This window comes from Phocoena phocoena, chromosome 10, assembly GCF_963924675.1.
Source record: "Phocoena phocoena chromosome 10, mPhoPho1.1, whole genome shotgun sequence".
NCBI classification, from domain to species: Eukaryota; Metazoa; Chordata; class Mammalia; order Artiodactyla; family Phocoenidae; genus Phocoena; species Phocoena phocoena.
The window spans coordinates 65,702,904-66,227,053 of NC_089228.1; the positions used below are offsets into that span (position 1 = coordinate 65,702,904).

General features: G+C 45.4%; 8 protein-coding genes across 16 annotated transcripts; 6 read left to right on the forward strand and 2 right to left on the reverse strand.

Moving 5' to 3' along the window:
• The first annotated feature begins 11,452 nt into the window (after positions 1 to 11,452).
• SNRPC (small nuclear ribonucleoprotein polypeptide C) lies at positions 11,453 to 24,095 on the forward strand. The gene is made up of 6 exons (XM_065886058.1): positions 11,453 to 11,508; positions 11,862 to 11,904; positions 17,017 to 17,125; positions 19,443 to 19,532; positions 21,013 to 21,117; positions 23,756 to 24,095. The coding sequence occupies exons 1-6, from the start codon at positions 11,501 to 11,503 to the stop codon at positions 23,878 to 23,880; spliced, it is 480 nt and encodes a 159-aa protein (XP_065742130.1). The 5' UTR covers positions 11,453 to 11,500; the 3' UTR covers positions 23,881 to 24,095.
• Positions 24,096 to 45,665: 21,570 nt separating this feature from the next.
• BLTP3A (bridge-like lipid transfer protein family member 3A) lies at positions 45,666 to 88,210 on the forward strand. Its single transcript, XM_065885949.1, has 21 exons — positions 45,666 to 45,712; positions 55,875 to 56,037; positions 56,139 to 56,177; positions 56,893 to 56,984; positions 64,496 to 64,685; positions 64,999 to 65,139; positions 65,565 to 65,735; positions 66,416 to 66,608; positions 73,656 to 73,742; positions 74,259 to 74,429; positions 74,841 to 74,980; positions 75,386 to 75,527; positions 75,776 to 75,969; positions 76,178 to 77,634; positions 82,506 to 82,702; positions 84,363 to 84,517; positions 84,602 to 84,752; positions 86,631 to 86,893; positions 87,338 to 87,446; positions 87,572 to 87,678; positions 88,085 to 88,210. Exons 1-21 carry the CDS (start codon positions 45,666 to 45,668, stop codon positions 88,208 to 88,210), a joined length of 4,335 nt encoding a protein of 1,444 aa, XP_065742021.1.
• Positions 88,211 to 93,135: 4,925 nt separating this feature from the next.
• On the reverse strand, positions 93,136 to 99,731 carry TAF11 (TATA-box binding protein associated factor 11). Of its 2 annotated transcripts, XM_065885563.1 has the most exons (5): positions 99,457 to 99,731; positions 96,537 to 96,685; positions 94,911 to 94,998; positions 94,462 to 94,558; positions 93,136 to 93,793 (listed from the first exon to the last, which is right to left on the reverse strand). In XM_065885563.1, exons 1-5 carry the CDS (start codon positions 99,625 to 99,627, stop codon positions 93,663 to 93,665), a joined length of 636 nt encoding a protein of 211 aa, XP_065741635.1. In that variant the 5' UTR covers positions 99,628 to 99,731; the 3' UTR covers positions 93,136 to 93,662. The 2 variants fall into 2 exon arrangements, with proteins under 2 accessions (XP_065741635.1, XP_065741637.1); XM_065885565.1 differs by lacking the exon at positions 94,462 to 94,558 and having other exon boundaries at positions 93,737 to 93,793; positions 99,457 to 99,627.
• Positions 99,732 to 101,449: 1,718 nt separating this feature from the next.
• ANKS1A (ankyrin repeat and sterile alpha motif domain containing 1A) lies at positions 101,450 to 287,745 on the forward strand. Its single transcript, XM_065885950.1, has 24 exons — positions 101,450 to 101,643; positions 177,329 to 177,409; positions 179,200 to 179,356; positions 181,254 to 181,316; positions 188,455 to 188,751; positions 189,530 to 189,605; positions 189,890 to 189,991; positions 190,088 to 190,189; positions 191,556 to 191,752; positions 195,506 to 195,598; positions 200,326 to 200,446; positions 215,749 to 216,338; positions 260,509 to 260,575; positions 265,770 to 265,876; positions 280,613 to 280,711; positions 281,518 to 281,670; positions 281,786 to 281,893; positions 282,947 to 283,111; positions 283,933 to 284,058; positions 284,296 to 284,367; positions 284,480 to 284,566; positions 285,073 to 285,210; positions 286,625 to 286,795; positions 287,626 to 287,745. The coding sequence occupies exons 1-24, from the start codon at positions 101,450 to 101,452 to the stop codon at positions 287,743 to 287,745; spliced, it is 3,486 nt and encodes a 1,161-aa protein (XP_065742022.1).
• Positions 287,746 to 316,456: 28,711 nt separating this feature from the next.
• Positions 316,457 to 344,229, reverse strand: TCP11 (t-complex 11). Of its 5 annotated transcripts, none has more exons than XM_065884852.1 (9): positions 344,100 to 344,229; positions 341,181 to 341,277; positions 336,094 to 336,214; positions 320,168 to 320,388; positions 319,293 to 319,429; positions 318,814 to 319,031; positions 318,541 to 318,722; positions 317,619 to 317,785; positions 316,457 to 316,881 (listed from the first exon to the last, which is right to left on the reverse strand). In XM_065884852.1, exons 1-9 carry the CDS (start codon positions 344,221 to 344,223, stop codon positions 316,649 to 316,651), a joined length of 1,500 nt encoding a protein of 499 aa, XP_065740924.1. In that variant the 5' UTR covers positions 344,224 to 344,229; the 3' UTR covers positions 316,457 to 316,648. The 5 variants fall into 5 exon arrangements, with proteins under 5 accessions (XP_065740924.1, XP_065740922.1, XP_065740925.1 ...); XM_065884850.1 differs by having other exon boundaries at positions 341,181 to 341,307; XM_065884854.1 differs by lacking the exon at positions 344,100 to 344,229 and having other exon boundaries at positions 316,649 to 316,683; positions 341,181 to 341,269.
• Positions 344,230 to 418,207: 73,978 nt separating this feature from the next.
• SCUBE3 (signal peptide, CUB domain and EGF like domain containing 3) lies at positions 418,208 to 452,652 on the forward strand. Of its 3 annotated transcripts, none has more exons than XM_065884682.1 (22): positions 418,208 to 418,292; positions 431,905 to 432,027; positions 433,018 to 433,143; positions 434,898 to 435,032; positions 436,011 to 436,136; positions 436,329 to 436,445; positions 440,966 to 441,082; positions 443,027 to 443,149; positions 443,882 to 443,998; positions 444,512 to 444,637; positions 444,933 to 445,049; positions 445,186 to 445,290; positions 445,563 to 445,679; positions 446,016 to 446,174; positions 446,438 to 446,653; positions 447,014 to 447,175; positions 447,382 to 447,549; positions 448,058 to 448,219; positions 448,658 to 448,855; positions 449,544 to 449,696; positions 449,819 to 449,898; positions 451,714 to 452,652. In XM_065884682.1, exons 1-22 carry the CDS (start codon positions 418,208 to 418,210, stop codon positions 451,861 to 451,863), a joined length of 2,982 nt encoding a protein of 993 aa, XP_065740754.1. In that variant the 3' UTR covers positions 451,864 to 452,652. The 3 variants fall into 3 exon arrangements, with proteins under 3 accessions (XP_065740754.1, XP_065740755.1, XP_065740756.1); XM_065884683.1 differs by having other exon boundaries at positions 436,014 to 436,136; XM_065884684.1 differs by lacking the exon at positions 418,208 to 418,292 and having other exon boundaries at positions 431,445 to 432,027; positions 445,563 to 445,661.
• A 27,900-nt stretch (positions 452,653 to 480,552) lies between these two features.
• ZNF76 (zinc finger protein 76) lies at positions 480,553 to 492,967 on the forward strand. Of its 2 annotated transcripts, XM_065885247.1 has the most exons (13): positions 480,553 to 480,625; positions 484,190 to 484,270; positions 484,386 to 484,463; positions 485,694 to 485,893; positions 487,945 to 488,061; positions 488,401 to 488,476; positions 489,073 to 489,198; positions 489,310 to 489,489; positions 490,285 to 490,518; positions 490,613 to 490,776; positions 491,489 to 491,653; positions 492,198 to 492,311; positions 492,863 to 492,967. In XM_065885247.1, exons 1-13 carry the CDS (start codon positions 480,553 to 480,555, stop codon positions 492,965 to 492,967), a joined length of 1,713 nt encoding a protein of 570 aa, XP_065741319.1. The 2 variants fall into 2 exon arrangements, with proteins under 2 accessions (XP_065741319.1, XP_065741320.1); XM_065885248.1 differs by lacking the exon at positions 491,489 to 491,653.
• Positions 492,968 to 495,480: 2,513 nt separating this feature from the next.
• On the forward strand, positions 495,481 to 517,273 carry DEF6 (DEF6 guanine nucleotide exchange factor). The gene is made up of 11 exons (XM_065885525.1): positions 495,481 to 495,610; positions 506,629 to 506,769; positions 507,420 to 507,605; positions 509,606 to 509,842; positions 509,934 to 510,080; positions 513,317 to 513,425; positions 513,613 to 513,911; positions 514,991 to 515,157; positions 515,278 to 515,476; positions 516,426 to 516,516; positions 516,687 to 517,273. Exons 1-11 carry the CDS (start codon positions 495,515 to 495,517, stop codon positions 516,908 to 516,910), a joined length of 1,896 nt encoding a protein of 631 aa, XP_065741597.1. The 5' UTR covers positions 495,481 to 495,514; the 3' UTR covers positions 516,911 to 517,273.
• Positions 517,274 to 524,150: the final 6,877 nt, after the last annotated feature.

Below are 524,150 nucleotides of genomic sequence, written 5' to 3' on the forward strand. Positions count from 1 at the left end.
GTCAGCAGATAGCACAATTAAGCAGAGCCTAACATTGATCCTGGGTGGAGGGAAGGCTGATTGGACTTTGGTCTTACATGGAGAAGAGACGAGCTCTGAACCCACTCATGATGACCTGAGCCACAAAGAAGTCCAAGGCCTACAAATCACCACCGGAAATGCTGGGAGGGCATCTCACAAGAATGAGCAAAAGTTGCAAGTTCGACGCAAGGCTTCAGTAAAAGTTGCAATCTGTTTCAAGTGGATTCAAATTTTGAACTGGAGGGACTTCCCTGGTGGCCAGTGGTTTAAAATCTTCCTTGCAATGCAGGGGACGTAGGTTCAATCCCTGTTCAGGGAACTAAGATACCGGATGCCTTGGGGCAACTAAGTCTGTGTGCCACAACTGAGCCTTTGTGCCACAACTAGAGAGAAGCCTGTACACTGCAATGAAGAGCCCATGTGCCGCAGCTAAGACTCAATGCAGCCAATAAATAAATAAACATAAAAAATTTTTTTCTTTGATCTGGAGTCTTGAGTTTTAACTTTACTGCATTCTAAATCTGCTAGTTTGTAAAAACCAAGAGAATCTGGACATCTACTAATCTAAAAGAAGAATAATATCGCTACACCATCATGAATTACATTGTTTACCAAATTTGCTAAACTTCTCAACTCTGGTCACAAACTGGAAGATTAAACCACCCTCTGTGCTGGTGGGACAAATCATGGTTTAATTGTATGTAGGAAGTGGAGTAAGGTCTATGCAAGCGGCAGGTCCCAAATTCTGGCAGCAGGTGTCCACTTCCAGACTGAAAGGGATGTTTCTATTGAGCAGAAAAGAAATGATCACGCATGCCTCTTTGGAGGAGTCCACTCGACTCCTGTTCATAGCTCGCAGTGTTCTGTTTTTCAGGTCACCAGGAGGCCCAGAATGTCCCCCGCTGGGCCTCTTTGGACAGGCCTTAGTTGGGCCACCTTAAAGTACTGTGGCCTAGAGTATGGGGAAAGTTGTGAGCTCTGGACAGCTGTTACATCTGACCTCCCCTGGACACCACTCCTTCGTCTTCCTCTAAATTCCGGAGTAGAGAATAGACCTCTTAGCCAGCTTTGTTGTAAGTGTGCCAACACCTGTTCTTATGAGAGGGGCCATCTCTGCAACCCCAGGGGGCTCAGGGGTGCCTTCACTGCCTCAATATGTATATATATACCTCAATATATATACCTTAATATATATATATATATATATATATATATATATACACCTCAATATACCTCTGCATTGAGGTATATTTTGCAAAATGACACTTTGTAACCCATTGCTCTTCATGTTACATCCTGCCTCCTGGGCCCTGCTCCAAGACCTTGATCTTTCTTTCTGATGAAACAAATCTACATTACATTATGGGCAGAGAGCAATGAACAAATGGGCAGCATGTGGAAAGGTTTGGAATGAATATTCCCCACCACTAGCCAGGGAATTGATAGAACTAATGCTATAAGAGACATGGGAAGTTAACTGACATTAAGAATAAGCGTTTACGGTTTACTAAGTGCCCGGCACTTTGCTACATGTCATGTACATTATGTGCTTCAATTACTGCAACAGCCCTGTGTGGTATTATTGTCTCCATTTGATGAATGAGAAAACCGAGGATTTTAAATAAACTGCTCAAGTTTACATAGTCAGTATGGCAGAGCCAGAGCTGGATGTTCACTGACCTGTTTTATTTTCCTTTTGACCACACAGAAAGACTGCATTTTCCAGATCTCTACGTGTTTGGATGGGACCACGTGATTGAGTTCTGGTCAACAGAGGTAGATGTGATATACTCCATTTCCAGATTTAAAACAGTCCACCCAAACTTCCGTTCTCTCTTTCTTATTTGCACAGCTAGAAGCCAAGGACTCACCCCGCCCCCTCCTCCCTCGCAAGGACAGAGCCCAGACCCCTGAGTAACTGCTTGGAGGAGAGTGTCTCAAGGGAGCAGACTGGTGTACATTACACTGTAACAGCAATAACAGATAAACCTTGGTTGTGCTAAGCTGCTGACGTTTCAGGGGTTTATTTGTCACTACTGCATAACCTACCTACACTGAGTAAAACAGCTAGGTGAGTTGTAGCCAAGATTTTTGTGCAGGTCTGTCTGACTTCAACCAATCTTAACCACCTCCTTACAACTAGCACAGAAGGATCTGCAGAGAATTTCTTTCTTTCTTAAAAATATTTATTTACTTATTTATTTGGCTGTGCCGAATCTTTAGTTGCGGCATGTGGGATCTAGTTCCCTGACCAGGGATCGAACCCGTGTGCCCTGCACTGGAAGCGCAGAGTCTTAACCACTGGACCACCAGGGAAGTCCCTGGAGAGAATTTCTAATCTTTAACTCTGCCACTAAGCTTGTGTGGGATATTAGGTGAGTCCCTTAAATGACTCAGTTTTTTCATTTGTCCAATGAGAATAAAAAGATCTGCCCTTCCAGCCCCACAGGGTTATTGCAAAGATCAAATAAGACAATAGCTATGACATAATTTGGAAAAGAAGCATCATCCAAATGCAAAGAAGTATTATTACCTAACTCATTTTCCTGCCTCAGGTTAGGAATCTATCCTACTGACCTTAGAACTGGCATGAAACTTTTTCTTATATTGTTGCAGCAAAAATAGAAATGAGGCTTTTCTTTTCTGATAAACAAGGAAAATAAGGAAACAATAAACAGGCTTGGAAACAGCATAAACAGTCCTGAAAGAGTTAAGCAATCTCGGTTATTCTTTAGCTGTTACTACTTACAAACACTTGTAGCTAGACTTGGCCTTCACAAAGCTAATTACTCTCTGACTCCATATGAATTACACTCTGTACCTGGCATCTTCTCCCCCTACACTCCCTTGTAGCATTCGTCATTTCAGAAAAAAGGTCACAGTCCAATAACTTCAGGGACACCAGACCCCGTTGCTGAGCCACCTGATGCCAGCTTTGGCCATGAATTTACAGAAGAAAAGAAAAAAAAAAGCAAGACTTCATTCCTTTGAGCCTTATCACCTACCCCAGACCACAAGCTCTGGGTTATAAGCCTCTCTCTATTCCCCAGGGAGAGGGGCACAGTTCTTGAAGCAGTAGCCTGCTGTGTTCTCTCTGCCTGGCAAAAAATAAAGCTACTTTTTTCTCGTTCCTCCAAAACTCTGTCTCCGTATTTCTTTTTGGCATCAGTGCACAAAGAGCCAAAATTTGGGGGACTTCCCTGGTGGTCCAGGGGTTAAGAATCCACCTTCCAATGCAGGGGACGCAGGTTCAATTTCTGGTCAGGGAACTAAGATCCCACATGCCTTGGGGCAACTAAGCCGGAGCGCCACAACTACTGAGCCCGCGTTCTCTGGAGTCAGAGAGCCACAACTAGAGACAAGCCCTTGCACTGCAATGAAATACTCGGAGTGCCGCAACTAAGACCCAACACAGCTAATAAATAAATTAAAATATTAAAAAAAAAACAGAGAGAGCCAATATTTTGGCATCAATATCCCTGCCTCTATTATCCCTAATAGTTAATTTTTTGGTACCTTTAAATTTTAGCATAATCAAACCTAATGACTTGCAAAAGTAGTACAAGGAGCAGGAATTCCCTGATGGTCCAGTGGTTAGGACATGGCACTCTCACTGCGGTGGCCTAGGTTCAATCCCTGGGTGGGGAACTAAGATTCCTGCAAGCTGTGGGGTGGCCAAAAAAAAAAAAAAAAAAAATAGTACTAGGAGCTCCTGTACACCTTTTATCCAGATTTCCTAATTGTTGATACTTCGTCCCATTTTATATACATATTTCTGATTTACTCAAAAGTAAGTTGGAGGGCTTCCCTGGTGGCGCAGCGGTTGAGAGTCCGCCTGCCGATGCAGGGGACACGGGTTCGTGCCTCGCTCTGGGAAGATCCCACATGCCGCGGAGCGGCTGGGCCCGTGAGCCATGGCCGCCGAGCCTGCGCGTCCGCAGCTTGTGCTCCGCAACGGGAGAATTCTCGGCCACAACAGTGAGAGGCCCGCGTATCGCAAAAAAAAATTGGAGACATTGTGTGCTCTACCACTCCAGGGGCACTAGGACCCTCCCAACACCTTGATTTCAGCCCAGTGAAAACTGATTTTGGACTTCTGACCTCCAGAGTTGTAAGAGAACAAATGTGTGTTATTCTAATGCACCAAACATGTGGTCATTTGTTTCCACAGCCATAGGAAATTTATACAATCCATATTCAAAATTTGGTAAGTGTCCAGATAGTATCCATTTTAAGACCCAGTGCAGCCAAAATAAATAAATAAATATTTAAAAAGATAGAAGTGCTATTAGGAAAATTTCCTTCTTCTTTCCCAGTTATTTACATAGTTATTTACTGATGCCAGAATAAATTTATGGAACCAATATGCCATCTGCCAATATCAACAGTGTTCATGTGGGTGAATGATCCCTAGTATGTCTGCCACCACTGCCTATGTCCCCAGGGTGAGCTGCGGCCACTCCCCCTCACCTCTCCAGGAGATTCTTCAAGACAAGCAGTCTTATCCAGATCTCATCAAACATGAACTACTGTTTTTCTTCATCAAGTGTCCAAAAGCTCTCTCCCCTTGCCCTCTGTGTATGGGGACCAGTTCTGGATTTCACCAGAGGAACTCCCAAGTTTGCAAACCAACAGTGACTACAGTTAATAATACTGGCTTGTATATTGAAAGTTGCCAAGAGAGTAAATCTTGAAAGTTCTGATAGCAAGAAAAAAAAATTTGTAAGTATGTATGGTGATGGATGTTAATTAGACTTACTGTGGTGATCATTTCACAGTATCTACAAATATGGAGTCATTATGTGTTTTTTTTTTTTTGGCCACACCACGTGGCATGTGGGATCCTAGTTCCCTGACCAGGGATCGAACCCACGTCCCCCACGTGACTCTGTGGAAGCACAGAGTCTTAACCACTGAACCACCAGGGAAGTCCCGGAGTCTTTATGGTGTATTCCTGAATGTTATATGTCAATTACATATCAATTAAAATAATAATTTTTAAAAGTAAGAATAGACTTGTGGATAAATGTAAGACCGGACACTATAAAACTCTTAGAGGAAAACATAGGAAGAACACTCTTTGACATAAATCACAGCAAGATCTTTTTTGATCCACCTCCTAAAGTAATGGAAATAAAAACAAAAATAAACAAATGGGACATAATGAAACTTAAAAGCTTTTGCACAACAAAGGAAAACATAAACAAGACTAAAAGACAACCCTCAGAATGGGAGAAAATATTTGCAAATGAATCAACAGACAAAGGATTAATCTCCAAAATATATAAACAGCTCATGCAGCTCAATATTAAAAAAACAAACAACCCAATCCAGAAATAGGCAGAAGACCTAAATAGACATTTCTCCCAAGAGGACAAACAGATGGCCAAGAAGCACATGAAAAGCTGCTCAACATCACTAATTATTAGAGAAATGCAAATCAAAACTACAATGAGGTTATCACCTCACACCAGTTAGAATGGGCATCATCAGAAAATCTACAAACAACAAATGCTGGAGAGGATGTGGAGAAAAGGGACCCCTCTTGCACTGTTGGTGGGAGTGTAAATTGATACAGCCACGATGGAGAACAGTATGGAGCTTCCTTAAAAAACTAAAGATAGAATTACCATATGATCCAGCAATCCCACTACTGGGCATATACCCAGAGAAAACCATAATTCAAAAAGACACATGCACCCCAATGTTCATTGCAGCACTATTTACAATAGCCAGGCCATGGAAGCAACCTAAATGCCCGTCGACAGATGAATGGATAAAGAAGATGTGATACATATATACAATGAAATATTACTCAGCCATAAAAAGGAACGAATTTGGGTCATTGTTGAGATGTGGATGGATCAGAGACTGTCATACAGTGTGAAGTAAGCCAGAAAGAGAAAAACAAATATCGTATATTAATGCATATATGTGGAATCTAGAAAAATGGTACAGATGAACGGGTTTTCAGGGCAGAAGTTGAGACACAGATGTAGAGAGCAAACCTATGGACACCAAGGAGGGAAAGCCATGGGGGGGTGGGGATGGTGGTGTGATGAATTGGGCGATTGGAATTGACATGTATACACTGATGTGTATAAAATTCATGACTAGTAAGAAACTGCTGCATAAAAAAGTAAATAAAATAAAATTCAAAAAAAAAACTAATACTAAACTTTGGGTTATTTGTATGGAAATATGTTAATATAAATGTTTCAGACATTACATGAAATTCCTAAAAATCTTGTATGTTCTGGTATAATGTTATAAGTCATAACTGTAGTTATTATTTTAAAATGTATATCTCAGAAATAACTAAATTTCCTTGTCAATTGCATTATTATGAACTTTCATCAAATCTTTAACTGTGGTCATTTCTAAGTCTTTTGTCATTTACAAGTCTTTGTCATTTACAGACAGCCTGGGTGTACTCTGATGCTTTTGCAAAAATGTTCCTATAAAAGAGTTTCATCTTCAAGGAAATCATGGAAAAGACTGACAAGTACAGGTTTCTGTAACTGACTATACTGCTGAATTAAATGAATAAGCATTTTCAGAACTCTAATGGAAAACTGATAAATTCATAAAAGTGCTAACAAAAGATCAAGATGAAAAAAAAATTAATTACATGGGACTGAGTGAACTGGTGAGGATGATGGTAATTTTTGTGACTTTCTGTTTGAATAAAAATAAATATATAAATAAGCGAAACAGCAAAAAAAAATTGTACTTAATTTTTTTTTTTTTTTAATAATTGATTAGAGACGATCGATGTGTTTTTTTTTTTTTAATTTTTTATTTATTTATTTATTTTTGGCTGTGTTGGCTCTTCGTTTCTCTGCGAGGGTTTTCCCTAATTGCGGCAAGTGGGGGCCACTCCTCATCGCAGTGCGCGGGCCTCTCACTATCGTGGCCTCTCCCATTGCGGAGCACAGGCTCCAGACGCGCAGGCTCAGTAATTGTGACTCACGGGGCTGGTTGCTCTGCGGCATGTGGGATCTTCCCAGACCAGGGCTCGAACCCGTGTCCTCTGCATCGGCAGGCGGACTCTTAACCACTGCGCCACCAGGGAAGCCCTCTACTTAATTTTTTTAATTCATTAAGTTTGAATACCAAAGTTTTGAAAAAATACCATGAAATATATCTTTCCCACCTTTACCTTTCACAACAGATAACCAGTTACTAGTTTCTTGCATCTCCTTTAAGAGATTGTTAATTCATTTACAAGATAATATAAATACATAGTATCTCCCTCCTTTTTTATAGAAATGGTATCTGCTATTAACATTGCTTAGCATCTTGCTTTTTTTCAAACAGCAATATGTCTTGGAGAGATTTCCATATCACTTCTTTCCATATCACACAAAGATATTTCTTATTCTTTTCTATAGCTGCATAATATTCCACTATGGTGTCTTACAATTTATTCAACTAGGGCCTTGTTGATAGACATTTAACTTTTCAGATTTTTGTTCTATCTTTCAAACACTGCTTCAATGAAAAACCTTGTATATACATCATTTTGCACACCTGCAACTAAAACTGTAGGATAAATTCCTATGCTTAGTCAAAGGGTATATACATATGGGATTTTGGTAGACACTGCCAAATTGCCCTCAGTAGGAATTGTTCCAATTTATATATGCTGGTAATGTATGATAATTCCTATTTACCCATATTCATGCCTATTCTAAGAGTTTTCAATCATTTGGTTTTTTACCAATCCAGTAAGTAATAAAAGGTATCTGAGTGACTCAATTAGAATTAATTTTATTATGAATGAGGATGAGTATCTTTCCATATGTTTAAAAGACATTTACATTTAGTTTCCATTTGTACTTTTCTACTGAGTCGATAGTCATTTCATTATTGTTTTGTAGGACCTTTTTATGTGTTATACCCAACACCTTGTTTTTAATATAACTTTATTTATTTACTTATTTATTTATTTGGCTGCATTGGGTCTTAGTTGCTGCACATGGGCTTTCTCTAGTTGTGGCAAGCAGGAGCTACTCCTTGTTGTGGTGCAGGAACTTCTCATTGCGGTGGCTTCTCTTGTTGCGTAGCATGGGCTCTAGGCACGCGGGCTTCATTAGTTGTGGCACGTGGGCTTCGTTGCTCCGAGGCATGTGGGATCTCCCCGGACCAGGGCTCGAACCCGTGTCCCCTGCATTGGCAGGTGGATTCTTTTTTTTTTTTTGCGGTACGCAGGCCTCTCACTGCTGTGGCCCCTCCCATTGCGGAAAACAGACTCCGGACGCACAGGCTCAATGGCCATGGCTCACGGGACCAGCCACTCCGCGGCATGTGGGATCTTCCCGGACCAGGGCACGAACCCGTGTCCCCTGCATCGGCAGGCGGACTCTCAACCACTGCGCCACCAGGGAAGCCCCGAGGTTCACATTTATTTTTTTTAATTTTATTTATTTATTTATTTATTTATGGCTGTGTTGGGTCTTCGTTGCTGCGCGCGGGCTTTCTCTAGTTGCGGTGAGCGGAGTCTACTCTTCGTTGCGGTGCGCGGGCCTCTCATTGCAGTGGCTTTTCTCATTGTGGAGCACGGGCTCTAGGTGCGTGGGCTTCAGTAGTTGCAGCACACGGGCTCAGTAGTTGTGGCTCACGGGTTCTAGAGCACAGGCTCAGTAGTTGTGGCACACGAGCTTAGTTGCTCCGCGGCATGTGGGATCTTCCCGGACCAGGGATTGAACCCATATCCTCTGCATTGGCAGGTGGATTCTTAAGCACTGTGCCACCAGGGAAGTCCCTGTGCATTTTTTGTCAGTTGACAAAAGCACCTAGTGATCTAGGGTGGCCTTGGTCTACAGTGGCTTGAAGCAGGATTTCGGTTCCCAGCCAGATATTGAGGTCGGGCAGCAGCAGTGAGAGCACTGAATCCTAGCCACTAGACCACCAGGGACCAGTGGCCAGTGACAAGGCCATGACCCATCAGCTATGAAGATATGAATTTCCACATAGAGATTGAAAGCAGTGAAGCAAGTAAAGTGTTTATTACAAGGAAAAAGAGTACAGTACGTGTGGATAGACACTCGGGCGGGCTCAGAGAGAGAGCGCCACACACTTGTGGCAGTTTGAATCACTTTTATGGGGCATTTCTTCTGGGCTTCCTTTGTCCAATCATCTTGCTTTGCCTGGTTCTGAGTCCACATTTGGTATATCTCAGGGTCCTCCCCTGTGTGCGTGCGCACCTCTTAGCCAAGATGGATTCTAGTGAAGAGGCCTATGGGTAGTTGGCATCACTTACTATGAGGTGGCACCCCCTCCCTTTTTGATCTCCAAGGAGCCTTTCTGTGCATGTGTAGTCAGGGAGGTCTCCTTGACTTTGAGAATGAGGAATATCTGGTCTTTTATCTCTTATGTGGGCAGGGCCCAGCTTCCTCCATCATCCTGCTTTTATGGAGTTTCTGCTATTATGGAGTTTCTGTCCACACCGTTCGGCCTGGGGCCCATCTATCTCCAGCCTCACTAGGACATAGTAAATATTCCAATAAAGCACCAGGTTTTATTATTTTGGTTGCAACTCCACCGTCAGAGAATATGGAACAAAAGAAGCAAAAGCTCCTCCTCCCCAGTTCCCAACACTATTTCCCTTTTCTTTTTTCTTTTTTTTTTTTTTTTTTGCCGTACATGGGCCTCTCACTGTTGTGGCCTCTCCTGTTGCGGAGCACAGGCTCCGGACACGCAGGCTCAGCGGCCATGGCTCACGGGCCCAGCTGCTCCGCAGCATGTGGGATCCTCCTGGACCCGGGCACGAACCTGTGTCCCCTGCATCGGCAGGCGGACTCTCAACCACTGCGCCACCAGGGAAGTCCTATTTCCCTTTTCTGAAAGAGGGGTCAGGCCATTTTGGAGTCTGATACACCAGGCTGGAAGTTTGGCCTTGTTGCCAGAATGGGTTATCCCTGTGGACAAGTTACCTTTTTTTTTTTGGCCTTGCTCCGCAGCTTGCTGGATCTTAGTTCCCTGATCAGGGATTGAACCTGGGCCACGACTGTGAAACGCTGTGTCAACTTAAAAAATATTCACAACCTAAAAGTTGAGAGTTAGGTTTTATTCAGCTGGAATTTTTAGGACTTTAAGCCCGGGAGGCAGCATTTCAAGTAACCCTGAGAGAACTGTTTGGAGGAGGCAAGGCAGGGAGCCAGGTTATATAGCAGTTTTGCAACAAAGGGCAGGTAGTCTGAACATCAAAAGATTATTGTTAATTAAAGAAAATCAGATATTCCAAGTAAAGGAATTTAGCACTTTTCTGTGTATGGGAAGATGCAAGAGTCTGGGCTCACTGAAATCTTTCCTCTGCTATGCACATCAGCTATCTGGGGGCCTGTGTTTTCACATCCTGAGTTTCCTCAGGGCTCACCGTAGGGAGTGAATGCAATCTGATGGCTGCTAGATGGCAGGTATTTTTTCCTTCCTCAGTTCCCTCAGGGCTCACCAGCTCACGACAGTGGGGGCTGCAATTGCTGATGAGTATGACATCCTTTGTTTACTGATATGGTAGGAAATACTCCATTTCTCACCTGGAATCCTAACCCCTAGGCCACCAGGGAACTCCCTGGACAAGTTTCTTCTAACAGTTTCCTCCTGTGGAACCATAACTCCCATTTGTGGAGGGCTTAGTATGTACAGACATTGCACTGAAAGCTTTACAAGCATTTTCACATCTAATTCTTCCTCAAAGCTTACAAGTAAGAACTATTATTCATATTTTTCAGATGAGTAAACAGTCAGAAAGATTAAATAACTTGCACATGCAGCACAGCTAGGAAGCAGCCACGAGATTTGAAACTGGGGATTCTGCCACCTCCAGTGGTTAATGAGTCTCAAAAAAAGAGACACTATGTAAAATGGCTTGCGCCTGGCTTTTTTGCTTTAAGAACCTATCATTTCTCAGTCATCACTTTCTCAGCAAGCTTTCTGTTTTATTTAAAGTTGAACTCCCTTCTTCCATGCTACATTCCCTCCCTCCCCATAGCACTTGGCTCCATCTAACCCACTACATACTGACTTTATTACTATATTTGTCTTCCCCAACTCGAATGTCAACTCCAAGAAAGCAAGGATTTTTGTCTGTTTTGTTCACTGCTGGCTTCTTAGCATTTATAGCTGTGCCTGGCACATACCAGACACTCATTAGATAACTGTCGAAAGAAAGGATGAACGACACGCTTCTAGGAGCATCGAAAATCGCAGCCACAAGCGCGTGCATTGAACCTCGCAGGGACACTTGATACTCCCCCTTCCCACACTCCTCTAGGTGAAGGGAAGAGCAGGACAAGCCCCGCCTCTCGCTCCGCCGACAAAGCCGTACAGCAGGCGCAGCGCAGCTGGTGGATTGGATGACAGGGTGGGGCTTCTGCAGTCGCATTTGACTCATCGCTTCCGCCGCGTCGGCGCTCACTGTGCGCGTCACTTCCGGGCGGCGCGGAACGGAATTGCCAAAGGCTTGCCGAGCGACATGCCTAAGTGAGTGGGCCCCTGAATATGGGGGTGTTCGCGGTCTCGATCACTGATTGTGGCCCTGCGGGGGAGCACAGAGCGGGTTCTGGCTCCACGAGCCTCTGGGGGAGCGAGAGGGTCTGGGGAGGAAGGGAGACCCGGATTTCTAGATACCTCTTTACGAGTGTGGAGGTCGACTCTCCGTAAGGCAACCCAAAAGCTTGGCTTGTGTCAGGACGCTCTGTTTGATGTCTTCTCATCGTGAATAGGTCTTTTACTTTATTTTATTTTCTATTTTACCTTCAGTAAACAGCACCTCGGTGGATGGGCATCTATTAACGGGTTGTCATTTTCTCTTTCTCTACTTTTTCTCTTTTCAGGTTTTACTGTGACTACTGCGATACATACCTCACCCATGACTCTGTAAGTAGTGTTTCTTTTCAGCTTCAAAAAACCGTATATGTCTCCCATTTGCAACAACATGGATGGACCTAGAGAGTATTATGCTTAGTGAAATAAGTCAGAGACAAATACTCTGTTATCACGTGTATGTGGAATCTAAAAAAATAAAACAAACGAATGTATATAACAGAAACAGATTCATTGATTTAGAGAACAAACTAGTGGTTACCAGTGAGGAAAGGGAAGTGGGGAGGGGCAAAATAGAGGTATGGGATTAAGAGGTATAAACTACTGTGTATAAGTAGCTAATTGTACAGCACAGGGGAAATAGCCATTATTTTGTAACTTTAAACGGAGCATAATCTACAAAAATATTGAATCACTGTCTTTTACACCTGAAACTAATATAATATTTGTAAATCAACTATAATTTTAAAAAAATTGATTGTAGTGATGATTGCCCAACTCTGTGAATATACCGAACACCCGTTGAATTGTACACTTAAAATTTGTAAATTGTATTATCTGTGAATTATAGCCCAATAAAGTTATTTTTTTAACAAAAGGAAACCTAAGAAAAGCCTTATATGTAATAAATCAGGCTTTTTTTTTTTGGCTGCACTGTGCAGCTTGTGGGATCTCAGTTCACTGACCAGGGGTTGAACCCAGGCCACAGCAGTGAAAGCCCGGAATCCTAACTGCTAGGCCACCAGGGAACTCCCTAAATTAGATTTTAAAAAAATTTTGTAATTTGTGCATTTCATCTTGCTAAGGTTTAAGGGCTAATGCTTGGAGAAAATACTTTGGGGTGTTTGTTTTTCCACTCTTCCTGTAACTGTCTTCATAATTCAAAGTTACTAGTCTTCCATCAGTCAGTGTTTTCAGTGGAGACCTGAAATAATAAAGCTTTAGCAAGTTTAAAGATGAAAAAAATGTATATGACAAGTAAAAATTCTAGGAAAACGTTCTGAAGTTCAAATATTTCGTTGTGTCAAGGCTCTTAAATGTTTGACTGATTAAATTGGAAAGAAATGCCTAAATTTTAAACCAAATACTTTGATTTGATTAAAAACTGCTTAACAAATAAGAGCGACTAAGATTGAATATTTATTGTATGTCAGGCAGCGTTCCAAATGCTTTCCATGTATCATTTTGTTTAATGCTTATGTTAATCCTATGAGGTTGGTGTTATCTCCCATTTTACAAAGGGGGAAACTGAGGCAGTGTGGATAAATAACTGACTGGATGTTACAAAACCAGTAAGTTGTATAGAGCTGGAAGATGAATCTAGGCAGTCTAACTCCAGAGCTTCTATGCCAGCAGCTCTCAAACTTTTTTTGTTTCATGGTCCCTTTACACTCTTACAAATTACTGGATTATTCAAAAAGAGAAAAAAAGGTGGGTTATATCCATTAAAATTTGCTGTATTTGAAGTTAAAACTTAAGCTTAAAAAATGCTTATTAATTCATTTAAAGGTAATGATAACAGACTTTTTACTTGTCATACAAATAACACTTTAAAAGTGAAAAATAGCTATTTTCCAAAACAAAAAAATTAAGTACGAAGAATGGCATTTTAACATTTTTGGAATCCTGTGTAACATCTGACTTAATGGAAGCTGGCAGATTCTCATCTACTTCAAATCTATTACACTATGTTTTGGTTGAAGTATATGATGAATCCAGCTTCACATGGATATGGGAGTACTTTAATAGCATTTTTAGACAATCGTGGATATTCTTTATTACTTTATATTATTGCACGAAAACTCAGCACATGGCTAGTTGCAGTGTGGAATCTGAAACCATGTCATACACTCTTTTAACATTAAAATTCACTGGTCTGTCTTTCACTTTGAGTGGTGTCTGTGAGCCATACCTTCAGAATTGCAGCTCTCTACTTTGCTGCCTCTGCAGAGACCTGATGAAATTAGAACTCGATCATGATGTCATCTTGAATAGTAGCTGCAAGAACCTAGCCAATAATTTCTCTGTTGTCACTTCATTTGGAATTCTTTCTAACACATGGTTAGATGTAGTTCAGCATTAATAGATTTGTGGAACATGTAAGTAGGGTGGTTCCTCTTGAAGAAATAATAGTTCTAAATATTATTATAGATTGTCCTGGAGGAGACTCCTCCAGTAAGTTGGTAGTGGTAGTAGCTTGCCTATAAATCCCCCATCTTTCTGTTTTGTTTTGGTTTTGTATCCCTAACCCCTTCTCTAGGTCAAACCCCTAGTCATAATTTTTTGAAGTTGTTAGTATGGGGGGGCTATGCCTTTCTACCCTTTTCCAGTGCTGTATTGTCATATACTCACTCATCTTGGTAATGCTAGAATTCAGAGAATGGAAAAGTGTCTCTTTATAATAAATATCTCTTTATGAGAACTGTCAGGAATCCTTGTAATACTGCTGTTCTAACATGATACCTTGTGAAAATAGGAAGTTTCCGTAGTGATTGAAGCAGTCCCTGTGGTGGACTTTGAAATGTATAAAACGTTCAGTATGAATGTATAAAACATTCAGTGCTCTAACTTTTGAGCTTTTGCTGGTTCTTAGGCATGATTTTGTTATTAGGCTTAAGGCATCATTATGGTGTTAGTGTAAGCAGTGGTTGGGTGACAGGGAACAGTATTTTGAGATACAGACTATAAAAAAGACAGTTTTGCTCACACGACGTTGGTCGTATATGCTGCTGCTGAAGCAGTCACGTGAAGAGAGTTAGGAGGGAGGAAGGCAGCTGTGAGGAGCATCTGAATGAGATCTGGATTCCAGGCCTTAGTTTGCTGCTTACCATCTATGTGTTTTGAGACGAGTCTTTAAGCATAAACAGAAGATAATAACCTTGTGATTTTTTTCTTTTTAAGTAGGTAGTGGGTTTATTTTCTTATTTTTCTTCTGTGAAAATTCAAATGTCCTGGGGCTTCCCTGGTGGTGCAGTGGTTAAGAATCCACCTGCCAATGCAAGGGACACAGGTTCAAGCCCTGGTCCAGCAGATCCCACATGCCGCGGAAGAACTAAGCCCGTGCATCGCAACTAGTGAGCCTGTGCTCTAGAGCCCGCGAGCCACAACTACTGAACCCATGTGCCTAGAGCCCTTGCTCCACAACAGGAGAAGCCACCGCAGTGAGAAGCCCGCGCACTGCAACGAAGAGTAGCCCCCGCTCACCGCAACAAGAGAAAGCCTGCGCACAGCAGCAAAGACCCAATGCAGCCAAAAATAGATAAATAAATTAAAAAAAAATTCAAATGTCCTGCCTGACAATTGAGTTGCATGCAGTGGATGATTTCTTTTTTTTTTCCGGTAGAACCAAACATTTTATTTTTAAAAATTTTTTTAACTTTTTTTTTTTTAATTGGGGTATAGTTGTTTTATGATGTTGTGTTAGTTCCTACTGTACAGCGAAGTGAAGTAGAGTGGCTATAGAGCAGGTTCTCATGTTATCTATTTTATACATACTAGTGATTAAAAAAAAATTTATTTATTTGGCTTTGCTGGGTCTTGGTTGTGGCATGTGGGATCTTTAGTTGTGACATGCAAACTCTTAGTTGCGGCATGTGGGATCTACTTCCCTGACCAGGGATCGAACCCAGGCTGCCTGCATTGGGAGTGTGGAGTCTTAACCACTGGACCACCAGGGAAGTCCCAATCACCTTGTGATTTTAATTTTTTTATTAATTAATTAATTTTATTTTTGGCTGCATTGGGTCTTCATTGCTGTGTGCAGGCTTTTGTTCTCTAGTTGTGGTGAGCAGGGCCTACTCTTCGTTCCAGTGCGCAGGCTTCTTGTTGCAGTGGGTTCTCTTGTTGTGGAGCACAAGCTCTAGGCGCACAGGCTTCAGTAGTTGCAGCTTGCGGGCTCAGTAGTTGTGGCTCGCGGGCTCTAGAACACAGGCTCAGTAGTTGTAACGCACCAGCTTAGTTGCTCTGCGGCATGTGGGATCTTCTGGGCCAGGGATGGAACCCATGTCCCCTGCATTGGCAGGTGGATTCTTAACCACTGCACCACCAGGGAAGTCCAACCTTGTGATTTTTAAAATCAATTGTATTGAATTATAATTTATATTCAATTAAATGCACACATTTTAAGTGTACAGTTTGATGACTTGTCAAATGATTACAACTTCATGTATGCATCAAGATATAGAACATTTCCATCACTCCAGAAAGTTCCTTGTGTTTTTTTGCAATCAGTCCCCTGCACCCCTGGCACTGACTGATTTGGTGTTTATGACTAAAGATCATTATTACTGGTTTTAAACTTCATATGAATGGATCCTTATACACTCTGTGTGTATCTGATTTCTTTTGCTCAGCACGTTTTTGAGATTTGTCCGAATCGCACGTATCAGTGATTCGTTCTTTCTGATTAGTATTCCACTGTACCATGCACGTGTGATTTCTATAGAGATTGAGGCACTCCTTGTAAAGTACATAGCATGGTGTCTGACATGTAGTAAGAGTTAAATAAATGTTAACTTAAAAAACCAAAAGGTTAAGTGTGTGGAGTTTATCTTATGTCAGTTTTACCTCAATAAAACTGTTAAAGAAAGAACAAAAGGATTAGTGGGCTAGAGACAAAGGTCTGTGTGTGATTCACATGGAGTCTGTTTTCTAGACCCATCGTCCTTTAAAAGAATATGCTCCCATAAACAGTGTTATTTAAATGTATATAAGCTATATTATTTTGCTGTAGAATGGCCTAAGAAAGGGCATTATATGATATTGTTTTCTCGATCAGTGGATTGTAAACTTTTTCTTCAAATGCCAGTTTGTAATTATTTTGGGTTTGTGGACCAAACAGTCTTTGTTGCAACTGCTCAACTCTGCTGTTGTAGAGACAAGACATAGACTATACATAAACAAATGAACACCACTGTGTTCCAGTACTTTTTTTCCACAAAATCAGGTGGGTGACCCATGGGCCATAGTTTTCTGACCCCTGGTTTACATAATAAATACAGTAGGTAAATTACCACAGTACATTGCTGGATAATGTTTTTAAGTGATGCTTTGGCACCAGCTAAGGCTGCTAGAGGTAGCCAGGTTACCTATTAAAAGGTAAGGCTTTAAAAATTTTCTGGTTTTGGATATTTGTTTCTCTGACTGATACAACCTTTTGTTTTACAGCCATCTGTGAGAAAGACACACTGCAGTGGTAGGAAACACAAAGAGAATGTGAAAGACTACTATCAGAAATGGATGGAAGAGCAGGCTCAGAGCCTGATTGACAAAACAAGTGCGTTTCAGTCTCTTGTTCTGATGTGGTAGAATGGTTCCATTCTTTCTCGTCCCTGTCTCTGTTGTTTTTCACAGAAGCAACTCATTCTGAATGATAAATAGGAGTATTCTGATGTGCTGGATCAAAGAAGTGGAAGGTCATTGGTTTCCCAGGGATATAGGAAAACATTAATATTAATTTTTGAGGTTAGAGCAATCAGGTATTGATTAGACTGGGAATTTGGGCAGAGAAGAATGAGTTGCCTAATATTTCACTATTGATGTGGACCAGATTTTGTAGCACATTTATGCAGAACCTCCTTTGTAGTGAGCCATGGTTTTTAGATCTGTTTTCTGGTTGTAATAGGAAAAGATGGGGGTGAGTTTGTAGCTCTCTTTGAAGAGTTTGAGACACTTTTATTCTTTGTTGTCCTGGCAAAGATAACTGGTCACAAAGGAAGTAACTGATGTGACAGAATAGTTTGGGTATATTTTGGACCGCTGCCATACATGCCATACTCTTTTTGTTTAATTAAGAACATTTTTGTTGTTCAGGATAGTTGGGTCCAAGGCACTGACAGAAAGAGATACTGCATTTTTATGTTAGATCATCCTGGTGTATTTGAAACACGGCCTTTCCTGATCGTTCATTGTACCCAGAACTGGCAGGCAAATGTGGACTTTGATTGTGGTGTGATTTTATTTTTTTTTAAAAAAAGCAAAACTATCATGGAAAATTTTAAGCACAATAGAAGGAAAACTTTAGAGAATAAACCTCCCATGGCTGCCACACCCGCATCACTCTGCTGCGGCCGTCTTGTTTCATTTATATTAAAGTTCTCAAACTTAGCACTATTTATATTTGGGGCCTGATAATTCTTTGTTGGGGGCTGTCCTGTGCATTGTAGACTGTTCAGCAACCCTGGCCTATACCTGCTAGATGCCAATAGCAATGCCCAGTTGTGACTAAAAATATCTTCACACATTGCCCGGTGTTCCCAAGGGGACAGAATTGCCCCTTGTTGAGGCAGTCTACTCCCTTTCCCCTCCTGGATTATTAAGGAGCAAATCTCAGACATTGTCTCATTTCATTTGGGAAAAAATATAATGTAATCATTTTCTCCTCTATTTGTAAAGATGTTGGAAGTTTCTTGCATTAGAGGTTAGCAGCATTTTTGTTATTTTTTGTGCTCAGCCGAATAATTTAAGATGAGTAAATGTTTTTGATGGAGGATTTTTAGAGGATAAGAAGCAAGCCCTTGGGGGCTTACCTCATCATGTTCAGGGTTATGTTGATGTTGAGTCCGCTACTTAGCCACTCCCTCTTCAGCCTTTACAGGCTGTCCTACACAACGTGTGGGAGGTGACTTTTGATTGGAAAAGGCTTTTGCTGGGGGATGTGATCCCTTAGAGAGCACAGGCTCTGTTTGGAGGAATATGATAGCTGTTCATAAATCTCTACTCTAGGTCATTTTTTGGATCTGGTTCTCGTGAATTACCAGTGATCTACTTGAGTAATTTGATCTCCTTTGCACTTGTGGGGTTGGAGTGGAATGGGGGAGTGTCTGGGCTGCAGGCTGCACTGAATTGGGAAGGGCTAACAAATTCAGGAATAGAATTTATGAGTGTGTATTTTAGTATTTATGTATGACTCCTTTCCCAAACCAAATATAAACAATCTTCAATTTCTTTTGTTTTCATTTGTGCCTCATATTGTCTGAAAGAAAAATAAAAAGATAATTTTATTGGACATTTTTCAAGATCATCATCTCCTTCGGAGCAGGCTCTTGCTTTGAAATCTTTGTTTCTTTTACATCTCTTACCTCAGTGCATTAGTTTCAAAACAGGTAAACCAAAATGGTATATTGTTTTGATGGAGGCAAGCATATATAGGAAGGATTGAAATTTTACAAAGCCTGGCCTCTGGGCAGTTATCACACATTTTTCAAACAAAACTATGAGCAGCTTGAATTGAGTGTCAACTACATGTACAGATTAAAGATGACTGCTGCTCTTTGGTAAGACATTTATAGGTGGGAGGTTTTCACTCGTAGTTAACTAGTCTCTCACAGTTAATTCATCCATAGGAATGCTGATGAAATAAAAACAGGTTAAAAAACCCAGATCAGTAAACCAATTAATTGCAGTTGTAGCTTGTGAGTACGTAAAGTTGATTTAAAAACTGTGGAGACCATGATGTAGTAATCTTAGATGAATGCTTTTTAGAGTGAAATATGGGACTGTTAAAAATTTAAAAGAAAGTGGTTATTTTAGTAAATAAATGGGTTGCTGAATTCTCATTCACTGTTTGTTGTGTTTTTCCTCACTCTCCAAAGCTGCTGCATTCCAACAAGGAAAGATACCTCCTACTCCATTCTCTGCTCCTCCTCCTGCAGGGGCAATGATTCCACCTCCCCCCAGTCTCCGTAAGTTTATAAAGTTTTTATCTTAAGGGGTGTAACTGGGCAGATTACCCTTGATTTTGTTAGATTATCTCACAGTTGGCTTTCACATGTTCATTAAATGAATACATAGGCAGTAATAGAAAACAACTTCAGTGGTATAATTTCTGAAATATCTTTAGAGTTACCTTCTGATTACCTTATTATTAGGGTATTATATTTGTGACATCTCAAATGGGTCTGAGATAGAGTCAGTGGAAAGCTCAGAATGTACCTGTGATTAGATGAGCTGATGTATAAAGAGGTATTGCTGCTGAGTTGTTTACTGCTATGAATACAACACTGGAGGATTGATGTAGCTGATAAACTCCTCAGTCTCTCTCCCAACCTTGTAACTCATCTAAAACCAATATATATACCTGTGAAAGACAAAAATTGCATACTTAAAAGAGGAGTGGATCAAAGGACTCTACTCTCTGGGAAGGCTTATTGTTTCTGCATGACAGACAGGAGGACATTGTGCAACTAGGCCATAAGTTCTTTGGCCCTCCTGGAAGGGTTCAGATTAAAATTGAACTCAGAGACCTAAACTCAGTCCTGTAAATTATCATGGATATAAACACAGAGAAGTAGGCTGTTTATAATAGTTGCACACTAATGCAGGTAGACCACTAGTGACCCACCAAACCCTTCTTGGAATCCTGCCATCCTGGGACCTGATCAGGATCACAGGCTTGCTCTCCTACTCTATCCTGACTGGCTAGCACTCAACTCCATTATTTTTAATGGTAGAATAGTCAGTGGTATGAATGTACATGATCAGTCTCACCATTTGCTTATTGTTGGACATCTAAGTTGTTCCAGATTGTTATTGTTCAGGAATATCTGTGCGGAAACATTTTCGTATTTCCAAAGACTCTCTTAAACATAGTTTTGATTGGGAAAAAAAAAAAGATCTGAAATTAGGTACTTGTGGCTTAAGTTCATCAGGGGTATAATACCCTTCTTTTAAAAATTTAAACTGTTGGAATCTTTTTAACCTGGGAAACTTTTTTTTTTTTTTTTTTTTTTGCTGTACGCGGGCCTCTCACTGTTGTGGCCTCTCCCGTTGCGGAGCACAGGCTCTGGACGCACAGGCTCAGCGGCCATGGCTCACGGGCCCAGCCACTCTGCGGCATGTGGGATCTTCCCGGTCTGGGGCATGAACCCGTGTCCCCTGCATCGGCAGGTGGACTCTCAACCACTGCGCCACCAGGGAAGCCCTGGGAAACTTATCTTTATTTTACACTTCTGTCTAGGCAGGCTTGTTCTTGTTTTTTAGTCATAATGTAACTAAAGTTTTGTAGCCCACTGATTTTTGTGAATCTGCTGTTACAAAAGAAGCCATAAGAAGTTACAGAACTATTACAGAATTTGGGCCAGATCATGAGGCCCTATTTCACTGAGAAGAGAAAATGTTAATATATAGGCATATCTCAGCCTCAGGCCCCATTCTTTATTTCAGCGGGTCCTCCTCGCCCTGGGATGATGCCAGCACCCCACATGGGGGGCCCTCCCATGATGCCAATGATGGGCCCTCCTCCTCCTGGGATGATGCCAGTGGGACCTGGTAAGTTTGAATCTCTTTCCTTCTTGGATGCTCCATTGTGTTTTAGCTTTCCATTTAAATAGAATTCTTAATTAGCTGTCTAAATGTATTGCAACAAATTACATTTGGTGAATCTATACTGATAAAAAGAAATACTTGGTTTATCAGTGTAATTGGATGGTATCCAAAGACCTTGTGCAACTGAAAGCAGGATAAGACTGCCTCTTTTTTCCTTCTCCTCTGTCCCTCCTGTTTCCTCACCCCCTCCTGACTTTTGGCCATTTATAATGCGGAGAAGGGTAGATATATATTTGTGCTGCTGCTTTTCTTGGTTTTGATTTGGAGCAGAGCTACCGCCTATTGCTGATTTAATCTTGCAAGTTAACTAGGTTAATTAGTATTTATGAAAAAGACCTTAGGCCTGGTAGTTAGTCTTTTATTCAGGAAGGGGAAAAAACTTATGCCTCAAACATTTTATTTTAACATAAACATAAATGTACATTAATTTGCAGAGTTTTCTGATACATGGTCAGGGCCTTTGCTTTGAGAATGAGTCTACTGACTGGAACACCATATATTTCTTGCATAAACCAGAAAGCCATACTCATAATGCGTCCTTTACCAACTTCAGTTTCATTTTCTTTGAAGTGATTAGAGACCTTGTGAGGCAATTTAGTTTCTATTTTTTATGATCGTTTCGCTTACCAAATTTGTGAGTACTTTTGGGGAATGATTTGCCTGAGACTTTCTTATCATCAGCTTAGTTTTTATAGAAATCGTTCTTTTTCTACATTCTTATTTCATCAGTTTGCAGAATAATTAAATTATGTAATTAGAGTAAATACAACTGACATAAGAAGCCTACAACTCAACTGGTAAGACAAGGTGCAAAGGCATTAGAGTAGCTTCCTGGCCAGAAACATTCAGTATGCTTGCTGTGGGTATCATTTAGGGGTGGGAGAGTTTAGATAAAGAGAATTCGTGCTTTACTGGCTTGTGAATCCAAAACACAATCTAAGTGACTCAGATGTCTTTTGCATTCTTAAATTGGGATCACAGATTCACATCCCTAGAGGGGTTAGGGATGTGAATTGGGGAATGCTTGTCACATGCAAAGAAGCCTTCTAGAACTCAGGGTCAACCTGTGGTTGACATTTGAGAATACAGGCTTAGTGTTGCCAATTTGCCCGAGTATTTTGTTGTTGTTGTTTTTAGCCAGGATAAAATAATAAAATTATGGGATTTGCATTAAAGTAATTGAGTAGCTGGGGGGTGGGTGAGGATAAGATAAAACAAGGTTGCCCTCGGGTGGATAATTGTTTAAGCTGGTTGATGGGTACATGGATGTTCATTATATTCTTTTTTTCTATGCTTGTGTATGTTTGAACATTTCCACAATAAAAAGATGAAAAAAGAAGTCTAGAATTACTTATTAGTAACAAGACATATTAATTGCCAGTGTTGACAACTAATTAAGATTCAAGGCATTATGGAGACCAAAGAAAAAGTTTTCAGGGGCCTCATTTTCAGTCTTTGGTCTAGATCAGTTTCTTCTAAGAAATGCTGAATACAGGTTATGTCATGGAGGGATTTTTTAATAAGATATTTAGAAGTTTTAGTATTTTCTGTTTCTGTTGAAATTCAGTTCTGTATCTGTTGGATTTTGTGTTTTTGCATATCCTTGTGTTTTACTTTTTGTGATAAGGCTATATTCAACTTTAAATATAGTTGTGTTTTACTTTTTGTGATAAGGCTATATTCAACTTTAAATATAGTTTTCTTTTGAAGCATTTATTGCAAGCCTTTAATCAAAATGATTTAGTTGAAAATAAATAATTAGGTAAAATTTGATATTTAAAAAGAAGATATGTAACATGAAAATTATAAGGCGTAGTAATACAATTAATACCATGAACCCACCACCCAGCTGAGGAAGTAGAACATTACCACTCCCGTGAAGCTGCCTGTATTCCTCCCCAACCCTCACCTGTCTGCTTGCCCTCCCTTCCCTGACTCATTTATTTGGCTGGTGTATTGATGGGACACTTAAAAAAAACTCATTAATAGTTTCTGAAATGTATTAGAAAGATCAGATTTGTGTGTGTGTGCTAATTGCTATAAATCACATTATTGCCTATTATTTTTCTTGACTTGAGCTAAGTATGGTTACTAACAGGTTCTCAGCATGGGCCTCCTGCTCACCTTTCCTACAGCTCCGAACAAACGCTTAGTGGTAAGATTGTCCTCCGTGCCTGTGTACATTCATGAAATAGCTCCTGGTTATATGGTGGATAGAACTGATTAAAAGAGCTGACTAACATGTGACTTAGTTGTGAATTTCCCTGAGTGAGAAAAATGGTCAATTTAGGGAACTAGTCCCTGGTGATTTCTGGAAAGCAGTCTATTAATAGTTTCCCCCTTACTATCATTAGATCATGATTCCCATATGGTTCTTGTGTTGACCTTTTTGTTTTTTGTTTGAGAATGTCTCAGTAATTTACAGATGTGATGAATTTGTTGCATTTCTTCTGTCAAGTATGTCTTTTTTCCAGCATTTTGCAGGGGGGGGCTACTTTTTTGTCTTTTATTGAAGTCCCATCAAGCTCTCCTAAGTAGTATTTTTGACTGTCTTTTTTCCTTTTCTTTGTTTTACCTGCAGCTCCTGGAATGAGGCCGCCTATGGGAGGCCACATGCCAATGATGCCTGGGCCCCCAATGATGAGACCTCCTGCCCGTCCCATGATGGTGCCCACCCGGCCAGGAATGACTCGACCAGACAGATAAGGAGATTGGGGAACCTCTTTATATCAGTTTTATATTACTTCACCAGGAGATCATGGTGCTGTGACTCGGGATGTTTTCTAACAGGATGACAAGGAAGACTTGCTCCCCCTTCCTATCAAAGAGTAGTTTTGGAGGGGAGTGGTGGGACAGAAAAAGCAATTTTCATTTGTATTGTGAAATGTGAAAATAAAATTGTCAATTCTTTTAGTTAAAAATGTGTTCCCTTTTTTCTCCCTTCTGTATTCTTTTTGTATTATAAAAGAGAGTCCAGTTGTGTTTCTCTAGCTCATTCTTTCTTCAGCATGCCCTCTGTATGACATTATTTTCCCTTAGCTGTAGAGTGGGTCCCTTTGGGCACCTTGTCTTTATTTAGTAAAGTCCTCTTGTGCAAAAACTGGTAAATCCAACACTTGTGGAGCTTTTGTTGATTAAAATAATAAACAGCACCTGGTTAATTTTTCACATTAATAATACTTTGTGTAGTGAGTGGAAAATTTTAATTCTTTTATGCTAAAGTAGGGAAAAAGGCTTCACGGTGAGCGCATGTAAGCTACAGCAGCAAGAATTGCCTTAACCTCCTTTCACTCAGCTCCTCTTTTTCTTGGACTTCAAATAGTCAGAAAATGTTCTATTAGTAATGAGAAAACTATGCGGATTTTCATGGTGCAGAAGGTGTTTGCAGAATGTTATTTGTTACTAGGCTATAAAAGGAGGATATTTTCAGGGAGGCATCTAGAAAGTAAGCCATCGCCACTGTTCATATTCAGCTCAGTGTAAAATCTAAACTATTTCATACTACAGGTAGGAGTGAAAATTGTATAACCTCTGGGGAGGGCAATTTGGCAGTATCGCTCAGAATTACAATACTTGTATCCTTTGACATAGTGTTTCTATGTCTAGGAATTTATCCTACAGGTAGACTTGCACATGTATGAAATGACTTGTGTACAAGATTATGCATTATAGCAAGAGACTGGAAATCACATAGGTGTCCAGTGAAAGGGGACTGATTTATCAAGTACGTGACATCCACGAAGTGGCATGTACCATGCTTGTTGAAACAGAATAAGGAAGTTCTATACTGATAGGGAAAGAACTCCGAGATACACATTGCCCTGCACTTTGGTTTGTTCACATAACAATGTATTGTTTGCTGCTATCCTTTTGTAAAGGAGATACCTGTATGTGCCTGTGTGTGCTTAAAGGATCTCTGGAAGGACAGATCAGCAGCTGGAGATATTGGTTGCCCATGAAGAGTAAATGGGTGGCTGGGACAGAATAAGGAAGTTCTATACTGATAGGGAAAGAACTCCGAGATACACATTGCCCTGCACTTTGGTTTGTTCACATAATGTATTGTTTGCTGCTATCCTTTTGTAAAGGAGATACTTGTATGTGCCTGTGTGTGCTTAAAGGATCTCTGGAAGGACAGATCAGCAGCTGGAGATATTGGTTGCCCGTGAAGAGTAAATGGGTGGCTGGGGGACAGGGATGAAGGAGAAAGGTTTGCCACCTTTTTCTATCTTTTGGATTTTGAATCATTAGCTATTTAAAAAAAAAAAACAAAAGAAGCCACCTTTCCCGTCTGAGGTTATTGTTATAGTGATGGTTAGAGGGTGCCCTAAACCAGCAGTTTACAACCTGGCTTGGTGATCAGAATTATGGAGGACCTTTTCCAAAATAAAGATGCCAGATTTTGATTCTATATATCTGGTTTAGGGTTAGGAAATTTGCATTTTGGGAAAACTCCCTAGGAAATTTTGATTATTATTAGTGGGTTTGGCAAACTCTGTCTTAGGATCTATTTTACTCAAGATTGTAACTCTGGGGACTTCCCTGGTGGCGCAGTGGTTAAGACTCCGAGCTCCCAATGCAGGGGGCCCGGGTTCCATCCCTGGTCAGGGAACTAGATCCCCCATGCATTCTGCAACTAAGAGTTCGCATGCCACAACTAAGGAGCCCGCCTGCTGCAACTAAGACGCGGCCCAACCACATAAATAAATTTAAAAGAAAAAAAGAGTATAACTCTATGTATGTGTCTATAATTTTGAAAAGATTTGTAGCTAGAAATTAAAATGACAATGGGTAGATTACTTTTTTTCCCTAGAAACTCATGAATATTTTGAAGAGAAGCTAATTTAGGCAAATAAATCACCATATCTAGGTAAACAAGAGGTTAGAAATAGATATCCTTACAGTGAGATGATCTTTATGCCCAGCCTCTGTAGGAGCTGAGTCAACTTCCTAGTCTGAGCTTTTGCCAGGACTACTTGTTGCCTTTTAGTTTTTTATTGTCACATCTTTTTAAGGAGGACTTAAGTCTCAGAAATTGATAGTTTATGTGACTTTTATAGCTCAGATTTGTTTTTAAAATCTTCTGCAGACAACGGTTTGTTAGGGGAAACTGTGCCAAGCGAGCTTATATATGACTCAGCAAGTTTCTGTTTTGTATAGCTCTGTGAGGCTCAGGGTAAAGAGCCTCTGGATACACAGAAAACAACCCAGGTTTTCCTAAAAGGAAGCTTTTTCCACAGTATGTTTTTAAGGTTGAATATCCACCCTAGAAACATTTCTAGTCTTTGAAGAAAGTGTTTTACATAGCTTCAGAAAAACAATATGATGACTTAAAAGTTTAACAAGTTTTAACTACAGTGAACAAAAGTAGGAATAAATAGTTCTAAGGAAGGTTCTTTTTATTTTGTTTATTAACTCCTTCTAGGGCAAACTATTATTATAATGAATGATCATAAGACATTTCCTTTGTAAGAGGCTATAAAGAAGATAAACTTACTGCTATTGATTTATGCCTTTAGACATCTGGTTTTAATTCTAAAATATGAGTCAACTGTAATGTGAGCATTTGTATAGGTACACAGCACTATTTACAATAGCCAGGTCATGGAAGCAACCTAAATGCCCATTGACAGACAAACGGATAAAGAAGATGTGGTACATATATACAATGGAATATTACTCAGCCATAAAAAGGAACAAAATTGGGTCATTTGTAGAGACGTGGATGGACCTAGAGACTGTCATGGAGTGAAGTAAGTCAGAAAGAGAAAAACAAATACCGTGTATTAACGCACGTATGTGGAACCTAGAAAAATGGTACAGATGAACCGGCTTGCAGGGCAGAAATAGAGATAGAGACACAGATGTAGAGAACAAACGTATGGACACCAAGGGGGGAAAGTGGTGGCAGGGGGGTGGTGGTGGGATGATTTGGGAGATTGGGATTGACATATATACACGAATATGTATAAAATGGATAACTAAAAGAACCTGCTGTATAAAAAAAAAGTCCAAGCTGTCATCATGTCTACTGCATGGCTTTAATGGTTTTGTCAGCATGCCAGGCCTCTTGATTCCAGGCTGCATGAGAAATGGGATCCTTGCATAGAACCACAGGCTAACTTGGTCATCCTGTATGGAAAAAGTCCAGTGATGATTAAGTGCTTGTCCCAATTACATAGCTTCGGTCAGATGGTATCTTTCACTTGGTGAACAGAAGAAAAAAGCCTGGCCTACCTTAGTAATTTTACTAAGGTAATTTATTAGTAAATTAGTATTAGTAAATTACTATCTACTAATACTAAATCACTATTACTAATAGTAATTTATTCAGTAAATTACTATTTACTCTAGTAATTTTGATCACCTACCAGTTGATTGTCCAAATTCTCCATACTTGTTCCTCTGACAGAGGTGTCCCGAAGGCTTGCCTGGTATATTGTTTTACATGAAAACCTTAATAAACATTAACTAATTGAAGACATTTCTTTCCCTGCCAATTGAAAATTTAAAGGTTAGACTTTCTGGCACAGGATCAAATTCAGCATCTAGAATAGTTCATCAGACAAATGCAGGAATAAAAAAGTCCGAATGATCCTTATTGTTCTTGCTCTTTAAGGGTCAGGGTGGTAGATTTCAAACTTACAGAAAAGTTTAAGAACTGCACAAAGAACACTTACGAACACTTACATACCCTTTAATCAGAATCACCCATCACCTTTTGTTACCTGTTAGCATTTCACCTCATTTGCTTTATCATTTGTGCTTGTGCTCTCTCTCTCTCCATATATATACATTCTTTTTTATTCTGAACCATTTGAGAGTAAATTGCTTGTATCATACCCTTTACCATAAATATTTAAGTGTGTATTTCCTAAGAATAAGTATATTCTCTTATACAACTGTGGTTTAGTTATCAACCTTGATTCAATAATTTAATCTAGGGCTTCCCTGGTGGCGCAGTGGTTGAGAGTCCGCCTGCCGATGCAGGGGACACGGGTTCGTGCCCCGGTCCAGGAGGATCCCACATGCCGCAGAGCGGCTGGGCCCGTGAGCCATGGCCGCTGGGCCTGTGCGTCCGGAGCCTGTGCTCCGCAACGGGAGAGGCCACAACAGTGAGAGGCCCGTGTACCGCAAAAAAAAAAAAAAATTTAATCTACCAACCATGTTTCATTTTTGCCCACTGATCCAACATTGTCCTTGTATTTTTTTCCCCTTTCCTGTAGAGAATCCTCTCTGGAATCATGTACTTTAATTTTTTGTCACATCTCCTTAGTCTCCTTTTAATCTAGAACAATTCCTCAGCCTCTCTTTTGTCTTTTATGACACTGATTATTTCACCGGCTTTTGTTTAATAGGATGTTCCTCATTTCTCATTTTGGGTTTGCCTGATGTTTCCTCATGATTACAGTTTGGTACATGTCCTCAGTTGCATCCCTGGAATATCACATCTGTAGGCAGGCACACAGGCATCCGCCCCTCATTGGTAACAGTAATTTTGATCACCTACCAGGTGATTGTCCAAATTCTCCATACTTGTTCCTTTTGAATAAGTATCTTTCCCTGGCTGCCAATTAAGAAAAGCCCATAGGGCTTCCCCGGTGGCGCAGTGGTTGAGAGTCCGCCTGCCGATGCAGGGGACACGGGTTCGTGCCCCGGCCTGGGAAGATCCCACATGCCGCAGAGCGGCTGGGCCCGTGAGCCATGGCCGCTGAGCCTGTGCGTCCAGAGCCTGTGCTCCACAACGGGAGAGGCCACAACAGTGAGAGGCCCACGTACCGCAAAAAAAAAAAAAAAAAAAAAAGAAAAGCCCATAAGGGGACTTCCCTGGCGGTCCAGTGGTTAAGATTCCGAGCTCCCGTTGCAGGGCGTGTGGGTTCAATCCCTGCTTGGGGAACTAAGATCCCACATGCTGTGTGGCACAGCCAAAAAATAAAGGCAAACTGGTTTCACATTCTTGAAAAAGAAAAGCCCATAAGATGACTTACGTCCTCATATGATGATGCAACTTTGAACTCAGCACCGGAGGCCAAGATCTCAAAGCCCTTTGTAAGTACTTAGCTTTCACAATGACCCTGAGAAACAGGTCTCTTAATCCTTCCCCCCTCCTCTTTGCCTGTACATCACATCCTAGTACTTTCTGGGGATGCTTGTTGAAAGAATATAGAAATAAAAAGTAGGACAAAGAATTTTACCTCTACACTCAAATGCTATATTTTCCCCCTCATCATCCCTTTTATCTCTCAGGGCTCTGCTAGAGAGAGAAGCATGTGAGGAGGACAAAAAGAATAACAATAGAGCCTAGAGTGGCAGCTAGACATTACTAATTGCCTACCCCAGTATCTCTTAGTATCTTTAATAAGAGAATGCCTAATTTTTATCAGTATGCATGACCATCGGCAATGGGTGGTAGCACATTTCCCACAGCTCGTAACTAGGTGAGGCCATGTGGCAGGAGAGAACATGCCTTTTTTTTCCTGCCCTTTCTCTTTTCTGTTGACAGGAATGTGGATATGATGTTTGCTTGAAATGCAAGCAACATCTTGGACCATGAATTGGCAACTAAGGATGGTGTTAGCAAGATAGAAGGAGCATAGGTCCTAAAGATTGAAGAGCTGCCATGTACTTCTACCTTAAACTTCTTTTACCTGGAAGAGAAGTAAACATCTTTTTTATTAAGGTCACACATGATCTTGAGTTTTCCGTTACATGCAGCTGAACCTACCTGACTGATAAAAGAGATACTCCAGGAGGAAAGTAATATATATATGTTTTTTAATTAATTTTTTGTTTCTGGCTGCGTTGGGTCTTCATTGCCGTGCGTGGGCTTTCTCTAGTTGTTGTGAGTAGGGGCTACTCTTCGTTGCAGTGCGCAGGCTTCTCATTGGGTGGCTTTTCTTGTTGTGGAGTGTGGGCTCTAGGCATGCTGGCCTCAGTAGTCGTGGTTCGCGGGCTCTAGAGCACAGGCTCGGTAGTTGTGGTGCACAGGCTCAGTTGCTTCGCGGCATGTGGGATCTTCCTGGACCAGGGCTTGAACCCGTGTCCCCTGCATTGTCAGGCAGATTCTTAACCACTGCACCACCAGGGCAGCTCCCCTCAAGTTGTTTTTAAAGTCATAACTACCACAAACTAGAAACTGCTCTCAAGAATCCTTACAGACAGCAATACCATCTCTTTGCTACTCAACCCTCTTGCTCTTGAGTCTTCTATAAAACTACCTTTCCTTGTTTGCATAGTTTTATCTTTTTTTTTTTTTTTTTGCGGTACGCAGGCCTCTCACTGTTGTGGCCTCTCCCATTGCAGAGCACAGGCTCCGGACGCACAGGCTCAGCGGCCATGGTTCACGGCCCAGCCGCTCCGTGGCATGTGGGATCTTCCAGGACCGGGGCATGAACCTGTGTCCCCTGCATCGGCAGGTGGACTCTAAACCTCTGCGCCACCAGGGAAGCCCTGCATAGTCTGATCTTTGTTTGGGCATTGTGTATGTCCTCTTTTGTTCCATACAAAGCACAGTATGTACAAATGAATATTTCATCATGATTTTTTTTTGGCTGCACTGCACGGCTTATGGGATCTCAGTTTCCTGATCAGGGATTGAACCTGGGCCATGGCAGTGAAAGCACCGAATCTGAACCACTAGACCAATAGGGAAGTCCCTAATCATGAATTTAGAGATGTGGCTGTCCTGCCAAGCAGGTGAGTGAAGATACTGGGTCTGAAATAAAGTGATCACCTAGGTCTTTTAAAACTATATGGATTGTGGAATATGACTCAGCAGTAAAAAAGAATGAACTATTGATACAATTTGGATGGATCTCAAGGGCAGTATGCTGAGTGAAAAAAGCCAGTCTGAAAAGGTCACCTACTGCATGATTCCATCTATATAAATGACACAGTTATTGAGATGAAGAAGAAATTAGTAGTTGCCAAGGGTTAGGAATGGTGTTGGGGTTAGCGGGGAGCAGGGAATGACTATAAAGTGGTAGCATGAGGGAGATCTTTGTGGTGATGAAATAGTTCTGTATCTTTATTGTGCTAGAGGTTACACAAGTCAACACACATAATGAATGACAGAATTATACACACACACCCCCCAATATCAGTTTCCTGGGTTTTATATTGTACTGTAGTTGTGTAAAATATAACCATTGCTGGAAAGTGAGTGAAGGGCACATGGGGCTTCTCTGTATTATCTTAACAACTTTCTGTGAATCTATAATTATTTTGAAATAAGTTTTTTAAAATGTATGAACTTCTGCTTCCAGAAAGATGGAATCGGTGTACATTTCTCTATTCTTATTACTAAAACCCTGAACATTATATTAAAAAACAAGCATAAGGAACTCTGAAAGGTGGAGAGAAGAAGACAGAACTGCTAGGGAACCTGGGACCCAAGGAACAACACAGTGACCTGTCTGGATTTTCTTTTTGCCTCAAAGGTGCCAGACTTGGAGCTGAAGAAGCTGGTAACCAGGAAACTCCAATGGGCAACAGACAAAAAACTCCCCAAGAAAAGCCTGCTCCCGATAGCCAGAGGACCAGAAAAGAGGCAGCTTAGCAAGACAGAAAACTTTTAGACGATAACCACTCCACTCCAGCCAAACACTGTAGAAAAAAACTTACCCTACCCCAACCCATGCCACAAAGGGCAAGTGGGGAGCTTACACTTCCACCCTTGTGAGGCTATAATGAAGTGCCCCAAGTTCCTGCCAGGGTGGTATCAGAGAAGAGCTGGGATTATCATTCTTATCTGGCAGTTACAAGGCATTGCCCCCTCTTGACTGATATAGTTTCAGAAGATGCTTAGTCGGGACTTTAAGGACTTTCAACAATGCCCAGTGGTGATGAGGCTGCACATACCCCCATGCCAGTGGAAGCCTTGTGGGGAGCAGTAACAACACTCTGTCACTGCCCACTGGAAAAGTATTAGCTGTGGCCTACTGGAAAGCCAGAACTTTCACTTTAGCCCAGCAGTAATGGGGAGCCCTTCCCTTGGGTGTCCAAGGAGGCTAATTGGGCAATCCTATCTCCACCTGATAGTAACAGGAGGGCACCTCCCCACTTCTCCTGCCAGGCCATTGCAAGAAAAAGTCAGCAAAACAGAAGGTTTAAATAAGATCCAGAGTCTCAGAACATAATATGAAAATATCCAGGTTTCAATTTAAAGTCACATATCATACCAAGAGCCAGGAAGATCTCAAACTGAATTTAAAAATGCAATCAATACATGTCAACACCAAGATGACAGAGATGCTAGAATTATTTGACAAAGATTTTAGAGCAGGCATTATAAAAATGCTTCAATGAGCAATTAAGAACATGCTCAAAACAAAGGAAGAGATAGAAAATCTCAGCAAAGGGGACTTCCCTGGTGGTCCAGTGGTTAAGACTGCGCATTCCCAATGCAGGGGGCCCGGGTTCGATCCCTGGTCAGGGAACTAGATCCCACATGCCGCAACTAAAAAAAGATCCCATATACCACAAGTAGGATCCTGCATGCCGCAACTAAGACCCAGTGCAGCCAAATAAATATTTTTTTTAAAATCTCAGCAAAGAAGTAGAAGGCAAAAAGAAGAGCCAAATGGAAATTTTGGAACCCCCAAATAAGTAAAAAATTTCAGTGGATGGGTTCAACAGCAAACAATCAGGAACACGAAATAATCAGAACACTTGATAAAACAATAAAAATACCCAATCTGAACAACAGAAAATAGACTTAAAAAAAAAATGAACTGAGCTGTAGGGACCTGTGGGTCCCTGAAGATGTAATATTCATATTGTCAGAGTTCCAGGAGAGGAAAAGAGGAAAGAGCCAAAAAAAGTACTGGAACAAATAATGGTTGAAAACTTTCCAAAGGTTTGCAGTGGATGAAGTGAACCTCAACCAGGATAACTCAAAGAAATCTACACCAAGACACAGTCAAACTTCTGAAAACTAAAAACAAAAAATTTGAAAACACACAGAGAAAAATGACACCTTACTTTTGAGTGAAAACAATTTGAAGGACAGCAGTTTCTCATCAGAAACCATGGACACCAGAAGGAAGTGGCAAACAGTTTTCAAGTGCTGAAAGAGAAGACCTATCAGTCCAGAATTCTATATCCTATATAGTGAAAATAGTGTTTCAGGAATGAATGGGAAATAAGCCTGTTCTCCAATGAAGCACAACTAAGGGAATTTGTTGCCAGCAGATATACCCTAAAAGAAGGGCTAAAAAGTTCTCTAAACAGAAAGGAAACAATAAATGAATGAATCTCATAACATCAGGTAGGAAGGCTATGGTAAGCAAAAATATGGTTAAGTACAGTAGACTATACTTTTCTTGAGTTTTCTAAATTACGTTTGATGGTTGACGCAAAAATCACAACACTGATTAATGCAGCTCTAAACATATGTGGAGGAAATATTTAAGACAATTATACCTCCAGGAGAAAAAAGGAACATAAAGGGAGGTAAGGTTTCTATACTTCATTATGTCTGGTAAATGGCAATACCAGTAGACTGTGATAAGGTTTGTATAAATAATGTAATACCTAGACAAACAAAAGCTGTACAACTATAAGCTATACACTCAAAAACACTATAGATTCCTTATTTCAAAACTTACTACAAGCCCATGAGCCACAACTACTGAGGCCACATGCCACAGCTTCTGAAGCCTGCGTGCCTAGAGCCCGTGCTCCGCAACAAGAGAAGTCACCACAATGAGAAGACCGTGCACCACAGCAAAGAGTAGCCACCGCTCGCTGTGTAACTTGAGAAAGCCTTCTCTCAGCAAAGAAGACCAAACGCAGCCAAAAATAAATAAAATAAATTTATTACAAAAACCCCAAAAACTTACTACAAAGCTACACTAATCAAGACACTGTGTTACTGGCATAAGATTAGACATATAGATGAATGGAATAGAATTAAGAGTTCAGAAATAAACCCTTATATTGGCAATTGCTTTTCTATTATTTTACTTCCAGTTTTGAAATATAATTGACATACAGCACTGTATAAGTTTTGGGTGTACAGTATAATGATTTGACTCACATACATTATGAAATGATGGCCACAATAAGTATAGTGAAGATCCATCCTTTCATAAACATACAAATTTGAAGAAATAGAAAAAAATTTTTTTTCTTTGTGATGAGAACTCGTAGGATTTACTTTGTTAACAACTTTAATATAAAACATGCTGCAATGTTAATTATATTTATCATGTTGTACATTATATCCCTAGTACTTACTTATAACAAATTTGTACCTTTGACTGCCTTCATCCAATTCCCCATCCCCCCCGCAACCCCCGACCTCTGGTAACCACAAGTCTGATCTCTTTTTCTATGAGTTTGTTTTTGACCTACAACCTATGTCAGTTCCTGGTACGTGGCAACTGATTTTCACCAAGATAGTTCAATAGGGAAAGAATATTCTTTTCAATGAATGATGCTAAGACAACTAGATATCCACGTGCAAAATAATGAGATTGTTTCCCTTCATCACACCATATACAAAAATTAGCTCAAAATGGATCATTTCAAGTAAATGTAAGGGCTAAAACTATACAACTTTTAGATGAAAACATACATGTAAATATTCATGACTTTGGATTATGCAATGATTTCTTAGATACAACACAAAAAACACAGCAATAAAAGAAAGAAAGATAAATGATATCAAAATTAAAAATTTTTGTGCTTCAAAGTTTACAGTCAGGAAAATGAAAAGACAATGGGAGAAAATTTTTGCAAATAATATATCTGATAAGGGACTTGTATCTAGAGTACAAAAAGAACTATTGCAACTTGATAATAAAAAGACAGCCCAATTTAAAAATGGACAAGGGGGGCTTCCCTGGTGGTGCAGTGGTTAGGAATCCGCCTGACAATGCAGGGGACACTGGTTTGAGCCCTGGTCCGGGAAGATCCCACATGCCGCGGAGCAAGTGAGCCCGTGTGCCACAACTGCTGAGCCCGCATACCTAGAGCCCGTGCTCCGCAACAAGAGAAGCCACCCGATGAGAAGCCACCCGATGAGAAGCCTGCACACTGCAATGAAGAGTAGCCCCCACTCTCCACAACTAGAGAAAGCCCGTGCATGGCACCGAAGACCCAACACAGCCAAAAATAAATGAAAAAAAAAAAAAAAGGACAAAGGATCTGAATAGACATTTCTCCAAAGAAGATTTACAAATGGGCTATAAGCACATGAAAAGACATTCCACATTATTAGCCATCGAGGAAGTATACACAAATTCTTAACCAAATATTGACAAGTAGAATTCATCAATATATAAAAGTAATTATACACCATGTTTAAATGGGGTTTACTCTAGGGATGCAAGCTGGTTCAGTATTTGAAAAGTCAAACAATGTAATCCATCATGATAACAGGCTAAAAAAAAATTACATAACATTAAATGCAGAAAAAGCCTTTGAAAAAAATTAAACATTTATTCCTTTAAAAAAATTAATTTATTTATTTATTGGCTGCACGTGGGCTTTCTCTAGTTGCAGTAAGCGGGGGCTACTCTTTGTTGCGGTGTGCAGGCTTCTCATTGTGGTGGCTCCTCTTTGTTGTGAACACAGGCTCTAGGCACACGGGCTGCAGTGGTTGTGGCATGTGGGCTCAGTAGTTGTGGCTTGCAGACTCTGGAGTGCAGGATGAGTAGTTGTGGCACATGGGCTTAGTTGCTCCACAGCATGTGGCATCTTCCCTGACCAGAGCTCAAACCCGTGTCCCCTGCATTGGCAGGCAGATTCTTAACCACTCTGCCACCAGTGAAGTCCCTATCCTTTTTTTTTTAAGACACATCCTTTATTTATTTATTTTTTAAGTATTTATTTATTTATTTGGCTGTGCCGGGTCTTAGTTGCTGCATACAGGATCTTTAGTTGCGGCATGCAAACTCTTAGTTGCAGCATGTGGGATCTAGTTCCCTGACCAGGGATCGAACCCAGGCCCTCTGCATTGGAAGCGTGGAGCCTTAGTCACTGGACCATTGGGGAAGTCCTTAAACATTTATTCTTGATAAAAACTCTCAGAAAAAATAGGAATAGAGGAGAACTTCATTAAGTTGAAAAGAGCACCTACAAAAAAATCTACAGTTAACATTATACCTAATGGTGAAAGACTGAATGAATGCTTTCCTCCTAAGTTTGGAAACAAAGAAAGGATGTCTGCTCTCACCAGTACTATTAAACAAAGTGCCAGGAGTGGTAGCCCACTCTATAAGGCAAGGAAAGGAAATAAAAGGGATTCATATCAGGAAGAAATATTCTGTACACTGAATATATCAATATCAATATCTTGGTTGTGATATTGTACTAAAGTTTTGCAAGATGTTACCATTGGGGGGAACTGGGTAAAGGGTACAGGGATCTCTGTATTATTTCTTACTTTAACTGAATGTTAATCTACAATCATTTCAAAATGAAATGTTTAACCTTAAAAAAAATACAGATCGGCCCCAAATCCCTTTTGTTTTTATATGCTTTGTATTCTTAGCATTGCAGGGAAAGGTAAACACGATACTATTGGTGAGAGTATGAACTCTCCTATTCCGTGGTCCTTAGAAGGGCCATATTTTTTTAGAGCATGAGTTTTTGCTTTCAATAAAAATATCTAATTCATCAGGCATGATGAATCATCCAACAAGGATACTGAGTCTCTGAGCTTGAGGCAAGTTTTGTTTTACATAGCTAATGTCAGATATCCAGTCAGCTGCTGGGGTGCTCTAGGAAAAGGAGCAAGAAATGCAAGAAATTGCCCTGAGGCCCCAGCAGGTGACAGCCGAATTGGGAAGGAGCTATTATGGTCAATAATCCTGGCAAGAAATCTCTTCTTCCGTGGGGTCTATTGGTCCCTGGTATGTATTCTGGTGAGAAGTGGACAGAGGAACAAATAATGATAGATTATGCAGTCTTGATGGAGGAAAGTGGATAGTAGAGAACCCAGGCTGAGGATGATTTGTTCCCTTTTAAGAACATAATTTGGGGGCTTCCCTGGTGGCGCAGTGGTTAAGAATCCACCTGCCAATGCTAGGGACACGGGTTGGAGCCCGGGTCCGGGAAGATCCCACGTGCTATGGAGCAACTAAGTCCGTGCGCCAACAGCTACTGAGCCTGCACTCTAGAGCCCGCGTGCCACAACTACTGAAGCCTGCACAGCACAACTACTGAAGCCCATGCACCTAGAGCCCGTGCTCTGCAACAAGAGAAGCTACCGCAATGAGAAGCCCGCGCACCGCAACGAAGAGTAGCCCCCGCTCGCCGCAACTAGAGAAAGCCCGAGCGCAGCAACGAAGACCCAATGCAGCCAAAAATAAATAAAATAAAATAAATTAAAACAAAACAAAAACATAATTTGGGAAAGGGGTAACAGTTGTTTAGTGGAAGGGAATTGAATGGCTGAGGGACAGGGGAGGGGGGAGGCTTATCTTGATTTTTGTATTATGTTCATGTATTATCTATTTACAAGAATGAGTAAACTTAAAATTAACCGGTGGCCAGATTTCCTATAAGCCTGTCTCGGAGAGTATTTTGCTTAGGTTTTTGCTTGATGGTTTAAGTCCAGAAAACTGCCACCTTCCCACCTTTGCCTGAATCTACAGGTGTCCCCGGCATATAGGTTACACTTTTAAGTGTATGGACTGAGTGGAAGTAGCACTGGACTGAGAGTAAGAACACTTGGGTTCTAGTCTTTTGTCTCACTATGTAGCTGTGACCTTCTGTAAGCTCTTTCAACTATTTCCCCTGGGCTTCAGTTTCCTTATTTGTAAAACAAAGTTGATCTCTAAAGCCCTAGGTCAAAGTTACTGCCTTATTTTCAGCTGCCCCCAGCATTTGAGAGTGGGTACCTCTGCAGTACATCTCATATGTGTTGAGTAAACATTTATCCATTGGTTAACCAGGTAAAGGCTAAGAGGGGCACATAGAGGATGGCGAGGCGCCCCCCTCTCACTCTTCAGCACAAAGCAGCAGAGCGCAGTGGTTCTACGGGCCTGTGAGGTCCTTGAGACTACTTTTCACTCCCCAGCCCGATTCCTGCAGTACAGTTAGCTGGTGCTCAACAAATGAGTTAACGTGTGAGGGAAATGAATGAGAAGCGGACCAGGAGGTGTGGAATTATCTAGCTAATTCCTGCAAAAAATTACAGACACGCCGCCTTTCCCTGATGCTTCAAGGAGACTGCGGCGTGTGAACCTCCTGCAGTTCAGAGGCGAAGTCCTTCAGATCTCTGTCGGCTTCAGACAGCGGGCGGGGCTGAGGGGAGTGAGCGAGCTCAGAGCTCGCCCGCCCCGCCCCTCGCCGCGCGCGCCCCCGCCGCCGCCGCGCGCCCCACCCACAGCGCGCGCTCCGGGCAGCCGCGAGCCAGGCTGGAGGCGCGCGATCTCCTTGTCGCCGCGCGGGTGGGTGGGATCGTGGCGGAGCTCGGGGCGCCGAGGCAGGGGCGGGAGGGCGCCATGGCGGCAGCTGTGGCGGCGGCGTCCGGTCCCCGCGCCGCGGCGAGGTGAGGGGCCGCCTCTTCTCGGCAGCTGAGGAGAACACAGCTGCCCGCCTTCCTTCCACGCGGGCCGCGGCTCCGGCATGGCCGGGCTCATTAAGAAGCAGATCCTGAAGCACCTGTCCCGGTGAGAGCGCCAGCGCCGGCCCCAGCGGTCCCGGGCCCTTCCTCTCCCCCTTCGACCCTCCTCCCTGACGCCGTGCTCCTGGCCGGCCTCCCTCTCCTCAGCCCGGGCCGGGACTCGGCGGCGATCCCTGCCTCAACTCGAGCCGGATGGCCGCCTCCCCGCTCCGGTGGCCCCGAACGTTGTCACCACTCTGCTCTTCCCTGGCCCTGGGCCCTCCGGGACCCGGCGCCCCTGCCCTTGCGCGGGTGCCCAGGCTCTCCTCCCCAGCCTAACAGCCCCCCGGTTCTCCCGACCCCAAGGGTCTCCCGACCGGCTGCGCGCACCCTCAGTTCCCACACCGCCGGGCAGGTCACCCCGTCCTCCCTTGCATGCCCCCTGGGCCCTCTGCCAGTCACTCCGTGGACCCCGCGGTTTCCATCCTTTCCTGCCCGCCCTGCTGTGTTTCCTCTCGGCTGAGGACCCGCTGCCCCTCCCTCGGGGCCGTCTGCCCGCCTCTTGACCCGCCCACCACCGCCACCCCGGCCTTCCTCTTCCTAGTTCTGCTCCGGGCTAGATCCTTCTTCCCCGGCCCCTTCTAAATAACCCTGTCACCCAGTCCCGCGTAACCCATATTCCGTTCAGATTCCCAACCCCGACACTGGTTTCGCCTTCCAAGAAGCACCCAGCTCCTCCTCTTCATCGTCTGGCTGACCCTGTTGCATCACCCTTGAAAAAGCTAATCCTTGCACCCAGGGCCGTTCCTCTGATCTCCTTTCTCCTTCCTTTGCTTCTCTTCTCCTTATATAGACTAAATGGAGTAGGGCCAAGAGAGTTGGGCATAAAGTTTCAACAACCTTCCCTTTAAGATGTGGAGGTTTTTTGACAGCCTGTGAAAAGAGCTAACAACGCCCACTTCTACTTTGCAGTCATTTATTAAGCAATGTGATGTCCCTCAAGTCATTTGGACCCGAGCCAGGTGACAGGCAAAACAATTCAGGTGTAATTGGGTGACTGCTGACCCCTGATTACGATTGCAGGTTGTCAGAACTGGTGTCCACAAAAATTGGAAGCTAGCCTTTCAGTTCGTTTTCACTCCTTATTCCAAGCGGGGCTTGGTGATACCTTAATATCTTTAGACAGCTGTTGTCTGTCACGTGGAGAGTGATCCAGTCCTTGGCTCCACAGTGGTCAGTGGTTTTCAGGAGGTGTGAGTAGGGGGAGAAGCCAGTCAACGTGGGACCCAAGACCTTGCACTCATGTGTCTTTCCTGGTCTTCTCATTGCCTTGGTGAGTGGTGTGTGAGACACTGTTCCTGTCACTGCATCTCCTTTTCTGGCAGACACTGGCCAATTTACTGTTACTTTGATTTTCAACTTTAATTAGTCATTAGATTCAGATACATCTTTTGGTTAATCACCACACCATGTTTTAAAAGTAAAAGCAGGTTGGAGGCTGGAGCTGGAAAGTGCCTTTGGACCCTTTACTTGGTTAACTAACTCCCTAGTATATTGTTTTTCAGGTAACATTCATTTGGGTGTTCCATAAATTTGGTTGTTCTGTGTAAAGACTTATGTGTAGGACTAATGATTGTGAAATGAGATAAAATTTAACTAAAGGAAAACCATTAATTTGAGTGAACACAGAATCAGAGAATTTTAAAGTTTAGAGATGACCTTACCTAACATAGCACTGTGTTTAAAAGCCCAGGCTCTTTCTGGTTTCTTTCTTTTTTTCTTTTTTAAAGTCTTTATTGAGTTTGTTACAATATTGCTTCTATTTTATGTTTTGGTTCTTTGGCCCCAGGCATGGGGGATCCTAGCTCCCTCACCAGGGATTGAACCCTCACCCCTGCACTGGAAGGTGAAGTCTTAACCACAGGACCGCCAGGGAAGTCCTTTTAGTTTACTTTCTTTAACTGTAAAATGAGGATAATAATAGTATCTAACCCAAAGGGTTATTGTGAGGGTTATATGAGTTAATACACAAGGGCTTGGTACAGTGCCTAGCACATAGTAAGTGCTCAATAAAACATGAGATATGGCTATTTTGGGGGCCACAACTTGTGTGACAATTTGATATAAGCCATAGACTTCTCCAGAAAAATCCACATACACAAACAAGTAATTTTTTATATAAGTTCCCTGGCGGGGGGGGGAGGGTTAAGAACCCCTTAAAGCACATGCCTTAACCCCATAAGGCATCTTGAGTGAATGCCCTGAATAATCCTTGACTAGTTCAATCTCTCATTTTATGGCTGAGGAAGGTAAAGCCTAGGAGGATAAATGACTTGCCTAAGTTGCAGTGGAAGGTAAGGTAGAGAAATAGAGGGAGTTCCCTGGCGGTCCAGTGGTCAGGACTCAGCGCTTTCACTGTCAAGGGCCTGGTTCAATCCCTAGTCCGGAAACTAGGATCCCACAAGCCCCGTGGCCCGGCCAAAAAAAAAGGTAGAGAAATAGAACCCACCTTTCTAATTCTGGTATACTTTCTCCATAGGGCACTCATATTCTGTGCACCCTCTATGAAGATAGAGTTTTTAAAGAAAAATTTTAATAGTATATGCTGACACATTCAGTGAATCCTTAGTGAACAAAGTATCTCTTTTAGATGAATTAGGAATAGGTATGACAAACATTGGGAGAAATTTCTTGTTTCCTCAGGGTTGTGTGGTTGACTGAGGAGGTGGGGGGAGAAGGTTATTCAGGGCTGCAATTTCAGGGCTCCTGGAAAAGTGCTAGGACATGGGTCTAACTGGGGGAAAGGTCAAACTCCTGAGGCCTTTCTGTTGGTTTAACTCAGAAAAGCTGCCTTAATCACATGTGACATTTGTGTCTTTGTATGGTCTCTACTACACGTACAGAGGCCGGCCTGCCTGGAGGGGAACTATAGCTTCTATGTCTTGCCAAACCTGATGGGGAAGGAGAGAGGAGAAGGGGTACTGGGTTACTATATTAAGTAAATATTTATAGGTGTTTAATAATTACTTGTTGATGATGACAGTGCCGCTTGACCGAAGAGTATCCTATAGCAGGAAGGATATCCCAGTGACTTGCATATTATTTTTAATTTTGGTCATGAAGTTTCAGGTACTAAAGTTTCTTGTTGGAATGCATCCTACTTGTTAGTAGAGTATTTTGGTAAACAAGATTTGAAGGAGGTGATGTTCAAGATACTTTTGTTAAGTGTCTTCTCTAGGCCAAGCACTGATCTGGGCACTGGGGATTCAGGAGGAAAGAAGTATAAATCTCTTCTAAGGGCTTTAACCTATGGTTTGGATAACTGCTGTTTAATACAAATAGCTTCAATGTACAGCATTCATTTAAATAAACCCAGGAGGAGACCTTTACTTAGAAACAAAGTAAACATTTAAAAAATATCCAAAATTGATTTTTCACCGAATTAGATTATTCTTGTTTTAGAACACCTTAGCTAAGACCTTTTGTTATACAAGTAAGAAGAAATATGATAGATTGTAAAGTGAGTTAAGGGACTATGGCTCAGGAAAAGAGCGTTTTTTCTGGAGCCAGACAAGCTAGATTCACCTTCCAGCTCTGCCACTTAATGAACAGGGCAGCCTTTCTGAGCCTTAGTTTTCTTGTCTGTAAAGGATGAGAATAAGGAAGAATACTACGTGCTTTGCAGAATTTTTTGAGAATTGGGGATAAAGTATTTATTATAGTGCCTGGCGTGGAAGTAGCGTTTAATAAAGAGTAGCTATTATCACATGACCAGAGAATACACTTCCGTGGTATGGGTGACAGCAACTAATCCAACTGGCTCTTTTAGAAACCCATCAGAAGTATGAATTATTTACTCAGAATGGCTGTGGGAAATGTGACCCCGAGTGACAAAGACATGGCTGATAGACATGATAGATATTTAAAAAACATAAGCATTAGGTGAAATTCAGAGGCTTAGAAGATTTCAGAGTCCTTTCAGAGAATAAGAGAGCCTGACTGTGAGCTCAGCCCTCTCCATTTCTGATCAGTGCCTCCACTCGTTTATACTCATCATCCTGGAGAGATCACTGGGCCAGCCTCTGGTGGACTGCTGGGAGCTGCAGGCTCAGAGAGGCTTGCCCTGCTTGCCCAGGGTCTGTTTAGGTGAAGGTTTCTAGGCCTAGTCTCAGCTTCCAGATCACGCCCCTTTATACTAGACTTTACTGATTGTCATCTTCATTTCCCCAATAATTATTTTGTGCATTTTCCGGCAATAGTGCAATCATAGATGTATTTGTTTCCTTCCTCATCTTGTTGCGTTGCTTCAGAATAAGCATTTTACAAGTCTTATGATGATTTAATCCTCAGACTAACCCTGTGAAGGAAACATTAGGCCCATTTTATCGATGAAGAAATGAGGCACAGAGAAGTTAAATAACTTGCCGCAAATCATAACTAGTAAGTGATGGAACTGAGATTCTAACGCAGTCACTCCCATTCCAGAGCCAGGCTCCTTTTTTTTTTTTTTTAAATGCCTTATTAATCATCTGTTTTATTTTATTTATTTTTTAAAATTTTATTTATTATTTATTTTTGGTTGCTTTGGGTCTTCGTTGCTGTGCACAGGCTTTCTCTAGTTGCAGTGAGTGGGGGCTACTCTTTGTTGCAGTGCATGGGCTTCTCATTGCAGTGGCTTCTCTTGTTGCAGAGCATGGGCTCTAGGCACGCGGGCTTCAGAAGTTGCAGCACACAGGCTCAGTAGTTGCGGAGTGCAGGCTCTAGAGTGCAGGCTCAGTAGTGTGGCACACGGGATTAGTTGCTCTGCGGCATGTGGGATCTTCCTGGACCAGGGATCGTTGCTCTGCGGCATGTGGGATCTTCCTGGACCAGGGATCGAACCCATGTCCCCTGCATTGGCAGGCAGATTCTTAACCACTGCACCACCAGGGAAGTCCCCAGAGCTGGGCTCCTTAATCACTCTGCTGCTCTAATGCTTCTCATCTACTGAACATACTCCTGCTGCCAGCACCCACGTGGAGGAAGAGAATATTACCAGCACCAAGAAACACCCTTGTGTCTCCTCCCATCAGTACCTCTACCAAAGGGTAGCCACTGTCCTGATTTCTAACAGCAAAGATTAGTTTTGTCTTTTTTTGTAATTTATATAAATGGAATCACAGAATGTATGCTTTCATGTCTGGCTTCTTTAGTTCAACATTATTTTTGTGAGGTTAATCTCTGTTGTATCAATTTGTAGATTTTTCATTTTCATTGCTGTCTAGTGTTCTATTATGTGAATATACCTAAATGCATTTATACATTTTACTATTGATGGACATTTGGATAGTTTCCCAGTTTAGGGCTATGCTGAATAGTGCTGTTAGAAACATTCTAGTACACGTCCTTTGGTGAACAAATGTATACATATTGGTTGGGGATATACCTAAGAGTGGAATTTCTGGGTTGTGGGATATGTATATGTGAAATTTTAATAGATATTACCAAACAGTTTTCCAAAGTGGCTGTACCAATTTGCACTTCCACCAGAAATGTATGAGAGTTCTGGTTGCTCTATATCCTTGCCAACACTTGGTATTTTTTATCTTTTTCATTTTAGTCATTCTTTTTTATTATTATTATTATTTTTTAATTTTTTTAAATTTTTATTTTTTTAACATCTTTATTGGAGTATAATTGCTTTACAATGGTGTGTTAGTTTCTGCTTTATAACAAAGTGAGTCAGTTATACATATACATATGTTCCCATATCTCTGCCCTCTTGCATCTCCCTCCCTCCTACCCTCCCTATCCTACCCCTCCAGGTGGTCACAAAGCACCGAGCTGATCTCCCTGTGCTATGCGGCTGCTTCCCACTAGCTATCTACCTTACGTTTGGTAGTGTATATATGTCCATGCCTCTCTCTCGCTTTGTCACAGCTCACCTTTCCCCCTCCCCATATCCTCAAGTCCGTTCTCCAGTAGGTCTGTGTCTTTATTCCTGTCTTACCCCTAGGTTCTTCATGACATTTTAGTCATTCTGATGCGTATGTTTTGAAAATTTCTTTACTTCATCTGTGGTAAACCAGATGGCCACTTTATTTTTGCCTCTGTTTAATTTTCAAATTCTGATTTATTTGTAAATTTGAGTCACAAGCAAATGTCAGAACCTTGAAAACAGATCTTTTTGGAGAAATGTTCAAATTGGGAGGTTCAATGAAAATAATTAGGGTAATTTGTAACCATTAACCCATAACATTTCTTGCTTGGAATAGATGTGATGCTTTGCTCCCTGTCAAAATAACAGGATATATGATTTCACCCAGCTCAAGGGGAGGAATAGAGAACATATTTGGGAGCAGGAATGCTATTCTAACTAGATCAACTCTAATTCATAATATGTCCTACAGGGTCAGCTCCCCTAAGCTACTCTTACTTTCATAGCTCCTCAATCCACAGATACTCTGGAAGCTCCAAGTTTGTTTTTTATTTTCCAAAAGTGGTTTTTGTTGCAGTGGCACTGAGGATGGGGCAGGGGTCTGGGCAGTAGTATATATGGGTCATTTGAAAGTTGGCGAGTTCTGAAATGTAGACAATCCAGATAGGGATAGGCTAAGTTCATTCAAGCTGACTTCCTCATGCCATCTGGTGTAGTGCTTTCCCAGGCAGAGCTGAAAATATGCATTTCCCTTTTCTAAGAGAAATCTGTTTTTCTTTCTTCTCTCTCTGTGTCTCTTTTTTTGAAATTTCTGTTTTTTAACCTGAGCGAAAGAAGGGGCTGCAGTGTTCAGGAACTCACTTCATTTGAGGAACTGGCTTGACAGAGGTAGAAAAGGGTTCTACTTCTAATAATATAGGAGTATCTTATATTGACCTAACCCTCCCTCATGTAACAATTACGAACTCTGGGTAGTATGTAAAAAGCAACAACTGGAAGACTTTGGAAAGTGACCAAATGAGGCAGAAACTGACAGGGAACTTGAAAGATGGGAACCGCACTGGGTAAGATTCTTACTTATATAGCTTTTTGCCTGAGGACACTCCCCAGTTTGCATGGTGGGTGATGGCTAGCACTCAAGCAAAAGTCTGCAGTCTTACTAGCTTGGGGAGTCAGAGAGTAGAGTTCAGGGCTATAAGAGGGGCTGGAAAATGAGGGAATAAATCTCAGAAAGAAGGGAGCAGACTTCCCTGGTGGCACAGTGGTTAAGAATCCGCCTGCCTGGGCTTCCCTGGTGGTGCAGTGGTTGAGAGTCCGCCTGCTGATGCAGGGGACACGGGTTCGTGCCCCGGTCTGGGAAGATCCCTCGTGCTGCGGAGCGGCTGGGCCCGTGAGCCATGGCTGCTGAGCCTGCGCGTCCGGAGCCTGTGCTCCGAAACGGGAGAGGCCACAGCAGTGAGAGGAGTATCTCTCCTTTGCATTACCGTGTAATGCAAAAAAAAAAAAAAAAAAAAAGAATTCGCCTGCCAGTGCAGGAGACATGGGTTCAATCCCTGGTCTGGGAAGGTACCACATGCTGCGGAGCAACTAAGCCTGTGTGCCACAACTACTGAGCCTGCGCTCCGGAGCCTACAAGCCACAACTACTGAGCCCATGCACCGCAACTACTGAAGCCCACGTGCCCTAGAGCCTGTGAGCCGCAACTACTGAGCCCACATGCTGCAACTACTGAAGCCGCATGCCTAGAGCCCATGCTCTGCAACAAGAGAAGCCACCGCAATGATAAGCCTGCGCACTGCAACAAAGAGTAGCCCCCACTCGCTGCAACTAGAGAAAGCCCGTGTGCAGCAATGAAGACCCAATGCAGCCAAAAAGAAAAAAAAAAGAATAAAGAGATTTGCAATTATAATAAAAAAAAAAAAAAAGAAGGGGAAGCCCTAAAATCTGCTTTAATCCTTGATATGCATGGGGGAAGACTCCATGGAGCCTGGAAAGGCAATGGTTGAAAGCTGAAAGAATTGAGCTGAGATTCAGCTTCTGTCCACCACAGGGAAGACAGAGTTTGGAGTATGAATCTAGCTGAGTTAATTGCCCAACAGAACAAAATTCTTCAAAGGAAGATTGACAGAATCCAGAATCTCAATAATGTCCAGTATGCAATAATAAATGACTACATGTGTAATAAAGGAAAATATGACTCATTGTCCAGAGAATGGCAGTCAGTAGAAATGACCCCAAGATGACTCAGATGTTGGAATTATCGGACAAGGACTTTAAAGCAAACTTGGTAGTAGTAAATAAACTTGGTAGTAATAAATATCAGACAAGGACTTTAAAGCAAACTTGATAACAAATGGAGAATGTGAGCAGAGAAATGGAAAGTATAAAAAGAACCAAATATAAAATCTAGAACTTAAAAGTACAGTATCTGAAATGAAATATTTATTGGACTTGCTCAACAGCAGGTTGGAAATGGCTAAAGAAAGGGTCAGTGAACTTGAAAATAGAGTAGTAGGAATTATCTACTCTGAAGAACAGAAAAGATTGAAAAACAAAAACAGAGTCTCAGCCTATGGAACAATATTAAAATATGTGTAACTGGAGTCCTAGAAGGAGAGAAGAGAGGATAAGATACATGGCAGATTATACTTTCCAAAGATGGCTACAACGATATCTTTCACCTTACATGTTATTCTCTTGGCCCTAGTGGCTTTCTTGTAACCAACTGAATGGGGGTGGAAGTGACATCCAAGCTACACGAAGCAACTACATGTAGGTGTGCAGTCAACAGTCCCAGCTGAGCCCAGCCTTTGAGACATTCCAGCTCAGGGCCCATCCATGTGAATGAAGAGGGCTCCAGGTAATCCCAGCTCCTAGCCATTCATCTCTTCCCAGATGAGGCCCCAGATATCATGAATCAGAGAAAAGCAACCCTAGTTATCCCTTGAATGGATTTCTAATGCACGGAATGTGTGAGCTTAATAAAATGCTTACTGTTTTATGGCACTAGGAGTACTTTGTTATGCTGCAGTAGATAACTAAAACAAGACAAAAAACTTCTGAATAATGGCTGACAACTAAATAATAAAAAAAATACCAGTAACCAATTTAAAAATGGGCAGAGTATCTGAATAGACATGGCCATAAATACATGAAAAGATGTTCAACATCATGAGACCATCAAGGAAATGCAAATCAAAACCACAATGGCTGGACAGGAATAAAGTCGCAGATGTAGAGAATGGACTTGAGGACAAAGGGAGGGGGAAGGTTAAGCTGGGATGAAGTGAGAGAGTGGCATGGACATATCTACACTACCAAATGTAAAATAGGTAGCTAGTGGGAAACAGCCACATAGCACAGGGAAATCAGCTCGGTGCTTTGTAACCACCTAGAGGGGTGGGATAAGGAGGGTGGGAGGGAGACACAAGAGGTAGGAGATATGGGGATATATGTATATGTATAGCTGATTCACTTTGTTTTAAATCAGAAACTAACATACCATTGTAAAGCAATTATACTCCAATAAAGATGTTTAAAAAACCCCCAAAAACCACAGTGGCTACTAGGATGGCTATAATGAAAAAGACAGATAATAACAAGTGATGGTGAGGATGTGGAGAAATTAGAACTCTCAAATACTGCTGGTAGGATTGCAAAATGGTACAACCACTTTGGAAAATAGGCAGTTCCTCAAAAAGTAAAACAGTTACTGTTTGACCCAGCAATTTTACTCCTAAGTGTATGTCTAACAGAAATAAAATTTGTAAGTCCACAAAAAAACTTGTATTTGCTTTTTTTTTTTGCGGTACGTGGGTCTCTCACTGATGTGGCCTCTCCTGTTGCGGAGCACAGGCTCTGGACGCACAGGCTCAGCGGCCATGGCTCATGGGCCCAGCTGCTCCATGGCATGTGGGATCTTCCTGGACCGGGGCATGAACCCGTGGACCCTGCATCGGCAGGCAGACTCTCAACCACTGCGCCACCAGGGAAGCCCAGTATTTGCTTTTAAAAAAAAATATATTTATTTTTTTATTTGGCTGTGCTGGGTCTTAGTTGCGTCACGTGGGATCTTTGTTGCAGCATGGGGAATCTTTAGTTGCAGCATGTGAACTTTTATTTGAGGCATGTGGGATCTAGTTCCCTGACCAGGGATCAAACCCCGGGCCCCCTGCATTGGGAATGCGCAGTCTTAACCACTGGACCACCAGGGAAGTCCTGTACTTGCATTTTCATAGTAGCATTATTCATAATATTCTCTAAGTGGAAATAACCCAAATATCTATCAACTGATGAATGGATAAACAAAATGTGACATATTCATGCAATGGAATATTCTTAGCTATAAAAAATAATGAAGTACCAATTCATGTTACAACATAGATGAACTTTGAAAACAGTATGCTAAGTGAAAGAAGCTAGTCACAAGAGACCACATATTGTACGATTCCATTTATATTAAATGTCCAGAATAGGCAAATCTATAGAGACAAAAAATAGAATGACAGTTGTCTAGCTTTGGGAGGGATGGGGAGATTGGGGGTGATAGCTGCAGGGTATGGCTTTTTTTTCCTTGAGGGAGGTAGTGAAAATTGATTAAGCTTATGGTTGTACAACTATATGAATATACTAAAAAAATGTACATTTTAAATGCATGTATATATGGTATGTTAATAATATTTCAAAAGAGCTGTAACAGAGCGAGAGTGGGAGAAATAATGTCTAAAAATGTTCAAGCTTGGTGAAAAACAGATTTACTGAATCCAAGAAGCTCAGTAAACCCTAAGCAGGATAGATCCAAAGAAAACCACCCCAGGCACATCACAGTTACATTGCTGAAAACTAAAGATAAAGAGAAAAACTTGAAAGCAGCCAGAGAAAAATGCCTCATCACAGAAAGGAGAACATTGATATAAATTAATGGCTGACTTCTCATCCGTAACGAAAGAGGCAAGAAGACAATGGGATGGTATCTTTAAAATGCTTAAAGGAAGAAACTCAGCCTGGAATTCCATATCCAGCTAAAATGTCCTTTAAAAATGGAAGGTGAAAAAAAGACTATGTTTATTTATTTACTTATTTATGCATGCATGCATGCTGCATTGGGTCTTAGTTGTGGTACATGGGATCTTCCGTTGTGGCACATGGGCTTCTCTCTAGTTGAAGTGTGCAGGCTCCAGAGTGCATGGGCTCTGTAGTTTGCAGCACACGGGCTCTCTCGTTGAGGTGCGTGAGCTCAGTAATTGTGGCACGGGGGCTTAGTTGCCCTGTGGCATGTGGGATCTTAGTTCCCTGACCAGGGATCGAACCCGGGTCCCCTGCATTGGAAGGCGGATTCTTTAGCACTGGACCACTAGGGAAGTCCCTGGACTAAGTGATTATTTAAGATCCCTTCTAGCTCTGAAATTCTGTGACTGCAAATCTAAGAATTCTCACTTCCCATCATTGTGGTACATGTAAAGATGTCTGAGAGCCTTTCTCTGTTGTCTCTTTGGCAGATTGCAGTTCTCTGGCAGAAATGAAACCTGATCAAAATCTGTTTTTCCATCTTGATTTCATCTTAGCTTCTATGCTCTGTAACAGTAACAGATGGCCAGAAAATGTTTTCCCACATTCTTGAAGTGGAATAAATAGCAGGCTTCCATTAGCCTTTTCAGCCACCCTTGGACTCAGTGATGTCATCCTCTATTAGGAGCACAAATGCTGAATGAAATTTGTACCAGGGGTTGTTGGATGGTTTCCGATTAGATCTCAGATCAGTGGTTTCTTTGGTTGAGTAGACCTCCACAAACCTCCCCCACGACTGGCCCCATGGGTCACCTTTTCATCTATTCTTTGTTATTATAAAATGTGGACAAAATCAGTTGAGGAATTCTTACTGCATTTTTGTCTTTTTTTTTTTTTTTTTGCGTTACCCGGGCCTCTCACCGCTGCGGCCTCTCTCGCTGCGGAGCACAGGCTCCGGACTCGCAGGCCCAGCGGCCACGGCCCACGGGCCCAGCCGCTTCGCGGCACGCGAGATCCCCCCAAGGCCGGGGCACGAACCCGTGCTCCCTGCACCAGCAGGCGGACCCCCAACCACTGCGCCACCAGGGAAGCCCCTTACTGCATTTTTGAGAAGCTGGTAAGGTAATAGCCATTTTTTTGTTGACTCCTAAAAGTAAATTGATAAATTAAAAAGCAAATCCATGTTATATTATTACTGTTATGGGAGAACAGCCTGTGGTGGTCCAGCATAACCCGCCCGTACTGTCAGCCATCCTTAGAGCATAAGTAAAGAACTCTTGGTTTTGTGTGTTCAGTTTTTGATGATTACTTACTAACTTACTTGCATATTTGATCATTGAGCTGATGGCACAGTAACCTGTGTGGTCTCTTGTCAGTGTCTTGGTAGGGACTGGGCATTACTGCTGGTATGGTGGTGACTTAGCCCTGGGCATACTTAAGAAAGATTTTATTAATCTGATTTGTTTGGCGAAGTGCAGAAAAGTTTTTGATGGAGTTACACTATAACTTTACCCCCCCCAAACAGATTTATTCTTCTTATACAGGTTAAGCAGTCCATGGTAGGTTGTAAAAGGGAAAAGATGTCCTCTAACCATTTCTGAGATAGCTTATAAATTCATTCTGTGCCAGATGTGTTTTAGAGGAACATATTACTGAGTGAAAATGTTACTAGAAGTAAGACAGTCCAGTGAGCAGAGCTGGGTTCATGCTTTTTCTCTGCCTCTTCCTGCCCTGTCACCTTGGGCAAATGACTTCACATCTGAGCCTCATGTTCTTCTTCTTTATTTTTTTTACCATCTTTATTGGAGTATAATTGCTTTACAATGTTGTGTTAGTTTCTGCTGTATAACAAAGTGAATCAGCCATATGTATACATGTATCCCCATATCCCCTCCCTCTCCCACACCTCTAGGTGGTCACAAAGCACCGAGCTGATCTCCCTGTGCTATGCAGCTGCTTCCCACTAGCTATCTGTTTTACATTTGGTAGTGTATATATGTCAATGCTACTGTCTCAGTTGTTCCAATTTACCCTTCCCCCTCCTCGTGTCCTCAAGTCCATTCTCTATGTCTGCGTCTTTATTCCTGTCCTGCCCCTAGGTTCATCAGAACCATTGCTCTTCCTCTTTAAAATGGGGATAATGATGCATACCTCATTTGGGATATTGCGAAGACTACTTGAGATAATGTGTTTAAGTTCCTTTTCAGTGCCTGGTACAAAGTAAAATGTTGTCATACTTTTTTATTTTTTTAAGGCTTGAAAAAATGAAAAATGACATTTATTTTATATGGAACTGTAAATAGAGTTAGATTTTGCATAGAATACAGTATAGAAGTTAGATGTATGCTACCTATTTAATACAGTCACTCTGAGAATGTCAGTGCTATAAGCAGTGTAACTTATTCATTTTATTTGAAGTATGTTCCTCTTTTTTTCAGAGAGAAACATACTTGAAAAAGTACCTATTACTTTTTTTTCTTGAAAATAGCTTTTTATCAGAAGGAAAAGTAGCTTATCTTAGTGATTCTCAGCTGAGGTGGGGAGGTGGGGTCTTATCAGAATCTGTGCAGAGGAGAGGGGAGACACACAGTCCTCAAAACTAATTTTATGTCTTCAAAAATTATTATCTTTAAGACTAATTCTTCTGATGGATGCCCTGCCCCCATTTCTGAGCTGAGGCGGCTTCCCTGAATACTTAAAGAGTAAAGGAAGGGTTGCTGGGGGGAAATAATTGTAATATTTTAGATACAAAAGGGGCTTGAAAAACAAAGCCTGCTGGTACCTAGTGATTACAAATAACGTTGAGTTCTGTCTTCTGCTTTCCTTTCCTTCTTTCAGGACTGTGTTTCCTCCAGTTTACTCAGGGATGTGCACTGTATCTTCCTTTACTTTCAGTTGTTGTTGTTGTTGTTTGACATAGTGGAAGTGTTTAAGGTGTTCACTTTTCCCTTTCACACCCAGTACTGTTTCCTAGTAGGTGGCCCTTCTTTACAGGAAAAGAAGAATTCTCTTTCCCTCTGTGGCAAGTTAGTTTTCAGAGAATAGGAGCCATTATAGAAAACTTGTTCTTTTGGTTCCTAGAATAAAATTGATTCATACTCAGTAAATGTTGATTAATTTTTTTTTTAATGAATTAAAATCAGTAAAAGTATGTGTAAGGGTCTGGGATTTTATTTTATCCTATTTAGAAGCTAACAGCCTGCTGCAGTTCATGGTTGCTGGCAGAGCACGAGGCTCCTGGGTCAGAGACAAAGGACTTTATTACTCATGGCCCAGCAAGCAGCATAAACACAGGTTTGCACTAGTTCCCCTTGCCCCCGCAGGTCCCATGGGCGTGGTATGAACAGGCCCCGATGGATGCCTGTACATGTGTTGTAGGAGTGGAACATTGAGCTTGGGGAATCCATTGCTTTTATAGTACGTGGTACACAAGCCTGCTCTTTGCCCTGGAGGGGGACATTACTTCATCCCTCAAAACGCTTTGCAAACAGAATCCTGAGAAGTGGCCTGGGTAAGGAGCAGTCAGGGTCATGTGTTTTGTGTTTTTCTTACCCACCAAGACATGTAGGAGTGTGAGAGACCCATGGGAGGAGTAGCTCTCTCAACAGGAAGTTTATACGGTAGGTCGTTGATAGAAATCTTAGGTAGATTTATTGTGAAATACTTGCCATACTGAAAGGTATAGAGAGTGATATAATGAATAGCCATACAGTCACCTCCCAACTTGAGAAATAAGCATTGTCCATACAGGTGACACTTGCTGTGGTCTCCTCCTCTTGTCCCATGAGTAAGCATTTCCCTGAATTTGTTGTTATCATGCCAGTGCCTTTCTGTGTACCTGTTAATATCATACAGTACTGTGTGTTTATAAACTTCTAAATTTTTTTTTACTATATTTAAAAAATAGTTACAGAGCCCTTTTACATAGTATTGGGTTGGCCAAACAGTTCGTTCGGGTTTTCCATAACACTTTACTGAAAAACACGAATGAACTTTTTGGCCAACCGAATACCATGTTAGTCACTGTAGGGGAAAATTGTAAAGATAAAATTCTTGCCCGTCATGATGTTATGGTCCAAGGAAAACCACAAAGACTGAAAACATAGCTTAGTAAAAGGAAAGGATATGTGTGAAAAAAAAGCTGGTAAACAACATATAACTCTAAAGTCAGCTATTAGCATCTAATATATGTAAGGGCTAAGTATAGTTACTGATGGAAGGAGAAATGGAATTCATTATTGGGGTAGAAAATAGTGGCTATGTGAGGCAACAACAGTGAGAACTTATATGGGTGAGATTCATCTAGACAACTTGTCATACAGGAGAGGGGGTTACGCTGTGAGGCAATGGCCTTAAGTTGATCCAGCCAGGAAGATGAGAGAAGGGAGCTGGGAGTAGTCAGTCAACAGGGCAGTTAGCTACGAGGTATGTAGGCCCAGCATCCTGTCAGGGAACCATTTTATTAGGAGGGATGGCTAAGACTAAGCCCCTGATCAAAGGGCTCAACATCTAATTGTGCAGCAGTAGTTACACATGGGAAAATTAGAGAACACCCTAAGACCCTCTCTGATTATGACCTAAATGTGTGTTACAGATTCCAGGGATGTAGAAGGTACGAGTTTAATGTGAGTTCAAGCAGTTAGGGAAAGAAAGCCTCAGTGAGAAGTCTGGAGTTGGACCTTGAATGGCAAATTGTGATAAGGGTGCTCCAGGAAAAGGAGTGGGTGGCAAGAGCACATGAGCAAAGACGAGACAGTGACTGTGGAAAAGGGAGAGGATGGGCCTGTGTGCATTGTTTATGTCCAGGCCCCTTGATCTGTAGAGTTTCCCATGGCCTGGATTTTGCTGATTGCACACTTATGGTGCAGTTCAGCAGTTTTCCTCTGTATTTCCTGCAAGTTAGCAGCTGGACCCAGTAGCGTGATGAGATTCAGGTTCAGTCCCTTTGGCAAGTCTGTAAGTGGTTGTGTGTTCTTTTGTCACATCAGTAAAGGTAGATGTAAGGGTCTGGGGTTTCACTTTACCCTACTTAACAAGCCCATAATTAATCTGCTACTGTTTTATATTCTAACCTCATAGAGCTCCCTCTTCTGCTGTTTCAAATAGTGTTTAAAAAGTATAATGGCTTGCTTTCTGAGATATCCTGGTCTGTTACCCCCCAACACCCCCGCCCCACTTTTATTTGGACCATCTCTTTTCTTCATTTCTGTCTTGCTCAGTTTTGATTCCTCTCCCAGCAGTACCCTGTCCTAGGAAGCCTTGGTTAGTTCCATGAGTTTATAGGGTTAGATTGCTTCAGCTCCTTTGGGCCCCTTGCCCCAAATCCCTCCAGTTTCAGTTGCTATTCTCAAATTGGCCCACATTGCTTTTCGCTGAGTACTTGGTTATCTTGGGATTCTTCTGTTCTCTGATCTGTCTGATGCCCTATTGTTTTCCTCTGTGTTGATCTGCACAGCTGCTTATAGAATTCATGTCTTGTGGCTGTTAATGTTTTTTCCCTGCCTGCTTGTGTATGAGGGTTTATGAGGATGCTTTATCTTCTAGTTTTGTTTTAAATGTTATCCATGGGTTTTTTAGTTGCTATCTAGTCCTGGTTTTATATGGAGATTCAGATATATCAAAAGGCTCTATTGCCACTGCTATAGCCATTTCTCCAGAATTCCCATTGTAGGTTCTTGAGTAGAAAGATGACACAGTCAAGACAGAATGAAATGTCTCACCTAACATCTTTTAAAAAATTAATTAATTAATTAATTAATTTTTGGCTGCATTGGGTCTTTGTTGCTCCGCATGGGGTTTCTCTAGTTGAGGCAGGTGGGGGCTACTCTTCATTGCGGTGAGGGGGCTTCTCATTGCGGTGGCTTCTCTTGTTGTGGAGCACGGGCTCTAGGTGCACGGGCTTCAGTAGTTGTGGCTCATGGGCTCTAGAGCGCAGGCTCAGTAGTTGTGACGCACGGGCTTAGTTGCTCCGTGCCATGTGGGATCTTCCCGGACCAGGGCTCAAACCCGTGTCCCCTGCATTGGCAGGTGGATTCTTAACCACTGCACCACCAGGGAAGTTCTCACCTAACATCTTACATGGTGTAGAGACAGTGTGGCCATTAGTCCCCATTTGTTCTTTAACTTTCTCTTTTCTCTAAATTGAGAAGTGTTATTTGCTATAATGCCCATGTGCAGATTTCTGTGGAAATAATAGCTTCTTATCATCACTCTTTTCAGGTTCACTAAGAATCTTTCCCCGGACAAAATCAATTTGAGCACCCTGAAAGGGGAGGGTCAGCTGACCAACTTGGAGCTGGATGAAGAGGTTCTACAGAATGTGCTGGAGCTTCCCACCTGGTTAGCCATCACTCGGGTCTACTGCAACAGGGCCTCAATCCGGGTGAGAATGGGGGTCAGAGTACTGCTGCTCTCTTTGGACAGCAGGCCTGCCTTCTTGAGGGGTGACTCCCACAGTCCTGAGTCTTTGCTTTCCTCTTTCAGATCCAGTGGACAAAGTTGAAGACACACCCAATTTGCTTGGTAATGGCCTTTCTTGATTGCAAGTAATCAAATGGGGATGGCCGGGGTAAGGTTTTAGAAGATCTGAGAGAAGATGGGGAGGAGCCCTGATGGGCTGTCCCTTTTGGGAGTGTGGGTTCTTCTGTCTGGCTTGCGAGCTTCTCTGTGAGACAGAGTGACTATTGTCTGGGCTTTTTCTGGAACTGCTGTGCAACATAGCAGTTAGCACTGAGACACAAGACCCTGGAGTCCTGAGTTGGTTTTGTTTTATTTTGATTTTCGTTTTTATTTTAAAACAAGTTTTGCTGCCCAGGTTCTACCTTTACATTTCCTTTGGACTCCTGACAGAGGAAAAATTAGAAGTTTAGTTCCTGTTGACTGTTGGGTGATTATCAGCTGAAAGCCCTCCAGGAACTGGTTGATACATATCTTTACCCCAAGGACTGGAGTCCCCAGGAATAGTAATATCTCGGTAACTTGGATATATGTTTTCTTTTTCTGCTGTGAGCTAATCCCATGCTTGTCATGGAGTTCTGCTGCTAATGGAAATGGAAGGGGGAAGATGAGGGCTCTCTTTGTATTTCAGTTTGTTCATTCATTCATTCGACAGACATTTATTATCTGCCTCCTGTGGGCACAGCCCTCGACTAGGTATTGGAGCACAGAGATGGGTAAGACACAGTCTGCTGTGTGGGATTTTGTGCAGATGCTTAGCTCTCTGTGACTTTTATTTCAGTGTCTGGATAAGGTAGAGGTGGAGATGAAGACATGTGAAGAGCCTCGGTCCCCCAATGGACAGTCTCCTATTGCCCTTGCTTCAGGGCAGAGGTTAGTTGCTTTGGGTCCTATTATTTCCAACATATTAACTGGTTCGGATCACCTTTTAATTAAAAAATAAAAACTTTATTATGGAAAATTTCAAACATGCACTGAAATAGAGAGAATAGTGTACTGAACCCCCATGCGCTGAAGATCTAACTTTCACAATTCTCAACACTTTACCATTCTTTTTCTACCTTTCTTCTGCCACTGTATGTGTGTGTATGTGTGTGTGTTCGCACACTCTGTAGTTCTTATTTATTTATTTATTTATGGCTGTGTTGGGTCTTCGTTGCTGCACGCGGGCTTTCTCTAGTTGCGGTCAGCGGGGGCTACTCTTCGTTGCGGTGTGCGGGCTTCTTATTGTGGTGGCTTCTCTTGTTGCAGAGCAGGGGCTCTAGGTGCGAAGGCTTCCATAGGTGTAGCATGCGGGCTCTTGGAGCGCAGGCTCAGTAGTTGTGGTGCACGGGCTTAGTTGATCCGCGGCATGTGGGATCTTCCTGGACCAGGGCTTGAACCCGTGTTCCCTTTGTTGGCAGGAGGATTCTCAACGACTGCACCACCAGGGAAGCCCCACTCTGTAGTTCTTTTTTTTTTTTTTTCACTCTGTAGTTCTTGAAAGCAAATCCCAGGTGCCATATCATTCCACTTGTAAATACTTCTGTATTGTGTGTCTTTAACAGACAGGATTGAGAAGAAAGAAAACACCCCACAGTACTATTATCACAATTAATAGAATTAATAGGGATTCCTTAATATCATCTAATACTTACTGCATATTCAGTTTTCCTGAATTGTCTCTGAAATATTTTTTTACAATTCAGTGTGGCTCCACAGAGCTCCACACCTTATATTTGGGGATATGCCTTTTAAAGCTCTTTAACTCTGAACAGTCCCCCATCCCTACACTTTTTTATATATCATTTGTTCTTTGTAGAAACTGGAGTATTTCTTCTAAAGAATTTCCCACATTTTATATTTTGGCTGATTGTGTCCTCGAGGTGTCATTTTAAATGTTTCTTGTTTAATCTGGTAGTTAGATTTAAAGGCTGGATTTGATTCATTTGTTTGTTTGTTTTCTTGGTAAAAATACTTCATGAATGGTACCACGTATTTCCTACTGTAACGAAACGGGAGGCACATAATATTCCTTTGGTTAGGATTAATCAGTGGATTCAGATGATGTTGGCCTGACTTGTCCGTTATGATAAGTTCCTCATCTATCTCTTACCTCATGGTTTAAGGACCATTGATGATGGTTGTCTGTAGATCTGTTATATCATTGTAGGGTAGAAAATAGAGATTTTATAATTCTTTTTTCCTATTGCATTTATTAGTTGTGATTTTCTATAAAGAACTTTCTTTCACCAACTATTTGAAATACAGTTTGTACAGGAATGTCAGGATAAATGCTGGATTCTTTTTTTTTTTTTTTCTTAGCTGTGTCAGCACTTAGTTGTGGCACATGGGGTGTTTGTTGAGGTGTGCAGGATCTTTCATTGCAGCGCGGGCTCTGCCTTGCAGCGCATGGGCTTCTCTCTAGTTGTGGCGTGCAGGTTTGCTCTCTCTAGTTGTGGCGCATGTGGGCTCTGTAGTTTGCAGTGTGCAGGCTCAGTAGTTGTGGCATGCGGGCTTAGTTGCCCCGCGGCATGTGGGATCTTAGTTCCCCGACCAGGGATCGAACCCGCGTCCCCTGCATTGGAAGGCGGATTCTTTACCACTGGACCACCAGGGAAGTCCCTGTATTTTTTATTCATATACTGAATCTTGGTTCCTAACTACAATAATATAATAAATGATTTACTTTTACAGTAGTGTCAAAAAATAAGAAAATCAGTATTATAACTATCCATACGACTACTGAATGCAGTAGCTTTCTTTGTGTGTATGTGTGTTTTAACCTTATGATATATCCTATTAGGGATGTATTGTCAAAATACTGTGTTTTAGGGCTTCCCTGGTGGCGCAGTTGTTGGGAGTCCACCTGCCAATGCAGGGGACACGGGTTCGTGCCCCGGTCCGGGAAGATCCCACATGCCACGGAGCTAGGCCCGTGAGCCATGGCCGCTGAGCCTGCGTGTCCGGAGCCTGTGCTCTGCAACGGGAGAGGCCACAACAGTGAGAGGCCTGCGTACCGCAAAAAAAAAAAAATACTGTGTTTTAAAATTACTTGAAATCATTCTTCTTATGGTTGGATACCAATTTGACATACAGAGGCATTCATTTGTTTCATTTTTTTTTTAAGACAGTATAAGAGCAGTTTTAGGTTTAAACAGTACTATTAACAGCAAGGTACAGAGGTTTCCCATATACCCCCTGCTCTCACACATGCATAGCCTCCCTCATTATTGACATCCCCCACTGGAGTGGTATATTTGTTACAATAGATAAACCTACATTGACACATCAGAATCACACAAAGTCCATAGTTTACATTAAGGTTCACTCTTGGTGGTACATTCTACAGGTTTGGACAAATATATAATGACATATATTCACCATTATAGATTCATACAGTGTATTTTCATTGCCCTAAAAATCCTCTGTGCTCCACCTAGTCATCCCTCTCCCTGCCCCAACCCCTGGCAACCACTGGTCCTTTCACTGTCTCCATAGTTTTTCCTTTTCCAGGATGATTCCTTCTATTTAGATTGCCTTCTTTCACTTAGTAATATGCATTTAAGGTTCCTCCGTGTCTTTTTAGGACTCTATATCTCATTTCTTTTTAGTGCTGAATAATATTTCATTGTCTGTATATACCACAGTTTATTTATCCATTCACCTATTAGGGCATCTTGGTTGCTTCCAAATTTTGACAATTATGAATAAAGCTGCTATAAATGTCCATGTGCAGGTTTTCCTATGGACATTAAGTTTTCAACTCCTTTGAGTAAATACAAAGGAGCATGATTGCTGGATCTGTGGTGAGAGTATGTTCAGTTTTGGAAGAAACCACCAAACTGTCTTCCAAAATGGCTGTACCATTTTGCATTCCTACCAGCAGTGAATGAGAGTTCCTGCTGCTCCATGTCCTTGTCAGCATTTGGTGTTGTCAGTGATCTGCATTTTGACCATTCTGATAGGTGCATAGTGGAATCTCATTGTTGTTCTAATTTACATTTCCCTGATGACATATGATGTAGAGCTTATAAGACACGTGCTTATTTGCTATCTGTATATCATTTTTTGTAAGGTATCTATGAAGGTCTTTGGCCCATTTTTTAATTGGGTTGTTTGTTTTATTGTTGAGTTTTAAGAGTTCTTTGTATATTTTGGGTAACAGTCTTTTATCAGATGTGTCTTTTTCAGATATATTCTCCCAGTCTGTGGACGGTCTTCTCATTCTCTTGACCTTGTCTTTCACAGAGCAGATTTTTACCTTTAATGAAGTCCAGCTTATCCATAATTTCTTTCATGAATAGCGCCTTTGGTGTTGTATCTAAAATGTAATCGCTATACCCAGGGTTATCTAGGTTTTTTCGTATGTTATCTTCTAGGAGTTTTATATCAGTTTGTTTTAAATTTTTAAATTCTTTTTATTTTTTAACCTATGTAAAATTACATAGTTCCAAAGTTAAAACTATAACACAAGGCATGTTATATGTATGTATGTTTGTATTGTCCCCACTCTGTTTCTTACACAAAATGTAGCATACCATAAACACTTTCCACATTGCTTTTTTCTTTTAAAAGTGTATCCTGGAGAGCACTTCATAGAAGTATGTAGAGAGATATTTCTTATTCCTTTTTGCACCTGCAAAATACTCAGTATATTTTATAGAGGCGTCATTGTTCATATAGCCAGTTCTTTGTTGATAGACATTTGAATTATTTCTAGGGTTTTTGCTGTTACAAGTAGTGCAGTAATAAATGACCTTGTTCGTAAGTTACTTAGTATTTTTCCAGCATATTTTTTAAAACAGCTTTATTGAGGTATAATTCACATACTACAGAATTCATCCATTTGAAGTACACAATTCAGTAGTTTTTAGTGTATACACCATGTTGTGCAACCATCATCACAATCAATTTTAGAACATTTTTATCACCCCAAAAGAAACTCTATACCTATTAGCAGTCACTCTTCATTCTCCCCTGCCTTAGCCTTAGGCAACCATAAATCTGCTTTCTGTATCTATTCTGATCATTTCATATAAATGGAATCATATATTATGTGGTCTTTTGTGATTGGTGTCTTTCACTTAGCATAGCGTTTTCAAGGTTCAGCTATGTTGTAGCATGTATCAGTACTTTATTCCTTTTATGGCTGAATAATATTCTATTGTGTGGATATGCCACATTTTATTTATCCATTCGTCAGTTGATGGACATTTGGTTTGTTTCCACTTTTTTTGCTAGCATATTTTGGGATAGATTCCTGGAAGTGGGGCTGCTGGGTCAAATAGCAAATGCATGTATAATTTTGATAGATGTTGCTAAATTACCCTCCGTAAGGATTTTGTAATTTCGTGTTACCACCAGCAATGTTGTAAGAGTTCTTGTTTTCCAAGAGCCTTGCCAATAGACAATATTTTCAAACTTTAGGCTTCTTATTTTTTTAATTTTTGGCTTTGTTGGGTCTTTGTTGCTGCGCGCGGGCTTTCTCTAGTTGTGAGTGGGGCTGCTCTTCCTTGTGGTGCGCCGGCTTCTCATTGCGGTGGCTTCTCTTGTTGCAGAGCATGGGATTTAGGCGCGCGGGCTTCAGTAGTTGTGGCACGTGGGCTCAGTAGTTGTGGCTTGCGGGTTTTAGAGTACAGGCTCGGTAGCTGTGGCGCACGGTCTTAGTTGCTCTGTGGCATGTGGGATCTTCCCAGACCATGGCTCGAACCCATGTCCCCTGCATTGGCAGGCGGATACTTAACCACTGCACCACCAGGGAATTCCAAACTTTAGGATTTTTGTCTAAAGATAACACATGGTATTTCTGTGTAGTTTTTTGGTAAGTTATATTGGAGTACACAAATAAGTGTATAGATTAATGATTCTTTACAAGAAGAAACGGACCACTTCCAGAAACCCAGAAGCCTCCTGCACCCTTCCTAGTCATACAAACCCTCAAAGATAACTTTATCCTGATTTTTAACACCACACGTTAGTTTTCCCTATTTTTAAAGTTATATAAATGTAATCACAAATTATGTCATCATTTGTGTCTACATACTTTAGCTCAACATGATGTTTGTGAAAGTCATCCATGTGGTTACATGTAGTTATCATTCATTCATCCTCATTACTGTATGTTATTCCATTATATGCCACAATTATCCATTCTGTTGTAGATGGACATTTGATTTGTTTGCAGTTTCTGGCTATTAAGCATACTGATGCTACATCGAACTGTTCTCTATCATGACTGTGGTGGTTGATACATGACTCTATGCATTTGTCGAAACCCTGGACGTGTACACCACAAAGAATGATCTTTTCTATACGTAAATTAAAAATATGTAAGAAAAAAGAATAGTGATGCTGTGAACGTTCTTATACATACCTCTTGGTGAACATATGTACACATTTCTGATTTGTATATATCTAGCAGTAGAGTTGCAGGGTCATAGGCTGTGCATATTTTCTGCTTTAGTTCATACTGCTGGACAGTTTTCCAAAGTGCTTGTACCACTTTTCCCCCTGGCAGTGTTGCTAGCACTTAGTATTGTCTCTCTTTCTATTTTAGCCATCTAATATGTGTGTAGTTGTATCACATTATGATTTTAGTTTGCATTTTTTTGAGGATTTGTTTATTAGAATTTAAAATATCCTCTTTCACAAAGCATTGATGTATTCTGCCCATTTATCTTTTTTTTTTTTTTTTTGTGGTACGCGGGCCTCTCACCGTTGTGGCCTCTCCCGTTGCAGAGCACAGGCTCCGGACGTGCAGGCTCAGCGGCCATGGCTCATGGGCTTAGCCGCTCCGTGGCATGTGGGATCTTCCCGGACCGGGGCACGAACCCGTGTCCCCTGCATCGGCAGGCGGACTCTCAACCACTGTGCCACCAGGGAAGCCCCCATTTATCTTTTGGGTTATTTTGGGGGTTATTTGTCTTTTTCTTATTAATTTGTAGAAGTTCTTTATACTGGAAACAAGTCCTTGGTTATATACATATATTACAAATATCTTCTCCTACTATGTGGGTTCCCTATCACTGCTAATGTTACTTTTTTGTTGACCAGAAATGATTAATTTAATACCGTCCTTTATAACTATTTTTCCCTTTATGGTTAGCACTTTTTTTTCCCCTACTACATTGTCACTTTTGTCATAAATCAAGTGACTCTCAGTGTAGTTTTTATTTATGAGTGAGGTTGAACATCATTTTATGTTTAATATCTATTTGCATTATTTTTCTGTTAACTGTCCCTACTTTGTCCCATTTTTATTGGGCTCTTGGTCTTTTTCTTCTGAGTTTTTTGAAACTCTTTATACATTAGAGATATTAACCCTTTGTGATATAAATTGCAAAGTTTTTTTTTTCCAGTTTGTAATTCCCAGACTTTTTAATCTCTTGTAATGAGAACTGTTTCACCTACATGTTAAGAATGTCTGTGTTTTCCACGTCCTGAAGGACTTTAAGGATGGCCTTTGTTCCTCTCCCTGCTGTTTCTGCGTCTCACTATAAAGCACAGCTATGCTCTTTGGGATAGATTTGACAGGGCAGAGGTGGGACTGTTCTTGACTAGATTTCACAGTACTAGACCTCATGCTAACCTGGCTGTACTTCTTTCCTCTTTTCACTACTTTTGCAGAGTATGTTCTGTCTTTGAAGATATTATAGAAACCTAGTGTTTCCTTTCTGTTGTTATAGCTCTCCTCACAGACAATATTCAATATTTATTCAGGTAGTTTGTGGACTGTGAAAGTATTTTTTTCAATTTATTCTTTCTAACCAGAGATTGTTTCCAGGTCAACTCTTTCTTTTATTCCATTCTTTAAAAAAAATCTCATCAGAAAGAGTACTACATGGTCATAAAAATTTTTAGAAATGTAAAAAATATAAAGCAGAAATGGGAGGAGAAAAATTTTTTTAAAGTCATCCACAGTTCGGGCTTCCCTGGTGGTGCAGTGGTTGAGAGTCTGCCTGCCGATGCAGGGTCCACGGGTTCGTGCCCCGGTCCGGGAAGATTCCACATGCCACGGAGCGGCTGGGCCCGTGAGCCATGGCCGCTGAGCCTGCGCGTCCGGAGCCTGTGCTCCACAACGGGAGAGGCCACAACAGTGAGAGGCCCACGTACTGCAAAAAAAAAAAAAAAAAAAAAAAAAGTCATCCACAGTTCTAGCATCCAAAGAGAGGCGTTGTTAAGAGTCTTGTCTTATGTCTTCCAGTATAAAGAGTATGCCTACAAATTCCCTGGCTGCCCAGTGGTTAGGACTCGGTGCTTTCATTGCCAGGGCCCGGGTTCAATCCCTGATCAGAGAAGTAGAATCCCGCAAGCTGCACGGCATGGCCAAAAAAAAAAAAAAAAATAGAGTGTGTGTCAAATCTCATATGATCCTGAATGCTGGTCTGCCTTGTTTGTTGTAGTGAGTATGGCTTTGCCGAGAAGGTGGTGGAGGGGATGTTCATCGTCGTCAATTCCATCACCATCAAGATTCACTCCAAGGCCTTCCACGCTTCTTTTGAATTGTGGCAGCTCCAGGGCTATAGTGTGAACCCCAACTGGCAGCAGAGTGACCTCCGCCTCACCCGTATCACTGACCCCCGCCGAGGAGAGGTGACAGCCCTGGCATTCTGAGAAGGGAGAATGGGGGGTTCAAAATAGGACTCATTCTTAAAGGATGTTATTCCTGCTTTGGGGATTTCCTCAAAGTCTCCCCCATTCTTGGGAACCCAAGAATCCCTTCTGTCCAGTGTTACTGTTACATTGTTTCCTCAATTATGGATCTCTGATCCACTGCCTTCTGTGGGTAGGATCCCAGCTGAGAATGGTGGGGGTCTCTGCCTTGCCAGTCTTTTCCCCTTGGACTTCCTGCCTCTTGATTCATTTCATCCACAGAATTAAGGGATTTTACTTTCTTTCCTTCTAGGTTTTAACATTTAAGGAAATAACTTGGCAAACACTTCGAATTGAGGCAGATGCTACAGACAATGGTGATCAGGACCCAGTCACCACTCCACTGAGGCTTATTACCAACCAAGGCAGGATCCAAATAGCCCTCAAGAGAAGAGTGAGTGTGTTCTCTGTCCTCATGAAAACTTCCATCTTTTATTCTCCCAGATAGCATGGGAGATGGCGTTTCCTCCTCTTTGAGTGTTGCCCGCCCCTGGACTGACATTTGAAAGGGGAGGACCTGCAATTCAGTGTTGCACTGTATCTGCTAATGAGGAAACATTTCTACCTCCCTGTCATTTTAATTTTGAAAACCACGATTTTTACCTGTATATAGGGACACATAGGCAGTTGATCATTGCTGCTTCTTGTTAATCACAGAAAACTTTAGTAGTTTTGTAAGAAATTGACTCTCCACAGTGCTTGATACTTTCGTGTATTGGGGATTGAAAAGCCATCTCTGCAATTGGTTGGGCAGTGGTCACTTTGAGTAGTTGGGATGGTACCAGATGTTGAACCCTGTGTTCTATGTGACCCCTTCAGACCAAAGATTGCAATGTGATAGCCTCCAAGCTGATGTTCCTGTTGGATGACCTGCTCTGGGTGCTAACTGACTCACAACTCAAGGCTATGATGAAATATGCAGAATCACTGAGTGAGGCCATGGAGAAGTCAGCCCAGCAGAGAAAGAGCCTGGCCCCTGAACCTGTACAGGTTAGAGGTGAAACAGAGACCCTTGGTGGCAGTGGGGAGATGGTAGGCCGGACCTAATTCACACCTCCACCGTATGTGGAGCCTAGACTTTATTAGGCTTATTTGGGGGAATTTGTCATTCACTTCTGTAGGTACATAGGCTTTGCCTGTGCCTCTGATTTATTCAGTTATTCTGTTCTTTGGGTGCCTCTAGTGTGTTAGGTATACAGTGTTAGCCACTGGAAAGCCTCTTGTTCCTGTCCTTGGAACCCTTGCTGTCTTAAAATATGGACTATAAACAAGTTATTACAATATGATGCTGTAATAGAGGTAAACACTGTGCCATGAGAGCACAAAGAAAAGGGATCCAACTACCTGGGCTGAAAGAGAGCATTTAGGGAAGACTTCCTGGAGGAGGTGTTTTAGCATCAGTCAGCTAAGTTCTAGGGGGGTGGGAGCTTAGAAGGCAATTCAAATCTCAGAACAGGACTCTGACAGTTACTAGATTAATTATAATTTGGCTTCTTGGAGTTTGGGTTATTTAAGTGGGATAGACCTACATGAGATACCAGGCGAATAGTTATGAGAAGGAAGGGACACCTTGTCAAATTGTGGTTTTCTTCAGGCTGAACTAAAGCTTAAAGAAAGCCAGCAAGGAGGCTGTCTGGGTCTGGCTTCTTGTTTCTCTCTGTCACATGTAGATCACCCCACCTGCTCCCAGTGCCCAGCAGTCCTGGGCCCAGGCGTTCGGTGGCAGCCAGGGCAGCAGCAACAGCAGCAGCAGCCGCCTCAGCCAGTACTTTGAGAAATTTGATGTGAAAGAGTCCTCCTACCATCTGCTCATCTCCCGCCTGGATCTGCACATTTGTGATGATAGCCAGTCCCGAGAGCCAGGTACCCCGTGAGGCCTAAGCCTGTGCAGGGTAGTCCATCACCACCTGGAGCTCTGGGCAAAGCTTGGGGATGGAAGGCTGTTTTCAAGACTCTGTGGGGTATTTGTCTGGCTCCCCTTAATCACAGGCCTTCCTCAGGCCTCTGTGCTCCTGTGGCAGCTCTCTGTCAGCAAGTGCTCTTCAGCTTTTAGGATGCAGCAGAACTACCTGTGAGATAGTAAGACACAGGAGCTGGGCCTCTTCCCAGCCCCCACTAAATCGGAATCTTCAGGGGTAGAGCCCAAGCAGTGTATACTTTTTTTTCCCTCCCCAGAGTCTTTTGGGCAATGCTAACCACTGGTATAAGCTTTCAGGAGAGTAAATTCAACTATAGGAAACCTCAGAATTTTCAGATCTTTGAGTCAATTTAAATAGTTATTATGTATAAATGTGTTCTTCCCAAGCAGAGGGGTTATGGTGTGTTCTTGTCATGCTTTTTCATTCATTAGAGCAATTTTTTTTTTAACATTGTGTTCCCTAAATCACATATTAATTTAAACTGCATCAATAGAAGTGTGGGTTCCAGAACTCTGGAAATTCTTCTCTGGCACCTTTGTAGACTCCATTTGGAACTCTAAGCCTTGTTTTTGATGCTGTCCTTGAGGACATTAACAAAGAGAAAGCATCCCAGGAAGGGTGTGCAGGTTGTTTAATGCTATGGAAACCATAGCATAGCAGGAAAGAGTTGAAAGACACAGGGATATTTCATATGAAAAAGAGTAGACACAGGATATAGGAGAGCCATCTTTAAATAAAGAGAGGGCGTTAATGCAGAGTGGAGTGGTCGTTAGGAAAGTCAAGCCCAGAGCCCTTCAGACATTGCTTTTATTTTGTGGTGCTCTAAGCAGAGCATAAACAAATAGCACCTGCTTTTTTGGCAGACATCTCTGCCCATTTGAGACTCACTAGAGCAACTGGTATTAAGTATACATACACATTTATTCAGAATGAAAAAATAATTGACTCATTTCTTTCCTTCATGAGCCTTAGGGAAATCACTTCACCTCTCTTGAGTTTCTTCATTTGTGAACTTAAGTTAAATCATATCTTACTCATTTACCTCATAGGTTGTTATCAGGCTCAAATGACACAATATACTGAATTTGGAGGACATCAGTCATAGGCCAGTATTCGGTATTATTATTTCTCTGCTACCAGTTCCTTCAATACTCTTTGTTCCCCCTCTACACCCCTCTGCCACCAGCTCTTGTTTTTAGATGTCGTCCTATGGAAGCTTGTGTTCTTGCTGCCTTTTCTTCTCTGGAGGTTACGTTTGCTTCTTAATGAGACCTAGATTCATTTTCCTTGGGGAAACCTACTACCTTTTCTTTCTGGGACACCAAGCGCCAATGCCTCTCTTGCTTTGCTATACCTTGGTCTTGAAGTGACTTCAGCCCCTCTCCACTCCCAATATGAAAGAGCTGAAAGGAGCAGTGACAGCATAAAGATTGCTTTTGCCACCACAGAAAATAAATTGCTCACTGGTTTGTTAGCCACTAGTTCTGGAAGTTCTTTGCTAAAACAATTATTGTTTTGTTTGGTTGTTTCTTCCAAGTGTTACTATAAAGACCTTGCAGTTTTGTTTTGTTTTTAAAAATATTTATTTGTTTATTTGGTTGCACTGGGTCTTAGTTGCGGCATGCAGGATCTTCGTTGTGGCGTGCGGGATCTTTTTCAGTTGCAGCATGCAAACTCTTAGTTGTAGCATGCATGTGGGATCTAGTTCCCTGACCAGGGAATGAACCCAGGCCCCCTGCATTGGGAGCGGGGAGTCTTAACCATTGCGCCACCAGAGAAGTCCCTGTTTTGTTTTGTTTTTAATCCTTTCAGAAATCTTTATTAAAAATACATTATTGAGGGCTTCCCTGGTGGCGCAGTGGTTGAGAGTCCGCCTGCCGATGCAGGGGACACGGGTTCGTGCCCCGGTCCGGGAAGATCCCACATGCCGCAGAGTGGCTGGGCCCGTGAGCCATGGCCGCTGAGCCTGTGTGTCCGGAGCCCGTACTCTGCGATGGGAGAGACCACAACAGTGAGAGGCCCGCGTACCGCAAAAAAACCCAAAAAACAAACAAACAAACAAAAATACATTATTGAGAGTTTCGTCCTTTTGCTTGATAAGGGCGTATAGCACTGTCCTCTTCATCTAACAGGGTCCTGCAATCAGAGGTGAATGACTAGCCTTCCCTGAAGCCCCCATGTATTTATTAAGCTAAGTGAATCTACTTGGTGGATTTTAGGGAAGTTTTGGATGAGATATTTTTATTTTATTTTATTTATTTATTTTAAAATAAATTTATTTATTTATTTATGGCTGTGTTGGGTCTTCGTTTCTGTGCGCAGGCTTTCTCTAGTTGCGGCGAGCAGGAGCTACTCTTCATCACGGTGCGCGGGCTGCTCATTGTCGTGGCTTCTCTTGTTGTGGAGCACAGGCTCTAGACACGCAGGCTCAGTAGTTGTGGCTCACGGGCTTAGTTGCTCCGCGGCATGTGGGATCTTCCCAGACCAGGGCTCAAACCCGTGTCCCCTGCATTGGCAGGCAGATTCTTAACCACTGCGCCACCAGGGAAGCCCTGGATAAGATAGTTTTAGATAGAGGGATAAATCCCAGCCAACCATACCCAGGTGTGGCAGATGACTCTGTGAAGAGGCAAGGAACACAAAGAGTTCTTGTGACTTTGATTCTTCTCCTTGGATTTTGGAAGAAAGGGGAAGGGAGAACTAGGTGTTATGGAAAGGGTGCTAAGATTCTCTGGAGTTGTCCTGTCCAATATGGCAGCCACTAGCCACATATGACTGTTGGGCACTTGAAATATTGGCTGATCCAAATTGAGATGGGGTGCAAGTGTAACATACACCTGGGATTTCGAAGATACCGTACAAAAAACGAGTGTAGAATACCTTAATAATTATTTTCATATTGATTACATGTTGAAATGATAATATTTGGAGTATATTGGTTTAAATAATGTGTAATATTAAAATTAAATTCACTTTTTTAAAAAAACTTTTTTAATGTAGCTACTAGAAAATTTTAAATTACTTATGTGGCTTATGTTACATTTCTATGGGATAGCATTGCTCTAGAACTCTCTGTCCAAATGGTAGCCAGTAGCCACATGTGGCTATTTAAATTAAAATCAAAATTAAATAAAATTAAAAATCCAGTTCCTCATTTACACCAACAACATTTCAAGTACTCGTTATAATCTATGGACCATAGAAGATGTCCATCATCACAGAAAGTTCTTTTGGATAATGCTGCTCTAGGGACTTCTTGAAGGCTACATCTGTCTGCTTTTTCATTAAGGGACACTATAGCCTTGGTATTGGAGGTGAAGTTATTGGAAACTTGGTGGGTAACTGGGGACGGCTTGGCTTGCAGTGGGGCAGCACTGTCTCTTAAAATCAAACTGGAGCAGCTCACCCTTCAGGCTTCTGGGAGAAGGAGGGTGGTTGATGGGGAAAAGAGGGTCATCTGCCTCTTTTTAGTTATCTCTCTCAGGATAAGGGCTGTGAGCCAAAGCTTTCTTCATCTCTCTTCAGGCTAGGCTATCCTCTCCCACCATCTCACTGGAGAATTTTAGTCATTTATGTACACTATTTACCATTTATGTGTCATATATGATTATGTGTTTATAATTAAATATGTTGATAATGGGTAATTATATTTGATTTCTATTCTAAACCTTATTTTAATATGTTCAGTCGTAGAGTTTATTGTTCTTTTAGTTCCAAATAAATCCAATAGAGGGAGCATGGCTGTGAAACCCTCTCCCTCCAGTAGCCTAGGTCATGCATGTTCAACTGGGATGATACCTCCCCACAGCAGGTAAAAATCCACTCTTTTATTTGAAACAGATACATATTTATTGAGATATCATTCATATACCGTACAATTTACCCATTTAGAATATACAACTCAGTGGTTTTTTTTTTGTGGTACGCGGGCCTCTCACTGCTGTGGCCTCTCCCGTTGCGGAGCACAGGCTCCGGACGCACAGGCTCAGCGGCCATGGCTCACAGGCCCAGCCACTCCGCGGCATGTGGGATCCTCCCGGACCGGGGCACAAACCCGTGTCCCTTGCATCGGCAGGCGGACTCTCAACCACTGCGCCACCAGGGGAGCCCCTACAACTCAGTGTTTTAAAGTATAGTCATAGGGTTATGTGATCATTACTACAATCTAATTTTAGAACCTTTTTGTCATCCGTAAAAGAAACTCTGTACCCATTAGATGACAGTCCCCATTTTGCAGCTCTAAGCAACCACTGATCTTTCTGTCTTGATGTTTGCCTATTCTGGACGTTGAAAATTGGTTCTTTGGTGAGGGGTGGGGGTGAAAAAAAAATCTTAGATATAACAGTGCTCAACCTTATTGACAGAATTTTATTTCTTAGTATTTAATTTCTCTTATTGAGTTTTCTTGGGTATCATATGAGCAACACTGATGTTGAGTTCATGGAAGATCAGGGCTATAAACTATGGCAAACAGATGGCTGTGATTAGAGGACTTTATCTATTGCTTGATCTCAAAGTCAGATGGTGAGAGGTGGCCTGTACATAGCTAGCAGCTGTCATTGGCTGCCTCATCAGTGTTGTTTATATTTAATCCTTAGTACTTTTGTGATTTGAACTTTGAGAATTAAATAAAAATAGTTTATATTTTATTATTTAATTCTACAAATTGTTCAACAATCAATAATTTAATTAAATGTTGAAAAGGAAAAATACTGACACTATCTGAATATCTAGCACCTAGTTAAGCTAAAGTTATTTTCTCATGTTAAGCAAAAGTTAAAAGCTAACAAAATAATAATTTTAAGAAATTAATTTAAAAACTTTGTTTTATTCAAAAATAATTTTGAATAATTAAAATTTGATTATGTCACTATTATGTATTTATATAAATTACTAAATTACATATGTGATTCTATACATTATAATTTATATAAGAAATAAATTACATTAAAAGTTACTCAGCAGGGCTTCCTTGGTGGTGCAGTGGTTAAGAATCCGCCTGCCAATGCAGGGGACATGGGTTCAAGCCCTGGTCCAGGAAGATCCCCCATGCTGCAGAGCAACTAAACCCGTGCTCCACAACTACTGAGCCTGCGCTCTAGAGCCTGTGAGCCACAACTACTGAAGCCCGCGTGCCAGAACTACTGAAGCTCATTCGCCTAGAGCCTGTGCTCTGCACCAAGAGAAGCCACCGCAATAAGAAGCCCACACACCACATTGAAGAGTAGCCCCCACTCGCCGCAATTAAAGAAAGCCTGCGCACAGCAACAAAGACCCAATGCAGCCAAAAATAAATAAATAAATAATATATATATAAAGTTACTCAGCAGATATAGTTATAAACTTAAGTTAAATATTAATAGCTTTAAAATTTTAAATTTAACTTTTCACACTTTATTTTTTAACCTTTTAAAAAAAATTTTTGGCTGCTTTGGGTCTTCGTTGCTATGTGGTGGTCTTTCTCTAGCTGCAGCAAGCGGGGGGCTACTCTTCATTGCGGTGCTTGGGCTTCTCATTGCAGTGGCTTCTCTTGTTGTGGAGCATGGGCTTTAGGTGTGTGAGCTTCAGTAGTTGCAACACGCAGGCTCAGTCGTTGCGGCACATGGGCCCTAGAGTGCACGGGCTTCAGTAGTTGTGGCGCGTGGGCTCAGTAGTTGTGACGCCTGGGCTCTAGGGTATGTGGGCTTCAGTAGTTGTGGTGTGTGGGCTCTAGAGCGCAAGCTCAGTAGTTGTGGCGCACGGGCTTAGTTGCCACATGGCATGTGGGATCTTCCCAGACCAGGGCTCGAACCCGTGTCCCCTGCATTGGCAGGTGGATTCTTAATTACTGTGCCACCAGGGAAGTCCCTTAACTTTTAACTTAAAAGAATTATTTAGTCTTTCTTAACCTGACATTGAATAAAAGGAATAAGCTTTATTCTTATTATGTATAAAGCACAGGTAGACATATAGTACATAAGATATACAGTATATCTGTGGTATTAAATTTCATGGAGAAGGGACAATTAGGAAAAAAATAGCTAAACAGGCTCCTATGAGGTGGTAATTATGACAAAAAGGTTGAGCAACAGGAACACAGGTGTAGGTGTATCTCCTAATAGGATGGTGATTAGTCCAGAACCTTGGTGTGGTGATATCTAGAGTGGATGGAAATGACCCTCCTGGTTGTAGATGTACCAGCTTACAGCTAGAAGGTCCCATGGTATTTCCCTTCACCTGGAAATAGGATGGAAGGGATAGGAGGGAAGTGCAGAACAGGGTAGGTTAGACAACACACATATGTAGAAGAAATAGTCCTGGTTCTTACAGTTCTTAGAGTCTAGTTGGAGAGATAAGACAGAAACATGGAAAGTTCATTCATTTAGTAAGAATTAAATGTAAATTCAAGATAAACAATAGAATATTTGACTTATTGCAAAAAAATTCAGTTATCTACACTATTCTGTATGTTTATAATGTCCTTGTTAGTGCAGTGTTTTTAGTGTTCCATGGTACTTCATATGTACAGTGTGTAATGACAGTCTTATATATCACAGCTTTAGCTAAGATATGAAAGGAAGTAATATAGGTCCTGTTTTTGGGGGAGTTTGGCTTATGCCTCTCCAGGTGTTGTGCAGCGGGGCAGCAATACTAGTATTGCCAGGTTTGGGGGAACCAATCAATCAAGGTTGTCAAGTGTGCCTGTGGGAGACCTAGGACTGGAATTCCAGATTGCTGAGTTTTGCAGTTTCTTTTTTCTTTCCAGAAATCTGACAGCCATTTACAGAGACAGTGGAATATGCTTTTTAAAAAAAATCTTTTAGAGCATGTCCATTGCAATTCAAAAGAGGAGGGCCTCAGCCTTGCAAATCACCTGACATCATGGCCTTTCGGCTACACTTATGTATCAGCCAGTCTTTGAAGCTGACCCTTAGGAGGACTTTTAAGTGCTTCAAGTGGTGTTTAGGCCTCTGTTTCTTCTGCTGCTATTCACCTTTATTTTTCTTTGTAGGTGTCTCCGCAAACAGACTCATGGGTGGTGCAATGCAGCTTACCTTTCGCAAGATGGCATTTGACTATTACCCCTTCCACTGGGCAGGTAGGAGAATTCTGAATGGGTGCAGTTTTAGCGTGGCCTAGGTATTGAGGCCATATGCCTGGGTTCATCCCTGACTGCCCAGCAGAAGGGTGCCAGGGATTGCAGCACATGCTCAGAGAGGTGTTGGCAATAGTCCTTTTCAAGAGGACATCTTCTGGAAACTTGCAGGGTCCACTGTTGATGAGAAGCAGTAGGAGGGGAGGCAGTGTCTGAGATGTTGCTTTTGATTCTGTGCTCTACCCCTTACTTGCACTATTTTTAGAGCCTCTCCAGTGGTCCATGGTCAAAGATGGCAAAAGTCAGCAGCTGGCCTTTAGGGAACCCTAGGGAAAAATCACATATAGAATCCAGAAGAACTTGAGTGCTCTCACTAGATAATTTTTACTTATCCCAGAGAATTTTGGATTGGCGGTGAGGGGTCAGATTCTGAATTATGGAAAACTATACCAATGGAAAAGAAAATTTGTAACATTGGGTCATGATCTTAGACTAAAATCTTTTTGCTTTATTGCACAGGCGATAGCTGCAAACATTGGGTACGTCACTGTGAGGCCATGGAGACCCGAGGCCAGTGGGCCCAGAAGCTGGTGATGGAATTTCAGAGTAAAATGGAGAAATGGCATGAGGAGACAGGTCTGAAACCACCCTGGCACCTGGGGGTAGACTCTCCCTTCCGGAGGAAAGCAGGTGGGTTATGAGGAGCTGGAGGACTCCTGTTGCTTTGCCTCTTGACATTTACCTTTAGGTATCCGGTGGCAATAAAGCACTAGACTGGCTAATTATCCCAACTTACTCCCGGCTGATTATTCCAACTTTATCCCACGGAGAGACATCTGTGACTTTTTTCTTTACGGAGTCCTGTTTGTCTCCAGGGATAGCTGCAGTGTGGAAGAGAGGTTGTTAGCTTCTCTATTTAATAGGCCGTTGCCTTGGTCTTAAGGAGAGAATAGTTTTTGAGTTCCGTCCTGGAGCTTGCCAGTGTTAAACTCTTTCCTACATATAGCATTAATGATCTTAGGGTTTTTACTTTCCGAATTCTATTAATGATGATAGTTGAGTGTATCTGATTCTTTTTCCCACCTCCTTATTTTTATTTAGATTCTCTCTCCAGTCCTCAAAAGAACCCCCTTGAGAGAAGCCCCTCTCAGGGCCGACAGGCTGTCTTTCGGCCTCCAGCATGGAATCGCCTACGCTCTAGCTGCTTGGTAATACGGGTGGATGACTTGGACGTCCACCAGGTAAGGAGCCCATGACAGGGAAACAGGGCTGGAAAGGGGTGGAGCAGTTCATTTGGAACGCAACAAATGTGATCAAGGTTGTAGAATTTGGAGGCTGCTTCCTTCCCTTCCAGGTGGATTTGAGACTTTGGTCTGTTTCTTTCTGAGTGTGACTGCTGAGATCAGGACTTGGGATTCCCCACTTTCCTCTGAATACCCCACTACAAACCTTTCACTGAAAAAAACGAACTTGTAAATAGTGTTAGTCAGGTGTGAGAATGCCTGGAATCTGCGTGAAGAGCACTCTGCTCCCTGTGACAGACTTTGGAAGAGTTGTAGAGGCTTTATCCTCCTATCTCAGAGGAAATTGAGGAAATTCTATTCTGGGTGCTGTATAGATGCTAACAGCAACTCGTGATTGCATAGGTTTCTACAGCTGGACAGCCAAGTAAGAAGCCATCAGCACTCCTTTCCTGCAGTCGGAAACTTCACAACCTCCCCACTCAGGTCTCTGCCATTCATATTGAGTTTACAGAGTATTACTTCCCCGATAATCAGGAGCTGCCAGGTAAGCATCTGCTCTGGTCAGTCCTTACTGTCTTGCTCTTGCTCTTCGCATTTGTCAGCCTCGGGGGCTCTCTGCTTATATTCTGTTTGTCATTTGGAGTTTTAAGTGTTTGAGTTAGTTTAGCACACCTTTGTTGAAAACTCTTCCCTGTGTAAATATATACCTTTGATAATAAAATGAATATTAGCTGATAAGTGAGAGTCGAGCTGCTACTTCATTCATGGTTTCTTTTTTTCTCTGCTTTCCAGTTCCCTGTCCCAATCTTTACATTCAGTTAAATGGTCTGACATTTACTATGGATCCTGTCAGCTTGCTCTGGGGAAACCTCTTCTGCCTGGATTTATACCGCAGCTTGGAGCAGTTCAAAGCTATCTACAAACTGGAAGATTCAAGCCAGAAAGATGAACACTTGGACATCCGACTGGATGCCTTCTGGTTGAAGGTAGGGTAGAGAGTGGGATTTTTGTTCCCTGTTGGCAGCCACAGCTGCACTTCTACCACGGCTATAATCCAAGGTTCTGCTCTGTCCATTTGATAGAAGTAAGGAAAGCAGTTTTACAGCCCAAATGGTCTTTCATGTGTGTATTAATGGTGGGTTGCAGAGTTGCTCAGCTGGCCATTCTGAATTGGGTTTCATTTTCTCTCTGAAGGTGAGCTTCCCGCTGGAGAAGAGAGAGCGGGCTGGGCTGCACCGTCCCCAGGCCCTTGTCTTCTCTGCATCAGGCGTGACTGCCACCAATACACGTCACGCCCCACATTGTAGCTGTCCAGACCTTCAGAGTCTCTTCCGGGGTTTTGCTGCTGCTGAGTTCTTTCATTCCAATTATGTTCAGTTTCCCAAGGTGCCAGGCGGCTTTAGCCTTCTGCACATGCTGTTTTTGCATCACGCCTTCCAGGTGGATTCCCGATTCCCTCAATCTAGTGCCCTCCCTCCCCAGAGGCTTAAGGCTTCCCAGGATCTCTGGTCCATCCACTTCACCCAGATCTCCTTGGACTTTGAGGGAACAGAGAACTTCAAAGGCCATTCCTTGAATTTTGTGGCCCCCTTCCCCTTGTCGATTTGGGCCTGCCTACCCCTCCGCTGGCAGCAAGCCAAGGCACGAAAGCTCCTTATGGCCACAGAAGGGAGGCTGAAAGCATCCGCCAGCTTTGGCAGTCCTGTCCATTCTGAGGCCCTTGCCCCTGACACTGTGTCCCATCAGAGGTCAAAGACTGAGCATGATTTGAAAAGCCTATCAGGCCTTACAGAAGTCATGGAAATTCTGAAAGAAGGCAGCAGTAGTGTGGATAACAAAGGGCCTCTGACAGAGCTGGAGGACGTGGCAGATGTGCATGTGCTCGTACACTCGCCTGAGCATGTCCGAGTGAGGCTTGACCACTACCAGTACTTGGCTCTCCTCCGCCTGAAGGAGGTGCTCCAGGGTCTTCAGGAGCAGCTTACTAAGGATACCGAGGCCATGACTGGGTCTCCTCTGCAGGACCAGACAGCTTGCATTGGCGTCCTCTTCCCCAGTGCTGAGGTGGCTCTGCTCATGCATCCTGTCCCTGGGGCTGTCGAAGCTGACTCTGAGGGTTCAGATACTACGAGCCTTGTAGATTCAGAGCTGTCTCCTTCAGAGGATAGGGAGCTGAAGTCTGATGCCTCCTCAGAACAGGGCCCAGCAAGCCCCAGGAAGGTTCTGGAGGACACTGACGTTGAAAATCTGGATGCATCCCAGGATAGGCCACTGCCTGTCCATAGCAATGGAGAAGTGCAGGACTCGGATTCTCTTGCACAGCAGGAGGCAGGGAAGGGCCATGAGGCAGTTGAGTCCTTACAGGACAAGGGAATGAGCAGCGCCCAGGCACCTAGCTCACCAGCTGAGTTGAAGCCCCCAGGGGGCAAGGATACTGCTGTGAATGGACAGGGCGAGCTCATCCCCTTGAAGAACATTGAGGGAGAATTATCAAGTGCTATTCACATGACCAAGGATGCCACAAAGGAGGCTCTACATGCCACCATGGACCTCACCAAGGAAGCTATGTCTCTGACTAAGGATGCCTTCAGTCTGGGCAGAGACCGAATGACCTCCACCATGCACAAGATGCTGTCTCTGCCCCCAGCCAAGTGAGTGGTTCTCTGCCTCCTTCATTCACCTCCTCTCTCCCTCCTAGCTCTGGCCATTGGGCTCAGGCCTCCTGACATGTGCACTTGTAGATGGGGAAGCACCGCGTGGTCCAGGAGCGTATATGGAATGGCCTAGTTAATGTGGCAAAGCCTTTAGTTTTCAGAGCTGCCTGTAGAGCAGCGGAAGAACTTTCAGGCTACTTAGAGGATATAGGCATACCAGTCAGAGGGACTTTACTTTCAGGACTACACCTAATTCTGTGATAGGGGAAGAACCAGAAATTGCAATAAAATAACAAAATTCCATGGATTTTCTCATGCCTCCATATATCTTAGCCTGGTCTTGGGCAGTTTTCAAGTCAACATTTATTGCTTCTTAGCATCAAGCTATCTCCTCTTTCTCTGATTCACTGTTATTGATACAGCTATGCTGTATCAGAATAATAATACCTGGCACCTGTATGATATTTTATTCTTTTCAGTGGGCTCTCATATAGTATTTTATTTGATGTAATCCCCACAGCAGCTCGGGGAGGTCGTTGCAGATGTTTGTATCCCCAGTTTATAACTGAGGAAATGGAAGCTTCAGAGAGGATGAGCCCATGGATCCTGTATCTTATAACTAGAAAAGCTGGGGCTTTGAACTTGCTCTTTCTGGTACACCTTATCAATATCTGTCAGAGTAATAGAGAAGGAAGAATTTCACTCATCCGTTCAACAAGTATGTTTTGAGCCCTTACTGTGTGCCAGGCTCTGTGTTAGACGCCGGGGCTACAGTGGGGAGTAAGCAGAAAACACAGAAATGCACAGTCAGAAGAGTGGGAAGGTATAGATTTTTCCATGGGTGCCTGTGGTTTTAGGAAAGATAATGAAAACTATGGGAAATCTTTGCTGGGACACTTAGTGGTTTGGGGACCATGGTTTGAAGATCAGTGGCTTTAGAACTTTTGTCTAAGTGGATTTTCTTAAGTGTGTCTCAAAGCAATACCTGTGGGTATACTAGTACCTGCTAGGCCTACATAGCCTAGGAGGAAAAAAGAGGAAAGCTTAAAGGATTAATTATGTAATAATACTAGGCAACTTTTATTGAGTACTTTCTATGTGTCAGGCCTTGTCCTAAATATTAACAATATTAATGCATTGAATTATTGTAAGAACCCTATAAGGCAGGTCCTAATATCACTCCACATTTTACAGATGAGAAAACTGAGGCTCAGAGAGGTAAGAAACTTGCTCAAGATCACACAGCTTGTGAGTGGTGGGGTGAGGATTGAAAGCCTGGACTCCCAGTCACCTAATGTGCTGCCTTTTCTAATTAGAGAAAAGTAAGGGAGATGGGAAAAGAGGAGAGGTAAAAAGGAGAAAAGAAAGGTGTGTGATACAAACTCTGTTTGAAATACCAACAGTGACTTCCTAACTGCCCAGGCCAGTGGCCTTTTCTCAGTCATCTTTTTCCAGGACTCCTCTGTGCAGTCAGCCTTGCTGGTCAGTTCATTCTGGGCACTTGTAACCCACCCAGTTCCTCGCACTTCTTGGAAGGAGTCTTTTCTTTTCCCTTGGCTGCTCTCTTTTTCCTTTTATCCTGTAAATGGAACTGTTCCACAGCACTAGGCTGTCCATATTCTGATCGCTTTTGTCATAATTTTTATTTTTTAACTTATAAAAATGATTTGTGTTCATTTCGTTGACAGTGTGGAAAAATAAAAGAAGAAAGAAGAAAACGTTAAGAGTCACTTGTAATGACACTATCCAGAGATAGCCATTATTTACATTTGCATCTGTTTGCTTCCAATTTTTCTATACATATTTGTGTATCCATGCGAATGCTTACATGTGCCTACTCATATAAAATACCCAAATATTATTTTATAATATTTGTGTATTTATATTATTTCTATATAATATAGAAAATTTCCAGGTTTATTCTCTTTATGATTTATTGTGAATAGTTCCCCATTCATGAGGTATTTGAACATATAATTTTTAATTGCTCTATTATATTCTTGCAGATGGGTGTATCATAAGTTATTCATCCAGTCCACTCTCTGGGGGGCATCATTTAGTCTGTTTCCAATTTTTTCTCAGGTAAAACCAAGGCTGTGTTAAACATCCCTATTTTTGTGAACATTACTCTTTATGCATATCTAAATCTTTAGAATAAAACCCAGAAGTGGAATTATTGGGACAAACACTATAAACATTTTTTTTTTTTGGTACACGGGCCTCTCACTGTTGTGGCCTCTCCCGTTGCGGAGCACAGGCTCCGGATGCGCAGACTCAGCGGCCATGGCTCACGGGTCCAGCCGCTCTGCGGTATGTGGGATCTTCCCGGACCGGGGCACGAACCCGCGTCCCCTGCATCGGCAGGCGGACTCTCCACCACTGCGCCACCAGGGAAGCCCTCTACAAACATTTTAAGGTTCTTGATGTATTTGCCAAACTTTCAGAAGGTTTATATCACTCAAATGCATTTTTGAATACATTTGACCCTTGATCAATGTGGTGATTAGGAGCACTGAATCTCTGTGCAGTTGAAAATCTGCATGTAACCTATAGTTGGCTTTACCTATAAGAGGTTCCTGCATATAAGTGGTTCCAACGCATCCACAGATTCAACCATCTGTGGATTGTGCAGTACTATAGTATTTACTCTTGAAAAAAATTTGCATATAAATGGACCTGCGCAGTTCAAACCCGTGTTGTTCAAGGATCAGCTGTACTTTTCGCTCTAGGTTATTTTGTCCATCTCCTCACATCTGCGAGAGTCCTTATTTTCAGTCCTAACTTCCCTCCTCTCCCCTGCTCTTGCTTTAAAACTATCTACTGCCCATAGCTCCACACTGATCTCCCAGGGGTGCCTTGAACCTCACATATATAAAAGAATAAATTCCTTATCCCTCCCACCCCCGGCCAGTTCTCTTTTTCTTTCTTTTTATGGTGGCATCATTCCTTTGCTCATTCAAGCTCTGCCTCTTCCAGGCATTTGTCAGGTTCTGACCATCCTTTTAAACTTAAGCATGCTTCAGAATCATCTGGAGGCTTGTTAAAACACAGAGTGCTGAGCCCTGTCCCCAGAGTTCCTCGTCCAGTAGGTCTGAGACAGAGCCTGAGAAGCTGCATTTCTAATGATTTCCCCTTTAGATGATAAGGTTCCTCTGAGGATGACGCTGGGAGCACAGCTCTAGGGAGTCTCACATCTGTTTCTCCTGTCTGCTCCCACATGGGGACTATTTTAGTGAACTATTAGTTGATTTCCTCATTGGATATCTTTCCCTCGCTAGCATATTTGGAAAAGGCAGGTCAAACTTCTTTTTTTAAAAAAATTAATTAATTAATTGTTTATTTATTTTTGGCTGCATTGGGTCTTTGTTGCTGCGCGCGGGCTTTCTCTAGTTGCGGTGAGCGGGGTCTACTCTTCGTTGTAGTGCGTGGGCTTCTCGTTGCGGTGGCTTCTCTTGTTGCAGAGTTCGGGCTGTAGGCGTGCGGGCTTCAGTAGTTGTGGCACGCAGGCTCAGTAGTTGTGGTTCGCGGGCTCTAGAGCGCAGGCTCAGTAGTTGTGGGACACGAGCTTAGTTGCTCCGCGGCATGTGGGATCTTCCCAGATCGGGGCTCGAATCCATGTCCCCTGCATTTGCAGGCAGATTCTCGACCACTGCGCCACCAGGGAAGTCCCAGGTCAAACTTCTTAAACCACAGGTATGATCTTGTTATTTCCCTTTTCTAAAGCCTTCTGGCTTTTTCTTTATTCTCCCTGAATTGAGTTTGAACTTCTTAGTGTGGCATAATCAGTTATTATGATATATCCATATGGCACTTTACAGTTTTTAAAAATAGACTATTTTCTAGAGCAGTTTTAGCTTCACAGCAATATTGAGTAGACAGTACAGAGATTTCCTGTATGCCTCCTGCACTTCACAGTTTTCAGAGCACTTTCATGCATTATCTTTTGTCCAGGGTTTTCTATAATGTGGCTGCCACTCATGTGGTAAAGTGAAAAAGGCACTTAGCAAGAAGTCAGGTGACTTGGGTTCTTCTTAATTCTACCTTTAACTGGGACTGAGTCAGTTTCTTCACCTATAAATAAAATCAGAGGGTGGGCACATAAGGTCTTTAAAGGTTTCTTTAAAGAAACCTTTCTAACTTTATCTTCTATTGCTCTCCCCCGACAAAACTTACGCTCCAGCTGAGCTGAGCTCTTTACTAGTCTCCAAAGGTACATTTCGTTTTCTGGCTCCATGCCTTTGCTCATGCTGTTCCTTCCCCATGGAAGGCCCTCTTCATCATCTCTTTCACAGTCCTTCAAGGACCACCTCAAACATAATCTCTTTCCACAGAGCCGTTCTCTTCATCCTTTCCCCTCTTTGGTATTGCCTAACCTTTGGCTTGTATCCCTGTCCCTCTTACGGTGTGTGTGACTTACTACCATATAAGGTTATTTGTGTATAAGTCTCCTCTCTCCTGATAGAATGTACATTCTTTGAGGACCGGGGATGTCTTATTCATCACTCCCCACCACTGCCCGGTGCCTTGTATGCAGAGGTTATTCAGTAAGTACTTGAGGAATGAACATGGGTTTCAGGTACCATTCACAAGCACCAGGGCTGTAGGTAGTTGGTCTCTTCTGTACATGGGATGACTCTGAATAACCTTGACATTTGATATGGGAGAACTGCCTATGCAGTTTGAAATGCTGGAATATGGGGATTCAGAAAGGCCAGCAGTTAAAAAGTGGTTTTGTAGCGGGTAATAATTGACATCAAAGTTTATGTATACAATAACGGTCTGGGCTGAAAAGGATGGGTATTGCAAAGGAATGGAACAACATACCTCCTAAGCCACATTTGTGGGTTTTGTTTTTGTTTTTTAAACAGGGAGCCCATGGCCAAGATAGATGAGGGGGTGGCAGCCCCTGTAGGTGGAGGTGCTGCCCGACTCCGATTTTTCTCCATGAAGAGGACAGTATCTCAGCAGTCATTTGATGGTGTCTCATTGGATAACAGTGGCCCTGAAGACCGGATTTCAGTGGACAGTGATGGCAGTGAGAGCTTTGTGATGCTCTTGGAGTCTGGTAAGTGGAAGCAGAGCCGGGCAGAGTTGTAGAGCCCCAAGAGTGTTCTTTCTGATGCCTGTATTCAGACCAGCAGGATGCAAAAGGAGCTGAGATTTGATAAAGTAGACATTTTCTTAATCAAAAAACCAAAAGAGGAGAAATTTTAGTGGATTTGTGGCTCTGACCTTATCCCCACATCTTCTAGGTTATTGATTAGTACTTGACCTTTATCACAGAACAACACTCAAAGAAGAGAGCGCTAGTCTTACAGCCATGTAGCTGTGGCGGTAAGACTAATTCTGTGGCTGTATCAATGGTGTGTGTGTTTGTTGTCTGCTTTTTGCCTAAACTATGTATTTTATTGTTGGAAAATAACTAGGAGCTTTTTGTCTATGATAAAACAAGTAACCTTTAGGCATTAGATTAATCACCACTAGGAGTTAACACTAGTTCTTTCAGCTTATTGAAATGAAAACTTTTAAAATCGCCCCTTAAGAGTATCTAAATGAAAATAAAAAGAGAATGTACTGTTTCTTAAGCTGGATGGTATATATCCATGTTTGTTTTGTTATTATTATTAATCTCTTATGGGAAAATCCAAATATTTAAAAATAGACAGAATCAGGGCTTTCATGGTGGCGCAGTGGTTGAGAGTCTGCCTGCCGATGCAGGGGGCACGGGTTCGTGCCCCGGTCCAGGAGGATCCCACATGCCACGGAGCGGCTGGGCCTGTGAGCCATGGCCGCTGAACCTGCGCGTCTGGAGCCTGTGCTCTGCAACAGGAGAGGCCACAACAGTGAGAGGCCCGTGTACCTCAAAAAAAAAAAAAATAGAATCAAATAGCGAACCTTCATATACCCATTACCTAGCTTCAGATATTAAGAACTCATGGCCATTCTTGTTTTATATATTCTTCTGCCCACTTCCCTTCCTCCCATATTATTTTGGAGCAAGTCCCAAACATATCATTTTATCCATAAATATTTTCATTATGCATCTCTAGAAAATACAAATTTTTTAAATATTAAAATTTTTTAAAAATTATGGTAAAATACACATAACATAAAATATACCATCTTAACTATTTTAAACTATAATTTAGTAGCATTAGTTACCTTCAAATCATTGCACAACCGTCACCACTATCCATCTCCAGAACTCTTTCATCTTGCAAAACTCTATACCCATTAAACAATAACTCCTCATTCCCTCTTCCACCAGCCCCTGGCAATCACCATTCTACTCTCTGTCTCTATGAATTTGACCGTCTGGGTACCTCACATAAATGGAACCATACGTGACTGGCTTGTTTCATTTCACATAAAATGTCCTTAAGGTTCATTTACGTTGTATGTAGCATGTGTCAGAATTTCCTTCCTTTTTAAGACCATTATTTGTTGTATGTTTATACCACATTTTGTTTAACCATTTATCCGTCCATAGACACTTAGTTTGCTTCCATTTACAGACTTTTTTTTAAGGTGACCAAATACCATTGTCTTTTTAAAAATTAACAATAATTCCCTAAATTCATTAAATATCTAGTTAGTCTTCAAATTTCCAGTTGTCTCATGAGTGTCATAAATGTTTTATTTTTACAGTTGTCACTGTTTTTAGAGATTGGATTTGAATAGAATTTTTTGACTCTCAAATTCTTTTGTTATCTTTCTTAATGCAGAGTCTGGTCGAGAATCTCTTCCTCCAGGATCTCTTCCCAATGTCTTAGACAGTGCTGGTGTTCAAGGGAGCCCTGTTGCGGATAGTTATGGCCAGGGGTCACCAGAGGCCAAGAGTTCAGCCTCACCCAGTGGGGAAGACCTCCATCTTCACCTGGTCAGCTGTTCTATTTTCTTCTCTGCAGAGGGTAGGCTCTAAGCTGGAAGCTTGGGACTCAGCTAAGGGAGTCTCCTTTTACAGGTCTCAGTTCTGGTCCTGAAGGTGAATGAGGTGTCTTTGGGGATTGAGGTACGTGGTGAGGACCTGACTGTGGCCCTGCAAGCAGAGGAGCTGACCCTCCAGCAGCTAGGCACCATGGGACTCTGGCAGTTCCTTCATCGACAGTGCCCAGGTGAGGATGGTGGGATTGCAGGAGAGCTGGTGGGATTTTTCTGGGGCATCCATAGCTTAACTTGCTCCTGTCACTGTGCTCCAAGGGCAGCTACCTTAGTGCCAAGCCTTTGGCGCTTCTCTCCAGCAGCGATTAGGGGGAGGAAGAAGTCTAATGAGGCCTCCTTGCAAGGAGCCTCCCAGAGCTCTTTCTGGGGTTTTGTACTCAGTAGGCTAGTCTGCGTCCTCACCTCCCAGGTGCTCCTTATGCTTATACATGAGGACTGTGTCCACTTCTTTGTGAGGCTGCTAACATCAAGCTATATCTGATCAGGGAACTTCTGATTCAGTCCTTTGATGTGAATTATCATTTATACTTTAAAAGATGACAGCAAAAATCTGGGCTTAAGCTACATGCTTTGTTTAAAAATTTTTTTAAAAATATTGAGTAGATACTAAAGAATACTTGTAAAATATATATAAGGTATAAAATAACAACAGTACAATGAACCCATGTACCCACTACCTAGTTTAGTAAATAGAACAGTACCATTAACTTTGAAGTCCCCGGGAGTCCCTCTCCAGAACCTTCCTCTTGCCTCTCACCTATCATAGGGAATCATTGTCCTGAATTTTGTATTTCTCATTCTCTTGCTTTACAATTCTTCTGCATGTGTTTGTATCAATGTATTATTTAGCTTTGCAGTTTTTCAAGTTTTTCTAAATGGAATCATAGTTTGTATTCTTTTGTGATTTCAAGTACCATGATATTCTTCAGATTCTTCTAGGTTGTTAACTCCAATTTATTCATTTTTACTACTATATAATATTCTATTGTAGAAATATACCACTTTTTGCTTTTTTAAAAACTGCTTATGCGTACTATGAAATTCACTCCTTGTAAGTACACAATTTGATAAATATTAGTAAGCTTACAGCGTTCTACAACCATCACCATCACCCCCAAAATATCTCTTGTACCCATTACTCTAGTTACTATTCTTCAGTCTATTCTGAACAGACATTTGGGTTGTTTCCAGATTTTTTGCTATTTCAAATAGGGCTGTCTTGACATGCCCATCCTTGTACATGTCTCCTGATATGTATGTTGGAGAGTTTCTCCAGGTTTATATTCCTGAGAAAATAATTGTTAGGTCATTAGGGTAGGTATAGCTTTAACCTTAGTAGATAATGCCAATTTGTTTTCCAGAATGGTTGTACCAATTTGCATTTATATAGGTATGTAAGTTGTTTCATAGCCTTGACTACACCTAAGATTATTCTTTATGCAATTTTGAGTAAATTAGCATAGATCCCGCTTGGCTTCCTCAGAGAGAGGTGAGAAGACCAAGACTTGGAGAAAGGAAGAGGTGATCAAATTTAGCAGAGTTGAGGGTCCTCTGTTTGTCTGTTTGCTTGTTTGTTTTTGGCTGTGCTGTGTGGCTTGCGGGATCTTAGTTCCCTGACCAGGGATTGAACCTCGGCCACAGCAGTGAAAGCGCCGAGTCCTAACCACTGGACCGCCAGGGAATTCCCAAGGGTCCTCTGTTTTAAGAGCTTTACCTTGGCCATCAGCCCAGTGCCTCTGATTCATAGCAAGACTAGCTTTTTATTGGTCCTTAACATCCCTTCTGTCATGAGAGGCATTAGAGCAAAGTAGCCAAGCCCACAGTCTTTGCAGTTAGGCTGCCTGCGTGCAAGTCGTATCCTTGCTACTTACAAGTTGTGTTACTTTGGGCAAGTTACTCTCTGTGCCGTAGTTCTTTCATCTCTAAAATGGGAATGATAATAATACTTCTGGCCCAGGGTTGTTAGGAATATTAAATATATATAAAGTGCTTAGAGCAATCACTGGCTAGTAATTAATTAATATGTTTTCCTTCTGTCTTTCTTCTCAAAGGCACAAGCTTTCAGGAAGCCTCAACTTTGAAGACTGGCCACGTCAGGCCAGCTGTAGGCCTTCGCTTTGAGGTGGGGCCTGGTGCAGCTGTTCATTCCCCTCTGGCCACACAGAATGGCTTCCTACGTTTCTTGCTTCAGGGCTGTGACCTTGAGCTGCTCACTTCGGTGCTCAGTGGCCTGGGGCCCTTCTTGGAGGATGAGGAGATCCCACTGGTAGTTCCCATGCAGATTGAGCTCCTGAACTCCAGGATCACTCTAAAGGTGAGAGGAACTTTGGGGTTTTACCCTAGACTTAGTCAGGCAAGGGATTCTGGCAGTGACAGCTGTTAACTTCTTCTCCTGTCCCTGTAAAATGTAATGAGGATCAAGTGAGGAAATGCATATTAGCATTCTTTGTCAGTGTTACAGTAGTACATAAAAATGTGTTGCTGGCAAAGAGTCCTGAATTCAACTGAGGGGATCTTGTCTCTAGCCCTGACCTTGGCATGCAGCATGACTGTGCAAGCCCATTAGGTTATCAGGTCCTCAGTCTCACCACCTCTAGAGTGGGAGAGACTCAATCATGCCTCTCACATCTCACAAGAATGTATGGATGAACATACATTTGACATAAAAGTGCTTCCAGCTAATGGTAGAAGCATGGCTTGTTACCTAAGTTGTTCTGAGCTGGTTGGGGGCATCTTGTGGTTTCTCTCTTTCCTATAGGACGATATCCCCCCCATCTATCCGACCTCTCCAGGCCCCATCCCCATCACTCTAGCCGTGGAGCACGTTGTGCTGAAGCGGAGTGACGATGGTGTGTTCCACATAGGCGGTGAGTTGAGCTTGTCAGCCTCCCGGCTTCTCTGCCTTTTTGCTCCTGTAAAGGAATCGGTGACAACTAGGAATAGTCTGCACGTTGCTGGCAGCTTGTCATTTAGAACCTTTACTTTTTTCCAGCTGCTGCTCAGGACGGACCATCAGCCGAAGTACTTAAAAGTGAGAAGAGGCAGCCCCCAAAAGAACAGGTGTTTCCTGTGCCCACAGGGGAGGCTTTTGGTTCACAGGTGAGGATATAACTGAACAGTACCTTTCCCATAAACCCTTAGGGGCTGTAATCACAGAAGCGGGTAAAACTCAGAGGGCTGAAAAGGTTGCTTGTGCTGGGTACAGCTGGGTGGTCTGGGCTCCTGTCACCTAGCAGCAGCTTCTAGAAGTGCTGAACAGAGGATGTAAGTCAGGAGCTGGAGGTGAATAGTTGCTGATGACATCTTCCACCTGTTGCTGTCCCTGCAACTGATGAACTCTGAAGAGGGGTTTAGGCTCTTAGGAAATATCTAGTTGGGTTTTCTTGATCATTGACCAAACTTGTGGGTTGTTCTGCTTGAATTCTTACTCCTCGTTCCCTTACTGGATGTTTCTGCAAGGTGTGTTACCTTATTCATTCACTGTGAATTACTAATTGTTCCTCAGGTACAAGAACTGCCTACCCTACAAAAGGAACTTATAGAAACTAAACAAGCATTGGCTCATGCCAACCAGGATAAAGAGAAACTTCTTCAGGAGATTAGGAAATATAACCCCCTCTTTGAGCTCTGACAGCAATGGCTCAGCCATCTGTGCCAAGGAGAGAGGAGGAGATCACCAGCAATCGCACCACCTGCGACAGGCACCATCCAGGGTTGGACAAGTCAGCTAAGGATGCTCAACTCACTCCTCGTGGTGTCCTTTCTACTAGCAGTTCTGACTTGGATGGAAGACAGGGCAAAATATTACCACGTTCCAGGAAGTTGGGGGCAGCTTTGTGTGTGGCTCAGGCATCACGTATTTCCTGTATAAAGCCTTTTGGCCCTCTGCACACTAGGTGGAATCTCCTCAACACTGTAGGGTCATTTCACCGTCTGGTTTCATAGCAGAGACATTTGCTTGCTCCACCTGTGTGAACAAGGCAGAGTACCCATCTCCTCAGTTGGTCACCCACAGAGCCATCAAAGATTCTATGTTCCAGAGCTTCCTGTAGTCGACCTGAGAAGTCCTTGGCCTGAGCTTCGGCCACGGTAGTAGAGTGGAACAGGAAATAGCCAGCAAGGCGGGAGCCTGGGGAGGCACAAGAATAAATGAGACATGGATTCTGCCTTGTTTGGAAAGGAAACCAAGCTCATGTCATCTTGGCTCATATTACAATCAGATATTTCAGGGTTAAGCTTTCTTTCTGTGATGCTTTCATCGCTGTGATGCTGTGGTAGGAAGTAAACAGCAGTAGCAGTTCACTTGTATCATCTTTCCCTTCTATAATGCAATTTGTTTGAAATTTAAGAAGCAACTGTTCACCCTGAGCTAGGTTGAAGGCATGACATGGTGAGGATCTGTAGGGGAGCTTGGTTCTGCGCCACTGTTGCTGGCCGTGTCCTGTCTCTCTTCCACAGCTGCACCTCACAGGTTATTTCCTGTCTCCCCGGGGTCCCTGGCGCATCTGCTTTCCCAGCACTATGACTTTCTACCAGCACTCTCATTAGCACTTGGTTGTCTGGGAGCTAAAAATGTGTTTTAAACTGTAACATTAACATCTCAGCCTGTTTCCTCTCACCCCCCTCTATCGCTGTGGCTTTTTAAAATCATGTTAGTTTGACTTAAGTAAAAGACAAAGCAAAACAAAACCCTTCAACCTAGCTAGGTTTTGCCCCTGCCTGATGAAAGAGCTATTTCCCCCTTTTTCTTTACTACCAAATTCTTTACCAACACTCCATCTTCATCCATACTGCTCTGTGATATACTTCAAGCTGTGTTGGACAGAAGTTCATCAGCTAACTCACCGTGAATTGGCAAGATGGCAAAATAGTGATTTAGTAGTGTCACTAAAGTCTTAGCCACACATGACCTACTGAAGGAAAGATAAAATGGTTTCCTTTATGGGAAATCATGCCTGACTTGTATATTCTAGTTTTTTGAGGATAAAAAGAAAAGTGTGTTCAAGAAGGAACAAGATCTAATTTGCTCAGACTTTTACAGACTTTTTGTTGTGGTTCGTCACTAAGGTAATCTTAAAAACAACAATTACTATGAGATTATAGGAATGTTCTGTCATGCTTAGGAAACAACGAAGAGACTTAAAAATAAACACCTTTCTAGAGAGAATGTTAACAGGGTAATTTCCCTATGGGTTGATGCTTGGTTTAACCTCATTTAAGAATTTTATAAATAACCTGAAAGTGGGATATTACAGTGCAATCAAATGTCACTGCTTCCAGGCAGTGAAAGGTAAATCAGAAGAAATGGAAAAAAAAAGAAGTTAAGTTGCAGAAGATTCACAGACTGGGCTGCGAATACTCAGGAAAGTGGCAGGTGAGGTTCTGTGTGAGTGTGAAGTAATGCACTTATGGGAGAATCAGCAACCAGCGAGGCAGTGAGCTCTGTTAGAACTCAGGAAAGAAACCTAAGCATTGCTGAGAGGGAGGAGGGGTCAGTGTGCTGCTGTGGCCAAAAGCCCGACTGCGTCATCAGGAAGGGCACGTGGAGCCAACACAGAAAACAGCACCTCATGCAAGGCCATGGTAATGTCTTAAATTATCTGTGCACTTCTAGTGACCTTATTTACAAAGTATATGCTGAAGAGAGTAAAGGTCCAGAGAACAGCAAAAATTATCAGGTGGTGGAGGTACTTCCACATGTGGACACATCTTTAAAATGTTGGCTCCAGTTCTGGAAAGATGAAAGCTGAGGGTAGTGTTAGATCAGATATTCAGTCAAGAGCAGGGACATGTTCTTCAGGTCCCAAAATACTAGCTCTAGGGCCGTACCTATTAGCCTTAGGTAAAAGAAAGCACTTCTCGTAGCAAATCAGAAACTTCTAGAGGTCATTGTTCAAGAAGTGGTGCTGGCAGAAACTGTATGGGTACAGAAGGTTTAAGAGGAATCCTTGCATGATGGTTTTCCAAGAGGAATTATGGAAAACTAGGGCTATTTGGTGATATACAACGGAGAGGGTAACTGCATCCCTCCACAGACTCCCCCTTAAGTGCCTCTTTCAAAGGCAGAATGATGAACAAAAAGAATCACTGCTCCTCTCAAGTATGGCATTTCTAATGTGTTTAAAGGGGGAGGAGGGAGAGCCAGTAGCCAGAGAATAGAATTATTCAACCTTAGGTTCACCTGAATTGGTATAAAATCACATTCTGATTCTCTTCCTTTCCCCTCGTCTTCTGCCCACTGTGTCCCTCCATGCAGAGAATTGCTTGGTACACCCTCACTTTAAGCTTGTGCTTGGTGGGAGGCAATAGAAACAAATCTGGCAAGCACTGAGGTTCACCCCTTTAATGAGCAGAGCTCAGTCAGGTTTCTGGGCTCTCTGGCACTCCTGTCCATGTGACAAATGGAGCCCTAGAATTTGAATTTCCTTATGTGACAGCTTTAGGCATTGTGTCTTGAAGTTCTTGCCTCAGGAAATGTGGTTGGGGTCAATGTCCCATAGAATTTTAGTAAAAATCATCTTGTATAACTTCATACTCCTATTCATTGGGGGAAGAATGACTTTCATAATGAAGAAATGTGACCTTGTTGGTAGTCCTCAGGATAAATGTAAAGGAAAAAGGCAGAAGGAAAACATAGTAGTATCAGCTCCTTTGGACTGCTTACAATTTCTGCCTTGGAGCTCTAAGACTCTGTGAACAAGAAATAACAATACCTCAAGAAAATGTCTGGAGTGATAGCACCGCTCTCCCTCAAAAGGCTTCAGCCACCGCACATTACCATTTCAGCTGTGAAGCATTTACACCTATGTATCATCTATGATTGTCTAGAGTTCCTGTTTACACAGATATACTAGAGATGTGCTTTAGTGCATATGGACTGGTTTAAATCTCTTAGCTGAGCTGCAGGGACGGTTATCAATCTCAAATTCTGTTTTCAACTCACTGGAATAATTAACCTAGTTTATTAGACTTAGGACAAAAGGAGTAGGTTCTTCTATTCTCGTGATGGCTGCTTTTTGCCGTGTATTTAATCTGACCCTCATTTTGCCACAGGCCTCAACCTTTACGTACCCTTTTTCATGGTTCTGAAAGGAATGGTTCCTGTCTATGGAATATACAAGGGATAAGCCACCCCTCACATACCCCATAACTTAAATGCTTCCATTTAACCCATTTACATCAGTTTCCCCATAGGCTAGTTCAGGGGGTAGTGGAAAGAAGAGATAGTTTGAACATAGTGATATGGGAAGTTTCCATTCCAAACCTTTAAACTAAGGGTTTGTTTTTTTTTTCTCTCCCCTAGTTAATACTTGCCTAAACTTGCAAAAACAGTTACAGTAGTATCACAGAACTATGGAAACAACATTGCTACACAAGCTAGTAGGATGGTTATTTGAGAACTGCAAGAGCTGTGTCATTGCCTTGTGATTTACCATAGTAATTACTGTTTCAAGAGATTCTGGTGTGATGTCCTATCCTTTCAGGGACTATGGCCTTCCCCAGGATCTTCCCCCACCTTCTGCTAGAATAGGAATATTCCCATTCACCTCTGGGTAGGTATGGATAGTAGCTGTTGTTGAATGGGGATTTTTTTCTCCCTCTCTTACAACAGATACAAGGGGAAACACTCTCAGATAACCTTAAACTGTGAGGCTTTGCTAAGTGGCTAGACTTGGGATGTGAACTTCCTTCTTTATTATTTTTAAAGTTCAGCCATGTCCAGTATCTCAAATTGCAATAGGTATAGTTCTTATAACCACTTAAAAAGCTCCCTCTGAGAGTTAAGAGATCTGTTTTTGTTTCTCCCTTCAATATATTAGTTTTTGGTCAAGATTTAGCCTGAGTCTTACAGCATTTCTTTGTGGAATACACTACTGAAGTGTCTTCTCCATTGGCTAACTACATGTTTAAAGCCGTGAGTTTTAACGTAAGATACTAAAATTCGTATTTGCCCAACTTTGTGTGTCCAAGCTGTTTCCCCCACTCAGGGTGCTAAACAGAATTGGAATCTTTACTAGGACATGCTCAGGAAAGCTTCAAAAGAGAACAGCTTCAAAACCCCTCTCCTTATGACACCAAATGATTGAGAGGAAAGAATTCTTGGAGATTGCCAATTATATTACAGTAGCCTTATTACTGCTAATCACTGTCAATAAAAGGTCACTCCATTCCCCTCTACGTGAGGAAAACAATGAGAATGTATCCAATGAACTGGAATATTGGTCAGTATTGGGAAATATTAATGTTGCAGTATCTCATCAAACCTTGAGTGTACTGGTTCTGTGAACCACTTGAAAAAAGCAAATTAAACTTATTAAACAGTATTGGTTCTGGTATATCTGTTTATAGCAATTGAAACATACGGGTTTTTACATTGTTTTTAAGTACTTTAAGTACTCTTTTATGAGGTAAAATTTTATTGGTTCTGGTAGGAAATGGGGAAGGCTCAAATTTTCACAAAAAAGCCAAGACCAGTTTTATTCTGACACCAAAAAAGAACGATGAACTTCTCCCCACCACTCCAACCTGCTAGACAGAAAATGAATGCAAACATAGCAAGTTGGAAAACAGTTTAATGATCACTCACCAAAATGTTTACAAGGACAGACTATTCCACTACTCCTGCTGTCACCGTGTCCTTCACGGTAGAGTATCACAAGTCAAAAGTTTCTGATTGTTTCATTTACTTAAAACCAAATGTAAGAAACAACCTAAGTCATTGCAACTTCAGGCTTCAATGTGAAACCGTCAAACCGTCTTGGAAGGGTTTTCTTTCTGAAAGCAGCATTCCTGTCCAGAAGATGCTTAAGGTTCATCAACCAACCTTTCTTCTTCCAACTATCCAGTAATAGTTAAATGCCTCAGAATGCCCTCAGAGGTCCCAAGATTTAGTCAAGGCAAGTATGAAACAGGCTGCATGCCTTCAAGGTATAATGAATATGAGCGTTTTGAGGAAGAGATTAAAGCATCATGGAATCCTTCGAGGACTGAGATACTAAAGCACCAGTGCAGAGAGTCTCATGCAATAGGAAGTCTGGAATGAGTACTTCTTCCTTCAGTACCAGGCCCTTCTAGACTGTGGTTTAGAAGAAGATGATTTTTTTGTGCTTCGAGTTGGGAATTTGCCCCTTCGACTTCAGCCTCCGAACAGCCTCCCTCATATGTTTGGGTTGTAGCGGTGGCATTTCTCCCCACTTCTCACACACATCCAGTGCTAAACAGAGGGCAAGGAGAGAGTTTCATTATCACACAAGAGCTTATGTATTACAATCCTTTTGAGTCCTGTAATTCTCATTAACTCTCTTAAGCTTGCTAAAGAAATAAACCAACACATTTTCCCTTCTTAAGAGAATGCTATAAAATGTATCATGTTAGCTTTAGTATATCCCACATCAGGTATTATCATAGGCAACAGTTTAAAACATATCTTCTCCTTAAAAGAATAGGTATTTCACCAGCTAGAAATTAGCAGTGGGCAGCAGCCAGGTTCTTTACTTGATGGACAGGGGGCAGTTCCCAGGGATCATAACATCAGGGACAACTACTCACCATACCACACTGGTCAGCCCCAGTGACTGCTTTTTTTTGTACCTTTACTTTTGGCAGCAGAAATGAGCAAACTCCATTGGAGGAAAATACAGAGTCTGCTTCTGTCACCCTGGGCTGAGGACAGGAATCAGGAGGGCAGATTTCCTAGGTGTTTCCAGGCCTTCCAGTATTGAAATTTTCAAGGAATAATGTTCATGCTCTCTTGAATGCAAGGCTCCCTTTATAGTGTAAATGGAAACCACCACTGGTGCCTTAATAAGTCCCTCACTATAGATATTCTTGGAAATAAGACCACGACAGGCTCAATCCAGTATTTAGACCAACACCACTCACCTTCTTCTACCACCTCCCCGACGAAAACTTTGGAAATACCAGACATAGCAATAACAACATTCTGAGACACAGAGGTACCAGTGATGGACTGGATCAGCTTGAAAGAAGGACAAAAGACTGTGATTAAGGTAGTCAAGGATTGGCTTTGGAACATAGTACCCATAAGAGCTCTGCACTGAAAGAGTTCACTAAAGGCTGGATCTGAAATTGACACCAGTAAAACAAAAGGATTCAGGTGTATAATGGCCTATTCTATTTGTTGAGACCCTATCCCTAGAATACAAAATTACAACTGGTCAGATTATTGAGGGGCATGCTATTTTTATTTCCCTGCCTAAATGTTCCACCAACTTGCCTAACACCTCACTTCAAAATGCCAATGGATACAGCTCTTGAGTCTCATTCAGTTCTCATAGCTCATGGAAATGAGTGTGGTAGTCCATCCTTACCCTTTTAATGGCTGCCTTAGGGAAAGCTGACCGGCGATACATTTCATAACGGTTCAGCTGCTCCTCAGAAAAAGAAGAAACCAGGATTCTAGACAAAGATTCAGATAATTAAGTTCACTTATAAGAATGGATACTTAAGATGTATATTATTATGTCAATAAAAGCAAGTCTCAGATATTTAAAAAATAAATTTTTCAAGGGATCAATAGTATTAGGCTTAGTGTTTATGAGGAATGAAGAGAAAGCATCTCTACTCTTACGGAACTTGACAATAAGTGAAATACGAGTTCCTTTCTTACTTCACTAAGAACAAAAACAACAATGTTGGGTCATTGAATCACACTATACAGGTTATGTTTTCAGCATTAGGCTCTCTCTCCCCATAAGGCTACCTCACTACACTTCACATTAAAGATAAAAATTTAATATGAAAATTTATATTCAAACCAGTAGTTTCCAACATTAACAGATTAAGGGGAAATTTTATAAAATATATGGAAAAGGGTTAATAATCTTAAAATATAGTTAAATTTTCAAATAAATTAAAAGATGGCCATACCAATTTTAGAAAATGAGCAAAGGAAGTGAATAGGAAATTTATAAAATATACCAATGGCCAATATATAGAGAGGAAAAAAATTAAGCTTCAGTATTAACTAAAGAAATTAAAATGATGAACTAAAGAAAGATTAACATTTTTCATAAAACAGATAAAGAAGTATTAAAAAGCATGATATTAGTGAGGATGGGAGGACACAAACTCATACATGCTGGTAGACTGTGAGGTGGAACAACCTTTTTGGAGAATCTGGAAATACAAATGAAAATCCTTTGAAAATGTTCATACTGTTTAAACTATCAATTACCTTCTAGGAGTTTATTTTAGGAAGTAAATGGACAAGTATGCAAAGATGTGCTCAAAGATGTTGATCATCATGTCAAAAGAGGAGAAAAAAAAACCAGAACTACAGAAATAGATTACATCATAGTTCATCCACATAATGGAATACAATGCGGCCATTAAAAATGATGATTTATGGGCATATTTACTGACATGAAAATATTTAGCTATATACTGATATATCAAACATTAAAGAATATATCTGAAAAGGTATATACCCAAATATATACCCTGGGTAAACTCTGGGTGGTGGATTTATAAGTAATTATTTTTTCTATTTTTCTGTATTTTCTGAATTATTTGCAATGAACCCATACCATTTTTACAATCAGAAAACATAATGAATCTATTTCCATTTTGAAGAAAATTATGACCTAGATGTATAATTAATGACATGGAAAACATTTACCATATATAATGTAGAAAACAGGTTACAAACAGTCTTTAACATCTTTGAAATTTTTAATTTAATTTATAGATTTATATGTGTAAAGAAAATATCTTGGTGAATATACATCAAAATATTAACAGTGTTTATTTTGGTGGTATGGTGATATTTTTCTTTTTACTTATATTTTCTATACCATAACATAATAAAATATTAAGTGCTTTATTTTCTTTTGAGTTTAAAAAAGAAAAAAAAAATTTAAGGACAAGAAAAATGTATTAACTTTGTGTGGTCAGGTTAGAGCCTTGAAACGGGAAAGATCAGAAAAGTGACTTACTGCATCTTTTGAATCTCATCTTCATCCACTTTCTGCTTCTTCTCTTTCTTTTCTTTGGTATCTATTTTCAGTTTTTTGGCTGCAGGAGTAAGTAATGATGAGTCTTCCCTTTCAACTGCTGTTAAATCTGAGATATCCTGACTCTTGAGCTAAGAAGACAAAAGAAACCCTTTATATATTTGGTCTACTTCCCAGACTTGGGTAAGGTAAGAAGACATCATTTCTCATTACAACACAACAAATCCATTTATTTCTGTAGTTTTTGGTTCCAGGCATTGGCTGTACCATCAAATATAAGCTACCCTGTCTCTCCTAAAGGAGTTTTCAGCCCAGCTGTGGAAAGAAAACCTACTAAATAGTCCAGTTTTCCAGGTTAGCTATGATCCTAGTTCCAGTTATCTGTTTACAAGGGCAATGTAGTGCCAAGGATCATGAAAACCACTCTCCCCCTGATCCTCTTCTCCTGACCTCATTCTTTAGAGGGGATGTCATAAAAGTCCTCTCCACCCAGCCAGCTCTTCTTCGTCTAAATCTATAGATCTCTTTACTGATGATGATTCCATGTGGAAAGAATATTAAAAAGGAGGCACCTTCTCATCAAAGCAGTGTTTTTTTGAATTTGGGACTTTGAAGTGAGCTTCTCCCACATGTAGGGCTCTTTTCTTCCTATCTTTCAATACCACTGTATCATGCAAATATTTACTTCCCATTACTAGACTGATAACTTTATTTATTCTTTAGTTCTTTTAATTAATTTATTTTTGGATGCATTGGGTCTTTGTTGCTGTGTGCGTTCTTTCTCTCGTTGCAGCAATTGGGGGCTACTCCTTGTTGCGGTGAACGGGTTTCTCATTGCAGTGGCTTCTCTTGTTGCGGAGCACGGGCTCTAGGCACGCGGGCTTAGTAGTTGTGGCTCGCGGGCTCTAGAGTGCAGGCTCAGTAGCTGTGGCACATGGGCTTAGTTCCTCCGCGGCATGTGGGATCTTTCCGGACCAGGGCTCGAACCCGTGTCCCCTGCATTGGCAGGCGGATTCTTAACCACTGCGCCAACAGGGAAGCCCCTAGACTGACAACTTTTTGAAGATAGGTTTGTCTCTTATTTATCTCTCCTCACATAAATATTTACCATTGTTTTACTCATACTAGATGTTTAATATCTGTTTAATAATGACCAAAAAAATCCAAACTTCATCCCCTCCAACAATATAGAATCTAAGGATACAACAAACCTCATTAATGAGATTTAACTTCTGTTTCCTTAAAGAAAAGCTCACATTTAAACTCATACAGGAATATGAGAAGTACGTTGAGAGCGAAGGCAGTAAATCTTTAACAACCTTTTCAACTTCTTCTCTAGTTACTGATATATACAAATTTTCTAACTTCTCTGTGCTTCAATTTTGGTGATTTATATTATCCTTAAAAATGAGCCATTTTTCTTGAAGTTTCAAAATTACTTGTTCTAAACTTGAACATCAAATTTTCTTAAAGCTTAAAGATCTCCGTATCAGTGCCTATAGCCCTTTCTTATTTCATAATGTTGTACATTTACATTTCAAATAACCAGGTCTTAATTTTATTGTTTATGTTTTTAAAGCACTAATTCATTGACATCTACTTTCATCCTGATTAATTCCTTGCTCCTACATTCTTCTGGTTTATTTTGTTCTTTTTCTGGTTTCTTGAGCTGGGTGCTTATTTTCAGTATCTCTTGTTTGTTAGTAAAAATATGTAAGGTTATGAATTTTTCTTTAAATAAAGTTTTGGTCAAATCCCATTGGATTTGACATGGCATTCTCTTTGTTAATTTCTTTAATCCAAAGGCTATTTAGAAGCTAGTTTAAAATGTCCAGGTGTTAGTTTTTTGGAGGGAGTGGGAGTGGGAGAAATTTTTGTTTTTAATTTCAGGTTCTATTGCACTGTACTAACAGAATATGATCTGTTATGATTTCTGCTTTTAAGAATTTATGCTTTTCTTTGTGGTCTGGTATATGATCAATTTAAAAAAGTGTTTCACAAGCATCAGAAATTTTTTTAATCTTCTAGGTGCAAATTTCTGTATGTAGTGAGCTTTTTACTGGACTAAGCTAATTATTACTTAAATCCTTTCTGTCCTTGAGATCTGTTTTAAAAGTTCCTTCTTAAAGTAGTTTTGTCACATTTTTCTTTTTCTGAAAGTTCTTAACTTTATATATTTTGATACAACTTTATGCTCTGAAAGGCTGTTTCCATTTAATTCAGTGTCTTCACCCATGCTCTCACACTTACATTCAAACAGGAATTATAGCTCTAAGACCCCAAGATTCTACCTTTAGAAATGGAACCTAGAGAACGCTGAGATTCTAGTATCCTGACTGATGCTCAGCGGAGCAACACTGCTGAACTCTTGGGATGGCACAATTGATAGGTTTGGTGCTATAAAGACCCTTGGACATTAGCACCCAGGTCACTGGTAGCAGTGAAATGTCCGAAGAGAATAAGAACGTGACAAAATTAGTAACTACCTCAAAGTCTCCCTTTGACGACTCCGCAGCCTATAATGACAAAGTTACACTTAAGCAATATCTAAGAAACCATATTGGGGTGAAAGTGGTACTAGGAATCCTGGGTTCTAGCTTTTGCCCTAAGTTTCAGTGTTGATTGGCATTGACCTCAATTTCCTCACCAGGAAAACCAAGAGGCAATTTGAAATTCCCTTAGAAGTAGCTTTAACGCCTAAGGGCAGGGATTAAAAATACTGACCCAGTGCTTGGGTCTCTGGAACTGAACCGGCTCTGAAGGTTTTGTCTCCTCTCTCCCCCCAACCCCGCGATGGCAGATCCAAAGGGTCACTATCTTAGCTTGGGAGGGACCAACCAAGAAGCCTGTCAAGCAGCCAGTGACACAACTCCTCCGGCCTCATCAACACATCTCTCCCTACCTCGCCTTCTTCAGCCGAGGCCTCTTTCAATTCCCCATCTGCATCTCCGTCAGTTTCCTCCGGGATTCCGTCCGCGTCAGTAACCCCCGGGCTTCCAGGAGCAGCGGCCGTCTCATCTGACTCCCCTGTCTCTCCACCTTTTTCCGTGGGCGACTCGCAGGCATTATCCATGGCGGCGAGAAGAAGATGGGAGAGGAGATCGCGATGCTGTCAGACTCAGGAGCTCGGAACTCCGCGCAGCACCGCAGCCCAGGAGCTTACTTCCTGTCGTCGCGCTGCTATGACATCACCCATACCGCTCCTCCGCGGGGTCATTTAGAGGCGCGCCTAGAGGACTTAAGGGATCCGATTTACTTCTGATTTGGTGGCGGTGGGGAGAGGGAAAATTGAGGGCACGAAAATCAGTTTGTGGATTTTCCACCTTGGGAAACCAGCATTTGTAAAGGAGAGCTTTGTTGTTTACTGAAGGGCTTCTTTTTCCTTTCCGTCTTTCTCAAAACGCAGTGTCAGTGAACTCCGTCCTTAATCCGCTTTCCTCAGAGTAAAGTTTGGGGACAGGAGAAAACTCAATTCCCGTTGTTCGCCCTTGTTGTGGGATGCGGCTACCGGGCAAACGCAGGCAGGAACTCAACCTCTTACAGTTCAATTGGACAGAGACCTCGGGCTTGTGTTAACATTGAATTGCCAGCATTTCTCTTCCGTTCCTCAAGCACCTAAAAAGAAAGAAAATAGTCATACAGCTTGAACAGAATTTAAACAATGCAGTATTAACTCCACAACTACTGAGCGTCTACTTCGAGCCAGGAACAGCCCTAGCACCACAAACAAAAAACAGGCGGATTCTACACAATTGTATGATTTTCCCAATTCACGAGGACTCAAGATTGGGGTCGGTTTTACAAATCTGACTTTTAATGTCACTTTGGTTAATGTCATCAAAAGTAAGAGGAGGGCTTCCCTGATGGCGCAGTGGTTGAGAGTCCGCCTGTTGATGCAGGGGACACGGGTTCCTGACCCGGTCCGGGAGGATCCCATATGCCGCGGAGCGGCTGGGCCCGTGAGCCATGGCCGCTGAGCCTGCGCGTCCGGAGCCTGTGTCCGCAACGGGAGAGGCCACATCAGTGAGAAGCCAGCGTACCGCAAAAAAAAAAAAAAAAAGTAAGAGGAAATAGGGGCTTCCCTGGCGGTCCAGTGGTTAGAACTCCGCACTTGCACTGCAAGAGGGGCGGGTTCGATCTCTGATCCAGGAACTAGGATCCCGCATGCCTCGGGGGCGGCTTAAAAAAAAAAAAAATAAGGGGAAACAAATCCTACTGGGAGGGAGATATTTCCTTTGAGTGTTTCGCTTTAACGAGCCATTTCAGGGATTGGGAGCATGAAGTGAGGATATTTCCCTTTTAAAATTTTTCTCTCTTTCTTCATTGCGGTACGGAGGGGGGCATTTTACTCACGTCTTTATCACTAGATTCCCACACCCATTACATATTTATGTGTTCAGAAGGAATGGCCTTGGAAATGTAGTTGCGCGTTACCATATTCCTCTCTTTGTTTCTACACGCCTGGATGAATTACCGTATTTTGTGTCCTGCGAGCTCCCAAAACCTTTGGAAAAGGAGCGCACTTCGGGAGGCGCAGACAGGTGAACCACGTTTTTTCCCTTCCACTTATACAGCGGGTGACCCTGCGACGCTCTCCTCTTGACCTGGGAGGCCTATCTCTGCGCAGCGGGGTGCACTTGGCGCAGATCACAACCACCTGCTCCCGCTCGCTGAGCCCCGCCCAGCTAGGTGGGCAAGGGGGCGGGGCTAGGGGGCGCTCTGACGCGTGACGCCGGATCCCGGAAGTGACGCGCTCCTGGGGGAAAAGGCGGGGGGAGGGGGGTGGTGTCCCGGCCGGTTTGGGGGGCGCGTTGCCCGGAGACCGAAAGTTTGCGAGCCAGAACAGGCTTGGCGGCGGCCCCGGAAAGGGGGTCCAGGGGGCGGCGGCCCTGGGGATGGGGAAGGAGCAGGAGCTGCTGGAGGCGGCCCGCACCGGACACCTCCCGGCCGTGGAGAAGCTGCTGTCCGGGAAGCGGCTCTCCTCAGGCTTCGGGGGCGGCGGCAGCGGGGGCTCAGGGGGAGGCGGCGGCGGCGGCGGCGGCGGCGGTGGTCTCGGCTCCTCGAGCCATCCCCTCTCCAGCCTGCTCAGGTGGGTAACGCTACGGGGCTGGGCAGCTGCCTGGAGACCCCCCTTCCCCTTCCCGTCTCCTGGGTCCCCAGAGAGATCGGGGCTCCGGAGGCCCTGGTGGGGTGGGTTTGCGGGGTGCCCTGGGGCGAGGGCAGGCGGCCCAAGGGGCGAGGGTCGCCGGTGCGGGTCCGCGCGGCGTCAGGCTCTCCTCGTCTCGCCTAACCCGGCAGCGAAGAATGGTGGGAGTGCCCAGGTGGCAGCCTCCGCCGCATGGCACAGCCGGGTTTCACCCTCGCCCGCTGTTGGGTGCCAGCTGTTGTATCTCACAAGCCACTTTAGAGCAGAAAATAGGTATATTTTAAATCTCCCTCATCTCCTGCAGAAACTCCCACGCCTTGCAGAATCTCGCGGTTCCCTTGGAGGAAATTCTCTTGATTCCCTTCTTTTGGGAACTTGGAACCTTCCACCAGGCTCTGCAGGACGTGGCTTTTGTTGTTTATATTAAAATTGCCTCTGGGTTTATCACGCTCAAAGTGTTCTTCTTTGAGCCCCTCTTGTGCTTGAAGCTTCCATTCTGGTTCCTTATAGTGAATCTCATTGGATTAGTCTGTTAAGTGGCATATGCAGGGTTCATCAGGGGGTTTATTCATCAAAAAATAAAGCTTTAGAAAGACTTGTTTAGGAAGCTGAGGGGTGCTTTAAACTTTTCCAAGGTCTGTTGTTAAAATAAACACTTGAATCTGGAGCTGTAGGGATTGAGAGAAAAAGGTCGTTTTTATGTGGCTTGGAGGGGGGATTGTAGGTGCTTTGTCAGTGTGAGTAAAATGTGTTGTTTCAGCAGCACTTTCATAGCCGGTTTTCTTTTCCTTCCTTGTTCTTTTGAGGTTTTTAAGAAGTGGAAGTTCATTTAGAAATGGCTTCATTCGCTTTTGTTCCCCATTAGTTTATGTAACTTCAATTTGAGTGAGCTTGGACCAAAAAAGCCCAAGGCTCTAATAAATTGTTAGGTATTAAGCACTGAGTGCAAACCCAGGTCTATACAGGAAGATATTAAAAAGCAGTCTAAGAGAACTCTCCCAGGGGGTTCTTTTGGGGAGGCAAAAACCAGTACCATTTGCGGCAATTTCCAGCCCCTAGAACAATGCTGTCACATAGTTAGTACTCAGGATTTGTTGAATAAATAAAAGTATCAATTAGGAAATGATACATTTCTACGTAAACTGATGGTGGTACTCACTGTTAGTAGTTCAGAGAAATGAGACATCACTGTGGGATGAGATGGAGATCAGGGCTTCCAGGAGGAGGGGGACTTCAGCTGAATTTGCAGGATGTGAGGATTTGGGTAGGTGAAGTACTATGAGAGCGTTCCAAGTGGGCACACCATGATCGGGGCACTGAGGTGGGAAAGGAGACTTATTTGGTGCCAGTGGGTCACTAGAAGAACTTTCTGTCTGGAGCCTTAAGAGGTTGGGTGTGATAAAAAGAAATAATAATAATGGATGGCTATACTTCCATCTTTCAGAGTGACTTAGTCTTTATGTTTATATTCCCAGTTCCTATATCAGTGCCTGACACAGGTGTTCAATAAATGTACTTCGAATGCATAAATTGGGTTTTGAATCTTACCTGGATTACTTTGATATTCCTGCACTTCTGATGTCTGAGAGATGAGAGAAAGACCATATGGGTTTGGAGGTGCCTGTCTCTAATGAGCTGAATGCTACAGCATTTGTCTGTTTGCCAGAGATACCTTACCCGCCCCCCCCCCAACTACCTTGTAGTTAAGCAAGACTAGAAAATCTTTGTTGATTTTCTTTTTTTTTTTACTTTGGGCCTCATGTTAATATGTCCAGTCTCTGTCATAAAGGGTGGATGTTGTCTCCACTCCCTTGTGTAAGAGAGCTGACTCCTTCTGACTTGCTCCTGTATCTGTTGTCGAGATGGTATACGGCCTCAGAGCTGCCCCGGTCTCTCATCCCTGTGACTCCTAGGGGCAGGGAGGATCTGCAGGCGCTAGTTACACTAGGTATGTCATTAATTAGAGGTGACTCTGATTAAACCTAGTGAAAGATTTCTGAGAAAATGAAACCATGCATTTAGATAATCCCTAGGTCAGCATATCCTCCCTTTTTAGGTTTGGAAATAGTAGAGGGTAGGTCTCCTATGCCCACACAGCCCACCTCAAGGACCCTGGGTTATTTAATGAGAGCTGTGGAATCGTAGCTTCAGATTTGGCCCCTGCATTAGCTGCCATATCCTACCCCACTAGTATTGTCAATTGCAGCCTACATTTGTCCAGCTGTTTGGAGTGACCAAGTCAAGCAGGCAGGAATAGGAGCTTACAGCTGCAGTGGATATAAATGTTCTGGATCACAAGTATGTTTGTCTACTCATATGTTTATGACCCAACCCACCCCCCACCCCCATTCTACAAAGGCTTTGTGCTTATTCTTAAGCTACAAAATGCCTCCTGTCTCACCCATCCCTTTTCTCTTATACTGCTTGGGCTTAGGTCTTAACCTCTTAAAGCCCTCCCTGATGACCCTAATACACACAGATCTCTCAGGCTTCTACTTTGGAACCCATTATCTGTAGTGAACAGTAGTAGCACATCAACTCATACTTTGCTTGCCTAGATTTCACAGTTTATTGCTTTATATATAGTAACCCTCACCAATTGAGAACATACCTGCTGAGGATCAGAAAGTCAGCAAAGAAGACTTCTACTAGGAAAAAAAGTGGTTATGAACTTCATGTCCTTCTGACCTTCACTTATTTACTGTATACTTATTCAGAAGCAGTATAGTATTACGCTTCAGACCACTTGTTCTGGAGTCAGACTGCCTGGATTCACATTTCGCTGCTACCACTGACTAGCTGCTTGACTTTCTGTGAATTACTCAACCACTCTGAGCCTCAATTTCTACATCTGTGAAATGGGGGGAATATTATCTGTTTTATAGGTATTGTCTTACATAATGTGTGGAAGAAGCTCACCACAGTTTCTGGCACATTGTAAGCGCTCACTGTTAGGCTTCCCCAGTTCCGTTGAGCACGTACAGTTTTGCCATGCTGTACCTGCCACGTGCAAAGTGCCATGCCAGACATGTCTTAAGTGCTGTTCTTTTACTCTTGGGTATCTGTTTTCCAAGCCACGGCAGATTAGAAATAGTAAATAAGGGAGAGGCCCTGCTCAGGCAGGCACACTAATGCCATTCACCCACCAAATGTTTACCCATCCTCTGCTTTGTGCTAGGCCAATTGTTAGATGCACTGCAAAATTTATCTCAGGCCTGGCACATAGTAGGTAGTCTGTCAAAATTAGTCCTCTCCCAATACAAGGTCTGTTCCCTTGTAGTGTTTATAGTAGTATGATATGTCTGTATGACAGATTGGCAAAATAAGAGAAAAAGCAATAAAAGGCTAGCATAATTTTTCCCACCGCCAGTAATTTGAGACTATTAACATAGATGAATATAGCCCTACACACCTTGTTAGGCCCCAAACATCACTGCACTATAGCTTAGTGCTGTAGTATCTGTTTATTGTGACTCTTAGCCAATCAAATAAAGATTAAACTACGTTCAGTATAGCTTGTTAATGAAAGTACAAAAAATTATAGTTTTCTGTCTAAAATGATTCAAATATAATATTTGTTATTTCAAAGGACAAGCAGTAGATTATCTAGAAAGCATAGTTATCTAAAATGCCTAATCCTACAGAGGTTCTGAATAGCATGGATTTTACTTTATATAATACTGTCTCATTTTCTAATTGTTGAATGGTTGCCTTTATTCTGTAGCTTGAGACAGGCTCTGTATTAAACTTTTTTTTTTTTTAAACATGGTATTTTTCAGCCCTGGGCACATAGTAGGGCACTCACATTTTCATGTGATGGAGAGTTTAATATGTTTATGGCTATAGTGAAACTACTGATTTTCAGGAAAGCAACTTCTGTTTGAGAATACAGTAAGATTTGGATTAAAAGTGTTCTAACAACTAAGGGAAGAAAGTTCTGAGGAAAGGAAAAGTTAAAAGAAAACAATTCATTAGCTTAAAACTATGAAGTGGATTATGAGCTAAATACTGATATGTGTCAATGTGAATGATGTAAAGTGAAATGCACTCCTGAGGTTCAGAAGCACAGAAAAACAGACCAAAGGTTGTAATTGAGGAATAGATTGTGTCATAGTCTAGGGAAGTTCTATACCTGATTTCTTTTTTTTTTTTTTTTTTGCGGTCTGCGGGCCTCTCACTGTTGTGGCCTCTCCCGTTGCGGAGCCCAGGCTCCGGACGCGCAGGCTCAGCGGCCATGGCTCATGGGCCCAGCTGCTCCATGGCATGTGGGATCCTCCCGGACCGGGGCACGAATCCGTGTCCCCTGCATCGGCAGGCGGACTCCCAACCACTGCACCACCAGGGAAGCCCTATATACCTGATTTCTTAAGCATGAGAAGAGTGAATAAGAAAAGAAGCCAAGGAGGCTTGCTGGAGAAATCTGAAAATTTATAGACAGTAGCAATAAATTTGACTATAAACTAGATTTTTACTCTACTGTGGGTGGTGGGGAGATTATTCAAAGACAGTCATGAATTTCCCAAAGATATGAAAAGGTTCTGAAATAAGGAATGAAGAATGGAAAGTTGTTTTTTTAAAAAAAATAATTTATTTATGGCTGTGTTGGGTCTTCGTTTCTGTGCGAGGGCTTTCTCTAGTTGTGGCAAGCGGGGGCCACTCTTAATCGCGGTGCGTGGGCCTCTCACTATTGCGGCCTCTCTTGTTGCGGAGCACAGGCTCCAGACGCGCAGTTTCAGTAATTGTGGCTCACGGGCCCAGTTGCTCCGCGGCATGTGGGATCTTCTCAGACCAGGGCTCGAACCCGTGTCCCCTGCATTGGCAGGCAGATTCTCAACCACTGCGCCACCAGGGAAGCCCGAAGAATGGAAAGTTTTGAAAATTGGATCCCATTTGAGGGACAATAACGGGTTCTCTCCAAATTCAGAAGATATGACAAAGTTATTCATTGTTTTAAAGAAGGAGGATTCCTGGGCTTCCCTGGTGGCGCAGTGCTTGAGAGTCCGCCTGCCGATGCAGGGGACACGGGTTCGTGCCCCAGTCCAGGAAGATTCCACATGCCGCGGAGCCGCTAGGCCCGTGAGCCATGGCCGCTGAGCCTGTGCTCCACAACGGGAGAGGCCACAACAGTGAGAGGCCCGTGTACCGCAAAAAAAAAAAAAAAAAAGAGGATTCCTGATGTTTATTTAAGGAATTCATACTTTAAAAAAAAAGAGTGATTACCCTAACCATTCTATTGAAATGGCCCCCAAGAATGGATGTGTAGCTTGGAAATTATAGTGACATGACAGCTTTTTCTCATGCTGACCCTTTTACTTTTGCCCTCCTACTGGGCTAGATTTCTTTTGAATGTGCCTATTTTGAGCAAGATGATTTTAACATCCTGAGGAGTGTAACACTGACCATGTAAGGATGTGGAATGGGAGGCCTTAGAAGCAGGAACTCATGGATTTGTGTGATCTAAGTTCCTGCTCTTCTAAGAGAATGCAAAAGCAAAACAACAACAAAAAAACACAACTATTTACTAGGATAGCAGTTTTCTGGATCTTCCACTAAACCTTCTTAATTCATTAAAAATGGTTTTTAAAGAACTTCTTAAAATACTTCTTTAAGTATAATTTTATTGGGATGGCAACCCTTTTCCTTTCATTTGGAATTGCTGTACATTTTTGCTTTCTCAAAAGCAGAATGTGGTCCCCCTGTTAAAAAATCAAAACAAAACAAAACAAAAAAGGTGGCATGCCTGGGAATGACTGCAGCATGGTTACTTTATATCTAAACGTCTAGAGCATGGCTAATGTTAAACTGGGTAAGGCATCTACTGGTAGTAAAAGATAATTTAACATAAGTTTAAGTCAGCGATCTCCCTTAATTCTCTGATTGAAGTTCAGTTTTGAAAAAAAATTTTAAAAAGAGAATCTATTTTATATATATATTTGTTTAGTTATATTTTGGCAGCACCGGGTCTTAGTTGCGGCATGCAGGATCTTCGTTGTGGCATGAGGGATCTTTTTTAGTTGCAGCATTGCAAACTCTTAGTTGCGGCATGCATGTAGGATCTAGTTCCCTGACCAGGGATTGAACCTGGGCCCCCTGCATTGGGAGCACGGAGTCTTACCCACTGGACCACCAGGGAAGTCCCTGAAGTTCAGTTTTGAGTGTCTTAGTTACAAAAATTAGAGACAGGAAACAGTGAAACAATCCTGTGAAGAATTTGGTTTGTATCTAGTCAGCTTCAACCTGTTCAGTTGTCCCGGGAGGTTCTGGTCCCAGTGAAAGTTGCATCTTTGGCCAGAAAAATCCCTTTGAAGGTTCTTCCCCCTACCCCTCACCCTCCTTGGTTTGTTCACCTCAAACAGCTATGAATTTTGTTTTGCAAAAGGAAGTCGAGGCTATTTCTGCCCTAGTCTTCAGTAGGGAAAGTAAATTACTGGGTTTTATAGCCCAGAGACACCAAGGAAGCCCCAAAAGTAGATAGTGGAGAGTTTGTTCTTGGAAATGTCAGGCTCTCCTGTGGGCAGGAACTGGGTCTCTTCTGGAGAGCCCTCAGAAAATGTTACCCACACCAATTTCCAAAAGATTACTGGGAGATTTTTTGTGGTATAGAAAATTATATTGTTACATTCATAGAACATTTTCAAATAACTTTGGTGTGGTTAGAGTTAATGGTAGTAATACTAGAAATTTTATGGTATGGCTTCATATTTATCCTTTCTCAGTAATTTGTAGATCAAGTTTGTTTAGTTTACAAATCAAAGAAGAGTTTTTAAAACGTCAGTTGTCTCTGCTTTAATTGTGATGTGCTTACCACTATTAAAAACAGTGGAGATGATCCAAGAAGCAGAACAGCCCTCTGGCTTACTTAACTGGTGAGAGTTTAGCATGGCTGCTAAGGGTCAGGCTCTGATCCATCTCTGCCTTGTGACTTAGGCAAGTTATGTAACCTCTCTGAGCATCTGTGTTTTCATATATATAATGGGCCTAGGATAGTACCTACCTCCTGAGGCAGCATCCCATGAGTTAAGATGTATAAGACACATAATGCCTGGCACATGCCAAGGGCTTGGTGAACCTGGGCTACTACAGTTATATGATGGGAGCCCAGTGCTCGCCACCTTTGATGAATCTGGAATGATAATCCTGTTTGTTAAGGACATGTGTTTTTTGTTTTTAATGTTCCCATTTAAAAATTTATAGTAATTGATAGCAGAGGCTCCCAACATTTTCAAATATGAGTCCCATTTTTAAAAGCCTAAAAATGGTAACGGTGGCAAAGTTACAAACTGATAAAGGTTCACAATCTGTTGTCTGAAATCTTGGGGTTTAGAATCCAGAATTTTGGGGGTGCTGGAGGGTGATACTGAGCTCCTACTGGGATCTGGGGCAGCACTCTGAAACATTAAATTTTGGAGTGAAACCTGTTAATATTCACACTAAATGGGATAAATATGAAGCAGCTCCATATCAGTTTTGCACCTAACCAAGTCTGCCGCTAACTTTCGAAAATTTATTTTCATAACTTTTTGGATTCCTGAATTGTAGACAAGGGATTATGGACTTCTGCCTTTATTATAGAAGAATTGCTAGACACATAAAAGCACAAAGAAAATAAAATCATCTATAGTTCTACCACCTAAAGAAATTAACTGTTGCTTTTTTTTTTTTTTTTTTTTTTTTTTTTTTGCGGTACGCGGGCCTCTCACTGTTGTGGTCGAGAATTCTCCCGTTGCAGAGCACAGGCTCCGGATGCGCAGGCCCAGCGGCCATGGCTCATGGGCCCAGCCGCTCCGCGGCATGTGGGATCCTCCTGGACCGGGGCACGAACCCGTGTCCCCTGCACCGGCAGGCAGACTCTCAACCACTGCGCCACCAGGGAAGCCCCAACTGTTGCAATTTTGGTGTATATACTTTGGTCTTTTTTCTATGCAAACTTTTTCTTCAAAACAGACAATGTTCTGTATGTACTTTGTCTCAAATTTCTCCTTGCTATATTGTGAACATTTTCCCCATCATTTTCTTTTGCCCTCAACCTCATTTTAAATGGGTAAGTGGTATTCCATAGTGTGTATGAACTGTAATTTATTTAACCCCTTCCCTACCATTAGACATGAGTTTGATTTTAGTTTTCTGCTGTTGGAACAACACTGTGATGTACATCCTTGTAGATGAGTTTGTGCGTGCTCGTGCTTATGACATTTTATATACTCAGTAGGATAGTAGATGTAATTTGAGTATTTAACCATTGCAAAAATCACATATGTGCAGTTGAATTTGAGGACTCACAATAATTCTAAGGCCCCTTACATCTCCTGGGTCCTTCTGATTGGAAAGTAATGTACTGATCTGTGGCTGCTAAATGCTACTTATATTTAGAAAGGTACCTTTGTGCAGGCACAGGATTTTTATTAGTCAGGTTGGGGCCTCTTGGGTCCTTCTTCAGAGGCAAAATGTTTAGAAGAGGGCCATTAATAATACAAATGCGTAGAGCAATATGCTTCGAGCAGAATGAGACAGAATCCATTTTGTTTTTGCCTTTTGTTGTTCTAGCTTTTATTGTGGGAAATTTCAAACATATAGCAGTCGAGAGAATAAAATAATGAATCCTCACATACCTTAAGTAACCATAAAACAATTATCAGCTTATGGCAAATTTTGTTTCTTTTTATCATCATCCCCCCCCAACTCAGTTATTTTGAAGAAAACCTATATATCATTTAAGTGTGTATCTCTAAAAGATAAGGACTCGTTAAAAAATATTAAAAATACCACTATCACACCTGAAAATGGCAGTTCCTTAAAACCATCAAGTGTTTAGTCAGTCAGGGTTCAAATTTTCCATATGGCCTAAAATATTGTATTATTTATTTTAAAATTTATTTTGGCCACTTGGCTTGTGGGATCTTAGTTCCCTGACCAGGGATTGAACCCAGGCCCTCAGAGAGTGTGGAGTCCTAACCACTGGACCACCAGGGAATTCCCCAAAATATTTTATTTTATATTTTATAGTTGGTTTGTTCAAATCTGTGTTCAAACAAGGTTCATACCTTGCATTTGGTTGGTATGTCTCATAAGTCTCTTTAAATCTGTGGCTTTCATCTCTGTCATTTTTTCATTCCAGTTTATTTGTTGAAGAAAAAAAGGTCATTTGCCCCATTTCCCAGAGTCTGGGTTTCACTGATTGCATCTCTGAAGTATCATTCAACATGTTCATCTGTCCCCTGTATTTCCTGTGGGCTGGAAATCAGATCTAGGCTTGGTCTGATTCAGGTTCAGATTTTCTGGCAGGATTTCTTTCTAGGGGATGTTGTGTACGTCCTTCTGTTTAGTCTTCTTTTTTGTGATGTCGGCAGCCATTGACGATCACGGTCTAAAGCCATGATTTAGAGTTTGCAAAATGGTGATTTTTCATTTCTATTTTACATTCTTCATTTATTAACTGGAATACTTTTTGGAGAGAAACTTTATAGACAAACCTCATGTTATTAACTACTTGGTTACCCTGAGGTAGAGTTTGTGTAGGAAAGATGGATTAAATGCTTGATTCTTTTCCCTTATTTACCAGTTTTCAGATCAAGTTGGTTTCCTAGTAGTCTTCAGACGTGTCCAATGAGTTTCTTATGAATAATCATTGTGAACTCGTACTTTTAAGCTTATTTGTGCTTCAGTAATAACCTTTCTAAAATGTGCTCTGAGACATTTAGACTGTGACAGTTTTACTTTACTATGTAGAGCAGTTGAACTGGTTTGTAATGAAGTGGTGTTGTTTGTATTAGTGTATTTTAATTGAGTGCTATTTCTACTCAGAGTCCTCCAGTTTGTGCTGGTTCTTCTGGTCACTTGCAAATCAAGGATTCTAATCTTCCAGAGTCTGGATTAGTTCAGATGGCTTTTAATTTTTTAAGTTTCCTGCTGGCCATACATGGCCCTATAGGTAACAAAGCCTTAAAAAGATACTCTAGAGACTTTAGAGACCAAATTTCTTTAGATTTTAATTATGGAAAACCCACTAAAAATGGTGTTTTCCCACCAGGTTTATGGGGTGGCTCTAGATAAGAATCTAGGTGTGTCAAGGTGAGTTGTGACTTATTCAGTCTCATATGTTACTCTGAATATGTTTCATGGTGTCACACTTTTTACATAAACATTGAAGAGTCAGTTGAATTGTCTTTCGTTAAGTATACTAAGCATAGGTCTGTCTCATTATTGACTCCTGAGCTATTGCATTCAGAGCTCCCACTCACAGGTCCGATTTTGAGTTCCTGTTCTGCCATCTGTATATTTTCTTTTCTTGGTTTGGAGCTCAACTATATATGAAAGTATTTCTTTTGTTTTATTTTATCCATTGGTTTTATGTGTTTGGAGTGGGGGTGGGAGGACTGGGTCAGGGTCCTTCTGCTTTGGCTCAGATTCCCCCCCTTGACCAGCCAGATGTACAAATGCTACACCTGTAGTGTCAATATAAAATTGATAAAAGCAGCACATGGAGCCACTTATTTGTTTCTTTTTGACAGTTGTTGGGACAGTAAGGGTTCTACTTCAGAGGGATCTTGGCCTCTATTAGGCAATGACAGCATCCAGCTCCATCTTACTCACTCCACAGCACTGTCATGTTGGGCTCTCAGATTCTTTAAAGAGCATTGTCATGAGTTAAGATGAAAAATGAAAACAAAAACAAGAGAAGAAATATGTTTGACTTTACTGAGAAAGGAAAATGTATCTTAAAACACTTGAGCTTCATAGTGCCAAGGAGTTCACACTGTCGAGTTGGATGGTGTGTAATTCTTGCAAGACCGAGGCTGTGCCTCTGCCTCCACGTGATGGGGTCTGTCCTCTGTCAGGGTTGCACGCTGGCTTATCCCTGCCAGTGAGGACTCGATGTGACTGGAAAAGCAGCTCCAAATGTATGTCCCACTAATAATAGTACTAGTAGTCAGCATTTATTGACCATTCACTGATACTGGATTAGTAGCCTTAATTTGGAGGGCATTATTAAGTGCTTGTCCTTACTAAGATTAAGAAAGTAAATTTTTTTATTATTGTCCCTCCTTTTATTGAATTTGTGACTTTCACCTTTGCTTGTGTATAGTCAGATCTCCTAATTACAATTCTTTTCAGTCATAGCGAAAGCTTAAAATCTCAGGGATTTTAATTTTCTTAATTAAAAAAAATTGGAAACTCTCTTCTTACCTGTGAAAAAGTAGAGATAGTGGTTCTATTACTTGAGGTATCAGATACTTAGAGAACACAAGCTAGTGTATTTGGAGGTGGTGCTTTATTTAACCTTAGGAGGACCCTTCTTAAAGGGAGTTTCTGCCTGTACCCCAGCCCTTTTTGTCTGAGTGAACCAACCTGTTGACTTTGTTTTCCTTTCACCTGAATAAGCCTTCATTGTGATTTTTCTTTTCAGTTTTCTTTAAACACAATCCATTTCTCAAGTTATTTTTCCTTTTGAATTATAATTGAGACCTACTTCTAAGAAGTCCAGTGGCCAGAAGAGCTTTCAGAACAGATCATTTCAAAAGGGCTGTTTACCTGGAAAATTCTTTCTGGGGCTTGTTTTTCGATCTTTAGCTCTTTGCTGGGCCTGGAGAGGAGCCTCATAACTGTTGGTGTCATGTTCCCTCCTCCTCCTATGATCCAGCTTGATTCTGGATCCTGGTTCGGTTCACCTGCCTGATTCTTGCTTCTTCAGGTTGCCCCACAGCCCTGATAAAACTTCCACAAAAGCCCAGCTCAGATTGCAGTATTTGAGGTAGTTCACTCACAAGTTAGTTCACAGCAGCTCAGAGCTGTCGCTACAGACTCTATGGTAGGTTGGGATGTACATGTTGGGGAAGAGTTTTACTTCTTGAGCACTTAATACTTTCCTCTGTCTGTACCCAGAACTTTACATCTATATTTTCTCAGTCTATCTTCACAGCATACCTGCTAGCTAATTGTTATTATCCACATTTTACAGATGAAGAAGCAAAGGTTCAGGGAGAGGTTAAAGTGACCAGCTCAGGGCCACATGGAGGATGGCAGAGCCAGGAGTCTGACTCCCCAAACTTCTGCTTGTAAAGCATTGCGTTTGATCACTTGGAGAACTGTGTCTTTGGAAGAAATTCAAACCACCCCTTACTATATGCTTAGGTAAAATTTTACCCCCCAAATTAGGGATTTATTTATTTTAATTTAATAGTTGCTTTGATAACACTTTGTGCCATCCACAGTTCTTAAGCACTTTACAAATATTAGCTCATTTCATCCTCATAACAACACTTTGGAGAGGGCACAAGTGGTATTGCCATCTTACTGATGAGGAAACCAAAGCCTGGAGCCATCAAATAACTTGCCCACTGTAGTAAGCTGGGAAGTGCTGAGGCTTGCTTCCAAGCCCAGGCAGACTAGCTCCGGAGTCCTTAGTCTTAGCTTTTATGCAACTGGGGATTGTTCCTTTTATTAAGAGTGTAATACAAAAGCCCTTTGGAACACTTTGACTACATAAAGTGAGAGGCTTATTTTTTAAATCATTGGCAATTTCCTTGGAATATAAGAAAGTTAGATGAGGGGAATGTCTTTAAACTTATGCCAAATAATATATTAGTTTAGAGGATATAGGGAAAGCCGTGCAGCTCACGAAGAGGAAAAAGCCTCCCTTATTCTCAAACTTCCTCAAACTTTTCTTCTAGAAAATCCTCACCTTCCTCTCAAGCAGGTTAATGCTTTCATGAATTTCGCCTCTGAGAAAATTCAGTACCCTCCCCTCCCCCACCAGATTTTAAAGTGATAAAGATTTGTTGTGGACACATGCCTGTGGGATGTACCACAGAGGCCAAAGGGTGTGCAAGGGAAGTAAATCTAAACAATTGGCAAGAAACTAGAGGTCTGTGTATTTGAAATTATTTCTAGCTATTGCTACCCATTCTGCTTTTTTACAATTCCTTCCCCTTCCCCTGCCTCATTAGTGGTTTATGACCAGATTTTACATTCCCAAACAATAGTTTGTCCATAAAATGACTTTCAGAGAGTATTGTCTGGCTGGTTCAAATGATTGTTGATAGTAGTTTGAAGCCTGGGATTATGGGACAGGAAATGTTACTTCCATAATCCTTGGTGCTTTAATCTTCACAATCCTGTGATATTGGTATTAGTGACCATTTTACTGATGAGAAAGGTTAAAGTGACTTGCCCAAGACCGGGATTTTCCATTTGCGAGGCCTGTAGAGTCTATTTTACGTGCAGATCATGGCTGCCAAGATGTCTGAGTCCCCAGGTTGTAGAAGTAGAAGGAAAAGATAGTATTCTAGCTGAGTGGTACTGAAAACACCTATGGGTCCTATATGCTTAGCAGTAATAGAATACTCTATTACTTTTTATCTGTTACAAATGAAAATACCTCAGATGTTGAAATTGGCAGAGATTCCAGATTCATTACTTTTTAATTTGTTGCTATCTCCATTATTATATGTTTAAGAACTCGGCTGGAGAATAGTCTTCTTGTTAGTCACTCTTAACCAGCAGCCTTTTTGCTGTCTTTAGCAGACCCAGAGCAGACTTTCAGAAAGGTTTTTAAGTAAATGATCGAGGGTTTAGTGTTTCACTTTAAAGTTTAACAGTTTTTTCTTTCTTGGAGAGTGTATACAAAATCAGGATCCAGTACTTAAGTTTTTTCAACCAACTTAAGTTTTTTCAGACAGAGCTGTCTTTTTAAAAATGTCTTTTCTTTAACCATCATGATCTGTTAGACTCTTTGTCTTTAGTTAACATCATTTCTGTTTCCCTCACTTTTTAATATTTACTCTTCAGTCAGCTATATATCTGAAAAAATGTGATTATATAATAATGTAATAACCAACATTATTGCCGTGTGTGTGTGTGTGTGTGTGTGTGTGTGTGTGAACACTTCCTATTGCTCAAGGTATTATCTGATTTCCTTCTGTTGATGAAATAATGAAGTCACTGGCTGACTTCATGTGATGAATCTGGCTGGCATCAGGGTTCCTCATTACCAGGTACTGGGACTTGCAAGATTTTGACACCTGTAGCCTTAACCGTCTGCTTTTTAACATTGTTTTGATTGTGTTTCACATTCGTTTTAATGTGTTTAATTTGTTTCTCATTGCCCACTTAGTATTCATACTTATACTAGTCACTTAGGATTGGTCTTTTGGTTCGTGTGGCCATCTGGGATTGAGTGGAACAAAATCTAAATCTTGTCTTTCCTTCCTTCACTAATTTTGATGTTAGCTTTTTATTTGATCTGTAGATACCCAGACAAAATCTTTAAGTCTTAAGTTCTTCTTGTCTGTAGAGTTGGTCTAGGACTGTCTGGAACCCTGGGGTCTGGAAAGCACATAGGTCTCTTAGTTTTACCCTTTAGTCAGCCTCTCCGTGCTTGAACTCTGAAGGGAAGAGGATGAGGGTTAGACAGAAAAATCAGTCTACAAGGAACATGGTCTCCAGGAAGCTTCCTCCTTCAGGGTGCACGCTGCCTCTGGGGAAGGGCATGGGAGAGCAGGCCCCCAGGGGCCTTCTGCCTAGAATTACCTCAGCCATTCTCTAGTTGTATGATCTTGGCAATATATATATATATTTTTTTTGTGGTACGTGGGCCTCTCACTATTGTGGCCTCTCCCGTTGTGGAGCACAGGCTCCGGACACGCAGGCTCAGTGGCCATGGCTCACGGGCCCAGCCACTCTGTGGCATGTGGGATCTTCCCAGACCGGGGCACGAACCCGTGTCCCCTGCATCGGCAGGCGGATTCTCAACCACTAGGCCACCAGGGAAGCCCCTTGGCAATATTTTTTACTTCTCCTGCACCTCAGTTTCCCATCCATAAAAAATAAAGGGGGGCACGTTTGTAGCGTTTCCTGACAGAGGTCCCAAGGAAGGTGCATCAGCACGTCTTAAAGCAGCTGCAGAGACAGACTGGGGAAAGGACCTACTGCTTACTGTACTCTTACTGTGTGCCAGGAACCATGTGGCTTTTTCTACACCTTGTCCCGCAGGGTGGCTCAGGAGAGGAAGAAGCCTGTCGCCTCAACTATGTGAGTCTACAAACGGGCCATTGCTCTTTCTGCCCTTGAAGCTTTCATAAACAACTACTTTCCTGTATGTCAAGCATACTGCTGTAGGAGATACTTAGGAATACGAAATTGGTCAGTTCCCTTAAGAGATTGACTTGATTAGAGTGATGATAAAATGGCCCCATGATCTCCTCAGAGAAATCGTTGATTCTAGTACTGGGGCAGGGAAAATAAAAAAAGACGAATATGTCAAAAGAACACAGAAGCCAACCTGAAAGAGCTCTCAATTGCCAAAGTTGGAACAATCTGAACAGCAAAATAAAAAGCAATAGTAATGGATTATAAGCCAAAGAATAAAATAAACATCTGTGAGTTAATGATATAAATGATTGAATAAGTAAGTAAATGGGAGAGAAGAGATAGCTCTTCTTTTCAGAAGAATTCCAGTTAATAAATGTAGAAGGAATGAGAGGAATAGAAAATCGCCATTAGCACACCACAGTAATAATTGCTGCAGGCAAGATCTACCAATGAAGGCTAAAATTAGTTTGTGACAGTTTAAGGAGAAACAGAATATTAGCATGGCCTTAAAGCATCGTCCAAAAGTATTTATTAATTACTGTGGTGGTTTCAAACCATGTCCACATATTCTTTGAAACTCTCCTCTCCTGGGGATGGAGTTTAATTCCCCTTCTCCTGAATGTGGGCTGGTCTTAGAGACTGGCTTCCAAATAATAGAGTATGGAAAGGGAAAACAGTAACTTTACAGTGGAAGAACTTGGCAGACACCACCTTAACCAAGAGGTCAAGGTTAACATTTTTAGTCATGTTGATGTCACTTACCCCCTGATAGGATGTGATGAGAAGGGCACTTCACCTCTTATGTTCTTCCCCCAAAATCCATAATTATGGGAAAACAGACAAACTCAAACTGAAGAGCATTCAACAGGATATCTGACTAGTATTCTTTAAAAGTGACAGGGCTGTGAAAGACAAGGAAAGCCTGAGGAACCATTAAAGAATGGAGACTAAGGAATTATGCCTACAAATGTAAAGTGGACCAGAAAAAGGGCATGAGTGTAAAAACATTATAAATCAACTATACTTCCAAAAAAAAAATTAAAATAAACAAAACTGGAGAAATCTGAATAAAGTCTGTAGTTTAGTTAATAGTATTGTACCAGTGTTACTTTCTTAAGTTTGGATCAATGTGCCGTGGTTATGTAAGATGATAACATAAGGGGAAGCTGGGAAGGTACACAAGAGCTCTGTACTATCTTTTCAGCTCTTCTGTAAACCTAAAATTATGTCAGAATAAAAAGTAAACACACAAACGCCATGTCAGGTAGTGGCTCTGAAGTCAAGTTCTCTGGGTTCAGATCTTGCCTTTGCCACCTACCAATTGAGAGAAAATAGACAACTTTCTTAATTTCTTGGCCTCAGTTTCCTCATCTCTAATAATAATATCTCCCATATATTAAGACTGAGTGAAGATTAAATGAAGTTATGCATGTAAATACTTAGAACAGTGGCTGGAACATAGTAATGGCAGCTGCCAATATTAATATTTATAAAGAGGAAGTCCAACCACCTTTTACGTACTTGACTATTTAGCTGTGGATGTAGATAGTTGGTGCTAAAGGAGGTTGGAAGAAGAGAAGATGGTAATGGACTAGGGTGGTCTGGAGACCCCTCTCCACCACTCCGTATACCCCTAGGCTGCTGGCTTGATTGTGTTTAGACTTTAGGCCTGAGAGAGTGTGAGAGAATGTGAGATTGAGAGTAAGATGACACTTCAAAAAATTGTTTTAGTCCCAACAGGATTGTAGCTATACTTTGAGTGTTTGTTGATTGAGAAACTATGTTATAACAGAGTGACTCTAAAGTTAGTAACACTCTGAAATTAATGTGTTTTATTAAATATGGTAGCTTCTCTGTACCTTTGGGACATTGTGATATGTACGTGCATGTGAGACATTTATCCTGCCTGCTTCCAATGCCTGGTGTACAAATGCATTTGCTGACCCTTTATAATAACACTGTAGCCCTGGGGCTAAGAATCACTGCTGTGGGTGACCAGGGGCTTTCAGCGTGCAAACATGCTTTGACTTCAGGCCTCATCTTTGAGGCTGTCTTCCATCATAGGGAGAGTGTACTTCCTTTATTAGTTAAAAAAAGTTATTGAAGTATAATTTACATACAGTGAATGCACGGATAGTAAGTGTACAGAGCAATGTGTTTTACCTAGTATACATCTGTGTACTCATCACCAAGATCAAGACATAGAACATCTCCGGTACTCCAAAAGGCTCTCATGTCACCTCCCAGCCAAAAATGCCCCTCCTTGCAGTAACTACCATTCTGGCCTTTATCACCATAGGTTTTTGCCTGGGAATGTGTTTCCTTTTCTCCACCATACACCCAGGCTCATAGGGTACAGTGGGGTGGGAGCAGGGATGGGTCTATATGTGCCGAATACTATACTTGACACATTCCCAGACTTAAATAAATTCTCCCATAAAACCACAGACCTGGGCTTGCCTGGTGGCGCAGTGGTTGAGAGTCCGCCTGCTGATGCAGGGGACACGGGTTCGTGCCCCGGTCCGGGAAGATCCCACATGCTGCGGAGCGGCTGGGCCCGTGAGCCATGGCTGCTGAGCCTGCGCGTCCGGAACTTGTGCTCCGCAACGGGAGAGGCCACAACAGTGAGAGGCCCGCGTACCCCCCCAAAAAAAACAAAAAACAAAAAAACCCCCACAGACCTGGGCTTATGTTACTTATCTGAATTTGGTTTCATATCTCACTGACTGCAGAGTCCATGTTTTTTCCATTGTACCATGCTCTGTGCCTTCAGCTGACATTTACCATAATAATTATCATCATCATTAATGAGAAGTCACCTTAGTAGTTCCCCTGCCACCCCCACCCCCGCAAGTAGCTTACATGTGTAACTCTCTAGTACGGGAAGTTGTGCTGATTTGGAACCAAAGGACGATGGCTCTTCATTTAATGAGTCCCAGGCCTTGTGTGAGCCTGTGGAATTAGAGAGAAAGAAAGGCTCGGTCCCCGCCTTCTAATCTTCTAACGAGGGAGACAGATAGGAGGTGATGAGTGCTATGAAGCAGGGATGCTGGAGGATCATGGAGGAACCAAGGGACAGGGTGAGGGTGAGGGGGGCACTCTAAGTGTGTGAGGGAAGTGCTCCTCCTTGAAGAAGTGACGTCTGAGTGGCACATTAGAGATAATAGGAGCTGCGCAGGCAAAGGAGAAAGTGAGGGCTCATCCAAGCTGGAGAGAGAGTGCACAGCATGTGCAAAGGATGGAGAAAACTGCAGGCGATTGTCTGGTGTGAGGGCAGAGGAGGGGTGCTGGGACTGGGGAGAGATGGGCTTGGAGTAGCAGGCAGAGGCGAGACCGTCAGGCCCACGTTGAGGACTTGGATTTTACACCGAAGGTAATGATGGATTTGCAATCTCGAAAGGTCACCTCAGATTTTGGGGAAGTGGATCAGAGGGGTCAAAATTGATTAGGCGTGTAAAGCTATTAGGACTAGTAACAATGGGCATGGAGAGGATGCTGGACTGGAAAGATATTCAGAAGGTGCAAGGAACAGGACTTGGTAGTTGATTTACAAAGCAAGAGGTTGAAATCTCTTATGACTAAATAGGATTTTACAATGTAAAATAAGAAAGTGGAATTTTTAGGACTGGATTTTCGTAAGTCATAACTGAAACGAAATACTTTTTTCCCTCTTCAGCAGAAGGGAAGTGTTTGCTTTAGAATAGCCCCATTACTTATTTCTGTGTGCATAGGCATTTGGAGATGAAGGCCTAGAGTTGTATGATAATTTTTTTTAAATCGGGCAGATAAATCAGTCTTTTGGTTTGTTTTAATCGTCCTTTGTTTGTTGCGGTGAAAGCTAAAGCTCCAAATGGGTGTTCCCACAGAGAAGACCCGTGGACGCTTGCACCTGGGGGTGACTAGTGATACGGAAAGCAGGAAAAGGCTTCTTACTCCTTTCAGGATAGTTGTTTATTTACTGATATGTGTACAGAAAGCCAAACCGGCACTTCTTGCAGGGTGGTGTATAGATTTGATTCTAAGGTTTTTATAAAGTTTAATGCTAACCCTGTCTTTGCTTTGGCCTGTGATATGCTGGAATAAGCTTCTTCGATGTGCACAGGATAGCAGTGAGGGGGATCCTTAACCCACAGGGCTGTTATCTAGGGCCTAGCACTTCCTCACAAACAGTCCTGGTCCTTAGCTATGAGAATACGTCCTTGTGAAGCTCAAGGACCATGTACATAGGACTGGAAATTTCTAGAAAAGGCAAAACAAGCTGCTTGGGCTTTGTGATTGGCAGTGTCTGGAGTCCTAACCCTGAATGGTCATTAAGAAACCCAAACCACACCCTTTCTGCTGAGAGGAAGCTTTTCTCTCCAGTCAGCCAAAATTCATTTATCTGCCAGCCCCAGCTCCAAATTTCCTGTTACTATAAATCTCTGACAGATTAGAATGAAGGATGGTGGTATGTGGGATGGAGAATCCTCATTCAAATGAGTAGAAAAGAAATGGCAGTTTGGCTACAGAGTCATATATAATAAAATGCAAGATGTATTTCTTGCCCCTGGAATCTCTATGCAGTGTTCTGAGTCACCATGGAATCTCTGCTGTTCCAGTTTTCAGGTGGTGCCCAGGGACTGTTTATGCTTTTACAGCAATGCAAGTTCTTGTTCACCCAGGGATGTTCAATTCAGCTTTTAAGTTGTGAGTAAAAAAAGCGTGCTGGCTGAGCGACAATTTATGAAAGCCGCCAGCTGTTACCTCAGTTCAGTGTTGTGATGAAATCAAAGTTATGCTAGTCTGACGCCTTTATTGATGCGCACGATCATTATTGTGCTGCGTGGTATTAGGTAAGCAATTCACGTAAGTGACTATAATTAGTATTAATTCTTACATGGCCAAATCAGAATTTCACAGTTTCTTGTTTACTAATTCGTTGTTCTCCGGCATCTATAATTAGCATCAGTGTCAGCATTTTCCGGTGATACTCGTGTAGTCTGATCCTTATCACTGGTGTGCTCTGGTTCCCCTGTATTTAAACATAAAACATAGAGCCCCTTGGAGGGAGAGGGTGGTCCTCAGCCCCATTTTCTCTCCCCGGCCTGATCTCAACCTCAGAGCAGCTTCTGTGGCTTCTCCCTGATCCCAGGTGTTCTGGGAGTCTGGGGTCTTCAGGGAGGCGGGGCCTCAGACCCTGACACTGGGTAGCTTGCCCAGGGGTGGGAGAGCCCCCTTCACCTCTGAGAGGAGTTGACAACACATTTTATTAAAGAGTAGGAATTGAAATAACTGAAAATCTCTCACCTAGCACATAGTAAGGATTTAATAGACAGTTATTTTTTAGGAACTACCTTATTCTACTGCAAAGATGATTTTAGGTTAGAAAAATGTATACTAGTAAGAATACTTTGATATCTTGGTTAGAGGATCATTGAAAACAATACATTTGGGATGGATTGAGAAACAGAATTAGTTCTGAGTGACGTGTTTGACCTGCTTTTGTGTATCTGTATGGTATGTAGGGATGGGTGGTTCTGTTTTTGATGATGAGATGCAGAACCTTATTGTGGTCCTGCTGGCTGAGTGTGTATTGCCTATTTTTATTGTGGTTAACCTGACCCACCATTTGGTTCCCTAAGGTTAGGTTTCCTTTCCTGTACTCGATGAATGCTGTCAGCTTCTGCAGAAGTGAACTTTGTTCATACTTCAAACATTTACTGAGTTTCTGCTCTGTGGTAGGCCCTGCGCTAGGAGCTGGGTACAGAAGGATGATCAAATATCTCGACTTTAAATAATACCTTTTGCATTGACCTGTGTCATCTCCTTGGCCTCACCACCTCTGTAAAATGGAGAAAGACTGTTCATGTGCCCACAAGACAAATAAGTAGACACAGAGAGAGGAACTGACTTGTTTAAGGTTACACATCAAAATAGTGGCTGAACTAAGCCTCGGTCTCTTGACTGCCAACTATTCACTGGTTAGGAAAGACTACATAAAATAGTCTTTGAATCTAAAACTAATCAGTCAGGAAGGATGGTATCTTCTCAAAGAAATTTATACAAACATTTAAAAAATTTATACAAATGATTCTGAGACTGTGCTACTTTATGAAAATTCGGTGATTCAAAACATCAGAATTTAAAGTCCTTAATTAAGTACTCATAATTTGCTCAGCAAAAATATTTGTCACTAATGGGTCTAGAATGATTTAGTCATCATCATTTGATTTATACAGTGTTTTCAGGAAGACACTGTTCAGTGTGAATGTAAGTTGGTCTGGGAGGTTGTAAGATTTTTCTAAGATTGGGGAGGAAATGGTTTTGAAATTCTGTTACTCAGTATTGAATTGGCCAGGACAGGAAACAGAGAGTAAGGTGCCAGCCCATTTTCTTGGGCAGCTAGAAATCTTCCAGGGCCCAGTAGTCATTTTAGGTTTATTCTGTGAAGGAAGCCTTTGGGCTACCTGCGTTATTGACTCTTCCATTTCTGAAGAAGGAAAATTTCCCCATAAGTGAAGTGAGAAGAGCACTAAAATATTGCACTTTGAACCCCAAAAGAGTGTTTATTGAACATAGGCCTGTCCAAAGGCTCTGAGTGTGGCAGCACGATAGGCTGTAGAATTGTTTCTCCCTGGGGTCTTACTGAAGGCTTCTGGAAGCAGCAGGAAGAGGGCAGAGGTGACCTGGTTTGGTGAGAGGCTGTGGACTCGAGACCTCGCCAAACTGAGGTTGTAGGTTGTATGATCTTGGGCACATTGCTTCATGTATCTCATTTTTTTCAGCCGTAAAATGGGGTGATATTTTACTCTAGAAGGGTATTTGGGGCTATCACGTTCTGTTTGTGGTGGGAAGCATTAGCTACCTCTTTATGTCATTTATTTCTGGGATCGTTGAGGTCTGTCTCACCCACCAGAATATAAGTTCCACGAGGGCCAAGGCCACGTATTTCTTTCTGCTTACATGTGTCCCCTGCCCCTGTGGCAGTGCTAGAGCTTCGTAGATACTCAGATACTTGATGAACGAAGGGGACCCCATAGTTAGTGCTGTAGGCAGCTAGGAAAAATGCAGACACCCTTCCTGTAAGCATAGATCTGTATTGGTTAACATCTTGGAACTTCAGGCCTGGGCAGATTTGTGGGTTTTGGGTTTTTTTTTTGGCTGCATTGGGTCTTCGTTGCTGCGCACGAGCTTTCTCTCTAGTTGTGGTGAGCAGGGGCTACTCTTTGTTGCGGTGCACGGGCTTCTCATTGCGGTGGCTTCTCTTGTTGCGGAGCACGGGCTCTAGAGCACAGGCTCAGTAGTTGTGGTGCACGGGCTTAGTTGCTCCGCGCCTTGTGGATTCTTCCCAGGCCAGGGCTCGAACCTGTGTCCCCTGCATTGGCAGGCGGATTCTTAATCACTGCGCCACCAGGGAAGTCCTGGGCAGGTGTTTTTTGTTGTTGTTAATAAAGTACAGTTTGGGTTTTTACATTCCTAAGATTTCCTTCCAGAGGGTTTCCTTTTTATTTCAGCTTGATTGATGAGAATGTAATAATGGAGTGAAAGGAAAGGCTGACTGGTTTTTGCTCTGCGGTGGGCTGGCACATTCTTGAAGCCCTGATCTCTAAGCCACTCTGTTCTGTTTGGGGTCCACTCCTAATTTAAGGCAGAGCTGGTTGTCTCTGTTCCCATCTTCTCAGAGAAAGTATTTGGTTCCAGGTCAGAGCTGTTTTCCTTGCAGCCAATATAAAGCCTTTGAGGAGCATCATGTCTGCCTCTTACTTATTAACACATTGAGGAATATCTGGATATGGAGCTTTAGGAAAGGATGAGACCGGCGTCTCAACTACAATACACTTTTCTACAAATATTGCTGAATTGGAGTTAAAATGTTAGTTAATATGAAAATGGAATTACTTTGGACTGAGGCTGCTGCTTCCTCTGTGTGCTCAGTGGAGCCTGCTGTGGAAGAAAAATCAGACAAAATGCTCTCTATTAAAGCCTCTATTTTAAGAAGAATGATTCAGAGAGTAACCCAGGTCCAAGAAATTTTCATCAACAAATAAAAACTGAATTGCCAGGTTTGCCAGATGTCTCATTTTAAAGAAAAATTTCCTCATTTGATCTCTTGTAAAAGTCTTCCTTCTGGGGCTTCCCTGATGGCGCAGTGGTTAAGAATCCACCTGCCAATGCAGGGGACACGGGTTCGAGCCCTGGTCCGGGAAGATCCCACATGCCACGGAACAACTAAGCCCGTGCACCACAACTACTGAGCCTGCACTCTACAGCCCGCGAGCCACAGCTCCTGAGCCCGCGTGCCACAACTACTGCAGCCTGCATGCCTAGAGCCCATGCTCTGCAACAAGAGAAGCCACCGCAATGAAGCCCGCACACCGCAACGAAGCGTAGCGCCCGCTCGCTGCATCTAGAGAAAGTCTGCGTGCAGCAACAAAGACCCAACACAGCCAAAAAAAAAAAAAAAAAAAGTCTTCCTTCTGACCCTGAAATATGCTCTGCCCCCATGTAACTTAAAAATAAAAAAGTTTCAGCGTGTTCCCCATCCCATCTGCGTAGGGCTTATAATTCTACATGGTTCAGCTGGGAATTGATTTCATAAACATAAAGGCAAAAAGTACCACATTATTGGACTACAGAGTTTGCGGAAATTTTCTTAAATTGTCAAGTATACTCCATCTTGGTCTTTGACTCACCAGTTATTGAGTACCTGCTGTGAACAAGCACTGCTCTGTGTTGGCTCAGGCAGAGGCAACCTCCCTGCTGCCTGCAGTGTGATCATCCCTTATTAAAGGTGTGCCCCCCAGCCCTCCTGCATTACCTGGAGTAATAGGGTTAAATGGCTAATAATTAAGCGGGGTGGGGGTGGGGCCTCTCCCTTTATAGTTAGAGACACAGGTTCTTCTAATTGGTGCCTAATTGGCGTGGGGGAAGGGCAACATAAAACCCTCCTTTGTCTGGTCCGCCACTAAACCTTGCCCTGTGGGCCTTCCAGGTGTCCTATCCTGTGTACTCTGGTAGAGAAGCTGGAGAGAAGCTGGGGGCTTAATGGGCTGCCTCAGCAGCCTGCTAGCCTGCCTGCAGCTTTCCTGCTGCCCCAGCTGCTGGCCAGAGCTGCTGGAGACGGAGAACTGGGAGCTGACCCATGGCTGAGTGGCTCTTCCTGTGTTGTTTGTGGAGAGGTGTGTTTCACTCAGGTACATTGAGATGTCAGTGATGGATTGTTGTTTTTTTTGTTTTTGCACCTTTTCGTTTATGGGACCTCTTCTCTTCTCATCCAGCCAAGCTCCCCTTCCCCCTGCCCCGTGTTCCAAGTTACCTGTCAGAATTCCTGTAACCACTGTGTAGCTAGATTCAACCTGATGTTAGAAAGTCAGTTTTTGTAAGAGGATTCACAGTGAAGTGCAAATGAAGTGGCCATCTGCCCTGTCTCACTCTGCTTGTCTGTTCAACTAACCAACAAATGCGATGGTGTCTTGTAGGTAAAGATCTTTTTTTGAGTCAAGGGTCTTTGTCTTCTTCCAGCTGGCTAGAGGAGAAGGGACATCATGTCCCTAGAGAATCCACTGCTGACTTCCCTGTCCCTCCCCCCTTGCTCTCTGGCTTCTTTTCCAAACCTCAGGCCAGGAGGCCCCTGGCCCAGCTTGGCCCCATCTCCCCACCTCCCCACCCCTGGCTGCTCTGCTTAGGGAATTCGAGGTGTTTCTGCTCTGGCCAGGGTCACAGCAGTTTTTGAGGGTGGAGCTGTGGGTGGGAGCTGATAAGCAACTTCCAGAACTCCCGGACTGGACAATCCCTGGAGAGAGGAGGAGGCTGTCTCTTGTTATCAACTCCCTCCCCCACCTGGGAGCACCTGTTTTTTCCCCCTCAGTTTTGCTGCCTCAGGCTCACTCCAGAAATATTTTTCCTGTTTCTCATTCCACCGTCTCTGCTCTGTCCCTAGAACCTGCCCCACTTGTTCCTTCCAGAGACCGAGTTTAGCCGTCGTCGTTGAAATCAAAGCCTTGAGTTTGTGGGTGTGGAACACCTTCTGGTTGAGAGTCAGAGGGTGTTGAATTCTCTGCCAATGTGGATCGGGATTGGTGATGCCATTTGAAGGCAGGAGGGACTTGGGAGAGGCAAGGTGCTCAGTGTTTAGGAGCATAGGTTTTGGAGCTAGTTGACCTGGGTTCAAAGCCAGCTTTCTCTTTAGAGGTAATTTATTTAAACTCTTTGTACCTCAGTTTTCTAACTTCCAAAATGGGAATAATAACAATAGTACCTTGTACCTCAGAGGGCCTTTGTGAGGATAACATGTTTTGCACAGCACCTGGAACATGGTATGTGCTTATTAAACGAGAGCTTTGTAACTGTCGTATAAGGTGAAGCTGTGGGGCTGATAACATGGGCGCCAACAAGTTCATCCCCAATGCGCCTCTGTGCTTTCTGTGTAGAAAATCACAGTGAGGAGAAGAAGGCAGCAAAAGGTATCTCTGGATCAGTTTCACAAAAAGCCTTCACATTTATTAGCACATCGTCTCACGGTCTTCTTAAAGATGGCTACTAAGTCTGTTTACTGAATTTTATAGTCTCATTAAAAGTATCCTGTTGCCTTCTGATTTATTGAAGGAAAAAGTTGACTGCAAGCATGAAAAAAACATTTTCTTTTTTACAGAAAACCATGTAACTATAACATATTAAATGTGAATTGGGCAAGTTACCGTTACATTTTGAATTTTATATACTCCTTAAAAAACTTGATCCTGAATGAGTATCAGTTATGATTGGTGAACTACAATGTTTCTAGTTCTTTATAGGAAAAGTTGGAATTTTGTCTCTTGGGAAGCTTCCCCCAGGAGACTGTTATTTCTAAGAGGAAATTGAATATTGGCTCAGAGCACCGTTTCAGGATCATTGGCTTGTCCTTCCCAAACTCCTTCATGTGTTTTTGAGGCTTTGCAGTCTGGCTTATTCCTCTTTCCTCATTGCTCACCACTGTTAGCTTTGCACTGGAGGCTTCAGAATTACTTAATTTAACACGTATGAAGTGCCCATTTGCAATTCCCATGAGCCTGGGCCCTGTGCTGACTTGCATCTAGAGCTGTACCACACACCTCTGCGTCTACAAAACTTCCCAGGCTCTGATGTTTGACAGCTTCTGGCCTCATCGTAGAAAAGGCAGTAGGTGTGGTGGTTAAGTACCTAAACTCCGGGGTCGGCCTAAGTGGGTTCAAATCCCAGCTCTTCCACTCGCTAGTGGTGTGCATTGGGGAGGTTTCTTAACCTCTTTGTTTTACCTTTAAAATGGCAGTAATAATAGTGGCTGTCTTGCAGTGTTGTTCTGAGAATTACAGGCAGTAAGCCACTAGTGCAGTTAGCGTATTCCTAGCACATCGCAGCTTCTCAGCAAGTGTTAGTTAGCTATTATTATTATTGTGATATGTTGCTTCCTGCAGGGAGTCTTCTGATTCTAGTGTGCTCCCAGAGCCTGCTCTGTAAGTCCTGCTCTTACGTTTATCGTGCTGTATTGTAATTTCCCATTTGCTTGTTTCTGTCCACTTCTGGACTGCAGGCCCCTTGACGGTATGTAGGTTCCTTTTCTTGGCCACAGTTGTGTCCCCGTTGCCTGGTAGACATTGTTTCCTTCCTCTACCTGCTCTAAGAAGTTAAGGTAGGTATTCTCCCCCACCCCCACCCCCCATTTTTAAGAGTCCTTAACTAAATTGCTGTTGATTTTTTGATGAATGGGTCTGCTTGCCTGTTTTGTCATGAGCTAAGAGGTTCAAGTGTTTCCCCTTCCCCTCACTAGGACAGTTTTTAAAGATGCACCATGATTTGGGGATGAAAAATGACATTCATTAAGCTTCCTTGTCCCATTACAGTAGGCTCTTTAGATACGTTCTGATTGAATTCACCCTCAGCTCCGAGTTAGGTGGCAAATAGACCCATTTAAGAATTGTGTAACGTGCTCAGAGTCATTCAGCTTGGTAGATATCAGAGTTGGACTCTAAACCTGGGCCTGTCTGGCTTCATGGCACCTACTGTTTTTGTTCTGTGCTCATTGCCTTGCTGGGGACTGGTCGGCTGGTTCCCTGCCCACAGCTACCGTCCCAGGGCCTTATTGCCTCTTCTCTGGGGAGCAGTACAGTTAGACCTCAAAAGTGATCATTAAAGGGATTGATTCTTTCTGTTGGGAAGATGCTGCGTTGGATGTGATCTTATATTATGCAACTGTAATATTTTAATAGCACAAAACAGTAAGACTGTCATGCAGGCAGATAAGGATTACAGATAAAAGCAACAAGCTTGGCAACACTGGGGAGGAGAGAGCAGAGAAACATCTATTTTTATAGCTTCATTTCTTAGTTTGTCCAAAAGTTAAAAAAAGAACTAATCATTCCCTCTGGGCCACCTGGATCTGTGATTGGTACAAAAAACACAGCGTATCCAAAGGATAGTCTATGTAAAGACTTCCTTTCAAAACCATTTGTCAAAGAATAGCTTCCACCTCTCTTCTGAACATGGCTCTTTAAACAACAAAACACAGGTGGGCTTGGAACTAAGTTTTATTGGGACTAGAGCTGGCCTTGAAAGTAGTAAGATAAGCTAATGAATCAGAATAATACAACATCTGCTTTAAAAAAATTTTTTTTTAATTTTTAAAATTTTGTTAAAACATTTATTTATTTATTTATTATTTATTTTTGGCTGTGTTGGGTCTTTGTTGCTGTGCACGGGCTTTCTCTAGTTGCGGCGAGTGGGGGCTACCCTTCGTTGTGGTGCGTGGGCTTCTCATTGCAGTGGCTTCTCTTATTGCAGAGCACGGGCTCTAGGTGAGCAGGCTCAGTAGTTGTGGCTCGCAGGCTCTAGAGCACAGGCTCAGTAGTTGTGGCACACGAGCTTAGTTGCTCCGCGGCATGTGGGATCTTCCCGGACCAGGGCTCGAACCTGTGTCCCCTGCCTTGGCAGGCAGATTCTTAACCTCTGTGCCACCAGGGAAGTCCCAAACTTTAAAAATTTTTATGTTTTAAATTAATTTTTATTGGAATATAGCTGCTTTACAGTGTTGTGTTAGTTTCTCCTGTACAGCAAGGTGAATCAGCTATACTTACACATATATCCCCTCTTTTTTGGGTTTCCTTCCTTCCCATTTAAGTCACCAAAGAGCACAGAGTCGAGTTGCCTGTGCTATACAAGTAGGTTCTCATTAGTTATCTAATTTGTACATAGTATCAGTAGTGTATATATGTCAATCCCAATCTCCCAGTTCATCCCAATCCCCCCTTTCCCCCTAACATCTGCTTTTTTCGCTAAGAATCATTAGAGTACCAGCTTTTGTAACATCATCACATTTAAATTTTCTGTTTGCGTATTTTAAAAAAACAGCCAAGGAATGGCATGTTCTCATATGATTAATTAGCACCTACCGGCTGAGCCGTTTCCAGTGCAGTAGGCCTGGCAGACTTGCATGACACCAAAGGAGTCCCCTTCTCTTCTGGTTTGTCATCAGCCGCTCACCCAAGCCGAGGACTCAGGAGTTTGCAAATGTAGCTGCTGATGAAAGCCTCGGCTTCAAAAATATCGAAGACTCCCTCCAGCTCTGAAATTCTATAAAAACGCTGAAGAAACAGGAGAAAGGAGAGAGACTCTTTCAGAAATGCTAACATCTTTAAAAAATTTTGTTATTAAAAATTTTTTTTTCTAATGTAGGCACTTGTGTGATGACTTATATTCAAAAACAAGTACAACGTGAAGCTTTCTGGTCAGAAGGTGATATAGGTGATGGCTTCTTTATTTTTTTTTTAATTTATTTATTTTATTTTTGGCTGTGTTGGGTCTTCGTTGCTGTGTGCGGGCTTTCTCCATTTGCGGCGAGTGGGGGCTGCTACGCTTCGTTGCGGTGCGCGGGCTTTTTATTGCGGTGGCTTCTCTTCTTGTGGGTCACGGGCTCTAGGCACGCAGGCTCAGTAGTTGTGACGCACAGGCTTAGTTGCTCCATGGCCTGTGGGACCTTCCCAGACCAGGGCTTGAACCCGTGTCCCCTGCATTGGCAGGCAGATTCTTAACCACTGCGCCACTGGGGAAGCCCTGGCTTATTTATTAAAACAACTGATGTTTGGAGTTCACAACAACCCGAGCCGCAAAATCTTGAAGTTCTTTTTGGAAGTGAGTCCATCTAGTCAAACTTGCAGACTCAGTGTTGTTAGCAGCTGGTGGCTAGTAAAAGAATCAGTGTTAGAACAAGTGTTAGGAGCATTAGAGGTTTTGGGGGAGACTCCGAATAAATCGATACCCTCCTCTGGGTTATTATATGCAGGTAATTCAGAGCATTGTTCCTTACTCTGTTTCCTGTGTGGATTATTCCCCCTTGTCAGTGATGGGGCATCCTACTTGACATTCTTTTTTAGACTAAGACTGAACACAGAGTAAGTAGAGGGCAAAATCAGCTAAAATTTCATGTGCACTTACTATATTCTAAACACCATGCTAATACTTTACATTGAATCCTCACAAAGCCGTATGAATAGGTATTGTTATCCCCATTTTACACATGAGAAAACTAAGACAGAGAGGCTAACATGACCAAGGTCAGAGAGCTAGTTAGTGGACGAGTCAGGATTCAGTGTGGAGCCCAGAGTCCACATTCCTAACCACCACACTGTACTTGTCAGGGCTGGGATGTCATGAGAAATGTAGACATTTTGTCAACCTACCACTTCAAGCTGTTGTTTTCACACATTGTTTCGGCCACAAACATTGCCTTCCCACCTTGGCCAGTACTCCTGGCTTTGCATTTCAGCAAATTCGCAGAGATCAAATCTGTCCTGGCAGGATTTCCTTCACATACTTACAAGACTCTGCCTAGGCTCCCTGACAGTCAGCCCTGGTAACCGTGGGGTTCGTCCTGGTGGAAGATGGCGAAGGCAAGCATGTCCAGAGAAAGAGGGGAAAGAGTACTGAGCCCCCAGCTTTTCCACACCAGAGAAGCCACCACCGGAGGAAACAGCAAGAGCTGAAGGGAAGTCTGGGAAGGCCATGCTATAGTGATCAAGGGAAGAGAACATTTAAGGGAAAGTTTGATCGACTGTTGAGTACTTCAGAGATCGTGGAAAATGAAAACAGAAATTGCATTTGGGGATTGTGTGAGTTGCTGTTTCATTAAGGAGGTGAAAAGCTGATGGTTGCCTTGAGGGTCTGTGCAGTGAATGGGTAGGGAGTCTATTGTGAGGCCAGTGGGTGTAGATCACTGACTTCCAGAGTTCAGCAAGGACAGGAAGAATTGAAGTAAGATGGCTTTGGAGCAGTGGGACTCAGTGAAGCCTTTTGCCTTGTGTTCTGACCACATCTGAAGGCGATGGAAGAACATGATAGAAAGGGGGCAACTGAAGATGCTGGGATAATGTTAACAGCACAGACTGAATTCTTCCTGTATCCAGGTACTGGGGGAAGCACATTTCCTGTTATATCTTGTTTAATTCCCCAGCAACCATGGGAGCTAGGGAGTCAACCCCTCTTTTACAGAAGAGGAAACAAGAGTTTAAGCCACTTGGCCAAGCTCAGAAGGCTACAAAGTTGTATAGTTTTAAACTGAGTCTATCAAGCTACATCATGGGTATAATGGAGTGAACAGATTATAGGGGAGATAGAGTCTGAGGAGAGAGGTGCTTTTTTTCCTCTGAGACCCTAGGAAAGGATTGCTGAATTCGGTTGGAGAGGAAGATGGATCAACTCTTTGACGCTTGTTTAAGTTAAGTGCCTGTGTTGTGCCCAGTGTTGGACTCCATTCGGCTCCCCCCAGCTCCATCCTCAAAGAGCCTCAAGCTGTTTGAAGGATGCCAGTTTTTGTTTGTTTTTGTGGGTTTTTTTTTTTTTTTTTTAAATAATCTAAGTCCTTTTGCAGAGGCAGGGGCTTCAGACACCTAGGGGAAGTTTTTTAAAAAGTCAGCTCGGTGGACAGTGAATGCACTGGTAATGTTGGCTCAGCCCTACGGCCTCCCAGAATCTGTTTGTACTTGGCATTGAGTGGAGGGGTTTTGGTGTGCATATTTTTCTTTTCTCCTGTATTTATGGATGTTAATATGAACCATTCAGCCAGGTCTATAAAGTCTGATAGAAGTTGGTCAGGGTTTGGTTTTTAGATACACTTTCCTCTAGCCTTTCTTTCAACGAGCTTTAGGTTCGTGTTCTTATTTATAGGTCCCAGAGACCTGTGCCCTCAGTATGCACTGCAGTCTTCATAAAATCGTTGAAGATTTGTACACATTTTCTACTCCAGAAAGCTTCTATGGGGGTGAGCATAGTTGCCTTCCAAAAAAGCTTCAAGTGCAGTTTCCTGTTTTTCTCAGCCTTTAACCCTTTATAAAGGAGACATTCTTTGGGGGTAATTTGTTAAGTTTCATGTTTCTCTGCAGCACTGCTATTTCTGCATGTGGTTTGGCAGCCATTGGCACGGGGACATTTGGATTTCCAAATGGGTGGTTCCTGCCATTTGGAGAAAATCTGTCTGAGATGATCAAGGAGGTAGAGGAGGAGGCAAAATGATTAGAGAGACAAAGGCATACGAATCTGTTAGTACATTTATTAATATTATCTGATCTTAGAAGTCTTAATTGCTTCTAGTATCATTTTTATTTTTCCTACCTAATTATGTAGATCTTTTGCCTCTTTGTTCTTGAAGATAAATTTTTTAATTGGCAACTCAGCAGTTACTCTTATGTTTATTTCTATTGGACTTTCAAGTGTTCTCATATTCTTTCTTACATGTTATTTGCAAGGAGACTTAATTCTTAGTCCCTTTTCTGGTCTGTTTTTTTTTTTATGGTCTGTTTTTTGTGTTTTGTTTTTGTCTGTATTAGTTACAGTTTCACATTATCCTTTTCTTTTTCTCAGAAGCCTTGACTGTCTTAGACTCTTGATTTCTATCTTCTGTAAATGATTTTTTAAAAAATAAAGCCCATTTATTTGGGGCCTTTCACAAACCCTCTTTTAGTACATTTTTCTCCCTCTAGTTTCTGCTCATAGAATGGCTTTCCTGAAGTCCTATATGGCAAATGACATTGAGGGTGCCAGGAAAGAGTCTGGTTTGCCCCTGTCTGTGACCAGATAATAAGCATGTAATTGGGCCTTGGGGCAGAGGCCTTCACGCGCTCTGTGATGGAAGGGTAAGCTGCTGGGCCCAGGGGTGACTGAGTAGGAAAATTACAGCCTTTCTAGAGAAATAGCTGAGAAACCATGAAGGAGGCTTAAGTGACAGATAGGAAGAAGGAAGATCCTTCTTGCCAGGAGTTGGAGAATCTTATTGATTTTGTCAATAGAATTCTGGGGAGCACTATCTGGGGTTTGGGAAACTGGGGGAAATGTAATTTCAACTTGAAATTGGGTGGGTGGGAGTGCTGTTTGGGATTCAGACCAAATTGAGCTTCTTTAGTTTCTTTAGAGCAGTGATTATCAGCTAGGGGTGATCCTCCCCAACCCCTGATGCTGGTGATGTCTGTTGTCACAGCTTGGGAGTCAGGGAGCCGTGCTACCGGCATCAGACCAGGGATGCTATAAACATCATACAGTGCACAAGACAGCCTCCCCAAACCCAGAATTATCTGGCCCAAAATGTCAATAGTGCTAAAGTTGAGAATCCCTGCTTTAGAGAGAGCCTTGTGGGATTTTCATCAGGAGTGGATTAAAATTAGGAAGTAAAACTAGAGGAGGCTGTAAAAAGGCTCAGATCTTATTATACATACAGACTCTGTATCTGCAGGTTCCACATCTGTGGATTCAACCAACTGCAGATTGAAAATATTTGGAAAAAGAAATTCCGGAATGTTCCAAAAAACCAAAACTTGAATTGCCACACTCCAGCAACTATTTACATAACATTCACATTGTATTTACAATTGTTTACATAACATTTACATTCTATTAAGTGTTATAAGTAATCTAGAGATGATTTAAAGTGTACTGGAGGATGTGTGTAGGTTATATGCAAACACGACACCATTTTATATAAGGGACTTGAGCATCCGTGGATTTTGATATCTGGGAGTTCCTGGAGCCAGTCCCCTGTGGATACTGACAGATAATTGTATTAACACGTGCCCTAGGCTAACATGAAGAAGAACTGTGCTTCTTCATGTGTTTGTGTAGTTTATATGGTGTTTTTTATGTCTTCTGATGATCACATGGTGTAGTAAAGAAGCTTCAACATTCCCAGTCACTGGCATGCTACCCTGCAGGGGACACAGGTGAGGGAGTCTCAGTGCTTTCGGGGCAAATCCTTCTTCCCTGGGTGGTGGCAGCATGGGAAACTTACCTGTGGTACTGGGGAAACTTCTTTGAGGGCCACCGGTAGCCTCCCTTGACTATCCATGCCTTTGATTGGATGTGTTTAATGGAGAAACACAATCTCTCAGAACCTTCTAGGAACTTCCCTGGCGGTGAAGACTTCCCTTTTCCCAGTGGTTAAGCCTCCACGCTCCCAATGCAGGGGACATGGGTTCGAGCCCTGGTCGGGGAACTAAGATCCTGCATGCTGCGAGTTGCAGCCAAAAAAAAAAAAAAACCTTCTAGAGCCCTCTGAAAATGTAATGTTCCCAACCTCTGAGAGCCATTCCTCTTGGGGCCAGTGGTATTAGAGATAATGATCTCTGTCCCTGGACTTGCTGAGTGGGGGACAGAGGGGTGCTCATGAAGCTGAAGACCCTTCCTCTCAGGAGACACCATCATTTTATTCATAGGGTTTCCAAAATGGAACCTTTTGAATTGTTCTGTGACCCCTTCTAATTTGTGTCACGTAACTTATTTGAATTCCTTAAAACAGGTATTTCTCACCGTAGCGTCCGGGACCCCAAAGATGTAGACTTTGAGGTGCAGCGTGTGCAGGCAAAGGCAGACAGAGTGTCTTGGTACTCGAGGTGGATTTTACACTGGAATACTCCCATGATCAGGTGGTAGTTTCAAGGGCGCTCCAGCTCGCTCGCTGCCTCGTTATCCCGGTGCCCCCCAGCCTCCCAGGAGGAGAAAAGCTCCTCTTTCAGGCACTGTGAGGCATCAGGTACAAGCCCGGTCCCTGATCGGGGGTTGACCTTGTTTCCTCTCCTCAGTTATGGGATATTAGCTCATATGCAGCTTTGAGGAAGGGCTGTGTCCCCACTATTGAGTAACTTATCATCACAATGTCCTATGAAGCGGTCTGTAATTATCATATATGGTGAGGAGTGTGGGATCTGGCGCCAGGTTAACTCCTGGCTTCCGGACTTCTGCTGTGGGCCCTGGGCTAGTTCACCATTGTTTGCCTCAGTTTGTCTGTTTGTAAAATGAGAGTAATTCCATCAGGTTGTTATAAGGAGTAAATGAACGTAGAACATTTAGAATGGCGCCCGGCACATACTAAGCATCCAGCAGTGTTGTTGTACAGAAAGTGATGTGGTGCAGAACATCAGTGCTAGAGGAATTCAGGGAAGGAGAGGGCAAGTTGAGGGAGGTGTGGTCAGGAGAGCCTTCCTTGGTAGGGCTTGAAACGGGCTGATGGCTTGAGTTGGGCAAAGAAATGTGCATAATGGTACAGAAGTAGGAAGGGACTTGATGTGTTCTAGAAGCTGTAAGGAAACTGATTAGGGTAATGGGAAATTCGATGGGGTATGTGATTTGGGGTGTGGGAGGTGGGAGTGATCACAGAGTTCTAACATAGATCTAAGGGTTAGTTTTTGTAGAGGGACACCAGGGACCATTTAGGTGACCAGGGGATGACATAGCTGTGGACTGACACAGGAACTGGAAATTTAAGCCAATGAGTCAACTGGAGACTCACAGCTTGGGTTGGAGTGAGGTGAGCGACAGGAAGCGGAAGGCCCGCCGGGAAGCTGTTCTGATCGTTCACCTCTTTTTGATCGGGACTGAGTGATGGCTATGGGCATAGAGGAAGGGGTCGGCGCAGGTAGTGTTTGAGGTGGTGCTGTGACACATAGGATTTGATGACTGATGGAGACACGGGGGAGACAGGTGCAAGGTGACCTGAGTCTTCAGTCCTGTCTGAATGGCAGTGCAAATAGTGGTCAGAGAGAGGAGAGTGGAGAGGAGGAGCAGATTAGGGGAAGGTTTTGCGACGAGCAGGAAGGTAATGACCCCTAACAACCAAGAGGAGCCCCAAGAGCGGCCCCGTTCCCGGAACCGAGATGGCTTCCTTTGGGCTGAAGTTTGAGCGCGGTAGCCGGAGGCGAGGCTTCCATTTCCCCCATTCATTCTCTGAGCGTCCAACTCCACAGGATGTAGGGCCCAGACTTGGCACTTATTAGTGGCTCCTGCTCAACTTTACTGCCTATTTCCCTGGACCTTCTTGAGTCACGGGCTTCTCAGTATCAGGTGGTATTTGGGCTTCAGCATTGTTTTCCATAAGGGAACCTCTGAACTTTGGAGGAGGTTGGGAATATTGCCTTCCCTTTCCTTCACAAACCACATACTTCTGCTGTTTCAAATCCCTGTAAAGCTTTCGGCTACCATGGTCAGGCTCTGCCGGTGATGTGATTGCTTTTGAGATTGTAAAGGAAGAAACACCGTGGAAGAAGAGAGTAGCTTTTTTTAGAGCCCCAGGCGTCCTAGGATCATCTGAAATGTCTCAGATTTTCATGCTTGGAATCACTCTGTTAGGAGCACTGTGGCACAGGGAAGCTGCAATGTTACGATAAGGAAGAGCCCTGGCTTCCCCTAGGCCAGGGTTTTAGCCCAAAAGCCCCAATAAAAGCATTATCACAGCAGGGTGGATTGGGCTAAGGCCCTTCCTCATGTTTGCTTTGTTTCAATTATTCTTTTTTGAGCAGCCTTCCCCCCCACTTTCTTTCTTTTTCCTCTACCACCCTCCCTGACCTCCCCTCACTGCTTTGTGTCAGACACTGTTCTAATATTTTCCAAGTTTCCAAGTACTGGCTCATTTAATCTTCACAACAACCCCTCTGAGAGGGTACAGTTGTTATCCTATTTTACAGCTGAGGAAACGGAGGCACAGCATGCCCAGAGTTGCACACCTAGTATTGTGGCTGGGATTTGAGTCCTGGCAGGTTGGCTTTAGGGCCCCTGCTCCTAATCACCTTGTTTAATGGTCTCCCTTCTGTTAGCCGGAGCCACCATTTTGAAGACGGCATTTTCTGTTCCCTCTTTTTAGTTCCACTCAAGAATTTGTTTTAGGAATGTCACATGGTAACATAAGAGGGAACAGATGCTTTTTTGAGTGCTATAGACCTGGCCTGAACACTGGCTGTACCCACTTATTAGCTGTGTAACCTTGGGCACGTCACTTAACCTCTTTGAGCCTCGGTTTTTAAATATGTGTAACAAAGTTAAGACCCGTCATGAAGAAGTGAGACAGATTTTGTAAAGTGCCTAGAATTTAGTAGCCGTGGGGTTTGGGGCTGGTTATTAAACCTCCTCTGTAAAATGAAGATAATAATTCTTATCTCTGTAAATGCTTTACAGTTAAGTGCTTAAAACAATATCTGGAATGTAATAAATGCTCAATATTATTAGTACAAGCCAGCTTTCAACATATATATTTTTTATGCTTCAGTACATTTTTCAGCACTTGTGTTTAACCAGTACTCTTTTTTTGTTGTGGTGGGGGTCTCATTTAGGCCTCTTTGGTTAGATTTCATATACTTTTGACTCTCCTAAGCAAAAGAACCTTGTATGGTAGGGACTTGATAATAACAGATGAGTAAGTGTATTTGACCCATGTTTGATTTTCTTGTGTAGCAGCTATTTGCCTGGGAAAAGGTCCCGTTTTTCTCTAGTGTACATATGTACATATATGTATATATAGGTAAGTGACTTGCCTTGCCTTACCATGCAGATTATCTATCCTGGTGGGGCAGTTTTGTTTTTCATCATTGTTATTGGAGTATTTAGCCATCTGCTGCTTTGCTTTAAATTTTTTGTCTTTATCTTTTTGAAATATTTAATCTCTGTCTCTCTTGTAAAGATCATAGTGGTTAACCATTACTTTTAGTTATGAGACCCAAACCCCTAAACTGCTTTGTCTCTTTTATCCTGTTATTTCCCCTGTAGTTCCGGCTTAATCTCCATGTTCCTACTGTATGATTTCTTGAAATTCATGAATGAGATTTTTCTTTTCAGTTATCTTTGATCGATAGCTGTCTCCCCTTCTCTCCTTCCCCACGTTGGATTCCAGAAGACTAATTTTAATTAAATGAAAGGTTTTGGTCTTCTTATTACACCAGTCAATGGGTAGTTTCCAGCACAAGAAGTTGGTTTCCACATCTGATGGGATCGTTTCCCAATGATCCTAAACTCTCCCAGTCTGTTGGAATATTCATAATATAGAACTTTTCTCGTTACTTATTGCGGGGAGGGATTTAGCAAGGGGGTGCTAGGTGCATCTCTCCTGGGCTGTGTTTGGAGGGTCAACAACATAAATATTGATAGATAATGCACAGGAAAGGGATGGAGAGAGAGAGAAGCTTCTATGGGAAGGAAGGTGAGCAGGTGGTCATGTGACGTTGTGAACCCAGGCTGTGGAGTCCAGCGGAACAGGATTCAAACTCCAGCCTGCCCCATGCTCTCTGTGTGACCTGGGTAGGCTGCTTAATTCTTCTAAATCCCAGACTCCTTTTGTAAAATAGGGATGCAGACTTCTACCACACCTGACTGCCTCAGGGTTGATGGAGATGACGGAGATGGGGGTAGGGGGTGTGGGGGACTCTCATTTGTCTCCCCCGCTTCCTTTGGCTTTCTTCCCTGCTCTGCTTGTCTCTGAGGAAGGCAACTTCTCAGCCTTCGTACAGGTTCCTCATGGAAATTAACCACAATTTTGCAAACTTAGGAATGTTGTATCTCCTAAGAAGTATCATTTTGCCTCATTCCCATGATTGTGGTCACAGGTATAGCTGAGTCTCCTTCCTACTTGGTCAGCTGCCCATCAGCAATGACCCTTCTTCCTTATTACTTTGGTCGAGGGAAGGATTTTACGCTAATTTCAAATAAAGGCTGTTTTCGGTCTTGGACCTTCATGCCTTCTTAGCTTTGAGGACTCTCAGAAGCAAGTTTTATCTTTGTGTAGAAGAGCCCCCGCCCCCTCCCCTTCTGCTTTTTTAACTCTCCACAAACGGCATTATTTCAAGGAGCCACCAAGTCTTAAGGGGTATTTAAATCTTATAAAACCTGAGTGATTCAAAATGGTTAGAGGAGGGAACCACTGTATCTTTTCTTCCAACCAGTCTGGGGCAAGGGATGGGACCAGTTTGCTGAATCTCCTTTCCTTCATCCAGGAACGTCTCCTGTAATCTATGTGCAAGCCTGGGAAAAATCCACACTTAGATGGCTCAATAAATAACACCTCTTTCTGTTGTGGACACTTCCAAAGAGCTAAAGGGCAGGAAAATTGATGAGGAAGAAGCACAAAATAGTAAAAGATTAATAAGTGCGTGATTAGCCTTTTCCATATTCAAAGTTTAATGAATATATGTTACAGGTACAAGAGAGTTGCCTTAAAACAATTGCAGCCTCTGGAGAAGGGCTGAGGTGCACCGTAGAGGCTGAGGCCTCCAGCAGCCAATTGGGTGACCCAGTTGGGATAGTTCTGACAAATTTTAAGGTAGAGAGAGAGAGACTGGAGGATCTGGCACGGGTAAGGCCTTGACTTCAGTTCTAGCCTCAAGTCTGCCTTAGACAGGGTCATTTTCCCCCTTTTGACCATAGCTTTTTTCCACGGGTAAGATGATGGTCCGGATGCTTTCTCAGATCCCTTCTAGCTCCAGAGCTTCCGATTCCTGATTCCTTGCGTTCTGCTTGTATAACAGACAAGATAGACAGAGATTCATAAGCTATAATGTGTGTGTGTGTGTGTGTGTGTGTGTGTGTGTGCGTTATTCTTGTCTTTAACCTGGTCATAACTACCAGTCAAATAGTGGGTTCTTTTTTTTTTTTTTTTTAAATAGCCACAGAATTGTACAAACATCACTACAGTCTAATTTCAGAACATTTTCATCACTCCAAAAGGAATCCCCATACACATTAGAATTCATTTCTCATTTTCCTTCCATCTCCCCAGGTAGCCACTAATCTGCTTTCTGTCTATATGGATTTGCTTATTTTGGACATTTCACATAAATGGAATCATACAATATGTGGCCTTTTGTGACTGGATTCTTTTACTTAACATAATGTTTTCAAGGTTCATCTATATTGTAGCAACTATCAGTACTTCATTCTTCTTTATTGACAAAAAATATTCCATGGTATGGTATGTCACATTTTACTCATTCATTCCTCAGTTGATGAAAATTTAGATTGTTTCCATGTTTTGGCTATTATGAATAATGCTGCTTTGAACATTTATATACAAGTTTTTGTGTGGCCGTATGCCTTCATTTCTCTTGGAGTGAATTGCTGAGTTGTATGATAACTATATTTAATTTTTTGAGGATCTGCCAAATTGTTTACCATGGCTGAACCAGTTTACAAGCCTACCAGCAATGTATAAGGGTGCCAGTTTTTCCACCTCCTTCCTAACGCTTGTTCTTGTCTGTTATATTTTAGCCATCCTAGTGGATATAAAGTGATTTTTTTAATTTGCTTTTTCCTCATGGCTAATGTTATTGAGTAACTTTTCATGTTACTTATTAGCCATTTGTATATTTTTTTGGAGTGATACCTTTCCAAATCCTTTGGCCATATTTGAATTGGGTTATTTATCTTTTTTATTGTTGAGGTGAAAGAGTGGTTCCTCTTTGAAAGTTTTGTTTAGCATAGCAGTCTGGAATTTTAACTTTATGTCACTGATCGTTCCATCACTGCTTTTGTAGACTAAAGGTCATTGGTTAAACGGATTTTTTTTTTGAAGTCGGCTATTAGAAATGGAAGCTTAAAAAGATTTTTAAATGCAAAAGGTGGCAGAGGGGTCATGCATAGAGTGATGGGAAGAAGGTGGTTTTGGATTTATACACGGGAACAGTGTAAGTGTTTTGGAAGCAGCTGCCCCTCCTTCAAGCACTTGACTTCCTTCGATATCATACCAATGTCTGTTTTCTTCTACTTGTTTGTGGCTTTGACTGACATCTTCCAAAAGAGTTTTCAGGGCTAATGCCTTTGAAAAATACTAACGAATTAAATGGAAATTAATGTAACTAAACATTACTTTCATTTGAGGATACTGTGAGGTTTTTTTTAGGTAGTCAATAGCTGTTATTTTATGACAGCTCTTCCAGAAATTGTGGCCTTAGACTATTATACTATGGTGTCCAGCGGACTGGCTTGGAGAAGGGGAAAAGAATTGAAGAACCTCCATAACTAACTGTCTAACCATGTATGTTGGAGAGTTGAAAGCTTTGGTTATTCTTTTACTCTCCTTACAAATTGAAGCATTTTCCAGAGAGCCGATGAGGACAGCAGCCCTCACTTTAGCTCCCAGGATACTTACAACACTGGGTGAAATAGTTTTTTTATTCACCGAAGTCTTTGGATCTTGCCTAGAGCTTGGTTAGCTTTAAACTGTTTTGGCCTTACTCAAGGACCCTGTCTAGTTATTGTTCATTTTCTCATTTTGCATTTAGGACCCTGTCTAGTTATTGTTCATTTTCTCATTTGCATTTACACGTAGCTTAAGGGGCTTCCCTACATCCCCTCCCCCGGAACCTCATGCAAGAAAAAACATCCTTGCAACTTGGCCTCTTAGTAAGTGTTGGAAACTGGGCTTCATGACAAGTTGGCTGTGAACCAAGCTTTCCTTGCTCTTACGCATGTGAAACCTGTTTCTCTTGGCTAAGGTATTTAAAGAAAAAAAAACTGTCCACATCTCAGCTAAAACAATCATCTTCCCCTGCCCCCCGCCCCAGCCTTATCCCCCTCTTCTTCCTTCCCATTTTATTTGACAAGACTGCTGTGAATCACTTTTTCTAGGTATTTCAAACATCAGGCCGCTCAGGTTTCTTCTTCTATCTGCTCTTATTTCCCTTCTTAGAGGAGTAGCTATGTGAGGCCATTCGTGTTGTCTCTAATGTAAGAAAAACCTTTGGGGTTCTGTCCTTTGGACATGACTCTCTTTTCATGCTTCTCTGCACAGGGATGGGCTTGTTTACATTTTTTTAATGCCCCATCTTCTGAATCAGAAGTGAGACTACCCTTGTGTTAGTTTGTATTAAAAACTGCTGAGATGAGTGGTGGAGCCAGGACTTGCTGACGTTGTTGGACTTTGTCATTTGTACTTGACGTATGAGAAAGGGAACGGCTTAATATTTGGGCTCCTCTTTCCTGTAGCTTTAGTTGTCTCTTATCTTTAAGCAAATCCTGAAAACATAAACATTTTAAATTAATATACGTTGTTAAAAGCCCCACTGGGTTAAATACACACCAGTATTTCAATATTAAAATTATCGTTGATACTCCCTAAATAGCTCTGGCTACCAGCTGTGTAAGGAAAACCTTGAAAGAAAGAAGGTGCAAGTTATTTATTTAAAGTACCCCCCTGGGGGAAGGTTGGGGGTGGGATGAATTTTGGGGGATTGGGATTGACATATATACACTACTGTATATAAAATAGATAGCTAATAAGAACCTACTGTATAGCACAGCGAACTCTACTCAATGCCCCGTGGTGACATAAATGGGAAGGAAATCCAGAAAAGAGGGGATATATGTATACGTATAGCTGATTCACTTTGCTGTACAGCAGAAACCAACACAACATTGTAAAGCAACTGTACTCCAATAAAAATTAAGAAAAATAAAAAAGTGGATATATGAATAACTGATTCACTTTGCTGTATAGCAGAAACACAACATTGTAAAGCAACTATACTCCAATAAAAATTAATTATAAAATAAAATACCCCCCTGGTGAAGTGGTGATGGGATTAGCATGTCCCTAGCGACTGATAAGGGGCTTCAGGAGCTTATTTTAGAGTGCTCAGCACCCCACGATCTGTAGGGTGCATTGAAAGAGCACACATCATGCTGGTGAACCCTTATCTCCAGTGGGGGGAAATACAGGCCAGTGTGTCTGCAGAAGTAGAGTGACCTCTGCTGCCATCAAGGTGGAGAGTCTGGAGACTATAAGATTCTGACTATGCCTTTCCTCTGAAGAGCCCTGTTGCCTCTGCAGCAGATGGGAACACAGGGGTCTGTGACTGTCAGTGGGAGGCTGGTGAAGGACCTCCAGCTGTTGATGACTTGGGATATAATATTGAGGTCATTACCTTGACATACAATTCTCTATAGTCTTTCTAGGCAGAGGAGAAAAAAAATTCAAATCCCCCTTCAACTGTTCATTTGCTTCCATTGCCAGACTAATCCACTGCCTATGATGTGTTTCCTTCCTTAATGGTCAAAGCACTACCGTAATTTCAAACCAACCTGGGGTTTCTAATTCTTAGGAGAAGTCTCTAATATATTTTAATAGAGGCAATAGCTCTTAAGGATATTTAGTTCCTTCACTATTCATTCACCTCATCCCCAACTTGTATAGGACTAACGGCTTCATTGCTATCAGTTAATGTGAAATATATCCCTCTTGACACCTAGATAAGTAAACACCTTGGGAGCCAAACTTTTGTAAGAAACTACTTGTTTGAAAAACAGAGCACAGGACTGATAACATAGCTTCATTTATTCATAGAACATTTTATCCAGTACGCACCTATATGAGCAGGGCACTGTTCTGGATACCAAGCAGATACAAAAACAGATCTCACACGGATGGACCTTGGTCTCAAGTGCCTTAGAGTCTAGAGAGACACATATATACATATTACATACATGTGCAAAATGCATATGGATACATACATATCACCTCACTTTTTACTCTGTTATTAACTAGTGTAAGCAGATAAAGGATAATGGAAGTTGAGAGGAGAGAAGAGAGTCCTTCTGGATATGTAGCACTGAAAGGCTCAGTGGTTATGGCTTTGGGCTCTGGAGTCAGAGTGCCTGGATTCAAATCCTGGTTTAGTGCTTATTATTGTAGGAACCTTGGACAAGTTACAGTAGTCCCCCCCATCTGCGGTTAAGCTCTCTGTGATTTGTTAGCCACAGTCAACTGCTGTCCAAAAATATTAAATAGAAAATTCTAGAAGTAAATATTTCATAAGTTTTAAATAGCACACTGTTCTGGGTAGTGTGGTGAAATCTTACCCCATCCTGCTCCATCCTACCTGGTATGTGAACCATTTCTTTGTCCAGCGTATCCACGCTGTATATGCTACCTGCCTATTAGTCACTTAGAAGCTGTCTGGGTTATCAGATCGACTGTTGCAGCATCGCAGTGCTTGTGTGATAAACCCTTATTTTACTTAATAATGGCCCCAGGGCTTCCCTGGTGGCTCAGTGGTTAAGAATCCGCCTGCCAATGCAGGGGACATGGGTTCGAGCCCTGGTCCGGGAAGATCCCACATGCCGCAGAGCAACTAAGCCCACACGCCACAACTACTGAGCCCTCGTGCCACAACTACTGAAGCCTGTGCGCCTAGAGCCTGTGCTCTGCAACAAGAGAAGCCACCGCAGTGAGAAGCCTGCACACCACAATGAAGAGTAGCACCCGCTCGCCGCAGCTAGAGAAAGCCCACGCACAGCAATGAAGACCCAACGCAGCCAAAAAAAAACCCCAGAAATGCCCCAAAGTGCAAGAGTAGTGATGCTATCGATTTGGCTCTTCTCTTACTGTGCCTAATTTATAAATTAATCTCTATCATAGGTATGTGCATATAGGAACAAACATCGTATACGTGAGGTTCAGCACTGTCCGTGGTTTCAGGCATCCACTGTGGGTTTTGGAACGTATCCCTTATGACTAAGGGGGGACTACAGTATTTTATTTCTCTAAGACGGTTTCTTCTTCTGGTATTTAGGGACGATAAGTACCTACTTCAGGGGAGTTCCCTGGTGGTCCAGTGGTTGGGACTCCGAGCGTTCACTGCCGAGGGCACAGGTTCAATCCCTGGTCGGGTAACTAAGATCTCACAAGTGGCTCGGCACAGCCCCCCGCCCCCCTGCCCCCGCAAAAAAAAAGTACCTACTTCACAGGGTAGTTGTGAAGATTGAATAATGTAATTTAGGTACAGCCTCAGCAGAGTGCCTGACACACAGTAGGCCTTGTTCGGTGGATGGAGGACCAGAGAAGCTGAAGTGTGAACTGTGGCCTTTGAAGGAAGAGAATTGAGGCATAGGGCAGTCTGGGGAGAGAGGTGGATGAGGAAAGCACTGAAGTGGAAGAGACTGTGCGTATTTGGAGAAAAGCTAAATTTTGCTGAAGCAATGGGGTATAACGTAGTAAAGAAGAAAATAAGATTGGGAAAAAGAAGTTGTGGCTGGTTCACGCAAGTCATCAATCCTTCACTGAATCATTTTGACCTCATTTCGAAGGATGAGGGATGCTACTGAAGGTTTTGGAGTGGACTAGCAATGATCAGACTCCAGCTTTAGGAAAATTAATCTAATGACACTTTTTAAAATTTAATTTAATTTATTTTTGGCTTTGTTGGGTCTTCGTTGCTATGCGCGGGCTTTCTCTAGTTGTGGTGAGCGGGGGCTACTCTTCGTTGTGGTGCGTGGGCTTCTCATTGCAGTGGCTTCTCTTGTTGTGGAGCATGGGCTCTAGGTGCGTGGGCTTCAGTAGTTTTGGCACGTGGGCTCAGTAGTTGTGGCTCACGGGCTCTAGAGTGCAGGGTCAGTAGCTGTGGTGCACGGGCTTAGTTGCCCCGCGGCATGTGGGATCTTCCCGGACCAGGGCTCGAACCCGTGTCCCCTGCATTGGCAGGTGGATTCTTAACCACTGCACCACCAGGGAAGCCCGTGACAACACTCTTTATGGTATCTGTGTTGGGGAAACTTATTAGGACAAGGTCCCAGGGCCTGAACTAAGTCAGTTCCCTTGTAGCCTTTCCTGTTCTATAACTTGGTCTGGTATGTGTCATGGGCACTTCCCTTTGTCATTGAGTTTTCTAGTACATCATCATTTTAAATAATGGTTTTACATCCTTCTCTCCCACCCCAACCTGCACCTCCCTCTGCAGTGACCTCTCTCCCACTAAAGGCACATATTGACCTTGTGTTCTCATCTCCTTCCCTCCATCTAAGCCAGGATGGCTCTGATGTCATTTATTCGTAATTAGATAAAATAGAGATGTAGCAAATGCATTACTTCTCAACCATTTTAAAGCACATTTTAAGCCATTTATTTCTAATTGCAGTTTAAAAGGCTTTTCTTTTTCTTGGAAGAATTTCAGGCATCAAGCAGTTAGGGAACAATCCTTTTAGGCCTATTCAGCTGAGCCTTAAAAAAAAAAATCAATCGTATTAGGCTTTTTTAGAATTAAGGGGCAGGGGAGGTCTCCAGTGTCTACCCCAAAGGGAGCTGTCCTCTCCCTTGAGGAATGGTGTGAAATGGTTCTGTGGAGAAAGCCTGTGTCATTGTCCCTGCCCTGGCACAAATCATCCTCTTCCCTCTGCCCACAGACAGATGTTTATCACATTTGAATTTTAATTTTTTACTCAGTTTTATTTGTTTTCTGACTTTTGGGATACTCCAGTTGTTTGCATATTGCTGGTTTATTTTATTGTTGTTTTGTTTTTCTCTCTGAGTTTCGAAGAACCTGATGAACTAGTGTGTCTTTGAAACTCATCTCATAAGTAGTTACAGCATTATAAACTGGTTCTCCTAAAAATTATGAATTTTTGTTTTAAAAACATTTGATCGTAGATTATATAAGGGCTAAGAGCACTGATTTTAGGTTCTTTTGGAGGTGGGTTTTATGAGGTGTGATGAAGCCAATTAAAGAATACCTCTCGGGCTTCCCTGGTGGCGCAGTGGTTGAGAGTCCGCCTGCCTATGCAGGCGACACGGCTACGTGCCCCAGTCCGGGAAGATCCCACATGCCGGGGAGCGACTGGGTCAGTGAGCCATGGTCGCTGAGCCTGCGCATCCGGAGCCTGTGCTCCGCAACGGGAGAGGCCACAACAGTGAGGGGCCTGCGTACCGCGGAAAAAAAAAAAAAAAGAATACCTCTCCACAACATTGTAAATCAACTATACTTCAATAAAATTAAAAAGACAAAAAACCTGCAATGTCTGTGAAGCACAATACAGCAAAATACAGTAAAGTGAGATGTGCTTCTATACATAAAAAAAATAATAACCTCTTCTTAGTTGTTTCTGAAACAATTGAAAAGAGAGTGAAATTCACACAGTCAGACAGATGGAGATAGGAATATCACTTTTATTACCAATAAAGGTGCTTGACAATTGTGGCCTTGATCTGCAGCCAAATAAGCTCCCTAACTTTCACATCTAGAACAGACAGGCTTAGGGCCTAATCACTAGCAAGAGCTGTCACAGGGGCCCTTCCCTGCAGGGCAGGCCCTTTGCTTCTTGGGATGGAACAGATCAGAATGCATGCTGCCTCCTGCAGACAGGGGAATGGAAGTCTCTTCAACAGCTTTATGGAGTGATTTCGCACGTCTTCTTGACAGACTTACTTAATTTGATCCTAGTATCTATTTCATCATATTTGTGAAATTTGCTGTTGATTCAATGGACATGTAAGTTGCACTATGCATTTGATAAATATTTTCATCAAGAATTAGCCCAGTTTGTCTTAGCAATATTATAATATGCACCATGGTGAAGTATTTAGTTGCCTTCTACTGTTTGCTTTCAAGTAATCAGAAATAAAAAGTTTGGGGGAATATGCTAAGGATACTGTATGCTTTTCATTTATTCACATGGTATTGTTAATGGTTTCCCGATCTGCTTAGAAGAAATATCTGCAAAGTAGTTGATAGTGCAAAAATGAGGCACGGCATGCTTGAAGAGTCGGGAGCATTTTCTGTTTCTGTGGGCTTTTCACATCTTGCTCATCTAAGAAATATGACTTCTGCTTCCAACCCTTGTGGGCAATGGCTGAGGCCACTTGAGCAGGGTTTGGAGGAAGTGCGGTGGTGCAGCTTAATGAGTTTCAGTCATCTGGGTCCTGGTTAGATGGCCACCGATGTTCTCATTTTCAGACTTCTCAGACACTTCTCACTTGTCTTTTGAGCCAAGCATAGCCGTAAGATAAGCAGCTATGTGGTTTTAAGAACAGAGTGTGTTGTGCACTGTCTGGTGAGTACGTTGTGTCTCTAAAGTTGAGATTCCACATAGTGAGTTCTGGAAAACAACTGCCCATAAATTTGGAAGATAATGAAAAGATTAATTAGACATTCCTAACCTCGCTGAGCACTCTGAGTTGACCGGTATAATTCACTGACCTGAAGACGGATCCAAGAAGCCTGGAATGTGCTGTTTCATATTGTTTCTCTTGAAAAATGTATTTAATCAATGTTCACAGTGTTCAGGGCAATATACGTGGTATGACCTTTATCCTTGAGGCGCCTGTGGGAGGCTGCATGTGACACATATGACGAAGATGAGGATTTGGAGGAAAAACGGAAATGAGAGATGATTTAATTTGCACTGATCTATATAATTGAGAAATACTTTTCTCTTGATGATTCTTAGTAGATGGTCTTTTCTGTATGTTTGATATAAAGTTAAATGGGCCATGATTAGGCATACTATTGAGTCTAACTTTTCTAAAACAAAAATATCATTTTAAATTTGTTAGACGAATACATCCTCACAATCGAAAAAGTCAAGTATAACAATCCATAGTGTCTCTTCCTCCCTTCAGTCCTTCCAGCAGTTTTATGTATATTTTTTTCAGATTTCTTTTTTACCATGCTTAGACAAATTTATTCCATTTTTGTTTTAATGGTGATACATATCTGCAACTTGTTTTTTCATTGAATATATTATTGACATTAGTTAATTTGAAGAAGTTTTTATCATGAATGAGTGTTGAATCATAAAGTATTTTATATCTAATGAAAGGGACATATGGTTTTTCTTGTTTAATCTAGTTAATGGCTACATCAGATTCTCTGATGTTCAAAACTCCTGACATTCCTGGTATAACTTTAGTCATTCTTTAAAATTGACAGTGGGCTTTCCTGGTGGCGCAGTGGTTGAGGGTCCGCTTGCCGATGCAGGGGACACGGGTTCGTGCCCCGGTCCAGGAAGATCCCACATGCCGCAGAGCAGCTGGGCCCGTGAGCCATGGCCGCAGAGCCTGTGCGTCCGGAGCCTGTGCTCCGCAGCGGTAGAGGCCGCAGCAGTGAGAGGCCCGCGTACCACAAAAAAAAAAAAAATTGACAGCTACTCATCCTTTTTTTTTTTTTTTAAATTAATTAATTAATTTACTTTTGGCTGTGTTGGGTCTTCGTTGCTGTGCGCGGGCTTTCTCTAGTTGTGAACAGGGGCTACTCCTCGTTGCGGCACGCAGGCTTCTCATTGCGGTGGCTTCTCTTGTTGCAGAGCATGGGCTCTTGACGTGAGGGCTTCAGCAGTTGTGGCTCGCGGGCTCTAGAGCACAGGGTCAGTAGTTGTGGTGCACGGGCTTCGTTGCTCTGCAGCATGTGGGATCTTCACGGACCAGGGCTTGAACCCGTGTCCCCTGCATTGGCAGGCGGATTCTTAACCACTGTGCCACCAGGGAAGTCCGCTACTCATTCTTTAAAGACATTTTTAAGATGTCACGAAGCAGCAGAGTGTGTGACCTGGGCTAGGAAACCTGAGAGGGACGTGGTCAAGTTGTGCTGGGAATGGGACTGACCACACCCTGTATGGAGTCGGGGGAATTGAATTGAGAACTGGCTCTTGCAGGAGCTGTTCTCATTATAGTTGTTGTGGTTGTTAGAAGTGATACATTACATTAGAGCTTCATAATATCCCTAGCCTACAAAGTATTAGATTCTGAATAACATTGTCCTAGTTGTAACCTTTGCGTGCAGAGGGGTTTTAAGCACTGTGGTTGCCTTTAGTTTTTGGAGCTTGTTATGTTTCATTTCCTTTCATAGTCCTTTGGGAGTAGTTTAGTAGTCAGGGGCAATTTCTCATGCCATCCTTCAGTGAAAATATTTTGGTGTCTTCTGAGCACTAGGCCACACCTTGGCCATCTCTTATTTCTTTGAGGAACTAGATTCCAAGGGAGATTTTTCTCTACTTTACCAGCTCTCTCTAGAACAACTCATGACTTAGCAGCACATGACAGAGTAATTGGAGATTGCTATGAACAGTCAATACAAGTGGCTAGAGCTCAAAAAGTCTCTTGGGTTTATGGTCTAGATTTGAGGTTAGTAGCTTAACAGAGATGAGATCTATTGGCTTCTAGGAGCTAAGACAGGAGTTTAAACATTTAGGTTTCATGCTCTCAATCTAAAAAGTGAGTGAGTGGGGTAGGTGATCTTCACAGTTTCTTTTATCTCTAATATTTTGATTTTGTGTAATTGCATCTACTTTTCTTTGACTGATCCCTCAGTTGAGAACTGAAGCCTGCAAGCAGCTGATGGAAGGTTAGGATCCTGACTTGCATTTAAATTGTGCCACTCTTGTTGGTTCATCCTGATACTGATTCTTTTCTTCACATGTTTTGGATTATACATTGTACATTGTTACTTCTTGGCATTAGTGTTCATTTTTAGGGAGTGTGGGTTTTTTTTGATAGACTTCATTTTTAGAGCAGCTTTAGGTTTGTAGAAAAATTGCCCAGAAAGTGTAGAAAGTTCCTCTATGTTCCTTCTCTCCCTCACCCCCACAGTTTCCCATATTACTAATATTGTGTGTGTGTGTGTGTGTGTGGCATTAACATCTTGACTGTGTGGAACATTTGTTGTAATTGATGAACCAATATTGATATGTTATTGTTAACTAAAGTCTGTTAGGGTTCACTCTATTTATTCATTCATTCATGCATGCATGCACGCATACATGCATGCACACATGCATGCATGCAGTGCCAGGTCTTAGTTGCGGCATGTGGGCTCTTAGTTGCCACATGTGGGATCTAGTTCCCTGACCAGGGATCAAACCCAGGCCCCCTGCATTGGGAGCGCTGGACCCACTGGACCACCAGGGAAGTCCCAGGGTTCACTCTTGGTATTGTACAGTTCTTTGGGTTTCGACAAATACATAATGTTTTGCATCCACCATTACAGTATCACACGAGATAGTTTCACTGACATAAAAATGTTCTGTGTTTCATCTGTTCATCCTTCCTCAAAACCCCCTGAACCCCTGACAACCACTGATCTTTTCTTGTCTCTGTAGTATTGCCTTTAATGGAATGTCATATACTTGGAATCATACAGTATGTATAGCCTTCTCAGATTGGCTTCTTTCACTTAGTAATATGCTTTTAAGGTTCCTCCATGTCTTTTTTGCCTTGTTAACTCATTTCCTTTTATCACTGAACAATATTTCATTGTCTGGATATACCACAGTTTATCCATTCACCTATTGAAGTTCATCTTGATTGCTTCCAAGTTTTGGCAATTATGAGTAAAGCTGCTATAGACATTCATGTGCAGGTGTTTGTGTGGACATAAATTTTCAGCTCATATAAGTAAATACCTAGGAGCACGATTACTGGATCATGTGGTAAACCTATATTTAGCTTTGTAAGCAGCTGCCAAGCGAGATTTCAAACTGGCTGTTTTCACTGCGTTCCCACCAGCAATGAGTCTCGTTGCTTCCCATGCTCGCCGGCATTTGCTGTTGTGTTTTGCATTTTAGCCATTCTAATAGGTGCGTACTTGTATTTCGTTGTTGTTTTAATTTGCACTTCCCTAATGACGTGATGTAGCACAACTTTTCATATGCTTCTTTGTCATCTGTATATCTTTGGTAAGGTGTCTGTTCAGATCTTTTGCCCTTTTTATTTTTTAAAATTTATTTATATATTTTTGGCTGCGTTGGGTCCTCGTTGTTGAGCATTGGCTTTCTCTAGTTGCGGAGAGCAGGGGCTACTCTTTGTTGTGGTACGTGGGCTTCTTATCGTGGTGGCTTCTCGTTGCAGAGCACGGGCTCTAGGCGCACAGGCTTCGGTAGTTGTGGCACGCAGGCTCAGTAGTTGTGGCTCACGGGCTCTAGAGCACAGGCTTAGTAGTTGTGGCGCATGGGCTTACTTGCTCCGCGACAGGTGGGATCTTCCTGCACCAGGGCTCGAAACCGTGTCCCCTGCATTGGCAGGCGGATTCTTTTTTTTTTTCTTAAATAAATTTATTTAATTTTGGCTGCATTGGGTCTTCGTTGCTCCACACGGGCTTTTCTCTAGTTTTGTTGAGCGGGGGCTACTGTTCGTTGCCGTGTGCGAGCTTCTCATTGTGGTGGCTTCTGTTGTCGCAGAGCACAGGCTCTAGGCACACGGGCTCAGTAGTTGTGGCTCGCGGGCTCTAGAGCACAGGCTCAGTAGTTGTGGTGCACGGGATTAGTTGCTCCGCGGCATGTGGAATCTTCCCGGACCAGGGCTCAAACCCGTGTCCCCTGCATTGGCAGGCAAATTCTTTTTTTTTTTTTTTTTTTTTTTTTTTTGCGGTACGCGGGCCTCACTGTTGTGGCCTCTCCCGTTGCAGAGCACAGGCTCCGGAAGCACAGGCCCAGCGGCCATGGCTCACGGGCCCAGCCACTCCGCAGCATGTGGGATCCTCCCAGACCGGGGCACGAACCCGCGTCCCCTGCATCGGCAGGCGGACTCCCAACCACTGTGCCACCAGGGAAGCCCGGCAGGAAAATTCTTAACCACTGCGCCACCAGGGAAGTCCTTGCCCTTTTTTTTTTTGTTTTGTTTTTTGTTTTTGTTTTTGTTTTGCGATACGCGGGCCTCTCACCGTTGTGGCCTCTCCCGTTGCGGATCACAGGCTCCAGACGCGCAGGCTCAGCGGCCATGGCTCACGGGTCCAGCCGCTCTGCGGCATGTGGGATCTTCCCGGACCGGGGCATGAACCTGCGTCCCCTGCATTGGCAGGCAGACTCACAACCACTGCGCCACCAGGGAAGCCCAGTCCTTGCCCATTTTAAAATCGGGTTGGTTTTCCTTCTTTGTTTTTTAACTGAGGTATAATTGACATATAACATTATATTAGCTTTAGGTGTACACATAATAATTCAGTATTTGCATACATTGTGGAATGATCACCACAGTAAGTTTTGAAGAGCCTCTATACTATTTTCCATAGTGGCTGTACCAATTTACGTTTCCACCAACAGTGCACAAGGGTTCCCCTTTCTCCACATCCTTGCCAAAACTTGATGTTTCTTGTTTTTTTGATAATAACCATTCTGACAGACGTGAAGTCATAGCTCATTATGGTTTTGATTTGCATTTCCCTGATGATTAGTGGTGTTGAACATCTTTCCACGTGTCTGTTGGCCATCTGTATGTCTTCTTTGGAAAATGTCTATTCAGATCTTCTGTCCATTTTTTAATTAGATTTTTTTTGGTATTGAATTGTATGAGTTCTTCTGTATATTGGATATTAGCCCCTTATCAGATACATGATTTGCAGATGTTTTCTCCATTCAGTAGGTTGCCTTTTTATTTTGTTGATGGTTTCTTTTGCTGTGCAGAAGCTTTTCTTTTTAAAGATTTATTATTATTTATAAAAAAAAATTTTTTTTGGTTGCGTTGGCTCTTAGTTGAGGCATGTGGGATCTTTCGTTGTGGCTCTCGGGCTCTTTGTTATGGCCCACGGGCTTCTCTCTAGTTGTGGCCTGCAGGCTCCAGGGTGCGTGGGCTCTGTAGTTGTGGTGCATGGGCTTAGTTGCCCCATGGCAGGTTGGATCTTAGTTCCCTAGCCAGGGATCGAACCCATGTCCCCTGCATTGTAAGGTGGATTCTTTACCACTGGACTACCAGGGAAGTCCCTGTGCAGAAGCTTTTCAATTGGATGAGTCTCACTTGTTTATTTTTGCTTTTATTGCCTTTGCTTTAGGTGTCAGATCCAAAAAAATCATCACCAAGACCAACATCAGGGAGCTTACTGCCTATGTTTCTTTCAGGAGTTTTATGGTTTTGGGTCTTACATTCAACTCTTTAATGCATTTTGAGTTAATTTTTGTGTATGGTATAAGATAGAAATTCAGTTTCATTCTTTTGTATGTGGCTGTCCAATTTTCCCAACACCATTTTTGAAGAGATTGTCCTTTCCCCGTTGTATATTCTTGGATCCTTTGTCATAAATTAATTGGCCATATATACGTGGGTTTACTTCTAGGCTCTCTTATTCTGTTCCATTGATCTGTGTGTCTGTTTTTATGCCAGTACCATTGTGTTTTGATTACTATAGCTTTATAATAATTTGAAATCAGAGTGTATGATGCCTCTGGCTTTTTCCTTCTTTCTCAAGATTGCTTTGGCTATTTGGGGTCTTTTGTGGTTCTGTACAAATTTTAGAATTGTTTTTTCTAATTCTGTGAAAAAAACCATTGGAATTTTGATAGAGATTGCATTGAATCTGTAGATTGCTTTGGGTAGTATGGACATTTTAACAATGTTAATTCTTCCAATCTATGAGCACAGAGTATCTTTCCATTTGTTTGTGCCTTCAGTTTCTTTCATCAGTGTCTTAAAGTAGTTTTCAGTGTACAAGTCTTTCACCTTCTTAGTTAAATTTATTCCTAGATATTTTATACTTTTTGGTGCAATTGTAAATGAGATTGTTTTCTTAATTTCTCTTTCTGATAATTCATTATTAGTGTATATGAAATGCAAAAGATTTTTGTATATTGATTTTTGTATCGTGGGTTGTTTGTTTTCTTAAAAATATTTTATTTATTTATTTTGGCTCTGCCGGGTCTTAGTTGTGGCATGTGGGATCTTTGTTGCGGCATGCAGACTACTTGTTTGCAGCATGCAGACTTTTTTTTTTATGTTTTGGAAACCTTTCCACATCGAACAGTTGATCTGTCTTATTATCTATTTTAATTTTTTTTGGCTGCGTTGGGTCTTCGTTACGGTGTGCGGACTTCTCACTGCGGTGGCTTCTCTTGTTGCGGAGCATGGGCTCTAGGTGTGTAGGCTTCAGTAGTTACAGTACGCAGGCTCACTAGTTGTGGACCTTGGGCTCTAGAGTGTAGGCTCAGTAATTGTGGTGCACGGGCTTACTTGCTCTGCGGCATGTGGGATCTTCCTGGACCAGGGCTTGAACCCGTGTCCCCTGTATTGGCAGGCGGTTTCTTAACCACGGCGCCACCAGGGGAATCCTGCACACAGACTGTTAGTTGCGGCAGACTGTTAGTTGCGGCATGCATGTGGGATCTAGTTCCCCGACCAGGGATCGAACCTGGGCCCCCTGCATTGGGAGTGCGGAGTCTTACCTGGACCACCAGAGAAGTCCCTGTTTTCTTATTGTTGAATTATAAGAGTTATTAGTATGTTTGGATACATGTCCTTAATCAGATATGTGTTATGCAAAGATTTTCTTCCAATTTGTGGCTTGTCTTTTCTTTCTCTTAACAGTGTTTTTCACAGAGTGGAAGTTTTTAATTCTAATGAAGTCCAACTTATCAATTTTTTCTTTCAAGGATTGTGCGTTTGGTGTTGTATCTATAGCGTCATTGCCAAACCCAGAGTTACCTAGATTTTATCCTGTGTTACCTTCTAGAAGTTTTATAGTTTTGCATTTTACATTTAGGGCTATGGTTCATTTTAAGTTAATTTTCGTGAAAGGTATAAAGTTTATGTCTAGATTCATTTTTTTGCATGTGGTTGTCCAGTTGTTGCAGCACCGTTTTTTGAAAAGTCTAGCCTTTCTCCATTGAATTACCTTTGCTGTTTTGTCGAAGGTCGGTTGACCAGATTTGTGCGGGTCTATTTCTGGGCTCTGTATTCTCTTCCATTGATCTATTTGACTTTTCTTTTACCAGTACCACACTGTCTTGATCACTGCAGCTTTACAGTAAGTCTTGAGGTCCAGTAGTGTCAGTCCTCCAACTTTGTTCTTTTCCTTCAATATTATGTTGGCTATTCTGGATCTTTTGCTTTTCCATATAAACTTTAGAATCATTTTGTTGATATTTACAAAATAACGTGCTGGGATTTTTATGGGGATTGTGTTGAATCTATAAATCAAGTTGGGAAGAATTGATATCTTAATGTTGAGTCTTCCTATTTACGAACATGGAATACCTCTTCATTTATTTAGACTTTGGTTTCTTTTATCAGAGTTTTGTAATTTTCTTCATATAGGTCTTGTTCATATTTTGTTAGATTTATAATAAATAATTTAATTTTTAGTGCTAATTAATGTAAATGGTGTTATGTTTTTCAAATTCTAATTTCGAATTCTAATTGTTCATTGCTGATATGTGAGAAAACAGTTGACTTTTGTATACTAATCTTGTATCCTGTAATCTTGCTATAATTGCTTAGGTCCAGGAGATTTTTTGTTGTTATTGCTTCTTCAGGATTTTCTACATAGCAAATTATATCATCAGCAAACAAAGACAGTTTTATTTCTTCCTTCGCAATCTGAATACCTTTTATTTCCTTTTCTTATGGCTTTGGCTAGGACTTCCAGTACCATGTTAAATAGAAGTGGTAAGAGGGGACATCTTTGTCCTGTTTCTGATCTTAGGGGGAAAATATCTAGTTTCTCACCGTTACGTATGATGTTAGCTGTAAGTTTATATATAGATGTTCTTTATCAAGTTGAAGAAGTTCCTCTCCATTCCTAGTTTTCTGAGAATTTTTATCATGAGTGGGTGTTAGATTTTGTCAAATGCTTTTTCTGCATATGTTGCTATGATCCTATATGATTTTTCTTCTTTATCCTGTTGACATGATGGATTACATTAACTGGTTTTCAAATGTTGAATCAGAGATATTGGTCTGTCATTTTCCTTTCTTTTAATGTCTTTGTCTGGTTTTAATGTTATGTTGATTCTGCCCTCATAGGATGAGTTAGGAAGTGTTCCCACTGGTTCTGTTTTCTGGAGTAGATTGCAGAGAATTGGTATCATTTCTTCAGTGTTTCTTAGAATTCACCAATGTGACCATTTGGGCTGGGTACTTTGTAAGGTTATTAATTATTGATTCAGTTTCTTTAATAGATATAGGCCCATTCAGATGCTGTATTTCTTCTTGTGTGAATTTTGGTAGGAATTAGTTCATTTCATGTAATTTACCAAATTTGTGGGCATATTGTTCATAATATTCTTTTATCTTTTTAAAGTCATGGAATTGGTAGTGATGGCCCCTCTTTCATTTTTGATAGTAGTAATTTGTGTCTTCTCTTTTTTTTTTTCCCCTTGGTTAGCTCAGCTAGATATTTATCAGTTGTATTGATCTTTCCAAAGAACCAGCTTGGAGTGTGGTATTTTTGGTTCGTATTACAGTTTAGAGGCATAATAAGTCTTGGCTTTGAGTCAGTCTCTAAATTTTTGTCAGTAATTGCTAAGCATACGTGTGCACAAAGGCATACATATTAGGAGTCAACACAGAGATATTTGTAGAACTTTTTAGAGTCCATAGACTTTTTAAGGCTTTCATTATTAACAGAATGGTTATATGAAACAATAGCTATTTAAATCAGACTGTTGATTTCGGTAGGTGGTAAATCGAGTAATATAGATTTAAGGGTCAGGCAGAACAAGTTTTCATGCTGGTTCTTCAGGGTAGCTGTGTGTCCTTGGACAAGTGGCTTCACCTCTTTTTAGTTTCATCTCTCTGAGCGTGTTAAAGTTTATAAAATGCAAGTTCTTTTTTTTTAAATCTTAGGTTCTATTTATTTATAAATTTATTTATTTTACTTTTGGCTGCATTGGGTCTTCATTGCTCTGTGTGGGCTTTCTCTAGTGGTGGTGAGCGGGGGTTACTCTTTGTTGCGGTGCGCAGGCTTCTGATTGCGGTGGCTTCTCTTGTTGCGGAGCACGGGCTCTAGGCATGTGGGCTTCCATAGTTGTGGCACAAGGGCTCAGTAATTGTGGCGCGCAGGCTCTAGAGCGCAGGCTCAGTAGCTGTGGCGCGTGACCTTAGTTGCTCCATGGCATGTGGGATCTTCCTGGACCAGGGCTCAAACCCATGTCCCCTGCATTGGCAGGCGGATTCTTAACCACTTTGCCACCAGAGAAGCCCAGAATGCAAGTTCTTATTTCACTATTTAGTATGAAAAATAGAGCGAATACATATTAGGTTTCTAGCATGCTACTTAGCTCATAGTAGACTCTCTGTTGTAGTTATTGTACTAAAAGACAACATCTATTAGACTCATTAAAGGCTTTCTGGATGTCTTCATTTTCTAGGCCATTAGTAGATGATAGGGCTTTTCCTCTTGTTCTTTGATATATGAAGCTGTATTTCTTCCCATATAGAGGTTTTGTTTACTGTAAATGGCAGTCCTCTTGTACATTTAAAATTTGAGAAGCAAAAAGCTATTTGTGGGAAAGCTGTCCAGTTTGGGAAACTTCTTTGTAACCTTCTTGATCAAGTCTTGTATTCCTCAGTTGGTAGATGCTACATGTATGTAGCATGGCCTTGCTTTTTGGCCAGGTGTTTGCTAAGGTTCTTAGTCATCCAAAATGAGTGCTTATTTTTGGATTGACTCCAAGAACAGGATACTGAGTGCCTTTTTGGGAAAGCTAGAAAAGGAATCTGGCAAATAGAGCAGATTTGGGAAGCTGATTAAATATAGATCTCAATAGAGTCTCTGAGAAAGGCTCTGGGATTAAACTAAATCTAAACATATTACAAATAGGGACAAAGAAAGTGAGAAAACTTGGACTTAGTTAAAACCAACTTTTTGTTGTGTGTGTGTGTTTTTTTTCTTTTGTTTTAATTTTCCAAAGTAATACGCCTTGTTCAGCTAATTTTACTAATGGAAGTGGTTACAGTGCTTACTAAATTATGGAGAAATAACTTAAAAAAATTAGTTTAAACAAAAAAGCTTAAGGCAGCAAAATTCAGTCTGTCTAACCTGTAAGTATATATTTTCAAAAATAATTGCCATAAAAAAATTGCCATGTTTCTTTCAAGAACAGGATGTAATTGTTAGAAAGGAAATAATAGAAAATATGAACAGACCAATCACAAGCACTGAAATTGAAACTGTGATTAAAAATCTTCCAACAAACAAAAGCCCAGGACCAGATGGCTTCACAGGCAGATTCTATCAAACATTTAGAGAAGAGCTAATACCTATCCTTCTCAAACTCTTCCAAAATATAGCAGAGGGAGGAACACTCCCAAATTCCTTCTACGAGGCCACCATCACCTTGATACCAAAACCAGACAAGGATGTCACAAAGAAAGAAAACTACAGGCCAATATCACTGATGAACATAGATGCAAAAATCCTCAACAAAATACTAGCAAACAGAATCCAACAGCACATTAAAAGGATCATACACCATGATCAAGTGGGGTTTATTCCAGGAATGCAAGGATTCTTCAATATACGCAAATCTATCAATGTGATAAACCATATTAACAAATTGAAGGAGAAAAACCATATGATCATCTCAATAGATGCAGAGAAAGCTTTCAACAAAATTCAACACCCATTTATGATAAAAACCCTGCAGAAAGGCATAGAGGGAACTTTCCTCAACATAATAAAGGCCATATACGACAAACCCACAGCCAGCATCATCCTCAATGGTGAAAAACTGAAAGCATTTCCACTAAGATCAGGAACAAGACAAGGTTGCCCACTCTCACCACTCTCATTCAACATAGTTTTGGAAGTTTTAGCCACAGCAATCAGAGAAGAAAAGGAAATAAAAGGAATCCAAATCGGAAAAGAAGAAGTAAAGCTGTCACTGTTTGCAGATGACATGATACTATACATAGAGAATCCTAAAGATGCTACCAGAAAACTACTAGAGCTAATCAATGAATTTGGTAAAGTAGCAGGATACAAAATTAATGCACAGAAATCTCTGGCATTCCTATATACTAATGATGAAAAATCTGAAAGTGAAATCAAGAAAACACTCCCATTTACCATTGCAACAAAAAGAATAAAATATCTAGGAATAAACCTACCTAAGGAGACAAAAGACCTGTATGCAGAAAATTATAAGACACTGATGAAAGAAATTAAAGATGATACAAATAGATGGAGAGATATACCATGTTCTTGGATTGGAAGAATCAACATTGTGAAAATGACTCTATTACCCAAAGCAATCTATAGGTTCAATGCAATCCCTATCAAACTACCACTGGCATTTTTCACAGAACTAGAACAAAAAATTTCGCAATTTGTATGGAAACACAAAAGACCCCAAATAACCAAAGCAATCTTGAGAACGAAAAACGGAGCTGGAGGAATCAGGCTCCGTGACTTCAGACTGTACTACAAAGCTACAGTAATCAGGACAGTGTGGTACTGGCACAAAAACAGAAATATAGATCAATGGAACAGGATAGAAAGCCCAGAGATAAACCCACGCACATATGGACACCTTATCTTTGATAAAGGAGGCAGGAATGTACAGTGGAGAAAGGACAGCCTCTTCAATAAGTGGTGCTGGGAAAACTGGACAGGTACATGTAAAAGTGTGAGATTAGATCACTCCCTAACACCATACACAAAAATAAGCTCAAAATGGATTAAAGACCTAAATGTAAGGCCAGAAACTATCAAACTCTTAGAGAAAAACATAGGCAGAACACTCTATGACATACATCACAGCAAGATCCTTTCTGACCCACCTCCTAGAGTAATGGAAATAATACCAAAAATAAACAAATGGGACCTAATGAAACTTCAAAGCTTTTGCACAGCAAAGGAAACCATAAACAAGACCAAAAGACAACCCTCAGAATGGGAGAAAAATATTTGCAAATGAAGCAACTGACAAAGGATTAATCTCCAGAATTTACAAGCAGCTCATGCAGCTCAATAACAAAAAAACAAACAACCCAATCCAAAAATGGGCAGAAGACCTAAATAGACATTTCTCCAAAGAAGATATACAGACTGCAAACAAACACATGAAAGAATGCTCAACATCATTAATCATTAGAGAAATGCAAATCAAAACTACAATGAGATATCATCTCACACCAGTCAGAATGGCCATCATCAAAAAATCTAGAAACAATAAATACTGGAGAGGGTGTGGAGAAAAGGGAACACTCTTGCACTGCTGGTGGGAATGTGAATTGGTTCAGCCACTATGGAGAACAGTATGGAGGTTCCTTAAAAAACTACAAATAGAACTACCGTATGACCCAGCAATCCCACTACTGGGCATATACCCTGAGAAAACCAAAATTCAAGAAGAGTCATGTACCAAAATGTTCATTGCAGCTCTATTTACAATAGCCCGGAGATGGAAACAACCTGAGTGCCCATCATCGGATGAATGGATAAAGAAGATGTGGCACATATATACAGTGGAATATTACTCAGCCATAAAAAGAAACGAAATCGAGCTATTTGTAATGAGGTGGATAGACCTAGAGTCTGTCATACAGGGTGAAGTAAGTCAGAAAGAAAAAGACAAATACCATATGCTAACACATATATATGGAAGTTAAGAAAAAAAAATGTCATGAAGAACCTAGGGGTAAGACAGGAATAAAGACGCAGACCTACTGGAGAACGGACTTGAGTATATGGGGAGGGGGAAGGGTGAGCTGTGACAGTGCGAGAGAGAGTCATGGACATATACACACTAACAAATGTAGTAAGGTAGATAGCTAGTGGGAAGCAGCCGCATGGCACAGGGATATTGGCTCGGTGCTTTGTGACAGCCTGGAGGGGTGGGATAGGGAGGGTGGGAGGGAGGGAGAAGCAAGAGGGAAGACATGGGGACATATGTATATGTATAATTGATTCACTTTGTTATAAAGCAGAAACTAACACACCATTGTAAAGCAATTATACCCCAATAAAGATGTTAAAAAATAATAATAATTGCCATGTTTCTTTCAAGAACAGGATGTAATTGTTAGAAAGGAAATAATCTGCTTGCAGAAGTCACCTTGGCTACACAGAACTAAAGCAGAGAGGAGGTTCTTAATAAAATGATTCTGCGAAGGGGGTGGTTACTTGTATCATAGCTGTCTTGCTTCAGAGTAAACGATGTTGCTTGAATCGGAAGTCTTTGCCCTGGACTAGTTGCCTGGCACGGCAGGGGTTCGCTGCAGGTGGGGGATCACTTGCTGCATTTTGGAAAGAGTGTATTTTGATTTTGTCAATGGAAGAAGATACTTAAGGCAGTCAAGATCATTTTGGAGGTTATTTCAGGCATAAGGCAATGATTTTGGAAATGAAAAGGAAGGGACAAATTTGTGAACTGTTTTAGAATGTAGACTATCTGGGATTTGGTAACCCCCTGTTGACTCATTCACCTCCCTGATCTCACCATCACTTAAACTAGCAGTAGGCCACCATTTTGTACAATTCCTATAATGTGTTCTAAAATCCACCAGCGTTTGAAATCACTGACCTATTTGGTACCCTCCTCTGGGGACTGCTACTGCTGTCATTTGGGCAAGCTTGTTCTTAAGCCTCTGTAATTGAAGAGCTCCATTCAGAAGCAAATGGGAATAATTGATTTTCATCCTCCAGAGGCTGGAAAAATCAGAGACCACAGGAGGGTTTTTAAAAAGGAGACCAAATCCAGAAATAAATTTACTCCAGAACCCCTTCTTAAAAGAACTCTCTTAAGAATCTTGTAACTGGAAGCCCATCTCTCTGGAATAGATCTGGCTCGACTTTAAAAAAAAAAAAAAAGTGGATGTGTGTGCTGTTAAAGGAAAAATTGTTCTGACACTTGTTAAAAGAGTAAGGAAGATTTTCAGACGAGTGCAGTAGGAGTATTGCCATAGGGGAGAGAAACCAGGCTCATCTTCATATACAACAAGGACCAGTGGGGATTTTTGGCCAAAGAGGAGGGTGAGTGAGTCAGTGGATGGAAAATTTCTAAGAGGAGACATCAAGGATAGGGGGATTCTTGCTAAACTGACCTAACAGGATTCTTGCTATAGGCAGGCCAAGGACTTAGACATCAAAGAGGGGGGATGAGGAACTGGATCAGATATCAAGGGTGGGAGAACTCTTGATAAACTTACTTAACAGAATTCTTGCTAAAACTGGGCTGAGCAGGTCAAAGATAGGATGGGGACCAAAGTCAAGGCCTAGTTGAAAAGAGTGTTCAGAGGAGCCTGACTAAAATTTGGTCAAGGAGAGAGAGGGGTGTGTGTGTGTGTGTGTGTGTGTGTGTGTGTGTGTGTGTGTGTGTGTGTTTTATTTGAAAAGTAATACATGCCTCACCCCTAGAACAAATCAGTCTCAACAGTTTGGTATATAGCCTTCCATATGTTAGTATAGGCTTAGAAAAATACACTGTTCTTACAGAAATGAGATCATACTCTACATACTGTTATGCAGGTGCATTTCCCACTTCATGTATCTTCCACGTTTTTTCATGTCAGCACATATACACTGGTCTCATTCTTTAGAATACTTTGCTTCACTTTAGATATTGATGCCAAACCCTTATATTTTAAATTCCAGTTTATAATTTTTTTCACATACGTTATCCCATTTATTCCATAAAACAACTCTCTCAGGGTAGGGATAGGACAAGTGACATGTCTACTTTATATAAAGTTTAGATGATCTACTAGAGATTTTGTAGCTAATACAATGTGTCAAATCCAGGATTCACTCATATGGGTCAGTTGCATGTGTGAAAAAAAAATTAGATCTTTGACATTCAGCTTACAAATTAGCAACATTCAGAATACTATTTTTGTTGTGATGCTTGGGACATTTAGGAAATATATGTGGTGTGTATTGGACCTAGAATCTGATAATAAATTTCATTTGAGGTGTATATCACTTTTACATTATTAATTTCTATCTTGAAATTTTATTTTAATTTCCTTAAAACAACAGAATTATCATCTTTAAATACTTTAAGATTAAATGAATTCAGTCAGCTTGTAGCTTTCATTATAATGTTGATGCTTTCAGTAGTTACCTTAAGTAACAAGATTTGTCAGCTAATTGGATTTCTGGAAATGTTAATAGGAGTCTTTTGGTTAACTACCTCTATTCATTTCCCTCTGGGACCCGGTTCCTACCTAGAATATAGTGCCTCTCTTTCAAGACTCTTCATTGGTTTCCTATAACCCTGGAGAGAAAAAAATGAGTAAAACAGAATGAATGAGGGGCGGGGAACGTGAAGCATGGTGGAAGTGAAAGTGTATGAGCTGTGGGAAATTCATCTTATTCAGGAATGAGAAAAAACAGCTGAGAGAGTGGTTTTCAAGAAGTTGTATATAGCACAGTGTTAAGATTTTGGAGTTAAACCAGTGTCACCCATTCCAGCTCTGTGACTCTGGTTAAGTTATTCATCCCTGTACCTGTCAGTTTCCTAGGGTTCCCTTATAGGGTTCTGGTGAGAAGTAAACAGTGAGTTGTTTAAGCCACTTAAAGTATACTTGGCTCATAGCAAACATTTAATATTGGCTGTTATTTCCAGGCCGTTTAGACTCAAAATACCAAGAAAAGGGTCTCAAAGTCTGGATGGAGTAAAGTGACCATATAATTTATTGTCCAGGCTAGGATTCTGTTAATAATTATGCTGGGACAACAGATATAAGCCAGGATTTATGGTTTCCCTAAGTTGGAGGCATCTTTGCCCCCAAATGTGACTGATTAAGGCATCTTGCCTTCCTACCCAGCTCAGTTAAGCCTGTGGACTTTGACAAGCCAAGGAGCAAATCATTCTTAAAAGCTTTTCTGCGTGCGCACGCACACACACACAGACACACTCTCTCTCTCTCTCTCTCTCTGTCATATACTCACTGAACAATACAAGAAACCTTGCTTTTTCTTTCCAGGTAACATGTTACTAGAATATGAATCTGCACATATATTTAGACAAATCTGTACATTATTTTTTACTCAAAAAATAACTTGACAGGATATTTGAGTTCTTAGAAATAGTTTCCATAATCTAAAAAAGTAATTCACCATAGCCATCTTTAAATAGCTAGGCCCCCTCATGCTTTTATGTGTAGATTTCTCTTACCTGTGTAGATTTCTCACACCTTTATGTGTAGATTTCTCTTACTGCATGTGCCCGGCGCAGTGCTTTCTTGACAGTGAGGATACGGTGGTAAACATAATATATTCCGATCTGCCCGGAAGTTGCTTGTGGTCTAGTGAGAAAGGCAATCAAATAATGACAAATACAGAGCTCTGAACTGAGATCATTGTCATCAAGGCGGAGTACAAGGAGCTCTACAAGTAGCTCATGAAGAGCCCTGCCTGGCCTGGGGAGGAAAGGAAAGAGTTCCCTGAGGAGGAGAGCTTTGCTCAATGCTGAAGGGGAGTTGAAGAGGCAGGAGGGAACGGGGGGGGGGGGGGGGTTGGGGAGGAGGCAGGAGGGAGCCTGACCTTCTAGGAAAGAAGAGCCTGCATTAGGAGTGCAGAAAACTAGGAAGTGTTTGCTCTTAAAAGATCACCTTGGCTGCAGTGTGATCACACACCCTTCGCCCTGGTTGCAGAGCCCTTTCATCCCTTTTTCTTGAGAACGGATGCCACTCATCCGAGCAGTAACCCATGTTCCCTTAGCATTTGCAGTTCTTTTTATAGCATGAATCTCACTGCATTATAATTTTTTGCTTCTACGCCTCTGAGGTTCTTTAGGGCAGTGGCTTGGTCTTATTTATTATAAGGAACCTAGAATAGCACAGTGGCTTTTCTGCTCCTTCCCCTCCCCACAAATATTTGACTATTTACTCTGTGCCCTGTACTGTGTGCTTGCATGTTTGGGAAGGTGGTACAAGATGGGCATGGTCCTTGCTATCATGGAGCATGCGATGTGACAGGAGTCAGAATTTTGAACTCTGGAGACCATTTTCATGCAGTTCAGCACTTCTGTGACTTTTCCTGCTGTTGTGGAACAGAAACAGTGAATGCTGGAGTGTTAAGAAGCCAGGCTAAGGTAAATTGAATCAAATAAAAGATAAGGGCCCCCAAAGTAATAGCGTAAACGGTAAGGGAAATATGGCTTATAAAAATGTGATTATACATTATTCCTTATGACTGCATTGCAGTAAGAGCAGCGCGCTCCCGCGGTGGTATCTTGTCTCAGGTTGTCATATCCATGTCCATGTTGAGACTGTGCTCCCTCTTGCCACCATTCCCATTCCCCCTTCCCGGCGTTGATAGGGAGGCAGTGATTGAAAATAGCAGTTACTGGCGTGAATGTACAAGGTTTCTAACAGTCCCTGCTCTCCAGGAACTTGCTGGTTTGTGTGTATGTGTGGTGGGCGGAGGGGTGGGTATTGTGTGTGCACAGATTACTGACTAGAAACAGAAGACCCTTGTTCTTGGCAGGAGAGGGGAGAGCTCCTTGCTGGCTTTGTGGAAAAAGGGGGCCATTCTTCCAAGTTTTTTGTGTGAGTTGTGTCACCTGTGAGGTTAAAATGGGGCGTTGCCTTTCCACTGTGTTTCTGTCTCATAAGGGAATAAACCCTTCAAAGTCACTGCCTTTCGTCACATGTTTGAAACACAAAACTCATGGCCACAAAAGCCAAGGTGACCAGAAATATACATTTCATAGTTGACAAGGACTTGTCTAGCCTGACGTGTTGTGTCAGAATCGTTTCTGCACCATCCTTACCAAGGGGCATTTGTACACACCTCAGTTCTTTTCTGGGAAAGCAGCCACTTCTAGCTCTTAGCTCTGAGCTTCAGGTGTTTCCGCCATATTTCTGATTATTATGCTTATGTTGCTGTTTCTTGATTTAAAAATTTTACACATTCTCTCTCAGTCTTTGTTATGGAAGAGCAGGGTTTAGCTTTCTTGCACTCTCTCGGTCCACTGCCTCCCCCTTCATCCTTCAGATGTGTCACAATTTTTAGTTACATCAGTATCTAATGTTTATATTATTATGCTATTAGTATTATTCACCTGCTGAACCAACTAATATACTCCAATTCTTTTTTTTTTCTCGTTCTGCCTCTCTTGTTGGTTTTCTGAGTTTCCTATGTCCAGCTTACCCTTAATCCCCAAACTAAAACCGTACTTTTTAAATCCCTAAATATTCTTTTCCACATTCCAGGCGGACCCATCAGTTGATCTTGTCAGTTTTATTTTCTCCCACGGATGCCAAAGCCCTGCATCCTCCAGCGATGGTTGGGTATTTCTGAGGCTTGCTGTACACTTGATTCCCTTTGCCTTTTTTTGTCCCGTTTCCTGGATGCCTGTCTTCTCTCTTGGTTTGCTCGCTTATTTGGTAGAGCGCATCCTCCAGTCACTTCCTGATAAAAGGGTGTGTGGGAGGTAAAATTTAAGACTCTGCATGTCTAAAAATATCTTTATTCTCTGTTTATACTTGACTGATTCTTTGTCTGCTATAGAATTCTAGGTTGGAAATCATTTCACCTTCGAATTTTGAAAGCATTGTTCCTTTGTCTTATGGCTTACAGAAACGAAAGCCATAAGACTTTTTGAAAGTCTTGAAATTATTGAAAATTCTGATGCCAGTCAGTCCTTTGTATGTGAACTGTTTTTCCTCTCTGGAGACTGTATTCTCTTTATCCCATGTATTCTGAAATTTCACAGTGTGCCTTGGGATGGGTCTTTTTAAAAATTATTTATTGTACTAAGTATAAGATGGACTCTTTGAACTGGAAGTTCATATCCTTCAGTTCTAGGAAAATTTATTTCTTTGATAATTTTCTCCTCTCTTTCTCTGGAACTCTTGGTCCTCTAATTTTCTTATCTTTTCTCTGGAATTTCCTATCTCTTTTTTGGTTCCACTTTCTGAAGGATTTACTGAACTTTATCATCTAGCTCTTTATTTATATTTCTACTGTAATTTTTTAAAAAATTAAAATTTTATTTATTTATTTTTGGCTGCATTGGGTCTTTGTTGCTGTGCGCAGGCTTTCTTTAGTTGCAGCGAGCGGGGGCTACTCTTCATTGCGGTGCGCGGGCTTCTCATTGCGGTGGCTTCTCTTGTCGCAGAGCACGGGCTCTAGGCGCACAGCCTTCAGTAGTTGTGGCACGTGGGCTTCCGTAGTTGTGGCACATGGACTCAGTAGTTGTGGCTCACAGGCTCTAGAGCACAGGCTCAGTAGTTGTGGCTCATGGGCTTAGTTGCTCCACGGCATGTGGGATCTTCCCGGACCAGGGCTCGAACCCATGTCCCCTGCATTGGCAGGCAGATTCTTAACCACTGTGCCACCAGGGAAGTCCCACTACTATAATTTTTTAATTTCCAAAAGCTTTACACTGATTGTTCCAATTTTTTCTAATCCAGTTCTTGTGTGATAATAGGCTTTTTTGGTTGAAGTTTTATTTGGTTCCTTAGAGTCCCTTTATCCTGTTTGTTTTGTGCTCTCTCTTTTCATGTTGAATGCTTTCCTCAAATGTATGGTTCCTCAAATGTATGGTGATCCTTGGTTGTCATTTTAATTTAAAAGTGAGACACCAAAAAAGCTGATTGGATGGTCTATATACAGGTGGGATGAACTTGTCAGGGTTGGGTTTTATATGCTCTATCTAGGGTGTTTGGGCAGGAATCCACCTGCTTTGTTGGGGAATCCCTGAAAGTCAGCATCTATTGAACCGTTCTGTGGAGTCATTTGGTTTCTACAGGAAAAAATCTTCTAACCTTCTGTTTGCAAGTGGAGGGTAGGGCTATTAGCATTTTGGGAGCCAAGTGGGTGAGCAGGTCTGGAACCTCGTCCTTCAGGATGTAAACTTCCTTTTAGGGCCTTTGTTTTCGGTACAGTGCCTCTTCCTAACTCCTGCTGTTCCTAAAGTCCCTGGGTTTAGAGCCCACCTGGTTCAGTTTCTTCACAAAATAAATCCACCTTCTCCTGCCTGGGTGCAGGGGCAATAGTCTACTGGCTGCCCTGCATGTGACCGGAGACCTGGTGGGCTAATGCTGCTGCATACAGAATTTGTATCAAGTCCTCGTTTTCAGCCCCTCCTCATCTCTGGTCTCCTGTGCCACTAGGTACTTCTAATCACTGACCCTTCCCAGGGTGCTTGTGTGAATTGGCATCCCCTTCCCTGGGTGCAGGGATTCACTTTCTTAGCTTTGCCAATTTATCTACTTTTCATCTTCCAAAAATGTTGACATTTTATGTTCACTGTTATCCTTCTCGTATTCTTTTTTTGTTTGTTTTTACTCTCATTTTAGTGGGTTTCAGGATTGAGCAAAAATAAAAATACATGTTCAGTTTTTCCCAGTCAACTAGAATTCCTTTGGCATTGTTTTGGGGGTTTCTTGTCTGATCATTTCATGTCTGTAAGTTGTGTCTTTCTCCAAAGATCACAAGCTTCTTTGACAATGGGAATGGTTTCCTAGACTCCTTATTATCTCTCCTTTTACCCTCAACAGTTAATTATGTAGAAAGCATTTTAGTAAGGACGTGTCAAATTCATTTGAGTAAGATGAAGTCTTTTTAAAATTAGACTGACTTTGGACAGTGTTTCCTTCTGTTGGAAAACTGCCAGTCCTTCCTGAGGTTCAGAGATAAATCTGCCTTTGCAAGGATAACTAAAAGAGGAAAACAGAGAAGGCCTTTGGCAGAAAAAGGCTGATGAGACAAACTCCTGTTTAGACCTTAATGATTTAATGAAGAATTGATGGAGAGCTGCCCAGAACCTCTCTTCCCCCTCAAGTTTGTTGCCGTTGCTCCCTCAGGGTCAGTGATGGAGCAGGCCCTTTTCCGACTTGGTGTTCTGAGAGTCTTTGACTTCCTAAGGACTAATGCAGGAGGAGACCCACAGAGCTTCAAGTTTTTAAAAAAATAAATTTATTTATTTCATTGGGTTTCTGTTGCTGCTCGCGGGCTTTCTCTAGTTGCGGCAAGTGGGGGCTACTCATTGTGGTGTGCGGGCTGGTGGCTTCTCTTGTTGTGGAGCACGGGCTCTAGGCATGTGGGCTTCAGTAGTTGTGGCACGTGGGCTCAGTAGTTGTGGCTCACGGGCTCTAGAGCGCAGGCTCAGTAGTTGTGGCGCACGGGCTTAGTTGCTTCATGGCATGTGGGATCTTCCCGGACCAGGGCTCGAACCTGTGTCCCCTGCACTGGCAGGCAGATTCTTAACCACTGAGGCACCAGGGAAGTCCCTCCAAGTTGTTTGGTCTCAACAGTTAAGGTCAAGAGCCTGAATAAACTAGAAGGAATATGCATTAGAAGTCAGACGTGGGATTTTGTTTCAGTTCCACATTAATTAGCTATATGACAATCAGTAAGTCATTTGGACTTCAGTTTTCTTACCTGTAAGATGGAAATAACAACATGTATTCCCTACTTTATAATATCGTTGTAAGGGCAACATACATGTTTGTCAACATTTGAGCACTGTCATTTTAAACTAACCATGTAACCATGGTATTCCAGACCCTCATCTGCCTACTGACTGAACATCTACACATGGGAGTCCAAATTCATTTCAGCCTCAACTAATCCAAAACAAAACTCCCTGTGCCTCCTCCCTTCCCCTGCCTCATACTGCCACAATCACGAAACAAAGCAACACGGGTTTTCCTCCTCAAATTACTCTCTCATTAGCCACTGAATTGTTCACACACACACCCCCCACCCAATTTGGTCACCAGATCCTGTCTTTTCTATTGAATCTATCCTTTTTTCTCAGCGCTCCTTACCACTGCCTTTGTTCAGGTCCTTACTTCATGCCTGAATTGCTAACTGGTAGCTGGGCTCCCTGGATCTAGTCACACACTTCTTCCAGTCTATCGTCTATACAAATGCTTAGCATAATGATTTTTTTTCAAATTCAGAAATATTTAAAACCATCAACAGTATGGTGGATAACAAATTCACTAAGTTCCCACTTCCCAGCTGTCAACAGAAGGATTTTTGTAAAACTTACATCTTACCATTCCCTGCTTGAAACTTTCAGTGGCCCACGGGACCCTTCATGACCGGGCTCTGCCTGCCTCTCCATCCTCGCATTCACCATCATGCTCCAGCCACTCACAGGTACTTGCACTTGCCCCAGTTTGCTGGGACTACTCAGGAGACCTTGAATTTGGGCGTTTCCTCCTTGTTTCTCCTGCCTGGCTGATTCCATCTAAGCTTTAAAGGCTCAGCTTAAGTGTCTCGTCTGTCTGCAAAGCCTCCCTTATTCCCATTTCCGCGTGAGCTATGCTTTGCATACTTCCTAGAATTCATGCAGTGTATCATCGTTTGTTTACTCGTCTGACTTCCCCACTCTCCTCAAGGGTGGAGACTATAACTTTCTGGCGTATGGAAGATAGTGCCTAAACATTTATTCAGTTGAACTGGATTGGACACTCTGCCAGCCCTTTGAGATGCCATTACTTGTCTGTGTGAAGTAAGCAGTTAGGTAACTGGACAACATGAAGCAAGCTTGCTGACAGCTAAGAGCCACTGTAGGATATCGTTTAGTCCTGATCCCACAGAGTAGTCACAGATGAAAGTGGACTGGCCATTTTGGTTCCAACTTACGGTTCTTCTGTCTCTGTGTTTTATGTAAAGATATCTCAGGGGGCTTCCCTGGTGGCGCAGTGGTTGAGAGTCCGCCTGCCAATGCGGAGGACACGGGTTCGTGCCCCAGCCCGGGAAGATCCCACATGCTGCGGAGCGGCTGGGCCCGTGAGCCATGGCCGCTGAGCCTGAGCGTACGGAGCCTGTGCTCTGCAAGGGGTGAGGCCACAGCAGTGAGAGGCTCGCGTACCGCAAAAAAAAAAAAAAAAAAAAAAAGATATCTCAGATGCAGTATGCTTACATGTCCCATCAAGAGATTGTTGCCATTTTTAATGGATAGAGAGTAGCAGGTTCATTACACTACACAGAGATCATGTCACACTGGGGTCGCAGCTTAGGAAAAACCGAATGTTAGAAGTTGCAAACTGGTAGCCCTGGGCAGTTCCTTGCACAGTGCTGTGCTCTGGGAAACATGAAGGAGTCCCTTAAACGGCTTAAAATATATAGTATGGAAGCGCAGCATAAAGAATTCACTGTGGTCCAAGGTCAAATGTAACCAGTGCTGTGGTGATGGTGCACTAAATGTTTAGGGATCTCCTGTACCTTTCTTTTTCTTTTCCTGGTTCTCTTGGTGCTTTGTGCTCTGCTTTTGTTTGTCAGTGATCAGCCCTTTGGTACTTACTGCTTTAGAGAAACCTAATAGGACAGCTGTGATAGGGAGGAAGGCCTAGATTGTAAATAGCTCTTTTCTTGGGCTGCCAAAAGGGAAGAAACTTGGGTGGAGGGGGATGTTACTACCATCCTGTCTGAAGCTAAGATTCCAAGCAGAGAGATGACAGTTCTCTATCTTCATTTAGGTTTTATTTAATATATTCCCCATTCCCCCAAATTTTTCCCCATGAGCATTTAGAAGAAATGCTAGTTAGAGCAAAAGGAGGGGAAAAGGCCTTACCCAGTTGGGAAAGTTGCAGGAAAGTGCTTATCTTTCTGCCTTGTCTTTTCTAATTGTTTTGAGGTAGTTTTAGTGCTGGTATGGGATATCCAAACTTAATCACCTCTAAACCGGAGACATGGAGGTAAAAGTTAGAAAATGACAGAGGGCTTGCTCAGTTCTGCCTTTTTGTTAAAAGCAAGGGCAGTTTAAACCTCAGTTTTAAGGTTACTTTGGGACCTGGATTGAGATGGTTGAAGAGGTAGCAGATTCCTAATGCAGTACTAGGAGCTGACAGACCTGAGCTCCCAGATGCTTTAACCAGTGTTACTATTCCCTTTTTCCCAACTCCTCTTGTTTATTCCAGTCATCTTGCTATTGTGTGCGACCTTGTATGACTGCATCTTCACTTCATCTTGTCATCCGGTTAGATCACAAAGTCCCTGTTTGGCCAAAGGCCAAGAGCACCATAAATGGGAGTTTTGGATCTGCCACTGATTTGGCTTGTAATTTGGGGCAAATAATTTGTTTTTGGGTTTTAGTGTCACCTAGTTTATAATAGAATGATGATTTTTTGTCTTGTGGGGCGATTTGAAACTAAGTATGAAAATTGTACCTCCTAGGTTTTCCAGATCTGTTTCACTTTCCATCGTTCTATTCATTGTCAGGCATAGGTATATTATTTTTGGTTTAGGAAATGAGGTATAAATGTGACAAAGAGATCATTGCTTTTAACTTTTCATTTGGAAGGTGCTATAGGAATCCAAGCTTAATGGAGGATGGGGACACCAGGAAGAAACTCAAGCTCCTGACCTTGTCACCAGCTTCCTTAGTTGACAAGGAACAAATAATGTAGCTGTCAGTACACATGTCCTCTCTTTTCACTTAAAATTTATCTTAAGCTTTTAAGCCAAATACCTACATGCTTATTAAAGTGACCCATGTCACACATATACAACCATTTATTATTAACATTTCATTTTTTTCTCTTCTTTTCCCTGTACATAGGTTCCTTCCCCTCTTTAAAAAAAATATTCTGAAAAGACTACTACATGAATGTATTCTCACTGTGTTTTACATAGTGTGGTAGAATACAGAGCAGAACGTGAAAGTCCCCCTTCACCACTCTGTGGTGCCCCCGCGACACACGCTTCCTTCCCCAGAGGGAACCACTGTCAACACTGGATGAGCATGCTTCCCATCGCCATCCAAGGGTGTGTGCGTGTGCGTGTGTGTGCATGTGTGTACTTATAAAATGAGGGCTTATCTTTTGAATATTATACAATGACTTCTTTTTTTTCCACTTTACTGTAACACAGCATATCTTATAAAATCTTTCCACGTCAGGACAAGTAAGTCCAACTTGTTATTTTCCTTTGTTGTTAACTGTTACGTAATAATTCATTTTATGGGGGTACCTGGTATTTAACTCCCTACCTATAGGTGGACGTTAAATTTGTAGTTCTTACTCTTACAGTGGATCAGTCCTGAACAAGGATGTGTCTTTGTGCGTGTGTACAAGCGTTTCTGTTGGATAGTGCCTGAAGTGGAAATGCTGGCCCAGAGTGAATGCCTATTTTTGGTTTTGGTGGGTGCTTCTGAATTGTCTTCCCAGAGGAATTCACCAATTTAAATTCGTACCAGTGGTATTTAAGAGTGTTTGTTTCCCTGATCTTTACAAGCGTTTTATAACGTCATCATTTTCATTTTTGTCAGTCTGATAGGTGAAAAGTGGTATGTGATTATTCTAATTGCCATTCTTCTAGGTTATGTTTCTGTAGATATAGCCTTGTCTGATTTCTGCCTTTTAGGAATCCCTCAACATTGCCAGTTACTTGATAACATTTTTTCTTATTTTCTTAGGCTGAATCTCTCTATCTGTTTTATGTCCATCAATTATCTGTGGTGTAGGGTGGGAATCGTTTCACTTCATACAACTTTAGACAGGAGATGGGGTAAACTTGTGCACTCAATTTACAGTCGTGATAAATGTCTCTCATATATATTTTTTCTCTACAATATTTACAATTTTTTTTCTTTTTTCTCCTTAGCATTACATTGTAACCTCTATTCTGTCTTATTACACAGCAATATAAATAGTATATAATATTCTATCTGTCTCCACCTTAGTTATCATAGTCATTTCTCTGTTGATGGACTTTTAGGCTATTTCTAAAATTTTATTGTTATAAATAATGCTGCTTCCAACATCTGTGTAATAAAGGCTCTGGGCCCAGATGGTTTTACTGGTGATTATAATTTTAGTGCTCTATCAGGGATATTAGCTCGGTGCTTTGTGACAGCCTGGAGGGGTGGGATAGGGAGAGTGGGAGGGAGGGAGACGCAAGAGGGAGGACATATGGGAACATGTATATATATAACTGATTCACTTTGTTGTAGAGCAGAAACTAACACACCATTGTAAAGCAGTTGTACCCCAATAAAGATGTTAAAAATAAATAAATAACAAAGTAATTCTTTCTCAAAAAAGAAAAAAATTTTAGTGCTCTATGTCAGTGATTCCTGAATATAGAAATCCGTAGATAGCTGCCCAGGTGATCTGTGACTTAAACCTAATACTGATATCACCCAATAATGGTAGCACAAAAAGCAAAAACTTTAGACCAGCTTCCTTTATGAATGAAGATGTGAAAATGCTAAGTAAAATACTCTCAAGTAGAAGTCACTGATATGGCCCTAATGGATAATGGCCAAATAAGGTTTACTCCAGGAATGAAAGAATGGCTCAACATTAAGAAAGCTATTGATAGGGCTTCCCTGGTGGCGCAGTTGTTGAGAGTCCGCCTGCCGATACAGGGGACACGGGTTCGTGCCCCGGTCCGGGAGGATCCCACATGCTGTGGAGTGGCTGGGCCTGTGAGCCATGGCCGCTGAGCCTGCGCGTCCGGAACCTGTGCTCCGCAGTGGGGGGGCCACAGCAGTGAGAGGCCCGCGCACCACAAAAAAAAAAAAAAAAAATTAGTTGGTTCACTGTGAAAAACTATGATATTATCTATAGATACAAAAACGTATTTAAATTAAACAGTATTTCTAATACATTTAAAAGGGAAAAAAATAAGATACTTCCTTTACATGTTACAGAGTGTCTACCTCTAACTAACTGCCAATAGCATTAGCAGGACAGAACAAGGCTTCCCTCTACTACTTAATAGTATTTTAGAAGCTCTGGCCAATGTAGTAAGGTATGAAACAGAAGTCAGAATTAAGGCTTTGAGGATTAAATGAGATGACATTTCAACCATCTTAGTCTGATATTTCTGATTCAAATAAGGCACTCAAATTGTAGATTCTGTTGTTATTCTTTTTATTACCAATAAGACATATTCACAAAGGAAAGACAGAATTGTCCCTTGCATCTTAACACATGTATCCTGCTGCTTTTATGAATGTGGGTTCTTTGATCTTAGTCCTTGTGGTTGAATGATCCTGATTATCTGGTCTAGAGTTTCTCTCAAGACTTCAGTCACCAGGAGTAGAGGTGGGTACTCAGTACCTGTAACTGACTGAATGGTTTGGTTCAGTGATTTTTAAAAATTTTTGGCTGCATTGGGTCTTCGTTGTGGTATGTGGGCTTCTCATCGCGGTGGCTTCTCTTGTCGTAGAGCATGGGCTCTAGGCGTGCAGGCTTCATAGTTGTGGCACGCAGGCTCTAGAGCACAGGCTCAGTAGTTGTGGCACATGGGCTTACTTGCTTCACAGCATGTGGGATCTTCCTGGACCAGGGATCGAACCAGTGTCCCCTGCATTGGCAGGCTCATTCTTAACCACTGTGCCACCAGGGAAGTCCCTGGTTCAGTGATATTTTTGATGACCTTTCAACGAGCTGTTCTTACAATCCTGACAGTATTCAGAGACACGAGTCCCAGACTGAGTGAGTAATAAAGTTACCAATGAGGAGGGGCTTCCCTGGTGGCGCAGTGGTTGAGAGTCCGCCTGCCGATGCAGGGGACACGGGTTCGTGCCCCGGTCCGGGAAGATCCCACATGCCGTGGAGCGGCTGGGCCCGTGAGCCATGGCCACTGAGCCTGCGTGTCCGGAGCCTGTGCTCCGCAACAGGAGAGGCCACAACAGTCAGAGGCCCGCATACCGCAAAAAAAAAAAAAAAGGAAAGTTACCAATGAGGAGAATGATACAGGAAAACAAGCTCTGAAATGATGACACGGTTGTCTTGATACTTGACTCCTTGTTCAGCACCCCATTGTGTACCCTCAGTGCTGTGCATTTCTGTAGTAAATAGCTGCTTTCTTTTATCAGGAGTCATGTGGAAGTAACCCATTTGGTTAACCACCACACAGAATTCTTTTCCAGGCAGCTAGATGTCTCTAAATTTGGTTTGTGACTTCAGTCTTTTTTTTTCCCCCTATAGCATCTGGAGAGGGCCAAATGTGAACTGTGTTGACAGCACTGGGTATACACCTCTGCACCATGCTGCTTTGAATGGCCATAAGTAAGTATTAACGTGCTACATTCCTGCCCCACTCTTCAGAACCCAGGCCTTCAGATTGTCTTTTTAAATTTTTTCCTTCTGTAAGGGTGTACAAAGCAGGGATGCTGAAGAACAGAGAAAAACTAAATTTAGTCCATCCAGAATTCTTGAGTCTCTCTTTAGTGTATAATATAAACATCCTTCCCCACCCCACTCCCAAAATAACTTTAACCAAAGGTTAAGTTTTACCTTTCTTCTGCTTATTCTTTTCCCCTTTGAAATGGGACAGTGCCTTGCAATGATCTGAATACAAAGCTCAAATGTGGGGCAGCCAGAACATAATGGTGCTGGATGATGTATTATGTAACCAGTCCCTTTATAAACTGAAAATAGATCGAGTGGTCATGAGAAACTTTCTTTCTGTTGACTTTATCTTTCTGCTTGCCACTCTCTCCTCATAAAATTAACCTTGTCCACAACAAGAACCATTTTTAAGGGGAAAAATAAATAAATAATATGGCCTACTTAATTCCCTTGAGTATAGAGAGGTTATCAGGAATTTGTGATTTGTGTGGGGTTTGTCTGGGAAGTTTTCTGGAGAAGGTGTGCTTTGGCAAGGGGGTGGGTGGTGGTTTGAGAGAAGGCACAGGTTTCAGTGGTTTGGCAGCTTGAAGAGGGCGCTGCCCTTCAAGTGAGGTAGAATGGCAAGGCTCAGAGCAGGAGCAGGCCGAGTGGTGGAGTACAGTACGTAGATTTGCCAGGAAGAATGAAAACCGGAGTGTAACGGAAGACAGGGCATCGGGGAGAGTTTGAGGCCTAATACTAAAGGAGATAAGCAGTAGAAGTTTAGTTTTTATGGGGAAGGATTATTGGGACCATTTAGATTTTTCCGAGCGAGAACAGGGCCCTACCACCTCATGGTATTCTGTTTCACTTTTGCAATATTTGGCCCAGCCTAATTGATGCTGATGTGCCGGAAAGAAGCAATGGTTGTTTCCTTCTACATTAAACTTTTCTAAGATATATGGAATGTGATCATTTCCTGTAATGTGGTCTTTTCTATAACCATCTTAGACAAAGCTAACAGAAAATCTGTAGAGACTCCCTCCACCTTAAATGGTGGGGTAACCTGAATTCAAGTGAATCTCAGACTTAAATGACTGTAGCTTGTTAGCCAAGTTCATCTCCAGATGCTGTTTTTATTTACAGTGGAGATTTTCTTTGACCTCATGTGCGTGGGGATAGTTATACATTTATATCTACTTAATTAGTGGTGTCACCAAGAAGGAAGCCAAGTCCTTCTTTCTGGATGTATCAAGTGATACCATACGCATCTGGCTTATGTTTGCAACCACTTTAATTCTGCTCTGCGTGTCCGCTTCCAGCTCCCACATCACTAAGTGCTCTGAATAATGTGGTGAATAATGATATTTGTTTTGCATGACTGCTTTTATGTAAATTCTATCCCTGAATGCTGTTTCAACATCACAAACAAGGAAACATTGCAAGGTTTAGACAAGGGGACCAGACGTTTTCAAAATAATGGAAAATAGATGGATTATGTAGAAAGCCCAGATACACCAGGAGGTGATGAGTCAGTGTAGTGTGCCTCAAGATGGCTCAGCTGCTGTCAACAGCTGTACAAGTAGCTCATGGAATAAAAGGAAGAGCTGGGCGGTGAGCTCAGGTAGAGATGGGGAGCCAGGTGAGATAATCTCTGTGAAAGGGCTTTGTGCCAAACAGATGTGCAGAACTGTTAGTACGAAAGACTTGTGGGTTCTGCAAACTCATGATCGATTTTTGCCTTCTAGGGATGTGGTCGAGGTTCTTCTGAGGAACGACGCGCTGACCAACGTGGCTGACTCTAAAGGCTGTTACCCTCTGCACTTGGCAGCCTGGAAAGGAGATGCCCAGATAGTGCGATTGCTCATCCATCAAGGGCCCTCACACACCAAAGTCAATGAACAGGTTGGAGGGAAGGGAAGCTTTCTCCACTCAGCTACAGCCAGACCTTGGCAGTCCCATCACCGTCTCAGTCCCGTAACTCAGATCTCAGGGAACCAGCTCTTCCCTGGCCTAAGGGTGATTCCCCTCTTCCCAGCGCTACTCCTTCTAGTGCGTCAGGGAAACCTTGTACCATGAAGGGTGCATTTCATATGCATTTGAATCGTGCAGATTTGGAATAGTACTGTAACAAAGCTATAAATACTCACCTCACGTGCAAAACTGGAAATAATGCAAATCCTGCAAAATTGCCCTGAGTTCATTTCAAACCGGGGGGCTTTTGCCATCAACGTGGCAGTGCAGCTTTAGCTGGTAAACAGAAATACTCCCAGCATGTGTTGGTACTATGTGAACCATGCCCTTGTTTTACGTACATCGGAACTTACAGAAGTGGTGGTACGAGTGCTAGTGCTGAAAAATGAACTCACAAAGACATGTGAGTGGAGGTCTGAGGTGATTCAGCAGAATGAAGGTCATTCCCATGTGTCCTCTAATGTTCATGTACTACTGACCATGCTTTGACAAAGCAGAGAGAATTCTTAAAAAATAAAAAAGGCAGCATTTGAGCAGAAACACCACACACTGGCCATGGATTCAGGTACTCTGAGACTGCACCTTCTCTTCTTTATATTTATTCCTTTGGGAAAGTTATATTTGAATTATGTAAGTTCTAGACAAACCTCTCATAAAATACACCTCCCTGTAGTTTGGATCTGAGATGGTGTCGATTTGCGAGGAGATGGGCCCTCTCTGAATGACAAGCCATTCTCCTGTTGCCCTCTCTGCTCTGAACTGAAGTGGATACTTTTCTTATTTGCTTGAAGGAGAGAGATGCTGCCCTTTCTCAGTAAGCTTAGGACTGTTTCACTAGTGACTTTGCTGAGAGGAGATTGTTCAGTTACCTGTAGGATTAGATCAGGGTTATTCCTCAAAAAAATAGGAAACCATTCTTGAAGTCCCCCTGTCAGCAAGACCATGCACATTCTCAGTGAGCTGTTAAGAGCACACTTTTGATTCAGAGAAGGGCAGCTTCACTGTGAGGGGTGAGAAAACTACAGCAGTGCTCCCAGCTCTCTCCACTTGGAGATTGTTTGTGTACAGCTGTTCGTCGGCCTCCCTTTCCCCCTTCTGGCTGTATTTTCTGGATAGGTGAGCAACAGACATTCAAGATCATCAATGAGGATGTTTGTTTTATAACATTAGGAAGGAAAATTGTCTCTTTAGAATTGCCTCTTTAGGACCTAAATGCAACTTTACTCCTCCTGGCTAATGTGACAGTAATTTCTCTTATCTGGAGGAAATTTATAGAAGAGGTTTGCTTTTAACTAATATTCCTCAATGTGGAAAAATCTAGTCACCCATTAAAGTCCTTCTCGTTTAAGAAATTTTCAGCCACCATTTCTAATCCTGTCTTTGCTCACTTTTGCCTTGGAACACAGCTGCTTGGATATTTGAGCCACTTGAGTATGCTAGCTTGTCCTGCTCACAGCCACCTCCCGCCTGGAGTGTCCATTGATAAGTGGGACCCAGCCCAGTGCTTTGCGTATCTGGCAGGCAGGTGGGTGGGGCAGGGGCTGGGCACAACGTCTGCAATAGCTCGAAAAACCTAATGCATCTAGGCAGTGGTTACAAGTACTTCACTGATTTATTAAAAACCATTAACGTTGCTTCAGTTGGAAGCTTGGATGAGAGGGGTGATGAGCGCAGTGCCCTGGAGGTTGTCTTCCCCATTAACTTCCTTTTGAGGCACCCAAAGGGCAGATCCAAGTTGTCTAGTGTTGGGCCCCCTCGGGGCTGTGCATTGCTTTGATATATTTCATCCATTTTATCATCACATTTTCTTTTCCTCTCCTTTTTATAGAGTGCTCTTGAGATCAAAGAACTCAAAAAGTACGGCCCCTTTGACCCTTATATCAATGCCAAGGTGTGTACTTTTCGCTGCCAGGATTTCTCTGCATCATTTCTCCAAGCTGCACTTTCTCTTCAGTCCTCTCTGGCTTCCACTCTCATCCACTCAGACTCTTCTTCATCAACCTGACGTTTGTCTGCTTCAGCCCATCTGCTTCTGGCTTGCCTGGGAATGGGAAAACGAAGCTTCAGTGGGTTTTGTTTTTGTTTTTAAAACCCATACCAATTCTGGAAAGCTTGGGTTCTTTTCCTGGAATGGCTGAAAAGCTTAGAAGTGGCAGAACTGGGGAAATAGAAGGAACCATATTATGGGCATAATTTACTATTGTGATTTCTAAGATCATTTAAATTCAAAAAAGAAAAGTGCAATTAAAAGATGTTATGCAAAGTAGCTTACTTTTTAATAAGCACAGAAAATGATTAAATTGTACTTCCTAGATTAATTTTTTTTTTTTTTTTAAGTTTGCTTTCGATATTTCTCTTGAGATGGAATCCGAACAATAGCTTGTGGTGGAGGTGTGGCAGCCAGGGCGTGGGTGACTCCATTTTACTCTTAAAAGCTGCTGGTGTGGCTCCCGTCTCTTTTCCTTGAGTTTGTGCCTGGGGCTTTGAAGCCTCAGTCCCTTCTCCCCAGCCATTAGCTTCTCTCTCTGCTTGGTCACTCTTGGCCCTTGGAACAGCTCAGAAATAGGAAATGAAGTTGCAGGGCCAAGCAGGGCACTTGCCTTGAGTCTCCCTCCCCTGTGAGGCTGGGATAAATAACGGGCTGATGGGCCTAGTGATGAACGTCCAGCCTCGGGCCTCGGCCCTCCACTGCCTCTGGAGGCAAAGCTGGTGGGTTGGGTGATGGTGTTAGCCTGTCTCCTCTGCGCTCTCACCTGCTGTTTTTGACTCAAGGTTTCATTCAGATGAGGTTTGCTTTTTGGCAACAATCTGGAGTTTGGTTGAGTCACTGCATTATTCACATCAGCTACCTTTCACTTGGCTCTGAATAATACAGCAGCTGCTGGGAAGGGAAATGTAAGGTCCTTCTGCACATTTCCAAATGCAAGGCAGATATTTCATGTTTTTCTTTGAAAATACTGATTTAGCAAATGAAGGTCCCTATGGGCTGGACCTCGGCAGGCTCTACGGGAGATTTCCTTCAGCTTTTGGGCCCTAATCGTGGAAAAGCAGTTTGATCTGGAGTGGAGGAACACAGTAGTTTTAGTTTGCCCACACTTTCAATTCTGTTTTCTAATCTTCAAGATAGGAAGATACTTCATCTTCATTTTTTTTTTTTGGAAGTAGTGCAGCAGAGTGGAAAGCCCTCACAGATCAAGTCAGACCCAAGTTTGAATTCTGTGCTGCCACTTACAGGTGTTGACTTGAACAAGTTACTTAATTTCTCTGAGCTTCAGTTTCCTCTTCTATAAAATGGGGTATACCATCTACCTGGCGGGATTATTTTGGAGTTCAAATAAGATCATGTACATGAAGTAAAAATATCTGGTCACTAGTAATATTTAAGGTCCTAATTTTAAAAGGTATATACCATGTGGTATTTCTGAAAGGGCGTTTTGGAATTTATTCTTTGTTACTAGTGAGTGAAGCTTAATGCAACATTGCTGTATTGGTCCATTCAGGGTTTTGTTTTGGGGGGAAGCACCTTGAAGTGATTGTTTCCCGACTTGGTGGTTAGTTTAGTTAGCTTATAAAGCTCTGATTAAAGGGTAAGACTTTTTTTCTTAAAAGCACATTTTCCTATCCCTTGATTTTGCACACATAAAAGAAACTTCGTCTAAATGGAATAAGAACTTACTTCTCTCTTTGGAAATACAGTCTTCCCTCAGTATCTGAGAGGATATTGGTTCTAGGACCTCTGTGGATACTGTGTTCAAGTCCCTTATATAAAATGGTGTAGTGTTTGCACATAACCTACTTCTATCCTCCCATACACCTTAAATCATCTCTAGATTACTTATAATACCTAATAATACAGTGTAATACGATAATACAATGTAAATGCTGTGTAAATAGTTGCCACTTGGTAAATTCAAGTTTTGCTTTTTGGAACTTTCTAGATTTTTTCCCCTGGAATATATTATTTTTAAGCATTACCTTTTAAATTTATTTATTTATTTATTTATTTATTTATGGCTGCATTGGGTCTTCGTTGCTGTGTGTGGGCTTTCTCTAGTTGTGGCGAGCGGGGGCTACTCTTCGTTGTGGTGCGCGGGCTTCTCATTGTGGTGGCTTCTCTTGATGTGGAGCATGGGCTCTAGGTGCATGGGCTTCAGTAGTTGTGGCTCACGGGCTCTAGAGTGCAGGCTCAGTAGTTGTGGCGCATGGGCTTAGTTGCTCCGCAGCATGTGGGATCTTCCCAGACCAGGGCTTGAACCCATGTCTCCTGCATTGGCAGGCAGATTCTTAACCACTGCACCACCAGGGAAGTCCCTCTCCCATAATGTTTTTGATCCATGGTTGGGTGACTCATCAGATGCAGAACGCGTGGATTAGGAGGGCCAACTGTACTACCCTTTTGCCTCCACCCCACTCACCACCCCCTCAAAGGCCAAGTGACGTAAACTCCATTAAGGGATAAGGCTGTTTGGGTGGTGCTAAGAATGCAGACTCTTCTCAGGCTGATTCAGTTCTAACCTCCCTAGGTTTTATGGGTTTTCATTGACCTGGTGTGTCTAGAAATTGTTTTTGCTAAAATACATTTGTGTGCTAAGTCCTATCAAGCACCTGTAGAAATTAAGAAGTTGCAGATGCCTTTCCTGGGAGCAGAGGTGGTTTTCATGAGCTTTTATCTTCCTCTTCACCATATGGACCTTTTCCTGTTTCAGCAAGTCAGCATAAACCAGTCCAAATGTACATCATCCTTAGCTAAGGTGAAACTATTAAAATTGTTTACTTACCCCCTTTTAAAACAATTTTAACTTAGTCTGAATATCATAAGATGAGCAGTAGTCAAATTCGTTTTATGGTAGGTCTGTTTCTCCAGACACTTAAAAGTAATCCACAGGGGCTTCCCTGGTGGTGCAGTGGTTAAGAATCTGCCTGCCAATGCAAGGGACATGGGTTCGAGCCCCGGTCTGGGAAGATCCCACATGCCATGGAGCAATGAAGCCCGTGCACCACAACTACTGAGCCTGCGCTCTAAAGCCCATGAGCCACAACTACTGAAGCCCGTGTGCCTAGAGCCCGTGCTCCACAACAAGAGAAGCCACCACAATGAGAAGCCCGCCCACCACAAAGAAGAGTAGCTGCCGCTCGCCACAACTAGAGAAAAGCCTGCGCACAGCAACAAAGACCCAGTACAGCCAAAAATAAATAAATAAAATAAATAAATTAAAAAAAAAAGAAATCCATGTTCAAATTTCACCAATTGTCTCAATAATGTCCTTTAGAGCAATTTCTTTTTCTGGTCCAAGATACAGTCCAGTATCATACATAATCTGGAACAGTTATCCTCAGCCTTTTCTAGTCGTTCATGACATTGACATTTTTGAAGAGCATAGGCCGTTTGTTTAGTAGACTGGCCCTCAGTTTGAGTTTGTCTGATAATTCCTCTTGATTTGGTTCAGGTTATACATTTTTGGCAGTAATGCCACAAGAGTGATGTTCGTCCTTCCTTTTTAGTGCATCGCATCACCAGGCACATGATGTCAGTTTGTTTTGTTCTTGATGATGATGAATGATGTTTAAGTTGGTGTATGCTAGGCTGGTAGCCTTTTTAATATTAGTCTTCCTGGGACCCTCTGAGGTGCTACCTTGGCAGACCTGGTATGGGGCTCAGTATTAGTTACCTTTAAGCTCCCTTGTAATTCCAAAACGAAGCTTGTTTAAGAACCACTGATCTAGGCTAACTTTCCACTAGAGCAGGATTCCTCTTTTCTCACCTAAAACGCAGGCCATCTACCCCTTATTTTATTTGTTTGTTTGTTTCTCCTAGTAGCAAGCAGAATTACTCTTGGCAGCCTCTTTTTGGATTCCACTGATTTTTGGATTCCACTGATTTTTGGTTTCTTATGCTTGATTGATATCTATTTTCCTAAACCTTCCATCTGTTGGTCAAAGTTCTGCCTTCAGAGCTTTGCAGAGTAAGTCTGACTCCTCCTCCACATGAGGAACTTGGTTCTCATGCTTTTCCTGTGTCTTCTAAATCTTTGTAGACCCACTTTGTCCTTTTGTTCAAATTTGGGTATATTTCTAGAGACTATACCATCGTTGCTCCAGAGAGCTGTAGCCCTGGTCTTCGATATCTGTCAACGGTGGACAAGAGTGCAGTTGGGCTGTAATCCAAGCACTGGGAGGTGATGGTTTTGAATAGTTCCCAGAGGAGAAAAGTCACGGGAGTGTTTCTAGATGGTTTTCTGCTGTTTGTAGTTTATGTGTGTGTGTGTGTGTGTGTGTGTGTGTGTGTGTGTGTGTGTATGTATATAAAACACATAAGTAATGGATTTATACATTGAATGGGGTCTCCAGATATAAAGGGTATAGGGATATATATATATATATATATATATATATTTATATATATATATATATTTTTTTTTTTTTTTTTTTAGAAGTAATGACCTAGCAAGGAAAAAATGAAAGTGGGTCTCAAGATGAGTAGGAATGGGGATTTTGTGCGAAGCCTTGGGGGAAAATTGGGGTATTTCATCTCAGTCCCCTTCCTTAGTCCAGATTCGTAGTAGTATGATTCTGTGAACTCTTGGGGTGTTGTAAGCACCCATGGTGTGATTTGAAAGGTGTGAAAGAGAGGGATTCCAGGTGGTTGAGAGTTTGTACCCTCCCTGGAATCCCTCTTTTTCTTGTGGGTCCATAAATCCAAAACTTAGTGACTTCTTGCCCTGAAAATTGTTAGGCTCCAAGGGGAAGCGGTAGTAAGAGCTCATTGTGATGGCCTGTGTTCAGTAGTCGAGAGATGCGGTCACCACAGACGTAAACTCAAGAGTATTGTAGTTACCAGAGCATGTCTGGCAAGACTGAAACATAAATAAGATGCTTCCTACACTGTGGATATAAACTGCAGAGTTGTGGTTAGGCCATTTTTAACATAGGCAGGCAGTTTGCCTGGTAGTGATCAAGACCATGCCTTTAGCGAGGCAGCTCTGTGGTAGCTGCTTTAGTTCTGGCAAAAACCCAGAGAAGGCTTTTTATCCCTAGAGGTTTACAGTTCTTCAGGCCCTAATGACATACTTTTTACAGATTATTCTGCTTGTTGGGAGACAACTTGGATATAAAAGAGATAGCAGTGTCTACTTCAGAGTAAACGAGTTTTTTTGGATTGGAGTTTTAATGAGAATAAGCTGACTTTCTTGGCCCTTGCTGTCATGCTAATCTTGAGATATAAAACGCTGAGAATCCTCTTAAACTTCTTTGAGTTTCAACTCTGCCCCAGGATCCCTCTACAGGAAGCTCCTGTGAGTTTTCATTGCTGTAGCTCTCTTTTCTTCTCATGAGAAAACGAGGTGACAGCTCTAAGTTTTTCATGCCATAGCTTAATAGGAAGTGGGCATATGGGTGGCCTGAAAGGTTTGTTTGGCACAGGGAGCCCCAAGGATTTACTTCCAGCCCAGCGTTTCTCCTGCCCTCCAGACTTTCAGGTTGACATGGAATTCGCCCCTTGGACCCAGCTGTATCACAGGAGGCCATTGCTAACTGGCTGTGTTCTGTGGCCAGAGAAGTCTGTCTGCGCCTTCTCAGCAGCTGCTCTCCTGGAGCTGTGTTGGAGCTCAGTGCTGCTTCCTCTGTTTATCTGTGTGCATTTATCTTTGCATGTGGCTCCTGCTACCACCCCTTCTGTCCTTGTTTCATTAAAAAAAAATTTCTTTGCTATCATTCTGGCCTTTTGGGGCCTTGCGCCTAGTAGCCCTGGATCTTTCTGATACACTTGGTGTAGCTGGAAAAAATGATGCAGTTAAATGCCAGATCAAAAGCAGATGGAATTGCATGCATGTTTGGTTGGGTAACTTCTAGTCTGTTACTTTTAATATCATTAATAGAATTGACGCAATTGTGGAAACATTTAATCTTTACCTTTTGACCACTGAAAGGTGCATAATATTGACCTGAAGGACACATGCCCTCAGAAGCTTTGTTTCCCCAAAGTGGCAGAAGCCTCCTGGATAAATTCAGGAATCTCAAAATCTTGTGGGAGAATTATTATTTTCATTAAGGCTTCTAAAAATGGAGAGGTCATGGAAATTCCTCTATGCCTGCTCTAGTTATACATTGTCAGTAGTAGTAAAAGAAAGAGCATAATTGGAATGATTAACATTTTGCTTCTGATGGTTGATAAAGCACAAACTTCTCCTGCTTTATCTCAGGTTCTCCCTTTAGTTTGAAACAAAATTGACATCAGAGGACCTGTGGGGTTGTGAATTTGAATTAATGGCAATGTTACAATCTTGAATATTTTGCACCTCTCACACAAAACATTCTGGTGTCTGATTGTATCTTTCTTACCTAAGAAACCCTTCTTGGCACAGTTGTAGGTCCTGCATGCATTGGCTGGGGCAGGCTCCTGGAGCAGGCTCAGGGTGGCATCTGGGTACCGCGTTACTCTGTGACTGAGCTCAGGTGCCTCAGTCCCCTGGCAGTGGCTGTTGGCTGATATGTTGAGAGTGATCTTGGGTGCTCTGCTCTGTAACTTTCAATGTTGGCCAATTGATTTGCATGCATGGAGCTACGCAGATGACAAACTCTTTCCAAAAAGCTTGTGTGCGAGGCAATGGATGGTCAGCAGATCCAGAATCAGGACCACGGGGTTGGCTCAACAGAAATTGTAAAACCAGTTGAAGTTTAAATTGAGTCAATGGCAGTGATGTTACGGGCATCCATCTGTGCCAGGGCTTCTCCCCGCGACCTGCTGTGTTCCCAAGGTGGCTCTCCTTGCCGTCTGGAGACACGTCTACATTGGCACAGAGGAGACTACAAAGGCTGAGGTGCCGACTGCTCCCCTCTGGCAGTAACTGGGGCAGATGAGGCTGACTGGAGCAGTCGGGCTTGTTTGCGGGATTCTGACATAGTTCTATTAGTCCCCAAGTGTTGCTGCTATTTTTCTCATTTAAATTTCAATGGTTTTACGTGTGATTACCCCAGTCGTCTGCCAGTCTGCTGGTCACCTTTCTGACATCATCCGCCTGTTGACTCTTTAGAACAATGACAACGAGACGGCCCTGCACTGCGCAGCACAGTATGGCCACACGGAGGTGGTGAAGGTCCTCTTAGAGGAGCTGACTGACCCCACCATGCGCAACAACAAGTTTGAGACGCCTCTGGACCTGGCTGCACTCTACGGGAGGCTGGAGGTGGTGAAGATGCTCCTCAACGCACACCCCAACCTCCTGAGCTGCAACACTAAGAAGCACACCCCTCTGCACTTGGCAGCAAGGAATGGCCACAAAGCCGTGGTCCAGGTCCTCCTGGATGCCGGCATGGATAGCAATTACCAGGTAGTGGGGCGGACGTACCTCCCAGGCCCAAGGGACCTAGTCATTTTGGAAAAGGCACAAGCGCCATGCTGCTGGGCTGTGTTCCTATTTAGCACGGTTCACATCACATGTCAGATGCTTCCATTTGCTGACTCATTGTAATGAGAAACTTTAGAGACAAAGAAACTCCTCCAGTGAGTCTGTTATTTTTTGTTTCTTTTCAGGGGTAATACATGGTCATTATACCCTGAAAAGACATGCTTATGGACTCTCTCTTGAAATTAGAAAACTTTCATTATCTTCCTATACCTGTGTTCCCACTGCCACCATTAGTGCCTCCAAAGTCCCATCAACTTGATGTTGCCGACAGGAGACTTAACATTTCCCTTTGTTGGTAGCTTTCTCCATTCAGATGAATGGCCATTTCTTAGGCTTTGCATCCACCAGACCACATTTGAAGTTAAGGTGTTTTCCCCCCCTTGTACTTTTCTTCTCATCATTCCTTCCACCCAGGAAGGTGGTGTTTTTAGGAGTGTCACCAATAGGTGGTTCCAAGGGTGACAGTGCCGTTATTCATGTGTGGCCTCCTGGTGGCACATCAGACACCCAAGTATGGGCCACGATTGTGGTTTTGGAATCCAGACAAGAAAAGTGGGAAAGATAATGACAGAGGACTTTGTGTGGTTTATTTTATTTTCCTGTCCCTTCTTGTCTACGTCCCGTTTGTCGTGTGAAGCCATGCCAAACCTGGGTCACTGTTCTGATGATATCCTGCTCTGCGCTCTCATTTGCTTTCCAGACGGAGAAGGGCAGTGCTTTGCATGAGGCTGCTTTGTTTGGCAAGACCGATGTGGTGCAAATCCTGCTGGCTGCAGGTGAGAGGTTGGCAGCGCTCTTGTCTACACAGCATGCCAGGGTTGGGATCATTTCCCCCAGGATCCCTGGAGGGGGACTTTTACTGGCTGCCTTTGAACCTAATATGTGTATGTCTCCACTGGTTGATTGCAAATGTACGAAGTTCTTGTATAGCTGGATAAAATATCTTTGGATGAAAACGTTGGTTGTGCTGCCAGGAGCATTAGGTATCCTGGAATTTGACCCTCTTTGAGGCTGGCTTGAAAATTCTCACTCCCCTGGTCCACCTGGTGTGCCTTTCTAGGAATTGACGTCAACATAAAAGATAACCGTGGACTGACTGCCTTAGACACTGTCCGGGAGCTGCCATCTCAGAAGAGCCAGCAGATAGCAGCACTGATCGAAGGTATGGGTCCATCTCCCTGCCTCAGGGACCAGGGGACATGCTGGCTGAACCAAGCCACTGCTATTTGGTGCAGCTTTTTTTGGTCTTTCCATGTAGATCACATGACTGGAAAAAGAAGTGCAAAAGAGGTAGATAAAACCCCCACAACCCAGCCACCTCTCATCTCCAACATGGACTCCATATCCCAGAAGTCTCAGGGTGAGTCGGCTCTCCTCTGCCAGCAAAGGGGCTCTCAGCTTGAAAAGAGTTGAACGTTCTTTGGCAGAATGGAAAATCTTAATTTAAATAATTATTTCGGGGGATTGGGAGTACTTAGTAAGTTCATATTCAAATTCATTTTTTTCCAACTACTATATGAAGTTTTCTTGGGCAAAGCTTAGGCCATGATGGTGGACTTTTTCTTTCCTACTTTATTTTATTCTCTGCTTTTAGAGTTGGCTCTATGAGAGCTATCCTGGGATGTGTGGTAGACAGGATGATCTCAAGATGAACTCAAATCTCAGTGAAACCTTTTTCTTCTAACACACACTTTAGTGCCTTGAGTATAGCTGGCTCACAGTAAATATTTAATGAGTGTCATCTGGTTGGTAGATGTGTATATGGCAGATTTTAGTAGTCTATCATTTGTCCAACAAATGTGGTCTGGGTGCTAGCTTGGGCAGTCCAGCCTCTCCATCATTAGCCAGGATCCACCTTTTCAGATTGATTGAGCAGCCTTTTGGGTCCTAGGTCTGATGAATGAGAAAGACAAAACACTGGCCGACACCTCCCCCAGATACAGATCACAATGAAGAAGGCTCGAGAAACAGAGCAAAGCCAGATACTGAAAAAGGAAAGGGATTTTTCAGAGAAATGCAAGGGTTCAGGGGTTCTCAGCCTGTCTTTACTGTAGAGTCCTTGTTCCCCTCCCCTGGTCACACTTTTTTTCTTGACCTCATAATTTGCTGGTAATGGGATTAGTAGTTCACTAAGCTCTTAGCTTTCAGGGATTTTACAATTACAGTTTTGACTCTTTGCAAGTGACCCAGAGATCCCTGGTCTATAACCAGATCCCTGGTTACTTTGCAGAGTCACAAATTTGGATCCCAGGCGCTCTGAGGTTCGTAGTTGTCTAGTGAGTGAGTTGTAGCTGCACAGCGCCTTCATCTCAGAAAGGCTTCACCACCCTCTATTTTGCTTGGGCACATGGAGGTTCTTGTTAAGAATTTAAAGGGATTACTGAAGTTTTCCAGTTGTACCTTGCTACATCTTATGGTTTAGGTTTATGCTGTCATGGCATTGAGGTATTTGGGAATTTATAACGATCTTGGGAGATGTCCTTCATAGATGTCAAAGGTTCCATATTGAATTGGAGAAAAATCTGTTTATTTCTCAGAGTATGAAGCGCAGATGAAACTCTCTATATTTATTCCTGTCCGTGGAGAAAGCCTGATTTATTTTCCTGCTCTAGGTTAACGTTGGTCAAGTTCAGGTGGCCGAAGGGGCTTTGGGTTGTTCCTGTGGTGGGAAGTCCAAGACTGTGCTGTCCTCTCACCGACTCTCTTGCCTTCTAACCCCTCTTCAGGTGATGTGGAGAAAGCAGTGACTGAACTGATCATCGATTTTGACACCAACATGGAAGAGGAGGGTCCCTACGAGGCGCTGTACAATGCTGTCTCCTGCCATTCATTGGACAGCACGGCCAGCGGGCGCTCGTCTGACCGGGACTCCGTGAGCAGGGAGGCCGAGACGGCGGGAGTGAAAGCTGCTGGAGTGAGGCCTGTACGTGGCTGACCCTCTGCACCGGGGTTCTGTTGTCCACCTCTGCTCTGCTGGGGAGCGGGAGAAGAGGACGTGCGACCCCCAGTGCCAGCTGTGTTTCAGGGGCCTGGGTCCCACTCACCCTATTCTCCTGGGGGCTCTGCACCATCTCCCTCTTGCTTAGCGTGGTCAAACTCTACAGCTTGCGTTGAGGTAGAATTTTAATTTTTCCAGTTTCAATATAACCTGTTTGCATCCTTCTATTACTTTTTTGGCCTTAGAGTAAATTGAAGCATTTTATTTCTATTAAGCCTCACTGCTGCTTCTGTCTTTGGGGTCTTTGCTATATATTGTTTGTTTCTTTCGGGAGTGCAGTTCCGTCGATGAAAGAGCTTGCTAAATAAGTTCCTGTGAGCCCTGAGTACATGTTCACCTTCCATTTGCCCTCAAAAACTTATCCATTTGTATTTGGACAGATTCTGTGTTCAGCAGGGTTGTAGCAAGGCTTAATCAGACAGTGTATGTATTAGTATGTACATTCCTATTTTTCCCATAGTTATAACCCCTCCAGCCATTGAAATAGTAGGATGGGGACAACCCTGAATTTTTCCCTCTAAAGGTCAACCTTCCCATCTGACTGCTTCTTTCTCTAGCCCTTGCTTCTTCTTCTTCTTCTTTTTTTTTTTTTAATTTTTATTTATTTTTTTTGGCTGTATTGGGTCTTCTTTGCTGAGCGTGGGCTTTCTCTAGTTGTGGCGAGCGGGAGCTACTCTTCGTTGCGGTGCACGAGCTTCTCATTGCAGTGGCTTCTCTTGTTGCGGAGCATGAGCTCTAGGCGTGCGGGCTTCAATAGTTGCAGCACGCAGGTTCAGTAGTTGTGGCATGCGGGCCCTAGAGCACATGGGCTTCAGTAGTTTTGGTGTGTGGGCTCAGTAGTTGCGGCGCATGGGCTCAGTAGTTGCGGCGCATGGGCTTCAGTAGTTGTGGCTCGTGGGCTCTAGAGCGCAGGCTCAGTAGTTGTGGCACACGGGCTTAGTTGCTCCGTGGCATGTGGGATCTTCCCAGACCAGGGCTCAAACCTGTGTCCCCTGCACTGGCAGGTGGATTCTTAGCCACTGTGCCACCAGGGAAGTCGCTCTAGCACTTGCTTCTACTTCTAGCCTTATACATTGTTCTCCAGACTCCTTACCCCCATTTTCTCTCCCAGGGTTTTACTGTGAGCCTAAGCCTGAATCAGTGGTCCCATGGCCCTTCCTTCCTGCACTGTTGAGGTTTTGATCATTGCACTTTTAATGAACAGGCATTGCTCTAACAGGATCCCAGTGATAGTCCCACCTTGAGGCATATTTTCAGGTGTATATTACTTCTTCCTGTTGGAGAGGCTGGCCCTTCCCTTTTGGTGCAAATCTGGCTTATGACCATTTTGATGATCCTTTGGCTGCCTGGTGATCCTCAGGCTTTTCATTAATGCCCTGGGAATGGCCTGCTGTTTTTGGTGTTCTTTTTTGTTTGGCTCCTTGCCCTGCCCTGGGATAGTCCCAGCATTTCAGTATGGATTTTGGAAAGGCCCACCAGTCTTGTGGTAGACCCCCTAGAGTGGGTGTTATCGAGGACTGTGATGAAACTCCTTGTCGGTGGTGAAAGCAAGTGCACGTGCCGAGCACCGCTCACACAGTGCTTCTGCAGACAGAGCTAGGGTTTTTTTTGTGTTTGTTTGTTTGTTTGTTTGTTTCCACTTCTTTCACTGTTAGGTACAAATGAATTAGGGAAATCCAACCTGTGGAGGAAGGTGTTGCGTTCAGTGGCACTTACAGGTGATGCCCATTAGAGGGAGCTGGAGGCTTTGCAAGAAGAACACGGGATTCCTGAAGTAAGCTTTGAAGGAGCAAGTTCCTGTGAGGCTTAGCCACTGATTTACACAGGTTCTTTGTTCATCCCACTGTAGTAATCTAGCCTCCTATGGTCCTGCTAAGTAGAAACTGATACATCTTGGGGTGCATGCTTTGCCAGTTTTACTTGACTATGTTGTTGCTGTGCTGCCTTCCTGGTCCTTGGTAATTAACTGTGGCCAAGGGACTGTTCTACGTCTGGTAAACACAGCGGATGGTATCTGTAAATCAGCTTCATAGTTCCAGGCCCCTGGGCCATAGTTTTCACGGTAGAAAAGACCGTGAAAGACCCATACTTCTCTTTCCTTCCAGGGTCCCTGGTGATTACCTCTTCCACAAGAGCCTTTCACATTGTTCTTTCTAGGCTCCTTTAGCCTTGGGAAGGCTACTAGGATGAGTCATTTTTGTTGTTGTTACGTTTCATTTTGGTTTTCCTCAGCTCTTTGTGTCCCACAGTTGGATAACTGGTGAGATTATGAGCCTGCTCCATCTGCTGTTCCCCTCCTTACAAGGTGGCCCTGGACCAGGCTTGTTCCTACGCTTCTGGAGCAAAGAAGGGTGGGGAAAGTAGACTTAGTGGGAAATCTGACCTAAAAAACTTTGTTCGGCTTGACCATATGAACTTGTTTTGGAGTCGTATCAAGATATAATACCAAGCAGTAAAGCGTGTTTAACAGAGAGATCATGGATGCCAAGTGCTAACTAACCCAGCGGCTCCTAAAACATGAGAAGTGTCTTTCCTTGCAGGTTTCTCTGAGGCTGTCACATAATTCAACACTCACCTCCACACCGACGTGTAAAAATACTCTCGTTCTAGCAACACAGTGGACTAACCTGCAAGCCAGGGAAGGAGCTGGCAGGTCAACTCCTGTTTCAGGTTCCCACCCCCTTCCCTGTAGGAACATTGACTCTCAGGCAAAAATAGGACTGTGGGATATAAAGACACTAAAAGTACAGCAGGGACAGTGGCAAAACTCTCTTCAGCCTTCTTTCACCAAAGATCATTCTGTGTATTCCTGAAACTGTCTACCCATGATCTAGATAATCCCGTCTTCAGTGAGTTTCTTGCTCTAGAGTAGGGGGTTGGTGAACCAAGGCCCACAGACGACTGCCTGTTTTTGTGAATAAAGTTGTATTTGGAACATAGCCATGCCCAGTCATTCACATATTTTCTGTGGCTACTTTTGTGCCCCAGTGGCAGAGTTTACTGCAAACCCTAAAATATTTACTGTGTAGCCCTTTAAGAAAAAGCTTGCCAACCCCTGCAAGGGCAGATAACTGACAAATAGTCCTTTTTTAAATGGGCTGAGATGAAATAGGGTTTTCATATGCTAATAATACATAATAGTAATCATTGAAGGAGGTGACCAAGGATAAGAGACAGTTCTGAGGTTTGAATAACATTCAGGTTTGAGCAGGAGTTGATGTTTTTGTCCTTGATTGCTTTCCTCATTACTTCCCTAATAATTTTGGTTTGTTAGAACTCTGACAAGTTGATTCTTTTGATTTAGTGGTTCCTCTTTTTAGAGTAGATTGGAAGTTGAGCCACTGGTTTTCCTATACTCGAGTTTGTGTATCAGTATCATGAAGGACATTTTCTGATGAGGTAGTTGTGTGTTTTCAGTGCTGATATTTCTCACTGTGGTCAAGGATATGACAGAGGTGTTTATAGTCTCTGCTACAAACATCAAAGAGCAATGCTAATTGAATTGTGTATGTGTGCAGGGTTCTCCATCTTGTTCAGTTACTAAACCTTGAGTTTAGTCTTGCAGGGGAATTCTTTACATTATTCTTTTTTATTTCCAAAGACTGAGATAAGAGTAAACCAAAGAGTTAAATTCTTGAAAAAAGACATAGTAAAATACTTATTTTTTCTCTTCTACAGAGGGAACGTCCTCCGCCTCCAGCAAAACCACCACCCGATGAAGAGGAGGAAGACCGCATAGATAAGAAGTATTTTCCCTTGACAGCTTCTGAGGTAGAGGGTTGAAGGTTTACTCCCATCACTGAAATATGATCTTTTGGCAAGTGCATCAAATGCGTGCTTAAAGAAGACTTTGCTTTGTCATTTTTTTAATCACTTCTTTGGATTAGTAAATTTGCATTGTGTATATCAGTAATCCAAAATAGGACCTTTCAAACTCACTCAAAAGTACTGAGCAAGGAATTTTACTAGGCTCTCTAGCAGATGGGCCAATTATTGGGCAGCCGTGCCACATGGGAAGCCAAACATGCACATTCTCCTGGCTCCATTAGGCTAAACAGTCTCACTTTTGGCTCTTGTACCTGTGTTGTCTTTTGATACAAGGTGTGGAGTATCCCCCTAATCACTGTTCTCTAGACTGGGTCAGATTAGCAAGCTTTGATGCTTGTGACCCAAAAGGCCTTATTTCTGTTTTTGCATTTTCCCTCTTCATTTCATATGAAGAATCTGCACCAGGACAGACATGGAAAATGTCATGAAAACTCAACTAGAAGAGAAATAAGAGTCATGGGGGCAGGGGAAATCAAAGGAGGTAATTTGAAAAGAATAGTTCACCTTTTCAAAAAAGAAATGTTATCCTGGGGCAAATAAATAGTCAACCTTCTCACTTAGGTATATGAAGAAAATCATGTTTTCCTTAATCTTTCATCTTCACAATGCTCCTTAACACTTCCTGCCATTCAGAGAATATATTTATTGAGTGTTTATTCAAAATATTATATAATTTCAATAGTTTTTTGTAGCTCATTCAATGCCCTATTGTTCTTTAACTTAAAAACCAGCTAACATAAACTAGTCAATTAAGTCTCATTACTTTGTCCCCAGAAGTCGGAGTTAAGTTTTTTTTACTGCCATGGGCCATCCAGTGAGACAAGTTCTTTTATTTAATATAAACGTATGCAACCAGAAGGATGACATCAGTTTGACAAAATGTATAAATACAAGGAAGCCCTTTTTAGAATGTAAAGTCAGCGTTGGAGATAGGGATGATTTCTGTGCTAGGTACAAATTCTGTCCTTATTTCTTTCTATCCCTTAACTACAAAATACTATCATGACTCAACTAAGGGGTCTCTAGAATTACAGGCTCTAAGGTAATAATACATTGCCAGCAGATACAAGCGCATGTAGTAAACCCCTACACGTTTTTATGTAGAGGTTTGCTTTATTACTCCCTTTTTACAAGGAGAAACCTAGTAATATAGAGCGTATTCAGTTGGGGCTGGGTCTATGTAAATGCCCTATACCACCTCTTTAACAAGGACTTGGATTAAATTTTCTGGTGCCCAAGGATAAGGGCAAGGCTCCTAAAGAACTATTGGATAACCAGCACTTTCTTTTCTCCCAGGACTTTCTAGGGCATACAGTTTGGCAATAATACTGTATCAAAAAGTAGGGGGAAGGCTTCCCTGGTGGCGCAGTGGTTGAGAGTCCGCCTGCCGATGCAGGGGACACGGGGTTGTGCCCTGGTCCGGGAAGATCCCACATGCTGCGGAGTGGCTGGGCCCATCAGCCATGGCCGCTGAGCCTGCGCGTCCGGAGACTGTGCTCCGCAATGGGAGAGGCCACAGCAGTGAGGGGCCTGCGTACCGCAAAAAAAAAAAAAAAAGTAGGGGGAGAAATATCCCTATTACTCTCCTGGATTGGAGACTGTGTCTGAGCTACATCTTCTAGGACTCGCCTCCGAATAGCCTGGAATCCTGGATCAGTTGGACAACCATAGTCAGTATTTGGAAGACCCTGAGAACCCTGGCTTTGCTTCCTAAGTAATGATTATAAGTACATAAATATAGAGGTGATGTGCTCTGGATTATTATCCTTTTAATGATCAAGACAGATTCTGTTTGCTATAGTCTGAGTGGATAAGTCTTCTCCTGAAATAGACTTTTTTTTTGGACTGTATTCTTCACCATCTTCATTTCTTGTACTCTCAAAGCTTTAATACCCTAAACCTCATTCATATCCTAGCAGGCGAGCAATCTGACCCAGTGTTCGTTTACTGTTCTTGAGGCTTGTCATTGTCAGATGGCCCTTGAAAGCCTTTAAGAGAAGCTGAGTATACTGACTCCAGGAGAGCTGATCAGAGTCATGACCAGATCATGAAACTGTCTTAAAAAAAAATTAAACAATTCACATATGCGTGTGCACACACACAAGCTAGTTAGCTGTTTTCACCCCACCAAAGGGGCTGCCAACTGCATTGGACTGACCGGTGCCTTCTCTATGCTCAGATGTGCTAAATGTTCATGGGAAGTTGCAGCTGCTGTGGTATCTCTTCCCAGAAAGCTGCCCACACCGCAACTGGCCATTCCATTGGTCACAGTTGGGTGGTAACTGGTAGTCGCTTTTCTCTGCAGCAAAAATGTTGCTTTCCATGTAGCAGAGAATACTTTTTTTTTTTTTTGGTTTTGATTTATTGCAAGCCCTGGAAGAAAGGGGAAAAAGATTAAGGAGTAATTTAGTAAAGAGCAGAATCCTTTCTGTTGCGAATCAGTTATTGCCATATTCACTATGACACAGGGCTTCTTGAGTGGGAGCTAGGAAGACTTGAAGAAAAGCAGTTTATTGCTTTTTTTGTGAGATTTTAATCCCATAGCTGGCAGAGGCCAGGACCAAGAGGAAAAGATCACCCTACGAGTTGTGTGGGTATGAGCAGGGGACACTCATTAGACATCTGAAGGAGGGAGAGGATTCTGAATTGGGTAGAGAAACCACACTTTCCAGAAAAAAAATGAGGCCAGCTTGATCCAGAATCAAGGGGAGTGAATTTTATGGCCCTGGCTCTGCTGGGAGCTGTCTGTGTAACCGGGTCCCTAGACCTCTCTGGTAACCGGGTTTTGTCACCTGCAAAAGGAACAAGCTGGAACCAGGTACTCTCTAGCTGTGACTGTGATGGTTCGGGTCCCCTCCAGCTCTGCCGTTTGCTGGTTCCCTGCTTCCACTTGTGCACAAGAGCCAGGCACGCAGCAAACACAGGTCCAGTGGGTCTGATTTTCCAGATGGAAGTCATCAGACCCGTCCTGCTTGGGAAGAAAGGGTATTATAGGCCGGGCACCCAGGCTGTCAGATACCTCTCAGAGAAGTCTGCCTGGGGCTATGTGAGAGCTCTTGCTGTGTGCAGAACACTCGCAGAATCAGATTTCCAGGGCTCTGCCTAAGTGATGGCTCTGGGTGTGTAAACTTGCAGAACACAAATTCCTGTCAGTAAAGCCTGTGGTATTAAGTTGACACTGTCTGAACTGCTTAATGGTCCCTCTTTGTTCCCTTAATTGTGTTCCTGTGAAGAAGCAAAAGGAATAAGTAATACAGGCAAGTAGCTCATTGTAATGAAATAGCTTTTAGCTTCCAGGTGGCTCTCAGTCAGTGGAGGTTCCTGCTGTGCTTAGCAGAATTTTGGAGAGACCACCATCCTGCCTTTGGAGTGGCAGCCTTGTTAACAAAACAGGAGCTGCAGTCTCTCACGGAGTCTGAGGCTGCTACAATCTGTGTTGTCTCATTAGGCTGTAACGCTGTGAGCTATGCCTCCAAGAAGCAAGATCCTACTGAATCACAAACCTGCTTTGTTTCCGGTGGGCCGTGGGACACACCAGTGAAGGAGGAGGTTTCAGTGGCACCACAGTGCCACACTTGTAGGGTCCCGTTGTTTGTTAGGTGGACTTGTGAATCCCGCTCACCCCCTCGTTCATAATATATTACTTGTTCTAGCCAAACTGCTCAAGAAGAGATTTTGTGCTTTGGTTGGCTTTCCTAATTGCCAGTCTATGATTATTCTTAATTTGCCTGTGAAACACACTGGCTTCTTAGGAGAGATGAGCTAGAATTATCCTCTAAAGCAGGTATCTCCATTCTCTCTCTCAGTGTGACTGTAGCACTGATCGTGGTGTTTCTGGCTTGGTTCGAGATGCCTGGCCCCTCTGGTACCGTGACTGGCTGTGGCCACCAGGCCCCCAGCTGACTCAAGCCAGTTGGCAGGTGTAGGGGCCAGCTCTGGTCAGTCATTTCATCAGAGACACTTGGCTGCCTGGGTTAGGAATTTCTCAGGAGACAGAGCTGCTTTTTCTCCACTGAAATTCTTACTGCCCATCCACTTGCCTCTTTTCAGAACAGAGATTGGTGGAATTGATCTAAAATTGCATTTTCATAGGTGTGGTAGGAAGCCAGCTTTGGGGAAATCCTCATCTATAACCCACAGGGCCTATGAGGAAGGGCTTACAAAAATAGAGAAGGATTTACAGAATGCTTTGTTCTTAGTAAATATCAGTCAATCAGGGTCAGTCAGAAGTCATGCTGATTCCCTCTTGAGAAGAGGGGAAGGATCCCAGCCTTGGGGTACTGTGTGAGCATATTAGGAAAGAAGCATGAAGAAAGAAGGCCTTATGATGCATGGTGGCTAAAAACTGCTTGGGAGGTGTTACCCACAGAAAAGAGATCCTGCAGAACACTGAAGAGGGAAGAGGCAGGGGAGGGGAGGATCTTGGATTTTATGGCATTTTGAAGGATGAAATGAGGGAAGGAAAGGGGAATATTTTAATCCAAGGCCATTGAGATTTGAGGTCCAGGTGTGAAGCCAGGAAAGCATTTTGATTCCCTGTGACACTTGACGTATTTACCTTCTCTTCCCCTCTGATGAAAAAGGAGCCGGTAATCTCAAATTTGTTTGACATAATCTGTCTGGGTGTTAGACCCCCACCTGAGAAGTACCGTGGTGTTTGTTTCTCTTAGGTCTTGACCGTGAGACCCTGGATTCAGGGGAGTGCAGCCAGGGAGGAGGACGAGCATCCTTATGAGCTACTGCTGACAGCAGAGACAAAGAAGCTGGCATCCGTGGACGGAAAGACAAAAGGTAGAGCCCCCACCCCTGCTCCTGGCAGAAACAACTCTGAAAGGATTTTTTTTTTTTTTTTTTTTTTTTTTTGCGGTACACGGGCCTCTCACTCTTGTGGCCTCTCCCGTTGCGGACCACAGGCTCCGGACGCGCAGGCTCAGCGGCCATGGCTCACGGGCCCAGCCGCTCAGCGGCACGTGGGATCCTCCCGGACCGGGGCACAAACCCGTGTCCCCTGCACCGGCAGGCGGACTCTCAACCACTGCGCCACCAGGGAAGCCCCGGATTTTTTTTTTTTAATTAACTTATTTATTTATTTATGGCTGCGTTGGGTCTTCGTTGCTGCACACGGGCTTCTCATTGCAGTGGCTTCTCTTGTTGCGGAGCACGGGCTCTAGGCACGTGGGCTTCAGTAGTTGTGGCTCGTGGGCTCTGGAGCACAGGCTCAGTAGTTGTGGCGCATGGGCTTGGTTGCTCCGCGGCACGTGGGATCTTCCCAGACCAGGGCTGGAACCCGTGTCCCCTGCATTGGCAGGCGGATTCTTAACCACTGCGCCACCAGGGAAGTCCTGAAAGGATTTTTAAAGTTTGTGATCATGGGCGGAAGGAGATGATGGTGTTCCTTGGGCTGGGGAAGTTGGGTTTCAGGGCAGTCTGGGCAGTGGGTGTATGATGGCCTTTCATTTTCAATACCTTGGGCTGGAGTGGTCTTGTCACCTTTCAGCATGCGCAGCAAGGAAAAGGTTGGGTCAGACTAGGTGAGCGCCGTGGGAGGGGAGGCTGCCAGCATTGTGGCAGAGATTGATTTGGGGTCTCAAATCACAAACCCTCAAGTTAATGTGGTGGAAAAACAAGCCCAACAAGTCATTCCCCTTGGGTTCAGGCTGCCGGCACAGACTCTGCTTTGAGTCCTGACCTCAGACTGAGACACTTCTGGGGAGGGGCCCGTGATTGGCTGCCACCCGGTAACTGGAGTGCTCTGTCGCCTTGGCCTACTTTCATCGTCTCTGCAAAATTCAGTTTCCTCCGCGAGGGGTGAGGGCTGCAGGACTGAGAACCAGCCAGGCGGGGTAAACGTGGTCCCGACAGGGGTGAGTGTGCACCGCTGGAGCATTTGGGACAACCTCTGTCTCCTAAGGAAGAACAAGAAGGGGCAGTGCAATTCCCCTTGCAGTTTGAAGGAACTCCTGCGGCCTCTCGCAGCTCTCTATCGCTTGCAGGTCCCGGGTCCTTCACGGGGTATTATTACTGCTTCCTTCAGTCCTCTGACAGCCCATGGTTCAGGTAAGACTGGGGGATGCAGTGGTGTCTTTTGAAGTACCCTTTGCGAGGCCTGTCAGGGTAGGAGTGGCTAAGAGAACGTGTGCAGATGTGTCTGACACTGCAGACCTTATTTTTAATGGTCCTGTGTAAAAGTTTCTCCTCCTTAAATGCAGAAATTTTGTGGTTATTTTCATGGTAGTTGTTTTGATTTGTTTTAATGGTTTCCATTTGGAGCTTTTAAAAAAAGTTATGATTTAGAAACAGTAAAATTCACCCTTTTTGTGTACAGTTCTGTGAGTTTTGGTACATACAGTCGTTTGACAGCCACCACAATCAAGATACAGAACAGTTTCATCACCAAAAGATTCTCCTGTGTACCTTTGTTGTCAGTCCTGCCCCCCTCCCTTACCCTGGGCAGTCACTGCGCCAATGTCTGTCGCAATGATTTTGCCTTTTCCAGAATGTCGTATAAATGGAATCATATAATACGTACCTGAAAAGGGTTCCCAGACCCAGTTCCAGTGTGTGTGTGTGTGTGTGTGTGTGTGTGTGTTTGTGTGTATGTCAGTGGGGTGTATGAGAATTCAACTTAATTCTGACACTATCTACCTGGGGATAGAATCAGATTCCACAGGTAAAGGGCTCAGTCCCACAAGACCGCCCTCCACTTCAGATGCTGATCACAAGCCCAGGTTAACATCTGTGCTTCTGACCAACTGGCTACAAATTGGAGGCTCCAGTGACTCCCTCCAACTCAGGATGCCAGTTGCAAGTCCAGGTTGTTACCTGGACTTGAACCTGGATATAAGTTCTTTATCAGATATATCATTTTCTGACTAGCTATAAATCAGAGGTTCCCACGACCCTCTTCTCAGGTTCAATTGATTTGCTAGAATGCCTCACAGAACTCAGGAAAACCCATTTACTCACTAGATTACCTATTTATTATAAAAGGATATTAAAGGATACAAATCAACAGCCACATGTAGAGATACATAGGGTGGGGTCCCGAACAGAGCTTCTGTACTCCTGGAGCTTGGGGCTTGGCATGGTGGCATGCAAAAGTGTTCTGGTTTCCCCCATGTGGAAGCCCTTGGGGAAAAAAAGGGACCAAAAAGCTGTCTTTTTTGGTTTTTATGGAGGCTTCATTGCACAGTCATGATTGACTAAATCATCTGCTAATGGCATTGATTCAACCTCAAACCCCCTCTCCCTTCCCTGGGAAATCGGGATGGGACTGAAAGTTCCAACCCTCTAATCACATGATTGGTTCTCCTGGCAACCAGCCCCCACCCTGGGGTGGTATCCAAAAGTCACCTTCAGGGAATTCCCTGGCTGTCCAATGGTTAGGACTTTCACTGTTGTGGCCTGGGTTCAGTCCCTGGTTGGGGAACCAAGATCCCACAAGCTGCACAGCACAGCCAAAAACCAACCAACCAACCAACCAACCAACTAACCAAAAGTCACCTTCATTAACAGCTTATCAATCAGAAAATTCCTTGGGTTTTGGGAACTGTAAGCCAGGAACTATGGATGAAGGCCAGGTGTATCTGAGAAATATATTTTGGTCATCCGAATGGCCAAATATATATATATATTTCCTATGAATCACGATATTCCAGTACCCTTTTGAGTCTGGTCCCTTTCACTTAGCATAATTCATTTGAGACTCATACTTGTTGCATGTATTAGTAATTTGTATTTGTTCCTTTTCATTTCTGAGTAGTATTCCATTGTATGGACATACCACAGTTTATCCATTCTCTAGTTGAGGGCCATTTGGGCCATTTACAGTTTTTGGCAATTGCAAATAAAGCTACTATAAACATTTACATACAGATTTTTGTGTGAACATAGGTTTCATTTTTCTTGGGTAAATGCAAGAAATGAAATTGCTGGGTCCTATATAAATACATGCTTAACTTTATAAGAAACTGTGAAACCATTTTCCAGAATGGTTCTACCATTTTGCATTCCTGTCAGGATTACAATTGCTATGTGTGTTCCCCAGCACTTAATATTGTCAGTATTTTAAAATTTTAGCCATTCTAATAGGTGTGTAGTGATATTTCGTTCTGGATTTAATTTGCATTTCCCTAATGACTAATGATGTGGAGTGTCTATTAATGTGATTCTTTGCCATCCTTGTATCTAATGAAGTTGCCATTTCAAGATCTTTTGCTCATCAAAAAAATTGGGTTGTTTATTATTATTGAGTTGTAAAGATTCTTTATATATTTTGGATATAAGTTCTTTATCAGATATATTATTTTCTCCTAGTCTGTGATTTGTCTGTTTATTCCCTTAACAGTGTCTTTTGAAGAGCAGAGTTTCTTAATTTTGATGAAGCTCGGTTAATCCTTTTTTTCATAGATAAGGTCACGAATATTTTTTCCTATATTTTTCTATAAATTTTATAGCTTTAGGTATACATTTAGATCTATGATTCATTTTGAGTTAATTTTTTTATATGGTGTGTGGTATGGGTAGCGATATATTTTTTTGCACATGAATGTCCAATTGTTTTAGCACTATTTGTTGGAAAGACTGTCCTTTCTCCATGGAATTGCCTTTGCTACTTTGTTATACTCTTTTTCAGAATTGTTTTAGGTATTCCAGTTCTTTTATCTTTCCAGACAAAATTTTAGAATCAGCTTATTGATTTCTACAAAAAATCCTGCTGGGGTTTTTCTTGGAATTTTGTGTTGAGTCTCTATAGCAGTTTGGGAAGAACTGAAATCTTAACTGTATTAAGTCTTCCACTCATGTTGGTGGATTTTTAATTAAAGCTTTAAAGAGAGTGGAGTGGAGCATTGATGCCTACTCTAGTTGTTTAGTAATAAATCATACTGAAATTAACCCTTGAAGAACAAGTTCTCAGTTAATTTAATGCTCTGTTTGAAAGTGGTTCTTAGGGAAGAATCTTTAGTATCCTGGAGGAGTGAGATTCTAATTCTTTCTTTCAAAGGCTTGATCTGGAACCCCTACAAGATAGCTGGCTCAGCCTTTGAAAGGAATGAAAGGGGAAACTTTCCCAGATGAACTTCATAAATGGGGCCAAGTACCCTTCTATCCTCAGGTTAAGAAATCTCCAGGTTAAGTAGAGAACTACCAAGGAGGATTTCTGACCTCACATCTCATCCTCTTTTGCTTTGATTTCTTCCAGCTCTGCAGCATTGGGCTAACTGTTGAGAGTGGGCAGTAGGGGAAACAGATTTAATTGAACCACAGCGTGGGAGGTGTGCCTGCCTCCAGGCTAGCTGCTTAGATCACTCAAAGAGCTTTCAGACAAAGGAGTTGAGACATTAAATATGAAAATAGGCTCTGCCAATTTCTCAGTAGCCTGGAAGAAATGCCTGTTAGGATTGGTAAAAGTGAGGCAAGTCAGCAGATGATGTCGCATGTTAGTACATATTAAATTTTGCCCGCTTTTCCACTAATGTCATTATCTTAGGCAGCTTTTGTGAATTAATTCATCAGTTTTCAAAAAGGCCATGTTAATGAGACTACCAGAGCTTTCAGTTCCTCCTTTATGATTGAGGAAACTACAATGTGAGGGCTGGGATAGGAGATTTTTTTTTAATTACATTTTAAAGTTACATTCATTTTAGCTCACTGGAAAGAAAAACTTCAAATAATAGAAAAGTGAATACACACAAAATGCTCAGATTTTCTGCTACCCACAGTTGCCATTGGTGGCCATAGTTTGAAAGTATGCTGTATGCTTCAGGCCCTTTGCTATCTTAATATAAAAGTGACCATGTGAGATTTTGTTTGTTTTTAACCTAAAATAGGATCATATTTTACAAGCTGTTTTGCAAACTTTTTTTTTTTACAATTTACCTTGTTCATAGATCATAAATACAGTTTTGTCACAGTCCTAAAGTCTACCTTATTCTTTTAAAATTTTTGTTAAATATCCCATAACTCATTTTTCTATTCTCTAGCTGATGTATGTTTAAGTTGTCTTCAGTATTATTTCTGTTATAATTTATGCGGCTGTGGACATTCCATACAGACATTCTTACATGCTTATACAAGCATTTCTCTAAAAGACATTGATAGAAAGTAGAATTAGTAGGTCAAAGTGTAGGTACATGTCTAGATCTAATTGGTGGAGCCACATGGCCCTTCCTTCATGGTGAACGAGCATGCTCTTTTCCCTGTACCTTTACTAACATGGAATATTAGCACTTTTTAATGCTCTTCACCATGGTAAGCAAAAAAAGTGACTTTAGAATTCGACATTTGCCTGATCCAGTGAAATTGAGCACCTTATCTTGTTGATTAGTATTATATATTTAGTCTATGAGTTGCCTATCTTTTTCCTTTCCATTTTTCTACTTAGAAACTAATGGTAGTAGAAATACTTTGTATAAATACCGATAATATTTGACCAAAGTGGCACTCAGAGGAAAGTTTTTATCCTTAAATTCATTTGTTAAAAAATAAGAAAGACTGAAACTTAACCAAAAGAAAGTATCAGAGAGGAATTAATAAAGATAAAAGTAGATAGTACATATCACCTACTTTATGGTATGCATGTACACCTCAGTTAAACACAGAAAGAAAAAAAGGAAAACAAAGAATGAAATTAAAAAACGAAAAAAGCAATAGACTTGAATACTGCAATGAAAACTTGTCTGTTTTTTAAAATATCTCGATACTTCTGATCAAGAAAAGGGAAATACAACATGTAGGAATAATATAAGAAATATATAACCATAAATGCAGAGATTTTAAAAATAAATAGAAAGAATTTATAAGAATAATTTTTTTAATTTGGTTAGTTAGAAGTTGCTACCATCCTCCTGGGATGAACTGTCTGGGTGAGTTATTGGTCCATCACAATGACTAGCTGAGGAGGGGTTACTACTGGCATTCAGTGCCCAGTGACCAGGAATCCTAAGCATCTTGCGCCATGCAGGACAAACCTTCACAGTGAAAAGGAGAAAGCTTTAATAGATCCGTGAAGTAGAAAGCCCATCTCCCCTCCCCCACGAAGGCACTAGGCCCAGATTTTATGACAGTTTTACCCGACTAGATATTCCTCTGTTATTTCAATTGTTTCCAATGTAGAAAAAGTCTTCTGAAATCTTTATACAGGACTAGCATAGCAGAGCAATGTTTTGTGTATCACTTATTTCTCTGTAGTGTTTAACTCTTTGCCCACTGGACATTGGGGGCCTGCTACTCCCAGAGAAACAGTGGACAACTTTACAGGTTTGCTAGCAAATAGGAAAGTAGCAGGAGCTCTAAAAGTCATTGTTCTCTGTGGTGCTTTTCTGCAGCATCCACTAGTAGTGCTTAGGTCCAGGTGAAGTGGTTACTTAACTTAGGACAGTGATGCATGATTATCTGAAGACAGCGATACACGTGGACTCTTTGGCACACAGCTACACTTCGGAGGTTTTAAGATGCAGTTAAATCGGTATTCCTGAGAGCTGTGCATTTAGGTCCACGTGAAGTTTGTGCACTAGTATGAAGACCTCAGTCTTCTTGGAGGGGAGGAAAATATTATTTTAGCTTCTCCCTCTACTCCCACATCCAAAGGGCTGCCAATTTCTGAGCCTTCGGGGAATTCTATAGTGTGAATTTTGGCTTTTCCCTTTGGCAGCTTGGGATTGAGTTTTCTTGGGGGTGCTTTCATTTGCACATCTTTTAGTAGGAGGCCCACTTTTACTATTAGTTTAGTAAGACTTTGGGAAGAAGATTAAATAAGTACCTGTATTCAGTCCATCATCTTTGCCGGGAAGTCCAGGCTAGATATTCTTGATAGATTCCAAGGTGTAAATTTGGGTGCTTTTCCCAAAGGCAAAAAATGTAAATGAGAGAGTTTAACAATTAAGCCTCATCTTTAGCAGCTTCCTCTTCTCTCACCCCTTGCATTAGAGGAGCCCTACTATATAACTGTCTTGCCCGTATCAATTTATATTTCTGAGTTGGAATAGTTTACTTTTCTTTCCATTATGGAACAAGTCAGAACTTTGTCAGCTATGCATCTATATTTTCTTTCACCAAATGTATCCACAGCCATTATATACAATATGTATACATGAGACATATGTAAAATAATCATAAAAGGGCAGAATATGTTAAATTCATGTAAAGTGGTATAAAAGTAATTTCAGAGTTCAAAGAGGAATAAATTATATCAGTGTAAGAGATCAGGGATGGCTTTATGAAAGAAGTGCATTTGAGCTTAACCCAAAAACAGAGAATTGTACTTGATCGGCAGAAATAAGGAGGAAGGAGAGGGCCTTCCAGACAGAGGGAGTGGCATTAATAACAGTAAGATGACAAGAGATGATAGCATGTTTGGAGAATGGAAAATAATCCAGTTTGGCTCGAACAAAGGACTAGTCGTAGAATACTGGATGTCAATGGCAGTCTTTATTCCAAAGACCATGAAGTATTGTTGAAGCTTTTTGAATGAGGTGACAGGATAGAAGCCACACTTTAAGTACAGTCGTCACTTGGTATCCTCAGGGGATTTGTTCCAGGGTACCCCCCCACCCCCTAGATACCAAAATCCTCAGACGCTCAAGTCCCTTATATAAAATGACACAGTTTTCATATATAACCTACCTGTATCCTCCTGGATACTTTAAATCATCTCTAGATTACTTCTAATACCTAATACAATGTAAATGCTATATAAGTACGATAGTTGCTGGCACATGGTAAATTCAAGTTTTGCTTTTTGGAACTTTCTGGAAATTTTTTTTTCTGAATATTTTCAATATGTGATTGGTTGAATCCACAGATGCAGAATCCATGGATATGGAGGGCTGACTGTTTGTATAATTGTAGAATTTAGATTGCACTTGGGAGAGACTGGAGTCAGGAATACCCTGAAGTCAAGAGACTTCAAGGAATCTCTTGAAGGAAATTAGAGCCCAAACTAGGGGGATAATAGAAAGTGATAGGAAGGAGAATATGGATAGCAGAGGTTTTGAAGATGTAGCATTAACAGGATCTTACAACCAAATATGGATGAAAGAGGAGGAGAGAGTATTGAGGATGATTCTAAGGTTTTGAGCCTGGTTAATTGGGGAAATATCGTGCAACTAACAGAATAGGGAATTGAAGGAGGAGCGCATTTGAGGAAGTATGTTAAGTTCAATTTTGGACAGGTTAAGTTTGAGATGTTTCAGGTACCAGAATATCCAGCTAAAAATACTCCATAAGCACTTGGAAATGTGGGTCTGATGTTCAAGAGAGATGTAAGGATTAGAAATACAGATTCATGAATCATCCACATTGCGGTGATGGATAACATAAGAGAAAATTGCTGAGGGAAAGACTAGAGAGATTGAAGAGGTCAAGAATAGAACTTACTTTTAGAGGAAAATAAAGGAAAAACATGGGAAGATAACCAGGATAATGCAGTGTCTTAGAAGCCATCACGGAACTTCCAAAAACCCCAAAATCACTGTGGTTTAAACAAGATAGAAGTCCAAAAGTAAGGAGTCCAGGGCTCGTATGGCAGTTCATGATGGTCAAGGACCCGGTCTCCTTCTGCCGTCTCATAGGTCAGGATGACTATTCAAGTTCAAGCTATCAGCAAAGGCCAGAGGAAAGGAGAGAAGAAGAGTACTTTAAAGACAGCTCTCAAAAGTTGCACATACCACTCTCACTTATAAAACCCATTGACCAGAGCTTGGTCACATGGCTGCACCTAGCCACAAAGATGAGAAATGTAGTCTGTATTCTAGGTGGCTGTGAGCCAATCTAAAAAAAATCCCATGACCAAGGAAGGAGAGAGTGCGTACTGGGGACAACTGGTAAACAATTTCAAATGATACAGAAAGAGCTAGAAGGATAAAGAGTAGAAAAAGGATTGGACAATTGACCATTGGTAAATCCTAGATGGGGAGGTACTTCTCTGAGGCAATTGGGAAGAGATGAAATTATCCCCAGATTTTGATATCATGTTGAAAATAGTTCAGGAAGTTTGACCTAAACCTTCTCAGGAAATTGGTGCGATTATCCTCCAAGAGTATAGGTGCTATGGGAAAGATGACGATTAGAAAAGAGTGGCAGAGGCGAGAAATTGATCTTACGGGGATGTCATAGTTTTCAAAAGGTGAATAAAAGGACGGCTGAGCCTGGTAGTCAGACTCACGTTTGAATTCTTGTCTACCACTTCTTGGCTGGAGGCCTTGAGGAAGCCATTTAACCTCTTTAAGCCTCAGTTTCGACAGGTAAAGTAGGGTTACAAATTCTTCCCTCACGGTTGCTGTGACTATTAAAAAAGGACATGCTTAGCACAGTGTCCGGCACAGAAGAACTAGTACCTAATACTTGGTAGCTAATAGAAGACAGCTGAGTTAAATACATTGGTAGAGGACTCAGTCAGTTGTTTCTTGAGTATTCAGCAGGGCTCAACATTCCAGCAACTGGAGAAGAGAAAGCAAATGGTTGTGAATACCCAGTGTTGGAACTGGCAGAAGATCAAGGGAAACAGAGATGGCAAGTGTGCTATTAAATCGGGCACGGTTAAATATTATGGCCGGTTGGAAACTGATCCAGGCAGAGCTGGTAATATTGAATAGGGGAGTCTGAGGGGCCAGGGGGTCCAACAGCAGGCAGTGAACAGACTCTTCAGGAAGAGTTTAGGGAAATAGGGGAGCTGTCAGTTAATCAGGACCAAGTCCAGGTAGAACAGTCCTGAGTCCCAAAGCTGGGCTGTGCCCATGGGTGCTGCCGTGGGTGGAGGTGGTTCCTGACCTGAGCATCCTCCACCGTGCTGTTACACATCACCCTGAACCAAACTTGCAAGACGGCTGGACCTTCCCTGGCATTTGAGTTTTATTTTGCCTGGTTCATAGGGCCACTTAGAAGAACTCTGTCTCCTTTGTAGAGTCGGGAGAAAGGAAACGAGACTGTTCAGTGTTAGCTTGAAGAGCAGTTTGGAAATGGTCGTAAATGAAAAATGATGATAATGATGGCAGCTTACATTAACTGAACGCGTCTTATGGGCCAGCCGCGTGCCGAGTTCAGTTACACTGATTAGGTCATTGAATAGCTCAAGACAAATCTTCCGAGTAGAGGCTACTTTTATCCCTGTTTAATAGATGAGGAAGAAAAAGTTAGGCATTAGAGCTGGCCCTTAAGCTCTAGCGTGGCCGAATCCAAAGCCTGTTTAACCATGAGGTTAAATCATTTCCCCTGAAGCCCTGCTACTATTCATGTTTTAATGTCACAGAGCTGGAAGGGAACTTAGGTCATCTAATCACAGATTCAAACCGTACTAAATCTCAAAGCCCTAGAGAATGCATCCCAGCCGTTCATTTTTTGAAAGAGACCCAAAGAGGAAAAGTCACAGGGCTGGGGCTCCAACTTGGACCTCTTGAATCCCGGTCCAGATCTTCTTCTATTTCTCTGGTTGTCATGGACCAGAAAGGACTCTCAGTCTATTTGTCTTATCAGATCATGATCTCCAGCAAATGTCTCCATAACATACTCGGTGCCTTCTTTCTGAGGAAAGCACGGTGACCCTCCAAAAGCAGCCATGGACTTGGGAGTTCCCTGGACACACACAGTTTCTGATGATCACCACAGTGACTAAGCATTTGGAAGGTTCCAATCCTAAGGGAACAAAGAAAACAGAACAGCCCAGGAAACTGGAGTATCCCAGCCTTCTCCTCGGAGCCTGAGGATTGATTTAACGTAGCAAGTCCTCACATGAGCTGCATTTTTCAGCCCTCATTTAAATGGGCAGAGGTGACTGATAATGTGTAAATGTTAAAATGTTATTATTCAGAAGCCCTTGAGAATCCCCATGGATCATGATAGTAATTAAAACGCAGCATAGAAGACCCCTTGCTTCAGCAGGTCACAGGGTAAAAGAAAAATGCACACCCAGAATGAATAAAAATGGAAAGTCGAAGGGACTGGGAATTAGCATACTGGGGTGTCCTAGTATTCAGTGGAGCAGCTGGCCTTGATGTATGGGGAGAGTAAGGACACAGCCCTCCCCGTGTCCTGTTCCCTCTTAGTTTCTCTCCTAGAAGGGCAGGTTGTGAGGAGTGCTGGGGGCAGCATAGGAGGAGGGTTGGAAAAGCTGTGGAGTTCCCAGGGTGGGAGCATAGTGATTCTCAGTTGAAGGAAGACCTTGGGCCTGAGGGTTCTCTCCTGCGAGCCTGCGAGTCCACGAGCCCCTGGGCACAAGGTTCCTGTCACTGATTTTTCAAAAATATTTCCACTTCTCTTTAAGCCTGTCAAGGCCTTTCTTCTCCTTCAATACCCAGCTCAAAAATCTACCTCTTCTGAGAAGTCTCCTGGTTCAAAGTTATCACACTCTCCTTTCTGCTCACTGCACAGTGCATTTGGTTTATACTTTTCTTAAAGCATCTATTAATCTTTGCCTTGCATTCTAGTCATTTCTTTATATGCTGGTCTCTTCCAATAGCTGGTAAGCTCGTGGAGCAAAGTCCTTGTCTTCATCTTTATGTCTTCAGGTACCCCCTGAAGACAGACGTTGTGCACATGCGGATTGTGGGAATGGGTGGTCACAGTGACAATTCTGGGGCCTATCTCAGTTTCTTATTTCAGCATTCTCACTGTATTACCTTCTGTCCCCTCCTTCTGCTGTCGAGAGTTATAAGGATGATGAAGGCAATGGATGTTGGTACTTGTCACGTACACTGTCACTGACGATCCTTGTGACAAATCTGTGAGGAACAGAGAAGTAGTTGGTCTCATCTGTGAGCAGAATATGTTGTTATGGATCCTGTGTGGAGAATAACAGTTGTTACCATCTCTTGAGAGCTGGCATGTACCAGGCATGGTCCTAAATGCTTCACATATATAATTTAATTCTCATAACAAGCTTATGAAATAAGTGCTATTAAGATCCCAAAATTATCGATGACAATACCAGGCACAGAAAAGTAGTTTGCTCAAGATCTGGCTTTGGGTGGTGGGGGTTGGAATCTAGCTTTTGATCAGTACATTATATTGCTAACACCTTGTCCCTAAGAGACCTAATATTATCCTGACTTTACAGAAGGAAGGGACCATTGAGTAGATCTTTTCCCACTCATTGATTTGTCAGGAAATGTAGCTTAGCCTTGGATATAGTTTTTTATGGGACAGAGAACACCAGCTTGTTGAGATCCTGAGGTTCTTAGATCTTGACAAGCTTTCTAAATACCAAGGTGTCTTTCCTAGGGAATTGCCTGGGTAAGTTGTCTCATTATGAACATCCCTTTCCATGATTTCTTCTACTCTGGTGGATTGTGGTTTCCCTAATGGGATTATGACCCTCAGAAATTCTTGCTCTTCACATATTTCCTCCTTCCATAAGTTCCATAAGTTCCTTCTTTCTGCCCACTTCCTTCCTCCAGCATCTGTCTGGTACTGAGCTCTTGGCATCTGTCCCTCTTTCTCCATTGATGACTCGCATGAATGCGTGGCTGTTGGACAGGGCCTTCATTGTTGGCTCCCTCAGCAGCAGTCAGAACATCCCCTGTGGCCTGGGTTCCGAGGTCCACCCAGGCAGTGTGAGCCCGGCTCACTCCCAGTTCTGGACTGGTGTTTTTCTTTTGTTGTTGGACTCCCATCTCCTCAAAAAAATTGTTAAATAAGGAGCTAGAAGCTGGTGGAAAGGAAGAGAAGCCTGTGCTCCTGTTATCAGCGCTCTCTTTCGAGTTCAGAGGCAGTCAGGGGGACACTGCACCTTGGGCCAGAATCTGGAGGAAGTCAGCCATCAGAATATAGTCCTGGAGGTGACGAATTTCACACCCTGGTTAACCCTCCCCATCAACCTCTCCTAGGAAGTCCCGCTGTCCCGAACCACCATTAGATGGTCATGTGGTCCCACTGTGCAGCCCCACAGGGCACTTCTTGCATGCTGTCAGTTGTCATACGTGGTGTTCATAGCCTGGAAGTCAGGGCTTCCTGAGGCCTGAGTGAAGCTGTGTGGAACTCTTACGTACTCAGCACATCTTCTTCCCTAGAGACATGATTCAGGATGTTCAGTGCTTGTTCAGTGCTCTGGACTTGACCTATGGGGTGTGGGGTGAGTGAGTTCGGGGTGTGAAAGTCCTGAAGCAGTCAAGTATAGAGGAAGGAGATGCCAAAGTTCATACTTCTGGGCTCCTGTGGGTAAGTAATCAGAGCCATAAAGTGGACTTGGCTGCCCCCTCAGCAGCCTCTGCAGAGTTGCCAAAAGCTGAGCCGACTGTGGAGACCAAACTGTTCTTGAGAGGGTGGGGTGCGTGGAACCATATCCCTGCCTAGACCTCAGGGCAGTGGGCTCATTCGGAGAGCTGGTTGTTGGGGCCCTTCCTGAAACGCTGCCCTGGAAGAGCCAGCATTGTAGGACCCTGGCATCATGCTTGGGCAGCAAAGTGTCATGGTTATGAAGCGTGCCCCTCTCACCCGACTGCCTTGGGGCTGCAGGCCATGATGAGGGAGGGAGGGTGCTCTGCAGGCAGCCCCGGGAGAGACATCCAGGCGGGGCTCTGCAGCGCCCCAAGGGGGAAGTGTGCCATCACAGTACGCTGGAGACTTGGCTTCTCATCACTATCAGAACATAAAAGGGATTTTTAAGGACCATGCAGCCAACCTATTTATTTTAGATACTGAAACCCAGCAAGATGTGATCACTGCCAAGGCCACACAGCAAGAGAGTAGAACAGCAGGACCAGAGCCAGGTGCTCACATGCCTAGGTTAGAGCCTTCTCCCCCACCACTCCGGACAAACCACAGAAGGCCTGAGGGCCTTAGATTTCTCATCTGTAAAAATAGTTGAACTTGACCCTTTGGATTCCAAGATTCTCTGCTCTCATGAACAGTTTGGAGAGCTTGGGGCAGACTAGGGAATCATTTGGTGTATATACCATAGATTCCACTCACAAAGAAAGTAGAGTTGAATATTAGCTGTGGAATGTGAGCTAGTACTGGACACAGGGTTGTCATCTGCCCTGCTGATGTGGGTTAAAATCTCTAATGGTTCTGAGTTCATGCAGGGAGAGCCCCTTGGGTGTCCCAGTGTGATACTGATATTGGACTCTGATTTGATCAATTATTTATGCTACCTCAGGGCAGAGGTATTTGATACCTCGGGGGAGTGTACAGTAGGAGTTGGCCTCACGAGCCAGTAGTGTCAGGTTTCTGGGATGTTAGGGCCGTCTCAGGAGAACTGCACATGTCTCTTGGCATTGACAAATCAGACCATTTTGATTTCGGTGGATCAACTAAGGTTAAACTTAAACAAATAGGAGCAGCTGGGAGGCTTTGGAAGGAGTGAGATGTGTATATTCTCAAAAAAAAGGAAAAAAGAAAAGAAAAAGAAAGAGAGAAAAAAAAAAAAGTAGAAAAGTCTGTGCTCCCTGAGGAAGGAAGGATGAGGCGTGGAACTCTGAATCGCCCCCCTCTGAGGAAGGAAGCAGTTATTTCTCTGCTGGTTTGTTTTGTACTTTCAGTTAAGGAATTCCAGAAGTTGCAGGTTGTGGATTATGACTTCCATTTTTTTCCCTCTGTTGCTGCTTGCCAGAGGAAGGGGGGGGTTGGGGGGGCGGGTGGCTCTAAATAACACTTTGGCCTTTATGGAAATGTATCAGATGTTCCAGGAGTGAGTCTCGCTTGCTTGTGCTTGCTTGCTCTCTTTCGCACGCGGGTGCTCTCTCTCTCTCTCTCTCTCTCACTTTTGCTCCGTGTTCACTCACTCTCTCCTCACTTGTGTCCTTTCTGTGGGATATAGTTAGCACCTCTTGTCGCCTTATATAGCAAGGTCTGGTCGTTAATGTTAACAGAAATCTAACAACAAGGAAGGCTGCCAGATAGCATTAATCAGGCCAGTGTTTGGAATTTCATAAATGCTCTGACTTTGGGTACAAATTGGACATTAAGAACAATATGAAACTGTTTTCTGCCTTCCTCTCTCCCCTTCTCTCCCTCTGCCCTCTCCCCAGCCGATCCAGCTTCTCTCTCTTTCCCTCTGCTTTTGAATTCCTCTGCTTGGCCGTGCGCTTGCTGCATTGGAACTTTGTTGGGTTTTGCCGTGTTTAATTTTGTTATTTCTCTGTCTCTCCGTCCACTCCAAGACCACAGGCGGAGCAGCGGCAGCCGGAGCCAGGACTCTGCAGAAGGGCAGGACGGGCAGGTCCCGGAGCAGTTCTCAGGTCTCCTCCACGGCTCCTCCCCAGTGTGTGAGGCCGGGCAGGACCCTTTCCAGCTGCTCCCAGCCCCTGGCCAGAGCCATCAAGAAGGGTCCCCCGCACAGGGTGCCCGCCCCGAGGCAGGCATGCAGCTGGAGGAGACGGGTGGGCGCGCATCTGGAGCCTCCGCGCCCCGCATGCCGGACCAGAGTAAGAGAGTGGGCTATCCGTCCAACCTGCCTCCCGCCCACAGCCAGACGCACCCTGAAACTTCCACGCGCACCGCATCTCCACACCCTTGGGGTGCCGAGGAAGAAGGCGACCGGAGCGGGGCCAGAAGCCGAGCCCCTCCCACCGGCAGACCCAAAGCTGAGCTCAAACTCAGCCGCAGCTTGTCCAAGTCTGACTCTGATCTCCTGACCTGCTCACCCACGGAGGACGCTACGATGGGGAGCCGGAGCGAGTCCCTGTCCAACTGCAGCATCGGGAAGAAGAGGCTGGAGAAGTCTCCCTCCTTTGCCTCTGAGTGGGATGAGGTAAGGCCGCGTGACGTTTCGGAGAGCTGGGCTGGCTGAGCCCCCCGTGCTCCCCTGGGTGCTGATGCCCAGGCCAGCATGTGGGCCAGGGCTGCCCTGCTTCCTTCGCACTTCAACCAGAGTGTTTCTGACAACTGGGAGGGAGGCAGGTGCCGGCGAGCCAGGTCAGGGGTCTTCCTGCCTGTGTGGCAGAGGACAGGTCCACTCATGGTTAATCTGGAGGGTGGAGGCCCAGCAGAGCAGGACTGAGGGAGAGGCGGTTCCTAGAAATGATAAGCTATTTGGAAATATTTGGATCCCATCAGCCCCACTGAGGGAGCCAGGCTCACCCTGAAGATGCTTCAGAAGAGCTAGAGTGCTTCCTATGAGTTTTCAGGAGGAAGAGGGAAGATCCTGAGTTGGGGGGAGGGGGCTTTGGGAGAAGCTGCTGAAAGGGGATCAGAAGGGAGATTTTCTGTTTCCCGCTGCTCGTGATTATTCTTACTGTGTTTCCCAGGAAGACCGAATGATCTCCCCACAGAAGCGTTCTGCCCATCCCACATTCCTGGGTTGGCCCGGCAGAGGGCTAGGTGGTTCAGGAAACAAAGAGAGATTAGTGAGGAGAAAACATTTGGAGTCTGAGGCCCAGGTTCCTTTCATAGCCATTGTTATAGAATAGTTAGAAATATGTGCCCAAATATTTTTCAGTGACCTGTGACATGTCTTCCTGGGCAGAAGAATGTGTCTCTCAAAGATGGGTAAACATGCAGGGAATGTTCAAGTACTACCCTTGAAAGCTTCTTGCTAGGAGGAAGCTGACTTTGAAGCAGGCTGGATCTGTCTCCCCGGAACATTTTCAAGAGATGAATTTAGCACTTGAAGAGGAGGGGACCACTGCAGCTGGCATGTCCATTTGAACACTCTGTAGACTAAATGCCCTACCCAGCCCATCCGGATTGCAGCTGCAAAAGTTATGTAAACCAAAGCTAATCCCATTCCCAATGTGGGAACAGGGCGGGGCCGATTTCTCCAGCACTCATCTCCAGATACGATAAGGTTTAGGACTCTGTTTAGTCAGGGACAGGAAGATCCTGTGCCAGAGAAGTTCTGCACTATTTAGTAAACCAGAATTTGGTGAGCCTGTACTAGATGCCAGGCCACTTAAGGAAAATAAATTTGTGTTCAAGAGCGCCTGGGGCCAGAAGATTACACACGGGAAAATAGGTGTTTGTAGGAAGGTGTGCTGTACCTTTGTTTTTCAAAATGGAGTTTTACTAATTTACAGTCAAGTATAGGATAAGGCAGCTTAAGAGTAAGATAAATGCAATATTCTCTGAAATGGCAGGAGAGACCAATAGAGAAAAACATCAGTGGGGGTGGGGTGGGCAGAGGCGAGGGGTACGAGAGGGTGGAAAGAGGCTTTAGGAAAGATCACAGAGAAGTGGCATTGGACATGGAATTAAAGAGCCAAGTGTTTTGGTTAGAACCAGATTGAAACCATAGGATGAAGAAAGGGCATTGAGGTGGAGAGAAAAGCATGAGCAAGGGCGTGGAGCTGAGAAAGCTTAGGTCGTTTGGTTTCTACAGCGTGTAGAGTTTGTACAGGGAGAGTAAGAAATAATGGAAGAAAGTGAAATTGAGACCAGACAGTGAGAGGACCTTGAACATGAGGCTGAGAAGTGAGTATTTGATTTGATATCAAGGCAGTATCTCAGAATCCTCCAAATGGGCTGGAAGACAGCTTTACCAATCTAACCATAATCTTCTTTATTGCTCTACCCTGAGCATATCCTCCACCCCAAAAAGTCGCTGGGCGATTCTTCACGGGATATCCAGGCCCTGTTGGCATGCAGCATTTCCAGGCAGTGTTATGGGCTCCACCATTTCCTCCTGGAAAAGAAACACACAATCACTGAGGCCAGCCCAGTTTAATTGAAGTTGGCTGTTTGGGCTAATATATCAGTGGCCACCTGACATCTTAATGAGAGGAGGTTTATACTGATATTTCCTTTGCGGGTAGAGATTGCAGGTGGATCCAATGAACCCAGGGACTGTTCGAGGTCTAGGTGTCCTGGCCCAGGCTGTAGTGTGGCTAACCACCAGAAGCACTGTTGCATTTTAAATTTGAAAAAAGTAAAGGCAATTGAGGTCTTATTGGAAAGAATTCAGAAGATCAAGCTTTGCTTGCATAGTAAACATTAACAGGGCCCTTTATGTGTAACCCTTCAACATTGTTTTTGAGTCATGTTATACTTGGTTTTTGTGGCTATCTCTGTCTAAAGAGAAACTTCAGGAGTGTTACCCCCACTAGTTGGCCCTAAACGCAGGGCTTGGGCAGACTTGTCTAGAAGCGGGCGTTAGTTAACGGCTGCTCGCCATTACCCTGACCCATGCCTGAAGGCTGCTTTGCCTGTATCTTGTGCTTCAGGATTTTTTTTCTTTGTCGTTGTTAGATCCCCAGGAGGTAGGGAAGGCTGCTGTGAAACAGCTGTGGACCAGCTCAGCTGTTCACCGTGGGGCCTGTGAGGAAGAGGAAGGCTCTGGGCCCAGGCAGCTGCGATCCCAGCACAGATGGAGTTGCGTGCAGGCTAGCCAGGCTGCTCCTGGAAGGCAGTGCAGGGTAGCACGCGGGGCTCCTCTCCCAAGTCAGCAGATCCCGCTTGGAGCCCCAGTTCCATCGCCTCCGCCTTCATGTGTGAGGCCCCAGGAAGCCTTGGTGTTATCTTTATCTGTGAAACAGAGGTGGTCAAATCTGTGTTTCAGAGGTGTTTTTACCAATTAGATATGTGTTTCACTGCCCAGCACAGTGCCTAGTATGCATAAAATATCGAGTGAATGGTAGATATTAATATTATTATTGTGCCTGCAGCTTTGGAGAAAGAGAACTGGGGCGTGGAGTCTTCAGACCTTTAAAAAGGCAGAGCTTTGGGGTGGATGGTCCAGTGGTGGAGTTCAAGCCCTTCAGCCTGTAACCTCCTGTACTAGTCTGCCCCACCCAAGACGGAAGAGCCCGCCCCGCCTGGCAAAGTAGGACAGGCGCCCCCACCACCACCATTGTTCTTTGAGAAATTAATGAGCCTTTCTGCCTGGCTCCCTGAGAGAGGAGAGGTTAGAGAGCAGCCTGCAGCCTCTCTACTGTTTATTGTTCCGATGTACCTTCTGCATCCAGGGTAACAGTGGCCACTTGATTGGCTGGATGTTTGGGATAATGATGTGTATAGTTGGGGAATATGCGCAGTGGATGGTCACTTTGTCCACATACAGCCTGTTCCTCATAGGTGTTAACACGGCCCTTGTCGATTGCCCTGAACCAAGGACTTCTGAAAGTTAGCCTGGTTAAGGGAAACCTCTGAGACAGTATCCACTAGTGACACTTGTATTCTCCGTATTTTCTGTTAAATTTCTGGTAACAAAGAAGGAACAGCTTGCTTTTAAAAGTGCTCAGCCTAAGAGGAGCTCTAAATCCCAGCTTCAGTAGATACTTTCCATGTTCTGCAGTCAAGTCAGCACCCTCTTTGTTTTAATGATCCCTTGGACATCATAGAGGTTAAACTGAGAAGCTTAAATAAAACTTTAAAATATATAGATAAGGAGTGTAGGTGATAAATCACCTACATCTCTCTACATAGTTAACCTCTGTTAACGTTTGATGTATATCCAAATTTGGGGTCTCAGTACATTTGCTGATTTATAATTTGCTTTTCTTACCTAATGGCTGCATACCGCGGCAGTGTCAGTGAGATCTGGATTCAGATCCTCATTCTAAAAAGCACAGTATTCTATCCCTGGTTATATCATAAGGTTAGTTAGTTTGTTGTTCTTTAAGCTATTCTTCGATTGTTAGCCACTGTGCAGGGCATCTTCCTTCTGCCTTCAGTGCATTCCCTACCCTCTCTACCTGCCTGTGTGCCCCAGGAGGCCGACCCATGTGGACTGCATCACTAGGCCAAGGAAATCTCGCATTGGCTGGGTCCCTCTGCTGCTCTGCTGAAGACCATCGGTCTTGTGGGAGATCCTTTCCCAGTAGCTGCTCTCTCTGCATTCTGGTAACCGGCCCCTCCCCTGGACCCTCCTGGTCTGGGGCTCCTGGCTGTGACTAGCCCCCATCCCTTGTTACTCTCTGTCCTCTAGGCAAACCTGTATAAATAATCCCTTTATCAAGCTCCTTCAGTTCCCCAGTTCGAATGTGCCTTCTTTTTCCTGCAGGGACCCTGAATGATACGGACATTTCTAGCACGGTTTCTATCAACTCTAAACAACCATAGATAGCTGTATGCTGGAGCGGTCAACATGGCTCTTGCATGTAAATTGTAAATTAATCTTCATTTGCAGATGAACCAGAAGGCATGGGTGCTGGGAGGCAGGAGAATTTCATCATTTAACTCGAAGCCTTTCCCACTTCCAACTCTAAGGAAGAAACCTGTTCTCCTTCCACGGTGTTGGCAGTGTCTGCAGCGTTTCAGCTGTGTACTCCTGAATCAGTCTCTCACACACACACACACACACACACACACACACACACACACACACACACATACATGGCAGCAGCAATCCACATCCGAAATAAACACCTCGCAAGAAGAACAGAAATAACCTCCTGGTCAAATAGTGGTTTGAATATATAACAAGTCTAAGGGGTCAGATAAGTCTCTCACGTACCTGCCTTTGAATGGGATTGAAGCTTAGGAAAGAGAAAACCACAGAAGGCTGCTTGTCTACTTAGCATAAACATTTGAGTCATTTAGAACTTGGCTAAAGGCTTAAGTGATGTTTTGTAATCGGCTTTCATCAATATTAAACTAGTGAGAAATGGGTGAAGTGCAGGGGCATGCTTCATATGCATTTTGTGCAAACTGAGAGTAATCTCTGGCCAGGGATTTGGGGAATGTCCTGGTTTCATCTGAAGTGGTAGCTGCGGGGACCCTTGGCCCTTGAATCTCCCCATGAGTAGGGAAGGAGCGGCAGCCAGGAGGGCACCCTTCCAGGCCAGGTCCCACACGCCTCGCCCTTTCCAGCAAGCTGTCCAGTTGGAGGCATGATGTCATCAAGAGAAACACTGATTGGTTCAACTCCACAGAGGCTTTGGTTGCTTTTAACCCTCGAGAGTCAGGTGTGCAAGAAGACTGACTTAGATGTAAAACAGAGAGATTTGGGCTTGAGTTTCCGCTGACAGTGGCTAAACTTTCCACACCACTGTTCTGCAGTGTGCATTGTTCTTTAACATGTAAACAAGCACGTAGTCCTTTCTGCTGAGCACAGCCCTCCCACTCTAAACAAGAATGTGACCCTCCTACCTCTGGGGACAGATTGGAGCCTGGAGTGTCTATTTACATTGCTTCTGGGTATATACAGTAGTCACAACTTTTATCCTAGAACCTCTACATTTCCTTTGGTTTTAAGCGGTCTGGTAAGATTGAGGGTGTTTTTGTTTTCATATTTTAAAAATAATCTCACTTATTTTATAGGCAGTCCTGAATAAACAATTTTGGCCATTCTGTCTGATGAATCCAAGTGATTTTTTTTAGCCTAGATTAAAAAAAAAAAACATATATATATAGGCATCTCCATGGCCTTGGTGCCAACAGAAGGCGCACCAGAGTGCTGTGAATAAGCTGGAGTCAGTCCTGGCTCTGCAGTTGGCCAGTGATGAGAAGGTCCGTGTGTCCACCCCCGCCCAAGCCTCTCCTGACCATCTCTTGATGACATCATGCCTCCCCCTGGACAGCTTGCTGGAAAGGGCGAGGCGGCTGGGACCTGGCCTGGGAGGGTGCCCTCCCGGCTGCTGCCCCTCCACTCTTCATCCCGGGCCTCTAATACCCTGACTTTTCTCTTTCCTTTCCTCATTTTCACGCTTTTCTCTGCTTCTCCAGATTGTATCATTGCTGCTTTTCCTATCTTTTTACTCATCTTGCTTCTTTAGTTTCATCTCTTTTTTTCCCTTTGCTCGCTCTCTCCTTTTCATCTGTGCTCTTTCCTATCTTTTTTTTTCTTTCCTGTCTTTTTCTTTCCTGTCATTTATTTTTTCCTCTTCATTCTTACTTTTACTGGTGGCATCATGGAGGGGCTTTTCTAACAGCCAGTCATTCTCAGCCCTCTCCACAAGGATTTTTCTATTATTTTCTTTCTTTAAAACGTTCTTGCCAGGGCTCACCCATTTTTGTATTCTACAGAACGCTTACTGCTTGTGGTGCAAGCTACCTCCCCTCCACCCCACGCCACCACCCACACTGTCTGTCCTTGGACCTTTCACAAACAGCCTGGTTCCATTTAGCTGCGTCAGGACAGGCACCATCAAGTACTATGTATGATTTTGTGGTATGTGTGAAATTGCTAGCAAGATGAGAATTTCCCTTTTCTCCTCTTTTTCATTTCATTACATTTTGCTTTGTTCACACCAGACCAAGAGCTTGAGTGACAGTGAATGTAGGTGAATATATGAGAAGAATTTGGTCTTTATTCCAGTGCATATAAATGCTGAGAATCACAGAAAGAAACATTTTCTGGGACATTCTTTATATACTTTGGTTCTGGTTTTGTATCTCTTGCTTCTTTTTTTCTAGTCATGGCATCAGTAGGATACAGACTGAGTAATTTTATATAATTTCTGGAATAGTAGTTTATCTTATGTTATTCTAAGCAATTGTTTGAGAAACAAGTAGAGGTATTTTTCATATAATTGGAAATAATGTAAAATAGAGGTATATTTTTATCATAATTATTCATTCGTTTGACTAACTTATTGAGTACCTGCTATGTTCCAGGCACTGTTCTCAGCACTGGGGTTGAGCAGTGAACAAAACAGACAAAATCCTCTGCCTCATGGAACTGACTTTCTAGAAGGCTAGAGGGGAAAGAGCAATAAAAGGAGACAATATGGGGCTTCCCTGGTGGTGCGGTGGTTGAGAGTCCGCCTGCCGATGCAGGGGACACGGGTTCGTGCCCCGGTCCGGGGGGATCCCACATGCCACGGAGCGGCTGGGCCCGTGAGCCATGGCCGCTGAGCCTGCGCGTCCGGAGCCTGTGCTCCGCAACGGGAGAGGCCACAACAGTGAGAGGCCCGTGTACCGCAAAAAAAAAAAAGGAGACAATATGTAAAGTGTATGGTGTGCTAGTTGGTGATAAGGGTGCTAATAAGAAAAATAAAGCTGAGAAGAGGGATAGAGTGCGGTGGAGGCCAGGGCTGCAGTTCAGTGGGGCAGCCTGGGAAGACTCCTCTGAGAAGGAGGAGAGAGGGAGCTGGGTGGGTGTGGGCGGAGCATGAGCAGAGCTACTTGGCTGCTGCTTCTGTTTGTATACAATTATTTCTCCTGTAAGAGAAATTTAAAATTCCATTCTCTCTCTCTCTCTCTCTCTCTCTCTATATATATATATATATATATATATATACACACACACTATATATATACATATATATGTATAACTGAATCACTTTCTGTACACTTGAAACTAACAACATTGTAACTCAACTGTACTTCAATAAAAGAATTCCATTCTACATTTACATTATCTTACAAATATACCTTATTACCTGACTGTTACCTTTAACTTCCTTTTCCTTTCTCTTTAGCCACTATCGCCACCTGCTTCCTTTCTCATCTTGTTTTTTTTCCCCCTGATTTTTTTCTGTTAAGCTGTGTTGGGGACTTTTTTTTTTTTTTTTTTTTTTTTTGCGGTACGCAGGCCTCACTGTTGTGGCCTCTCCCATTGCGGAGCACAGGCTCCGGACGCGCAGGCTCAGCGGCCATGGCTCACGGGCCTAGCCGCTCCGCGGCATGTGGGATCTTCCCGGACCGGGGCACGAACCCATGTCCCCTGCATCGGCAGGCGGACTCTCAACCACTGTGCCACCAGGGAAGCCCTGTTGGGGACTTTTAAAACATACACACGTGTGTGTACATACATATGTACACGCATACATGTATACACACACGTATATACATACATGTATTTTTAAGCTATTGAACTAGAATAAAATCTGAATTTCTAAGAATTTCTCAAACTTGATCATTGTCCTTGTCATCCTGAGCCAGGATCATCTGGTGGGTTCTGACAGAGGAGTTGGGTTCTAGGTCATTGTCTTAGGAAATACATTTCCATGGGTGCATCACATGCTCAAAGCAGAAATAAAATCTAAAAACCAGGATTATAAGGCAAAAGGAAGGGAATTCAAAATGATTTAGACCAGGGCTTCCCTGGTGGCGCAGTGGTTAAGAATCTGCCTGCCAATGCAGGGGACACGGGTTCAAGCCCTGGTCTGGGAAGATCCCACATGCCAAGGAGCAGCTAAGCCCATGCACCACAGCTCTAGAGCCCGCAAGCCACAACTACTGAGCCAGCACGCCTAGATCCCATGCTCCACGATAGAAACCACCGCAATAAGAAGCCCGTGCACTGCAACGAAGAGCAGCCCCCGCTCACCACAACTAGAGAAAGCCCGTGTGCAACAAGGAAGACCCAACACGGCCAAAAATAAATAATACATTAAAAAAAAAATGATTTAGACCAGAAAATGGCCAGGAATCTGAAAACAGGAGCTCCCGTGAGAGGAGGACAGCTGACTAGGTGTTAAGGAGTCAGGGCAGATGAGTGCAGGTGTTGGCACCATCATTTGGAGCACAGAATGGTGCTTGCTGATGCCCTAGAAGGCATCTTGGGGCTGATGCCCTGATTAATCTTAAATGCTTCTTCTTAGGAGCCCCAAGCCCACGGGTTCCCAACAGTTAATTACAGTCAGAGTGTGAGATACTGGTGGCCTCAGACATTCTCTGACCCTGAGTGGACTTAGGGTGGTCAGTGTACAGGGAGCTTCTGAGGTGCCAGGTATGGAGATTGTGTGTTTGTGTGTGTGTATGTGTACGTATGTGTAGGTTCTGTGTTATTTCAGATGGTGAACTGCTTACATCTGGTGTGTCCAGCTAGGGGTCAGTTGTGCCCAGGGACTCTGGTTGCCTAGTTAGTGAGTGTGTAGTGCATGCAGGCCTGGGTCTGATTCAGGTTGAGATGCCAAGCATTTTGATCTGTCTTTGCTCCTTCCCTGTAAATCTGCCCAGGTGACCCGCTGCTGGCTGCTTCAGCCCTCATCATCTCTGGCTCACGTGGAGCCCCATGAAGTATCACTAAACATGCTGGCTTCATTACATTCTCATAGGACAACTGTGTTTCTATGTTCTTTCCTCCTTGAAGTGAATAGACCCCAGAGAAGTTTAGTTTGTTCAGAGATGTGCTGTGTGGTCAGAGAGGCAGCTAAGTAATTACCCGCCCAGATAGTGAGGGACAGGCTTTTCATTATGTAAGACCCTAGGAAAGCAATTAATCTGGACCTCACTTGGGCTTCGTTTGGGATCCATGATCCTCAGCAACAACACAGAGCTATTTTCTGGATGCCAGTGTTGTGCTCACGCCCTCAGAGATGTGATCCTATCTCAGCTCTGTGTTTTCATGGAGCACTGCCCTCCCTGCCTAGGGTTCCTTTACATTTATTTGTCCTGCTTTCTTCCCCATGGATGTTCCATTTTGATGCCACCAGGGGGGTAGCCAGTGGGTAAGAGGAATGCTTGTGACCTGAAGATTCTGGGCAGGACCAAGGTGCTGAGTGCTCTTACCCAGGAGTCCTGCTCTGTCTTGCTCATGAGCTCGAATGACCCGAGTCTCTGGCGCCACAGGGCCCACCTGTCCATAACTCAAAGCGGCCTGTTTATCTATCTGGACAGGTGGAAAACTGCGTAAGCTCACTAGGGGCCTACAAATGACAATTTGTCTGGCAATCTGTTCTTGCCTGTCCTGATTTAAACAACCAGGAAGCTGTTGTAAACTCAGTTGAAATGGTGTGTTTTGTATAAATGTTCCAGTTCCTTTCTACTTTGGAGCTAGTTATTTTCAACAGGACCTCCAAAAAACCAGGGGGCTGCCTTGTATCTGTTATGCATTTAGGCATGCCGTCCTGGGTTTTGATGCTGGGGAAATAGCTTCCCTCACTGACACTCAGAAGGCAGATGAGCCTGGAGAAGCTTATCTTCAGGGGCGGGCCAAACCTCGGTGCTGGCTTATAGGACAGGAGAGAACGCTGTGGATCTCGGGGTGTAGTGGCAGAGGAGAGCACTTCAAGGGTGGGGAATAGCCAAACCCCAAGGTCTTGAGCTGTCTCTGTGCCCTTGGTGGAAATATTTGTCTCAACTGCCATATCCAACTGCAGATAGAAGTCTAGGCAAAGCCAGCTCTGGAAATGGAATTTTTATACCCGGGGATTTTTTTTTTTTTTTGAGTTATAATACCTTAATATGGCTGACATTTAAAAGGTACTGAAGAATATATAGTGTTTTAAGTCTCCCTCCCTCTCTGCTCCCTAGACACCCAGTTCCTATCACAAGTTTTTCAAGTATCTCTCCTACATACTCCTTGAAATATTCTGTGCATCTGTAAGCATTTCAGACACGTTGAATATTTTTCTTTCCTTTTAAAATAAATGGTGCCATGTTATACATACTACTCAGAATCTCACTTTCTTCATTTAATAGTATTTTTTTGAAAATCACTCTAATTCAGTGTTTCCTTTTCATTTTTATACTTCATATCCGTAGTGCGGCTATACTGTCATTTATCATTTCCTGTAGATGGACATTTTGGATATTACCAAGTTTTTACTAACGTCAGCTACAGATTGGCGCTCGCCATTGGCACTTGCCATCTACCTCTACAGGGATTAAATCATGTGCTGCTGCAGCTGGTGACCCTCAACACCCCCTGAAAGGAGTTCAGGGTGGAGAGCAGAAAGGAGGCCCTCCGTGCTCTGGGAGAAACTGGCACAACAGGTCTTCAGATAGTTAGATATTTTCAGCAGCTGATTTTATAAGCCCAATTCTATTTTTTTTTTTTTTTTTTTTTTTTTTTTTTTTTTGGCTGCTTTGGGTCTTCGTTGCTGTGCGTGGACTTTCTCTGTTTGCAGCGAGCAGGGCTACACTTCATTGCGGTGTGTGGGCTTCTTATTGCTGTGCGGAGCACGGCTCTAGGCGTGTGGGCTTCAGTGGTTGCAGCACGCGGGCTCTAGAGCACAGGCTCAGTAGTCGTGGTGCACGGGCTTAGTTGCTCCGCGGCATGTGGGATCTTCCTGGACCAGGGTTCAAACCCGTGTCTCCGTGCGTTGGCAGGCAGATTCTTAACCACTGCGCCACCAGGGAAGCTCTGTGAGCCCAATTCTTGTATCTCCGCATATCTAGAAAAGCACTAAAATCCTTCATGGTGATGACGAGCAGTAAACCTTCACAAGACTAGCAGAAACCTTCTGCAAAAAAATATGTGCTTGATTACATGTACTCCTCCTTCACTAAAATCACATACATACTGACCTCCCCCCCACCTCTTTGGAGCAGTTTCTCAGAGCTATCTGAAATGCTGACTCCCGGGCTGTAGTCCTCATTTTGCCCCCATTAAAACTTAACTCGTAACTCTCACGTGCATCTTTTTTAGTCGACACTAATGAAAAGTAATGCTGCAATGCATATCCTTATACAAAGTTATTTTAAGATAAATTTCCAGAAGGTAAACATGTATCTTAAAGGGTTTATGCATGTTAAATTTACTCTCATACGCACAAAGAGCACCTGTTTCTCTACACCTCACCAACCTGGGGGTTGTTGGCTTTTTAATCTCTTTTTGGTTAACAGGTTGGTAATGTTATTTTAGTATAGTTTTGAAGTGGGTGTCTTTCATTAAGAGTGAGATATCATCTTTTCATATGCTTAAAAAAAACCTGTTTTCTGGACTGTGCTTGTTCCTTTCTTTTCTTTGAATCGATCTCTTTTCGTTTGTAGAAGCTCTTTACGTTTGAAGAAATTGACCTTTTATCTGTGGTATGAGTTTGTCTTTGTTTATGGTATTTGGAGTTTGGTTTTTTTTTTTTTTTTTCAAAATGCAGAAATTTAAAATTTTTATGTAAATGAATCTATCAATCTTTAATGACTTTTTTTCACATACACACACACACACACACACACACTGTATTTTATTTTTACAAGAGATAAATAGACTGACACCAAGCATTGTAAATGGATGACCACAACAAAAGCAACAATGATTGCAATTACCAAACACCAAACACACTAATACTATGTCATAATATTAACATTCAGTCCAGTAATCCTCCACTGTAACGGCTTTTACTTTGCAGTGAAAATTGATTTGTATATTTTTTGCCTCTGAGTCCTTGTGGGATATTTTTTTTAATTCAGACAGAAAGTCACAAAAATTATAATCATCCTTTTCAGTTCACTCAGTCCCATGTAATTAATTTTTTTTCATCTTCATCTTTTGTTAGCACTTTTATGAGTTCATCAGTTTTCCATTAGAGTTCTAAAAATGCTTATTCATTCAGTTCAGCAGTATAGTCAGTTACCAGAAACCTGTACTTGTCAGAGTCTTATCCATGAATTCCTTGAAGATGAAACCCTTTTATAGGAACATATTTGCAAAAACATCAGAGTACACCCAGACCTGTCTGTAGATGACAAGACTTAAAAATGACCACGGTTAAAGATTAGATGCAAGTTCATAATAATGCAATTGACAAGGGAATTTAGTTATTTCTGAGGTATACATTTTAAAATAATAACTAGAATTATGACTTATAACATTATACCAGAACATACAAGATTTTTAGAAATTTCATGTAGTGTCTGAAACATTTATATTAACATATTTCCATACAAATAACCCAAAGAAAGTTTAATATTAGTTGGTTTTTTTCTTTGTTTATACTGCAGGTTCTTATTAGTCATCAGTTTTATACACATCAGTGTATACATGTCAATCCCAATCACCCAATTCAGCACACCACCATCCCCACCCCATCGCAGTTATCCCCTCTTAGTGTCCATACATCTGTTCTCTACATCTCTGTCTCAATTTCTGCCCTGCAAACCAGCTCATCTGTACCATTTTTCTAGGTTCCACATACATGCGTTAATATACGATATTTGTTTTTCTGACTTACTTCACTCTGTATGACAGTCTCTAGATCCGTCCATGTCTCAACAAATGACTCAATTTTGTTCCTTTTTATGGCTGAGTAATATTCCATTGTATATATGTACCACAACTTCTTTATCTATTCGTCTGTCGATGGGCATTTAGGTTGCTTCCATGACCTGCTAATTGTAAATACTGCTGCAATGAACATTGGGGTGCATGTGTTTTTGAATTATGGTTTTCTCTGGGTATATGCCCAGTAGTGGGATTGCTGGGTCATATGGTAATTCTATTTTTAGTTTTTTAAGAAACCTCCATACTATTCTTCACAGTGGCTGTATCAATTTACGTATCCACCAACAGTGCAAGAGGGTTCCCTTTTCTCCGCACCCTCTCCAGCATTTGTTGTTTGTAGATTTTCTGATGATGCCCATTCTAAACTGGTGTGAGGTGATACCTCATTGTAGTTCTGATTTGCACTTCTCTAATAATTAGTGATGTTGAGCAGCTTTTCATGTGCTTCTTGGCCATCTGTATGTCTCCTTTGGAGAAATGTCTATATAGGTCTTCTGCCCATTTTTGGATTGGGTTGTTTCTTTAATATTGAGCTGCATGACCTGTATCTATATTTTGGAGATTAATCCTTTATCTGTTGATTCGTTTGCAAATATTTTCTCCCATTCTGAGGGTTGTCTTTTCGTCTTGCTTATGGTTTCCTTTGCTGTGCAAAAGCTTTTAAGTTTCTTTTGGTCCCATTTGTTTATTTTTGTTTTTATTTCCTTTACTCTAGGAGATGGATCAAAAAAGATCTTGCTGTGATTAATGTCAAAGAGTGTTCTTCCTATGTTTTCCTCTAAGAGTTTTATACTGTCCGGTCTTACATTTAGGTCTCGAATCCATTTTGAGTTTATTTTTGTGTATGGTGTTAGGGAGTGTTCTGATTTCATTCTTTTACATGTAGCTGTCAAGTTTTCCCAGCAACACTTATTCAAGAGACTGTCTTTTCTCCATTGTATATCTTTGCCTCTTTTGTCATAGATTAGTTGACCATAGGTGCGTGGGTTTATCTGTGGACTTTCTATCTTGTTCCATTGATCTATGTTTCTGTTTTTGTGCCAGTACAATATTGTCTTGATTACTGTAGCTTTGTAGTATAGTCTGAAGTCAGGGAGTCTGATTCCTCCAGCTCTGTTTTTTTCCCTCAAGACTGCTTTGGCTACTCGGGGTCTTTTGTGTCTCCATACAAATTTTAAGATTTTTTGCTCTAGTTCTATAAAAAATGCCATTGGTAATTTGATAGGGATTGCATTGAAACCGTAGATTGCTTTGGGTAGTATAGTCATTTTCACAATATTGATTCTTCCAATCCAAGAACATGGTATATCTCTCCTTCTGTCGGTGTCATCTTTAATTTCTTTCATCAGTGTCTTATAGTTTTCGGCATACAGGTCTTTTGTCTCCCTAGGTAGGTTTACTCCTAGGTATTTTATTCTTTTTGTTGCAGTGGTAAATGGGAGTGTTTCCTTAATTTCTTTTTCAGATATTTCATCATTAGTGTATAGGAATGCAGGATATTTCTGTGCATTGATTTTGTATCCTGCCGCTTTACTAAATTCATTGATTAGCTCTAGTAGTTTTCTGGTGGCATCTTTAGGATTCTCTATGTATAGTATCATGTCATCTACAAACAGTGACAGTTTTACTTGCTCTTTTCCAATTTGTATTTCTTTGTCTTCTCTGATTGCCGTGGCTAAGACTTCCAAAACTATGTTGAATAATAGTGGTGAGAGTGGACATCCTTGTTTTGTTCCTGCTTTCAGGTTTTCACCATTGAGAATGATACTTGCTGTGGGTTTGTAGTATATGGCCTTTATCATGTTGAGGTAGCTTCCCTCCATGCCCATTTTCTGGAGAGTTTTTATCATAAATTGGTGTTGAATTTTGTCAAAAGCCTTTTCTTTTGAGATGATCTATCAATAGATGATCATCTGTTGAGATGACCATATGGTTTTTATTTTTAAATGTTAATTCTCTCTTTTTTTTTTTTTTTTGCGGTACGCGGGCCTCTCACTGTTGTGGCCTGTCCCGTTGTGGAGCACAGGCTCCAGACGCGCAGGCTCAGAGACCATGGCTCACGGGCCCAGCCCCTCTGCAGAATGTGGAATCTTCCCGGACTGGGGCATGAACCCGTGTCCCCTGCATCGGCAGGCGGACTCTCAACCACTGCGCCACCAGGGAAGCCCATAAATGTTAATTCTTAAATGTTAATATGGTGTATCACATTGATTGATTTGCATATATTGAAGAATCCTTGCATCCCTGGGATAAATCCCACTTGATCATGGTGTATGATCCTTTTAATGTGTTCTTGGATTCTGTTTGCTAGTATTTTGTTGAGGATTTTTGCATCTATATTCATCAGTGATATTGGTCTGTAATTTTCTTTTTTTGTAGTATCTTTGTCTGGTTTTGGTATGGGTGATGGTGGCCTCATAGAATGAGTTTGGGAGTGTTCCTGGTGGCCTCATAGAATGAGTTTGGGAGTGTTCCTTCCTCTGCAGTTTTTTGGGAAGAGTTTGAGAAGGATAGGTGTTAGCTCTTCTCTAAATGTTTTATAGAATTCACCCGTGAAGCCATCTGGTCCTGGACTTTTGTTTTTTGGAAGATTTTTAACCACAGTTTCAATTTCATTACTTGTGATTGTTCTGTTCATATTTTCTGTTTCTTCCTGGTTCAGTCTTGGAAGGTTATACCTTTCTAAGAATTTGTCCATTTCTTCCAGGTTGTCCATTTTATTGGCATAGAGTTGCTTGTAGTAGTCTCTTAGGATGCTTTGTATTTCTGCAGTGTCTGTTGTAACTTCTCCTTTTTCATTTCTAATTTTTTTATTTGATTCCTCTCCCTCTTTTCCTTGATGAGTCTGGCTAATGGTTTATCAATTTTGTTTATCTTCTCAGAGAACCAGCTTTTAGTTTTATTGATCTTTGCTATTGTTTTCTTTTTTCTATTTCACTTATTTCTGCTCTGATCTTTATGATTTCTTTCCTTCTGCTAACTTTGGGTTTTGTTTGTTCTTCTTTCTCTAGTTCCTTTAAGTGTAAGTTTAGATTGTTTACTTGAGATTTTTCTTGTTGTTTGAGGTAGGCTTGTATAGCTATAAACTTCCCTCTTAGAACTGCTTTTGCTGCATCCCATAGGTTTTGGATTGTGGTGTTTTCATTGTCATTTGTCTCTAGGTATTTTTTGATTTCCTCTTTGATTTCTTCAGTGATCTTGTGCTTATTTAGTAACGTATTGTTTAGCCTCCATGTGTTTGTCTTTTTTACGTTTTTTTACCTGTAATTAATTTCTAATCTCATAGCGTTCTGGTCGGAAAAGATGCTTGATGTGATTTCATTTTTCTTAAATTTACTGAGGCTTGATTTGTGACCCAAGATGTGATCTATCCTGGAGAATGTTCCGTGCACACTTGAGAAGAAAGTGTAATCTGCTGTTTTTGGATGGAATGTCCTATAAATATCAATTAAATCTATCTGGTCTGTTGTGTCATTTAAAGCTTCTGTTTCCTTATTTATTTTCATTTTGGATGATCTGTCCATTGGTGTAAGTGAGGTGTTAAAGTCCCCCACTATTATTGTGTTACTGTCGGTTTCCTCTTTTATAGCTGTTAGCAGTTGCCTTATGTATTGAGGTGCTCCTATGTTGGGTGCATATATATTTATAATTGTTATATCTTCTTCTTGGATTGATCCCTTGATCATTATGTAGTGTCCTTCCTTGTCTCTTGTAACACTCTTTATTTTAAAGTCTATTTTATCTGATACGAGTATAGCTACTCCAGCTTTCTTTTGATTTCCATTTGCATGGAATATCTTTTTCCATCCTCTCACTTTCAGTCTGTATGTGTCCTTAGGTCTGAAGTGGGTCTCTTGTAGACAGCATATATATGGGTCTTGTTTTTGTATCCATTCAACGAGCCTGTGTCTTTTTGTTGGAGCATTTAATCCATTCACGTTTCAGTTAATTATCGATATGTATGTTCCTATTACCATTTCCTTAATTGTTTTGGGTTTGTTTTTGTAGGTCCTTTTCTTCTCTTGTGTTTCCCACTTAGAGAAGTTCCTTTAGCATTTGTTGTAGAGCTGCTTTGGTAGTGCTGAATTCTCTTAGCTTTTGCTTTTCTGTAAAGCTTTTGATTTCTCCATCGAATCTGAATGAGATCCTTGCCAGGTAGAGTAATCTTAGTTGTAGTTTCTTCCGTTCCATCACTTTAAGTATATCATGCCCCTCCCTTCTGACTTGTAAGCTGAGAAATCAGCTGTTAACCTTATGGGAGTTCCCTTGTATGTTATTTGTCGTTTTTCCCTTGCTGCTTTCAATAATTTTTCTTTGTCTTTAATTTTTGCCAATTTGATTACTGTATGTCTCGGCGTGTTTCTCCTTGGGTTTTTCCTGTATGTGACTCGCTGCGCTTCCCGGACTTGGGTGGCTATTTCCTTTTCCATGGTAGGGAAGTAATCTCTTCAAATATTTTCTCAGGTCTTTTCTCTCTCTCTTCTCCTTCTGGGACCCCTATAATACGAATGTTGTTGCATTTAATGTTGTGCCAGAGGTCTCTTAGGCTGTTTTCATTTCTTTTCATTCTTTTTTCTTTATTCTGTTCTGCAGCAGTGAATTCCACCATTCTGTCTTCCAGGTCACTTACTGTTCTTTCGACTCAGTTATTGTGCCATTGATTCCTTCTAGTGTAGTTTTCATTTCAGTTATTGTATTGTTCATCTCTGTTTGTTTGTTCGTTCTTTAATTCTTCTAGGTCTTTGTTAAACATTTCTTGCATCTTCTCGATCTTTGCCTCCATAGTTTTTCCGAGGTCCTGGATCATCTTCACTATCAATATTCTGAATTCTTTTTCTGGAAAGTTGCCTATCTCCACTTCATTTAGTTGTTTTTCTGGGGTTTTATCTCGTTCCTTCATCTGGTATATAGCCCTCTGCCTTTTCATCTTGTCTATCTTTCTGTGAATGTGGTTTTTGTTCCACAGGCTGCAGGATTGTAGTCCTTCTTGCTTCTGCTGTCTGCCCTCTGGTGGATGAGGCTATCTAAGAGGCTTGATGGGAGGGACTGGTGGTGGGTAGAGCTGACTGTTGCTCTGGTGGGCAGAGCTCAGTAAAACTTTAATCCAGTTGACTGTTGATGGGTGGGGCTGGGTTCCCTCCCTGTTGGTTGTTTGGCCTGAGGCAACCCAACACTGGAGCCTCCCCGGCCTCTTTGGTGGGGCTAATGACAGACTCTGGGAGGGCTCACGCCAGGGAGTACTTCCCAGAACTTCTGCTGCCAGTGTCCTGTCCCCATGGTGAAACAGAACCACCCCCCCGCCTCTGCAGGAGACCCTCCAACACTAGCAGGTAGGTCTGGTTCTGTCTCCCCTGAGGTCACTGCTCCTTCCCCTGGGTCCTGATGCGCACACTACTTTGTGTGTGCCCTCCAAGAGTGGAGTCTGTTTCCCCCAGTCCTGTCGAAGTCCTGCAATCAGTTCCCACTAGGCTTCAAAGTCTGATTCTCTAGGAATTTCTCCTCCCGTTGCTGGACCCCCAGGTTGGGAAGCCTGACGTGGGGCTCAGAACCTTCGCTCCACTGGGTGGACTTCTGTGGTATAAGTGTTCGCCAGTCTGTGAGTTACCCACCCACCAGTTATGGGATTTGGTTTTACTGTGATTGCGCCCCTCCTACCGTCTCTTTGTGGCTTCTTCTTTGGATGTGGGGTATCTTTTTTGGTGAGTTCCAGTGTCTTCCTGTCGATGATTGTCCAGCAGCTAGTGTTCTGGTGTTCTCGCAAGAGGGAGTAAGAGCACATCCTTCTACTCTGCCATCTTGGTTCCTTCTCCTTTAATGACTTTTTTTAAACCAGGATTTTGTTGTCCTAGTTAAAAAGATCTTCCTTATTATACGAATACCAGAAAAAAAAGTGGCATTTTCTTATTTTCTTCTAGTAGTTTTATCATTTCATTTTTTACGTTTAAATCTTTGTTTCTTCTGGAATTTATTTTTATATAGGGAGTAATGCAATCCGTTGACTTTTTCCCAGCTTTATTGATGTAAAATAGAATTGTAAGGTATTTAAAGTATACAACGTGATGATTTAATATACATATACGATGTGAAAGTATTCCCCACATTGCGTTAATTAGTACGTCTGTCACCTCATGTATTTACTATTTTTTTTTGGTGCGAATGTTGACGTTCTACTCTATTAGCAAATTTTGATTACATAATAAACACAGTATTATCAGCTGTAGTCAGTCACTATGTTATTCGGTAGATCCTCAGACCTTATTTATCTTATCACTGAAAGTTTGCACCCTTTTACCAACCTTCCCCTATTTCCCCTGGTTCTATGAGTTTGACTTTTTTTTAAGTTTGTACACGTAAGTGATATCATGGGGTATTTCTTTTTCTCTGTCTTGGCTTATTTCACTTAGCAAAATACACTCCAGGTTCATCCATGTGGTTTCAAATGACAGGATATCCTTCTTTTTTAAGGCTGAATAACATTCCATTGTGTGTGTAATATCATAATTTGTAATATAATTTTTTATAAAGTAATAAAAGTAATACTCCACATTTTCTTTATTCATTCATCTGTCAACAGACTCTTGGGTTGTTTCCATACCTTGGCTATCGTAAACAATGCTGCTATGAACATGGGAGCACAGATATATCTCTTTGAGATAGTGATTTCATTTCCTTTGAATATAAACCCAGAAGTTGAATTGCTGGATCATGTGGTAGTTCTGTTTTCAGTTTCTTGAGGAACCTCCATATGGTTTTCCACAGTGACGGTACTGGTTTACGTTCCCACCAACAGTGTACAAGGGTTCCCTCTCTCTTCATCTTCACCAACACTTTTGTCTTTTTGATAACAGCAGTTCTAATCTGTGTGAGGTGGTATCTCATTGTGGTTTTGATTTGCATTTCTCTGTTGCTTAATGATGTTGAGCACCTTTTCATGTACCTGTTGGCCATTTGTATATCTTCTTTAGGAAAATGTCTGTTTAGGTCCTTTGCCCATTTTTAAATTGAGTTACTTGGTTTTTTTGCTATTGAGTTGAATTCATTGTATATCTTGGATATTAACCCCTTACTGGGTATGTGGTTTGCAAATATTCTCTCCCATTCCATTAGTTACCTTTTCATTTTGTTACTGGTTTCCTTTGCTGTGCAGCTTTTTAGTTTATTTTTGCTTTTGTTGCCTTTGCTTTTGGTGTCAAATCCAAAAAATCGTTGCCAAGACCAAACATCCTGTTGATTTTTATAACAGCTATTTGATCTTGCCCACTATTTGATTTAGTTTTCCAAGTGAGGACACTAAAGTCTGCAAGCTGAAATGACTTGTTTAAGATGTTGGAGTTGTTAAATGAGGGAAGCCAGTTAGAGCTTCCAAGTCTTAATGAGATTGTAGTTAGCACATAGGTGAGCTGAATTTTCGTTTTGGCATTAATTAGCAGGTACTTTTCAATTCCTCTTGTTTAACCCCAATTTATTGCAGTACTATTTTACTTTTCTCCCCAACTCCAGAAAGTTTTGTCTAGGTATATGAAGGAAGTAACTTGGAAGAGGGGACTCCTGGGAAAAAGCATGAGTTTTCCTTTTCGCTTTTAAGGTTCAAAGTATTTCCTCCCTCTATTGATGTCCCGGACGGAAGACTGTAAGGTGTTTTCTTTTGTGGCTCGCAGAGTGATAGGGCGATTTCTAGCAAATTCTCAAATCAAGAAATCAGAAGGAGTCTGAGTTACCAGGTAGTCCAACTGCCTTATGAACAAAGTCACTTCTGTGTTCCCTGAAGTGATCATCAGGCTTTTGCTTGGAAGCCCCAAGTGACCCCCTCTGCCGTCCGCCATTACTTGTATGAAATTGTGGGCACTCCTTTCTTGTTTCCAGCTAAAATCTGTGACTTCCACCCCATCAGTTCTGGTTCTACCTTTTGGACCATGCACACTGTCCTGCTTAACAGTTCTTCAGATATTTAAGGCTGCAGTTATGTCCTTCCACCCTCAAACCTTCTCATTTCTTTGCCAGCTAACCCAGCTCCTTCCCCCTCTGCTCAGATGGCTTGTTCTCACACCGCTTCTGTTCTCTGGCTGCATTGAGGTCCTCAGGTCCTTCTGGAGTCATATGACATCATCACAGATTGCAATATATATTCTGATGAGGTTTTCTTGTCACATGCCACCCAGTAATGCTTCACCAAGGAGGCAGTAATGCCTCCTACTCTCATGAAAAATTACAGAGACCAACTTGTCCGTGAACCCAAGTCAAGGGACAGTGTGTTTGACCCTTTCAGAGCCCCCACTTCCCCCTGAGGGGGTCATACAGAAAGCTGCTCTGTGAAGTGACTGGGGGCTGCTTGCTGCCTTGTGAAGCTTCTTCCTGTGCTTCCTGCCTGGGAGACAGAGCTCAGCCTCTCCCCTGTTGTGCTTTTTGGCAAAATCAGCATAGGTCTCTTTACCCCATCACGGAAGAGTACCTGCTCACCACCTGACAGCGTGATCGTCTTGCCTGGTCCCTGAGGGCTTCTCAGGTAGTGTTTAGCAGCTGTAGAACCCACTATGGTCTTAATTTGTAGGTAAAGATGCTTTTTTTTTAAATACCAATTTTCCTTTTGAAATCAATAGAAAGATGAGAAGTGGGAAAGCCTGTGTTGTATAAGTGATCCCCACACCTGGCCCTGTAAAGGATGTCTGAAGCCCTCATATGCGCTTCACTCTGAACTCTCCCTCTTCTCCCCATCCTGTGTCAGTCACCAAGGTTTCCTCCCAGAATCTCTCCCCTTCCTCTCCATTCCCACCTACCTTCCTGGTGTCACCTCAGTTGCCCCCTCCTCAGTATTCTGCTTGCCACTGGGCTTCTCCTCTAGTCTGTCATACATGTGGCTGCCTTGTCATGTTCCTAAATATTTTGTGTTATCTCCCCTGACTGGAAACCTTCCCCGGTGCCCTATTGCTACAGTACAAAGTCCAAATTCCCTGGCCTGGTGGATTCATGGTTCTCCAGAGAATGACCCGATTCCAGCTTCTATACATGGCTTTCTCTCTCGTACTCTTATTTATCTGGTTCCTGTCAATTCCTTTACCCACTCTTTTCCTCTACACTTTGGTTTATACCTTTGTCCCTGTTGGAATGGCTTTCTCCATTTCTTCTTGATGAAATGCCGCCCTTCTTTAAAGCCTTGTTCATTCATTCATTCAACACAGTTATTGAGAGCCTACTGTGTGCTCATTGTTGTAGGTGCTGGGCATACAGAAGAGAAATAGTAAACAGAATAGACACTTACCCAGCTTTTGAGGGACTTACCGTCAAAAGGGAAAGACATGTTAAACAAGTACAAACAAAAAAAAATACATTGTCGCAAACAAAGATCAGCACTCTTGAAGAAAAAGAAAGTGCTGTGAGAGGTGGGAGGGGCGGGGGCGGGGGACCTCAGTTTAGATCAAGGGCATTAGCCTGACAAGAGTCTTGAGGACCAGGGCCCAGTCAGGGAGAGGAGGAGGGCAAGTCTCTGTCTGCCTGCAGCCTGAGATTGCAGAGGCTTTTCATTTGGCAGTCTCTCCTCAGGCACTAATCGGGCATTGCTGATCTTGTCTTTTTGTGCATGGCCTGTCTCCCTAACCAGATTAGAGACGTTTCAAGGATAGTAATCACAGTTCATTTTTACAAGCCCATAGGCTTCCCAGCCCAAAAGAGACACTTAGAAATGTGTCAGTGATTAAGGACCTCGGAAGGATGTCGGAGGTCCTCTGTCCTTAAAATGTTGTGGTCAGTCCAAAGGGCTGAGGTTTGGATGGCTGAGGACCTTGCCAGGCTTGGGCATAGATAGCTTTCTTTTTCTTCCGGAGGGAGATAGAGTAATTAAGTCCTTCTCCAACTCACCCTTAAATCTTGAATTTTATTTACTTTTTCATTCTCTAGTAATAAGTAGTAGTCCTTTTATACCACAAATGAGGGATTCTGGAGAATATGCAGAATAATTTGCTTCACAGATGGGCACATAGAAATTTATGGATTTCAGAAGGGGTTTACTGCCAATGTTTTATGGATTTCTCACTCAATTTGATAGATTAGCCCTCTCCACCCCAATTTTTTTTAAGCCAAAAAATGTTTTGTGAAAACATTCTAATTTGAATAGGGAGTGTTGAATTTTACATTTAAATGCCAGTATAAGTTTTAAGGTAACTGTTTCCTGCTTGCCCCTTTCCCCCATACATAAAATAGTTAACAGTAATAAAGAATGTTGAAAATAAAAGCCCTCCTTGCAAATGTCACAGTGGGTGTTACAACTCTTTCTGCTTTCAGGTATCATATATTTAAGTCAAGGCCAGAAATAGCATTGGCCAGTTCTTGGCCCCTAATCTTTTAAATTAGATTGAAAGGAGAAAAGAACCAAACACGGTATATTTCAGTTAAAATATCAGCTCCTGCCCAGGTAGTTTCATCCGTCCCTGTAGGTCTCCAGAAGGACTTGCTGCAGTAAAGTAAATGCAGAACTCAACGAATCCTCCTCAGCTGGGTCCGTGTGTTTAAAGCCATTTACAGGCTTCACAGGCACTTATCTGATAGAGCGAAGAGTTAGCATCTCTGACATATATGGTGCTGGTGGAATTGATTTGTCGAAAAAGGAAATTTTCCAAAGCCCGTTTTTTAAAAATCAGAAGTATTGCTGCTGATCCAGAATGAAGGTCCTTGATGAGTTTTCCCTGTTGGGTTATTAACCCAGCGGTCTGGCCGTGCTCCAGCTCAGATAATGCTGTTTCTCTGTGCTAAATTCCTCCTGAAGGTTCAATTAGATTCGGCCTTTTTTCATCCCAGGCAAACATTTGAGAACTGCCAGTATACAAGGCCAGAGCTTAGTGATGGATGCATTTGTTTCACCGCTGACAGAGATTTCAATGTCAGATCTCCCGGACCCTTGAGGATGGGAACAGAGGCTGATCTCAGGGAAGAAAGCTTCTACGGGTCCTCATGTACAGATGCAGTAACGTCTCTCGGTGCTCTGGAAGGGGTTCGCCTGCCCAGAGGGACCTGAGCAGGTTGGATGTTGCAGCCTGTTCAGGCCCCGTTCCTGGGAAAGAGCTCTGCTGAGTGCTTTATTTGAAGTCATCACTGGTGGGAACACCCACAGTCATTCCACAAAGCAGCATTTACTGGTCTCAACCCGGCTTGTGGAGAATGCTACATTTGGGGAGCATGGTATACCCCTACCAAGTTTGTGGCTGTGCCCTTTACTTGATTGTTTAGACAAATGCTTCCTACTTGTGTTAATTAAAATACATTTCCAAGCCTTTGTATGCTTAGCATTACTCAGGCCAATATCATTGCATTATTTGCTCAGTTTTATGTAACATGGTAGTTGTGTCTGTATTTTCTCAGTTTTGAGCTACGAAAGGAAATGCAGCATCATAAATCCGAGGCGAGCTTGGTTAGAGGCAGTTAGCTCTCCACAGGCAAGGGCTCCATGTCTGAAGAGAGGAAGCCTGGGCCGAGAGTATGATTGACACCTGTGAAACCACAGCAGGACTAAATAGGCAAAGCACAGCCTTGTTCCTAAATCCCGACACAATGAGATGAAATGCAGATGCAGACACTTAAAGGTTGTATATTAGGACAGATCAAGGAGACAGCTCACTTTACACGGGTGATCCTAAGCCTATGGGACTCATTACCCTGTGAGTAGGTGGCACACATTGGCTTAGGAACCGTCTCGCCATGAGTAACAGGTGCAAAGGCACTGGCTGGCCTCCCTGGAGCCCTCTTCTTGGCCACACTGTCAGTGCCTGTCCAGGGCTGAGACCATCCACTTTATCAGCAGATATTTATTAGGTGCCAGCTCTGTGCCAGGCACTGTGCTAGGGGCTGAGTGCCGGGGGCACAGATAAAAGACATTGTTGCTTGTCTCTGGGAGCGTCTGTGAAGGGAGTCTGTGGCTCCTGAATTCTGTATAAGGAGGGTTTCGGGGCAGCAGTCTAATTGAAAGTAGGGGCTAGGGGCTTGTCTTAATGATGTGCTTCGGTGTTATTGCTTGTTTTGTGTGTTCAACAAAAATAGTTTCCTGAATATGCTTTTGTTTTTTACCTTATGTGAGACTAAGAAAATGTTAATTGTTTATATATAAAAGAATTGTATTTTTCTCTAGGTTGGCTTGGCGGGGATAAGTGTGCCCCTGCCCCGTGGTGCCCCTCCTAGATACTGCCATTGCTGGACTCCGTTTCTGCCTGTTTAACCTTAATGCCACGTTGTCATGTGGGTCTTAGGGCAGATGTTTGTTTTAACTGAGTTCTTTTCACCCTCACACTTAGCCGTGTGCTGATTGGATGTTGCCTACCTGGGTTGGCCTCACTCCTCTCCTCAGTTCCACAGTTGATTTGTTGGTGATTTTGAACAAATTGTGGTCATCTCTGGGTATCAGTTTCTCTATCCGTAAAGTAGAATAAAACAAGAATGTTTCCTGCAGGCTCCCCGTGGAATCTGGTAAGTCAGTGCTTTGCCTGGGACACATCAGGAGATTCGTTCAGAAGCCAGGCCTCTCAGAAATAGAGCGGTGGGTGCCTCCCTGGTGGTGCAGTGGTTGAGAGTCCGCCTGCCGATGTAGGGGACACAGGTTCGTGCCCCGGTCCGGGAGGATCCCACATGCCGAAGAGTGGCTGGGCCTGTGAGCCATGGCCGCTGAGCCTGCGCATCCGGAGCCTGTGCTCCACAATGGGAGACGCCACAACAGTGAGGGGCCCTCGTACCGCAAAAAAAAAAAAAAAAAAAAAAAGAGAGCGGTGGCATCAGTGGCTGCCCTTCACAGGTGGCTGCCCCGCCTCTCTACACTGGCATCCTGCTTTGCATTCAAAGCAGGAAAGCTGTTAGCACAAGGCTCATTTAAAACCCCAGTTGAGGAGATTATCATAGCATCCTTAATTCTAGTGAGTGGCTCTGGTTTTCCCTTCAGCAGTTGGAGTGATTAAATGTCATATCAGGGGAGTACCAATTATGAACATGGATTTCACGCTGGGTGCTTTTACATTCTTTGGTTGGAATTGGACATAGTACTGACCTACCTTGGCAACACCTTTAATTGGGGTCATTCATTGACTCAAATTGGACTGACCAGGGCTTCACCTGCCCCGTCACAGTCGGCCTGTTGGAACAGCTAGGATCTTACCCATATTTCTCATCATGCTGCCCACACAGCCGGACAGAATATTTTTGCTTTGAGCCACAATACTGCTTTGATTCATCGTAAAATGGCAGATCTGGAAGTTTCCCTAATTATGAGTTATCTCCTTTAGAGGTGAGTAAACTGAGGCCCATAGAGGATGTGACCTACCCAGAGTCTCATGAGACCTTTGATAGTGCCCAAACCTCTGTTGCTTAGCAACATCTTTGGCACACAGGGGGCACTCCCACTGGTTGAACAAAGGAGCAAACCCAGATCTCCTGGGACTTGAGTAACAGAGTTAATTTTACCCTTTTTGGTAAAGGTACCAGCATACCAAATCTGACTTGGCTTGCGTGACTGATCTAGATGGTTAGAAGATTCCATCTGTTTTCTTGAAAGAGACTGTCAGCCTCTCATGTTGCAAACTGGAAAGTTTGACCTTGTAGTTTGACCTTTGTGCTCTCCTTCATTATGGCACTTTAAAGCAGTGGGTCTCAAAGCTTGATGACAGAGCAGCAGCGGCAGCTTCACCTGGGAAATTGCTAGAATTCAAATTCTCGGCTCCTCCCCAGGCCTACTGAATTAGACACTCTGCGGGGAGTCCAGCAACCAAGGTTGTTAGAGACTCTGCTCTCTGGGTGATTCCATGCACGCTGAAGTTTGACAGCCTCTGCTTTAGGAGGTAAGCCTCAGGCGTGTTTTCTCCAGTTGTGAACGGACAATGCAACGGAGCACGCAGTTATGAACATACAAGAGCTAAGTGTAGGGCTGCGTAACACTAGAAACCAAATAAAATTTAATACAAGTTTTATCTGACACATTTAATATATCTGTGATGATTATTGTGCTAGTGGTAATTAAGCAAATGAAAAGCAGTTCATATAAATGGCTATAATGAGTATTACCCAGGCAAATCAAGTTTTTAATCGTTTTTTTTCACCCCCTTATTAGCTTTCTAGTATCTGATAGTGGCCACGCTGTTGGCAGTTTCCCTCCTTAGGGTGATATACATCTTTCAGACTCCCACAGAGATACGTTCATTCATGGTGGAAATTTGGCCCCAATTTCCCCACTGTTGGGATTCCCTGTGACCATCTATCTTAGGTTGAGTTCCCCCGAAAGCAGTATCTAGATGCAAATAGTTTATCTGGGAGGGGATCCCAGGAAGCACTCCTTGGGGAGTGAGGGAGTGAGAAAGAAAGGGAACCAGTAAAGGGTTTCTTAACGAGGGGTCGCCACTCTGGACCTGGGCTCAAACCTGCCAGGGACCTGGGGTGAAGGGAGCCAGTCAGTCTGAGTGAGAGCTGCTCCCTTAGCGGGAAGGTGGGGCAGGACATTGACTCCCCGCCCCTCCAGTCCACCTGGGATCCAGGCCTAAGGGCTCTGGGGGCCCGAAAGAACCCTCAGAGAGCTGCAGGTGTTTGCACTTGGAAACTGTGGGCTTGTTGGGCTCAGAAATGATGAATGCTGACACCACCCTGTCAGTGTCCCCAGGGCTGAGGCTTCCCCGGCTTTCTTGGTGGCTCCCCACCCCCACCCCGTCCCTCTTGGCACTTCTCAGGACAGATAAGTGCTCCTGGGGTCCGGGTGCTCCAGGGGATGTGCTAGGCAAGTCCTCAGGGCTCTGAAAGCAGCTGCCAGGGGTGATGGCAGCAGGAAAGGAGAGGATGCTGTGAGAATAGACCCTGGATCTCAGAGTCTGAGCCAGAAAGAGGGCAGGGGGCAGTAAATCAAAAAAAACCTGGGATTGTAAATGGCTGACATTGAGTCTCTTTGCTCTGGTGGAGGAGAAGAGGAAAAGCAGAGGGTTCTGGGCACTGGTAAGAGGAGAAGAAGAGAAACTTCAATTTCTTGCCAGCAAACCCTATGTGCCCTTTCCCCTTGGCCTCAAACAGCACTCCCATCCTGTCCCACTCTTGTGTTCTCGTCTCTCCGGGCTGCAGAGAACTGTCCGAAGCCAACCGGGCTGGGAAGAAAGGGGGCTGTATGCCAGGCCTCCCTTCAGGTGGGTCTGTTGTCACAGTGAGTTTGCTTGCCAGGCTAGGATGGAGGACCGGAATTTTGCATTCTTACTAAGATAGTCCCCAACACAATTTTGACTGAATCACGATAAAAGGAGAAAATAAGGACAATGAGGAGTGTCACGGTGGCGCTGATGGTATTTGGTTGCCAACTGCCGTTATTCTAAATATGTCCATCCTTTTGTTGTATTTCAGTTGTCCTTTTATAAAACAAGGGATAGTTTTCATGTTAACTTAAAATTTTTCTTTCTTCATATTCTTTGTTTTGAAATAATTATAGATTCATAGGGAGTTCAGAAAATGGTACAGAGAGGGCCTTTATTTGGTACCCATCACCCAGTTTCTGCCAATGGTATAATGCATTACATAACTCTCACACAATATCAGAGTCAGGAAATTGTCGTTGGTACAATCCACAGACCCTGTTCTCATTTCACCATTTGGCGGGGGTGGGGGGGGATTGTGATTCTATGCAGTTTTATTATGTGTAGGTTCATGTAACCATCGTCACAGTCAAGATGCAGAATTGTTCTTTCATCACAAAGATCTTCCTCATGCTTCCATTGAATTGATTTTTAAAGTCCTTATGTGTTACGATGAAAAGGCAACCTTATAACATTCCCATCATCCAGTTAGCGGGGGAAATGGCCCACACATTTGCTTGAACTTCAGGGACCTCTGACCCATGTCCCCTCTTGAAGTGGAACAGCACAGTGTTTTGCACAGAAGCCATTTTCCGAAAAGAGACAAGAGCCCCGGAATGCAGAGAAGCTCATTTTTACCTCAGGTCTTTTTCCTTCAGGGTTCAGCCCTCTGGAGGCTTCCCTAAGGGCTGCTCCGTATTCTGCCACTTCCCCAGCTGCAAGATCAGTGGGGCGATTCAGCAGAGAGGCAAGAAGCAAGGGTCAGCCTTGTATCGCCCCTCTCGTTGCCTTGGTTGTTATTGAACGTCTCTGAGCCTCAGTTTCCTTATCTGCAAAACAGAGACTCGGCTGGATCATCTCTAAGGCCCCTGCTGGATGAGTCTGCGGCTTCCTACCTCATGTGGCCCCCACCTTCCTGTCCTCCATTGCCATCGACACAGTGATGAGGGCCCAAGGACTTATTCTCACGTCTGGGAGCAAAGTATAAAAAGAAAAAAAGGAGGGTAGAGGTTTCATACTTAACAGTTTTGACTAGAGCCATCCTGTTTATTTTCAACAGTGTAGGAGCATATTTGAGATTCTGATGCATGTGTGTGCAAATACACACACACACACACACACAGTCTGAGCTCAAAGATACTTGAGAAAAACAAATCTCTTGTTGATCACGGTTGCCGTGAGTACTACACTCCTTCAGTCTGAACTTGTACTCTCTCTCTCTGAGTTCATCTGTCGCTCAAGTATTTGATTGTGTAAGAGGTAGAATCTTAGAAGACAAGGTTTCTGTACCTCAGTTAACAGTGGAGGTGAGAAGCCCAACCTGGGACCCCTGACCTTTGGCCTGGGACTCTCAGGGGCATCAGCAAGCCTCCTCTCCACCCTTTCTTCTCTCTGTAGACCCCCGGGCCCGGCACACCTCCTCAGCCTCCCTTCCCCACTCTGTCTCCCCCTTCTTTCCTCTTATCCCAGAACTCTGCGAGGAAGGGACAAAGTGGAAGTGTTGCCCCAGCTTTGCTGCCTCTGAAGTAAGCACGCAGCCCCCTTTTCAATTGTTACTGCCTATCAAACAAGACAAAAACAGGAAACAAATAGCCAACAGTAGAGATGTTATGAAGTTATGAGAAATATTAAAAGTAGTGGTTGTCCTGGGTCTCACGCAAACATGAGTAAACTCAGTCTTTCTTTGGCTCCTCTGACCGACCTTTCCCTCTCGATGTTGTCTTGAGGCTGTATGTAGCTCCCACTCCTTTTCCGAAGGGCCCTCCCTCCTAGGCACATCTACAGCCCCTGGGGAACGGTCTTGGCTGTGGTAAATGCTTGCAGAACAGTTGGGACTGATGGGTTGTGGTCGCTCTGGAATCTTGGTGCAGGCCAAGGCGAGAGATGGTCTTGGCAGGGTAGGTGGCCCAGGGGTCTCCCAGTGCCAGGATCTCACAGTGTGGAGAGGGGCAGTGTGGCCGTCTTTTCTGCCTTTCCTCTCCCGTGTGCAGCCTTTCATGTTCTTCCTGAGAAAGTGCATGTACTCTGTCATCGCAGCTTGCCAGACTCCCTTGCCAACAGGCCCAAGAGTGCAGGTCCCCAGGGCATTCCCAGAGCGGGCAGTCCCCACTGAGACTGTTTGGGAAAGGCTGTGTTCTTTCTGGTTGTCTGGTGTGGTTAGCCCATAGCCTTTTCATACCACTGCCCATGTAGGGAATGGATTTTCTCAGGAGTCCCAGAAGGCATGTGACCTCGCCCTGCCAGCCTGATGAGAAGCGAGGGTTTGTTGCTCTCCCTCTACCAGTACTGTGTCTTCAAATGCTGGGGCTGTTCCGTGGCCTCCCATTTCCTCACCAGCCAAAGGGAGCCCTGTCCCTGAGCTCTGGGCTCAGAGCCTGCTGTGTTTCTTCAGGGCCATCGAGTTGTGCTCCTGTCCACTTGGCCAGGAAAGAGGGACAGGAGCCCATGTTGCTTAGGAGCACTGACGTGGGTGGCAAATTCTAAAGAAAAGCAAGAGGATGACAGCATTTAATGCAGGAGGCTGGTGGCCTCAGAGGGGCAGGGAAGGGGGGGCCCTTGATCCACGAAAGGCTGTGTTGAATTGGCCGTGTTCTATTTCCTGAACCAGGTGGTGAGCATGTGGATGGGTCATTTATTATTGTTGAAATTACAATATTATAAAATATACTCTTTGTAATTTAGGAAATATTTCATTTTTTTTAAGAGGAAAGAACACAGTTCCTTGTGGTTGAGATCAGCACAGGGCTGATATGCAAGAGGATGTTGGCAGGAACTTAGTGACGCAGTGAGGATGCCGTTGGAGGAATTTTAGGAGGAAAGATGCCACATAGCTGCTGGGAAAGCCACCACTTTCCTCCTCTCATTTCCTCTTTGGGAAAAATCTCAGATGGAAGGAAGATTTATGTCCTAAACAAATTCCTCCCTAAGAATCGGTTAAGGTGTAACCACTTTAAAAGCTCTTTGTGTGTTTTCCACTGGGTATTGACTAAGCCCGCCCCGCGCTCAGTACCTGCTAGGAGCACCAGTGGGAAGCACAAAAGAAGCAGAAGAGGCGTGGTACACTTATGTCAAAGGACTGGGCGCAGTCCTCAGACCATATTTACATGGGCATGTTTGTGTTAGTACGGGGCAGCCAGGCTGCCTCTGCTGTAAGGATCCTAAAACAGAAACCTCAGATGCAGTCAGTCCAAAAAGGGTGCTGGCAGGGCACCAGAGCTTATCGAACACTTGCTGTGTGCCAGCCACTCTCCCTGTGTTATCGCATCTAATCCCCATCCTGTACCTCGAAGCAGGTGTTCCCATCCCCGTTCACAGACAAGGTTCAGGTAGGTTAATGTATTTTGCCAAAGTTACAAACCAAGGGTAAAGCCTTCTTCTTGTTCTGACTTGGAATACTTTTTTATATTAGACCACACGGCGTGGAAGAGCACAGGTGACTAGAGCTGGACCTGGAAGGAATTATAGGGTGAAGATTTGGGGGCTGCAGAGGAGGCAGAGGCCTGCCAGGCCCAGGCATGGGATCTCAGGAGCAGTAGGGACGTGGGTTGGTGGGAATGGTGGGCTGAGCAGTAGTCCCCACATCAGCCTGCAGCCAGGGTCAGGCATCTCAAGTTCGCTGTTGTCTGCACCCCTGAGCTCTGCTTTCCACCCGGAAAATAATTATCCTCCATGTACCTACCACTCCTGTGGCGTATTTCCATGTGTCTTATCTTCCATGATTATATTTGGGGGATATAAGGATGCCATTTTTGTAATTTTTTGCACTGCCTTTTGGGATTGGGGTTAGGGCAGGGTACAGACTAGTTCCTAGCTCAGGTTTTTTGTTTAGGATGACCTTGGATGCTCTTGAGCTTTAGAACACATCTCTGAGACTTGGAGGACTGTAGTTGCTTTGCCTCCCTGCCCCATGGTCTGCCAGGGAAGGTAAGGGGACCAGGTGGAGGTCTTAGATGAAATGCCCCTCTGTCTCTGTGCTCCCAGCTGGAGATCTGGGTGGGCTGATGGCGGTTCCCGTTCACTACCTGCCGAATGCAATGAGTGGAAGCTGGAAGTTTGATTAGTGAGAGGTGGCCTCTGAGGTGATAGCAGGTAAGAGCCCATGACTTGGCTCTGTAACCAGAAGCGATCACACAGCCTGGGCTGCTTGGCCCTGGACCATGGCCGTGATGATCAGTGAAAGTATAAGGCACTGTTCAAACAGGAGCCACGATGAGGAAGAAGGAAGGGCTGGGATGGTTTTCCAGCCCTCAGCGGAGAGGCTGTTTAGGAGAAAGCAGCCAGAGAAGGGTTCTGTGTCTGTGGGAGTTTAAACTTATTAGATAATGAAAGTGGTTTGAGAATTCCTACGTGCACAGCTTGGGGTATTGATAACAGAGGCCGAGAGCTTATCAGACACTGCTGCCAGCTCCCCCAGGAGGCTTTTGACATGGCCAGTCAGGACTAGGGTTGTTTGGTTAATCACAAAACTCTTTTAAAGGAGGAAGTCATTTTTAAAAAGGATACAGACGTTTTACTTTAACTCCAAACGCATAGGTGAGCAGGCTAGTCTTTTGTGGAGCTGGGGCTTTTTCTTTCCATGTGGACCTGCTAATTTGGAGTTCTCTGTCCTGTTTATTACATGAACCACATCTATAATACATGATTGATTTAAACTTCTAGATTGAGTTTCTTAAAAGTAAAGCTAGAATTTGGCCACTTGTGAAGCAGTCTGAGCACAGAATCCTTTTAGAAATTTTTATGGTTTATTTCTCCAACAACACAATTCAAGGGCACATTTTAAAAAAATGATCCTGTTATTGAGTCTCTTCGAAGCATCTACCAGGTTGCCACAGAAACAGCTTTTTGCACTTATTTCATCGCTTATGTAATGTTTAATTTTCTGTTTCCATCAACAAATACAACCATCTTAAACAGTTTTGGAAGTGATCTCAACTGGTTCTTGATGAGCAGAACCCTCAGCGGGAGGAAGTGGAAGACCCACAGGTGTGCCTGGGAGACTCCTGCCCTCTGTGAACATGGTTGGCGTTGGGCTAGTTACTGAGGGTCCGTCAGCTGAGTTGTTAACAGCTTGCAGGGTGGGTGTTCGCCCTGACACAGATGACCGTGCGGATTCCACAGCCTCCGCCTGTTTCCCCAGCTTTCTCTAAGGTGAGGGAATGGTGCCCACACCAGGCTTCTAGCCCTCCCCTCTCCTCCCTCTCCTCTGTTTGGTATTGTCCGGGGTTCTCTGTGCTCCCGCTGAGGAGCCGCCTTGTAGAAAGGCGTCACCTCCCTCACATGAAACTTTCGTCCTGAATGGGGAAGCAGCCTCCAGCTGAGCATCCAGGAAGTGCGCTATTGTTCACACAGCAAGTTCCAAACATTTTCTGCCAGAAGGAAGCCGTTTCCCTCTGGTCTGTCCTTTTAAAAAAAAAGGAATCTGGGTTTTGATTAACTTGTTTTTTGGGTAGAATTCTGTTTCTTTTGGAACTAGATGAATGTGAATCATGAGGGCAAACCCCTTCTAAGCTCTGTAAGCTAAAATGAGCAATGGAGGGGGACCGTGCAGACTCCTTCTCCTGGCCTCTGTGGTTTTACAAGGGCTTCGTGTAAGGAAGGCTTGCATCTGCTCAAGTGGGTTACAGAGTGAAAACTAAAGGACTTTTAGGCTCAACCCTGTTTTCTAAGGACTTAATTTAAGAAGGCACTTTAGTACCTCCTGCTGGGGCCTGGGGATGTGGCAGGGCCTCAGATCTCCCAGGAGCAGGGACAGACAGACACTGCTGTTGGATAAGGAGCAGATCTCTCCATCTGTGCTTGTGGGAGCAATAACCTTATCTTTCCTTCTAGGGTGATGTCATCCAGCGAAGCCCATGTCTTTTAGGTGGTGCAGAGCTTGCTCAAACTCATGTCATAATAAATTAATTCCTCATTAGAGCTCTGTTTGGGAACCAAACACTTCACTAAGACTCTTTATGTGCTGTCTCACATCTTTATAGGAACCTCGTGTTGAGGTCTTCATTTTGCCTTTGAAGAAACTGAGGCTTTAAGAAGACAGGTCAAGTAATTTGCCTGTAGCAATGATTGCATGAGTAAGGAATTTTTTCACATTTTATAGAAAGGGAAATTGAAAGAGATGTTAAATGACTTATCCAAGGTTCCACAGCTAATTACGTGGACTTTTTTTAAAGTGGATTTTGAACTCAGGTTTCTTATTTCAAAGTTCTCATTCTTTCCATCAGTGTACACTGCCTTTCCAATGTCCTCAGTCTCACATATTTGAAATTCTACTCTGAGCTTTACTAGAGTAGAAGCTAGGCCCTAAATAAGCTGAATTAGGAAGATAATTAATCAGGCACTGGCCACATATTTCTACTCCTGTGATCATGTTATTGAAGTTAAAAGTTATTTAACTTTTCTGATATTTAGTTTCCTCTTCTTTAAAGTGGGAGGAACTTTTTTTTTTTTAATTTATCTTTGGCTGCATCGGGTCTTCGTTGCTGTGTGCGGGCTTTCTCTAGTTGCCACGAGCAAGGGGCTACTCTTTGTTGCGGTGCGCTGGCTTCTCTTGTTGTGGAGCATGGGCTCTAGGCGTGCGAGCTTCAGTAGTTGCGGCACATGGGCTCAGTAGTTGTGGCTCGTGGGCTCTAGAGTACAGGCTCAGTAGTTGTGGCACATGGGCTTAGTTGCTCCACAGTATGTGGGGTCGTCCCCGACCAGGGCTCAAACCTGTGTGCCCTGCATTGGCACGCAGATTCTTAACCACTGCGCCACCAGGGAGGTCCCCCCTGCCCCCCCAGCTGGTTGTGAGGATGAACTGAATCGCCGGGAGGGCACTCGGGGTACTCAGTGCACGGCACCTGACTGAGAGAATTTCGCCCTGGAACCTGTCCACCCTGGAAGGCTGGAGTCTTAACAGTGTTGATCCCAAGTACTTTCCAAGGAGAAGGGTACCTTGCTGTGAGCACCTGTACTTGATTTTCAGGAAAGATGACCTCCTGAAGTAGGAAAGGGATAATTTTTTTTTTATTTGGCTGCGTCGGGTCTTAGTTGCAGCACACGGGATCTTCGTTGCGGCATGCAGGGTCTTTTGTGGCGGCACACAGGCTTCTCTCTAGTGGGCTTCTCTCTAGTCGCGGCGCATGGGCTCCAGGGCGTGTGAGCTCTGTAGCTGCAGCACGCAGGTTCTCTCTTTGAGGCACGCGGGCTTAGTTGCCCTGCGGCATGTGGGATTTTAGTTCCCCGACCAGGGGTTGAACCGGAGTCCCCTGCATTGCAAGACGGATTCCTAACCACTGGACCACCAGGGAAGTCCCAAGGGATAATTGAATAAGCTCTTGGCATGGTCCACACACCTTTCCCTTGCAGTATTCTGAGGGTGGATTTGATCCCATTTTATTGATTTCAGGCTGTAGAGCAGGGGTCCCCAACCCCTGGGCCATGGCCTGTTAGGAACCGGGCCGCACAGCAGGAGGTAAGCCATGGTGAGTGAGTGAAGCTTCATCTGCTTCTCCCCCATCGCTCCCATTACTGCCTGACCCCCCCACCCCTCCCCACCCCCAGTCTGTGGAAAAATTCTTTTCCACAAAACCAGTCCCTGGTGCCAAAAAGGTTGGGGACCGTGCTGTAGAGGATACAAATGTATCCTACTAGCCAGATGTCCTAATGTGCTCCTTGTCATGCTAAAGCAACTCACAGAGGGATCAGTGTCCTTTGAGTCTGATTATATGAACCAGTTTCCCAGGGCCTGTGCATCCCTGGGAACACTTTGATAATTGAGTTTTCAGACTGTCAAGACTGGGGTTAGCCTGGGTTCCAGAATAGAGAAGGCCACACCACAGAGGAGCAGGTCTGAGAGCCCTTAACCCTGAAAGCTTAGTGACTCAGAATAATGGTGAAGTCAGCTTTCCCACATTCCTTTCTCTTTGTTTCCTTTGCGTATTGGGCATGTCTCTGCTTATTAGCATGTTGAGCAGAGTTCATTACAAATGATGAAGCTCAAACCAGTATTGATCTTACCATTTATTATTCTCTAAAGGATTTGATCCTAAAAGAGATTTTTGTCCCAGTATTTTATTCTGAAAAACTTCTAATGTACAGAAAACTTGAAAGAGACTTTTGAATAGTGAGCGAATGCCTATATATTCACTACCTAGAGCCTAGATTCTACGTTTAGATTTTGCTGTACTTTATCTCATATCTATCCATCCTATCAAAATATAAAATAAAATCCATTTTATATTTTGATGCATTTCAAAATAACTTGCAAACATCAGTACATTTCATCGCTAAACATTTTAACATGTATATCATTACTTAGAGTTTGGTATTTGTTTATAGTTTTGGGGGTGGGGATTTATACAAATAAAATGCATAAATCTTGAGTCTACCATTCCCTGAGTTTTGATAAGTGCATACGTTTGTGTGACCCAAATTCCTGTCAAGATGCAGGAATATTACTATCACCACAGGAAGTTCCCTCAAGTCCCTTCCCAGTCAATCTTTACCCCTCCCCACCCCCCAGCAACTACTCTTCTGACATTTTCCCAATCCTGGATATTAGTTCTGCCTATTCTAGACCTTTATATAAACTAGAGCACGTACTGGAATCAGTGCAGTGTGTGCTCTTTTGTGTAAGGCTTATCTGAAAGATGTTAACTAGTACTTTAAAATGAATTTGGGGGACTCTATCAACTTCATCTATCCAACTTCTTCCTATTTCACAAGTTCAGAGATACTTAGGAGTGGCAGGCTGCAGGAAGTCTCTGCGCATCTCATGGTTACTGGTAGTGTATTTGTATCAAGCATATATAATTTTTTTTAACATCTTAAGTATATATAATTTGGTACTCAAAATTCTACATTTGTGTCCCCTGATATTACAAGGCAAGTGTTCCCCTGCAGAATCTGAGGAGCCAATGGATATAGGACCCCTTTCTTTCTCTGGCCACACTGCTGAGGAAATCAATTCTGAGTGGGCGCTTGGGGTGTTTTCCTTGGGCTACTTTAATCCAGAGCCATACTAACAGTGCAGCACACTGTAGTGAAATTCAGGCTGTGGAAGAACAGGACCAACAAGGGAAGGTGACTTGGAAATTGTTGGTGGTGAAAGCAAAATTGAAGAAGGACCAAGAGGCAGGTTCCCCAGTGTTTGAGAGAACTGCAGCCTTTCTGAGTGGCTTCCTCCGCATTCCTACCCTCCTCACCCGAATAAGCCTGCTCCTGGACAGAAAGTACATTGCGTAAATTGGACTAGAACCCAAATACATAATCCTCATTAATCTTTTAGAGTCTTGTCCCACTTATTAAAGCCAGTACTTGGCGAATAACCTAGAGTTACGTGGCAGCAATAATAAGTTAATTGAAATCTAGGTCTCCCAACTGTTTTTCTTCTTTCAGCAGTTTCTTGGGGCTTTGAGTTAAAGAGTGCTTGTATAGTAGGCTGTTCTAGAATGAGAAGGTCACTTGGCAGATCTCGTCTACTTTCTGCCAAGTGGCAGGTCTGGGGCACAAGCATCTGTCAAGGAAAGGGCCAGCAGGTAGTTGTGGGGTGTGTGATGCTTTGGGGAGCAACGCCGGTATCAGCCACTCAAGAGGTATGGAAACGATAAAAATGAGGAGGGAGAAGGGGAGTTAGAGACTTAGACTGAGGTCACGGGCTTCCAATCTCGGCCAGCGTAGCCTGGGGCAAGCACACCTCGGGCTTTCATTTGAGCCTGTGTCAGAGACAGAAGGACAGAGACTTTTGAAACAAAACAGCTCTGTGGTCTTCCAGTCTCTTAGGAAAAGGGGGATTGAGAAGGAAGGTGACAGCATAAAGGGGATTCAAATGGGGATACAACAATAAATATGGTAAAGATCCAAGGTCCCCCCCCCCAGCCCCATGAGACTGAGACTAACCTTGCTCTGTGGAAAAGAAGTGATTCATTGTTAGTGGAGCTGCCTCAGAAGGGACAGCCCTGAGCCCGCTGGCAGATCTGTATTCATCCCCTGCTGTCTTCTTCCGTCCCCCCACCCCGTCCCTCTCCTATAAATGCAGTTGACAAGGTTAGAAAATCAGGACAAATAATTTACTTCAATCCATCTTTGTCTTTCCCCAGGCCTTGTGCAACTCAGTATGTGGGGAGAGGGAACAAATAACTCAGACCCTGGTCGGTGACCCTTTTTCAAATGTGGGGAATCAAAGCCCACTCTAGGCTGAGGAGTGCCTGTCGGCCGCTGAGCCGCAGAAGATAGAGATGCTGATGAATTCTTATGTGCTCGCTGGGCCTGGGAGGCAGCGTCAGCAGCGTCAGGGTGCCTTGCACAGCCAAGGGGCCACCTCCGGTGTCATCGGTCACCTGAGGGCAGGGGCTCGGGGCCTCTGGGGAGGTCGAGGAGGCGAGGGCTCGGCCTGTGCTCCTGGGAATGGGGGGTGCTGTCCAAGCCGGGCTGTCTGGCCCCCGGGTGGGGGGGGTCGGGGGAAAGGGTCTGCCTCCCTGGTCCCCGCCAGAGGGCAGGCTCGGCTCCCCCCACTGAGAGCAGTGCCATCAGCTGGCTGCTGGGCGTCTAGCTGTGGGGTAGTGCTTCAGCATCCTCACCTGAAAAATGAGATGACACGTTTTCTTGGCAGTGAGTCGAGGCTCTGAGGGACTGTTGAGAGAAAGGGCCAGCTGGTAGTCGTGGGGTGTGAGGTCACTGTGCCAGCAACCCAGGGAGGTAGGAAAAAGATAAAAATGAGGAGGGAAGGGGAGTTAGAGAATCCATACTGGGGTTGAGAGTGTTGGCTACCTTTCCCCTCTTACTGTATCAGTGAGGTGACTAGCCTGGCCTGGGCATTTTAACAAATGGTAACTTGTTTGTTACCCGGCCCCTCCACGTGCCAGCTCTGTGCAAGTCACCATGTGGCCTCTTAAAGAAACAGTATGAAACAGGGATCTTACCTTTATTGGTCCTATAGTGTCTCTGGGACACACCATAAAACAGCTAATTGGGAAGTTACAGTGCAAGCACAGTAAAGTATTAATTGTTGGGGGTAGAGAAGGAGAGATAGACGGTGTCTCCAGCCCTGGTGGTACAGGCCCAATGGGACTGGTGTGTTTTCCATCTGGTGGCAGGGTCCTCGGGGGCTAATAGCTCCGCAGGCAGCAAAAGGGGGTGGGGGAGAGTGTCTGACGTCAGGCACCAAATTCAGTTGCCAATCAATTCCAGAAACATCTCCCTTCAGGTTCCCATTTGCCCCAAAAGAAGGTTGGAGAAAGGCAATCTCTTTCCCTTTCTCCTCTCAGGCCTCAGCTTATAACCAGACTGATTCCTGTTCCCCTGATGTTTTTGCAGTGAGAGCCCCTGAAAATGCCCATTGCTTCTCACTCGTACCACCTCCTAGGAGGGAGGCTCCCCACGGGCCTCAGAGCCATGTTGCACCGAGGCTGTGGTTCTCCTTGGACTGCCTTTATCCAGCGCACTTCCTGGGGCACAGAAGACCCATCAGAACCTAGGGAGGTATTTCTCCGCGCAGCAGCTGTCTTCTCCCCCCTGCCCCCGTGACTCCCAGTGTCCATGGAAAAGCCTAGTATGATCTGAGTTGCTCCTGGCAGCCAGGTTATGGTGACCGGAGTGGAGCCTCTCTGGATATAGAATGTCACTTCCCGTTGCCAGCCTGTGGGCATCCGGGATCCTGTGTTCCTAACAAGCAGATGGGAGAGGGCCTTAGTGGCAGGATTCCTAGTGTTTGGTTTTGGTTCTGTTTTTAGCCATACAGGGAACACATTTTATATAGCCCTGGTAGGGGGGAAAAAAAAAGTCTGAATGGAATAATTCTGAATACTTGCTGAAAATGGAATATTTCCAAGCATTTTTTGAATAGATAGTCCATTATGGTGATAACTTTCAGGCTTTACTTTACTAAACACAAATGTGAGCTGAGCTCTCTATAGAGTTCATGTGAAGCACAGTATTTTTTTTTTTAAAGATTTTTTGATGTGGACCATTTTTTAAAGTCTTTATTGAATTTGCCACAATACTGCTTCTCTTCTGTGCTGTTTTGGTTATTTGGCCCCGAGGCATGCAGGACCCCAGCTCACCTACCAGGATCCAACCCGCACCCCCTGCATTGGAAGGCAAAGTCTCAACCACTGGACCGTCAGGGAAGTCCTGAAGTACAGTATTAAAGCATGGCCATTTCCCATCTCTCTCCAAAAATGTCATGGATCCCAAACAATAGAAGAAGAAGAGAATGTTGAACTGTTCCCTTCTGCTACATTCCACCTGCATCTTCCCCTGACATTCCCCTGAGATGCAGAATGTTTCTGGGAAAGCAGCCTAATCAAATTGTTTTTTAACTCAAGCCTAAATGGTTAAACTACACGAAGTGTGTAGATCAGAACGGTATCTGTCTCCTATGACCGCTCCTCTGTGTCTAGACTGAAATGACCATATCCCCCCTTCGCTGGTTCTGGGCCCCCGGGGTGTGGCAGGGGGAGGTGATGAGGTCCCGCTCCTCCCTGTGTCCACGGACTGGCTGAGGGGCTGGGTGGGGACCTGCCAGTCTCTGCCCGCGCAGGCCCGCTTCACTGCCACTTCCCTCCTAGCCCTGTGCTTCCACCAAGGCTGGAAGGGGTCCCGGGTTGCAAGCTGTTGGAGAGCTCTCAGTTCCTCTATAAACTAGAATCTTCTCAGCTGGACTTGGCTACTGCCGTTCACAGAAAACAAAACACACTTTCTAGTTTGGATGACATTGGTTCTGAGAGTTCCCCGGCTAGCAGTTCCCAGCTGGCCTGCAGGCTGAAGCACCCAGGGGGCTGTGGAAGCTGAGCTTTTCACCTGAGGGTGACCCCTGGGGCAAGCAGGAGGGAACGGAGCAGAGAAGCAGCAGCAGCAGAGGAGCAGCAGCGTGTCCACCTCTGCTCACTCTGACTTCCAAAGGTCCTTTGGCAAAATGTCATGGGTTGAGCAGCCAGGAGATACTGATTGGACAGGCCAGCCAGGGCTTTGGGTGTTAGGTGATTATGATGATAATGAAATATATAATGTAGGGCTTGACTTTATTTCAAAAGACATCTTGGAGTCACCTTCCATTTCAGTTTTTCCCACCCTGACACTCTGTGTGGCCTTGGGAAAACAGCTTTTCATTGTTGGCTCTAAGTAAATGTAAACTGCTCTTGGTCTGTCTGTCTGTCAGTTGCCTCTTTTACCATGAGCCAGGCCCAGGGGGAAGAATGGCAGATAAAACATGCTTGATTCCATCTGTCCTGGTGCTTGCAGTGGTGATTCTCCCACATTTACCCACTTTGGCCTGGAGGAGGCATCCAAAGGCTGGTAGAGCCATTCCAGGGATAAGGACCCAACCCCCCATGTAAGAAAACATTTCCTCACCTTAAGCACCCTACTTTTCTCCTGTAAATGCAGAAAAGAAAAAGAAGGCACACAGATACCTGTGGAGTGCCTGCTAGTTGCCCAGCTTTGAGGCTTCTGAAATCTGAATGTAATGACTGATGTGTCATTTAATGCCAGGTTGGGCCTTGCAGCCTGGTGGTGGGGGAGAGTTTATCTGGAAGGTAAGAGCTGTCTTCACATATCCCTAAACCTTTCCTGTGGAAGAGGAGATGAAGTTAGAAAAAATGTTTAAATCTGTAGAAAGACAAACGTTATAACTTGGCGCTTTATGCAAATAGGGTGAACTGACTGGGAGAGTTAGCAAGTGCCCCATCTCTGGAAGGTCTTTAGCAGAATTGGACATGGCATGGGAGTTGGGATTATATGACCTGTGAGGTCCCTGCTGCTAACTCAAGATTCTGTGCCTGGAAGGACTCTCAAGAGATCACTAGGATATCTTAGAGATATCCTTGCACCTGGGTTCAAAGATGTATGTGAAACAGTATTCATTGTAGCACTGTTTAGAATGAGAAAAGATTGGAAACTCCACACATGCCTGTCCAAAGACTGGTTCAATAAATTATCATATAGCCTTACACAGGATGACTATACCTCATCCATTAAAAAAAAAAAAATGTTATGAACTGTGGCAAGACCTCCAAGATGCATTATTAAGTGGAAAAACCAAGATGCAGAACAGCATATCAGTATGTGGGGTGGTGGAATACATTCATATATTTGCTTAATTGCAAATAGATCTGAGGGATACTTGAGAAACTGGTTATACTGGTTGCCTCCAGAGAGAAGAACTATAGGCAGCTGGGAGACGGGAGTAGGAAGGAGACTTTTCTCTGAATAACCTTTTGCCTGTTTTGAGTTTTGAATCGTGTGGATGTATTGTCAAAAAATAAATATAAGTAAAAATATGTTTTAAAACTTTAAAAATAAGTTTTACTAGGTCGGAGCACTGTGGACAACAGGGGGAGTGGGAAGCAAGCTAACCTTTTATTGAGCATCTACTGTGAGCCAGGTCTTCGGCCAGATGCCTATGTACATGATACTTTTAATCCACACAGTCCTTTATGGGAGGCAGTATCCACCCCCGATTTTATGGATACAGCACTGCGGCGTTGCGGGGGTGGGGGGGAAGTACCCTCCTGGCTGGCTGGGTCGTTGCCGTGTTGCACCTGAAATGGGCAGGGCCAGAGAAAGGGATGCTCTGGGGAGGGCTGGAGGGAGGGAGGCCTTTTCTTTAAGGGGCACTGCAGACCTGCTGAGGCACTGCCTGCTTCTGATGCCGGCCTCTGGGCTGCCGGCCGATAAGTCGAGGCACACCCTCCGTTTGCTGCACGGCTCAGATGTATTGTTTCCTTTGCTTTTGCTGAGCTCAGGGATGGAGTTCGCAGTGTGCATTGACAAGCAGTTAGGTGACTGCTAGAGGAAAAGACCTTCCTGTGCTCCCGGCTGCCAGGGGAGAGGTGGTGCTTACCCTGTGTTGTTCTGCCGGGTGTCAAATGTGCTGCCTTTGCCTGCCAGCTGGAGGCTGGCTGGAGAGCTGTTATTTTTCTGACTGTCAGACCTGAGGCTCCTTACTTTCGCTTAGAGGAAGAAACATCCAAGCCCTGGTACAAAAGGTCCTCTTTTCCTTTCTTTGGAAAAAGAGCAGTGAATGAGCTCATTATCACTGCAACCCAATTGGCATTGTGGGGGAGGCTCCTCCTCGCTGTCTGGGCCTGCCCCTAGCCAGGTTTCCAGGAGCAGGGGGCTTAGATCTGGCCCAGGGTGACCAAAGCCAGATGGCTGGGACAGGTGGTCCGTACAGGGGGCAATGCTGGAGACATTTGGATGCTTTGAGACCAGCTCTCTCTGCTGTGGTCCAGAGGAAGGACAAGTATCTGCACCTCTTCTCCCCTGAATGCAGAGCTGCATCCAGGACTGACGGCCTCCAGGGATCAAATGATCCTCCATTCAGCGTTATGTGTCCATTCAGGTGCTCTAGAAAATGCCTCCACCCCTCAGAGCTGGCAGTCATGCAATAGCAATTATCTGTTGAACGCTTATGAATTGCCAGGCACTGCTCTAGGCGCTGGGGGTATAGCATGGAACAAAGCTGGCAAAGCCTCTGCCCTCATGGAATTTAGATTCTAGCATGAGCAGTGAAGGGTGCCAGCACTGGCCTGCTCTTGCACCCTCTGCCCAGTTTACGCTGGGTCTGGAAGAGCTGGAGGGTGGGGGGACTGACATATAAATTGCCTTGGAAGGGAGGCTCTTGGGCGTTTCCAGCAGCTGAGCTCCGATTGTTACCCGCTCACTCCCTTCAGAGCTCATCTTTAGACCCTACAGGGCTGTGGCCAGAGAAAAGCCTTTCTTGATCTGAGCACCGTGAGCTCTGAAACCTTGCAGGTTGGTGCTGGACCTTGGAATCGTCTGGAAGAGACTCGGAGGCCTACCCTGGTGTGTGCGCTGACGGTGAGCTGGCGATGTTTGACTCGAGCCTGACAGCCTTTCCTTTTTGTTCCTCTTTTCTTCCATCTCAGATTGAGAAGATCATGAGCTCTATTGGAGAAGGGATCGACTTTTCTCAGGAACAGCAGAAGATCTCAGGTATGGTACCAAGCAGCCGTTTTCCCCATGGAGCACCACCCTCTGGGTCCCTTCTAGCTCAGGTTTTTCTCTGACGCAGAAGACAGACATTTGGGGGGTGAGAGAAGTCAGCCTCATACCACGTCACTCTCTTACAATTTGGAATCTCATGTGTCCACACAGCCCATCTAGCTCTTACTTTAGGAGCCATGACTCCTTTTACATAGTGGAGGGGAAAACATACAAATTGAATTTTAGGCTGTCTATTAGGAAGCCCTTTTATAAAAAGTGAACGATTGTCACTTATTCATCATTGTTTTCATAAATGTAGGCTTTCTCTGATTGGCTTAATGTGGAGTGCTCCTCGTGTTGGTCTCCCAGCTTCCCAGGCGGCTCTGGCACTACCTCTTCATGGGCACGTGGCTTTCGTTCACCTGATCCGTGGCAGCGGCAGAGCGCTGGGTTGGACTGTTTAGCCTGCATCGCCTGGAAGGGTTGGCTCTGCTGTTTCCTCCTTGTGTCTGTTTCTCCACTTTTCCATTTACTTAGACACTCATCATTCTTACTTCAGATCACTGTTACTTGGGGTATTCTTTTCATCTCAAAGCCCTACAGGTGAGGCCTGCCTCCATTTCCTTTCCTTGAAACAAAGGAACTAGGGAGGCCATACCTGAGCTGTTTTTCTTGGTAATAGAATTATGGTTGTGTTACTTGCTCAGGTGAGGTGACATCTTAAAGGTGCATCCCAGAGCACCTGTTGCACCCCCTCCCCCAAGCATCTGAAGACAGAACTGCCACCAGTGCATCTGGGCTGAAAGCAGCTTGGGACCCTGGCCACTTCCCCTTATTGGGGAAGTGCCTCTCTGCCCTGAAGGGGTGGCTTCCTTGTTCACTTAGGAGGCTCCATCCAGGATTGACCTGTAAGCCCTGAGTGACACCTCTAGTTCCTCCATGGGCCTCTGGCCCTGGCAGGAAGTCTGAGGGATGGGGGCAAGTATGCACGTCAGGGATAAAGTTGCTGCTGAGGCCATGGGGCTTGTGGAGAGAGCATGGGCTCTGGAGCCGCAGCCCTGGTTCAAATCCTGATTCTAGATACCTATGTGTCCAGGGCGAGTCGCTTACTCCCTCCGAGCCCGCAGTTTCCCATCTGCAACATTTGGATATAGTACTTCTCTCTTATGTTTGTTAAGAATGAGTAATATATACAAACACTTGAGCTAAAGAGGTACTCAGTAAATAGTAGTTATGCTCATTTTTCTCCAGGAAATGATTACTTTTTCATATCGACAAACCTGGAGAGGAGGGGCGTCTGCCCCCCTGCCTTGTCTCCCTCCACACTTTTTCCCACTGCGGTCCTGGAGACACCCTCCCTTCAGCCCTGTTTCCCTGGGCTCTAGCAGAGAGGGTCCGGTTGGGTTGGGTTCATCTTTGCCAGTCTTGGATTATGCTGAGGGTCTGCACAAGTGGCTCTTCTGGCTAAGAGTTTGTGGCTCTCTTTCCAGGCACTTGCCTACACGCAGTCTGGGGAGCTTTCCTTCTGTCCTGGTTTGCAGGCTTTTACCAAGAGCATGTGTTTGTTGGGAATAGATGTTCGGGACCGAGACAAACACTGTTGCCATGTGCTTTAGGGGCAGCAGGTATGGGTCTGATGCAGTCAGCTTTTTTGAGGCTGCTTTCTGCTGCCCTGTACCCCTCTGCATCTGAGGAGCCTATATCAGTTGCATGTGCTTGAGAGATTGGGGCAGAATCAGGCCATTACCTCCTGGCTTTGATAAAACAGGAGATGTGGCAGCCCTTCTGGAAAACACTCTTCTGGAAGAGCCCTTCTCCTTGGAGCTGGTGACACTGAGCCCTTTCCTTGCCCTGTGGGCCCCACTTTCCAATCCTCGCCCCCCACGAACTTATGTGAATGGCAGGAGCTGGTCCAGCTCCCCCTCTAGGTTTCGGGATCCCAACACACAGTTTTGTTTCAGCAGCATTGAGTTGAGCCATCCTCCATACCCCAGCTTAGGAAAGTCGAGGGCGGGCACGGGAAGGTGGCCATGAGCAGAGGGTGCGTCCACCCGTGCTGCGGAGTCCCAGCTCGCAGTATCCGCGTGGCGGCCAGGCTGTGAAGGATGGAGAGCGTGGGCTCAGGCCTGCCTGTGACCTCTGTCTTCTGTCTGATGGGTCAGGAGGGGGCTCTCCCCAGGACCTCGGGGAACACCAGCCTTCCACTCAGACCAGAGCAGATTTCTTGTTTATTCTGAATGATCATTGTCAGAGTTCATGTTGTCCTTGGGCTTCTGGATCTAGGTGAAGAGACCTGGGCTGTGGGGTTGCCATCCTGGGAGGAGGAGCAGGCGTGCCAGCCAGCAGCCCTTAACTAAGCATGGGATTGCCTGGTGTGACTGGTTTTGCAGAGGGTTGTGTCCTGAAGTGCCCCAATATGGCACTTGAATCTCACTCCTCTTTTGGGCTGTGGGCCTCCGAGTGGCCAGCTCTGGAGCTGGTTACCCGTATCCTCAACAAGCATGTTTTACAACTCATCCCACTGTCTGGAGTCCAGGGAGGGCGAGCCTTCCGCCTGGCCTGGGCCACTCTGGCTGCTGTCATCAAAGACCTGTTCTGTCTAGCCAGCAGAAGAGAACGCTTGATTTTCTCTTGCTGAAGCCAGCCGTTTAGCTGTTGAGTAGCTGTTAAATGCAGGCTCCTCTAGGGGCCTGATCTCCCAGCACACAGAGCCCCTTCTTCACCAGGGCCACCAACAGCCTGTTGGGATGCAGGTGCCTCCCAGCACGTTTACAGGGTGACACGTGGTCCCTGGGTTTGTGTCTCTGTACATGTTACCGTTTTTGTCTCCTCAGCTGTACTGGGGGTTTGGTCCTCGTTTCCCCTTGTCCTTGGTACCTCTCCTCCCATGTCCTCCTCCGCCAGAGAGTGAATGGCCTGCCCTGGGCCTGGCACTTCTCTGCTGGGCTCTGACGGCCTGGAGAGAAGTCTCTTCCCAAGTTGTTTGGTGCGCTCATCTGAGGACTATCAGTTATAACGTCCTTATTTTGTCATCTGTTTTTGTGATACTGTGCGGCTTATCTGCCTGGCAGAGGCACAATCATTCCTGAAGTGGGGGCGGGGGTCACTTAACCCTTGGGCTGTGCCCTCAGGACAGTGTCCCTCCTCTGTCCCCTCTCTGGCTGTCCTAGAAACTATTGGCCAAAACTACAGAACTGTTCCTTCTCTATTCTCCCTGATAAGCTGTTTCCAGCCCCTGGAGCTGGGGGTAAAGTTTGGCCATCTCTGCCTTTTGTACGCGTGTGTATTAGGCAACAGCAGATATTGGAAAATCTGTCCTTTTGCTCCGATGCTGGTGCTGCTGTCTCCTTCTCCCTCGGTGGCAGAAGCAGCAGCTTCTGCTGCGATGTCCGATCCCTGATGTATTTTCCTGAGTGTGGAAGGGAGGAGGGTGGGCAGGGGAGGAGGGGGGGAGGGCCAGACGTTATGAGAGCGAGCAAGGACTGTGGAGCCGGCAGCAGGCAGCGTGAGAGCCCAGGAGCCTTTAGACAAAGCATTCTGCTGCGGTTCTGGACGCGCACACATCCACCAGCAGCAGGCCGGACCATGGCTGCCCAGCCGGGGGATTACGAGCAGGAATGAATCAGCAGCCGGGGGACACTTGACATCAAGGGCATACAAGAGCCCGCCACTTAGGTTCCTGGAACAGACGGCCCCACTCCAGGGCAGGGGAGCTCAAGCAGCCCCCAGACTCAGCATCTCGCAGTGCTGAGATCTGTTCAGCAGAGGACAGAGGAGAGGGGGACCCTGGGACAGTGGGTCACCAGGGTCTCCTAGACAACCAAGCCACTTGGCCTTGGCCTGCCCCGAGGGGCAGAAAGTGCTGGGAACAGCATAATGACTTTCACCGTGTCAAGAGTTCTCCGGAGGTGATGTTTTTATAGTTGGTTCTTCTTTTTCCTTCCTTGTACCTCTTCTTCCCTTTTTCCTTTTTTCTTCTTTTATCTGTTCTTGCCCACGAGAACTGGAGAAGTAGGTGGGGTTAAGGCATTCAGCTCAGAACATCCAAGGTCTGCCCGGAAGGGCTGAACTTTTTTCCTCCCTGCACCAGCATGCTCCCCTGTCCTACCTGAGGAGCGGAGCAAATGCATCTCCTCCCCTCCCTGCTCATCCTCAGAGGAGGACAGCAAGCTCCGGAGACCCTGGGAAGACAGTTGCTGTCTTTATCACTCAGCCAAAGAGAGAGCAGCGCAGAATGGGAATAGACTTGAGCCACCACAGCTCAGCTGACGGAGGACCGCTTCCTTTCTCTCCCCTTTATTGGGCTGGGCTTTGTCTTCTTTAGCCAAGAACTGGATCTGCCCGCCTGCTTTCCAGCCGAGCAGGCAGGCCAGTCACGGGAGCAGCCAGCCACCGTCGGAAGAGGACGATGAACGCCCAGCCCCCGCCACACAGCCCCGCCCGGGAAGGCGGCCCCGCGGACAGCGGCCTGGCCGGGGAGACGCCCCGCTCGCAGGCAGCCGGAGTCTAGCTGGGGACCCGGCTCCCGGCCGGAGCTCCGGCCCATGCGCGCGCGCGCGCACCCGCCCGCACGCACCACCCCGACTTGAGCCTCTGAGCACGAAGTGCCGGTGGCCATGGTTTGCTTGTTCCGGGACTGCTGGGGAAAGACAAGTAAAAGTCTCCTTTCTCCCCGTGCCGGGTTCCTGCTGCTTGTGTTGCATGCGCTGGCTCCCCGTGACCGTGAACGGAGTCCTCGCTGTGGTCGCTGTGTCTGTGTCCCTCCACTGCATGAAGAGGCGCGCTCGCCCCTGACTGGCCTGTGCTGCAAGGTCGCGGGACTTGTCCCTCGTCCCCGGCCCCTTCTGGTGCCCGTGGGGACAGACTTTCTGAAATACCTCCGAGGAGGCGGACGAACGCCGACCCGGAGAGCGTTGGGGCTTGGCTCCCCCGATCCCCGGGCAGCGGCCGTGCAGGTGCTGCGAGGCCCCGGAGCAGCAGGACCCAGGGGGGTGCGTGAGTGGGCCGTGGCCGCCCGGTGCCCTTGGTGCACCCACTGAGGAGGGGCCGCAGGGCCACCACTCTCCCTCCTCTAGTACGGAGTGTGGCTGCTTTATGGTAATGACTATGATGTGGCAGTGCCATCTGTCTTCCTCTGAGTGCCGCTGCTACCGCCTCAATGGTTTTTCCCTTTTCAAGCGTCTGCCGATTCCTCTCTCGTCAGGTTCGCGGCCGCCGGAGCAGAGCGTCGGGGAGTGGCTGGAGGCCGTGGGGCTGCAGCAGTATGAGAGCAGGCTGCTTCTCAATGGCTTTGACGATGTCCGCTTCCTGGTGAGTGTTCAGGCCCCCGGGGGAGACGCTCCCTGCTGCCCAGGCCGTGCTAGAGTTGGAAACTGTACGTAGATCTTTGTCTCGGGGAAGAGGGGGCTGCATGGCTTAAACCCGGGGCGCTCAACTGAGTGTCGCCTGCTTCCTCAGCTCCGCTCCGGACACGGCCCTGTGGGGAGAGCTCTTTGCAAGTTTGCGTCCAAGAAGGCGTGTCTCTGATGCACCCATTGGCCCCATCCCCGCTCTCTTTCAGACACCAGGCAGTGGGTGGCTCCGAGAATTGAGGTGCACGGGACAGCCGGGTCCCCCTGGCGACTCCCCTTCCTATCTCAGCCGGACACCAGAAGTTCCCTTTGTTCCCCGAAACTATGCCGTGGAGCCCATAGTCACTGAAGCCGGGAGCCTGGTCTCCCTCAGGAAGGCTGAGTGTCTGGCAGGGCCGCGGCCTCAGAGGTGGCCCAGACGAGAGGCTGAGCTGGGGGTGGGAAGGATTGCTTCCTTTTCTGAGCTATAACTTTGCGCGCTCTTCTTGCAGAGCACAACGTCTCAGAGAAAAAGGAAAAAACCCAATGTCTTTTCTCAGGCTCCCTGTGGAGTAGGGGCCTGGCTGGGACCCTGGGCTCTGGATCCAGTGCCCCCTGTGTCAGTCCAGCAAGCAGCTCAGGGTGGGCTGTCCGTGACCATCCCTCTCCTGGAAGCCCTCCCGAGATGTCCTCATGGGTCGGGTCCGGGCTTTGGCTCCGGCTCCCAGGCAGCCCCGGCTGCCCCAGGGCAGGTGTTGAGTGCAGTGGTGACGACAGAGCTGACACATCTTGTTAGTGCTCTGTGTGCGGGCAGTTGTGGGACAGTGGTTTGCATGTATCCCCTCATTGACTCTCCCAGTAGCCCTGAGATGTGCGCTCCTATCAACATCTCCGTTTTCCAGATGCAGAGCAGTGGAGTGTCTCACTCACACCCACAGCTCTGGGAATTGGTGGGGTAGGAACGTGTGCCTGGCACCTGGGTCCGGGGGTCCTGCTCTAACCACCGTTCTGCACGGCCACTTTCTTACTCGAGGATGAGGGGAGTGGGAATGGAACCGTTCATATGCTTTAAGTCGCCCTGCTGCACGTGTTATGTCAGGAGCTGGTTTGAGGCTCCTCCTTGATTCCTGGCGGGCCTATCCCCCACTCTGACAATTCCCAGAACGCAGTCCCGAGTGGATGCTGAGTTGCCTTCAATCCCTGAAGCAGATTTCTGACCCCCCAGCTCCCTCGCTGCCATGGTTGAGGGGCGGTGGTCGGTCAGCCCAGAGCTCCCCCGCCCTCTCCTGTCCAGAGTGGGTCTCTGTGGGCTTCTCACCAACAAGGTGGCATTGGGTGCCTCCTGAGTAGAGGGCCACCCAGGGAGCTGGCCTGGGGATCCCAGGGGGACCCTGACTGGGACCGCTCACTTCACCTGGGCCGTCTCCATCCTCAGGGCAGACAGCAAAGGCTGCTGCAAACCACCTTTCCAGAACCAGCTTCGGGCCAGTTATTTTTCAGCTTTTAAAAATCTTAGGTTTTAAAATAACAATTTTTTTTAAGTTGAACTGAGTATATTTATAGTTGTTATAAACTAATCCCTGACTCACCATGTTCTATGGGGAAGACTGACAAACCCAAGGTGGAGGTGGGGGTTCAGCCAGTGAGTGAGGACACTTGGCCCTTGGTGCTGGTGTTGAGGGGCCTTCCCTCTCCTAGCGCTGGCCATCAGATGGGCAAGGGAGGGTGGCCGTGGATGTCACAGAGTGTCCCCTCCCTATGCTTAGGAATCTTAGGGGCTGAGCTCTTGACTTCTCACCCCTCCTTCTGCTAGTTTGGAAAGGCTAAGGTTCCTAAGCCTTGAATATCAAGACTCCTTTAAAAGTGCTTCCCTGTCACCCCTGTGCTCAGATCGGAAAGTAGCTGGGCGGGCCCTGGACCAAACATCCATGCAGGATGCAGGGCCTCTGTTAGAACGCGTCTGTTTCTATTTGGGAAGAGCACTCATTGAGGGAAGCCAGCAGCTCAGTTCTTCCAGGGCCTTCCAGGCCTCTCCTGCTGCTCTGGGTGCGAGCTGTTCCTCTCTCTCCTCTCGGTTCTGGAGGGGCAGCTGGCAGGCAGAGTCCATGCAGGAAGGAATGCTGACTACACCACAGCCTAGCCTGTCCCTTCTCAGACCTCGAGTGGCCTGAGTAGCCATGCAAAGTATCCTGGGTAATTGCATGTAAGTTGCCAGATGGACTGCAAGGCTAATTAAGTTTTAGCAACCAGAAAAAACAGGAAGAAAACACACAAGAAGGGAGCATTTTTGTTTAGAAACATTCCCTCCTTGCGTATGGTATAACTTACATCATGTTAGCTGTGGTATTATCCCCGTGTGGTTTGGTTTCCAATAGGCTGTAAATGTTTCCCTTAGTTTTGAAATACCCTGGAGACTCTTCTACAAGATGCACAAGTGGCTCCCAGGAAGCCATCCAGACTCTAGATGTAGTAGGAACATCTGGAAACTGATGGCTGCTATGGAATCTCCCTGTGGCGGGCTCCTCCGAGCTGTTGTGGGAGGAGTATAGGGCATTTGAGGGGGGTCGCGCAGCTCCCTCTCAACGTGGAAGGGACTTTAACATCGTGTGGTCTCATCATCCCCTCTGTGCCCGAATCCCCTCCAGATGAGCTCTGCCGTGATGTTTTCCCAGTAACAGGCTTCTCCACCTTACAAAGGTATAGCCCATTCACTCTCTGCATTGCTTGGGCTGGTTTAGAGCATTCTTTATATTGAGCCAAAATCTGTTTCCTTGTGGTTTCTGTCCATTGAACCAGGTTTACCTTTTGGGGCCACAAAGAACACACTTAAGCCCATTAGAAAATTGAAGACCTCTGTCACGGCCTCCTGGGTCCTGTCTTGTCTAAGCTCAACACCCTCTTTCTCTTGGCTCTTCCTCCTGTGATGTGATGACTGAGCTGGACCAGCAAGGATTGCACCTGGAACTTTCTTCACACCCTGTTGTCTGCAGGCAGAAAGGGCCTCTGATTTGCACGGGGCAGGGGCAGGGCAGCATGGTCTGCCAGGTGTTCGCTCCCAAGGCTGATGGGACTGACCCCAGACCCTGGGAGAAGGGACGGGGAATCAGGCTCACACATCTGCCGGCAGCTCACCACACTGGCTCGTGCGTCAGAGCCAGTTCCATTTTTTTCACCACAAATCTTGTGCACAGGAAATGGGCTTTCTCTGGAAAAGGGAGGAAATGCAGTTAATCAGCGCGGAAGGAAGGTGATTTGTGGTTGGCAGGTTTTCAGCTCACGCGTGCTGGTGCAGGTCTCTGTACCTGGGACTTGGCCTGCCCTCCCTTTACGGAAGTGTTCATTGAGTAAATGGCGGTGCTTCTCACGCTGGGGTATGATGTGGACATTTAAAAAGTTTTTTAAGACTGTCTGATGTGGAGAAACATTCACCTTGGAGTGTCGAGTGAAGAAATTGAGACACAAAAATCCATGTGCAACATGACCTTAATTTTCAAAAAAGCAAACATCTAGAGGTGCAGGGAGTGAGCCAAAATGTTTTCCACAGTCAGTTATCTCGGGGATTATGGGTGGCTTCATTTTCTTTTTTTTTGGAGTGAAATAGATTTTCTGCTATTTTCTGCTAAAATCATTAAGAAATGATTTCCATTCATTTCTTACAATGAATGGATCTGAAATCAGAAAAGCAGATAATGTAGGAGCCTTAAGGAACTTGACAGATGAGCTGGGAGAAGGTAGCACACAGCGCGATAGTAACAACAGAGCGGCCGAGTGTTAAGTGCTGCCGCAGGGAGGAGGCCCTGCGCTTACCCAGGGTTCACCGCCTGCCGGGCACTGAGCTGGCGCCCAGCCCTGGGGCGGTTGTCCATCAAGTCGCAGATGGGGCCACTGGGGCCCAGAGGGTGGAGGCACTGCCAGGAAGTGGCAGAACTGGGAAGCTAGCCCAGATCTGTCCAACTTTGAACCCCTGGGTTCTACTTGCTGTCCTGAGGGTTTTGTAGAGGCCTGCAGGACTTGGAAAGACTCCAGGGAGAGGCCCACACTGTCTGTGGTGAGGGGAATCTGGCTCGAGGTGCAGAGAAGGGCAGGGCCCTGACTGGGCAGCAGAGGTGGGCTGGGCCTGACTGCGAGGAGCCTCGAAAGCACGCTCTGGGGGAGCCCCAAGGTCTCTGAGCCCTGGGCCTGGGAGGCAGGGTCCTGTGGCTGTGCCCTCCCCAGGCAGAGCTTCCCGGGAGTCATGGTGCCCCTTAACAGCAGGGTGGAGTGGAGAGCAGGCACGTGGGAGGTGGTCGAGGCTGGGTGTTGGACAAATTGAAAGCGGAAATGAGTCTGGCAGCGGGTTCGGGATGGGCTGGAAACAGAGACTGAGCCGGCAAGCCCGCTGCCTCTTAGGGGCAGCGTCAGGGAGGCCTCGTGCTCCTCCCGTCCATTTATTTCTTCACAGGCTTCTGCCACATGCAGGCAGCCTCCCCCTGTTTTCCTGTCTGTTTCTGAGACTGTGCCAGCTGGTCCCACGAGTGGGAGAGGGATGGCAGGTGAAAAGGACCGAGCCCTGCAAGAGCTAAAGGCGTAAGCTCGGCAAGGAAGTCCTTCTTTATTGGCTTCCCTGAAGCTTTCCAGCCAGGTCCCCAGACCCCCGAGCTTCCCTTCCTGCTCCTGTTCCCCAGATTAGCCGCACTCTTCATCCCCGGAAGCCGGCCTCATGTGTGCAGCCGGCTGTGCCCTTGGGTTCCCGCCCTGGCTCCCCACGGCACCTCCTCACCGCAACCCTCCGATGTCCCTCCCTTTGTCTTCTTTCCTCCCCGTCTTCAAGGGGCCGCTGCGGGCACTGCTGTCAGGTTGCCTCCCCGCCTCGACTTCTCTGCACCAGCTCTGGCCCATCTCTGCAGAGCACTCTGGGAGCTGACTGCTCAGTGGGGTGTGGGTGTGGTAGGGGTTCCTGGGCCCCAGCGTGTAGCAGGGCCTGAGAGGGAGAGCTCCCTCAGCCGGGTCATTGGAGGGGCGGTGGAGCTAAGGCTTTGAGAGGAATGTTCTTAGACAAGTGTGGATCCTGCCTCCCGGACTAAATTCTGTGGTCACTTAAGAACTTAGCTCCGCAGTGTCCCAGGAGTTGAGGTGGTTCCTCGTCTCTGCTGGGCCCTTGAACCTTGAGACGAGAGCCAGGCTCCCTTTGGACCCCTTTCCGGGCGCGTGTGCTCTCTTGCTCTCCCTGGAGTTATTCAGAGTGACAGCGGCTGGAATTGTTCAGCATCCAGCTCTACGTGCCCCCGGTGCTGCTCTGGCCTTCTCTGGTCCCCTTCACAGTGGAAGGGAGTTTGAGAACTATTTGCATGTCTGTCGATTTAACTAACTGCACCTTAGGATGGAACGGGACTGGTGAACACATCCTGTTGATGTAGCTTCCAGTTGCTAATATCCCAGCGTGAGCAGCAGCAGGGGGTCCTGTGCTGGCATCTCAGCACGTCCGTTGTGTTTGGTTAGTACACGCCCCCCCCACCAGTGTACAGGTGCAGCAGTGCAGGGGGCAGAGCAGTGGGGCCCGTGTGTCTCTGTCAAATGTCAGTTATAACTCAGGTGTCCCCGGCCATCCTTGAAGCCCATCTGTGGACTCCTGGGGTCCATGGACAGCACTTTCAGGACTCTGGGATTAAGTCATTGGCTCCAGGCTGCTCCTCAAGCAGACAGCTGAGCTGTGGCTGGAAGCTGGGTCTCCTGGGCCCAGAGCAGTGCCTTCGCCTCCCACTCTGGCCCCCATGCCCCCCTTTCACCGGAAGACGCTGAGGCTGGGCCACAGGCTCAGCACATCCTTCAAAGTCAGAGCCAGTGGGCTAGGCCAGCGCATCACTCGAGGTGCCCGTCGGGTCAGGCAGACCATTCCGTCCGCCCACTCTGTGTTGAGGGCTGTTCTGCAAAAGGCTGGCAAAGGAGCTAGTGGGGCCCAGACCGCAGTAAGCTCTCGGCACTGGCTTGGAGCTACCGGAGCCCTCTGGACCTGCAGCTGCCGCCCCCACCACAGGCCAGCAGCAGGCGTTCTTGCCCTCCACCCTCAGGGAAGGGCCAGGCCCGCGGGCAGCTGGCTGAAGCCACGGTTAAGGAAGCTGGATGGGGCAAAGCTTAGGAAAAAACACGGGGTTCTAACTACTCGCACTGAGAACCAGCTGAGAGTCGGGAGACCTGGGTTTCCTCCAGGCGCCCCTGTATGATTTGGGGCAAGTTGCTCTGCCTCCCTCCCCATCTGTCCCCGTCCCATGGAATCTCATTTGACTGCTTCCTTCTGCACATAAGCTCTGAAGGGGGCACAGTGTTAGCTGTGGTGACACACAGCAACGATCGAGACTGACTGTGGCCTTGGCCGTGTGTGGGAACGTAAGGTGGTGATTTCTCTGCAGCGGAAGCAGAAATCGGCTTTGTCCTCAGATCCATGAGGTTAAAGCCTGCTTTGGGTGGTCTCGGATCCAGGCTCTTTGACTCTGGGCTTCGCTAGTCTGCACTGGTGATTTGGGGGTGAATGTGGCATCCTGACGTCAGATGAGGCCTCAGAAAGGCAGGTGTTTGGGGGTGACGAGCAGCAGATGGATGGAAGGATGCTGCTCCTGGTACAAAGAGAAGGGGGACACTGGGGACCTGCCTGGGAGAACAAGGGTCACGAGGGGTGTTGCCTCCCTGAACGCAGGAGGAGAGCCGTCCCTGACAACCCTTCCCTTGAGACTGACAGGGGAGAGGGGTCTGGCTTCTGGAACTAGGAGCTGGTAACATTTGCACTTCATCCTCGTCTTCTTGAAACTAGTTGCTCTCTGTCACCATCGAGTTCTGTCTCTCCAGCTGAGGACATGGCTGGGCCGGGTAGGGGTGGGGATCGTTAGGAGAGCAGGGGCTGTGGGTCAAGCCTGAGCTGCTCCTGTTACTGAGGCTGGTGAGCTTTTTATAAGGCCACCCGTGAGCTGGGGGAAGGTGTCAGTTTGGGAAGTTCTATGACCAAGTTCCAGGGAGGCAGGAGTCAGCTGGGCCAGGCAGCGGTGAACAGGTGGACACAGGAGGAGCCATTGAGCGCCGGTTCCTGTTTAACCTGGACAGGCAGGTGGCTTTGTTCCTGTTTATAAGGTTCTGACTTTGTAGGGGATTTGAACCCAGTTCTTATCCCTTTATACCACAGCTGCCTTGTGTGGTGCACAGAAAGCCCTCAGCCCCTGCAGGAGTAGATGGGTGATGCTTCAGGGAGCATGGCTTCTATTTTCCATCATTATTAAGATTTTTAGGCCACAACAGTGAGCAGCAGAGCCCTGCCCCTCCTTGCTTCCTCTTCCCTTTCCCAGTGCTCCTTCCCACTCTCCCTGGGCCGGCCCGGGTCTGGGGCTATGGTCTGGGCGAGGAAGACTCGTGTGCTCACCCTTCTCCCTCCTGGCTCACCCACCAGTGTGCGTGTGTGGTCACTGCAACCCCAGCCTGGGAAGGCGGTCCTGGCTCAGGCCAGGGTCCTGTGCCATGTTCAGTGACCCTCCCCCCAGATGACAATGCCCACAACAACTCCGTCGTTGTGGCCAGTAACATGTTCTGGGGATGGTAGAAAACTACGTGCAAAGGAGGAGCCAAAATGTCCAGTGGCGGGTGAGATTATGGGATGCCCAGGAACTAGAGAGTGTGCAGTGGAAGCAGGTGGTTACGTGTCACGAGGAGGTGTGTGCACGCAGTATGTCAGCATGTGGGAAAGCAGGTTAAATAAGTAATACATATACCACAATCCCAACTTTTGCTTTTTTTTTTTTTTACAATAAAAGCTTAGAAAAATACACTGAAATACTAGAAGTGATCCCAATCTCAGTTTTTAAAAAATATTAAGCCACTTAAAAGAATTCATCAGAATGGTAACCCTGGGGTGTTTTTTCCCCCCCAGAGGTAATGGATTTATAAGTGGCGTTTACATTTTTCTTTGTACTTTATTAATTTTTTATAATAGACTTATATAACTTTTCTACTCAGAAAACAATTTTATTTATTTATTTTGTTAATATGAGGGAGAGATAGAAGCAGGGCCCAGTAGAAATCTACAAAATTCTGGAAGGCAGAGGGGCAGCATAAGTATCACATTGAAATAGCCAGGACCCAGGGAAGCTCTGAGCTACCCCCTTGGTGCACAGAGACTCTGGAGGATGCCTCGGGCCCAGGTGGAGATGTGGGGGCCTCTCGCCCGCCCACCGAGCTGCTTATCTGCTTAAGGAGCTTTAGCTGCTCAGGCAGGTGCCACAGATCAATACAGCCATGCGTGTGGTGAGTATTGGCTGCTCAGTTCACTCAGGCTGGTACTTCCCTCATCCTCCCACCCTTCCTTCCCTTGATTAGAGTAATCTGCTCTAAAGGTCTTTTTTTTTTAATAGTTTTGTCTTTCTTATTCTAAGTGCTAGCTCCCATTTTCTCAGTGCTTTTTAGCAATTAGAAGTTTTTAACATTTATACACTTGCCAATTTTCAATATTATCATAAAATAAAAATTAGGAAATAAGGTAGAAAATTGAGTGTTCTGCCTCGAAAAACAAAAGTTTAGTGTTTTATCCCAACGTTGTATTCTCCTTCACTCTGTACATTCCACTTTCCCATTCTTGGAGATAAAAAATGGGGTTAGAAACTTTAAAATATGACAGACTATACAGAGCAAGTAGCTGGTGCCACACCTACCTGGTTGCCACAGCATTTGGGAACTGAGCCCATGACTTCAGGAAAATGATTAAGTAGTTGGAAGCGTCAGTCTGATCCGTGTTTCTAGCTGATGAGGACGTCCTCTTGAGGAAATGCCAAATGCTCTTTAGGCTCACTGACTGTGGTTGCTTCTGGAGAGAAGTTTCATCAGGGAGAACACTGCTAGCAAATATTCCCAAGTTCAAGTATGGGATTCACTTGGGAAGAGGTCTCACGGATCGGCAGCTAAATACTTTGTGTCCTGTGTGTCTCATATTTACATTTTACCATTCCCAATTCGGAATGGCCTCCCTGAAGACATCACTCCACTCATGCACTTTCAAAAACAGCTGGAAGTTTCTCTAAGACCTTTGATGACTGGGACACAGCCACACAATATCTGAACTTATTTCCCTCAATTTGAACGTCATCCTTCAAATTGAAGTTTGTTTTAATTTTTTGTTGTATTTAATGCTAACTACTAATATTTAATGTTTTAAGGTCTTAATTTGCATTTTCATGTGCGTCCAGGTTGAGGCCCCACCCCCGGCAACACACTTCTCCCAATTCCGTGCCTCCTCTGTCTGGAGTAGCTCTTCTCACAGCCCCTGGCTCCTTGAGGCCCAAGAAAGGACTGGGAGGCAGAAAGGAGAGGGAGGGGCTGCAGGGGAAGCACCAGTGCCAGGCTTTTCCCCTGAGGCAGAATCAGGCCTGGACAGTAGCTCTGTCCCATTCTTTCTCCCCCAAGAGAGGAGGTTTCAGCCTTTGTTTTTTTATGACTCCTGGCAGAGAGAGAGAGAGAGAGAGAGAGAGAGAGAGAATGAGAATACTGAATATGGAAATGAGGCTGGAGGGGGTGGGGCAGGTGGAAAGTCTGGAAACCACTGCTGAGAGACGAAACCCTGTCCCAAGGCGAGTGCAGTCTAGCGCTGCTCTGCCCAGTAGTCACGCTTGCATCAGAACATACAGGCCTTTGCTTGGGTGGAGGCCAGGTCCTGCAGGGGCTGATACGGGCCGTGTTGGGGCCAGAGCAGGAGAGCCCAGGTGCACTGTCTCCTAGCCTGCTTTTCCACACGCAGACATACTGCATGCACACACCCACCCAGGAGGAGGAGGTGTTGTGGCATTGCTCCCACCTCTGTGGCTGGGAACCCCCGCCCTCCTGCCCCCTCTCCCTCAAGGACAGAACCCAACCAAGCCAAGTGTCAACTAGTTGTGTTTCAGATTTCGCTTAGGCGGATGAGCTGTTCTATTTGATGAGCTCCCTAACTGTTTACTCACTAGGAACTCGGAACAGGGCCTGGCACATAGTCAGCTCTCAGTAAATGTTAGTGTGGTAGAAAGTAAACAAAGCAGAAGTCCCTCTTCCCCATAAAACTCCTCGTGTAAAGGTTTCTTCCTCAGTCAAGAGGATACAGTAACTTCCAGAATGTTTCTTGCCTTTGAGGATTTGGAGCACCTTATAGTCACCACACGAACTAATCCCGCAGAATGTAGATGTGGCAAGTTCAGGAACTCAGGAGGACCCTGCACTGAGCCCAGGACGTGCTGTGGCAACTGTTTGCTTTGATTTTCCATCACATCCTTTGTTTTGGTTTTGTTTCCATTTGCCTCTTTCTCCTCAAAGCTGCATACAGTCCCCAGTTCTCTTGACTGGGGGCTCTGCTTAATGAAGGTCCTGTCCCCATCTGGATCTGGTTTTCCTGGTTGTCAGCCTTCAGTCCAGTATTAATGTTACCCTAAAAGCTTGTGAAGGCTTCTGAGTAAATGTTGGGGTTAACAGTGGGTGTTCAGAACATCGCCGCAGTGACACCCTCTTGGAGGTTCACTTGTCAGGTCCTCACTGAGGTGTCCTCCTCATCAAGTAGAAAGTCTGGGCAGACAGCCCCCCTCTCTGCTTTTCCCCATCAGCACACCCTAGATTTGGGCCCAGAATGACTGCAGGAACTCGGCGTGGTGACTCCTAGATTCAGGGGTGACTTGGGATCTGGTCAGACCTGGAGTGGTGCCAGGGCCCAGGGGACCTTCTGCAGGCCCAGGGCTCCCTAGTATCCCAGCAGAAGGTGTGCGTGCGGCCTGAGCAGGGAGTCCAGTCTGCCTTCAGAGCCATCTTCACCTGGAGTCTCTTGAGCTTATGGCTTGTCCTCTTTGTGTCCTCTATAGGACAAAATTTTTGTCACCATGCGCAGGCTCTGGGGAAGCTCTCACACCAGCAGTCACTACAGCTTGGGTACAAAGGTGAGGCCACCAGTTGGTGGTCTGCATGAGCTTGCCTGAGTTATTAACTTGTCTATCTGTAAAGTGGGCATAAGTAATACCCACCTCAATAGAATAAAAAGTCCAGAAAAAGTCTTGGAAACACAGGAGTTTAGGGTACCTCAGAAGTCATTTCATATCAATGGGAAAAGATAGCTCATTCAAGAAATAAGACAGCCTGCCTGGGAAAAATATTAAGTGGATCCTGACCCTTAAAACTTACATCAGGGCTTCCCTGGTGGCGCAGTGGTTGAGAGTCCGCCTGCCGATGCAGGGGACACGGGTTCGTGCCCCGGTCCGGGAAGATCCCACATGCCGCAGAGCGGCTGGGCCCGTGAGCCATGGCCACTGAGCCTGCGCGTCTGGAGCCTGTGCTCAGCAACGGAAGAGGCCACAACAGTGAGAGAGGCCCGCGTACCGCAAAAAAAAAAAAAAAAAAACTTACATCAAAATTAATTCCAGATAGATTAAAGATTTGATTGTAAAAAATGAAACTGTAAAGTTACGGGAAGAAAATGTGAAAGAATTGTTTTAAAAATCCTGGAGCGGGAGATCTTTCTAAGGCTGACAGAACTTAGAGAAGCTCCACGAGAAAAGTGGGTGTGTTCAGGTGCAGGCTGATAGGTTCTGCATGAGCAAAGCCAGCGTAATAGTCCAAAGACAATGACAATCAGGAAAGACACGTGCCTAACTCTTCATAAAGGGTTAAGTTCCTTACTGTATAAAGAATTCCTACAAGTCAAATACAGAAGAGACCAACAGCTCCATAGATAAACATGCAAAGGATAAAGTGAGTAATTCCTGGAAAAGGAGCTGCAGCTGCTCCGCATGCCCGGCCCAGAGCCGCGGGGACATGAGCATCGGGCTGAACTCTGCCCCAGAAGTTACTGATGCTCTCTGGGCCTCAGCTTCCTGAGATGTAAAATGGGGTAACAGTGGTCCCTATTATTCAATGGTTTAGCAGGTGCAAAGCATGGAAAACATGGAGGAGGGCAGTAAGTGCTATGTAAGTGCTTGGTAGATAAAATGTGAAAAGATGCTTGAGTTCATCTATGAGCGGGATGATCTTGTGATAAGAAATGTGCAGTGATAAGCCACTTCTGCACAGTGCTGCACTGATAGGAGTATAAATATCTGTCAGACTTCTAAATACACATACCCCTTTGACCAAGCAATTTCTGTTCTTTTTTTAATCCTTTTTTGAAAATTTTAAATCAAAATATAATTGACATGCAATATTATATTAGTTTCAGGTGTACTACATAGTGATTTGACGTTTGCATACATTATGAAATGATCACAATAAGTATAGTAACCATCTGTCCCCATACAATGTTATTACAACATTGACCATATTCCTTATGCTGTATATTACATCCCTATGGCTTATTTATTTTGTAACTGGAGGCTTGTACCTCTTAATCCCCTTCACCTATGTCTTCCCCCCACCACCTCACCCAGTTCCCGTCTGGCAACCACCTGTTTGTTCTCTGTATCTATGAGTCTGTTTTCATTTTTTAGAGCCCACATATAAGTGAGATCATATGGTATTTGTCTTTCTCTATTTCACTCAGCATAATGCCCTCTAGACCCCATCCACACTGTCACAAATGTTAAGATTTCATTCTTTTTTTTATGGCTGAGTACTATTCCTGTGTGTGTGTGTATACACCACACCATTCATTCATCTGTCAGTGCACCAGTTTACAGTCCCACCAACAGTGCACGAGAGTTCCCTTTTCTCTACATCCTTGCCAACACTTACTTGTCTTTTTGATAGTAGCCATTCCGACAGCTGTGAAGTGATATCTCTCTGTGGTTTTGATTTGCATTTCCCTAACAATTAGTGATGCTGAGCATCTCTTCATGTGTCTGTTGGCCATTGGCATGTCTTTGGAAAATTTTCTGTTCAGAGTCTCTACCCATTTTTTAATCGAGTTGTTTAGTTTTTTTATGTTGATTGTATGAGTTCTTTGTATAGTTTGGATATTAACCCTTTATCTGATACATTGTTTGCAAATATCTTCTCCCATTCAGTAGGCTGCCTTTTCATTTTGTTGATAGTTTCCTTCACTGTCTGGAAGCTTTTTAGTTTGATATAGTCCTATTTGTTTATTTTTGCTTTTGTTTCCCTTGCCTGAGAAGACAGATCCAAAAAATATTGCTAACACTGATGTCAGAGTGTACTGCCTATGTTTTCTTCTAGGAGTTTTATAGTTTCAGGTCTTACATTCAAGTCTTTAATCCATTTTATGGTATGAGAAAGTAGTCCAGCTTGATTATTTTGCAGGTAGCTGTCCAGTTTTCTGAACACCATTTATTGAAGAGGCTGTCCTTTCCCCATTGTATATTCTTGCCTCCTTTGTCATAGATTAATTGACTATATAAGCGTGGGCTTATTTCTGGGCTCTCTATTCTGTTCCACTGATCTATGTGTCTGCCATACTGTTTTGATTACTGTAGCTTTGTAGTATAGCCTGAAGACAGAGTGATGCCTGCAGCTCTCTTCTTCTCTCTTGAGAATGGTTTGGCAGCAATCTCTCCTGATAACCACCATAGAAAAGATGCACATACAGGGAGGTTCATGCAGCATCATTTGTAAAAGCAGAAATTGGAAACAATTGTCCTTCAACTGGGAAATGGTTTAGCAATTTATAAGATGTCCATAATCTGGATGATTATGCAGCTTTAAAAGAAGAGACAGGTCTCCATATACTGAGTGACCTCCTGTATATACTAAGTAGTTAAGAATGAGGTGTTGAACAATGTGTACAACAATCACATTTGTGCGAAAATGAAGCATGCACATGTGTGTAGGTGCCCAGCTGGGCTCTGGAGGGACATCCAGGAAAGTGGTAACAGTTGCCCTCGGCGGGGGTGGACGCTGTGGCTGAGGGACAGGGCAGAACCCATGATTTTTCATGTATCATAATCTGAAAAAACCTATCTTGTGACACCATTGTGAGAAATAAAAGACACCATGATAGGGGTTAGGAGTGGTGAGTACAGTCCGACTGCCTCAAATCCTAGCTCCACCATGAGATGTGTGACCTCAGACACGTTTCTGACCTCTGTGTGTCTGTTTCCTTATCTGTAAATTGAGGATTCCAGTAGAACCTAACACAGGGTTGTGAGCCTGAAATGGGATGGTCCAGAGAAAAGCTTTCCGTCCCTGTCACTCAGCAAGAACACAGCAGACACCAGCCATTCTCCTCGTCGTCACTGCCATGCTGGGCTTCTTTGCTCTCAGCTGCTCCCTTGGGGAGAACTGCCCCACGTGGGCTGAGCCCCAGCCGCCCCTCCTCTCTCAGGCAGGTCCCCACTTTGAGACTCCTCTCCTCCTCGGGGTGAGGCAGGCTTCTTGGGTGCCTGCCCCTGCCGCCGGCCCAAGGTGGCTGTTACCGCCGCTTTAAATCACAAAATCACATCTGTGAGGAATCTGGGGATTAATCCTCCTGTTGTTCACCTTGGGGGGTCATGAAACCTGCTCCCAGGAAAATGCACATCAGCTCAGGTGGGTGAGGGCCTGTGCCCAGCCCTGCCTGCTCCAGCCCAGGTCAGCACTCTGGGAGCCGCTCGGGCTGGGTGGGCAGCCTGGGCAGGTTTGTCTTCCTGCTGCATGAGGCTGCTTGCTGCCTGGCCTGGCCTCGCGGGGCGCCCTGGGGCTCATTCTCTCGTGGTGCCTGTGGCGAAGGAGAAGAACATGGCAAGGGGCCATGACAGGCTGACATGACGCCCTGAGGGAGCCAGCGGCCTTGTCCAGGAGGCCCTCACGTTCTCCTTTCTGCTCTTAGGGGCCTAATGTGATGGAAGATCAAGACCTGCGGGAAATCGGCATCAGTGATGCACAGCACAGGCGGAAGCTGCTCCAGGCTGCGCGGTCCCTGCCCAAGGTGACCACCGACAGTTCCGTGGTCTCAGCCTTTGCCAGGGGCGGGGCGGGGCTCAGGGGATGTGCAGGTCACTGTGGGGGTCTGCCCCTCATCTCGGGAGCCCCAGCGGGGAGGACAGTATCCTGTTTACTTCTTTGCCACATCCCAAGGCCAGCAGAGCACTAGGGACAGTCAGGACCTAGTCCGGCCTCAGGAACGGCACTGCAGGCATCTGCCTGGCGCGGAGCCTGGTGCCCACAGGCTTGGCCTGTTGCCTGAGACCAGGCCCTCCCCAGGAGGCTCGGGGCCCTCGGGGCAGCAGAGGAAGCAGTCTCTGTCTCCTGGGGAGCTGTGGCTGGTAGGCCTGAGCCTCTCCTCAGCTCTGCTGGCACAGAGTCTCTTCCACTTGCCCAGAGCTCAGGAAGCACTAATGAGTCCTAGCAGTGAGGCCAGTGCCCGCTTCACAGACACACACCATTTTCTTGTCCTACCAGGTCTGTGATCTTGTCAGAGCACAGTAGGGGCCTCCACAAACGCTCCTCCCCATCTAGCCTTACCTGATAGGGCACCTTTCCCAGACCTGGGGTGCCCTGGTAGTCCGCAGATGGGGCCCGAGACCAGAGCTGAGGTAGAGAAGGCTGTGTGAGTGGAGCGACTCGGGGATGCTAGGACACAGGCCCCTCGTTGGTCCTCAGGAGCTGTCCCATACCTACTCCAGCCTCAGCCTCTGGTGTGGTCTGAGTGAACCGGCCTGCGTCCCCGTGGTCCCCAGGGTCCTCGTCCCAAGTGCTGAGATGTTAGTCCCGCCTCCTGCCCTCGCCCCACAGGTGAAGGCTCTGGGCTATGATGGGAACAGCCCCCTGTCAGTGCCCTCCTGGCTGGACTCCCTGGGCCTGCAGGACTATGTCCACTCCTTCCTGTCGAGTGGCTACAGCTCCATTGACACTGTGAAGAACCTCTGGGAGCTGGAGCTTGTCAACGTGAGTACAGCCCTGCTCTGAGTGTCCCTGGGCTGCCAGCATGGCCCGTGGGGGTGAGGGCTGGGGGCTGGGGGCCCAGTTGCCGCCTGACCTTCCTCTCCCCGCCCCTGCCCAGGTCCTAAAGGTGCACCTGCTCGGCCATCGCAAGCGCATCATCGCCTCCCTGGCAGACAGACCCTACGAGGAGCCGCCCCAGAAGCCCCCCCGGTTTTCCCAGCTGAGGGTGAGTTGGGGCGGGTGGGAAGGGATGTTTGTATGCTGCGTGTTGCTAGGAACTGAGGAGAATTCTTCGGGAGTTCTTCAGAGACAGTGTCACCTCTGCAGTCGAGGAGCAACTGATCCCTCCCTTCCCAGTGTTGGGGCCAAATGTTGGCAAAAGTAGGAAAACAAATATCCGAATCCCAGACGGCTGGGGCCATGTCTGAACGTCCGGTTGAGCTGTGCCCGGGGTGGTGGGCAGGGGTAGGTCAGAGGGGCCCCCTCTCGGGCAGCCTGACGTGAACCCGAGACAAAGCCTGGAACACACGGAGGGACCAGGGCCCTCCCCATCTTCTGAAGGAAAATCCCTGTGATTTTAAAAACCTCAGAGATGCTTTGTTGCTCAAGGCAGGTAATCTCTGACTGAAAAGTGGGTTAGACTGTGAGCCTGTGGTTCAGGATGAGTCTCCCCAAACCCATGAAGCTGCGTGGCTGCCAGTGGATGGGGTGGGCCCTGGGCTCCAAGCCTCAGCCCGTTTATGGCAGCCTCAAAGTGGGCGTTATTTTATCCTCCTCTTACGCATGAGAAGGCTGGGGCCCAGGCTGGTTCTGAGGACCAGGCTCAGCTGACATTCAGATATGGAAAGTGAAGACTGATTCATACTCTTTGTGAGGCCTCTGGGTGCCAACCGGCAGTGCTGTGTTTTCTTAGGAAAGACTTTTGGATTTGGTCACATGCCCCCAGGACCTGCGATCAGTTGTGACAGACGATTTTATAAACTAGAGATCGCTTCCCAGCCCTACAACCAGGCAGGAGGGTGCTCTCGTGACCCGGGTGCTCACCTGCAGGACCCGGTTGTTAGGGATTCCTGGCTGGAAGAATCTGGTCACTTTGACTGTACCCACGCTGGGCCCAGTGGCCCGTTTCCCCACTGGGTGCTGGCCTCCAGCTCGTGCCTGTTCTCACTGATTCTCCTGCCCAAGCTGGGCCCTGACAGCCCGAGGATTGGCTGACACCTACAGCCTAAGGACTGGCCTGATGAGTCTCAAATCTCACCTGGATTTCTTCCTGCTGCAGTGCCAAGACTTGCTCTCGCAGACGTCGTCCCCCCTGAGCCAGAATGACTCCTGCACCGGCCGGTCTGCTGATCTGCTGCTGCCTTCTGGGGACACGGGCAGGAGGCGGCACGACAGTCTCCAAGACCCTACGGTGCCCTCTCGGGCCGAGCGCTTCAGGATCCAGGTGGGCGGGAGGGAGCCACAGATGGGGTCCCCTCATTCCTCTTGGCAGGACAGGGCTCCCAGCCCACCGCCCAGGGCACTGCTTTCAGGGCTCTCGCATTTATTCGACTTGCCCGTCCTCCCTCCCGCCTTGCACGGACCGCAGGCTTTTTGTCTCGCCCCATCTTGGCCTGTTAGACACAGGTTGCTGGGTGTCCCTTGTCCCCGCAGGGTGAGCCCTAGCTTCGCTCTGTTTTCTCTCGTGACTCATATTTCTCGGTTCTGGCCTCTGGGGATTCCCCTTACCTTTTTCCACAAGCACGACCATGAATTTTACAAGATTTAAAAAACACATCGTCCAGCAGTTTTAGTTGCTCTGTATTGAGAGACTTTGCATATTGCTGGGAATGGAAGTCATAAATTTCCTGAATTTTCCCCTCCTCCCCATTCCTTCCACCAGCAGCCTAGTTAAGGACCCCATCGCCTGGCACCTGGCCCGTGGTGGCCTCCCACCCCTCCCCCACACCCCAGCTCCTGCCATGAGGATCCCTGTAAAGTGCATCCCTGGCCACGGATACTTCCCCGACTCCCCACACCAGGATCAGATCTACACTCATCTCAGACACCACAGAGCCTTCCCTGCTGAGCTGCTCACGGGTGGGCGGGCAGCTGAGGTCCCTGCTTCTCCACCAGTTCTCTGGCATAGACAGGCCTCACCTCCGCCCCAGCGCATCGGAATGGCTTGTCTGCCTCCGGCCTGGAGCTCCCAGAGGTGGAACCCAGGAGGGAGCCAGGGAACCCCTTGAGCAGGCGAGCTGACCTGTGACCCCACGTGTTCTGCAGGAAGAGCACCGAGAGGCCAAGCTGACCCTTCGGCCCCCAAGCCTGGCTGCCCCCTATGCCCCTGTGCAGAGTTGGCAACACCAGCCGGAGAAACTCATCTTCGAGTCCTGCGGCTATGAAGCCAATGTGAGTAGCCTCTGCCCTCCCAGCCTGGCCGGTCTCCTGCTTTCCATGCTGGCCGGACCCAGGGCCCCCATGGTATCTTCAGCTGCTCCCAGCACCTGGGGGAAGGGGGACTCACAGGCCAGGATGGGGGAAGAGAGTCACTGGGAGAGGGAGCCCCCTGACTGTGGTCCCAGATTGGCTGGTGGCCCCGTGTGGTAACGCAGGACTCCTAAGCCGGGCCACTGCTCGCTCCCACAGTATCTGGGCTCCATGTTGATCAAAGATCTGCGAGGGACAGAATCCACGCAAGACGCCTGTGCCAAGATGCGGGTAGGTTACCGTGGGGGTGGCCAGGACGCAAGGCAGCGGATGGCAGCACCGCCTGCAGCCACGGGGGCCCTGCCACGCTGCGTACGGCTGACAGGCCTCCCGTTTCCTGTAGAAATCCACGGAGCACATGAAGAAGATCCCCACCATCATCCTGTCCATCACCTACAAAGGTGTCAAGTTCATCGACGCCTCCAACAAGGTGTGCTTCCCACAACTGCTGTTGAGGGAGGAGGGGGCACCCTTCCTCCCCACACACACCCCCACCTCCTGGCCAGCTGGGTATCTTCCCTAGAGGGGGGGTACTTGTCTCTCACGCACCCACGTATCCTGGTTCCCAGGGCCCCACCGAGGGACAGCTTATCTTCCCCAGCATGGGCTCCACTGGCCACTTATCTGCTCATGGGCCTTTAACGCTGCGATGCACTTAGGGAGCGCAGGACACCCCCAGGCCCTGTGCTTGCGATCCCACCCTGGAGAGCAGAGTGGGCTGGGTGTGAACATTTGCTCCCTCAGTTGCCATGGTCAAGGGTGGAGACCCCAACCCTAAATCAGACAAGGTGAGGTGCCACCCCCACCCCCACCGCGAAGAGATGGGGAAGTGGTGTTTGGCTGACGCTAGGATGGGACAGGAAGGTGGCAATGGTGAAGGGACTAGGGTGTGCCCTCAGGGAGCCCAAGAATTCCAGACCCTTGTTTTCCCCGCAGAACGTCATCGCAGAGCACGAGATCCGGAACATTTCCTGTGCAGCCCAGGACCCGGAGGACCTCTGTACCTTCGCCTACATCACCAAGGACCTGCAGACCAGCCACCACTATTGCCATGTTTTCAGCACGGTGGACGTGGTGGGTGGAGTCCGCAGCTGGGCACGGTGGGGGGTCCTGCGCTGCGACAGCCCCAGTGCAGTGGGTCCTGGCACCCGGCTGGCACTTAGCAAAGGTCTGTTCAAGAATGAACATCACTCCAGCCCCCTCTATCTGGCACTGAGACTAAAGCACACAGGACGACAGTGGCTCGTCCAGGGTTCTAGTTGACAGAAGCTTTCCTGCTTCCGGCTGTGTGTCTGTCAGGTCAGCCAAGGCTTCGTCTCCATAGGCTCTTGGTCGACCATCCATCCTAACTCCCGCCCTCCAGCTGGGCCATCTCCCTGAAAAGCCCTCCACCTCCCTCTTGGGGATAGTAAGTTTTCTTCACCCATATCCCAGCTTAGGCGGGGTTCTGGCGCTGCTGGGCTGAGGGGAACGGTCCCACATGCTGCCCACAGGGAGTGGATGAGTGACCATGGTGGCTGCCGTGAGACAGCGCCTTTGTCCAGGTCCCTGCTGCCCCTGTGAGAGTAGCTGGTTCCAGGGTCTTCCCGGCCTCGCCCGGGAGCTCTGTGCTTGCAGCCTCCTGGCTCTGCCACTAGCTAGCTGTGTGACCCCGGCTCCTTGTCTGCGCAAAGGGGATAGAGTGTAACCGACTTCACAGGGTGGTTCTGAAGATGAAATGAGGAAATCCTCCCAGGACACATCCTTCCCGGTACTCTTACCTGTAGCTCATCTTCCCGCGTCAGTCAGTTCTGCTGTAACGTGGCGTCTGTGCTCCTAGAGAGCACCACACCCTGAAACCACACGGGAAGCACCAAGGCTCATGGGGAGATGAGGCAGGGGGCACAGCCCTCAGGAACCTAATACGAACACCCACACCATTTTATCTATGTTAAATGGTTAAGAAATACATAAATGCTACATAAACACGGCGCTCTGCCTCGAGAAGGACCCGAAGTCGGCTTGTGGAAGCATGTGCCTCACTCCTGCCAGCCTGTGTGCCAGAGGGAGAGAAAGAGGAGGGACAGAGGGGTGCACGGATGGAGGGGAGGGCGCGGGCCGGGTGGCCCTGGGAAGAGCTGCCGCTTGATTGTTACTGTCAGGGGTGGGTCCCGTGGGCAAGTTGAGCTGCCAGGTGGGGGTGGCATATATGCTGTGTATTCCCAGGCAGCGGGCGTCAGCAGGGGAGTCTGCATTCGCCTCGCGTTTCTCTCCAATGAAAGCACACGTGAGGAAACACAAAGTGTGTGTTTTGTTCAGATTGTTCCCTAATGTATCAGTCACCTCGGGACAAACTTCTGCTTTCAAAGCAAGCGTTCCAGCAGGTTCCCTGCACTCTTGTTACCCGTGCAGTGCTGCCTGGCCTGTGCTCAGGGGCATGAGGCCAGGGCAGGTGTGAGGGGCAGTGGTTCCTGCATCCCACCTCTCACGTTGTGCTGTTTCCTCCCAGAACCTGACCTATGAGATCATCCTAACGCTGGGGCAGGCGTTCGAGGTGGCCTATCAGCTGGCCCTACAGGCCCAGAAGTCCAGGCCGATGGGGGCCTCTGCTGCCGAGATGATCGAAACGAAATCTTCCAAACCGGTGCCTAAGCCTCGGGTCGGCATGAGGAAGTCAGCAGTACGTGGGCCCCGGGGTGGAGCGGGCGCAAGGAGGGTCTTCTCACGCTTCAGGTGGCCAGCCCCTCAGGACACGGGCCCGTGCGAGCCGGCCTCCGTAACGCCACCCCATGTCTGTGTCTGCTTTGCTCCGCACCCCAGGTGCCGCTGCCCCCTGATAGTCGCTGTTGTTACTGTCACACCTGCCCCACCCATCGTCCTTCTTACCTCCCGCTGCCGTCTGTTAGTCCTGGAGTCAAGGTCTCTGCACTTCCTGCTGTCTGTGTATCAGTCTCCCCGAAGTGACCGTGAGCGCTCTGAGACTCTGGTGCCCCGCCCCCGGCCCCGCCTGCATGCCCGTCTTTCCTGAGCTGCCGTCCCACCATCCCTGTCTGTGCTGGAGCCTCTGTTTCTCTGCTGTGTGTCCTCCTCTCTCCAGAGCTCATGGGTGCCTGCTGTGGTCTTGCCCGGGGTGAGCCCTCTGGCACTGCCAGAGGGACCCGAGGTTTGGGGTTTCCAAACCCTTTACCCGCTTCCTGCCACCAAGAACAGCTTTGGGGCTTAGTGCTCGATGCTTAGGTAGGGCAAGGCTCCTTTAACTGAGCCGCTCCAAGAAACCCCCAGGAGAAGTTGCCCCTGGAGAGCTCAGAGGCGGCCCTCCCATGATGCTCCAGGGAAGGTCCCCCTTCTGCCACCCCACCCCAGGGAGCTTGCTCTTTGGCTGAGGAGAACAGGGCTGCCCCCGTGGGGTACTGACGTCAGCATGGCCCGGGAGGCGGGGGACAGCGGGCCCCGTTGACCCCTGGCCCAGGTGCAGCACTCCCTCTGACTCTTCACCCTCTTCCTCAGCAGCTGGAACCACCCGATATGGACCCAGATGCCCAGTCCCATGCCAGCGTCTCCTGGGTTGTGGACCCCAAACCAGACTCTAAGCGGAGCCTCAGCACCAAGTATGAGACCACTATCTTCTAAGCGCCCACCCCGTCTCCACTAGTCTCATGTGCCTTTGCCGTCCGTCCTTCTGCTCTTCTCAGCTCTCCTTCCAGCTGCTGACGCCAGGGTCCCACCCCCACTGGGACCTCTCCTCCCGGGGCGGCAGCTTTAGACACTGCACACTCTCAGCCCGCACCTAACACCACCGGACACTGTGAATTCCCCCCTTGGGCGAGGACAGCTTGGCGGGGGGGCAAGGTGCCTTTGAGGTGGGCACCAAGAGGGCCTCAGCGGGCGGGCACTGTGGCTCCTGAGGCGGGGGCAGTCTCCAAGCGGAGTCCACTCGGCACTGGAGGCTGCTCCCTCCGATTGGCCGGGGCTCCCTGTTGGCTCTCCTCTCCCGTCTTCCGAGCCACGGCTGGGTGCCGTTGCCAAGAGCTAACTGCACCTTTCCTGACACAACCAACCACTGTGACCACCTGGGGCCAGAATCCCCTTGCGCTCTGCTAACAGCTGGCCTGCGGCCCATCCCTCTAAGATTGCTGGCCTCCCCCTGTGAGACCCTCAGCTCAGCGAGGTCAGACCTCTTTCTGTGAGGGCCCAGGGTCTGTGCCAGGTCCTAGAGCACATGCCTGGCTCCAAAGCCTGGGGCTCTGAGCATCTGAACACCCACAGGCTGGCTCCACACAGCAGGTGTCTTGGTCCTGATGGGTCTTGCACTGCAAGGAATGGGATGGCTCCTCACGTCTTCACCGGGGAGTCCCCGGCTGGCTCTGGAGTCTGGCTCGAGGAAGAGGAAGGCCTTCCTGTAGGAGCCAGCAGGAGGGAGGCCAGTGCCCTGCACACACCGTGCACCTTCTTCCCTCAGAACGGAGCTGCTCAAGGACAGGGACCTGGGCCGAGCAACATCCGTTGTTCTCCAGGAGCTTTCTGATGCTTCTCCACAGTGTGGGGACCAGAGATAGTCAGCTGGCACCCGGTCCCTTCCCTGATCGACCGCCCTCAGCCTCTTGACTCCTGAGAAGGAGTCCATCACCTCAAAGCGGTTCAGCAGCTGGGATGGTGGAGTTGAGGCTTTCAGAAGGCCCACGTTCTCGCGGGAGGGCGTGTCAGCTTAGATGGCGGGAGAGGGGAGCCAGTTTCCGTGGGAAGGAGCACTGTTCGCGTAGCGTGGCCCAGCACGAGAGCCAGTAAGCTGCAGCGGTTGCTTTATGAGTTGAAACCCAAGTCGACAAACCGGGGTGGGTCCTCCTGCCTGCCTGTCCTCGTGCCTTCCAAGCAGATGCGCTGAGCCACGGCGGGTGCTCAGGGGAGGCTGTAAGGGACCTTCTGTTCTGCTTCCGTGTTTCCTTTCCGTTTCCTCCACCTTGTGCAGGCCCCTTTGGTTAACCCTTTCCTCCCCCCCGTTGTGTTTGCTTCTGCCAAGCTGAGCCACCGAGGAACCAACTGTGCTGCGGAAACAGCCATGGGGAGCGCAGGCTCCCACCACCGCCGCCGCCACCGCCACCACCGTCTCAGCTGCAGCTTTGAAGACGCAGGCCCCCACTACTGCCCGTAGGACCTCCTCGCGGCTGCATGGTCTGGGCCTGCCACCGCCAGGTCTCGCCGAGTGAGCCCTGCCCTGGTTGCGGAGCAGCCCTCCAGGCCTCTCGCAGATGAGGTTGGAACTCCAGAGGGCCAAGAAGTGACTTGTCCAGAAAACATTTTTTAATAGAAAAAAATTTTTTTATAAAATGAACTTTCAACACTTGGCTCAACCCTCTAGGTTAAACTGCCAATCTTTAGACAATGGCCATAGGGTCAGAGGACAGCGGGCCTCTGTCCTCAGGCTGGGGTCTTGGCGCGCGTGGGCAGCTCTGAGAGAAGGTAGTGGGTGAATTGAATCGGCTTGACAGACCCGCCAGTCAGCTGCTCTTCCTTCTGAGCCGCACAGCTTCTTGTCCCCGCCTGGAGCTGGGGGCAGCCCGTAGAGGCGCCTGGCAAAAGCAGAGGCTTCTGGGGTTCCAAACGTGAAGGTCTGGGGCCGCGCGGAGATGCACAGGCAGGTCGCGGTGCCCGAGCTCTGGGCTGCTCCTCCGTCTCGGACCCAGCGGTGGTCAGAGCGCTGCCCTGGGCTGCCTGGCCGCAGGCCCTCCGGTGACCTCAGACTGTCTGAGTCGAGGCAGAAAGGAGAAGCAGCAGCTTTGTTTGTTTTGGGCATTGACGGGTAGGTCGGCTGAGGTGGCTGCCTGCTGACTTGCGATTTGTCTAATCAGGTCTGTGTGATTAGGACTCACTTTGGTTCTCTGAATTATCGGTTTGTCATCCTTTCAGCTGCTGGGCTCCCCACTGGCTCCAAGGGTAGAGAAGGCTGAATCAGGTGACAGTTTGATTCTCCCCGAGTGTGGCCTTCAGGGCAGGCTGGCATCCGGGTGCTGCTGCTGCCTGAGCCCTCCTGCTGGCTGGCTTTGCTTTTCACCTTTGGTTGCGTTGCTCCTCCTGGAGGCAGAGGCAGAGCCAGAGGGACTGTTCCTGTGAGGCTGGGCCAGGTCAACTGCCCGTCCAGCACCTTCCAGAGCAGAGCCTTTCCTCCCACGGGGCCTGGAGCAGACCTTCCGCTTTGCTGGCACAGTGCAACCTGGTCCCAGGATCAGTAGTCCAGGCTTCAGTAGCGCCTCTCTCTCTCCTGGCAGGGGCTGTGAATGAGCAGGGAGCGCCCTGGCGCACCTTCACAGCCCTGTGGTCGGCCAGCAGTGGAAAGCTGGGCCGCGTCTTCCTGCTGACCTGAGGCTGGGCCCTGTGGGTTTCCTTTCCGCTGAGCCGTCCACACCGCAGGCCTGGGGAGTCACACCCCCTCTCACTGATCCTGCCCTTCTCGGTACTAAACAAGGACCTCGATACCGGCAAGTCTGACTTCACGTCCTGCTGCTTCCAGGGCCCGTCGGCTTCCACTGAGCAGTATTCAGCCCCTACTTCCTTCCAGGTATGGACGAGGAACCCCGAGCTGGATGGGTAAACCGCGGCTCCTGCTGCGGGGCGAGTGCTGTGCCCTCTTCCTCCTGAGGAAGGCCGGTCTCCTCTAAGCAGCCCTCTCTTGGTGGGTGGTGGGTCCATAAAGAAAACTGTAGACACTACGATGAGTTCCTCAAGCTGTCTTTTTGTTTTTAAGTCATAGGTAGGTGTCTCCTCCCCTTGAAGCTGCTATATCTTTATTTATTCAGGGTGTTTCATGTTGGAAAGCCTTGGCTAATCTGCTCTGGCTCTGGAGTTTGTTTTGAGCTTGGTTTATTTCTCAATAGCCAAGAAAGGAAGGGACTAGATATTTTTTTTATTCCTCCTCCGGGACAGGTACTCTCCCTCCCCTAGAAAGAAAAATTTTAACACCAGGACAGGCTTCACGTGGAGAGAAGCCCTGCTTCTGCACGTGAGCACAGGCCCTGCAGTGTGGCAGCCCCGTTCTGAACTGTGCAGGCCGTTCAGGCGGGACCTGAGATAGGTCAGTACCTGCCCGGCCACAGGCTCTCTGCTCTGCCCTTCTGCTTGCAGCTACTCCGAGCAGGGCTTCCCTCCGACAGGCTCTGCATTTGCCACGCTCGCATCCCCCCGGAGCCCCCAGCTTTGACTCTGGGAAGTCCCCGGAGAAGTCTCGGGCTGAGCAGACTGGTCTGCCCTCGGCCTGTGTTGTGATGCCCAGGCCTGCAGGACGACTCTGAGATGCAGTTCACAAAGTGGTGTTGCTAGTGGTGTGGCAATGGGACCGAACTGTAATAAAACGTTATTTAATCTTTGTCTCTGTATTTTGATACTTGAATGACTTCCCCTTTTATTTTACTGTACATATAATTGTTAATCTGTCCAATTTTGTCTAAATTACAAACATCTTGTGGTACCAAACATAACCGATCTGTGCAACAACATAGACTGACCTCACTACACGAGAGAGAGTGTAAATATTCCTGGGCTTTCGGCTTTGGTTTTGTTATTTTCGTAACTGTACAACTTAGAACAGACTGAATTAATAAATGAGAAGCGACATGAAACCAACCTTACTTTGTGGAGTCTGAGTTGTTGGAAGGTTTCTTGATTGTTTTCCGGCAGAAGTGCTGGCACAGGCCAGCCGCCGGCCCCGGGGTGGAAACGAGGGTCCGCTGTGTTTGGCTGGGACAAGTTTGGGGATTCCGCTCCGTCCAGCCCTCTCTAGTCATCATTAACCCTGCTCCAGTGCAGGGGCCCTGCAATCCACCTGCCCCTCCTCGGTCTGAACACCAAGCAGGGGCCACATCCTGGCCTGGGCTGGTCACCCACAGATACTTATTGAATGTCGGTGTACAAGGCAGTGTGGGGATTGAGAGCTACGGAAGGAGAGGCTCCCTTCAAGAACTCAGTTTGATTGTGGAGGTTAAGTTTTAAACAGACACAACTAGCTACCAGCCCAAAGCCACACCGTGAGACCCATCAGACAGTCCCGGGCCGTGGGGACTGGGAGGGATGCAGTGCTCGAAGAACCGGAGCGGGTGGTGCCTGGGCTGCTATTCAAAGGAGGGTTGGAAAGGCACAAACAACACTGACATCCCCATCGTTAGTGGAGCACCCGTGTTCCAAACCCTGCTGGCAGCTTTACAGGTAACCCGCCCCATCAGCCCTCACACCTAGCTGGGTATTGTCTCTACAGAAAAGGAAACCAAGGCTCAGAGAGATTAAAACGCCTGCCCAGGGCCGGCTGGAGAGACCCCCTAGAAACCATCTAGTCGGGTGGTGTCAAGCTATCCTCAGAGCCGCTGGTCCCACTCCTGCTTCAACCTGAGCTGCCGAATTCTGCACACTTTTACTCATGAGTTTCTGTGAAATATTCCATTTGTTAAAGGGCTTTACAAGAAAAGCATTGATTCTCACCCAATACCCAACTGTATTTATGAAGAAACCAAGGCCCAAAACAGGGAAATGATTTTCTCTTAGCCAGCCAGCTAATGGCAGAGAGAGGACCCAAAACCCAGCTTCTTCCGATTTGGGCTTCTCAGGCCAAACTGCATTGAATCTGGGAAAGGAGACTGAGGGCCGGTGGAGGGCCTCACGTTCTAGACGGGGCGGGGGCGTCATCCTCACGCCCCCTCTGCCCCCTGGCTTTGGCACCAGTTTCTTAGGCAGAAGAAACGTTACAGCAAGAGAGGAGGTTTGGTCATAATTGGAGTCACCATTCCTCAGGAACAGGTACTGGGCGGGACACACTGCCACCATCACGATCCCTTCTGGCACCACTCACCAGCATCAGGTGTGACTCGCTCTGCCCAACCCCAGGACTGCAGTGCTGATCCTGCCTTGGGGGCCTGCTGGGTGGGGGAGACAGACCAGTTCCCGCTGGGCGCCCGGGCCTGCCGTCCGGGCCGCAGGCACGCTGCAGCTGACCGAGTGGGAGCTGGAGCAGGACAGAAGGGAGTGGCGGGAGGACTGTGTGGGGCGGCCTCACAGCAGGGGTGGACAGGACACGTCCCACAGGATGGCATCGGTCCAGCCCGCCTCCACCCCTTGCCTCCCCATCCCCTCTGACTCGCTGTGCTCAGTGCGTCTACACACCGGCCTCCTCGGGACCTGGAGGCGGAAGCAGCCGCCAGGAGTCAGGTGGTGGCGTAGAGCGGACGGTGCAGTGCACACGGACCAGGGCTCCTCCCCTCACCTCGCTTCACAGATGCTCCGTAGCCCAGGCACCTGGGCAGCGGGGGTGTCAGGACGGAAGGCTGAGCGACCAGGCCACTGAGGAGGCGGAGCTCTGCCCGGGAGCACTTTCTAGGGCAGCTCTGGACGCCCTCTTGTCGGCCTCGGCACCTCTGGCTTCCGACCCTGCGAGAGTCTAGGTCCCCCGAAGCCCAGTGGACGGGCTGGCTGACCTTTCGGTATCACCAACTCACAGCACCGGCCGTTACCAACCAACAGCCACAGGGGCGTGAGTCTCAACTCCAGTACGCAGCACACCCCCTGCAACTCTGTGACTGCTTTTTTCGGGACTCGGCTATTAGGAACACTGTTATAAACAAGCATGTACCAAATTAAAGAAATTCCCTAACACCATATTTATTATTCAGTAAATGGAGTTGGGAAAGCAGGTAGCCATGGGAGTGGTGGGAACGGCGCAGGGACGTTTCTATTCCTACTTATACCAAAATAAATTCCAGATGGTTCACATATTTAAATGAAAAAATAAATTAACCCCCAACAAAGCTATTGATAGAAGAAAATGAGAGACTTTGTTTTCATAATCTTGGTATGAGAAAGGTCTTTCCAAACATGTTACATAACTCCGAGTCCATTTTCTTAAGGATTAATATATTCAACTATATAAAAATCAAATACTTCTGCAAAGCAAAATGCACCATTAAAAAAACAACTGAAAATAATGTTTGCACCACATGTAACAAAGGACAACTTGACAATAGCTATCAAAAGTAAACAAACTTATACTTCCAGGAAGATCAAGTAGACGGACCTTCCCCTATTCTTGCGAGTAAAATTAAAACCCCGGCAGAAACACCAGTGGGCACAGACAAAGCCCAAACAAAAGCCTGCTCTCTCTAGCCAGAGGACCAGAAAAAGGTAGCCTAACAAGACAGAAAGCTTTTAGACACGAACTGCTCTAGTCCATCCACACATCACAGAAAAAAAACTGTGGCCCCACGATCCACAGGCCAGCAAAGGCCAATGGGGAGCCTAGATGTACCCCCCTCACCACGTGACAAGGTGCCCCACACCCACTGGGGTGGCGTCAGAGGAGGCCTAGTGGGGAACTTGCAATCACCCGGCAATAAGGAGGCTGCTCTTGACAAATACAATAACCAAAATGAAGATCTCAGCGGATGGGCTCAACAGCAGAATAAACAAGAAAGAGAAGAAACCACACACTAGATGATAGAACAATAGAAATTACCCAACTGGAAGAGCAGAGAAAATAGATTAGAAAAAAAATGAATAGAATCTCAGGGACCTAACAAAAGATCAAACATGTATGTCATCAGAGTCCCAGAAGGACAGAAAGGGGGTGGAGCTGAGTCATCTGTGAAATAATGACTGAAAATTTCCCAAATTTGGCAAGAGACACAAACCTACAGAATCAAGAAGCTGAGCACACCCCAAACCAGATAAACCAAAAGAAATCCATGCCAAGATACCATCGCAATTAAATTTCTGAAAATGAAAGACCAAGGAAAAATTCTTAAAAGTAGTGAGAGAAAAATGACATCTTACCTATAGGGGAAAAGTAATTTGAATGACAGTGAATTTCTCAGCAGAATTGTGGAGGCCAGAAGGAAGTAGTATGATATTTTTCCAGTGCTGAAAGAAAAAAACTGTGAACCCAGAATTCTATACCCTGCAAAAATATTCTCCAGGAACGAAGAGGAATCAAAACATTCTCAGATGAAGGAAAACTAAGGAACTTAGTGACCAGCAGACCTACCCTAATAGAATGGTGAAAGTTTTCTAAATAGAAAGGAAATGAAGAAAGAAAGAAATGAACCTTGAAACATCAGGGAAGGATGAACAAACATGAAGCAAAAATATGGGTAATACAATGGACTTTCCTTCTCCTATGGAGTTTTCTAAATTATGTTTGATGGTTGAAGCAAAATCCTAACGCAGTTTAATATCGTTTGAAATGCAAGTAGAGGAAATGTTTAAAACAATTATCTTTTAAATGAGGAGGATGAGGGGATATAAAACAAGGTAAGGTTTCTATACATTACTTGAACTGGTAAATGATGATACCAATAGACTGTGGAGAGTTACGTATACATGTAATACCTAGAGCAAACACTAAATAAAAGAGTTATTCAAAGAGATAAACTCACAAACACTAAGATAAATAGAAATGGAATTTTAAAATGTTTTCAAGTAACTCATAGGGAGACAGGAAAAATAGAAAAATGAAAACAGAATAACTAGAAAACAAAAAATTAAATGACAGACTTAAGCCCTAGCATATCATAATTACATGAAATTTAAACAGTCTAAAAACATCAATTGAAAGACTGGAGGAGGGCTTCCCTGGTGGTGCAGTAGTTGAGAATCTGCCTGCCAATGCAGGGGACACGGGTTCGAGCCCTGGTCTGGGAAGATCCCACATGCCTCGGAGCAACTAGGCCCGTGAGCCACAACTACTGAGTCTGTGCGTCTGGAGCCTGTGCTCCGCAACAAGAGAGGTCACGATAGTGAGAGGCCCACGCACCGCGATGAAGAGTGGCCCCCGCTTGCCACAACTAGAGAAAGCCCTTGCACAGAAACAAAGACCCAACACAGCCATAAATAAATAAATTAAAAAAAAAAAAAAGACTGGAGGAGATTAAAAAACATGAGCCAACTATATGCTATCTATAAGAAACCCACCTCAGATTACAATAATATAGGCAGGTTGACAATAAAAGGATGGAAAAAAGATATATAATGCAAACATTAATCAAAAGAAAGGAGTGAGGGGGTTCCCTGGTGGCACAGTGGTTGAGAGTCCGCCTGCTGATGCAGGGGACACAGGTTATGTGCCCTGGTCTGGGAAGATCCCACATGCCGCGGAGCAGCTGGGCCCGTGAGCCATGGCTGCTGAGCCTGCGCGTCCGGAACCTGTGCTCCGCAACGGGAGAGGCCACGACAGTGAGAGGCCCGCGTACAGGAAAAAAAAAAAAAAAAGGAGTGGCTATGTTAATATCTTATAAAGTAGACTTCAGAACAAAGAAAATTATAAGAGAGAAGATGGTACTATATAATGATTAAAGGTCAATGCACCAAGAAAACATATCAATCCTAAATGTGTATGGACCAAACAACAGAGCTGTAAAATATGTGAAGCAAAAACTGAGTTAAAAAGGGAAATAGTCAAATCCACAAATGCTATGGACTGAACTGTGCCACTCCAAAATTCACATGTTGAAGCCCTAACTCCCAATTTGACTGCATTTGGAAATAGGGCGTTTAGGAGGTAATTAAGGTTAAATTGGGTCATAAGGGTGAGATCCTTTCAGTAGGATTACTGGCTTTACAAGAAGAGGAAGAGAGAGAGAGAGAGAAAGAGAGAGATCAATCTCGTCAGACACAGGCACCAAGGAAAGGCCATGTGAAAACACAGCAAGGAGGTGACTGTCTACAAGTCAGGAAGAGACTCCTCACCAGAAAATGGCCCTCCTAGAACTTGATCTGGGGCTTTCCAGCCTCCAGAACTGTGAGAAATAAATTTCTACAGTATATCATTATAGCAGCCTAAGCAGACTAATATCAATACAACAAATAGAGCTGGAGATTCAACTCAATTAGAAACTCTGTCAACAGCTGGTAGAACAACTAGAGAGCATATCAGCAAGGATACAGAAGAACTCAACACCATCAACCAACAGGATCTCACTGACAGTACAGAACACTTTGGCCAACAACAGCAGGATGAGTGCCCAAGGAACATATACCAAGATAGACCATATCCCAGGCCAAAAATAAGCCTCAACAAATTTAGAAGAATTAAAATAATACACAGTGTGCTCTTGAAAAACAACAGAATCAAAGTAGAAATCAATAACAAAGATAACAGAAAATTCTCTAAAACACTTGGCAATAACACACTTCTAGGTAATCCATGAGTCAAAGAGAAATAAATCTCAAGGGGAATCAAAATAAATATTAAACTGAATGAAAGTGAACATACAACATACCCAAATTTGTGGGACAAGGTAATGTAGTGCTGAGAAGGAAATTCATAGCAGTAAATGCATACCCTGTGAAAGAGGAAAAGTCTTAAATCAGTAATCTAGGCTTCTACCCTCAAGAACCTCAAAAAAAGAACAAAATAAACTCAAAGCAAGGAGAAGGAAGGAAATAATAAAGATAAAAGCAGAAATAAATGAAAATGAAAACAGGAAGTAGGAAAAAACCAATGAATCAAAGAGCTTCTTTTATGATATGATCAATAAAATTCACAAAACTGTAGCTAAACTGACAAAGAAAAAAAAAAGAGAGAGAGAGAAGACAGATTACCAATATCAGGGATAAAACTATGGCTACTGCTACATACCCTGCAGACATCAGAAGGATAATAACAGAACACTATGCACTAACTCTAAACATGTAAATTTAACAACTTAGACTAAATAGAACAATTCCTCAAAAAACATACACTATCACAACTCACCCAATGTGAAACAGATAATTTGAGTGGCACTGTAAAAACTGAATCCATAATTTAAAAAACCCTCTAAGCCCAGATGATTTCACTGAAGAATTCTACCGCATGTTTAAAGAATAATTAATACCAGTTCTACACAATCTGCTTCAGAAAACAGAAGTGTACGAATGCCTCCTAATTCATTTATTCTATAAGCTAATACTACCCTGATGCCAAGACCAAAAAAGGAAATACAAAGAAAGAAAACTACAGACCAATACTGCTCTCATGAATGTAGACACAAAAAAATTTGTAACAGAATGTTAGCTAATAGAATTCAGATATATGTAAAAAGAATTATACATCATAACCAAGTAAAGTTCATTCCAGGGCTGCAAGGCTGACCAATATTTGAAGATCAGTCCATATAATCCAACATATTAATAAGCTAAAGAAGAAAGATCACATTATCTTACCAATTGATGCAGAAAAATTTGACAAACACCCATTCATGATTTTTAAAACACTCAGAAAAACGGAAATAGAGGGTGAGTAATAGCTCCCTAAAGATGTCCACATCCCAATTAATCAACAGAACCTGTGAATGTTACCTTATGTGGCAGAAGATACTTTACAAATGTGATTAAAATCAAGGGTCTTGAGACAGGGAGATTATCCTGGATTATCTAGAACAGCCCAGTATAATCACCAGGGCTATTAAAAAAGGGAAGGGGGGGGACCTTCAAGATGGTGGAGGAGTAAGACATGGAGATCACCTTCCTCCCCACAAATATATCAAAAATACATCTACATGTGGAACAACACCTACTGAACACTGGCAGAAGACCTCAGACTTCCCAAAAGGCAAGAAACTCCCCATGTACCTGGGTAGGGCAAAAGAAAAAAACAGAGACAAAAGAATAGGGATGGGACCCGCACCAGTGAGAGGGAGCCGTGAAGGAGAAAAGGTTTCCACACACTAGGAAGCCCCCTCACTGGTGGAAAGAGTGGTGGGCGGGGAGGGAAGCTTCGGAGCCACGGAGGAGAGCGCAGCAATAGGGGTGCGGAGGGCAAAGCGGAGAGATTCCTGCACAGATTGGTGCCGACCAGCACTCACCAGCCCGAGAGGCTTGTGTACTCACCCGCTGGGGCAGGTGGGGGCTGGGAGCTGAGGCTTGGGCTTCAGAGGTCGGATCCCAGGGAGAGGACTGGGGTTGGCTGTGTGAACACAGCCTAAAGGGGGCTACTGCATCACAGCTAGCCGGGAGGGAGTCCGGGAAAAAGTCTGGAACTGTCTAAGAGGCAAGAGACCATTGTTCCAGGATGCACGAGGAGAGGGAATTCAGAGCACTGCCTAAACGAGCTCCAGAAGACAGGCGCAAGCCGTGGCTATCAGTGTGGACCCCAGAGACGGGCATGAAATGCTAAGGCTGCTGCTGCAGCCACCAAGAAGCCTGTGTGCGAGCACAGGTCACTATCCACACCCCCCTTCCAGGGAGCCTGTGCAGCCCGCCACTGCCAGGGTCCCATGACCCAGGGACAACTTCCCCAGGAGAACACACGGCACGCCTCAGGCTGGTGCAATGTCACGCCAGCCTCTGCTGCCGCATTCTGTACCCCTCCGTCCCCACGGCCTGTGTGAGCCAGAGTCTCCTCATCAGCTGCTCCTTTAACCCCGTCCTGTCTGAGCGAAGAACAGACACCCTCAGGCGACCCACACACAGAGTCCGGGCCAAATCCAAAGCTGAGACCCTGGGAGCTGTGCAAACAAAGAAGAGAAAGGGAAATTTCTCTTTGCAGTCTCAGGAGCAGCAGATTAAATCTCCACAATCAACTTGATGTACCCTGCATCGGTGGAATATCTGAATAAACCACAATCATCCCAAAATTGAGGCAGTGGACTTTGGGAGCAACTGTAGACTTGCGGTTTGCCTTCTGCATCTAATTTGTTTCTGGTTTTATGTTTATCTTAGTTTAGTATTTAGAGCCTATTATTATTGGTAGATTTGGTTATTGATTTGGTTGATACTTCCTTTATATGTGTGTGTGTGTGTGTGTGTGTGTGTACACACACATATATAATTCTTTTTTCCCTTTTCTTTTTGTGAGTGTATGTGTATGCTTCTTTGTGTGATTTTGTCTGTATAGGTTTGCTTTTACCATTTGTCCTAGGGTTCTGTGTGTCCATTTTGTTTTGTTTTAGTATAGTTTTTAGTGCTTGTTATCATTGGTGGATTTCTTTATTGGTTTGGTTGCTCTCTTTTTTTTTTTTAATAACTTAAATTTTATAATATATATTTTTTTATCTTAATAACTTTATTTTTTTCTTTCTTTGCTTTTTTTCTCCCTTTTCTTCTGAGCCATGTGGCTGACAGGGTCTTGGTGCTCTGGCTGGGTGTCAGGCCTGAGCCTCTGAGGTGGGAGAGCCAACTTCAGGACACTGATCCACCAGAGACCTCCTGGCCCCAGGTAATATCAATTGGCATGAGTTCTCCCAGAGATCTCCATCTCAACACTAAGACCCAGCTCCACCCAACGACCAGCAAGCTCCAGGGCTGGACACCCCATGACAAATAACTAGCAAGACAGGAACACAACCCCACCCATTAGCAGAGAGGCTGCCTAAAATTATAATAAGTTCACAGACACCCCAAAATATACACCGGATGCAGTCCTGCCCACCAGAAAGACAAGGTCCAGCCTCATCCACGAGAACACAGGCACCAGTCTCCTCCACCAGAAAGCCTATACAACCCACTGAACCAACCTTACCCACTGGGGGCAGACACCAAAACAATGGGAACCACGAACCTGCAGCCTGCGAATAGGAGACCCCAAATGCAGTAAGTCAAGCAAAATGAGAAGACAGACAAATACACAGCAGATGAAGGAGCAAGGTAAAAACCCACCAGATGAAACGAAGAGGAAATAGGCAGTCTCCCTGAAAAAGAATTCAGAGTAATGATAGTAAAGATGATCCAAAATCTTGGAAATAGAATGGAGAAAATACAAGAAAGGTTTAACAAAGAACTAGAAGAACTAAAGAGCAATCAAACAATGATGAACAACACAATAAATGAAATTAAAAATTCTCTAGAAGGGATCAATAGCAGAATAACTGAGGCAGAAGAATGGATAGGTGACCTGGATGATAAAATAGTGGAAATAACTACCACAGAGCAGAATAAAGAAACAAGAATGAAAAGAATCGAGGACAGTCTCAGAGACCTCTGGGACAACATTAAATGCACCATAGGGGTCCCAGAAGAAGAAGAAGAGGAAAAGAAAGGGACTGAGAAAATATTTGAAGAGATTATAGTTGAAAACTTCCCTAATATGGGAAAGGAAATAGTCAATCAAGACCAGGAAGCGCAGAGAGTCCCATACTGGATAAATCCAAGGAGAAACATGCCAAGACACATATTAATCACACTATCAAAAATTAAATACAAAGAAAAAATATTAAAAACAGCAAGGGAAAAACAACAAATTACAAGGGAATCACCATAAGGTTAACAGCTGATCTTTCAGCAGAAGCTCTGCAAGACAGAGGGTGTGGCAGGACATATTTAAAGTGATAAAAGGCAAAATCCTACAACCAAGATTACTCTACCCAGCAAGGATCTCATTCAGATTGGACAGAGAAATTAAAACCTTTACAGACAAGCAAAAGCTAAGAGAATTCAGCACCACCAAACCAGCTTTACAACAAATGCTAAAGGAAATTCTCTAGGCAGGAAACAGAAGAGAAGGAAAAGACCTACAATAACAAACCCAAAACAATTAAGAAAATGGGAATAGGAACATACATATTGATAATTACCTTAAATATAAATGGATTAAATGCTCCAACCAAAAGACACAGACTAGCTGAATGGATACAAAAATAAGACAGTATATATGCTGTCTACAAGAGACCCACTTCAGACCTAGGGACATGTACAGACTGAAAGTGAGGGGATGGAAAAAGATATTCCATGCAAATGGAAATCAAAAGAAAGCTGGAGTAGCAATACTCATATCAGACAAAATAGACTTTAAAATAAAGACTATTACAAGGGACAAAGAAGGACACTACATAATGATCAAGGGATCAATCCAAGAAGAAGCTATAACAATTGTAAATATTTATGCACCCAACATAGGAGCACCTCAATACATAAGGCAAATGCTAACAGCCAGAAAAGGGGAAACTGACAGTAACACATTCATAGTAGGGGACTTTAACACCCCACGTTCACCAATGGACAGATCATCGAAAATGAAAATAAATAAGGAAACACAAGCTTTAAATGATACATTAAACAAGATGGACATAATTGATATTTACAGGACATTCATCCGAAAACAACAGAATACACTTTCTTCTCAAGTGCTCATGGAACATTCTCCAGGATAGATCATATATTGGGTCACAAATCAAGCCTTGGTAAATTTAAGAAAATTGAAATCGTATCCAGTATCTTTTCCGACCACAACACTATGAGACCAGATATCAATTACAGGAAAAAATCTGTAAAAAATACAAACACATGGAGGCTAAACAATACACTACTAAATAACCGAGAGCTCACTGAAGAAATCAAAGAGGAAATCAAAAAATACCTAGAAACAAATGACAATGTAAACACGATGACCCAAAACCTATGGAATGCAGCAAAAGCAGTTCTAAGAGGGAAGTTTATAGCCCAAAGTTAGCTGAAGGAAAGAAATCATAAAAATCAAATCAGAAATAAAAAAGAAATGAAGGAAACGATAGCAAAGATCAATAAAACTAAAAGCTGATTCTTTTTTTTTTTTTTGCGGTACGCGGGCCTCTCACTGCTGTGGCCTCTCCCGTTGCGGAGCACAGGCTCCAGACGCGCAGGCCCAGCGGCCATGGCTCACGGGCCCAGCCGCTCTGCGGCATGTGGGATCTTCCCGGACCGGGGCACGAACCCGCGTCCCCTGCATCGGCAGGCGGACTCTCAACCACTGCGCCACCAGGGAAGCCCAAAGCTGATTCTTTGAGAAGATAAACAAAATTGATAAACCATTAGCCAGACTCATCAAGAAAAAAAGGGAGAAGACTCAAATCAATAGAATTAGAAATGAAAAACGAGAAGTAACAACTGACACTGCAGAAATACAAAGGATCATGAGAGATTACTAAAAGCAACTCTATGCCAATAAAATGGACAACCTGGAAGAAATGGACAAATTCTTAGAAAAGCACAACCTTCCAAGACCGAACCAGGAAGAAAAAGAAAATATAAACAGACCGACCACAAGTACTGAAATTCAAACTGTGATTTAAAATCTTCCAACAGGGCTTCCCTGGTGGCGCAGTGGTTAAGAATCTACCTACCAATGCAGGAGACACGGGTTTGAGCCCTGGTCCAGGAAGATCCCACATGCCAAGGAGCAACTAAGCCCGTGTGCCACAACTACTGAGCCTGCGCTCTAGAGCCCACAAGCCACAACTACTGAAGTCCGCGTGCCTAGGGCCTGTGCTCCGCAACAAGAGAAGCCACCTCAATGAGAAGCCCATGCACCACAACAAATAGAAGCCCCCACTCGCTGCAACTAGAGAAAGCCTGCGCACAGCAACGAAGACCCAATGCAGCCAAAAATATATTAAATAAATAAACAAAAACAAAAAACAAGCAAAAAAACAAATCTTTAAAAAAATAAGTCTTCCAACAAACAAAAGCCCAGGACCAGATGGCTTCACAGGTGAATTCTATCACAGTTAGAGAAGAGCTAACACCCATCCTTCTCAAACTCTTCCAAAATATAGCAGAGGGAGGAACACTCCCAAACTCATTCTAAAAGGCCACCATCACCCTGATACCAAAATCAGACAAAGATGTCACAAAAAAAGAAAACTACAGGCCAGTATCACTGATGAACATAGATCCAAAAATCCTCAACAAAATACTAGCAAACAGAATCCAACAGCACATTAAAACGATCATACACCATGATCAAGTGGGATTTATCCCAGGGATGCAAGTGTTCTTCAACATATGCAAATCAATCAATGTGATACACCATATTAACAAATTGAAGGAGAAAAACCACACGATCATCTCAATAGATGCAGAAAAAGATTTCAACAAAATTCAACACCCATTTATGATAAAAACCCTCCAGAAACAAGGCATAGAGGGAACTTACCTCAACATAATAAAGGCCATATATGACAAACCCACAGCCAACATCATTCTCAATGGTGAAAAACTGAAACCATTTCCACTAAGATCAGGAACAAGACAAGGTTGCCCACTCTCACCACTATAATTCAACATAGTTTTGGAAGTTTTAGCCACAGCAATCAGAGAAGAAAAAGAAATAAAAGGAACCCAAATCAGAAAAGAAGAAGTAAAACTGTCACTGTTTGCAGATGACATGATACTATACATAGGGAATCCTAAAGATGCCACCAGAAAACTACTAAACTAATCAATGAATTTGGTAAAGTAGCAGGATATAAAATTAATGCACAGAAATCTCTTGCATTCCTATACACTAATGTTGAAAAATCTGAAGGACAAATTAAGAAAACACTCCCATTTACCACTGCAACAAAAAGAATAAAATACCTAGGAGTAAACCTACCTAGAGAGACAAAAGACCTGTATGCAGAAAACTATAAGAGACTAATGAAAGAAATTAAAGATGATACCAACAGATAGAGAAACATACCATGTTCTTGGATTGGAAGAATCAAAATTGTGAAAATGGGAAGATGGCGGAAGAGTAAGACGCGGAGATCACCTTCCTCCCCACAGATACACCAGAAATACATCTACATGAGGAACAACTCCTACAGAACACCTACTAAATGCTGGCAGAAGACCTCAGACCTCCCAAAAGGTAAGAAACTCCCCCATGAACCTGGGTAGGGCAAAATAAAAAATAATAAACAGAGACAAAAGGATAGGGATGGAACCTGCACCAGTGGGAGGGAGCAGTGAAGGAGAAAAGGTTTCCACACACTAGGAAGCCCCTTCATGGGCACAGACTGCGGGTGGTGGAGGGGGATAGCTTCATAGCCACGGAGAAGAGCACAGAAACAGGGGTGTGGAGGGAAAAGCAGAGAGATTCCCACACAGAGAATCAGTGCCGAACGGCACTCACCAGCCCGAGAGGCTTGTCTGCTCACCCGCCAGGGCGGGCAGGGCTGGGAGCTGAGGCTCGGGCTTTAGTCCAGCGCAGGGAGAGGACTGGGGTTGGTGGCGTGAACACAGCCTGAAGGGGTTAGTGCACCACGGATAGCTGGGAGGGAGTCCGGGGAAAAGTCTGGACCTGCCGAAGAGGCACGAGACTTTCTTCCCTCTTTGTTTCCTGGTGCATGAAGAGAGGGGATTAAGAGCACTGCTTAAAGTAGCTCCAGAAACAGGCACAAGCTGCGGCTAAAAGCGCGGACCCCAGAGACGGGCTTGAGACGCTAAGGCTGCTGCTGCCGCCACCAAGAAGCCTGTGTGCGAGCACAGGTCACTATCCACACCTCCTTCCGGGGAGCCTGTGCAGCCCGCCACTGCCAGGGTCCCGGGATCCAGGGACAACTCCCCCGGGAGAACGCACGGCGCGCCTCCGGCTGGTGCAACGTCACGCTGGCGTCTACCACCGCAGGCTTGCCCCGCACTCCGTCCCCCTCCCTCCCCCCGGCCTGAGTGAGCCAGAGCCCCCGAATCAGCGGCTCCCTTAATCCCGTCCTATCTGAGCGAAGAAACAGACACCCTCCGGAGACCTACACGCAGAGGCGGGGCCAAATCCAAAGCTGAGCCCCTGGGAGTTGTGAGAACAAAGAAGAGAAAGGGAAATTTCTCCCAGCAGCCTCAGGAGCAGCGGATTAAAGCTCCACAATCAACTTGATGTACCCTGCATCTGTGGAATACATGAATAGACAACGAATCATCCCAAATTGAGGAGGTGGACTTTGAGAGCAAGATTTATGATTTTTTCCCCTTTTCCTCTTTTTTGTGAGTGTGTATGTGTATGCTTCTGTGTGAGATTTTGTCTGTATAGCTTTGCTTCCACCATTTGTCCTAGGGTTCTATCCGTCCGTTTTTTGTTTTTCTTAATAATTATTTTTGATTTTAATAACTTTATTTCATTTTACTTTATCTTTTCTTTCTTTCCATCCTTCCCTCCTTTAGACAACGAATCATCCCAAATTGAGGAGGTGGACTTTGAGAGCAACATTTATGATTTTTTTCCCCTTTTCGTCTTTTTGAGTGTGTATGTGTATGCTTCTGTGTGAGATTTTGTCTGTATAGCTTTGCTTCCACCATTTGTCCTAGGGTTCTATCCAACCGTTTTTTCTTAATTATTTTTTATTTTAATAACTTTATTATATTTTATCTTACTTTATTTTATTTTAGTTTATCTTCTTTCTGTCTTTTTTCCTTCCTTCCCTCCTTCCTCCCTTCTTCCTTCCTTCCTTCCTTTTCTACTAATTCTTTCTTTCTACTTTTTCTCCCTTTTATTCTGAGCCGGGTGCATGAAAGGCTCTTGGTGCTGCAGCCAGGAGTCAGTGCTGTGCCTCTGAGGTGGGAGAGCAACTTCAGGACACTAGTCCACAAGAGACCTCACAGCTCCACATAATATCAAATGGTGAATATCTCCCAGAGATCTCCATCTCAACACCAGAACCCAGCTTCACTCAATGGCCAGCAAGCTACAGTGCTGGACACCCTATGCCAAACAACTAGCAAGACAGGAACACAACCCCACCCATTAGCAGAGAGGCTGCCTAAAATCATAATAAGTCCACAGACACCCCAAAACACACCACCAGACGTGGACCTGCCCACCAGAAACACAAGGTCCAGCCTCATCCACCAGAACACAGGCACTAGTCCCCTCCACAACCCACTGAACCAACCTTAGCCACTGGGGACAGACACCAAAAACAACAGGAACTACGAACACGCAACCTGCGAAAAGGAGACCCCAAACACAGTAAGATAAGCAAAATGAGAAGACAGAAAAACACACAGCAGATGCAGGAGCAAGATAAAAACCCACCAGACCAAACAAATGAAGAGGAAATAGGCAGTCTACCTGAAAAAGAATTCAGAACAACGATAGTAAAGATGATCCAAAATCTTGGAAATAGAATAGACAAAATGCAAGAAACATTTAACAAGGACCTAGAAGAACTAAAGATGAAACAAACAATGATGAACAACACAATAAATGAAATTAAAAATACTCTAGATGGGATCAATAGCAGAATAACTGAGGCAGAAGAACGGATAAGTGACCTGGAAGATAAAATAGTGGAAATAACTACCACAGAGCAGAATAAAGAAAAAAGAATGAAAAGAACTGAGGACAGTCTCAGAGACCTCTGGGACAACATTAAACACACCAACATTCGAATTATAGGGGTTCCAGAAGAAGAAGAGAAAAAGAAAGGGACTGAGAAAATATTTGAAGAGATTATAGTTGAAAACTTCCCTAATATGGGAAAGGAAATAGTTAATCAAGTCCAGGAAGCACAGAGAGTCGCATACAGGATAAATCCAAGGAGAAACACACCAAGACACATATTAATCAAACTGTCAAAAATTAAATACAAAGAAAACATATTAAAAACAGCAAGGGAGGGCATTCCAAGTGGCACAGTGGTTGAGAGTCTGCCTGCCGATGCAGGGGATGCAGGGTCGTGCTCCGGTCCAGGAAGATCCCACATGCTGCGGAGTGCTGGGCCCCGTAAGCCGCGGAGCGCTGGGCCCATGAGCCGTGGCCGCGGAGCCTACGCGTCCGGAGCCTGCGCGTCCGGAGCCTGCGCATCCGGAGCCTGTGCTCTGCAACAGGAGAGGCCACAACAGTGAGAGGCTCATGTACCACAAAAAAAAAAAAAAAAAAAAGCAGCAAGGGAAAAACAACAAATAACACACAAGGGAATCCCCATAAAGTTAACAGCTGAACTTTCAGCAGAAACTCTGCAAGCCAGAAGGGAGTGGCAGGACATATTTAAAGTGATGAAGGAGAAGAACCTGCAACCAAGATTACTCTACCCAGCAAGGATCTCATTCAGATTTGATGGAGAAAATAAAAACTTTACAGACAAGCAAAAGCTGAGAGAGATCAGCACCACCAAACCAGCTTTACAACAAATGCTAAAGGAACTTCTCTAGGCAAGAAACACAAGAGAAGGAAAAGACCTATAATAACGAACCCAAAACAATTAAGAAAATGGGAATAGGAACATACATATCGATAATTACCTTAAATGTAAATGGACTAAATGCTCCCACCAAAAGACACAGATTGGCTGAATGGATACAAAAACAAGACCCATATGTATGCTGTCTACAAGAGACCCACTTCAGACCTAGAGACACATACAGACTGAAAGTAAGGGGATGGAAAAAGATATTGCATGCAAATGGAAACCAAAAGAAAGCTGGAGTAGCAATTCTCATATCAGACAAAATAGACTTTAAAATAAAGACTATTAGAAGAGACAAAGAAGGACACTACATAATGATCAAGGGATCAATCCAAGAAGAAGCTATAACAATTGTAAATATTTATGCACCCAACATAGGAGCACCTCAATACATAAGGCAAATACTAACAGCCATAAAAGGGGAAATCGACAGTAACACATTCATAGTAGGAGACTTTAACACCCCACTTTCACCAATGGACAGATCATCCAAAATGAAAATAAATAAGGAAACACAAGCCTTAAATGATACATTAAACAAGATGGACTTAATTGATATTTATAGGACATTCCATCCAAAAACAACAGAATACACATTTTTCTCAAGTGCTCATGGAACATTCTCCAGGATAGATCATATCTTGGGTCACAAATCAAGCCTTGGTAAATTTTAGAAAATTGAAATTGTATCAAGTATCTTTTCCGACCACAACGCTATGAGACTAGATATCAATTACAGGAAAAGATCTGTAAAACATACAGACACGTGGAGGCTAAACAATACATTACTTAATAACGAAGTGATCACTGAAGAAATCAAAGAGGAAATAAAAAAATACCTAGAAACAAATGACAATGGAGATACGATGACCCAAAACCTATGGGATGCAGCAAAAGCAGTTCTAAGAGTGAAGTTTATAGCCCAAAGTTAGCTGAAGGAAAGAAATCACAAAAATCAGATCAGAAATAAATAAAAAAGAAATGAAGGAAACGATAGCAAAGATCAATAAAACTAAAAGCTGATTCTTTGAGAATATAAACAAAATTGATAAACCATTAGCCAGACTCATCAAGAAAAAAAGGGAGAAGACTCAAATCAATAGAATTAGAAATGAAAAAGGAGAAGTAACAACTGACACTGCAGAAATACAAAAGATCATGAGAGATTACTACAAGCAACTCTATGCCAATAAAATAGACAACCTGGAAGAAATGGACAAATTCTTAGAAATGCACAACCTGCCAAGACTGAATCAGGAAGAAATAGAAAATATGAACAGACCAATCACAGGCACTGAAATTGAAACTGTGATTTAAAATCTTCCAACAAACAAAAGCCCAGGACCAGATAGCTTCACAGGCGAATTCTATCAAACATTTAGAGAAGAGCTAACACCTATCCTTCTCAAACTCTTCCAAAATATAGCAGAGGGAGGAACACTCCCAAACTCATTCTACGAGGCCACCATCACCTTGATTCCAAAACCAGACAAAGATGTCACAAAGAAAGAAAACTACAGGCCAATATCACTGATGAAAATAGATGCAAAAGTCCTCAACAAAATACTAACAAACAGAATCCAACAGCACATTAAAAGGATCATACACCATGATCAAGTGGGGTTTATTCCAGGAATGCAAGGATTCTTCAATATACAAATATCAATCAACGTGATAAACCATATTAACAAACTGAAGGAGAAAAACCATATGATCATCTCAATAGATGCAGAGAAAGCTTTCAACAAAATTCAACACCCATTTATGATAAAAACCCTGCAGAAAGTAGGCATAGAGGGAACTTTCCTCAACATAATAAAGGCCATATATGACAAACCCACAGCCAACATCGTCCTCAATGGTGAAAAACCGAAAGCATTTCCACGAAGATCAGGAACAAGACAAGGTTGCCCACTCTCACCACTCTTATTCAATATAGCTTTGGAAGTTTTAGCCACAGCAGCCAGAGAAGAAAAGGAAGTAAAAGGAATCCAAATCGGAAAAGAAGTAAAGCTGTCACTGTTTGCAGACAACGTGATACTATAAATAGAGAATCCTAAAGATGCTACCAGAAAACTACTAGAGCTAATCAATGAATTTGGTAAAGTAGCAGGATACAAAATTAATGCACAGAAATCTCTGGCATTCCTATACACTAATGATGAAAAATCTAAAAGTGAAATCAAGAAAACACTCCCATTTACCACTGCAACAAAAAGAATAAAATATCTAGGAATAAACCTACCTAAGGAGACAAAAGACCTGTATGCAGAAAAATATATGACACTGATGAAAGAAATTAAAGATGATACAAATAGACGGAGAGATATACCATGTTCTTGGACTTGAAGAATCAACATTATGAAAATGACTCTACCACCCAAAGCAATCTACAGATTCAATGCAATCCCTATCAAACTACCACTGGCATTCTTCACAGAACTAGAACAAAAAAATTCACAATTTGTATGGAAACACAAAAGACTCCGAATAGCCAAAGCAATCTTGAGAACGAAAAACGGAGCCGGAGGAATCAGGCTCCCTGACTTCAGACTATACTACAAAGCTACAGTAATCAAGACAGTATGGTACTGGCACAAAAACAGAAAGACAGATCAATGGAACAGGATAGAAAACCCAGAGATAAACCCATGCACATATGGTCACCTTATCTTTGATAAAGGAGGCAGGAATGTACAGTGGAGAAAGGACAGCCTCTTCAATAAGTGGTGCTGGGAAAACTGGACAGGTACATGTAAAAGTATGAGATTAGATCACTCCCTAACACCATACACAAAAATAAGCTCAAAATGGATTAAAGACCTAAATGTAAGGCCAGAAACTATCAAACTCTTAGAGGAAAACATAGGCAGGACACTCTATGACATACATCACAGCAAGATCCTTTTTGACCCACCTCCTAGAGAAATGGAAATAAAAACAAAAATAAACAAATGGGACCTAATGAAACTTAAAAGCTTTTGCACAGTAAAGGAAACCATAAACAAGACCAAAAGATAACCCTCAGAATGGGAGAAAATATTTGCAGATGAAGCAACAGACAAAGGATTAATCACCAAAATTTATAAGCAGCTCATGCAGCTCAATAACAAAAAAACAACCCAATCCAAAAATGGGCAAAGACCTAAACAGACATTTCTCCAAAGAAGATATACAGACTGCCAACAAACACATGAAAGAATGCTCAACATCATTAATCATTAGAGAAATGCAAATCAAAACTACAATGAGATATCATCTCACACCAGTCAGAATGGCCATCATCAAAAAATCTAGAAACAATAAATGCTGGAGAGGGTGTGGAGAAAAGGGAACACTCTTGCACTGCTGGTGGGAATGTGAATTGGTACAGCCACTATGGAGAACAGTACGGAGGTTCCTTAAAAAACTACAAATAGAACTACCATATGACCCAGCAATCCCACTACTGGGCATATACCCTGAGAAAACCATAATTCAAAGAGTCATGTACCAAAATGTTCACTGCAGCTCTATTTACAATAGCCCAGAGATGGAAACAACCTAAGTGTCCATCATCGAATGAATGGATAAAGAAGATGTGGCACATATACATAATGGAATATTACTCAGACATAAAAAGAAACGAAATTGAGCTATTTGTAATGAGGTGGATAGACCTAGAGTCTGTCACACAGAGTGAAGTAAGTCAGAAGGAGAAAGACAAATACCATATGCTAACACATATATATGGAATTTAAGAAAAAAAAATGTCATGAAGAACCTAGGGGTAAGACAGGAATAAAGACACAGACCTACTAGAGAATGGACTTGAGGATATGGGGAGGGGGAAGAGTAAGCTGTGACAAAGCGAGAGAGAGGCATGGACATATATACACTACCAAACATAAGGTAGATAGCTAGTGGGAAGCAGCCGCATAGCACAGGGAGATCAGCTCGGTGCTTTGTGACCGCCTGGAGGGGTGGGAGGGAGGGAGACGCAAGAGGGAAGAGACAGGGGAACATATGTATATGTATAACTGATTCAATTTGTTATAAAGCAGAAACTAACACACCATTGTAAAGCAATTATACTCCAATAAAGATGTTAAAAAAATTGTGAAAATGACTATACTACCCAAAGCAATCTACAGATTCAATGCAATCTCTATCAAACTCCCAATGGCATTTTTCACAGAAGTAGAAAAAAAATTTTCACAATTTGTATGGAAACACAAAAGACCCCGAACAGCCAAAGCAATCTTGAGAAAGAAATACAGAGCTGGAGGAATCAGACTCCCAGACTTCAGACTATACTACAAAACTACAGTAAAGACAGTATGGTACTGGCACAAAAACAGAAATATAGATCAGTGGAACAGGATAGAAAGTCCAGACATAAACCCATGCTCCTATGGTCATTATCTTTGATAAAGGAGGCAAGACTAAACAGTGGAGAAAAGATACCCTCTTCAATAAATGGTGCTGGGAAAACTGGACAGCTACATGTAAAAGAATGAAATTAGAACACTCCCTAATACCATACACAAAAATAAACTCAAAATAGATTAAAGACCTAAATGTAAGGCCAGACACTATAAAACTCTTAGAGGAAAACATAGGCAGAACACTCCATGACATAAATCACAGCAAGATCTTTTTTGACCCACCTCCTAGAATAAGGGAAATAAAAACAAAAATAAACAAATGGGACCTAATGAAACTTAAAAGCTTTTGCACAGCAAAGGAAACCATAAACAAGACGAAAAGACATCCTTCAGAATGGGAGAAAATATTTGCAAACAAAGAAACTGACAAAGGATTAATCTCCAAAATATACAAGCAGCCCATGCAGCTCAATATCACAATAACAAACAACCCAATCCAAAAATGGGCAGAAGACCTAAACAGACACTTCTCCAAAGAAGACATACAGATGGCCAACAAATGCATGAAAACATGCTCAACACCATTAATCATTAGAGAAATGCAAATCAAAACCACAATGAGGTATCACCTCACACTGGTCAGAATGGCCATCATCAAAAAATCTACAAACAATAAATGCTGGAGAGAGTGTGGAGAAAAGGGAACCCTCCTGCCCTTTTGGTAGGAATGTAAATTCATAGAGCCACTGTAGAGAACAGTATGGAGTTTCCTTAAAAAACTAAAAATAGAACTACCATATGACCCAGCAATCCCACTACTGAGCATATACCCTGAGATAACCATAATTCAGAAAGAGTCATGTACCACAATGTTCACTGCAGCACTATTTACAGTAGCCAGGACATGGAAGCAACCTAAGTGTCCATCGACAGAGGAATGGATAAAGATGTGGCACATATATACAATGGAATATTACTCAGCCATAAAAAGAAGCGAAATTGTGTTATTTGTAGTGAGGTGGATGGACCTAGAGTCTGTCATACAGAGCGAATTAAGTCAGAAGAGAAAAACAAATATGGTATGCTAACACATATATATGGAATCTATTTTAAAAAATGGTTCTGAGGAACCTAGGGGCAGGACAGGAATAAAGACACGGATGTAGAGAATGGACTTGAGGGCATGGAGAGGGGGAAGGGTAAGCTGGGATGAAGTGAGAGAGTGGCATTGACATATATACACTACCAAATGTAAAATAGATACCTAGTGGGAAGCAGCTGCATAGTACAGGGAGATCAGCTCGGTGCCTTGTGACCACCTAGAGGGGTGGGATAGGGAGGTTGGGAGGGAGACACAAGAGGGAGGAGATGTGGGGATATATGTATACATATAGCTGATTCACTTTGTTATACAGCAGAAACTAACACACCATTGTAAAGCAATTATACTCCAATAAAGATGCTTAAAAAAAAAGGGAGGGAGGAGGGTCAAAGTAAGAGAGGAGACATGATGAAAGCAATGTTTAGGGATGGTCTTAGAAGCTGGAGGAAGGGGCTACCAGCCAAGGAATGTGCACAGTCTCTAGAAGCTGGAAAAGTCAAGGAAACAGATACTTTCTTTGTAGAAGACTGAATAATGGCCACCCAAAGATATTAGATCCTAATTACTAGAACCTGTAAATGTTACTGTTTTAGTTTCCTAGGGCTACTGTAACAAAGCACCACAAACTGGGTGGCTTAAACAGATAATACATTTGTTTTATCTGAGGTACAAGTCTGAAATCAGGGTGTCAGCAGAGTTGGTTTCTTCTAAGGCTCTGAGGGAGAATCCGTCCCATTCTTGTTTTCTAGCTTCTGGTAGCCTGAAGTAGACGGCATTCTCCCTGATTCTTCACATTGTTGTACTTCTGTATGTGTCTGTCTCTTCATGTGACACATGTCTTTTCATAAGGACACCAGTCAGATTGGATCAGGGTCCCACACAATTCCAGCATAACCTCACATTAACTAAGTACATCTATAATGACCCAATTTACAAATGAGGTCACATTGTGAGGTACTGGGGGTTAGTACTTCAACATATGAATTTGGGGGCAGGGAGTGGGGGAGACACAACCCATAACAATTACCTAGGTGATTAAGTTGATCTTAAAATGGGGAGATTATCCTGGATTATGTGAGTGGGCCCTAAATCCAATCAGAAATATCTTTATAAGAGAGGAGATTAGATACACACAGATGACAACCATGGGACCCTGAGGTGACCATGGAGGCCTAGACTAGACTAATGCAGCCACAGGTAATGAAATACCAGCAATTAAAAAAAAAAAAAAAAAAAAAAAAAAGCTGAAAGAGGCAAGGAACGGATCCTCCCCTAGGGCCTCCATAGGAAGTATGGTCCTGCCAACACTCTGATTTCAGCCCAATGAGCTGATTTTTTATTTCTGCAACTAGACACTAGTGATAGCTGCACAACACTGTGAGTGTACAAAATGTCACTAATGGTACATTTCTGTATTATGTGTATTTTACCGCAAATCAAAGTATATATCCCTCAAACTGTGGGCAGGATTGAATGCAGCTATCTTTCTTTGTTGAGGTCAGGATCCCTGTCTCCTCCACATGGAAGCACAAGAAAATCAACTCAAAATTTCTAAGAAATCAATCGTTCTGGATTTTAATTATGAAGTGCAAAGCAAAGTTCTATTGTCAGCCCAGTATCTGCACCCACCAACCAGGCAGTCCTCTTCTCAGGAACCCCTTCAGAGCACTTCTGCCTCTAAGATAAGGAGGCTTCCAAAATATGGATTTTTAACAAATTCAAATAGTTGCAAATCAGAGACTCCATCTAGGCAAGCCTCACTGTCTATGAAACATATCCTTTTTCTGGGCTTCCCCATCTCGAGGATGTCCAGCTACAAGATTGGAAACTGAACGATCCAGGTCCTCCAGCTTTTCTGGTCATAGTAAAGGTCCACTGTTGGCCTGGCTCTGTCACCCATCTAGGCTCTACTCTCTAAAAAAGGAAGTCAATCAGGAGAAATCCTGGGCTAATGGAATTCAAATCCCCCTTCAGATGTTCTTCCTAGACTTCCTAGATGTTCTTCCTATATTCAGCTCCATCCATCTCCTGAGATGGTGAGAACATTGATTGTCTTCACCCTTCCTTGAGAGCAGGTAAGTGAGTTTCCATTTCCTCTCTTATCCATTACCAAAAAAGGGCCAAATGTGAAGGGAACATTTCCTCATTTCAGCTGTCCTAGGTCAGGGCTGGTCTGCTGCGGTCTGCCTGAGAATGAGGGGCTGGATCTCAACAAGCCCAGGAGACAAGCCCAGGTCCTTCCTAGAACAGCTCTCATTTGTGATGCCAACAGCAGAGCTCACAACCACAACTGCCAGGGACAGTCCCAGTCTGGAAGTGGGAAGAAGGGTGGAGGGTGTTCCACACTGGGACGCCCACACGGCCTCTGTTGGGAAGAACAGGGGCTTCTAAGCTTAGAGAGTGAGGGAGACTCACTCAGCCACTCAGCTAGAGAACAGGACTAAGGATAAACTTGACCGAACCAGTCAATGATCCAACTGGCCAAGACTGAACTCTGGACACCTGAGAGAGAGAGAGCACAGGAACTCGGATCTGTCCTCAGCAGGACGCCCGCTATGAGCCAACATCCATTGTCATCTGGCCCCAGCTAGCGCCCTGCTTCAGAACCCCTGCAACAGAAGAGAAAGCGGAGGCTCTCACTCTTCCTGACCTCTTGTGGCATCATTTGAAACCTTCAGGGGAATTTGGTCCTGGAAATGAGGTTTCTAATAACTTTTTTCAATCACACCCAATCCTGAGAACTGAATTAGACAAAACCAATTTCTGACTTCCAGAAATATACTCACATTTTGGATAATTCCACAGAATTCTCAGAGCCCTCAGAGAAATGCTTTACCCTCAGAGAAAATGTTATATAATGTTATAGTACCTGCGTGTCTTGGCTTCTCAGCTTTGCGTGCTGAAGGCAGCACCTGGAGGAAAAACCAGGGCCTGCCGGCTGCTCACTAGTGGGGGGCCGAGGACACAGGGCCTGGCCACGGCTGCCGCACAGGAAGCATGGGGTTTGCTTGCAGTTCAGAAGTTTATTAGTGAATGAGTCTGGGCCAGCCAGTGGTTACACGCTTGGCCACTGCAGCGCAGTGCACTGGCTGCAGACGGGGAGAGGGCTTGCTGCTCTGCTGGTCACTGGTGATGTCACCCCAAGAGAATGATGGGCTTCTCTCCTGGGTCCAAGGTACCAGGGCTTGGAGCCAGTGCCATCAGAGAGACCCCACTTCTGTCTCCAGTGCCTGGGCTGGGGGGATGAGGGTTTTTAAGATCTCCATGTAGAAGGGCCCAAACACCTGCTGATTGTGGTGTGTTAAGCTGACGAACTTCTGGCCCAGTTCTGCCAGCTCTGCCTCAATGAGTGTAAGGCCTCCAGGGAGGTCTAGCAGAGACCGCTGCACACCAAGAACCAAACAGCATTTGAGGAACAAGTGGATCCGCTGACCTGTGAGCAGGAATAGACAGTGAGAAGGGAAAGAGCAAACAACTTTCAGGGAGAAACACTGCCCCCTGCACTCTACTCACCCAAGTTCAAAGTTAACTGAGATATTCACTGGCCTACCCACTCACCTAGACATAAGGAAATTTGTTTTGTTTGGGAAGGGGGCTGCTACCTAACTCCCAAGGACAAAGCAAAGATGCAAAACTAGTGGGCTAGCACATGTCTATTCAAAAGATTCCTTGAGTATTCATCAGTTAAATCCTGGTATTTGACATAACAGGAGGATCTTTGACTGACCCTTCAGATGGCTGAGGTAGGTTAAGAGCAAGGTCAAGTTCATGGCCACCATTCCAACATGGGACAGGGGAAACCCCTGCTTTGGGAACATGTCCTCCAGCCTAATTCGGCATCATCTTCTTGTTGGCAGGGAGTGGGTGTCACATGTCTTAGACTGCAGCCAAAAATGACCCAGAAGGCCAGGGATGACTTAACCAGATTGGCTGGACAGTATGCCATACCTAGAAGCCATGAATTCCTGGTACAAATCTTCCTTCAACCATAGAGTCAGTCTTTAAACTAAAAGGGATATATTTTCAACCCAGCATTATGCAACAACTAAAACCTACACAGTGACTTGCCCAATCATCATGTCCTTTGTGGTTATATGGTTCAGTAAGTACCTTCCAGTGGGGGGACTGGCTCTCCCCTCAGCATTCCCACCACCCCACAGGCATGCTCACCAATGACACTGTGGACACAGTTCTCCTTCTTGGTGATGTTCTGGAGCTCTCCTATCAGCGATGCTGTGTTGTCGCTGCTCAGAGCAGCAAGGCCCATGTTCTGGAGGCTCTGATGGATTTCCTGAGACACCTGTTCACTCACAGTCAGCATAGCCTCCTCCTCAGGCCTAGACCGCGAAGGAGAGTAAGCTGGTACCCAGGGGTGGCCCTGAGCCCCTAAGCTCCACACCAGAAGTTGGGCCTATGTGAGGGAGATGCCCAGCCACCCTTCTGCCCTCACCTCAGGCCCTGGAAGCACAGAGTCCAGTGGGTAGGGTCAGTGTCTTCACTGTTACCCTCCAGATACTGACTTCTTTCTCTGTATGATACCATGTTCTTCTTCTTAGAAAACAAGATAAACTATAAGATCAACTCTGGACAAGGGTTTCGTATCCACTCAGTATTCTTTAGCCCCATGGGATTTATTCATATATGCACATTTTTAACACTTTCTTGGACATTTTCCATGGTCATTTGTCCTACTCTCACCAATTACAATGACAAACCTGGCCTTCTGATTCCGCTTTTTCCTTTGGTGTGACACACTGCACTCAGTGGATATTCAATCAACATTGCTGACTGACTGGCCGACTCCTGGAGATACGTACGACCAGCCCACTCAACTAGATAAAGACTCTTCTGTAGCAAGCAAGATAATGAATCATTTTATAGTAAATTATCCTCCATACTACCCTTTTGGAAGAAAGTTTTATTTTTCTTTGTTACAAGCCTCAAGGCCACTTATGGAAAGATACCAACAATCTTTGTGAATGATTCCAAAGGGCCTTTCTGTGGTTTGTTGCAGAACGTAAGGCATCCTTCATTACCTGCCTGTGCCTTCATATCACCTGTCGTTACTCTAAAAAAGACCTATGCAACTCACCTGGACTTCAACTCCTCCATCAGGGCTTTGGTTATGCGTTTCAGCTTATCCACAAACTGAGGCGAGCCAAACAGAACACTGCCAGAGAAGCTGCTGGCCACTAGCAAGACCGAGGCCAGGATGGTTAACTGGCGCAGCTGGGCCTCCAGCTCCTGCAGCTGGGCTCTGTCCATCAGCAGGGTCTGGGGAAGCAGGCAGAGTGGGTCAGGAGAGGAGGGTCCCCATGCAAGTCCTCAGTCCCAGACAACAAGGCAAGGCCCCCCACAGTCCTACCTCAGGGAACTCTTCATCTTCGGGGTCCCAGAGGAGGAGGTTCAGGAAGCCCTGGGACAGCACCATTTTGGGGCTGAGGGGCTCCAGGCTGTTGGCTGCCTCACTTGGAGAGGGGCAGACCACACTGGAGGAGTCGGGAGTGTCAGGGCAGCTAGGCGGCGGTGTGGAGAGGTCTGCCGCCGCTCGGGTCAGCCACTTGGTAGTGTGATCGAGGAGGCCTGTGACAGGAAGAGTGCGTAATCATCTTCAGCTCCTACATCCCGGAGGCCTTGGGACGAAGATTCAAGATCTCCTCCTCCTCAGTAAGTAAACGCTTTGGTGGGGGGAAGTCTTTCTGGCTTAGATTAACTATTCCTTCTGCCACCCCCATCTGAGGAAGAAACTTTCTGCTCCTAAAAAGAGGCAGAGTACTCTCTCACATCATTAAAGTCAGACCCAAAGTCATATTCCCTGCTCCTGCCCTCGAGTTATATACATACTAGGCTGCTTGTTGAGGAGTTCCTGAAATTTAGCTCGTTCACACTGGACGGAATGTTCCTGCAGTTGGGGCTGAAGGCTCCGGATAGTGTAGTTCACCATGTCCATTTTCATCAGGCCCAGAACCTGGAAGATTCCTCTGACACAGGAGGAAATAGATATTTATACTATGAAAGGAAATCCAGTGAGGGGGAACCTACACAAGATATCATTAAATCACCATGCTCTAGAGGTAGGAGGGGCTTTAAAACTAACTTAGTCCTGCCTCCTAAATTTACAAAAGATGGCACTGAGGCCTAGGACCCAAGGCCCAGAGTGAGTGAGTGAGTGAGTGGCAGAGCTAGGAACAGATAAGTCTCTGGATGCTAAAGCCTTCAGACCTTTCCACAGCAGTCATTCTGTGTCTCCTAAAAAAAGCGTAGTCAGCGGAAGGAAACACACCAGCATGCCGACGAATCTCTGGGAAGTGGGATTTTAGCTGATGCTATTTCTGACGCTATTTTTGGACAATTCACTTTTTTTTTTTTTTTAACTTTCTGTGTCATGGTTTCTATAGCTCTGAAAAAGGGGTAACCTCCCATCCCTACCCCCCATATTGTGTGAAATGCAATAAGAAAACCTGGGATAGGGATGTTTGAATTCCTTAGAAGAAAGGATTACATACTCCAATGATTTATGGTAGGATGGTGTATAGGGGGCCAATCAATCTAAGGCCATCTTTGGAAAAGAAAAGCTAATAGACCAGAGCAAAGAGGAGTTAGTCAGGTCTTCAGTAGGGAAGAGCCAGCCAAGACAGAGGCTGTGACCCAGTGCCTGGCCCAGCTGTGCCCAGCCCAGGGGCTGAGGCAGGTTTCAAGGAACTGGTCAAGTTTCACACCTCAGTAACCGCACAGGGTCTGTGACGTTCTCTAGTTTCTGCACTGCTTCATCTCGAACTGGTGCACACAGCAGAGTCATCGTGCTGAGAATGTACTTAGAGAGATGAGGGACATTCAGGGCCCCATGTTCTGCTTCCTGCTTAAGGAGGTTCATGTCCAGGGCTTCTTCAATCTCACTTCTTAGGCGGTTCTGGCGTGGTAATAGCAGTGACAGCAAGATCTGCCCAGGAAAGAAAGTCAAAGAAGTTGCTTTCTGTTCAGAGCCCCAAACTTTCTCTAATGGACAATCCCTTTAGCCAAAGACATCTCAGCCTGTGTCTTTTAAGGATCAAGAAGTTATGGAAAATAGTATGGAGGTTCCTTTAAAAACTAAAAATACAGCTTCCATATGATCCAGCAATCTCACTCCTGGACGTATACCCAGAGAAAACCATAATTCAAAATGATATATGCACCCCAATGTTCAACTGCAGCACTATTTACACTAGCCAGGACATGGAATCAACCTAAGTGTCTATTGACAGAGGAATGGATAAAGAAGATGTCATGCATATATATATATATATATATATATATATATATATATATATATATATATATATATATAGCAGAATATTACTCAGCCATAAAAAAGAACAAAATAATATCATTTGCACTGATGGACCTAGAGAGTGTCATACTGAGTGAAGTCAGACAGAGAAAGACAAAGATCATATGATACTGCTTATATGTAGAATCTAAAAAATGGTACAAATGAACCTCTTTACAAAACAGAAATAGAGTCACAGCTGTAGAAAACAAACTTATGGTTACGAGGGGGAAAGCAGCAGTGGTGCGGGGGGATAAATTGGGAGATGGGGATTGACATATACACAATAGTATATATAAAATACATAGCTAATAAGGACCCACTGTATAGCACAGGGAACTCTTCTCAATACTCTGTAATGACCTATATGGGAAAATAATCTAAAAAAGAGTGGATATATGTATATGTATAACTGATTCACTCTGCTGTACAGCAGAAACTAACACAACATTGTAAATCAACTATACTCCAATAAAAATTAAACAAAAAAAAAGGTCCCTAAATTTCCTAGAGGATATTATTTATCTTTGCTTAGGGGCCAATGGCAGTTCGAGGGTTTAGGGGATCACTGATAGCAACAGTATATCATTTTCTATGCAGATTGAGATAAAGAGATGAATAGAGTCAAGGGGTATGGTAAAAAGAAATGCAAGGTACAACAAATATAAAATACACACCATCACACAGTGGTGAGGTACTCTTAATTTACCAAAGGAAGCATTTTTTAGATTATTTTACTTCAAAGGGCAAGAATGAAATAGGCAAAGGAACTGTTAAAAGTCCCTTGAGAGATTGGCTCAAGATGGCGGAGTAGAAGGATGTGCTCTCACTCCCTCTTGCGAAAGCACTGGAATCACAACTAAATGCTGAACAATCATTGACAAGAAGACACTGGAACTCACCAAAAAAGACACCCCGCATCCAAAGACAAAGGAGAAGCCACAGCGAGATGGTAGGAGGGGCGCAATCACAATAAAATCAAATCCCATAACTGGTGGGTGGGTGATTCACAAACTGGAGAACACATACCACAAAAGCCCACCCACTGGAGTGAAAGTTCTGAGCCCCATGTGAGGCTTCCCAACCTGGGGGTCCGGCAACAGGAGGAGTAATTCCTAGAGAATCAGACTTTGAAGGCTAGCGGGATTTGACTGCAGGACATCGACAGGACTTGGGGAAACAGAGACGCCACTCTTGGAGCGCACACACCAAGTAGTGTGTGCATTGGGACCCAGGGGAAGGAGCAGTGACCCCATAGGAGACTGAACCAGACCTACCTGCTAGTGTTGGAGGTTCTCCTGCAGAGGCGGGGGGTGGCTGTGTTTCACCGTGAACAAGGACACTGGCAGCAGAAGTTCTGGGAAGTACTCCTTGGCGTGAGCCCTCCCAGGGTCCGCCATTAGCCCCACCAAAGAGCCTGGGTAGGCTACTGTGTTGGGTTGCCTCAGGCCAAACAACCAACAGGGAAGAAACCCAGCCCCACCCATCAGCAGACAAGCAGATTAAAGTTTTACTGAGCTGTGCCCACCAGAGCAACAGCCAGCTCTACCCACCACCAGTCCCTCCCATTGGGAAACTTGCACAAGCCTCTTAGATAGCCTCATCCACCAGAGGGCAGACAGCAGAAGCATGGACTACAATCCTGCAGCCTGTGGAACAAAAACCACATTCACAGAAAGATAGACAAGATGAAAAGGCAGAGGGCTATGTACCGGATGAAGGGACAAGATAAAACCCCAGGAAAACAACTAAATGAAGTGGAGATAGGCAACCTTCCAGAAAAAGAATTCAGAATAATGAGAGTGAAGATGATCCAGGACCTCCGAAAAAGAATGGAGGCAAAGATCGAGAAGATGCAAGAAATGTTTAGCAAAGACCTAGAAGAATTAAAGAACAAACAAACAGAGATGAACAATACAACTGAAATGAAAAATACACTAGAAGGAATCAATAGCAGAATAACGGAGGCAGAAGGACAGATAAATGACCTGGAAGACAGAATGGTGGAATTCACTGATGCAGAACAGAATAAAGAAAAAAAAATGAAAAGAAATGAAGACAGCCTAAGAAACCTTTGGGACAACATTAAACGCAACAACATTCACATTATAGGGGTCCCAGAAGGAGAAGAGAGAGAGAAAGGACCTGAGAAAATATTTGAAGAGATTATAGTCGAAAACTTCCCTAACATGGGAAAGGAAATAGCCACCCAAGTCCAGGAAGAACAGAGAGCCCCATACAGGATAAATCCAAGGAGAAACATGCCGAGACACATGGTAATCAAATTGGCAAAAATTAAAGACAAAGAAAAATTATTGAAACCGGTAAGGGAAAAATAACATATAAGGGAACTCACATAAGGTTAACAGCTGATTTCTCAGCAGAAACACTACAAGCCAGAAGGGGGTGGCATGACATATTTAAAGTGATGAAAGGGAAGAACCTATAAACAAGATTACCCTTCCCGGCAAGGATCTCACTCAGATTTGCCGGAGAAATCAAAAGCTTTACAGACAAGCAAAAGCTCAGAGAATTCAGCACCACCAAACCAGCTCTACAACAAATGCTAAAGGAACTTCTCTAAGTGGGAAACACAAGAGAAGAAAAGGACCTACAAAAACAAACCCAAAACAATTAAGGAAATGGTAATAGGAACATACATATCGATAATTACCTTAAACGTGAATGGATTAAATGCTCCAACAAAAAGACACAGGCTCGCTGAATGGATACAAAAATAAGACCCATATATATGCCGTCTACAAGAGACCCACTTCAGACCTAGGGACATGTACAGACTGAAAGTGAGGGGATGGAAAAAGATATTCCATGCAAATGGAAATCAAAAGAAAGCTGGAGTAGCAATACTCATAGCAGATAAAATAGACTTTAAAATAAAGAATGTTACAAGACACAAGGAAGGACACTACATAATGATCAAGGCATCAATCCAAGAGGATATAACAATTATAAATATATATGCACCCAACATAGGAGCACCTCAATACATAAGGCAACTGCTAACAGCTATAAAAGAGGAAATCAACAGTAACACAATAATAGTGGGGGACTTCTAACACCTCACTTATACCAATGGACAGATCATCCAAACAGACAATTAATAAGGAAACACAAGCTTTAAATGACACAATAGACCAGATTGATTTAATTGATATTTATAGGACATTCCATCCAAAAACAGCACATTACACTTTCTTAAGTGCGCACAGAACATTCACCAGGATAGATCACATCTTGGGTCACAAATCAAGCCTCAGTCAATTTAAGAAAATTGAAATCATATCAAGCATCTTTTCTGACCACAACACTTTGAGATTAGAAACGAATTATGGGGAAAAAAACATTAAAAACACAAACACATGGAGGCTAAACAATACGTTACTAAATAACCACAGGATCACTGAAGAAATCAAAGAGGAAATCAAAAACTACCTAGAGACAAATTAAATGAAAACACGACGATCCAAAACCTATGGGATGCAGCAAAAGCAGTTCTAAGAGGGAAGTTTATAGCAATACAAGACTACCTCAAGAAACAAGAAAAATCTCAAACAATCTAACTTTACACCTAAAGGAACTGGAGAAAGAAGAACAAACAAAACCCAAAGTTAGCAGAAGGAAAGAAATCATAAAGGTCAGAGCAGAAATAACTGAAATAGAAACAAAGAAAACAATAGCAAAGATCAATAAAACTAAAAGCTGGTTCTTTGAGAAGATAAAACAAAATTGATAAACCATTAGCCAGACTCATCAAGAAAAAGAGTGAGAGGACTCAAATAAAATTAGAAATGAAAAGGGAGAAGTTACAACAGACACCGCAGAAATACAAAGCATCCTAAGAGACTACTACAAGAAACTCTATGCCAATAAAATGGACAACCTGGAAGAAATGGACAAATTCTTAGAAAGGTATAAGCTTCCAAGACTGAACCAGGAAGAAATAGAAAATACAAACAGACCAATCACAAGTAATGAAATTGAAACACTGATTAAAAATCTTCCAACAAACAAAAGTCCAGGACCAGATGGCTTCACAGGAGACTTCTTTCAAACATTTACAGAAGAGCTAACACCTATCCTTCTCAAACTCTTCCCAAAAAATTGCAGAGGAAGAAACACTCCCAAACTCATTCTATGAGGCCACCATCATCACCCTTATACCAAAACCAGACAAAGATACTACAAAAAAAGAAAATTACAGACCAATATCACTGATGAATATAGATGCAAAAATCCTCAACAAAACACTAGCAAACAGACTCCAACAACACATTGAAAGGATCATACACCATGATCAAGTGGGATTTATCCCAGGGATGCAAGGCTTCTTCAATATATGCAAATCAATCAATGTGATAAACCATATTAACAAATTGAAGAAGAAAAAACATATGATCATCTGAATAGATGCAGAAAAAGCTTTTGACAAGATTCAACACCCATTTATGATAAAAAACTCTCCAGAAAGTGAGCATAGAGGGAACCTACCTCAACATAATAAAGGCCATATATGACAAACCCACAGCCAACATCACTCTCAATGGTGAAAAACTGAAAGCACTTCCTCCAAGATCAGGAAGAAGACAAGGATGTCCACTCTCGCCACTATTATTCAACATAGTTTTGGAAGTCCTAGCCGCGGCAATCAGAGAAGAAAAAGAAATAAAAGGAATACAAATTGGAAAAGAGCAAGTAAAACTGTCACTGTTTGCAGATGACATGATACTGTAGAGATTCCTAAAGAGATTCCTATATAGAGATTCCTAAAGATGCAACCAGAAAACTACTAAAGCTAATCAATGAATTTGGTAAAGTAGCAGGATACAAAATCAATGCACAGAAATATCCTTCATTCCTATACACTAATGATGAAAAATTTGAAAAAGAAATTAAGGAAACACTCCCATTTACTACTGCAACAAAAAGACTAAAACAGCTAGGAATAAACCTACCTAGGGAGACAAAAGACCTGTATGCAGAAAACTATAAGACACTGATGAAAGAAATTAAAGATGATACCAACAGATGGAGAGATATACCATGTTCTTAGATTGGAAGAATCAATATCATGAAAATAACTATATTACAGAAAGCAATCTACAGATTCAATGCAATCCCTATCAAATTACCAATGGCATTTTCTACAGAACTAGAATAAATCATCTTAAAATTTGTATGGAGACACAAAAGACCCCGAATAGCCAAAGCAGTCTTGAGGGAAAAAAACAGAGCTGGAGGAATCAGACTCCCTGACTTCAGACTATACTACAAAGCTACAGTAATCAAGATAATATGGTACTGGCACAAAAACAGAAATATAGATCAATGGAACAGGATAGAAAGCCCAGAGATAAACCCACGCACCTATGGTCAACCAATCTGTGACAAAGGAGGCAAGGATATACAATGGAGAAAAGACAGTCTCTTCAATAAGTGGTGCTGGGAAAACTTGATAGCTACATGTAAAAGAATGAAATTAGAACACTCCATAAAACCATACACAAAAATAAGCTCAAAATGGATTAGAGACCTAAATGTAAGACCGGACACTATAAAGCTCTTAGAGGAAAACTTAGGAAGGACACTCTTTGACATAAATCACAGAAAGATCTTTTTTGATCCACCTTCTAGAGTAATGGAAATAAAACCAAAAATAAACAAATGGGACCTAATGAAACTTAAAAGCATTTGCAAAGCAAAGGAAACTACAAACAAGACGAAAAGACACCCCTCAGAATGGGAGAAAATATTGGCAAATGAATCAATAGACAAAGGATTCATCTCTAAAATATATAAACAGCTCATGCAGCTCAATATTATAAAAACAAACAACCCAATCCAAAAATGGGCAGAAGACCTAAATAGACATTTCTCCAAAGAGACATATAGATGGCCAAGAAGCACATGAAAAGCTGCTCAACATCACTAATTATTAGAGAAATGCAAATCAAAACTACAGTGAGGTAACACCTCACACCAGTTAGAATGGGCATCATCAGAAAATCTACAAACAACAAATGCTGGAGAGGGTGTGGAGAGAAGGGAACCCTCTTGCACTGTTGGTGGGAATGTAAATTGATACAGCCACAATGGAGAACAGTACGGAGGTTCCTTAAAAAACTAAAAATAGAATTACCATATGACCCAGCAATCCCACTACTGGGCATATACCCTGAGAAAACCATAATTCAAAAAGAAACATGTATCACAATGTTCATTGCAGCACTATTTACAATAGCCAGGACACGGAAGTGACCTAAATGCCCATCGACAGATGAATAGATAAAGAAGATGTGGTAGATATATACAATGGAATAGTACTCAGCCATAAAAAGGAAGGGAATTGGGTCATATGCAGAGACGTGGATGAACCTATAAACTGTCATACAGAGTGAAGTAAGTCAGAAGGAGAAAAACAAATATCTTGTGTTAGCTCATATATGTGGAACCCAGAAAAATGGTACAGATGAACCAGTTTGCAGGGCAGACATTGAGACACAGATGTAGAGAACAAACGTATGGACACCAAGGGGGGAAAGTGGCAGTGGGGGGTGGTGGTGGGGTGATGAATTGGGAGATTGGGATTGACATGTATACACTGATGTGTATAAAATGGATGACTAATAAGAACGTGCTGTATAAAAAATGAATTAAAAAAAAATCTTGAAGTATAAAATTAAAATTAAAAAGTCCCTTGAAATAGACTATTAACCCAAAAGTATAAGTCCCCTGTGGACAGAGACTCTCTTATTCATCTCTGTGGCTCTGTAACATCTAGACTTTGGTGGTGGTTAGGGATAGGGTTAATTTAATGAAACACTGTGTTGTCACAGCAAGATCCCAACTGTTTAGCTGCATCTTAAACAAATAAAAGTTGCTCCATACTATCCATTTAAATGACAAAGTATACCAGTCATCCACTTGGAGCCTCTCAATTCCAAATCTACCCATCAGTGCCTACTCTGAGAAAATGGTGCTGGGCCCTTTAAATATTTTTCCTTTGCTGGCTGGCACAATGTTAAGTTGTCATAGTAGATGGTGCTAAAGAGACAATGCAAGAGGAAGACGTCTTCCTTCCTGGGTCTGGTGTGCTCCTGCTAGCAAGCTCCTGCAGCGCAGCGGCTTCTCTTTGTTCGAATTACTATGTGGTTTCTTTTGCCTGATTGGACCCTGACTGATACAAAATCTGTACCATGAGTGAGGTTTGAACTCAAATGGCCATATGTCCACTGGATTTGATGAGCAGAAAGTAGGAAGTACCTTAGATGCCTTAGAAAAACATGCAAACTAGAGGATGGCAGATAATCCCTACAAGAATTGGGCAGCTGGTGACCTCAGTGCAGTTGCTAGAGTTTCAGTGGTCTGAGCGCTCAGTCAAGCTTTCCACTCCAAGATGAAAAGTAAGTTGCTGTACCTCAAACCACCCATCATGAAAAAAGGCACAACACTTGTAGGACTTTGTGGATGTGGTAGGCAACATACACCACATCTGAGATTGCTACTGCGACACTCATTTAGAGTCACTCACAAGGTTGCTAATTTCAAGTGGAACCAAGTAAGACTAGGCTCTGCAGCAAGTTCAGGCTGCTATACAAGTGACTCTACCATTTAGGCCTGATCCAGCAGACTCAATGATACTTGAAGTGTCCATGGCAAGTAAGGATGCTGTCCAGAGCCCTGGCAAACACCAACAGGAACATCACAGCACAGACTTCTAGGATTTGGGAGCAAATCTATGCCCTCTTCTGCAGATAACTATTTGCCTTTTGAGAAACAGTTTCTGGCTTGTGCCTGACCCTTGGCAGAAAGTAAACACCGCATCACAGGACACTGGGTGACCATGTGGCCTGAGATTCCCACCAGGAACTCGGTGTTGTCTGAACTACCTAGCCACAAGACTGGACATGCACCACAGCAATCTATTATCAGATGAAAATGACCCATAAGAGACCAAGCATGTCCAGGTACAAGGACAGACATACAGACCAGATTAGAATAGACGGCCCAGAAATAAAACCTGGACATATGGTCAAATGATTTTTGAGAACAACGCCAAGACCATTCAATGGGGAAAGGACAGTCTTTTCAACAAATGTTACTGGGGAAACTGGATATCCACATGCAAAAGAATGAAGTTGGGGCTTCCCTGGTGGTGCAGTGGTTGAGAGTCCACCTGCCGATGCAGGGGACACGGGTTCGTGCCCCGGCCCGGGAGGATCCCACATGCTGCGGAGCGGCTGGGCCCGTGAGCCATGGCTGCTGAGCCTACGCATCCGGAGCCTGTGCTCCGCAACAGGAGAGGCCACAACAGTGAGAGGCCTGCGTACCGCAAAAAAAAAAAAAAAAAAAAAAAGAATGAAGTTGAACCTTACCTACACCAAATAAAAAATTAACTCAAAATGGGTGGAAGACCTAAACGTAAGAGCTAAAATTCTGAAATTCTCAGAAGAAAATAGGAGTAAATCTTCATAATCTTAGATTTCATAAGATATGACACCAAAAGCAGAAGCAACCATAGACTGGATAAATGGGGCTTCATTAAAATTAAAACTTTTGTGCATCAAGGTACACTATCAAGAAAGTGAAAAAACTACCCACAGAATGGAAGACAACATCTGCAAATCAGTTATCAGACAAGGGTCAACTATCCAGAATGTTTAAGGAACTCTTACAACTCAACAACAAAAAGACAACTCAATTTTAAAATGGGCAAAGGACTTGAGTAAATATTTCTCCAAAGATGATGCAGAAGAGGGCATCAAGCACATGAAGATGCTCAACATCATTAGCCACTAGGGAAATGCAAATCAAAACCACATTAAGATTCCACTTCATACAGGCTGTGCCATGGGAAGATCTATACTTTTTTTTAGAAAAGGAAAATAAATGTTGAAAAATAAGTGAAAATGTGGAGAAATTGGAATACTCATACACTTCTGGTGGGAATGTAAAATGGTAAGTCACTGTGGAAAACAGTTTAGTGATTTCTCAATAAATTAAATATAGAATTATCACATGACTCAACAATTCCACTCCAGGGTATATATTCCAAAGACTGGAAAAGAGATGTTCAAACAAAGACTTGTACACAAATGTTCATAGCAGCACTACTCCCAACAGCAAAAATGTGAAAACACAAATGTCCATCAACAGATGAATGGGGACTTCCCTGGTGGTCCAGTGGCTAAGACTCGTGGTCCCAATGCAGGGGGCCCGGGTTCAATCCCTGGTCAGGAAACTAGATCCCACATGGTGCAACTAAGAGTCCACATGCCACAACTAAAAAAAGATCCTGAAGAGAATAGAAAGCCCAAAGATAAACCCATGCACATATGATCACCTCATCTTTGACAAAGGAGGCAAGAATATACAATGGAGGAAAAACAGCCTCTTCAGTAAGTGGTGCTGGGAAAAATTGATAGATACATGTAAAAGAATGAAATCAGAACACACCCTAACACCAAACACAAAAATAAACTCAAAATGGATTAAAGACCTAAATGTAAGGCCAGACACTATAAAACTCTTAGAGGAAAGCATAGGTAGAACACTCTATGACATAAATCACAGCAAGATCCTTCTTGACCCACCTCCTAGAATAAGGGAAATAAAAACAAAAATAAACAAATGGGACCTAATGAAACTTAAAAGCTTTTGCACAGCAAAGGAAACCATAAACAAGACGAAAAGACACCCCTCAGAATGGGAGAAAATATTTGCAAACGAAGCAACTGATAAGGATTAATCTCCAAAATATACAAGCAGCTCATGCAGCTCAATACCACAAAAACAAACAACCCAATTCAAAAATGGGCAGAAGACCTAAATAGACATTTCTCCAAAGAAGACATACAGATGGCCAACAAATGCATGAAAAAATGCTCAACATCATTAATCATTAGAGAAATGCAAATCAAAACCACAATGAGGTATCACCTCACACCAGTCAGAATGGCCATCATCAAAAAATCTACAAACAATAAATGCTGGAGAGAGTGTGGAGAAAAGGGAACCCTCCTGCCCTGTTGGTGGGAATGTAAATTCATAGAGCCACTGTAGAGAACAGTATGGAGGTTCCTTGAAAAACTAAAAATAGAACTACCATATGACCCAGCAATCCTGCTACTGGGCATATACCCTGAGAAAATCATAATTCAAAAAGACACATGCACCCCAATGTTCATTGCAGCTCTATTTACAATAGCCAGGTCATGGAAGCAACCTAAATGCCCTCCAACAGACGAATGGATAAAGAAGATGTGGTGGCAGATGAATAATCCCCAGTATATCTGCCACCAGCTTTTATGGCCCCAGCATGAGCCACAGCCAACCCCACCTCCCCAGGAGACCCACCAAGACCAGCAGTCTTTTCAAGCTAATTGCCGAATCCGAAGCTGTGTAGAGGGGACCTGTGTTTTGTACTTCTAACATCCTTTGATGGACCAGCTTCCAGCTTTAAGTCAAATAGCTTTAGAGTTTAGCCCTAAGAGTGATTAAGAATCTGCCTGCCAATGCAGGGGACATGGGTTTGAGCCCTGCTCTGGGAAGATCCCACATGCCGTGGAGCAGCTAAGCCCGTGTGCCACAACTATTGATCCTGCACTCTGGAGCCTGCGAGCCACAACTGCTGAAGCCCACACGCCTAGAGCCCATGCTCTGCAACAAGAGAGGCCACCACAGTGAGAGGCCTGCGCACTGCAGCAAGGAGTGGCCCCCGCTTGCCACAACTAGAGAAAACCTGCGTGCAGCAACGAAGACCCAACGCAGGCAAAAATAAGTAAATAAATAAATAAATTTATTTTTTTTAAAAAAAGATGTGGAACATATATATAATGGAATATTACTCAGCCATAAAAAGGAAGAAATTGGGTCATTTGTAGAGACGTGGATGGATCTAGAGACTGTCATACAGAGTGAAGTAAGTCAGAAAGAGAAAAACAAATATCGTATATTAATGCATATACGTGGAAACTAGAAAAATGGTACAGATGAACTGGTCTGCAGGGCAGAAATAGAGACACAGATATAGAGAACAAACGTATGGACACCAAGGGAGGAAAGCGGTGGGGGGCGGTGGTGGTATGATGAATTGGGCAATTGGGATTGACATATATACACTAATACGTATAAAATGGATAACTAATAAGAACCTACTGTATAAAAAATAAATAAAATAAAATTCAAAAAATAAATAAAAGGAAAGTGGATCAAAAAAAAATCTAGAAACAATAAATGCTGGAGAGGGTGTGGAGAAAAGGGAACCCTCCTGCACTGTTGGTGGGAATGTAAATTGATACAGCCACTACGGAGAACAGTATGGAGGTTCCTTGTAAAACTAAAAATAGAACTACCATATGACCCAGCAATCCCACTACTGGGCATATACACTGAGAAAACCATAATTCAAAAAGATATATGCACCACAATGTACACTGAAGCTCTATTTACAATAGTCAGGACATGGAAGCAACCTAAATGGCCATCAACAGATGAATAAAGAAGATGTGGCACATATATACATGGAATATTACTCAACCATAAAAAGGAACGAAACTGAGTTATTTGTAGTGAGATGGATGGACCTAGAATCTGTCATACAGAGTGAAATAAGTCAGAAAGAGAAAAACAAATACCGTATGCTAACACATACATATGGAATTTTTAAAAAAGCAGCACTGATGAACCTAGTGGCAGGGCAGGAATAAAGACACAGACGTAGAGAATGGATTTGAGGGCATGGGGGGGGAAGGGGAAGCTGGGATTAAGTGAGACAGTAGCACTGACATATATACACTACCAAATGTAAAATGGATGGCTAGTGGGAAGCTGCTGCATAGCACAAGGAGGTCAACTTGATGCTCTGTGACAACCTAGAGGGATGGGATAGGGAGAGTGGGAGGGAGCCTCAAGAGGAAGGGGATATGGGGATATATGTATACATATAGCTGATTCACTTTGTTATACAGCAGAAACTAACACAACCTTGTAAAGCATTTATACTCCAATAAAGATGTGAAAAAAAAAATCCCGCATGCTGCAACTGAAGGTGCTGCAACTAAGATGTGACGTGGCCAAAACCAAACCAAACCAAAACAACAAATGAATGGATAAACAAAATGTGGTATATCCATACAATGGAATATCTTCAGCCATAAAAAGGGACGAAGTTCTGATCCACACTGCAATGTGGATGAACCTTGAAAACATGCTAAGTAAAATTTGCCATATGTAAAAGGACAAATGTTGTATGATTCCACTTATATGAGGAATCTAGAGTAGTCAAATTCCTAGAGACAGAAGGTAATATAGAAGTTACCAGGCACTGGGGGAAAAGGGGTCTGAAGAGTTACTGTTTAATGGGTAGAGTTTCTATGTGGGAAGATGAAACGTACTGGAAATGGACAGTGGTGATGACTGCACCACACTGTGAATGTACTTAATGCCACTGAATTGTAACACTTAACATTATTAAAACGGTAAAAATTTTGTTTACCATAATAAAAAAAATCCTAAAAAGCACAAACAACTAAGTTGGTAATGTGGCACCATTCCCCAGGGAGGATCAGCCAGCCACCTTGTAGCGGATGATTTCTCTGGATCTCTTCCTTCGTGGAGGGGGCGGAGATTCACCCTCAATGGAATAGACGCATTCTGAATATGGAGCTGTCTTCCCTGTCTGCACTACTTCTGTCAGCACCAACATCCATATACTCACAAAATTTCACAGAATGCCTTATCCTCTGTCCTGGGTCCTGGTATGCCCCACAGCATTGCATCTAATCAAGGAACTCATTTTACAGCCAAGAAAGTACAGCAATGGGTTCATACCCACATACCCCTCACGGAGAGTCGACTGGTCTTAACTGAAAAGTGGAATGGCTTATTGAAGACTCAGTTACAGCATTAGTTGAGAGATAATATCCTGAAAGGAAGAGGTTCTGTCTTATAAGATGCAATATACACTTTGAATCAAAACCACTATGCAGTGCTATTCCCTAAAGCCAGAATACATGGTCCCAGGAATCAAGGGGTGGAAGTAGGACTGGTTCCTCTCACCATTATATCTAATAACCTACTTGCAGAATTTTTATTTCCCCTCCTGCCAACTTTGGGCTCTGCTGATTTGGGAGGAATGCTTACATTGGTTCCAATGAATTAGAAGATGAGACTACCCCCTGGTCATTTTGGGCTCCCTATAACACTGAACCAACAAGGTAAAAAAGGAGTTCCTCTATGGACTAGAGTAATTGATCGTGAGTACTAAGGAGAAACTGGGTTGCTGCTACACAATGGGAACAAGGACTGTGTCTGGAACCCAGCAGGTTCTAAGGTACCTTTTGATACTTCCATACCCAATAATTTAGGTCAAGGGAAAACCACAACATACAAACAACAAAAGCAAAACGCCCAAGGACTCAGACTCTTTGGCAATGAAGGTTTGAGTCACTCCATCAGATAAAGAACCCCAGCAGCTAAGGACAAGGGAAATATGGAATGACTAGTAAAATGAAGCCATAGATACCAACTACAGCCTCAGGACCAATTACAGAAACGAAGACCATACATTTTCTCTTTGCTTGTTATAAGCATGGCTTTATTTGTATATGCTAACCATTTTCTTCTCTCTCCTTCCCATTATTATTTTTTTTAATTTTTATTTTATATTGGAGTATAGTTGATTTACAAGTTTTGTCAGTTTCAGGTGTACAGCAAAGTGATTCAGTTATACATATATCTTTTTCAGATTCCTTTCCCATTTAGGTTATTACAGAATAATTGAGTAGAGTTCTCTGTGCTATACAGTAGGTCCTTGATGATTTTCTGTTTTATATATAGTAGTGTGTATACATTGCTGCAAATGGCATTATTTCATTCTTCATTTATGGATGAGTAATATTCCATTGTATATGTGTACCATATCTTCTTTATCCATTCATCTGTCTATGGACATTAAGGTTGCTTCCATGTCCTGGCTATTGTAAATAGTGCTGCAGTGAACATTTGGGGTGCACGTATCTTTTGAATTATGGTTTTCTCTGGATATATGCCCAGGAGTGGGATTGCAGAATCATATGATAGCTCTATTTTTAGTTTTTTAAGGAACCTCCATTATTATTTTATACACAGGTTGTTGGAAGTTAAATTTTACAGTTTAGCCTGTAGGTAATATTCAGTGAGACTATGACTGAATATGAGGTATATCATAGACAGCAACGGTTATAACTGTTGGGAATGTGAGTTTCCTCATTTGGGGAAAAGGATAAGAACTTGTAAGACATATAGCTATGTCTTTTTTTTTTTTTTTTTTTTTTTTTGCGGTACGCGGGCCTCTCACTGTTGTGGCCTCTCCCGTTGCGGAGCACAGGCTCCAGACGCGCAGGCTCAGCGGCCATGGCTCACGGGCCCAGCCGCTCCGCGGCATGTGGAATCTTCCCGGACCGGGGCACGAACCCGTGTCCCCTGCATCGGCAGGCGGACTCTCAACCACTGCGCCACCAGGGAAGCCCGGCAGGCAGATTCTTAACCACTGCGCCGCCAGGGAAGTCCCTACCTGTTTGCTTTTTCAAGGCCAGCTGGAAAGTCTCTCTCTCCAGCTTTCTAAGATAAAGTCTTACATAATGAAATGTAATCCTGGGAGTAACATCCCATCACCTTTGCCATATTCTAGTGATTAAAAGTAAGTTTTAGATCTCATCCACACTCAAGGAGAGAGGATTATACAAGGGCATGGATCACTGGGGGTCACCTTAGGGTGTATCTACCACATACTAGAAAGACATTGCAAAAGGCAAGAGCTTTTCTTCCTGGTTCTGGAATGCTCACATGGCAGGTTCCTATAGTACATACATGTGGCTCTGCAGGCAGCTGGCTCCTAGAGCTGAGAGGCTTCTCTAGTGCTGGACTCTGCAGAGAAAGTGGCTGCTTCTCCAGGGCCAGCTCCTGCAGTACATGGCGGTCAGCAGCACACACAGGCCAGCAACCTCCCCTGGCACAGACATGCCCTCAAATGAGTAACTGGGTCCTTGGGTTTTCCCCATCCCCTGGGGATGAGAAAGAATTCTCCTTATGTATGATATTCCAGTAGAGTTTTCTTTGCTTCTTACTAGCCCAAAGCCTTCATTTCTCCAATTCCCTGTTATAATAATTTTTATATTAAAACTTCTTTGTTGAAATGACTGTGTGATTTCTGTCTATTGATTAGACTCTGACTGATTCATGGACCATGTTCAGTTAGGATTTGCTAGCCACTGACATTCCAGGGAGTGGGGGCTGTCTAGGAACTTTACATCTACAAATAAAAGGTTCGTCACTCACCTCTTTAATTTCTCTTAGGAACTCAAGAGCACAGCTGAAGTCTGGAGGAATAGCTAATAATTGCTTTTCCAGATGATCCCAAAAGGCATTGTGCGTTGTCTCCTTGACCCTGCCTTCCAGACTGTAAGAAGGTTAAATGAACAAATTACTTTCTCTACTCAAAAATTGCCAAAAGGTCATTATCTCCTAAGCCCCAAACAGTGTTTGATATGATCAAAGACCATTATACAGACAGGGAAAGGCCAGGAACTATGTTTGGACAGTAGCAGAGCTAAATAAGCTGGGGTTAAACTTGGATGTCAGGGCACCAGCACAACCTCTCAGAAGGGCTCCTTGTGGTTCCAGCACAGCCCGCCCTCTGTAGTAGGAAGAACCCTGAATAGAGATCGGGCTGAACTTTAGCACTGATTTTGCATTTAGCTTAGAAAAGATGTGACTTAGTTTCCCTTTATGTATACATATAGCAATGAACTAAATGATCTTTCACTTTGTTATAGACCTAAAATCTAGGAAAGGATTTTCCTTCTTTGATAACACCTGAATATCTATAGATACTTCCAAATCAGCAGGTCGAAAATTGAATTCACTATCTTCCCCTTCCAAACCTGTTCCTCCTGTATTCCCAATTTCAATGGCACTACCATGTAGCCAGTCATGGAAGCCAGAAATATCCATCTTTTTCCCCCCACTCAAAAAAAAAAAAAAAAAGGGACTTCCCTGGTGGCACAATAGGTAAGAATCTGCCAATGCAGCGGACATAGGTTCGATCCCTAGTCCAGGAAGATCCCACATGCCGCAGAGCAACTAAGCCCATGCGTCACAACTACTGAGCCTGTGCTCTAAAGCCTGTGAGCTACAACTACTGAGCCCGCGTACTGCAACTACTGAAGCCCACGCGCCTAGAGCCCATGCTCCACAAGAAGAGAAGCCACCGCACTGAGAAGCCCACGCACCGCAACAAAGAGTAGCCCCCACTAGCCAACTAGAGAAAGCCAACGCACAGCAACGAAGACCCAATGCAGCCAAAAATAAATAAATAAATTATTTTTAAAAACGTTAAAAACAAACAAAAACCAGAAGCAAAGGTAATTCAATTAGAAAGGATAGTCTATTCAACAAATGGTGCTGGAACAACTGGACATCCACATGCAAAAAAATGAATCTAGATACAGATCTTACACCTTCCACAAATAGATCACAGACCTAAATGTAAAACATAAAACTCTAAAACTTCTAGAAGATAACAGGAGAAATCTAGGTGATCTTGGGTTTGGCAACGACCTTTTAGATACAACACCAAAAGAAAGATCCATGAAAGAAAAAATTGGTAAGTTGGGCTTCATTAAAATTAAGAACTGCTCTGTGAGAGACAAGAGAATGACAAGGCAAGCTTCAATCTTCACAAAGCACATATCTGATAAAGCACTAGTATCCAAAATATACAAAGAACTCTTAAAATTCAACAATAAAACAACCCAATTTTAAAACAGGGAAAGGTCTGAACTGACACCTCACCAAAGTATTGATATATATACAAATGGCATATAAGCATATGAAAAGATGCTCAACCTCACATCTCATTAGGGAATTGTAAATTAAAGTAACAATGAGATACCACTACACACCTATTAGAATAGCCAAAATCCAAAACACTGACAATACCAAATGCTGACAAGGACGGGGAGCAACAGGAACTCTCATTCATTGCTGGTAGGAATGCAAAGTGTTAAGACCGTCACTCTGGAAGATGGTTCCACAGTTTCTAACAAAATTAAACATACTCTTTCCATACAATCCAACAATAGTGCTCCCTGGTATTTACTCAAATGAGTTGAAAGCTTATGTCCACACAAAAACCTGCACATGGACATTTATAGCAGCTTTATTGATAAATGCCAAAACTTGGAAGCAACCAAGAGGTCAACACTAAAAAGAAATGCACTATCCAGCCCCCAAAAGACATGGAGGAACCTTAAATGCATATTGCTAATTGAAAGAATCCAATCTGAAAAGGCTACATACTATATGATTCCAACTATAAGAAATTCAGAAAAACCTATGGAGACTGTAAAAAGATCAGTGGTTGCCAAGGGTTTCAGAGTGAGGGAGGGAAGGACGAATAGGTCGAACACAGGGGATTTTTAGGGCAGTGAAATTACTCTGTGTGATACAGAAATGGTGAACACATGTCGTTATACATTTTTCAAAACCCACAGAATATACAACACGAAAAGTGAACACCAGTGTAAACTTGAGTTAATAATAATGTATTAATACTGGATCATCAATTGTAACAAATATACTACATTGATATAAAATATAAATAATAGAGGAAACTGTGTGCAGGAGAAAAAGGGGAACGTGAGAACTCTATTTTCCATCACTTTTCTGTAAAACTAAACTATGCTAAAAAATCGTCTATTAATATTTTAAAAGGAATTAATTTTCCTCTGACCTTTATTTAAATGATTTCTCTGACCTATACAGTTAGACTAATAAGAAGAAAAAGAATCATTTGAAAATTCTGAGTCTGTACCTAGTCATTGCCAAATAGTGATTGGTTTTCTGGCATTAAACATCCCCCCTTAGTAACGCATGCTCCTTGTAAAACAAACAAAAGCAATACAAAGATGAATAAAACAAAAATCAGGATTCCTCTCCCAACACACCAATCGCAATCAGCAGAGGTAACCAACTATAATCTAATAGTCTGTTGTGTACTGTAATTGTTCTTAAAGCTTTTCCCCTCACCCTATTTGTCCAACCCATCTTCCAAGTTCCATAAATTTTGCTTTTTAAATGTCTCTGGAATCCATCCCCTCCTACCATCATCTTACCTGGACTACTTACCTGGACTACTACATTAGGCCATTAACTGGTCCCTCTGTCTTCAGTCTTGTCCCTTTTTAATCTGTTCCCCACCAATTCATCCTAAAATCAATGATTTTTCTAAGATGCAACTCCGATCATGAGGTCATGCTCAAAGTCCTTTGGGGCTTCCCATCACCAGCAGTATACACAGCTCATATGACCCTTCCTGATATTGCTCTACCTCCCTTTCAAATTTACCTCCTCCTACCTCACAATACCCTGGGCTCAATCACATCAAGATACTTGTTCAGTTCACACCACTGTGCCTCCAACATGATTCCTCTGCCAGGAGCATTCCTTCCCACCCAGACCACCTCTAAGACTCAAGTCATCATAGGCTAAATCTTCCTCCATAGGCAAATCTTCTTTGATTTTTAGGCAGCTGAGAACTTTCATAGCACTCTATTCACACAGCTCTGAGAGAACTTATCAGTCATAGCACTCTATTCACACAGCTCTGAGAGAACTTATCAGTCACTTTCTGTTATTCATCTGCCTCTCTTACAAAAGCTTCTTGACAGCAAAGACAGTGTCTTATTTATTTATAGCTGTAGCTACCTCTATCCCCAGAACTCAACATTTTTCCTGCCACATAATAAGGACTCAACAAATGCCTGATGAATGAATGCCCAAACATGGGATTTCCCTTAGGAACCTACAATTGTAATTACCTTCATCCTATGAGCCCAAAGTAAAGCCAACTGCCAATAAGGAGTGACCTCAAACTCGATTTCAACCTTTTTCCTGATATAAATTTTGTATTACCTTACTTGAAAACCCAGCTCTGAATAGTACTATTTCCCCTGCTTCATTTCTCCCTCTCTCATTTCCTCTACTCTTTTTTCCTCCTCTCCTGCCAGCAACAGAAACATCTGAGCAGTGAGAGAGATGCTAGAGGATCTGGGTTTTGGTGAAAACCTGTTCCCAGAGAAGCTGTGCTTGACATGGACATTTGCTGGCAAGAGCAGATCAGACCAGGAAGACCAGGGCAGCAACTTGTGGCAGAGAACAGCACTTTAGTAAGAGTCCCTGAAGCTGACAAATGACAAAAACATTTAAGGAAATTGACTTATCACAAGCTGCCATCACATATCTGTCTATTGATGGGAAATCAGAACTGTTTTAAAATGTAAAATCTGACAATGAATTTACCCACTTAACTGCCAATAAAGCAGCAAGTCATACTTACGGAATGGTTCTTATTTATTGCAATGTCAATATAACTAAGAAGAATGAAAAATAAGGCTTGATGGGGGTGGGGGAGCATTCCTCATCAACAGGGTTCTGATCTTGATTCACAAATTAAGCTGATTTATGAAGTGGGGAATGGGGGTGCGGGTGAGGAGTTGAGGGGGCAGTTGAAAACACCACAATGAGAAAGTTGATCTTTTTATCTGTGCCTGTTTAAATCTGTGATCACATAGAGAGTAACTGATAAGACAGGAGCCATGTGGTAGGCAACCAATACCAATAAAATGACCCCAAAGATCTAGATCCCTGGTATTCACACCCTGGTGTAATTCTGTACCCTGGAGTGTGGTCTGGATTTATGGGTTCCTTTCTAGCAAACAGAATGTAGCAGAGGCCACGGACGTCACCCCTGAGGTTACGTAACAAAAAGACCGTGGCTTCTGTCTTGGGCACCATCTCTCACCCACTTACTCTCTCGCTTTCTCACCCTGGTTGAGGGAAGGCAGCTGCTGTTTTGTGAACCGCCCTATGGAGAGGCCCAGGTGGCAAGGAACTGAGGGCAGCTCAGGCCAACATCAACAGACTGGTAGAGCACACAGTGAAGCCACGTCCGTAATCCCTGACCCACAGAAACTGTGAGATAATGAACACTGTTTTAGCTGATGAGTTTTGGGGTAATTTGTCATGCAGCAATAGATAGCTACTACAGGCTAATTCCTCCCCATCTGTCAGAGAAGATCTGAAATCCACCCTAACTATTTTATTATTAAGTGGGGGTCCCAAAGTGAACATCCCAAAAATTGCTTGGGTTTATTCACTGGTTAAATAACATTTGCTTCTTGACCCTCTGATAATAATAATTACAATTTATTACTCTTCTGTTTCAGTTGCTGAGACCTCTAACGGCTTAGATTCAAGCACTGATTGTGTTATTAAATAAAAATGCTTTGAGTCTGGTCAGAATCCATTAGTGCTAAATGCCTATACCAGGATGAATAAAATGGGAAAATTAGAAGAGCCTGTACCTGCTTGGAGGCAAAACCTTCTCTTCCATGTGGAAATCATGATTCATCCCACTCTCCTTGCTCAGCTTGGAAACATCATTAACTGTATCTATCAGACCTGTGACAGAAAGAACATAATGAGGTACACCTGAAACTAATGTTCCATGTCACTTATACCTCAACTGAAAAAAAAGAACTTATGGGGGACACCAGTGAATTCAAAGAAGTCTGAATTTCTATTTTATTCAGAGATTCACTCCACGGAGTAGGCTCCAAATTGAGATTCATCACAGTGAGTTTATACACACTCATTCGACCATTCCAGTCAGTTATGTTTTCTGAACTCTAGGCCCCATGACAGAGCCTCTCAGTAGCCCAGCATGGGGGTAAGGGAGGACAAAGAAGCTATCTTATAAAAAAACAAAGTGAAACTGATTAAAAACTTTTCTCTTAAGAAATAAAATAATGAAGTGGCACAGAAATAATTTGTGATTTGCAAAAATAACGTTTATCTAAGGATATTACGATTCCACTCTCCTCTTCCTGCCTCTGATGGAAGTCAAATTCTCCACACAGAGGGTACTGAATGGCATCAATCTCACTTGGTCTTTTAAAGTAGTTTCCAGAATTCAGGATTTCACAGACTAGTAAATATCCAAAAAGATTTTGAGCAACTGACGACAGCTTGCAAACTTTTTGTTCTGTCAGGTATGGATAGTATGAAATAAGCAAATAAAAAAATCCACTGTAGGTACTTCCCTGGTGGAGCAGTGGTTAAGACTCTGTGCTCCCAATGCAGGGAGCCCTGGTTCAATCCCTCGTCAGGGAACTAGATCCCACATGTATGTCACAACTAAAAGTGTGCATGCCACAACTGAGGAGCTGGTGAGCTGCAACTAAGGAGCCCGCAAGCCGCAACTAAGACCTGGTGCAACCAAGAAAAAAAAATTCCACTCTACCACCACCAAAACCATTTCACAAAAGAAAAAGGATAAACTCCCAAAAAGTGGAAAGGGAATACAGTCAGAAAAAAGACTAGTCCTGAAAATTGAATCAATTTAGCTTTAGGAAAAACTCATTACAATATCTTTATTTCATTTCACACAGTATGCTAAGAATTTTGTCACAAACCAGCTCTGGCATTTGGCAACCACTATTCTAAGTTCTTAGTACAGACCTACCTGATAGCATTCTTACATAATTGGCGTACATGGTAGTTATTATTACTTGATATAAAAGTGTTGCACACAATAAATCATATTTTCTCACTCTCTTTCAATGAAGCTTCAAAATTTGTTCACAAAAAAAGTATTTGGCTCCAAGATGTGGAGGGGATATAAATGAACTAAGATTGGCCATGAGTTGATAATTGTTGAAGTTGGGTGATGAGTAAATGGGGGTTCATTATTCCAATCTCTCTACTTTTGTATATGTTTAAGTTTTCCATAAGCAAAAAGGTTTAAAAATGTAAAAAGGAAAAATTGCAGAAAAGAGGTTTCATAAGAGAATGCCTTTGTTCTTAGAAGAGACATGAAATATTTAGAGGTAAAGTCATGACTATAACTTCAAGAAAGAAAAAATACATACGTAAAATACAATAAGAGAAAAAAACAGTGTGGCAAATGTTAATGTGGGCATTCGTTTTTTTTTTTTTTACTTTTCAACAGATTTGAAATATATCGAAATAAAAAGTTAAGGGTAAAAGGTGATTGTAAAATTTACCAAAAAGCCACCAGCAGAGTTTCCGTTTAGGTAATGTAAAGGTGAACTGAACCTTAGGTGGACGGGAAGTTCCCTTTATTTTTACAGTCTCTCTCAAGTCTTCAGTTTTGGCCAAAATGGCAAAACACAGTCAAATATGCAAACAGACGTACTGCTAATTCAGTAATGCAAAATCAGAACAAAGAGAAAATCTTCAAAGGGAGATTGAGCTGCTTGTAGCAGCTTATTGAAGGACTGAGGAAAATACACAGAAACACTTCCCAACTACAACAAACCAAAGCTCATAGCCTGCTTTGACAAGATTGTTGTCGCTCAAAAGTACCATAGCACTATGCAACTCCTACAGCTGTAAAATTCAGGAACAGGGAGGGTTCAAAGAGAAATTAGAGGTAAAAACTAAAATAGATTTTTAAAACCCAGATCCCAAGGACAAAGACATTTTCAAGATAATTTGGTAACTTAACCAAGTCAACCTGATATATAAAATTTCGAAATTATTTAAAAAAAGAGGAGTTTGGTTATTCAGGTTAGAGAGTTGTATTGCCTAAATCAGGATTCCAAAGCAACCCATTTGCTGCTTTTCCTTAACCAGCAGCGACCCCGTGTGGCTACAAGAGAAAGAAATGCGATTGAATTTAAAGAATTTAACGCAGTTTGTTGCACGTGGACAGGCCTTCAGATTGATGACTGCTGAAATTGCCTGGTGATTATTACAAGGGAAATGCTGTATGAGTCCCAGTGAGATGAGACGTAAAGTGTGGAAGATACTTTGTGCCCCAATTGGAACTATAAAAGAACATCTCTTATAGTATGAGCTAAAGAGTATGAGGCCAGAGCAGCATTACTAATGCAGTCAACGAAGCGCCGAGAGAACACAATGCCCATCTGGGACCATTTCCGTTCTTTAAGATCTACCCCAGGTGTCTGCCATTTTCCACCTACAAATTCAAAATAAAAGAATACAAAGTTGGCTCTGAACTGACTCAACCTCACATCTTGTCAGATTCAAGAAATCGCTCTTGGGTCACACCTTTCTTCAGGACTAAAAACTCTGAAGATCTTCTGGTCAACAGAGGGCCTGGGGCCTGAAAGTAGAGATTGGGGGCGGGGGGGGGGGATGAGGAAAAAGGGGGATAGAGAAGTGCGGCGCCGCGGGCTCCTTCCCACCTGACCCACACTAAGCACCCCGAGGGCCGGGGCCGGCGGGGCTGGACCTACGGAAAGGGTGGTCCTTGGGGCTGCTCATGTCTTCCCGGGTCGGTCCTGAGGTTTCGGGCTTACAGGGCCCGCTCTCTGCATCGCCAGGGTCCTTCAGGGGCACGTTTTCCTCCACGTCCGTCATTTTGCTGATGGAATCTGGGTGGGGGAGAAATGGGGCGCTGTGGGCGGCGAGGAAGGGGGCTCTCCAACTACCGAAGGGGTCTGGGGCCCGGCCTATCGCGCCCGACCTGGACAAACTAAGAGGAGGGTGGACAGCTTCAGCGTCTCTCGGGGACCGACAGGGGCAGAGGAGACTGGAGGAACGGGGCTGTGGAATCACAGAGAAGTGAATGCTGGCTCCGCAACCAGGAAACTGAGGCCAGAGGGGCGGCCTGCTCGCCCGAAACGCCCGCCCCAGGCCCACCCGGGCTCCAGCAGCAGGGGGAGCCCACGGCGCTCAAATTCCAAGCCCCTCACCTCCTCCACGGCGACCACCCGCCACTGCGGAGTCGGGCGGGCTCCTGCGCACCTCTAGACTGGGGCCGTACCACCGCGGCTGGGCAGCGAGGGGCGACGGCCGTGCAGGGCCGACCCGCGCGCACCCCCGCCGCCGCGCCATGGTGGGAGAGTCCGGGATTTGAACGTAAACCGCCGCCCGTCTCCGGGGCAACGGGGAGGGGCACGTGCCGGCCGCCGCCACCTTCTCTGGTGGAAGCGGCGGGCTAGTGCCTCGGTCCTCGAGGGCTCGAAGGCTCCACAGGCCTTTGGTTAACTGGTCCCTGGGTCCCTTCCCTGCCTGACATCTCCCGCCCCCCACGAAAAAGATCACCTGAAACTACTTAGGAAGGGAAGAAGCACTATGTTTTGTTTCTCTTCAGCCTGTTCATAAAACTTGAGAACTCAGGTGGGTTGTTTCCTTAGCACATCCTGGGCCCATTGTGAGAGGTGGGCCCTTCTCCCATTCTCCAGGTGTGGAAGCTGAGAAACCGTGCCAGGTGCTTGTCGGAGCAGGCGCGGGGACTGGGAGGCAGTGTAGGCTCCTCCCACTGAATTCCTGGTCACGGGCTCATCTGTGGCTTGAGGGCTGATCCCACCACTCCAGGCCCCAGGTCACCAGCCTTTCTTGGTTCCTAGTCAGCTCTGTTGCCCCTGGAGTGATGTGAGGACCTGGAGTGACCCCTCCTCTCCAATCCCTGCACTTTGGGGGAAAAAATGAAAAGGAAGTTTCCGTTCCACATTCTCCCATCCTTCTTTATTACTTTGACTTGATTTCTTACCACAAAAGCTTACTTTAAAAATAAATAAATAAAAGATGAAGGTATTGCCTGTAAGAAACCAAGTTCTCATTATAACCCTTGCCTTGTTAGTGTGGAATGTGGATCTTTCTTGCACAACTCCTATATTTTGATGGGGAAAATTATGAAGAGATCCAAGAACATTTCTGCTTAAGAAAATCCACTTCACTCTGAGGCCCAGGCAGATAGGAGGGGAATGGCCTAGCAAATTTACTGTTTAGCCAGAGAGTATCTCAAATCAATACATACTAAACTTGCCCCTTCCTCCCCATCACCCTTTCCTAGTGTTTCCCTCAGGGATGTCAACTGTGAAGCAGGCTGGCCTACACCCCAAAGCCAGAAGTGGGAGGAAGTTGTCTGACTGCAGCAAAGAGTTAAATGAAAATATGATTCTTCATTATTACAGGGATATATTTAGATTGGGTTGTTGATTTCTCTATTAAAAAATTTTTTTTTCCAGAATTCTGTTTGGGCATTTTTATTTCTGGGAGAAAGTCTCCAGAGTGACACCAGTTTGTTTTCCCACAAAAATGGCATTGCCATAAAACTTGCCCTGCTGATGCCTGAAATTATGAGAGTAGTTCATTCATATACATTACACAGCACCTTTAAGCATCCTCTTCTTACCCAAATTCTCTGGAAGGGGCAGTAGGAAGAAATAGCAGTGTGGGAGCATGTGAAAGAGGGGAGGAGACAGGCCAGAAGAGGAGGAAAGGATGGGGGTAGGAGAGACAGAACTGGACTTTTCTCAGGGTCAGTGTGGGGACAGCATTTCACGATCTTATCTTTAATAGTTTTCAGAACCAACTAGGCAAAAGTTAGAGGTTGAGGAGAATAGAAAGATGATGTGAGAGATAAACTCTCCTTCCCTTTGGGGTCTTAGTTAATAACTGATTTTTGTTTAATGATCTACAAAATGCTTTTACATTGCAAATGTAATGTATACGCTCTGCATGCAATCCTACCTGTTCAGTAGGCAAGGCAGGTGTTATATTGGACCATTTAATAGATGAGCAAGCTGGGGATCAGAGAGATTTCAGGGAGTTTCCAAAAGTCACACGGCAAGCAGGGTCTTGACTCTTGATCATATACTTCTTATTAATTCACACCACCTCCCTAACTCTGGCTGAGAAGCTATATAAAAAAGAAAATATAACTAACATATAATGGTATGGTAAGTCCCAGAATGGAGTACAAATAAGAATTGCTACTGGAGGTCAGAGAAAGGGTGAGAGACCTTCCAGATGTTTGGATCAGTTCAAACCCAGCCGTGAGCCAGAATCCTAAGCAAGACTGTGTAACCGATTTGGTCTTTAGAAATGGGTCTCTTGTTCAGCCTGGCTCCCCCCTCAACCTCAGGACCCCTCTTTAAACTCTCCTAATGGGTGAAAATGGATTTTCCACATATGTCCATTCTTTGGCAGGAGCGGCCCTCCTGAGTAACTCAACACCTTTACCCTATTTAAGTGCACATATTTCAAAAGACCCATAAGGCAAGTATTTCTCAAACAACCCAAGGGCAGAGGTAAAGGCCACGTTTCCGCTCACATCACAGTGTGCCCAAAGCTGTCCACCCCAGGGTTCCCCTTTTAAACTAAGATGTCATATGTTTGTTTTAACACTGAAGTCTATTTTCTCTCCTCAAATCTTTGAGTAGAATTCTTGTTTGAGGAGGAAGGGCTTCCTGTACTTGCTGGCACACCTCTGTACCCCTATGGGTGCGTATACCCCAGGTTGAGAAGCAGTCTAAGGGAATTTTAGGCAGCAGCTAGAATTTTCCTACTTCTCCACTATTTCCCCACATATGTGCGCTTTAACCCAAGCACAATAGTACGATCTATCCTCATTTGTTAAACACTATCCTGTACACCACCCCACAAGAGCAAATTATACAGAAAGTTGATCTTACCGCAAAGACATTCTGAAAGAGGGGTGGATATAGAGAAGGATGTCAGAGAAGCACTCCTAGGTGGCTGTCTGTAAGAAGTAGAGAAGCACAGGGATTAAGAGGAATCCTGAACATGGATCCGCTAGCTAAAACAAAATAACAAAAACAAAAAATGCCTCATTTTACACAGAAGCATCTTAGGCTCAGTGAGGTTAAATGACTCTGCTAAGGTCACCACCAGTTTACAGAAAATTCAGGACTAGAACCCATATCACAGTCTGTTTATTCCATAATATATAGAGCTAAGCAAGAGTAAAAGCTAATACTGTAAATAAATATTTACATTTCCTAAAGAAAAATGTAAATGATAGACCATGGAATGGAAATAGTAAGAGATGATGTTAAATAGAGGCCTGGACTGCAAGTAGAGTATACTGGAAGATAAACAGTCAACTAAAGTGGTAGGGACACATAAATACAGGGTGGGACATTTAAATGGAACCATTTGGAGTCGTGTAAACTGGGATCGGCTTCATTATAACCTCCCTTATGGTACAGAACCACACGTCAAAACTATTTGCTTTAGTCTTTTGACAAATGTGTTTTCTTCGCAGAACCCAGGAGGAGGGTGAGAAGGGTCAAGGTAATCTGGGGGCAGTCCGGACGAGGCCCTTCAAAGCTCACAGGGAAGTGTGATGGATGGGAAACCATCACAGATCTTTTCAGGGAAGGGGGCTTAAAGAGAAGACAAAGAAGATGCTGGCAGCAGTGCTGACAGCCTCCTTCTCCAGTCCTGCTCCTTTCTGCGTCGGGGTCTTTGCACATACTGTCCCTTCCTCTAACCTCTGGTTACCTCACTGACTCCCTCTCATTCTTCAGGTCTAACTTACGAGGCCTAACTCCCTCACAGAACCTTCCATGGCCCTTGGTTAGCTTCACTCAGCACCCATTCCTTTTTCTTCATAGCAGTTGCCGCAGTTTGTCCTTACACATTTGTGCATGATGAGTAACTCCATCGGGAGACTGTAAGCTCTCTGAGAGCAGGAACTGTGTGTGCTTCATTCACACAGTAGGTGCCCTGCCAATAACTGTCAAATGAACACCCAGGCACAAACAGGAGAGGCAGCGGAGCTGAGGGGTCTCTCTGGGCCCAGTGTTGGTTATCAGTGTCTGTCTTTCTCTTTTTGTCTCACAGACATGTTTCCTCTCTTTCTGTGTCTCCTCTCTCCTTAGCTTCCTGTAAGTCTTTTAAACCAGCACAGGCAACATCAGAGAGAAAAGGGAGGATGTTTAGGGTCCTGTGACAGGGGGTCCCCCTGAACTGGGAGGTGGCAGCAGGGGGCAGTGGCACCCTGGGAGTAACTTGCAGAGGCAGGCTTCTGCTGAGGGAGAGGGAGGCCCTCTCTCTCTCTCTCTCTCTCTCTCTCTCTCTCTCTCTCTGTAGAGCAAGCCAGGGTCAGCAGCAGCCCAAAGCCACAAAAACTGACTTTCAAAGTCCTTCTAAGAGCTGCATCTTTCGACTCCCCCAAACAATCGTGCCTTGTGCCCCAGGACACAGCGCGAGTTACACACTTAAAGCAGTTTCCACAGAACCGCATTCAGTTAGTTTTAAACTCTGGGGAAAGCTGGCAGCCTCTTTGTGGGTTTTTTAAAAAAACTAGTTAGAGGGACAATTAAACCTTTATGGGCCCCAGAATGTACCTATGCAGACATAAATAAGGATCATTCTTCATCACCGGAGAGAATCCACTTTCTGGCAACAGATATATTTTTCTGCCATCGCAGGACAGAGTTGCGCTCACGACTGAGGGCCTTTGTGATTAGGGCAGGTGACAGGGGTCAGCGTGAGCAGAGTTAGAACTTGGACCCTAAGTTCTCAAAATGGACACATCGCAGGCCTCGGGCTTAGCTGTCTGAAATAAATCACAAACTCCCAAAGCCTTCCCAGAAAGCCACCAGGATTTTAGGCCAAGAACACTCATCTTGCTTCCTCCTTGTGTTACTTTGGGCCAAAATGGTCCATTTGTCAAAGAGCCCTTACTTCTTTATTCCCACTCTTACAACACAATACAATGCATTCACATATTTACAGTGCAATGTCCTTGAACGGTTGGGATGGGGTTTTTTTTTTAATCTAATAATATCATTAAATGCACCAGGGGGCTCTCTTCTTAAAGGAACCTTTGAGTAAAACTCTTTTGTCAAGTGAATCAGTCTTTTGTAAGGCAAATCATCAGCTACCAATTTGTTCTCCAAATCTGAGATTTCACATAAGAGATTTTCTTAAACCAGGCCCACTTTAGATGGTGGCCTGTGCATTTTCTTTTATTTTTCTGACTTTGGTAAAGACAAGCTTTTCCTGAATAGACATTATTGGACCAGGATGAAGGAATCTCAAACACTTGAGAAATAAATCAGTTTCAATCATTCCCGTCATCCATAATTCTTTAGAACCACCAGCCTAAAGCAAAGTATAATGATCTCCCGAGAAAGAATTCAGCTGCAGATTTGAGGGCCAGTCTATTTGAAGTCAGTTTCAAAAGAAATGCAGAGAACAGGGTTTTTTTTTTAAGTTATTGTCTTTTTTTTTATTGTGGTAGAATACATAGCATAATATTTATCATTTTAACCATTTGTTAAGGGTACAATTCAGTGGCGTCAAATAAATTAAATCCACAATGTTGTGTAACCTTCAGCATTATCTAGACCCAAAACCTTTCATCATCCCCAACAAAAACTCTATACCCATTAAACAATAACTCCTCCTCCTCTCCTCCAACACCCCCTTCCTCAGCTCATGGTAACCTCTATTCTAGTTTCTGTCTCTATGAACAGAGAAAAGTTTTAAACTCCAGTTTTACTTTGGGGCTTTTTTTCTTCCCATGGCGTGGGGGGAGAATGGGGAAACCGTGGGCATTCTCTTTGCACCTTGGGGACTCTTCCTAGCGCTGCTCCCCCCTCCCCGTTCCTCCAACAGTGTCTATGAGATGAAGCCGGAGCTCATTTAAACGGTTTAAACTTGCAGAGGGGCTGCAGCCCCCTGCGGGAACAAAAAGAGGTCACTGGGTCTGAGTCTCTGTTACAAGCTCAGGAATGGCAAGAATTTTCTGACTTCAATAGTCTGAGGAAGTAGGAACATGATGAGCTGGACGGCTGTTTTGGTGTCTGAAGCCTGCATGGAGCCCGCATGCGGCCCATGTTCAGTGCCCATTAGCTACAGAGTGAGTACCTGAGACCTGTCAGGGCTCAGAAAGGTGGGAATGCAAGAAGAGCCATGGAGGGCTCCCTCGGGCACCCTCAAATTCTATGCTATGGAATTTCTCAGATTGAAAAACACTGGCTAAACCACTCATAACCCCTGCAGAACCTATATCTCTTGTACCCACTTGCGGCTAACAGATGCACACTCAGAATGACTCACATCCTTCAGTTTGGGTTTTACTTTGCTCACGATGCTTGGAAAGTCTCAAAGGAGCTGATCTCCTCACCTCTGCCCACCCCGCTTCCCCAGTGCACAACTCAGGATAACAGGAGACTTGGCTTTTGAAATCTGATTAATTGTTTCAAGAACTACATAGAGCCTTGCCTCACCAAGCCCGGGGCTGTGAGCCTGCCAGGGGCCCTTAGGACAACTGGGGCAAAGTGATTCCGCGGCACAGAGAACAGTGAGCCATGGGGCGGTGGAAGGGGAATCCCCTCAAAAACAGGAGGTCTGAATTCCTTATGCTGCCCATGTGCTGGTGACCCTGGGCAAGTCACTTCACAGCTCTGGCCTCATTTCTCTTAAGCTGGGTGGAAGTGCTCCCCAACTATGAGAATTTGTGGGAAGTGGAAGAGAAGCAAGGCTTTCTGATAATCTGGAATTCTTGAAACAGGAAACAGCTGTTTCCCATAGGTGCTGATATTAATGGAAAGAATGGCTGCAGAGAGGCGGAGGAGGAAACTTGGGGGAAGGAGAGAGTGGATGGGTATATTTTAGATTTCTTTTAGGACAGGTTGAGAATGAAGTTTTGGTTGGATCTTTGTGAGAAAATATTCAGCAGGCAGGTGGAAAGAAGCAGCTGGAACTTTTAAGGAGAGAGATTGAGACTGATAACAAGAATGGTGTTAGGAGTCATGGTTGATAGATGAAATAGTAATAATACCAGACAACACATATCAAGTGCTTACGATGTGCCAGACCCTCAGGGGGCCCTTCACACAGATATGCGACTATCATTCTCATAGCCATCCCACGACAAAGATGGTGCTTTTACACCCACTTTACAGATGAGGAGAACTTAAGTATCCTGTCCACGGTCACACAGTGAATATGTAGTAAGACAGGGATTGAACCCAGGGAATCTGACCTCAGAGTTCTTGACCAGTCTTTCTTACCACCTCCTGAAAAGTGGAGGTGTTGGAGCAAACAAGGAAAGCAATGCAGATGGAGGACAGAACCTTGACAAACACCTGTAAGTGGTACTCCCATTCTTGATCAGCTGTGACCTAAAGTCAGATTCTGAGAAGATGAAGGAGTGGGTCAGAAACAACCCAGGTGTACCTCCTAATGTGGTCAATTAGACTGGCTATAAAGAAGGTATTATAGCGCCCATTCTACAGGAAAGGAAACAGGTTCCAAGAGCTTAAGGGACTTACCCAGCTAGTAAGTCTCAGAGACACGAACTTAAAACCAAGCTGCGTGCTTCTGGAGCCTCCCCCAAGCAGTCTTTCCCGCCTGCCCCTCAACAGTCATGCAATGAAACCTCTGAATATTTCTGATATGTTTTCTATAAGGTGACTCCCTTTAATTACTTTATAGTTGAAACCAGTATCTTAAGTCAGTGCTTCCAGAAGTTGCCAAAGGGTTATCAGCTGCCTTGAACCAATGTTGAAATTTACTACGTGAATATTCGGATTAATAGAACCCAACTAGAATAATGCAGAGCCTCTTATTTCTGGTTCCTGAGACACGCCCAGCGAATTCCTACCACACCCAGTTCCATGGAGAACCCTGATTGCGGGGGGGGGGGGGGGGGGGGGGGAAGAAGCCCATCTCCATTATAGTGATTGGTTCAGAGAGAGCACGTGACACAAGTCCGGCAAATAAGGCACAAGGAGAGGTCAGCTAGAGGCTTCCGGCAATGTTCTTCATCAGCCTGTTTCATCACACACCCTTAGGGAAGGGAGAGTCTCTCTCCTGGATTTTGACTTTGTCTTCCCAGGGTGGGAGGCGGGGAACTGTCCCTGACGGCCATCTTAATACCAGCTTCACTGCACAGAGTCTCGGGGAACCCCTGAAAACCCTGCCTAAGATTCCTAAGTATCAAGCCGATACATTACTTATCATTTAAGCTGGTTCGACTTGGGATGCCTGCAGCTCCCAACTCCCACTGGAATACAAGCAGCATGAAGGCACAAGCCATGTCTGCCTCCTTCACTGCTGTGTCCTGAGCCCTTCCTATAGAATTAAGCACGGAGAGAGGACTCATTATAGTTGAATGAGTGAGTGAGAGAAGCATAGACCTAATACAGGCTCAGAGGATAATATAGCTAGCAAACACTTTTTAAATCACCTAATCCAAGTCTTCTCTCTTTTCTACTCTACCGTGAGAAAAGAAGCAAGAGTTGCTGTGTTAGAAAGGTTAATAGTTGTCCCTCTAATTAGGGCAGGCAGCCTCTAACGCCCATAGTGAGGATCTTCAATCTCTGTGAGGCAAGCCCTCAGGGGGGATTTGATGCCTTGCACAGTCCAAGTTGGAGAACTAGACACCAGGAAGGGCTAGGCCCCCAGGCTAAATAAAACTTCACCATCAGTTGATTATAGAAATGGGGACTCAGTTAAAAAAAAATACAAATTTTTATATTAAGAGTTTTTTTAAGTACAAAAGTACCTTTGAGTGTAATAGTTAGTTGGTTGATGTTTAATGTCGGCTATTTTTCATGAGCAAATTAGAGGAAATACATGGTTATAACTCTACGGGCCTTTAACATGGAAAGCTCCATCTGCATCCCTCTTTGCATATAGGGCTGAAACTACCCACAGCTTCCTTTGCTGGGGACACACCTCTCTAAAAATCCAAACTTACAAAATGAAAGACATGAAGCATTGGTAGACTTCATGACTCTCTTACACTGCAATCCAGAATTCTTGTCTATACTTTTGACATAATATTTTGTTTCTTTTTAAAATCAACTTTATTGAGGTATCATTTCCGTGAATAAAATTCACCAATTTTAAGCGTACATTTTGATGAGTTTTGACAAATATATATACCAGGGAACCACCACCACCACCACAGTTAAATAGAATACCTCCCTCATACCCAGACGTTTCCTTGTGCCCATCTGCAGTCAATACCCATCTCCTTATCCCAGTCCCCAGGCAACCATGGATCTGCTTTCTGTCACTACAGATTAATTTTACCGGTTCTGACTTCATGTAAATGGAGTTATACAGTATACAGTTATATTAGTCAGCTAGTAAAATACTGCAGACTGGGAGGATAAAACAACAGAAATTTATTGTCTCACAGTTCTAGAGGCTGGAAGACCAAGATCAAAGTGTCAACAGTTTTGGTTTCTCCTAAACCCTCTCTCTCTTTGACAGATGACCTCCTTCTCTCTGTGTCCCTATATGGCCTTTCTCTGTGTGGGCACATCCCTGGTGTCCCTTCCTCTTTTTATAAGGACACCAGTCCTATTGGATTAGGGCCCCACCACCCTTATGAGCTCATTTAACCTTAATTACCTCTTTAAAGGCCCTGTCTCCAAATAAAGTCATATTGGTTAGGGCTTCAACATATGAATCTGGGGACACAATTCAGTCCGTAACAGTAGTCTTTTGTGTCTAACATCTATGACTCAGCATAATGTCTGTGTGATTCATCCATTTTTGTGGCATTTATCAGTTTTTTCCTTTTTATTGTAGAGTGTTTGTCCATTCTATGAATATACTACAGTTTTTTATCCATGTATCTGATGGTGGATATTTGGCTTATTTCTAGCTCTTGACTTTGTGAACAAAGCTCCTATAAATATTCTAGTGTCTTTTTGTGGACACATGTTTTAATTTTTCTTGGGTAAATACCTAGGAGTGGAATTGCTAGATAATATGGTAAGTTTGTTCAATTTTATAAGAAACTGCCAAACATTTCTCCCAAGTGGTTGTCTCATTTTACATTTCTACCAGCAGTATACAAAAGTTTCAGTTGTTCCACATCCTTACTAATACTTGGTATTGTCGATCTTTTCTTTTCTTTCTTTTTTTTTTTTTTTTTTTCTGTTAAGCCATTCTGGTAAGGGTGTAGTGGTTTCTCACTGTGGTTTTAATTTTCATCTTCTTGATGACTAACAATGCTGAGCATCTTTTTTTGTGCTTATTTGTCATTCAGATTCCTCTTCTGGTGAAGTGTCTGTTCACATCTCTTGCTTACTGTAAAAATTGGGTTGTTTTCTTATTGTTGAGTTGTAAGAGTTCTTTACATATTCTGCATACAACTCCTTTATCAGTAATATGCTTTGCAAATATTTTTCTCCCACTCTGTGACTTTCATTCTCCTAACAGTGTCTTTCATATAGAAGAAATTTTCATTTTCATTAAGTCTGGTTGATCAATATTTCTTTATGGATCATGCTTTTGCTGTCATGTTGTATTGAATAAAGAGTTTTACTTCTTCCTTTCCAATATGGATGCCTGTTTTTTTCTTGTCTTATTGTACTGGCTAAAACCTTTAATACAATGTTGAATAGAATTGGTGAGAGGAGGTATCCCTGTCTTGCTCCTCATCTTGGAGGGAAAGCATTAAGTTTCACCATTAAGTATGATGTTAGCTGTAGGTTTTTCACAGATGCTTTTTATGAGGTTGAGGAATTTCCTAGTTTGCTTAGTTTTTAATGTGGAATGGATGCTGTATTTTTGTCAAAATTATTTTCTGTATCTATTAAGATAATCGTATGTTTTTTCTTTCTTTCTTTGTTAATAACATGAATTATATTGATTTTCAAATGTTAAGTCAACCTTGCCTTCCTAGAATAAATCTCACTTGGTCATGATGTATTTTGTCTCTTTATATATTGATCTTATTTGCTAAAATCTTGTTTGGAAATTTTGCATCTACGTTCACAAGGAATATTGCTCTGTAGTTTTATTTTCTTATAAATTCGTTTGTATGGTTTTAGTATCAGGGTAATACCAGCTTCAGAATGACTTGGGAAGTTTTTCTCCTCTTCAGTTTTCTGAGTTTGTATATAATTGGTATTTTTTCTTCTTTAAATATTTGCAGAATTTACCAGTGAAGCCATCTAGGCCTGGAGTTTTCTTGGGGGGAAGGTTTTAAGTTGCAAATTCAATTTCTTTAACAGATACTGGGGACTTCCCTGGTGGCGCAATGGTTAAAAATCCACCTGCCAATGCAGGGGACACAGGTTCGAGTCCTGGTCCGGGAAGATCCCACATGCCGCAGAGCAACTAAGCCCATGTGCCACAACTACTGAGCCTGCACTCTACAGCCCGCGAGCCACAACTACTGAGCCTGTGAGTCATAACTACTGAAGCCCACGCGCCTAGAGCCCATGCTCCACAACAAGAGAAGCCACTACAATGAGAAGCCCACGCACCACAACAAAGAGTAGCCCCTGCCACCGCAACTAGAGAAAGCCCACATGCAGCAACGAAAACCCAACACAGCCAAAAATAAAAATTAATTAATTAATTAATTTTAAAAAAAAAGATACTGTGCTATTCAGGTTACCTATTCTCTTTAAGTGAGTTTTGATAGTTTGTCTTAGGAATTTGTCTGTTGCATATAAGTTGTCTAATTTATTGTTCATTGTTGACATAGGCAAAATGTTCATAATATTCCCTTATTATCTTTTTTTACCTGTAAAATCTGTAGTGAGGTCACCTCTCTCATTACTAATATTGGTAATTTGTGTCTCCTTTCTTTTTTCCTGATCTAACATGGTTAATATTTATCAGTATTATTGATCTTCTCAAAGAACTACCTTCTGGCTTCATTTTTCTTCATTGTTTTGCTGTATTTTATTTCATTAATTTCTGCTCTGATCTTTACTATTTCCTTTCTTCTGCTTATTTTGGGTTTCATTTGCTCTTCTTTTTCTAGTTCCTTAAAGTGGAAGCTGAGATGACTGATTTGAGACCTTTTTAGTACCAAATTAGTAGCAGCCCACAAATTTTGACATGTTGGGTTTTCATCTTCAGTCCATTCAAAATACATTCTAAATACATCCCTTTTATATTTTTTATTTGACCCTTGGTTATTTAGAAGTGTGTTATCAAGTTCCCAAATATTTGGAGATTTTTCCAAGAATCTTTCTGTTATTAACTTCTAATTTAATTCCATTGTGATGAGAGGACAAATTTTTTATGACTTGAATTTTTAAAGTTTATTGAGACTTACTTTGTAATCCAGAATATGGCCTATTTTGGTAAATGTTCCATGTGCATTTGAAAATAATGTACATTCAGCTGTTGTTGGATAGAGTGTTCTACAAATGTCAGTTATGTCAAGTTGACTGATGGTGTTTGTCTTCTATACCCTTGATTATTTTCTCCCTACTTGTATGTCAATTAATAAGAGAGAGCATTGAAATCTCCTATTATAATTGTTATTTGTCTATTTCTCCTTGCAGTTCTATCAGTTTTTGCTTCACATATTTTGAAGTTCTGTTATTAGGTGCATAAACTTTTAGAATTAAGTCATCTTGATGAATTGCCCACTTTATGATTATAAAATGATCTTCTTTATACCTGGAAACACTCTTTGCTCTAAAATTTACTTTGTCTGACGTTAATATAGCCACTACATGTTTCTTTGTTTGTTTGTTTCACAACTATTTTTAATCTAATAATATATCATAGACATCTTTCTAAGACATAGCCATCTTTCTTGAGATATAATTGACATATAACATTATATTAGTTTCAGGGGTACATTTTGATTTGATATACATATATATTGCAAAATGATCACCACAATAAATCTAGTTAACATTCATCACAAATTTTCTTTCTTGTGATGAGAACTTTTAAGATCTACTCTCTCAGCAACTTTCAAATATACAATACAGTATTATTATTAAGTATGGTCACCGTGATGTACATCACATCCCCAGGTCCATCTTTTCTTTTGATTAGTGTTAGCGTGATATATCTTTTTACACCATTTTACTTTCTGACATATCTGTGTTTTTATATTTAAAGTGTATTTCTTATGATATGGAGAAAAGGGAACCCTCCTACACTGCTGATGGGAATGTAAGTTGGTGCAGCCACTGTGGAAAACAGTATGGAGGTTCCTCAGAAAACTAAAAATAAAATTAGCATATAACCCAGCAATCCTACTCCTGGGCATATATCCAGTCAAAACTATAATTCAAAAAGATACATGCAACCCTATATTCATAGTAGCACTATTCACAATAGCCAAGACATGGAATGTCCATCGACAGATGAATGGATAAAGAAGATGTGGTACATATACATGATGGAATACTACTCAGCCATAAAAACGAACAAAATAATGCCATTTGCAGCAACATGGATGCAACTAGAGATTATCATACTAAGTGAAGTAAGTCAGAAAGAGAAAGACAAATACCATGATACCACATACAGGGAATATAAAATATGACACAAATGAACCTATCTGTGAAACAGAAACAGAATCACGGACATAGAGAACAGACTGGTGGTTGCCAAGGGGGAGGGGGTTGGGGGAGGGATGCAGTGGGAGGTTGGGGTTAGCAGATGTAAGCTTTTATATATAAAATGGATAAGCAAAAAGGTCCTACTGTGTAGCACAGAGAACTATATTCAATATCCTATGATAAACTACAATGGAAAAGAATATAAAAAAATAAAGATATATATATCTACGAAACAGAATCAGGCACATAGAGAATAGACTGGTGGTTGCCAAGGGGGAGGGGAGTGGGAGAGGGTTGGATTGGGAGTTCAGGATTAGCAGATGCAAACTATTATATATAGGATGGATAAACAATATATATATATATATATATATATATATATATATATATATATATATATAACTGAAAAAATAAAGTGTATTTCTTATAAGCACCATATAATTTGATCTTGCTTTTTTATCCAATCTAACAATCTCTGCCTTCTAATTAGAGCATTTAGACCATTTTTTTTTTTTGTAAGCTCAAAGAATTATGTGAATTTTTTTGTTTGGTTTGGTTTGGTTTTAATTACGATAAAATATACATAACATAAAAATTACCATCTTAACCATTTTAAGTATACAGTTTAGTAGTGTTAAGTATATTCACATTGTTGTGCAAACAATCTCTAGGACTTTTTCATCTTGCAAAACTGAAACTCTATACCCATAAACAATAACTCATCATTTCTCCCTCCCCCAACCCCCAGCAACCACCATTCTACTTTCTGTTTGATGTGTTTGGCTACTCTATTTACCTCATATAAGTGAAATCATACAGTATAGACCATTTCCTTTTTCTAAAATTTATTTTTTATTGAAGTATAGTTGAATTACAATGTTGTGTTAATTTGCTGCTGTACAGCAAAGTGACTCAGTTATACCTATATATATTCTTTTTCATATTCTTTTCCATTATGGTTCTTCACAGGACATTGAATATAGTTCCCTGTGCTATATAGTAGGACCTTGTTGTTTATCCATCCTATATATAATAGTTTGCATCTGCTAATCCTGAACTCCCAATCCAACCCTCTCCCACTCCCCTCCCCCTTGGCAACCACCAGTCTATTCTCTATGTGCCTGATTCTGTTTCGTAGATAGGTTCATTTGTTAGACCATTTACTTTTTTTGTGTGGTACGCGGGCCTCTCACTGTTGCGACCTCTCCCGTTACGGAGCACAGGCTCTGGACGCGCAGGCTCAGCGGCCATGGCTCATAGGCCCAGCCCCTCCGCGGCATGTGGGATCTTCCCTGACGGGGGCACGAACCCGTGTCCCATGCATCGGCAGGTGGGCTGTCAACCACTGCACCATCAGGGAAGCCCAGACCATTTACTTTTAATGTGATTATTGATATGGTTAAGTTTGTCTACCATTTTGCTATTTGTTTTACATTTGTTCCATTTCTTTCTTTGTTTCCTTTTTTCTCTTTTTATGTGTTCTTTTGGATTAATTGAGTATTTTTTATGATTCCATTTTATTTCCTTTGTTGGCTTAGTAGCTATAATTCTTTGTTATTTTAGTGGTTGCTTTGAGGTTTATGGTATTTATATCTTAACACAGCCTGCCTTTAATTGATATTATACCACTTCACATATAGTATAAGAATCTTACTATAGAATATGTCCATTTCCCCCCTCTTGGCCTTTAAGCTTTTATTGTCACACTTTTTACTTACACATGTGAAATAAACCACACAATACATCATAATTTTTGTTTAAGCAGTTATCTTTTTAAAAAATATTTATTTATTTATTTATTTTGCCTGTGCCAGGTCTTAGTTGCTGCATGTGGGAGCTTTGCTGCAGCATGCGGGATCTTTTTTTTTTTAGTGCAGCACACGGACTTCTTAGTTGCCGCGTGCAGACTCCTAGTTGCAAGTATGCATGTGGGATCTAGTTCCCCAACCAGGGGTCGAAACTGGGCCCCCTGCATTGGGTGTGTGGAGTCTTAACCACTGGATCACCAGGGAAGTCCCAAAGTCAGTTATCTTTGAAAGAGACATACGAGGTTAAAAAAAACACATATTTTACCCATGTGGTTAACTTTTCCAGTGCTCTTCATTCCTTTGGGTAGATCCATGTTTCCGTCTGGTATCATTTTCCTTCTGCCTGAAGGATTTCCTTTAACATTTCTTAGAGTACGCTTCTACTGGTGGGGAATTCTTTCGGTTTTTGTATGTCTGAAAGGATCTGTATAGTACCTTTTTTTTTTTTTTTGGCTGCACCACGTGTCTTGTGGGATCTTATTTCCTGGTCTAGGGGTTGAACCCACATCTTTGGCAGTGACAGTGCAGAGTCCTAACCACTGGACCACCAGGGAATTTCCAATACCTTCATTTTTGAAGATTTTTTTTTTCTGGGTATAGGATTTAGATTGAGAGGGTTTTTTTTTTGTTTGTTTTCTTTCAGGATTTAAAATATTTTGCTCCACTGTCTTCTCACTTGTACTGTTTCCAGTGAGAAATCTGCAGCTATCCTTATATTGTTTTTCTCCATATAATGTGTCTTTTTCTCTGGCTGCTTCAATGATGCTCTTTTTTATCCCAGGTTTTGAGAGTTTGGATCAAATGTGACTTGGTGTAGTTCTCTTTCAGGTTTTTTTTGTATTGTACGTGGGGCTCATTGAGCTTCTTGGATCTGTGAGTTTATAGTTTTCATCAAATTTAGAAAAATTTTGGTCATTACTTCTTCAAGTGAATTTTCTGTCCTCCAGCCTCATTTTCAGGGACTCCGATTATATACATTAGGCTGCTTGAAGTTGTCTAATCGTGCATGGATGCTCTTTTCAGTTTTTAAACTTTTTTCTCCCCTGTATGCTTAATTTTGAATAGTTTTTATTGTTATGTCTTCCTGTTCACTAAAATTTTCTTCTGCAATGTCTAATCTGCTATTAAACTTAACTAGTGTGGTTTTCATCTCACTTGTGTAATTTTCACCTTGAAAAGTTTGGTTTAAATCTTTTTCATAACATACATCTTTTTGAACAAATGCAGTACAGTTATAATAGCTGCTAATTATAATATCTGTGTTGTTCTGGGTCAGTTGTGATTTATTTTCCTCCTCATTATGGGTCACATTTTGCATGTCTGATAATCTTTGTTTACGTGCCAGACATTGTGAATTTTACATTGTTGGGTGCTGGATATTTTGGTATTTCTACAAATATTCTTGAGATTTGTATGGGAGCTAGATTACTTGGACACAGTTTGATCCTTTTGGTCTTATTTTTGAGAATCGTCAGGTAGGACCAGAGCCATGTTTAATATAGGGCTAATTATTCCCCATTACTGAGGCAATACCCTTTTGAGTATTCTACCCAATGCCCCATGATTTATGAAGTTTTCCAGTCTGCCTGGTGGTGATTAGACACTGTTCCCAGCTCTGAGTGAACACCTCTCATCTTCTCTAATCTTTTCAGATCTTCTTTCCCCTGCCTTGGATAGTTTCCTCAAACTCATGGGTCGATCATGCTGAATACTTGAGGGAGACCTTCTGCAGATCTCCAGACCTCTGCAGCTCTCTTGCTCTTGGTACTCTGTCCTGCAAATTCTTGCCACCTTGGTCTCCCCAAACTTTTAGCTCTGTCCTCAGGCAGAGAATTCTCAACTCAGAGAATTGGCTGAGCTCTGCCTGGGTTTTCCCTCCCTGTGCTACAGCCTGGAAACCCTCATAAGGCAGAAAGCTTGGGCAATTGTAGGGCTTACTTACCTTGGTTTCCTCTCTCAGTAACTGTCCTTCATTGCCTGAAATGGTTTGAAAACCATTGTTTCATATATTTTGTCTGTTTGTCTGTCTTTTTGGTTGTTTCATGGAAGAGAGTATATCCAGTCCCTGTTGCTCCTTGGCTGGAAGTGAAAGTCCTTCTTTCCCTTCAAATCCTTTCTTATCTTTTGTTGCAGGTAGAACAGTGTTGGGCACATGGTTGGTTCATTCACTGAATGCTTCTTGAATTAATTCATCTTTGTAAGTAATGATATCCAAGCAAAAATTTTTCAGAAATTCAATTGTCAATGACTGGGTTAATTTTTTAAGTGTTTAATAATAAATTATTGTAATTCTTACTCAAATGAAGACCAAATTAATTTATGAAATTGCACAGAGGCAGATTAAAATTTTTTTTAGAAACATGCTATACAGAAACATTTTTGAAATGCTTGCTTCACATGTACCCGCTTTTATTTATTTATTTTAAATTGTTTTCTAACTTATAGAAAATGAAAAATATGAGGTCAATACATCAATAGTAAAAACCATATTTATTTTAATAACCAAAATAGTTTATAACTTAAAATTCTTTCACATAAACAACAACAAACTGTAATTAATGCTTTCTACCCTCTTAGGAAAAGGACATTAAAAATTCTGGACATTCCGCCTGCCGATGCAGGGGACACGGGTTCATGCTTAGGTCCAGGAGGATCCCACATGCCGCGGATCGGCTGGGCCCGTGAGCCATGGATGCTGAGCCCACGCGTCCGGAGCCTGTGCTCCGCAACGGGAGAGGCCACAACAGTGAGAGGCCCGCGTACCGCAAAAAAAAAAAATTCTGGACATTAATTGCATTCCTTTAATTTTCACATTTGCTACCTATAATTTCACTAAGATTTATTTCAACTGTGTTTTATAAAGCATTTCACTTTGTAAATGATTATTCCAGAACTGCACTTGCTGGCATGTAGTTATTGAGCACTTGGAATGTGCTGGTTCAAACGGAGATGTGCTATAAATGGAAAACTTGCCAGATTTGGGGGACTTAGTATGAAAAAAAGAATGTAAGAACCCAATTTTTAAATTGTTATTTTATATATATTACATAAATTACCAAAATTAACTTCATTTGTTTCTTTTTATCTTTTTAAACGTGGCTACTGGAAAATTTTAAATTACATGTGGCTCACACCATCCTTCTACTGGACAGCACTGGGCCAGAACATCTGAAAACAAAGTAACTACAGCTTTAACTTACCAGTTATCTTGTATGCCCACTATCTGCTTTTGGAAATGAAATTGTAAAATAATAGAATAATCTGGCTACCTTTATGCATGCTTTTAATTTTTTCTAGTGAACATATATTTACTTTTTAAGTGAAGCAAAAATGTTATATTCTGTTTATAACCTTAAAGTTACAAAAAAGGGATTGACATTTAAGACATGTAGCATGAAAGATTAAAACAGTGAATAAATCAAATTCCCCTATTACTTGTGAAATATATTTTGCACTTTTATATCAGGTGCAAAATGAGGCACCTAGAGGTAGGAGTGGAAATCTGGGAGAACACAAGAGTTCACTCCCTATCTACTTGTACATTACAACTCTCATCAAAATGATCAAGGAAACGCCTCTACTCTGATGACTGTCCGAGCCTCTGTGTTCACATTCCTCCCTGTGTCTCTGTGGGAAAGAGGAGCTGTCCTTCTGGCCAGGAATTAAGAATACACACTTATTCAATGATAAAAACCATATTTATTGTCACTACCAGAGTCTCCCTGAATACTTGGCACATAGTAAGCACTCGATATTTAAAGAATGATTGAATGAATAGAACACTTTTGGGGTAGAATACTTTCTAATTCACCAAACAATATTACTTTGTTTCAGTGACATCTCTATCAATATACCTAACCCCCCATATTATAAATTGAGGCTCTATTTATCCATGCCTCTTCTGGTCTCTTCACAATGCACTCTGTTGCCCCACTTTGTAACATTATTTTGTCAGATGAAGTTAACACAAATCAATATTTCTTTCTCTATAAGAGAGGCTGACATTTGGATTTGGAAATCTTAATTGAAGAGGTTTGGCTTATACTATTAGAAGCATCAGACTTGCATAACACTCTAACTTCTAGCTTAAGTCTTGTGGATTCTTGGGGCTCTACCCCCAGCCCCCCCTCAAGCCCTCCCTACATCCGTTATTCCCTCTGTGGCCCAGCCAAATCTTGCACATCCTTCAAGCACAGCCTAAGCCTTCCTTCCTCTGTGACGCCTTCTTCCAGCACAGCGATCTCACCCTTCTGCCTGCTCCCTATAGAACTTAATTGTCTTTTCCATTCACTTGGTACCTAATCAACCATACTGCCTTGTCATACTCTTTGTGTTTATGTGGGACTTCTGTCTCAACCAGCTTGTAACCACTTTCAGAACAGAGGCTCACATGTGCTTAGCAGAGTCATAATAATGATCATCATAATAATAGCAATAACCAACATACTATGTGCCAGGCCTGTTCAAAGAGCTCTTTATGAATGATTTAATTAATCCTCACCTCACTCTCAGGGAGTGGTGCTGTCATTATGTCACTTTCTAGATAAACAAGCTGAGGCCAGGAGGGTTAGGTCACTTGCCCGCGGTGGCTGGCAGAGCCAGGATTCCAATCAAGCGTTGTGGCTAGCATGAGCCCTCCACCACTGCACTGTGCGTGGCACTGGGGTTGCAGTAGGTGCTGAATGCATTTCTGTTGAATGAATGAAAACACAGAGGTTTGGCCTGTGCAGGAGGGAAATCTCCAGCAGAAGCCCTGTTCTATAACTCTCATTGCTTTGATGTTTCCTATCACTACTCCTACATCGTTGCTGTTATTTCAGAAGTGAGATCCTGTGTGGTCCAGGAGGAAAAAGAGGATAGAAGTGAGATGCCTACACCCCTCTCCTGCCTTCTTCCCTTGCAGGTGGGGCAAAGAGCGAGTTGGGACAGTTTTTTCTGCCACCCCCTAGCTCTCAGAGCCAGCCAGCAAACTGGAGCAGGGAGAAGCAGAAAAGGGAGGTGTTGAGGGGGACGGGTAGCGCCATCCTCAGGATCACTAGTTTCTGGGGCCCATGCCTCCCAAGGCTCAGTCAACCGGATGTGCCTTTAGCTTGCCGGAGTCTGGCCGGATTTAGAGAGATAAGATCAATCTGACCCTTAATTCCCCAAATGTAATTTATGGGCTTGCCTTCTGTGTGCTGCAACACGTCTGGCTATCCGAAATCTGGTAATTATTTATGTAAACACAGCATCCTGCCTTTGTGGATAACTGGACTCGGACAGCAAGAAGCGGGGACTCATACGGTTGGGACTGTGCTGAAACCCTCCTTTTGAAAACACTTACCTGAGCCTTTGAAATCATCGCTGTGGTTCATGGATAGCTTTAACCAGACATGCCACTCCCCACAAAGAAAATTTTTTTTGGCTTCTTCCTTCAGCAGGCCTGGGCAAATTTATTCCCAAACACTACCAGGTTTTGTAGGTCTTCTCAGAGAATGGGGTAAAGACACCCCAACCATCTTGGCTGGACCCAAACTGAGAGGACATGAGCCCTGGGGTGGAGGCCTCCACAGATCTCCTCATTGTCTGTTGGAACATGAATTTTATACCCCCACTAAGAATAAACAGGATTAGGAATCTAAGGCTGTTTGGAAAAGAGGAGAGGTGGCTGGTGAAAGAGAAAGGTCTTTGCTTTTTATTCATGCTGCAAGTTCCCCAGGAACTTTTGCTGTACATACACACACGAGAGCCAGGAGGATTAGGGGAAAGAAAATGAGCTGATTGAACCAGATGGTTCGGGAACACTCCCAGGAGGCCCCTGGGGTGGATGAATCTGCATCTTTAAATAACATTAATTTCTGAAAGGCCCAAATTGTTTCCTAAATTACTGCACTGAGCTCTTAGCTTTCATCTATTTTTATGGCACCTCTCCTGGTGGAAGGCTGGAGCTGTTGCTTTCGGACTAGCCAGCTTTGGAGAAATTCCTCATCCTCAGTGCAGCCAGTGAGGAATCAGTTTTCGTGAAGGAAAAAGAAATCCAGTCAAGGTGCTTTGAAAAACGGATTTCAGCAGAAACAACCACCCCTGGGTGATCTGAACAAACCACCCAGTCTTCAAGCCAGCTGGGACACTCATTTCCTCAGTAGCTGGAGGCAAACCAATTAACCTCAGTTTCCCCATCTGTAAAATGGGGTTAATAATGCTTACCTGCTGCAGGAGTGCTGTGAGGTTTTAATAGAGTAATGGTTGTAGAGCCCTTTGATGTAGTAAGTTTTATTAACTTCCAAGGGATTCCCTGAGGCCAGAAAAAGCAGTTAAAACCCCAGAGAGAAGAAAGGCATTGAAAGACAAAGCTCAGCTAAGCATTTCACCTCCAGCTCTGATTTCAGAAGTGTAGAGTCTCCTGCTCCAGCGTAGTGTAGAGTCTCCTGCTCCAGCGTGAGTGGAAAGCGGGTGTCCGTGGCTGGGGGCTGTTTGAATGGCATTTGGAGAGGGAGAGCCTTAATACTGGAACTCGGCTTTCAGCAGAGGCTAAAGGTAAACAAATAGCTTCGCTTGATCAAACCAAACTCATTCTTTGGCCCCACTAAGGTTCTTTTCCAATAGCAAGTCTACAGTACGGGTATTATTTTGGTGTTAATCCAAGATCCTTGGAATTCAATTTAGAAACCCCCAGTTTCTGGCTTCCTGCTTCCTAACAATTAAATAGAGAGAGAACTCAAGATCTGGCCTCCAGCCAGGGTTCCTGACCAGAGAGGGAGTGGTGAAGAGCTTCAGCCAAGGGTCAGAGAAGGGGGTGGTGCTTTCTGAGCTCCATCACTCACAGCTAGGTGTGCCCGCCTCAGTGGCTGGGCCAGCTCAGTCTCCTACTTCATAAAAATGATTTTAATCAGACATCCTTGCCTGAAGGGCCCAAATAATTAAGATCTGGAGTGTGAAAGTGCATTAAAGTTATAAAGCGTGCTCAAAGTGTTAGCTATTATAATTCAGGACAAACCCTTATGTTTCCTTCAGTAACTGTTTAAAAATCTCAATAATTTGGATAATTGTACTCCAACTCAACTCATTTGGCATAAGGAACCCCATCCTCCTCTCTAACTTTTGATTCGCCCCCCACAGGTTGAGTGCCCACCAACTAGTCAAGGTGATTGAGCGCCAGTGACATGGACACAGCCCACAGGGTGATCAGCTGGCCCTGTGTGCCTGGGACTGTCCCAGGGTTAGCACTGGAATCCCCACCCCCAACCCCGGGCAAAGTGGGGTGGTCGGTCATCCTACTGAGTACTCGGGCTGGTTAGAAAGTGCTGGTTACCAGTTCCTGACAAGTAGCTATTGACCCAACAAGGTGTATCACGGAAAAAGCAGCACAGGCATGGGGCAGAGAAGCACCGGACAGGGAGTCTTCCAATCCAGCTCTCGGTCCTGGCTCTGCTACTACTGACCTCAGATCAGACCTGTGGCCTCAGTTTCCTCCCCTGTAAAGGGAGGGGCGTGATGTAATGCCTTCTCATCCTTTCCTCCAGGATAAAAGGGCACAGAGACCTGCCCATTAACTCACTCAGCCCTAGGCGATGCTGTGTGGTTTTCGACAAGAGAGGTGGGCAGTGGGAACACGCTGGGGACCCAAGTCCATCGCTGCTGCGGGCTTCAGCTCCTAGTGCTCACTGAGTCCTTTAATACCCTTTCTCTGAGCAGCAAGCACGTGGCTGGGAACGTGGCGGCCCTAAACTAACAGCTGAGTGCTCTACATCATTCTTTAGGTCACTGTCCTTCCTAAAATGAGTGCAATAATACCCCTGAGGTTCAAAGCTTTTCCAAGGTTGTGTTAGATTCAAGTTTGGCAAAATGGAGTGCTGAGTCCAAAAATGAAAACAATTTAAAAGCCCTGCGCTGTTTCCCTTATCTCAGTTTACTAAGCTACACCTTTTTTTGGTGTCGTTTTCTATAACTGTATTTTATTTTACAATATAAAAGTAAAGAAAAATACCCTCTGCTAAGGGAAGTAAAACCACACTAATTATACACACGTTTTGTCTTCATTGCATAGATTCTCCAGCTGCACCACTGCTTGGATTCCCCCTTTGTTTGACCCAGGTAGACATGGGAGATGATCAGGGTTGGGATTGTTCTGGTGGGGGCACTTGGTGGGCAGGGGGAGGGGGGAGGGGTTGATTCTTTTAAAGGGCCCTTAACAGGAACTTATGTTAATGAAAGCAGTTTTCTCATGACAGATCAGAACCTGGCCTTTATAGCATTAAAAAAAATTTTTTTTACATTGATTGAGAAGAAATGGGGAACAATGATTGAATCAAAGCCGCCTTCAGCAGCGCCCCCCCCCCACCTCAGCCCCATCTGAAAACAGCCCTGTTTCAATTTCGCCGCTGAGCTCGGCCTGCCTGCTCCAGACATCCAGATCTCGCACTCTATAAATCGTCTCTGCCCTTGCCCTGGAGTTGCTGACTATATGTATTTTTGGGTCCGGCATTAATTCCCTCATCCCTGGCTGGTGACATTAAGATTTGTAACGGATAGAATGTGTTTTTAATGTATTTCCTGGAGGTTACTATTAAAGAAATCTAAATCTTCTGAACTTGCAAAAGGTTCTGCTTCCATTTAAAAAAAAAAAAAAGATATTATGGGAAGAATTTCCCTGCAGCCCCCAGATGGACTGGGCAGTCAGCAGGGTCTGGGGCTCTGGAATTCTCTGCTTAGCTCTGTCACTCACTGTTCCTCTTCCCACCCCGTCTGTTCTCCTCTCTATGCCTTAGTTTTCCTGGGTATGAAGTGAGGATAAATATTTGTCCACAAGATGAGGGTGTTGTAAGCATTAATTGGTTGGTGCTTCGGGAATCCTTTGAAGATGAAAGGTGCTAAGATGCAGATGCTAAGTAATGTGTCTGGTTTTAAGGAGCCAGGTGAAGCCAGGGGGGATGGCAGGAGATTAACTGTGCCTAGTCCAGAGGGGCCCACACGGGTTGGGCTGAACACCGGGTGGAGCTACCTGCTGGCTCCCTGGCTCCTGGCACAGGGCCTGACACATTGGTCTCTCCAAATATATGCGAAAGCAACTGAATTGGGATTTAACCTGGACTCTCATGTCACCGAGAGCAGGGCCCCAGACTTCCCAAAGCATGCTTATTGCCCGTCTTTCTAACACACGGCTTGGGCAACTTACTTAACCTTTCCAAATCTCAGTTCCTCATCTGCCCATGGGGATAAACAGAGTCCCCCTCTCATAGGGTGGTGGTGAAGATTTATCGTTACAATGGCCAATGGCAATGGAGCACTTTATACTCATGAGCTCTCACACCAGTCCAGTGAGAGAGGAGCTACTGTTAACATCCCCATTCTACAAGTGACAAAACTGAGGCACAGAGGGGTTACTCAGCTACTTACATGAGGCCCAAGTTCTGAACACAAGCTAGAGCATCGCTCGTGAAGTGAAATACTGCGTGTTACACTTAGTAGAGCTCTGGAGTACACAACCAACAGGTTGAGGAGTTCTCGGACTTTGCCTGATTTGCCAAACCAGCAAAGAGAGCTAGCTGCATGGGGATGTGACACAGGACAGGCCCTGGGAATGTAGGAGCCAGGACGGAAGGGATCAAAGTAGACACTGACGGGGGCCCAGGGCCACGGGAAGATGCCAGGTGTGTGTGTACCCAGCCAACCTTCAGGTTTCGGTAAGGTGAAAGCCTGAGCCTGCTCAGGGTGACCATGTTTGGGACCCATGAGTCTCTGCTGAAGGTATTTCATGCCAAATCCTGGTACCTCAACGGCAGTACCTCAGCGGCAGTCTGAGCTATGAGCGTCGCATACTGAAATGTGGGAACTCCTGGGATTGTGCCGGGGCTTAAGGGGGAGGTATCTCGGAAGGTGTGAGCTGGATTGCTGCTATTCCAGGCAATCAACAGACCAAAGAATCAGAGCGAAGCAAAAGAAGACACTGGCCGAAGCAGTCCGAGTCTACGTGAAGAGCCAGAAGGGGAAACTGAGACCCTAGTAAGGGTGATTTCACACCCCCAGCATGTGACATCATAGCCCAGGCTCTGACATAGTAAGGGAACCAGCTAAGACATGGGTTGGGGAAGCCTCTGTTTCTTCAGCAACTGCTGCTGGTGATGGAAAAGTGGAAATGGAATTTTGTTTAAATATTATGTTGTTTTGAAAAGTCTGACTAATGTGAAAGTCCCTATTTAAAAAGGAGTTGACTCTACATTGAAATTGGTTGATGTCTCCACACCCACATGTTGACTAAGGCCTTGGAAAACAAACTTCCTGGTAGATCCTGATTCATATCACTTGGGACTGAATGCTTCAAGGTACAATCCCTGAGCTGTGAGCAGAGGGGCCTAGCCAAGAAAAACCCTGTGTCTGTGTTGATGAAAAGGCAAACAGATCCCAAAGGGAGGCCCAAGTCCCAGCTGGCTTTGGGCACCGGCCCTCCAGGAAAGCACACACAGATTTGAAGGAGGCCCTAGCACAGCTTCTCTGGGACCCCAGTTAGCCCTGTCTCAGAGCCTTTTTTTAGACATACAGAATGCAAGAAGAGGGAAAGGTCAGCATGGAGCCTTCTCTTCCTGAGCACCCACTAAATGCTGTGTCCGTTCCCTGCAGCTTCAGCCCAGCCACATGAAGCACATGCATGTATCACAGTGGCCGTTTTCTCAATGTGGAAATGGCCTTGGTGAAGGCAGGCAGGGTGTCCCATTTTTGCTCCAAATAGTCTCAGTTTATGCTGTTGTCCCAGCATAATTAATAATAGCTTTCCCCTCCATTCTCAAAAATGCCTCCATTTGGATAACAAGTCATAAATGGACATCCTAAGTTAAGTGAATTGCCCCAAATCACCCAGCTAGTGAGTGGCAAGAGTTGGGATTCGAACTCAGGTTTTCCTCAGTTCAAAAAGCAGACACTGGGGGAGTTCTACCTCATTCACAATAACAAAGACTGTCGGGGCATTAACTGCAAAGCACAGACAGCGCTTTGGGAGCTGCATTGCCTGTGCCCCCTCCTCTCTCTTCCCAGGGCCTCCCCGATCCTGTCTGATGGGTCTCTGTGCAGGAAAGAGCTCAGCAGACAAAACACACACCTTCACCAACAACTCACCTTTCTGTGTTTGTTTTGTCTGCTGAGTGTGTTTCTCCCACTTCCTCTATGATAAAAATGCAAGGGCTGACTTCAAGTTTGGGCCACCAGCCCAGATCCTGAGTCCTGACCTCCAAGCCAGGACCGCTTAGCTCATCCCATTAAGAGGACCTCCTTTCCTCAGAAGGCTGCCATGGGGTCATCCTCAGCCTGCCTTCTACTGCTCTGTTTCTCCAACACTACGACACAGAGGGTTTGTGTCGTCCCAAGTTCACCTGTAACATCTGTTTATGTCTCAGGACCACAGAACTGATCCGATCCAAGCTCATTTTCACCAGTGAAGAAACCAAGGGCCAGAGAGGTCAAGTGACTTGCCCAAGGGCACAGAGCTAAAAGTTGAAGTCAGAAGACCACGTCTCCTGACCTTGAGGTGAGTGTTCTTTCAAGCCAGGTTCGTTCTCAGCTTAGCCTGAGGCCACCCACTACGGGGTACCTCCAGTAACACCTGGAGAAATCCTTTATATGATGTGACTTTTTGGACACCAGAGACCAAGGTGTGTCTGCTTGACCCAGCCCCTCAGCCCTTGAATCTGCCAAAATCTCAGGGTTAGTAGCAGGGCCTTCGTTCAACCACCTACTGAATCCACTGGCTTGCCTCCCTGCCAGGTGGTTATACATAACCCCCAGTATCAAAGAAAATCACTACTCCTTATGGTACCTGCCGTCTCGAAACAACTGGCTGCTGAAAATGTCTTTTTTGCATTGAGTGGAAGAAGGTTTCTGCTCACCCCTCAGTCTTAGTTCCTCCCAATGCCCCAATGCAGGGCACGTCCGATCCCCCTTCTCTCTCACATCCTTGAAAATAGCTGAAGACTCAACAACCACTGCTCTTTGGATGGTTCCTCACATGATGTTGTTTTGGCGGCAAAATAGGTGGAGGGACCCAAGGTTGAAGCCCGCCTCTGCCTTTTATCTGCTGGGTGGCCATGGGCAAGTCACTTAACCTCTGTGAACTTCAGTTTGCTCACTGGAAATATAGAGAGATCATGATAGTATCTACTTCATTGGGTATTGTGAGGATGAGATGAGATAATCCATACAACTGGCTAGGTCCAGTGTCTAGCACTCTTAGCACTTATAAATGGTAACAATATTCTTGCTTTTCTTCAACTTCTAAATGCAGCACCAAGGCTTTAGTTTCTCTGGAAGCTGCATCACATGAGTAACTTTTATCATCAACTAATACCCATGTCCCCTGTTCACACACAAAGCTGCTAACAGGCGTCACCCATAAGCTGTCCCTCTCACAAATTTGCTCTGTTCCCTCCCTCTAAGCATGAGGCTTGCGGCTCCTCAGACTATATTTCATTCTCTCAGAGGCTGCCTATCTTCCTGGCCCATCAGGACTCTCTCTTTGGATCTGAGATTTGGAGAACAGGGGAAGACGATAACCATGAGAAAACCATAAAGCCTCAACCACGTGAGGCTTCAGCCTGCCTCCTTTTTCTTTCTCCTATCTAGGGTCCGTAAAAGCCTGCCCAGCTGCCCAGTGAGGTGACCCCTTCAAGCCTGACTGGCCGTGTTGACGTTCTGCCGGCAATTGTCTGCAGAGGAGCCCTTGTGCCCCTTTTGAAGTTCAGCGGAGTGAAGTGTAATCTAAGTGAGCTGGAACACATTTTGATAAAGCAGCTTCCATGGCCAGGGGCCTCCTTTCGGCAAAGCCATTAACATGGGAAGCTGAGCTGGGGCTGAGCTTTCCCGTCTGGGTCCTCCAGCCCTTCCCCTGGCCTTTGATCACAGGACATTAGGATGTTAGTGCTCAAAGGGGTAGTTCAGTCCTGACCCCCTTGTTTTCCAGATGAGGCAGACAGGAGAAGCAACTTGCCTGAGGTCATGTGGCTGGTGAGGGGCAGAATCAGTGCTGGGACCCTTGTCCACACTGGCCAGGCCCTCCTCGGGCTGTACAAAACGGTAGGTGGTGGGGCTTCCCTGGTGGCGCAGTGGTTGAGAGTCCGCCTGCCGATGCAGGGGACACGGGTTCGTGCCCCGGTCCGGGAAGATCCCACGTGCCACGGAGCGGCTAGGCCCGTGAGCCATGGCCGCTGAGCCTGCGCGTCCGGAGCCTGTGCTCCGCAACGGGAGAGGCCACAACAGTGAGAGGCCCACGTACCGCAAAAAAAAAAAAAAAAAAATGGTGGGTGGTCAGTGAGGAGAAACAGAAACAGAAAGGACAATGCACAAGTGGAAGAATCAGGCTCCCTCCCTGGAGAAGGCTGGCGGGCCCTGGCGTCTGCACACAGGCCAGGCCAGCTAAGGATGCGAGGAATAACAGCTAAGCCTGGTTAATACCCACAGCCTCTTCAAAGCGCGGCTGCATCGTTGGTCTTACAACGCTGGTCTCATCAGGGCTGATGTCTGGCTGACAGGCGAAGGGACCTGCCCAAGGACACACAGGGCAGGAGCTTCTGTGGGAGCATATTGCCCTGGAAAATGCCTTTAAGATCACTTGGATAATGACTAGGGTAAAACCTGTGAGACTCAATCTCATGAGGTGGTTGTGGGGATTAAATAAGTGCTTCGAACAGCTGCTGACTGGTACGTCATCACTGTCCTCACCACCACCATCATCAGGACATCTGTCATTCCCGTCCACCCTCAAGGCTGATCCTGCCAGTGAGGCCAGGTTGCCACCCTCCCTTGCCTGGGCAGAAAGGAAGGCTCTTCTGGCAAAGGGTGGACTCATAGCTGGGCTTCTTGCCCAGACTTCCAAACCCACTGATCGGAGGCCACTGGAGCGCCCACGGGACTGATGAGTGGTCCCCCACAATGGGGGAGGCCTGGCTGCATGCTCCGAGGTGTCCGGCCTGTGCTCTGGCTCTCCAGGTGCTCCGCGAGCTTTCAGAGCATCTGAGGAAGGGGTCCCCTCCTACACATCCCCCTACACATTCCCGGTCTCTGGGGAAGCTTCTCAGGAGTTGAGGGCTAGAGAAGGGCTCCCCAGTCCTAAACGCCAGCCAGTCCGCCACAGCAGGACAACAGGACATAATTCCCACAAACTGGGTGAGTCAGGTCAGGGAGGCAGGGAGATCTGGTCTTCCTTTTCAGCCTTGGAATCTCAGGGTGCAGCTCTCAGGCAGCCGATCGTTCTTCCTAATTATGTCTCGCTCAGACTGCTGTTAGAATGAGCCGGCATTCCTAGGGATTGATGGGGTGAAGAGAGCCCAGAGCCTGCTGGGGGCCTCGGGGGACCCACTCCATAGACAATCTACAGGTACAAGGTCCATTGTTTATCTTTTTGTATGTTTCCTGTTTGACTTCTTCTCAGCTTCCTCTCAGAGTCTTAGCTCTTTGAGGACCAAACCCAGCACATTTCCTCTCTGTGAAACTCTTCACAGTAACTAGCAACTGTGGACACATACAGGGCTGAATAAATTGTGAGCCGGTTCTCTCATTTGACAGCACTCTAGCATTCCTCCCTCCCTCCCCGTCCTTGAATAAATAACTGTGTTTCAGACATCACGTTGATCTGTGAAGAGACAGAGGAGACAGAGTTCTGCCCTCAAAGGAGCCTACACCTCACACAATGGTAGGTGCCATCATAGGTGGTACAGGTGTGGGGGGAGCACACAGGAGAGGGACCTGGTCTGACTGAGAAGGGTATAGTCAAGGAAGGCTTCTTGGAGGAGGCGATGTCTGAGCCGGGTCCTACCGAAGGGCTCTGAGTCAGCAGATTTAGGGGCTAGGGATTCGGAAGGATGTTAAAGGCATCCCAGCCCAAGGGGGCTGAGCAAGCTTTGCCTGAGTAAAGATATAGAGGCAGGAAAGAGCCGGCAAGCCTGGAGACCACTTGGAGACAAGCAAAGCTGAACATGGGGTGTGAGGGGAGTAGACAAAGTGTTGTGTGGAGACAGGAACAGGGCTTTGTGTGACAGGTTATCCTGAAGGCAGTGGCGTCCTTACTGGAGCTTTGTGTCTGCAAAGTTTCTCAATCAAAGGAACAGCATGCAATGGGGGTGGGGTCTTTCAAGCCTAGAACTGAATCATGGTTCTGTCCCTGGCTGACTGTGTGATATGGGCAAGTCACTCAACCTCTCTGAGCCTTGGCTTTCTCTTACGGAAACACAGGGATAATACTGCCTCTCCTGTAGAGTCACCCGGAGAACTAACTAAATAAAAGCGGTGTTCATGAAAACCCCTGCCACAGTGCCTAGAACTTAGAGGAGGTTCCATAGAGGCAGGTTTAGTCATTGATTCCTTTATTCCTGTTTTCATGTTCTCACTTCCTCCCTCATACTCTGCAGTCAGGAAAGGAGGTGACAAATGACTTATGTCAGTTAGGATATAGTTTGAATGTTGTTGCAAAGGCCAAAATGACAGTGGCTCCGACAAGGCAGAAGGTTATTTCTCTCACACACAGAAGTTTAAGCATAAGCAACAGGGAGGATATGACGGCTCCCAGGCTGGGCACCCAGGCTCCTTCTCTGTAGCTTCTCTGCCACCTTGACCTTCAGCTTCCACCTCCCAACTGTACTCTCACTCTAGCCAGTAGGAAGGGGAGAAAGAAAGCAAAGCACCCACGTTCCCCTTTAAGGAAAACTGGCAGTTGCTCACGTGGATACCTCTGGTGTTCCAAGTCACGTGTCATTGGCCAGAACAGCATCACATGGTCACACCTAGCTGCAAGGGAGGCTAGGAGATGTAGTCTCTACTGCAAGGGAGTTCTCAACAGGGGAGATTTTGCCTCTACCCCCAGGGGACACTTGGCAATGTCTACGGGGGGCGGGGGGGGGGGGGTAGAGGCCAGGGATGCTGCTAAATGTCTTACAATGCACAGAATAGCCTCTCCAACAGGAAAGACTCACCCAGCCCAAAATGTTTAAAAGCGCCATGGTTGAGAAACACTGGTGTGACTGGGCAGCCAGATGCTGGGGGTTCTATTACAAAATGAAGATGGAGGGCAACAAAACGGGGGGACAACCAGCAACTTCTGCTATAGGCACATACGCTGAGGATCACATTGAAGAGGTTTAAATTATATCTTTTCCCAGGTGGATCTCTCTCCAGCAGGGATCAAAGCTTTAAGTCAATGGACTTTGAGGACTATCAAGAATTAGCCCACAAGACAGAGAGGATTTGTGGCTGGGCAGCCCTGAAATCTCACCCCCTGGGTGGCCCACCCAGAGCCATGCCACCAGGTAGGCTGGAACCCACAAGCCTCCCAGGGAGCTGGGGCCCCACAGGTGGGGTTCACAGCCTCGCCCTGCAGCATCTCAACTTTCTTCTGGTTTTCCTTGAGATAACTTGGGACCTTTTGCAACCCATTTCTGATTGGTTCTGTTTTCCAAGGAGGTAAAAACTGGGCTGAGCAAAAAGGAGGGTGAGAGTTAAGGGGACTTAATTACCAGGGAAGATACCACAGTAAAAATTTCAGGGTATTCACCCAACAACACTAACTTACCTGTCTTAAAACTCAGCATGAGAAACTGGCCAACAGAGAGGAGTAAGGACTTGGATATATCCTAAGGAACTATCCCACTGCTACCCTGTTTGACTGTACTTTCTCAATATCAATGGTTTATTGGGCTTCTGCAACATACTAGAAACTGTCCTCAGCACTTTCCAGACGTCACCCCCTTTAATCTCTCCATCAACTCCTGGAAAAGCTACTATTATCCCCATGAAACAGAGGGTCAGAGAGATTAACTTGCCCGAGGCCACACCGCAAGTAGGATACAGAGAGATAAGTTTTGGCCTTAGGAATAGCTGGCCCTGAAGCTCATGCTCTTTCCATAACCACTTCTGCCAGGATGGCCAAATGCGGATCTGACCTATTGTTAAATGTCCGCATCTCCAAGGAAGGAGATTCACCCCACCTCCGTCACTTGCTCCATTGTCTCACCCATAAACAAACCTCAGTCTGTGGAGAAGTGCTGCAAAGAATGGCCTCATCCATTCTCTAATTTCCAAGTGGAAAAACAGGAGAACAGAGTGGTCAAGTGGCTTGTTCAAAGCCATACAGCAAATCAGAAAGTGATCCAAAAGCCCTGCCTCGTCCTGCTCTAACAAAAAACCAAAGAGCTACGGAGCAGCAGTCCCAGCCACCCTGTGGATTTTGCCAGGAAAGCTGAGCTGTTAATCTAGAGAAGAGGTCCAGGAGGGAAGAGACTCCAGATTTTCATAGCTGTGGGACTCCTGGGGCTGTTCAGAGGAAACCAGCAGAGGAAGAAAGGTCACTTTTGCCGGTATGAAGGAAACAGCAAAGACCCATGTGCTCCGAATTCATTGAGCAGAAAGGGCCCATTTTTAGATAGATGCTCTTTTGAGCCTTAACCACACCCGTTGCCACAAGCTGGCGCATGTCAACAGGAAGCCCATCCCAGTGATGTGTATTCTGCTCCCTCATGCTAGTTGCCAGGGGTTGACTGCTGGGGGTTGGTGGAAACCAGAAGCAAGGGGCTGGGCCACCAGACCAAAGAAGCCAAGCCCAAGGAATGACCTTCACGCCTCTAAGGAAGGCAGTTGTGTCTAGCCGCCAGGACCTCAGATTTTCCCAGGCCAGGTCTACCACGAAAGGGCCTGAAATAGCTCTGAGGTTCTGTGCCCACAGGGCAGGGAGGGCAGTGGCAGGGACCGAGGGCAGTGGGAATGAGCACAGCACTGCTTTGTTGGGGAGGCGAGGAGCTCTGCCTTCACCAGGCTGTTCCACCTGCCAGAGACACAGCTGGGCAGAGACGGTGGCCATGGCTGAGCTCAGCAGAGAAAGCCTATTGTTAGGCTACGAAAATAGATGCAGTGAACCTGAAACTAATCAGACAATCCAAATGGAGGGACATTCTGCAAAACAACAGCTTGGACCCCCAAAATGTTCCTAATAGCCAACAAGTGGAAACAACCCAAGTGTCCCATCAACAGATGAATGGATAAACAAAATGTGGTATATCCATACAATGGAATATCAACCTTCAAAAGGAATGAAGTTCTGCTCCAGGCTATCACACAGATGAGCCTTGAAAACACTGTGCTAAGTGAAAGAAGCAAGACACAAAAGGCCACAGATTGTATGATTCCATTTATATGAAATGTCCAGAATAGACAAATCCCCAGAGACAGAAAATAGATTAGTGGTTGCTACAGGGGAATGGGAAGTGACTGCTAATGGGTACAGGGTTTCTTTTGGGGACAATGAAAATTTTCTGGAATTACGAAGTAGTAATAGTTGCACAACTTTGTGAATATACTAAAAACCCTCTGAATTATACACTTTAAAAGGGTGATTTTTTTAGTATGTGAATTATATCTCAATTTAAAAAGTTTTTAAAACATTATAACTAAATACAATGTGTGGTCCTTGACTGGACTCTATATTGAAAAAAGAAAAGCTACAAAGGGCATTACTGGGACAGGGACATTTTGCAAATAAACATTATATTAGATGACAGTTTTGTATCAGTGTCAAATTTCCTGAGTTGACGAGGTGCTGAGGTTATATAGAGAAATGCCAGGTAGAGGCACGCTGAAATATTTAGGGTGAAGCGACATGATGTCTGCAATGTACTCTCAAATGGTTCCACATTTACAAAAATGACAAGGTTAGATAACTTGCCCAAAGTCACAAAAGACAAAGAAATTAATTAGATATTGTCCAACATAGTGGTTAAGAGCATGGGCTTTAGAGCCAGAGTGCCTGGGCAAACATGCAGCTATGCCCCTTACCATCTGTGTGACCTTGGGCAAGGTACTTAACCTCTCTGTGCCCCATTCCCCTCATTTTAAAAGTGGGAATGATGATGATGGTGATGATGATGATGATAAGAGGAGCTACCTCCTAGTGTTATGTGTGTTAAAACATATGAAGCCCTTAGGACAAGTCCTTGCACGCTGAAAGTGCTCTGAATCTTTCTGGGAGGAAAAATTCTGAAACCGGCTCTCATCTCTAGCAGAGACCAGACCTCCATGCCGCCTCCTCCCTAGAGAGACAGTGGAATCTCATAGGATACTGGGATAGAGAGCACCTTCAAATGGGCAGAGTTACCAGAGGCGGGGGAACTGATGGGTGAACAGGCCAGGGAAAGGGAAGGCAAGCCACAAGGGGCAGGACCTCAGAAATCAAGTCCAGGGGCCTTGGGGAGGAGAGTGGGAGTGGTGAGAGACCAGGCAGAGAGATGTCACAGGAGTCGGGACTGACAAAGGGGATATCCTAAACCGAAGGAGAAGGGACAGGCTTGGCACCTTCTAGCCCAAACTTCCCAGATTCCAGCTGAGAAAACTGAGGCCAAGAGAGCAAAACCATGGGATCAGGGGCTTACAGCAGGTAGTGGCAATGCTAGGAAAATACTGGCAGGACCCTGGTCCTGTGCTCTAGCCCTGGTAGGAATCCTCAGATTGTGGCGTTTGTTGTTATAATGAAAAGCACCTGGACACGTAAATGATGGACATTATTAAGATGTTGAGGACTTACCATCCCTTTCAATACTTTCACTATTTTAACTCTCCCCACCACCATCCCTTGCCCATAAATGGGAAGCTGTTATTAAAGGGAGACATCTAATATTTACTGTTCTCTTAAAAGGTACCCAGCACCGTTACAAAACGCAGGTGGGTTCTACTCCCACCCCAATTTTGCAAATGAGGAAAGTGAGGTTTGACAAGATTAAGGAGTTTGCCAAGGTTGCAGCTAATAAATAGCAGAGACAGGATTTAAACTCAGATCCTTCTGGCTCCAGAGACTGTGCCTTTTATGCTACACCAGTGGTTTCCAAAGTGGGTGCTTGTGCCCCAGGAACTGTGTGGGAAGTAACATTAGAATGTCTACTTCTTACCTCATGCTTTTAAAATCCCTATTTTTAACGTAGGTCTTATCATATACCTAATACATTAGCCCAGTAATACACATGCATTGCAGACCTTATGGGGTGGTCACCCAACAGCCATTCCATTCCCACCTCCATTTTCCCTTGTTACCTGATGACTTCCCAGACTCCTTGTGACCCATGAAGCCATGCGACCCAGTGCTGGACAATGAGGCATAAGAACACGTTCACCAGAGGTTTCTGGAAAAGACATTTTGCTTCTCAAAAAGGGGACAGGTGCCAGAGCTTGGCAGGCTGGCACTGCCCCTGTCCCCCTTTCTGAGAAGGAAGACACAATTTTAACACACGACCTTGAAGGGACAGACTTGAGAACAAAAGCCTACGCAACAAGGATGGAGGAGCTTCAGAAAGCCAGACAGAACCCGGCCCTTAATGACATCCGCAACCTGATGCACCACACAGAGCCCACCCGGCCTGACCAGTCAAGGTGCTCAAGTCAGCCACTGTTGCCTGGGCTTTCAGTTACATGCAGCCCCACATGTGTGGACTAACAGGAGGGAGTCTATAATTCCTTTTTTTTTTTTTTTTTTCTGTACGCGGGCCTCTCACTGTTGTGGCGTCTCCCATTGCAGAGCACAGGATCCGGACGCGCAGGCTCAGCGGCTATGGCTCACGGGCCCAGCCGCTCCGCTACATGTGGGATCTTCCCGGACCAGGGCACGAACCCGTGTCCCCTGCATCGGCAGGCGGACTCTCAACCACTGCACCACCAGGGAAGCCCTATAATTCTTAAGTCAACAAACATGCATCTATTAGGGGTATATGCTCAAAATGTTTTACTGGTAGGGATTCACATGACAGGGATCATGAATGCATAGACTCTACTGTTCTCTGCTGTGCTCTGGGGACAGGGGTGCAGATGAGAAGTAGGCCCTAAATGATGAACTCTCTGTCCCACCCTCTGGAAGCCTGGGGGGATGAAGGGTAGCTGGAAGTATGTTTGTAAACTTGCCCTCAGAGGGATCCAATCTAGGCAAATTGCTGTGAGCTTGGAATTTTCATGTGTTCTCCCCCTTCAGTAGTTTCACTTGGCTATAGGAACTAACAGAAGAAACTCTATAATGTGATTATTCTCTAGAACTCTCAGCAGGTTCAAGAGACCCAGAGAGGTACCTGCCTGGGATAGCTCTCATGACCCAGGCTCAGCATATACAAACTATGAGAGCTGAGAACCATGAGGAGAGAGCCCTCTGCATTCAAAATGAGTAAGCAGGAAGGGGTGCAGGAGAGACTGTGTATCACCAGAAATGGGGTACCTGAATCAGGAGTGATTCAACAGAAAACCATACAGCAGTGGCTTAAACAAAATAGAAACTTATTTCCCTCTCATGTAAAAGAAGTCTAGAGGTAGGAAGTCCAGGCTGGCATAGTAGTTCTCTGGTCATCTGAGACTCGAGACTCCTCTATATTTCTACTTTACTGTCATAGTACATCGCTTTTATCCTCCAGATTACCTCATTTTCCAGAATGGCTGCTGAGCTCCAGCCATCATCTCTGAATTCCAGGCAGTGAGATAAGGTAAAAAGGGTCCAAGCCCCCTTTTTAAGGAGTTTTCCTGAAGTTCCTGCTTACAAATCACAGCTGCAAGTGAGGCTAGGAATGTTTCTTTTGCCTGGGCACTATGTTACCTTGAATAAAATGGAGGTTCTGTTGCTAAGGAAGAAAGGGGAATGGATTTAGGGTGGCAGCTAACAGCCTCTGCCCCAGTCTCCAAAAGCAAGGGGGCTTCTTGGGTTAGAAGCGAGAAAATGGGATCAGAAGTCAAAAGATATGCTCTGACCTTTATGAGTCCATGGCCTTGGGTAAATCCCAAAACCTTCCTGAGCCTCAGCCCCAAACAGAGGGCTAGGGGAGGGTCAAATGACATGATGCTGTGAAAGGGCCTCACAAACCATAAAGCACTATTCCCACATAAGGGGTTATGTTGCTGCTACTGCTGTCATTAATACTAAGAGTGGCTGGCTCTTTTCTGTGGAGAGAGAGGCAGAGAGGGCTGGAAGGAGAGGGAGGACAGCATTTACTGGGACAAATAGAAAGAGGAAGGAGATACAGTGGTTGCTTCACTAGCTGTGCAGGAGAAATACCCCTGCAAGCAGGAGTCTGTTTCTCTAGGGCCACGTGCCCCAGGCCATGTGAAAATCTGGAGTCTGGCAAAGGCCCATGCTGCCTCCTTCAACCCTCAGGGCCCCAGACAGGCAGGCAAACAAACATGACACCTGGGGGAAGCCCAAACACCCAGGAGAGAGGGGAAGGCCTCCCGGAGCAGAAACCAAGTTCTGGGTCCCCACAGGGCCAAAATAACTTGCTGATTAAGTCAACAGGCCAACACATTGGTGAAGCTGCTGGGGGACAAACCGAAACCCCAGCCAGATCTATTATTTAGCAATTTGTCACCAAGCAAAAATATAAATTATCCTCTCCCCCAGACCCCAACTGCCAGGTTGTTTGGTGTCAGGAGTCGACTTGGGTCAGCCAGGGACAAGTCAAATGTTTTGCATCAGCTCTCCCCACAGCGTCCAGTAGGGCAGCTGGGAGGTGGACTCCCGATGTTGGAGGAAGGGACAACCTCTTCACTAGACCCCAAGGCCCTAAGTCCTTGCAGGCAGCTCCCTGCCAACAGCCCTTCCCTGATGTCGGGGGCAGTGGGATCCCAGGGGTGCACTTGAAGAATTTTTATGACACAGTCCATCCACAAGTATTTGCTGGATGCCAACTGTCTACCTGCAAGCCCAGGGGGATGGTGGATTCTGCTACAGGGGCTGTGAGCTTGAGGATAAGGGTCTTTTCTTGGTGCTGGGGTGCACCCCCTTCCCCTCCAGGTCCCTGGCAGTGTGAGATGTCGAAAGTCAGCTATTTAGATTTCAGAACTAATTGGTTACAGCTCATGGGGGTGGAAGCAGTACAAATTGCAAGCAGCGTAGAGAATTTTAAATCTGGTTTCATAGTCTCTCTGGCTTGGTACAGATTAAGCGTATAAATCAGGCTTCTGTAGCTTGACTTTCTAGTTCACCATTCCTATTCACCATTCAAGACATGAACAAGAATTTTTAAAAAAACAATGTTTTGTTGAAGCAAACATATATACAGAAAAGAAAACACATGATAAGTGTAAAACAGCCTGGAGAATTTTCCCAAAGTGAGCACATCCAGGTAACAGCATCTAGATCAGTTAACAAGAACACTGCCAGCCCCCAGAAGCCCCCTGTGCTCCCTCCAATAATTACTCCCCACCAGGAACCCTATCCTGACCTCTAGCACCATAGATTCGTTTTGCCTGTTTTTGAACTTTGCATAAATGGAATCGTACAGGACATTCTCTTTCGTGTCCGGCTTCTTTCACTCAACATCACATCTGTCAGATCCACCCAGATCGTTGTGTGTGGTTGTCGTTTATTCTCAAGACTGCCTAGCATTCTAGTATATGAATAGACAACACTTCATCCATTCTACTGCAGATGGATATTTGGGCTGTGCCCAGTTGGGAGCTATCACAAAAATGCTGCTAAAAGCAGAACTTTCTTTTCACAATCGGGATCCCACCCCCCTTTTTAAGATTTTTATTGTGGGGACTTCCCTGGTGGTCCAGTGGTTGAGAATCCGCCTTCCAGTGCGGGGGATGCGGGTTCGATCCCTGGTCAGGGAACTAAGATCCCACATACTGTGGGGCAACTGGGCCTGCGTGCTGCAACTACTGAGCCCGCACACCACAAATAGAGAAGCCCGCGTGCCACAAAGAGCCCGCACACCACAATGAAGACCCAGCGCAGCCAAAAAAACAAAAACAAAACAAAAAAAGATTTTTATTGTGGTTAAAGTGCATAACTCATCGGCATTAATTACCATCACACTGCTGTTCAACCATCACCACTATCTGTTTCCAAAATGTTTTCATCATCCCAAACAGAAAATCCGTAACCATTAAGCAGTGACTACCCATTTCCCCTCTCCTCAGCCCCTGGTAACTTCTGTTCTACTTTCTGTCTCTAGGAATTTGTCTACTCTAGGTACTGCATATAAGTGGAATCATACAGTATTTATCCTTTTGTGCCTGACTTCTTTCACTTGATATAATATTTTCAAGGTTCATCCGTGTTGTAGCATGGATCAGAATTTCATCCTTTTGATGGCTGAATAATATTCCACTGTATGGATATACCAAGTTTTGTTTATCCATTCATCTATTGATGGACATTTGGGTTGTTTCCATCCTTGGCTGTTGTAAATAATGCTGCTGTGAACATTGCCATGCAAGTATCTTTTTGACCTGCACCCTTTAGCTGAGGACCTACTGCATATAGGGAACTGAGATAGGTAGTCATCCATCTATTAGTAGAGTGTCATGTGAATGAAATGGGATTATTATTATTAGACTAGAGATGAGGAAACCGAGGTTCGGAGAAGTCAAGCCCCAAGGCTAAGGGGCCGATCTAAGTGGCTGAGACCACAGCTCAAATCCAGACCTTGACCCCAAGTCCAGGGTTCTTTCCATCCCCCCCCATCCTCCACCTCCCTGCTGCTTCTCTCTTGCAATTCTCTGGCAAGAGAGGAAGTTAGAAGATTTTGGGTTGCAGCCTAGTTCTTGCTTTAGTTCCAGGTAGAAAAATTTTCCCTTGGAGCCACTAAACCCCAATTTGGGCTTTCTGGAAGCATTTTCCTTTCTCCTGGCAAACAACCCAGGGCAAGGGAACAGGGGAGGCTTCTTGGCCCCCTTGACTCAACCTTTAAACTTTGTGCTCCAGTTTTCTTTTTCTTTCTTTCTTCCTTCCTCCCTCCCGTCCTTCCTTCCTTCCTTTCTTTCGCTACAAGTTTTGTCACATCTCAACCCTCCTGCCACCTTGAGCTCAGGCTACATTTCTAAGTTTCTCTCTTGGTAAAGACAACGGAATATCTAAGACCTAATTAGATTCTCATTCAAAGAAAATGGAGAGAACCCCTTGACTCATATGTCCTCTTTCTCTGCCCTGCCACAGTAAATTTTGGTGAAAGACACCTACCCTGTGTTGGGCAGCAAGTGGTCAAACTTGTCTGTTACGTCCCTGTCCTCCAGGCAGCCCCGGGGTGGGGTGGAGGTGCAGGCGCAGGACACAGGCTGAGAGAAGCATAATGCTCAAGCCCATCAGGTGGGATGCTGAGGGTACAGGAATGCTCCCAGGGTTCTGGAGGGAGTATATGGCTATGGAGCCCTGGGGTCAGGGGGGGTCTTCCCTAATATTGCCTGCTGAAGGCCCTGTAAAGTGCCAGACACGGTGTTAGGCCCCAGGGAGGAGGAGCCACAAACACGAACAACTCCCAGGGCGGGTCCAAGCCACTACTGGCCTCTAAAATGAGGCACAAATTCTGTGCGCAAATTCTGTGGCGAGCTGGGCGTGAGGTCCCAGCCCCCCGTGCTGGTAATACTCGCCTCTGCGCTGAATAGGGGCTTCCGGCCTCTCGCTGAGCTTCAGGGCTGACATGCGGCCCGGAGATCCGAGGCGCAGCCCTCGCGGTGACCAGCTGGGGTCTCCCCACCCCCAGGCCTCGCTGTCCCCGCTGTCCCTGAGCCTCGCCGGCCGACAAGGAGCCTTTCAGGAGCCTTCGCCCCCACTGGAAAATCCCCGCGCGGTCTCCCGGGCTGGCGGGCAGCCGGCGTCTGCTTCCCTCCAGGTGAGGGATTCCGCGCCGCGACGAGGTGCAGGCCCAACGCGCCCGCAGGCGCCGGGACCAGTCGCGCACGCCCCCGCTCACCGCCCGGGAACGCGCAGCCTCCGTCGCCAGCCCCCGGGGAGCGCGAGCCGAGAGCTCGGTGGCGGGAGACCCTTGCCTCCTCCCCGGCTCGGCCCGTTGCAGAATTAACGTTTTTTTAATTTTAAATTAAATGTATACGTACCTCCACATTCATAAATGTTGCATAAGTGCATACATTTGGTCATATCACACATTATGTTAAAGTCTGTTCTTTTTTCTTTTGTTTCCCTTTTTTCTTGAGTCTTCATTGGTCCCCGCCCCAGCAGCATCTCCATCCCCAGGAAACCCATGCTAAGAACCTAGAATGAACCTTTCTATACTTTTCTCCATGTTCATATAAACCTATGCAAATCTCTCTCTATATATTTACATATACACAAATGCATATAAATGGCATCTTGTTAAACATATTTTTCTATTATCATAGGAACTGTAGTGGTTGTATAGCAATCTTTTAAAAATTATTATGACTATTATTTACATACAATAAAACTCACCTTTATTAATTTATCAAGCCACCCCCTTCTGACAGTCATCGCCTGCTTCCAGCTTTTTGCTGCTCTGAGCCACAGTGTGATAAAACTCCTGTGACCCACCTGCATGTGCCCAGAAGTGGGATTGCTGGGTTGAACTGTCCCTGGGTTTAATTTTAGAAGATACTGCAGACTGCTTTTGCAAAAGATCTAACAGCTCATGTCCCCACCAACAATGAATGAGGATGCCCTTTTCCCCACACCCAGAAGTAATAGGTGGTACAGTGCTTGGTGATTTCTACCAGTTGCCTGGGACCACCCTGAGGTATCTCTCCATTAATTTAATTTGTACTTGCCTAACTCCTTAATGAACTTGAGTGTATCTTCAACTGCGCGGTTGCCACTTAGCTTTGCTTTTCCAAAAACTGCATCCTCCTGTTACATCTTGATATCTTTTTTTTTTGCTGTACGCGGGCCTCTCACTGTTGTGGCCTCTCCCATTGTGGAGCACAGGCTCCGGACACGCAGGCTCAGTGGCCATGGCTCACGGGCCTAGCTGCTCCACGGCATGTGGGATCTTCCCGGACTGGGGCACGAACGCATGTCCCCTGCATCGGCAGGCGGACTCTCAACCACTGCACCACCAGGGGAGCCCCATCTTGATATCTTTTAAGCACAGAAATTCCCGTTTGCCCAGAATAGCTGGAGAAGGCTGTGCTATGGTTAATGGAATGGTCTAGTTAGTAAAGAGTTCCCTCATTTGTCACATCCAATTATGAGCTTTCAACAGACGAGACCATAAGCAGATACATGTAGCAATAGGATTGTAACAAATATAAGTCACATGGGGAATGGAAAGTGAGTGGGCTTTGGGGTCATTTACTAGCTGTGAGATATTGAGTCACCTTACCCTGCCCGAGCCTCAGTTAGTTCATCTGTGAAACAGGGATAATGATGATTATGCCACAAACTTTTCCATAATTGCTGAAATGCTTGGCAATAATTTATGTAAAGAACCTGGGGTGTAGTAGATGGTCAATAAATGGTAGTCAATTATAATAAGCATGGCTTTAGTCTTTCCTCTGGTGGTTAAGTAGGCCTTTCAGAGGCCTAGGGTTAGCTTGAACGTCAATCAACATTGCATGGGTCTGGGTGACCCTGAGATTATTTGTTCCCTGTGGGCCCAGTAATCAGACTCACATAAACCAAGGTTTTGCAACCTCGTCACTCTTCGTATTTTAGATAGGATAATTCTTTTTGGGGGGGGCTCTGTCCTGTGCTTTGTTGGCTGTTTAGCAGTATCTGTGGCCTCTACCCACTAAATGTCCCCAGTCCCCTACTCCCCCAGTCATAACAATCAAAAATGTTCTCAGACCTGGCCAAATGTCCCCTGCAGGGCAAAACTGCCCATGGTTGAGAACCACTGATCTAAATCCTCTAGGAGAAACTTCTCGAGGGTTTACATAGCAAGAGGAGAGTCCCCTCCCATGCCCCTGCTCCCTCTTTACAGGGCAGGCCCCCACTCTTCATTTCCAGAATTCCCCAACGAGGTCTAAATGTCAGCCAGGTCTGAGCAGGGTGCACCTGCATGAGAAGGAGCAGGTAGAGGTGTCTTCCCTGTGGGTGTCCTTGAAAGGCTCAACCTGGGCACAGGAGAGAACCAGGCAGCTGGATTTAACAGGTGCTGAATTGTCACCGATTCATATATCTCCAGCCAGTCAGCCACCACGACCTGTCAGTTTTCTGCATCGAGTACCTGCCGTATTGTGTGGCTCTACAGACTGACTGGGAGGCCGGGTGAGCCAGGATGAAATCACACAATGAGAACTGACAAATGTTCTGTAATTTTTTTCTTCTGCAAGCTGCTCTTTCTCCTTTTTCCCCCATGTTGTATTCTTGACCCAGGCTCAGCCATGGGCTTTCACTTGAGCCATGGTTTTCTTACCGCTCTGTGGCTGACCAGAGAACCTACGTATTCAGTCCTCCCTTCACATCTGTTCCACTCCTCTGTTTCGAATAGGATGTTTCATCCTCACTGCAAACTCTTCATGCCCCCAAACACAGTTCCTTATCTTTCCTCCTGACTCAATTCAAGTCAGCACGTACCTATTCAAGCCATCCAAAAACTGTTGGTTGCTTCCCAGTGTCAGTCCTTCCCTCCTTCACTAGTAACAGAGCCCTGGGCAACACACCCTCCTAAAAAATTACATTTCCATGTCCCTCTTGAAGCTTGGTGTCGCCATGTGACTAAGTTTTGGTTAATGAGAGGCAAGTGGAGGGTGACAGAGGATTTCTAGGTAGGTTCCTTAAAAGGGTGGAGAGCACATACCTGTTTTGTCTTTCTATCCTTCTTCTTTCTTTCTTTCTGGAATTCAGATGTAACGAGTGGAACTCCAGTAGCTATTTCGGGCCATGAGGAGAACATGAGGATGACAGAGCAGAAAGATGGAAGGATCCCAGTGACTATGCATCTGCTGCACTAGCCCTAGAGCTGTGGACTGTTTTTTAAATATAAATTTATTTATTTGTTTGTTTGTTTTTGGCTGTGTTCCGTCTTCGTTGCTGTCGTTGCGGTGTGCGGGCTTCTCACTGCGGGGGCTTCGCTTGTTGCGGAGCACGGGCTCTAGGCGCACGGGCTTCAGTAGTTGTGGCTCGCAGGCTCTAGAGCGCAGGCTCAGTAGTTGTGGCGCACCAGCTTAGCTGCTCCGCGGCATGTGGGATCGAGCCAGAGCAGGGCTCGAACCCATGTCCCCTGCATTGGAAGGCAGATTCTTAACCACTGCGCCACCAGGGAAGTCCCAGAGCTGTGGGCTTTTATGTGAGAGAAGAAACCCCCTGTGCTTAGGCCACTGTGAATGGATTTTTATCAGCAATCAGATACAATTCCTAACTGAGGCAAATGGCCCCTCCCAAGTCCAAGCATCTGTCTTTGCCATTCTCCAATTCTCCCTGTCCTTAGGCTGAATACTTTGGAATTGTCACCGATTCATATATCTCCAGCCAATCAGCCACCATGACCTGTCAATTTTCTACATCGAGTACCTGCTGTATCCACCTGTCTTCTCCTCTTCATCATTCTCAGCATGGCACAAGCTGGGGTTTGGTGATGATGAGCAGGATTCAGAGGCACATGGATCTAGTGACTGGGATGCCCAACTAGGCAGGAGACACCCCTAGCGGCAGGCACGGAGGTGGTAACAGTTGTTTAATCAGTTAGGACTCTCGTTTACCCTGTGTACCCAGAACTAGCACAGTGCCTGAAACATAGTAGGCACTCAAACAAATATCTGGGGGATTAATATATTGGTTGAATGATTAAACGACTGATTAATTAACTTGGTATACATATACATACCTGCGTAGATATGGCCTCTACTTTCGCCTTTCACGTGTATACACATTACCTTTCATTGTAGGAGACAACAGCTTACAAAGAAAACCCTCAATAGTTTGCTGACTTGAGCCGTGTCACTTGTAAGAAGGACAAAATATGTATGTGATCAGCTCAAAACCCAGACCCGTTACTAGAAATAAACTAACCCCTTGTTGAAATTGCACAGGAAAACTGAAGGGAGGTGGGGAGATGGGTGGCAGGAAAAATGCTTGAGATCTTACACAGCTTGTGCAAACAGAATGACGGGGCCGTGCAGCCCTTGGAGTCCAGGAATTAATAGCCCCGCTGAGGCTCTGGGGCTCCAGGGAGATGGAGCTATTTAAAGCCAAGAAATGTCATTTCCACCCACAGAGGCTGCCCCAGTTGCGTTATCTGGACCTTCTTCAGCCCTGGTGTTCTGGCAGCCTCCCTGGCCTGACCTCCCAGTGACAGGACCACATGGCTCGCGGCCAACCTCTCGTCACTGTTCTGTGGGCAGGAGGCTGACCTTACCTTTCCTGGAGCCTCCTCCCCCTCAGTGCTCAGGCCACAGGACAGGCTGAGTGGGGACACAGGGCCCAGCTCACCTCTCTGCAAGGGAAGCTTTGAGAGCACAGAAGCTGCTGCCCACACAGAGAGATCAGCCAGCCCAGGAGGATGGGCCTAGGACCAGGGTGGGGCATATGGCGCTGAAGACGACACCCTCGCCCACCAGAATCATATCCTTGTCCTGCTCTGTGACCTCAGGCCATTTGCTTACCCTCTCTGGGCTCCCATTTCCTCACCTGGACTGGGAAATGAGAGGATCTTCCTCTCCTTGCCCTGTTTCTGGAGGAGGCCACAGGAGATCAGAGAAGGGAAAATCTTTTGAAGCTTTAGGAAGAAAAGCACCATAGAAATCCAAGTATTCCCTGCAGCTCCTTCTCCCCTCCCCTCTAGTCAAGGTAATCCAGGAACACTTCCTCCAGAGGCGGAGGCCAGAAGGCAGGAGGCTCATGTTGAAAGTGGGCTCCAGACTGTGTGTGACAGAGCTATCCGGCCCCAAACTCCTGGGAGCCTGGGCTCCCTTTCTTGCCAGGCACCTAAGGCGAGAACCTCCTCACATCCTGTCTGCTCTGATCTCATGTATCTGCTCTGGCTGATGTTCCTGCAGCTTAGGGGAGTGGGGAGGGTGGGGGGATGGACTCGGAAGCCTGGAGAATGAGCCAAGCCAAGTCTGCCTTGCAGGTGTCTAATACCCAGCAATGGCTGGGCTTGTTTCCTGAAGCTGAGGCCTGGCCAAGGGAAAGCACAGTGGCGCTAAATGGGTTTCTAAGGAAGGTGTAATGAAATGCCAGGGGCACTACAGCCTCAAGCCTCCCTGATTCATTGCTGAGCTTATCCATTGCCACCACTTGAGGGGCAAAAGGATATTAGGAGGGGCTTCCCTGGTGGCGCAGTGGTTAAGAGTCCGCCTGCCAATGCAGGGGACACGGGTTCGAGCCCTGGTCCGGGAAGATCCCACGCGCCGCGGAGCAACTAAGCCCATGTGCCACAACTACTGAGCCTGCACTCTAGAGCCTGCAAGCCACAGCTACTGAGCCCACGTGCCTAGAGCCCGTGCTCCGCAGCAAGAAGCCCGCGCACTGAAACGAAGAGTAGCCCCTGCGCGCTGCAACGAAGACACAACACAGCCGAAAATAAATAAATTAATATTTTAAAAGTCTTTAAAAAAAAAAGATATTAGGAAATGGCTTTTTAAAAATTATTTTAAAGGAAACAGCAATGGAAATGAAACGTTGCAGGTCTTCTCTCCTATGCTTCCTTCTCTTGTCAAATTTTGGCACTTGCCCAAAAGGCATGGATGTTTCCCCTTATTTCATTTTGTTTGTTTGTTTTGTTTAGGCCGCAGCACACGGCATGTGGGATCTTAGTTCCCTGACGAGGGACCTAACCCATGTCTCTGGCATTGAAAGTGTGGAGTCTTGCACTGGACTGCCAGGGAAGTCCTATCATTTCATTTTTAAACTGAAATATTTAGGCACACTAAAAGGTATGTATCAGTCAGAATAGTCTAGATGTTGCTGCAGTAACAAACAACCCCAGTAACTCACTGGCTTAACACACTTCTGCTTCTGCTTCTGCTATTTGCTGCTTCCTCCTTCTGCTACATGTCCTTCAAGAATGAGCAGAGGCCTCTGCTCACTGAAATCACTCAGGAACCCAGGCTAATGAAACAGCCAACATCTCAAACATTGTCAGAAGCAAAAGAGAAATCTGGAGGGTCTCAAAAAGGTAATTTAATGGTCTAGCTCACAACTCATTGGCCAGAGCTGGTCACAGGGTCCCTCCCAGCCACAGAGAACCAGAAATTGCAATCCTACTACGTGCTTAGAAGAGAAGGAGCCACAAATGTCTGGTGAACAACAGTAATGATGACCACAAAGTAAAGAATTACATCACAAACACCATATACTTGCCACCACCCAACCTAGAAAATATCACTTTGCCAAAACTGGTGAAACCCTCTGTGTACCTGACTCAAATACCTCTCTCTGCTCTCCCCCCGCACCTACCCACCAAGGTGACCATTATCCTGAATTTGATGTTTATCAAATATCTCTATATCTTACTATATACATATTATATATAACCTTTGCAGAGGGGTGAACTGTGCCCTGAGCCCCACTCAGCCTGTCCTGAGACCTAGTGTACATAACTAACAATATATAGTATTGTTTTACATTTATTTTAAGGCCATATAAGTGGTATCATTCTGTACATATCCATCTGCAATTTTCTTTTTTGATCTACTTTATGTTTCAGATAGTCATCCACATCGATGAGTGAAGCTGTGATAGATTCTGTGCTGTATATAGTCCATTGTGACCAGCACAATGTCCACTGTGGAAGGACATATAGGTCACCTCTACCTTTTTGTGATTCCATACAGCACTGCCATGAACATTCTTATGCCCATGCAAGAGACAGTGTCTCCAGAGTGAAGACTTTGATGGGCATTTTCCACTTGACAAGATATTGCCAAATAGCTCTCCAAGACGGTTGGATCAAGTCACACTCTGTAGAAGCCTTCCGGTCTCTCCGCAGGCTCTCCAACACCTGATACTGTTGGATGAGTGCAGGACATCTCCCCCCTAGTTTTCATGAAATCAAACTCATTAATCAGTCCATAAATGTTTATCGAACACCAAATATATGGCAGGCACACAGCTAGGAGTAGAGGGTAATGAAGAGGGGTAGGACTCAGACCCTGTCCTCAGGGAACTTGCAGTCTGGTAGGCAAGATAGACACACTCACTCAGGAATCATTAGAATAGACTGGAAAACATAAAGAGGCAAACAGAAATCACCCCATCCTGCTACCAACAGGCAGCTATTATCTTCCTTTCTAAGGACACACTCATGAGCGCAGGAGAAGAAAAAGAAGCCAGGCACTTGGGTAGAGCAGGGCCCAGCATCCGAGGGCCCCAGACACCTTACGCCCTAACTCAGGCTAGGTGATTAGAACCTTGGCCCAGGGGCAGTAGCCCATTAGGCAGGACAACGGGCACATGGCTTCTGGAACAGGGTGGCTGGGAGGCTCCGAGCAACAGCCACGGTCTGGTGAATCAACGTTGGGTAACAGTGCTGCCCTCACTATTCAAGGGTTCAGGGAGAAGCCTTCAACTCTCAAAGTGAGCAATTGGCAAGACTGGTGAGGCAGCTGGTATATGAGGGACCTGTAATGTAGCAATACTAGTGATGGTAACAGTCATATCGAAGCAATCCTGCAAGATAGGCTGGGTGAGGAATCGAGTGTGTCTCCTTGATTTGGGCCTGACTCACTGGGTAGAAGGACCAGGCTGGAGGCAAGGCCAGAGAATGCAGAGTGTTACTTCAGCCACGCTGTTTGAGGAGCCATGTCAAGCTGGTGGTTGGGTATACAAGCTAAGATGGCTCTTGGCTATAGCTCTAGGTATAGCTTCACTCAGCAAATCAATCCACAGATGCACATGATCCCAGGTGTGAGCAGGATGCGGCTCTAGACTCTGTAAGGGACATGAACACATTTTTTAAAAACTACTTTCATCCAAGTATAATTCACAAACAACAAAGTGCAACCATTTTAAGCATACAGTTTGACGAGTTTCAATAAATGCGTACATTTGTGTAAGCATCACCATGATTGAGAAACGGAACATCGATAAGAATATGTTAAGATCCCTGTCATTTTCCTCAAGGAGTTCTTCATTTGCTACAAGACACAGATACTTAAGAAAGATAGTGAACTATACAAGGCAGCAAAGCATAAGTTCCAATAATCGATGCAGTTTATGGGGGCTGGGAGCTGGAAGGGGCAACCCCTTGAGAAGCGCCTGGTCCTAATGCAAATGTACTTGGACTTGGAGGTTCTCCATCACCCACAAGAGGATCAGGGGAGAGGCAGGCCAGGCAACACAGGACTCACTTGTCACACAATATCCCACCAGCCTGAAATGCCACCATGAGTCACCCCTTTGGTTTAAAACATTTGGTATTCCCTCTGAAATACCTATATTAAAACGCACATAAATTACCTAAGAGACAGCAGTTGAGATGTATGGAAAGCCAGCCCTTCACTAACATGTAGAAGCAGTTACCAGATTTGCTGGCTACCTCCTCAGGAGCAGGTAGGGCTGCTCCAAGACGAACAGGAAATAGACAAAGCAGCTGGTTGGCATCTCCTAATCCCCTTTTTGTTTTAACCTGGTGAGAAAGTGGGCTCCTTCCTTTAAGACATCTCAAATTACCACATAGAGGCAAGCTCCATCTCAAAGGTTATGACATCCATTTTGATCCAAAAGAGGGGAAATTTTGTCAGGAGAATGAGTTCAGCAAGGGTCTGGGGAGAGGCTCGGCATGAGGCTGAAGTCCATGGTCATCGAAGCATCGGAGCACCAGGGGTTAGGACAAAAGGTGTTTCCCCATGGAAAAGAAAATACTGCAGAGGTAGGAGATGGCTGCCTTGCAATATCTGAAGGGTAGTTTTGAGGCAAGGGGACTGAAATCGTTTTGTGGTCTAGCTGGGAGTAGGGTGGGGAAAGCCAGAGGTGGCAGGTATTAGTTCAAAATGAGAAAGAACTTTCTTGGGGTCAGAGCTATCAGGAGACGAAATGAGTTGCCCCAAGAAGTAGTGAGGTCTCTGTAACTAGAGGCATGTAAGCTGAAGCCAGACACCTTTTGGCAGGAATTCAAGCTCTGAATGGGTCCTTAGATTCAGCCTCCTCCCTCAACTGAGATTCTCTAATTTGGTCCATGGCCAGCCCTTGAGAAGCCACAAACAAACACATATTAATTGAGCAATCGCTTTATCCAAGGCATAATGGGGGAGAAACCAAAGAATGAAAGCCATGACCTCTGCCATGTCGCTGGGCAGATGGTACAGAGGCAGGGGGTGTTTGGAATCACAAAAGGGATAGAAAACACACATTTTTGGAGTTCAGAAGCAGGAGATCCTACCAAGGGGTAAAGTAGTCCAGGTGGGCACCAAGGAGAAGGTGAGATGGCAACAGGCCCTGAGAGATACTTCAGAATTCAGACAGGTAGAAAAAAAGGGGAGGTGCTCCAAGGGGGAGGAAAAGTATGGACAATGGCCAGGAGGTACTAAATTACAAGGGGTCAGGCGGAAGGGGACGTGAAGGGATAAAAAGAGATGCTGCCGCAGGAACTGAGGAAGCTGAGAGGAGAAGACAGAGAGGAAAGTGCTGGGGAAAGACCAGGAGAGGCACACGTGCCACAGGGAAGAGGCGTGCGGCCTGGGTCCAGGATGCCCATTGGGCCGCAGAGGGTGTTGTGAGGGCCACGACGTTTCTCCCCCATCTCCAAGTGTGCTGTAGACCACCAGGCAGGGGCCCCCAGATCTCCCTCCCTCAGCCCCACCATCCCCCGCGAGGCAGTAAGCGCTGGAGAAAGACGAGAAAACCCACAAAAATCTTCCAAATAAGACAAATATGTGGTGCAGACAAAAGCCATGCTGGGTGGGGCGAGGCTTCAGTTGCTCCCCAACGGGGCGCACCCGTCAAAAGCGACTTGTGGCTGCAGAAAAACGCGTCATCTCCCGCTCTCGGTCTCGGCGGACCTCATTGCCTCAGCAGCCCCCAAAAGAGCCCACGCTGGGGGTGCCCTCAGTGAGGGGACCGGGGGGCAGTCCCTGGCCTCCAGGTCACCCATGCAGCCCTGCCCGCTCCCCAGCAGGGGGCTGCAGGGCTTCTCAGGGAGCCAGGGACACCCAGTTCAGGGAGTCGACTGCCTGTTTTAAGCCATCCCCTGGTTGTGGTTTCCGGTTTCCTGATGTGTGGCGAGTATCCAGGGCACTGCCAGGGTGGGTAGGAGGGTGGCCTGGGCAGCCCCTCAGATCCCCCACTAGAGCATGAGGGGTGCGGGTCAAGCGGTGTTCCAAATGGAAAAGTCAAATGCCACCAGAAGTGCCTCAAAGGGACTGGGCTGCAGGTGGGTGATGGGAGGAGGTGGTGGACAGAAGCTGTCCCCAGACTTCCGTCCCCCCATCCCCACAGCCCTCCAGGCTCCCAAACCCCTGGGGTTCACGTTCCATTTCTGCTCCAGTTCCATGGCTATTAATGGCCATTGTTCCGTGGAGAAAGACAAAAATGTTTTCAGTTTAGCGGTGTTGTTTCTGACTTTCTCTGTGTGGGTCGAGGCCTGGCCTGGGAGGCCTCCCCTTGGCGGAGTGGCCCCAGTCCAGGAGGGGCAGCCGGGGTGAGGGGCTGAGCGGACCCACCTGCCTCTGCTGCGTGTGCATAGGGGCCCGCACCGCTGAGAGTGCTGTGCAGTGCCCTTCACACACCTGTGGTTCCCTCTGTCTTCTGACCCCTCCTGGCCCCCTGCCTCCCCGAGCTACTTTAGCCCCTGCTTACTTTTCTACTTAGGCTCCCCCAGTTTCGATGAGTGAACAGCTTTCTCTCTCTGGGCCTCGGCTTCCTCATCTGCAATATAAGAGGCTTCCAAGACTCTTCCTGGTTCTAAGCTTCAGCATCAACCGCACAGTCACACCAACAGACCTCCTTTACTCCAAGACTCCAGCGGTCAGAGCTGGCCACTTGGTGAGTCGATGGTCGCTCGAGCAGTGGGCTTTGGGAGGGAAAGTACCTTCCCCTGGCATCTTAAATATTTTAAAACTTATTTTGTAATTCCACCCTTAGAGATTCACTCCTTTGGGGCTTATTTCAAAACCCATTTCAGTAAAATGGAACACATACTGCTAACACCTTTTAACACTAAGAATAATCCTTTGCTTATATGTTTCTCTTCACAAAGTTGAAATCGTTTTCAGATACAGAATCCCATTTGGGACTGTAACAGCTCAGGAATTAGTTGACCATTGGTAGGTTAATACCTCAGAGGCTGTGACTCAAGATAAGAACCTGGACACAGGTGATCTCCTCTGAGGAATTACCTGCATTTTAACAGAGGAACGTCCCGAGGGTAAGAATAATCACAAAGGAATGCCTCTCTGGTGGCAGGAATTTCAGGCCCCAGGACACCAGGCACAGGGTGCAGTCTAGTGTGGCTGGGAATGAAGATGCCCCCCTTGGGTGAGTGTGTGCCCACTCAGCCTGGAGCTCTTGTCAAATCAAGTGACCGGCCCTCAAGGTTTCGCTGGACCTGCTGTGGGGACAGATCTGTTTGGGCAGGTGTCTGGGTTCACAGGAAACACCCAGAGAACAATAATGACTTGAAAAACAGAGTAACAGTGTAAGTGCAGAGGATGAGGACGGGTGGTGGGGGGGTGGGGAGGGGTGGGGGGCTAGAGACAGAAGTCAGGGAGGGTTGGCACCGGATGAGAGCCAGTGTGGAACCTGGAAGGCTGCAGAAGGTAACTGCAGGAAGAAGGGGGTGGTCTTCTCCATGAAGGGCTACCTGAGCACAAAAGCTCTTTCGAAACTGGCCGGTAATAGTTGGAGACCAATCCTGAATCAGATTTGGTATCCACAATGAAAAAGAATGACCATTTACCAGGGCTTCTAGATCCTAGTTTCTGTGCTTAATCTTGCTTGAGCCTTGAACTACCTTAGGGACAGATCTTATTGTCCAGTTTACAGCGAAGCCAACTGAAGTTCAAAGAGAGCATGGAACCTGCCTGAAATCACACAGCTAGTAAGTGGTAGAGCTGGGAATCAAACCCAAGTCAACCCAGGCTCCAAAGCCTGCCTTCCAATCACTTCTGCAAGGGTGACAGCCATCTGCTAGCACTGCCTCCTCTTCTCCCATAAGGGCATTCTTTCGGCACAAAGAGCATCCTTGCAATTTCCTGCACAAGCCGTTCTTGACCATTTTTCATGCAACAAATAGTGACAGGTGTTCCTCTCCAGCAGTGGCTTGGTGATAACAACTTCCCAGAAGAAAGTGTCTTTACACTCTAGGGTTCAGCAAGCTTGTTCTGTGAAGTGCCATATAGTGAATACTTCAGGCTTTGTTGGCCATATGACCTCTGGGGAAAGCGGCCATAAACATTGTATAAATGAGTGGGCGTGGCTGTGTTCCAATAAAACTTTATTTACAAACATATCTAATTCATACATTTATCCATCTGATCATTTATTTAATTTTTTTTTTTTTTTTTTGCTGAGCACCTTACTTTATCAGGCACTGTTTTGGTGATGGGAATGCAGTAAACAAGATAACCCCTCTGCCCTTTTGGAGCTCACATTCTCTATTTGTACCCCCCTTGGTGACTGATTCAATGTTAAATAGAGTAGAACGTCTACGGATCACAGGGTGGGGAGATTAGGCATTATTTGATGTGTTGGGTTTTTTAAATTAATTTATTTTTGGCTACGTTGGGTTTTCGTTTTTGCGCGTGGGCTTTCTCTACTTGTGGCGAGAGGGGGCTACTCTTCGTTGTGGTGCACGGGCTTCTCATTGTGGTGGCTTCTCTTGTTGCGGAGCATGGGCTCTAGGCGCACGGGCTTCAGTAGTCGTGCTCGCAGGCTCTAGAGCGCAGGTTCAGTAGTTGTGGCGCACCAGCTTAGCTGCTCCGCGGCATGTGGGGTCTTCCCGGACCAGGGATCAAACCTGTGTCCCCTGCAATGGCAGGCAGAGTCTTAACCACTGCACCACCAGGGAAGTCCCTGATGTGTTTTTGACCTAGAGGAAAAAGACAAATCGCATCTGAAGATGAAAGACAGTATAAGATAGTGGTTAAGTAGACTCCAGAGCCAAATCGCTTCTACCAAATACTAAGAAATGTGTCCTCACACAAGTTATTTCACCTCTCTGTGCCTCAGTTTCCTCACCTATACCATGTGGATAACAGCAGTACCTAACTCCTAAGACTGTGCTGAGACTCAAATGAATGAAAATTTATAAAAGAATGCCTGATTCATGGGAAGCACATTATAAACTTCTGTTAAATGAAGATGTCCAAGAGAAAGAAAAAAGAGCAACAGTTAGGACTTAGATCATGAGATTGAAATAGGAGGGAAGGGGGCAGGGCACAACCTTTGAAAGAATGACATAGCCCAAGGACATGACATAAACCGATTAGAACCAAATGGGTCCAAGATGGCAGACAAGCCGACTTCCACTAGACCTTGAGCCTTAGTATACGCTCACTGTAACACACCAGCAAGCTAAATGACACACCCACAGGTGCCATGACAGTTCCAAGGCCGATCATAACGATCAAAAAGTGGGTGGTGGGGCTTCCCTGGTGGTGCAGTGGTTAAGAGTCCGCCTGCCAATGCAGGGGACACGGGTTCGAGCCCTGGTCCGGGAGGAACCCGCATGCCACAGAGCAACTAAGCCCATACACCACAACTACTGAGCCCCCGTGCCACAACTATGGAAGCCCACGCGCCTAGAGCCCGTGCTCCGCAACGGGAGAGGCCACTGCAATGAGAAGCCCGTGCACCACAAGGAAGAGTAGCCCCTGCTCGCCACAACTAGAGAAAAGCCTGCATGCAGCAACAAAGACCCAATGCAGCCAAAAAAAATAAATAAAATTAAAAAAAAAAAAAAAAAAAAAAAAAAAAGTGGGTGGTGGGGGCTTCCCCGGTGGCGCAGTGGTTGAGAGTCCGCCTGCCGATGCAGGGGACACGGGTTCATGCCCCGGTCCGGGAGGATCCCACATGCCACGGAGCGGCTGGGCCCGTGAGCCATGGCCGCTGAGCCTGCGCGTCCGGAGCCTGTGCTCCGCAACGGGAGAGGCCACAACAGTGAGAGGCCCGCGTACCGCAAAAAAAAAAAAAAAAACAAGCAAAAAATAAACTTTATTTACTAAACTATGGCCTGAGCTGTAGTTTGCTGGAGTGTGCAATCACGTTGAGGAGGTGAGATTTACACAGGTGGAACAATTAAGCAACAGGACCTGAGTTAAGTAACAGGATGAGTGTCATGAACCAAGGAGCATTTATTAGGTGGTGAGTATTCTGAGTTTGTGGCATTTGCATGTTGGAGAAGAGTTGGAGGTGAGAGAGGAAAGGCAGGCTAGGGTCAGATTCTGGAGGCCTTTGAATACCAGGCTGAGTTTATTTAAACTTTACTCTCAGAACCAGAGGTTCACAATAATATCCCCCTCCCCCCTTGGGATCCCATGACATTCATATGTGAGACATCTATAAGTATTCACCAGAATGGGCTGTAGCAGAGATAAGCTAGGCTTTGAGTTCCAAAGAATTCCCTGTGAATGAGGTTACATTTCCAAATAGATGTAAAATCCCACCTCATCCCATCCCAGCCCACCATTTTAATGTTAATTGCTTATTTTCATGTATTGTGCACAGAGAAAATGGCTGGTATAATGGGGAGTGGTTTGGAATTTGGGGGCTTTTTTTGTATGTGAATTCTAAAAATGTATTTGAAAAAAAAATGTGTTCTCAGTTTGTAGGGTATAACATATATTAGTTAAAGCTTGTTAACTCAAATCCTATGTCACTCAAATCCTCTATTATTTTCTTTATGACTTTTTTCTACTTGACTTGTAGATTTCTGAAACTTCATCCATGGCCATAATAGATTTGTTCATTTCTCTTCGATTTTTACTAGCGTTTGCTTTATATATTTTGAAATTGACTGTTAAGAATCATAGAAGTTATATATTTTTGTAAGACTATAACTTTTTTCAGTATATCTTCTCTGTTTCTTTTAGTGATTTTTGCCTTGACTTCCAAATTATCTGATGCTAATATACCTGTTTTATGTTTGTTATCATTTGCTTGGTATATTTCTCCCATCTGTTCATATTCAAAATGTTCTTGCCACTTGGTTTCAAATACATCTGTGTAAACAGCGTATAGCCGGATTTGCCCTTTAATAGAAGAATTGTTTCTTTTTTCATGTAATATTAATGGTATTTTTAGACTTACCTTGTCATTTTATTTTATGCTTCCTCTTTTCCTTGCTTTCTTCTTATCTTTTAAAATCGTTTTTCCTGCTTTTTGTTAGATTAAGTTTTTTGCCCTTTTAATTCACTCTAGTGATTTGGAAGTTGATTTTCCAATGCCCCATTATCTGTTTGTGAATTTGATTCCTATGGGTTTATTTTAAATTTATTTGTTTGTTCTTATTTTTTGGCTGTGTTGGGTTGTTGTTGCTGTGTGCGGGCTTTCTCTAGTTGTGGTGAGCCGGGGCTGCTCTTCGTTGCGATGCGTGGGCTTCTCATTGTCGTGGCCTATCCTGTTGCGGAGCACAGGCTCTAGGCACGCAGGCTTCAGCAGTTATGGCACGTGGGCTCAGTAGTTGTGGCTTGCCGGCTCTAGAGTGTAGGCTCAGTAGTTGTGGTGCACGGGCTTAGTTGCTCTGCAGCTTGTGGGATCTTCCCGGGCCAGGGCTCAAACCCGTGCCCCGTGCATTGGCAGGTGGATTCTTAACCACTGCACCACCAGGGAAGCCTGAATCCTATATTCTTTAACTCATGATTTTCTATCAATGTCTGGAGCTAATCAGGAACATTTTTCTCCATTAACTCACTTTAACATTCTTCTTCCTCCCCTATTTGTCATCTCCCAAATTTAGATCATCTGGGTAGATTATTGTTCCAAATTGTTGTTTTTGAAATGTTTACATTATGCCTCAATAATTCAGACTTGACTAAAAGTTTTACTAATTTCTTTGTTCACCACAGTATCGGCATCCCGTGTCTTCCTCTTTCTTGAGTTCACTTATTTTTTTTGGCTGCGTTGGGTCTTCGTTGCTGCATGCAGGCTTTCTCTAGTTGTGGCGAGCAGGGACTACTCTTCATTTTGGTGCGTGGGCTTCTCACTGCGGTGGAGTCTCTTGTTACAGAGCACTGGCTCTAGGCGCGCAGGCTCAGTAGTTGTGGCTCGCAGGCTCTAGAGTACAGGCTCAGTAGTTGCAGCGAACGGGCTTAGTTGCTCTGCAGCATGTGGCATCTTCCCAGACCAGGGATAAAACTCGTGTCCCCTGCACTGGCAGGTGGCTTCTTAACCACTGCACCACCAGGGATGTCCCTCACTTTTTTTTTTTATTGAAGGACTTCCCTAGGAATTCTTTAAAGAATATGAGGGTGGCAAAATTTCTCCTTGTAAAACAAAAAATGTTTCCCTCCCCTTTGAATACTTCATTTCCCTTTGGAACTTGGAGACAGTGTTCCATTGTCTTTTAACCTCCAGTCTCACGCCAACTTAATATTATTTTGTTGGTGACCTGCTTTTTCTCTCTGGAAGCTTCGAGATCTTTTTTCTTCATCTTTGGTGATCTGAAATTTCATCAAAATGTGTCTAGGTGTGGGTCTTTTTTTCCTGGGAATATTCAATCTAGTGATTAATTTCTTTCTTCAACAGCTGGAAATGTTTCCTTTATTAGTTCTTTAATTATTTTCTCTCTTCTATTCTCTGAAGTTCTATACTTTTGTAATGCCTATTAGACAGATGTCTCTTAACTTTTTCCCTCAGACTTTCCATCTTTTTTATCGTTTTCTCTGTTTAAGGAGACTTCTCCAGCTCCATCTTTCTCATAATCAGATCATTAAGTTCATCTCAGACCATCTGCTGAATTTCAAATTCTGATGATCAATTTTAAAATTTCTAAAAATCTGGTTGGTTTTTAAAATGGGTTTATTATTATTTTTCATCTCCTGAAAATAATAATTCTTCTTCAACTCAAGTGGTTTTTGTTGGGGTTCTTTTTGTTCTTTTATCTCTGTTTCTTTGGATGTTAACTCTTCTATATGTTAAGTGCAGGGCTATGCTATCCAGTACAGTAGCTGCTTGCTATTTAATTTTAAATTAAGATAAAATTAAATAAAAAATTCAGTTCTTCAGTTGAAGCAGCCACATTTCAAGTGGTCACTAGCCACATGTGGAGTGTGGCTACATATTGGACAGCTCAAGTACAGAACAATTCTATCATCACAGAAAGTTCTATTGGACCGTACTGGCTTAGAGTTTCCTCTGTACCATAGTTTTATTTTTCCTTAACCTCTAGTGATTCTTGGTGTCCTGCTCATTTTTGTGTTTGAGAATACCTATTTGCCAGCTTTGTGTGCACTATAGCCTTGTCACTGGTTATTGAGGGTGGGAGAGAGAGGAATGGCCTGTTAGCAGCTTTTCTTCTGAATAAGGGCTCCCTATATCCCTCTCAGAGTGTCAGTAGCTACTTGGAACATTGCTCTGCCTCTCTAGTCCCAGCATCTTGGGGCAAATCCTCTACTGCCAGCTACTAACACAGGTCAGGAAGCAGCAAGGAACACTTCTGGGACATCCTCTGCTTACTCTGAGTCTGTTGTCTGAGGCTTAGGGCACCCTATCCCCCAAACTTCTCTTCCCTCCACCATGGTCTTATTCATATGTATTAGCTTGGTTTCTTCAAGTTTTATTTCTTTATAGCTCTGTTGCTATTTTGTTCTTTATCTTTCTGGTATCCAAGATTTCTGATATGCTGAGGGTTCACTTTTGTTTTCTCACACAGTAATATAGTTTTGTTTTCCTGTAGGTTTCTATCATTTTATGGATTGGGGAGGAGAAAGGATCTTCTGCCAACTTGACCCAAACTTTAACAATGCCTTTGTATAAGCATCATTTTTCTCTTTGTAGACCTATTTCATAACTAATACTTCTCTAAACCTGTGGTTCCCAAATTTAGACAGGTGCTGGCTGGCTATATCAGAATCACCTGAGAATCCACGGGCCCCACTCCTCAAGGGCTTTGAATGCACAGCTCAGTTAGGGAACCATCAGCCTACCTAGTAGGATGGGTAGAAGTGAGGCTCAAGTACTCGAGGTAGGTCATCTGCTTTGCAGGCTAGTTTGTGGCCAAGGCCCAAATGCCCAGTATCTCTAATAGCCAGATGACTGTTTCTGTGAGTGAATGGGACACCGTGTGGGTGTGGAAATGGGGAATATAAGGAACTTCTTTCTCCTCGCACCGAAGGAGGGCAAGAGGTTGCAAAACCCACTGGGGATAACTCAAGGACAAGAGAGATACAAGTACAATTGAATGGAGTTGAAATGAATGATTGCTGCAGACCTCGCTCCCTCCCACAACTCTGCAAACACCAAAGCTCAAAATGGGGCCAGAAAATTCCCCCGTCTAGAGATTTTTTTAAAAACTTCTAATTGCTATCCTACTGAGGGGCCCAACTCCGGCTTTGAGGAGATATATTTACTGGTTAGATTTACAGTAATGGTTATTATTGTTACTGTTAAGAATGCACTCATTGTCTCCAGTGAGCTCCCAGTGCTGCACAAACATGACCTCATTCCTCCTCTGAACGGGGCAGGTATTGTTAACTCTGTTTTCCAAAAGGAGGACGCGGAGGTCCATTGCAGTCCAATGCCCAGAGCAAGGCCACACATGAAGAGAGGGAGGGAAGAAGGAACCAGGCGCCAGGCCTCTACCATTTAGGTCCCAGGGTTCTCTGCACTGGTCTCGGCTCACTGGTCAGCTCCTTGACTTCCCTTGTGGCCACAGATCTGGTTCCAGTGGTCGGAGGGGATCAGAGCACTCGGAGTCATCGACATCAGATACCATGAGAGGAAAAATCATTACTTTTCACGGGTTCGGCCCAGTCTAGACTCCGGCTCAGCAATGGAAATCCTCCCTGGTTTGTCCCCAGTTTCACTAGGCTCCAACTCAGCTGACTTCTCTCCCCACTTCCTCATCAAGGGACACAAGCACTTCACCCCTGGATCCACTCAGACCAAAAATCATTTTCACACCAGATTTGTCCTTCTGCCCCTTGAGGAGTTTCTGCTGCCTACACATCATTTGGGTCTCTTGTGGTACATGTTGGCCACTGTGCTTTCTTTGGGCGTTTGCTTCTGCCATCCCTTAAGCTCTGTCCCAGGATACCTTTTCCCCTTCTTACTCTCCACTTTTCCTATCCAACAAGCTTCAAGCCTCAATGTGCCCAAGAAATTTTCCCTTCTCTGAACTCTGCCACCCTTATTTGTTCATTCCACAGATAATTATTCAGGATCTACTGTGTGGCAGGCACCAAGGGACATAATGAAGATATAATAGTGAACAAGCCAGATAAGGTCCCTGCTGTCATGTGGGAGAGAGGAAAAACAAAAGTAAGGAGTTCTGTAAGCCAAATATTTGTGAGTTGCCATAGTATGTATGAAGGGCCTTCCAAGACATATCCAAAATTTGCCAATGTCTCTCCATCTTCTCCTCTGTCCAAAAGAGCCTGGCTTATCTAGGTACATCAAAAAGTTTTGTGTGTCAAAGACAACATAAAAGTCTCATTTTTATGTAATGATAGTATTTTAGTGGAAACAAAAAAAGTGCAAAATGAAAGTATATGGTAAATATGGTCTGATTCTTAAGATTGGTTTATGCAATTTTTTGGGAGCTTCCTTTTGCAGCTTAATTTATAAGTTAAGAATAAAAGGAGAAATCTTGGTTTTTCTTTCATTCTTATGTATACATATATATATGTATAATTTAAATAAAAGTCCTAAGTAAATTATTATTTTTTTTTTTTTTTTTTTTTTTTGCGGTACTCGGGCCTCTCACTGCTGTGGCCTCTCCCGTTGCGGAGCACAGGCTCCAGACGTGCAGGTTCAGCGGCCATGGCCCACGGGCCCAGCTGCTCTGCGGCACGTGGGATCTTCCCGGGCCGGGGCATGAACCCGTGTCCCCTGCATCGGCAGGCGGACTCTCAACCACTGTGCCACCAGGGAAGCCCCCTAAGTAAATTTTTTAAAAAGTTTCACGTGGCTAAAGGGTGATGGTGGACAGGAGCAGAGGGGCACACCTGGGGCTGGAGCAGGAGGCGAGGCGAGGCCACAGAGGGCCTGGAAGGCCCTGCCAAGCAGCTGGATTTCATCCTCAGAGCAAGGGGAAGACATTGCAGGATGTTAACCAGGGAGTGACATGATTTGATTTACACTTTATGACAGAAATCCTCAATGGAGTTGCGGATGGGGGAGGTGCAATTTTGCCCCCCCGCATTGTCAAATGAGGGACATTTGACAGCGTCTGGAGACATTTTTGGTTGTCACAGATTGGAGGTGGGGGTGGCCCTGGCATCTAGTGGGTAGAGGCCAGGATGCTGCAGAATGTCCAGCAAAGTGCAGGACAGCCCCCCAACAAATGTCAAGAGCGCTGAAGTTGTGAAACTCTGCTTTAAGATGACTCTGGCTGCCATGTGAAGAACAGACCCTCAGAATGCAAGAATGGAATTAGGGAGACTACTTGAAAAGCCACTTAAATTAACTTCATACAGCTATTGCACTGATCTGGAAACTTCCCTCCACATATCCCAAACGTGATCCTCCCTGGTCCGGGATCTCTGCTTCCTATTGGGTGACCCCAGCCAACCAGCCCTACTTATCTTCCCAAGAAACCCCTTTGCCTTTTAACAAGGGCCTTCTGATGACAATGCCATAGTCTACGAGAAGAGTCAGACTGGCTGAGCAAGAGAGGAGCCATTCTGAAGCATCACTGTACAGGGCCAAGGACGAGGGGTTACAGAGACCAGCCTACATGCCCTCTTCCCTGGTAGTCACTGTGATCTTGCCATGACAGCTGCTGCCAGCTCAGTGTTCTCCTCCTCCCTGACCTCCTGGATGCCAGCCCTGTACATGGTTGCAGAGGATCTGGACACCCAAGGCATGTGATGCCTCGCACTTACAGTGAGTTTACATGAGTATTTACACCAGAATGAGAACCTGTCATTTACAGCCTTGCCATGCAAATCAACACAGAGTTAAAGGGCTCTCCTCTTGACCTTGCCCCCAACTTGAGGTTGGTTTTAGGAGAGGCATGATTGAGCTGTGGTGACAAGGGAGGTCTGTGGAAGAAATATCTCCAAAGGAGGAGGGGTCTAGTTCCTCCTCAGGGATGGGGCTGGCCAAGCAGATGGTGCAGGTAGAAGAGTTTATCTTCTGTGACCCAGTCACAAACCATTCTCCTTCCACTTCTATAGAGGTTGTCTACCTTGTGCGAGGCGTTGGTGGTGTCATGAAAACTTTGAAGAAAGCTATAGAAAATCTCTCTCTGGAAAAAAAGGAACACTGGGGACAAAAGCTTGTGTATAATACAGGAGATTCCCAGATTCCCTTGAAGCCAATCCATGACCTTATGAACTAATTCACACCAACCTAGGAATGACTAACAAGGTTCAATGTATTTCCATTTTAATGGGGAGTAAAGCCCTTAAGCCAAACTGGAGTTCTTCCAAGGGGAACTGCTCCATCAGTGGGTTGAGACACATTCTAAAGGGGATGGGAAGGCATCTCGTAACTTCTGAAATCTCCCCGCGTCCTTGCTGTACCTACATAGAAAACTGGGTTTGGAGGTGGGGAAGAAACAGAGGGAAGAAGGGAAACAGGAGCTGCTTTTAGGCTAATTTGGAATCAAAAGGCCACCTGAGACTAGACCCAATGGGGCCTGTGGGGACCCCATACCAGATATTCCTTGTCAGCCCAGGGCATCTGATCTTGTTAATGGGCCAATAAAAATTAGGGGGACAAAGACCAAGCCCTGGCGGCTCAAATGAATCTCCTCTGCAAGAGGGAGCAATCTCATAAAAAGTTGTAACTGAGCAAACGGAGGAATCATTGCATTTCATGAACTTTAATAGTGCTCGTTAGGTTGGCTTCCAAGGGCTGTGGGACAGGAGAGAGAAGGCCAGACTCATCGCCAGGGCTTGGGAGCAGGCTGGCTTGCGTAGACTCCCCTTGAGGCCCCCAGTGCTGAGCTGAAAGTGGCTGCTTTTGCTACCCTCACAGGCTCCCCAGCCCAGCACGACATCCTGGCTACACAGGCAAGGAGCCCAGGCCTCAAGCACTAATTCTTTCCTGTCGGGGTAGGGAAGGACAGGGACAAAAAGCTTGGGGCAAACCGTCTCTGGGCTTGGGCAGGCCACCGGGCTCTGGGTGCCCACATGGAGGCCCCTCCCAGGAACATCAAAAGTCCAGCTCCAGGGCTTCCCTGGTGGCGCAGTGGTTGAGAGTCCGCCTGCCGATGCAGGGGACACGGGTTCATGCCCCGGTCCGGGAAGATCCCACACGCCGCGGAGCGGCTGGGCCCGTGAGCCATGGCCGCTGAGGCTGTGCGTCCGGAGCCTGTGCTCCGCAACGGGAGAGGCCACAACAGTGAGAGGCCCGCGTACCGCAAAAAAAAAAAAAAAAAAAAAGTCCAGCTCCAAAGCTCACAAGCCCCCACTAAAGGATCCTACCATCCCAGAGCCTGACCTGGGACTACCGTCAATGCTGGCCACGCCCCTGACCTCCTCCTTCTTCTCCACCCCAGATGTGTCCACTGCCAGAAAAAGGGAAAACAAACAAAGAGGGCCAGCAGAAAACACATCACCAAACAAACCTGCCTCACATTGTCTTCTGTGGTCGGCTGGAGCCTGGAAAAACCCAGACAGCTCCCTGAGCGCAGCCCCAGGGCTGAGCCTCTTCCCAGGGCAGGGTCTGCCTTCCTTCTCCTCTGCTGCCTCCTCTTTTGCTCCCTCTCCATCTTTCTTTTCCTTCTAACCATTATTTCCCTCCCTTTCACTTCTTTTCTTGTCCCCTTTCCCCCTTTCTGCTCTGTTCTCTTCCTGCATCCATGATGAAATAAGAAATCCTGCAGAGTACATAAAGCCCAGAGCATAGAAAGTCAATTCATGACATGAGCCAGCCATGCTGCTGCCTTGCTTCAAAGTCCTCAGGGTTCCTGGAGCCTATGCAACGAGGTCGACCCCTTAGCACCAGGTGGGAACAGGCTCTTCATCGTCTGGCCCATCCTACCCTTCAGATCTTCCTCCCCACCCCCTCAAATCCTTGTCTCTGGTTGAACCACATTGTTAATTCCCAGTAGACATTCCCCCTCCAAGTCCTTGCTCACCTCGTTTCCACCACTTGGAAAGCCCTTGCCCTCTTCACCCAGCTCCATGTATGGGATTCTATGTATTCTCTGGGGTCGTCTTTAAACCCTCCCCTCTGAGTCGTCCGCAGGCTTCCAGCTGGAATTAATCTGTCTCTTTTATGCCTTCATTACTGTAGAATTTTATGCTGGCACCTCCGTATTGGGGTATTTACCATGCTCTGCCTTACATTCTAATTATTTAGTTGCAAATTTCTCTCTCCTACCTAATTATGAGCTCTAAAAGAGAAACTATGTCATCTTTGAATTCCCACATCCTTTAAGTTCCTGGCACACAGCGCAAAATGAATGTCAAACTCATTAAAAATTGAATCTCTGGTTATACAGAAACACACAATTAATTCCACATCTTAACTTCACCGACGTGGGAGTATCTCATTTATAATAATTTCAACTGCAAATTGTTTGAAGCGCTGGGTGCCTTGAGTAGGCTCCCCAAGGTCTGATTTCAGGACTTCACCAAGGACTGGAGGATGGTATGTTAGACGGCGGCACCTACTGGTAAAGGGTAGCATTACAGCTTGGGTCGGCCCGAGAGAAGCAACCGAATTTCTCAGTCAGCCCCAGCAGGACCAGACCAGGATGTGGAGGGGCGGGTGAGGGCAGAAGAGGACTAGGATGAGTTCCGCTCTCTCCTCAGTAGCCTTTAGGCCTGAGTCAAGGTCAGGGCTTGTTCTCCTTCAGAGCACTGAAGCCTCCTGCAGACCAATTTTTGCAAGACTGGGGCGAGACACCAAGGAATCCCAACCTGGCTGATGCCCCTTAGCTTTGTCGAGCCAGCTCGGCAGATGCCTAGGACAGAGGAGAAATGGTGGCATGAAGAAGGGAGAGCCTCTTAACAAATAAGGGAGGCAAACTTTTGTAAGGGTATCAACACTCAGCATAAGCACACAGCTGGCAAGGATTCCAAGCCCTTCCTTGTCACAGGTTTTCAGCTTCTTCTAAAAGGATTCTCAGTCCTGTAAGGGCCCTTCTTGGAAAATACAATAGAGGCTATTGGGGGAACTGAGTTTTATTTTACAGCAATTCACTTTATGAGTTGGTTCATGAGTACCTTGAACTTTGCCCCAATACCTCCACTCGTCCTTTCTTTAATCCAGGATACCCACAGGAATTATAGTGTTAGTTGGAGAGGTCCCCCTCCATCTCTCCATCTTTTCCTCTGGGGAGGGAACCCAGTGGAGATCTGGGGAGGAGAGCTATAAAGTTAGGCAGTTCAGTGAGTGTTCCCATAGCCCCTCCTTTGCCACACCTTTGTTAAGGCTTCAGCTGATAAGTAACGTTTCAACTCACAAAGGACTAATCCTACCACCCTCTCTTACAGGGATATTTATATTTGGAACCCAAGAAACACAAGTTTAGCTCAAAGGAGTTTATCTTCTAATGATGGGATTTGAAGCATCAGTATGAAAGATCTTTGATGAAGGGGTAGAGATGATGAGGGTTCTGCCTCCTGAGTCTGCTTCTCCAAGGTTCAGATGGGGAACTCGCCTGTGTACCTCGCCCCATCCACTTTGGTCCCAGGCCTCTGGGATCATTGATTCTCTCCCCAGTTTCTTGCCTCTGGCCGCTGTATCCAGACTGCCATCATCCAGTTCTCCAAAACTTGAGGAGGTCTTGAGCTCTGACTTGGAAGATTCCAGCCCTGATTCTTTGTCTTCCAGAATCTCAGAGTCTCTGGCCAGAATAGTCCCCTCCTAGGTCCCCTGCATCTTTGTGATCTCTCTTCAGCCTGGCATCTCCACACAGCCCCTGGTTTCCACATTGCCCCTCCGTTTAACACCCTTTTCTGCCACCAGTCCTTTAGGCAACCCAACTCAGGCTGGTGGGAGGCAGGAAGACAGGTCAGGGATGCTCGACCTCTCCTTGGGATGGATTCCCATGAGCTCACCATTCCTTCACTCTTTCATTCATTCAGCGAACATTCACTGAGCAACTATGTGCCAGGCCTGTGCTTGGGCTGGGGATACAGTGGTGACCACTATGGGTCCTGCCCTCAAATGTTTGACAGACTAGTGAAGGGAAACAGAGCATTACAGCACAGCACAGCACAGCCAGAGCCGTCACAGGGGTAGGTTTCAAGGACCACTGAGCGCCAAGCCTGTGGGGGCAGTAATAAGACTTCATAAACAAGGTACATTTAAGCTGGATCTTGAAGGGTAGTAGTGGTTTTCCAGCTGGCAAGAACATGTGCCAGGCATGGCATGGCTTGGGTGTACTGGTGGTGAGATCAGAAGAGAGACGTGAAATGTCATTGGAGAGGAGCGTTCAGGACTGGTACAGAGGGCCATGTATGTCACCTTAAGGAGCTGGAACTTAACCCTGTCAGACAGTGGTCCATGGGAGAGACATTGAGTGCCTGGACTAAGGCAGCAGCAAGGGGAGTGGTGAGGGGATGGAGAGTGGAGGGGAGGCGTGAGATCGAGGGAGGTTTCAGAAGTTTCACCCTCAGGACCTGTTGACCTGTTAGATGGGGAAGGAGGAGAGAGTCTTTTCAGATTCTGAGAAATCCAGCTGGGGCTGCTGAGTGGGTTATGGGGCTGTTAACCTCAAGATGGAGATCAGGAAGAGGACAGGTCAGGGGCGAGTGTTGAGAGGGACAATGTTTGGTTGGGGGTCAGTTCAACTCGAGGTCTTGAGAAATACCAATGAAAATATCTAGAAGTGGGCAAAAATATAGGATGAGTTAGAGATACAGATCTGAAAATTGGACGTACAGAATTAGAGTTAGAAGGAAAGTTGGGGCTAGGGATATATATTTGGGAGTCATCAGCACATTGGTGATAGTTGGAGCCATAATGCCCCACAATGTGGGGCAAACCGTGCACCTACTTTGTGCTGGACCTTCCACACGACCTATCAGTAACCCTCCAACAACCTGCAAGTTCAGAATTTTATCCTCCCATTTTCTAGATGAGGAACTTGAAGCTCAGAGAGGTAAAGAAACTTGTTCAAACTCACTCATTGTTGGGGATGGGATTTAAACTTAGAACCATCTGACCACAAAACCAATATTCTTTCCTCCACCCTTGCTATCCCTGGGTTAGAGTCCCTGGGAAGGTCACGTAGTGTAAGAAGGGAAAAGACCCAAGCTAGAAGCACTTAAGAGGCCAGTGGAGGGAGAGTGGCTGGCAGGATATTGGGGGAAAGAAAGGATTCCACGAAGGGAAATGTTCAGAGGCATCTAATGATGCAGAGAGGTCAGGCTAGATAAGGACCAGCGGGCAGCCCCAGATATGGAGATGGGGAAGTCGGCAGAGACCTAGCAGAGGGGTGTTAGAGTGGGCCTGGGCTGGATTGCACAAGGGCGAGGGGTGAAGGAAGCAGGGGAGATGGAGAGCAGGAGTCCTCCTCCTAGAAGTTCAGGAGACTGGAAGGACAAGAGGCAGCAGAGTCTAGGGAAGTTTGTTGTTGCTGCTGTGGGATGCTGCAGGTTACACTGTGTTTACAGGAGGAGAAGGAGATGAGGTGAGGGATTCAGGAGAGGGAGGGGGTAACTGACAATATCAGCTCCCTGTAGGGGCAAGAGGGGTTGGCGTCCTTGCCCATGTATGTGGGACTGGCCTTAGCCAAAAAAAGGGACACCTCTCCGAGCAGTGGAGTGAGAGGGGGACAGGAGTTAGGAAGTTCATGTCACATCGCTTCTGGCTTCTCAATGAAACAGGAGTTGAGAGCACTGACTGGAGAAGTAAGGGGGCCGAGGTTGGTGGAGGGGAATTCAAAGTTTGGAAGAGCAGCTGTGTAGAAGGTGACAGAGGAAAGGCTCAGGGCAGTTTGGAGACCTGCCCTGTGATGTGGAGAAGTCTGGAACCACACATCAGTGTTCATGCCAATTGGCAGGTTGGAGATTTTTGTTTCCTTCATGGAAGCAGCCAGGGAGCAGGTGGGGAGGAAGCAGGTGGCAAAGCGACTCAGGTGTGGGGGTGGGCAGGGAGGAAGGGCTGGGCGGACACCGGGATGAGGGGCCAAGGAGGCTGCCCAAGTAGGGAGGCTGGAACAGGTGTGGGCTGTTCGGACCGGGCTACCCCCCTTCCCCACCAGGTCCTGGCAGGACTGCCGGCAGACCTCTCCACAAAGACAAGACCAAGGGCCTTGGAAAAAGTTACTCCTGGAATCCCAGGGCCAGAATAGACTTTGAGAGAGAGTTACTTCCAATCTTCAGCTTATCTGGCCAAATGGCTGCTCAGCCATCCTGGACAGGTGGGAAACAAGGACCAACCAGAGTCAAGCTGTCCACTGACCTAGCATATGCTCCCCCCTTCTTTCTTCTATTTCTTTTATTGTTGTTGTTCTGACTTTTCTCTCCATCTGTCAATCACTGATTTTTGTTTATATTTCTATCTTGTCCATCTCTTTCTAAGTGTCATCAAGATTCACCTCAAGGGCTTCCCTGGTGGCGCAGTGGTGGAGAGTCCGCCTGCCGATGCAGGGCACACGGGTTCGTGCCCCGGTCCGGGAGGATCCCACGTGCCGCGGAGCGGCTGGGCCCGTGAGCCATGGCCGCTGAGCCTGCGTGTCCGGAGCCTGTGCTCCGCAATGGGAGAGGCCACAACAGTGAGAGGCCCGCGTACCACAAAAAAAAAAAAAAAAAAAAAAGATTCACCTCAAATCCCTCCTAATGTCCACAGAGCCTTCTCGGATGATCGACTCCTGTTTCCTCTGACTTTCTCTGGCACTCCGTCTGGATTCCTTGATGTTGCATTCAGATGTTGTTTTGCGTATACAAATCTTGCCCTCCTGGTAAGACTCAGGGCATTTGGGGGATTTGCCTTGTGATGTGAAGGTCTGGAATCGTGCACTGGTGCTGATACACCTCTTTGATCAGGGATCACATTTTCTATTTCTTTTGTACACTCTAGAGGGCCTAGGACGGTGTGTGTTGGGGGGGAGGATATGAGACAAGTACCATATGCCACTTGACAGAAGGATTCATGACTGATCAAATCATCAGGAAAAAGGAGAACTGGAAGGGAGACTGGCAGCTCTGAGGTACTGACTAAGGAGCACTGACCCAGGAGTCAGAAGTCAGGGGAGACATGGATTCTGCTTCTAGCTTTGCCTCTTTAATATGTTGTGTGACCGAGGGCAGTCATGTGACCTCTCATCATTAGACAAGTTGATGGCTAAAGTCTCCTGAAATTTTACTCCTGTATGAGCCTCCGGAGTAAGGGTACTCTCCTCTTACCTCTTGTATGTGAAGGGGCTGGTCTGCCCCCAAATGATTAAGCTGTAACGGTAGCAAGAATATACTGGTTCTCTGTGTTTTCAGAGGAGGCAGAATAGAGAACGGAGAGGGTATACACATTTCAGAGTCAAGCCTGGGCCCCAAGTCCTGGCTTTGTCCCTTCTTAGTCGGTCATCTGGGCAGGTTGACCTTACTTTAGCCTCAGTTTTCCCAACAACAAAATGAGGATAACAATTCTTGCCTGATCAGCTAGTGGTGGAGTGCCTGGCACAGAGAAAAGCACTGAGTAAATGGTAGCATGAGCTCTAATTTGTGTCTCAGTGTGTCTGTGCCTTCTTAAGGTAGGGTAGGAGGTGCAAGGTGGTTCGGAAAGAGGGGTTCCGGAGCTACTCTACCTGGTAGGTAAGTTTCCTTCCAACTTTCCAATTTGGAACTGCTACTGACAAGGGCAGTGTGCTGGAATGCATGGCATTTTTGGAACCTTTTCAGTAGGAATGTGTGACAGACAGGAACCTATGGAGGGTGGTGAGACTCGAGCCCAGTTAGCCACACTCACACCCAGCTGCGTCAAACTCTGGCCTGGGACAAGACTGCTCCTTCCCAGGCACTAGTATACCTTTACTATCAAACACTTGTGGTCTTTGTTCCTTCTGAGAAGTAGTGGAAATAACAACAATAGCCACCACCTATTGAATGCCTACTATGTGCCAGGGCTTTTCCATTCATTATCTTATTTAAATAACACCATAACCCTATGAGGTTTTTATTCCTTTTGTCATAAGAGAAAACTGAAGCTCACTGAGACTGAGTAATTTATCTGAGTCACACAACTGAGATTTGAACTGCAGTTTTATTTTACTCTAAGGCCCATGTAGTTAAACAGTGATTTATGCCTCACTTATGAGGTTGTATGAGCATACCCATTTTCTAGATGAGAAAGCTGAGGCTCAGAGAAATGAAATAAATCACCCAAAATAGAACTTGGGGTAGTGTTGTTTCAATATGTACATGTTCTCCGTTAAGACTATAATTTCCTGTCAAGATAGAAGCACTGGCTTCATTTTACAGATGCGGAAGCTCAGGAGCAGAGAGAAAAAGCAAAGCCTCATGGAAGGAGACTTGGCAGGGGAGGTGAAGTCCCTGAATGTGACAGAGCCCTGGCAGAGGTGTCCTTAGAAGCAGGATCAGAACCAAGATGTATTGGCTATGGGCCCCCCAATCCCATCCTCTCCCTAGACATTTGCAAGGGAAATTAGAACCAAGTGAATGTCAGAGGTCTCCCTGAAGGAAAGTAAAGCCCCAAAGCAAACTGCCGCCTGAGGTGAGTGTGGGAGGCCTAGAGAACGCAGGGATATTTTGCCCCCGCCAGTAGGGCATGTGCTGCTGCTTTTGTCGTAGCACTTGCATGAGCCATCTCATTATTCCTTCCTTGTCATCTTCCTGAGTCCCTGTCTGATTGTGAGTCCCTGCAGAAGTGGACAGGGCATAGGGCAATGTGACCTGCACCCCAATTCACAGTACCCTGGTGATATAAGACTGTTTCTGCTCCTATAGAATCCTCTGAAGGGCTGAGGGTACCAGATTGGATGGTGGGGAGCTGGGCAGGGAACTGCCTCTTCTGCCCAGATGTGGAGAAAACTCACCTTCCTAGAGGAGCAGAGGAGATGAACAGAGGAAAATGAGGGGAGAAAAGGAAACTAGAGTAAAAGACACTGAGCCTCCCAGAGATACAGTGGCTAAGGTAAGGCCCACCACCCTCCCGCCACCGCTCCCCACCAAGCCAGGGCAATGTCCACATTCAGAGGACCAGGAAATCATGCTGAACTGGAGAGAAGGTCTGAGTTAACCTGTTAATCAGCCCATACGGAATCCTCAATGCCCACCTCACCTGTGGTTTAGAGGGTGGGCAGGAGCCCTCCTCCCTAGGGACCCAGAGGACCTCACACCAGTGTCCAAACCAAGGCAGAGACAAAGCAAGCACAGTGCAATCTCCCTTCCCTGCCTTGGGGGAGCTAATCAGGCTCTGTGCCCCCATGTTGATCTGGCAACCTCCAATTCTTTTTCTTTCTTTCTTTTTAACCACTTTCCTGTTTGGGGCAGAGAGGATAGCAGGTTTGCACTTGTCCTCTAGCCCTACACATAATTGGTGGCAGCAGGCAAAGCTGCTTCAAGGGGAGGGGTTTGCCAATGTAATGAAGGAGGGAGGGAGTCCTAGAGTGACAGGGCTGAAAGGGACTTCAGAGATCATCTGACCCAAACTTTTGTGGCCTCCACACCATTCCCATGGTCTATGTGCTCCCATCCCAACCGTCATCTCTCATGCCATGCAGTGGTTCCCAAGGCCTCCTTCCCCAGGCTTCTTAAGGGCACTGTCTCCTTCCCGTCACTGAGCTAACCTGCCATCTTGTTTTCTAGATGAGGACACGGAGGCCCACTGAGGTGTGACTTGCCCAAAGGTAATCTTTGTCCCGGGATAGAACCAGGACGAGAAACCCAGATGCCCAAGTCTGTTTGCATCCTCCTACTTTTCCACTCAATCGCTAGGGGAGGACGGGCCCAGTTCTTCTCCCTGGTGGTTAAGGAAGCTTCTGACAAAGCAGAGCTGTCACCCCAGCTGATGTGGGCTGTCAGTGTCAAGGGTCTAAGAACTGAGTTATTTTCAGGGGGAGCCCGGTCATTGTCCCTTCCTCCTGGGTACCCTGAGGGCTCTCTGAGGTTAGTCTGTGTCCCAAAGTTCTCTTCCCTGCAGAAGACCGGCTCTGAAGCATAAGTAGCTGGCTGGGGCCTGGCAGTCTCATTCTGACCAAAGCTCCATACTCCAAGAAAGCTCCCACTACCTTTCAAGAGGTCCTTCATCTTTCCGCTAGAATGGAAGGAGAGAAGATGCAGAGCTGGTAAATGCGTCAGGAGGTGTGGTCCACGGTTCAGGGACACTGCTCCTTTGGCACACTTTGCCCCTATTTTTAAAAATATCGTTTATCTTTCCTTTTCTGCTCCTGCAAGTTGGAAGGATGAAGGCTTAAGAATGTTCTGGTGGGGACCACATCTTGAAGGTGGGAGGGCAGGTATGGAGGAGAACGTTGTGCCTATCTTTGGGTCTCTGTGTTTACACACATAGGCAGATTTCTGCGGGTTAGCCTTTGCCCCTGTGCTAAGCGCATGAGACTGTTTTTTATACATAAACCCAGGTCTGCGGGTAGGGCGCCGGATGGGCTCTCTCCGAGGCCTTAACTGCAAGGGAGTCTGCCCTGGAGCTGGCAGTTTCAGCTGCGGAAACGCTACTTTCTTCTCGGTCCTCAATTAAAGTGGACTCGGCACTACGAATTGGGGACTGAGTCCTGAGGGTGTGGGGTCTGTGGTGGAGGTGAGAGTTGGGAGGGCGTAACTCGACCCGCTGTCGGAGCCGCTCTCAGTTTTTCGAGGTCCCGTGTGGCTGTGTCCCGCGTGTCGGGCTGTGTCGGCGGGCGAGCCTGAGTGCCCGTCCGGTCTAGCCCAGCCTCCCCGACACCCTTCACTCTCTTTGTCTCCTGTTGTAGGTGTGAGTGCAAACCTGCGTCGCACAGCCCTCATCGCGTGCGAGCGCGGGGGCGCACCCTAGCTCCCCCACTCTTTCCGCCGGTAGACAGGACGAGCCGGAGCCGGGTGCTGTTTGGTCTGGAGCCGAGCGGTGCTTCCATTGATCCATTGATTGTGCGCGGTCTGCGCCTGACCTCCCTGCTCCCGGGGAAGCCGTCTCCATGGAGACCGGGCCCGCTCCCCCAGCGCCGGATTGTAAATTCCTGCAGGCAGCGGCCCGGCAGCCTGGGGAGGGGGCCGCCGCGCCCGGGCGCGCAGGGGGAGCGGCCGCCGCGCCGAGGCCCCATTTGAAAGAAAAAAGGGCACGGAAAAGGAGGTGGTGGAGGAGGAGGGGGAGGAGGAAGAAAACGAAAAGGAGCGAGGAGAGGAGGAGAAAGAGGAGGAGGAGGAGAAAGGCGAAGAAAAAGAGACGGAGCCTGAGAGAAGGAGAAAGAGCGAGGGAGGAAGAAAGAGAGGCAGAAAGGGCGTGTTTCTGGCGCTGCGTTTCCCCTCCCCTTTCTCAGGTCCCTCGCTCGGGCTCTGCGCGCTCTCCGCTGCAGCTCTCTCCAGACGAAGCTGAGAATTGGGTGGGATTATACGGAGCAGCCCCGCCGCCGCCGCTAGCGGAGCCGGGCTTGGAGAGGGCGGGGGCTCCCCTCCGTCAGCGGCGCCGGGCGCCCCCAGCCTCGTCCCGCTCTCCGCCTCGCTCTCCCCGGCGTCGGGCCGGGAGAAGCCGGCAGCATCGGGAGCCTCTCGCCAAGGGCGCCGCGGTCCGCGGTCCGCGCCCGCACTCCCCGGCCCGGCCCCGGCGGGGCACCCCCTCCCCTTCCCCCTCCGGCGCGAGGGGGCCCTGCCCGCTTCCGCCCTCCCCGGGCCGCGAGACCGGCTCCGGCCGCCCGGCCGCCCGTAGCTTCAGCCATGGGCTCGGGACGCGTGCCCGGGCTCTGCCTGCTAGTCCTGCTGGTCCACGCCCGCGCCGCCCAGCACAGCAAAGCCGTGCAAGGTAAGGAAGGAGGGGCGCGCGGGCGCCGGGCTGCCTGGGCTGCAGGGCCCGAGGGCGGGGGTGCGATTTCCGAGGGGCAGGGCAGGTGCTGGGAGGCGTGCTGCTGTCAGGAGCGGGCACTGTGCACCCGCACTCCTCGGCTGGGGGCCTGACCTCTGGGCGCTGCGCCCCAGGCGAAAGGCTGGAGGAGCCAGGGGCGGTACGGGTGAGTGAGAAGTTTGGGGAGCCGTGGGCAAAAGTGACCACGCATCTCAGAATTCTGCCTGACTTCATTGCCACCCCAGCATCTTCCAAAGACTTCTGGTCCTCCAGAAGTATGAGAGAGAATCTTCTCTCCTCTCAAACATTGTCAGAAAACTTAAGTTCTGGCCTGGACAGACTGAAAGAATGAAAACTTTTTCAGCCATGCTATATTTCTTCCCCTCGCCCCCAGTCTTCAAAGTTAGACAGAAATTTCGAAGTTGTCTTATCAGAAAAATGTTAAACAAAGATAGGATCTTTTAAGGAAAACCAAAGAACCAACTGTCTCCCTCTGGATGGTAGGGGGCTGAAGAAGAGAAGAAAATTTCTGTGACTCTGGCTCCCGGCAAGAATGTCGCATTTCTGCCTGTTTGGGGGGAAATCTCTTTCGTCTTGCATGGCTTTCATTTCTTATCATAATATTTATTTATTAAGGCCTTGGGTTTCCAATTCCATTTAAATCCAGGTCAGAATTGCATTAAAATAACAAAGTAAAATTCCAGGCTGGGGAGCTCTGACAGATCCCTCTAGGAATTAGAGAGAGACAGGGAGGCCCTCCCGCCCCCATCCCTGACCCCAGGCTCATTGCCTGGCCAGTCCCAAGGCTGTGCTGGCAGAAACCAGGCTGGTGGGCTACAGTTCTCTTGGGGACAGACTCCCCTCCCCCTTGACCTCCTGCTGCACCCTTCCCCCATCGAGTCCTCACCCAGGAAGAGATTTATATGGACAAAAAGAAAATTCCTCATGCCTCAGCTTTGCCCAGGAGAATATGATTCTGCCTGTTGTCCTAGGGGCTCCTTGAAGCCAAGTTGGGGTGTGGAGGTGGCTGGGCCACCAGGGAAAGTTGAACTTGGGAGTTGGGGAAGTCTGAGTCTCTGGCAGTCAGGTCGCTTGTGTCCTGGAGCCTGAGCACTTGGCTCGTAAGCCGCTCTGTGTCCTGGATGGGCTCCCACTCTCTTAAAAGGAAGGTGCTATATCAGTGCCATCCTCTTCTCCCCAAGCACTGCCTCTTCAACTACCCCCTTCCTCCTCCAGCCTGTCCTTTAACAGAACCCAAACACTAGAGACCCTTGGCTGTCAAATACCAGACCTCACCCCCACCCCTTCCAACCCCAAACTGCCTCTTCTCTAGTCCTGGTTCCAGACAGCCCACTACCACTGCCACCCCCAGGCTGGGAGTAGCCCCTCTCCCACTGTGGATTTGCTTGTGTTTTCATAAACAAAGGTGGTTTTTGTAGTGCATGCTGACTTACTCATAACATGGAATTAGCTAGGGAGTTTAGTCTGAAGGAAGGAACAGATTTCATGCAGTAATCTAGAGACGAGATAAGGGCCTCTTTTAAGTTGAAGCCAGTGTCTGTAGTGGCCTAGTGAGGCTGGGGCCAAAAGGAGGAGCAAGCAGTATATTCAGGGGGGGTTTGTGGGGCAGATGGAGACTCCAAGAAGGGACAGGTGCCATCAAGCCAAGGCTTTCAAGCCTGAGAGATCAACCTATCCTTCAGGGACAGAGGGACTCAGAATCTCTCGGAGGTACTTCAGGGCTCCCTCTTGCATTTCATCCTGCTGCTGCTGTGGGAAATGCAGCCAGAGCGGAGGCCCTGCCCTCAAGGAGCTTACAGACTATAGTTTTGCCCACTGCTTATCTCACATTCGAGCCACACTTGCTCTGCCTGGGCTGCAGTTAGCTTCACGTCTTCCTTCCTTCTGATCCCTGAGTCTAGCTGGGCGTAGATTCCAAGCCTGTCGTTTCAGCTACCTTTAACCCTACTATTCAGGAAATTTATCAACCTGGTCTTCTAGAGTTGCCTCACAACAGGTTTGCTGGTATATGGGGACATCTGTGGTCCCAAATCTACAGGCCAATGTTGCAGGAAGGACAAGTATTGACCGGGCAGGGCAGCCTTACCCATAGACGGTGCTGTGGACATTCCTTGCTCTCAGACATATCTCCAAGGTATCACCAGTGCCAGAAGGTGTGCTTTGAATGCCACATGCTTTTAAATGAAGCTCTAGCAAGTCTTTAAAATACAAATAACCTTGGCAAGTATCTTGCCAAGAGTTACTATAGCACTGGGTATATCTGAGCCTCTGTCCCTTTTCTCCAGAGATTCACCAGGGGAGAACCAAAGTGGTGTGGAATGGAGAGGAGGGGAGGGACACAGAAGGGAACCCTGAGTATGCAGGTGTGTGTATGTGTGTGTGTGTGTGTGTGTGTGAGGTTTACCATGATCACCCACAGGTGACATAGCTGGTGTATGTCTCTGTTGTGAGTTAGTTGTTAAGCATGTATACAGATGTTTTGGTGTCTTTGAGAACTGTGTGTGTGACTGGGAATGAGTGAGCATGAGGGTACATGATTTTGAGTGTTTTTCAAGTGCCTGTCTGTGTATTTTAAAGTAGACAGACTGGATAACCAGGATAATTGTTAACTTAAAAGCATTAATTTGCTTTGTTTTTTTTGAGGGGGGGCTGGTGGTGTGCAGCAGTGGTTAAAAAGACCTAATCCTTGCATGGGGCTCAGGTTACAGCTGAATGAAAAGGTCTCCTGGCCTCCTGGGGAAAACTTGTCCCCAGGGCCGGCTGGGAGAGCCAGCCTGGCCATTTAGTTTACCTGGTTGTTTCCTCTCCTCATTAGGGATAGAATTTTGATAACGTCGTATATTTAGAGTTTCCAAGTAACACCATCCCTGGGACTGGGCGCTCATCTGGCAGCAGACAGTGTCTCTCTGTCTCGATGCGTCTCTCCGGGTCTCTGTCTGGGTGTATGTGTGTGTCTCTTTCTCTTTCCCCCACGCCTCTCTTCCTCTTTAATGTGGCTGTTTCCTCTCCTCCCCGCTTCCCTGGGCTCCTGTGGCCGGCTCTTACAGTGAGGGGACTGTTCCTCCTAGCCCCTCCCTCCAAAATATGAAATGAAAACCATAACGGTGTCAGCGGGTGAGGGTGGCCCCGTGGGCAGCCGGCTATTGCCCGTGCCCCATCCAGGCCACACTGGGGAGAGAGAGGGAGAGGCAGCCTCCACTCTTGGAGCCTGATCTTCCCTTTAAGCCTGACCCCCACCCCTCATTTTTCCAGAAGGGTGGAGAGGTGGGGGTGGACTGCTTAGAAATTCCTCAGGAATCCCTTTGACCTCTCTTCTCTCAGTGACATGTCCTCTAAGGGGGTGGGGAAAGCCTGGAGCCAGGGGAGAACTTTTCCCCTTCTCACCCTTCATCTCCCGAGTCTCTGCAGGGTGGAATGAGAGAGAGGGGACTAGAAGACACCGAGGCCAGAATTACTACAGGCAGAGAACGAAGAAAGTTATCAGCACCCCTAAATGAGACTGTTCCCTGAAACCTTCAGGAATCCGAGCACATGAGAACCGGTTTGAGATGTAAGCGGCTGGGACCTGTTGTAAAAGGAGCCAGCCCTGGGTGTGAGTTTGGGAATGCGCGGTGTGCACTCACTGGGGCGTGTGAGCGTGCGTGTGCATGACTCAGGGTGTGTGAGTGTGTGTCTGTGCTCTGGTGAGAGGGAAAAGGAAGCAGGCAACGTGCATTTTGTTTTCATTGGAGAAGTAAAGAAGTGGAATGGCTAGGTCCTGAGCCTTGAACTGAGCATGGGGGAAGGGAATGGATGGCTTCAGACCGTCTTGAGAAGATGGAGGTAAAGAGCTTGCTGCCTGAACTAACCCCAGTCCCTACCCCCGGCTCTGGTCCCTGCGTGTCAGGGTGTGGGCCTCCTTTGACGTCCCATACCCCTAGCACATGACCACTTATAAGAAAGAGTCCCTGTCAGGGCTGGAAACTGCAGAGTTACTCTGAGGCTGGCAGTACCCACAAGAGGCCCAGACCTGGGGACAGCTTCTTCAGGCTCAGTTATTAGACAGGAGTCTGGAAACAGAGGGACTGCCGGTCCTTGGGGGGAAAAGTGATACAACTGCCAACCCAGGGATGTTTGAGGGGTAGAGGAGCTAGCTGCCTGCACTAAGTGGGAACGTGGACCCTCCCCTCCTCGTCCCCTTTGGCCCCTCTGTCACCAGACTGGCCACTCTCTTCTTTTCATGCCCACATACTGCTAGCCCCAAATGGCACAGGGTGGGAAGTATGGTAGGTACCAGTGGCTTTAGGTAAATGCAGAGCCCGAGGGTTGGGGCCTCTGAGGACATAACTGAAATTCTCTTCCTCACTTACGAAATGGACGAGAGTATCAGTAGGGTCCCTTTCAGCTCTGAGATTATGCATCTCTTCAAAATCCTTCCAGCTGAAGGTGGAAGACACTATAGCAAGCCCCAGTCCTGCAGCTGGGGCTCCCCAGGCTTCTCGCCTGAATCTCATGCCTTTTTCTCCCTGGGCCCTGCTTCACTCTCTCCTGCCCGAGTCTACGTCATGTGGCTACTCTTCTTTTCTTCACCCCCACCCCCACTTTCCTGGGGCCTCACATACCTGATAGCTCTTACCGTGTCCTTAAGTGGGGTATTTCCCCCTGGAAACAGCCCCTGCAGGACACGTGTGTGTTTTTGTGTGTGCGAATGTACGTGTACCCAACTGCATTGGGAAGTAGAGCTGAAATGTTTGTGTCCTGGGAACTGAGTACTCTCTGGGCAAGGCCCCAGGGCCCCAGTTCTTGCCCCACACCATATAGTCTCAGTTTCCAAGACTAGCTCTCTCTGTTGTGCTCCAACCTAGACATCTCCCCTTTTCAGACCAAGGCACCGTCTTGTAGTTGCCATTGGATTTTGCAATTTGGCCCTACAGGCAGAATGATGCCCCTTAAATAGGGTGCTGTGGCCCTCACTCTTACCTATGGTTTCCCTGTGGCTAGAACCATAGCCCTAGAGATCTGTGGGGTTTGGATGTCAGATCCTCAGGCCAGGGGCTATCTGCCTCTGGTCACTGATGGTAACAGCTGAGGACAGACCTGGGCAGGAGCTGCTGGGCTGGAGAGAAGATCCAGAATAAGGAAACAGATCTAAGGAATCCCTCGGAGAGGGTGGAGTGTCAGGATATGTGGGCTTGGGGGGAGCTGGGAGAAGGGGGGCGCTTAAAGGGTAGACCCTGGGGAGCAGGTTTACAGAGAGGACGTTTTTACAAGTTTCTAATTATATTTATTTGGAGTTTTCCTCTGGCGGTTTGAAGCTGTTAACAGCAGGAACCTGTATCCCTGGTGTTTGTTTTTGTTTCTAACCAGCTGCTTCGCCCAGCCTAGTGAATCCAAGGGCAGGAGACACCTGCCCGCTGCTGCACTGCCCACCCCTTCCTCACTGGAACTCTGTCTGCTCCCACCATGGTGCAACCACCCTCCTTCGCTGCCCACACACAGCCCTGCCCTCCTCCCTGCTGCCCCCATGCCCAAAGCCTGGGAGCATCTGTATGCCTACTGCTGACTTACTCCCAGGAACATCCGAATGTCAGTTCCAGGCCATTCCGTGGTTCCACAGTGGATGCTTGCTTCATGCGGAACTAAGTGCTGAGTCGGGGTGGGGATGGGCGGGGGGCGCGATGACAGCCAAGGCATGATTCCTCCGTCATACGTTTATAAAAGACATTGTATACTGAGAGAGCACCAGACTGGGAGTCAGAAAACCTGTGTCCTGGCTGTGCACCAGCTGTTTTCTCTTTCCCAAGATGCTGTCTCTGGGCGTGTCCCTCATCGATTCAGTGAGAGACAGGACTGTTTGAGAACCACATGAAATGGCCTACATGAAAGAACTTTGCGTGCTTGATGGAATTATACATTATCTGACATCATCACTGTTTATCTTGTTATTTTTTCCCATCAATTTGGAGAGAGAAGACTGATCATCATGAAAAGGGAATGTACCTCAGCCCACGGACTGACTCCCTCTCCGGTATTCTGTTCTTTCCTCCCCACGGCCACTACCCTCTACCCTACTCATCCTCTAAACACCTCTGACTCAGGGTTGTTGGTTTAGTCCACACTGAAAGGGAGAAAATTCTTGTCCATTTAGGGGTACGTTCAAATAAGCAAGGAGCTGGATTAGGAATAAGATAGGACACTGTCAAGTTCAGCCCTGCACCTCTCCAGCCACCAAGCACCAACTGCTTTTCCTGGCTCTTCAGTTGAGCAGGCTAAGCTTGTAGGAGAGGGAAGCGTACTTCTTTAAAAGGAACAAAATACTCTGTCTCCTCTCCTTAGGGTCGTCTGTGTGGTTTCCTGGACTCTCTCCAAGCCTGTTCATCCCTGACTAGGCTTTGTCCAGGCTGAGGATGGGCCCAGGCTCCAGCTGAGGTCACAGCCCAGTTCCAAATTGGGAAGACAGCCTGAGAAGCCAGAGCTGGGATGCCAGGCTCCAGCATGTGCACATACGGGTACCTGCAGATACGCACATATGCAGGTACACGTACGTGCACACACTGCAGGTGAGGGTGTCATGGCCAAAACCTGAGCTGGTTCTACTCTGGATGTTACTTGGATGGGGGAGGCAACATGGAAGAAAGGAGAGGGGAACTGACCAGGAGCAGCAATGGAACGTTGGCCCCTGGTGCCCTGTCGTGAAGGTGTTAGCACTGAGGCTGGGGGACGTCTATCTGACAAGGATACTCTGAAGAGATGCCTGAGTAGTCCCAAATAGCATCTGAAGACCCTGAGGACCTGCGTATTCTATGGGATTCCCTCTTATACTAGATTTGTTGGTCCCATCTCTTCTGGCTTCAGCATGACCAAATAGAAGCCTTTAAGTGGGTATCTTACCATCTCTGAGTTACCAGTCTCCCTACCCTTAACTTAAAACTAAATTTCTTGGGACTGTCTTCTACCCAGAACAGTTGTGGGGTTACAGGAGAGAAAAGAAGCTTTTTCTCTGCAGTAACACAGAACAGAAAGGATGCCACAGTATGGACCTCATCCACTCACCCACCAACCCATCCATCTATCCATGCATCCGTCCATGCATCTGTTTAGCAAATATTTACTAAATGCTTTTAATATATTAGTCTGTCTTGATGAACTGGTTTGCAAGGCAGAAATAGAGACACAGATAGAGAACAAACGTATAGACACCAAGGGGGGAAGCGCAGGGACGGGGCGGGGCGTGTGTGGGATGAACTGGGAGATTGGGATTGACATATATACACTAATATGTATAAAATAGATAACTAATAAGAACCTGCTGTATAGCACAAGGAATTCCACTTCTCTGTACAGTAGAAACTAACACAACATTGTAAAACAAGTATACCCCAATTAAAAAAAAATGTATACATATATATACATATATATTAGTCTGTCTTGTTCGCTGATGAATGCCCAGCGCCTAGCACAGTGCTTGGCATGTTGAAAATGCTCAATAACTGTTTGTTGAATGAATATGCTCAACTCTATTCTAGCTGCTGTACAGGTTTCAAAGATTCAGAAGCCACGGCCTCAGGGAGCTCAGAGCTTCCATAGGAAGAAAATACACAGGAACCAAAAGTTAAATAATGGTGTAAGGTAGCATGTAAGAGGCATCGCAAGATGGCGATTGGTCAGAGGATGAGAGAACCTGACAGTAAATGCCTTCAGAGTTAAAGAGAAAGAGTAAATTAGAGAAAGCTGCACCAGTCAAAGGTAGCTTCCCAGCAGTGGCACCTACACTCGGTCCTCAATGATGCGTGAGGCATTTCAAGAGAGAAAAATAGAGGAATGAGGTAGACACAGCAAACATCCTGGGCTATCCTGGCTGGGCAAGAAGGATGCCACAGCCATGTGGGCACATGAGGACACCAAGCAAGCTCCTTTGGACCTTTGCAATGGGCCCAGCAAATTTGTCCACAACTACCCCCAGCCCCTCTGAGTAGTAAGGTGACAACTGTAGTAACATAAAGATGGGGTAGACTCTACCTACGGGCATCTGCTTCTCTGCAGCCTGCATTCCTGCTCATTTGCCCTGGTTATTCCAGAGCTGGACCTGGGCAAAATTTTGAAGCAGATAAAGTGTTTATTTGGGGGTCCTCCTGCTTCCGTTTTAGGGTACACTTCCCCATCCTCAGAAGGGAATCTTAATGCTTAAGCCTGTGTTGTAATAATCCACCTTTTCTAGTCTGTCCTCTAACCCTCATATCCCCCACCTCATCCCACCCCTCCTCCCTGTTTAGCAGAATTTATGCAGTGCTCTGTTAGGTGCTGAAGCAAATCCAGAAGAAACGTCAGATGGTGCGGGGAAAAGCTGCTGCCGTTACAGACCTGTGCATTCATGCCAGGAGAAGGTGAGGCAGGGAGGTCTTGGCTCGTCTGTGGTGTCTTTGCAGCCACCACTCTCCCCTGATTCAGCTTGTGATCCAGGCCAGTGCCTGGGGTGGGGGAAAGGGCACAAAAGGACAGCCTTTCCAGAGGATTGTGGAGGGCAGCTTTTTGGTTCCCAACTGGCCTCTCACCCACTGCACCTGCTGCTTGGGCAGTTCCCAGCATGGGCAGAGTAGGCAGTGACACAGATACCTTTAAGGATATGTCTCCCCCAAATTCCCTGTACCATCACGTGCTCCCCTAGTGCCGCATCTCCCCACATCAGGCCTCAAATGGGGCTTTGTTAAGGGGAAGGGGAGAGGGGTTCAGAAAGGATACTGGGGAGAAGGTTGGAGAGAAGGAATAAAATAACGACCTTTATTGAGCATTTACGGTATGCCTGCACTGCAGTGCTAAGTACTTGATAAGTATTAACTCATTTGACACTCATGGTGGCCCCATGAGGAGGTGCTGTTATCATTATTCCCATCTACAGAGGAAGGAGCCGGCAAGTTCAGAGGCTGGCCCAGGACCACAAGGACATGCATGCAGCTGGCATTTGAACAGACACAATATCACTCCAGAACCCGTTTTCCCAAACATTCTGTCATGTTGTTGCCCCTGGTCTCTTCCCAGCTTGGGCAAATAGTCTATCACATTATCTGAGTTGGGAAAGGAAGACAGAGAGCAGTCCAGACTCACGCTAGAGATCCTGATGCAGCTGGTCTAAGAGAGTGCCCAGACAGTCAGCCACATTTTATTTATTTATTTATGGCTGTGTTGGGTCTGCGCGTGGGCTTTCTCTAGTTGTGGTGAGCGGGGGCCACTCTTCATTGCGGTGCGTGGGCTTCTCGTGGTGGCTTCTCTTGCTGCGGAGCAGGGGCTCTAGGCGCATGGGCTTCAGTAGTTGTGTCTCGCGGGCTCTAGAGCGCAGGCTCAGTAGTTGTGGCGCACAGACTTGGTTGCTCCGCGGCATGTGGGATCTTCCCGGACCAGGGCTTGAACCCGTGTCCCCTGCATTGGCAGGCGGATTCTTAACCACTGTGCCACCAGGGAAGTCCCCAGACAGTCACATTTTTTAAAAGGTCCCCTGGGAATCCCAGGGTGCAGCCACTGGTCTAAACCAATTCCTGCCCAACAGTATCACCTGGTTTGTTAGGCCAGCTAGTAAACACCTGCACCCTGAGAGAATGAACTAAGATGAGACCGTGCCCATGGGTGTTGAAGGGATCCCTGCATGGACAAATTGGGGGTGGACATATGTGGGGGGAGCTCTGAAAGAACTGGCAAAAGGAGACACTGCATATAATTTGGGGCCCTACTTCTGAGCTCTGTTTTAGGCTTGTTCTGCTTCAAAAGATTCCATCCAAGTAATAATTCCATCCTCAGTGAGTGACCAGCCAAGTGAGGAAAGCTGCACATGCCACACAAGATGGCTTTAAAGTATTAGCGGAGCAACTCAGTAATAGCTGCAAATGAGCTGAGGCAAACTGAGTCCCCTAGGACCTGGAACTTTCCAGGAATAGGGCTACCAGGAAGACAATTTTTGAGCCAGTTTTGGGAAGCTGGGAACAGTGTGGCTACAAGAAAAAAGAAAGGACTGCATTTCAAATGTGAAGAATGAGATGTGTGAATGTGTGAAAAGGGGTAGGAATGGTTTAAGTGTTGGAGAGGGATAAGTATTGTGAGCAGGGAATGAGGGCGAGGGATAAGATGGCAGGAAAAGCCCAACTGCCTGAAGGGTCTAAAGGTTCTGCCAGGAAGCCCGGGTTTGCTGCAGTCAGCATAAGGATCCACTCTGTAGTACTGGTGAGCATTGAATCAGAGGCAAACGGAAGAACTCGGAGCCCAGCCTGATGTAGACTGTTGTAAAGCCCCAGCTGATTTCAGAGACAAGCATGTACCTCTGAGATGGCCCTAGAGGAGGAGCTTCCAGATGAGTTTCCAAGTTGTCCTGGCTGCTGGGGAAGGGATGGAGAGACACAGAAGGGGAAGGGATGGAGAGACACAGGAGGGGAAGGGATGGAGAGACACAGGAGGGGAAGGGATGGAGAGACACAGGAGGGGAAGGGATGGAGAGACACAGGAGGGGAAGGGATGGAGAGACACAGGAGGGGAAGGGATGGAGAGACACAGGAGGGGAAGAGGGCTCAAAGCAGGATGAACATGGTGATTTTTAGCACTGGCATTGCCCAGTGCTCTGTACCTGCCTCTAAGACTCACAAGGGTTACCACAGGGAAGGGGGTGATCGTCCAGTCCCCTTGCCTCCGGGGGCCCCAAAAAGAACATCTAAAACTTTGGATTCCATTCAAAGATTAGAATTAGTTGTTAAAAGATATTTTCCCCAACATGGAGGGCATGTGCAAATGTGGGGACAGAGGATAAGGACTTGGACCTCAGAGTGCCTGGTCTTTCTTCATGCATTTAACCACACTTGAAATGTCCTTTCCCCTTCTAACTGTCTAATGGTTACCCAACTTCCAAAACTCAAACTTGAATCCCACTCCTCAGGGAGTTTTTTTGGTCCACTCGGGCCCAGGGTATCTCTTATTCAGAACTTGTAAAGCAGTGCTGTCCAGTAGAACATCCTGTGATGTTGGAAGTGTTCCACACCTGTGCTATCCACTGTGGTAGCCGTTAGCCACGTATGGCTGTTGAGCACTTGGCCTGTGGCCAGGACAACTAAAGAACTGAATTTTAAAGTAATTTAAATTTAAATAGCCACATGTGCCTAGTGGCTACCATCTTAGCACAGTCATAGAGCACCTGTTATCTGAATCAGTGATTTAATTATTATCATCTCAAGCTTCTGATACTTTATTAGGTACTTTACACAAATTATCTCATCAGCTGTTCACAGCCTCTCATGAGAAGGGATTATCGTCCCCATTTTAAAGAGGAACAAATAAGAGAATCAGAAAACACGCCCTAGAGAGTGGTAGGGCTGGATTTGAACCTGGGACTGGCTGATTATTGTCTTTCTACAATAGGACGTTTCTTAGTACCATTTTCTCTTCATCAGTTGGACAAACTGATTCTCCATGCAGTGTCTTTTTTTTTTTTTTTTTTTTTTGCGGTACGCGGGCCTCTCACTGTTGTGGCCTCTCCCGTTGCGGAGCACAGGCTCCGGATGCGCAGCTTCAGCGGCCATGGCTCACGGGCCTAGCTGCTCCGTGGCATGTGGGATCTTCCCGGACCGGGGCACGAACCCGTGTCCCCTGCATCGGCAGGCGGACTCTTAACCACTGCGCCACCAGGGAAGCCCCATGCAGCCTCTTACTATCTACACAGGTCCCTCTTGCCCTGTCTCATTAACTAGAATTCTATACCCCCTCTTCTCCATCCATTCACTTTGGGATGACTTCCTAGGGTGAGCTAGCAGGCAGATACCATGACTGCAGAGCCTGAGGGAGGTGGAGAATAAGTGTGAATTACAGCAATTAGATCACTGGGCGTGGTGGACTGCTGCAGAGGGGTCAAAGAGTTGGAGGGGTAGAGTGCAGAGCCGAATAGAAGCCCAGAAGATTTGAGGCAGGTGTTTGGGGGCACTCTTCCAAATTTCAGTTCCCTTTTTAGCCCCAGGAAGCCTTAGTCCTACCCCGGAAGTTCTTGACATCAAAAAGAAAAGAACAGTTAACTGTTTCAAGCTAGGACTCATGGGTGTCTATAAATTGGAGCATTACTGATCCACTCATTCATTCATTCAATAAAAAATATATCAAGCACCTTAAGGATTTGGATTCAATAGGTCAGCAGTCAGGCCTAAGAATCTGCATTTTAACAAAAACCAAGCAATTCTGTGACCCATAGATCACACTTGGAAGTTATGATCTTGATTTCAAATCCCATTTCTTTACTTGCAGTTTGCTATACTACCCTGGGTTTCCTAGTTCACAGCTACAAGTTGTCTCTTCCTCCTCTGATCTTCCCTTTAATGGAGATTCTCAAGCCTGGCTGCATATTAGACTCACCTGGGTAACTTTGGAAAAATAACTGATGACCAGGTCTCAGCCCAGACCAGCTGACCAGACTTTCTGGAGGTAGCACTTGGGTATCTCCTAGGGGAGTTGGCTCTGCTGTGCAGCCAGGGTTGAGGACCCTCTCTCCTTATCTCTAATGCCTCGTGGCACTCGACACTTCCTGCTTCATGTTACTTTTTTGTGTCTCCTTTTGGCTGGTCAGAGTCATCTCCGAACCTCCACAGCCTTAAATTATAACGCATTTCTGAGTGAAACATTTTCACCTACTTCGGTTCAGCTTTATGGGCACCGTAACATTGCCCCAGAAGTTGGAGTCTTTTGCCCAAAGATGATAAATGATTCTCTTTCCTATGTCCTTTCTGAACGTTGGCTTTTCTGCCAGATCTTGGGTGGCCTCTTCTTCAGCGTAGCTGTGTGAGTAGCACCTTGTGTCAGAGCGAGGTACACCTGGGGTTAGATGAAAGAGCTCAGGGTGGTGGGATGGATGGGCCTGGACGAATCAGCTGGAGAGCCGCAAAGGCTGCACTTAGCAGGCTTCAGTTTGCTGGTGCCACAGCCCCTGCCAGCTCCTAGTCCCTCTGCTGTTGAGGGATGGGCCTAGGCAAATCTTCCAGGATGGAACTTCTATCCTTTAAAGATTCTTGGCGCCATGGTGGGCAAGTGGGAGCAGGCCTGGTCTCAAGCAGAACTGTGAGGCAGATGACGATTCCACAGATGCCCCGTCTCCCTTTCTTCCTCCTTGAATTACCAATAGTCGCTGGACCCTGCCACTTTCCCAGAGGCCACTGTCCCCGTGCCCTTCTCTTCCCCCTCCCTCTAAGTCTGCTCCTAAGAAAGGTAAACTAATTCACCCTAGGTTGAATGTTTCTCATCAAGTGTGCTACCTACCCAGTCCAAAGGTTTTTTGTTTGTTTGTTTTTAAATCAAAGAGGAGTGTTTCAAATGATGGAATTTTAGCTGTCATTGTGGATTAAGTATTTTTGAGGGGAGTGGGCGTTCTTTCTGAATTCCTGAAATTACAGGAATTTCAGGAATTCAGAAAGATTCTGAAATCGGAGGGGAGGCCACCTGCTTCTGGAGGAGTTGCCCTCTATTTTAGAGGAGAGGGGATTTTGCCCTGAGGGACCACCTTCAAGACACCCCTTAGGAGGTACCAAGAGAGGGTCTCATGTGTTCCTTCTGCCCCTGCCAGATGTGGACGAGTGTGTGGAGGGGACTGACAACTGCCACATCGATGCGATCTGCCAGAACACCCCACGGTCGTACAAGTGCATCTGCAAGTCTGGCTACACAGGGGATGGTAAACACTGCAAAGGTGAGGCTGGGAGGGCACCTGGAGAAGGGGGACCTGCCGGGAGAGGGGAGACCCCCACTGAGCTACTCTCAGTTGGCCACGCTGTACATTACACTAAGGCCTGCAGTCCCTGCTGGCGTGGGGAGAGGGCTGGAGGAAAGCTGTTTCTTCCCAGAGAGGGTGTCATTTTCTAATTTGCACAAAGGCCCCACCATATATGCTGGCTAAGGCCCTGGTGGGAACAGTTCACGGCCATACAGCCTGACTGGGTGGGGGGATCAGAATCGTGGGACTAAGGCCTGAGGTTCCCTGACACTGGAACCTCCATCTTTAGACCCTTATGCCATGCCCCAAAAGAATGAGAACAGGCAATCTACCCTAGGGGAAATTCATACTATAAACAAACACATCTCCTCATAATTAAAGCAATGCAAATTAAAGCCGTCGAGATGTGATTTTAAATTTATGACCTTCGGTGCTGGTTAAGACTTCCACAAGGTGCACTTGTTCATTCCTGGTGACATTATGAATTGAAAAGTGATTTTGTCATACTAGCAGGAATCTTGAAGTTATTTATACTCTTTGAGCCAGGAATTTCATGTTTAGGAACTTGTTCCAAGGAAATTCAAAGAAACTATATGGGAGAATATGTTTTTTGATGCATCATTTATGATAGAAAAATAAATGGAAGGAAACTAACAATAGAGAAAGGGATTAATAAGTTATGATGTAGCAACATAATGGAATATTTTGCAGCCATGTACAGTGATAATTGGAAAGACTGGATGGAAACGTAAAAATGTTTATGACTTAAGTTTAGATGAAAATAGCAAAATGCAAAATAGTTTGTAGGCTATGAAAGTAACTATGGGAAACAGAGACACATACAGAAGCACACACATACACAGAGGTTATATATTTTTTAAAAAACCACCATAAGGCTGAACCCAGGGGTGGACAGTCGGGGGCACGCAGGTGGGTCCAGCTGCCTCAACTCCTATTTGCCCACAGATGTGGATGAGTGTGAACGGGAGGATAATGCAGGTTGTGTGCACGATTGTGTCAACATCCCTGGCAATTACCGATGCACCTGCTATGATGGATTCCACCTGGCACATGACGGACACAACTGTCTGGGTGAGCGAGGGTGGGGCAGGGCATGTCTTGTGGAGGAGGAGGTGTTTTTAGCCTTTTCTATTCCCAGGCAAGAAGAGGAAAGTGAACAAAAAGCTGCATTCCCACAAAATAGAAAACAAAGTCAGCCTCCTCCTGGAAACTAGATGCTGAGGATGAAATAATCCTTCTGCTGGATGAAAAACATGAAGGAGATGCTGCTAGAAAGTGTTCTCAGGGGAAGGGCCAGGATATGACAGTAGTGGGCTTAGTCACGGGAGGTGGAGCACGGTGGGAAGATGATTTGGCTCCAGACAGATCCTGGCTCTGCTGCTTACGGAGTTATGGAGCCTTGGGCAATAAGGATGGTAGGATCCCACTCAAAGGGCTGCTGTGTGACTCACTATGAGAGAACATGTGTAAAGAGCCCCGTACAATCCTTAGTACATAGTAAGTGCTCAATAAACGGGAGGAATGTCAATGACGATGAGGAGGAGGGGTTCCTCCTAACCTTCCCTAACCTTAGGGTTATATAGGGTTCAGACTCTTAACCTTTGTCTTTTAGGGGAACCCTAAGTCATCCATGCCCTTGGCTTCAGTTTCCCCACTGAGATCTAGAGGAAAGAACTTGGCTAGAGTAGCAAAATCACAAGGCTGGAATAGAAGGGAGCAAATAGAAGGATAGAATATAGGATGGGGTAAGAGCAGAAAGACAGGGATAGGGAGAAGTCAGGGCTGTAGGAGATGGGACAGGAACAAGGCAAAAAAACGTATACCTCCTTGGCTTTCCCTACAGATGCATCTCTCGGGCAGGAGCCTGCTGGATCTGGGCCTCTCTGCCCTTGGCCAGAGGGTGAAGGACAGGGTTTCAGGGCACAGCAGAGAGGATGGGAAGAGGACAGATGAGGCCCTTAGGTGTCAGGTCCCTTAGGAGCTAGATTGGTCCATTTGGGTCCATCTCCCTGATGCCTCCCTGTGCCAAGGAAAACTGAGAAGGACTGTGAACTTGGGAGGGTAGTAAGCAGCATAGAGATGGAGTCAAGGCATTGAAGTGGGAGCCCCGGAATGAGCTTGGCATTGGGGCCTGGGGGTGGTGATTTGGGGTTGGTAATCAGGGTGTGGCCTGGCAGCTCTTCCCCCATCCCTCCCCGCCAAGCTACCAGACTTTGTTTTGTTAAACCAAAATAGGAGAAAGGCTAGGGAATGTGGCAGCAAGCCCAGGCATGGGGGAAGGGGAGGAAGGACGGGGTCATGGCCTGTCCACAGAAATGGTCCCTGCCCCACAATGAGTTGAAGTTCACTACCTTTCCCCACCCTGCCCCTCCAACCTCAGCCCCGTGGCCAAAGCTCTCCCTGCACATGGAGCCCTGATTCCCTGGCTGCTCATCACAACCAGCTGCCCACCGTTCCTCCCCGTCGTCCGTCTCCATCCTTATCTTCATCTCTGTTTCTCTTGCTCTGACTCCTTTCCTAATCTCTGCCTTCAGACCCAATTTCAACAGGTGAAGGAAAGGGAGGCCATGTTGGAATGTCCCCTGCCCCCCTGTGTAACTCCCCAGCTCTGCCCTCGTAGGGTGGCCTCTTCACAGGCAGTGGAACGTTAGCTGATGAGTGGGTGAGAACTGCCTAGCGTAAGGCTGGGAGTTGGATTTCCGTGGAGGGGATGTGCTTGTGTGCTGGATTCTTAAGACTGCTTTCAGCCCTGGGTGCTGAAGTCCCAGCGCATGACCAGACCCTGGCCCGCACCCATGGCCTCACCAACCACCTGTCCTGCACAGATGTGGACGAGTGTGCCGAGGGCAACGGTGGCTGTCAGCAGAGCTGTGTCAACATGATGGGCAGTTATGAGTGCCACTGCCGGGAGGGCTTCTTCCTCAGCGACAACCAGCACACCTGCATCCAGCGGCCAGAAGGTCAGCCTGTGACCTGGGAGGGCCCAGCCCTGCACTCCCAGGCTTCTCTCTCCACCTGCTCTGGAACTTCCCCTCAGTGACCCCTAGGTCCCACCCTCTGCTACTCTTTCTTCTCTTGTCCCTCAACCCAGTTACATCCTAAGGGTTCCATGGACAGATACTTGGGGTTACAGGAAAATCTGGGAGAATTCATTTGGGGCTGGGGGTCAGTATGGGATTGAGGCTACCATGGGACATCCTCTGTGTCCAGACCCAAGATGAGTGTCGCTCCTAATTGTAGATGGCTGAGCCCTAAGCCGATGTTATCTGAGAGGACCTCACCTATGCCTTATTCCTTGGATTGGCTTGGGAGGGTCAGGCAGGCGTAGTGGGGTATGTGTTGTCTGTTTCTGTGACTCTGCCATTACCCTCCCACCCCCGCCGACTGTGACATCCCTGAGGGCAGAGACTATGCCTAATTCATCTTCGTATCCCCAGAACCTAACATACTGCCCTGCTTGTAGTAGGAGCTTAATAAGTACTTGTTGAATAAGACGTATCGTGATTATCTGTACTAATTACTCCTCACTCACGTGATAAATGTTACTTATCTTCTTCCCACTTTGACAGTAAGCTCTTTGAGGAAAGAGATCATGTCTTACATTTTTCTGGATCCTTCCTAGATGCACCCAGTACCAGCACAGTGCTGGGCAGCTATTAGACACTAGTTTTTGGTTGTTTGAAGGAGAGGGTGATCATGCAGGGTCGGGAGGCTGGCTGTCAGTACTTACATCTCATTCAGAATAGTTCTGAGCTCTGCTTATTAGCACCCAGCTCTATGGGCAGGACAGGGGCCCTGTGAGGGGGAGCCAGTCTCCTCTGTGTTGTAGCCTCAGTGAAATCCTCCCACTTCCCTAGGCCCCAGCTAGCCCTCCTAGTTTCTCTTCCTCTAGGCGTGCAGGAGTACAGAACATTCACCGCCCTCCTCTTCCCTTTTAGAAGGAATGAATTGCATGAACAAGAACCATGGCTGTGCTCACATTTGCCGGGAGACACCCAAAGGGGGTATTGCCTGCGAATGCCGCCCTGGCTTCGAACTCACCAAGAACCAACGGGACTGTAAATGTGAGATAACTGGGACGGCAGTGGGGGAGAAGGGGAGACAAAGAGGAAGGGCGTGGGGCCTTGGCAGCAAGAGGTGGGAAGAAAAGAGAGCGTGGGAGAGGCAGCTAGATTAGAGGACCAGTCTCCATGTTATGGAGAACTGGGGTACCCAGGGAGAAGCAAGCTGACAGGCCTCCTGCCCTCTCTGCACAGTGACGTGCAACTATGGTAATGGTGGCTGCCAGCACACGTGCGATGACACAGAGCAGGGTCCCCGGTGCGGCTGCCATGTCAAGTTTGTGCTCCATACCGACGGGAAGACGTGCATCGGTGGGTGAGGCCAGTGGAGAACTCAGTCCACCTGTGATGGGGGTGGGGGGTAGGGGCCCTTGGGAACCAGGGGAGGGGGGAGCACATGGGGCCCGAGTGCTGAGAGCAGAATGACTGGTGAGTAGGTTGAAGACCCAGACAATGCCAGGTCTAGTGAGAGACGACTCTGAGAGACTGAAGGGCTCACCTGACCCTCCTGCCCTCCCCCACCCACTGGTTCTGCTGTCCCACCCCTGGGAGCCTCACCATCCTCTTAATCCAGGATAAAGTGTTGCCAGGTTGGGAATAATTAGCAGAGGTGCTTGTTGACGCAGGCCGTGGTTGAGAAGGGGGAGGAAAGCTGGGGCAATGCAATGGGTTAAGCCTGCACAGAGGCCCTGGTTGACAAGTACGGTAAGATGGGAGCTGTCACAACCCAGTGTCCCCACTCTGGAACTGAGGGTGGGACAGAGTGCTCTTTCCTGGAACAACCAGCCTTGAACTGACAAATGGGGTTTCCTGGCTCCAGGTATCTTTTCCTCTCTCTCCTTGCTCTCCTCTTAATCTCCCTTCCAGTCCTCTTACCCTAGGCGCCCATTTCCTCCTCTCTCCTCCACATTCCAGTGGAGCTCCGCCTGTAGCCTTCCCACTTCCTCGCCAATTCCAGCATCCCATCCCTCTCACCCTGGTTTGGGGCCTTCTTAACCCCTGGACCCCTTGTCCTGAATTCCTAGGCCTTACCTCACATATCTTTAGGTCCCATAGATGAGTTCAGTTCCTTAATTCCTAATTCTATAAAAGTCTTTCGTTTTTATTGTTGTTGTTGTTTGTGAAGGCCAATTGCTGTGTGCTCACAGAGTGCTGAGAAAGACAGTGGGACAAGGTGTCCCCTTGGAAAAGTGGGAAATGAACGCAGAGAGTTTGGGCAGGGGGAAAGGCTGTGTTGAGCCAGGCAGGGGCAAGCTTGTCCTGTGGGCACGGATATTTATGAATGGACGTTCATCTCATGGGATACAACATGCTGGGGATGGGAAGGTGTGAACACAGTCACTTGGTGTGTTTATGAGAGACAAGATATTCCGGTTCAGAACCAGACTCTCTCCCATCTCACTCCAGAGACCCACCCCGTCTCTGCAGAGAGCACTGCCTCTCCCCCAGTCACAAGAACTGGGGAGCAGACGGTGCTCTTAAAGGTCTCCCTCAGGTACCTGCTCCAGAGACTTGCACACACAGTTCTAAAGCTCCTTAATTAAAATCTCTCTTGCCGCGTGTTTCCCTCTGAACTAACTCGCCCAAATCTTGGAACATTTTTGGGTCTTCATGTTGCCTTCTCCAGGCTGGTTTGTTCCAGCTCCTTTCATTTTTTCCCTCATTAGTCTAATTCTTCTGCTTTCCAAACCTCCTACGATGCCCTGGACACACTCACACATCCTAGAGACTCCCAGAAGAAACTGCATGCAGTCCCCAAAGAAAAGCTGCATGTGTTAGGACAGAACTTGGGGCCCATGGGTGTGAGGCCAGGTCCCTCTCTGATGTCTTTCTGTTTAGATAGTCCTGAGCACAGCTGCTTTTGAAAATACTCCTATTAAGCTTGAGCTCTTCTCTAGTCAAGACCCATTCCACCCTCTGGGCCATGGCCAAGTGAGGCAGAAGAGAGCAAATGAGGCTGTTCTAAGGTTCATAGCTATGTCCTTTCCAAGTTCCTCTCCCTCTTCTCCAGTAGAACTGATTTTACCTTGACCTGTATCTCATTTTTCTCCCCAGCCCTGGTAGAAGGAAACTTCGTTGTTCGGGGCCATCAGGACATTCAGATTTAGTGGGGAGGCTGAGAGGGCGGTACAGTTTAGCAGAAAGGGTGGGCACCCTCTGGGATTTGGGATTTGGCAGCTTATAAGACTTGAGGTTGCATCCCAGCTCTGCCTTTGGCATGCTGTGTAGTACTGGGCCCATGACTGCCCCTCTCTGAGACTCAGCTTCCCATCAGTCACTCGGTGGGAGCCTGGCTTCTTGGAGGATACCAGGCAGGGCAACCCTGGGGAATGAAGTGTAGGAGTCTCAGAGCTCATCATTTGGGGCCAACGGTTTGGGCCTGCAGGGAGGAGGAGGGTGGGGAGGGGTTGGGGCACAGAGGGCCACAGTAGCTCCCGGGCAGCATCTAAACAGCTTTTTTACAATGTCAAACAGGGGAAAGGCGGCTAGAGCAGCACATCCCCCCTCAGGCCGTTTCTAATGGTAAATATGTCTGCTCTCTCCGCTTGCTCTTGCTGGCTTGCTAGGGGAAGGGCTAACCCGCTGGGGCTCCCACTAACTGCATGCCCACGGGCTCCCCTGGCAGCCTGGGTACCGGGCCCATTGAGTGACAGGAAACCTGAGTCCCCACGAGCTGGCCTGGGAGCCTTCATGTCGGTTTTCTTTCTATGATCCTGTCACTCTCCTTCCTCTACTGCTCCTTTGTCCCACCTTCTAACACCTCACCCCTTCCCAGCCATCTGCCCCCTCCCTCTCTCTGCCTTCTACACAGCTAAAGACCCAGCCAGCTGCACTTACCCATCGTGCCCACTGAGATCGGGGTGGGATAGGGTTAGATGCCATCCCCTCCTCGGGTTCTTACCCGTATTAGCTCACAGTCCCAGCATCACTCACCATTCTCTCCCACCATAACAGTTAAGCACACGACATTTGAGTTCAGACAGACCCAAGTTTGAATCCTGGCTCTGCCACCTTCTAAGTGTGCCACCTTGAGCAAGCTGCTTTCCTCTCTGAGCCTCAGTTTACTCTTCTGTAAAAGAGGGAGAATAAGAGTCCTCTCTTAGTGTTGCTGTGGTGATGGAGATAGTGCATTATAGCATCTACTAAGTGCCTGGCACAGAATAAGCACAGATTAAACTGTGACTTAAATACACAGCCTGAAGAGCAGAGGTTTGAGGCAGCCAGAGAGGCCCCTCTGGAGAGCTCTGCCCTGCAGGGGTATGCGGCTATGCCCAGCTTCCTGGTCCAGCCTGGGATGGTCAGTGTGCCAGCTCTACTGCTCCCCACCCTGGATCCCTCAGAATTGACTAGACTTGGTGCAGGATCTCTGTTCCCCTCTCCCTGCTCCAGGGCTTAGAGGGTTTCTTCTTATGCTAAGACCACTCTTGTGGGGGATGGCTTGGCTTGGAGCCTGAAGTCAAGGTTCTCTCCTAGGTTCTTCCCATGGTCTCGGGGAGCCTCAGGAGAGACTTAAGGTGGGAGTGGCACATAGGAGATCCCACTGTGGCTGCTCCCAGACCTGGGCATTTGAGGGCCCAGGGCATGACCAGGGACCCACAGGCAGAGTTGGGCTTCTTCTGGAGTCTTTGCTTTGCTGGTCTCCTCAGTGACAAGGGTTGGGCCTGAATTTTAGGAGTCAAGGATTCAAGAAGATGATAGTACTTTCCAGCACTTTTCTCATTCAGCTCCCCTGCTTCTGAGAACCTCTCTCCTCTCTTCCCTAGTGGAGGCCCCAGGATTCTGTCTCTCTAATGGGAGAATTCTAGGCCCCCCAGAGGATGGACCACACCTCCCTCACAGTCCCTGCGTCAGGGCCTTGCACTGTTTGAGCTGATGTTTTTTTCTCCTGGGCTCATCCAACTCTCCTGAGCTGCAGTTTAAACCTCTATTTTTCTCCTGCTCTGAATTCAGAAAATAGGGAGAGTGGCCCATCCATACTCCCCCAGTTCCTACCTCTCAGCAAAGGGAAAGCTTACCAGTCAGGAGGGGTCAACAGAAGAGACTTAGCTCTGAGGTTCTCTAACTCTCTCACCTATCTTCTTACGCCCTTCCTTCTCCTCTGGCTTCTTCTCCTTTTGCCCCCTCCCCTAGCCTAGACAGTACTTCCCCCATTAGGAAAGTAAAACAGCCAGGTTGTCTCCCTCTGGAACTAAGAGGAGGGCCTGGGAGGAGTTGGAGGTAGCCAGGAAGGGGCTGGGAAATGATGGAGTACTAGCTGTCTCCTCTGAGGATGAGCAGTCAGTCCTGGAACTGGGATCTTTCTTAAGACAGCTGAGCAGGGAGGAAGGGGAAATGGATTGACAGTCATCTCTCAGCTGTCTTAGGAATCACCAGGCTCACTCTTCCCAGGATTGTCCCACCATGACCCCCCACCCGCCAATGAGATAGTCGGTGGAAAGAGGAGGAAACTCCTATTGTCCCTTCTTGATCCCTGGCGGCGGGGACCACCCTTACTTAGCTTCCATCCCTCCCTGCGCCCTCCCCTCTCTACCTCCTCCACCCCCTCAGCACATTCCTGCCTGACAGCTCTGGCTTGTACCTGCCTCACTGCTGTCCACCTTGTTTCAATCAAGTAGGGGGCAGGGAAGTGGACTGCTTGGCTGTACTTGTGAGGGGATGGGGGCGGGAGTGATGGGAGGAAGGGGGCTGGGAGCCTCCACTTAATGCTCCTTCTAAAGCACAGGGAGGCTAAGGCCTTCCCTTGGGCCTCTGTGCTCCCTCCTATACCCTCACGTTTGGGACTCCTCCGAGCTGATAACCAGCTTACCATCTCCCACCTCCCTCCTAAACAGAGACCTGTGCTGTTAACAACGGGGGCTGCGACAGTAAGTGCCACGATGCAGCGACGGGCGTCCACTGCAGCTGCCCTGTGGGCTTCATGCTGCAGCCGGACAGGAAGACCTGCAAAGGTAAGAGTTTTCGGAGGACAGGGGCGTAAGGGTAAGGGGCTGAGGTTGGGACCAGAGATACAGTACCTATTGTGGGACCTCCTCAAGCCCCTGGAGACGATCCTGATTGTAAATAACTGAGGCTGTGACTAAGGCTTGTCTCCTGCCCACCTTTCCCCATCTCAGTTCAAGGGGCACAAAAAAAGTCCAGCCTGGGGCTTCCCTGGTGGCGCAGTGGTTGAGAGTCCGCCTGCCGATGCAGGGGACACGGGTTTGTGCCCTGGTCTGGGAAGATCCCACATGCCGCGGAGCGGCTGGGCCCGTGAGCCATGGCCGCTGAGCCTGCGCATCTGGAGCCTGTGCTCCACAGCAGGAGAGGCCACAACAGTGAGAGGCCCGCGTACCGCCAAAAAAAAAAGAGTCCAGCCAGTTCCTTAGTGTCCCTGCCCCTGCCCCACTTTGTTTTCCTTACTCTTATTCCCATTTCCCCTATGGGTCCCTAACCCTCTTGGTTAATGGACGTGCCATTCACGTTTGTTCTTGAGTCTAGAAGAATATTTGAGCCCTGACTATGTATGCACAAGGTCACAGGTGTGTTCCATAACCTTCTTAACCCACATTCCCCAGACCTTTCCCGGAGGAAAGGCTCTCCTGGTCAGAGGGAGATTAGGGTAGCAGTTGGGAGCACTGAGGCTGGAGCTTGGCTGCCTGGGTTCAGATTCCAGCTCTGCCTCTTATTAACTCCGCAATCCTGGGCTAGTTACTTAGTGTCTCTGCGCCTCAGTTTCACCAAGTAAAGTGCTTGCCTCATAGGAATGTTGTAAGGATTAAATGAGTTACATATAAACTGTATGTAAAGTCTTAGAACAGTGCCTGGCAAACGGTGAACACTCTGTGTTAGCTATTATTATGGTACAATGTCCCACATTGTCCATTCTATTTTCCCCACCTTTTAATTAGCCAGGTTTAGGGGAAAGGTGGAGCGGGGGTGGGGGGGAAAGGGAGGGTAGCCATACTGAAAATTGTGATTCATCAGGTCTGTGTCCCTTGGTCACAAGGAGTGGGGACTGGAGGAAGGCCTGGGCTTGCTCTTTGTGTCTTTTGGCCCAACAGCTGGTAGAGAGGCCTCGGAGGAGGTTGGGGTGCGGGGGAGGGCTGGGGCCGCAGGTCAGACAGCCGGAGCTGAGAGGTTTGCTGCTAGGGAGGACTGTTGACAGGTATGCTAAGAGTGAAGTGGAATACTGCCCCCTCTGCCCCCTCCCCCAAGTAGGGGTGAGTAGCCTGGGTCCTGTCTGCCACCCGCTTAGGGAACTTGACCTCAGGAAGGAAGCCGCTCACGCCCCCCTCCTTCCCTTCCCTTCTTAGTGCTGAAAGCTGCCTCAGGCCTGAGTCTCTCCAGACCTCTCACAGCCCAGCCCCCTGCCTGGCCCCCACCCCTCCCCCCATCAGCTCCCCAGCCTCACTGGCTCTCCTGGAGGTCCTCCCTGCCTGGCCTCTCTTCCAGCTCCTCCTCTCTGAAGCGCTGCCCCTTTGAATCTCCACCTCTCTGCCCCCTGCCCCCCCGCACCCCCCCGTGCTCTTATGGCAGGCAGGGGTGGGGGACAGTAAGGGGATAAACCCTGTCCACCAGCTTTCTTGGGAGGGGCTGTCAGTGGCAGAGTGAGGGGCATGGACTAGCCCCCTGTAAGTCAGGTGCCCACCTACTTCTAGGCAATTACCTGAGGGCCTGACACTGGTTCCCATCTTTCCCTTCTAAGAAGACTCAGTCTCAGGAAACAAGGTTGTTACTAATGGCCACAGATACCCTGAACGGGGGAGAAACAGAGACGGGAGAGAGAAAGAGGCAGGCCCAGGGCTCTCCTTGATTCTCCCTGTCTCTGTGAGGGAGGGAGGGATCTTGTCTCCCTATTTGTCCCCAGCCTTCAGTATTACTCTGATTCTCTCTCCTTTGCCCTGCCTCCCCAGACATAGATGAGTGCCGCTTGAACAATGGGGGCTGTGACCACATTTGCCGCAACACAGTGGGCAGCTTCGAATGCAGCTGCAAGAAGGGCTATAAGCTTCTCATCAATGAGAGGAACTGCCAGGGTGAGCAGACTTGGGCCAAGGGCAAAGCCTTTGGAGAGTTTCTCGGGGTAGGAGAGCTTCAAAGAGGCCAGAGGGCCAGAGCCTGAGAAGCTCAAAGGACACTGTGGAGAGTCTCCATAGGTAGTGTTGTGCTGTGAATTAGCAAATGGGCTCCTTCCTCTGGGCAAACCAGCTCTACGCTGGGGCATGTGGCTTGGCAAGAAGTGAGGGATGGGGGGCTTCCCTGGTGGCGCAGTGGTTGAGAGTTTGCCTGCCGATGTAGGGGACACGGGTTCGTGCCCCGGTCCGGGAAGATCCCACATGCCACAGAGCGGCTGGGCCTGTGAGCCATGGCCGCTGAGCCTGCGCGTCCGGAGCCTGTGCTCCGCAACGGCAGAGGCCACAATAGTGAGGCCCGCGTACAGCAAAAAAAAAAAAAAAAAAAAAAGAAGTGAGGGATGGATTTCACCCCAGTTCATATCCTTGGCAGGATCTGACCACACGTGGTGGCCCTGATCCATAGGCACCGGACCTCAAGAGTTCCTGACTCCAAAGACTCCAAATGGAGCGGGCTTAGGGGGTGGGCAGGCGTTGCTGAACTGCTGATCTTAGGGCTGGGCCAGAGGTAGGAACTCTTTTCAGTTTAAGGGAGAGAGCCAAGGCCCCTCCCTGGGGCCCTTCACCTGAGCACGAGTCACAGGGTCGTCATGTGCCTCAAGACAGACTCAGCGGCTTGAAACCTTGCCCTTCCAGATATAGACGAGTGTTCCTTTGATCGGACCTGTGACCACATATGTGTCAACACACCAGGGAGCTTCCAGTGCCTCTGCCATCACGGCTACCTACTATATGGTGTCACCCACTGTGGGGGTAAGTCAGCAAATCTGGACCCTCAGCCACCCAGCCCCTCTCAACTCCTCACCCTTCAATCGAACGAGCCCCTGAGTTGGCTGGTGGCTGTGGGCAATCCCCAGGTGCATGTGCCATGTCTGCATTCATCATGATGAAGTGGGAGAGATTAAGACAACTGAGAGATTAGAGTATCAGGGAACGGCATCCTGTTTCCGAAACTTCTGTCTCCCATCCCCATCACTGCCTCCTGACTCCCATCCTTAGCTTCCAAATTACAGCCCCACTGGTAGGTAGGAGTGGAAGGCTTTAAAAAGCTTGTTAGCTTGGTCCCTTCTCAATCCTTCTTTTGACTGGGAACAGAGATTAGGGAAGGAGGTCCTAGGTTTGAGCTCTTCTCGGGCCGGGAATCATCTCAGAGTGCCTGGAACTCTAACCAGTAACCACTCACTGCCCACTCTCTGGCTCCTACTTCCCCCCACCCACCACCCACCCCCTTATTGTTTGTCTGTGCCTCCCTCCTCCCTCGCCCAGATGTGGATGAGTGCAGTATCAACCGGGGAGGTTGCCGCTTTGGCTGCATCAACACTCCTGGCAGCTACCAGTGTACCTGCCCAGCAGGCCAGGGCCGGCTGCACTGGAACGGGAAGGATTGCACAGGTGGGCAGCGCCCTCTGCTGGCTGAGTCTTGAACTGCAGTTTCAGGGTGGGGGGTAGTTGGGGTCCTGGGAAATGTGGAGTTCCATACTGAGGAAGGTATGAGGTAGTAGGAGATGGAGAATGTAGCCATTTGAAATGTGAAGTTCCTGGTAAATAATCCCTTCATCCATCTCCGTGTACAGTTGCAGTTCTACATGTAGCTAATTCTCTTCCTCCTAATTACTTGACTGACGGACTGACAGAGAGGGCGGGAGAGGAAGACCCTCTCCTCCTCAGGCTTCTCTCCACTTCCTAGAGCCAGTAAAGTGTCACAGTAGTCCTGGTGCCTCGAAAGCCATGATCAGCTGCAGTCGGTCTGGGAAGAAGGACACCTGTGCCCTGAGCTGCCCCTCCCGGGCCCGGTTTTTGCCAGGTACAGGGAGGAGGTTGCTGGAGGGCTGGCAGGGGGGAAGGCTGGCTGTTTAGGCAGCTCCTCTGGTCCCCTTGGATTCCTCCAGCCAGTGGGGGTCAGGGGGCAGGTCAGAGCTGTGACAGCCCCCTTCTCTCAGAGTCTGAGAATGGCTTCACCGTGAGCTGTGGCATCCCCAGCCCCAGGGCTGCTCCAGGCCGAGCTGGCCACACTGGGAACAGCACAAACTCCAACCACTGCCATGGTGAGCACCAGCCCAGAGGCCTTGTTCCATGCTACTCCCTGGCTTATTAACCCTTATTTCTCTTCTTTATTAATCCTCCTGGCCTTACTTTTTCCTGGATCCCCTTCTTTCCTCTGTAATTCTCCAGCCCTGCTGGAGAACAGCCGATGCCCTTGGCTTTCGTAGTCCCTCTCCTCCAGCCAAGCCGCTGGCCCCAGCTTCCCAACATCCTCTATAGCAGCCCCCACCCTCAAGGGACCCCCAGGCTGTGCTGAGCTCTGCCATCCCTCTAGAGGCTGCAGTGCTGACGGTTAAACAGCGGGCTTCCTTCAAGATCAAAGATGCCAAATGCCGTTTGCACCTGAGAAACAAAGGCAAAACGGAGGAGGCCAGCAGAATCCTGGGGCCAGGTCTGGACTGGGGACCCCACTCCAATGGGCTATCTGGCCACCAAACCCTTCCCACCCCTCAGCTCTTCTGCTTAGTGGGATCTCCAAAAACCCACTGGCACCCTGAATTCTGGACAGAACAGGGGAGGAAACAGTTGTAGGCATAGGGTCCAAGGAAGTCCTAGGATATCCCCCCCACCAACTGATTAGTATCTTAGACTACAAGAGAATTGAGATAGTTATAGTCAGAGATCTAGTGAGATCTGTCTGAGTTGGGGTGGAAAAGTGAGAGCTGGGAGTAAGAACATTCCCTGTCTCCAGGGGGTGCCCCTGAGGTTGACAAGGCCTCTCCCCCAGGTGGTGCCCCCTGCTCTGACTGCCAGGTCACCTTCATCCACCTCAAGTGTGACTCCTCTCGGAAGGGCAAGGGCCGGCGGGCCCGGACCCCTCCAGGCAAGGAAGTCACTCGGCTCACCCTGGAACTGGAGGCAGAAGTCAGAGCCGAAGAAACCACAGGTGGGACTTGGGACACCGTTGGGAGGAGGGTGGAAAGGGGAGGGCAGAGATGGGCAAACAGCAGTGAAGGAAGGGGCAGAGCCTGTATTAAGGGCAGACCCTGCCTAAGGCCAAGCCCAGGAGCCAGTCCCTCTCACCACGACCCTCCTAGCTCCTAGCTTTGCTTCCTTGCCCTCCTGCTCACAGGGAGGAGGGACTCTTTCTTTCTCTTCCTTCTCTTTCTTTCTCTTCCTTCTCTGACTCATAACACCATACCCCACCAGCTGGCTGCGGGCTGCCCTGCCTCCGACAGCGGATGGAACGGCGGCTGAAAGGGTCCCTGAAGATGCTTAGAAAGTCCATCAACCAGGACCGCTTCCTACTGCGCCTGGCAGGCCTTGATTATGAGCTGGCCCACAAACCAGGCCCAGTAGCTGGGGAGCGAGCGGAACCAGTGGAGGCCTGTAGGCCCGGGCAGCACCGCTCTGGGGCCAAGTGTGGTAAGGGAGCTTGCTGGGGGACAGGGGAGTGGGGGAGTAGGGAAGGCTCAGCTTGGGTCTGGTTCAGAGCAGGACACTTTACGGCCTCGGTTGCATCTCTCAAATTGTGAGGCAGCCAAGACACTCCTGCCCATCATCACCCCCTCCTTGGTCCCAGGCTGAAATCTAGAGGGACATCATGTCGGGCCACCAACCCTCCTGCACATGGCTTTGGCCCCTAATCCTCCCAAGCAGGATTCTGTCTGTTCCCGGACAAAGAGATTCTCCTTGAATCTGGGGGGAGAGGGAAGGGGAGTCCCAGACCTGGGTGGTGGGAAATAGGTGGGGGGTGGGTGGCTAGCGCGGCCGACTCTCCCTCAGTCAGCTGCCCGCAGGGAACGTATTACCACGGCCAGACGGAGCAGTGTGTACCATGCCCGGCGGGCACCTTCCAGGAGAGAGAAGGGCAGCTCTCCTGCGACCTTTGCCCTGGGAGTGATGCCCACGGGCCTCTCGGAGCCACCAACGTCACCACGTGTGCAGGTGCCAGGGGAACAAACAATACAGAGTGGGGTAGGGTGGGCACTGGGACGCCCATGGGCATGGGATTTCCCAAGGCAGGCCCAGGCCCCAGGCCACTCTCCTAGTCAACATCCTGTTTGTGTGTGCCTCTGTCCCCTGAGACTGGGTGACCCCGTGGGGATGACCAGGAACATCCCCATCAGAGTTGGGCCCTCGGTTTACTGCAGGTCAGTGCTCACCTGGCCAACACTCTGTAGATGGCTTCAAGCCCTGCCAGCCATGTCCACGTGGCACCTACCAACCTGAAGCGGGACGGACCCTGTGCTTCCCGTGCGGTGGGAGCCTCACCACCAAGCACGAGGGAGCCGCCTCCTTCCAAGACTGTGACACTAAAGGTGAGTGGGCTACTCCCCCCGGTACAGGACCCCAACCCCAGCTACTTCCAAAAAACTCTCCAAGTCCCCAGAGTAGACCCAAGTATGTTGCCCTACCATCTTCCCCAAACCGGGAAAGGCCCAGCTGCATGACCAACCCCCGCATCCTACTCATAGGACCCGTCCTGACCCTCCACCAGTCCCAAGCGTGGGAAGTGGGGAATAGCTAACAGTTCTACTTACCCCTCTGCTTTGGAAAGCTGGTGTCACCTTCCCCTCTATACAACAAATGAGTTTCTGTACAGGTTTGCGACTGTGCTCAGTGCCTTGAAAGAACAGGATTGGTGCTGTAGCCAACCACTCTGTCAAGTTCGTTTTTGCCTGAGCTTAAATTCTGGCCTGACTAGGGAAGGTTGGGACTCTAGAAGGAACTCTGATGTCTTCATTCATTCTCTATGACGAATGTGTCCTGCCCCAGAACTCCCGCTTGCCTGCCATCTTAACTCCTACCCTTCCCCCTTGCCTGCAGTCCAGTGCTCCCCTGGGCACTACTACAACACCAGCATCCATCGCTGTATCCGCTGTGCCATGGGCTCCTATCAGCCCGACTTCCGTCAGAACTTCTGCACCCGCTGTCCAGGAAACACAAGCACTGACTTTGATGGCTCCACCAGTGTGGCCCAGTGCAAGAGTATGTGTCAGGCCAGGCTGTGGAAGAAGGGGTGGAGAGGCCTGGGAGCAGTGGGCATGGGAGGAAGCTGGAGGTGGGCAGGGAGTAAACCAACAGGGAGCAGGGCTGGGCAGTGGATGGGCAGGAAAGTCCCACCCTCCATCTCTCCCCAACCCACTCAACCTCAAGACGGGTTGCTGGGCTGGGCCCTGTAGCACCCTCTCCCTGGAGAGGAGGGAGGCAGGTAGTGGGGAGGCAGGGACAGGTAAAGTGAGATTAGAAGGTACTAAAAGGGCAGGAAGGAAGGGAGACCCAGAACTTGGAGAAGAGATGATGACTAAGAAGGAGGCTTCCTACGTGTATCTGATTTCCACTTCAGAACTCTTCAATTTCCCCAACCTATTTCCCCACTGACTTCCCTTCTCTTTCTTGCTTTGTCCACCGGGGCTTGGCCTACAGATCGCCAGTGTGGTGGGGAGCTGGGTGAGTTCACTGGCTATATCGAGTCTCCCAACTACCCAGGCAACTACCCAGCCGGCGTGGAGTGCGTCTGGAACATCAACCCCCCACCCAAGCGCAAGATTCTTATCGTGGTACCCGAGATCTTCCTGCCATCTGAGGACGAGTGTGGGGACGTCCTCGTCATGAGAAAGAACTGTGGGTGGCTGCAGAGTTGGGCCAGGGAAGGGCAGTCCAAATCTGGTTGGGAGGGAGAGAGAGAGAAAAAAATTGGTGCTGGAAGAATTGGGGCAATGATGAGGGAGGCCTCGGAGCAAAGGAAAACAGCAATGAATGCCACATGTTCGGTGGAGAGCAGAGTTAAGAAAGCCAGCTTTGGGAGCAGAATTCCAATAGTCTTACATGTGTCACTTTCCTATTCTAGTATTTTTTTTATTTAGTTATTTTTTTTTTTGCGGTACGCGGGCCTCTCACTGTTGTGGCCTTTCCCGTTGTGGAGCACAGGCTCCAGACGCGCAGGCCCAGCGGCCATGGTTCACGGGCCCAGCCGCTCCGTGGCATGTGGGATCCTCCCGGACCAGGGCAGGAACCCGTGTCCCCCACATTGGCAGGCGGACTCTCAACCACTGCGCCACCAGGGAAGCCCATATTCTAGTATTTTTACTGTTCCATTCACTTAAATGTCAAATTTCTTACACTGTGTGACTGCCTGGATGTCAAAGAGGAATTGTGGAACAAGCCCAGGGCATTGAGAGAGAATATGTGTATGCTGGAGGGTAGGGGAGCTACATACATGAGGGAGGGCCTCTGTCAGCATGATTCCTCACTCTAGGAGGACTTGGAGAGCTTGCCCTGCTCTCTCCTGACCTGCTGCTTGCCTTCCCAGCCTCCCCATCCTCCATTACCACCTATGAGACCTGCCAGACCTACGAGCGCCCCATCGCCTTCACAGCCCGCTCCAGGAAGCTCTGGATCAACTTCAAGACAAGTGAGGCCAACAGCGCCCGTGGCTTCCAGATTCCCTATGTTACCTATGATGGTGAGCAAGGGCAGAAGAGCCAGGGAAGTGGGTGAGAAAGGGGAGGCTCATGGGTCTTGGAGGGAGCAAGGAAGCAGGAGGAGTTCCCACCCCTGAGCCCCTCTCCTTCGCTGACCTTGCAGAGGACTATGAACAGCTGGTTGAAGACATTGTGCGAGACGGCCGGCTCTATGCATCTGAAAACCACCAGGAGATTTTAAAGGTGAGTGAATATGAACAGTAATGATGGCCAGTGTTTAATGAGCACGTAGCAATGTGCAGGCAATATGCTAAGTGCTTACTTGAATATTCTCATTTGATTTACACAATAGCTCTATGAACTAGGTACTTTCATCATTCCCACTTTACCGATGAGAAAACTGAGGCATAGAGAGTTAGAGCACTTGCCCAGTGGTAAAGCTGGGATTTGAGCCCAAGCCCATCTGACTGCAGTGTCACTCACACTGTCTTACACTCTGGGTGAAGAGGAAGGGAGGATGAGGAGATGAAATGTCCTTGACCTCTTCCACCAAGACATATACAGAAAATGTGGTTTAGAAAGATGCTTTTGCATAAGTCCCTGCCTTCCCTTACTCCCTCCTCAGTTCCCACAGAAAAACAGCAGATCTAGTACAGTGTTTCTCAGAGTTAATTCGGTATAGACCACTTTTAAAGGAAAAGGAATGTTTCCAACATTGAAGGATGGTCTGGATACCTAGGTCTGTGGATCCCAGTTTGAGAAAATCTTACTAAAGAAACTATATCGTCCTAGTCACAGTATTATCCTTCATAAATTATCCATGCAAAAAAGTTATCTTTATGATAAATAAAATAATTTTTGTATTATTATCAAAATGAGACACAATGACAAAAATCTAGAATTTGCAGACTGCAAAGAGTATAATTTCAGCGATGCTTTTCAAAAATTTTTAGAGCATCTGACTCCTTATATCAGATGTGCTGTGGAACTCCCAATGCATAAAGTAGAGGCACCATTTTGATTAAAGTGGAGATGAGAGGCTGGAAGCTCCACCCCTTGTTTTAAAAATCTGCTGATGCAATGGAAAGAACACTAGCCTAGAAGCCAGAAGAGCTGAGTCCTAATGCACAGTGCTTGGCACCCAGTAGGCTCTCCACACATCATGTTGCTGTTTCAGACAGGGTGATCAGGGAAGGCCTCTGAGGAGAAGAGACCTGAAGGAGGTGAAAGGCTACCCATTAGAAGATCAGGAGAGGAGCATTGCAAGCTCAGGAGCATGGGAGCCGTGTGGCATGTTCAAGAACCTTGAGGCCAGTGCAGCTCAGCAGAGTAAGGAAGAGTTAAGACGGGGATAGAGGAGAGACAGCAGGGCACAGATCACATTCCTATGGGCCGTGAAAGGGATTCAGCTTTACTGAGTGATAAAAGAAACCAGACTCAAGAGGGAGGGGATATGGGGATATATGTATACATATAGCTGATTCATTTTGCTGTACAGCAGAAACTAACACAGCATTGTAAAGCAATTATATACTCCAATAAAGATATAAAAGATAAAACAAACAAACCAGAGAAGTGTTTAGAAAAGAAGAAGGACGTGATCTAATTAAAAACCAAAAAAGTCATTCTGGCTGCTATGGGGGAGAACAGTCTGTAGAAGGACAAGGGTAGGTAGAAGCATGGAGACCAGTCAGGAGGCCATTGCCAAGTGAGAGATGATGGTGGCTTGGACAGGGTGGTAGCTCTGGAGGCAGTGAGAAGTGGTCTGACCCTGGATATATTTTAAAGGTAGAATCAACAGGATTTGCTGTGGTTGTGAGCAAGAGGGAGGGGTCAAGGATGGCTCCAAGGACTGGGACTGAGCGATGGAAGGATGGAGCTGCCACTGACTGAGTTGTAGAATTCCAAAGGAGCAACAGATGGGGGGATGGGAATCCAGAGTTCACTTCTGGATATGCCTATTAGACATCAAGAGGGGCTGCTGCTGAGTGGAGGCTGGTGGTCCTCTCTCCCGCCACTGACACTGATGCTGACATTGCTACCTGCCATCCTCTGCAGGACAAGAAGCTCATTAAGGCCTTCTTCGAGGTGCTGGCCCACCCGCAGAACTACTTCAAGTACACAGAGAAGCACAAGGAGATGCTGCCCAAATCCTTCATCAAGCTGCTCCGCTCCAAAGTTTCCAGCTTCCTGAGGCCCTATAAATAGTGCCGCTAGGCCCAAGACCCAGGTTTTGAAGCCCCCAGACTCTTTAGCCCTCAGAGCCGGCAGCCCCCACCCTCAGATGAGGGACTCTCTCCGATCTCTCTTTTTGGAGAAAAAAAAATCTCCATATAGACCAAGCACTCTCCCTTTCCATTCCTCTAGCTTCCTTTCCTTGTCTCTTTCTGCCTCGCTCTTTCTCTTTACTCATTTCCTATATGCTCCCTGGAAAAGCCATTCAGTGCTGGCTCTATTCTCCCGAGGGGTGAAGGAACAGTATCCTGCTCCCCTCCCCAGCCACACTGCCCATTTTACCAGCTCACACCCCTGACCCCATCAGCTTGGAAGGGTGCTAGAGGCCCACGAAGGAAGCGGGTCTAGTGGGGAATGGGGAGGGGGAAGAGGGGCTTCTGCCGTTATAGGTTGTGCCTTGCTAGACAGGAGCCAAAATGTCCCCTGGCTGTGCCCCCCAGGAATATTCTAACAGCCCAGGGTTCTGCCAAAGAAGCCTTTGACTTACAGGCTTAATGCCAGCACTCGTCCTCTGGGACACGTGGTTTGAGCCCTGGACTGCCCACACAGCCAGCTTTCCTGTCTACACAGCTCCTCTCCTTCTTCGCTCACAACTGCCTGGGGTCCAATTCATGAGGGCTTACAAAAGGCCCACACCACTGGCTGGTGGACACCAGCTGAATGAGGAAGAGCAGCAGGAATTACCACGTTGAATAGGCGGCTGCTGCTCCCCAAGAGAAAGACTTTATCTCTGCAGGACAGAAACCAGGTTTTAAAGCATCGGCAAAAAAAGAAAACGGAAAAAAAAAGAAAATGTGTCCTCTAAAGGACTAGACTACAGAACAATTGGAAGCCAGCCTCAAACACTAATCCCTTTTCTTACTTGTCTTCCCTGGCCCAGCCATTCCCTCACTCCCACCTGAGTGCTCCCTGGGGGAGCCCTACTCCCCTTGCTAAGTATTGTCCTTAAAGAAACATGGCTGCTGACCAAAAGCCAGCTTGGGCCTTGCCCCCAGAGTTGTCTTCCCTTGTAGTCCCAGATGGCTTGTGGGCCCCACCAAAGAGGACCCCGCTCTGCAGCCAGCCCAGAGCCACCTACCTCTGGCCCCAGGCCGTGGGCAGCAAGAGGAATGTGTGCACTTGGCGAGCCTTCTGCCATCCTGTCCACATCTAATAAGTGCAATCGTTTTGAGTCTTTCTGTGTTGACTAGAGGGAGGGGTTTTTGTTTTCTGGTTTTGTTTTTTGTTTTTGTTTCTTTTTCCTCTATTAGAACAACCCTATTTATAGCTGCCTAAGAGAGAAGAGTGTATGTTTGGAGTGGAAGAAAAAGGTTTTGAATCTCATGAGCCTTGAGCGCTGGAGCATCTGATCTGTCTCTACTCCCCCAGCAGAGGCACCTGATATGTAGGATATGTAATTCTGGGGACTTGATGGAGCGGGAAGAAGAGGGACCTGTGTTTGCTAAACCAATCCCACCATCCCTGTGCCTCCATGAATTCAGCATGGACCTCAAGACTGTAGAGGCCGATGGAATTGGCTAGTGATTCTCCACCCCAAGTAGGGAAAACCTCCATCGTTTCCCTGCTTTCGTCCAGCTTTCCCCTGATGTGCACATGGAAGAAGACCAGGACAAACCCCCTGGGGATAGGCCGACTCAGGGCCCTGAGGCCAGAGACAAGGCTGTGGGAGCCAAGAATAGGACAGTTATCCAGGCATGGAGTTGTTTGCCTGACGTTGGCCATTCTGCCTACCCCTGTTTGCCATTTCCTCTTGGAGCTGACTTCAAGCCTAGCTTCCTCAACTACTGCTTTTCAAAAGGAAGAAGAATCAAGTCCATGCCCAAGTCCAGATCCTGCACATACTCCACCTTCAATCCACTGCTGTCTATAAAATTATTTTCCATTTGCTCCTTCTAGTTCCCCCAAAGCTGTAGCCCTATTCAATCAAAGGATAACGGTTGACTCCTAGGGCTCACTTCTAATGACTGCCTCAGGCTATTGCTCCCCAAGGAGGCTCAACACTAAATAAAGGAGCCGGACACCCCCCCAATCAGTAGCATTCACCAACTGAAACAGCCTTAGGCAGTAGGTAACCAATGTCACAACTAGATCCCCTGACATCCATTAGCCAACACCATGGCCCTTGGGGATAGAGTGTCTGGCTGCCTTTGTCTCTCTGGGTCAAAGAAGGCTCTGCTGTAGAGATACAAAACAGCTGCTTCCAAGCAGGGGAATGGTCATTTAATAGAAGTATCCACACTTCCCAGGAGATGCCATGCAAACTGCTTTAATCAACTTTGACCATTCTCATTCTCCACCAGAAGCTAGGATAACTTTCTGATTCCTCTCTCCCTACCATTTTGCATCTCTCTCAGAAAGCCAAACAGTCAGAGTGCTTCCCAGTTCATGCCTTCAGGGTCTGACTTCTTGCTCTCCATTCCTTTCCTGTCACCGTCATACACACACATTAAACACACTTCCTCTAACCATTAATTCCATGATTTCCGGGGCTTGCACATTATTTCCACAGTATGGAAAGTAGAGACCACCAAGCTTCTTAACTAATGTCAAGACAGATCTTGGAGAGCAGGTGAAGACCTGCTAATGTCCACCAAGTTTAATTTAGGTGGTCCAAGTTGGGAGTTAAGAACCCAGGCAAAGCTGCTCCTAAACCTGCAGAGGAAGCTGGCCCAGGGGCATCAAACTAAGGGTTAGTGGATTGAGGAGTCAACATTCAGGGACTCTCTAGGCCTTTACAGGTCAGACAGAAAAAGAGGCTTTTACCACTGTAGGGAACCCTTCATGAACTAGCCAAGAGGCCTCTCTGCAGGATGAGGTATTCGTAGGGCCGCAGTACTGCGAGGCCTCATTTTTCTTAGTACAAAACCTGCCCTGATCTGAGTCTGGGAATGGTAAGCCATTCCTGCAAGGGCTGCAAGCGCCAAGTGATGCATATCAGAAAGGCACTTATGTCTTCAGCAACGTGGCAATCTCTTTTTACTTCTCTGCCTCTGTCTTTCTGTATTATTGGGCCAGGCCCATTCCCTAAACCTTAGAGAACAAAGTCAGGACAAAACTGACCAGAACCTGGACTTGAACTGCCCTGCCCCAGGCCTACAAATTCCCAGAGGTTGACATTGAGCAGTGACTGCTCAGACTCTGCCAGGATTGGATTAATTTGAGGTGGTGGAGGCTCAGATTTATTGCTGAAAGTTCAGTAGTACGGTCCTGGTCTTTAGCCCTAATGAAAGTTTTCATATCCAAGAAGTTTTCTCCATATGCATGTTTGAGGTGACTCTGGAGATTAGGGGGCCATATCTCAAATGTTAGAAAATATTATAGAGCGTTCAGACTTCTGTATTTGCTGCTTAATCTCAATATAACAGGCTCAAACTAGAGGAAGGGAGACAAAGTATAACTGACCACAAGCAGAAAATAATGTTAACCTGCTTGGCTTCTCTCCTAAGCACTGTGAGAAAAGTGGAAGCCAACAACACAAGGATACCTTTAAATTTGACTTGTCTCAAAGGTAGCACACTCTGTCCTTGGGCCATTACTTGGACTAGGAGCCCTCTACAAAAATATATGATAAGAGGGAATATAACCCCCAGTTCTTTTATCAGCTTATCTAGACAACACAGATTGTAACAGTTTGGACAAACCAAAAACTTTATTCTTCTGTGTGAGTCGAACTTAAGTTTCAGAGAATAACCATTACCACGTGGGAGGCTTTTTTTTTTTAATGCAAAAGAAATCTCAAAATATTGTATTTATATCTACCTTCCACCGCTGCCGATATAGTAAGCATCTCCTACACAACAATAAATGATGCAGTTCATAGAGTATTTTGCACTTGGGGGAAAAAATGTATCTGAACTTGTAAAAAGAAATGTTTGGATTTTGTATTGTCTTTTTTTATTATTATTATTAAAATACTAAATGAAACTTCTCAGCCTGGCATCTTTTCCTCTCTCAATGGCTTACCCTAGAGCTGGAAAAAAGCTCTGAGGAGACAGTGTCTTCTTGCTTCCAGATAGGACTTACCGCAATTTTTCATTTATCCATCTTATTCCTAATGATTTTAGAATTTGAAAAGGCTTGTCTGTTTTAAAAAGCAGTATCAAGAATTAACCCGAGTGGGGGAAATTTGGGGTATTGTTGCTTATCATAGTACAGTCCCCAAAATCTAGCCAGGCCACAGGTGGTTAAGATACTTCCCTAGTAAAGATGTCCCATCTCTAGCAAAGTACCAGCACTGAGATTCACCAACGTTGTTCTTTTTATGCAGTACCTTCTTGGCCGCCAAACAGAATTCTGAAATGGAGATCATTCAGCCACTACCACCATTACTGTACAGGTCTCGGGAATGCAACCTCTAACCCCTTATAAATGAACAGTAGCCATTTCTAGGCTCAGAGATGATAGATAAAACTTAATTGTTGTAATTACATAATTCCCTGACGTGACATTTTATTGGATTTAATAGCTACATGATATAGCCCTTTAAGTGGAACAAGGAAAAATCTACCTGATCAAAACATATGTTGGGTTGGCCTACCAGAATCCTGAACTTCCCCATCAGCATCTATAAAGGAGACAGGTGCATTCTATTCCACAATTGCTGAGCTCCTGTTACGTGCCAGGCATCGCGCATCAGGCCATCACAGCTTGATAGCAGTAGCCATGCTCAAGATCCGCACTCCTCATGTGAGACTGATTACAACTGACCTTTCTACATAGATTTCCCAGCAGGAGAGGGAGTCCAGTCAACTTGGTGATTATGAGTATAAATTAATTCACTGGCATTCTATTTCATACATTAACTTCCTGTGAGTTTGATTCAGTGTGACAAAATATGAACACCTTTGTGTGGACTGACAAAAATCACATTTCTAGAACTGCAAAGCTGAGGACCATATCCAGGACCATGGTGAGTGACTATACCAACTTGGGGCCATCTTCTCTGACTTCTCTCCTAACCCTCTTCTATTCCAAAAACACCAAGTCTTCCTCCTTCTTTCTAGGACACTTGCAATTATGTCCCAGAATAATGTAGAGTCAGGGCTAGTGGAGTATGGGTCTGTCTATATCAAGCAGTCTTTAAAGTGAGGTACATGAAGACTTTCCAAGGAATTCTTCCTAAAGGTACGTGAAGACTTTCCAAGGGGGGTACCTGTGCAGGGAAATCAATCTGAGGAGAGTTGTTTTTTTTTTAAGTTTTAAAAAATTTTTATTTTATTTATTTATTTTTGGCTGCATTGGGTCTTCATTGTTGCGCACAGGCTTTCTCTAGTTGCGGCGAGCGGGGGCTACTCTTCATTGCAGTGCGCGGGCTTCTCATTGCGGTGGCTTCTCTTGTTGTGGAGCACGGGCTCTAGGCGCGCAGGCTTCAGTAGTTGTGGCACATGGGCTCAGTAGCTGTGGCTCACGGGCTCTAGAACGCAGGCTCAATAGTTGTGGCACAGGGGCTTAGGTGCTCTGCAGCATGGGGGATCTTCCCAGACCACGGCTTGAACCCGTGTCCCCTGCATTGGCAGGCGGATTCTTAACCACTGCACCACCAGGGAAGCCCTGAGGAGAGTTTTAAGGGAATACATTTCCAGATCCTCAACTTCCATAAGAATTCTTCCCTAAAACTCATCTGTTTGAGAGCCAGCCAGCATATTCATGCACTCTCCATTCTACCTCCTCTATCACCATAATCCTTGTCCTACTTTACAAAAGAAAGGCATATCCCTCACCTACATTGAATCCTGATGCATGGCCTAGGGTGTAAAAACCTGGGGAGTAGAAGGAAGGGGTCGTTTTTTCCCTTCATAACAAAATATTCCCATTACAATCAATCTTCTTGTTTCATCTTATAAAATGTTTCCTATTTTCTACCTCCTGCTAGCAAAAAATGAAATTGTTAGCTGCTCAAACCATTATTTCCTAACAAAAAAACTTTCTTTTTTATTAAATACATAAGAAAAAGTTTGATCATGAAGTCTAAGAAAATTATTGGAGTTCTTTCTCTTTTTTTGTTACACAATTGTTATTTAGCTGTTCCCAAAAGCCAAACATGAGTTCAACACAAGCAGAAACCGGTATTTGCCAAGGGACTAACATGCCTTCTACCCTACTTTTCACTTAATAAATTAATGTATTCAGCTATACATTATATGGCATTATTCCAAATTATACAATGAGAAATAGTACCATCTTGTTTTTACAATTTTTATAATATTAATATTAGATCTACATAATTTTAATCATGACTGACTTTAGTAATCTATTTTATAAGCTACAGTTAATCATTTATTTCCCAGTGATTTTATAATATTCTTTAAAAGTGAATATTAATATATTTATTTTTTAAAATAAATTTATTTTATTTAGTTATTTTTGGCTGCGTTGGGTCTTCGTTGCTGCACGTGGGCTTCCTCTAGCTGCGGCGAGTGGGGGCTACTCTTCATTTCGTTGCTGCACGTGGGCTTTTTCTAGATGCTGCGAGTGGGGGCTACTCTTCATTGCGGTGCACGGACTTCTCATTGCGGTGGTTTCTCTTGTTGCCGAGCACAGACTCTAGGCGCGCAGGCTCAGTAGTTGTGGCGTGCGGGCTTAGTTGCTCTGTGGCATGTGAGATCTTCCCGGACCAGGACTTGAACCTGTGTCCCCTGCACTGGCAGGCAGATTCTTAACCACTGCACCATCAGGGAAGTCCCTTAGTGTACTTATTTAAATTGAAGAATAAAGTCAGACTTTTTCCTGACAGAAAGTAAGTCTGATGTGAAATGAAGACTGGCTTTGCTAATTCCACAAATGGCAGGTGTCTTCCATATGGAAGTGAATCTGCATGTCAATATTTTAACAGAAAGATACTGAAAACATGTAATGATGAAAGAATTTTATTTAAAAAATTGTGTTGGCAAAGAAGTACGAAAATCAGTTATCTGATTAACTAGGTGCCTCTGAGTGAAAAGGTGACAGATAATTTAATAATTATTTTCATAAGACTGAAACATACTCAAATGACTAACAAATCCTTCTGCAAGATCAGTGGTTTCCAATTCTTTGCTTTTAATAAAGTAAAGGAGAACTCTATTTGATAGTACTTGATAACAGTATTTGGTAATAGGACACTTTGCGATTGTTGGCATGTAATTTAGAAGTAGTTCAAAGACTTGAGGGATATCGTTTTAACAGATTTCTTCCTTTCCCAATTACTATGTAAACAACGTTTCTCAACGCTTATGTCTATAAAAATAAAAAACAGGTAGAGAATTGGTGTGGTACCTTATCTCCTTCCACCATTAGGTAATATTAGTCTGTGAATACCTGAACTAATTGAGGAGAAACACCCTATTTCTCATTGAGATGCGTTTTCAATAAAATTGTACTTTTTAGGTTTCACAAGTTATAAAAATGTGTAATATAGTGATGTTGCTTAATAAATCGTTGTACTAGTGATAACCGTAATGACAATTTGATTCATAAGAAAATTTTCAACAAAGCCTATGGTCACAAGCAATAAGCTTAAATATATACTCGATTTTGTTGCAAAGAAGGTGATAGTGATCAGTAAAAGACTTTAAAGCATACAAATATACTAATTAGGATAAAGTTCTATAGGGGCAGTGAATGGAATTAGGAATTCAGTAAGAAAGGGAACCATCTAAAATTTCTTGTTCATATATTTTTAAATGGATGTTGGCAGACATCAAATATTTAGGGTATTTGGAGTCCACTAGATACAATTAAGAATGATGTAATGGTTTTAGTTTAAAACGTCAACATTTGCAGTAAGTCAGAAATTATATCTTCTACAAGTATTTAAATTTATGATGGAAAATTTAGGTATCAACTTAGAAATGAACAAGGGGGTACACAGTACTTTAAAATTCTTATATGGAATCCATTTTTTAAAATGTCTGAAGACCACCAGCCTATATGGTATATTGTGGGGATGGGGTTCAAAGGCAGAACAGAAGTTACTAGAAATGATCTTCAATCCTCCACTCCAAAGTATCTTCCTCCCCAGTTTTCCTGAGTACCTGAAATTACCCATCATCAGAATCTTAATACTTCAAATTCAGACACTAGTTTCCCAGTTTTTGTTGTGTAATGGGAGAGGTGATTAGCCAATCAAATTAGGATCTGCAAGGAATGTGAGAAAGGACAAATGTATTTTTTATTATGGAAAAAGGTGGTGCGGGGGGGGGGGGGGGCGGGGGGACAAACTAGGACAACCTGAGTTCTAGCCCCTGCTCTATGTCTAACCAGAAGTTTATGCTACAGGACAAGCTACTATGTTCTCTCTTTGCATCTAGGTAAAATAACTTGCCAAGCTTCCACCAAAAAGGAACAGAAAGAGGGCACCTTAAAGGTCAGGCTGTTTATTTCTATACCTGGAGATGTAGAAAGGATTAATTATAATATATATAACCATAAGAATGGGCCATCGGAACTTCCCTGGAGGTCAAGTGCCTAAGACTCTGCACTTCCACTGCAGGGGGCGCAGGTTCGATCCCTGGTCAGGGAACTAGGATCCCCCATGCCCTGCAGCGCGGCCAAAAAAAAGAGAAAAAGAATGGGCCAACAATTGTCACTTACTGCCCCCCTAAACTGAGAACCTGATGAGAATTGGAGCCCCAGTCCCACCTCTGGAATTGTGCCAAAAGCAGTAAGACGCGGAACAGAGAATGTCTAAAATTGAAATGGAGGCTTTGTGGTTAAGCTCTTTAGACAAGCGAGGAAAGGAACCACCAATGGCATCTCTAGCTACCATGGGCCCCAAACACAGTACTTTGTAAATGTTTCCAGTTTATTGGCATACTTCCTTTAAAAATTTTTTTTAGTTAATTTTGGGGGGTGGGGAGAGAGGAGACAAAAGAAAGGACTTAAAGTCTAAAAGGGCAGAGAGGGAGAAAAGTTTCTCACCTCATTCCTCCAGTCACCCCAATTCCTCTCCTAAGAGGCAACGTTTACCAGTTCCTCATCTAACGTCTCTATTTTTAATTTTTTACCAAAAGCTCACTCTCTTTTACTTTTCCCCTAGGTGTCTGAAAATTCCCCAAGCACAGCCCCTCCCTAGTGAGAGGGGGAAACTGTAAAAGGGCTTGGCTTTGTTCACCCCGAAAGGAGCCTACATGGGGGAGCAGCTGGTTTTGAGGCTAAGGGTGGGGCTGGCGGGGGAATGAGAGAACCGAAGAGCACCCTCAGGACGCCTTCCCTAAAGAGGCCAGTCCCTCACGGCTCCTCGACGTCGTCTTTTTCAATAAGGAGCTAGTAATACCCGCATGGCTCATAGATCGTAGGCACTGCCAGCGGACTGCGCACAGTAAAGCGCCTTGGAACCGTGAGGCGCAGGGGGCTCTGAGCCGCGAGGAGAGGGTCCGTGACCCGGTGCGGAGAGTGGCAGCCGCGAGAACGGCCTCCCTCACAATCTGCCCCTCCGGTCCTCCCCCCATCCAAAAGCGCACCTTCTCACCCGCAGGCGGCCGACGGGCTCCTCCCGCCTCCCGCCTCAGGTGGACCGAATCCCTCGGAAGGACAGGTGGCGGCTCCTCATTGCTATAGAGACGACCCGGCTCGCGAGCCGCGCCCAGTCCCTGACCGGGGCGTCGTGACGTCATCACGCCCTCCCCGGGCGCTCGGCCTCGCGGGCTGCGCGTCACCCCGGCCGGGGGGCGGGGCGGGGCGGGGCTCTCACCGGCACCGTTCAGAGCCCGGCTGCCCGGGCTCCAGCGGCCCGGGAACCGGGATAAGTAGGACGGCGGCCGCGGCGACTGGGGGTGCGGGGTGGAGCGTTCCCTGTATTTTCTATACGGGTTCCGGGGCCCGGTAGAGGCGCGCAGAGAAGAGAGGAAAGTGCGGCGGCCCTGGAACCTGGATATGGCGCGAGGCAAGCTGCGCGCGGGCGGGCGGGCTATGGCGCAGGCGGGTTGCGGGGCCGGCGCTGGTGGCGGGGCCCGTTGCATGGCGGTCTGTCGGCGGAGTCGCCCTCGGGGGCTGTCAGGTTGGTGGCTTCGGGGAGTGGGTCCACCGTGCCCAGGTGGGAGGCCGGGCGGGCGCAGGGCCCCGGGAAGGTCCCGAGCCCGGTGTGCCCACCCTCCTCCGGCCCTAGCCCGGTGGCCGGGAGGCTGGACGGCGGCCTGATCCTCCCCCACCCCGGGTTCTGGCCCCCATCCCTCCATTCCGTCCTGTGACTCCTCCCCCATGATTTCCAAACCCCACCCCGTGACTGCGCCCGCCTCAACCTCTGTGACCCCCACACCCTACCCACTGACCCTAAGACCTCACCAGGTAATCCTCACTTCTTATTCATTGACTCTGCCAACCCAGGAATTTGCCCAGCACTGCCCAGGGACCCACCACCCTCAGCTCTAAACCAGTGACTCATGACCCGAGATCCCTACATCCCCCAAAACGTCAGTGACCCCACTGGTCTGGTAACCCCCTCCACTTCTACCCCGTGTTCCCCCACAAACTTGGTGACTCCCCCCAAACCTTTCCTGGTAACTCCTAAGCCATACCTACTAAAATAGTTTCCCACCCAGTTATCTTCTACATAACCCTCAGTATCTGATAATCCCTTCTTTGCCCTGTAACTTCATGATCCTCATTCCATGTGCCCCCTTCATCCTAAAATCACCTCCACGGACATCCCTCTCTGCACTCCAGCCCCCCAGTGTTAATCAGCACATGACTTACAAGTGCCCTAGCACCGAGCTGGTGCTCAGGAAGATATAGAGATGAATATGAAGTAGATATAGTTGGAGTCATCAGAGAATCTGGATTGAGTGTGTGGTCCCAGATTCAAGTCCTAGCTCTGCCACCGTTGTGCTTTGGGAACCTGGAAGGAGTCCTTTCCTCGCTCTGGACCTCAGTTTCTCATCTGTATTATGATAAGGTTGGGTTAAATGATCTCAGAGTTTCCTTCCAGCTGTGACGTTCTGCAATTCTCAGTCAAGATGATATTTGTTTGCAATCATTTTTGTACTCTGTACTCCTAACTAGAAGTTTACTGTTGTAATCTCAGCCCAGGGTCCACTTGCTTCTTGAACCTTATTCCCTCACTCCTGCAACCCCCCTACACTCTTAATAGTCCATACCCATTTCCCTTGATCAGGCCTCATCAGTTAACATGTTTGCAAAGCAGGATAAGAGTGCTTCAGCTTGGGGTGTTGATGTGGTAAGAGACCTGGGTTCTAGTTTGACTCTGGCCTGTAAAGTATGGCACCTCAGGCACACCATCTAGCCTCAGTCTTCACTTCTCCTAGGGTAGGATAATAGTAGTGCTTGAGGTAATGCATTCAAAGCATTTGGTCCAGGCCTAGCCCATGGGAGCCCTTAAGTATAAGCCGAGAAGCTCTTATGGGTCTTACTCTGTCCTGGGTGCTAGGGAGTCAACAGATAATGAACACAGGGGCCACACTTTGCATTATCTTGGTACCCCCCGAGCTCTTGGAATCACTGTCCTCTTATCTCTGCTGTGGCCTCCTCACTTCTCTGGGTTTTTACCCTGCTATCTCCTTAATAATGATTGGCACTTACGGCTGAGCACCTACTGTGCACCAAGCTTTGTATGTGTAAACTGTTTCCCCTCACAACCCCAATATATCTACTACTATTTCCCATATTTTGTTTTGTTTTGTTTGGTTTTTTTTTTGTTTTGTTTTTTTGGCGGTACGCGGGGTTCTCACTGCTGTGGCCTCTCCCGCTGCGGGGCACAGGCTCCGGACGCGCAGGCCCACCCGCTCCGCAGCATGCGGGATTCTCCCAGACCGGGGCACGAACCCGTGTCCCCCGCATCGGCAGGCGGACTCCCAACCACTGCGCCACCAGGGAAGCCCTGTTTTGGTTTGGTTTTAAACAAATGAAGAACCTGAAACTCACCCAGATGAGTAGCAGAGCTGGGATTTGAACCCACAGTCTTCAAAACTCATTTGATCCATTGCTTCTCTTGCCCCTAAACCTACCTAGTTTTCCAGGTCACTCTCAGCCCCAACACCAACACTTTCCCCATCACTTCTAAGGTTTCTCTTAACCTTTGCCCCATGGCTTGGTCACTTCCTCAACCAATTGTTCATGACTTTTTTTTGTTTTGTTTTGTTTTGTTTTTTTGTTTGTTTTGCGGTACGTGGGCCTCTCACTGCTGCGACCTCTCCCGTTGCGGAGCACAGGCTCCAGACGCACAGGCCCAGCGGCCATGGCTCACAGGCCCAGCCGCTCCGCGGCATGTGGGATCCTCCCAGACTGGGGCATGGACCCACGTCCCCTGCATCGGCAGGCGGACTCTCAACCACTGCGCCACCAGGGAAGCCCCTGTTCATGACTTTTGACCCCACGTGTCCTGAGACCCCTGCACCTTAATACCTCTCTTTACCCTTTGTCCAAATATCCTCTCACCCTATGAGTCCTTGGAGCTCCCACTTACCCTAAACTTACCCTAAGGTGTCTCCCACCTCAGTGGCACTCTATCCCAAATCCTCTCATCCTGTTAAATCCTTTACCCCCAGGAATTCATATATATAAGAGATTGGAAATCTCTTATGAGTGTTCAGCTGCTTCCCTTCTACCATCCTCAGCCACATCCTGTTACTCAAAACCTTCATCTAAATTAGCCCTTCATCTAGTGAGTGCTTCTCCCAGCTTCAGTGAAATGAGCCCCTTCCATCCCAATGTGAACCCATCCTTCAAAATCTATACACCCTCCCATGCTAAGATCCCTCCTCTTCATACCCTTTTCAATATCTTGTGAGATCCTGCCTCTTAGATTCTGGGATCTCATAGCAACTTTCTCATTTTCATCAGTGATCTTTTCAAACCAGAATCATCTTTTACCTTATCCCCCTTCCTGTGCCCTATCCCTTCTCACAGTGCCTTTTTCCTGCCCTACTCTTATTTTTCTCCCTCACCTCACCTCATCCTCACCTGCATCCTCACCTCACCAATCTTGGTAGCATTGATTATGGTGTAAACCTTTCTCCCATCCCAGCTCTGCCCCTTCTTCCACTCTCCCTGCCACTCTCTCCTTCACACACAGCATGGCCAACCACACTTCCCTGGTTTTGTCCAGAGAACTACACTTTTCTCTGGGAACCTCTGATAATAGATCACCAAGATCACAGTCCTTTAGGTAGCAAGAAGAGAGATCTTGGAAATCCTTCTGAATAAATGTAGCCAAGTCTTCTTGACACACTTCCACTCTTCTATCCGGTTTATGAAGCTGCTTGCTGTATATGCCCTCAGGGTAGAATGCTTTGAGTGTCAACACCAGTTAGCCCCATTGTTTTCCAAGCCCTGGGAGGACTTTCCAGTCCCCTCCCACCAGAGGACTGGATGGTGAGTAGCAAAATGTGACATTAAAGATCCACTTCAAAAGTCTATTCTGTGGGTCACCAAATTCCCAAATTTGGGAATTATTGGGAATTCCCAAATTCCTAATAATATACTTATTGGCTGTATAGCAGTAAATTCAGCAGAGGGCAGATTTAGAGTTAAGGAAGGCATAAATCTTGGGGTCTGCAAATTTTGTGGGTTGATTTCTTTAAAAGGAGCTTTCGCCTTAGATTTGTTTAATCTCTCTTAGGCTATAGAACATATTCTGCCTTGGATCTTAGTTATTTGGGTACTCTTCTCACCCAACACCCACCCTCCACCCCCACTGTGATTTCCTTGAGAACAGAACCTGGGTTTTCTTTATCTTTTGTTATCTTAATCCTGTCCCCCATATTTAGCAGGTAGTCAGTGAATACTTACTGGATTGAATGAACTCATTCAGAAATTCTGCATCAGGTACAAACAAGTGAAAACAGCTAGTGTCTATATCTACTTTGTAGCTACAACAACCCTTCTCCCCAAATCCCTCCAAACGTGATAATGGGCAAGTCCCTTGACTTAAACATTCTGGAATTTAGACACTTCCTTTTTTAGTCATAGCTTGGGTGGGGGAATGGGTGTAAGTGCTTCTTTTTACTGTGTTTCTGGTTAGACTAGAGAGACTGGTTGACATAGTGGCTAGTATACAGTGGTAACAAGGCCAGGGTCTGTCATATGTAGACCAGTTCTCAAGAAAACAGCTAGATGAAATATTTAGCAGAGGTTGCAGAGACAATCAGAGAAGAGAAGAAATCAAACTGGCAAAATGTTGGTAATTGTTGAAGTTGGGTAATGGGTTTGTGGAGTTCATTATACTATTCCTTCTACCTTTATGTATGTTTGAAATCCATAATAAAAAATTGGAGGAAAAAGAAGAGGACAGCTAGGTGAACAAGTGCAAATTTAGCACTGTTCCTTGCAAAATATATCAAAACAAACGAGCTGCTGTTACTGAGTCAGTACTATTATCTTGGTTAAGTAGTATATTTAGTCCCAACCTATTTTTGACCTCTTCTGTTTGTGAGATATCATGATGCTAAATTCAAAAATTAGCACACTGCAGAAATGTATCATCCTGGCAACAAGCACCTGTGGCCTTGGTCCTGCCCTGCTTCCCAGCCCAGGTGTGGTTTCTTGTGTTAATGGGCTGGACTGGGCCTGAGAAGAGGAAGAGACAGTGGGGGAAGTGAGGGAGAGATCAGAGCTCAACTAGGGTCTTCCCCTTCTGGCCTAAACCCTTCAGATTACTGGGAGATTCTAAAAGTATGGAGGTTCATTCATTCATTCACTCATTCAGTCATTCCACTAATGTTTGGTGAATATCTGCTGGAGGCCAGGTACTTTTCTCATACCTGGGGATAGAGCAGTGAATAAAACAAAGTTCCAGGACTTGAGGAGCTCACCTGTCGGGATGAGGCAGAAACATACCATAAACAAGTAAAATATATATTGGGAAAATTAAACAGAGAAGGAAGATAAAGAGTACCAGGAACCGGGATATTAAGTTTTAAGTAGGGTGGTCAAGGAAGGTCTTATTGAAAAGGCAACATTTGAGCAAAGACCCGAAGAAGTTGAGGTGAGCCAAGCATTTATCTGAGGGAATTATATTCCAGTCAGAGGGAACAGCAAGTGCAAAAACCCTGAGGCAGGAGTATGCCTCGTATATTCAAGAAACATGAGGACACCAGTCAGTATGGCTGCAGTAGGGTGGAGAGGAGAAACATAGCAAGAGATGTGGAGGTGGGAGTGGATTGGTGGTAGATCATATTAGGCCTTATAGGCCCCTGGATTTTTTGTGAATTGTGGGTGAGATGGGAGCGATTGGAGGGTCCTAGGCACCCAAGTGACATGATCTGACATAAAGGATCATTGTGGCTGCTATGCTGAGAATGAGTTGTAGGTGGCAAGAGTGGAAGGAAGGAAACTGATTAGGAAACTATTGCAATAGTCCAGGCAAGACAAGTTGGTAGTTTGTACCCAAAGTAAAGCAGTGCAAGGGTGAGAAGTGGTTGGATTCTGGATATGTTTTGAAAGAGGACCCAACGGGATTTGCTGATGGATTGGAAGTGGCATATAAAAGAAATAGAGAAGTTGAGGATGGCTCCCTCATTTTTGGCCTGAGCAATTTAAGGATGGAGTTCGCATTTACTGAAATGGGGGAGCCTGGAAGAAGGATACATTGTAGGAAGGGGAGATAAGGAATTCACTTTTGAATATGTCAAGTTTGAGATGTTTTTGGACGTGAAGATGTTAAATAAGCAGCTGGATATACAAGTCTGTTAGACTTGCTAGTCAATTTCTGCCCTCCTGGGAACTGAAAGAACACTATTACTGGGCAAGAGACAAAGGAGTATGGTGGGAAGAACACTAGAGGCTCAGGTGTGAGACCCGGCTCTGCCACCAGGTAGCTCTGTGATCCTTTCAGACTCCTCTGGCAGCTCTGGCCTGTTTCTTCATCTGCAAAATGGCAGCTTTAGACTAGAAATGCGTTGTCTTCTCAGCTCCTCCTGTGTGAGTCAATGAAGTAGTGCATAGAGCAAGGGAGATAATATAACTGTACGTATATCTGAGAGGATGTTGGAAACTGCTGAGCTCTACACTGTGTAGTGGCGTTGGTGGTAAGAGGCCTCCCTTCCTTTGCTAAAGCATTACCCAGTTAGTGCCTGCCATGTTCTGGGCACTGGACTCAGGGTCCGATGACAGAGAGATGCATCTGTGTCCTCGTGGAACACTACAGACGAGCCTCCTGGTGTAGCTTCACTGCTGAGTATAGAGGGAGTAGGCTGGAGTCTGATGGTCTGGTGTGGTGTTGGCCAGGGAAAGCTTGTTCTTGACCTGGGTCTGGGAGAAAACTACGTGGATGTCGGAGATGAGGCAAGATGGTAATCCAAGTGAGGAAAACGTGGGCATCCTAGCTAGGGCTGGAGGAAGAGCTGGGATGGTGGGACTCAGTTCCTTCCCTCCTTCGTTCTTTTTAATATTTATTTGGTTGTGCTGAGTCTTAGTTGCAGCACACGGGCTCCTTAGTTGCGGCTTGTGGGCTCCTTAATTGTGGCAGGTGAACTCTTAGTTGCAGCATGCGTGAGGGACCTACTTCCCTGACCAGGGGTCGAACCCAGGCCACCTGCATAGGGAGCGTGGAGTCTTAACCACTGCTCCACCAGGGAAATCCCCCACGCTCCTTCATTCTTGCACTCAGCATTTACTCCTCTGCCAGGAACTTCTCTTAGGGAGCTTATAGTTCTGTAGCAGATGAAGGGTTTCTTTCTTTTTTTTGGCCGCACTACGAAGCAGGTGTGATCTTAGTTCCCCAACCAGGGATCGAACCTGTGCCCCCTGCATTAGAAGCACAGAGTCTTAGCCACCGGACCGCCAGGGAAGTCCCTAGATGAAGGGTTTCAAATCTGGTCTCAATTAGATCTAATTCACAATAAGTAGGGCTGATTTAGGATTCAAATTTGAGCTAAAGAGTTTAGTTAGTTATGTGACCTAGTAGTATTATTCATTTAGTATCTGTGGACACATTCTTTGTTTGGTGCTGATTAAGCTGAAATGCATGCTCTCCAGGAACTTAAATTATAATCAGTTTAACAGAAAGTAGGATGTGTGATTTTCACTCCAAGAAAGTTGAGTTTAAGGAAAAAAAAAAACCTGGCAGAGTAATCCCTTCACTGCATCTGGAAGCACAGATGTCTAATCCTTGTGTCATTTAGATGTTGATGCTTATATTTTAAGGAGAGTCTCTGACCAGCTAAACAAGAATACAAGATATAGGGAATTCCCTGGTGGTCCAGTGGTTAGGACTGTGCACTTCCACTGTAGGGGGCACAGGTTCAATCCCTGGTCGGGGAACTAAGATCCCACATCCTGTATGCCGTGCAGTGCGGTCAAAAATTAATTAATTAATTTATAAAATACGAGATATAGCCCATCTTAATGATCCGGTCACTCACAGAATTAGAGTGTATATGTAACTAGCATCTTTCACTTAACAGAATGGGAAAATTTTGTTCTGGTGAGTAATAAAAAAAAAAACCAAAAGAACAACTGAGCTACAAATCCAAGTGCAGCTGAAGCCATTATCTTTTTTTAAAAATAAATTTATTTTATTTATTTATTATTTTTGGCTGTGTTGGGTCTTCGTTGCTACGCACGGGCTTTCTCTAGTTGTGGCGAGCTGGGGCTACTCTTCCTTGTGGTGCGCGGGCTTCTCATTGCAGTGGCTTCTCGTTGCGGAGCATGGGCTCTAGGCGTGCAGGCTTCAGTAGTTGTGACTCGTGGGCTTCAGTAGTTGAGGCTCACGGGCTCTAGAGCACAGGCTCAGTAGTTGTGGCGCATGGGCTTGGTTGCTCCGTGGCATGCGGGATCTTCCTGGACCAGGGCTCGAACCCCATGTCCCCTGCATTGGCAGGAACCACTGCACCACCAGGGAAGCCCTGAAGCCATTATCTTTAACTGGTGGCCTTAAGCTACTGACAAAACCTCAGATGCCTCTTGCCCTGGCAGCTATCAATCAAGGTATGGAAATGTGAGTGTCCGTGTGAGGGTCTCACAAATCCTATGTCTCTGTTTTGCTGCTCGAAGTGCAGGGCCTACTTGGGCTCCTCACTTATAGTTCAGAAAGATCTGGGATGTTTCAAAGCTTCAGTGTATTAGACTGACACCAGCTGGAAGTCAGAGCACTTCTTCTACTGCTTCCTGGTTAACACTTGCCTTCCGTAATGGTTCATCTCAGAGAAGCCCAGATGTAACTTGTTAGCCTGGTACTGTTTCTCACTGCATAACTTTTCACTTGTTGGAAGTCCCTGCTGCTTTGGGGGAGCTGATAAAGCATGAGACCCATGCAGTTAAGATAAGCTTAAGGAACTGGGAGCTCCTTGAGATTATAGAACTGACCCAAGCCTTAGATGTAGAAGGTGTGGCAGGGGTACCTAAGACCAAAGTTCTCTCTGAGAAGATCATCCTTTCAATCTAGGAGGTACTGTCCCAAAGCCACAGAAGCAGTGAGGGAGAAAAGCAGCCCCTGCTCATCTGCCACTTCAGCCAGACCCACCCTCTTGACCAGCCTGGGGACATACCAGGCTGGGGAGCCAGTATGTCCTCAGCTCCTGTGTAGATTTGCCGTTGCTTCATGCTCAGCTTGATCAGGTTTCCATCTGATACGTGAGAATGGCATCCATGAATTGGAAAGCTGAGTTTTCAGATGTGGTTTTGCTACAAACTGGTACATCATGGAATCTATCCTGTCAGCCCTGGAGTAGCCATGCCTTGTTAGGGGAGAATCATAGATATTCCTCTAGCCAACACAAGGAGTGCAAAGCTTGCTTTTAGACTTTATTCTTTTATTCTTATATTTTTATTTATTTTACATAGGTAACACATTCGCAGGGCTTAAAATTTTTTTTGTAAGCGTGAAAGATGTGCAGTGAAAAGTCACCCTTCCATCGCTATGCCCGTCACTCAGTTATCCTTCCACCTTGGTTAGTAATTGCTTCACTGTCTTTCCATAGATTTTTTTATAGCAGTGGCAGCATACAAAAGGCACTGTTTTGTACCTTGGAATTTTTATTCAATATATTTTGGAGATCTTCCATGTCAGTATGTAAGGAACCATCCTCATATATTTACGTCTACATAATAAGGAAGTTCTATATTGATAGACATTTATGCTGTTTGGAATTTTTTTTGCTATTATTACATGCAGGGATGCCATGAATAACCTTGGACGTGTTCCATTTTTCACACATGTACGTCTACCTGTAGACTAGACATGAAGTTGCTGGGTCAGATGGTGTGTACATTTGTAATTTTGATTGATAACTGCCCAATTGCCCGACATAGAGCTTATACCAATGAATACTCCCACCAACAATGTAGAACTGTGCCTGTTGCCCCACAGCCTCAGGGGCATTGCTTTTTCCTTTTTTTTTTGGCCGCAGCGTGGCATGAGGGATCCTAGTTCCCCGACCAGCGATCAAACCCGCACCCCCTGCAGTGGCAGTGTGGTGCCTTAACCACTGGACAGCCAGGGAAGTCACACAGGGACATTGCTTTGAGTTAAGAATATACAGACTACCTTCAACATAGGATACTGAATCATGGGGCCCCACTGTGACACTCTATTCCACAAGACACACAAAACACCACACAGCCCAGTTTGAAGAATACCACAATGATATATTTTAAAGAGTAACTGGACCTCTGGTGGTTATAAGAGAAGAAAGGAAGAAAAAATCCTAGAGGAAGAAGTTCCCTACCTCAGTACTTAAATTGGCATAAATTAGAGGAAGAATAGGTATCTGTCTTTGCAGAACCAAGGAGGGATGAGATGCCAGTAGTATCAATCATAGGAAGGCTGTGGGGAGAGTAAAGGAGAACTCCCAGAGGGCGGAGCTGGGCAACCAAGCAGATGGGTTTAGTGTCCACTGTAGAGCTGCCTCTCAGCTCAATGCTGGTATCTTTTCATTTCAGCGACTTTTTTTTTTTTTTAAAGATTATACCTCCTCCTTTTAGTACTACTGTTCATTTCATTTTGGCTTCTTCTGCCCTCTTCTCACTTGGAGTTTAGGTTTCTGCGAGGTGGAGCTGGATGAGTGTTCAGCCTCGTCTTTTCACTTAGCGTTGATTTGTTAACCCTCCTCCACTAATCCAGATGGTCTTCGTGGTTCTTGTCTGAAACGTTTAAACAAGCATCCTGTGCAAGTAGCTCTTGTTTTCTGTCCATTCTTTTCGTGGGATGAATTTATGAAGATGAGATGATTAGATCTCAGATCCTGAACCTTTCCTGGTGGGGTTAAGCATTGACAGATTGTTCTCTGGAGAACCTGGAGCCCCTATAGTGCCATTAGCAATGCATGCTTGTGCCCGCCTCTCCTGGCCTTGCCAACACTGATGGTTCAAATTTTTTTTTTGTAATTAATAGACTGTTTCTTAGAGCAGTTTTAGGTTTGCAGAAAAACTGAACAGAAAGTACAGAGAGTTCCCATATACTCCCTTCTTCCCCAACCCCCTGCCCCCAGTTCCCAGTTTCCCCTGCTAACATCTTACATTGGTGTAGTATATGTGCTACAATTGATAAACCAATGTTGAGGCATTATTATTAATTAAAGTCCATAGTTTACAATTATGGTTCACTCTTTGTGTTGTACATTCTACGAGTTTTGACAAACGTATGATGTCAGTTATCCACCATTATAGATTTATGCAGAATGGTTTCACTGCTCTAAAAATGACCTATGCTCCACCTGTTCATCCCTCCTCCCCTTGCCCTACACCCTTGGCAACCACTGATCTTTCCACTGTCTCTATAGTTTTTCCTTTTCCAGAACATCATATAGTTGGAATGATACTATATGTAACCTTTTCAGATTGGCTTCTTTGATTTAGCAAAATGCATTTTAAGGTTCCTCCATGTCTTTGCGTGACTTAATAGCTCTTTTTATTGCTGAATAATATTCCGTAGTATGAATGTACCACAGTTTGTTTATTGAAAGGCATCTTGATTGCTTCCAGTTTTGGGCAATTATGAATAAAGCTGCTATAAACATCCATGTGCAAGTTTTTCTGTGGACATAAGTTTTCAACTCATTTGGGTAAATACCTAAGAATAGGATTTCTGGATCTTATGGTAAGAATATGTTTAGCTTTGTAAGAAACTGCCTGTCTTGCAGAATACCGTTTTACTCTGCCATTTTGCATTCCCACCAGCATTTGGTGGTGTCAGTGTTTTGAATTTTGGCTCCTGTAATAGGTGTGTAGTGATATCTCATTGTCTGTTGGATGTGAGTACTGTTACTTTGATTTTTGGTAATTTGATAAGTATAATATCATCATGATTATTCTTTCTTGTTCTTTAATTACTAATTAAACTTTCTTTTTAATATTAGTGTTTTTTGCTTGTGTGAATTCATATTGTAGCCTTATTTGTCCAGTGGGAATTTGATAATGTTTTTGGAGGTTTGTAAGTGTCTGCATGTGGTTTTCTTTTCTACCTAGTTTTTTCTTCTATTGTGGTAAAATACACAGAACATAAAATTTGCCATCTTAACCATTTTTAAGTGTACGGTTCAGTTACATGTGTTTTTTTTTTTTTATTTATATTGGAGTATAGTTGATTTACAATATTGTATTAGTTTCTGCTGTACAGCAAAGTGAATCAGTTATACATATACATATATCCACTCTTTTTTAGATTCTTTTCCCATATAGGTCATTACAGAGCATTGAGTAGAGTTCCCTGTGTTATACAGTAGGTCCTTATTAGTTATCTATCAGTTATATGTGTTTTTAATATCATGTGTTATGTTTTATTTCTTTAGTATTTTCCCCTAATGTCGAGGTGTTGTTTTTTTTTTTTTTTTTTTGCGGTACGTGGGCCTCTCACTGCCGTGGCCTCTCCCGCTGCGGAGCACAGGCTCCGGACGCGGAGGCTCAGCGGCCATGGCTCACGGGCCCAGCCGCTCCGCGGCATGCGGGATCCTCCCGGACCGGGGCACGAACCCGAGCGTCCCCTGCATCGGCAGGCAGACTCTCAACCACTGCACCACCAGGGAAGACCCCGTCGAGGGTTTTCTTAAGCCAACTCTTCTTTTTGACTTGATTTTCTTATGCTTCAAAAGTCCAGGACTCCCTGCTTATCCTGGTTGAGATCTGGATGTTGTTCCATTTTGATGAACTGGTAATATAAATGGAACCTTTTTGTCCCAGGGTGATGTTTTAAATAACATGACGTGTCTAAATAACCGTGATGATCCAGTTCCTCCTGATGCTGAAGGAGTGTTTCGTTTTCAAATAGCCCTTCTCAAGCCAGCAGTGATCCCAAGCTGAATTCCAGAAACAACTGAGATGTAACCTCACCATATCTGTATTAATTTGCTTGTTGATGTAAAGTGATATCCTTAGGGTAACCCTTCCAAATTGCCTTTATTCTGCACTTTTCTTTTCATGGACTAAAGGTGGGTTTGAAACTCCCCCATGATTGCTCTGTTGAATGTTTACAGACTAAGGTGTTAAAATTCACTTAAACATTTGGCCGAAAATTAAATTTTTAAGTTATCTGTTTTAGTTTAAATGAATGCCATTCTGCAGTAAAGGAGTATGCATTTTCATTGCCCTTTTGGAATTGAAAATAATCCACTTTGCCTCCATACTCCCTTTTCTGTGACTAATTCAAACCTATAAAATTGTAGTAGCCAAATAAGAACCATACTAAAAAGTACTTTGGGCTTTTAACATCTTTGTGCCTTTTGGAAAGAGGTGTTTAGCTGATGTTTTAAATATGTTTCTGTTATTAATTTCCTGTTTTCTCTTTAGTGTTTGGAAACCCACAGAACCAAGCCTGTTTCACTAGGCTTTTTGTGTGTGCATTGAAGTCTTCTTCTATAATCACAAATACTGAAAACATTTTACTACAGCTCTTCCAAATCCTGTTCTAATTTGTTTGCCACTTGACTCAATCAGCCTTCATCCCTCCCAACCTAATGTCGCTTTGTCCTCTCTGAGAAGTTTTCTATATTTCCAAATGAAGAATTATCTGAGTGAAAATTGTCATTTTTTTTTTCAAAGTTGAGCATTCTTCTCTCTCCAAGCAAATGTTCTGTTTTTCTCTTTTTTGGCTTCTCGATACAGTTGCCCTCTGGGCTGGCTGAGGCAGAGTACATAAAGCCTTGCTCCAAACGACCAGGGAGTTCAGGTTAGCAGAAAATGATAGACTAGTGAACAGGTGCCTGTAGTCAAGGCGAAGCCCAGCCTGGGTGTGGATCAGATTAGATCTAAACCATGACAAAGTGGAGAAGCACAAATAACGTGGCTACTCTTTCATTTCCCATCTGTCATTTCTCTTATTTTTCTGCTTTGGGGAGGCAATTTAAGCACATCTTTTTTCATAGAGAGACCTAAAGATTCTATGTGTCTAGAAAGTTTTTCTAAATGTTATCTCACTGGTAATTAAAATTTATGTTTACAGTAGGAAACACATTTATATATTATGAAGCCATAGGGTTGTTTCCTGCATCAGAGCAAACAGTAGGTTAAGTTCATTTAAAAATGCAACAAACAGGAATTGGGCTTGCTGCTAATTCTGGGAGTGTCCGTCTCCCTTTTCATCCCTACGTTTTGTCATGCTCTTATTCCCCACTCCCCCCTTTCCGCCAGACTGGCTCTCCCCTATACCCAGCTCAGGTCATTAGGGATCTGGTATAACTTACACCCTCCAAGGAGAAAACATAGCAGTTGCCCCTGCTCCCCCGCTCCCCCTCCTCTTTCTCAGAGGACCACGGGAGTTATGAATCTGAAATGTCAAGTACAGGCGGGAACTGCTCAGACCCAGCTATCCTGAGGCAGTCACAAGCCTCTCTTTGGCTCTGCCAGTGTCACTGTTGTTGGTTTAGTACTGGCACAGGAGGATTCATCATTTAACAAAAGAAAGGGAGAAAAATGGCAATTAGACACTTGTACATGCCTGGCAGCCGGGAAGCACCTTCTCCTCACCTGCTGTCAGGCTCTGTCGGAAAGCAGCTTCAGAGGTCAGGGAAAGGGAGGAGAGCAAGAGTAGACTGTTTTAAAGGTGTATATTATGAGGCTTAAGGAGGAAAACTGTATTTAGCCTGGACGTGAGAACATGTAAAAGAGTGGAGATTTGTTTTCTTTGAGTCTAAAAGAGTTATTTCTTTGAGTTATTTTGGGAAATGTGGCTACCAGCTCTTCCCTCTTTCCACGTGGCCAGATCGAGAAGAACTGGTTTTAAGTTGCAGTGGGTGAGATGAAAGCTAAACAACCAGTATTCAAGCGTTTTGAGAGCTGATGTTGTGTCACGGTGGATTAGCAAAAGGAAGAAATGCACCAGGTATTGAGAGGTATGGACTCTGCGGCCAGCCAGCCTGGCTTTGATCCTGGCTTCGATCCTGGCTTCAGCACTAACTAGTTCTGGGACCTTGGACAAATTACTCCACCTCTAAGCCTCAGTCACCTCATCTGTAAAATGGGGATAGTGTACCTACTTCCTCATAGCATTATTTTTAAGATTAAAAGAGTTAATATAGGTAAAGTGCTTTGAACAGCAGCTGACACGTATTAAGGACTATATATTTGATAAATGTTATTAGCACGAACAATGGAAAGGATTTTAGGGTCATTTGGACCAACACTTTATTTTACAGATTAAGAGGCAGTCACAGAAGATAGAATTGAGGTTAAAAGCCTTTCTGCAGACTTCTGGTCCCGAGCTGTTGCCAGTACTCTTGGCTGTTTTAGAAATACCCATTGCTTCAAAAGCATATCCCTTTAGGTTCCTCTTCCATCCTCTTCCTCAGAGCCAGAATTTCTCGAGTACTTCCTGTGTGCCATCACTGTGCTAAATGCTGACATATGTGAACTCATTTCATCCTTACAGCAACGTTTGAAGAAGCCGCCACTATTATCCTCATTTTTTAGAAGTAGCATCTAAGTTTCAGAGAGGTTCAGTTAGTTTCCAAGGGTACACAGCGTCAAAGAGGTAAAGTCTGGATTAGAACCAAGGCTGACATCAGAGCCTGTGTTTTTAACCACGGCACAGATTTTCCTCAGAAAGTCTCAATAGAATACAGATGAGCTAAATCAAACCAACCATTGCTTCAGCAGTCACAGGGCCCAGCCATAAAGATCTGAGGCCATTTTGTAATCCCTTTTCAACCTACAGTCTGCTTTGTTTTCCAACCTAGGTCTCTCAGGTGTATTCTTATTTCTGACACAGCGCTGTTTATATGAAAACAGGTTACCAAAAGAACTTCTCTCCCTGATCAAGAGAATGAAAGTTGAAGGTCCTAGAGCAGATGAAAAGAGGCCAGGACCAGAGCTTTCATGAAATAGGGACCATGTGGGGGTTATCAGGACTCTGGGCAACATTGGGGTCACTGCCAGGATCCTAGTAGACCAAAGAAGAGGAGTCAGATGTGGGAATTCCTAGGCCAGTGGTTCTTTACCTCCTTTAATCCCTGTAAGATTCAGATGACAGTCATGGACTCTCCCCTCTTCAGAAAAATGTACAAGCTCACACACCATAAAAGTTTTACCAGGTGGCTTCAGGGTTCATAAACTCCAGCTAAAAACCTCTGTATTAGGCAGCAGAGTAGATTACTTAAGAGCCCACTCTGGTGCCAGATGGCCTGGATTCAAATCCTCTTCTTCCATTTATTAGCTGTGCAACCTTGAACAAGTTAATGGCTTGGGCTTCAACTCCCTCAACTGTAAAATAAGGATAATAATAGTATTTAATTAAAGGACCATTTTGGGGATTAAACGAGTTACTATATGTAAATGCCTAGTACATGGTTAGCTCTCCAGCAGTATTCACTATTAGTGGTAGTAGTATTGCTATCCCCAGAGCTTAGCCCATTCAGTAAATGTTTGTGGACAGAATGAATGAATAAAGATGCCAAGTCTAGGGTACAGTATCCCAACCATTGTGTCACAACTGGGCTATAGTCTTGTCAAAATACTGATCCACTCAGCCCTTCGGGCTGCCAAAGCCCCAGCTGGTTGCTCCTGGCTTCAAGCAGCAGCATCCAAAGTGTGACATACAAATATCCTTCTCTCTGGGTGCCCTGATGTGAAGACAGTTTGGGCAGCGCTGATTGAGATCAGCTGGCAGGTAGTGAGAATCAAGCAGGAAGTCCAGACTCCAGGTCCAGGAGAATTCTATGGATGGGTGGCAAAGAGAATCTTAACCCCTGAGCCTAGAGCAGAGGCTCTAGTACGCTCTGTACTACGGCAGACGCAGAGCAAGTGCTGCCAGTAGGACACTCCAGCACTTCCCTCCTGGCACAAGGACCTGGTAAGTCACTGAACAAGGAATTGTAGAGAGCCCACAGTGAACCAGGAGCCAGGCTGGAGCCCAAAGTCTTGTATGGGCAACATGTGTTAAAGAGGTAGTGATAAGTACTGAAGTAGGTGACTCCAGGATTGTGAGTGCCAGGAAGAGGTAGGTAGTAGCCAGGGCTGCAGGGACTTATAAGGGGACCAGCCTTGCCTGCAAAGGAGAATGAATTCTTAGGGTGATAGGAAGCCACTGAAGAGTTTTAATCAAGGAAGTGGTAGATTTAGATCTGTACATAGACATTCTGACACAGTATTACAAAATGAATAGGAAACAGGCAACAATTTATTGAGGACATATGTTAGGAGGCTCTTACATTAGTCAAGAGGTGATACTCATCTGAAATTAGGTGCCTAGACTTTTTTGTCTATCTTTTAATTTTTTTAATTGAGGTATAATTGACATACAACATTACATTCGTTTCAGGTGTATAACATGATTCGATATCTGTATATATTGTGAAATGATCACCACAGTAAGTCTAATTAACATCCGTTCTCTTAGCAACTTTCAAATGTGCATTACAGTATTATTAACTGTAGTCATCATGCCGTACATTACATCCCCCAGGACTTATTTTATAACTGGAAGTTTGTACCTTTTCACTCCCTTTACTCATTTTACCTACCCCCAACCCCTGCCTCTGGCAATTACCAATCTGTTCTCTGTATCTATGAATCCATTAGATTTTCTTTTTTAAGACTCCACATGTAAGTGAGATCATAGTGTTTGTTTTTTCTCTGCCTGACTTATTTCACTTAGCATAATGTCCTTCCTCAAGGTACATCCATGTTGTCAAAATGGCAAGATTCCATTCTTTGTTGTGGCTGAATAATATTCCATTGTGTGTGTGTGTGTTTGTGTGTGTGTGAGTGAGTGAGTGTGACAACTTCCTTAGCCATTCACCTGTCAGTGGACACTTAGGTTGTTTCCATGTCTTGGCTATTGTAAATAACGCTGCAATGAACATGGAGGTGCATATATCTTTTCAAGTTAAGGTTTTTGTTTTCTTTGGACAAATACCCAGAAATGGAATTCATGGATCAAATTTTTAAGTTTTTGAGGACCCTCCATACTGTTTTCCATAGTGGCTACATCAATTTACCTTCCCACGAATAGCACACAAGGGTTCCCTTTTCTCCACATCCTTGCCAACACTTGTTTTTTCTTGTCTTTTTGGTAATAGACATTCTGACAGGTGTGAGGTGATATCTCATTGTAGTTTTGATTTGCATTTCACTGGTAATGAGGGATGCTGAACATCTTTTCATGTACCTTTTGGCCATTTATATATCTTCTTCGGAAAGATGTCTTTTCAGATCATCTGCCTATTTTTCAGCTGGATGGTTTGGCTTTTTGCTATTGAGTTATATGAATTCTTTGTGTATTTTGCATATTAACCCCTTATCAGATACATGATTTGCAAATATTTTCTCCCATTTAATAGGTTGCCTTTTCATTTTGTTGATTGTTTCCTTTGCTGTGCAGAAGCTTTTTAGTTTTTTAGTCCCATTTGTTTATTTTTGCCTTTGTTTCCTTTGCTTTGGTGACAAATCCAAAAAAATCATTCCAGGACTGATGTCACGGAACTTACCACCCATGTTTTCTTCTAGGAGTTTTATGGTGTCAGGTCTTACATTCAATTCTTTAATCCATTTTGAGTTAATTTTTGTGTATGATGTAAGATGGTGGTGTACCTAGACTTCTGAGGAAAAAGGAGGAATCAAGAATGACCCTACTGGGAATTCCCTGGTGGTCCAGTGGTTAGGACTCAGTGCTTTCAGTCTGAGGGCCCGGGTTCAATCCCTGGTCCAGGAACTAAGATCCCTCAAGCCATGTGGCCAAAAAAAAAAAAAAAAAAAAGAATGACCCCCCACTGATTCTGGGTGGCTAGACATGCCATCCCTGGGATAGGGGATACTGGGAGTGGAACAGTTCTTGGGGTGGGGAACATTGTGAGTTCTGTTGGGGACTTGTGCTGTTTGTGATGCCTGTGTGATATTTACAAGGCTGGTGAATGGATAGATCTGAGCACAGGAGAGATGTCAGAATGGTCACAGAGAACCAGCAGCAGTGGGGTTGGCCGCCTGCCTTCAGTGGGGCTCCCTTCTAAGGGGAGCGAGTTTAAAAGTGGGTTTTGATTAATGAAATCTTACTTTACAATCAATTTGGCTGGCATGCTTCTCTTGCATGCTCAACCTTTAGAATTCTTAAGTGTGTATATTTTGAAGTCTCTTAATAAAAACCAACATAGTTCTCTACTTTGAAAAATTCACCTCTTTTTCTTCTTGGCTGGCCTCCTTCACAGTCACTGTGTGTCCTTGCGGCAGGAGGAAGCCATGCAGCTCATAATATGACACTGTTCATTTTCTCAGATTTGTGACGCCAAAGGAAATCTCTGACCTCAGCTGTGGCTCTCAGTGCTGGGAAGAAGACAACTTCATGTCTGAGTGTACGAGCAGGAGTTTGCCATGGAGAGCTTGGGGCTGCAGACGGTGACCCTCAGTGACGGGACGACGGCCTACGTCCAGCAAGCTATCAAAGGTATTTCCGGGGACCTCAGAGTCCCGCCCTGTCCCCGTCCCAGAGTCTCACGACCACCCTGCCTTCCTGCCTGCTTGCCACAACCTGCTCTGCATGAGAATCTCTCAAGGTGATTGATGGAAAGGGAACTCGTTAAAATGAAATGCCACGCAGGCAGGCTAGAAAATCAGACTAGCCTAGCTATAGGAGCCAAGACCTCTGAAAGGCAGGTTTCCTGACATGTGGTGAGTGGTTCATAAATATTTCTGGACTGGATGAACACAGTGCTGGTTGTGACTTCCTGCTTTTCCAGTTTCTCAGTGCTTTCTAGAAGCAGTTCATTTTAATTTAAGCAAGTTTAAGCAGTCAAACTATCTTCTGAGCATGTACCATGTACAAGACACTCTTCTAGGTTCAGAGGGGCACCCAGGCATAGATCTCATGCCTTAGACCCCACTAGGGTGACCAGAAATAAAAATACAGGGCACACAGTTAAATTTTTAAATTTTATTTATTTATTTATTTTTATTTTTGGCTGTGTTGGGTCTTTGTTGCTATGCGTGGGCTTTCTCTGGTTGTGGCAAGCGGGGGCTACTCTCCATTGCGGTGTGTGGGCTTCTCATTGCAGTGGCTTCTCCTGTTGTGGAGCACGGGCTCTAGAGCGCCGGCTCAGTAGTTGTGGCGCACGGGCTTCGTTGCTCTGTGGCATGTGCGATCTTCCCGGACTAGGGCTCGAACCCATGTTCCCTGCATTGGCAGGCGGATTCTTAACCACTGTGCCACCAGGGAAGCCCTAGTTAAATTTTAATTACAGATAAACAACGAATAATTTTGTAGTATAAGTGTGTTCCACATACTGCATGAGGAAGACATGTATAAACATGGGATTAAATATTAAAAACAGTAACATAATAACACCAAGTACTAAAAAAAACTTCATTGTTTATCTGAAATTCAGATTTACCTGAAATTCAGATTCTCAAGGAGGGCGTGGAGTCAGAACAGAGCGTTGTTGAAGGGCAGGGCCTTCTGGCCAGGGACACTCACCATCCTGACAGCCTCTTTTCTTTCTCGCCAGCATTCTCAGGCTTGCCAGATGGCATGCGTGTCTTTCTTGGACAGCACTGGCGAAACACCGCCTCATTCCTACTATTTATTTTATCATTTCTGGACTCTGTAAGCACCGCCATCCACATGACTGCACTGTCATTTTAACATTGCCCTCCTTCATTTCAACACATTGTCAAAATGTATTTCAGGTCCCGAGCTTACAGATAAATTGTTTGTTGATTTCATTTTAAATCATCTGCTTCCTGACCGACGATAAAGAGGCCCCTTAAACTCATCGATAAGCTCTTTCCATATGATGATGTATGGGTCTGGCTGGCTTCATTTTTGTGGTAATGGAACTTCTCTAGAATACTTGTGAAGCCTGCAACCCTCTGCAGACTTCCCATCACAGGTCTTGCCCCTTCGCAGCAGTCTCAGTGGGATGGAAGAACTTAGGAACTATAGATGGGGCTGTGTTTACTCTGTGGACCCAGGTATTTCCCATGCCTCAGTCTTCTGTTATGAATTAATGGTTGACTGAATGAATAAAAAACAAGTGGCAACACCTGGCCTGAGAAAGCCACACTCTTTTCTTACATCTTGTCTTCTTATGTCTGGATCTCTTTGCCTCCCCCACCTCTCCATTTATATCTTCCTCTTGTCACTCTTCCTGGCTCTGTTCTCTGCCTCCTGCATGGTGCTGTAGTGTGTGCTTACATGAGTGCGCGCGCGCACACACACACACACACAACAGATTACACACTGCTGAGAGCAGAGTTGGCCCTCAGGAACCAGAACCTCACTGTCCTGAAAGGCAGCTCTCTTGCTGGTGAGCTCCTCTGACGCTCTTGACCAGGGTACTTTCATCTCTGTCAGCAGGCAGCTCTGCCTGGGCCCAGCTTAGCCAGCCGGAAGCCCTAAAATTTTATGACACTTACCTATAATTAGGGTAAGCGTGAAACCTGTTATTCAAAGCCGACACTTTGGAGAGTGGAAGAGTGTGCTATGAATAAAGGTGCTGGCACCGTTCCAGGCAAACCGGACCATACGGTCACCTCTGTAGTGGGGTACGAGGGCCCTTACGGTCAGCTCTTCTCCCCCCTGCCTCTCCCCATTGTCATCTCTGCTTGTTAAAGGAAATTCTAAGTTGAAATTTTTTCCCAAATAACTCTTCTCAACATCTTGTTTCCCGCCTTGAAGCAAAACCCACTCTGCTAGCAGAAGCTCTGATGACGCTTTCAGAACCCCATGTACTGGTGCCCTTGCCAGGACAGCTAAAGTGTTAAAAGGCAGGGTAGCTTACTGCTTGCTGGGCGGGAGGGAAGAGGGGGAGTCGCTCTCTCCTGGTCTCAACTGCCTTTCACTCCTGCTTTTTTTTTTTTTTTTTTTTTTTTGCGGTACGCGGGCCTCTCACTGTTGTGGCCTCTCCCGTTGCGGAGTGCAGGCTCAGCGGCCATGGCTCACGGGCCCAGCCGCTCCGCGGCATGTGGGATCTTCCCAGACCGGGGCACGAACCCGTGTACCCTGCATCAGCAGGCAGACTCTCAACCACTGCGCCACCAGGGAAGCCCATCACTCCTGCTTCTTATCTTTGTCTCCACCTTACCTGCCTCTGGCTGGGCTGTAGAACTGTTAGTTACTGACCCAAGAAAACTCAGTTTGGGGACAAGTTTGGGAACTCTTCTGACTGGGAGACATCAGCAGAGGTGAGCCAGAAGTAGCTGTCTGGTCCTTTTCCCACATCATAGGAGCTCAAATTCCTAAACCTGAAACTTGTAAAGAAAGGAACAAAGAAAGCATTTGTCATTAAGTCTTCAGTCTCCCTTTCCTTCTTCCCTTTCTCACTTCCTTTACCCCTTCTCCCTCTCAAACTCACTAGACATAAGGAGAGGCCTATCTAATTCTAATTCTAAACCTAAGAGGCTTTTGCTCTTAGAAGAGGAAACTGAGGCACAGGGAGGTTAAATAAGGTGTCCAAGATCACACAGCTCGTAAGAGATAGAGCTGAAATTCAAACCCAGGAGGCCTGGACTGGTTCCAGAGTCCACTGCTTTTAACCTCTAAGCTATATTGCCTTATCAGAGGGTCTAGGTCTTGCCATACTGCCACAGTGGGAGATAAGGGAATGTATTTTGATTTAGTTAGTTTGAGTCAGATCTGAACTTTGACGCACTGGGGCCTTCCCACATTTCAGGGCATCCTTTGTTTGCCATTTAGCTCAATCTCAGCAGCTTACTGCCAGGTTGGAAGTCCCCACTTTGCCAGGTGTGGGTAGAATAATAAAGGAAGTTGCTCCTCCTGTGAGTGACAGGAAGGGAATCTGCTGGGAGCTATAGGGTTCCTCACGGCAGGATGTCTCTACCCCCGGTACCTCTGAGGCACAGGCCTGGGAGGGAGGGAATGAGGTAACATGGAGAATGTCACCTGTGCTTAGACGCACGGTCTGTGCCTCCAACAGGCCTCTGCTAAAACAGGCATGTGTCCCTCAGCCCTCTTCTGGGCCTGGCCCGCTTCTCTCCGTTTCCACCTCCACAGGAGAGAAGCTTCTTGAAGGGCAAGTGATCCAGCTCGAGGACGGGACCACTGCATACATTCACCAAGTGACAGTGCAGAAAGGTGAGGGCATCCTGAGACACCCCTGCCTCATGAGGCAGGCCAGGCAGCCCCCACTGAAGGACCCGCCTCTGTGACACCGAGCTCCAGAGAAAGGCAGGCATTGCTCTCGTTACAGAACCTCTTTCCTTTGAGGATGGACAGCCCGTGCAGCTGGAAGATGGCAGCATGGCCTACATACACCGCACACCCAAAGGTGGGGTCACAGTTATCATGACTGGCAAGAAGGAAGGGGAGCAGAACTGGCAGAGGTTGGGGGTTGGAGTTGTGCACCCTGGGAGCTGGGGCAGAGACATGGAGCTATGGTCTCCAAGCTCACCTGGATCAGCAGGCTCGCCTGCCTTCCCTGGCGTGGACCACAGGAACAGCTATTTCTGCCCCCGGGAGGCTGAGCATGGGGGTCTGCAGCCTGGGCCTTGATGGCGGCTTTGGCTCCAGCACAGCCACAGATTCTTAGGGCTTTAAATAGGACCCAATGACGTCATCGAAGACCAGGACTAAAAACTTCACTATCATTTTTTTAAGAATTAAGCTTTTAAGGTATTGAAGAATAATCGTTTATTCCTTCTACAAGTAGTTTCTTGAGCAATTATTGCGTGCCAGGCATGGTACTAGGTGTGGAGTATACAAGAGAGAACAGAGTCGGACATAGCCCTTACTCTCCTAGAATCTAGTGGGGGAAATAGGCCTGAAATGAACCATCATGATGAACTGATCATTGCAAACGGGGTTCAGGCTCAGGGAGGGCTTCTCTGGGGAAGTGACACTTGAGCTGAGAGCTGGAGGGTGAAGTGGGCTTAGCTGGGGAAGAGCAGTGGCAGGGAGGGTTCAGTACCCCAGACAAAAGGAACAGCATGTGTGGTCCAGAAACAGGGGTGGGCAGGGTGAAAGAACGGCACGTCCAAGGAACTACTAGGAGCTCAAGTCCTGGGGGTGAGGGCAGAGTGGGTGAGATGAAGCTGAGTAGAGAGGCCGGGAGCCAGAGCACTGGGGCTTCAGGATAAGGGTTTCGGTCTTTATCCTGAGACAGATGCAACATGGTTGAACTGTTTAGAGCCTCAGGTAACGTGATCGCATTTGTGTCCTGCAGAGAACCCTCTGGATGCTCTGCTGCCTGGAGGGAACGAGGGGGTGAGGGGCCACCAGTTAGGAGGTTCTTGTGGTCATCTAGGCCAAGACGATGGTCCCCTTGGGTCCTCACGGAGCTTGTGGGTTCCCAGTCGGTACTCCATAGGAGACCTCATCCTTAGGAGAGGCTGCCCCAGAAGGAAGGCCAGCCAGAGTGAATCGCCAAAGTGAGGGACCAGGAGAAACCCGAGGTTAAAACCCTCCTTGGTGTATGTACCTCTCGTTACCTTAAAGCCCAGGTCCCAGCCGCGTCTTTTGCCCTTGTGCAGCATCTGGGCTAACCGCATGTTCCCTGCAGAGGGCTATGACCCCAGTGCCCTGGAAGCCGTCCAGCTGGAAGATGGCTCCACTGCCTATATTCACCACCCCGTGGCTGTGCCATCCGACAGCACCATCCTGGCCGTGCAGACAGAGGTGGGCTTGGAGGACCTGGCCACAGAGGATGATGAGGGCTTCAGTGCGGACACAGTGGTGGCCCTGGAGCAGTACGCCAGCAAGGTGAGCTCTTTTGGCCCTGCCAAACCTGCCACCTTTCTAGAGGACAAGGGCAGTCCTGTGCCTGGACATGGCCGGGACTACTCCCTTTGCCCATCCACACTGGCTCCCCCGACTTATCTCTCACATGTCATCGTCTCGGATAAGCATCGCAGCCTGGCCAGGGCCGCCGACAGCTGTGTACACTCACGCTTGTTTATGCTGTCTGTGCAGAGGGAAGGCAGCTGTAGGAAACAGCGATATCCGTACGGTGGGAATTTAGGCCCAGCTTCACTTTGGCTGTACTGTCTGAGAAAGCTCTTGCCTTGCCAGTGAATTTTATTAGTTTTCCAGTCCACGGAGGTCAGATGTTCTTGTATTTATTTCTTCTCTGCGACTTATTAAGTCATTTGGGAAAATAACCTCAGTAGGCAGTGACAAGAGCAGATGTAACAGAGCAGCTGGGATTCTTGGAACACAAGGCTTGCACAGTAGCTCAGCTGCAAAGAAAAAGGATCTTGGCTTTCCAAACATCAGTCAGTCTAAGCTCTCTCTGCTGGGGCTGTGGTCCTGCCCGTAGGGGGAACCGGTACAGAGATCTGTGAGCTTTCCAAACCGGGGTGTTCCCTCTCCCCGTGAACAGCAGCGCCTCAGGGCAGATGCGGCAGGGCTTCCTGGAACACCCGTTTTACCCAAAGATTGGGGGGAGTTCTTTTTATAATAAAACTAATGTGGCTGTATCATAAAAGAGAAAAGGAAATCCTCGTGTCTTTTCAAATTGAAGCACAAAACTTTGCAGTAGGCCCCTCTGGGCTATGCCCACTCCCACTCCAGTTCCTTCAGGTGGATTTTAGAAGCCTAATTTGAGGCTTACGGACGTTGGAAAGACAAATGAGCTTTAAATTGTGAGCCCTGAGATCTGTGCTGGCTCTGCCTCTACCTAATCTGACCTTGGGTAAGTCACTCCCCTCCTAGGCCTCAGCTTGTTCCTGTCTCATACGATGAGAGGGGGCCAGATGATCTCAGAGGTCGCTTCCAGCCCTGAAGTTCCTTGATTCCCTTCATTACCTCAAGAGCCAGTGGGACATGGGAATGAAATCCGAACGCCTGAGTGGGTTAGCCTGCCGAGCAGGCCTGGCCACCTGTGACCCTCTCCTGCCACCCACCAGCTGCTTAAGTATCCATGGAACTTTGTCAGCTGCTTGACCCCTTGACCTGGAGCTGACTAGACAGACCTTGCCATGGATTTGGTCTCCCTCTTTTGTGTCCTGCTCACCACGACTTCCGGAGTTCTGTTTCAGGAGCTCCTTGGAAGGCCATAGTGTCCCAGAAACAAAGACTGAGGGACAGTCCCAGCAGGACTCTGCCTAGGAAAGCAGAAGAACAGTAAGGGCTCCACGAAGCCAGAGGCTGGTGTGAAAAGGGTGTTCGCAGGAGAAAGGGAAGGGAACGACTTGTTAGATAGCCGGGTGCCGTGGTTAGAGCTGAGGCTTCTGGTGGGACTTTCAGGCCCTGCCCTGGGCACTTGTGCAGTTTGTTGATTGTGACCACCTCACTTCCGGTGAACGCAGGTGAGCTTATCCCCACAGCAGGCCACTTGTTAATGCCCCTTCCAAACACAGGTTTCCCCCAGGGAGGGAGGGATCTCCTCCCATCAGAGGATAAACATGTCCAGAGTTGCGCCTCCTAGGTTGGTGGTCAAAAGAAGGGGCAGCTGGCATGTGGAGTCACCGCCCAGCTCAAGTGTGGCTGTTCAGACCACTCCTCCCCCACCTTACCTAGCCGTCTAGGAGATGCCTTTTCTCCCAAAGCTGTCACAGCCCCTATGACATTTAGTCATTCCTCTATCCATCAGAGCTGAGTGGTGACTCCACGGGCCAGCCCCATTTCTTCTGCAGCATGCCCCGGTGTCTGTTCCATCTGTCGGATCTGTCACCCAGGTTGCACTTTCTCCCCTTTGGTAGGTTTAACCCTATTTATTGGGTCTTAAGGGGCCAGCTGGGTCCTGTGTCCTACCTCTTCCCTTCTTTCATTGAGGAGAATACATATAGGGACCCCAAGATTTTTTTCCTCAGGTTCTGCATGACAGCCAGGCTCCCCATAATGGCAAAGGACAGCAGGTTGGGGACAGAGCATTCCGCTGCGGCTACAAGGGCTGTGGGCGTCTCTATACCACCGCTCATCACTTAAAGGTAAGGTTGCTGCAGAGAGCTTTTAGCCTTGCCATCTTCCCAGCAGGCTGTAATTCTGCCTTCCCGCTTTGACTGGAACTGGTCCCTGACCTCGAGTTGCTCATTGCCTCCTGGAAGGAAGAGATGAGTGTACAGAAAAGTCAGCACAGAGGGCTTTGACACACGTGAAGAATGCAGGAGGGAAGAGAATCAGGGAAGGGTCTCTGGAGGGGGCATCTCAGCTGAAGAGGAAGCAAAATAAAGGAGGTGGCCAATGCTGACACTCCGGGCCCTAACGAGAACTAAACTGCCCATTCATACCCTTGTCCCTTTGAATTACATGATTGCTTGTCCTCACAGGTACATGAGAGAGCTCATACAGGTGACCGTCCATACAGGTGTGATTTCCCCAGCTGTGGAAAGGCCTTTGCCACAGGTAACCTACCTGGATGGGGACCAAGGTGGACTGCTTCCAGTTGAGGGGAGAGGGTTCTAGACTAGCTCTGGCAACTCCCTCAAGGAAGCCAAGCACCAGGCTGCCTTTCTGGAGAAACTGCTGTCGGAGTGCTCTGACGCAGGGCGCCGTCTCTGGAGGAAACCCTGTTACAGAGGCAAGAGGCAGCAGGAGCTGGGGGTTGGCAGAGAGACCTGCCTCTGCGTCAGCCCTGATACCCACCAGCGGGGGGTGCCGGGTGGTCAGTTGAATCCCTCTAGGCTTCATTTTGCCTCTGAATTGAGGCCCGTTAGCCATAGGTTCTCTAGGTTCCCTCTGGTTACACTGGTTCTGGAATGGCACCAGCTGCCCCTGGAGAGGGAAGGAGAGCAGAGTGGGCTTCTCCGGCCCCTCTTACCTGCCCAGCCAGGGGTGGGATAGAGGCAGACACAGGCTTCTTGTGCCAGAGGAGGTCTGGAGCCTCGCCGAGCAGACCTAAAGATGGAGAGCCTCTGAATTAGGAAGAAGAGTTGGTGGAGGATGAGGCCCCACCCAATGCTCTTCTCACCCCTCCTTCCTTCCCTCCCACACGCGGACAGGATATGGGCTGAAGAGCCACGTGCGCACCCACACTGGTGAGAAGCCATACAAGTGCCCAGAGGAGCTGTGCAGCAAGGCCTTCAAGACCTCCGGAGACCTGCAGAAGCACGTCCGGACCCACACCGGTAGGCTGGGCCCTGCCCGCCCTGCCCCGTTCAGACCCGGCTCTGAGCCCAGGGCTCGCCCTGCTCCGCGAGACCCCTTCAGAGCCACCCTCACACAGCCCATCTCCACAGGTGAACGCCCCTTCCGGTGCCCCTTTGAGGGCTGTGGCCGCTCCTTCACCACATCTAACATCCGCAAGGTACATGTGCGCACCCACACGGGCGAGCGGCCCTACACCTGCCCCGAGCCCCACTGTGGCCGTGGCTTCACCAGTGCCACCAACTACAAGAATCACGTGCGCATCCACACAGGTGGGCCAGCTGGCATGCAAGGACCACCCCTGAGGCCCCAGCCCCCTCTACCATAGGCTTCTGACCTAAACATGTTCTCGACGCACAGCCCAGAACGTCATTCCAGGCTGGTCCGTGGGCAGAGCACGGGGTTTCGGTGGTTTCGGCCATATCCCCAGAACCACTCTTTCACTTGCAGTGAGCGGTTCCTCCTTCAGCAGTTAGGTCCAATCTGATGGGCATTGCTGGCCCTCTCAGCTCCCTGCTGCCTCTCTACACCCACCCTAAATTCTCCCCCTCCAGCTGAGCTCCCAGAAAAAGCCCAGGGTCAGGCGTGATGGGGAAAAAGCAGAGGGAAATGTCATCTTCAGCTCCTCGCCTCATCCACTGTCCATGTGACTCCTGTGTATCCTCACCCTCCCCAGTGTTACGTCCCTGTCCAGCCTTCTGTGTCATCTCCCAGACGCATGTGTCCCCTCACTCTCCCATTGTACCTGACATATCAGTCACCCCTCTCTATCTCCTGCCTCTTCTGTTCACAAGCCCCCAGCGCCCCCCACCAACCCCTTCACTAGCCTCGGCCTTGCCCCTGCCATTTTCTCTCCACCTCGTCTCTGGGCTCCGTGGTCCCACACTCACGTCCCCTCTGCCTTCCACTGGCCACCTTCCCCAACTCTGTCCATTCAGAGTCCCAGATCTCAGTCCCTCTTCCTCCCTCTGGCTCTCCCTTCACCAACCCTGTCCCCCACTCCTATCCCCTTAGTTTCCCCTTTGCCAGCCCCAGGTCCCACCCCCCTCACAGCCCAGTGTCCCCAGGGGAGAAGCCATACGTTTGCACGGTGCCAGGCTGCGGGAAGCGCTTCACCGAGTACTCAAGCCTGTATAAGCACCATGTGGTGCACACACACTGCAAGCCCTACACCTGCAGCACCTGCGGCAAGACCTACCGGCAGACCTCTACCCTGGCCATGCACAAGCGCAGCGCCCACGGCGAGCTGGAGGCCACGGAGGAGAGCGAGCAGGCCCTTTATGAGCAACAGCAGCTCGAGGGTGAGGGGCGTGGGCAGGAGGTGAGAGTGGGGACAAGCCGGGCCTCCCCGTGACCACCTGGTGGCAGACGTCAGCCTGGGCTCTCCTCTCCCAGCCGCCTCTGCAGCCGAGGAGAACCCGCTACCCAAACGACCCCGCATTGCTTACCTGTCGGAGGTGAAAGAAGAGGGTGATGACATCCCTGCCCAAGTGGCTATGGTGACCGAGGAAGATGGGGCCCCCCAGGTGGCTCTGATCACTCAGGATGGTGCCCAGCAGGTACAGACCCTGGGGGTAGAGGTAGGGTGGGCCACTCCGGCTGGTACCCTCTCCCACTGTCTCTGGGGAGCTCCAAGTTCTAACAGCCCTATGTCCACCCAGTTTCTCTTTTTTAGCCTTATGGATCTCAGAGCTGAGGCCGAGGGTACCAAGTCTTGTAACACAGCACCCCCCCTCTTCCTCATGCTTCCAGCTCAGTCTCTGTGACTTCTGGAGCACAATTAGTAGTTTCCCTCTTTACTTGGAGGCTGACAGGTCCCGTTCATCTGAGTGAGACACTTGGATGTCCTTCTCAAGAGAGCCATGTCGGTACACGGGCCAGAGCATGGTGTGGGATCTGGAAACTTGGTGTTTCTAGCCAGCAGTATAACCTGACGTTTGTCAGCACCCTCACTGTCAAGTGCACTTATGACTTTCGGGGTTGATATGAGGATGAAATTAGGTGGAGACCCTGAATTGCATGGAACAGAGCCCTGAGGCAAAGTGGTGATAAATAGGTGTGGTCAGCAGAATTCTTCCAGTGTAGCCTCTCTTTGCATCCTAGGGCCTGTTTTACTTGCTTGTCCTGACTCCCTCCACCCTGTGACAAGAAGCTAATCTTCTAGCTTACCAATAAGTGAACCTGCTCTGGGAGAGCAGATTCATCTGCCTAGGGGCTTTCAGACAGCCCTCCCCTCCACTCCCAGCTCATCTTCTTCCTTGCTGTTGGCAGGTCAGCCTGTCACCAGAAGACCTGCAGGCACTGGGGAGTGCCATCAGTATGGTGACCCAGCACGGCAGTACCACCCTCACCATCCCTAGTCATGATGATGACCTTGCCACATCTGGCACACACACAGTCACCATGGTCAGCGCCGATGGCACCCAGACGCAGCCCGTATGGCCAGGCGGTTTGCTTGGGGTTTCTTGTTCTCTTGTCCTTCCTTTCTGTGGGATGAGCCCTAAAGTGCAGGCTTAATTAGTCAAGCCTTCATACGAGGACCAAGATTCCCACACATAAAGGGTCTTCCCTACATCTTCTCTGGGTCATCAGCAGCTCTTGTTGAAAAGCATTGCACTGGGAGTCAAGAGACAGTTTCTAAATCTGAGTCTACCCCTAATTTGCTTTGCTGCCATAGGCAAGTTACTTTTCCATGAACCTTAGTCCATCTTCAAATGAGGGGATTAAATTTTCTCTGGGACCTTTTACAGCTCTGTCCTTCTGTGATTCAAAATTCCTAAATTAAGTTGGCTATAAATTAAAGTAAAATACAACCCCACTTAGCTCTGAGCCCCAAGCTAATTAATTAATCTGACCCATAATGGTTTTATTCATTTCCTTCTGGGTTGTTCCCAGCCACCTTGCTTGGAGGGATTTTTTGGATTGGGGGTTGGGAGAGTAATGTAGGTGTGTTGGAAAACCTCATTCTTCTATATTTCAGGTCACAATCATTACCTCTGGGACTGTGGTGGCTGAGGACTCAAGTGTAGCATCTCTTCATCATCAACAGGTGGCGCTGTTAGCCACAGCCAATGGAACTCACATTGCGGTGCAGGTGAGTTGAGGTCTGGTAGGGTACTGCGGCCACAGAAAGGAACTAGAAGGGAAGGGGAACTAGATGGAGGTCTTGAAGAGGACAGCATTTGGCTCAAAAAGAGCCCATTTCAGAGGACAAATCCCTTTTTGCCTGCATCCACACACCTGTCTCAGGCTCTTTCTTGACTGAGTCAGGGTAGGGAGCCCCTTCTGACCTTCAGGATAACTTCGATGGCAGTCTCCCTGGTGGTCTAAACCCTTCATGTCTTCGTGTCCCTGTTTCTTCATCTGGAAAATAAGGAGGCTGAAGTAGATGATTACTCCAATCAGTCATTCCCCTTCTATGAGCAAACTGCTCTGTCTGACCCTGGACCATTCCATGGCTCCTCACCATGCCTAGCCTAATAGGATTCTATGAGTGAACTTCCTGTTTCTTGGGGCCCTACTAAGTTCTCAGGTGTTTGGCACTGGGTGGGTGGAGATTCAAAAAAGTAGGCCTCATATACTACCACTGGAAACTAGGAGGGAGGGTCTCACTCTCTCCTTCCTTCTCCTCCCCCTTCTCCACAGCTGGAGGAGCAGCAGACCTTAGAGGAGGCCATCAGCGTAGCCACTGCTGCCATGCAGCAAGGGACTGTGACCCTGGAGACCACGGATTCGGAGAGCGGCTGCTGAGCCCGAGAGGGCTGGGTCCCACACCATGTTGGAAGAGGTGCCATGCCGTACAGGCATCCTTGCCTCCAAGGGCCCAGGCTGTGGCTGACACGTGGAAGGTGGCCACACAGGTCTCTAGGGCAAGAAGGCAGCAGGAAAATGGCCTGAAGGGCACAGGGGTCCTGTCCAAGAGTAGGGCCAAGCAGCTGGAATCGGGGGAGTGTGTCATCCTCAGGAGCTAAGGAGGACAAGCTTGATCAGCAGGCTGCACTGGGGTGTCCTCCCCCCAAAATCAGCTGAGCACCCTCTCCTCTCTCTAGAAAACACCCTTCCCGCCCTTGGTCCACTCCCCTTCTCAGGTGGCAACTGGGGCTGCTCTTGGGACTGGTCCTCTGCTCCAACTGGTCACTGCCCACTAGGGGAGAAGGCAGACAGCCCTTCAGCCCAGTAGGGGCAGCTTGGGTCCAGCACTGCCCCTCCCAGCAATAACCACCTCCCCGGAGGCCAGCCGAGATGTCTGGCCACTTGGCAGCAGGGACTTTCTGCCACCGCAGTCAGAATTGCTCAGGGGCTTGTGGCTGGAGAAAAGGTGCCCAGCCCCACCCCTACCCCCAGCTGCTCCCCAGCCTCTCTGTGGCAGAGAGGCAGGGAGCAGCCTTGTACATACTGGGGATTGGGTGTAATTGGTTTTATTTTTTTTAATTCCATTTTGATAATTTTTTTTCCTGCTCTGGATGGTGGTGGCAAACGGGTGAATGAGTATTTAATAAAAGTTTCAAGTTTCCACCTGGGTCCCTCCCTCCTCCTCCCTTCTTTCAGCTTCGAGCCCTGGTGGCAGGGCTGGTCAACAGGCTCTTGGCCCTGTATCCTGGGCACAAACCTCACTCAGCCTCTGTGCCCGACTGGTGGGCCTGCCCTCCCAGAGGCACAGGGGGAAGGAAGCCCTGGTATGAGAGAAGCCCTGAGGAGCTGCCGGTGGCTTCCTGCCCACAGCTGAGCAAGTAGGCTCCCGGTAGCCAAGCAAGACCAGTGTGAGCACTGCTTCCAGGCTCCGGTTGGGTCTCAGGCCTCAAGATGGGTGGGCTGGAGGAACTCTGTTTTCTCTACCTTACCTTGTGTTATGTCATCAGAGCCCCTCCACACACAGCACACAGTCCACTGCTCCAAGTGGGCAAAACCCCATGAGGGGGGTGGGTGCCTTTGCCAAGGTACCCAGGGTCTCTGATGCCTCTGCTGCCTGGTGCTGAAGTCCTAGCTTTGGTACCCAGCTCTGGGGGTACCCACCTAGGTGTCTGGGGCCATGGAATTCCAAAGCCACAGTCAGACCCCACTGAAAAGTACATGGTAGGACCAGACCAGCCCTGGTGGGAAGGAAGGGATGCAGGGAAAGGGACTTGATGGAAAGAGCTCTTGGGTTTGACCCCTCCTGCATGGGAGCATTGCAGGGATTGCAGGTGCCGCTTTTCCTCTCTCCATTGTCATGGATGTGCCCCACCCTCTCCCCCAGTGCAGACATCTTCTCCTAGGATGCCTAGCAAGCTCTTTTACTCTTGGGCCACCAGCTCCTTGGAAGCAGGGGGAGCTGGGACATGCCCCCAGGGAGGGGTGTCTCGATTGCCTGAGCAGTCTCCGTCAACATCCAGGGCCACTGTTCGTGGCAGGAATATGCCCCAGCCCTCACAGGTATTGGATCTAAAGAAACGGAAGCACTGATGTGGAAGGCCCTGAATCGCCAGCCTCCTGCTCCCAGGCACCCCTGAAGCTGGACCCCACCATGAGCCTCACCCCCGTGAGCTTCAGAATCTCTAGGTCAGGGCCAGTGGGGCCCCAGAGTGGGCAATGCTCGGGGTGCCTTTTAGAACAAAAGCCTAGGGGATGGGGAGGCAGCCGATCCTGTGCCAAGTCCTCCTGACCTGGAGAGGTGCCCTGGCCCAGCTCCTCCTCCAAGTTTGTATTGTTGCCTTTTGTTTTCTTCCACCTGGGAGGAGCCCTACCACCACAGTAATGTTAGATGGTCCTAAAAGAAATGCTTTATCCACTGCCTACTCTGTGCTTTACATCCATTCTCAGACCTCTTTACAATCTATGAGGTGAGTATTTCTCCTGCTTTACCAATGAGAAACTGCTCAAGGAGGTTAAGTTATTTATCCAAAGCCTCCTACCTGGTAAGTGTGGAATTGGTACAGGACCTGCCCCCTTTTATCTGACTCCAAAGTCGGGATGGGCTTGCTTTTCCCTCATCAAGCTGCCTCTGGGAGCCCAGAAGGCCCCAGGAGGCTCTGGGGCTGAGGAGGCCTCTAAAGGGCCTCACACCCAGGGAACAGGCTGATCAGAGTTGGAGCTCTAGCTCCCCAGGGCTTGGACCCCAGTTCCCATGCAGGGAGCGGTGCCGCGGAGCACTGCAAGAGCAACAGGCTGGGTCCTGCCAGTGTGGGGAGCCCACGAGAGCAGGCAGGTGGAGCTGTTGCTCTGCACCACGGCCCTTCTGCGGTCTCTGCAGCCGTTTGCATTTCCTGAAACCGGATCTTGGTGTCAGAGCTGCCCCTGGGCCGGGCGGGCGCCTCAGCCATGGCCCTGCGCAAGGAGCTGCTTAAGTCCGTCTGGTACGCTTTCACCGCGCTGGATGTGGAGAAGAGCGGCAAGGTCTCCAAGTCCCAGCTCAAGGTGAGGGGCACCCGGGGCGCAGGGGAGGCCGGCAGACACGTCTCATCAGCCCCTGCTGCCTGAAGCTAGACTTGAACCCTGTGTTCCTCCTGGGGCACCCAGCTAGCCATGGACCCAGGAGGGGTGGGAGGGCCCGTGCCGGGGAACTGGGGCAACATGGCCTAGTGGATGCTGCTGCCCCCTGTCCAGAGGCCCCAGTGAGGTGTGTGCAGGGGCATCGCCCAGAGCCCTGGCCCCCAACTCTCGGGAGAGTAGAGGTGCCATCATGGGGTTCTGAGGGCCACAGGCCAAGCTACATCCCAGACTCCGTGTGATGAGCACACGTCTCCCCAGAGTCAAGCTCGGGCACACACCCTACTCCTTCCTGCCGCTTCCTCCTGGCTTTGAAGAGAGACAGTTAGCTAGTGCTTGTCAGTCACTTCCTCTCAGAGCTGAGAGAGAGGGTTCAAGAGCCTCTCGCAGTCCCAAACCAGGCCAGCTCAGTCATCCTTCGCAGGAGAGCAGCTCCCCTGGACCTTGCCTCCCAGGTGGGACAGAGGTGGGAAGGGGCAAGGACTGAAGACCCCATTATACTGCTGTCTGGCTCACCACCCCCCTCACACCGTACAGGCCAGGTTGAGAAACTTACCTTAGACCTTGAGAACTCGAGTAAGGAAGGGGTGGAATCTGAGCCCAGGAAGAGCCCCATCAGTGACTGCCCTGAAATTCATGCTTGGTCCTAGATAATTCCTGGGGGGCCGAAAAGTTTATCTCCTTCTTTCCTGTAGCCCCGCATTAGTGCTGCCTTCACCCTAGTTAGTGGGGAAGAAACAAGGCCCTAGGCCATTGGAGCCAGGGAACGCGGGGAGTCAGGAGCAGGGTGGGCGTCAGCCCTCTGGGATCTGCCTTAGGGGTTCATTCATTCACTCTACAAATATTTACTGAGCACCAGCTACGTGCCTGGCGTAAGGCTAGGCCATAGTATACTGGCATCTCCCCTGCCACCCACCCCCCACAGAGGAGGAGTGCAGTCTCAAGGAAACCTCCATTCTAATTGATCGAGCTAGGAGGTGCCTGGAAACCTGGGAGAGACGGATGGGACAGGTTAGGCATTGTACCCCACCCCTATTCCATCCCCCTACTTTTGAACTTGGACACGATGAAATTGGATGTCCCAAACTGGTCCCATAATCGACCCCTTAGCCACACTTGTGAGCATCCAGTAAGTGATTCTTGGCTCCCCCAGGAAGGAGAGTCCACTACCACTTTTGATCATCTGAGAGAATCTCCCAACAGACAGGTTCTTCCTTATGTTCTACTTAAATTGTCTTATTGCAGGTTATGTAATCTAGTGAGGTCTTCAGTATAGATAGAGGAAAAGCAGATCATCCAAAATCTATCCTTGTGGAAACTCCATGTCCTACATCTACCTCCCACTCTGCCCCTTTAACATCTTTCAGGAACAATCCCAACCTCCATGGTTTGTTGTCTCCAAGGTTCCATTTTCTACCACTCCATTACCTGTGGCCCTATGACACCTCCAGACTCTCTAAGCCTCTCATACATGGAAGATACAGCACTCCATGGCTCTCCGATTCCTGGGCCAATCAGACCGTAAGCCTTCTTAGTTTGAGCCTCTGTCTTGGCCTCTAACTGGGTGGATGCCTGTTCCCCACCCCCACAGGTTGAGTATTTGCAAGGAAGATTGCCTGGGGAGCTTGCATACTTGAACCATCTGCTGTCTTTGTACCGCATCGCAGCTCACATTGAGCCCACTGCCAGCAGCCTCTGTGGTCGCACAGGATCAATGGTAGATTTCAGCCCACTCGACAGAAAACTTGTCCACTCTGGGAATCTGAGCTAGCAGTGGGAGCCTCAGGCCCGGCGGCCGGTGGGGCAGAAATGGTAGGGCCCATGTCATAGGAGAGGAAGATAAGGAAGGCAATTCTCCCTCAAGCCCATAGTGCTAGATACTGGAATGGGAGGAAGTAGTGATAGTGTTGGGGGTGGGGATGCAGGAAAGGCAAAAGAGCCATAGAGAAGTGGCCAGAAGGCAGAGGAAGAAGCAGATGAGACACAAACCCGCAGGGCAGGGCACACTCCTTCCACTGGAAGACTTGGTGAGAAGGGAAGAGATCTTGGGGTTAGCCTGTCCTTGCTAAAACTGTCTCTGGCCTTGGCGTCCTCAGTTGGGAAGAGGCAGGAGACCCGCACCAGCCCAGAGCGGGCTGTGTCTGTCTGCAACAGTCACCACTTCTCCCCTGATGTGTTGGTAGAAAGGCTGCCACCGGCTGTCCTGGGCAAAGCCGTGATGAGGCCAGAAGGAAGAGGAACAGCAAGTGCTCTGAGAAGTACCCCAAGGAGTCAGGATTGTTTTCTCTGAAGAAGAGAGGGCTTGGGGGAGAGATGAGATGAGTTTTCTTCTCTGAATTCTTTCTTTCTTTCTTTTTTTTTTTTTACGCGGGCCTCTCATTGTTGTGGCCTCTCCCGTTGTGGAGCACAGGCTCCGGACACACAGGCTCAGCGGCCATGGCTCACGGGCCCAGCCGCTCCGCGGCATGTGGGATCTTCCTGGACCGGGGCACGAACCCGCGTCCCCTGCATCAGCAGGCGGACTTTCAACCACTGCGCCACCAGGGAAGCCCCTTCTCTGAATTCTTATAGAAAGTACAATAGCCTTTGTCCAGGTGGGTTGAGAAAAATAAAAATATATCAGTAAGAATGGCACTTCTGCCGAAAACGGAGTTAGGTTGAACACAAAGTTTCTCAGGACTGTGAGCTTTGGCAGGGTCCTCAGAATCTCCCTCTTTAAAGAGCTTTAGGAGTGAGTTCCCATCCTGACAGTAGGCTGCAGGGAGGGGAGCCTTGGGAATGATGGGTTTCCTAACGGCCATACCATCTTCCCTCTGGGAGCAGCTTTGGCTTTAGGCTTCATGGATGATCAGCTAAGAATTTGGCGTCCTCACTCCCTGACTGCCAGGGCTGGGGTGAGGGGCCTGGGATTGGGTGCGTGGTTGGAGTAGTGTGTCTCAGTGGGGATCCTAGGAGGCTTATCACTTCCCCTTGACAGACAGGAGGAGGGGGAAGGCAGGGAGGGTGAACTAGGGCCTTCCCTACTTGGCTCTGTCAGGTCTCCCAGAGCCTCTCATTGGCACTTGGGGCAGTCCTGGGGCCCAGGGAGGGCCTCTTGCCCACCAAGAGCCTCTGAGCTTCGGGCTGTGTCTCCTCTGGAGAGGGACAACAACCTTCTCGGTAGAGGAGAAGTTAATAACAACTCCAGTCCCAGAATCTGATGAGTGGGGTCTTCAGCTTTGCCCTGACCCCTGCCTGCTGTTGGTCTCCTCAGTCTAGAGTGTGGAGGAAGGGGAGGGTGATTCAATGATGTGCAGAGCACTTGACTCAGAGCCATATAAGCTGAGGCCTACATTGCACCCCAGTAGGGTGACCTTAGGCAAGTCACTGCCCATCTCTGAACCTCTGGTTTCTCATCTGTAAAGCCTGAGGGCTGAACTGGGGATCACCAAGCTCTCTGGCTAGCCTCCGAAAATAAATTTTAACAAAGTACCTCAAATAGGTGAAATTGATCCTTGATGCAGCTTCTCCTCTCCCTTTTCTGAGCCTCTGTCTTTCCTTTGATGCTGACAGCCAGCCCCTCCAAGCCCCTTCTTGCTCTCAGCAGGCACACAGCTAATCCAGAGATTCCCATCTTTTAAAATTCCTGGTGCTACTCCCTCATGATAGTTTTGCTTTAGTACCCCACTGGTTGAGAAAAATACATTCAGTGACTCTTAAAAAGGATCTATGTATTTTAAAAGAATCACTTAGCACCTAGATACGTTTAAAGACTATAGGCCATCTAAACGAGAGAGAGAGAGAGAGAGAGAGAGAGAGAGAGAGATAGAGAGAGAGAGAGAGAGAGGAGAGAGAGAGAAAGAGAAAGAGAAAAGAAAGAAAGAAAGAAAAAGGAAGGAAGGAAGGGTTCTTTTATGGATTCCCAAACCCTCTGTATCTGCGTCAACTCCTGAAGTCTGCGAACTACAGGACTATGGGCCTGCCGCCCATCGCATTGCTGCACTGGAGCTTTTAGGAAACTCCCAAGCCCCCAGGGGAGAACCACACCCCCAACATGCCTCCAGAGGAAACAGTGAATAAATGAAGCCTCTCAAAGGTCAATGGCTGCCAACCCAGAGGTCAGGGGCTGCTTGGGTGGGTGGGGAAGACAGAGAATCCTCTCTGGGGGAGCCCAAATGGCAGCTTGTGAAAACTACAGACACCTGGACCCCACCCCGGAAACTCTGAGTCAGTAGGTCTGGGCGGGCCCCAGCAGATTTCAGTTTCAACCAGCTCCCCAGGTGATTCTGATGCTTAACCTGAGCCAATGTAGCAGAGATCTAGCTAGCTAGGGCTTTAGAATCAGTCTTTGAGCAAGAGGACACTCCACCTCTCTAAGCCTTGGTTTCCTCCTCTGTAAAAGGAGGAGAATGAGAGCCCTGCCTCCAGGGCTAAGGATTGATTGAAATCGGCAGGTGAGTTCCGCAAGCCAGCCTCCACTCCTGCCATTTCCTTTCCGGCATGACCTTCCTCTGGTCACACTCTCTCCCCACCCCCGGCCCTTACCCGCACCCAGGCACAGGAAGCCTGGCAGTCTGAGGTCGGCTGAGCTCTCTGGGGAGAGGCCCTGAGCCCTGAGTGTCTGGAGCCTTTAATTCCTCTTTGTCCTGACACCCGATGGCTAACAGGGTCGGAGCCTCTCTGCCCTGGTCTCCTCAGATTCCCCTGGCAAAATGTCCAGGTGAGGAAGGTCTTAGAGGAGAGCGTGGGCCAATGAACCAAAGAGAGGAACAGCTCAGATAACTGTGTGCTGCTGGGTGGCAGGTTCTATCCTGGGGTGGGAGGGAATTTGTACATCATCTCCTTGAACTCCATTTTTAGAAATGTGAAAACTCAGCCCCAGCGAGGTTCATGTGCTCAGAGAGATTCAGTCCACGTCCGTCTGACTTTTGTATTTTTCCTGCTTCTCCCCTTGAAGCACTTAGGTTCATTCAGTAGATAGCTACTGAGTAGCCATTATATGCCAGGTCCAGTGATACAGCAGTGAATAAAACAGACAAAAAAACGCACGCTTGTGTTGCTAACGTTCTAGTCAGAGAACACAGATGATAAAATAAGTAAAAGTGCGTGATACATGACATGGAGGAAAATAAAGCAGAAGATATCCCTATCCTTACTGTGGGGGGTAGAGGGGATAGGATTACAGATTTAAGTAAGGTGGTCAGAGAAGCCCTCCCTGAGAAGGTGACACCTAAGTAAAGATCAGAAGGAGGAGAGGGTGTGAGCCATGACCTGGGAGAAGAATGTTTCTGGTTGAAGGAATATCAAGGGCCAAGGCCCTTAGGCAAGAATGTGCCTGGTGTGTTTGAGGAATGCAAAGGGGCCATAGGGGCTGGAGAGAAGTGAGCAAGAGGGATGAGGTCAGAGAAGGTACAGAGTAAAATCTCTGGAAAGACTCTGAGATTTTACTCTGAGAACCTTGGGAAACCACTGCAGCATTTAAGTTAGACTTGAGGTGTTAGTCAAAAACATTGATTAACACAATGTGGAGGACATTGTGTTGAGGTCTGGAGTCAGGGTTGAGATTAGAGTCTTTGCTGCCCTCAAAGGAATGTAGAACACCCAGAAATGCTCACACCAACAGGGAACAGCAAAAGAACATTATTACAGAGCAACTTAATAGCAGGGTACATTAATAACCGTGGTTAATGGCACCCTTTGTCTTTTAATCTCTAGAGTTTAAAAATGTTGTCATGAAAACAATATATGCTCCTGGTTCCAAAGAATATCATTTTAAAGAAGTTGAAATTTACTAGAAAAGTAAAACATGTTTTACTGGTTAAAAAAATTGAAAGACAAAACTAGTGTTAAAGAACGTGAAATTGCCTCCCCTCGCTGGGGAAGAGCAGTAGGGTGATAGCTGTTAACAGTTTGCTGAGTCTTCTAAATTTTTTCTGTGTACAAATAAACTTATTAGGCTGAACTATATGAAATTGCTGATGTTTGATTGTTTTGACCTGCTAAAATAGCAGTTTAATATGGTTCAGCATAATCTGTGCACACATATTATTTTACAAATATTTCATTCTACAGCTTGCTTTTTTCCACCTGCCAGTATAGTATGCATATCTTTCCATGTCTGTTCATACAAATATAATAATAAAAATAGCTCACAACTTTTATTAAGCAATTTCTATTATTGCACTATGTACCCGGTGCTGTGCTAAGCTCTTCGTTCTAAAACACCCTGTGGAGCAGGTGCCTTTTTTTCCTCAAAGAGGAGGAGACTAAGGTCTTGGAGAAGTTAAATCACCTGCCCATAAGTACACATGTGGCAGAAGTTAAATTTTCAACCACACACAGGTCCATGACTTGGTGTACCTGTCCCCTCTTTTTTTTTTTTTTTTGCGGTACGCGGGCCTCTCACTGTTGTGGCCTCTCCCGTTGCGGAGCACAGGCTCCGGACGCACAGGCTCCGGACGCACAGGCTCAGTGGCCATGGCTCACGGGCCTAGCCGCTCCGCGGCATGTGAGATCTTCCCGGACCGGGGCACGAACCCGTGTCCCCTGCATCGGCAGGCGGACTCTCAACCACTGTGCCACCAGGGAAGCCCACCTGTCGCCTCTTGAAGGAGCCTTGGGCTGTCTCCAGTGCCTCCATTTCTTTCTTTCTTTTTTCTTTCTTTCTTTCTTTTTTCTTTCTTTCTTCCTTCCTTTCTTTCTTCCTTCCTACCTTCCTTCCTTTCTTTCTCTCTTCCTTTCTTCCTTTCTTCCTCCCTTCCCTCCTTCCTACCTTCCTTCCTTTCTTCTTTCCTTCTTTCCTTCATTTCTTTCTCTCTTCCTTTCTTCTTTTCTGCCCTCCCTCCCTTCTTCCCTCCCTCCCTTCCCTCCTTCCTACCTTCCTTCCTTTCTTCTTTCCTTCTTTCCTTCATTTCTTTCTCTCTTCCTTTCTTCTTTTCTGCCCTCCCTCCCTTCCTCCCTCCCTCCCTCCCTCCCTCCCTCCCTCCCTCCCTCCCTTCCTTCCTTTCACCATGCCGTGGCTTTCGAGATCTTAGTTCCAGGACCAGGAATCAGCCTGTGTCCCCCACAGTGGAAGCTTAGAGCTCCAACCACTGGACTGCCAGGGAAGTTCCCAATGCCTTTTATTCTAAACTATGCTTCAGTGAGCATTCTTATACAGGTAACTGTTCTCTTGAGCATCTATAGGTTAGAGGATTAAAATTGCTGGGGTCATGCCCAATTTTATTTTTGATACAGTCTTGCCCTCCAGAAAGACTACCAATTCACATCTCAACAGTGGGGCATTTGAGTTCCCGTTTCTCCACAATCTCCTCAATACTTGATAGTATCAGTCTTTTGCATCTTTGCTAATTTGTTAGGTAAAAAATTGCACTTTCTATATGAGAAGGGAACTTATATTTGTTCTGTGCAGAGCTAACTCTCTCACTCTCTCTCTATATATATCTCACTCCATCCTCATGGCCCCTATACGTGGTGGGTATTATCCCCTGTTTTACTGACAATGATACTGAGGCTCAGGGGGTGAAGGAGTTTATCCAAGGCCTCATAACTAGAAAGTGAAGGTTCCTGGCCTTCCATATCCCCCCGCACACTTCACTGGAGTGTAGCCATTTGACTGGGCTACGCAGGAAGCTTCCTCAAAGAGGTGCTTTAGGAGGCTTGAAGAAAGATAAAGACATAGGTAATTTGAAAAGAGGCCAGGAGGCAACAGGTAGAAATATGTGAAACTCTTAGAATAACACCTATCTCTTCAGAAGTGGGTATCTTGTGTTGGTTACCCTGGATTTTAAGTGCTAAGCATGGAGTGATGGCACCTCTTAGAGTGTGGATTGGTATCCTATGACCACAGATGTATTAATCATGTATTCTCTGCATATAGGTGGTAGAAACCAAACTCAAAATAACTTAAAGGAGATGTTATATATTGGCTCACATAACCAACAAAACTCCAAGCATAGTATTGGCTTCAGGCATGGCTGGATCTAGGTCCTCAAATGATGACTCTTTATACCTTGACTCTGCTTTTTTTCACTGATAGCTTTATTCTTAAGCAGGTACTTCCCACACAGGGACAAAAATGTCAGCTACATCTATCTTCTAACAGCTTAACTCTTTCCATGTATACCCATGGGAAAGAGTACACCTCTTCTCCACTAGAGGAAGCAAAAATCCCAGGGATGATTCTCATTGGCCTAGATTTGGTCATGTGCATCCTTGAACCAAACACCACGACTCCAATGTGCCCACCTCTGCAGCCAGGTAGGGTAGGGGTGCAAATGGCCAATACCACAGATATTGAAAATGGGGGAGAGTTACTTCTCAAAGGAAAATCAAGGCTCCATTACCAAAATAAGGGAGGGGGGCAGAGTTCATCAGGAAGAAACTTCAGATGTCCTTTAGAACAAGAGTAGGCAAAACCAAAGATGGCACATGAGATAATTTGAAGATCATGGGAATGAGCGTTGGGGTGGGGATCAGAGATGGCTGTCCAGAGGGAAAGGAGGGAAAAGAGATACACCAATCCCCTTGCTGGGCCCCCCCAATTTCCCACTTTGCTGAGTTGAACCTGAGGCCCAGGAGAACATTGGGAAGAAGTCTCAAACCCTTCTACCCCTCCTCTCACAAAAGAAAATAAAGAAATGAAGACTTGGTATACACGCCATCTCTAGGATGTTGCCAGCTTCTGCCTCAGAGGAGCTGATTCCAAGGTGGACTGCTGGTGGTGGAAGCAGCCCTTAAATACGGCATTTATTGACTGCCTTTGGTGTGCAGAAGAGATCATAGGTGCTGTGAGACATAAAGATGAACATAGACCTGGCCTCCAGAGTTCACTATATAGTTGGGGAATGAGGCTCAGGGTCAATATATATATATTTTTTTGGTTATAAATTTATTTATTTATTTTTGGCTGCATTGGGTCTTCATTGCTGCACGTGGGCTTTCTGTAGTTGTGGCGAGCAGGGGCTGCTCTTTGTTGCAGTGTGCGGGCATTGCATTGCGGTGGCTTCTCTTGTTGTGGAGCACGGGCTCTAGGTGTGCAAGCTTCAGTAGTTATGGCTCGTGGGCTCTAGAGCACAGGCTCAGTAGTTGTGGCTCATGGGCTTAGTTGCTCCACGGCATGTGGGATCTTCCTGGACCAGGGCGCGAACCCGTGTCCCCTGCATTGGCAGGTGGATTCTTAACCACTGCTCCATCAGGGAAGCCCCAGGGTCAATATTTTAATGGGGAAGCAGCCTTCAGAGCCGGGAACAACCAGTTGCAACCTCAACTCTGCCACTTACTCTTAACCTGTCCAAGCCTCAGCATCTTCATCTGAAAAACAGAGATAATAACGTCTGTATATCATGGTTGCAGAGATTAGACGTGGGGTATAGAAAGCACCTCATACAGTGGCTGGCACATACTAGGTGACAATTTTTAATCATTCACGCTGTCTGTGATAAGTGCTATAACAGAATTACCCCAAGACAATTTTATTTTTTTCCTGATCCCCTTGTTCAAGCTTCAACATGGGTTTGTTAACCAACCAATTTCCCCTCTGTACTGTCATGGCCGCCATCCCTTTTAGCCTTGTCCTCCACATCCCACAGACCATTTTTCGTGGCCCTTCTTTGCTCCCTCTCCAGCTCCCTTCCATCTTTAGAAGGGCAGTGACTGGAACGGCACATGCCCTTCCTGGAGCAGACACACTGGACTCTAGGCACACAGCAGCCTGAGTCTTTGATGGTAGATGTCAGGCTTCTGCCCTTGAGCCTTGGGATCTGCAGAGCCGGATTTGGATCCTAGGCTCTTGCTCAGTGTGGGTCCTTGGGCAAGTTACTGAGTCGGTTGAGCCTCGGTGTCCTTGTCTGCAGAAAGGGCACATACCTGCCTGACGAAGGGGCAAAGAGCATGGCCGCCTTGGTTTGAATCCCAGCTCTGCCAGCCCTGTGCCCTTGGGTGAGTTACTTAATGTCTCAGAGCCTAGTTTTTTTTTTCATGTGTGAGGTGAGGATGTAAACACTTGTTATGTGGGTTAAGTGAAGTATATGTAAAGTGCTGAGCTCAGTGCTTGGTGCATAGCAAGTGTACAAGTTTTAGTTTTTTGGATTTTATTGAGGTATAATGTACATTTTAATTTCAGGTTTACAACGTAATGATCATATATATAGAGAGAAATGATCACCACAGTGAGTCTAGTTAACATCTGTCACCATACATGGTTATACAAAATTTTTTTTCTTGTGATGAGAATTTTTAAGACCTACTCTCTTAGCTACTTTCAAAGATGCAATACAATATTGTTAATTATAGTTACCATGCTATATATTATATCTCCCCAGGGCTTTTTCTTCAATGTTTATTTATTGTATTCATTTATTTAGCTGCGCCGGGTCTTAGTTGCTGCACGCGGGATTTTCGTTGTGGCATGCAGGATCTTTAGTTGCGGCATGCGGGCTCTTTTAGTTGTGGCATGCGGGATCTAGTTCCCTGACCAGGGATCGAACCCGTGCCCCCTTCATTGGGAGCTCAGAGTCTTAACCACTGGACCACCAGGGAAGTCCCCTCATGACTTACCCGAAGTTTGTACCTTTTGAGCACCTTCACACATTTCACCTCCCCGCTCCACACCTCTTGCAACAGTCTGTTCTCTGTATCTGTGAACACCTTTTTTTCCCTTTTTAAAAAATTCTACATATAAGTGAGATCGTATGGTATTTGTCTTTCTGTATCAGACTTATTTCACTTAGCATAATGCCCTCAAGGTCCATCCGTGTTGTCGCAAATGGCAAGATTTCATTCCTTTTTTAATGACTGAATAATATTCCATTGTGTCTATATATACAGAAGCTTTAGTTATGATTGAATTGAATAATGTATGCAGAAGACTCAGCCAGAATGGGGGTGGGGACAAGTGAGGAGGTGGGAGCCGCCCTTTGGCCCAGTTTTGGTTGGGGTTCAGGAAGGCAAACTGCCCTCTGTCTCAGGTGCTGTCCCACAACCTGTACACCGTCCTGCACATCCCTCACGACCCTGTGGCCCTGGAGGAGCACTTCCGAGATGATGACGATGGCCCTGTGTCCAGCCAGGGGTACATGCCCTACCTCAACAAGTACATTCTGGACAAGGTGGGGCTCCTCTAACCTCTCCCCACTTCCCAACCTGACCAGCACCCTAATACATTGCCACCCCAACTCCTCTCCCTATGAACCCCATTTCTGTCCCCTCTGTCCACCCCTGCTCTCCCATCTCCATCCTTCACCTCCCAGCCACTTGCACCCTCCTGGCTCCCCTTAACTCACTCTCAAGCTTCCTCCTCTCTATCCTAGCCTCCACCTTTCCCACGACCTTCCACCCCATCCCTGCCTAGCTTCCAGCTGTAACTTCTACAAAAGGCTCTCCAGTTTCCCCCAAGTGCTGTCCCCCCTGCTTCTCCCACCTGTCACTGTCTTCTCAGGTTCTCCTTGACTGTCCACTCCCTCCGGGGCTTCCCCTTCTTTCTCCCTGGGCTGAGGGACCTGAGTTTCTCTGTGTGCAGGGGACTTGGGGGCAGTGGTTGTGAGGGAGTGGTGGCAGTAGCAGGGCTGGGGGCTGGGGTCAGGCTGGTTGGTCAGCTAGTTACCTGATCATCAGCTCAGGGACTCCTCAAGTTAGAGCCCCAACATGGCAGTGTGGGGAGCAGGGGAATAGATGACCCTAAGAAGCCAGCTGGAGCCTAGTTGGGTGGTAGAGCAGGGACGGGGCAGCCTTCTCAGCTGACTTGCCGGCCTGGTGGCAGGTGGAGGAGGGGGCTTTCGTTAAGGAGCACTTTGATGAGCTGTGCTGGACCCTCACGGCCAAGAAGAACTATCAGGTGGATAGCAACGGGAACAGCATGCTCTCCAATCAGGATGCCTTCCGCCTCTGGTGCCTCTTCAACTTCCTGTCTGAGGACAAGTACCCTCTGATCATGGTTCCTGATGAGGTAAGCCCCAGGGACTTTATCACTTGGGGACAGACCTTAGCAGAACCATGAAGGAGGCCAAATTGCCTCCGTACTTTCCCACATCCCCTTTCTTCTTTATCTCCCCTCCCTGGGACCTGTTCACACCCATCTGTCTCCAGATGCTTAGAAGTGTCCATATCAGAACAATTATGCCTTCTCCCAGGAGGTCAAAAACTACACTTCCTTCAAGGCTCTGCTAGCCCTCACAGTAGGAAAATGATCTGCAAATTCTATTTACACAGAGGTGTGAATGCCTGATACATTACTGGGCATTTAAAAATGAGAACATTTAAAATCAAATGACAGGATTTTAGGCACTGTGGCAATCTGAGAAGGATGCTACTATTAGGGGAATAGAGACCTTCCTGGGACATCTCTCCAGTTACTCCAAGTGTGCAACCAAGTCTGCTCCTGGTTTCAGATTTTCTCTTCCTATCTTCTACAACATAGGGGAGAGTCAGGGCAGACTCACCTCAGGGCCCCAGAGAAGACATCCTGGGAGTAGAGGCCTAGAATCTAGCCTCTACCTCCTTAACTCATGGGTGAAGCCAGGGCAGATGCCCCCCCTTTTCCAGTCACACTGCACCCTCCCTCTACTCCCCCTCCTCTCTCCCCTGTCCATTCAGCCTTCTCCTGACCCTTTAGCCCTTTTGGTGGTTGCGAAGATACCAGGGCGAATTTAGGTCTTTAGAGTAGGGTACGTGGGGGAGAGATCCACCGTATTTACAAGAAGTCCTGGCACATCTAACTGCGCTCAGATTCGTGCCCTTGCCTCTGTTTGTGGGAAGAGTGAGGGGTGTCCCGCCCCACTCCCAGCAGAGACCCAGTAGCCCCCAGAGTGAAAGTCCTGGAGAGAGTTTCCCAAGGAGCTGCTGGGGCAGTCGAGGGACATGTGTCTATCTATACAGACACCTGGCTGGCTGGGCATCTTTGTCAGACTCCTGCCAGTCAGGACGAGGTGGCCTCTCAGAGGTCAGAAAGCTGCTTGCTACTGTGATCAACATGCAGTGTGAACAAACTGCAGCAGGAGGTACCCCAACCACCACTTCCTGTTCCTCTGTAACAGGTTTCCTGTCCCTGCTCTGCTTACTCCACCTCCAATCCCCTTGCCCTCCCATAGGGGAAGGATCCCTAAGGTTGGGGCTTGGGGCTTGGAATAAGGACTCATGGGATGTGGATCTGAATTGAGTTCTGGCTGCTACCAACTTGCTGTATGATTCAAAACAAGTCACTTCCCCCCACCTTTTCTTTTTTGAAAGGAATTCCTTTATTTTTTATTATCATTTTTTAAAATTTATTTATTTTATTTTTTATTTTTGGCTGTGTTGGGTCTTCGTTTCTGCGCAAGGGCTTTCTCCAGTTGCGGTGAGCGGGGGCCACTCTTCATCGCAGTGCGCGGGCCTCTCACTATCGTGGCCTCTCTTGTTGCAGAGCACAGGCTCCAGACGCGCAGGCTAAGTAGTTGTGGCTCACGGGCCTAGTTGCTCTGCGGCATGTGGGATCCTCTCAGACCAGGGCTCGAACCCGTGTCCCCTTGCATTGGCAAGCAGACTCTCAACCACTGCACCACCAGGGAAGGCCTCCTTCCCCTTTGAGCCTGTTTTGTCATCTGCAAAGTGAGGATATTGGATGAGAGGGCCCTTGTTCCCCTGTTGACATTTTCTATGACTTGCTCTCTCGGCCTGGCCCCTGGCCCCCTCAGCTCCCACCTCACCCTGCCCTTAATTCAAGGCAGGAAGGAGTGGGACTGGAGCTTGGGGAGGGGATGCCTGAATTGAAGTTGGGGCTCCAGGATCCCCTCCTAAATCTCTACTCAGGTGTCCTCCAGCGTTTAGTTGTTTTGTCCTCTGACCCTACCCCACCGTCCTGTCCCTGGTCACTTCTGCCCAGGCCCCGGGCGCCTGGTGGGAGCGCCCCCTGTTGTTGGCACCAGCACCACAGCCTGCTGCAGCCACCAAGCCTTCCCTCCCCCGCTCCAGGTGGAATACCTGCTGAAGAAGGTGCTCAGCAGTATGAGCTTGGAGGTGGGCTTGGGTGAGCTGGAGGAGCTGCTGGCCCAGGAGGCCCAGGCAGCCCAGAGCACCAGCGGGCTCAGCGTCTGGCAGTTCCTGGAGCTCTTCAACTCAGGCCGCTGTCTGCGAGGCGTGGGGCGAGACACCCTCAGCATGGCCATCCATGAGGTCTACCAGGAACTCATCCAAGACGTCCTGAAGCAGGTCAGGCCAGGCTGGGAACTAGGGGAGGACCCCGAGGAGGGTGAAGGTGGGGGAGGGGCAGTGATGCCTCTGACTTTGCTCTGGCTGGCAGGGCTACCTGTGGAAGCGAGGGCACCTGAGGAGGAACTGGGCAGAACGTTGGTTCCAGCTGCAGCCCAGCTGCCTCTGCTATTTCGGGAGTGAAGAGTGCAAGGAGAAAAGGGGTACAATCCTGCTGGATGCGCAGTGCTGCGTGGAGGTGAGGGGGACAGCTGAGGGGGGTAAAGCACATCTCAAGGCTCAGGGGCTCCAGTGCAGTGTGAAGGCAAGGGGGTCAGGAGGAGGGTAAATGGGAAAAGCCACAGTGACAAATTCCCGCTTAGATGAGTGCAACCCAAATACAGCTGACCCTTGAACAACGCAAGTTGGAACTTATATGTGAATTTTTTTCAATAAATACATTCAGGAGTATAGCCAGCACCATCAGCAGTTGGTTGAATTCGCACATGTGGAACCAGGATACTGAGGGCTGACTTTAAAGTTATATGTGGATTTTTGACTGGGCAGAGGTTTGGCACCCCTAACCCCTGCATTGTTCAAGTGTCAGTTGCACACCTGGGTACCTCAAGGCTATTCTCAGCCATGGCAGCAATGTTTTTTTTCTTTTAGAAAAGTAACACACTTTATTTTTTCTTCCAGTTTTATTGAGCTATAATTGACATACAGCACTGTATAAGCTTAAGGTGTACAGCATAATGATTTACATACATCATACATCATAAAGTGATAAGCACATAAGTTTAGTGAACATCCCTCATCTCATATAGATACAAAATTAAATAGAAAAAAATTATTATCTTGTGATGAGAACTCTTAGGATTTATTCTCTCAGCAACTTTCCTATATAACATACATCAGTGTTAATTTATCATGTTGTACGTTACATCCCTAGTACTTATATCTTATATCTGGAAGTTTGTACCTTTTTTTCTTTTTTAAAATTTATTTTATTTATTTTTTGGCTGCGTTGGGTCTTCATTGCTGCACGCAGGCTTTCTCTAGTTGCGGCAAGAGGGGGCTACTCTTCTTTGTGGTGCACGGGCTTCTCATTGCAGTGGCTTCTCTTGTTGTGGAGCACAGGCTCTAGGGCGTGTGGACTTCAGTACTTGTGGCACACAGGCTCAGTAGTTGTGGCTCACAGGCTCTAGAGCGCAGGCTCAGTAGTTGTGGCGCATGGGCTTAGTTGCTCCACAGCATGTGGGATCTTCCTGGACCAGGGCTCAAACCCGTGTCCCCTGCATTGGCAGGCGGATTCTTAACCACTGTGCCACCAGGGAAGCCCTGGAAGTTTGTACCTTTTGATGACCTTCATCCAATTACCTTCCCTCTATCCCCGCAACAACCTCCCTCGCCACCTCTGGTAACCACAAATCTGATCTCTTTTTCTATGGATTTGTTTGTTTGTTTTTGAAGTATAATTGACCTACAATACTGTGTTAGTTCCTGTTACACAACGTAATGGTTCGGTATTTCTATATATTTCAAACTGACCTCCACAATAGGTCTAGTTATGATAGGTCACCATACAAAGATAACTATGTAATCATAGTTATTGACTATATTTCCCACACTATTCATTTTACACCCATGACTCACTTATTTTGCAACTGGAAATTTGTACCTCTTAATCTTCCTCAACTTCTTCCTTCCTCTCACTATGCCCCCTACCCTCTGGCAAACACACCTGTTTGTTCTCTGTATCTATAACTCTGTTTATGTTTTGTTATGTTTGTTCATTTGTTTTGTTTTTTTTAGATTCCATACGTCAGCACTTTTTTTAGAAAAACCAAACTGCAAATCAAATACTAAAGTCATTGGTGAATAATGTGGACTTTGCTAAAGATTTCAGAGGAGATGGCTTATGTCTCACTCTACCCAGCAAAACTTTCTAAAATTCCTCTGAAGTTCTTTCTCCTTCACCCAAATTCCATTCCCTTTGGCAACTCTATACCTCCCTATTCTTTCTCCCTTCCCATCCCTTTTCCTCCCTTGACTCTGTCCATTATTTTAGAGGCTTAAAACAACAATTTTAAAAACTGTAGTGAAAAAATATACATAACATGAAATTTGCCATTTTAACCATTTTGTGTTACAATTCAGTAGCATTAAGTACATTCACATGTAACCATCCCAATTATCTATTTCCAAAACTTTTTTATCATCCCAAACAGAAACTCTGTACCCATTAAGCAATAACTCATCCGCCCTTCCCTCCAGCCCCTGGTAACCTCTATTCTGCTTTCTATCTCCATGAATTTGCCTGTTCTAGGTGCCTCATATAAGTGAAATCATATAATATTTGTCCTTTTATGTCTGGCTTCTTTCACTTAGCATAATGTTCTCAAGCATGTTGTGGCATGAATCAGGACTTTATTCCTTTTTATGGCTGAATAATATTCCATTGTAAGGATGTACCACATTTTGTTTATCCATTCTTTGATGGATATTGGGTTGTTTCCATCTTTTTGCTATTGTGAATAATGCTATTATGAACATCCAGGTACAAGTTTTTGGGTGGATATATTTTTTTTCTCAGGGTACATACCTAGGAGTAGAGTTGTTGAACCATACATTAATTCTATGTTTAATTTTTGAGGAACAGCCAGACTTTTCTACAGTGGCTGCACCATCTTCCATTCTTACCAGCAGTGTATGAAAGTTCCAATGTATCACCAACACTTTTTATTTTACCTTAAAAAATGTTATTATTATAGTCATCCTAGGCTCTATCCATTTTTGTCACATAGGGAAACAGCTGTCATTGTGGAAACAGCACAGATCTAGGCAGAAATCCAGCTCCACCACTAATAGGCAGTGTGAATTGGGCAAGTTCCTGGACCTCTTAGAGCCTCAGTTTCTTTCTCTGTAAAGTGGAGCTAATAATCCATGCCTGGTACAGACTCTAGAACACATGAAGCTCAGTAGGTGGTAGCTATTATTTTCCACTAGAATGTAAGCTTAGGGAAGGCAGGGATTTGGTCTGTTAGGCACATCTCAGTATCCCAAATGCCCAGAGCAATGAGTGGCACTCAGTAGACACTACAAAATATCTGTGGAATGAATGAATGGAGAACTTTCTCAACAGGCAGGGCTTTGTGGAAATGAACGGTCTCGATAGTGAGGACCCTGTCATGGGAGATGTTCCAGCGTGATCTGCATAAACACTGAGTGATCCCTCTGTGCTAGGCCCCACGGAGAGATACCAAGAGAACAGTCCCACCTTCAAAGAGCAAAGGATACAGAGCTGTGGGCACACAAGTATCCCCATAACTAACCTTCAAACCGGGCCACGCAGGCTCCTGTCAGAGTGGGAGGGGTGCCCGGGGAGGATGGTCAGCTAGCGGCGGTAGGGGCTGAAGCTGCAGCACCCCTGGGGCAGGTGTGGCCCTGACTCCAGTAAAGCCAGCCTGTCTGGGACCGTCCACCCTCTCCCAGGTGCTGCCCGACCGAGAAGGGAAGCGCTGCATGTTCTGTGTGAAGACTGCCTCCCGCACGTACGAGATGAGCGCCTCAGACACGCGCCAGCGCCAGGAATGGACGGCTGGTGAGTGCTCGCTGGGTGGCCTGGACCTGGCTGGCCCTCAGTCGCCTCACCTGTGAAAGGGGGTGACAGCACTTTGCCCAGCGGGAGGCTGGGCACTGGACACGGGCAACTCCTAAGGCCCCTTTCTGGCGGTGGGTCACCTCGAGGCTGCCCTGCCCCCGGCCAGCCCCTCCCGCTCCCTCCGCAGCCATCCAGACGGCGATCCGGCTGCAGGCCGAGGGGAAGATGTCGCTGCACAAGGACCTGAAGCAGAAGCGGCGCGAGCAGCGGGAGCAGCGGGAGCGGCGCCGGGCGGCCAAGGAGGAGGAGGTGCTGCGGCTGCAGCAGCTACAGGAGGAGAAGGAGCGGAAGCTGCAGGAGCTGGAGCTGCTGCAGGAGGCGCAGCGGCAGGCCGAGCGCCTGCTGCAGGAAGAGGAGGAGCGGCGCCGCAGCCAGCACCGCGAGCTGCAACAGGCGCTCGAGGGCCAGCTGCGCGAGGCTGAGCAGGTGGGGCAGCACAGCGCAGGAGGCGGTGGGCTGAGGGGTGTGGTGCGGTCAGGCCTGGGAGCTGAGCACTGGGGGCGGGGCCTGGGGCGGAGCCTTGGTCGAGGGCGGAGCCACGCATTGAGGAATGCAAGTGGAGGCGGGGCTTGTCTTGAGGAATTTTGGGAACAGAGCCTGTGGGCTTGAAGGATGGGTATGGGACGGGGACTGTGCCAGGAACAGGGCCTGTGGGATAAGGAACCTGGCCGAGGGATGGCTTGAGAGGAGAGATGGTAAGGGGGCGGGGCCTGAGCCTACGAAATGGGAGGGTCGGACCTGAGTGCTAGGTGTAGAGTGGGACCTGGCTCAGAAACCTTGGCTGGGGGCGGGACTTGGATAGAGGAGCTGATAAAGACGGTGTGATTGGGGATGAGTTTGGACCAAGGATGGACTAGGTTGGACTAGACTTGATCTGAGTTTATAATGAAACCATTTTGGGGAATGCAGGATGGGAGGAAGGCAGGATGAATGTGGAGGTGGACTAAGCGTGTAGAGGCAATTAGATTTAGGATTTAAGAGATCTAGATCTGGAGTCAGACACTGTGGATTCAATCCCAGCTCTGCCTCTTAGGAACCGTGTGATCCCAGGCAAGTTACTCAGCCTTTCTGTGCCTCAGTTACCTGTGACATGTTGATGCCAATAGAACTTGGCTTATAGAGGTATGGAAAGGAGGATCAACTAAGGAAACACTTTGAGTTATAATTGTTATAACAATTATAATTATTGTCATTCCCTTCCAAGCACTACCCTAATTATAATTATAAAACGTTATATTATAATGTATAATAATAACTATTAAGGCTGGTGCTAAAAAGGGGATGACTTGAGCCCCTTTGCCCCATGTAGTTCACTGATCATTATCTGAATTAGTCAGGCTTGCAGAGGGGATCAGATCAGGAAACGCTTACATGAGGGAACTCCCCAGACCCTCACCCAGAGATAAGTAGTTGGGCTGGCCTAGGAAAGCCCTGGGGAAAGGAGCAGCATACCTGCTGCCACTCTCCCCCATGCCCCCATTGACCTGGCTCCATTTCCCGAGCAGGCAAGGGCCTCCATGCAGGCTGAGATGGAGCTGAAGAAGGAGGAGGCTGCCCGGCAGCGGCAGCGCATCGAGGAGCTAGAGGAGATGCAGCAGAGGCTTCAGGAGGCCCTGCAACTGGAGGTGAAAGCTCGGCAAGACGAGGAGGCCGTGCGCCTAGCCCAGACCAGGTAGAACTGAGGGGCCCCTTCTGCTTCCCCTCCCTGACTTCCTGACCCCACCCCCGCCCCACTTGCTGAGCACCTGCGAGGTGCCTTGGCTCTGGAGGTGACACAGTGGATGCCTGGCAGACTGCTGGAGGAGGAGGAGGAGAAATTGAAGCAGCTGCTGCAGCTGAAGGAGGAGCAGGAGCGCTATATTGAGCGGGCACAGCAGGAGAAGCAGGAACTGCAGCAGGAGATGGCCCTGCAGAGCCGCTCCCTGCAGCAGGCCCAGCAGCAATTGGAGGAGGTGCGACAGAACCGGCAGAGAGCCGACGAAGATGTGGAGGTGAGGCCTGGGGTGGAGCAGTTTGGAGGCTGCCAGGTGAACGAGGGTGAGCGTGTTAACGCACAGGCTCTGGAACCTTCCCTCAAGCTCTATCCCTCAGGCTCCATCATTGCCTGGCTGTGTGACCTCTGACAAGTTGCCTAACCTCTCTGAGTCCCAAGTCCCTTATCTGAGAAAGGGGACTGGTAAATAGTATTGCTATGAAGATTAACTGAGATAACACGTGAAATTAAGTATGTAGTAAGCACTGAAGAAACCTTAGCTACGACTTTTATCATTGTTATTAATCTGGGCAAAAATTTTTCCTCCTACTCTTCCAGCCCCTACTTTGCTATCCCTGTACTTTGGCTCCACTCTTTGGAGGCTGAATCTCCACAGAAGACTTTTTTTTTAAACTTTTGATGTTTTGTTTTTATTAATATTGACTATTTTATTTTGCTTTGTTGGCCTACATGGTCATTGTAAAAAATTCAAACATAGAAATAAGTATCAAAGAATGGGAAAGTTCCTCTATGATGCCCCACCCCACAACCGCTGCTAATGGCTGAGTGAACACTGGAGCAGAGGCTTTTGCATTAGGTCTTGGGAAGGTGGTGTAATGCAGTGGTTCAGAGCTCCGTGTATGTCCCTGGGCAAGGCATTTAACCTCTTTTGAACTTGTTTGCTGTTAACTTCTGCTCTGGAAGTTAAATAAGATATTAGTACATCTTAGCTGCTTAATAAGTGGAAACTATGGTTATTTCTGACCCTTTGAGGGCCTGCGACGCCAACTCGTTATGAGTTGAGTTCTTAATGATTTCTTAACTCTTTATGAACATACATGAGTTTTTCTGGGAAGATGATCAATAGCCTTTGTCAGATCCTAAGGGGCATGTGAACCTGAAAAGGTCAAGACTCTCTGTCTTGGAGGGTGGCTCTGACCCACTCCTCCCTGGTCCTGCCTGCACAGGCTGCACAGCGGAAGTTGCGCCAGGCCAGCACGAACGTGAAACACTGGAATGTCCAGATGAACCGGCTCATGCATCCAATAGAACCTGGAGGTGAGAAGGGTTAGACCCTGGAGCTTTCCCTGGAGCGGGGATGGAGAAGGGAGGGTAGAAGGGATACCCCCAAATCTACAGAGCCAGCACAGGACTGCAGGTCAGCGGGTTCTCCTCTCCCCCTTTGCATGCACCTTGCTCCTTCCTCATACCTGCCTTTTTTCTGCCAGACAAGCGTCCCACCACCAGCAGCTCCTTCACAGGCTTCCAGGCCCCTCAACTTGCCCGCCGTGACTCCTCCCTAAAACGCCTGACTCACTGGGGATCCCACAGCAGCAAGACCCCCTCACCCAGCAGCAGTGAGCAGCAGAAGTCCTTCAATTGCGGGGAAGAGGTGCCCATCTCAGCTTCTGCCCCTCAGGAAGATAAAGTGGACCCAGCACCAGAAAACTAACCCCTACTAGCCTCTTTCCCCCAACCTCATGCCTACTAGGACCTGGCCACAGCTGGCCTGTGGGTGACACCAGCCTCTGCAGAAGAAGGAGCTACAGTCCTGGTGCCAAGGGCCCAGGCCCTCCAACCACGAAACAGTCCAGAATGGAACCTGGTTCATCTTTTTGCACCAGCCCCAGGCCCCAGACCACTGAGGCTGTCAGGGATATTAATCCTTGAGAACTTGACCCTGTACCTTAACCCAAAGGACTCTATGCCCTAGGCTGGGAAAGAGAGTCAACAAGCAAGCCAGGGGCCATCTGTCCCCAGACTGCCACCAAGTTGTGGAGGCACATTTCCAAATAAAATCAGCTCTTGGGATAAATTATGCATCAGGTCTATAGTCTGTCTCTTCTACCATTTTCTCTCTTCTTCCCTCAAGTCCAGTTATATGTCCCAGAAGGAGTAAGGTATAATGCAGTGGCTTTACACTCTGCCACTTTCCAACTGGGTGACTTTGGTCAAGTTTCTTCACCTCTCTGTGCTTCAGTTCCCATGTTGGCAAAATAGGGATAGTATAGTACCTACCTTACAGGGTTGTTCTGAGGATTAAGTGTTCAGCACGTGAGCAAGCACTATTATTGGTATCACCCCAAAGTGTTTATTGAATGTATATTCTGTGCCTTGCAATTTCCCAGTTTATTTAATTCTCATGGCAACGCTGAGAGGTGGATATTATTATTCTCATTTTACATGTGTGGAAATTGAGGCTCAGAGAAGTCAGGTAACTTGCCCAAAGCGTTTCAAACTTGCTTCTCTTCCCATATTGTCTGACTTACCTACCTTGTTACCTAAGACAGAGATCTGGGAATCAAGGATGACTTGCTCCCTCCCTGCCATCCCCCTCATGAAAAACCCATCATTAAATCCAGTAGATTCTGTCTCCTTCATGCTCTCATATCTACTGCTCCATCTCTATCCCCATGGCTCCTGCCATGGCTAAGGCCAAAATTTTATCTTCCACCTGCATGCTCACCTTTGACTCCTTCTCCGTCTTGCCCCATATCTAATCAGTCTCCAACTCCAACGGATTGGATTTTCTTGGTCACTCTCAAATCCACCCCCTTGGGGCCATGTCTCATGGCTACTGCCTTACTCTGGCCCTTGTCACCTCCCAATTGGACTAGAGCAGTAACCAAGTCTCCTTGCTAACCTTTCTCCCCACAGCTGCCTGGATAGGCTTTTTTTTTTTTTTTTTTGCGGTACGCGGGCCTCTCACTGTTGTGGCCTCTCCCGTTGCGGAGCACAGGCTCTGGACGCGCAGGCTCAGCGGCCATGGCTCACGGCCCCAGCCACTCCGCAGCATGTGGGATCTTCCCAGACTGGGAAACGAACCCATGTCCCCTGCATCGGCAGGTGGACTCTCAACCACTGCGCCACCAGGGAAGCCCTAGATAGGCTTTTTTTTTTTTTTTTTTTTAATATTTATTTATTTGGCTCTAGGTCTTAGTTGTGGCACTCAGGATCTTCGCTGGGCCATGAGAGATCTTCAGTTGCAGCATGCAGGATCTTTTAGTTTGGCAGACAGGATCAAACCCGGGCCCTCCTGCATTGAGAGAGCAGAGTCTTAACCACCGGACCACCAGGAGAGTCCCTGGATAGGCTTTCTAAAATGCATATCTATCCTTGACTCTTTCCACTTTCCAGTCTCTCAGTGGTACCCTGGATAGTCAAGTTCACATTCCCATATGGGGCATACAAGGCCCTTGACGATCTGGCCCAGGAGAGCCTCCTATGCCTCTGCTTTATAGATCTACTAGCAGCTCCCTCCTTTTTCTTCTGAGCCTGCACACTGGCTGTTCTTTCCATCTTACTTCATGTAACAGCCTCCATAACTAGACGCTTGAGATCCTTGAGGGCAGGGACATATTTTCTTCAACTTATGTCCCCGGTGCCTAGAACAATGCTCTGCTCTTAGTAGGCATGAAGCAAATGTTTGTTGAATGAATTCATGAATGAATAAATTCTAATATGAATGACTGGGTGTCACCCAGCTTAAAAGTGATGAAGTAGTTGAGATTCCAACTCAATACCATTCATTTATTCAACAAAATTTTTTTTTTTTTTTTGGCTGCACGGTATGTGGATCCTATTTCCCTGACCAGAGATTAAACCTGTTCCCCCTGCAGTGGAAGCAGGGAGTCTTAACAACTGGACCACCAGGGAAGTCCTATTTAACAAATTACTTATTAAGCTTTTATTATAAGCCAGGTATGGGGCTAGGTGCTGGCTATATGGCACAGAACAACATGAACAGAATCCCTGCCCTCCTGGAGCTTATATGTTATCTGGTATAAAAATTCATGTCTTTTGCAAGTACACCAAACTCTATTGCAATGAACTTCACTACAGTCTATTTAAAGTGTCATGAAGCTGCCAGGATAACATGATGCATATTTCAGGGATGGGAAGTAAGTAAGTTTCAAATTCTAAGTGTGGTAGGAATTCAGAAAAAACGAAGTGTTAGGTATGAGGTGAGATTTGATAGGCCCTTAAAAACTTTTTTTTTTTTGGCCATATGGCTTGCAGGATCCTATTTCCCCAACCAGGGATTGAACTCGGGGCCCTGGCAGGGATAGCACTGAGTCCAAACCACTGGACCGACAGGGAATTCCCTTATTAAAAAGGAAGGAGAGGGCTTCCCTGGTGGCACAGTGGTTGAGAGTCCGCCTGCCGATGCAGAGGACACGGGTTCGTGCCCAGGACCGGGAAGATCCCACATGCCGCGGAGCGGCTGGGCCCGTGAGCCATGGCTGCTGAGCCTGCGCGTCCGGAGCCTGTGCTCTGCAACGGGAGAGGCCACAACAGTGAGAGGCCCGCGTGCCGCAAAAAAAAAAAAAAAAAAAAAAGGAAGGAGAGTAGAGAACATGGGGAAAATGCAAGTATTGATAGAAAGAAGCATAGCACATTTATGGACACAAGAAGTCTGGATTCTGGATATTGAATGGGAAGATCAAGGGTTCTCTAATTGGAGTGGGGTATCTCTAAGGTATCTGGGGTATCTCTAAGGAGTTTTAAGAAAATCAATTCACAAATCCTCAACTTCCAAGTGTTCTCTTTACCAAAGCTGCTTTCTTCCTTCACAGTTCCACCTCCCCTACTTGCAGTGGCAAGCAAGGTTCACCACTCACCCATCCAGTATCTTTTAGGAGTGGACAATTCAGAGGGGTCAAATTCCTGAAACACTAAACATAGCAACGATTCGAAATGCTAGTGTAGGACTGTGGGTGCTGAGAAAGTGAATGGCTCAAAAGTCAGACAAAAAATTCCTTTCGTTTTCAAGTCAGCAGGTTTCCAAATCTTTGCTTTCAAAACTTGGAAGGAGGGACTTCCCTGGTTGCTCAGTGGTTAAGAATCTGCCTGCCAATGCAGGGTCACAGGTGCGAGCCCTGGTCCGGGAAGATCCCGCATGCCGCGGAGCAACTAAGCCCGTGCACCACAACTACTCAGCCTGTGCTCTAGAGCCCGTGAGCACCCACGTGCCTAGAGCCCATGCTCCGCGACAAGAGAGGCCACTGCAATGAGAAGCCCACACACCGCAAGGAAGAGTAGCCCCCCGCTCACCGCAACTAGAGAAAGTCCGCGCGCAGCAACGAAGACCCAACACAGCCAAAAATAAATAAATAAATATTTTTTAAAAAATGAAGTATAATTAATTTACAATGTTGTATTACTTTCAGGTGTACAGCAAAGTGATTCAGTTATATATATTCTTTTTCAGATTATTTTCCATTATAGGTTATTACAAGATATTGAATATAGATCCCTGTGCTATACAGTAGGTCTATCCATTAGTAGGTTTATCTATTTGTTCATGTATTTTTTAAAATAAATTTATTTATTTATTTTTATTTATTTATCTTTGGCTGCACTGGGTCTTCATTGCTGTCCATGGGGTTTCTCTAGCTGTGGCGAGCAGGGTCTAGTGTTCGTTGCGGTGTGTGGGGTTCTCATTGCGGTGTCTTCTCTTGTTGCGGAGCACAGGCTCTAGGCATGTGGGCTTCAGTAGTTGCAGCACGCAGGCTCAGTAGTTGTGGTGCTTGGGCTTAGCTGCTCCGCGGCACGTGGGATCTTCCCGGAACAGGGCTCACACCCGTGTCCCCTGCATTGGCAGGTGGATTCTTAACCACTGCGCCACCAGGGAAGCCCTGTTCATGTATTTTTAAGATGGATGATGGTGAACATCAAATCGCTATGGGTTCTGAGTCTTAGTCAATACATTTAAAAGGGTAATATAGTAGTTTTATATTAAAATATTAATGTTTATAAAATAGTAGAAATTACATCCATACTCTGCAACTACTAAGTTTTAAACTAATATGAAATATATTAGATGTCACCTTAAAAATGTACAAGGAGCTGCATTAGTTCTTATATATTCTTTTAGGGGTAGCGGGGCAAAAATTTTGAGGACTACTAACTATGAAGCCTGATTAGAGACATTCTTGGAAGCCAGGTAGTGTTTAAACTTGAGGTGGCACGCCAATTCCTAAGTCTTGGTTTTCTCATCTGTAAATGGGGTCCATTCCAGACTTTTTAACATTCTATGATGGGACACAGGAGGTGTTGCTGGTTGCAGTGTGACAGTGAAAGGAAGCTCACCCTGAATCCACATCAGGACTGGCATGAGAAGCTGTCGGTCTGGTGGGACATTATCGGGGGCAGAAGATATTTTACCGTCTTTTTTTTTTTTTTGCGGTACGCGGGCCTCTCACTGTTGGGGCCTCTCCCGTTGCGGAGCACAGGCTCCGGACGCGCAGGCTCAGCGGCCACGGCTCATGGGCCCAGACGCTCCGCGGCATGTGGGATCTTCCCGGATCGGGACACAAACCCGCGTCCGCTGCATCGGCAGGTGGACTCTCAACCACTGCACCACCAGGGAAGCCCTGCAGTCTTTCAATTCCAGCGTTATAAAAGAACTCCTTTGTCCTTACAAACATCCTGGACAAAGGAGAGTGTATCCAATCTCTGATGCCTTCAGAGATACCTATAAGCTCCGGGGGCCATGTGGAAAATACAGCCACTGTGGCCCCAGGTCACCCCTGAGGGTTGAGGAGGTTGGGCAACTGGCTGGAATGTAAGTGGTTTGTTGCAAACTGTTGCCAGGATATGCAAGGCGCCTCTTCCTCACCATCAGTGTCTATCCAGGCCAAAGAGGTGCCAGCTGAAAGTTGCCTCTCTGGCCCCTGCTGTAGGTGAGAGGGGGAGGAAGAGGGACGCTGAGGAGGCCGTTTTCAGGAGGCTAAGGAGGCCTCCACCTGCTGGCTGGAGCTTGAAATGGCTGTGGAGGAGACCGGATCTAATTCAAAGCTGGTCTAGCCTTATTCCACACTGTTAAGTTATTGTTAAGTTACACTGTAATTGGGCATCCGAGCAGGTTTTGGTAGCTGAGCTCTCTGGCTGGTCTGAAAAGGGTTGCAGAGGCTTGGCAGGGACCAACTTTTCCCACTGTGAGCTGTGCCTGTGGACAAATCCAATCAAAATGAAGATTTGGGGAAGCTGTGTTAGTCTGTTTTAGATTCAAGTAACAGAAACTAACTGATTTAAGTTTTAAATATATGTATAGGGCTTCCCTGGTGGCGCAGTGGTTGGGAGTCCGCCTGCCGATGCAGGGGACACGGGTTCGTGCCCGGTCTGGGAGGATCCCGCGTGCCGCGGAGCGGCTGGGCCCGTGAGCCATGGCCGCTGAGCCTGTGTGTCCAGAGCCTGTGCTCCACAATGGGAGAGGCCACAGCAGTGAGAGGCCCGTGTACCGCGAAAATAAAAATAAAAAATAAAATAAAATATATGTACATATTTTTATATATCCGTTTAATATGAAAATGAAATGAGCTGAAAAATGTAGTATTTTAACAGTGCTCCCAGAATTTCTTTCAGGGAAGGAGCTGTCTTTATTAGGGGAAATGAGACTTTTAGGGAGGAGAAAGTGAAATCTCTAGGGCATGAGTGTTGGCAGGAACTCTAGCAATGAAGAGATGTGCCTGGAAAGCGGGAAGGATTTGTTTTCTTTCTGGAGAGAATGGGATAGAGGAGAGAATGGTGGGGCAGGGAGGAGAGGTAGTAATTTGGGAAAAGACCAGGCTCTAAGGAGTGAACAGCCAGTCAGAAAACCTCAACGCCGCCAGTGCAGAAAGGACTTTAAAAAAATGTCAGCTGTGTGAGTTTAAACTGTTTGCAATGCATCACGTGACCCTTCCCAGGGCCCAGAGCATCATAACATCTATACCCATGAATGTTTTGTGTGGGAAGAAGTGTGGGCAGTCCTCAGGAAGGGCTGAGTTGCATCTCTACATTTCTGAACTGTGTGACTGCGACAGCCTGGCAGAAGCTGGAGCATGGAGGCAGAGAGATTTAGGAGAATATAAATCCCTGAGAAATTTGCAGAAATCTTAGGGATGGCTTTGACTTCCACAACCCATTTTTTCTTCTATCTCAGAGGCAAGGAGGTTGACATCTGAATTACAAAAGTACTGCGCAGGGAATTCCCTGTCGGTCCGGTGGTTAGGACTCTGCCACTGCAGGGGTTATGGTCCCTGGTAGGGGAATTAAGATCCCCACATGCTGCAGCAAAGAAAAAAAAGTACTGCACATTCATTTCAAAAAGTAGAAAAAAAAGAAGCAGAAAGAAAAAGAAAGCACTCGTAGTTCTACTATCCAGATATCTAGGAGTGTAGGAGAGGGGGAGAGGTAATCTTTATTTTAAAGATGATGGAAAGGAGGAAGTTACCCATTGATCATACACCTATAGAGTCAAGTTTTGTTCATTGCCAGATGGCAAACCCATCTTCTTCTCCCATACTGCCCTCCAGCTGCTGGGTACCTTTTTACGGTATATCTGAAGGTTGGAATAACACGTCTCCTCCAGGTCCTAAAGACTTGGGTTAAGAAGCGAGAACAGAATTTTCTACAACAGTAAGGAGGGTGCTCCCCATTTAGGTGGGCAAGTGTATTAGATAAATAGGAAGATAGGTAAGAAATCCAGAACCATAAATTTCTAGTTGCAGAAGCCTCTTGAGGGAGCAAAGCCCTTTTGTGAAAATTACAGGGAGCACAGCCATTTCCAGTGGAATTTGGATATCCAGGTTCTAACCTCAGCACTGCTTCTCACTGCAAGTCACGCACCTTTTCTGGGACAGTTTCTTCACTGGAAGTTTGAGGAGGCTGTACGAGATGATCTCTAAGTTCCCTTCCAGCTTTAAATT

Excerpts from the sequence above, each read along its gene's own strand:
- SNRPC (XM_065886058.1), top strand. Across the intron at positions 11,905-17,016 it reads CATACCTCACCCATGACTCT|CCATCTGTGAGAAAGACACA; the intron begins GTAAGTAGTGTT and ends TTTGTTTTACAG. Across the intron at positions 19,533-21,012 it reads TCCACCTCCCCCCAGTCTCC|CGGGTCCTCCTCGCCCTGGG; the intron begins GTAAGTTTATAA and ends TCTTTATTTCAG.
- BLTP3A (XM_065885949.1), top strand. The coding sequence starts at position 45,666 with ATGAGGCAGAAACTGACAGGGAACTTGAAAGATGGGAACCGCACTGG. Across the intron at positions 56,985-64,495 it reads GCCCTTGCTTCAGGGCAGAG|TGAGTATGGCTTTGCCGAGA; the intron begins GTTAGTTGCTTT and ends TGTTTGTTGTAG. Across the intron at positions 66,609-73,655 it reads TAGCCAGTCCCGAGAGCCAG|GTGTCTCCGCAAACAGACTC; the intron begins GTACCCCGTGAG and ends TTTTCTTTGTAG.
- TAF11 (XM_065885563.1), bottom strand. The coding sequence starts at position 99,627 with ATGGATAATGCCTGCGAGTCGCCCACGGAAAAAGGTGGAGAGACAGGG. Across the intron at positions 96,686-99,456 it reads CCTCGGCTGAAGAAGGCGAG|CTCAAGAGTCAGGATATCTC; the intron begins GTAGGGAGAGAT and ends TTGTCTTCTTAG. Across the intron at positions 94,999-96,536 it reads GATGAGATTCAAAAGATGCA|AATCCTGGTTTCTTCTTTTT; the intron begins GTAAGTCACTTT and ends ATCTTTGTCTAG.
- ANKS1A (XM_065885950.1), top strand. The coding sequence starts at position 101,450 with ATGGGGAAGGAGCAGGAGCTGCTGGAGGCGGCCCGCACCGGACACCTC. Across the intron at positions 190,190-191,555 it reads CATATCCCAGAAGTCTCAGG|GTGATGTGGAGAAAGCAGTG; the intron begins GTGAGTCGGCTC and ends ACCCCTCTTCAG. Across the intron at positions 280,712-281,517 it reads CTGCGCGGTCCCTGCCCAAG|GTGAAGGCTCTGGGCTATGA; the intron begins GTGACCACCGAC and ends CTCGCCCCACAG.
- TCP11 (XM_065884850.1), bottom strand. The coding sequence starts at position 344,223 with ATGACGGACGTGGAGGAAAACGTGCCCCTGAAGGACCCTGGCGATGCA. Across the intron at positions 319,430-320,167 it reads GACCCTGTGCGGTTACTGAG|AGGAATCTTCCAGGTTCTGG; the intron begins GTGTGAAACTTG and ends CTCCTGTGTCAG. Across the intron at positions 318,723-318,813 it reads AAGATGAAGAGTTCCCTGAG|ACCCTGCTGATGGACAGAGC; the intron begins GTAGGACTGTGG and ends CTGCTTCCCCAG.
- SCUBE3 (XM_065884682.1), top strand. The coding sequence starts at position 418,208 with ATGGGCTCGGGACGCGTGCCCGGGCTCTGCCTGCTAGTCCTGCTGGTC. Across the intron at positions 444,638-444,932 it reads GAACGGGAAGGATTGCACAG|AGCCAGTAAAGTGTCACAGT; the intron begins GTGGGCAGCGCC and ends TCCACTTCCTAG. Across the intron at positions 448,220-448,657 it reads CAGTGTGGCCCAGTGCAAGA|ATCGCCAGTGTGGTGGGGAG; the intron begins GTATGTGTCAGG and ends CTTGGCCTACAG.
- ZNF76 (XM_065885247.1), top strand. The coding sequence starts at position 480,553 with ATGGAGAGCTTGGGGCTGCAGACGGTGACCCTCAGTGACGGGACGACG. Across the intron at positions 489,199-489,309 it reads GCACGTCCGGACCCACACCG|GTGAACGCCCCTTCCGGTGC; the intron begins GTAGGCTGGGCC and ends CCATCTCCACAG. Across the intron at positions 490,777-491,488 it reads CTCAGGATGGTGCCCAGCAG|GTCAGCCTGTCACCAGAAGA; the intron begins GTACAGACCCTG and ends TGCTGTTGGCAG.
- DEF6 (XM_065885525.1), top strand. The coding sequence starts at position 495,515 with ATGGCCCTGCGCAAGGAGCTGCTTAAGTCCGTCTGGTACGCTTTCACC. Across the intron at positions 510,081-513,316 it reads ATGCGCAGTGCTGCGTGGAG|GTGCTGCCCGACCGAGAAGG; the intron begins GTGAGGGGGACA and ends ACCCTCTCCCAG. Across the intron at positions 516,517-516,686 it reads GCATCCAATAGAACCTGGAG|ACAAGCGTCCCACCACCAGC; the intron begins GTGAGAAGGGTT and ends TTTTTCTGCCAG.